The sequence below is a fragment of the Hypanus sabinus genome, chromosome 2 (genome assembly GCF_030144855.1).
Source record: "Hypanus sabinus isolate sHypSab1 chromosome 2, sHypSab1.hap1, whole genome shotgun sequence".
Classification (NCBI taxonomy): Eukaryota; Metazoa; Chordata; class Chondrichthyes; order Myliobatiformes; family Dasyatidae; genus Hypanus; species Hypanus sabinus.
The window spans coordinates 108,919,940-109,496,655 of NC_082707.1; the positions used below are offsets into that span (position 1 = coordinate 108,919,940).

The 576,716-nt window shown below is 40.9% G+C and overlaps 3 protein-coding genes across 9 annotated transcripts in view; 2 read left to right on the forward strand and 1 right to left on the reverse strand.

The window, feature by feature from the left end:
• Nucleotides 1-49,463: 49,463 nt before the first annotated feature.
• LOC132403820 (stAR-related lipid transfer protein 9-like) lies at nt 49,464-314,971 on the forward strand. The gene is made up of 23 exons (XM_059987537.1): nt 49,464-49,576; nt 206,878-206,994; nt 223,228-223,260; nt 223,357-223,418; nt 223,893-224,005; nt 227,894-227,963; nt 232,428-232,500; nt 236,346-236,413; nt 237,730-237,827; nt 240,722-240,913; nt 251,906-252,003; nt 262,861-262,938; nt 267,357-267,437; nt 268,705-268,884; nt 281,304-281,355; nt 285,660-285,797; nt 286,723-286,805; nt 289,658-289,764; nt 291,418-291,462; nt 301,922-302,142; nt 309,605-310,136; nt 313,308-314,766; nt 314,966-314,971. The coding sequence occupies exons 1-23, from the start codon at nt 49,505-49,507 to the stop codon at nt 314,969-314,971; spliced, it is 3,978 nt and encodes a 1,325-aa protein (XP_059843520.1). The 5' UTR covers nt 49,464-49,504.
• A 2,672-nt stretch (nt 314,972-317,643) lies between these two features.
• Nucleotides 317,644-392,262, forward strand: LOC132382029 (uncharacterized). 6 transcript variants are annotated; one of them, XM_059951847.1, is made up of 11 exons: nt 317,644-323,531; nt 326,363-326,566; nt 339,038-339,221; nt 339,694-339,828; nt 364,131-364,227; nt 368,500-368,627; nt 382,996-383,060; nt 383,526-383,731; nt 386,201-386,280; nt 391,373-391,531; nt 391,612-392,262. In XM_059951847.1, the coding sequence occupies exons 1-11, from the start codon at nt 317,869-317,871 to the stop codon at nt 391,708-391,710; spliced, it is 7,020 nt and encodes a 2,339-aa protein (XP_059807830.1). In that variant the 5' UTR covers nt 317,644-317,868; the 3' UTR covers nt 391,711-392,262. The 6 variants fall into 6 exon arrangements, 4 of the variants coding, with proteins under 4 accessions (XP_059807830.1, XP_059807835.1, XP_059807844.1 ...); XM_059951852.1 differs by having other exon boundaries at nt 368,503-368,627; XM_059951861.1 differs by lacking the exons at nt 364,131-364,227; nt 368,500-368,627.
• A 146-nt stretch (nt 392,263-392,408) lies between these two features.
• The window catches only part of cdan1 (codanin 1), a 243,647-nt gene continuing 59,339 nt past the window's right edge, over nt 392,409-576,716 (reverse strand). For both annotated transcript variants that reach the window (XM_059951888.1, XM_059951897.1), the window contains 22 exons: nt 571,550-571,670; nt 555,423-555,532; nt 552,549-552,638; nt 540,535-540,610; nt 538,144-538,349; nt 535,092-535,206; nt 525,365-525,508; nt 523,996-524,162; nt 511,171-511,252; nt 501,922-502,002; nt 468,391-468,445; nt 466,004-466,137; nt 463,479-463,582; nt 460,753-460,902; nt 438,676-438,739; nt 422,098-422,176; nt 421,427-421,575; nt 412,918-413,025; nt 405,607-405,670; nt 402,086-402,279; nt 394,487-394,600; nt 392,409-394,332 (listed from right to left, as the gene is read on the reverse strand). In XM_059951888.1, coding sequence (XP_059807871.1) covers nt 394,228-394,332; nt 394,487-394,600; nt 402,086-402,279; nt 405,607-405,670; nt 412,918-413,025; nt 421,427-421,575; nt 422,098-422,176; nt 438,676-438,739; nt 460,753-460,902; nt 463,479-463,582; nt 466,004-466,137; nt 468,391-468,445; nt 501,922-502,002; nt 511,171-511,252; nt 523,996-524,162; nt 525,365-525,508; nt 535,092-535,206; nt 538,144-538,349; nt 540,535-540,610; nt 552,549-552,638; nt 555,423-555,532; nt 571,550-571,670 — 2,512 coding nt within the window. In that variant the 3' untranslated portion in view covers nt 392,409-394,227. The remainder of the gene's footprint in view (nt 394,333-394,486; nt 394,601-402,085; nt 402,280-405,606; nt 405,671-412,917; nt 413,026-421,426; nt 421,576-422,097; nt 422,177-438,675; nt 438,740-460,752; nt 460,903-463,478; nt 463,583-466,003; nt 466,138-468,390; nt 468,446-501,921; nt 502,003-511,170; nt 511,253-523,995; nt 524,163-525,364; nt 525,509-535,091; nt 535,207-538,143; nt 538,350-540,534; nt 540,611-552,548; nt 552,639-555,422; nt 555,533-571,549; nt 571,671-576,716) is intronic.

Consider the following 576,716-nt stretch of genomic DNA (forward strand, 5'->3'; position numbering starts at 1 on the left):
AGAGCCTATACAAAAGTATACAAAAGTACTTGAGTTAAATGTGCATCACAGAAAACTAATCGTAACCTTGTGGGTTTCATTTTAAGTCACCCAAGGTCTCCTTTCATCCAAAGTGGACAACAGTTGAAGGAGGATTTTTTGAATTTCTCTCCTGCCCTTCACCCACAATCCTTGGAGCAAGATTTATTATCTGATGAGTCTGGGAGTTTGAGCAGTTCATCATTATCACTGGTACTACTCTGATTTCTAAATTGGAAATGCTAGATTCCCAATGCATGAGGATATGTGTATCTGCAAGTCCCTGTTCTATTAGATTCAGCCAGTTTTGGTCATTGGTCTAACCAGCTTTTCTTTTTGGCCTGATTTCAACATTTGTAAAGTTCTTTAAGGTGATTTACTATGTTAAAGGTGCAATTAGAAATGACAGTTGTTAAGCATCTTTTTAATGTAGAAATGTGTGATAACGTTGAAAAAGTATAACTATTCTCTCAGCTGGCTAATTATGTTGACTTCAGTGTATGCCTCAGGGCACAGCTTTGTCATGACAATTTAACTAAAATTAAGTGTGCATTGAACTGTCTTTTGGCAGGTAAAGTAGTGTTGGGCTTGTTGCTCAGGACATAGTGTACATGTCACTGTTACAGGTAAACTGTACTTGTATTGTTTGGTTGCTGGACCAGTGTGTGTGTATGCGTATGTATATGTAAACAACAGACCAGTGATCTAGACTGCATTTGTATTACTGAAATCCTTCCCCGTGTCTGGGAGCATTTGCCTTAAATGTGCATCACAGAAAACTAATAGTAACCTTGTGGTGTACTCTTTTGGGTTTCATTTTAAGTAACCCAAGGTCTCCTTTCATCCAAAGTGGAGTGGGGTCAAAGGGGGATTTTTTTGAACTTCTCCACTACCCTCTACCCACAACCCTTAGAACCAAAGAGTTTCAGCCCAAAACATCGACTGTACTTTTTTCCCATTGATGCTGCTTGACCTTCTGAGCTCCTCCAGCATTTTGTGTGTGTGTTGCTGGGATTTCCAGCATCTTCAGATTTTCTCTTGTTTGTGTGATGGGTCTGGAAGTTCGAGCAGTTCATCATTATTACTGGTACTATGATTTCCAAGTTGGAAAATGCTGGATTTCCAGTGCACGAGGAGATGTGCATGCCTGGATATGTGTATCTGTTGCAGGTCTCTGTATTAGGTTTCTAATTGTCTTAGATTTCTTTGCCTTTGTGCCAAAGTCTTTCTCTGTCAAGTTTATATGTTGGTGGTGTGTATGGTATCCCATGTTAAAAGAAATTGTATGCAAGCATTCATTCACCAGAATGGAGTTTGGAAGCTGGAATGTTAGGACTTGCATGGCCAACCAGAGCCATGAGAGAATTGAACTTTGCCCAGCAAGTTGGATGGTTAGTATTGACATTGGTGCTTTGAGTGACATGATGTGTTGGAGGTGGCCAACTCAAGCAGCAAAGACAGCAAGCAGGGGAGTGGATTTGGAGGCTTTTTTGAGAATGAAACAGGACAGAGGATTGCAGTCTTTATGGATGGGTCATGTCTTTAAGACTGAGCTGGTTTTGGGACCTGGCGACTTTTTTACTGCCATCACCAACCCTCTTCACCACCTCTGCTAACCTCTGTTGGAATTTGTGTTTGTTTGAAGACCACTTGGTGCAGTGAACTCCTTATCAGTGGGGTTAAATTCTAACCCCGGAGCTATGGGATGAAATTGGAGAGAAATTCAGCTCTGGCTTTTAACATTCCCTGGCAAGAGCATTAACCAGGAAATAAGCTGGCACTTCTCAGTAAATTCAGTGCCAGAGTTAGAAAAGATACAAACTTCCTGGAGATGAGTTAGGTAATGAAGGTGTTATCCTCCTGTCAAAATGCTTGGAACATGGAACATCCAGTTTTATCAGAGAAACGAGAGCAGCTTTTCAATCCAAGCACCTGTAAGGAGACATCATTGTCCAAGTGAAGGTCTGCAGGGATGTCTGCATCAAACACTGTCACAGTTGCTAAGCGCGACTGGACTGGCTGCCACTGATCTATTCACTTACATCGTCTTTTATCAATTAAAGTCCCACAAAGTAGTTGGTGCCCTGGGAAACTGCAAGGTCTTCACAGCATCCAGATGTTCTGAGGTCACTCATTCAGTGTGAAGTTTCTCCTGTCTTTTCAGCCTGTAGTATACTTGCACGATCCACAAGCATCTGAAGGGGAGGCCCAAAAATATTGATCTTAGGGAAGGAAGGTGGGTGGAAAGATATCTATCCTTCATTAAGCCAATCTTTGCAAGTTATCTCTGGGCTTGCCTTACCAAAACAGTCATAGATCCATAGTCATACTCTATGGAAACAGGTTCCCCAGTCCCTTGAATCCATGCAGACTACAGAACACTCACTTACATTAATCTCTCTATTTTCCCCATGCTCCTATAAATTCTCTCCAGATTCTACCACTCAGCCACTCACCAGGGACAATTTAAAATTAACCTACCAACCTGCAAGTCTGTGGAATCTGAGAGAAAACTGGACCACCAGCAAGGTAATCATAGAGAAATTCTACACGGACTGCACAAGATGTTGGGATTGACCTCAGGCCACTGGTACTGTGAGGCAATGGCTCTGCTCATTGTACTACTGGATAGCTAAGAAATGGGGAGAGTTTATCAAGGACAGAGCACCCAGCAGAGTGGCTGTTTGAGCATCTGTTGGATGCAAGTGTCCTTGACTACTTCTCATGCCATCTTGTACATTTTTTTGCTACCTCAACCTGTAAAAATGTTAAAAAGGCCATCCACCAGTTGAAACAATAAAACCTTTGATGCAGCTAAACTGTTGGAAAAAAGAGTGGTTGTTGCTACAATCTTTTTAGCCCTTCTTTATACAGTACTACACCAATAAGCTTACTGCTGGAGTGGAGTTGGTCTGCAAGGAAAGTGAAAAACTATTCCACCTTTTCCTGGACTCTAGAACTGAGATCACCCCAACCTAAAATTCCAGCATGCAGTTAATGTCTAGCTGACCCACCTGGACAGCCCCAACTCTTTCATCAGAATGTTGTTCATTGTAGTTCAGCATTCAATACTGTGACCCCTTCCAAGCTGATCGCCAAACTTCGCCAGCTTGGTATCAGCTCATCCCTCTGCAATTGGACCTTGGACTTTCTGACTAACAGCCCCCAATCTGTTAAGTTAGACAACCTTTCCTCCTCCACTCTCACCCTGAACACCGGCATACCTCAAGGCTGTGTGCTCTTCTGTACACCCTTTTCACCTATGACTGTACATGGTTCTAACTCCATAATCAAGTTCTCAGATGACACCACGGTTGTTGGCCTGATCAGAGGGGATGACGAGACGGCCTACAGGGACGAGGTCCAGCACCTGGCCTCATGGTGTGCCGACAACAACCTGCCCTTAACACCCATCAGACCAAGGAAATCATTGTGGACTTCAGGCATGCTAGGAACCACGCTCATGTCCCCATCTACATTAACGGAGCTGTAGTGGAGCGTGTATCAAGCTTCAAATTCCTTGGAGTCCACATTTCCAATGATCTTACCTGGTCCCTGAACTCCTCCATCCTGATCAAAAAGGTGCAACAGCGCCTTTATTTCTTGCGGAGCATCAAGAAAGCTCACCTTTGTCCCAGGATACTGACAGACTTTTACTGCTGTACCATTGAGAGCATACTCACCAACTGCATCTCAGTGTGGTATGGCAATTGTCCTGTATCGGACCACAAAGCACTCCAGCTGGTGGTGAAAACTGCCCAGCAGATTATCGGCACCCAATTGCCCACCATTGAGAACTTTTACCATAAATGCTGCCTGGGCAGGGTGAAAAGCATTATCAAGGATGCATCTCACCCTCCCATGGACTTCTTACTCTCCTCCTATCCGGTAGGCGCTAGAGGAGCCTCTGCTCCCGCATCAGCAGGCACAGAAAGAGCTTCTTCCCTGAGGCTGTGACCCTGCTGAACCTCATATCACAGCGCTAAGCAGTATTTTACCCATATTCTCTTCTCCCTCCTGCTATCTGGGAAAAGGCACCGAAGCATTTGGGCTGTCACGACCAGACTATGTAACAGTTTCTTCCCCCAAGCCATCAGACTCCTCAATACCCAGAGTCTGGACTGACACTAACTTACTACCCTCTACGGTGCCTATTGTCTTGTTTATTATTTATTGTAATGTCTGCACTGTTTTGTGCACTTTATGCAGTCCTGGGTAGGTCTGTAGTTTAGTTTATGTGTTGTTTTGTGTAGTTCAGTGTAGTTTTTGTATTGTTTCACGTAGCACCATGGTCCTGAAAAAAGTCTCGCTTTTACTGTGTACTGTACCAGCAGTTATGGTCGAAATGACAATAAAAAGTGACTTGACTTGATATTGTACTGTCTCAGTACTTTTATATTTGTGTGCTGCAGCACTTTTTATTTGTAGTTATTTTGTAAATAACTATTCTTTGCATTTCTGGTTAGATGCTAACTGCATTTCATTTGGCTTTGTATCTGTACTCGGCAAAATGACAATAAAGTTGAATCTAATCTAAACTAAATCTAATCTAATGTTTGTATTTGTACACACTCTAAAGCCAAGCTCCAAGGTATTGATTCCATCATTGGCACTAGTATATTTAAAAAACTAGCCTTGCATCAAAAACCTGGAAGAGCCCCAAACAATGACAATTCACAACAAGATCCTGAAAGCATGGGTTACTTTTCTGAGGGGCTAGTTAAAAGTCATTGGCTCCAATCAATCTGCTGACTAAAGAAGTGTATGTAGACCAAGACCAATCATGCTGTTAACAGCTCATCTCACACCCTGCTCCCTTATCCAACTCATTCCCAAACTATTTTACTACTCATCTACACAAAGAGGACTTTAAAGTACCTAACAAAGTGGCCACTTAATGTATTTGCAGCTGGAAAGACAAGAACTGATTACATACTGTCAGTGTGAATGCCTGCCCTTAAATGACAACACACGACAAGTGGTGAAGGCAAGCTTGTCAGATGGCTTCTTCATTGGGAAGGAAATTTAGTACAAGTGTTGGGATGTTACAGCAAAACAAGATGTTGATATACAAATGAAATATTGTGAATAGTTCTGATTGTTGCTGTATGGGAAGGAGCAAGCAAGAGGGAGTAGACAAAAGATTCATAAGGATTTTACTGAGACCGAAGGACTTCAGTTATATGGAGAGACTAAAGCTGAGGAGTGACTTTCTATAGTTTTGTAAGATCATAGCTAAGAGGGATGGTCACAGTCTTCTCTCCAGGGTAGGGGAGCCTAAAACGAGAGTGCAGGGGTGTAAGATGAGAAGGTAATTTGGAGGGGACCTGAGGGGGTAAGTTTTTCCACACAGAGAATGGTGGGTTTATGTAATGAGCTGCCAGTGGAATTTGCAGAGGTGGATACAATTTATAACATTTAGAAGACATTTAGACATGTTCATGGATGGGTAATATTTAGTGATATGTGCCAAATACAGGCAAATGGGACCAAGTTGGTTGTTGTGGACAAGTTGGCCCAAAGGTTCAGCTTCCATGCTGTACAACTGACTAAGGACCTGAACAGAACCTTCTACACTGACAAGCCAGAGTAGTGCATAGGAAGGCTGCAGTGTTCTTTGCACATCTGCATCCAACACATCATTCTCCACAACAATAGATCTTTACCCCCCCCTTCCCTCCCCCATTCTCTTCATCACTCCCTCTGTGATTCCTTCCACTCATATAACATATAACAATCACAGCACTGAAACAGGCCATCTCGGCCCTCCTAGTCCGTGTCGAACTCTTAATCTCATCTAGTCCCACCTACCTGCACTCAGCCCATAACCCTCCACTCCTTTCCTGTCCATATACCTATCCAATTTTACCTTAAATGACACAACTGAACTGGCCTCTACTACTTCTACAGGAAGCTCATTCCACACAGCTATCACTCTCTGAGTGAAGAAATACCCACCTCGTGTTTCCCTTAAACTTCTGCCCCCTAACTGTCAAATCATGTCCTCTCGTTTGAATCTCCCCTACTCTCAATGGAAACAGCCTTTTCACGTCAACTCCTGATACATATTCCTCTCTTACATTCATCTCTTCTCTTATGTCCATTCGAGACCCCAAATAGTCCTTCCAGGTGAGTTAATACTTCATCTGCGAATCGGTTGGGGTTATCTGTTGTATCTGGTACTCCCGATGCAGCCTCTTCTACATTGGTGAGACCCGACATAAATTAGGGGACTGCTTTGTTGAGCACCTCTGTTCCATCCACCAGAAGTGGAATTTCCTTGAGGCCAACCATTTTGATTACTATCCTCATTTACATTCCGACATGTCGGTCCATGAGCTCCTCTTTTGCCATGATAAGGCCAGTGGTGAACTCATGCTGACTTGAGTATACTCTATATTACATTGACTGTTCTATTTATTATAAATTACTATGATTGCACATGGTACATTTAGATGGAGATGTAACAAAGATTTTTACTCATGTATGTGAAGGATGTAAGAAATAAAGTCAATTTGAATTCTAAATGGATGTCCCTTGCTTCTGAGGCTGTGGCCTCTGATCCTAGTCCCCCATTATAGGAAACATTCTTTCTACATCCACTCTCTCTAGATCTTTTAACATTTGATTAGGTTTCAGTGAAATCTTTCTTCCCTCTCCCCATTCATCTGAATTCCAGTGAGTAAAAGCCCAGTGATATCAAATTTTCTCATATGATAAGCCTTTCATTCTGGGGATCATTCTCATTAACCTCCTTTGAACCTTCTCCTATGTAAGCCCATCCTTTCTTAAGTAAGGGGCTCAAAGCTGCTGAGAATACTTCAAGTAAGGATTCACTAATGCCTTATAAGCCTCAGTGTTACATCTTTTTTTTCTATTTTAGTCCTTTCGAACTGAATGCTAACATTGCATTTGCCTTCTTCACCACCAACTCAATCTGCAAGTTAACCTTTAGGGAATCCTGCACGAGGATCCATTGCACCCTCGGAATTTTGAATTTACTCACTGTTTTAGAAAATATTCTACACTTTTATTCCTTCTACTGAAGTGCATATCATAAATTTCCAGACACAATTCCACCTGCCACATCTTTGCCCATTCTTTTCTGTCTGCAAACTCTCTGCTATCTCAACACTATATGCCTCTCCACCTATTTTCATATCATCTGCAAACTTGGCCACAAAGCCATGAACTCTTGTCATCCAAATCATTGACATATATTGTAAAAAGTGATCTAACACTGACCTCTGTGGAACACCACTCTTCACTGGCAGCCAATCAGAAAAGGCTCTCTTTATTCCCACTCTTTGCCTCCTGCCAATTAGTTAATGCTTTATCTATGCTGGTACCTTTCCAGTTTATCAACAACAGTCAAACATTTTATCACATTGCTTTTTCTTGAATGTATGTACTAGTTGTTTACAATATTTCCTGTAGTACCACAGATGCAGCACTCCCAGAGGACTCTACCGGTTCTGCGACGTTTTCAGTTGACCTGAAAGCTGTTGTAGAAGTGCAATTTTTTTCCTTTGTATGGCAATACCCTCTGCTTGGATTTCAGAGAAGGAAGAACTTTTGCACTGCCTTTCCAAATTGCAGGATATTCCAAAACTACTGAGTGCCATTGAAATAGTCACTAAGTTATGCAACACAGAAACTGTCTTGTGAGCCTGCCGCGTCCATAATGACCATCAAGTATTTGTCTGCCTTAATCCTATTTTTTTGTATTTGGTCAATTGCCTTCGATGTTCAGGAAATTTAACTACTTGTTGACAAACTTTAAATGTTATGAATGTATCTGACTTCACTGGCCATTCAGACAGTGTTCCAATTTCAATCTACCATCTGTGTGGGGAAAAATTAATTTTAAAATCCATTCTAAACCTTTACCATGTAATTTAGTTATCTCTTTTATAGAATAGTATGGCACAATACAGGCTCCTTGGCCTTCAATGTTATACTGACCTTTTAACTTACACTAAGATCAATCAAATCGTTCCCTTCCACAGAGCCTTCCATTTTTCTTTCATGAATGTGTCTAAGAGTCTCTTAAATGTCCCTAATGTATCTGCCTCTGCCACCACCCTCAACAGTGCATTCCATGCACTCACACTCTGTGTTTTAAAAGAAACACAGTTGAAGGTGTTTTCACATTTTAAGCAACTCGAAGCTGACATTGCTTTTTTTGCAGGGAAAAAATGCTGAGTGCAGGTAGGAGGGACTAGGTGAGAGTAAGCGTTCAGCACGGACTAGAAGGCCTGGGATTGCCTATTTCTGTGCTGTAATTGTTATATGGAAACTCATATTCGAAGTTTTGACAATTCTCGTCTAACGTCAAGATGGGTGGGTCAGCACTTCCATTCTTCCTTCCTGGCTAAGGGTGGGGGGGGGGGGGGGTTTCTATCCTTACAAATCAAAATATTCCTTTTGAGCTCCACCGTAAGGTATCTGATACAAATGGTCATTTTATTATTGTCTCTGGTAAATTGTATAATACTAGGGTAGTATTGGCTAACCTGTATGCTCCTAAATTGGATGATGTGAACTTATTTGAACGTTTTTTTTATTGCCTGATTTGAATTTATATTTTCTTATATTGGGCGGTGACTTCAATTGTTGGTTAGATCCAGTTTTGGATCGATCGTCCTCTGTTCCTAGATTACCTAGTAAATCTGATTTATCTATTCATTCTTTTCTTTCTAACGATGGTATCTCTGATGTGTGGCATTTTTTTTCACATCCTACTGAGAGAGAGTACTCCTTTTTTTCCACATGTCCACCATACTTATACTAGAATTGATTATTTTTTAATGGATAACCAGCTTATTCCATCTGTTCACTCCTGTGATTATCAGAGTATATTGATTTCGGATCATGCGCCAAGTTACCTTGTCTATAAATTTCCCTGGTCTTCCTCAAATGAATAAATATTGGCGTTTTAATCCGACTTTGTTATCGGATAATTATTTTGTAAAATTTATGAAGGACCGGATAACTTTTTTCTTAGAACACTAATACATCATCAGAAATCTCATCCCAGACTGTCTGGAACGCTATGAAAGCATATTTGAGGGGTCAAATAATTTCATATACAGTGAATCTCAAAAGAAAGACCCATTTAGAGTGATTAGATTTGATCAGTCAGATTAAAGTAATAGACCAACTATATGCCCAGACCAAAAATTCTGAACTGTACAAGAAATGAGTAGAACTTCAAACTAAGTTTGACCCTATCTCCACTCAACCAGTTGAACATGGTTCAACTTTGTTCTTGGAAGTAAGAGCCGATTTTATATTCATGGTGATAAATCCGGCAAGTTTTTAGTTAACCAATTGAGAAGCACTAAAGCTAAACAACATATTACAAAAATTCGAATGGAAAATAGGAATATGACTTCGAATCATTCTGAAATTAATGATACATTTAAGAATTATTATTCTCGACTTTATACCTCCGAATTTTTAAATGATAATATTTCTGTTGACCATTTAAAAAAATAGTTTAAATATCCCTTCGCTCTCCTCTGACGGGAAACAAAACTCAATGAGCCATTATCACTAGAAGAAATATCCTCTTCCAGTTCTGCACTGCAGTCGAGCAAATCTGGACCTGATGGGTTCTCTGCAGAATTTTATAAATCATTTTCCTTACTACTTTAATCTCAGTTATTTTTAGTTCTGTCTGATTTGCTTAAACATGGTAAATTGCCACCATTATTAATGAGGCATGTATTATTCTTTTAGCTAAAAAAAAGTAAAGATCAAAGAGTGTTCTTCATATAAGCTGATTTCTTTGTTAAATGTTGATGTTAAAATTTTGGCTAAAGTTTTGGCTCATAGATAGGAGAGCATTGTACCTTCTATTATTGCTGAAGACCAAACCAGTTTCATTAAAAATCGTCTTCCCTTTTTTAATATACAGTGTTTATGTAATATCCTATATTCACTTCAGTTGGGACTCCTGAATGTGTTATTTCTCTTAATGTGGAGAAGGCGTTTGATCATGTGCAGTGGAATTACCTTTTCACAGTTTTAGAAAAATTTGATCTTGGACAAAGTTTTATTTCATGGATTAAATTGTTATACTTATGTCCCACCACTTCTGTTTTGACTAACTCTCAGCAATCCCAGTCTTTTAGCCTTAAACATGGCACCTGACAAGGATGCCCTTTAAGTCCCTTACTTTTTGATTTGGCTATAGAGCCACTGGTGATTGCGTTTCTAAGTTGTCCTGAATTGACGGGGATTTGGAGGGGAGGTGTTGAGCATAAAGTTTCTCTTTATTCTGACGATCTTTTACTTTTTGTATCAAATACGTCCGCTTTCTTACCCCCAATGTTTTTACTTCTTGATCAATTCAGCTAGCTTTCTGGCTATAAACTTAATTTACATAAGAGTGAACTCTTCCCAATTAATAGAGAAGGACAAGCATTAGTATTTCATGACCTCCCTTTTAAAGCAGTTAATAATCAATTTACTTACCTTGGTTTTATAGTAACAAGGAACTTCAAGAATCTTTTTCGAAAAAATTTTGCTAATCTTTTAAATTCTACAAAACAGAGTTTGACACAATGGTCACTCTTATCTGTGTCTCTGGTAGGTTGAATTAATGTTATTAAAGTGTATATTGTTCCTAAATTTTTATACTTATTTCAGTCTATACCAATTTTTATTTCTAAAGCTTTTTTTTGATTCATTAGATTCTATCATTTTGTCCTATCTATGGAAGGGCAAACATTCTAGACTTAATAAAGCTTACCTCCAAAAATCTAAAAAAGAAGGTGGTATGGTTTTACCTAACTTCCGTTTATATTATTGGGCAGCTAATATTCACTGTCTTACTTTTTAGTCCTTTTTTTATAATCAGTCTGATTGTCCAAAATGGGTGGCAATGGAGTTGAACTCTACTAAGAATATCCTTATTTCTGCACTTCTTGGATCTGCACTTCCTTGTCACTTACCTTGACTAATTATTAATCCTCTTATTAGACATACTCTGAGAATATGGGCTCAGTTTAGAAAATTCAATGGCCTTCATGGTTTCTCTCTCTCTAATGCTCTTACATAATCCTCTTTTCCTACCTTCTATGCAAGACTCAACATTTCATGATTGGCATTAGGCGCTTTGAATATCTTTTCATAGATAATCATTTTGCAACTCTTTAACAACTGTCTGAAAAATTTAATCTACCTAATACCCATTTCTTTAGATACCTTCAAATTAGATATTTCATTAACCCTTTATTATCTAATTTTCCTGAGATGCTTGACAAAAACGTTGACCCGTTTCTTTGTATTAATCCATTGGGTAAAGGCTTAATCTCTTGTATTCATGATAAATTAGTGATTTTGATGCGTGCCCCCTTTGATAAAATTAGAACTGCTTGGGAGCATGATTTAAATATTTCTTTATCTGATGTGGTTTGGGATTCAGTTCTTAAGTTAGTTAATTCTTTAATTCTTTATGTGCTCGCCACTGTCTTTTACAGTTAAAGGTTGTACATAGGACTCACATGTCTAAAACTAAATTGTCGCGGTTTTATCCTGACATTAATCCTGTTTGTGACAAGTGTAAAGGTCTCTTATTCATATGTACTGGGCTTGTCTTGGTCTAGAAAAATTTTGGAGAGAAGTTTTTTTTAACCTTTATCCCATATTCTTAATTGCCACTTAGAATCTAATTCTCTGATTGCCCATTTCAGTACCTTGGGTGAGGCAGACATGCATTTGAGTCTGACCAATCCTCCAACATTATCTTTTGCCTCTCTTTTGGCTAGACGCTTAGTTCTTCTTAAGTGGACAGATGTTGCCCCACCCACTCATGCTCAATGGCTTAAAAAAATTCATTACTCACTTCGGCCATAAAATTTTAAAAGATGTGTGGACCTTTTCTTGAATACTTTCATAACTCCTCTTTAGATTAAGTTTATTCTTTTTAATTCCTTACTTTCAGCTTTTTTTCTCTCCAAGTTTTATGGTTTCTTTTTGATAGAAATTACATTATAGTTTTGGCAGTAGGCATTATTATTTTATTTATATTTACAGGTTTGTGGGGTTGAGTGCTCCGATTAATTTTTTTTTTACATATTGTAATGGTTGGCCTGGAGTTTCATAGTGAGAGGGAGGGGAGGATACTAACTTCATATGATTTTATTCTGGGTGCTGTTTCCTTATTGTTATAAATTATATAATTGATATGTTTATTTTGCACTGTATTAATCTTCTCTTAGTTGGGTTTTTTGTTTGTAGTTGGTTTGTAGAAATGCATAAAAAATTAATTAAAAAACAGTTTCCGGAATGCCTCCTAAACTTTCCTCTAATAACCTGAAAGTATGCCCTTCATAACCCGTTGCTGCTCTGGGAAAAGGGCACTGGCTGTCCACCCTGTCTACATCTCTAATCTTAATAAGACCATAAGACATAGGAGCAGAATTAGGCCATTTGGCACATCGACACTGCTCTGCCATTCAATCGTGGCTGATCCTTTCCCCCCCTCCTCAACCCTACTCTCCAGCCTTCTCCCCGTAACATTTGATGCTGTGTCCAATCAAGAACCTATCAAGCTCTGCCTTAAATACACCCAATGACCTGGCCTCCATAGTTGCCTATGGTAATAAATTCCACAAATTTACCATCCTCTGGCTAAAAGTATTTCTCCACATATGTTTTAAATGCATGCTCCTCTACCCTGAGGCTGTACCCTCTTGTCCTACACTCATCCACCATGGGAAACATTCTTTCCACATCTACTCTGTCTAGGCCTTTCAATGTTCCAAAGGTTTCATTGAGATTCGCCTTCATCCTTCCAGCAAGTACAGACCCAGACCAATCAAAAGTTTCTCATATGATAATCCTTTCATCCCCAAAATCATCCCTGTGAACCTCCTCTGAACCCTCTCCAATGCCAGCACATCTTTTCTTACATGAGCAGCCCAAAACAGTTCACAGTACTCAAAGTGAGGCCTTACCAGTGCTTTATAAAGCCTCAGCATCACATCCCTACTCATGTATTCTAGACCTCTTGAAATGAATGCTAACATTGCATTTGCCTTCCTCACCACCAGCTACCTGCAAGTTAACCTTTAGGGTGTTCTGCACAAGGACTCCCAAATCCCTTTGCATCTCAGACTTTTGGATTTTTCCCCATTTAGAAAATAGTCTGCACATTTATTTCTGCTACCAAAGTACATGACCATGCATTTTCCAACATCGTATTTCATTTGCCACTCTCTTGCCCATTCTCCTAATCTAAGTCCTTCTAGTGTTTCCTCAACACTACCTACCCCTATACAAATCTTTGTATCATCTGCAAACTTAGCAACAAAGCCATCTATTCCATCATCTGAATCATTGATATACAGCTTAAAAAGAAGTGATCCCAACACTGACACCTGTAGAACACCACTAGTGACTGGCAGCCAACCAGAAAAGGATCCTTTTATTTCCACTCACTGCCTCCTAACAGTCAGCTAATGCTCCAATACCATGGATTCTTAACTTGGTTAGCAGCCTCATGTTACACAGACCAGACTGTGTAACATTTTCTTCCCCCAAGCCATTAGACTCCTCAATTTCCAGAGTCTAGTCTGACACCAACACACACACACTCTCCCCTCCCCTCGCAATTTTTGCTCATTTCTTTCTCAATTCCTGAAAAAACAATTTTTACATTTACATCATTTATCATTACATCATAATTTGCCCTTTTCTGTGCCTATTGTTATTAGTCCTGTGTAGGTCTGAAGTCTAGTGTAGTTTTGTGTTGTTTCACGTAGTTGTAGTTTCACGTATTGTAGTTCTGTGTTTTTTCATGTAGCACCATGGTCTTGGAGGGATGTTGTTTCATTTTTACTGTATACTGTACCAGCAGTTATGGTTGAAATGACAATAAAAGCGACTTGACTTGATGTGTGGCACCTTGTCAGAGGCCTTCTGGAAGTCTAAGTATACTGCATCCCCTTTATCTATCCTACGTGTAATCTCCTCAAAGAATTCCAACAGCTTTGTCAGGCAAGATTTTCCCTTAAGGAAACTATGCTGACTTTGTTCTATCCTGTCCTGTGTCACCAAGTACTCCATAACCTCCTCCTTAACAATTGACTTCAACATCTTCCTAACCACTGAGGTAAGGTTAACTGGTCTATAATTTTCTTTCTGCTGCCTTCCTCGTTTCTTAAAGAGTGGAGTGATATTTGCAATTTTCCAGTCCACGACACCCATACCAGAGTCCAATGATATTTGAAAGATTACTAATGCCTTCACAATCTCTACTGCTACCTCTTTCAGTACCCTAGGGTGCAGTTCAGGTGACTTGAGTACCCTTGGGTCTTCCAGCTTTTTGAGCACCTTGTAATGGTAACTGCACTTACTTTTCTTCCCTCACATGATTCAGCATTTGGTACACTGCTAGTGTCTTCCACAGTGAAGACTGATGCAAAATACTCATTTAATTCATCTCCCATCTCCTTGTCCCCTGTTACTATTTTTCCAGCCTCATTTCTAGTGGTCCTATATCCACTCTCATCTTGCTTTTATTTATTTTTTATTTACATACTTAACAGCTTCTACTATCCACTTTGATATTATTTGCTAGCTTGCTTTCATATTTCACCACTTCCCTTCGAATGATTCTTTCACGGATGTACTATTTTGCCATTTGAGTATTTCTTCAGTTTTGGAATACATCTATACTGAATGTTCCTTGGTTTTCCCAGAAATGCACGCGATTGCTGCTCTGCTGTAATCTCTGCAGGCATCTCCTTCCAATTTACTTTGCCCAACTCCTCTCCCTTGCGTTTGGCATCCATCTATCTTGAAGGACAAGCCTAGGTGTAAGGCATGAAGATACCCAGTCATCAAGACCCCCCCTCCCACCCCCTAGCCTCACCAGTGTAGTCTAAAGGCAAGCTAATGGAGCAATACGTTTGGTACTAGCTTGGCTGCAGGAGCCGCTGGAAAGATGTTCAATGACATCCAGCTGCCTTAGGGGCTCCACTCTGAATTTGCTGTCTGGGTTTACTCCTGCAGCCGCATTCTCTGCTAAGACTGCCCACAAGGCAGTGTCTATTTACCCGTAGCTGGGGATCTGGTTCACGAGCACCAGGGCGTGTCCATGTGCCGGTGGGCCTGTGTACTACCTGTGCAGGGGCCAGACCTCCTTCCTATCCTCTGCAGTTCAGCCTGAGTCCAAAAGGAGCTCAGTTTCCATGTGTTGCCAGTGACGAGGCACTACATAAGGCTTTCTGTTGGAGAGGAAATGTACTGGCAGGGAGAGACTTACACATTCAGCTCTCCTTTTCGCAAGACTGCTAGTCAGTGGTGGAAGTTGAAAGTGCGAGCAGCAAGCACTATCCACAACACTACTATACTAGACACATCACAACAATCATTTTGACACCTCAAATCTTACACACCTCTATCAAGTCACCTATCATCCTTCGCTCTAAAGAGAAAAGCCCTAACTTGCTGGACCTTTCCTCAGAAGACATGCTCTCAAAATTTGAAGCATCCTGGTAAGTCTCCTCTCTACATCCTGTCTAAAGCTTTCCCGTCGTTCCTATAATAAGGCGATCAGGACTAAACACAATTCTTGGAGAGTTCTAACCAGAGTTTTAGAGAGGTGCAACTTTACCTCATGGCCCTTGAATCCTCTGTGACTAATGAGGGCTAACAATCCATTCTCCTCCTCAATCACCCAATCCTGCAAAGTTGTATGGCAACTTTGAGGGTCTATGGCTGCATTGCTCACATGAATGTCAAATAACCAAGAGTCTTATTGAAGTATTGTACACAGCTTTCAGATGGATCATGTGTTTCAGCAACAGGAAATATGATCAGTAAAAGTGACCTAAACTGCCTTTGAGACAACAGAAATTGAGCAATTTCATAGTTTTATTGTGATATGTTGTGATTTATCACAATCAATGGAGGTGTGGGAATGTTCCTTACCTGCACTTGCTGCCCCCTTCAGGGCAGGTAATTCCTGCTAAATTTCACATTTGGTTTACAGCCAGCTGCTTCAAAGGGAACTGGAAAGAGTTCTGAGTTGAAGTATTCTTTGTGAACAGCTTGGAACTCAAGTTTTGCATTTGATTTTATTCTACTGAGAAGGAAAAAACCTTTGCAGATCTGCATTCCTGTGTGAAATTTAGTGAGGCAATATGCCATTGTAGAAATTAGCATTTAATTTGCAATTGCTGTTTATGTATAGTATATCGCACTGGTACAGTAGTCTCCCAAGGATAATCATAATACATAAGGGGAGAGGCACAGAAAAGGGAATTGCATATTCAATCTGTTTCTTCCAACTTTGAACCATGAAAGCAATAAGGGTTTTCAGAATGATCAATGTATTCACAATGCTTAAAAATATTTCTGAAATTAATAAGTTACATACTATAGTCCAACTAAAGTGTCAATTATCAAAAAGAATATGTCATTTATAATTCTATCTTGCATAGACATGAGAATATTGATGGAGAACCTCACAGGGAAGTAAGAAGAGCCTGTAAATGTTGTGGTCCATAAAATAGTGAACTTTGCCTCCTAATCACTGCAGTATAATATTCTCCTTCAGAACTACAATGAAATAAACAAAAATCTTTTAAAATTCTAAGATGACCTAAAGCTCTTCAAAACTTTGGAAGTCTCGTGGCTATTGTAATGTGGAAATTACAGTTTGGCTCTTGCAAGCAAACATGATAAGCTGCCTTGTTTGTGGGATAACTATTATTCAGCACGCTGAGAAGAATGTTCTTGGCTCCATAGCATGGGATTGTTTAGGGAGAGGAGACGTAGTCTCAACTTCCTGTATCATCCAAGAGAAGGCATAGCTATAGTGATAGAACTCAACAGCAGCTCTTGCTAATTATTTTCATTGCTTTAACTTTTTTTTAGCCTATTTTGAGTGGACGATCATCAAACTAATTGCCACATCTTATTGGGCAATACATGGTACAAAGGAGGAGTTGGGCTTGTTTAATGAGAGGGAGCGAGAAAGAATGGAGAAGTTGCTTTAGGCTGAGTTGTACATAGAATTGACAGTTCAAGGAAAGGGACTGATTTCAGCTTTTAGGTGTGATTGCTTCCTTTTTACAGAGCAAATGTGTAAGATGACTTTTGCAGAGAAAAGTACAAGATCAGGAGCTTCTTTTGTTAGATTAATTTTCCTTGAAGATGAGCTAAATTAATGTAGTATCTGTAAATGTTGCTTGATGGTCAATACAGACCTGGTGTGTTGAAGGGCTGATTTCTGCTGTATTTCTATCACTCCATAATTCCCCTCCATAAGTTACTGTCAAACCTGTAAAAGTATTTAACACCCCCCCCCCCGCCGGAAGTTTTCATGTTTTATTGTTTTACAACATTGAATCACAGTGGAATTAATTTGGCTCTTTTGACACTGATCAACAGAAAGAGACTCATTTGTGTCAAAGTGAAAACAGATCTCTACAAAGTGATCTAAATTAGTTACAAATATAAAACACAAAATAATTGATTGCATAACCCCTTTAAGTCAGTATTTAGTAGATGCACCTTTGGCAGCAATTAAGGTCTTGAGTCTGTGTGGATAGGTCTCTATCAACTTTGTACATCTGGACAGTGCAGTTTTTCCCCATTCTTCTTTACAAAACTGCTCAAGCTCTGTTAGATTATATGGGGATTGTGAGTAAACAGCCCTTTTCAAGTCCAGCCACAACTTCTCAATTGGTTTGAGGTCTGGACTCTGACGTAGCCATTCCAGGATATTAACTTTGTTGTTTTTAAGTCATTCCTCTTAGCTTTGGCTCTATGCTTGGGGTCGTTGTCTTGTTGGAAAACATACCTTTTCCCAAGTTGCAGTTCTATTGCAGACTGCATCAGGTTTCCTACAGGATTTCCCTATATTTTCCCTGTGGTGTACAAAGGCTGTTGTAAATCTAGTCAAGAAGAAAAGAAGAGCTTACAAAAGGTTCAGGAAACTAGGTAATGATAGAGATCTAGAAGATTATAAGGTTAGCAGGAAAGAGTTTAAGAATGCTATCAGGAGAGCCAGAAGGGGCCGTGAGAAGACCTTGGCGGACAGGATTAAGGAAAAACCCCAAGGCATTCGACAAGTATGTGAAGAGCAAGAGGATATGATGTGAGAGAATAGGACCATTCGTGTGACAGTGGAAAAGTGGAGATAGCTGAGGTGCTTGGTGAATACAGGGATGACTTACAGCAGATTGAAAAGCTTGAGCATGTAGATAGAAACATAAAAAAATTACAGCAGAATACAGGCCCTTCGGCCCACAAAGTTGTGCTGAACATGTCCTTACCTTAGAAATTAATAGACTTACCTATAGCCCTCCATTTTACTAAGCTCCATGTACCTATCTAAAAGCCTCTTAAAACACCCTATTGTATCGGCCTCCACCACTGTTGTCGGCAGCCCATTCCATGCACTCACCACTCTCTGAGTAAAAAACTTACCCCTTACATCTCCTCTGTACCTACTCCCCAGAACCTTAAAGCTGTGTCCATTTGTGGCAACCATTTCAGCCCTGGGAAAAAACCTCTGACTATCCACAGGATCTGTGCCTCTCAGCATCATGTACACCTCCATCAGGACACCTCTCATCCTCCTTTGCTCCAAGGAGAAAAGGCCGAGTTCACTCAGTCTATTCTCATAAGGCATGGTCCCCAATCCAGGCAACATCCTTGTAAATTTCCTCTGTGCCCTTTCTATGGTTTCCATGTCCTTCCTGTAGTGAAGCAACCAGAACTGAGCACAGTACTCCAAGTGCAGTCTGACCAGGGCCCAATATAGCTGCAACATTACCTCTCGGCTCTTAAACTCAATTCCACAATTGATGAAGGCTTATGCCTTCTTAACCTCAGAGTCAACTTGTGCAGCTGCTTTGAGCGTCCTATGGACTCGGACCCCAAGATCCCTCTGATCCTGCACACTGCCAAGACTCTTACCATTAATACTATATTCTTTCATCATATTTGACCTACCAAAATGAACCACTTCACACTTATCTATGTTGAACTCCATCAGCCACTTTTTAGCCCAGTTTTGCGTTCTATCAATGTCCCCCTGTAACTTCGGACAGCCCTTCACACTATCCACAATGCCTCCAACCTTAGTGTCATCAGCACACTTACTAACCCATCCCTCCACTTCCTCATCCAGGTCATTTATAAAAATCAGGAAGAGTAAAGGTCCCAGATCAGATCCCTGAGGCACACCACTGGTCGCCGACCTCCATGCAGAATATAACCCATCTACAACCACTCTTTGCCTTCTGTGGGCAAGCCAGTTCTGGATCCATAAAGCAATGTCCCCTTGGATCCCATGCCTCCTTACTTTCTCAATAACCCTTGCAAGGGGTACCTTATCAAATGCCTTGCTGAAATCTATATACATTACATCTACTGCTCTTCCTTCATCAATGTGTTTAGTCACGTCCTCAAAAAATTCAATGAGACTTGTAAGGCATGACCTGCCCTTGACAAAACCATGCTGACTACTCCTAATTATACTATACCTCTCCAAATGTTCATAAATCCTGCCTCTCAGGATCTTCATCATCTTACCAACCACTGAGGTAAGACTCACTGGTCTATAATTTCCTGGGCTATCTCTACTTCCTTTCTCGAATAGAATAAAGGAACAACATCTGCAACCCTCCAATCCTCTGGAACCTCTCCGGTCCCCATTGATGATGCAAAGATCATCACCAGAGACTTAGCAATCTCCTCCCTCGCCTCCCATGGTAGCCTGGGGTACATTTCATCCAGTCCCGGTGACTTATCCAACTTGATGCTTTCCAAAAGCTCCAGCACATCCTCTTTCTTAATATCTACATACTCAAGCTTTTCAATCTGCTGCAAGTCATCACTACAATCACTAAGATCCTTTTCCATAGTGAATACTGAAGTAAAGCATTCATTAAGTACCTCTGCTATTTCCTCCTGTTCCATTCTCACTTTCCCACTGTCACATTTGATAGGTCCTATTCTTTCATGTCAAGGTTTTCCTTAATCCTGCCCGCCAAGGCCTTCTCATAGTCCCTTTTGACTCTCCTAATTTCCTTCTTAAGCTTCTTCCTATTAGCCTTACAATCTTCTAGATCTCTAGCATTACCTAGCTCTCTGAGCCTTTTATAAGCTTTTCTTTACTTCTTGACTAGATTTATTACAGCCTCTATACACCACGGTTCCTGTACCCTACCATAACTTCCCTGTCTCATTGGAACGTACCTATACAACACAAATATCCCCTGAATATTTGCCACATTTCTTCCGTACTTTTCCCTGAGAACATCTGTTTCCAATTTAAGCCTCCAATTTCCTGCCTGATAGCCTCATAATTCCCCTTACTCCAATTAAAAGCTTTTCTAACTTGTCTGTTCCTATCTCTCTCCAATGCTATTGTAAAGGAGATAAAATTATGATCACTGAGAGATCTGACACCTGACCAGGTTCATTTCCCAATGCCAAATCACGTCCAGCCTCTCCTCTTGTAGGCTTATCTACAAACTGTGTCAAGAAACCTTCCTGAACACACCTAACAAACTCCACCCCATCTAAACCCCTTGTTCTAGGGAGATGCCAGTTGATATTTGGGAAATTAAAATTTCCCATCACGCCAACTCTTATTATTATACCTTTCCAGGATCAGTTTCCCTATCTGCTCCCCGTTACTATTAGGTGGCCTAGTAAAGTTATTGACCCCTTGCTGTTCCTAACATCCACCCACAGGGACTCCGTAGACAATCCCTCCATGGCGTCCACCTTTTCTGCACCTCTTTTCCTCCTCTTTTGCCTCCCTCCCTGTCTATTCTGAAACATTTAAACCATTCCTGACCCTGAGCCATCCAAGTCTCTGTTATGGCCACCACATCATATCTCCAGGTACTGATCCACACTCCAAGCTCATCTACTTTTTTCACAACACTCCTTGCATTAAATAGACATATCTCAAGCCTTCGGTCTGAGTGTGTCCCTTCTCTATCACCTGCCTATCCTCCCTCTCGCACTGTCTACAAGCTTTCTCTATTTGTGAGCCGACCTCCTCTTCCCCAGTCTCTTCAGTTTGGTTCCCAGCCCCCAACAATTCTAGTTTAAACACTCCCCAGTAGCCTTAGCAAACCTTCCACTCAGGATATTGGTCCCCCTGGGAATCAAGTGAAATTCGTCCTTTTTGTCCAGGTCACACCTGCCCTAAAAGAGGGGCAATGATCCAGAAATCTGAATCCCTGACCCCTGCTCCAATCCCTCAGCCACGCATTTATCCTCCACCTCATTCTATTCCTATTCTCACTGTCGCGTGGCACAGGCAGTAATCCCAAGACTACTACCTTTGAGGTCCTGCTTTTCAACTTCCTTCCTAACTCCCTGTAGTCTTCTTTCAGGTCCTCTTCCCTTTTCCTACCTATGTCATTGGGTACCAATATGTACCAGGACCTCTGGCTGTTCTCCCTCCCACCGCAGGATATCTTGTACGTGATCTGAAACATCCCAGACCCTGGCACTAGGGGGGCAAACTACCATCTGAGTTTCATTGCTTTAACTTTACTGTACTTCCAAGCACTTTAAAACTGTGTACTCTCGTGCTAGCATTTCAGCTCTGGGAAAAAGTGTCTGACTATCCACACAATCAATGCCTCTCATCATCTTATACACCTCTCATCCTCCGTTGCTCCAAGGAGAAAAGGCCGAGTTCACTCAACCTATTCTCATAAGGCATGCTTCCGCAAACCAGGCAACATCCTTGTAAATCTCTTCTTCACCCTTTCTGTGGTTTCCACGTCTTTCCTGTAGTGAGGCAACCAGAACAGAGCACAATATTCCAAGTGGGGTCTGACCAGTGTCCTATATAGCTGCAACATTACCTCTCAACTCCTAAACTCAATCCCATAATTAATGAAGGCCAATGCTTTTCTTAACCACAGAGTCAACCTGCACAGCAGCCTGGAGTGTTGTATGGACTCGGACCCCAAGATCCCTCTGATCCTCCACACTGCCAAGAGTCTTACCATTAATACTATATTCTGCCATCATATTTGACTTACCAAAATGAACCACCTCACATTTTTCTGGGTTGAATGCCCTCTACCACTTCTCAGCCCAGTTTTGCATCCTATCAATGCCCCATTGTAACCTCTGACAGCCCTCCACACTATCCACAACAACCCCAACCTGTGTGTCATTAGCAAATTTACTAACCCATCCCTCCACTTCCTCATCCAGGTCATTAATAAAAATCATAGAGTTGCTTAGTAATAATTGTAGCTTTCATCAGGACAGGCCCTTTCACATGCTCCATTAAAATTGTTCCGATCGTTGATTGACTGTAGCCTAATGCTTTTCCAATGACCGATGGCATTTCACCTCTTTCCGATCACTTTATTACTTCCACCTTATTTTCAATCGTGATCATGATTATTTTCGTTAACAGAAACACTGCGGATTCAAGCTGCACTGCCGGGTCCTAATGTCCACCGCAGTGAGACAGGTTAAATAAAGTCCGGGGTTCCACTGGGTCCTAAAGAACACCGGACTGAGACAGGTTGAATAAGGGACTTGACCATCCGCGTTTTTTGGTATCCGTGGAGGGGTCTCAGAACCAATTCCCCGCGGATAAGGAGGGCCGACTGTAGGTATAGAGGAGATGTCGGGTATGTTTTTTATGCAGAGTGTGGTGAGTGCGTGGAATGGGTTGCCAGTGACGTTGATGGAGGTGGATACAATAAGGACTTTTCAGAAACTCCTGGATAGGTATATGGAGCTCAGAATAATAGAGTGCTGTGGGTAATCCTAGGTAACTTCTAAGTTAAGGACATGTTCGGCATGGCATTATGGGCCAAAGTGCCTGTATTGTGCTGTAGGTTTTCTATGTTTCTATTTTGCTACATTCTTTTTATCCTCTACCTTCACAAGTCTTCCAGGACCTGCTGCAGTGAAGCATCCCCACAGCATGATTCAACCACCACCATGCTTCATCATAGGGATGGTATGGTTTTGATAATGTGCAGCGTTTGCCTTACACCAAGCACAGCATTTAGTCTGATGGCCAAAATGCTCAATTTTGGTTTCATCAGACCATTGAACCAGAGATTTTCTTGTATCCATCTTCTGACTTGTGCTTTTCAATACCCTTTTCATGCAGTTGCTTGGAATGTTCACTTGTCTCCACAGTGTAGTTTTTGCCAGGATACTGACTCAGCAGCAGTTGGACCTTACAGATGCAGGTCTATTTTACTACAATCATCTGAAACAACTTGACTGTACACAGGTGATCTCCACTTAGCTAATTATGTGGCTTCTAAAACCAGTTGGCTGCACCAGTGATGATTTGGTGTGTTATATTAAAAGGGGTGAAAACTTATGCAATCAACTATTTTGAGCTTTACGTTTGCAACTAATTTAGATCACTTTGTAGAGATCTCTTTTCACTTTTGACATGAAAGAGCTAAATTAAATCCACTGTGATTCAATGTTATAAAACAATAAAACATGAAATTTCTGGAGTGGGGCAAATACTTGTATAGGCATGGTATATGCACCACTTTTCAGCCCATGAATTTCAATTTACAATAATTGTAAGTTACAAAAGGATGCTTTCTCTCCATCTTAATTCTTCTGCTTGTTTTCCTCTACAGTGTGCAGTGGTGCTGTCCCATCTGCCAGCCAGAGCAGTTTCTCTCAATTTGCTTTCATTATTTGCTCTATCAAAATATATGCTCACAAATTTAAGGTTTTGGTCATTGTGAATCTCTATTTTCTTTGGCTTCATGTCTTATCCAGTTGATTGCTGAGAATGAGCCAATCCAGAGCACTTGTTCTACTCTTTAATCCAGCTTACACAAGTCAAGTTTTGATAGCATATTCTCTTCTTCCCTGTTTGCCTTTAAACTTAATATTTAAATTGTGACTTTGAATATAAATTGATCACTTTCCTGCAATTTGCAGAGCTATTTTATTCTAATGTCAATGATCTGATTTTTCACTTAAATTATATTACCACTTGTTTAAATATAGTATTGTGCAAAAGATTTTGGGCACAATATTTTTTTAATATGGATTCAGATGGTATATCCTTCAGAGAACCCTGACCCTCAAGATCATTGAGGCTGTCTGGAATTACTTAGGGAGACAGAAGCAAGCAAGACAGCCAAAGTCTGAAGAAAATCTGTGGCAAATTCTCCAAGATGCTTGGAGCAACCTACCATCTGATTTTCTCATACAACTGCACACAGTGTACCTGAGGTAATTCATGGAGCTTTAAAGGCCAAATATTGATTTGACTTAGTTTTTTTCACAGCTTACTGCTATTCCTAGTAAATTTTCTGGTATTTTGAAATGTTTTAATGACAATGATGCTTTCATTATCTTTGAAAGCATCTTCGCTTTACAGATCTTGTGTGCCTAAGACTTCTGCACAGTGTTGTACATTTTTTTAAAAAAAGCAAAGTATATAACTGATAATTCTGCAAAGGAAATGGTCACAGTCACTTCTGGATGCCAGCATAGCATCTGCTCTTAATGCTTTAACCTGAAAATCACTTGAAGAGAACTTCATTGAGTTGTAATCAGACAGAATTAGACGTTGGCCAAGGCAGTAGAGCTTCGGAGGAGCAACTGAAACCTCAGCTTTAAGGAAGACTGAAACTGGGATATAGAGTTTTAGAGCTGTTTCTATAGTTTTGGCTATGTTTTGGGGGTTTTGCTGCCAATTCCACAGCAAAGGCAATAGTGAGGTAAGTAAATTAGTTGATGCTTTGAAAAGCCAGAATTAGATGGAGAATTTTGGCATGGAATTAGGGCTGCAAATTACACTTGGAGGAAAGAAGCTATGGAAGTATTTAGACAGGGCAATGAGAATTTTTAAGATTGCAGGTATTCTGGGATGAGCGGATGCAGCCTTGCAATGTTGATACAATAAGTTAGTAAAATATAGTGCAAAGTCAGATTCAGGCAGCAGAGTTTTGAAAAGCAAATGCAATATTAGACCCATTTTATTCTCCACACATTCTCATCAACTCCCCTCAGATTTTACACTCACCTAAACACTCTGCACACTTTATAGTGATTAACTAACCTAACCTATGTGTAAATGGAGTTAATGTGGGGAATTGTGAGGTAATGAATTGAAGTAAGGGGAATTACATATCAGATTGTTATTTATATAGAAAGAGACTGCAAAGGAGTGAAGTTCAGTAGGATCTCATTACAGTGCACGTGTCAGTAATGATAGCAGACAGGTTCAATAAGTAGTCGGCAAAACAATTGATCTTCATTGTCAAGATGTTAGAGTTTAATTTGAAAGATTTTCTTAGTCATAGAGTTGAGAAGGATGCCTCTTCTAGGAAATCATGTGGTTAGACACCAGTCGTGACTGTATTTCAAAGTAATTTGCGATGATATTGGGGTAGAGGGTATGAGGGGAGGATTCAGACATATAATTGTAATATTGGTTTTCTAATTATGTTTAAGCAGCATCCCAATTGACATGTACAAATATTTTCACTCCTCTGAATCACTAAATGTCCCCCACATTATGGCCGTTTGAGTAATGGAAACTCACCCTGCTGGTAAAAAAACTAGGAAATGGTTATCACAGGAGAGCCCAACTTTAAATACATGGATGGAAATTACAATGGACATTTACAAAATGGAGAAGATAACAGCATCTATTAACCATAAGCTGGAACAATTTGATTCACACTGGGAAAAATGGTTTAACTACATAATGCCTTATGGGCCTGATTTTATTCTCACAAATCAATGAATATCTTGTAAAAAAAAGATCACTCCCTACTTGTACATAGTTCTTTCCTTTTGCCTGTTTTTTCTTTCCACTCTTTTCTATAAGTGTATACCTCAGATAAATACTTTGTGGAGATTTGTGATATATATGATTATACATCTTATATATGAAATACATCTTATGGAAATGTTTGTTTGATTATGAACTTCAATAAAAATATAAATTACAAGGAAACTCACCCTGATAGATTTTACAAGTCTCTACCAAGCATTTGATATATTCAATGAAGTTGGTCTTGTTCCATGGAGTGAAAAAAAAGTAAATAAACTTTCTAAAATTTGTATTTCTCAATACCTGTACACATAATGTCATTTCTTGTTACAGAGAATTACAACATGGACCATTTTCTAGCATTGTAAATTCCTTTAAGGCAGTGGTCACCTGTTCATTGTTTGCTGAGTATTGAAATAGTTTACTATGCAAATATCTTCCTCACTGACCCCCTTATGATTAATGAATAGCTCTGCATTGTTTCTTCTGGTTCTGAATTTCAACCGCGGTGAGGATGATCAACAGTGAGCACAAACTATGTTAGTCCTAGACTTAACACTGTAACAGTTTAAACTTTTGATGCTAGGTTTTGAGCTGATTGAAATCACCAGATATATATTTTACATTTTAATCTGCAGATTACTTTCATAGTTAATGGTAGATTGTGAATTTAAAATTGTTTATTCTTTGTGTATGTAGCAAAGTATCCATTTGTTACATATTATTTACAAAATGATTTATGATTATTCCAACACAGTACTTTATGTGACTGGAGTAAGGAGTGATTATGTATATCTAACTAGTCAATGTTCTTGTGGTATTTGCAGTTTACAATAATCATGTCCATGTCATTCTCCAGAGAACTTGCAGAAGGCTCAAGTATAATTGTGAAGGTGGATGACAAAGTTGCCAGCATCAGGAATGTCAAGGTCAGTGAATTGATTTTTGTTTCATGATCCAGGGAAATTAAGGATTTTGTCTGTACACAACATTTCAACATTTTACCTGAACAACTACATGCCAAGCACAGAAATGCTGAAAAAAAACTCAGCATCTCTGAAAAGAAAACAGTTGACAATTCAGGTTTGTGACTCAACAGACCTGCTGTTTGTCTAGCATGCCCAATGTAATTTTTTTTTCAGATTTCCAGTATTGATAGTTTCAAAATTTACATCATAAGCACAATGTCCATGGGTAAAAGTAATCAAAGGAATTGTTCTACATGTCTAATTGTATCATCACAAACTGAGCTGGAAAGAATGTTGGTTTAACTAAGCCACTGAATGTTGATAGTTCTTAACAACTTCTGGTTCACTTGAGTTTGGTGTTTGATTCTAACCTTTCACAAAAAGCAGTATCAGTTTTGGCCTGGTTAATGTAACACAGTGGGTTCTGGTTAATTCAGACACATTGTGACCTGTACATTTTGGCCCAGTTAAGTGGCTACCCTAATTAGCGAAAATTTCATGGAAATAGCAGTATAAAAAAGACAAAGTTCTATTTAACTGAATAACAAATTATGTATTTAAATGAAGTACAAAACAAATTAAACCACTGTCAATACTACTGATTGTTGCCTGTCATATCTGACGATGATAGGAAACCTATGCAGGAGAGTTTTTAAGATGGAGAAGCAGTTGCACTGGGGCAGTTCCACTCTCAACCTCCGAAGTCTGGGCCAAGTAGTATGAACAGGTGACATAACTGGGGTCTTCCCTGTTTGCAGTGGATGACCATGACTACTGTGCCTTGTCATGCCTTTGTTCTCCACATAGCTTTGTAGAACTGCCTTCCTGGCTGTTGGATCTCACTGTAGATCACATCTGCCAGTCCAGTGGAGCTGACTTTGCTTACTAGCATAGGCATATCCCTATCTCACTGGGGTATGAGACCCACCAGCTACCCTCACTTGATTTAGCTTGTTAGTTGAAGCAGTGTGCCGGGGTGTGGCTGTGTTGCATGCAAACAACTACTTGGAGCTACAGTTGAGAGCTGAGTGTCCAGTGGGAATCAAAGGTAACATTCAAGATGATTGCTGATATCTTCAAATTCTTTGTAGTTCTTAACTTATTGAAATAGTGAAATAATTTTATTTTCACTTCTGGTTGTTTCTGGCATTTCCAATTCTGAATGCTTGAGCAAAGCAGTTCAGAGTTGTCTTGCTGCTTATTTCTAGCTGACTATCAGTGACAAAAATCACTGTTTTTTGAACACAAATGCACATAATGATGCTACTTAAAAGCTTTTCACTCTTAAGTATGGTGTAGTGTCTCATACAACTGACCATAAGACTATATGATATAGGAGCAGAATTTGGTCATATGGCCCATCGTGACTGCTCCTCCATTTCATCATGGCTAATCCATTTCCCTCTCAGCCCCAATCTCCTACCTTCTCTCTATATCCCTTCGTGCTCTGACTATTCAAGAATTTATCAACCTTTGCCTAAAGCATGCGCAATGACTTGGCTTCCACAGCTGCTGGTGGAAATGAATTCCACAGATTCACCACCCTCTGGCTAAAGAAATTACTCATCTCATTCTAAAGGTTTGCCTTCCATTCTGAGACTGGGTTGTCTGGTCTTAGACTCCCCCATCATAGGAAGCACCCTCTCCACTTCTACTCTTTCAGGGCCTTTCAAAGTTCAATAGGTTTCAATGAGATCTCCACTCATTCTTCTAAATTCCATTGAGTACAGGTCCAGAGCCATCAAATATTCTTCATATGACAAGCCTTTCAATCCTAGAATTATTTTTGTGAACCTACTTTGAACCCTCTCCAATGTCAGCACATCCTTTCTTAGATAAAGGGCTCAAAACTGCTGACCATACTCCAAGTGAGCCCTCACCAGTGCCTTATAAAGCCTCAATATTGCATCCTTGCTTTTGTACTCTAGTCCTCTCGAAAAGAATGTTAACATCGCATTTGCCTTCCTCACCACTGACTGACACCAGTGGTTCAACAACAGTGTTCTCTCCTTATTAAGCAGCCTAGAATCCCAAATAAATGAAGGAAATCCTGGCTATTTTCATGATTAGTTTTGCTGTCCCAATTTATTGATGGCCCAGTTAATGGGAATTTACTGTATTAGAATTGGTGAAAAAGAGCTTAATTAATTCACATCCTTTTAAAATTGCAGGATGTGACAGACTGGGATTTGATTAATTGAACCAATAGGATTGTTTGAACCCGAACAGTTTAAAAAGGGCAAGGAATTTGCAGAAGTTTTTGATTCGGAACAAGAAGACAGCAGGAGAGCACCTAAGGATTTCCAGCAGGAAGACATTTTTAGTACTCGGGGGAAGAGAGAGGCCAGACTGCGCAGGCGCGTGACGTCTGCCAGTTGAGCGTGAACAGTTTAAAAAGAAGGCAGCCATATCCAGCGGGCATCGTTGGGAGTGGGCAGTGGAGTGAGAGGCAGCAGAGTGAAAGGACTTTGGTTCCACGGGCTTCGACGGTAACGGGACGAGGTGAGGCAGTTGTTGATTGCAAAAGGAGGTAGTATGTGTGTGAGGCCAGTTTTCTGTGGTCGGTGTCAGATGTGGGAGGACCTGGAGTCTCTCGGCATCCCGGACGGCCACATCTGCACTCGGTGCATCGAGATGCATCTCCTAAGGGACCGTGTTAAGGAACTGGAGCTGCAGCTCGATGACCTTCGTCTGGTCAGGAAGAGTGAGGAGGTGATAGAGAGGAGTTACCGACAGGTGGTCACTCTGGGGCCACGTGGTCAGAGAAATGGGTCACAATCAGGAGAGGGAAGGGGAAGAGTCAAGTACTACAGAGTACCGCTGTGGCTGTTCCCCTTGACAATAAGTACGCCTGTTTGAGTACTGTTGGGGGGGGGGGGGGGGAAACAGCCTACCTGGGGGAGGTGACAGTGGCCGTGTCTCTGGCACAGAGTCTAGCCCTGTGGCTCAGAAGGGTAGGGAAAGGAAGAGGAAGGCAGTAGTGATAGGGGACTCTATTGTCAGGGGTTCGGACAGGCAATTCTGTGGATGTTGGAAAGAAGCTCTGATGGTAGTTTGCCTCCCAGGTGCCAGGGTCCGGGATGTTTCTGATTGCGTCCAAGATATCCTGCGGTGGGAGGGAGAACAGCCAGAGGTCGTGCTACATATTCGTACCAATGACATAGGTAGGAAAAAAAGGGAAGAGGTCCTGAAAGAAGACTACAGGGAGTTAGGAAGGAAGTTGAAAAGCAGGACCTCAAAGGTAGTAGTCTTGGGATTACTGCCTGTGCCACGCGACAGTGAGAATAGGAATAGAATGAGGTGGAGGATAAATGCGTGGCTGAGGGATTCGAGCAGGGGTCAGGGATTCAGACTTCTGGATCATTGGGACCTCTTTTGGGGCAGGTGTGACCTGTACAAAAAGGATGGGTTGCACTTGGATCCCGGGGGACCGATATTCTGGTGGGCAGGTTTGCTAGAGCTATTGGGGAGGGTTTAAACTAGTTTGGCAGGGGGTGGGAATCAGAATGTGAGTGCAGGGATTAAGGTAGAAGGACAAGGGCATGATGCTAAGAGTTCTGAGTTGATGAGGAAGGTCAGGCAGGGGACAGAACATAATTGTAGCCAGTTAAGGGGGTTGAAATGTGTCTATTTCAATGCTAGGAGTATTAGGAACAAAGAGGATGAACTTAGAACATGGATTAGTACGTGGAACTACGATGTTGTGGCCTTTACTGAAACTTGGTTGGAGGAAGGGCAGGATTGGATGATGCAGATCCTGAGGTTCAGGTGTTTTAAAAGGAATAGGATGGGAGGTAGAAAAGGGGGGGGGGAGTGGCATTACTGGTCAGGGATAGTATCACGGCTATAGAAAGGGAGGGTGCTGCCGAAGGAGTGTCCATGGAGTCAGTCTGGGTGGAAGTCAGAAATAAGAAGGGATCAATCACTGTGCTGGAAGTAGTCTATAGGCCCCCAAATAGCCCTCGGGACACCGAGGAGCAGATAAGCAGGCAGATTTTAGAATGGAGCTGGAAATACAGGGCAGTAGTTATGGGTGATTTTCAACTTCCCTCATATTGACTGGCACCTACTGAGTGCAAGGGGGATAGATGGGGCTGAATTTGTCAGGTGTGTTCAAGAAGGATTCCTGACACAGCATGTGGACTGGCCAATGAGAGGAGAGGCCATACTGGATCTAGTTCTGGGTAATGAACCTGGTCAGGTGACAGACTTTTTGGTGGGGGAGCATTTTGGTGAGAGTGACCACAACTCCCTTAGCTTCAGCATAGCTATGGAAAGGATAAAATCAGATGAAATGGTAAAGTGCTTAACTGGAGAAAGGCTAACTTTGAAGGGATGAGGCAGGAACAAGTGAGAGTAAATTGGAAACAGATGTTCAAAGGGGAAAGCACAGAAGTAATGTGGGAGAAGTTTAGGGACCACTTGAGCTGGGTTCAGGATAGGTTTGTCCCACTGAGGCAAGAGAAAAATGGTAGGAAAAGGGAACCGTGGCTGACAAAACATGTGAGGCAACTTGTCAAGAGGAAAAAGGAAGCATATATTAGATATAAGAAGCAGGAAGTAGGAGGGGCTTATGACAAATATAGGGTAGCCAGGAAGGAGCTAAAGAAAGGACTTAGGAGAGCTCGAAGGGGGCATGAGAAGGCCTTGGCACGTAGGATTAAGGAGAACCCCAAGGCATTCAATGCGTATGTGAAGAATAGGAGGATGACGAGAACGAAGGTGAACGAGAACGAGAACTAAAGGATAAAAAGGGCAACATGTGCCTGGAGGCAGAGGAGGTTTGGGAGTTCCTAAATGAATGCTTCAGCTTTCATAAGTGAAAAGGATCTTGATCAGGATGAGGTCGAAGTAGAGCAGGCCTGTGTGCTGGACAATGTGGAGATTAGGGACGAAGTGCTGGATGATCTTAAAAACATTAAGATTGATAAATCTCCAGGGCCGGATATGATACACCCCAGGTTGTTGTGGGAATTGAGAGAAGAGATTGTAGGAGCATTAGCCATGATCTTTGAATCCTCTTTAGCTGCAGGGGAAGTGCCGAAGGACTGGAGAATGGCAAATGTAGTTCCCTTGTTTAAAAAAGGTAATAGGGAACTATAGACCGGTGAGTCTTACATCAGTGGTATGCAAACTACTGGAAAGGATTCTTAAGGATAGGATCTATGAACATTTGGAGAAGTACAGTCTACTAATGGATAGTCGACATGGCTTTGTGAAGGGAAGATCGTGTCTCACGAGCCTGATTGAGTTTTTTGAAGAGGTATCAAAAGAAATTGATGAGGGTAGGGCAGTGGATGTGGTCTACATGCACTTTAGCAAAGCATTTGACAAGGTCCCTCATGAGAGACTCATCCAGAAAGTCATGAGGCATGGGATAAATGGAACCTTGGCTGTTTGGATAAAAAATTGGCTTAAAGGAAGAAAGCAGAGGGTAGTTGTGGAAGGAAAGTATTCTGCTTGGAGGTCGGTGACTAGTGGAGTGCTGCAGGGATCTGTCCTGGGACCCCTGCTATTTGTGATTTTTTATAAATGACCTGGATGTAGAGGTGGAAGGATGGGTGAGTAAGTTTGCCGATGACACGAAGATTGGAGGAGTTGTGGATGGAGCTATAAGTGGTCGAAGGTTACAAGAGGATATGGACAGGCTGCAGAGTTGGGCAGAAAAATGGCAGATGGAGTTCAATCCGGACAAGTGTGAGGTGATGCATTCTGGAAGGACAAACCAGATGACTGAGTACAGGATTAATGGTCAGTTACTTAAGAGAGTGGATGAACAAAGGGACCTTGGGGTTCAAATCCATACATCCATCAAAGTCGCTGCACAGGTTGATAGGGTAGTTAAGAAGACATATGGGATGCTAGGCTTCATTAACAGTGGAATGAGTTCAAGAGTAGAGATGTCATGTTGCAACTCTACAAATCTCTGGTGAGACCACACTTACAGTATTGTGTTCAGTTCTGGTCAGCTCATTATAGGAAGGATGTGGAAGCTATGGAGAGGTTGCAGAGGAGATTTACCAGGATGTTGCCTGGATTGGAGAACAAGTCATATGAAGCAAGGTTAGCAGAGCTGGGATTTTTCTCTTTGGAGCTTAGACGAATGAGAGGGGACTTGATAGAGGTCTACAAGATTATGAGAGGCATAGATAGGGTGGATAGACAGTGCCTGTTTCCCAGGGCACCAATAGCAAACACCAGAGGGCATATGTACAAAATTAAGGGAGGGAAGTTTAGGGGAGACATCAGAGATAAGTTTTTTACACAGAGGGTTGTGAATGCCTGGAATAACTTGCCAGGGATGGTGGTGGAAGCTAAAACATTAGGGGTATTTAAGAGCCTCTTGGACGGGCACATGGATGAAAGAAAAATGGAGGGTTATGGGGTAGTGTGGGTTTAGTACTTTTTTTTAAGGATTATATGGGTCAGCACAACATGGAGGGCTGAAGAGCCTGTACTGTGCTGTAGTGTTCTATGGTTCTAAGGATTGGGCTAAAGCTTTTTCTTTTAATGTAGCCAACTCTTTCTGCTTTTTTTTTGCCATATTCTTTATAAGAATAACTGTAGATTTAAAAAAAAAGCTCATCTTGAGAGTTCACAAATTAATTACAAATTAACCTAAACTTAGCTGCATTGGAGATTGTTAAAACACAAAGGGATGTTCATTTATTGGGAAAGTGTCTGCTGTTGCCTTCCCAAAGAGTTTGTTGCTATCATGAAGGTGATCAAAGATTAAAAGGTCAGATTGAAAGCAGGATGGAATGAGGGGCAATTGAAAGGCTGGAATCATTGTTAAGAACTCAAAGGGAATCACATTGTGAGCAATCTAGCAAATTGGATTACCTGCAGGTGAATTGCTGTTTCACCTGGAAAAACTGAGTCCCTAGTTAACAGGATGGGAAGAGATGATAGGGCAGGTCTTCTGCCTTCTGTAGTTAGGTAGGAATGTGCTGTGAGGTGGAAAATGAACCTGGCATAGGGCATGGTCCTTTTGGAAGAGGGGAAAAAGAGTGGAGGGGAAAATATCTAGCTATAACGTCATGTAGATTGATGAATTTGGAGGTTGGTGAGGATGCTGCCAGTACTAGAAGGTCTGAGTTATATGGGAAGGTTGGTGTGCTAGGCCTTGATTCCTTGGAGTGTAGGAGAATGAGGGGGCAACCTTACAGAAATGTTCAAGGTTATGAGAGGTGTAAATAAGGTGATCAGTAATGGTGTTTTTGCCAGATAGGAGAGTTCAAATTGGTTTAGAGTGAGAGAGAAAGAATAAGTTACCTGAGGGACAAAATTTCACACAATATGGAGTGAGCTGCTAGAAGTTGTGGTTGAGGCCAATACAATACCACTTAAAAAACATTTGAATAAGTACATGGAGGGATGGGGTTTGGAGGGATATTGGCTGAGGATGGAAATTGGGACCAGCTGGGTGGGCACCATGGCTGGCATGGGCTCACTGTGCCAAAGTGCCTGTATCTGTGCATTATTGCTGCATGGATTTGGAGGAAGTGAATCGTATTAGGTCATTATTTCTGAGAACAAGTTTATCTGTTAGGCATCTGTGCAAAACGGAACAATGCTTAGGTTGTGCAGGTGTGGAATGAGTTGGATGAAAATTAACTGGTTGTGACCAGGAAGCTGGAAACTTGAGGTAATGGAGATATTGGAAATATAATTGATGTACTTATAAAGAGATTAGAAGAAGAAAATGGAGATGCTAGGTAGAAGAGTGATAAGAACCTACTGAAACAATGGGAATACTCAATTCTGACTAGTCGATTCAACTCTGTTGAAAAGAGATTATTAGCTAGACAGAGAAAAAGGTTAAAGCTGTACTTAAATCTCCTTGGAGAAGAAAAATACAATTTTCTGTCTGACCCCTGAACTTTTGGCCCATAACTGCTCAATTGAGAAACAGTATTTGGGATGGCACTGTGATCCTGAGGCCATGCATGTGAAGCTACTACATTACCATACTGAGAAAAGAAGTGGAACACCCTTCAAACTACTGCACACTCACCCTATATTGATCATCACTTGTCCTACTTGCATTTCCCAGAGTAGCCTCATTAGCAACTAGGGTTCATTCCTGACTTTGGGTGCAGTCTGTTTGCAGTTTGCACATCCTTGGTGCAACTGCATGGATTTCTGCTAGTTGGCTGGTTTCCTCTGTATGCAAGTTGGCAGGTAAATTGGGTATGTACATTGCCTCAAATGTGTAATTGAGTGGAAAGATCTGTGGAGCATTGGTGGAGTAGGGGTAAGAAAATGATAAAGTGTAAGTCGGTGGCTCACCATTAGTGCAGACTCAGTGACCAGGATGGTCTGTTTCATGTGCTTTATAAATGCAATGAGATCCCATTGATCCTGTGGGGCTGCATAAAATTCTAATTGGGGCAGTCCAATACGGGATTTTAAGAAGACTCCATGTGGTTGGGGTACAGTAAAGCTGTGAATGGATTATCTCCAGAAGGAGTGAATTCAATGACTGGAGGAAATTATCTGATTTTACATGGTGTGAACTCAATGTTATTTTCATGCTTAGAACATGAAACAGTACAGGCCCTTTGGCACATGCTATTGTGCTGACCCTTTAATGCACTCCAGAAGAATTTAAGCCTTCCCTCCCACATGGCCCTACATTTTTCTTTTATCTGTGTCTCTAACATCCTGAATGTATCTGCCTCCACCACCACCCTCAGTCGTGCATTCCATACACTTACCATGAAACTTGAGTTCATGAATTTTAAGGAAGTACTGTGGCGACCCACTTCCCAGCGCACTCGAACCGGCTCACAAAGTGGCGTGCTCTGGCATTGAGACTGGTCCCCCTACAGCATTCCTGCCCAGGGAGGGCGGGAACAGGAAGGCTCTGAAGCAAGGCCGTGAAGTTTGAGTAAACCTCTTTTGCAACTGCAGCTCACTGACTACGTGTCGTTATTTCAGCGCTGCGTGTAGCACACCACTACAATTGGTGACCCTGACAGCCCAAACAATATTTGGACCAGAGATGAATGACGCCACATCTGTTCATGCAGTTTTGTTAAAACTGCCAAGCTTCTGGACGCTGCGACCTCACCTATGGTTCCAGCAAGCAGAAGCCCAATTCCACATTCGGCAGATAACCTCGGATTCCACACGTTATTACTACGTGGTGAGCTCCCTCGACCAGGAGATGGCCGCCCAGGTTGAGGAGTTCATACAGTCACCCCCAGAGAACGGCAAATACACAGAATTCAAAGCCCTGCTCATAAGGACTTTCGGACTCTCACAGCGTGAGCGAGCTGCCCGCTTACTGCACCTGGATGGTTTGGGAGACAGGCCACCGTCGGCTTTGATGAACGAGATGCTGTCCCTGGCCAGAGGACACAAGCCCTGCCTCATGTTAGAGCAGGCATTCCTGGAGCAGCTGCCCGAGGACATACGCCTGCTGCTGTCCGACGCGGATTTCAGTGACCCCTGGAATGTGGTGGCCCTGTGGAAAGCCAAGAAGGAGAGTGGGGCGTCCGTCGCACAGATCACCAGGCCACGCTCCCAGCAGCAGACCAGACCAGGCCCGGCTGCAGAGCCCACTAACCCCAGAGGCAGGGGTGAGGAGACCAATGAACAATGGTGCTTCTACCACCAGCGGTGAGGCACAGAAGCCCACCGCTGTAGCCCACCCTGCAAGTTCCTGGGAAACGCCAGGGCCAGCTGCCGCTGACGGCTACGTCGGCTGGCCATTGGGATAGCCTCCTGTATGTCTGGGACAAGCAGTCGGGACACCACTTTTTGGTCGACACCAGAGCCGAGATCAGCGTCTTACCTCCGACGAGTTATGACACCTGCAACAGAGAACCGGGTCCCACCCTGAGGGCTGCGAATGGTTGCACAGTAAGGACCTATGGCACCCGTCAGGTGCAGCTACAGTTCGGCTCCAGCCGTTTCACGTGGGACTTCACACTGGCCGCCGTAGCCCAGCCGCTCCTGGGAGTGGATTTTTTGCGAGCTCACAGCCTAATGGTTGACCTGCCAAGGAAGAGACTGGTCCATGCCGAGACCTTTCAAATGTTCTCCCTGGGTGAAGCCCAGTTGCTGGTCCCACACCTAGACTCCATCACGCTGTCCAACAACGACTTCACCAGAGTCCTGGCGGATTTCCCATCGATTCTGGCACTGCAGTTTATGGCAGCCATGCCCAGACGTGGCGTACAGCACCACATCACAACACAAGGACCACCCCTCCACGCCTGTGCTCGAAGGCTTCCCCGGACAAGCTCTGACTGGTGAAGGAGGAATTCAAGAGGATGGAGGAATTGGGGATCATACGGCGGTCCAACAGCCCATGGGCTTCCCCCCTGCACATGGTGCCCAAAGCAACAGGGGGCTGGAGACCATGCGGCGACTACCGCAGGCTAAACGAGGCTACAGTACCGGACCGCTACTCTGTGCTGCACATTCAGGACTTTGCATCAAACCTGCATGGCGCATGGATCTTCTCCAAGGTAGACCTCGTCTGGGGACACCATCAAATCCCAATGCATCTGGACGATGTCCCTGAAACGGCACTCATCACCCCATTGGGCCTTTTCGAGTTCCTCCGCATGCCATTCAGCCTAAAGAATGCCGCACAGATGTTTCAGCGGTTAATGGACGTGGTGGGACGCGACCTGGACTTCGCTTTCATCTATTTGGATGACATCCTCATAGCCAGCAGTAGTCGTCAGGAGCATCTGTCCCACCTCCGTCAACTCTACGTCCGACTGAGTGAATACGGCCTAACAATCAACCCGGCCAAATGCCAGTTCGGGCTCGACACCATCGACTTCCTGGACCGCGGGATTACTAAAGACAAGACAACCCCTCTGCCCGCCAAGGTAGACACGGTCCGCCATTTCCCCCGACTCAACACAGTCAAAGGCCTGCAGGAATTCGTGGGTATGGTGAATTTCTACCACCGCTTTCTCCCTTCAGCACCCTGAATCATGCGCCCCCTGTTCGCCCTGATGTCGGGTAAGGGCAAGGACGTTACCTGGGATGAGGAGTCCGCTGCCGCTTTCATTAAAACCAAAGAAGCCTTGGCAAACGCTGCGATGCTAGTGCACCCCAGAACGGACGTCCCTACCGCCCTCACAGTGGATGCATCTAACACGGCAGTCGGTGGAGTGCTGGAACAGCTCATCAAGGGTCGCTGGCAACCCCTGGCGTTTTTCAGCAAACACCTACGACTGCCTGAGCTCAAATACAGTGCTTTCGACTGGGAACTGTTGGCGCTATACCTGGCAATCCAGCATTTCAGGTACTTCTTAGAAGGTAGGCCCTTCACTGCGTTCATGGACCACACACCTCTTACCTTTGCGTTCACGAAAGCATCCGACCCCTGGTCGTCCCGCCAGCAGCGACATCTGTCCTACATCTCCGAATACACGACGGATGACCGGCATGTCTTGGGAAAGGACAATGTCGTGGTGGATGCTCTCTCCAGACCTAACATCCAAGCCCTGTCCCGGGGGTAGACTATGAAGTGCTGGTGGAGGCGCAGCAGGCAGACGAGGAGATCCCTAGTTACAGAACGCAGTCTCCGGTTTGCAGCTCCAGGACCTCCCCGTAGGCCCAGGTGAGAGGACCCTACCCTGTGACGTCACCACTGGCCAACCCCGTCCCGTCGTCCAGGCAGCCTGGCGGCAGCGTGTTTTCAGCTCCATTCACAACTTAGCACACCCCTCCATCAGGTCAACCGTTGGGATGGTAGCCAACAGGTTCCTTTGGCACAGACTCCGCAAGCAGGTCAGTGAATGGGTCAAAATGTGCATGCACTGCCAAACAGCCAAGGTGCAGCGGCACACCAAAGCCCTGCCGCAGCAGTTCCACCCCACCTGCCGGTGTTTCGACCATATTCATGTGGATATCATGGGCCCCCTGCCGGTGTCGCAAGGAGCGCGGCACCTCCTGACTATCGTTCACAAGATGGCCAGAGGCAGTCCCGTTCACTGACGCCACTTCCGAATCCTGTGCCCGAGCACTGATTGCAACCTGGGTTGCAATCCACTTTTTTTGTTTCATCCATGTCCATCTAAGGGTCTCTTTAATATCCTGAATGTATCTGCCTCCACCACCACCCTCAGTAGTGCCATCCATACACTTACCATGAAACTTGAGTTCATAAAATTTAAGGAAGTACCAAATACTACCTAGAATTGTAGCAACAGTGCTTGTTAATGACACTCAGAATGTTAAATACAAACTTCCTGTGCATGTGTAAGTCTTTTGCCCCCTACAGCTTGTGCCTCCATTCAAGAAGAACATGGCTGATTTAATCTCGGCCTCAGTTGCATTTTCTATCCTGTTCCCTTTACATCATTAATGTCTATATATTTTATATTATAAATCTGTAGCAGAAGTCGGCCACTTGTACAACAAATTACTCTCACTTAGAAGGACTTCACTGTTTCTCTCACATCCCAAGGATAATACTAGTAAGTTAAAGATTTCCTCATCTGGGAATATGTCCTTATCATCAACACTTCCCTTTGTGGGTTTGACTCCTTTCCCTCAGCTTCACTGCCTACACTGCAGCAATCTGGCAAATCAAAGCACTCAGTATCCACATTCAACCCTTTGCTCAGTGAATCTGTTCATTCTTCCCCAGACCGAACTAAAGTGGAAGTGTATGGGGAAATTTATGTAAGAAATTGAGAACAGTGAGCCAATGAAAGGGCAGAGAGATCAGAATTGCTTACTGCAGGGTAGGAAGTGGGAGCCCAGGTGTTCTACACATATGAAGAGCAGGAGGATGACTAGAGTGAGGGTAGGACTGATCAGGGATAGAAGAGAAAATGTGCCTGGAGTCAGAGGAGGTAGGGGAAGGCCTGAATGAATACTTTGCTTCAGTATTCACCGGTGAGAGGGACCTTGACGTTTGTGAGGACAGCGTAAAGCAGGCTGATAGAACTTGACGTTAAGAAAGAGCATGTGTGGAACATTTACCTTGTGGTTCTTGAATTCTGTCCCCTGATTAATGTATGCTAACACACCATATGCTTTCTTAGCCATCCTATTGACCTGAGTGGGATCTATGGAGATGGACCCCAAGATCTCTCTATTTCTCCACACTGCTAAGGGTCCTGCCTTTAACCTTTTACTTTGCCTACAAGTTCGACCTTCCAAGGTGTATCACTTCAGTTTTCCAGATTGAACTCCCTCTACTTCTTCTCAGCCCAGCTCTATATCCCATCAATTTCCTGTTGTAAACCTAGACAGCCTTCTGCACTATCCACAATCCACTAATTGCTGTGTCATCTATAAACTTACTAACCCACACTTCACCACTTTTCTCATCCAAGTCATAAAGAGGAGGAGTCCCAGGACAAATCACTGCAGAACACTGCTGGCTACTGACCTCCAGATAGAATACACTACATCTACTACTGTAGTGGCAAACCAAAACCGACCAAACCAAAACAATTGCCACTGCCAGTGACTCTATGGATTTGTTATACTTGCATGACACACCCCCTGCTCCAACAAAGTGATTTTTCCAAAAGTCTTTAAGAAGGGACCAGGACAAAAGAAAGGAAATTATAGCTCAGTTAACCTAACCTCAATGGTTGGGAAAATGTTGGAGTCTATTATTAAGAATGAGCCTTCGGGGTACTTGGAGACTTATGATAAAGTAAGTCAAAGACATTATGGTTTCTGTAAAGGGAAATCTTGCTTGACAAATTTGTATTGGAGTTTTTTGAAGAACAAAGGAGAGGCAGTGGATGTCATTTACTTGGATTTTCAGAAGGTGTTTGATAAGGTGCCATACATGAGACTGCTTAACAATGTAAAATCCTCTGGTGTTGCGGGAAAGATACTGACATGCATAGAGAAATGGCTGACCGACAGGAGGCAGCAATTGGGAATAAAAGGGGCCTTTTCTGGTTGGTTGCTGGTGACTAGTGGTGTTCCTCAGGGTTCAGACTGCAGCCTTTCATGTTGTTTGTCAGTGATTTAGAGTTGATGGCTTTGTGGCAAAGTTTGCAGATGATCTGAAGATGGGTGGAGGGGTAGGTAGTGCTGAGGAAGCAATGTGATTGCAACAGGACAAAGAAATAAGAAGAATAGGGAGAAGGTTTAAACATCAGAGGTGCAGAGGGACTTCGGAGTCCTCATGCAAGACTACCAGAAGGTTAATTTATAGGTTGAGTCTGTGGTAAAGAAAGCAAATGCAATGTTGGTATTTATTTTGAGGGGAATAGAATATAAAAGCAAAGAGATAATGCTGAGGCTTTATAAGACACTAGTCAGACTGCACTTAGGGTATTGGCAACAGTTTTGGGCCCCATATCTCAGAAAGGATGTGTTGTCATTGGAGAAAGTCCAGAGGGGGTTCACGAGGATGATTCTGGGATTGGAGAGGTTAACATATGAGGAGTGTTTGGCAGCTTTGGGCCTGTACTCACTAGAATTTAGAAGGATATGGGGGGATTTCATTGAAACTTACTGAATGTTGTAAGGACTAGATAGGTTGGATGTGGAGAAAATGTTTCCTCTGATGGAGGTATCCAGAACTAGAGGGCACAGCCTCAAAATTGAGGAGCGATCTTTCAGATCAGAGGTAAGGAGGAATTTTTTAATCAGAAGAGTGAATCTGTGGAATGCTCTGCCACAGACTGTGGTGGAGGCCAAGTCCATGGGTGTATTTTAGGTGGAAGCTGATTGTTTCCTGATCAGTCAAAACATTAAAGGATATGGTGAGAAGGCAGGCGTATGGGGCTGAGTGGGATCTGGGATCAGCCATGATGGAATGACGGAGCAGACTCGATGGAATGAATGGCCTAATTATGCTTTTATGACTTAGGGTCTTCTGGTCCAAGTCAAATCCTATATTAGCAATTGTCAAGCATACAATCTTGAAGCGATGAAACTTAAGCATATTCAAGTGTAAGCTGAGTGTAATTGAGTATTATTGAGCAGTCACAAAAAGATACAATGCTTGCTGGTCATGTCATAAGCGAACGTGAGAATGGACCTAGATGCAGGACGCATCACTGAAATACTGGGGGCAGGATGGGACAAGCTAAAGGATAGGACAAGGGGTGGATGACCATGGAGTTCAGAGAGGTCTTGGGGTCCAAGGTGGACTTGAGGCTTGACTGGGTTCTTGGGACTAGGAATGCTGGGAGGATAGCCCCCTGAGTAGGCCGCAGAACTCCTGGGCAGGGCCCGGATCACCCAGGCAGGACACAGGCCTGGGCAGGTCACGGGGCACAACCTGTCGGAGGCAAGGGATCGGAAGGGGCAGAGCCCTCCGCCAGGCAACGGCAATCTGGCCTAGCTTACCCGATGGAGGCAAGGGATAGGATGGGAGCTCGGTCCAGGGTGACTTCAAAACTCACTGCGGCCGGAAGACTGTGGCAGGCTGTGGAGTAGCCCAGTCCATAACTCACTCACAGAACTGGTCGTTAACAGTGGCACTCCAAGCCAGGATGGACAGGACGACCCCCCAACTATACTCAATCCCAGAGCCCCTTATATTCACAGCCAACTGATAGGCATCAGGTGTGCCTCCTTGAGCCCAACCAAGCTAAGATGTGTGACTATTTGAGTTCAAGGCGAAATGAGGGGCGGTCGAAGGACCCGGAGTCCGCGAACCAGATCAAGAACCGGGACGTGGACTTCAGACCCAAACGTAACAGGTCAAAAGCTACAAACTTCAACCAAATAAGCAAAAATATGTACCTTATTCCCTTTGCTTTTACTAACACAAAACTGAAGACCCATTAGCTGTCAACTCTGGCTGAGTATAGTCTTTTCCACCACTGTGGTGTCCTTTCAATGGTCCATTAACACTGCGAATCACTTGCAATGACTCCAAAGCCTTGGGCACATTTACCCCTATCAGCTCAATTTCAGAGTCAATTTCTGGCAAGTGAATATCCTTTAGGTTATCAATTCATGAAGATCTCTCAGAGGTGAGGAATATTCCCTTTGTACACGGGCATTCTTTATTGTATATAGATGTTAGGCAGTTCACAATAGTTTTCACTATCTTAGCCAGCCATTTCCAATTCTGGAATGATGTAGCTATGCACAATCTTCTCTTGACCATTGTGCATAAGGGGATGCATGTTCCTTTTCCTGTCAGGTTGAACTTGTTCATGAGGTTCACTGTACCTCCTTGACTGAGGAAAACCTAAGTAACCACTGTTGTATTACTCTTCCTCAGTTTCTCCTGAACTGGAGTTAATCGAAAGTTTACAATTACGATCACTGTCCCCGTAAGGCCATTAGATACCAGGGTGGCACTCACTGTTGTGTTTGCTTCATTCACATCTGGCTTCTATTCTGCACCCTTTTCATCATTTCCCGGCTCAGTTGTAGCTTCACTTTCCACGGCAGCCACAGTAGTGGCAAAGCTGCTTCCTTTAGCTTGAGTTTGGATCCAGTTTTGTTCACACCTTTACTTACTGCTGGCGATGTAACATTGTACTTTTTTTCCAACCACTGTTGTTAGTAATGTTCATTTGTCTTTCAATAAAATCAACAATGTCAGTGAAAGTAACCTTACAGTTGTGTCTTTCCTGCAGTTTTTAGACCACTGATCTCCATTTTTCCCAAAGTTATTGGGATAAATATTTGGGGTGGGGTGGGGTTATATGGGAGGCAGGGTTTAAGGATCGGCACAACATTTTGGGCCAAAGTGCCTGTACCATAATTTATTTATGGCAATCCTCATATTAGCAGACATGTCCAACTCATGCATGTCCTACTCGTCTTCTATGGCATTGAAGCAGCCTCTAAGAAAAGAGACTATAATTTTGAAGAGCTTTCATATTTTCTGTTTTGATATGTAAGTAAGAAAGACCTTTTTCCATGTAGGCTGCAGCAATTTTGTGTTGTTCACCAAAATGTCCCTGAAGTAAAACTTGCACCTTTAGATATTCTTGCTCTGGGCTGACCCACTGGCAACTTTTGGCAATCTCTGTAGGGTAATTTCCAGTGAACTGTTAGAGAGATAGAGACAGTTACCATAGTTATCAGTCTTTCCTTCATTGTTATTCTTGAAAGCCCGCATGAATGATATGCAATGGATTGCCTTTGAAGATTTGAGTCTCTCTTTTCAGCAGAAATGCAATGCATTGTTGTTGCATTACTATCCTGTTTATTTCCTTTTGTGTCCTTGTGACCTTTATTGCAGCATTTAGATTTCTATCATCATACTGTAAATCAATGTTCTCAGAAGCATCTTGTGCTATTGGATATGACATAGGTTCAGAGTGCCTCCTCGGTGAACATGCTGAACTACTTCTTGGGATTCACACTTGTGGCTCATGGACATTTGTTCCTCAAATGTACCCACATTAACATTGAGTATACTGGATTTTCTCTGTTCCATGTCAACATTGCAATTCTCATTGTAGAACTACTCTGCTGGACTACATAAAACATAGAAAATCTACAGCACAATACAGGCCCTTTGCCCCACAAAGCTGTACTGAACATGTCCTTACATTAGAAATTACCTAGAGTTACCCATAGCCCTCTGCTTTACTAAGCTCAATGTACCTACCCAGGAGACTCTTAAAAGACCTTATTGTTTCTGCCTCCACCACTGTCACCAGCAGCCCATTTCACGTTCTCAACACTCTCTGCGTAAAAAAAACTTACCCTTGACATCTCCTCTATACCTACTTCCAAGCACTCTAAAACTGTGCCCTCATGCTAGCCGTTTCAGCCCTGAGGAAAAGGCCTCTGACTATCCACATGATCAATGCCTCTCATCATCTTGTACACCTCTATCAGGTCACTTCTCATCCTCTGTCGCTCCAAGGAGAAAAGGCCGAGTTCACTCAACCTATTCTCATAAAGCATGCTTCCCAATCTAGGCAACAAACTTGTAACAACAACACACACAAAATGCTGGTGGAACACAGCAGGCTAGGCAGCATCTATAGGGAGAAGCGCTGTCGACGTTTCGGGCCGAGACCCTTCGTCAGGACTCAATTTGAATAAATTTTTTGAAGAGACACTGAAGTATGATAGCAGGACGGTAGATGTGACTTTAATAAACTTTTATTACAACATGGACTTTAGTAAAACATTTGACATGGTCCCACACAGAGACTGGTTCAAAAGGGATGTAGAGCAAGCTGGCAAACTGGACACAAAATTAACTTGGCAATTAAAGAAAGAGGGTAATGGTAGAAGGTTGCGTTAGCATTTGGACATCTGTGCACAGTGCAGTTCCACAAGGACACTTGTTGCTTGTAATATACATGAATAATATAGAATTGGATGTGGAAGAGAAGAAAATTAAATGTAGATAACCCAAAGATTAGCAGAGTTATTGACAGTGTGGAAAGTAATCTTAGGTTGCAGAGAGATTTATTTTTATTTTTTTGTTTAGTGGTACATTGCAGAGCAGGCCCTTCTGGACCTTCAAGCCCCACTGGCTCAGCAACCCTGACAAACAACCTAATCATGGGACAATTTGCAATGACTAATAAACCTATCGGTATGTCTTTGGACTCTGGGAGGAAATTGGAGGAGCTGGAGAAAACCCATGCATTCTCCGGGGAGAATCTATGGTGACTCCTTACAGAATGGCACCAGAATTGAACTCAGAACTCTGGAACGCCTTGAGCTCTAACAGCTTCGCACTAACTGCTATGCTACCGTGGTGCTGTGGTGTTGTGTGAATATTTTGGTGGAATGGGCTGGAAAATACAAATGGAGTTGAAACAAACAGATATGAGGTGATGTGTTTTGGGAGCACCATGAGTCCAGGACACAGAACATATAAGGTATTGGGAAGTATTGAGGAACTGAGGGACCTCAGAATATAAGTACTGTACACACAATTGATGCTTAAAGGTGGCAACATAGGAGACTGAAGAGGGGTGATAATGATTGTTAAATTTCTGGATATGAAGGGAATAGAAGGACGTAGGAATGGTGTGGGATATTGAAGCTAAGGTCAGCCTGAATCTTTATGAATGGCAGTGAGGTCTCAAAGGCCAACTGGCTACATTCTTTTTCAATTTTTGTTCTGAGTGTTTGGAAACAGCTTGAGAAAACCTCCATTTTTACTTGATGTTATGTACCAGTATTGTGTAAGTCTTTAAGTTATCACTTCCACGGAAAGCAATAAGAGTATGTTGAGCACTCTCGACACTTGAAGCCTTTAGCACTTTAGCTTTGGTCATTTTGGCTGTAATTTCTTCCTGCTTTACTTGTGTTGTCTTCCAAGTGTGCAAACTAGACAAAGCAACAGCAAATTCAGTTCAACTTTTCATCAGGGCTGAGGGTAGAACACCTCAGGCAAACACCACTAAAAGCTTACAGCTTTTAGACCCAGATTGAACCGGCAGTGCTAACCATTCAAAACTGTTTCAAACCCAAGTACACAGCATGAACCAACAAAAGGTCATAACTTGCTGCGAGTTGTTCCAGGCTGCAGTGCTTCTAATTTCACCAGCACATCTAAATGCTAATGTTTGTTTGGTATAACTGTCAAAAGTTTTGCTGACAGAATTGTAGCAACAAAACCAAACCAGAACAATTGCTGCAGGTCCCAGGTTGCAAACTGCAATGAAATAAGAATATGTAACTTATCCCCTTCACTTTTACCATGCCCCCACTCATGACTACCGTACATTCCGGGGCATAAGCCGACCTGGAGTATAAGCCAACCACCTATTTTCAAAGTTAAAAAAATGACTTTTTTATGTTACCTTTGTATAAGCCGACCCCTTTTGTAGAGCTTTTTGATTTAACCAGAAGCGATCTCAAGATCTCCCATGCCGGTACACAGCTTTACCAAATCCGGAACCTGGAAATTTTGTGAACCAGTATCTGTTAAGAAAATAGGCCTACACATTGTAGGGTGTTATAGGCAAATTCTTAATAAATAAATCAAGGAGAGAATTTTTGGATTAGGTTTCTAATGGAAAAGAATCCTCTGAAATGTAACCCCCATGAAATCATTTAGCGCCCATCGTAATCTCGTTAAAACTTAACACGGGGTGGCGGGATCAGTACGTGTACTCAGTATTCAGTTTGCAACCACCATGTATAAAAGATTAAAACAAATACAATATGATGCTGGCTTCAAGATGAAGGTTGTTGATTTTGCTAAAGGGACGAATAATTTTGCAGCTGCTAAGAAGTTTAGTGTTAATGAGAGAGAGTGAGAGAGTGGATAAAGGCAGAGGACACGCTGAGGGAAATGCCAAAGACAAAATGTGCAAACTGTGGGAAAACATGCCAGTGGCCAGAACTGGAAGAAAAGGTTTTAGAGTGGGTGAATCACCAGCGATCGTCTGGATACATTGTTACCAGAGAAATGATTCGAGTTCAAGCGTTGAAATGGGCTGAAAAACAGCGAAAATTTCAAAGCTAAGCAAAGTTGGTGTACCCAATTTATGAATAGATGTGATCTTGTGTTGAGACAAAAAACAAAGCTTGCTCAGAAAATTCCCGCGGGGTGTTGTTTACATTCAAGAATGCTGCTGGATGGACGAAGCTGGTTGCTTGAAGTGGTTTAAAGAGGAGTGGCGTTGATGTCCCGAAGGTGTCAGGAAAGAAAAGTCGCTACTTGTCTGGGACATGTTCAAAGCGCACTTGTCAAAGTGAGACAAAAGCAGCATTGAAAGCTGAAAATACAGACATTGCGGTTATCCCCGGTGGTTTGATGTCTGTGCTTCAGCCACTTGATCTGAGTTTAAACAAACCAAAGATTCATGTGTTGACAGTGGAACCAATTTGACTCAAAACAGCCAATCAATATGACCTGTCTTCTGTGTATTCGTTTTTCCAAAGTTGGCACCCTCTGTATAAGCCAACCCCCTAATTTTAGGACCAAAACTTAAGCTGAGAATTTGGCCATATATGCCAGAATTTATGGTAGTTATAATAAATACATAACACAGTATACTGTGCAGATAGGGAGCATGGCTCCTACAACAACCACCCTCCACCTTCTGTGGGCAAACCAATTCTAAATACAGGTGGCCAAGTTTCTCTGGATGCCATGCCTCTTGACTTTATGAGACAACTATGGGGAACCTTGTCAAACACCTTACTAAAACTCACATACACCATATCCTGTACCTTCAGTGTGCTTTACCACACCCTCAAAGAATTCAGTCAGGCTCATGAGGCATGACCCTGCCCATTATAAAGCCATGCTGACTATCCCAATGCCTCTCCAAATGCTCAAATACTATCTCTAAGAATCCTCTCCATTACTTTGCCCACTACTCCCAAAAGATCCACTAGTATATAATTCCCAAGATTATCCCTATTACCTTTGAATAATACTTGCACCCCTCCTATCTTCTGATACTTCTCCTGTGGCTAGTGGAAACGCAAAGATAATCCGCAAAGGCATGGCCATCTCTTCCCTTGCTTCCTGTAGTAACCTAGGGGATTTAGTTTAGACTTTAGACCTAATATTTTTCAAAAGATCTAGTATATCCTATTTCATCATGTCAGTATGTTCCAGCATTTAAACTTGTTCTGTGGTGCCCACATTGTCTCATGTGAATATTGAAGCAAAATATTTATTAAGGTATCCTTCTGGCTCCAGGCACATGTTTCTTCTTTTATTCTTTATCAGTCCTAATCTCACTCTAGTCATCCTCTTGTCCTTCACGTATGTGTAGAATGCTTTGGGGTTTTCCTTAATCCTACTCACCAAAGCCTTATCATGTCCCTTTCCAGTTCTTCTAAATTTGTTCTTCAGCTCCTTCTTGGCTACCTTGTAATTCTCTAGAGCCCTGTCTGACTCTTACTTCCTAAATCTTAAGTAAGCTTCTTCCTGTTAACAAAATGTTCCACATCCACTTTGTCACACATAGTTCCTTCACCCTACCATCCTTTCCCTGCCTCAATGGGACAAGCCTATCTAGAACCCATTCAAGTATTTCCTAAGTAACCTCCACATTTCCATTGTGCATTTTCCTGAGTACATCGATTTCCAATCTTTGCATGCAGTTGTTTTTTAAAATACTTGGCCTTGATCTCCATCAGTTTCATTGTAAAATCATCATTCAGCAACTGCTGAGCAGTACCATGAGATGACTAGGCTTTTTCCTTGGTCTTTCATAACAAGCATTCCTCCTTAATGTTCATGCATTAATAACTTAGCACCAGGAAGCATTCACATCCAGTATATTTGTTCTTATAATGTGCATGTGGAGCATCTGAATACATTGTATTTATTCTCAATTATGTTATACTCCTTTTTTACACTTATGCAACATCTCATGACCTTGAGACATCGCAAAGCATATGACCAAGGTGTACATTTTGAATTATAGGTATTATTGTGTATTCTCAAAAGGATTTATCATTTTGCATTTGAACATTTTACAGAATGACTTTTCCTGAAATATTGATATAAACAGAAATTTGAACTCTTAAAAAGAAAATATTAATAAAATTGCTCAACAATTAAATATGACAATTAAATGTGTAATCATGTACTGAATGAATTGTCTTTGGACAATTGATGTGTATAGATGTTTCTGAACTTGAGTGTACTATTGCAAGTTGACTGCTTTATTTTCATTTTGTCAAATTTCTAGGACATAAAATATAATGGATAATAAACATGATAAAATAGTTTATAGAATTGACAGAAATTTTACCAAGAGTTAAGACATGGAGTCTAGAAATGAAATGAAATTTTGTTTTATTTTGAATCTTGTCCCAGCTGGACCAACAGGTTGAAAGCCCTGGTGATTCAAGACAACGTCATATGGAGTTCACCTTTGATTACTGTTACTGGTCAGTGGATTCTGACTCTGCTAATTTTGCACCTCAGGAACTGGTGAGTTTCATGAACATTTATCCAGTTTTGTTAGGAGGTAACAATTGTAATCATTTTTTTAAGAGTTCTCATTTGTGCCTGGTTATTATGCTTCAATTATTTTAATCCATGTCTACCTGGACAGAATCTAATCATTGACCTGATGGTACAAAGCAGGAAGGCTATTTTTTGGACAAGAGCTAGAGTTTCCAACCTATGGTCCATGAACCCCTCAAGTTAATGGCAGGGGTCCATGGCATAAGTAAGGATGGAAACCTCTGCCTAGAGGCCTGTAACTATTGGTGTGCTATATTTTTTTGCTGTCGGGCCTGTTTGTCATCTGTATCAACAAATTTGATGAGATTGTACTAGGCTTGGATAGTGATCAAACCATTACAGGGAATCTTGATCAGCTGAGTCAGTGAGCCAAGGAATGGCAAATTGATAAGTTCAAGGTTTTATATTTTGCAAAGTCGAATTGTTAGATATTTTACAGTGAATAAGTAGAAAAGTTGAGAGGTCATGGTGCAGTTGTACAGGACGCTGTTGAGGCTGCACTTGTAGTATTGTGTTCAGTTTCGGTCCCCTGTTATAGGAAGGATGAGATTAAACTGTGTAGAAAAGATTTACAAGGACATTGCTAGGACTTGAGGGACTGAGTCATTGTGAGAGATTGGACAAGCTTGGACTTAATTCCTTGGAGTGTAGGAAATTGAGAGCGATCTTAGAGAGGTGCATAAAACCATGAGGGGCACAGAGGTGAACTTGCAGTCTTTTTCCAAGGGTTGGGAAATCAAGAACTAGAAATTGGAGGTTTAAGGTGAGATGAGAAAGATATATTCAGAACTTGAGGGGCAATCTTGTTTACATAAAGGATTTTTTTACATATGGAATAAGCTGCCAGAGGAAATGACATAAAGCAAGTGCAATAAGACTTTCAACATGGAAACACAGAAAAATTCAGCACAATACAGGCCTTTCGACCCACACTGCTGTGCTGAACACCCTATTCCAAGCACTCACCATTCTCTGCGTTTTAAAAAAAAAACTTACCCCTGACATCTCTGTATCTACTTCCAAGCACCTTAAAGCTGTGCCCTCTTGTAATAGCCATTTCAGCCCTGGAAAAAGGCCTCTGACTATCCACATGATCAATGCCTCTCATCATCTTATACACCTCTATCAGGTCACCTCTCATCCTCCATCGCTCCAAGGAGAAAAGGCCAAGTTCACTCAACCTATTCTCATAAAGCATGCTCCCCAATCCAGGCAACATCCTTGTAAATCTCCTGCACTCTTTCCACATCCTTCCTGTAGTGAGGACAGTACTCCAAGTGGGGTCTGACCAGGGTCCTATTTAGCTGCAACATTACCTCTCAGCTCCTGAACTCAACCCCACGATTGATTAAGGCCAATGCATCGTATGCTTTCTTAAGCACAGAGTCAACCTGCGCAGCAGCCTTGAGTGTTGTATGGACCCGGACTCCAAGATTCCTCTGATCCTCCACACTGCCAAGAGTCTTACCATTAATGCTATATTCTACCATCATATTTGACCTGCCAAAATGAACCACCTCACACTTATCTAGGGTGAACTCCATCTACTACTTCTCAGCCCAGTTTTGCAACCTATCAATGCCCAGCTGTAACCTCTGACAGCCCTCCACACTGTCCACAACACCCCCAACCTTGGGTCATCAGCAAATTTACTAACCCATCCCTCCACTTCCTCATCCAGGTCATTTATAAAAATCACAAAATGAAGGGGTCCCAGAACAGATCCCTGAGGCACACCATTGGTGACTGACCTCCATGCAGAATATGACCCCTCTACAACCACTCTTTGCCTTCTGTGGGCAAGCCAATTCTGGATCCACAAAGGATCCCATGTTTTCTTACTTGCTCAATAAGTCTTGCATGGGGCACCTTATCAAATACCTTGATGAAATCCATATACACTACATCTATTGCTCTACCTTCATCAATGTGTTTAGTCACATCCTTAAAAAATTCAATCATGCTCGTAAGGCCTTTGACAAAGCGGTGATGATGATTCCTAAGCTTATTATACCTCTCCAAATGTTCATAAATCCTGCCTCTCAGGATCTTTTTCATCAACTTACCAACCACTGAGGTAAGACTCACTGGTCTATAGTTTCTTGAGCTATCTCTACGCCCTTTCTTGAATAAGAGAACAACATCTGCAACCTCCAATCCTCTGGGACTCCTCCCATCCCCACTGATGATGCAAAGGTCATTGTCAGGGGCTCAGCAATCTCCTCCCTCGCCTCCCACAGTAGCCTGAGGTACACCTCATCCAGTCCTGGAGACTTATCCCACTTTATGCCTTCCAAAAGCTCCAGCACATCCTCTTCCTTAATGTCTGTATGCATAAGCTTTTCAATCCACTGTAAATCATCCCTACAATTGCCAAAGTCCTATTCTGTAATAAATACAGAAGCAAAGTATTCATTAAGTGCCTCAAGTTCCATACACACTTTTCCACTGTCACACTTCATTGGTCCTATTATCTCACGTTTTATCTTCTTGCTCTTCACATACTTGTAGAATGCCTTGGGGGGTTTTCTTTAATCCTGCTTGCCAAGGCCTTCTCATGCCCCCTTCTGGCTCTCCTAATTTCATTCTTAAACTCCTTCTTGCTAGCCTTCTAGATATCTATCATTAGGTAGTTTTTGAACCTTTCATAAGCTTTTCTTTTTGACTTGATTTTCAACAGCCTTTGTACACCATTGTTCCTGTACTCTACCATCCTTTCCCTGTCTCATTGGAACGTACCTGTGCAGAAGAAACACAAATATCCCCTAAACGTTTGCCCCATTTCTACCGTACATTTCCCTGAGAACATCTGTTCCCAATTTATGCTTCCAAGTTCCTGCCTGATAGCTTCATATTTCCTCTTACTCCAATTAATACTTTCCTAACTTGTCTGTTCCTATCCCTCTCCAATGTTATAGTAAAGGAGATAGAGTAGAAACATAGAAAATGGGTGCAGGAGTAGGCCATTCGGCCCTTCGAGCCTGCTGCGCCATTCAGTATGATCATGGCTGATCATTCAACTCAGAACCCTGTACCTGCTTTCTCTCCATACCCCCTGATCCCTTTAGCCACAAGGGCCATATCTAACCTCCTCTTAAATATAGCCAATGAACTGGCCTCAACTGTTGGCTGTGGCAGAGAATTCCACAGATTCACCACTCTCTGTGGGAAGAAGTTTTTCCTCATCTTGGTCCTAAAAGGCATCCCCTTTATCCTTAAACTGTGACCCCTCATTCTGGACTTCCCCAATATTGAAAACAATCTTCCTGCATCTAGCCTGTCCAATCCCTTTAGAATTTTATATGTTTCAATAAAATCCCCTCTCAATCTTCTAAATTCCAGTGAGTATAAGCCTAGTCGATCCAGTCTTTCTTCATATGAAAGTCCTGCCATCCCAGAAATCAATCTGGTGAACCTTCTTTGTACTCCCTCTATGGCAAGAATGTCTTTCCTCAGATTAGGGGACCAAAACTGCACACAATACTCTAGGTGCGGTCTCACCAAGGCCTTTTCCAACTGCAGTAGAACCTCCCTGCTCCTGTACTCAAATCCTTTTGCTATGAATGCCAACATACCATTTGCCTTTTTCACCCTCTGCTGTACCTGCTTGCCCACTTTCAATGACTGGTGTACAATGACACCTTCCCTTTTTCTAATCGGCCACCATTCAGATAATAATCTGTTTTCCTGTTCTTGCAACCAAAGTGGATAATCTCACATTTATCCACATTAAATTGCATCTGCCATGAATTTGCCCACTCACCTAACCTATCCAAGTCACCCTGCATCCTCTTAGCATCCTCCTCACAGCTAACACCGCCGCCCAGCTTTGTGTCATCCGCAAACTTGGAGATGCTGCATTTAATTCCCTCATCTAAATCATTAATATATATTGTAAACAACTGGGGTCCCAGCACTGAGCCTTGCGGTACCCCACTAGTCACTGCCTGCCATTCTGAAAAGGTCCCGTTTACTCCCACTCTTTGCTTCCTGTCTGCCAACCAATTCTCTATCCACATCGATATCATACCCCCAATACCGTGTGCTTTAAGTTTGCACACTAATCTCCTGTGTGGGCCCTTGTCAAAAGCCTTTTGAAAATCTAAGTATGCCACATTCATTGGCTCTCCCCTATCCACTCTACTAGTTACATCTTCAAAAAATTCTATAAGATTTGTCAGATATGATTTTCCTTTCACAAATCCATGCTGACTTTGTCCGATGATTTCACCTCTTTCCAAATGTGCTGTTATCACATCTTTGATAACCGACTCTAGCATTTTCCCCACCACTGATGTCAGACTAACTGGTCTATAGTTCCCTGGTTTTTCTCTCCCTCCTTTTAAAAAAATTGATCACTACAGTCGGCCCTCCTTATCTGCGAGAGATTGGTTCAAGTCCCTTATTCAATCTGTCTCAATTTGGTGGACCTCAGGACCCAGCGGAACCCTAGACCTTATTTAACCTGTCTCAGTGCGGTGGACATTAGGACCCGGCAGCAGAGCTCTGAATCCGTGGTGTTTCTGTTCACGAAAATAATCACGATCACGATTGCAAATAAAGTGGTCAGAAAGAGGTGAAACACCTATCGGACATTGGAAAAGCATTGGGCTACAGTCGGTCAACGATTGGAACAATTTTAAAGGATAAAGTGAGAAAGGCCCTGCCCTGATGAAAGCTACAATTATTACTAAGCAACTCTGTGGTTTAATTATTGGGTTTTGGGTTTTTGATCCTCCACATCAACCAGGGACGCCGGTGCTGAAACAGACGTTCTTAAGTGTTTTATATGCATAAAAGGTAAAATATATACTATATACTAAGACAAACATTTGACTAACTGATGCTAAATAATACTGGATGTACCTGTTCCAACTTAATTAGTAAGAGAACTTCCGATTTTTTTCAATCCTGATCCACGATAACCTACGCATATCCTCCCGTCTACTTTAAATCATCTCTAGATTACTTATAATACCTAATACAATGTAAACACTATGTAAAATAGTTGTTATACTGCATTGTTTAGGGAATAATGACAAGAAAAAAAGTCTGTAATGCTTGAACAACAAGTGCTGGAAGAGCACTTACCATATAACCATATACCAGTTACAGCACGGAAACAGGCCATCTCGGCCCTTCTAGTCCGTGCCGAATGCTTACTTTCACCTAGTCCCACTGGCCCGCACTCAGCCCATAACCCTCCATTCCTTTCCTGTCCATATACCTATCCAATTTTACTTCAAATGACAATACTGAACCTGCCTCTACCTCTCTTATGGGTTTTCTTGATTCGCGGTTGGTTGAATTTGCACATGCGGAACTGGCAGATAAGGAGGGCCAACTGTATCTCCAAAATGCTCTCCCTCTGAGAGACCTGACACCTGACCAGGTTCATTTCCCAATACCAGATTAAGTACAGCTTCTCCTCTTGTAGGCTTATCTACGTATTGTATCAGGAAACCTTCCTGAACACACCTAACAAACTCCATCCCATCTAAACCCCTTGCTCTAGGGAGATGCCAATCAATATTTGGGAAATTAAAATCTCCCACCACGACAACCCTTTTATTATTGCACCTTTCCAGAATCTGTGTCCCTATCTGCTCTTCGGTGTCCCTGTTATTATTGGGTGGTCTATAAAAAAACACCCAGTAGAGTTATTGACTCCTTCCTGTTTCTAACTTCCACCCACAGAGACTCAGTAGACAATCCCTCCATAAATTCCTCCTTATCTGCAGCCATGACACAAATTCTGATCAGCAGTGCCACACCCCCACCTCTTTGCCTCCCTCCCTGTCCTTTCTGAAACATCTAAAGCCTGGCATTCTAAATAACCATTCCTGGCCCTGAGATATCCAAGTCTCTGTAATGGCTACAACATCATACTTCCAAGTAGTGATCTATGCTCTGTGTTCATCTGCTTTGTTCATGATGCTTCTTGCATTAAAATACACATCTCAAACCATCGGTCCGAGTGTATCCCTTCTCTATCATCTGCCTATCCTCCCTCTCGTACTGTCTCCAAACTTTCTCTATATCTGAGCCAACTGCCCTTTCCTCTTTCTCTTCAGTTTGGTTCCCATCCCCAACAATTCTGGTTTAAATTCTCCCCAATAATCTTAGCAAACCTCTCTGCCAGGTTATTGGCCCCCCTCGGATTCAAGTGCAACCCATCCTTTTTGTACAGGTCTGCTGCAAAAGAGTTCCCAATGATCCAGAAATCTGGATTCTTGCCCCCTGCTACAGTCCCTCAGCCACATACTTAATCTCCGCCTAACTCTATTCCTATACTCACTGTCGCATGGCGCGGGCAGTAATCCTGAGATTACTACCTTTGAGGTTCTGCTTCTCAACTTTCTTCCTAACTTCCTGTTGTCTGTTTTCAGGACCTCCTTCCTTTTCCTACCTATGTCATATGTACCGCAACCTCTGGCTGTTCACCTTACCACTTCAGGATATCGTGGACGCAATCAGAAACATCCTGCACCCTGGCACCTGGGAGGCAAGCTACTGTCTGCGTTTCTTTCCTGCGTCCACAGAGTTGCCTGTCTGATCCCATAACTATAGAGACCCTATCACTGCTGCCTCCTTCTTTTCCCTACCCTTCTGAGCCACAGAACCAGACTCTGTTCCAGAGGCATGGCCACTGTTGCTTCCCCCAGGTAGGCCATTTCCTCCCACCCCAACAGTACTCAAACAGGAGTACTTATTGTTGAGAGGGACAACCACAGGAGTACTCTCTAGTATCTGACTCCTGCCCTTCCCTCTCCTGACTGTTACCTACTTATCTGTCTCCCGAGGCCCCAGTGTGATTACTTGCCTGTAGCTCCTCTCGATTACCTCCTCACTTTCTCAGACCAGACAAAGGTCATGGAGCTGCATCTCCAGTTCCCTAACCTGGTCCCGAAGGAGCTGCAGCTTGAAGCACCTGGCACAGATGTGGCCATTCGGGGGGGCTGTGAGTCTCCCGGACTTCCCACATCTGACACCCAGTACAGAACACCGGCCTCACAGGCATACTTCCTTTTTCTATTCCTCACAGGTAACTTACCTCACCTCAACCCGTTATTGCTGAAGCCTGAATGAGCCAAAGCACTACCACTCTGCCTTAGATCACTCCTTTGATGACTGTTCCACTAGGCAGTGTCTCCTTTTTGTGCCTCAACCTTCCCTGCAATTTAACTCACGATTGGTGCTCCGATCACAGCTGCTGATTGTTGCGGAAACCTTCTCTGAACTGATCCCACTGCATTAACATGCCATCTCAAGGTGTACTCTCTACGTGGTTTCCCCAGTGCCCTATATTACTGAAGCATAATCTCCCAATTGTTGCATTCAATTTCCTAGGTTTGATCCAGACTTAAGTTGCAGCTTGGTGGTGGTTACACATTCTCTCTGTGACTAGATAGATAGATACTTCACTTATCCTAAAGGAAACCACAGCACCACAGCAGCACCACAAATGTACAGGTACACAAGCAGTAGAAGAAAAGCAAGAAAGAATAAAATAGTTACCTTAAAAATAAGATGTACAAGCTATACAAGTCAAAGGTGTCCGTGATAACGGAGTGTGATAAACAGAGGTCAGTAACAGTCCAACAGGAGGGTTCATCACTTCTCTAGCTATAGGCCAACCCACCACAGAGCCCGATGGCTGAGGGCAAGAACAACCCCACCTAGCGCTCTCCAGAGCAGTGCAGCAGTCCTAGTCCACTACCAAAAGTGTAGCACCGTTCAGCCAAGGCAGCAGGCCATGCATGAGAAACATCATCCAGAACCTCCAGGACCCCTGTTGAGTCCCCTGTTCCACCACAACTCCCAGCACTTAGATTGCAAAGGTTTAGAAGATTAAGGGCCAGATACTGGCTGGTGGCATAGTGGCATCACCGCTGGACTTCGGGGTGAGAGGTCCTGAATTCGAATCCAGCCGGATTCCGTTAAGAGCTGGTGATCTCTTTTTTAAAAAAACTCACCCGGCAGAAGGCAATGGCAAACCACTGCTGTAACTTGCCTGGTATGTGATTTCCCAATACATGGCATGGAAGGAAATCGTCCGCTACCCAGAAATAATTCCGGATGTGATATAACTATACTAGCAAATGGGATCAACTTGGATGGCACATTGAAATCAGTGTGGGTCAGTTGGGCTGAACGGCTGATTTCTATACTCTATAAGTCTGACTCTAAATTTAAACTTGCAATAAAATAAGCATGTATTGGAGTGTGAATGCTTTTTGTGAAAATGTCTGCTTTTACATGTTTGTACTTTATTTTCTAACTGACAAATTGGTATTGTGTTGTACCAGCTTGGGTTGAAATTAAATTAAAATGGTAAATTGAAAGGGAATTTTCAACAGTTTAGCTTGTCATTTGAAAATGAAGTCAAGCAGGATATAAAACCTGATTGCTGATTTGCTGGGGAGTTTGTTTTATGTTACAGCAGTAGACTATTTTCAATCCTACTATTGTTTGTATAATGAGTGCATAATTACTATATATCAGGTTGTAATCCAGTCAGCTTTGTGGGGGTGGGGTTGGAAGGAGAATACAGATGATAACAGCAAAGCTAATTGATCTTTGTCACCTGGATTCAGGTATTACTGCCAAATTCAAAGTGAGATACATTTCTCCCAACAGCTTGAAATTCATCTATATTGCATTGTATTTCTTTATTGTGTTGTTGCTGAAATACTTCATTGACTATTTCTCTGCATTCAACACTCATATCCCACCAAAACTAATCAATAAGCTCTAAGACTAGGCTTCAATACCTCCTTGTGCTTGGTCCTTGATTTCCTCACTTGCAGACCCCAACCAATTTGGATTGGCAACAACATCTCCATAACCACTGTCAGCAAAGGTGCACCACAAGGCTGCGTGCTTAGCCCCCTGCTCTACTCGCTTCACACTTTTGACTGTGAGACTAAACACAGTTTCAATGCCATATTTAAATTTGCTGATCACACTGCAGTGGTTGGGTGAATCAAAGGCGGTGATGAATCAGCATATAAGAGAGATTGAAAATCTCCTGAATGGTGCCACATAGGCAACCTCTCATTTGATGCACACAAAACTAAAGCTGTTTATTGAATACAGGAGGAGGAAACCAGAAGTCCATGAGCCAGTCTTCACCAGGGGATCGGAGGTAGAGAGAGTCACCAACTTAAAATTCCTCAGTGTTATCATTTCAGAGGATCTGACCTTGGTCCAGCATGTACAATAAGTACAGTTATAAAGAAGGCAGGGCAACGCCTCTACTTTCTTAGAGCTTTGTACATATTTGGCATATCATCTAAAATTTTGACCAACTTCTATAGATGCATAGTGGAGAGTATACTGATTGGCTGCATCATGGCCTGGTATGGAAACACCAATGCCCTTTGAATAGAAAAGCCCACAAAAAATAGTGGATACTATTTATTCGTCCTATTTATGTACACCACAGTTCCTGAGGAGACGTTGGATTGCATAGTGAGAGGACGATTTCTAAGGAAGTGAGCAGGGGTAGTTATTACTCAATCATCAGGCTCTTGAACCAGAGGGGTTATTTCACTCACCCTAACACTGAGCTGATTCTTCAAACTACGGACTCACTTTCAATGACTCTATAACTCATGTTCTCAATATTTATTACTTCATTTTATTTTCTTTGTTGTATTTGCATAATTTGTTTTTTTGCAAATTGGTTGTTTGTCCCTTTGTGTGCAGTTTTTCATTGGTTCTATTGTTTGTGTTTAGTGCTAATGCCTGCAAGAAAATGAATCTCATGGTAGTATATAGTAAAATGGTACATTGACAATTTTTCTTTGAACTTTGAATACAATTAATTTTATATAAGAACAAATCAAAGGTAAATCTGGAGAAAATTTCCTGAGTGGATGATTGATTGCCAGCTAGTGCGTCGAGCTGCAGCTCCTTAGGGACTGCATTAGGGAACTGGAGATGCAGCTCGATGACCTTTGTCTGGTCAGGGAAAGTGAGGAGGTGATAGAGAGGAACTATAGGCAGGTAGTCACACTGGGGCCTGGGGAGACAGATAAGTGAGTAACAGTCAGGAAGGGCAGCAGTCAGGCAAGAGAGCACCCCTGTGGCTGTACACCTTGACAATAAGTACTCCTGCTTGAGTACTGTTGAGGGGGACAGCCTACCTGCGGGAAGGAACAGTGGCCGCACCTCTGGCACAGAGTCCGGCCCTATGGCTCAGAAGGGCAGGGAGAGGACGAGGATGGCAGCAGTGATAGGGGACTCTATAGTTAGGGGGTCAGACAGGCGATTCTGTGGACTCAGGAAAGAAACTCGGATGGTAGTTTTCCTCGCGTTCGATGTTTCTGAACGCGTCATGATATCCTGGAGTGGGAAGGTGAACAGCCAGAGGTCATGGTATATATTGGTACCAACGACATAGGTAGGAAAAGGGAGGAGGTCTTGAAAACAGTACAGGAGTTAGGAAGGAAGTTGAGAAAGACCACAAAGGTAATAATCCCAGGATTACAGCTTGTGCCACGTGACAGTAAGTATAGGAATAGAGTGAGGTGGAGGATAAATGCATGGCTGAGGGATTGGAGCAGGGGTCAGAGATTCAGATTTCTGGATCATTGGGACCTCTTCTGGGGCAGGAGTGAGTAAGGCTGGGGCTAGAGGTTTGCTGAGGCTATTGGGGAGAGTTGAACCTAGAATTGCTGGGGATGGGAACCAAGCAAGTGACGGATGAAGAGGTGGTTGGCTCACAAATAGAGAAAGCTTGGAGACAGTGCAAGAGGGAGGATAGGCAGGTGATAGAGAAGGGATGCGCTCAGACCAGTGGTTTGAGAAGTGTTTATTTTAATGCAACGAGTATTATGAACAAAGCAGATGAGCTTAGAGCGTGGATCAGCTATGTTGCTGTGGCCATTACAGAGACTTGGATGGCTCAGGGGCAGGAAAGGACAGGGAGGGAGACAAAAGAGATGACACTGTTGATCAGAGATAAAGTCACGGCTGCAGAAAAGGAGAAAGACATGAAGGGATTGTCTATGGAGTCTCTGTGGATGGAAGTCAGAACAGGATCAATAACTACTGGGTGTTTTTTAAAGGCCACCCAATAGTAACAGGGACATCGAGGAGCAGATAGGGAGACAGATTATGGAAAGGTCTAATAGTAACAGGGTTGTCATGGCGGGACATTTTAATATCCCAAATATCGATTGGCATGTTCCAAGAGCAAGGGGTTTAAAATGGGTGGAGTTTGTTAGGTGTGTTCAAGAAGGTTTCCTGACACTATGTAGATAAGCCTACAAGAGGAGAGGCTGTACTTGATCTGGTATTAGGAAATGAACCAGGTCAGGTGTCAGGTCTCTCAGTGGGAGAGCATTTTGGAGATGGTGATCACAATTCTGTCTCCTTTATCATAAAATTAGAGAGGGAAAGGAACAGACAAGTTAGGAAAACGTTTAGGAGTCAGCGGGAGACGCTCATGGAGTGTTTTGGATTCGCTCCACAACCTTTACTTTTTTTTAACCTTTGATCACCCTTATTCAGCTTATTTTTACCTATACCGAAAGTTTTTTTGTTAATTTTTTTTTGAACTTACTGCCAAGAGTTTGTTGTGAACTTTTGAAGATATGCAAACAGAAATGTCTCTCAGATGTAAGGGACGGGATCCCGGATGCAATCCGAACGGTAATGGAAAGAAGCAGGCTCCGCCACAACAAACTCAATTAACTTATGAATTGTTTATGGAGGTTTTGGATAAAAAATTTGATGAACTACAACAATTTTTTAAAGAAGATATAAAGGCTTTTCAAGAGTACAAGGTTAAGACGGATTCAGTAATTAACCAGCAACAAGCTCTTATCGCGTCTCTGCAAGAAGATGCTCGGAAGCGAGATTTGACTATTGAAAAATCAACAGGATTTAATTTTGACCATTAAGCCAAGAGTGGCGATTTTGAGAATCGGTCCAGAAGACAGAACCTACGTATACTCGGTCTTCCAGACGGCATAGAAAAAGATGACCCTGTAGCGGTGTGCTACACGCAGCGCTAAAATTACGACACGGAGTCGGTAACTGCAGTCGAAGGAAAAAACTTTATTTGAAAACTTCAGCCTCACTTTTAAGCCTCCCTCAACCGGCCCCCCATGGCGCAGAGGCTCCAAAGCTCTGTGCTCGCAAACCCCCGTAGGCTATCTAATTGTGAGTCGGTTCGGATGCGCCAGGAAATGGGTCGCCACATAACCCCCGCCCCCAGAACCGGCGATACACCCCCCAATGTCCGCAGTCTGGGCCAGAACCTGCTTGGGAGGTCGGCCTCTGCGCCGAGGCGCCGGAAACTCGGCCGGTTGCGCCAGGTCCACATGGGCCGGTTTGAGGCGGTGAAAACTTCCTCTTTCCCCCCAACGTCCAGCACGAACGTGGACCCGTTGTTCCGGAGCACCATAAATGGCCCCTCGTATGGCCGCTGCAGCGGCGGCCGATGCCCACCCCTTCGTACAAACACAAACTTACAGTTCTGTAGGTCTTTGGGTACGCAGGTCGGGTGCCGCCCATGCTGTGAAGTGGGTATGGGGGCCAGGTTACCGAGCTTCTCACGTAGTCTGCCCAGGACTGCTGCGGGTTCTTCCTCTTGCCCCCTTGGGGCTGGTAGGAACTCCCCGGGGACGACCAGGGGCGCGCCGTATACCAACTCGGCCGACGAGGTGTGCAGGTCGTCCTTGGGCGCTATGCGGATGCCGAGTAGGACCCAGGGAAGCTCATCCGCCCAGTTGGCTCCTCGCAGGCGGGCCATGAGGGCCGACTTCAGGTGACGGTGGAAACGCTCCACTAGCTCGTTCGACTGTGGGTGGTAGGCAGTTGTGTGGTGCAGCTGAGTCCCCAAAAGACTGGCCATAGCTGACCACAGGCTGGAGGTGAACTGGGCGCCTCTGTCGGAGGTAATGTGGGCTGGTACACCAAAGCGAGATATCCAGGTGGCGATCAGGGCTCGGGCACAAGATTCGGAGGTGGTGTCAGTGAGCGGGACCGCCTCTGGCCATCTTGTGAACCGGTCCACGATAGTCAGGAGGTGCCGCGCTCCGCGCGACACTGACAGGGGGCCCACGATATCCACATGAATGTGGTCGAAACGCCAGTGGGCGGGATGGAACTGCTGCGGTGGGGCTTTGGTGTGCCGCTGCACCTTGGCCGTCTGGCAGTGCATGCACGTTTTGGCCCATTCACTGACCTGTTTGCGGAGTCCGTGCCAAACAAACCTGCTGGAAACCATCCGGACAGTTGTCCGGATGGAGGGATGCGCCAAGTTATGAATGGAGTCGAAAATGCGGCGCCGCCATGCTGTCGGGACGACTGGACGGGGCTGGCCGGTGGCGACGTCACAGAGTAGGGTCCTCTCACCTGGGCCTACGGGGAGGACCTGGAGCTGCAAACCGGAGACTGCGGTTCTGTAACTCGGAATCTCCTCATCCGCCTGCTGCGCCTCTGCCAGTGCCTCAAAGTCTACCCCTTGGGAAAGGGCATGAACGGTAGGGCGAGAGAGCGCATCCGCCACGACATTGTCCACGACATCCGTCGTGTATTCAGAGATGTAGGACAGGTGGCGTTGCTGGTGGGACGACCAGGGGTCGGACGCTTTCGTAAACGCAAAGGTAAGCGGTTTGTGGTCCGTGAACGCGGTGAAGGGCCGACCTTCTAGGAAGTACCTGAAATGCTGGATTGCCAGGTAGAGCGCCAACAGTTCCCGGTCAAAAGCACTGTACTTAAGCTCGGGTGGTCGCAGAATGTTTGCTGAAAAATGCCAGGGGTTGCCAGCGACCTGCGATGAGTTGCTCCAGCACCCCACCGACTGCCGTGTTTGATGTGTCCACTGTGAGGGCGGTAGGGGCGTCCATTCTGGGATGTACTAGCATTGCGGCGTCCGCCAAAGCTTCCTTCGTTTGAACGAAAGCGGAGGCGGACTCCTCATCCCAGGTAATGTCCTTGCTCAGACTCGACATCAGGGCGAACAGGGGGCGCATGATCCGGGCAGCTGAAGGGAGGAAGCGGCGGTAGAAATTGACCATACCTACGAATTCCTGAAGGCCTTTGATCGTGGTGGGTCGGGGAAAGAGGCGGACCGCATCTACCTTAGTGGGCAGAGGGGTTGCCCCGTCTTTAGTAATCCTGTGGCCCAGGAAGTCAATGGTATCGAGTCCGAACTGGCATTTGGCGGGGTTGATTGTAAGACCGTACTCACTCAGTCGGGCGCAGAGTTGACGGAGGTGGGACAGATGCTCCTGACGACTGCCGCTGGCTATGAGGATGTCATCCAAATAGATGAACGCAAAGTCCAGGTCCCGTCCCACCGCGTCCATTAACCGCTGGAACGTCTGTGCGGCATTCTTCAGGCCGAACAGCATGCGGAGGAACTCGAAAAGGCCGAAAGGGGTGATGAGAGCCGTTTTGGGGACGTCGTCAGGATGCATCGGGATTTGATGGTACCCTCGGACGATGTCTACCTTGGCGAAGATCCGTGCGCCGTGCAGGTTTGCTGCAAAGTCCTGAATGTGCGGCACAGGGTAGCGGTCCGGTGTGGTAGCCTCGTTCAGCCTGCGGTAGTCGCCGCACGGTCTCCAGCCCCCCGTCGCTTTGGGCACCATGTGCAGGGGGGAGGCCCATGGGCTGTCGGACCGCCGGATGATCCCCAATTCCTCCATCCTCTGGAACTCCTCCTTCGCCAGTCGGAGCTTGTCCGGGGGAAGCCGCCGAGCACGGGCGTGGAGGGGTGGTCCCTGGGTCGGGATGTGGTGCTGTACGCCGTGCCTGGGCATGGCCGCTGTGAACTGCGGTGCCAGAACCGATGGGAACTCCACCAGGACCCTGGTGAAGTCGTTGTCGGACAGCATGATGGAGCCGAGGTGAGGGGCTGGCAACTGGGCTGCACCCAGGGAGAATGTCTGAAAGGTCTCGGCGTGTACCAGTCTCTTCCTGGGCAGGTCGACCAGTAGGCTGTGAGCCCGCAAAAAATCCGCACCCAGAAGCGGTTGGGCTACGGCGGCCAGTGTGAAGTCCCACGTGAACTGGCTGGAGCCGAACTGTAGCTGCACCTGACGGGTGCCATAGGTCCTTACTGTGCTGCCATTCACGGCCCTCAGGGGGGGACCCGGTGCCCTGCTGCGGGTGTCGTAACTCGTCGGAGGTAAAACGCTGATCTCAGCCCCAGTATCGACCAAAAACCGGCGTCCCGACCTTCTATCCCACACATACAGGAGGCTATCCCGATGGCCAGCCGCCGTAGCCATCAGCGGCGGCTGGCCCTGGCGTTTCCCGGGAACTTGCAGGGCGGGCGACAACGGCAGGCTTCTGCGCCCCACCGCTAGAAGCACCAGTGTTCATTGGGCCGGGGGTTGGTGGGCTCTGCAGCCGGGCCTGGACTGGTTTGCTGCCGGGAGCGTGGCTGGGAGATCTGTGCGATGGACGCCCCGCTCACCTTTTTGGCGTTCCACAGCAAGTCCGCCCTGGCTGCCACCTTCCGGGGGTCACTGAAATCCGCATCGGATAGCAGCAGGCGTATGTCCTCGGGCAGCTGCTCCAGGAATGCCTGCTCAAACATGAGGCATGTGTGTCCGTCGGCCAGAGACAACATCTCATTCATTAAAGCCGATGGAGGTCTGTCGCCCAAGCCATCCAGGTGCAGTAAACGGGCAGCCCGCTCGCGCCGTGAGAGTCCGAAAGTCCTGAGGAGCAGGGCTTTGAATTCCGTGTACTTGCCGTCTGCCGGGGGCGACTGTACGAACTCCGCGACCTGGGCCGCTGTGTCCTGGTCGAGGGAGCTCACCACGTAGTAGTAGCGGGTGTCTTCTGAGGTGATCTGGCGAACGTGGAATTGGGCTTCGGCTTGCTGGAACCATAGGTCCGGGCGCTGTGTCCAGAAACCTGGCAGTTTCAACGAAACCGCATGAACAGAGGCGGCGTCGGTCATTTCTGGTCCAAAAATCGTTTGGACCGTCGGGGTCACCAATTGTAGCGGTGTGCTACACGCAGCGCTAAAATTACGACACGGAGTCGGTAACTGCAGTCGAAGGAAAAAACTTTATTCGAAAACTTCAGCCTCACTTTTAAGCCTCCCTCAACCGGCCCCCCATGGCGCAGAGGCTCCAAAGCTCTGTGCTCGCAAACCCCCGTAGGCTATCTAATTGTGAGTCGGTTCGGATGCGCCAGGAAATGGGTCGCCACAACCCTTTGAAATATTTTGCTCAACTTTTAAAAGAAGCGTTTCCGACGATTTTCCCGAATAACCCTCCTTTATTGGATCGGGCACATAGAATTCGGCGTCGATCACCGAGTGCTACAGACAAACCTTCGGTGATAATTGTCCGGTTCCATTATGTACATGACAAAGAACAACTTATACGTGCAGCTCGTCGGGCAGGAATGGTTAAATTCAAAGATTACTGCTTCCGCCTGGTTGAAGACTTTAGCCCTGACCTTTTAAAAAGAAGGCTTCTTTTTAAACCGTTGATGGCTGAATGTTATGAGAAAAATCTGAAACCTGCGCTCCTATACCCTGAGAAGCTTCGAATATTTCCGTCGAATGCTCCACGCCAGGTTTTTCTTTCAACTTCAGAGGCGAGAAATTATCTGGAGGAGAACTTCCCTACTGCTACAGACACCAGTCTCTAATAAATGAACGATTCTGATCGTGTAAGATGGTCCTCGATTTCTTAAACCAGAATTAACATCTGGTTATTGGTGTAGGTTCATCCTATACTTTATACTTAAGTTAAAGCGTGTTTTCGTCATATTAGTTGTTCTGCCTTATACACTTTAACCATTATATTACGTTCTTGTCCATTAACTTTGTTCCTTCGAAGGTATATTTTTAATTCTTTGAAGGTGAATTTTTCTTTGATTAAGATGGTGGTTTTTTGAAAAAGATTTTTGGTTTTGCTTAAGATGGCGTTATTTTTTTTCTTTCTTTCGTCTTCTTCCTACAATGTATCGCTTATCATAGCTTAAATATTTTTTGTTTTGTCTGGGCTAGAGCCTGATTTATAATTTTTTTAGTGACTATATTCTTATTTTTTTACAACTAACTATACTTAGAAATATGGTTTTTATTATAGCGATTTTAATTTTTAAAGTTGGGGTGATTCTTTTATATATATCCTTTATATATGGAGTGTTCTTCAGCTGACATGGGGATAGAATTAGTCTTACTTTTTCCTTTTTTAAGTCATATTTTGGCTTTTTCGCTTTTTCTTGGGGGGTGGGGGGATGGTCTGTTTTCTAATTCTATTTTTTTTGCATCAGTTTGTGTTAGTTTTTTTATTTGGGCTGTTTTTGAACTTCAAATATGTCTGTGTTGTCGTCACTTCCGAGTCTTCTCTTTACTTTTGTTCCTCTTCTGGGTGCATGAGTTTATAAGTTGGTTAACCCTTTCTATACCAAAGGGTTATCTTAGAATTATGGCTCAGACCATTAATTTTGTGTCTTGGAATACTAATGGTTTAAATCATCCAATTAAACAAAAGAAGATTTTCAAAGTATTCCAAAGACTTAATGCTCATATCATTTTTGTACAAGAAACTCATGTGAGGAAGGAGGACAAATTTCGTTTTTTTAGATTTTGGCGGGGTCAACAGTATCACGCAAATTCGAATGCTAAAGTAAAAGGAGTTTCAATTTTTATTGACTCCTCTATTCCATTTGTTCAACATGATATTTTTTCGGATCCGAATGGTAGATTTTTGTTAATTATGGGTTTACTTTGTAATAAAAAGGTTGCTTTGGTTAATGTTTATGCTCCAAATGTGGATTGTCCTGACTTTTTTAAGTCCTTATTTACTTCTTTACCCAATCTAAATGAATATAAGTTAATAATGGGTGGTGACTTTAATTGTTGTTTAAATCCTTTGATGGATAAATCTTTATCTACTCAGACTTTACCTAATAAGTCGGCCGCTTGTATTAACTCTTTTTTGACTGACAATGGAGTTTTTGATATTTGGAGATTTCGGCATCCTAAAGACAAAGAGTTTTCTTTTTTCTCACATGTTTATCACTCTTATTCGAGAATTGATTATTTTTTGTAGACTCTTGTTTTATTCCATTGGTAGTCGGTTGTAACTATGATATTATAGCTATCTCTGATCATGCTCCATTATTACTTTCTATGAAATTTACGGATACAGCTTCTAATGCCAGACAATGGCGATTTGACTCTACCTTATTGCAAGACTCAGACTTTATAAAATTTATGGAGGAGCAGATCGACTTCTTCTTTTCAACTAATTCTACAGATAATATCTCCTGCGGAACACTTTGGGACACTTTTAAAGCGTATATACGTGGACAGATTATTTCTTATTCTGTTGGTTTGAGGAAACGTACTAAGATGGAAACTCTTTTATTGGTTGATAAAATTAAAGAGATTGATAAGAAATATTCAATTGCTCCTAGTAAGGAGCTTTACAAACAAAGGGTTGAACTTCAAATGGAACTTAATTTATTACTTACATCCTTGATTGAAAATCAATTAATGAAAACTAGATCTGATTTTTATATAAATAGTGATAAATCTGGTAAACTGTTAGCTAGTCAATTGAAGAATGCTTTGGTTAAGCGTCAAATCACTAAGATTTGTCAGCAGAATGGGAATCTGACAGTTAATCATGATGAGATAAATAAGGCATTTCAAGACTTCTATATCTCCCTGTATCAATCTGAATTTCCTCAAGATCATAATACCATGTCTGATTTTCTTGGGAAATTAAGTTTTCCAAGATTATCATCTGATGATCTTTTAATATTGGATACTCCTATTACGGATGTAGAAATTAAAGGGGCTATTTCCTCAATGAATTCTGGGAAAGCACCGGGTCCAGATGGTTATACAGCTGAATTTTAAAAAATTTTTTCCGCTACTCTTTCCCCTTGGTTATGTAAAGTTTTTAAGGAAGCCATTAGATTGGGGAATTTGCCACAATCTTTTTATAGAGCTTCCATTTCTCTAATATTGAAGAAAGATAAAGACCCTACCAACTGTGCTTCCTATAGACCAATATCTTTATTGAATGTAGACTCCAAGATTTTTTCCAAGTTACTGGCATCTAGATTGGAGAAGGTATTACCCAAAATTATTTTAGATGATCAAACTGGTTTTATTAAAAATCGCTATTCTTTTTTTAACATTAGGAGATTGTTGAATATTGTTTATACTCCCTCACATGACACTTCAGAATGCGTGATTTCATTAGATGCGGAGAAAGCATTTGATAGAGTTGAATGGCCTTACTTATTTAATGTGTTGGAGAAGTTTAATTTTAGTCCGATATTTATATCATGGATTAAATTGATTTGTCATACTCCAGTAGCCTCAGTGTTTACCAATAATCAAAGATCTCCCTTTTTTTTGCCTATTTCGGGGCACTAGACAAGGATGTCCTCTTAGTCCATTACTATTTAACATTACCTTAGAACCTTTGACAATTGCCATCAGACAATCACAGGATATTTTGGGTATTAATCGTGGGACAGACATTCATAAGTTATCTTTGTATGCAGATGATTTATTACTATTCATTTCTAACCCGGAGAAATCCATCCCAGCAGTTTTATCATTATTGGCTCAATTTAGTGAGTTTTCTGGGTATAAGTTAAATCTTAATAAAAGTGAATTGTTTCCTTTGAATAAACGGGTCCCAATTTATGGAAATTTACCTTTTAAATTAGTTAATGATTCTTTTACTTATTTAGGGATCAAAATCACAAAAATCCATAAAGGTTTATTTAGATTTAATTTTTTACCCTTAATTGATCAGATTAAAGGTTTGTTTACTAAGTGGTCACCATTATCTTTATCCCTAATAGGTAGGATTAATGCTATTAAGATGGTTATTTTACCTAAGTTTTTATATATTTTTCAAGCGATACCAATTTTTATTCCGAAATCTTTTTTTTTACTAATGTTGACTCAAAAATTTCTTCATATATATGACAGAATAAAAATCCCAGGTTAGGTAAAATATATTTACAGAAGACAAAAAAGGAAGGTGGGTTAGCATTACCTAATTTCAGATTTTATTATTGGGCAGTTAATATTAGATACTTGTTATGCTGGTTGAAAGATGGGGGTGGATCTTTCGGCCCTCATTGGGTGAGTTTAGAAATTAAATCTGTATCAGCTTATGCTCTGGGTTCTATTTTAGGGACTTCTCTCCCTTTTGCTCTTTCTAAATTGCCGAAACGAATTGACAACCCAATAGTCAAACATACTTTGCGTATATGGTTTCAATTTCAGAGATTTTTTGGGTTGACTCAATTCGTTTTAAATAGTCCTATTGTATCTAATTGTTTTTTCCACCCTTCCATTATAGATCAAGCTTATTCGGCTTGGAAAACTAAGGGATTACTAAGATTTTCTGATTTATTTTTGGATAATTGTTTCATGTCTTTTGAGCAATTATCCAACAAATATAACTTGCCTAGATTTCATTTTTTTTTAGATATTTACAGATTAGACATTTTTTAAGTTCTGTACTCCCTACGTTTCCAAATTTTGTGCCTTCAGATATTTTGGAGAGTTTATTTGAATTAGACCCTTTTCAAAAAGGGCTTATTTCAAAACTTTATAATATAATTATGAAGATACATTCAGAGCCTCTTTATAAGACCAAAAAGGATTGGGAAAGAGAGCTTAGCCTTATTATTTCTAGTGAGAATTGGGATAGAATTCTTCAATTAGTTAATACATCATCGTTATGTGCCAAACATTCATTAATACAATTTAAGGTTGTACATAGGGCCCATATGTCCAAGGATAAATTAGCTCATTTTTACTCTCATATTAGTCCTATTTGTGATAGATGTCAATCTGAAATTGCGTCTTTAACTCATATGTTTTGGTCTTGTTCATTTTTGGAGAAATATTGGAAAGATATTTTAGATATTATTTCTGCGGTTTTGAATATTGATTTACAACCTCATCCTATTACCGCAATTTTTGGTTTACCAATGTTAGACTCACTGCATTTATCTCCTTCTGCCCATTGAATGATTGCATTTCTAACTCTGATGGCTAGAACATCTATATTGTTGAATTGGAAGGAAATTAATCCTCCCACTGTATTTAATTGGTTCTCTCAAACTATGTTATGTTTAAATTTAGAAAAAATTAGAAGTGGTGTTTTTGAGACTGCTATTAAATTTGAAAAGTTATGGAGACCATTTATTCAACATTTTCATATGATGTAATATGACCCTGTTCCAAGTTCATTTGATTTCCCAGCTTTTAGCATATGTATGTTGAGAGGACCAGAAGTGACAGCATTGATGAATATTTATTCTTGTGAGATATTATAAACGGCCCACTTTTTTTTCCTCTCTTTTTTTTGCTTCTTTTTTCTTCTATATTAGTTATTAGATTAGCTAGTTTTGCATTATATATATATTTTTCTTTTTTCTGTTTTTTAATATATATTATGAAATATTACTTACTATGAAATATCATAATATATTATAATATATTATAATATTATATTATATTATGAAATATTATTACTTATGAACTTACCATGTTCATACATATATTGTATGGCTTGTGTCTTGGTAAACTCATTTATATTGTAACTATTATGTATGTTTTTTTTTCATATGTAATGGAATTTGTATGTTTGTAGTTTCTTTATCAATGTATCATTTGTATTCTGTCCATATTACTAATAATAATAAAAAGATTTAGAAAGAAAAGAAAGAAAGGAAAACGTTTAATTGGAGTAAGGGGAAATATGAAGCTATCAGTCAGGAACTTGGAAGCATAAACTGGGAACAGATGCTCTCAGGGAAATGTACAGCAGAAATGTGGCAAATGTTCAGGGGATACTTGCGTGGTGTTCTGCATAGGTACGTTCCAATGAGACATGGAAAGGATGGTAGGATACAGAAACTGTGGTGTATAAAGGCTGTTGAAAATCTCAAGTCAAGAAGAGAAGATAAGCTTACGAAAGGTTCAAAGAGCTGGGTAATGATAGAGATCTAGAAAATTATAAGGCTAGCAGGAAGGTGTATAAGCATGAAACTAGGAGAGCCAGAAGGGGCCACAAAATCCCCAAGGCATTCTACAAATATGTGAAGAGCAAGAGGATAAAACATCAGAGATAATAGGATCAATTAAGTGTGACAGTGGGAAAGTGTGTATGGACATGGAGAAGATAGAGGTTCTTAATGAGTACTTTGCTTCAGTATTCACTACAGAAAAGAACCTTGGCGATTGTAAGGATGACTTACAGTGGATTGAAAAGCTTGAGTATGTAGATGTTAAGAAAGAGGATGTGCTGGAGCTATTGGAAAGCATCAAGTTGGATAGGTCACCGGACTGGACGACATGTATTCCAGTCTACAGTGGGAGGCGAGGGAGGAAATTGCTGAACCTCTGGCAATGATCTTTTCATCATCAGTGGGAATGAGAGAGGTTCCAGAGGATTGGAGGGTTACAGATGTTGTTCCATTATTCAAGTAAGGGAATAGAGATAGCCCAGGAAATTATAGACCAGTGAGTCTTGTGTCAGTGGTTGGTAAGTTGTTGGAGAAGATCCTGAGAGGCAGGATTTATGAACATTTGGAGAGGCATAATACGATTAGGAATAGTCAGCGTGGCTTTGTGAAAGGCAGGTCGTGCCTTACGAGCCTGATTGAAATTTTTGAGGATGTGACTAAACACATTGATGAAGGTAGAGTAGTAGATGTTGTGTATATATAGAGTCCAGTAAGGCATTTGACAAGGTACCCCATGCAAGGCGTATTGAGAAAGTAAGGAGGCATGGGATCCAAGGGGACATTGCTTTGTGGATCCAGAACTGGCTTGCCCACAGAATGCAAAGAGTGGTTGTAGAGGGGTCATATTCTGCATGGAGGTTGGTCACCAATGGTGTGCCTCAGAGATCTGTTCTGGGACCCCTACTCTTTGTGATTTTTATAAATTACCTGGATGAAGAGGTGGAAGGATGGGTTAGTAAATTTGTTGATGACACAAAGGTTGGGGGTGTTGTGGATAGAGTGGAGGGTTATCAGAGGTTACAGCTGGAAATTGAAAGGATGCAAAACTGGGCTGAGAAGTGGCAGATGGAGTTCAACCCAGATAAGTGTGAAGTAGTTCATTTGGTAGGTCAAATATGATGGCAAAATATAGTATTAATGGTAAGGGTCTTGGTAGTGTGGAGGATCAGAGGGATCTTGTGCTCCGAGTCCATACAACACTCAAGGCTGCTGAGCAGGTTGACTCTGTAGTTAAGAAAGCATATGGTGCATTGGCCTTAATCAATTGTGGGGTTGAGTTTAGGAGCCAAGAGGTAATGTTGCAGCTAAATAGGACCCTGGGGTCAGACCCCACTTGGAGTACTGTGCTCCGTTCTGGTCACCTCACTACAGAAAGGATGTGGAAACCATAGAAAGGGTGCAGAGGAGATTTACAAGGATGTTGCCTGGATTGGGGAATATGCCTTATCAGAATAGGTTGAGTGAACTTGTGATAAGATGATGAGAGGCATTGATCTTGTGGATAGTCAGAGGCTTTTTCCCAGGGCTGAAATAGCTAGCTCGAGAGGGCACAGTTTTAAGGTGCTTGGAAGCAGGTACAGAGGAGATGTCAGGGGTAAGTTTTTTTTAATGCAGAGAGTGGTGAGTGCATGGAATAGGCTGCCAGTGACAGTGGTGGAGGTGGATACAACGGGGTCTTTTAAGAGACTCCTGGATAGGTACATGGAGCTCAGAAAAACAGAGGGCTCTGAGTTAACCCTAGGTAATTTCTGAGGTAGTGACATGTTCGGCACAGCTTTGTAGGCCGAAGGGCCTGTATTGTGCTGTCTGTTTTCTATGTTTCTGTGCATTTCTGTGAGTTGTTTCTCTTCGATGACATTCAACTTTCACGCAACACAGTAACTTGGCATGAAACAGAGCGTCTCTAGTAAGGAAAATGAAAACTTTTTTTAAAAAATGTAGTTTAGTAGGTTTTGTTTTGTAAAACATGTTTAGAAGGAAGCAAAGATGAAATTAATTTCTTTGTGTAATTGCAGTAGTCAGGAAGCATCTTAAATCTGACTTGGTCTGATGATTGTGCAGTAGTTAGTCATGGGAAAGAGAAATATCTACTTCTGCTGATCCTAGTGCCTGCACTTCAGCTTCATAACCTACTGTCCCTGGGGAATGGGGAGGCAGAACCCTGATTTTCTTTTTGAATGAAAAACACCTGACTTTTAAAAACAGAAATGTTGGCACAGCAGTCTGGATGCTGGAATCTGGAGCAATAATCAGAAGGTCAAGTAGCAAGTTTCTGATGCAGTGTTCAGACCCAAGAAGTCAACCATTCTTTCTTCTAACCCTCACCCCCACTCCTCCCCCCAACTCTGAGTTCCTCCAGCAAAATTTTACCTTAAACAGTTAACAATTACATGAATTTGGAGAAATTTCCTCCCTAATGCTTCTCCTAATTTGAGTACTTAAACTGACATGGTCTTCCCATTCTGCAAACTCCAAACCAATCACAGACATTCTTTCCTGCCTCTCATTTATCCCATGTTTTCTCTTTGAAACCTTGTCAGTAACTAGTATTCTTAAAATTTGGCCCTTCACCTAGTTTATTTGTAGAACTGAGTCATACCCTAATATATAATGAGCTTTCAGTAATGTCACAATAGGCTTTTAGTTTTGAAATATGAATAATTTTTATGGCCATCATGTGCTAAGTATCAGTTGGACAGGAGAACTGTACATTTGTAGTTTAACTTGCCATTCTTGTGAGAGTGCAAGGCGTTTTCAATTTGGAGTGTTGTGTAGGAGTTATACTGTATTACACATTTTGTAGGCTTGTACAAAGAGTAGACATGTCTGAGCTTGCCACTGGCTGCCTATGAAGGATGTTTTAAATCCTTTATAATCCTCTTCAGATTAGTGGGATTGATATCTTTATTGAGCTCCAGTAATGTATTAGCAGTTTAAAATGATAATTTAAATATTAATCCATCAGATATTTTCACAGGACTGCTAGCATTTAATATTGGAGAAATGTTGCATTGAAATATTTGTAGAGAAAATGTATAAAATTATTACAAAAAACAAATATTTGCCAAGTTATTTTTTAAAAGGGAAGTTTTGTGTTTTTCTGCTATGCTTCAGTGCTTAAAATGAGTACCATACTTATTCAAAAACGTAACCAAGGTGGTGCCAGCGAATAACACAACCAATGGCAACATCCTATAGACAGTTCACAAAATTACTTCTTTAACTAGTTCTTTCAAATATTATTCTACTACTGAAATGCATGCGATTGGAACCTGTAATTTACGTTTTATGGGGTTTTTTTTTGGACCATCTGGAGCTTTGCTATCTCTGTGAAATTGGTGAGGTTTGGAGTGGAATGTGCAGCCTGGAGGCCTGAAAGCCTGGAGACTGGACATGAGCCCTCTCCAATTGTGGCATCAAGGGTGTGACCCTGTGATTGACTCCATTGCTTCTCTCTGCTTGAGACGTCAAGGGTGAGATTCCACGATCGACTCCGTTGCTCCTGTCTGATTGAGGCATCAAGGGCATGAACCCGTGATCGACTCCATTGCTTCCCTTCGATTGAGGCGGCAAGGGTGAGCACATAATTGACACTGTTACTTCTCTTCGATTGAGATGTCGAAGGTGTGAGCCCATGAAATAACCATATAACAATTACAGCATGGATACAGGCTATCTCGGCCCTTATAGTCCATGCCGAACGCTTACTGTCACCTAGTCCCACCGACCTGCACTCAGCCCATAACCCTCCATTCCTTTCCTGTCCATATACCTATCCAATTTTTTTAAAATGACAATATCAAACCTGCCTCTACCACTTCTACTGGAAGCTCATTCCACACAGCTACCACTCTAAAGAAGTTCCCCCTCGTGTTACCCGGAAACTTCCGCCCCCTAACTCTCAACTCGTATCCTCTTGTTTGAATCTCCCCTACTTTCAATGGAAAAAGCCTATCCACATCAACTCTATCTATCCCCCTCATTATTTTAAATATCTCTATCAAGTCCCCCCTCAACCTTCTACGCTCCAAAGAATAAAGACCTAACTTGTTCAACCTTTCTCTGTAATTTAGGTGCTGACTGATGCACCATCAATAACTCACACTGAGACGTAAGGCGAGATATCGGCTTTTATTGACTGGAAGGAACCAGGAGTGAGTGTCCATCATACTATGTCCTGGAGACTGAGGCCGAGCGTCAGGCCTCAGATCGCCTTTATACAGGAGCCTGTGGGAGGAGCCACAGGAGCAGTCAGCAGGGGGCGTGTCCAGACAGGCACATAGTTCACCACACTGACACCCAGGTAACATTCTAGTAAATCTTCTCTGTACTCTCTCTATTTTGTTGACATCTTTCCTATAATTTGGTGACCAGAACTGTACACAGTACTCCATATTTGGCCTCACCAATGCCTTGTACAATTTTAACATTACATCCCAACTCCTATACTCAATGCTCTGATTTATAAAGGCCAGCATACCAAAAGCTTTCTTCACCACATGAGATTCCACCTTCAGGGAACTATGCACCATTATTCTTATATCACTCTGTTCTAGTGCATTCCTCAATGCCCTACCATTTACCATGTATGTCCTATTTTGATTAGTCCTACCAAAATGTAGAACCTCACACTTATCAGCATTAAACTCCATCTTCCATCTTTCAGCCCACTCTTCTAACTGGCCTAAATCTCTCCGCAAGCTTTGAAAACCTACTTCATTATCCACAACACCACCTATCTTCGTATCATCTGCATACTTACTAATCCAATTTACCACCCCATCATTCCTGATCATCTCCATTGCTTCCCTGCAATTGAGGTATCAAACGTGTGAGCCCAAGACCTACTCCGTTGCTTCTCTCCAACTGAGGCATCGAGGGTGACAGCCCACGATCGACTCCATTGCTCCTGTCTGATTGAGGCATCAACGGCATGAGCCGGGGATCGACTCCTTTGTATCTCTTCAATTGAGGTGTTGAGCAAGGTTGATGTTGACGAAGATAAGAATGGGGGACGGCAGGTGTTTGGTGTTGTCTGCTAGCTGCTGTTGGAGTAAAGTGCAGGAGTCTTGGGATACATATTGCAAGGATTGATCAGGGAGACCGTAGACTCATTTTTGGGGGAATTTGGGGCTCGTGGTGCACATGTTCCTGGATTGTGGTTACTCTTTTTTCTGTTTTTGAGCAGTTTCATTGGAACAATTGGTGTGGTCCAGGGTGCTTCAGCAAAGAGTGCTTTGTATGTGGCCTGCAGTTGGCTAGTGGTTTGACTCTGAACTCAATTAAACTGAATATCACTGGACTTATGGGTTGATGGCTGATATTCTATGTGTTGTCCACTTTATGCTGTGTGCAGTTTGTGTTTTTTTGTGCCTAGGGTGTTTGATAATTTCTTGAATGGGTTCCATGGTGTTTCTTTGTTTTGTGGCTGCTTGCAGGAGGACAAATCTCAGTTGTATTCTGTGTACATATTTTGATAATAGATGTATATTGAATCTTTGCTTTGAAGAGGTATTAACGTTATTGTGATATGTGGGTTTGGGTATCAAGTATGTTATTTCGAAACAAAGGAAGATGAGGATTCTATTGCAAGTGATCATAATATCACAGGTAATATGCGTGTGTAGTTTACTTGTGGCAGGAGAATCAAGTTATGTCTCCAGTCTTATCGAAGTAGCAAAGTGGGGTTATGTTCTGTGCAAAGACAGCAAGTGTTTCCTGAACACTTTAACCAGCCACATTATGCTACACTTGGCCCTTCTGGTTGTCAGATGTTATGATAAAGAGAAATGGAAATCTAATCTGATTTTACATAATCTGATTAGACTAATGACTATTGTACCTGTTGTGGGAAGGGTAAGGAAGTGAGGTTAACATAGGAAATAGCAAAGGTTTAGTAATGGTGACAGTAGTACTATAATGTTTGGAAATTGCAACATAAATATAAATTGTTTCCTAAGCAAATCAGAATCAGGTTTGTTATCACCAGCATGTGTCAAGAAATTTGTTAACTTAGCAGCAGCAGTTCAATGCAATACATTATATAGAAGAAAAAAATAAGTAAACCAATTGCAGTATACATATATTGAATAGATTAAAAATCATGCCAAAAACAGAAATAATACATATTTAAAAAGTGAGGTAGTGTTCAAGGGTTTAATGTCCATTTAGAAATCCGATGACAAAGGGGAAGAAGCTGTTCCTGAATCGTTGACTGTGTGCCTTCAGGCTTCTGTACCTCCTAACTGATGGTAAGAGTGAGAAAAGGGCATGCCCTGGGTGGAGGAGGACTTAATAATATACACTGCCTTTCTGAGACATTGCTCCTTAAAGATGTACTGGGTACTTTGTAGGCTAGTACCCAAGATGGAGCCAACTAAACTTATAACCCTCTACAACACACACAAAATGCTGGTGGAACCCTCTGCAGCTTCTTTTGGTCCTGTGCCCCTCCCCCCACAATACCAGACAGTGATGCAGCCTGTCAGAATGCTCTCCATGGTACATCTATAAACATTTTTGGGTGTATTTGTTGACATACCAAATCTCTTCAAGCTCCTAATGAAATATAGTTGCTTTCTTGCCTTCTTTGTAATTGCATCAATGTGTTGGATCCCAAGAGATCTTGACAACCAGGAACTTGAAACTTCTCACTCTCTCTAATTCTGATCCCTCTATGAGGATTGGTATGTGCTCCTTCGTCTTACCCTTCTTAAAGTCCACAATCAGCTCTTTTGTCTTACTGACATTGAGTGCCTGGTTATTGCTGTGGCACCACTCCACTAGTTGGCATATCTCACTCCTGTATGCCCTCTCGTCACCACCTGAGATTTACCGACAATGGTTGTATCAGCAAACTTGTAGATTGTATTTGTGCTATGCCTAGTCACACAGTCATGGGTATAGAGTAGAGCGGTGGGCTAAGCACACACCTGAGGTGCACCAGTGTTGATTGTCATTAAGAAGGAGATGTTATCACCAATCCACACAAGATAGTGGTCTTCCAGTTAGGAAATTGAGGATCCAATTGCAGAGGGAGGTACAGAGGCTGAGGTTCTATAACTTCTCAATCAGGATTGTGGGAATGATGGTTTTAAATGCTGAGCTGTAGTCGATGAACAGCATCCTGACATAGGTGTTTGTGTTGTCCATGTGGTCTAAAGCCATGTGAAGAGCCATTGAGATTGCATCTGCCATTTATCTATTGTGGTGATAGGCAAATTGCAATGGGTCCAGGTCTTTGCTGAGGCAGGAGTTTGGTTTAGTCATGACCAACCTCTCAAAGCATTTCATCACTGTAGATGTGAGTGCTACCGGGCAACAGTCATTAAAGCAGCTCACATTATTCTTCTTAGGCACTGGTGTAATTGTTGCCTTTTTGATGCAAGTGGGAACTTCTGCCCATAGCAGTGAGAGGTTGAAAATGTTCTTGAATATACCCGCCAGTTGGTTGGCACAGGTTTTCAGAGCCTTACCAGGTACTCCATCAGGACCTGCTTTGTGAGGGTCCACTCTCTTTAAAGACAGCCTAACATCGACCTCTGAGACAGACATCACAGGGTCATCAGGTGCAGCAGGGATCTTCACAGCTGTCGTTATATTCTCCCTTTCAAAGCGGGCATAGAAGGCGTTGAGATTATCTGGTAGTGAAGCATTGCTGCCATTTATGCTATTGGGTTTTGCTTTGTAAGAAGTAATGTCTTGCAAACCCTGCCAAAGTTGTCATACATCAAATGTCATCTCCAACCTCATTCAAAATTGTCTCTTCACCCTTGAAATAGCCTTCCACAAATCATACCTGATTTTCTGGTACAGACCTGGGTCACCAGAGTTGAATGCCACAGATCTAGACCTTCAGATGATGTACCTCCTGGTTCATCCATGTCTTTTGCTTTGGGAATGTACAGTAAGTCTTCGTAGGCACACAGTCATTCACACAGGTTTTAATGAAGTTGGTAACAACTGCAACATACTCATCCAGGTTCGAAGATGAATCCCTGAATACAGTCCAGTCCATTGATTCAAAGCAGTCTTGTAAGTGCTCCTGTGCTTCCCTAGTCCATACCTTCTTGGTCCTCACTACTGATGCTGCAGTCTTCAGTCTCTGCCTATACTCAGGGAGTAGAAGCTAAGTGATCAGACTTTCCGAAGAGAGGGCATGGAATACACAGTCGGCATTCTTAATGGTGGTGTAACAATGGTCCAGTCTGTTGTTTCCTCTAGTATTGCAAGTGATCTGTTGATGGTAATTGCTTAGCAATTTTGTTCAGACTAGCCTGGTTAAAATCCCCCAAAATGATTGTGAAGGCATTAGGGTGATGTATATTTGTTTATTCTGCACGTGGCAGCTTTCTGAATTCTATAATCTTGAACCCAGAACTCAATTCCCTGATCCAATCAATTCTGGATTCTGCTGAAACTACTAATCAACAATTTGGTCAGCTTCACAACTTTTTCTTAAGAATATTGTAATGTTGAGTGCTAATTTTCTCATGTCTTGAATCAGTTAATTCATTTCCAGGCAACTGTTCATTTCTATGTACCCAGTATTATTTCTAAATGATTTTAAATACATTGTTCTACATTTGTATTCTGAAGCAAACATCCACAATTTAGATTTTCCACATTTAACACACCAAGTAACATCCTAATGTATTCTTTATTAAGCTTCAATATGTTTCTCATGGTTTTCTAAAAGTAGCTTAATTAATGTTTTCTGTTGCCAAATATATTTTTATTTTTTTTTATCATGCTTCTTACCGAGAAATGCAATATTCTGTGAGGAATGCTGATGCTCAGAGGATGTGCAGACCAGCTGGCAGATGTTCTCACTGACAACTTCAACATCTCCCTGAGCAGCGCCATCATTCCAACATGCTTCAAGGCCGCCACCATTGTCCCTGTGCCAAAGAAGTCTTCAGTGTTCTGCCTCATCCATCCATCATGTCACATCCATCATCATGAAGTGTTTCGAGAAGCTCGTCATGAGTCACATAAAGACCCTGCTGCCCCCTTCATTGGACCCCCTGCAGTTCGCATATCGTCCCAATCGCTCAGCAGACGATGCCATCACCACCACCCTCCACCTGGACAAAATAAGACACATACGTTCGAATGCTGTTCATAGACTTCAGTTCAGCATTCAACACAATCATTCCTCAGCACCTGATTGGAAAGCTGAAACTACTGGGCCTGAACACCACCCTCTGCAACTGGATCCTAGACTTCCTGACTGGGAGACCTCAGTCCGGATTGGGAGCAGCATCTCCAACACCATCACACTGAGCATGGGGCCCCCCAGGGCTGTGTGCTCAGTCCACTGCTGTTCACTCTGCTGACCCATGACTGTGCAGCAATACACAACTCGAATCACATCATCAAGTTTGCTGATGACTCAACTGTGGTGGGTCTCATCAGCAAGAACGACGAGCCAGCATACAGAGAGGAGGTGCAGTGGCTACCAGACTGCATGCATTTAAGTTGAGGAAGGGCAAGTTCAAAGGAGATGTACTTATGAGCAATCAGTTTTTGCATAGTGGTGGGTGCATGGGGTGTACTGCCAGGGGTGCTACTGAAAGCAAATATGATGGACGTGTTTAAGAGGTTCTAAGGAAAGCATGAACATGCAGATAATAGATGATATGGACATGGTGCAGGGAAAAGAGATTAGTTTAATCAGTAATTTCATGACTAGTTTACATAGTTCAGCAAGACATTAAAATGAAGAGCCTATTTCTGTACTGTTCTGTTTTCCATTGTGGATCTGTTCCAGTTGATTTCCTGCATCTCCAGCTCCACACCATTCCTCATCATTGACTTAAAACTGAATGACTCCATATTCTTCAGGGAATCATTAAAATTTATCAGTCTGCTGTATGTTTCCCATCACCCTAATTCACACGTTTGTGATAAAGTTAAATATATCTGTTCTGGATGTAATGTAGAATCTCAAGTGAATTTCAAATCGTTAACTATTTTTGAATTAGGATTTCTTTCCTTTTTATCTTAATTGTACAAAAATGCACACCCAACTTCCTGTCTTCATTATGTCTCAAAATAGTTCAGCTGCATTTTCTTGATTTTGCTCCAGATTTATTGTGTGTAAGTTCAATTGGTCTCATTAGTATTTATCTTAACTATATGGAGGTATTTGTATTTATGTATTTGCAATTATAATGAAACATTAGGGATTATAGTATTTTAGTTTACTGACCCTTATGCATTTAGGTAGCAATTTCAAACTTCCCCTTTATCCTTCTGAATCACACACTTCAAAACAATAGGCAGGAGTTTTTGTGTAAATAATAAGGCTCAAATGTGTTGGATTTTATGTTGCTGTAGACAGTCCTTTGATTCTTTCTCCCTATCCTCCAACATCCTTTTCAGTTTTGCTTATTTATTGGATGGGTTAGTAGTATTTTGGGTGTGATTCTAAATAGTGAATATGGAAGACATTTTGGAGTCCCACATGCTTCCTATAATAAAGTGACCAGAACTGAGCACAATATTCCAAGTGTGGTCTAACCAGGGTTTTATGGAGCTGCAATGTTATCTCGCAGCTCTTAAACTCAATTCCATGCTCCCATCTCCCCCCGCCCCCACCGGTAATGCCTTCTTAACCTTCCTATCAATTCTCATAGCAACTTTAAGGGACCTACGGACTTTGTTCCTCCACACTATTAAGAATCCCAAAGGAACTTCCAAGGTGACACTACCGAACTGAAGAGACGTATTGCGGGCTGTGTAGTGCTGGCTCACCTATAACTACTGATAGGACAAAGGTGGAACTTGAAATACGCTTTATTTCGTAAAACCGTGCAACTACAAATCTCAAACTCAAAACTCAGTGGAAGTCAGCATGAGATTGGTTGTCAGCTGACCAAAAGACCTTGGTTGTTTCGGCTCACTATAACACCACCTCCTTGAAGATGATTACCTGAGAGGATTTGAGCTGAGGGTTGATTTGGGATTGTAACAACTGGCTTATGCTAGTGATCAGTCCTGCTTAGTGGTTTCAGGCTGTCACTTTCTTGTCACAATATTGCTTGTAGCTGTGCTGGTGGTTGATTCAGTCAGAATGGGTCAAACCCTTCAAAGAGGAGATGAAGTTCCAGCTCTTTTTGATGATCTGCCCGATGAATTTGTGCCTTTTGGGAGCACATTGAGAAGCTTTGGACACTACCTCACTTTTTTTAATATACAGTATTTCTGTTTTTGCACATTTAAAAAAAATTATCTATTCAATATACGTAATTCATTTACTTGTTTACTTATGTTTTATTTTATTATTTTTTCTCTCTCTCTGCTAGGTTATATATTGCATTGAACTGCTGCTGCTCAGTTAACAAATTTCATGTCACATGCTGGTGATAATAAACTTGATTCTGATTCATTGTCGTTACTGGTTAATGTGATGTCTGTCTACAACAACTTTGGAGAGGACTTTACCCATTCATTTAACAATCTGACCTGGTACCCGGGCGTTTTGCCCATTGTGATACTGTCTGACACACTGCAGTTCTGGTCTTGAATTGCTTCACCCATCAACCAAGTTCTGTGTAGCTGTCTTTGTGCACCTGACTATCTGTGATATTGGACACTGTGGCAGCATTGCATCTGACAGTGTATGCAGTTTTCTTCCTAGAAGTGCTTCAGGTGGTGACTTCCCCTCGAGGGCTGGATGCCGTGTAATTCGACACTTCAGCAGAAATACGTTGAGGACCTCAGCAGATGCTCCTTCCCCTCTTGATTTCAGAAACAACTGTTTGAAGGTTTTCACAGACCTCTCTGCTTGGCCATTGGACTGTGGATGATAAGGGGGTGAACAGATGTGGGTAATTCTGCTTTGTGGCCAAACACAACAAACCAAACTGAATTAAGTGCTGTTGTCAGAACTAAACATTTCTGGCATCCCAAAGTGGCTAAAGATCTGCAGCAGCTGTTCAGTGGTAGCCTTAGTCATTGTTGACTTAATAGAAAGTACTTCTGGCTATTTGGAATGGGTGTCAACCAGGACAAGGTTGGTACACCCATTGATTGGGTCAGCGAATTCAATGTGGATTCGACTCCAAGGACTGGTAGCCTGAGGCTATGGTTGTGGATCAGCTTTACTTGGATCCTTTGCTGCTGTAGAACACTGAGTACACTACTTGCATACAGATATGATATCTTTGTCTATGCCTGGCCAATACACAAAGCTTGCTAGGGCTTTCATTTGATTGATGCCTGGGTGACCACAGTGGAATTGATTCAGTACTTTTAGTTGAAGTGTTCATGGAATTAATATTATCTCCAAACTTTAGGCAGGAGTCCTCAGTTGTATGATGTGTGTAAAAGGTATGACAGCTTCCTCAACTTTGGCCATCCATCAGTGAGGTATCTGGAGATGCACTGAAGAAGAGGACCTGCAGCTGTTTCTGTTCTGATTTTGTCAATCATGACATATAATCAGCAAGGAGAGTGAAGTGTCTGCCCTAGGGCATCTTGTGGAAATTCTTCACAGCAAAGATGATTCCCAAGGCTTCCTTCTCAATTTGTCCATAGATCCTTTATGCAGTGGTCAATGATCTTACTGCACACAAAACAGTTTTTTTTTGGAGCATTCAGGAAAGATGGGATATTATGACAGCTGCCACTCTGCAGTTGGATGCATCTGTCATGATGACAATTGGCAACTCTGTTGAAATGTGTTTAGAGAAGGTCGAATGACAACATGTTCTTCACCTGATCAAAAGACTCCTGGCACTGTTTCCATGTAGCAACCTTGTTGAGTGGCTCTCTTGGTGCAATGCTGGAAGAAATTATGAATAATGATGACTGATCATACCCAAAAATTATCATAAAGTGCTGACTTCTGATGGTCGAGGCATCTTTAAAATAGTAGAGAAGATTTTGGGAACTGGGCAATGACTGTGCTTAATGAATCCCAGATACTTAATTGAAGAGGAGTCATGTATTCCAGGCATTGGCGTAGTTCGATCTGATCCATTCCTGTCACAATGAGGTTGTTGGGGTAAGCAGCAACACCATCAATACCACTCAGCATAGTATCCATAAGCTGTTGGAAAATTGAAAGGCAGATGGAGGAAGGAAAGAAAAACCTTATGCATTGTAATGGTGAGAAGCTCCTGTGAATTTTCTGCCATTTCTACCTGAAGATGGGCTTCGGCCAAGTCCAACTTTGCAAAATAGCAAGCACCATTCAATTTTGCAGAGAGCTGCCAGTACTAGTAATAGCTACTGGTATGTCTCCAGAGGTATAGTGAGACCAGCTGAGAAGTCTGCACACAACTTTGCTGTTGGCTATCCTGATAATGACTATTGGAACTGTTCAGCATGAGTAGTTGACAACTTTGCTCACAACATTTGGTTTCTGGTGATCCAGCTAAAGAATAGCAAAAGCCTTCTTTGTGACCATGGTGTTGGCATTTGCTGCAGAAGTGTTTCTTGTATTGGGAGTTTCAAGCATAATGCAACGCACAACAGTTCCAGCAGACTGGAACTGTTTGCTTGGAGATTTGCTGAATGATATCTGACCCACTGGAAACTGCATTGACATGGTTCTGTTCAACCAGATTGGAATTGTGTTTCAGGTTGATCAAACACTGACATTCTTGAGTGATAGTTTATAAAGTCATATCAGAGTCTTGCTCAAGTCTAGCCAGGAGCAGTTTGTGAATGTCTGCATCACCAGGTGCCTTGGGTGCACAAATAAAAATCAGACATTTGAACTATAGGTTGAGTGTACTTGGCCTTTTCTCCTTGGAGTGACGGAGGCTGAAAGGTGACTTGATAGAGGTGTATAACATGATGAGGAGCATTGAATGTGTGGATAGCCAGAGGTTTTTTCCCAAAGGCTGAAATGGCTAACACGAGGGGGCATAGTTTTAAGGTGCTTGGAAATAGGTACCAAGGGGATGTCAGGGGTAAGTTTTTCACACAGAGAGTGATGGATGCAGGGAATGCATTGCCAGCAACAGTGGTGGAAGCTAATAGAATATAGGGTCTTATAAGAGCCTCTTAGAAAGGTCTTGGAGCTTAGAAAAATAGAGGGCTACATGCTAGGGAAATTCTAGGCAGTCTCTGGAGTAGATTACATGGTGGGTCGAAAGGCCTGTAATGTGCTGTAGAGTTCTATGTTACCCAGCATGAACTGTTCACATTCACAGTTGACGACACTGGCATATGTGATGAATTCATTGGTGTCGTGTGTAATGAGTTTTGGGCATTGGTAATGAACACTGAAGAGATATAATCTCTCTCCAAAAATGCTGGTTAGCTGTCCATGAGATATAGGAGCAGAATTAAGCCATATGGCCCATCAACTCTGCTCTGCCATTTCATCATGGCTGATCCATTTGCCCCAGCCCCAATTTCCTGCCTTCTCCTTGTATTCCTTCATGCCCTGACTGATAATTATATCCAATGACTTGGCCTCCACAGATGTCTGTGTCAATAAATTCCATAGGTTTACCACTCTCTGCTAAAGAAATTCCTCCTCATCTCCATTCTAAATGGATGTCTCTCTATTCTGAGGTTGTGTCCCATGATCTTAGATTTCCCCACCAAAGCAAACATCCTCTCCACATCCACTCTATTGAGGCCTTTCATTGTTTGATAGGTTGTAATGAAGTCCCCCCTCATTCTTCTGAATTCCACTGAGCACCCCAAAGCCATCAAACATTATTCATATGATAAGCCTTTCAATCCCAAAACCGTTTTCTTGAACCTCCTTGGAACCTTCCAGAGGTCCAAACAGCATTGGGACCAGAGGACTTTGAAGAGTTTACTAGCAGGTCAGTGAAGCTAGTTTAAACGAAGAGCTTCCCGGGTGATCGGACATTCCAAAGGTCCAATCGGTATCAGGAGCAGAGCACTGTGAATTAAATAAAACTACAGAAGGGGCAAGTGGGGTAACCATTGTTCGGAGTAGGCCTGTGGTAGGAGTGTCAGGATTTGACTCGAGGCTTCGACAAGAAGAGGCTGAGGCCAAAGAGACAAGTTAGAAGATTTGGTCTTGGTTGCCCATTCTACAGTGCAGGGAGGATGGCAGATATGGCATCCTCCTGTAGGATGTAGAAATTCATGGAACCTGATGGATTCCCTGATGACTACACCTATGGGAAGTGCAGCCAACTCCAGCTCATGAAAGACTGCATTAAGGAGCTGGTGTTGGATGAACTGAGCATCATCTGGGAGGCAGAGCAATTGGTAGATAAAACTTTTGATCAGGTGGTTACACTCAGAGTGCAGCATTTGGTGAATAAATGGGTGAATACTGAGAGAGGTAAAGTGAGAAGGAAGTCAGTTCAAGGTCCTCCTGTGACCATTCCTCTTAGCAACTGCTGAGGGGCATGACCTATCTGGGCAAAGCAGCAGCAGCCAGACCAATAGCACTGTAGTTGGCACTGACACTTGGAAGGGTAGGGTGAAATCAAGTAGAGCAATACTCATAGAGGACTCGAAGGTTAAGGGGACAGACAGGAGATGCTGCAGCAGCAAAAGAAGCACCAGGATAGTGTGTTGCTCTCTGAGTGCTAGTGTCCTGTGCAGTAAGTTTAGGGAGTTAGGAAGGAGGCTGAAGAACAGGGCCTCCAAGTTGGTAATCTCTGGATTACTCCCAGTGCCACGAGCTAGTGAAAGTCAGAACAGGAAGATAGAGCAGATGAATGAGTGGCTGAGGAAAGGGGATAGGGTTTCAAGTTCTTGGATCACTGGAACCTTTTCTGGGAAAGGGGTGACCTGTACAAGTGGGATGGGTTGTACCTGAACTGGACGGGAACCAATATATGGGAGGAAGATTTGCTAATGCTATTTGGAGGTTTTAAACTAGATTTACAGGGGGGGGGGGGGTGGAAATTGAAGTGAAGAGGCAGAGCAATTGGCAATTGGAGTTTGTGAGGAAGGATAGGCAAATGACTGAGCAAAGAAGCACTCAGCCAGATGGTTTAAAATGCGTCAATTTTAATGCAAGGAGTATCATGAGCAAGACGGATAAACTGAGAGCGTGGATCAGTACATGGAACTATGATGTTGTGGCCATTACAGAGACTTCGACTTGGGGCAGGAATGGCTGCTGAATGTAGCCGACCTCTAGATGTTTCTAAGAGGATAGGGAGGTAAAAGAGGTGGTGGAGTGGCACTGCTAATCAGGGATAGTATCACAGCTGTATAAAAGGAAGAAGTCATGGAGGGATTGGCTAAGTCATTGTGGGTGGAGGTCAGAAACAGGAAAGGGGCAGGCAGTGACTCTTCTGAGTGTTATTTTATAGATCCTGCAATAGTAACAGAGACATCAAGGAGAAGATAAGCGGGCAGCTTCTGGAGTGGTGCAATAGTAGTAATGTTGTAATGGGTTATTTTAATTCCCTAATATTGACTGGTATCTCCTTAGAGCAAGGGATTTAGATGGGGTGGAGTTTGTTAGGTGTGTTCAGGAAAGTTTCCTGATGCAACATGTAGATAAGCCAACTATAGGAGAGGCCGTACTGGATCTGGTATTGGAAAGTGAACCTGGTCAAGTGTCAGATCTCTTGGTGGGAGAGCATTTTTGAGGTAATGATCACAACTCTTTCTCCTTTACCATAGTGCTGGAGAGGGATAAGAGCAAAAAATTTGGGAAAACATTTATTTGGGATAGGGTGAATTATGATGCTGTTAGGCAGGAACTTGGGAACATAAATTGGGGGCAGATGTTCCGTTGGGGCAGGGAAAGGATGGTAGGGTAAAAGAGCCATGGTGTACAAAGGATGTGGAATATCTAGTTAAGGAAAGAAAAGCTTACAAAAGGTTTAAGAAACTAGGTACTATTAGAGCTCCAGAAAATTACAAGGGTGCCAGGAAGGGGCTCAAGAATGAAATTAGTAGAGCTAGAAGGAGTCATGAGAAGGCCTTGGTGAGCAGGATTAAGGAAAACCCAAAAGCATTCTACAAGTATCTGAAGAGCAAAAGGATGAGCCTTGTGAGAATACGACCAATCAGGAGTGAGAGTGGAAACACGTGCATGGAGTTGGAGGAGGTAGCAGAGGTATTTAATGAATATTTTGCTTCAGTATTCACCAGTGAAAAGGACCTTGACAATTGTCGGGATGACTTTCAGCAGACTGAAATGCTTTAGTGTATAGACATTTGGAAAGAGGATGTGCTGGAGCTTTTGAAAGGTATTAAGTTAGATAAGTCACTGAGACCAGACAAGATATACCCCAGGCTACTGTGGGAAGTGAGAGGGGAAGATTGCTAAGCCTCTGGTGAAGATCTTTGCATCATCAATAGGGACAGGAGAAATACCAGAGGACTGGAAGGTTGCAAACATTGTTCCCTTGTTCAAAAAAGGGTGTAGAGATAACTCAGAAAATTATAAACCAGTGAGTCATTCTTTAGTGGTGGGAAAGTTGTTGGAGAGGATCCTGAGAGGCAGAATTTATGAGCATTTGGAGAGACATAATCTGATTAGGGATAGACAGCATGGCTTTGTCAAGGGCAGGTGATGTCTTACAACCTGATTGAATTCTTTGAGGATGTAACAAAACACATTGAGGTAAAGCAGTGGATGTAGTGTATAGAGATTTCAATAAGGCATTTGATAAGGTTTTCCCATGACAGGCTCATTCAGAAAATAATGAGGCATGACATACAATGATACCTCGCTTTGTGGATGCAGAATTGGCTTACCCACAGAGGACAAAGGATAGTTGTGGATGGTTCATATTCTGCATGGAGGACGGTGACCAATGGTGTTCTGCAGGGATCTGTTCTGGGACCCCTCCTCTTTGTGATACTTATAAATGACTTGGATGAGCAATTAGAAGGGTAGGTTAGTAAGTTTACTGATGACACAGAGTTGGTGATGTTGTGGATAGTCTGGAGGGTTGTCAGTTGTTACAGCTGAACATCGAAAGAATGCAGAACTGGGCTGAGAAGTAGCAGATGGAGTTCAACCCAGATAAGTATGAAGTGGTTCATTTTGGTAGGTCAAATTTGAAGACAGAATAGAATATCACTGGTAAGACTCTTGGCAGTGTGGAGGATCAACGAGACCTTGGGGTCTATATTCATAGGACACTCAAAAGCTGCTGTGCAGATTGACAGTGTTGTTAAGAAGGCGTATGGTGTGTTGGCCTTCATCATCTGTGGGATTGAGTTTGAGAGGTGTGAGGTAGTGTTACAGCTATATAAGAAATTAGTTTGTCTGCACTTGGAGTATTGTGTTCATTTCTGGTCACCTCTTTACAGGAAGGATGTGGATACTGTAGAGAGAATGTAGAGGAGATTTATACGGATGTTTCCTGGATTGGAGAGCATGCCTTATGAGAATAGGTTCAGTGAACTTGACCTTTTCTTCTTAGAACAATGGAGAATGACAGGTGACCTGATAGAGGAGCATAAGATGATGAGAGGCATTGGTCGTGTGGATAGTCAGAGGCTTTTTCCCCAGGGCTGAAGTGGCTAACATGAGGGGTCATAATTTTAAGGTGCTTGGAAGTAGGTACAAGGGGGATATCACAGATAAGTTTTTCATACAGAGAGGTGGGTGCCAGTGAAGGTGGTAGAGTTGGGTACAGTAGGGTCTTTTAAGAGACTCTTAGATAGATACATGGAACTTAAAAAAAAATAGAGGGCTATGCGGTGAGGAAGTTCTAGGCAGCTTCTAGAGTAGGTTGCATGGTCGGCACAACATTGTGGGCCAAAAGGCTGTAATGTGCTGTAGATTTCTATGTTTCCATGTTTCTCCAATGTCAGCACATCCTTCCTTAGATAAGGAGCTCAAACTGCTCACAATACTCCATGAGACCTCTCCAGTGCCTTTTAAAGCCTCAACATTACATTTTTGCTTTTATATTCTAGTCCTCTGAAAGTAAATGCTAACATTGCATTTGCATTCCTCACCACCAACTCAACCTGCAAATTAACCTTGAGGGAATCTTGCACGAGGACCTATTTCCTCCACAGATTTTTGAATTTTCTTTCCATTTAGAAAATAGTCTTCACTTTTATTTTTTCTCCCAAAGTACATAACTATTCACTTTTCTGACACTGTATTCCGCCTGTTTCTTCTTTGCCTATTCTCCTAATCTAAGTCCTTTTGTAGCCTTTTAGCTTCCTCAAAACTACCTGCCCCTCATCTATCTTTGTATCATCCACAAACATTGCAACAGAGCAATCAATTCCATCATCCAAATCATTGACATATAACATAGAAATAATTAGTCCCAATGATTCGTCACTGCAGCCAACAAGTAAAGGCTCCCATTATTCCTAGTCTTTGCCTCTTGCCGGTCAGAATATTCTATCCATGCTAGTATCTTTCCTGAAATACCACGGGCTTTTAACTTGATAAGCAGCCCCGTGTGGCATCTTGTCAAAGGCCTTCTGAAAATTCAAGTAAACAACATCCACCAATTCCCCTTTGTCTACCCTGCTTGTTATTTTCTCAGAGAATTCCAACAGATTAGCCAGGCAAGACTTTTCTTTTGCCTATTTTATCATGTGTGTCCAAATACCCCAGAACTACATCCTTAACAATAAACTCCAACAACCTCCCAACCACTGAGGTCAGACTAACAGGCCTATAATTTCCTTTTTCCACCTCTCTGCCTTCTTGAAGAGTGGAATGATATTTGCAAATTACCAGTCCTCCGGAACAATGCCAGAATACATTGATTCTTGAAAGATCATTATCAATGCCTCCACAACCACTTCAGCCATCTTTCACAACACTGGGGCTAGACCATCTGACTTGTCTACCTTCAGACTTTAAAGTTTTGCAAACACCTTCACCTTAGTAATGGCAACTTCATGGACTTCTGCCCCGACACACTTGAACATTCAGCTTCCATTTGCCATTCCTGTTCCAATATGTCCACTTTGCAATCCCATTCCAATATGTCCATCATGACCTTCTCTACTGTTGATGTCTGTCAGTTCCTTTTTTATGACTTCTTTAGTTGCCTTCTGTTGTTTTTTTAAAAGCATCCCAATCCTCTAACTTGCCACTAATTTTTGCTAAGTTACATGTAATTTTTAAAATGTTTTATATTGGCTTTGATTTCCCTCGTCAGCCATGGTTGCATTATCCCAGGGGTCACCAACCTTTTTTGCACCATGGGCTGGTTTAATATTGACAATATTCTTGCGAACAGGCTGGGGGGGAGGCGGTGTGGGTGTTAATATCAACTGGAATATAGGTGATAAGTCACTTATAAATGGCTAATACACTCAGTTTCATTCCTAAAGGGTTTATCTAATGAATTTAATATTAAGCACACAGCGGATATTTTCCTTGCATGAACATAGTGATAAGTCAATTATAACTCGCTCATAAGTCAATCACATCATAACATTTTAAGTAATGTTTGGATATTAAACACAGCGCATATTTTCCTCAAATGAACATATAAAATCATTGCAACACCAGTGAGAGGACAAATTAAGGGCTGGAGTTCCCCGTACTGGGGCCGCAGTGGTCACAGTCCAGTGAAAATGACCGACCAAGTGAGGAGTGCGACATGGCACGTGCCCGCCTCCCCCGTAGGTAGGTAGGATCTATCAGCCAACAAAAGTTTGGCTCGAGGGATGACCTTCAGTAGATCGCAGCAAGGTAGTTGCTCTGCTCCTTACAAAACCCTGAGCCCAAATTAGGTCTTCTGTGAATATTTTAGCACCGGCTTCCCCATGCCTTTCCCACCATTGAGCACATCTACATGAAGTGCTGTTGCAGCTAAGAAGCATCATCATCAAGGACCCCTACTACCCGGGACATGCTCTCTTCTTGCTGTTGCCATCAGGAAGAAGGTACAGAAGCCTCAGGAACCATTACAACTCAACCATCAGGCACTTGGACCAGAGTGGATTACTTCACTCAGCCCATCACTGAACTTTTCCCACAACTTATGGTCTCATTTTCAAGAACTCTTCATCTCATGTTCTCAAAATTTATTGCTTATTTATAAATTATTTTTGCTATTTTTTTCTCTTTTTTGCACAGCTGGTTGTCCTTTATACATTGGTTGTTTGTCCGTCCTGTTTGGTGGGGTCATTCATTGATTCTATTGAGTTTCTTGGACTTACTGTGTCTGCCCATAAGAAAACCAATCTCAGGATTGTATATGGTTACCTGTATGTGTATTGATAATAAATTTACTTTGAACTTTTAACTTGATTAACCTTGTGATCTGCCTATAAATTCGACCTTCCAAAGTGTATCACTTCACTCTTTTCTGGTCGAACTCCATTTTCCATTTCTCAGCCCAGCTCTTCATTTTGCTAATATTCCATTGTAACTTACACCAACTTTCTACATAACCTACAACTCCTCCAACCTTTGTGACATCTGCAAACTTACTAACCTACACTTCCACCTCCTTGTCCAAGTCATTTATGTAGGAAAAAGTCAGAGCAGAATGTCCAGAACAGATCCCTATGGAACACCACTAGTCACCGACCTCCAGGCAAAATCTCCTCCATCTACAACACCCTCAGCCTTCTATGAGCAAGCCAATTTTGTATCCACACAGCCAAGATTCCCTGGATCCCATACCTCCTGACTTACTGGATGAACCTACCGTGAAAAACTTTATCAAGTGCCTTACTATAATCCATGTATATCACATCCACTGCTTTGCCTTCCTCAGTGTGCTTTATCACATCCTCAAATAATTCAGACAGCCTCCTGAGGCATGATCTCCCCTCACAAAATCATGCTGACTTTCCTGAATCAGACCATCCATGAAAATCCTGTCTCCAACAACCTACCCACCACTGATGTAAAATTCACCAGTCTATAATTCCCAGTGTTATCCTTACTTTTTTTTTCTACAAAGGATTAGCATTGGCCTCCCTCCAATCATCTAGTACTACTCCTGTAGCTGGTAAGGATGCAAAGATTATTGCTGATGGCCAGCCCAGTCTCTTCCCTTGCTTGCTGTGGTATCCTGGGGTATTTCCCATCTGGCCCTGGAGACTTCTGTTTCCTAATGTTTTTCGAATGTTCCACACATGCTCTTTCTTAACGTCAAGTTCTATCAGCCTGCTTTACGCTGTCCTCACAAACGTCAAGGTCCCTCTCACCGGTGAATACTGAAGCAAAGTATTCATTCAGGCCTTCCCCTACCTCCTCTGACTCCAGGCACATTTTCTCTTCTATCCCTGATCAGTCCTACCCTCACTCTAGTCATCCTCCTGCTCTTCATATGTGTAGAACACCTGGGCTCCCACTTCCTACCCTGCAGTAAGCAATTCTGATCTCTCTGCCCTTTCATTGGCTCACTGTTCTCAATTTCTTACATAAATTTCCCCATACACTTCCACTTTAGTTCGGTCTGGGGAAGAATGAACAGATTCACTGAGCAAAGGGTTGAATGTGGATACTGAGTGCTTTGATTTGCCAGATTGCTGCAGTGTAGGCAGTGAAGCTGAGGGAAAGGAGTCAAACCCACAAAGGGAAGTGTTGATGATGAGGACATATTCCCAGATGAGGAAATCTTTAACTTACTAGTATTATCCTTGGGATGTGAGAGAAACAGTGAAGTCCTTCTAAGTGAGAGTAATTTGTTGTACAAGTGGCCGACTTCTGCTACAGATTTATAATATAAAATATAGAAGTTTAGACATTAATGATGTAAAGGGAACAGGATAGAAAATGCAACTGAGGCCGAGATTAAATCAGCCACGTTCTTCTTGAATGGAGGCACAAGCTGTAGGGGGCAAAAGACTTACACATGCACAGGAAGTTTGTATTTAACATTCTGAGTGTCATTAACAAGCACTGTTGCTACAATTCTAGGTAGTATTTGGTACTTCCTTAAATTTTATGAACTCAAGTTTCATGGTAAGTGTATGGATGGCACTACTGAGGGTGGTGGTGGAGGCAGATACATTCAGGATGTTAAAGAGACCCTTAGATGGACATGGATGAAACAAAAAAAGTGGATGTCTATGTGGAGGGAAGGATTAAATTGATCTTTGAGTAGGTTAAAAGGTTGTCACAATTTTGTAGGCTGAAGGGCCTGTACTGTGCTGTACTCTGTTGCCATATACAACCTTAATTTCATTTTCTTGCAGACATTTACAGGAAAATAAAGAAATACTATATTACTTATGAAAAACTATTCATAAAGACTGATAAACAACTAATATGCAAAAGAAGGCAAACTATGCAAAAATATTTAAATAGTATTGAAAACATGAACTGCAGTGTCCTTGTGAGTCTGTAGGTTGTGGAATCATTTCATAAAAGAAGTTATCCATGCCAGTTCAGGAGCCTGATGCTTATAGAGTATAATAACTGTACCTAAACCTGGTGGTGTGGCATCCCAGGCTACTGTACCTCTGATTTGATGGAATTAGTGAGAAGAGAGCATAGCCTAGGTGGTATGGATGCTGCTTTCTTGACTTGTCTCAATGCAGACATTGAGATGATAGTGGACTTTAGAAAGGTGCAGGCTGACCATGAACACCTAAACAGCTCCACCATGCTGAGTTAAGATCATCAAGTTTCTGGGTGTGCACATAACAGCTGTTCTCACCAGGTCACTCAACACCACCTCTTTGGTTAAGAAAGCAGTGTCTCCACTTCCTGAGCAGATTGCAATGAGCTCGGCTCACTCCCTCTCCCATTCTAACCAATTTTTACAGGAGCACCTTGAGAATATCCTGACCAGCTACATCACTGTCTGATATGGAATTACAAGGCATCTGACTGCAAGTCCCTACAAAGGATTGGAAGAACCCATGGGATCTCTTTTCCACCCATCAGAGATATTAATGCGAGTACTGTGTATGCGGAACCCTTGGTATTGTCAATGATCCTTCACATCTCTCCAACGATCTCTAACCCCCTACAATCAGACAAGAGGTACCATAGCATTAACACAAGGACTGTTAAGATAGGAAACAGCTCCCCCCCTCCCCCCCACCAGGCCATGCTATTATCCAGGTCTCATTAAGTATGAAGTGACAGCAGCATCATACTGTTTATTTTTTTAGCTTGTGCACCTTATTATTTGTTAATTTATTTGTGGTATTATTACTTGTGTGTTTATGTACTATGTTGTGCACCTCGCTCCAGAGGAGTGGTGTTTCATTTGGAGTACAATTTCAAGGACAATAAATTTGAATTTGAACTTGTGGCAGCACCCTTCTGAATGTGCTCAGTGATGGGAAGGGCCTTGCCTTTGATTTATTGGGCTTGTATCTACCACTTTCTATAGATGTTTTCGTCCCTGGACATTAGTGTTTCCATTCCACGCTATGATGTAACCTGTTACTCTCCACTATGCATCTATATAAGTTTGTCAAAGTTTTAGGTGACGTGCCAGATCACTGCCAACTTCTAAGGAAGTAGAGGTGCTGTTGTTACTACTTTGTAGTTACATGCTTCACCCCCTTCCTTTTCTCCCCCTTAATTTCATTTTTTTCTTTTGGACACTTACCCTGTGCTTCTATAAAAAAAGTCCACAAACAAGTTGTCAGAGATGTAGGAGTGAATATTTATGTTTGTGCTTTGTGGTTAATAATATTGAGGATTACAATGCTTTCGGCAGCCCCTCTCAGTCTCCTGTATACCAATATCATCTGATAGGAATTGATCTTGAAAACTGGAGCAACTTGCTTGGGAAATAGGGTCTCAGCCCGAAACGTCAACAGTGCTTCTTATAGATGCTGCCTGGCCTGCTGTAATCCACCAGCATTTTGTGTGTGTTGTTTGAATTTCCAGCATCTGCAGATTTCCTCGTGTATACTAACAGTTTAAGGTTTGGGTATTGCCCTTGTGATTCTGCACAGGAGAAATCCTTAACTAGAACTTACATAGAACTCAGAGCAAACAAAAGTTACCCAGGAGCACACCAAAGAAAGGAAATTAGTAACCTGGTAACCTTGATTTGAAAACAAGATTCTGGAAACACTCAGTAGATGAGGCATCACCGGTGGAGTAAAATTCTTAGTTCTCAGATCAGATCTGGTAATGAGTAAAGGTAATTTAAGTTGCAGAGTGTGGGGTGGGGAGGGATTGGATAGGACATGGAGTACATAAGCTGGAGCTAGGGTTGCCACAGAGCTACACCGCTTACAGAGCCACACTGCTTTCAGAGCCATGTGGTTAAGATTTGTTTGCTTTATCATGTTATGCTTGCAACTGCTTATAATGCCAACTTTTATAACAAAATGTGTTGAAATGGGGTGGAAGAATGAGGATGTTTCCTGAGCTGGCATAGCTCTGATGGGCCAAATGTCGACACCTGTGTCATGAAGGTGATTTTCACGCAGATTTCTTCATCCCAATGTAAAATGTTCAGAGTTTTGATGTACGCTGGAATGCACAGGTATATCTGCCCTCACAACTTAAAAATTAAGAGTCTGCTCTGCTATTAATCAAGATCATGCTGATCTTCTGTATCAATAACATTTTTCTTTCTCAGTAGGCGTTTGATTTCCCCCAGCATTTTATAGTAAGACCATAAGGCATAGGAGCAGTGTTCAGCCATTTGGCCCATTGAGTCTGCTCCACCATTCAATCATGGCCGATCCTTTTTCTGCCCCGCCCCACCCAGCCCCACTCCCCGGCCTTCTCCCTGTAACTTCTGATGCTATGTCCAATCATGAAGTTATGAAGCTCTGCTTAAATACACCCAATGACTTGGCCTCCACAGCTGCCTGGGGTAATAAATTCCACAAATACACCACCCCCTGGCTAAAGAAATGTCTCTGCATCTTTGTTTTAAATGCATACCCCTCTATCCTGAGGCTGTGTCCTCTTGTCTGAGACTGTCCCACCATTGGAAACATCCTTTGCACACCTACTCTGTCTGGGCCATTCAACATTCAAAAGGTTTCAATGAGGTCCCCCTTTATCCTTCTAAATTCCAGTGAGTACAGACCCCGAGCTATCAGACGTTCCTTGTATGATAACCCTTTTATTCCCAGAATCATCCTTGTGAGCCTCCTCTGAACTCTCTCCAATGCCAGCACATCTTTTCTTAGATGAGGAGCCCAAACTGTTCACAATACTGAAGGTGAGGCCTTACCAGTGCCTTATAAAGCCTCAGCATCACATCCTTGCTCTTGTATTCTAGACCTCTTGAAATGAATGCTAACATTGCATTTGTCTTCCTCACCACTGACTCTATATGTAAGGTAACCTTTAAGACTCCCAAATCCCTTTGCATCACAAATTTTTGTATTTTCTCTCCTTTTAGAAAATAGTCTGCACATTTATTTGTACTACCAAAATGCATGTTCGTGTATTTTCCAACATTGTATTTCATTTGCCTCTCTCTTGCTCAATCTAAGTCCTTCCTGTTTCCTCAACACTACCTGCCCATCCACCAACCTCATCTGAAAACTTGGCAACAAAGCGACCTATTCCATCATCTAAATCATTGATGTAAAGCATAAAAAGAAGTGGTCCTGACACCACCCCTGAGGGGCAGCCAAACAGAAAAAGATCCTTTTATTCTCATTCCTGCCTCTTGCCAATCAGCCAATGCTCTAACCATGCCAGTAACTTTCCTATAATGCCATGGGCTCTACACCTTGGTAAGCAGCCTCATGCGTGGCACCTTGTTAAAAGCCTTCTACATCCCCTTTATCTATCCTATGTATAATCCTCAAAGAATTTCAACAAGTTCATCTGGCAAGATTTTCCTTTAAGGAAACCATGCTGATTTTGAACTATCTTGTTCTGTGTCACCAAGTACTCCATAACCACCTCCTTAACAATTGACTCCAGTATCTTCCTAACCACTGAGGTCAGGCTAACTGGTCTATAATTTTCTTTCTGCTGCCTTCCTTCATTCTTAAAAGAGTGGAGTGATATTTGCATATTTTCCACTCCTCTGGCACCATGCCAGAGTCAAATGATCTTTGAAAAATCATTACTAATGACCCCACAATTCCTACCACTACCTCTTTCAGAACCCCAGGGTGCAGTTCACCTGGTCTGGGTGACTTACATATCCTTGGGTCTTTAAGCTTTTTGAGCACCTTCACCCTTGTAATAGTAACTGCACTCACTTCTCTTCCCTCAAACCCTTCAGCATCTGGCACACTGCTAGTGTCTTCCACAGTGAAGACTGATGCAAAATGCTCATTTAGTTCATATGCCATCTCCTTGTCCCCTGTTATTATTTCTCTGGCCTCATTTTCTGTATCCACTCTCATCTATCTATTATTTTTTACATACTTGGGAAAAAAAGCTGTTACTATCCACTTTGATATTGCTTGCTAGCTTGCTTTCATTTCTTCCCTCCCAAACATTTTTTGGTTGTTCTCTGTAGGTTTTTACAAGTTTCCCAATCCTCTATCTTCCCACTAATTTTTTCCTTTGTTGTATGCCTTCTCTTTTGCATTTACATTAACTTTGACTTCCCTTGTCAGCCACAGTTGCACTATTTTGCCATTTGAGTATTTCTTCATTTTCTGAATACATCTGTCCTGCATCTTCCTCATTTTTCCTAGAAGCTCATACTATTTCTTCTCTGCTGTCATCCCTGCCAGCATCTCCTTCCAGTTTACTTAGATCAGCTCCTCTCTCATACCACTGCAATTTCCCTTAGTCTACTGAAATACTGCTTCATCAGACTTTACTTTCACCCTATCAAATCTCAGATTGAACTCAATCATATTGTGCTCACTGGTTCTTAAGGGTTCTTTTACCTAAAGCTCCCTAATTGCCTCTGGTTCATTACATAATACCCAATCAGTATAGCTGATTCCCTAGTAGGCTCAACAACAAACTGGTCTTAAAAAGTCACCTCTTAGGCATTCAACAAACTCCCTCTGTTGAGATCCATTGCCAACCTGATTTTGCCAATCAACATGCATGCTAAAATTTCCCATGACTATCACAACATTGCCCTTTTGACACGCCTTTTCTATTTTCTGTGTAACCTGTGGTCCTCCTCCCAGCCACTGTTGGAACATCTGTATATAACTGCTGTCAGGGACCTTTTACATTACAGTTTCTTAACTTGGCCCAGAAGGATTCAACATCTTCTGATCCTATGTCATATCTTTCTACTGATTTGATGCCAGTCTTTACAAGCAGAGCCCTTCTGTCGACCTTGCTATCCCTCTGATACAACATGTAACTTTGGACATTCAGCTCCCAATTACAACTCTTCTTCAGCCATGATCCCGTGATGGCCACAACATCATACTTGATAATCTGTAATAGTGCTTTAAGATCATTCACCTTATTTCTTTTACTCCATGGATTAGGATAAAACACTAAGTACTGCATTTGCTACCCTTTTTGATTTTGTATCCCTAATGCATTGATACTCGCTCTGCTGGCTGCCCTATCATCTGCCTTGTTTTTCATGACTGTCTGACTACACTTTATCTTTGCTTTTTTACCATCTGTCCTAATCTGAGTCCCTTCTCTCTGGTTCTCACCACCCATGCCAAATTCGTTTAAACCTTCCCCAACAGCTCTAACAAACCTGCCCGCAAGAATATTGATCTCCCTCGAGTTCAGGTGCAACCCATTCCTTTTGAACAGGCCATACCTCCCCAGAAGAGATCCCAATGATCCAAGAACCTGAAACCCTGTCCCCTGCTCCAGCTTCTCAGCCACGCATTAATTTGCCAAATCATCCAGTTTCTACCCTCACTGGCATGTGGCACAGGTAGCAATCCAGAAGTTACTGCCCGACTGATCTGGCTTCTCAGCTTTCTACCTAGCTCTCTAAATTCTCTTTTCAGGACCTCTTTGCTTTTCCTTCCTATGTCATTGGTACCAATAATGTACCAAGGCATCTGGCTGTGACCCCTCCCTCTGCAAAATCTGAAATGTAGTTGCATAAAATGCAAGGAGAAAGAGGCTGCTTTATAAGAATTTGGGATTAGGAGAGTCCAGTCTGTGTGGGTGTGGAATGTGAATACTATGCTTAGCTGGCAAAATATTTGCAAGCCTGCATTAATTTCTTTACAAGCTGGTTCATTCTCATTGATTTGCAATATAATATCTGTTTTGTCTGCTGACTGACTATGGATGTTTATATTAAAAAAATCTGGTGAAAGCACATGGGAGATTCAGAAATATTAATCTGTTTTTTTGGGAGGTAGGAGGAGATGATGTAATTTATCCCACTCTCCCTGTGCCAGTAACATAGCCTTTTCATTTAAATGGGCCAGTTGCAGTTGGAATTTTCAAACTATCATTTCTGTAATTTTTAACTGGATGACTGTGAACAGCTGTATAATAGCTGAGGATTTACCCCTGTGACTTCAGAATAGCCTAGATTTTTTCTCTCCAAAATGGCTCATATAACCATATAACAATTACAGCACAGAAACAGGCCATCTCGGCACTTCTGGTCCGTGCTGAACGCTTACTCTCACCTAGTCCCACTGACTCGCACTCCGCCCATAACCCTCCATTCCTTTCTTGTCCATATACCTATCCAATTTTACTTTAAATGACAATAGAAACATAGAAAATAGGTGCAGGAGTAGGCCATTTGGCCCTTTGAGCCTGCACTGCCATTCGGTATGATCATGGCTGATAATCCAACTCAGAACCCTGTACCTGCTTTCGCTCCATACCCCTGATCCCTTTAGCCACAAGGGCCATATCTAACTCCCTCTTAAATATAGCCAATGAACTGGCCTCAACTGTTTCCTGTGGTAGAGAATTCCACAGATTCACCACTCTCTGTGTGAAGAAGTTTTTCCTCATCTCTGTCCTAAAAGGCTTCCCCTTTATCCTTAAACTGTGACCCCTCATTCTGGACTCCCCCAACATCGAAAACAATCTTCCTGCATCTAGCCTGTCCAATCCGTTTAGAATTTTATATGTTTCAATAAGATCCCCCCTAAATTCCAGCGAGTATAAGCCCAGTCGATCCAGTCTTTCTTCATATGAAAGTCTTGTCATCCCAGGAATCAACCTAGTGAACCTTCTTTGTACTCCCTCTATGGCAAGAATGTCTTTCCTCAGATCAGGGGACCAAAACTGCACACAATACTCCAGGTGTGGTCTAACCAAGGCCTTGTACAACTGCAATAGAACCTCCCTGCTCCTGTACTCAAATCCTCTTGCTATGAAAGCCAACATACCATTTGCCTTTTTCACCGCCTGCTGTACCTGTGTTAACCTGTAACTGTTACCTGCTCAGTTGAGGAAAAACACCAGAGACACGAAATTACCTCTGAAGCAGCTTTTATTCAGAGAGGAGTTCGCAGCCCTTACGCACTTCAGGCGTACGGTAGCCAACTCCCAATTTGTCGGTTTACTTATACCCAAAAGCAGGGTACTACATTCGCAAATATGGTTACTGATTCGAATTCATCAATTGATTGGCTATTGCATAGCTAAGCATGCGAAATACTCAGAATTAGCAAAGGTTAAAGCGTAATAGTTGGAAGCACTTCAAAACACTTGAAATAGGTATGACTCAGAATACTTTGCCAAGCACATTGTCTTGTGGTTGCAGGTTCCCTTGTGGTCTCCACGTCTGGCCTGGCACTTTATTTTAGCTACCTCTCCTTACTTCTCCAATGACGTACCTCTCTCTTGTCCTGTCTACATATTTTGCTACACTTACCCCTCGCCCACTCCCCTCTACACGTACCCCTTACCCTCTTCACATTCTCACCTGCATGCCCACTTTCAATGACTGATGTACAATGACACCCCAGTCTCGTTGCACCTCCCGTTTTCCTAATCGGCTATCATTCAGATAATAATCTGTTTTCCTGTTCTCGCAACCAAAGTGGATAACCTCACATTTATCCACATTAAATTACATCTGCCATTAATTTGCCCACTCACCTAACCTATCCAAGTCACCCTGCATCCTCTTAGCATCCTCCTCACAGCTAACACCACCGCCAGCTTCGTGTCATCTGCAAACTTGGAGATGCTACATTTAATTCCCTCATCTAAGTCATTAACATATATTGTAAACAACTGAGGTCCCAGCACTGAGCCTTGTGGTACCCCACTAATCACCGCCTGCCAATCTGAAAAGGTCCCGTTTATTTCCACTCTTTGCTTTCTGTTTGCCAACCACCTCTCTATCCGCCTCAATACCATACCCCAATACCGTGTGCTTTAAGTTTGCACACTAATCTCCTGTGTGGGACCTTGTCAAAAGCCTTTTGAAAATCCAAATATATCACATCCACTGGTTCTCCCCTATCCACTCTACTAGTTACATCCTCAAAAAATTCTGTAAGGTTCGTCAGACATGATTTTCCTTTCACAAATCCATGCTGACTTTGTCCGATGATTTCACCTCTTTCCAAATGTGCTGACAATATCGGAGTTGCCTCTACCACTTCGACTAGAAGTGTCTCAACTGGTCTACTTCATTTTGACAGTAAAAGGAAAAAAATATTGAACTTTGAAGAAGGCAAAATTTTCTCCACGGGCCTGGAATGCCAGCACTTTCACTTTCCATGTTTTTGTATTGTCATGTCAGGGATGCGAATCACAGGTGTTTGAGTTTGTGTTGATTGAGTGTTTATGTATGCTTGGAATGCTAATGTTGCACGAGGAAATTTATTTACAATCTTTATTAAAAATCCATACTTGTGTTTGACAAAGCTGCTTTTCTTACTGTGGTCATTCCATATTGAAGCAAAAGAACCATTTTACATAATTCACATAGTTGACATAATTGTACATGTAGCATCTGGTTTGGCACAAGATCATTGATCGTTTATTATCATCACATAGGTTGCAGCAGCAGGCACAATCCATTTGGGCTTCAGTCTTTGTCCTTCTGTTTAACGTCAGGGTGGATTTTTCACCTTTGTTCCTTCCTGTACTCATCCCATGTTCACTGAATATCTCACAATTTATTGATCATCAGAATTTATTGAGAGTTTTAAATACATTGTCTTCAAGGGTGATAATTCCAAAAATTTGCTATTCTTTGGATGGAAGAAAGTTCTTTATATCTCAGTTTTGAAAGGCTGAACCTCGTTTTGTAACCATGGGAAACATCATTTCTGTGCATCCATACTGTCAATTTAGTACGGTTCAATGTGGTCATCTCATTTCTCCGAACTCTGGAGAATGTGGATCCAGTTTGCTTATCTCTTACCAGACACAAGCCTGACAATGCAGGAAACAAACTGGTGAATCTTATTGCACTTTCTCTATCTCAAATAGGGGAAGGGAATCCAATCCAGTACATGTTGAAACTCAGATGTGTACAAACTAATTCATACTATCATCTAACTAAGATCTGTACTAGTCTGTTGGTAATTAAGCTACCAGTGCAATTTGTGACTCCTCAGCTGGCAGGGTTTTTGATTTGGGGAACTTCAAGTTGCAGACCTTTCTTGGAACACTGATGACTCGGGGGAGTGTGTGTACTTAAAAAGAACAGCTCTGCTGCTCAGATGATCAGGAATCAATTTCTGTAGTCTGGCACTAGTCTCTTTGCAAGATTGTAACTTGTGAGTTTCACCATCTACTCTTCAAATAAAATTTCTTGTAATAAACTTTATCATGTATGTTAATGCATGCTGTACCTGCGCATTAAATTCAGTGAAATACTGTCCCTCTGACTACGTGCGCCTTTCGATGCTCTGCCTTTTTTATATCAAGGATTCACATTACCTACCTGATCAGATGGTTCTTCACAATCCTAAAAATATTGTTATTTACCCAGGCTTCTGTTCATTAATGTGTCATGCAGCACACTTTTCCAGATAATATTCTATCTGCTTCGTGTTGCCCAGTCACTTAGCCCATTCATTTTCCCTAATATCTCTTCACAGCCTGTTATAAGAAAGATGTAGTAAAGTTTGAAATAATATAAAGAAGATTTAGAAATGTATTGTCAATTGAGGGCCTGAGTTATAGTGAGAGGTTGATAGGCTAGCACATCATTTCTTGGTGCGCGGGTAACTAAGTAGTGACCTTATAGAGGTGTTTATAACATAAGGCATAGAAGGGGTGAAAGTATGCAGGTTTTTTTGGATAAAGGGAATCAGAAACTACAGGTCTAGGTTTAAGGTGAGAGGGGAAAGGTATGAGATATAACTTCATGCAGAGGATGATGAATACATAGAAAATAGAACAGTGTAGCGCATGCAGACCTTTCAGCTCATTATGTTGTGCCAATCTTTTAAGTTACTCCAAGATTCTTTCCACATAGCCCTTCATTTTTCTTTAATCCATGTGCCATTGAAAGAGTTCCCAGAAAAAAAAGTATCAGTTGGGCATAGTAATGACATTTCAAAGACACTTGATTAAGTATACAGGCCAATGGGACTAGCTTAGGTAGGCACCTAAGTTGGCATGGGCAAATTAGGTCAAATAACCTGTTTCAGTATTTTATTACCTTTCCTCACACTGTCACTCAACCTTGTGTCATTAGCAAACTTGGATCAATTACTCTCGACCCTCTCAATCAAATCATTGATTTAGTTTGTGCATTAGCTCCGACTAATGTGGCACCCCTTTAGTCAATACCTCTCGATCTCAAAATGGTTCTTGTATTCTTGTTATTTTATCTGTTAGGGCTCAATCCACATTAATATATCACCCTCATTTCTCTGTGTTCTTAATTTTATTGAACAGTTTCTTGTTCTTGAAGGTCGTCTGAATGATAAAATTTGGTTAACTGGCTCTCTCTTTGCATTTCCATTAGTTAGAACCTCAATTAAAATTTGTCACAATTGTTTTTCTCTTGGAATGCCATGTTGATAGCCCAGTTCTGTTATATAGGTAAAAGTATGATATTCTGTATGCTGGGAACTTTGGTAGTGGATTGATAATTTTCAAGACTGTAGGGTGTTATTAATACACCTTCACACTTTTTTTCTTTGTTTAGATGTTATATAGTGTTGCCAATAACTTTTCCATTGAACTGTAAGTTTGGAGTAAGTGTAGGGACTGGGCCTCTGGTTGGTTTAAAGGGAATGTGAGAAACATTAGCTGTCAACACACAAAATGCTGTAGAAACTCAGCAGGCCAGGTGGCATCTATGGAAAAGTGTAAATAGTTGACACTTTGGGTCGAGACCCTCCTTTACAACTGGAAAGAAAGGAGAAAAGTCAGAGTAAGGAAGTGGGGAGAGGGGAAGAAGTACAAGGTAATAGGTGAAACTGGGAGAAGGGGAAGGGGTGACATAAAGGGCTGGAAAGTTGATTGGTGAAGGAGATAAAGGGCTGGAGAAGGGGAAATCTGATGGGAGAGGACACGAGACCATGGAAGAAAGGGAAAAGGAGAAGGACCTGATGGAGATGATGGGTAGGTTAGCTGAGAGAGAGAGAGAGAAACAGGAATGGGGAATGGTGAAGGAGAGGAATGGGGGGCATTACTGGAAGATCAAGAAATCAATGTTCATGCCATCAGGTTGGAAGCTACCCAAATGGAATTTAAGGTGTTGCACCTCCAACCTGAGTGTGGCCGCATCCTGGCAGTAGATGAGGCCATGGACTGGCCTGTCAGAATGGAAATAGAACTGAAGTGGAGTCCACTTTTTGTGTTGGACAGAGTGAAGGTACTTGGCGGAGCAGTCTCCTAATCTATGTCGAGTCCACACAGGAGGTCACATTGGGAGCACCAGATACAGTATATGATCCTAAAAGATGAAGAGTTGCCACAGCTGGAAGGACTGTTTGGGGTCCTGAATGGCAGTGAGGGAGGAAGTGTAGGAGCAGTTGTGGCACTTGTTCTACTTGCGAGGATAAATATCAGGAGGGAAATCAGTGAGGAGGGATACGTAGATGAGAAAGTCGCAGAGTTTCAGCGGAAAGCAGTGTGGGGGGGGGGAAGGGTTCCTGTTGGAGATGGTGGAGAATTATGTGCTTGATGTGAAGGCTAGTGGGGTGGTAGGTGAGGACAAAAGCCTATCCTTTGTGTGGTTGTGGGGGAATGGCGTGAGGGCAGATGTCCCTACATGACTCCCCATTCCTGTTTCTCTCTCGCCTTACTCCTTACCTGCCCATCACTGCCCTCTGGTGCTGCTTCCCCTTCCCTTTCTTCCAAGGCCTTCTGTCCTCTCATATCAGATTCCACCTTCTTCAGCCCTGTATCTCTTTCACCAATCAATATCCCAGTTCTTTACTTCACCTCCTCCCCCTCTCCTGGTTTCACCTATCACCAACCATATTGTACTACTTCCTCCCTCCCACCACCTTCTTACTCTGACTTCTTCCCTTCCTTTCCAGTCCGGAAGAAGGGTCTCTACTGGAAAGGTTGACTGTTTTCTCTTTTCCATAGATGCTGCCTGGTCTGCTGAGTTCCTCCAGAACTTTGTTGCTTTGGATTTCCAGCATCTTCAGATTTTCTTGTGTTTCTAACATGAGCTGCCAAGTCATTGAGATTTCTGAATCATTGGATTGCAGATTATCAGAATATTACTCCACCTTATTACTACTACTATTATTATATGTTGCTTTCCCCATATAATGTCACTATGCTTGAGAGCAAATGGCTAGAGTTAATAAACTGGGAAGACAGCAAAGTAGAATGATTTCTGGTATAATTGTATAATTATTTACAGGTCTTTCAAGTTTGGAATAGTCACTGTCAGCTTTTAACTATTTTGCAAATTTAGTCAGGGTCTTGACAACTAACTCTGCAGGCTCAAGGGGTGGAGTGAAGGGTGCCTTCTTTTTGCCTCTTATTGCACTGGCAACTTATAGCAGCTGTGCTTGTCACAGTGGCCCAATGTCTATTCGGTTTAATTTGGCATGTGTCCTATATACGTCTAGTTGTGTCTTACAATAGAACTTGGAAAATCTTTCATTACAGTCCATGAATAACCATGTGCCAACTGAAATTCCAGCTGGTGTGAACAAACCAAACAAATTCAAGATTCAGGATTGTTTATTGTCATTCTTCAATACACAAGTTTAAACAAAAACACAACGATTGTTACTCCAGATCTGATGCACCAAAAAACACACACACAATAAGCAAAAACAGCGCAAAAAACCCACAATAAATATAAATACATTAGATTAATTTTATAGACTATACGTACATAAAATGACACCAACTACAGGAGAACCTGTACATAAGGTGACTGTTACAGGAAATGAAGAATTAGAAGGCTGTGGTGGGATGGATTAATGGGTGGAGGTGTTGATCAGCCCAAAGGCTTGGGGGAACCAGCTGTTTTTGAGTCTGGTTCTGGCATGGATGCTGATGATAGTAAGACAAACAGTTCATGTGCAGATTGAGTGAACTGTTGCCCCACCTGGTAGGATTGTCTGAGGCTCTGAATGGATGTGAGGAATGAGCTGAATGGGTAGGTGTAGCATTTAGGCCGCTTGCAGGGATAAGTACCAGGAAGGAGATTAGTGGGGAGGGATGATTGGACAAAGGAATCATGGAGGGAACGATCCCTGTGGAGAGCAAAATGTGTGTGGTGTGTGGGGGCAGGTAATGATATGGTTGGTTGGAGGATCCTGTTGAAATTGGCATAAGTTGCAGAGAATGATGTGCTGGATGTGGAGTTTCATCAGGTGGTAGGTCAGAATCAGATATTTGTTAACTATGGCAGCTGCACAATGAAATACATGATAAATAAAGAAAACCGAATTGCAGTAGTATCTTATATGTGTGTGTATATATATGATAGTTAATTTAAGATAAGTAGTGAAAAAAAAACAGAATTAAAAAAAAAGTAGTGAGGTGGTATTCATAGGTTCAATGTCCATTTAGAAATTGGATGGCAGAGGGTACAAAGCTGTTCCTGAATCGCTGAGTGTGTGCCTTCAGGTTTCTGAACCTCGTTCCCAATGGTAACAGTGTGAAGAGGGCATGTCCTGGGTGGTGGGGATCCTTAATGATGGATGCTGCCTTCCTAAGACACTGCTCCTTAGAGGTTGGTACCCATTATGGAGTTTGAGTAATTTTACAAGTTTCTGGAACTTTGATCTTGTGCAGTAGTTCTTCCCCCTGCATCATCATATCAGATGGTGATGCAGTCTGTCAGAATGCTCTTCATGTAGAATTTGTAAAAGTTTGAGGAGATTTGGTTTGCCAACTAAAACAAAGCATCTAATGAAATATAGTCACTGTCTCACCTTCTTTATAGCTGCATCAATATGTTGTGCCCAGGTTAGGTCCTCAGAAATACTGACACCCAGCAACTTGAAATTGCTCACTTTCTCCACTTCTGATTCCCCTGTGAGGATTGGTTTGCATTCCCTCATTTGACCCTTTCAGAAGTCCACAATCAGCTCTTTGGTCTTGCTGACATTGAATGCAAGGTTGTTGCTGCAACACCACTCAACTAACTGGTATATCTTGCTCCTGTACACCCTTGTACCATCATCTGAAATTTTTCCAACAATGATTGTATCATCAACAAATTTATAGATGGCATTTGAGCTTTCACAGACATGGGTGTCAAGAGAGTAGACCGGTGGGTTCAAAAGAGCAGTAGATCCAAGTGAAGACAAGAGGAACTCTATCCCACTATGGTAATGGGAAGATGGAGTGAGGGCTGATGTCTGGAAAATGGAGATGACGCAGGTGAAAGCAGTGTTAATGGTGGAGAAAGAGGACACTCCATTCTTTGGAGGAGGACATCTCTGATGTGCTAGAAAGGAAAACTTCGTCCTGGGAACAGATGTGGCAGAGATGAAGGAGCTGAGAAAAAGGAATTGTGTTTTTTTTTCCCCACAAGAAATAGGATGGGAAGAAGTATAGTCAAGATAGCTGTGGAACTCTGTATGTTTCAGAACCAGTTTAATATCACTGGCATATATTATGAAATTTGTTGTTACATAAAAGAGATAGGGATGCAGTTTGTCGACAAAATTAGAGACAGATTTTGGGAAAGGTGAGAGGTGTCAATAATGAACCAAGGGCAGGGTGGAAGTTAGAGACAAAGTTGATGAAATTGGCGAGCTTAGTATAACTGCATGTACAGCAGTGCAGTCATCAATGTCACGCAGAAAGGGTTGGGGAGCATTCCCAGGGAATGCTTGAAACAGACTGTTTTTTTTGTAATTTTTTTTATTGAAGTTCATCATAAAACAAACATTTCCATTAGATGTATTTTAGACATTGTACATATATATCATATAGCCATATTTGTCACAAATCTCCACAAAGTATTTATCTGAGGTATACACTTATAGGAAAGAGTAGAAAGAAAAAAACAAGCAAAAGTAAAGAACGATGTACAAGTAGGGAGTGATCTTTCTTTTTACAACAGACTCATTGATTTGTGAGAATAAAATCAGGCCTATGAGGCATTATGGAGTTAAATCATTTTTCCCAGTATGAATCAAATTGTTCCAGCTTATGATTAACAGATGCTGTTATCTTCTCCATTTTGTAAATGTCCATTGTAATTTCCATCCATGCATTTAAAGTTGGGCTCTCCTGTGATAACCATTTCCTAGTAAGAGTCTTTTTACCAGCCACCAACAGTATATTAAATATTTATCTCTTTTCAACCATTCTTGAGGTATATATTCAAAATACTCTCTCTCCAAGGGTATTTCACATTTAAAGATGTCTTGTAGGGCATTGTGTATCCTCCTCCAATAGTTTTTGATAACAGGGCAGTTGCAAAAAATATGATAATGATTTGCATTTGATTTCCACAATTTCTCCAGCAAACAGGGAGGTTACTATCATAATGGGATTTCTGAGAGGGTGTAATAAAATATCTTATTAAGTTTTTCCATCCAAATTCCCTCCATTTCATTGAACTGGTACACTTCCATTGATACCTCCATATTGTTGTCCATTCTTCCTCAGATATAATTATCCCTCCTTCTTTCTCTCATTTTGTTTTAATGTATGAAGTCAAATGTGTTTTAAGATTTGACAACCCTTTATACATGCTTGAAATGATTCTACTACCATTATCTGAATTATATGCTTTTCTGAAGAGCTCTTAAAAGCTCTTAAAAAGCAAGCATGTGCTTGCCTTGATTACATTTTTAAGCGTCTTATTGTCGCATCTGTAAATACCAATAAAATTTTGTTTTTCTAATAAGTGTTTCTTTTAAAGCATTTCAAAACTGAACAGTGTTATTTTCATTATGTTGCAGAGAACTGTTATTCATTTATTTGTCCAGTCCTTAAATCTAGCATCCACTTTATTTGGTATAAAATCCGAGTCATATGCACACCATTTAAGAATTGCAATATCTCCCTCTAGATTATATTCTTTTATAGTAGTTTTCCATATTTTAAGAGTCAATTTCACCCATGGGTTATCATTAGTATTTATGTACCTTTGCAGGTTATTATCAGCCAAAATTGCTTGTATGGGGATGGGAAGTACCCGCTCCTCAATGCACCAACATATCACAGCGCTCAACTGTGCTGCAAAATAATAATCCCTAAGAGACGGTAGGCCCCATCCCCCCTTTTCCTTTGCTAATTGCAAAGTTTTGAGACGAACTCTAGGCCTTTTACCATGCCAAATATACCTTGACAACATCTTGTTCCTTTCATTAAATTGATTTTGATTAGTCTCTATTGGTAGGGTCTGAAAGAGATATAACAGTCTGGGCAGTATATTCATTTTAATAGACTCAATCCTTGAACTGAGACTGAAAAAAGGAATCGGGTTCCATCTTGCCACATCTTCCTTAATTTTTTTATGTGAAGGCTGATAATTACATTCTGATAATTTTGCAAAATCTTTTGGCATAATGATGCCCAAATATTTGAAAGACTGTGTGTGCCATGCTCAGGGGTATCGACTTCCAATTTCTCTTGGTGGGCTATATTAATATGAAAGTAATTGGGTTTTATCTATGTTGATCTTGTATCCTGATAATTGACCATATTGTTCAAAGGATTGCATCAGTTTAGGTAAAGAGTATGTTGGTTGCCCTAGATAGATCAAAATATCATCAGCATAACAAGCCAATTTATGCTCTGTTCCTTTAATAGTAATTCCCCTGATATCTTCATTTTGTCTGTTGTATTGAGCTAATGGTTCCAGATATAATGCAAAGAGTAGTGGTGACCATGCACAACCCTGTCTTGTGCCTCTTTCTAGGGTAAGACTATTTGATAAATATCCATTGATTTTATTCCTAGCAGTAGGATTGTCATATAGTGTCTGTATAGTTTTAATAATCGTGTCTTGGAAACCAAATCTATGTAAAACTCTGTAAAGAAAATTCCAATTAACCGAATCAAATGCTTTTTCAGCATCCACACTTATCACTATGCTTTGATTTTATTTTTTTGTATATGATCCATAATGTGAAGAGTCCTTCATATATTGATTTGTGTCTGGCGTTATCGTATAAAACCTGTCTGATTGTTACGTATCAGTATGGGCAGAAACTCCTCTAATCGTTTGGCCATGATGGAGGTAAATAATCTATAATCTACATTAAGAATGGATATTGGTCTAATTGACCCACATTCCATTTTATCCTTGCCTTCTTTCAGTACAGCTGAGATTATCTCTTCCTTCCAACTGGGTGGCATTTGTGCCTTTTTTAAAGCACAGTTCAGTGTGGGGAGTAAAACAGGGATTAACTCATTTGTAAGTTTTTTGTACCACTCTGCCATATACCCATCTGATCCTGGTGACTTGCTTAATTTAAGCCTACTAATTGCAGCTTTTAATTCAACTTCAGTTATGTCAGCAGTCATCGTTCTATTTTGTTCTTTGCTTAAAGTGGGTAACTAGAGAATTCAAGAAGGTGTCAATTTGGGTTATGCTTCCCCCTGGAACTTTGGAATATAGCGTTTTGTAAAACACTTCAAAAGCTTCTTGAATTTCACTTAGCTTATTTTTTATCATTTTCGTTCTTGGGTCCATAATTCTATGAATTGTATTTTCTGCTCTCTTTTTTTTCAGTTCCCACGCCAGTATTTTCATAGATTTTGATCCACTTTCATAATGTCTCTGTTTTAGAAACATTAAATTTTTCCTGATCTCTTACATAGCCAAACTGTTAATTTCATTCCTAATTCTTTTAATTTCCCCTAATGTGCCAAATTCAACTTCTCTAGTGTTTTTTCTCTAGTTCCTTCAGCCTGTTTTGTAATTCCTTTAATGTTTTATTCCTTATTTTTTTCTGATATGAAGATATCGCTATAATTTTCCCTCTTAAGACTGCCTTCAGAGTATCCCATAAAATTGGAGGTGAAACCTCTCCATTATCATTAAATTCTAAGTAGAGAACAATTTCTTTTTTAATGTGTTCCTTAAAGTAGGGATCATTGAGTAGACTTGAATTTAGTTTCCAAATAGTATTCTTTGGTTGTAGGTCAAAATCAACAGATAAATATATCAGTTCATGGTCACTTACATCTATTGTCCCAATTCCACAGGTGTTTATTTTGCCTTTGTCTTTTCCAAATGTTATGAAATAGTCTATTCTTGTATATACAGAATGTGGAGCAGAATAATGAGTGTAATCCCTTCTGTCAGGGAAAACATCCCTCCATATATCAATTAAACGAACATCCTCAAAAAGTGTATTAACTTTCTTATGTAAAGATTTTGTTTCATAGGTTTTTCTATTGGAAGAGTCTAAGTTTGGTTGTAATTGTAAATTTAAGTCTCCCCCACATATCAGGAGACCTTCTGTTTCCGTTACCATAATATCTGTAATTTTCTGAAAGAAACCAATATAACTTCCCGGGGGTGCGTATATATTGAATAGAGTAACTGAATTTTCATCTATATTCCCCCTTACCAGAATATATCTGCCCTCTTTATCTCCCATTTCGAATACTTTTTCAAAATTTAGCTTGCTTGTGATAAGAATAGCAACTCCTCTCCTATGTCCTGATTTATATGAGAAAAACATATTAGTGAAGCCCATTCTCTTTAGTTTTTTTATGCTCATTATCACTTAAATGAGTTTCCTGTGAATATACTACATGGGCTTGTTCTTTTTTCATTTTGGATAAAATTCTGTTACGTTTGATTGGATTTAATAGCCCATTGACATTAAAAGAAATGAATTTTACCTTGTCCTTAGCCATCTGCATTTATCTGTCAATGTATCATTGAAATTAGAATATAACTTTATCGATCTACTCCCTGAACAAATAAGCACCAAGAAACGCAAATAATAACACAAATGGCAACGAACGTGTGATTCCAAGGCTGAGGTCTCTAATAGATGACCCTGTGTTGAGCTAGAGGAAATGTCTAGCTGTGGGGGATAACCCCTCCTACTTGTGAGTTGAGGGCCCCCATTGCAGTATTCATAAAAGTCAGTGAACTAATCCATTACACAGAAAAGATTTCCCTATGTGTGTGTGTGTATGTATGTGTGTGTGTGTGTATATATATATATGTATATATACACACACACACACACACACACACACACACACACACACACACACACACACACACTCACTCTCATTTTGGTGGGGAAAAAGGAGTAAGTGAGCGAATGAAGAATAACAGCTAAGTAATATAAAATCCACATTATAATAAGTATTTCTCGAGATAGGTATATCACCGTCCAATTTAACTTCTCAACACTTTTAAAGTTAGCCAAACCTTATGGCTCTTCTGAAGGGGGTGAAGACTGTCTTTGGGAAACTCCTGGTTTCATCCTGATATACTTCTCTCAGCCTCCTCCCGTCTCCTGCCTTCTCGATTCTTGCACTATTTCCCAAGCAGAGTGGGATAATTCCTCTGCCAGGCTTTCCCTTGGTTTAGTCACGCTGATGGGAAACGCTCTGGCCTTCATGTCTGTAGTCGTCTCTTCCAATGTCTGGTACAACTGCGTCCCGTCGTCGTAAAACTCTCGAAGTTTAGCAGGATACGGAGTTTGAAATCTAATCTTTTTTTTGCTTTAGTGCTCGCTTTACTTCAGAGTATTCTTTACGTTTCTGCAGGACCCCGGTGGGGGGTTAATCTTGGTCAAAATATATTACTTCGTCATTTAAAAACACTCTTCTTACCCCAGGCCCTTCGTAGAATCTCCGCCTTGGTGCTGTTCCGAAGGAATTTAGTTATTATTGAACGTTGGTTATCTTGGGTAGACTTAGGGACTAACGTGCAATGTGTTCTCTCGATTTCCAGCTCCATAGTTGAGGGAAGCTCCAGAGCGTCCTGCTGCAACTTTCTGACAAACTCCGTCATAGACGAGCTCCTTCGGGAACGTTGTAGATTCTGATATTTTTCTGCCGTGATCTTCCCTCCAGGTCAAGCAGTTTACCTTCTTAGTGAATTAATATTTTTATCGTCTTACTCAGTATCCGTTCCACATTTTGAACACGATCTTCCACCTTCTCAATTCGAGTCTCTGCCACCGCTATTTTTTTGATTGACATTGGTGAGCTTTGACTTAATATCATGCAGTTGCTACTTTATTTCTTTTTTTTTAAACTTTTTTTATTGCATTTTTAAGTAGTTACAAAATGAAGTATGAAAAAAAATGTATATAACCCTTCTCCCCCTCCCCAACTGCCCTATAGAAAAAAAAAGAGAAAGAGAAAAAAAAAGAAAGAAAGAAAGATTGTCTGGTTATTGGAAGATCTCCACATGCTCCATGGAATTCATAAAAACTTTAATATGTATATTTATTTCTTTCCCCAAATGACCAATTGTTTCATCTTCAGAGCATCTATAGATTTAATCCTGTCTTTTGTAAATAAGGGCTCCAAATTTTCAGAAATGTTTCATATTTATCTCTTAAATTATAAGTAATTTTTTCTAATGGAATACAACCATAGATTTCTTTCTTCCAAGAGTCTATACTTAAATATGTATCCGATTTCCAAGTAACTGCAATAGCTTTTTTGGCTACTGCCAGTGCAATTTTTATAAATTCTTTCTGGTATTTATATGTTTGAGTTTTGGTTTTATCCCTTCAATATCACCTAATAAGAGTAATATTGGATTATGAGGAAATTGTGTTCCTGTAATTTGTTCCAGTAAGAGTCTTAAATTTGTCCAAAAAGGTTGAATTTTAGAACAAGACCATGTAGAATGTAAAAAAGTACCAGTTTCCTGGTTACATCGGAAACACTGATCCGATAAGTTTGGATTTAATTTATTTATTTTTTGCGGTGTAATATATAATTGATGTAGAAAATTATACTGCACTAATCTTAACCGAACATTTATTGTATTTGTCATACTATCAAGACATAGTCTTGACCAATTTGTTTCTTCAATTTTAATATTCAAATCATTTTCCCATTTTTGTCTTGACTTATGGATTCCTTGTTTAATTGCCTGTTTTTGAATCAAATTATACATACAAGATATAAATTTTTTAATATTTCCTTTTTGAATTAAAATTTCTATTTCATTAGGTTTCGGCAATAACATTGTTTGACCTAATTTTTCTCTTAAATAAGCCCTTAATTGAAAGTAATAAAATAAAGTGTTATTGATACTTTATATTTATTCTTTAATTGATCAAATGACATTAATATACCTCCTACAAAACAATTCCCTATATATCTAATCCCTTTTTGAATCCAATTATATAAAAGTTGATTGTCCATTGTAAAAGTAATAAGTCTATTTTGAATTAAAGATCTCTTTGCTAATAAAGATTTTTTTGTCTCATCATCAACATTTATCTTATTCCATAAATCAATAAAATGTTTTAATATAGGAGATTCTTTCTTCTCCCGTATCCATTTAGATTCCCATTTATATATAAAATCTTCTGGTACGTTTTCTCCTATTTTATCTAGTTCTATTCTAACCCATGCCGGTTTATCTTTCTCAAAAAAAGATGCAATAAATCTAAGTTGATTTGCTTTATAATAATTCTTAAAATTTGGAAGTTGTAATCCTCCTAGATCAAATTTCCATGTCAATTTTTCCAACGATATTCTTGACATCTTACCTTTCCAGAGAAATTTCCTCACATATTTGTTTAACTCTTGAAAAAACTTCTGGGGTAATTGTATTGGTAATGATTGAAATAAATATTGTAGTCTAAGGAATATATTATAGTAATATATATATAATTTATAGTATTTACTCTACCTACTAATGTTATTGGTAATGCCATCCATTTATCAAGATCTTCCTGAATTTTTTTCAAAAGTGGTAAATAATTTAATTTGTATAAGTTTTTTATGTCATTATCAACTTTTATACCTAAATATTTTATACCATTTGCCGGCCATCTAAATTGAGTTATTAATCGACATTGATTATAATCTCCTTTAGTAAGAGGTAAAATTTCACTTTTATCCCAATTTATTTTATAACCCGATATTTTCCCATATTCTTCTAATCTATAAAATAATTTGCGTAGTGAATGTAATGGATCTGTTAAATAAAGTAGAACATCATCAGCGAATAAGTTAATCTTGTATTCTTCCTGATTAACTCTGAAACCCTTAATATCTGGGTCCATTCTAATTAATTCAGCTAGTGGTTCTATTGTCAACACAAACAAAGCAGGTGATAATGGGCAACCTTGCCTAGTTGATCTTGTTAACTGAAATGATGTTGAAATTTGACCATTTGTCACTACTTTAGCTTTGGGATTAGTATTTAAGGTTTTAATCCATTTTATAAATGATGTTCCTAATCCATATTTTTCCAATACCTTAAATAAAAAATCCCATTCCAATCTATCAAATGCTTTTTCTGCATCTAAAGCAACTGCCACACTCATTTCCTCCCTCTTTTGTGCAAAATGGATCATACTAAATAACCGGGTTACATTATCTGCCGATTGTCTATTTTTGATAAATCCTGTTTGATCCATATGCACTAATTTTGGTAAGCATTTAGATAATCTATTAGATAAGATTTTTGCTATTATTTTATAATCGGTGTTTAATAAAGAAATAGGTCTATATGATGCTGGTTTTAAAAGGTCTCTATCTTTTTTTGGCAATACTATTAAAATAGCTGTTGAAAAAGATTCTGGAAGTTTATGCGTTCTTTCTGCTTGATGTATTAACTCCATAAAAGGAGGAGTTAATAAATCTTTAAACTTTTTATAAAATTCCGACGGAAAACCATCTTCTCCTGGAGATTTATTACTTTGAAGTAATCCCAGAGCTTCTTCAACTTCCTTCAATGTAAAAGGCATACCTAATCCCTTCTGTTCTTCTGTATTTAATTTTGGAAGAGTTATTTGTGATAAAAATTCTTCTATCTTAACATCATCATTCTTTGATTCTGATTTATACCTCAGAATAAAAATTCTTAAAAGCCTCATTAATTTCTAGAGGCTTATAAGTAATTTCATTCACTTTTGTTCGAATTGCATTTATTGTTTTGGAAATCTGATCTGTTTTTAACTGCCATGCAAGAACTTTATGTGATCTTTCACCTAGTTCATAATATCTCTGTTTAGTTCTCATAATTGCCTTTTCTGTTCGATATGTCTGGAGTGTATTATATTTTAACTTCTTATTAATAAGTTGACTTCATTTTTCTTCTGTCATATTTCTTTGAGATTCTTTTTCTAATTTTATACTCTTTTTCCAATTGATCTATTTTTATCATATATTCCTTCTTAATTTTAGAAGTATAACTTATTATCTGGCCTCTCAAATATGCTTTCATTGCTTCCCACAATATAAATTTATCATCAACTGAATGTAAATTTGTATCTAAAAAGAACTGAATCTGCTTTTTCATAAAATCACAAAAATCTTGACGTTTTAGTAGAATTGAATTAAATCTCCATCTATAAATTGATTCCTCTTTATCTATCATTATCATTGTCATTATTAAAGGAGAGTGATCAGACAATATTCTTGCTTTATATTCCACATTTTTCACTCTATCTTGAGTATTTGTTGATAATAGGAAAAAATCTATCCTTGAGTATGTTTTATGTCCATTTGAATAGAATGAATAATCCCTTTCTTTTGGATTGATTCTTCTCCATATATCAATCAAATTTAAATCTTTCATCAATGATAGAGTTAATTTTGCTACTTTTGATTTTGTAATAGCCTTTGTTGATCTATCTAAAACTGGATCTAAACAAAAATTAAAATCTCCACCTATTAATATTTTATCATGTGCGTTAGCCAAATTCAAAAAGAATGATTCAAAAAGGCTATTACAAAATCAAAAGTAGCAAAATTAACTCTATCATTGATGAAAGATTTAAATTTGATTGATATATGGAGAAGAATCAATCCAAAAGAAAGGGATTATTCATTCTATTCAAATGGACATAAAACATACTCAAGGATAGATTTTTTCCTATTATCAACAAATACTCAAGATAGAGTGAAAAATGTGGAATATAAAGCAAGAATATTGTCTGATCACTCTCCTTTAATAATGACAATGATAATGATAGATAAAGAGGAATCAATTTATAGATGGAGATTTAATTCAATTCTACTAAAACGTCAAGATTTTTGTGATTTTATGAAAAAGCAGATTCAGTTCTTTTTAGATACAAATTTACATTCAGTTGATGATAAATTTATATTGTGGGAAGCAATGAAAGCATATTTGAGAGGCCAGATAATAAGTTATACTTCTAAAATTAAGAAGGAATATATGATAAAAATAGATCAATTGGAAAAAGAGATTATAAAATTAGAAAAAGAATCTCAAAGAAATATGACAGAAGAAAAATGAAGTCAACTTATTAATAAGAAGTTAAAATATAATACACTCCAGACATATCGAACAGAAAAGGCAATTATGAGAACTAAACAGAGATATTATGAACTAGGTGAAAGATCACATAAAGTTCTTGCATGGCAGTTAAAAACAGATCAGATTTCCAAAACAATAAATGCAATTCGAACAAAAGTGAATGAAATTACTTATAAGCCTCTAGAAATTAATGAGGCTTTTAAGAATTTTTATTCTGAGGTATAAATCAGAATCAAAGAATGATGATGTTAAGATAGAAGAATTTTTATCACAAATAACTCTTCCAAAATTAAATACAGAAGAACAGAAGGGATTAGGTATGCCTTTTACATTGAAGGAAGTTGAAGAAGCTCTGGGATTACTTCAAAGTAATAAATCTCCAGGAGAAGATGGTTTTCCGTCGGAATTTTATAAAAAGTTTAAAGATTTATTAACTCCTCCTTTTATGGAGTTAATACATCAAGCAGAAAGAACGCATAAACTTCCAGAATCTTTTTCAACAGCTATTTTAATAGTATTGCCAAAAAAAGATAGAGACCTTTTAAAACCAGCATCATATAGACCTATTTCTTTATTAAACACCGATTATAAAATAATAGCAAAAATCTTATCTAATAGATTATCTAAATGCTTACCAAAATTAGTGCATATGGATCAAACAGGATTTATCAAAAATAGACAATCGGCAGATAATGTAACCCGGTTATTTAGTATGATCCATTTTGCACAAAAGAGGGAGGAAATGAGTGTGGCAGTTGCTTTAGATGCAGAAAAAGCATTTGATAGATTGGAATGGGATTTTTTATTTAAGGTATTGGAAAAATATGGATTAGGAACATCATTTATAAAATGGATTAAAACCTTAAATACTAATCCCAAAGCTAAAGTAGTGACAAATGGTCAAATTTCAACATCATTTCAGTTAACAAGATCAACTAGGCAAGGTTGCCCATTATCACCTGCTTTGTTTGTGTTGACAATAGAACCACTAGCTGAATTAATTAGAATGGACCCAGATATTAAGGGTTTCAGAGTTAATCAGGAAGAATACAAGATTAACTTATTCGCTGATGATGTTCTACTTTATTTAACAGATCCATTACATTCACTACGCAAATTATTTTATAGATTAGAAGAATATGGGAAAATATCGGGTTATAAAATAAATTGGGATAAAAGTGAAATTTTACCTCTTACTAAAGGAGATTATAATCAATGTCGATTAATAACTCAATTTAGATGGCCGGCAAATGGTATAAAATATTTAGGTATAAAAGTTGATAATGACATAAAAAACTTATACAAATTAAATTATTTACCACTTTTGAAAAAAATTCAGGAAGATCTTGATAAATGGATGGCATTACCAATAACATTAGTAGGTAGAGTAAATACTATAAATTATATATATATTACTATAATATATTCCTTAGACTACAATATTTATTTCAATCATTACCAATACAATTACCCCAGAAGTTTTTTCAAGAGTTAAACAAATATGTGAGGAAATTTCTCTGGAAAGGTAAGATGTCAAGAATATCGTTGGAAAAATTGACATGGAAATTTGATCTAGGAGGATTACAACTTCCAAATTTTAAGAATTATTATAAAGCAAATCAACTTAGATTTATTGCATCTTTTTTTGAGAAAGATAAACCGGCATGGGTTAGAATAGAACTAGATAAAATAGGAGAAAACGTACCAGAAGATTTTATATATAAATGGGAATCTAAATGGATACGGGAGAAGAAAGAATCTCCTATATTAAAACATTTTATTGATTTATGGAATAAGATAAATGTTGATGATGAGACAAAAAAATCTTTATTAGCAAAGAGATCTTTAATTCAAAATAGACTTATTACTTTTACAATGGACAATCAACTTTTATATAATTGGATTCAAAAAGGGATTAGATATATAGGGAATTGTTTTGAAGGAGGTATATTAATGTCATTTGATCAATTAAAGAATAAATATAAAGTATCAATAACACTTTATTTTATTACTTTCAATTAAGGGCTTATTTAAGAGAAAAATTAGGTCAAACAATGTTATTGCCGAAACCTAATGAAATAGAAATTTTAATTCAAAAAGGAAATATTAAAAAATTTATATCTTGTATGTATAATTTGATTCAAAAACAGGCAATTAAACAAGGAGTCCATAAGTCAAGACAAAAATGGGAAAGTGATTTGAATATTAAAATTGAAGAAACAAATTGGTCAAGACTATGTCTTGATAGTATGACAAATACAATAAACGTTCGGTTAAGATTAGTGCAGTATAATTTTCTACATCAATTATATATTACACCGCAAAAAATAAATAAATTAAATCCAAATTTATCGGATCATTGTTTCCGATGTAACCAGGAAACTGGTACTTTTTTACATTCTACATGGTCTTGCTCTAAAATTCAACCTTTTTGGACAAATTTAAAACTTTTACTGGAACAAATTATAGGAACACAATTTCCTCATAATCCAATATTACTCTTACTAGGTGATATTGAAGGGATAAAACTGAAACTCAAACTAAATAAATATCAGAAAGAAGTCATAAAAATTGCACTGGCAGTAGCCAAAAAAGCTATTGCAGTTACTTGGAAATCGGATACATATTTAAGTATAGACTCTTGGAAGAAAGAAATTTATGGCTGTATTCCATTAGAAAAAATTACTTATAATTTAAGAGATAAATATGAAACATTTCTGAAAATTTGGAGCCCTTATTTACAAAAGACAGGACTAAATATATAGATGCTCTGAAGATGAAATAATTGGTTATTTGGGGAAAGAAATAAATATATATATTAAAGTTATTACGAATTCCATGGAGCATGTGGAGATCTTCCAACAACCAGGCACTCTTTCTTTTTTTTCTCTTTCTTTCTCTTTTTTTTCTATAGGGCAGTTATAGGGGAGGGGTTAAGGGGAGGGGGGATGGGTTATATACATTTTTTTCATACTTTACTTTGTAACTACTTAAAAATGCAATAAAAAAAAGTTTTCAAAAAAAAAGACAATTCTGATGTATGTATCTTTGCTGTCCAGATGTTTCAGGGTTGAGTGAAGAGTCAATGTAATGGCATCTGCTGTGGACCTGTTGTGCAGGTCGGCAAATTGGAGCAGATGCAAGTCACTTCTCAGTTTCATTACCAACCTCTCAAAGCACTTCATCATATTAGATACAAGTACTACTGGACGATAGTCAGTGAGGCACATTACCACGTTCTTCTTGGGCACCAATATATTTGCAGCCTGCTTGAAGCATGTGGGTACCTCAGGCTGCCCAAGTGAGAGGTTAAAGATCAACGTGATTTTTAAAGATCGGGATTAAGACCACTTGAGCAGTGCGGGTCTTTAGTGCTTGGCCAGGTACCCTATCTAGGCCTGTGTAGTGTAAAGTATACAAAAATCTGGTGTCGAGCAGTTCATTCTAATGACTCATATGTTGGACATGATTGTTATTGTTCTCTTTCTTCCTCTTCAATTTTATAAACCTTTGTTTTTCAGGATGTTTTGAATAGGAAAGAACGGAAGTGTTGAAAATTACTAACTTCAAAATCCCAGACTACAATGTAGAATTTAACTCTTAATGATGTGATGAAATCATTTCCTAATAATAAAGCTAAATAAGTCTCCTATAAATATATAATCATAGTTTTAACTTGCTAATATTAGTGTAAGATTGATTATTAGCTGCAATTTGTACTTAACTGGGGTAATAGACTATTGGCAGACTTCACACTCGTGTCCCTCACTGAAGAACCTCACCATTTTGCTAAAGTGACTTCAGACTCAGGTGCTATACAAATACTGGACAATAAATTTTTTCAAAAGTGTTACTTCCTCATAATTTTTTTGTTTATGGTAGATTGCTTGAAGCTGAGCACAAAAATAATTTGGAGAAACCAGAAATTAACTTTCACTGAATACGTTTAATTGCAAAAGAGTGCCCATGCTTTGCAATAGCTCAGCTAAGATAATGTTTTGTTGATGAGTTTTATTTGTACTCTGTGTCTGAAGCTTCTTGCTTAAGTGTCCAACAATGATCAGCCAGCAATGATGGATTCCAGTTGCCCTGATACAGTTTCTCTATGACCACAATGTCCTGGTGACACCTTTCATCTTCTCGTCACTGACAGCTTCAAGATTTGCAGTCTAAATGGGTGTTTCAAGCTCCTCTATCTGTTGAATCCCCTACAGGTACCGCAGTCCTCTTCTCCCCACTTCCCTTCTGAACCACAGAGCCAGACTCAGTGCCAGAGATCTGGTCCCAACAGTATCCAAAGTGATATACTTGTTATTGAGGGGACCAGTGAAAGTGGTACTCTGCAGTTACCCAGTTGCCTGCCTCCTGCAACTTGGGCATGACTAGCTCCCATTAGATCTCATCTGTCTCTTCCTTATCCTGTTATATGAGCTGTAGGTCATCCAGCTGTAGCTCCAGTTCTCTAACATAATCTAGAAGGAGATGCATCTGGATGAACCTCATGCAGATATTATCAGGGAGACTAGAGATCTCCTAGAATTTACATATCTGCCATGAAGAAGATGCCACTGACCTTGGGGCCCATTCTCACCGCACTGTCTATGCACTCTGCACTAATCGACACCTTGCCTCTGCCTCTTTGAGCCAAAATCTCAGTACCTCCACTCTAACATTGGCCACTCTGCTTAAACCTGGCTTCTTTTTATTGGCCCTTGCTATGGACTTTAAGGAGTGTCCTGACCAGCTGCATCACTGTCTAATATGGGAATTCAGGACATCTGACAAAAAAGACCCTACAAAGGATTGAGGACCGTTGAGAGGATCATCTCTTCCACCCATCTGAGATATTTATAAGGAGTACTTTGTAAACAAAGTCCTTAGCATTGTCAAGGATACCTCACATCTGTCCAACAATCTCTTTTACCCTCCACCCACCATCAGGCAGGAATTATTGTAGCAGTAGGACAAGGAATATTAGGATGGGAAGCAACTTCTTCCTCGGACTGTAAAAATACTGACCTCCTTCCTACCGCCCAGGTCTCATCGCGTTTGATGTGTCAGTGGCATTATACTGCTTATATTTTAACTTCTGTTGTCAATGTATCTTTTAAAAATTTATTTATGATGATATTACTTTGTGTGTGAGTTGTACATGCTGCGATGTGCACCCTGGTCCAGAGGGATGTAGTTTTGTTTGGTGGTAGACATGTAAATGGTTGTATGACAATAAACTTGAACTTGAAGTACCTAATTACCCTGTGATCTCAGGCGTTCAGGATCCAACAGGCACTGTTTTCTTTTTCAAATGTCACTCCCACAAGGAACTCGCCAGTGGCTGTTCTTAATCTCAGGTGTGCAGAATTACTTGACTGGCCCCTCTCACTTTTAATGAGTGTCACTGCTATACTACTTTGAATACAATAGTGACAACACATTTATAGTATTTAATTGTTACTAAATTGGCCATTCAGTCTATTGTGTATCTGCTGCCCATAAAAAATCTTTTCACTCAAATTCAGTTTCCTAGTGCCCAATGATTGTGGTCATCCAGGTGTTTAAGTGACCTAAGGATTTACAGGACCTTCTACACATCCTGATTTTAAGGAGAGACTTCCACTGCTCATCTGTTTATTCACTGAAAGTATAGTTTCTCAACTCTCTCTAATCTTCCTATTGCTTACCCTGAAACCTAGGTCATGAATTTAATTACTTTTCTGCTAATGCTATGTCCACACTAGACGATAAATCTGTAACCAAAGCTTTTACTCTTCATTTTGACCTTCCGTCCAAATTAAAATGGCGTTTTCCTCCCCTGAAAATGGAGCTTTTCTAAAACGCCATTCAGAGTATGTAAATTTGAAAACGTTGGATTGGGTGGAACAGTGTGGACAGGATAACTGGAGAAATCTAAAAAAGCTGTCATGACATGCCGGAATAGATGGTGATGACAACGCATCATTTCATTGTTTTTCTTGAACGCAACCTAACAATTTCAGAACAGACAGCAACGAGACTGAAGCCAGAAGAGTTAGAAATGTACTCACCAAATACTTTGCCCCATAACTTACTGAATAAATAAGTATACTCACTTTGCCCTGGTTTCTGTCCTTGCTCGTATGAAGGTGGTTTAACTGTTCATGCAAGTACTTCTCTGACAACAGATGTGTAACAGCCTAATGTAACATTGTATGGAAGTACAAGACTACACTAATGCAGACAGGTTTTATACATTTAACAAGGTGCTTTATTAATGCAACAGAGTTGGTCAGTTTTTCAATATTCGTTGTCAGCCGGGTCATACTGTTCGTGACTTCCCTGTTGGTTGTTTCCATACGCTCCAGTATTTGTTTTTTTTTCATTTTAAGTCCCCCTGCACGAGAGCCAACAGCTATCCGTCATTTAAGGTTTTCTAGTCTGTAACTGGATGAATGCATACCAAGTCTTTCATGGCGAAATTCAACACCAAACACATCTCTTGTTTGTGGTAGATGTGTCCTGCACATGCACAGTAGGAGGAGATATGCTGAAATATCCATTTTAATGTGGACAGAAGTATTTTCAAAAATGCTTAGTGTGGAAGCCTGTTGTTTTGATGAGAAACCGGCGTTTTCAAAATTATACGGTTTAGTGTGGATGTAGCCTGAATTCTCATTCATCATGTCAAGGGCATTTGTTTTTGAAGCTTCTGTTAAGTTTTCCTTTGGTCCCCTTTGAAAGAAAACAATTATATCTGAAAAACCATTATTTTAAGTATTTTGAAGCAATTACTTAAATGTCTCATTCAGAGAAGTTAAATAACTTTTTTTACTTCTGTGAGACTATTCAATTGTGAACGATAAATCCTAGATTGTCTGAGAATTGGAATTGCAGTTATCACATGTCACATCTGCTTTAAGATGACGCTACTGAAGTTCAGCGACAGGTTACTGATAGTTCAGAGAACAAGAAATACGACTATGAACATCATTAATAACACCTTTTGTGGGGTAACGAGTGGTAAACTATCACCGCAAACAATGAAGAGGCAGGTGGAGGTGAAGCTGACTCGAGGGATGAGCCATGCTGGTGCATTGCAAAATCCGAGCATGACATGCTTGAGATGGGGTCACAGATGCAGATGGTATCACTGTCAAGGCAAAGGAGTTTCAGAATCATAGAACACTACAGCACAGTACAGGCCCGTCAGCCTCCCATGTTGTGCCGACCCATATAATCTTTTAAAAAAAAGTACTAGACCCACACTACCCAGAACCCTCCGTTTTTCTTTCATCCATGTGCCTGTCCAAGAGGCTCTTAAATACCCCTAATGTTTTAGCCTCCACCACCATCCCTAGCAAGACATTCCAGGCACTCACAGCCCTCTGTGTAAAAAAACTTACCCCTGATGTCTCCCCTTAACTTCCCTCCCTTGATTTTGTATATATGCCCTCTGATGTTTGCTATTGATGCCCTGGGAAACAGGTACTGACTAACCACCCTATCTGTGCCTCTGCCTTCTCCCCATATCCCTTGACTCCGCTATCTTTAAGAGCTCTGTCTAACTCTTTTTTTTCCAATTTTTTAAATTGAAGTTCATCAAAGATTTCCATAAGATGTATTTCAGACATTGTACATATATATCACAAAATCTCCACAAAGTATTTATCTGGGGTATACACTTATAGGAAAGAGTAGAAAGAAAAAAACAAGCACAAGGAAAGAACTATGTACAAGTAGGGAGTGATCTTTTTTTTTAACAACAGACTCATTGATTTGTGAAAATAAAATCAGGCCTATGAGGCATTATGTAGTTAAACCATTTTTCCCAGTATGAGTCAAATTGTACCAGCTTATGATTAACAGATGCTGTTATCTTCTCCATTTTGTAAATGTCCATTGTAATTTCCATCCATGTATTTAAAGTTGGGCTCTCCTGTGATAACCATTTCCTAATAAGAGTCTTTTTACCAGCCACCAAGAGTATATTCATTAAATATTTATCTCTTTTCAACCGTTCTTGAGGTGTATATCCAAAATATATGGTCTTACTCTCCAAGGGTATTTCACATTTAAAGATGTCTTGTAGGGCATAGTGTATCCCCCTCCAATAGTTTCTGATAACAGGGCAGTCGCAAAAAATATGATAATGATTTGCATTTTGATTTCCACAATTTCTCCAGCAAACAAGGAGGTTACTATCATAATGGGATTTCTGAGAGGGTGTAATAAAATATCTTATCAAGTTTTTCCATCCAAATTCCCTCTATTTCTGTGAATTTGTACACTTCCATTGATATCTCCATATTGTCCATTCTTCCTCAGATATAATTATCCTTCCTTCCTTCTCCCATTTTGTTTTAATGTGTGAAGTCGAGTGTGTTTTAAGATTTGACAACCCCTTATACATGCTTGAAATGATTCTAGTACCATTATCTGAATTATATGCTTTTCTAAACAGCTCTATCAAGCATATATTTGCCTTGGTTACATTTTTAAGCGTCTTATTAACATATTGTTTCATCTGTAAATACCGATAAAAATATTGTTTTACTAATAAGTATTTCTCTTTAAGCATTTCAAAACTGAACAGTGTTCCTTCTTTCATTATGTTGCAAAGAACTGTTATTCCTTTAGCTAACCAGTACTTAAATCTAGCATCCAATTTATTTGGTGTAAAATCCAAGTCATATGCACACCATTTAAGAATTGCAATATCTCCCTCTGGATTATATTCTTTCATAGTGGTTTTCCATATTTTAAGAGTCAATTTCACCCATGGATTATCAATAGTATTTATGTACCTTTGCAGGTTGTTATCAGCCAAAATTGCTTGTATGGGAAGGGGAAGTACCTGCTCCTCAATGTTTTTCCATTGAGTGTCATATGATGGGTTGCACCAACATATCACAGCTCTCAACTGTGCTGCAAAATAATAATCTCTAAGAGAAGGCAAGCCCCATCCCCCCTTTTCCTTTGCCAATTGCAAAGTTTTGAGATGAACTCTAGGCCTGCCAAATATACCTTGATAGCATCTTGTTCCATTCATTGAGTTGATTTTGATTAATCTCTATTGGTAGGGTCTGAAAGAGATATAACAGTCTGGGCAGTGTATTCATTTTAATAATCCTTGAAATGAGACTGAAAAAAGGAATCAGGCTCCATCTTGCCACATCTTCCTTAATTTTTTTTAAATAGAGTCTGATAATTACATTCTGATAATTTTGCCAAATCTTTTGGCATAATGATGCCCAAATATTTGAAAGACTCTGTGTGCCATGCCCTGTGTATCAACTTTCAGTTTCTCTTGGTGGGCTATGAAAGTAACTGGGTTTTATCTATATTGATCTTGTATCCTGATAATTGACCATATTGTTCAAAGGATTGCATCAATTTAGGTAAAGAGTATGTTGGTTGCCCTAGATAGATCAAAATGTCATCCGCTTAATAAGCCAATTTATGCTCTGTCCCTTTAATAGTAATTCCCCTGATATCTTCATTTTGTCTAATGTATTGAGTTAATGGTTCCAGATATAACGCGAAGAGTAGTGGTGACCATGCACAACCCTGTCTCGTGCCCCTTTCTAGGGTAAGACTATTTGATAAATATCCATTGATTTTAATCCTAGCAGTAGGATTATCATATAGTGTCTGTATAGTTTTAATAATTGTGTCTTGGAAACCAAATCTATGTAAAACTCTGTAAAGAAAATTCCAATTAACCGAATCAAGTGCTTTTTCAGCGTCCAGGCTTATCACTATTGCTTCGATTTAATTTTTTTGTATATGATCCATAATGTGAAGTGTCCTTCGTATATTGTCTTGAGTCTGGCGTTGTCGTATAAAACCTGTCTGAATATTACATATCAGCATGGGTAGAAACTGCTCTAATCATTTGACCATGATGGAGGTAAGTAACCTATAATCTACATTAAGAACGGATATTCGCCTAAATGACCCACATTCCATTTTATCCTTGCCTTCTTTCGGTATAGCTGAGATTATCGCTTCCTTTCAACTGGTTGGCATTTGTTTCTTTTTTAGAGCCCAGTTCAGTTTGGGGAGTAAAACAGGAATTAACTCATTTTTAAATTCTTTGTACCTCTCTGCTGTATACCCATCTGATCCTGATGACTTGCTTAATTTAAGCCTACTAATTGCAGCTTTTAATTCAACTTCAGTTATGTCAGCAGTCATCGTTCTATTTTGTTCTTTGCTTAAAGTGGGTAACTAGAGAATTCAAGAAGGTGTCAATTTGGGTTATGCTTCCCCCTGGAACTTCGGAATATAGCGTTTTGTAAAACACTTCAAAAGCTTCTTGAATTTCACTTAGCTTATTTTTTATCATTTTTGTTCTTGGGTCCGTAATTCTATGAATTGTATTTTCTGCTCTTTTTTTTCAGTTCCCACGCCAGTATTTTCATAGATTTCGATCCACTTTCGTAATGTCTCTGTTTCAGAAACATTAAGTTTTTCCTGATTTCTTGCGTAGCCAAATTATTTATTTCATTCCTAATTCTTTTAATTTCCCCTAATGTATCCTGTGCCAAATTCAATTTGTATTTTTTCTCTAGTTCCTTCAGCCTATTTTGTAATTCCTCTAATGTTTTATTCCTTATTTTTTCTGATATGAAGATATCGCTATAATTTTCCCTCTTAAGACTGCCTTCAGAGTATCCCATAAAATAGGAGGTGAAACCTCTCCATTATCATTAATTCTAAGTAGAGACCAATTTCTTTTTTAATTTGTTCCTTAAAGTAGGGATCATTGAGTAGACTTGAATTTAGTTTCCATATAGTATTCTTTGGTTGTAGGTCAAAATCAACAGATAAATGGTCACTTACATCTATTGTCCCAATTCCACAGGTGTTTATTTTGTCTTTGTCTTTTCCAAATGTTATGAAAAAGTCTATTCTTGTATATACAGAATGGGGAGTAGAATAATGAGTGTAATCCCTTCTGTCAGGGAAAAGGTCCCTCCATATATCAATTAAACGAACATCCTCAAAAAGTGTATTAACTTTCTTATGTAAAGATTTTGTTTCATATGTTTTTCTATTGGAAGAGTCTGAGTTCCGTTGTAATTGTAAATTTAAGTCTCCCCCACATATCAGGAGACCTTCTGTTTCCATTACCATAATATCAATAATTTTCTGAAAGAAACCAATATCACTTCCCGGGGGTGCGTATATATTGAATAGAGTAACTGAATTGTCGTCTATATTCCCCCTTACCAGAATATATCTGCCTTCTTTGTCTCTCATTTCGAATACTTTTTCAAAATTTAGCTGGCTTGAGATAAGAATAGCCAAGTTTCTTCAAATTTAACTGAAGAATCAAAGACAACACTTCTAATTTTTTCTAAGCTCAAACAAGAGATAGTTTGAGAAAACCACTGAAATATAGTTGGAGGATTAATTTCTTTCCAGTTCAATAGGATAAATCTTCTAGCCATTAATGTAACAAATGCAATTATCCGTTGAGTTGAGGGGGATAAACAAATATTATCTACCATTGGTAAACCAAAAATTGCAGAAATAGGATGTGGTTGCAATTTGATATTCAAAACTGTTGAAATAATACCAAAAATATCTTTCCAATAATTTTGCAAACAAGGGCAAGACCAAAACATGTGGGTCAATGAAGCTACTTCAGAATAACATCTGTCACAGGTTGGATTAACATGGGAGTAAAATCGAGCAAGTTTATCCTTGGACATGTGAGCCTTATGTACAACCTTAAATTGTATTAGGGCATGTTTAGCACAAATAGAAGAGGAATTGACTAATTGTAAAATTCTCTCCCACTGCTCAGTGGGTATAAGACAATGAAGTTCTTTTTCCCATTCCTTCTTAATTTTTTTCTGATACTTCTGGCTGTATTTTTATGATCATATTATAAATGAAACTTGGAGACCATTTATCGAACATTTTAATATCAGTTAAATTGACTTTTCCTAAACCCTGCTTCTATTATGCTTAATTATTTGGATGGAGGTGCGGAATTATTGACGCTACTGTGTATATTTGACATAATGCAATGGCCCATGTTGGTTAGGTTTTTTTTTGCTTTTCTTTTTTGGGGATTTTTTTCTTCTTATTTACTCCCTTTTTTTGTTATTACTATGAGTTTGGGAGGTTATTATGTATGGATTATCATCTATATGAATGTATACTTAACCTATTAATTATGTACTTTCAAACTCTGTATTCATGTTTCATTTATGTTTGTTTAAAATTAATAAAAAGATTTAAAAAGAAAGAGATGAAAATAGCAACTCCTCTCCTATGTCCTCATTTATATGAGGAGAAAAACAGATTAGTGAAGTCCATTCTCTTTAGTTTTTTTATGCTCATTATCACTTAAATGAGTTTCCTGTAAAGATACTACATGGGCTTGTTCTTTTTTCATTTTGGATTGTTACGAATTCCCGTAACTAGATCACTTACCAGCAAAGATAGAGAGGTTTGTTGAAGTCTGATGGTACTATTTTTAAAAGTATTTATTGATAAAGGGCACAAAAATAAGATTAATGCAAACATACAGATAATATACGTCATCAATACTAAATCTAAGCGCGGGTATAATAATAACCAATAAGAAATAACTCTATCGTTGTCTAGGGGTTGATGTATTGTCCGATGGAAAGATAACAGTCACTATCAGTTCGTTCAAGCTGCGGCGTTGTTGGGTTTTAAAGTGATGTGGTTTAAACTTGCCCCAGGTCTTTCATGATGCCGATCCGTTCAGTCAGGGGAGCGGGCTTCCCCGTTGTTAGCTAAAAGCTGTTTTCCGTGGTTCCAGCCATGGAATTGAACATACGTGGCTTCCTTCAGATGACTTCCTGCTGTTACGTAGTCGCTTAACGTTTCTTCTGGTGCTTCTGAAGGGGTTGTTCCCCAGACCCTCTTTTATACTTCCTCACAGGGTCTCAGATGTCAATCAGGTTGGGGGCATGCACTCTCTCCCTCAACCAGCCCACTTTGCCTGAGGGTATTCACGTAGTACAGTAGTTCAATCCACAAATTGGTCTCCAAGGGACAATGGCCATGTCCCGTAGCTTTACATCGTTGGGGAAATGAGGCATTTTGCACGTCCCATTCTCCTTTCCTGGGCCCCTTGACCCAACCCAACGATGATCTTGCAATTCTCACAAAGGAGGGGGCTACGGACGTAACAGGATAAAATTCTCTTACGTTTGATTGGATTAATAGCCCGTTTACATTAAAAGAAATGAATTTTACCTTGTCCTTAGCCATCTGTATTTATCTGTCAATGTATCATTGAAATTAGAATAAAACTTAATCGATCTACTCCCTGAACAAGTAAGAAGCAAGAAATGCAAATAATAACAAAAATGGCAACGAACATGTGATTCCAAGGCTGAGGTCTCTAGTAGATGACCCTGCGTTGAGCTAGAGGAAATGTCTATCTGTGGGGGATAACCCCTCCTACTTGTGAGTTGAGGGCCCCCATTGCAGTATTCATAAAAGTCAGTGAACAAATCCATTACGCGGAAAAGATTTCCCTCTGTTGTACTCCTATAGAGAGAGAGAGAGAGAGAGAGAGATACACATATATACATACATACACACACACATACACATACATTCTCATTTTGGTGGGGAAAAAGGAGTAAGTGAGTGAATAAGGAATAACAACTAAGTAATATAAAATCCACATTATAAGTATTTCTCGAGATAGGTATATCACCGTGTACTTTTGCTTCTGTTTAGCTTCTCAACATTTTTAAAGTTAGCCAAACCTTATGGCTCTTCTGAAGGGGGTGAGGACTGTCTTTGGGAAACTCCCGGTCTCTTCCTGATATGTTTCTCTCAGCTTCCTCCCGTCTCCTGCCTTCCTGTTTCTCGCACTATTTCCCAAGCCGAGCGGGGCAATTCCTCAGCCAGGCTTTCTTTCGTTTTGGTCATGCTGACGGGCAACCCTCTGGCCTTCATGTCTGTAGTTGCCTCTTGCACTCTCTGGTACAACTGCGTCCCGTTGTCATAAAACACTCAAAGTTTAGCAGGGTATGGAGTTTGAAATCTAATCTTATTTTGCTTTAATACTCGCTTTACTTCAGAGTATTCTTTGCATTTCTGGAGGACCGCGGGGGGGGGGGGGGTAATCTTGGTCGAAATATATTAATTTATCCTCTAAAAACACTCTCTTCTTACCCCAGACCCTTCATAGAATCTTCGCCTTGGTGCTGTACCGAAGGAATTTAATTATAATTGATTGTGGCTTTCTATCCTGGGTAGGTTTTGGGACTAACGCGCGGTGCGCTCTTTTGACTTCCAGCTTCATAGCCAGGGGAAGCTCCAGCGCATCCCACAGTAACTTTCCAACAAACTCCGTTCGGAAATGTTGTAGATTCTGATATTTTTCTGCCGTGATCTTCCCTCCAGGTCAAGCAGTTTACCTTCTTGGTGATGTATGATTTTTATTGTCTTGCTCAGTATCCATTCCACGTTTTGAACGCGATCTTCCACCTTCTCAATTCGAGTCTCTGCCACCACTATTTTTTGATTAACGCCGGCGGGCTCTGCCTTAATATCACGGAGCTGCTGCTTTATATCTTTCTGGAACTCCATTATTTCTTTCAGGATTTAGAAGATATTCGCCACTTCGTCTGAACGAGGCCCAGCAGCCGTCTTGCTCGCACGCGGTTGGGTCGGAGAGCCACTTGCTGCACTCCTCTCGGACGCAGGCTCCGCAGTGTCGCTTTTTTAATTTCCATTGTTTTTCCCCATTCTTGCCCCTCTTTTCAGTTCAAATATTTTTCAAAAAATATTATATTTGACTGGTTAATGGGGCTTTAATACGCGTTTTTCCGGAGGAGCTAGTGACTTAAGCTGCCATTCTCGACGATGACGTCACCGGAAAACTGTCTAACTCTTTCTTGAAAGCATCCAGAGAATTTGCCTCCACTGCCTTCTGAGGCAGAACATTCAATAGATCCACATCTCTCTTGGTAAAAAAAAAGTTTTTCCTCAACTCTGTTCTAAATGACCTACCCATTATTCCTAAACTGTGACCTCTGGTTCTGGACTCCCCCCAACGTCAGGAAGATCTTTATTTGGCATTGATATCTGGTAAACTATTTATTAATCCATTTACTTGTATTAATATTTAAAATAAAATGTAGCTAGTCTTCATGGTGAGTGAACTAATGAAGAATCCTCTCCCACCCCACCAACTTCAGGCTATATATAAGATATAGAAATTGGTCAACTTGAAAATGTGACAGTGGTGTTGAAAGTTAGATTGCAAAATGTAACTAATGTGAAACCAATTTGCCAGAAGGTAATACCAAATATTAGAATACAGCCATTTAAACTGCTCTTATTAACTCTTGCTACTGAATCACATTCTTACAGGAATTATCAATGGCAATATATAGCACCAGTTATAGTAAAAGCATTAATAATCCACTTTGGTGTTAGCCTGGCAGACTTTCTGAAATATTGGATGTTACCTATCCACCTTTGCAGTTATAAAGAGAGAGAGAGCACAGAAACAGGTCCACATCCACCAGGTATTTTTACTTTAGTCCCATGCTAACCTGCTTTATTCTCCCCATGTACACACCAAATCACCAGATTTTACCATTCATCTGGATCGGGAGTTCCCAAAAATGTTAATGCCATGGAGCCTTACCATGAGCTGAGGGGTCTGTGGACCCCAGTTTGGGAACCCTTGATTGAGACATTAGAGGCAACTTGCAGTGAATAATTAACGTACCCAGACACTTCTAGTTTGTGGGAAGAAATTGAAGTACTCAGGAACACCATGCAGACATGGAATACATGTGAACTTCACACAGATAGCATTGGAGTTAAGGACTGAATCTGGACCAGTGGTGATGTGAGGCAGTAGCTCTACCAGCTATGCCACTTTGCCACCCACATACATTTATGGTAGATGTTATAAAGTACTAACTTTCTGTTGAACCTGATCTTTGGGAAGGGGCATAAGAAGTATCGCCTGGTAAGCCAGACGCTGAACCATCAAGATTTTTGAATAGTTGGACAGTAGATTATTTGACTTTGACTTTGACATGTATTGATTGATTTTAATTTTTGTGTTGTGTCACAGAATGTGTTGATTTGGAATGGTAATAAGTAGTATACAATGTTGTGTTAATGACAGTGTCACCAAATTAGACCATACCCTATTTTTTCTTCTCCTGCACCTATTTTCTATGTTTCTAAGATCTTAGTATTAGATAAGTAGATGTAAATCCCCAATATATATCTCAATTGCCATCATTTTCTGCAATCCTGTGACCAGAAATTTAATTTATTCTTAAACATAGTCTAGAATTTCGCATAAATCTAACACATTCTCTCAGCTCTTGTATGATATGCTTTGGCAAATGAAAGTATCTTGTGTGCTTTTATAACCAACTGATCAACAAAAACTGCATCACATTAATTTTAATGCATTTTAAGCTTTTAACAGTTTCCTGATGTTACATTAGCACTTTTGGTCTTGCTCTATAAACCCAATAACTAAACTGTCGGAAGATGAATTTTTGAGATTCGTTTTCTGTGAATTTGAAGTCGATATTAGGTTATCAAATTTTCAAGAAAAAATTGCAGCTATTTGTTTCACCATGGAATGATGAAATATACCATCTACACTGCCTTCCCCATCTCACCCACAAAGCCCCAATGCTAAACCATCTGGTTTGTGCTACTTGGAACTTGAAAAGAAGATAACTTAATATTTAATGAGCTGTAATTTATGTATACAAGGAACATTTCAGACATTGGAATCTTTCAAATTGCCTCAAAAGATTGAATTGAGGATATTTTGTTTTTAGGCAGAATTAGTTGATGTTTCAACAGAAAAGGTTGATATTAGTTACTATCCCTTTTCTGGTAAGTGTCTTAAATAACTTGTTTCTTTCTTTTGGCTGAACATGAGGTGTAGAGCAGCCACCCATTGGCAAGCTACCACACCATTTATTTTCAGTTGAATTAAAGCTATCTCTTTATTTTTGTCTTTGCTTTACTTATCTTCAGCACGGTCTCCCTAGCGACAGAAGATTAGAAATTTTGGTTGCTTTCATACTCCATTGCTAAATTTGATGCAGGTGCTGGTTTTAATGAATGTGTTAATCTGTTTATTTCACATAATGCATTTTTTGTGAGCTTCGAGTAATCCTGTCCAGCAGTTATACATGAGATTCACCATCTGAAAATTCTGGTACAGGTTTTGGTTTTCTTCCATGGAGGGCCAACAACAGTTTCTACACTTTGTAGTACCTGGGATGCAACTAAATCCTCTGTCTATTAAACTACAGAAAATATCAATTTTTGTTCTGCTCATACTTTGGTGACATTTTTTTGTATTAAATTTTAAGTCATCAAAATAATTACGGGTTCTGACATGAGGCAGCTCTGGGAATTTCACTTTTGTTCAGCTGTCCATCTCTCTCCTTTTCCTTCCAGCCTTCTCCAACTTCTACAGCAATATCTGTCCTTCAGTTGTTCATCCCTTTCTAATCAACATTTTGTACCTTTCAACCTTTAGTACCCCACTTACACACCTCACTTGCCCTTCAGCCTCCCATTTCTACCTCCTTCTAACCTTCCCTCCTCCAATCCTCTCTTCCCTCCAATCTTCTTGTACTTTCAGCTATAACTGGTCACTCCTTCTTTGCCTAATTATGGCAACCCTGGAAGTGGAAGCTACTTGAAAAAAAGAGTAAAAGAAATGTTTAAGTCCTGTATGTAAAATGCCTGTCAAGAACGAGGTCTTTTGCATTGGGGAAGACAAGCGGACCTGCCAAGCCCATAAGTGCCTGCCAGAAGGCAGTTGTCTCCCCTAGGAATAAGGAAATCTACAGAAGGCAGCAATATAGAAAATAAGTTAGTGATCTCGCAAGGTTTGCCTAATTGATCTGTATAAGCTACTCACTTATAAAAGCACTCTTATACACATATCACATTCACATAGACATTCATACACTTACAGATAGTCAGGCGCACACACACAGTGTTACATACAAACCATCCAAATATCCCATTATCTCCTTTAAAATCTCCCACCATGCTTCCTTGAATGTTAAAAATGTACTTTCTATAACTTCACACAAATTTTAGAACTCACCAAGGTCCAGATTATGAAAAGTTTAGTGGTTCTACTGAGTTAAAGACAGTTGGGAGTTGGAGAGAGGTATCACACTGAGGAGAGGGGTGTTGTGGTGTGGAGAGGAAGGAGGGAGGTCTCCTGTGAATTCAGAATTTAGTTAATCACCAGGGATGGGGATAACTATCCTCCTCCATGAGAGTGCCCATAATGGCCTAAACCCCTTCTTAGGCAGAGGTTGGCTTGCAATAATGCAACAATGCTTACAAATAAAGATTAATTGTGACTTCTAAACACCGTTTTTTATCAACAGGTGCCACCTTTGCTACCTCCTGTGGTGTGGTATCACCTCAAAGGAGTTTTGGTACATCAGCACTTTTTCAAAAAGTGCAATATCTTTTTGTTTTGTTTCCTCAAGCCACTTCTATATTGCAAAATTTGCTGCTCACCACACATCAGCAAACTCTCCCAACATCCTACCAGCAAATAAATATTCCCTCTTTTTCCTCTTCTTTAGTTGAGGAGGAGGTGGTACCTCTAGCATTTGATTCTGACAATGATGCTGACATCCCATGAGATCAGGCAGTCATTAGCTTCAGTCATCTGACTTCATGGGCTCCCTTTAAAACTTCAGACATTTGCTGCAGTTTCGCACAGGAAGACTGTGGACATACCCACTCTGCACATAGGATTGCGTGGCAGTGGGTGAAAATAGAATGGCATACACGAATTTCTAGGCTGATCTCTTTGTTTCTTTGACTGTCTCATAAACCTTTCCACAGTCACTCTTCTGAGCCATCTTTTACTTGCACTAAAAATGTTTTAAGGCATCTGGTTTCTTTGCATTTGTGCTTGTTGCTCATCACCCATTTCCCTTTATCTTGTACCTCCTTTAGTGCTGTCTATTTCATTCCTCTATTCAGGACACTTAGAGCAGCTGGTGTGTAAAAAGGGCCTGGAGGATCATTAAGGACCCCAACCACAAATTGTTTCAGCTGCTTCTGTCTGGCAAACAATACTGCAGCATTAAGACCAAGACCAACAGGCTCTGGGACAGCTACTTTCACCAGACCATCTGATTTATCAATACACATTGATCTGACTGTACATACATTTACCCAAAACAATTACCTATACAGTATTTGGACAATATCCTCCCACATTTTAGCCGCTACAATGGTTCAAAAGGCAGTCATCACCACCTTCTCAAGGGCAACTAGGGATGGGCAATAAATGCTGGCTTAGCTGGCAACACCTATGTCCTGTAAATAAATAACAATTCCCTTCCTTACTAGTTGTACTTGCAACGGAGATGCAACATAAAGATTTTTACTCCCTCATGTTGTGAGATGGATGTAAAAAGTAAAATTCTAAATCAAGTTCTATTTGTAATATCTCTGGCTTTCTACAAATGAATTATACTTGGCATATTAATTCTTCTGCTGTCTCCACGTTAGTAGTTCTGGGTTTCCAGCATTTTACCTTGTACATCCAATCTTCGCAGTTTGTTGTCATTGGTTTCCCTGGTCAGCTTGCCTGCTGTGACTTGAAGCCCTTGGGGCTGGTAGTCTGAACCTGTAGGTGCAGAAAATAGCTTGGCATGTCCTATGAATCACAATAGACAATAGACAGTAGGTGCAGGAGCAGGCCATTCAGCCCTTCTAGCCAGCACTGCCATTCATTGTGATCATGGCTGATCATACACAATCAGCACCCCGTTCCTGCCCTCTCTCCATATGCCTTGACCCCGCTATCTGTAAGAGCTCTATCTAACTCTCTCTTGAATGCATCCAGAGACTTGGCCTCCACTGCCTTCTGGGGCAGAGCATTCCACATATCCACCACTCTCTGGTTGAAAAAGTTTTTCTGCATCTCTGTTCTAAATGGCCTACCTCTTATTCTTAAACTGTGGCCTCTAGTTCTGGACTCACCCATCAGTGGGAACATGCTTCCTGCCTCCAGTGTGTCCAATCCCTTAATAATCTTACATGTTTCAATCAGATCCCCTCTCATCCTTCTAAATTCCAGTGTATACAGTGTATCCTAGTCATTCCAATCTTTCAACATATGACAGTCCTGCCATTCTGGGAATTAACCTCATGAACCTATGCTGCACTCCCTCAATAGCAAGAATGTCCTTCCTCAAATATGGAGACCAAAACTGAACACAATACTCCAGGTGTGGTCTTACCAGGGCTCTGTACAACTGCAGAAGGACCTCTTTGCCCCTATACTCAACTCCCCTTGTTATGAAGGCCAACATGCTATTAGCTTTCTTCACTGCCTGCTGTACCTGCATTCTCTCCTCTTGCCGTGGCGCTGAGGCTGGAGGCTGCTCCTGCTGTTATGAGCTTTGTGTCTGCAAGCTTCCCAGTGATTTGCCCCACTATATGATGAATTGAGACAGAGGATTTGGGTTGTTCTAGGGATTCAGGATCTATGGACTCAATTGGGTTTGGAATGCTGTTACTTGCTTCCAATGTTTGCCTGATCTGTATTTTTTCTCTTTCTCGACCTACACATTGGATATTGGTCTTTTTACTTAGGTTCTTTTAGTTTCTTACTTTGTGGTTCCCTGTAAGCAGTCAAATCTCAAGGTTGTGTAATTTATACATTGGTAATAAACTTTGAAACATTGAATCACATTTACCAAAGTCATGAAAAGCTTGTCCTGCATGCAGATCGTCATTATGTTGTATTGAAAGAGAATAAAGTAAAATAATAACAATGCATAATATCGTATTGCAGCTACATAAAGTGCAGTGCAGGTGAACAAGATGATAACAATGTAGATTGTGAAGTCAAGAGTCCATTTCACGAGTGACTCCTGACGTCTGTAGGGAACCACTTAACAGGAGGGTAAAACTGTCTTTGAGCCTGATGGCATGTGCTTTCAGGCTTTTATGTAATCTGCTCGATGGAAGAGGAAAAAGAGAATGTATGGAGTAGGTGGGGTACATAGAAAAGAACAGTGTAGTAGCAGGCCCTTTGGCCCATCTAATCCATGCAGAACCATTTAATCTGCTTACTCCTATTGACCTGCACTGGGGCCATACCCCTACCATCCATGTACCTATCTAAACTTCTCTTAAACGTTGAAATTGAACCTGCATGCACTGGCAGCTTGTTCCACACTCTCACAACCCTCTGAAGACATATATTTCCCTTCATGTTCCCCTTAAACCTCTCCTTTCACCCTTAACCCATGACCTCTAGTTGTTGTCCTTCCTAACCTCAGTGGAAAAAGCCTACTTGCATTTGCCCTATCTATAGTCCTCTTAATTTTGTATGCCTCTGTCAAATCTCCTCTCAATCTTGTACGTTCCAAGGAATAAAGTCCTAACCTATTTAATCTTATGATATAACTTGGGTCCTCCATACCCAGCGACATCCTTGTAATTTTTTTCTGTACTTTTTTGACCTTATTTACATCTTTCCTGTGGATAGGTGACCAAAACTGCACAAACTACTCCAAATAGGCCTCACCAATGTCTCATACAACTTCAATGTAGCATCCCATCTCCTGTATCAATACTTTGATTTTTGAAGGCTAATGGAGCTTTCTTTACAACTCTATCTACCTGTGACACTGTTTTCAATTATGGACCACTATTCCCAGATCCCTTTGTTCTACCACACTCCTCAGTGCCCTGCCATTCTCTGTGTAAGACATACCCAGGTTGATTCTACTGAAGTGCCACATCTTGCATTTGTTTGCATTAAATTCCATCTGCCATTGTTTTAGCCCATTTTTCCAGCTCATCCAGATCCCTCTGCAAGCTATGACAGCCTTTGTCACTGTCCTCTGCATCCCCAATTTTGGTGTTGTTTGCCAATTTGTTGATCCATTTAACTACATTACCATCCATAGATGACAAACAACAACAGACCCAGCACTCATCCTTGCGCACTCCATTGGTCACAGGCCTCAAGTCATAGAGGAAACTATCTACTACTTCTCTATGGTTTCTAATCTAGTTTACTGCCTCATCTTGAATGCCAAGTGAATGAACCTTCTTGACCAGCCTCCCTCTTGGGACCTTGTCAAATGCCTTGGTGAAGTTCTTGTAGACAACATCCACTGCCTTACCTTCATCACTTTCCTGGTTACTTCCTTGAAAACACTCTTAAGATTGGTTAGACACGACGTACCACACAGGAAGCCATGTTGACTATTCTTAACCATGTCTATCCAAATATTCATATGTCTGGTCCCTTTAGAATACCTTCCAATAACTTTCCCACTACTGATGTCAGGCTCACTGGCCTATAACTTCCTGGATTACTTTTACAACCTTTCTTAAACAGTGAAACAAGATTGGATATCCTCCAATCCTCTGTTGCCTGTTCTGTTGCTCAGGATGATTTAAATATCTCTACCAGGGCTTCAGCAATTTGTGGACTTGCCTCCCACAGGATCCAAGGAACACCCCATAAAGCCCTGCAGATTTATCCACCCTCATTTGCATAAAGACAGCAAACCCCTCCTCCTCTGTAATCTGTATAGAGTCAATTAAGTTGATACTGTTTGTCTTACTTGTATTGACTCTGTGTCTGTCTCCTGAGTAAATACAGATGCAAAAAATGCATTTAAAATCTACCCCTCTCTTTTGGCTCTATATATGGAATACCATTATGATCTTCCAGAGGACCAATTTGGTCCCTTGCAATCCTTTTGCTCTTAACGTATCTGTAGAACCCCTTAGGATTTTCCTTAACCTTGTTAAGGCAACTTCACATCTTTTAATCCTCCTGATTTCTTAAGTGTTCTCTAGCATTTCTTGTATTCCATCAATATCTCATTTGTTCCTGCTATGCACCTCTTTTTCCCCTTAACCAGGACCTCAATATCTTATGACAATCAAGGTGTTCCCACATTTGTTATCATTACCTTTTATTCTGATGGTACATACAAGCTTTGTACTCTCAAAATTTCACTTTTGATGGCATCCCACTGACCTAGTACACTTTTGCCAGGAAACAGCCTGTCCCAATCCACACTTGCCAGATCCGTTCTATTACCATCAAAATTGCCCTTTCTCCAATTCAGGCTCTCAAGCTGTAGACCAGACTTATATTTTTGCATATTTTCTTTGAAACTGATGACATTGTGATCACTGAATGCAAAGTGTTCACCTGCACAAACTTCTGTCACCTGCCCTCATTCCCTAATAGCAGATCCATTATTGTGCACTCTTGTTGGAACTTTTACATACTGATCAAGGAAACTTTCCAAAATGCATTTACAAACTGTCCCATCTAGTCTTTTACCATTGGAGTTCCAGTCAATATGTGGAAAGTTAAAAACACCTTCTGTTTCTTGCAATAGTCTGCGATCTCTCTACAAATTTATTCATCTAAATCCCTTGGACTGTTGGGTGGTCTGTAATATAGCCACATTAATGTGATCACACCTTTCTTATTCCTCAGTTCCACCATAATGCTTCACATGATGAGTTCTCCAGTCTTCCCAGCCATCCCTTCCCCCTTTAATATCTCCTGCTTTGTAGCATCTAAAAGAATGGAATCCCAGAATATTGAGCTGCCAGTCCTGCTCCTCCTGCAACCAGGTCTCACTAATGGCTACAATATCATAACTCTGGGTGTTGATCCATGCCCTGAGCTCACCTGCCTTTCCTGCGATACATCTTGTATTGAAATATACACAGCTCAGGGCATTAGTCATACCATGCTCAAGCTTTTGATTCCTGACTTTGAGGTCTTAACAAAATCTGTCTTCACAGTATGTCCACTATCTGTTCTGGCACTCTGGTTCTCATCTCCCTGCAACTCTAAATTAACCCCTCCCCCCACCTCATTCTTCCAAATGGATATTAATCCCTTGCCAGTTCAGGTGGAAACCATCTTCTGTACAGGTTCCATCTTCCCTGGAAGAGAGCTCAATGATCCAAAAGTCTTATGCCCTCCCTCCCACACCAACTCCTTGGATGGGTAAAAATTGATGTGTCGACAGGAGCATGCCAATTTTTTTTTAGCCTCTTGAGGAAGTACAGTTGTTAGAACATAGAAATCTACAGCACATTACAGGTCCTTTGGCCCACAATGTTGTGCCAACTCTAGAAACTGCCTAGGATTATTCTACTGCATAGCTCTCGATTTTTCGAAGTTCCATGTATCTCTCTAAGAGTTTTTTAAAAGACTGTGTCATCTGAAAACTTGTAGATTGGATTTGAGCAGAATCAGGCCTGTGGACATCAGAGTATAGGAACTAGAGTAGGATGTTGAGGACACAGTTCTATCCTTTCAGATTGGGGTCTGTTGGTCAGGAAGTCATAGATCCTGTTGCAGAAGGAGGCGTAGACTCACAGGGTCCAGTTTGTTGCTTCGAATTCTAGTATTGAAGGTGGAGCTGTAGTCAATAAATAGTATCTTGTCTAGATGTTCCAGAGATGAGTGTAGGACGAGGGAGGTGGCATTCATTGTAGGTGTATGTCGGCTGTAGGTGAATTGCAGTGAGTCAATGTTGTATGGAAGGCTGGGGTTAAGGCAGAAATAAAAGGAAATCTGCAGATACTGGAAATCCAGGCATCATGGCATGCCTTAACCCCATCAACACACACAAAATGCTGGAAGAACTCAGCAGGCCAGGCAACATTTTGTGTGTGTTGATGGGGTTAAGGCATGCCATGATCAGTGTCTCAAAGTACTTCATGATGGTAAATATTGGAGCCATTGGATAGTAGTCATGAAGGCACATTATCTTGTTGTGGTGAACTATGTGCCTGTCGGGACACGCCCCTGCTGACTGCTCCTGTGGCTCCTCCCACAGGCCCCTGTATAAAGGAGACCTGCGGCCTGAAGCTCGGCCTCAGTCTCCAAGGCTCAGTCTCCAAGACCTTGTATGATAGACACTCACTCCTGGTTCCTTCTTCCAGTCAATAAAAGCCGATATCTCGCCTACGTCTCAGTGTGAGTTATTGATGGTGCATCACTTGTCTTTCTAAGTTACAAGAATGATAGTGGTCTTAAAGCATGTGATGAGCACAGATTGAAACAAGGAGAGGTTATACATGCCTGCAAATACTCCTGTAGGCTGATTTGCAGAGAATCTAAGGGCATTTCCAGGGACACATCCTGGCCTGATGCTTTCCATTAGGTTTACTCTCTGGAAGACTGATCTTACATCCTCAATTGTGACTGTGAGCTTAGTTTCAGTCAGGTGGGTGGTGTTGTAACCATTCCCTTTCATTCAAAATATCCATAGGCTCATTGGTGAGGGAAGTGCTGTTTTCGGCACGCTACCCTACTTTGTTTTGTAACCTGTTATAGCATGTAAGCCCTGCCACAACTAAGCTTGATGTGGTACTTGATTCATAACAAATAACAAATGGTGTGGATATTCAGTTCCAAAATGGCATTTTTAATCCATGACAGCAGTCACCTTCATACTATGTGCTAGTTCTTTATACCTTTCTCTTCAGCAAAATTTTTCAAAGTCCTCAGGGATCATTCAAACTCTGTCTGAACTTTGAATTAATAATTCAAGGTAAATAGCCTTGTCATTGACTCTCTTTCACCATTTAAAATCTATATCTTCACTGCCATGAAGATAGTTGGTCTTGAGCTTAAGAATGAAATGACAAAGGCACTAACATTTTTGCAGGGATTTCTATTTTTGCATTTGTAATCCTTCCCTTTTTTATCTAGCTAGACAAATGGTGAACTTGCAACTCCTCTGTCAAGAGACAACATTCTGTTTCTGGCTTTCCCTGCACTTCATTCATTTCATTTATTGCCCTCTTGCGTTCCCTCTATTGGTCTTATCCTATACATATTTCCAATCAGCCTCTCTTACTTTCACAATCTACGTCAGCAAGAGATCTTATCTAGCTACATTTATTTCCCAAATGCACACAATACAGATGTTTCTCTTTTTGATTCCATCCTTTGAAAACTGCAGTTTGAAGCCGTTAGCTCCAACTTTGAAATCCCTTAAAGGCTTGACCTGTTAATCCTACAGTACCTCAGGAGCAATTGATTTGTTGGGGTCAGTTCCCAAACAGAATTTTGAATCCATAGACATTATTTATCTATCATGGTGGTATATTCCATATTTTTCTACTGAGAAATTGTAAATGTATGTAGATTTGCTTGGCAATGTTATCTTAAGCCTCATTTGTGTCACTTACGACTTGCATTTGTATAGCAGGGAAGCAAATAATAGCAATAGCAAAACAGTGTAGGAAACGTACTGTCGTGCACTTTGGTCAAAGAAATAAAGGGGCAGGCTTCTTTTTTTAAACGAAGCAAATTCAGAAATCAGAAATACAGAAGCACCTGTGAGTCGTAGTGTAGGATTCCCTAAAGGTTAACTTGCAGATTGAGTTGTAGTAAGGAAAAGCAAATGCAATGTTGGCCTTTTTGAGAAGATGAGGGTGTAATGCTGAGGCTTTATAAGGCATTGATCAGAAAACATTTGGAGTATTGTGAGCAGTTTTGGGCCCCATATCTAAGAAAAGATGTGCTGGCATTGGAGAGGGTCCAGAGGAGCTTTATAAAAATGACCCTGGGAATGAAAGGGATATCGTACATGGAGATTTGATGGCTCTGGGCTGTACTCACTGGAGTTTAGAAGAATGGGGATGGGGGCATCTCTGAAAGCTACCAAATATTGAAAAAACAAAACAGAGTGGATGTGGAGAGGGTATTTCCAGTAGTGAGTGAGTCTAGGGCTAGAGAGCACAGCCTCAGAGTAGGATGTCTCTTTACAACAGAGATGAGAAGCAGTTCTTTTAGCCAGAGAGTGGTAAATCTGTGGACTTCATTACCACAGATGATTGTGGAGGCCAGGTCATTGGGTATATTTGAAGCTGAGGTTGATAGGTTTTTAATTAGTAAGAGCTTCAAATGTTATGGAGAGGGATAATAAATCAGCCATGATCAAATGGCGGAGCAGACTCAATGGGTCAAATTGTCTAATACTTCTCCTCTGTCTTCTGGGAAAAAAACTGTATTGTGCAAATTGATCTCAGGTAAGACCCACAGTAACATTATCTGTACTTACATAAATAAGAATTGGTGTACGGACACTTTAGCAGTGGCATGTCATTGCTCATCAATGATTGAATTCATTTTTGTGAAGTACAGAATATTTTGTATACTGGGGGAGGTCACTACAATTGTGTTGCTAGCTGTAAATATCCCCCCCCCCTTGCTAATGCCAGCAAGGCACTGCGTGAGCTCTACAGCACCATCAGTGACTTTCAAACCAAACACTGATGTTATCTTCATTATCGCAGGTGATTTTAAACATGCAAACCTAAAGTCAGTCATGCTTAAGTTCCACCAGCATGTTGATTTTGTTACCAGAGGTAAAAATACACTAGATGTGGTTTACACCAACATACCAGATGCTTATAAAGCAGTCCCTTAACCTCCATCCCCACCCCTATCATTGGACTCTCTGATCACTTATCTATAATGTTAATTCCAGCATACAAATCAATGATCAAATGGATTAAACCAGTTCTAAAAGTGGTGAAAACCTGGCCTGAGGGTGCAATCTCTTCACTGCAGGACTGCTGGACATTCTCCGGTTTATATACTGAAAGGAGAGGCAATCATGTTAACATCAAGGAATAAGACCATAAGACATGGGAGCAGAATTAGGCCATTCAGTTAGTCCTGACAAAGGGTCTCAGCCCAAAATGTCGACTGTACTTCTTCCTATAAATGCTACCTGGCCTGCTGCGTTCCACCAGCATTTTGTGTGTGTTGCTGGTACTAGTCAGGGTGGTTTGAGTATCTCAAAAACTGCTGATCTCCCAGGATTTATATGCACAACAGTTTCCAGAGTGGTGTGGAAAAACAAAAAAAAAAAATCCAGTGATACAGGCAGCTCTGTGGATGAAACCACCTTGATAATGAGAGAGATCAGAGGAGAGTGACCAGACTGTTCCAAATTAACAGGAAGGTGACAGTAACTCAAATAACCACATGTTACAATAGAGGAGTATTTCTGAATGCACAACACATTGAACCTTGATGTAGATGGCTACAGCAGCAGAAGACCACGATCATACCCTCACTGGTACAAGAGGTAACTAACAAAGTGGCCACTGAATGTATATCAGAAGAGAATATACACTGATCATTGTGTTGTGTAGAAATGTTTATAAACAATGCTGTCAATTGTCACTGTTGCCTCTGAATAATTAGGTTGTGTTTTCAAGGCCAGATGTTTACTCAAAATGGAGCAGAGTCCGAAACTAGGGGTTAGAGGTTTCAGGCAAGAGAGGAAATATTTAAAATGGACCTGAGAGTCAACTTTTTCATGTAGCATGTAAGTATGTATGTGGACTGAGTTGCCAGAAGAAGTGGTTGAGGCAGGTACAATGGTCTCATTTAAGAAGCGCTTGGATAGGTACATTAAAAGTCGGGGCTTGAAGGGATATGGGTTGAATGCAGGAAATTGGGACTAGCTGGGTGAACACCATGGTCAGCATGGACTGGTTAGGCTGAAAGGCTGTATTGCTCATGACTCTGACTCCAATATCAAGACTGATATTTCAGTAGAAAACTGATAAAAATGGTGTAATGACAGCAATATCATAATTCTCAGCACCAAGTAAATTTTACACAGCTGTAAACCTAAGGGAGGTCCATATTTTCTACTGATGCAAAATATTAGTTTCATTTTTCAGATTGTTCCTTGTTCTCCCTAACTTTTCCCTTGCCTCACTCTCCACAGGGCCTGTATTCACTTTAACTCTTTATTCTATACTAGGTGTTTGTCTTGGTTTTCATATTTCTTGCTAGTTTGCCCTAGAGGCTCAATTTCTCCTTGAATATGGTTATAGTATTCTTTGCTGGTAAATTCATACAGTCCAGTCTTCAAGTATTCCACTAACTTTTGGCAAAGTTTGAAGGGTATTAATTTAAAGAAGTAACCACAACTTTGCTTATCCAAGGTTGGTTTATTTTGCCCTGCTGAGAAACTTGTTCCTCATTGGAATATTTGTTTTCTGCTGTGAGCCACAAATTATCTGCTTCAGTGTCTGTCACTGCTTGTTTACAGATGGTGGTTAATATAAATGGGTACTTGATGGTTAGCATAGACTCAGTGGGTGAGTGTCCTTTCTCATACTTGCACATCACTATGGCAATGATGTTTTACTGGCTAATCTCCTTTCCTAGTTCAATTTAGCCAACTCTGTCTGCATTCCATTATAATAACCCTCATTTAAATATGTTGTTTCAGACTTAATTTTCTCACTTTCAGATACAATCAAGCCATGATAACAGTCTTCATGGACATAGTGTACTTCAAGGTCATTTATTTAACCTATTCACCAGATGCAAAATCGCATTTTCCCTGATTCCCTGGTTGGTGTACTGCGCATTGAGGACAGCTTTCCAGAACATAATGTACTGCTTAGCCACCTACCCTAAATGCTTTGTTGTCATTAGCATTTCCAATTTAATTTTGCTGGTCTGCATTAAGGTTTTAAGTCACCATGTGATGCACCATCAATAACTCACACTGAGACGTAAGGCGAGATATCGGCTTTTATTGACTGGAAGAAGGAACCAGGAGTGAGTGTCTATCATACAATGTCCTGGAGATCGCCTTTATACAGGGGCCTGTGGGAGGAGCCACAGGAGCAGTCAGCAGGGGGCGTGTCCAGACAGGCACATAGTTCACCACACCATGCTTATTCACTCTTTATTCACTCAATTTTTTTTTAAATTTAGATTCCTCTCCGCTATTTGAGGGCTTAAATGCTCCTACCATTGTTGCCTTTCCATTCATTTTGTCACTTTTATCTTTGTGCACTCAACATTGATGTCTCTCACAACTGTACTTTGATTAGTTAAGCTATCCCACCACCTCTTCCTTTATTGACAAAACTTCTAAGGTACTCAATTGGTGTGAAATGTTTTGGATACATGAATTTTTTGACAGCTGTCATTAGTGAGACCTGGTGGCAGGAGGGGCAGGAGTGACAGCTCAATGTTTCAGGGTTCCGTTGTTTTAGATGGGACAGAGTGGAAGAGATTAAATGAGAAGGGGTAGTGTAACTCGTCGGAAAATATCATGGTATTACTTCATCAGGACCGAGTAGAGAACTCATTTAGTGAAGTGTTATGGGTGGAACTGAGAAATAAGGCCATGACCATGTTAATGGGGCTATATTACAGCCACCCAGGGAATTAGAGGAACAAATTTGTACAGTGATAGCAGACTGTTGCAAGAAACATGAGGTTGTTATTGGAGGTGATTTTGACTTTCCACATATTGACTGGGACTCTCATTCTATAAAAGATGAGATAGAGTTAGAACCATAGAACATGACAGCACAGAAACAGGCTCTTCAGCCCTTCTTGGCTGTGCCGAACCATTTTTCTACCTAGTCCCACTGACCTGCACCTGCACCACATCCCTCCATACCCCTCTCAACCATGTACCTGTCCAAGTTTTTCTTAAATGTTAAAAGTGAGCCCACATTTACCACTTCATCTGGTAGCTCATTCCACACTCCCACCACTCTCTGTGTGAAGAAGCCCCCCCCCCCAATGTTCCCTTTAAACTTTTCCCCCTTTCTCCCCTAGCCTCAGCGGACAAAGCGTGCTTGCATTCACTCTGTCTATACCCATCATAATTTTATATACCTCTATCAAATCTCCCTTTATTCTTCTATGCAGAGAACCTTTCTCTGTAACTTATTTTATCAAGTCCCAGCAACATCCTTGTAAACCTTCTCTGCACTCTTTCAATCTTTTTAATACCCTCCTTGTAACTAGGTGACCAAAACTGCTCATAATACTCCAAATTTGGCCTCAGCAATGTCTTATACAACTTCACCATAACATTCCAACTCTTATAGTCAATGATTTATAAAGGCCAATTTACCAAAAGCTCTCTTTACGACCCTATCTACCCGTGACACCACTTTCAGGGAATTATGTATCTGTATTCCCAGATCGCTCTGTTCTATTGCACTCCTCAGTGCCCTACCATTTACCTTGTATGTTCTACCTTGGTTTGTCCTTCCAAAGTGCAATACCTCACACTTGTCTGTATTAAACTCCATCTGCCATTTTTTTAGCCCATTGTTCCAGCTGGTCCAGATACCTCTGCAAGTTTTGAAAACCTTCCTCACTGTCCACTACACCTCCAATCTTTGTATCATCAGCAGATTTGCTAATCCAATTCACCACATGATCATCTGGATCATGGCTACAGATGACAAATAACAATGGACCCAGCACTGATCCCTGTGGCACACCACTAGTCACAGGCCTCCACTCAGAGAAGCAGTCCTCCACTACTACTCTCTGGCTTCTCTCAATGAGCCAATGTCTAATCCAATTTATTACCTCGCCATATATGCCTAGCGACTGAATCTTCCTAACTAACCTCCCATGCGGGACCTTGTTAAATGCCTTACTGAAGTCCATGTAGACAACATCCACTGTCTTCCCTTCATCCACTTTCTTGGTAACCTCCTCAAAAAACTCTAATAGATTGGTTAAACATGACCTACCACGCACAAGGCCATGTTGACTCTCCCTAATAAGTCCCTGTCTATCCACATACTTGTAGATCCTATCTCTTAGTACTCCTTCCAATAATTTACTTACTACTGACAACAAACTTACCGGCATATAATTTCCCGGATTTCTTTTAGAGCCTTTTTTAAACAACGGAACAACATGAGCTATCCTCCAATCCTCTGGCACCTCACCCGTAGATACCGACATTTTAAATATATCTGCCAGGACTCCTGCAATTTCAACACTAGTCTCCTTCAAGGTCCAAGGGAATACCCTGTCAGGTCCTGGGGATTTATCTACTCTTGATTTGCCTCAAGACAGCAAGCATCTCCTCTTCAATCTGTATAGGTTCCATGACCTCACTACTTGTTTGCCTTATTTCCATAGACTCTATGCCAGTTTCCTTAGTAAATACAGATGAAAAAAAAACCCTTTTAATATTTCCTTTTTGTTCTTTATATAGCCGACCACTCTGATCTTCAAGAGGACCAATGTTATCCCTTACTATCCTTTTGCTCTTAATATACCTGTAGAGGCTCTTAGGATTATCCTTCACCTTGACTGCCAAAGAAAATTCATGTCTTCTTTTAGCCCTCCTGATTTCTTTCTTAAGTATTTTTTTGCACTTTTTATACTCCTCGAGCACCTTATTTGCTCCCTGTTTCCTATACATGTCATACATCTCTCTCTTCTTTATCAGAGTTCCAATATCCCTAGCGATCCAAGGTTCCTTGTTCTTGTTCACTTTCCCTTTAATCCTGACAGGAACATACAAACTCTGCACTCTCAAAATTTCTCCTTTGAAAGCCTCCCACTTACTAATCACATCCTTGCCAGCGAACAACCTGTCCCAATCCATGCTTTTTAGATCCTTTCTCATTTCTTCAATTTTGGCCTTTTTCCAGTTTAGAACCTCAACCCGAGGACCAGATCTATCTTTATCCATGATCAAGTTGAAAGTAATGGTGTTGTGATCACTGGAACCAAAGTGTTCCCCTACACACACTTCCATCACCTGTCCTAACTCATTTCCTAATAAGAGATCTAATATTGCATCCTCTCTAGTTGGTACCTCTATATATTGATTTAGAAAACTTTCCTGAACACATTTTACAAACTCTCACCTGTCTAGACCTTTAACAGTATGGGAGTCCCAATCAATATGTGGAAAATTAAAATCCCCTACTATCACAACTTCATATTTTCTGCAGTTGTCTGCTATCTCTCTGCAGATTTGCTCCTCCAATTCTCGCTGACTATTGAGTGGTGTATAATATAACCCCATTAATGTGGTCATACCTTTCCTGGTTCTCAGCTCCACTCACATGGCCTTGGTAGACAAGCCCTCTAACCTGTCCTGCCTGAGCACTGCTGTAACGTTTTCCCTGACTAGCAATGCCACCCGTCCCCCCTCCCACCCTTCATTCCTCTGCCTCTATCACGTCTGAAACATCGGAACCCTGGAACATTAAGCTGCCAGTCCTGCCCCTCCTGTAGCCAAGTTTCATTAATGGCAAAATGTCATAATTCCATGTGTCAATCCACACCCTCAGCTCATCAGCCTTCCCCACAATACTCCTTACATTGAAATAGGCACTCCTCAGAAGGTTGTTACCACCACATAGAAACCTTCTATTTGTGACTTTGCATGAACTTTTAACATCATTTATTTTCACCTCTGCTCCACTATCTGCTCTGTCACTCTGGTTCCCATCCCCCTGCAAATCTAGTTTAAACCGTCCCCCAACAGCACTAGCAAACCTCCCTGCAAGGATATTGGTACCCCTGTAGTTCAGGTATAAGCCATCTCTCTTGTACCTGCCCCAGAAGAAGTTCCAATGATCCAAAAATCTGAAACCCTGCCCCCTACACCAGTTCCTCAGCCACGAGTTCATCCTCCAGAGCATCCTATTCTTACCCTCACTGGCATTTGGCACAGGTAGCAATCCTGAGATTACCACTCTCGAGGTCCTGCTTTTTAACTTCCTGCTAAGCTCTTTATACTCACTCTTCAGGACCTCCTCACTCTTTCTTCCTACGTCATTGGTACCATAACATCTGATATTCAGAATGCTGTGCACGCGCTCAGAGACATCCCTGACCCTGGCACCTGGGAGGCAACAAACCATCCAGGAGTCTCTGTCACAACCACAGAACCTCCTGTCTGTACCTCTAACTATCGAGTCCCCTATCATTACCACTCTCCTCCTCTTCAAACCTCCCTTCTGCACTGCAGAACCAGACTCAGTGCCAGAGATCCAGCAGCCGCAGCTTGTCCCAAGTAAGTCATCCCTCCCAACAGTATCCAAATTGGTATACTTGTTGTTGAGGGGAATAGCTACAGGGGAACCTTGCTCTGCCTGCCCTTTCCCCTTCCCTCACCTGACGGTAACCCAATTACCTGTGCCCTACTCCTTTGGTGTAGCTACCTCCCTGAAACTACTATCTATAAACTGCTCATTCTACCGAATGATCTGGAGGTCATCCAGCTCCTGCTCCAGTTCCCTAACGCAGTTTGTTAGGAGCTGCAGCTGGATGCACTTCTTGTAGGTGTCATTGTAAGGGACACTGGAGGTCTCCCTGATTTCCCACATCCTGCAAGAGGAGCATTCCAACATCCTGCCTGGCATTCTCTTTACTCTAAACAATCAGAAACTTACCAGAACCTACCCTCACCTCTGCCTGCTTACGCTGAAGCCTGTTGAGCTAAAGCCGTCCCACTCTGCTCCCTCTCACTCTGTTGCCCGCTGGATATGGTGGTTACCTTTTTAAACCTTTGGCACTCTACTGGCTGACGTCACATGCCTGCGCAGTCCAGCCTCTTTTCCCTGAGCAGTGTTAAAAAAAAAAGGCTTCTCTCCGAGCTTCCTAACTCTTGGCTTCTCTCTGAGATTCCTTACTCCCTTACTTCCTTACTGTTTGTCAAAAGTGTTCAGTAAAGTTTCCTTAATCAGTATTTGGGAGTCCCAGCAAGGTAGTCCATTACGTTTGATCGGGAATGAGACAGAACAGGTGGTAGAAGTTTGTGTAGGAGAACACTTTGCAGTAAGTAATCACAAAGCCATTAGTTTCAAAGTAAGTATGCAAGAAGATAGGTCTGGTCCGTGGTTTGAGGTTCTAAATTGGGGAGGGGCCAATTTTGATGGTATCAGAAATGATCTGGCAGTGTGGATTGAGATGGGCTGTTTTCTGGTGAAGGTGAACTTGGTAAGTGAGAAGCCTTCAAAAGTGAAATTTTGAGAGTACAACTGTCAGAATAAAAGGTAAAGATAACAAGTGTAGAGAACCTTGGTTTTCAAGAGATATTGAGTCCATGGTTTAGAGAAAAAAGCAGGTGCATAGCAGTATAAGCAGGTAGGAACAAATGAGGTGGTTACAGAGTATAAGAAATGCCAGAGAACACTTAAGAGAGAAATTGGGAGGGCTAAAAGGACGCATGGAATTACCCTAACAGACAAGGTGAAGGAGAATCCTAAGGGACAAAATTGGTCCTCTGGAAGATCAGAATGGTAATCCATGCGTGGAGTCAAAGCAGAAGTTGAGATTTTAAATACCATATGTAGTTACTCAGGAGACAGGAATGGAGTGTATAAAAGTAAAGCCAAAATGACATCAACTTGGACTAAAGGAGGAGGAGGTGTTTGCTGTCTTGAGGTAAATCAGGGTGGATAAATCCCCAGGGCCTATCAAGGTGATCCGTTGTATCCTTTGGAAGGCAAGTGCACAAATTGCTGAGACTGTAGCAGAGATACTTAAATCATCCTTAGCAACAGAAGTACTAGAAAATTGGAGCATAGCCAATGTTGTTCTGCTGTTTAAGAAAGGCTCTAAACATAAACCATGAAATTATTGGTTTGTAGGGATTGACTGATTGAGGATAGTCAGTGTGGCTTTGTGCAGGGTTAGACAGAACCTACCAATCTAAGAGTTTTTTTGAGGAAGTTACCAGGAAAGTAGATGAAGGCAAGACAGTGGATGTTGTCTACAAGGACTTTAGCAAGAAATTTGACAAGGTCCTGCATGGGAGATCGGTCAAGAAGGTTCAGGCGCTTGGCATTCAAGATGAGATAGTAAATTGGATTAGACGTCGGCTTTGTAGAAGAACCCAGAGAGTGGTAGTAAATGGTTTGCCTTTATGACTTGAGGCCTGTGACTAATGGAGAGCTGCAGGGATTGGTGCTGAGACTGTTGTTTGTCATCTATATCAATGATATGGATCTTAATATAGTTAAATGGATCAGCAGATTTAAGGATGACACCAAGATTGGCGGTGTAGTGGACAGTGAGGAAGACTATCATGACTTGCAGAGGGATCTGGAAAAATGGGCTAAAAAATACAGATGAAATTTAATGCAGGCAAGTATGAGGCTTTGCACTTCAGTAGGACTGACCAGGGTAGCTTTTACATGGTAGGGCACCAAAGAATACGGTAGAACGAACGGCTCTGGGAATAGCGGTCCATAATTCATTGAAAGTGGTGTCACAGATAGATAGGTCGTAAAGGCACATTAGCCTTCAGAAATCAAAGTACTGAGTACAGGAGATGGGCTGTAATGTTGGAAGTTGTATAAGACATTAGTGAGGCCTACTTTGGAGTATTGTGTGCAGTTTAGGTAATCTATCTCCAGGAAAGATAAAAATAAGATTGAAAGAGTACAGAGAAAATTTACAAGGATGTTGCCAGGGCTGGAGGACTTGTGTTATTGGATAAGATTGTGTTTTTAGCAAAGACCTATGTTATTAGGTTTATTCCTTAGAATGTAGAAAATTTGAGGGGAGATTTGATTGAGGTATACAAAATTATGAGGGGTATGGATAGGGTAAAAGCAAGCTTTTTCTGCTGAGGTTGGATGGGATTACGAGCATGGGTTAAGGGTAAAAGGTGAAAAGTTCAAGGGGAACATGGGAAACTACTTCACAGAGGGTTGTCAGAGTGTTAAATGAGCAGCTGACACAAGAGTTGCACATGAGTTTGATTTCAACGTTTAAGCAAAGTTTGGAAAGGTACATGGATAGAAGCAGATGGAGGGTTATGGTCCCGATGAGAGTAGACAGTAGACTAGAACTAGATGTTTTGGATTAAGGATGGAAGGTGAAATGTTTTGAGGGGACATGAGGGGGAGCTTCACTCAGTGGGTGATGACAGTGTGGAATGAGCTGCTGTGGAAGTGGTGGATATAGATTTATTTCAACAATTCAGAAAAATTGGATAGAATCATGGATGGGGTGGGGTATAAAGGGCTATGTTCCAGGTGCAGTCAATATGACTAAGAAGCTTCATGCCACCCCCTCCGGTCTTCTCCTATCATTTCGCATTTTCCCCTCCCCCTCCTACTTTCAAATCTCTTACTATCTTTCCTTTCAGTTAGTCCTGATGAAGGGTCTCGGCCCGAACGTCAACAGCACTTCTCCCTATAAGTGCTGCCTGGCCTGCTGCATTCCACTAGCATTTTGTGTGTGTTGCTTGAATTTCCAGCATCTGCAGATTTCCTCATGTTTGACGAAGAGTTATAGCTTGGCATTTAGATGGACCAGAGGGCCTGCTTGTGTACTGTAGTGCTGTATGGCCAAGTAATTGGAAAGCTAAGAGAATGTTATTGTTTAAGTTAGGTCAATTGATTTGAAAAGTAGGGAGGTTATGCTTCTGTTACGCAAGGCATTTGTGAGAGGACACCTGGAGCAATCTACCATGTTGTTTTTGTTTAAGGAAGGATTTAATGCTTTGGGAGCAGTTCATTGAAAATTTGATAGAAATTTATTTGATATGGGTGGGTTGTCTTGTGTAGAAGTGTTGGCCAGGATTGGCTAACATCTGCTGGGGTCTAGTTGAGTGAGAAGGGACTTGATTAAGATCTGAAGGAGATCATGAGGATTTACTTGGCAGAATGCATTTGAAGAGGATGTTTCCTGAAGTAGAATATCTGGAATTGGGATAACTGATACAAATAAGCAGTCAGTTGTTTAAGTGGGGATGATGCAGTTTGGTTTTCACCAAGATTTACAAGTCTTTGGCCTATCTTTTTTGAGGCTTAGTAGATGCAGAGTGTCTGAATCTTCTTAAAAGAAATATGAATGGAAATTTAATAAGCAAGGAGGTGAACAGCTACCAGGATTAGATGTGAACATGGAGTTGTGATTGCATTCAGATCGATGGCTGCAAGGGCCAAATAATCAGTCCTCTTTGTTTTTTCATTTGTAAATCCTCCATTGTATTTTGCTTCAAAAGTAAGTGGGTTTTATGGAACTTCATGCGTGTGGAACTTTTGTGTATGGGGAATGAGAGTAGATACACCACAGAAAGCAAGTCTGGTTCCTTTACCATTAGAAAAAAATGATGGACATACTCAAGGTCACTTTACATAAGAAAAAGAGTCATACTACAGGTCAACTCAACAAGTGATATGCGAAGGGGTAAGGTGGGAGTCAGAATAGAAACATAGAAAAACATAGCAATATAGAAAACCTGCAGCACAATACAGGCCGTTCGGCCCACAAAGTTGTGCCGAACATGTCCCTACCTTAGAAACTACTAGGCTTACCCATAGCCTTCTATTTTTCAAAGGTCTATGTATCTATCCAAAAATCTCTTCAAAGTCCCTATAGCATCCGCCTCTACAACCGTTGCCAGCAGCCCATTCCACGCACTCACCACTGTCTGCATAGAACCGCTTACCCCTGACGTCTCCTCTGTACTTACTTCACAGCACCTTAACCCTGTGCCCTCTTGTAGCAGCCATTTCAGCCCTTGGGAAAAAGCCCCTGACTATCCACACAATCAATGCCTCTCATCATCTTATACAGGTCACCTCTAATCCTCCATCGTTCCAAGGAGAAAAGGCCAAGTTCAATCAACCTGTTTTCATAAGGCATGCTCCCCAATCCAGGCAACATCCTTGTAAATCTCCTCTGCACCCTTTCTATGGTTTCCACATCCTTTCTGTAGTGAGGCGACCAGAACTGAGCATAGTACTCCAAGTGGGGTCTGACCAGGGTCCTATTTAGCTGCAACATTAACTCTTGGATCCTAAGTTCAATTCCACAATTGATGAAGGCCATTACACCGTATGCCTTCTTAACCACAGAGTCAACCTGTGCAGCTGCTTTGAGGGTCCTATGGACATAGACCCCAAGATCCCTCTGATCCTCCACTCTGCCAAGAGTCTTACCATTAATACTATATTGTGCCATCATATTTGACCTACCAAAATGAACCACTTCACACTTATCTGGGTTGATCACCATTTGCTACTTCTCAGCCCAGTTTTGCATCATTTCAATGTCCCGCTGTAACCTCTGACAGCCCTCCACACTATCCACAACACCCCCAACCTTTGTGTCATCAGCAAACTTACTAGCCCATCCCCTCCACTTCCTCATCCAGGTCATTTATAAAAATCATGAAGAGTAAGAGTCCCAAAACAGCTCCCTCAGGCAAACCACTGGTCACCAACCTCCATGCAGAATATGACCCATCTACAACCACTCTTTGCCTTCTGTGGGCAAGCCAATTCTGGATCCACAAAGCAATGTCCTCTTGCATCCCATGGCTCCTTACTTTTTCAATAAGCCTTCCATGGGGTACCTTATCAAATGCCTTGCTGAAATCTGTATACACTTCATCTACTGCTCTTCCTTCATCAATACGTTTAGTCACATCCTCAAAAAATTCAGTCAGGCTCACAAGGCATGACCTGCCTTTGACAAAGCTATGCTGACTACTCCTAATCATATTATACCTCTCCAAATGTTCATAGATCCTGCCTCTCAGGATCTTCTCCATGAACTTACCAACCACTGAAGTAAGATTCACTGGTCCATAGTTTCCAGGATATCTCCACTCCCTTTCTTGAATAAGGGAACAACATCCGCAACCCTCCAATCCTCTGGAACCTCTCCCATCCCCATTGATGATGCAGAGATCATCACCAGAGGCTCAGCAATCTCCTCCCTTGCCTCCCACAGTAGTCTGGGATACATCACATCTGGCCCCAGCGACTTACCCAACTTGATGCTTTCCAAAAGCTCCAGCACATCCATCCTTCCTTCTTTCTTTCCTGAATTTCATCATCAAACAAGCATTTCCATGAGATGTATTTCAGATACTGTACATATATATCATATAGCCATATTTGTCACAAATCTCCACTTAATATTTATCTGAGTTATACACTTATAGAAAAGAGAGGAAAGAAAGAACAAGCAAAAGAAAAGAACTATGGACAAGTAGGGAGTGATCTTTTTGTTTACAACAGATTCATTGATTTGTGAGAATAAAATCAGGCCTATGTGGCATTATGCAGTTAAACCATTTTCCCCAGTATGAATCAAATTGTTCCAGCTTATGGTTAACAGATGCTGTTATCTTCTCCATTTTGTAAATGTCCATTGTAATCTCCATTCATGTATTTAAAGTTGGGCTCTCCTGTGATAACCATTTCCTAGTAAGAGTCTTTTTACCAGCCACCAACAGTATATTAAATATTTATCTCTTTTCAACCATTCTTGAGGTATATATTCAAAATATATGGTCTTACTCTCTCTCCAAGGGTATTTCACATTTAAAGATGTCTTGTAGGGCATTGTGTATCCCCCTCCAATAGTTTTTGATAACAGGGCAGTCGCAAAAAATATGATAATGATTTGCATTTTGATTTCCACAATTTCTCCAGCAAACAAGGAGGTTACTATCATAATGGGATTTCTGAGAGGGTGTAATAAAATATCTTATCAAGTTTTTCCATCCAAATTCCCTCCATTTCTGTGAACTGGTACACTTCCATTGATATCTCCATATTGTCCATTCTTCCTCAGATATAATTATCCTTCCTTCCTTCTCCCATTTTGTTTTAGATATATGAAGTCGAATGTGTTTTAAGATTTGACAACCCTTTATACATGCTTGAAATTATTCTACTACCATTATCTGAATTATATGCTTTTCTAAAGAGCTCTATCAAGCATGTATTTGCCTTGGTTACATTTTTAAGCATTTTATTAACATTGTCGCATCTGTAAATACTAATAAAAATCTTGTTTTTCTAATAAGTGTTTCTCTTTAAGCATTTCAAAACTTAACAGTGTTCCTTCTTTCATTATGTTGCAAAGAACTATTATTCCTTTAGCTGTCCAGTCCTTAAATCTAGCATCCAATTTATTTGGTGTAAAATCCGAGTCATATGCATACTATTTAAGAATTGCAATATCTCCCTCTAGATTATATTCTTTTATAGTAGTTTTCCATATTTTAAGAGTCAATTTCACCCATGGGTTATCAATAGTATTTATGTACCTTTGCAGGTTGTTGTCAGCCAAAATTGCTTGTATGGGGATGGGAAGTACCCGCTCCTCAATGTTTTTCCATTGAGTGTCATATGATGGGTTGCACCAACATATCACAGCTCTCAACTGTGCTGCAAAATAATAATCTGTAAGAGAAGGCAAGCCCCATCCCCCCTTTTCCTTTGCCAATTGCAAAGTTTTGAAATGAACTCTAGGCCTGCCAAGTATACCTTGATAGCATCTTGTTCCATTCATTGAGTTGATTTTGATTAATCTCTATTGGTAGGGTCTGAAAGAGATATAACAGTCTGGGCAGTGTATTCATTTTAATAGACTCAATCCTTGAAATGAGACTGAAAAAAGGAATCAGGCTCCATCTTGCCACATCTTCCTTAATTTTTTTAAATAGAGGCTGATAATTACATTCTGACAATTTTGCCAAATCTTTTGGCATAAAGATGCCCAAATATTTGAAAGACTCTGTGTGCCATGCCCTGTGTATCAACTTTCAGTTTCTCTTGGTGGGCTATAGTAATATGAAAGTAACTGGGTTTTATCTATATTGATATTGTATCCTGATAATTGACCATATTGTTCAAAGGATTGCATCAATTTAGGTAAAGAGTATGTTGGTTGCCCTAGATAGATCAGAATGTCATCCGCATAACAAGCCAAGTTGTGCTCTGTCCTTTTAATAGTAATTCCCCTGATATCTTCATTTTGTCCGATCTATTGAGCTAATGGTTCCAGATATAACGTGAAGCGTAGTGGTGACCATGCACAACCCTGTCTCATGCCCTTTTCTAGGATAAGACTATTTGAGAAATATCTATTGATTTTAATCCTAGCAGTACGATTGTCATATAGTGTCTGTGTAGTTTTAATAATTGTCTTAGAAACCAAATCTATGTAAAACTCTGTAAAGAAAATTCCAATTAACCGAATCAAGTGCTTTTTCAGCGTCCAGGCTTATCACTATTGCTTCGATTTTATTTTTTTGTATGTGATCCATAATGTGAACTGTCCTTCGTATATTGTCTTGAGTCTGGCGTATAAAATCTGTCTGAATATTACATATCAGCATGGGTAGAAACTGCTCTAATCGTTTGACCATGATGGAGGTAAGTAACCTATAATCTACATTAAGAACGGATATTGGTCTAAATGATATTGGTCCATTTTATGCTTGCCTTCTTTCAGTATAGATGAGATTATTGCTTCCTTCCAACTGGGTGGCATTTGTCCCTTTTTTAGAGCCCAGTTCAGTGTGGGGAATAAAACAGGAATTAACTCATTTTTAAATTCTTTGTACCTCTCTGCTGTATACCCATCTGATCCTGGTGACTTGCTTAATTTAAGCCTCCTAATTGCAGCTTTTAATACAACTTCAGTTATATCAGCAGTCATCGTTCTATTTTGTTCTTCGTTTAAAGTGGGTAACTCTAAAGAATTCAAGAAGGTGTCAATTTGGGTTATGCTTCCCCCTGGAACTTTGGAAAATAGGGTTTTGTAAAACACACCAAAAGCTTCTTGAATTTCATTTAGCTTATCTTTTATCATTTATGTTCCTGGGTCCCTAATTCTATGAATTGCATTTTCTGCTATCTTTTTGTTCAGTTTCCACACCAGTATTTTCATAGATTTCGATCCACTTTCATAATGTCTCTGTTTTAAGTTATTAAGTTATTAAGTTTTTCCTGATTTCTTGCGTAGCCAAATTATTTATTTCATTCCTAATTCTTTTAATTTCCCTCATGTATCCTGTGCCAAATTCAATTTGTGTTTTTTCTCTAGTTCCTTCAGCCCATTTTGTAATTCCTCTAATGTTTTATTCCTTATTTTTTCTTATATGAAGATATCGCTATAATTTTCCCTCTTAAGACTGCCTTCAGTGTATCCCATAAAATTGGAGGTGAAACCTCTCTATTATCATTAAATTCTAAGTAGAGAACAATTTCTTTTTTAATGTGTTCCTTAAAGTAGGGATCATTGAGTAGACTTGAATTTAGTTTCCAAATAGTATTCTTTGGTTGTAGGTCAAAATCAACAGATAAATATATAGATGCATGGTCACTTACATCTATTGTCCCAATTCCACAGGTGTTTATTTTATCTTTGTCTTTTCCAAATGTTATGAAATCGTCTATTCTTGTATATACAGAATGGGGAGCAGAATAATGAGTGTAATCCCTTCTGTCAGGGAAAAGGTCCCTCCATATATCAATTAAACCAACATCCTCAAAAAGTGTATTAACTTTCTTATGTAAAGATTTTGTTTCATAGGTTTTTCTATTGGAAGAGTCTAAGTTTAGTTGTAATTGTAAATTTAAGTCTCCCCCACATATCAGGAGACCTTCTGTTTCCGTTACCATAATATCTGTAATTTTCTGAAAGAAACCAATATCACTTTCTGGAGGTGTGTATATATTCAATAGAGTAACTGAATTGCCGTCTATATTCCCCCTTACCAGAATATATCTGCCCTCTTTATCTCCCATTTCAAATACTTTTTCAAAATTATCTTACTTGAGATAAGAATAGCAACTCCTCTCCTATGTCTTGATTTATATGAAGAGAAAAGCAGATTAGTGAAGCCCATCCTCTTTAGTTTTTTATGCTCATTATCACTTAAATGAGTTTCCTGTGAATATACTACATGGGCTTGTTCTTTTTTCATTTTGGATAAAATTCTATTACGTTTGATTGGATTTAATAACCCATTGACATTAAAAGAAATGAATTTTACCTTGTCCTTAGCCATCTGTATTTATCTGTCAATGTACCATTGAAATTAGATTAAAACTTAATCGATCTAGTCCCTGACCCAGTCAGAACCAAGAGACGGAAATAATAACAAAAATAGTAACGAACATGTGATTCCAAGGCTGAGGTCTCTAGTAGATGAACCTGTGTTGAGCAAGAGGAAATGTCTATCTGTGGGGGATAACCCCCTCCTACTTCTGAGTTGAGGTCCCCTATTGCAGTATTCATAAAAGTCAGTGAACAAATCCATTACACAAAAAGATTTCCCTGTGTAGTGTGTGTGTGTGTGTGTGTGTGTGTGTGTGTGTGTGTTTATATATATATATATTCTCATTTTGGTGGGGGGAAAGGAGTGAGCGAATAAAGAATAACAAAGTAATATAAAATCCACATTATAATAAGTATTTCTCGAGATAGGTATATCACCGTCCAATTTTGCTTCCGTTTAGCTTCTCAACATTTTTAAAGTTAGCCAAACCTTATGGCTCTTCTGAAGGGGGTGAGGACTGTCTTTGGGAAACTCCCGGTCTCTTCCTGATATATTTCTCTGAGCCTCCTCCCGTCTCCTGCCTTCTCAATTCTCGCACTATTTCCCAAGCAGAGCGGGATAATTCCTCATTAAGGCTTTCCCTCATTTTAGTCACGCTGACGTGCAACCCTCTGGCCTTCATGTCTGTAGTTGCCTCTTCCACTGTCTGGTACAACCACGTCCCGTTGTCATAAAACACTCAAAGTTTAGCAGGGTACGGAGTTTGAAATCTAATCTTTTGCTTTAGTACTCGCTTTACTTCAGAGTATTCTTTGCATTTCTGGAGGACCATGGGGAGGGGGTAATCTTGGTCTTAATTTATCCTCTAAAAACACTCTCTTCTTACCCCAGGCCCTTTGTAGAATCTCCACCTTAGTGCTGTACGGAAGTAATTTAATTATAATTGAGCGTGGCATTCAATCCTGGGTAGGTTTTGGGACTAACGCGCGGTGCGCTCTTTCGACTTCCAGCTTCATAGCCGGGGGAAGATCCAGCGCGTCACGCAGTAACTTCCCAACAAACTCCATCATAGATGAGACCTCCATTCCTTTGGGAACGTTGTAGATTCTGATATTTTTCCGCCGTGATCTTCCCTCCAGGTCAAGCAGTTTACCTTCTTGGTGATGTAATATTTTTATTGTCTTACTCAGTATCCATTCCACGTTTTGAACACGATCTTCCACCTTCTCAATTCGAGTCTCTGCCACCACTATTTTTTGTTTAACGCTGGTGAGCTCTACCTTAATATCACGGAACTGCTGCTTTATATCTTTCTGGACCTCCATTATTTCTTTCAGGATTTCGATCACATTCGCCACTTCGCCTGAATGAGGCCCACAGCTGCCTCGCTAGCACACGGTTGGGTAAGAGAGCCGCTCGCTGCTCTCCTCTTGGACACAGGCTCCGCAGTGTTGCTTTTTTATTTCCATTTTTTTTTCCCCATTCTTGCCCCTCTTTTCAGTTCAAATATTTTTTGAAAAATACTACATTTGATGGGTTAACAGGGCTTAATACGCGTTTTTCCGGAGGAGCTAGTGACTTAAGCTGCCATTCTCGACGATGACATCACCGGAACTCACCTCTGCTATCTCCTCCGGTTCCATACACACTTTCCCACTATCACACTTGATAGGTCCTATTCTTTCATGTCTCATCCTCTTGTTCTTCACATACTTGTATAATGCCTTGGGGTTTTCCTTAATTCTGCCCGCCAAGGCCTTCTCATGGCCCCTTCTGGCTCTCCTAATCTCTTTCTTAAGCTCTTTCCTGTCAGCCTTATAATCTTCTAGATCTCTAACATTACCTAGCTCTCTGAACCTTTCGTAAGCTCTTCTTTTCTTGACTAGATTTACTGCAGCCTTTGTACACCACAGTTCCTGCACCCAACCAAAAGTTCCCTGTCTCATTGTACCTGTACCTGTACCTATGCAGAACTCCACACAAGTATCCCCTGAATATTTGCTACATTTCTTCTGTACCTTTCCCTGAGAACATCTGTTCCCAATTTAAGCATCCAAGTTCCTGCCTGATAGCCTCATAATTCCCCTTACTCCAATTAAATGCTTTTCTAACTTGTCTGTTCCTATCTTTCTCCAATGCTATTGTAAAGGAGATAGAATTATGATCACCATCTCCAAAATGCTCTCCCACTGAGAGATCTGACAGCTGACCGGGTTCATTTCCCAATACCAAATCAAGTACAGCCTCTCTTCTTGTAGGCTTATCTACGTATTGTTTCAAGAAGCCTTCCTGAACACACCTCACAAACTCCTCCCCATCTAAACCCTTTGCTCTAGGGAGATGCCAGTCGATATTTGGGAAATTAAAATCTCCCACCATGACAACTCTGTTATTATCACACCTTTTCAGGATCTGTTTCCCTATCTGGGGAATGGAAAAGGAGAATGCTGCAAGTTGAATACTTTCATCAAAACATTTTTGATTTTATGGCTTCTTTTTCTTGTCTTCATTTGAAGTGGTGAAGTTATTTATTATTGTCACGTGTACATTAAAAGCTATTATTCATGCTATTCATACAGATACTGTAATTACATCTGCTCGTTGAGGTAGTACAAGGGGAAAGCGATCATATAAATGCAGAATACAGTGTCACAGTTACAGAGTAAGTGCAGGCAGGTAGGTACAAGTCCACAGCAAGGTATACTGTGAGATCAAGAATCCGTCTTAAACACGATGTCTATTCAGCAGTCTTCTCACAGTGGGATAGGAGCTGCCTTTGAATCTGGTGCCATGTGCTTTCATGTTTTTTTATCTTCTACCTGATAGAACTATAATTTCTTTCAGTCTTGGGCAAAGCAATTGCACGCATTGAGATAGGATACTTTCTGTGGTGTATTTTGCTGAGGGCCACTAGGGACATACCAAACTCCTTTAACCTTCTGAGGAATTAGAGATGTTGGTGTGCTTTCCTGTGACATCAATATGGTTGGATCATCTATTGGTGGTTCACTCCTGGGAAGTTTCTCAACCATCTCCATCTTGGCACCATTGACGTAAGTAGGACCACACTGCTTCCTCAAATTGGTAGTCAGCTCTTTTACTGATGTTAAAGGAAAGGAAGTTGTCATAACAACATGGCAGTGGTTTGATTGACAAGATTGAGATCAATGCTGGCTTGGAATGGAGTTTGATCTGCTTAATAACTTTTCATTGGTGGCTCACTTATCAAGAATGCAATAGATAAAAAGTCCAGAATACACTATATAGATCTTGTCATAAAATAATGTCTAGTAGTTTATAGACCAGTTTTGTGTGTTATATATTGTACAATTTTAGAACACAGGGCATTAAAGCACAGAAACAGACCCTTCCGACCATGATGTTGTGCCAAACTAACTAAATTAGAAATTAAATGCCTAACTGAACTAATTCCTTTTGTCTGCAAACTCTCCATATTGGTCAATTCTCTCCACATTCATGTGCTGATTAAAGAGCCTCTTAAACAGCTCTATTGTACTTGCCTCCACCACCGCCCATTGCAGCACATTCCAGGCATCATTCACTGTAAGCAAAAACATCGACTTTGAGCATATCCATTTTCACCTTAAATGCATGCCTTCTAGTAGAAATGCATGTTCTTCAGCTTTGGACATTTCAACCCTGGGGTAAATGATGCCAGCTGTCTATTTATACCTTATAACCTGATAAATTTCTAATAAATCTGCCCACAGCCTCTATTGCTCTGGAGAAAACAAACCAAGTTTGCCTAACCTCTCCTTATAATCACATTGTCAAGTTCACCAGTGACATGACACTGGTGGGGCTCATCACCAACAATCATGAAACGGCTTACAGAGAGGACATGAAAGAGCTCGAGGCAGGTGCCAGGAAAATGACTTCTTCCTTAGTGTCAACAAGATAAAGGAGACAGTTATTGACTTCAAGAGAACTTACATCACTCGCAGGCAACACAAGTGAATCTGCAGATACTGGAAATAAATAAAAACACAAAATGCTGGCAGAACTCAGCAGACCAGACAGCATCTATGGGAGGAGGTAGTGACGACATTTCGGCCCGAAACGTTGTCACTACCTCCTCCCATAGATGCTGTCTGGCCTGCCGGGTTCTGCCAGCATTTTGTGTTTTTACATCACTCACTTTTTTTTTATCAGTGGCACAGCAGCAAGAAGTGTGCACACCTTGCCCAGCCTCTCATGGTCCCATCAGGGAGGAGGCTACGTAGGCTATCAGTTTGATAAACTCCTTCACTCCTCCTACCACCATAAATTTGTCATTCCCTGACACTCCTGTGTCTTGTGTCACATTATGCACTTACAATCAATCTATGTATCAATTTATCTTATTTATGTGTTTTTATGTGTATTGTGTTCTTTATCTTTTGTGGGATCTGGAATAACAATTATTTCATTCTCCTTTACTGGAAATGATATTGAACATTAAACAGTCTTAGCACATGTCTTCAAAAGCATCCTGGTAAACCTCTTCTGCACCCTCTTCAAAGCCTCCACATTCTTCCTATAATGGAGCAACCAGAATCGAATGTAACACTCCAGATGAGTCCTAACCAGAGTTTCATAAAGCTGCAACATTAATTCCCAACTCTTGAACTCAGTTCCTTGACTAATGAAGGCAAGCATCCATTGTGCTTTCATTAACCTGTCAATGGATATAACCACCTTCAGGGAGAGCTTTGGATATGGATGTAAAATAGTGGTGGTGGGGGGTGTAGTAGGATAGGTTAGTGGGTAGAGATGCTAATCAGCCTTACTGTTTGGCAAAAATAACTGTTTTGAGTTTGATGGTCCTGGTGTGGATGCTACGTAGCCTCTTTCCTGATCCCTCTGTACATCTACACTTAATAGTCTTAGCATTAACATACTATATGTTTACATTTGAACTTCAGAAGTGCAACTTCTCACATTTGACTGGATTAAACTTCATCTGCTATTTCTGCAAATGTATCTTTGGTAATGTTCAACACTCTCCATAGCACTACCAATCTTTGTATTGTCTGCAAACTTACAAACCTCCCATCCATATATTCATTAAGGTAATTTGTATCACAAACAGCAGAGGTCCCAGTATGGATAATAAAAAGCAGAGTCCCAATTCAGGTGCCTATTTAAACCATTAGTAAAGGACCTTCAACCAGAAAAAGCCCCTGCCTTCTGTGGACATTCACTTCTGAAATCAAATAGCCAAGCCACCATAAATCCCTGGATGAGCCGACCATGACTGACCTTGTCAAATTCTTTACTAAAATCCATGTACACAACATCTATAACTTGACCTTCATTAATACCTTTGTCACTTCCTTGAAAAACCAATAAAGGTATTAAGTCATCACTTGTTATGCAGAAATTCATTCTGGCTCTACCTAACTGGGCCATGGTTTTCCAAAAGCTTATAAATTCTATATCCAAGAATCTCTCCAATAGCCTCCTGATCACAGATGCTGCAGTTTCCATGATTATCCCTATTTCCTTTATTTAATAATATAGTATTAGCTGCTCACCAGTCCTCCAGCACCATAGCTGTGGCTAGGGAGGACTCAAAGATCTTGGTCAAGGCCCCAGTAATCTCATCTCTTGCCTCTACATTACCTGCGGTATATCTCGTTGGGTCCTGGGACCTTATCCAGCTTAATGTTCTTTAAGAGACTTGATGCATCCTTTCTTTTTCTCAAAATTCTCTGGCCTTTTAGCATGTTCCACACTGATCTCTTTACCTTCCACATCCTTCTCCTTGGTAAATACCGACCCAAAGTACTCCGTTAGGACCTCACCCACATCCTCCATCTCCAAAACATATGTCCCCAGCTTTATCTTTGAGTGATCTTACTCTTCCACTAATTATTCTCTTTCTCCTGGTTTATTCATAGAACATGTAGAATTATTATATGATGCTGTTCAGGACTTCAAATGATTTTTCACAGCATAGGATAAATAGAGCCCCAAATCTATTATTTTTTTTCTTGAAACTACACACATTTGCTTCCATAAAGTACACTGGAATTACATTTTCTGTGAAAGAAAAATCCATTCATATTCCTTAACTTTTAAATTCAAATTTTTTGATTCACTGTATGACATGCCATCTAAATGCTGTCACTTTTTGGCTAACAGTCTCTTTATTGCAGTTTGTAGAAATGACCGATGAACAAAAGGAATATTCATAAATCGCAGCAGAGAATGGCATACTGGGTAGAATGAATGTTGCTACATAGAGGGATATTTTAAGAATTCCTTCTCACTTTGAGTACAAGGAAATAAATTGTGACATGTCCTCTAGTGATAGTCATTTACCACTGACTAGTGGAGTAGTTTGCAGACAACCTATCAACTGGCCCCCCTCCACCCTGCCCCCACTCCCCCGATCTATTCGGTCTTCCTCTGAGTGCAGAAGTTCCAAGTAGCAAGTCTGGTTCTTTGACCTCGGATTAATTGTTTCCTTTACCAGCTCATCTATCAAGAATGTCACAAGCAAAGATCTGGATTATAAAGAATGTCACAAGCAGAGATCTGGATCACAAAGAATTGTACGTTGCAGTCAATGAACCATGATAGCATTTTGTGCATTTGTATTGTGATGCCTTTCATTATGTAAATGCCTTCCATAATGTAAATGTAAATTTTATAAATTTAGGTATAATGCCTTAGTGACTATCGCCTGATGGCTCTGACATCCACCGTCATGAAATATATCAAGAGGATGGTCGTGGCTCACAGTAACTAAAGCTTCCCAGACAATCTCGACCCCCTGCAATTTGCTTACTGTCGAAAAACGTGTATGGCAGATGCCATCTCCCTTGCCCTAAACTCATGTCTGCAGCACCTGGACAGTAATAACAACTGTTGGACTATAGTTTAACTTCATCTCCACCTTCAGAGCTATACATGATAGCCCTCAACATTGCTGCCCCACAAGGCTGCATCATCAGCCCCCGATTTTCTCCCTATGCACTCTTTACTGGGTGGCCAGATTCCCCTTGGCCTGTCTAGTCTGGGCCAAGTTGTTACACTGCCTAGTCCCATTGACCCTCACCTGGACCATAGCCCTTCTTACACTTTCCATCCATGTATTTGCCTAAATTTCTCTCAAATGTTGAAATAGAACCTGTATCTACCACTTTTGCTGGCAGCCTGTTTTACACTCTCACCACCCTCTGAATGAAGAAGTTCCCCCTCAGGCTACGCTTAAGTAGTTCACCACTCACCCTTAACCTATGACCTCTAGTTTATGTCTTACCCGACTTCAGTAGAAAAAGCCTGCTTACATAGAAGCATAGAAAACCTACAGCACAGTACAGGCCCTTCAGCCCACAATGTTGTGCCGAACATGTCCCTTCCTTAGAAATTACTAGGCTTACCCATAGGCCTCTACTTTTCTAAGCTCCATGTACCTATCTGAAAGTCTCTTAAAAGATCCTATCGTATCCGCCTCCACCACTGTTCCCAGCAGCCCATTACATGTACTCACAACTCTCTAAGTAAAAAACTTACTCCTGACATCTCCTCTGTACCTGCTCCTCAGCAGTTAAACCTGTGAACTCTTGTGGCACAAGAGCCTGGGAAAAAGCCTCTGATTATCCACATAATCAATGCTTCTCATCATCTTATACACCTTTATCAAGTCACCTCTCATCCTCCATCACTCCAAGGATAAAAAGCCGAGTTATACTCTATCTATACCCCTCATAGTTTTGTACACCTCTGTCAAACCTCCTCTCATTCTCTAATGGTCAAGGGAATGAAGTTTTAACCTATTCAAACTTTCCATGTAAGTCTGATCCTCAAATCATGGCAACACCCTTACAAACTTTCTCTTAACTCCTTTAATCTAATTTCCTACAGGTAGATGGCCAGAACTGCACATAGTACTCCAAATTAGGTCTCATCAACAATTTATACAATTGCAACCTAACATCCCAACTCCTGCACTCAGTCTTTGATTTATGGAGGCCAATGTGCCAAAAGCTCTCTTCACGACTTATCTACCTTCGATGCCACTGTCCTGGAATTATGGATCTGAATTCCCAGATCTTATTGTTCTACTGCACTCCTTAGTGTCCTATCGTTCACTGTCCAATCCCAGTCTGTTCTTCCGAAGTGCATTAACTTCCATCTGCCATGATTAAAGCTCATTTTTCCCACTGATCCTGATCCAGATCCTGTTGCAAGCTTTGATAGCCTTCCTTGCTGTCCACTGCGTCCCAGTTTTTGTGCCATCTGCGCATTTGCTGATTCTGTTTATCACATTATCATCCAAATCGTTGATATACTGTGGATGACAAACAACAATGGACTCAGCAACAGATCTCTGTGGCACACCTGTAGCCACAGGCCACCAGTTAGAGAGGCAACTATCGATGAGTACTACTCTCCTACAAAGCTGGTATCAAATCCAATTTGCTATTTTAGCAAGTTCAGCTTAGCAACTGAGCTTTCTTGATTGCCTCCCATGTGGAACATTGTTAAAGGCCTCGCTAAAGTCCATGTAAATAAAAATCCAATTCCTTTCCTTCATCAACTTTCCTGGTAACTTCCTTGAAAAACTAAGATTTGTTAGATGTGACCTACCACACACAAAGCCATGTGGACTATAATCTGGCTATCCAAGTATTTATATATCTGGTCCTTTTAACTTCTAATAATTTATCAGGCCCTTCTAGACCAACGGGCTGCTCTACCCAGCATCCCCACCATAGAAAATCTGCAGTGCAATATAGGCCCTTCATCCCACAAAGCTGTGCCGAACATATCCTTAACTTAGAAATTACCTAGGATTACCTATAGCCCTCTATTTTACTAAGCTCCATGTACCTATCTAAAAGCCTTTCAAAAGACCCTATCAAATCCGTCTCCACCACCGTTGCTGGCAGCCCATTCCATGCACTCACCACTCTCTGAATAAAAAAACTTACCCCTGACATCTCCTTTGTACCTACCCCCCAGCACCTTAAACCTGTGTCCTCTTGTGGCAACCATTTCAGCCCTGAGAAAAAGCCTCTGACTATCCACACGATCAATGCCTCTCATCATCTTATACACCTCTGTCAGATCACCTCTCATCCTCCGTTGCTCCAAGGAGAGAAGGCCGAGTTCACTCAACCTATTCTCATAAGGCTTGCTCCCCAGTCCAAGCAACATCCTTGTAAATCTCCACTGCTCCCTTTCTATGGTTTCCACATCCTTCCTGTAGTGAGGCAACCAGAACTGAGCACAGTACTCCAAGTGGGGTCTGACCCCAGGGTCCTATATAGCTGCAACATTACTTCTCGGCTCCTAAATTCAATTCCACGATTGATGAAGGCCAATATACCATACGCCGCCTTAACCACAGAGTCAACCTGCGCAGCTGCTTTGAGCGTCCTATGGACTCAGACCCCAAGATCCCTCTGATCCGCCACACTGCCGAGTCTTACCATTAATACTATATTCTGCCACCATATTTGACCTACCAAAATGAACCACTTCACACTTATCTGGGTTGAATTCCATCTGCCATTTCTCAGCACAGTTTTGCATTCTATCAATGTCCCACTGTAACCTCTGACAGCCCTCCACACTATCCACAAAACCTCCAACTTTTGAGTCATCAGCAAACTTACTAACCCATCCCTCCACTTCCTCATCTAGGTCATTTATAAGAATCACAAAGAGTAGGGGTCCCAGAACAGATCCCTGAGGCACCCCACTGGTGACCGACCTCCATGCAGAATATGACTCGTCTATAACCACTCTTTGTCTTCTGTGGGCAAGCCAGTTCTGGATCCACAAAGCAATGTCCCCTTGGATCCCGTGCCTCTTTACTTTCTTAATAAGACTTGCATGGGGTACCTTATGAAATGCCTTGCTGAAATCCATATACACTATATCTACTACTCTTCCTTCATCAACGTGTTTAGTCACATACTCAAAAAATTCAATCAGGCTCGTAAGGCATGAGATGCCCTTGACAAAGCCATGCTGACTATTCCTAATCATATTATACCTCTCCAATTGTTCATAAATCCTGTCTCTCAGGATCTTCTCCATCAACTTACCAACCACTGAGGTAAGACTCACTGGTCTATAATTCCCTGGGCTATCTCTACTCCATTTCTTAAATAAAGGAACAACATTCGCAACCCTCCAATCCTCTGGGACCTCTCCTGTCCCCATTGATGATGCAAAGATTATTGCCAGAGGCTCAGCAATCTCCTCCCTCACCTCCCGCAGTAGCCTGGGGTACATCTCAACTGGTCCCAGCGACTTTACCAACTTGATGCCTTTCAAAAGCTCCAGTACATCCTCTTTCTTAAAACCTACATGCTCAATCATTTCAGTCTGCTGCAAGTCATCACTATAATTACCAAGTTCCTTTTCCATTGTGAATACTGAAGTATTAAGTACCTCTGCTATTTCCTCCGGTTCCATCCACTGTCGCACTTGATAGGTCCTATTCTTTTACATCTCATCCTCTTGCTCTTCACATACTTGTAGAATGCCTTGGGGTTTTCCTTAATCCTGCCTACCAAAGGCCATCTCTAGTCCTTTCTGGCTCTCCTAATTTCCTTCTTAAGCTACTTCCTATTTGCCTTATAATCTTCTAGATGTCTAACATTATCTAGCTCTCTGAATCTTCTGTAAGCTTTTCTTCTTGACTAGATTTATTACAGCCTTTGTACACCATGGTTCTTGAACCCTACCATAACTTCCCTGTCTCATTGGGATGTACCTATACTGAACTCCATACAAATATCCCTTAAATATTTGCTACATTTCTTCCATACTTTTCCCTGAGAACATCTGTTCCCAATTTGTTTCCAATTTCCTGCCTGATAGCCTCATAATTCCCCTTACTTCAATTAAACACTTTTCTAACTTGTTTCTTCCTATCTCTCTCCAATGCTATTGTAAAGGAGACTGAATTATGATCACTATCTCCAAAATGCTCTCCCACAAAGAGATCTGACATCTGACCAGGTTCATTTCCCAATACCAAAACAAGTACAGCCTCTCCTTTTGTAGGTTTATCTACATATTGTTTCAAGAAACCTTCCTGAACACACCTAACAAACTCCACCCCATCTCCTCATTAAATACAGGTGCAAAAAATCCATTTAAGATTACTCCCACCTATTTCAGCTTAATACTTGGATGACCACACTAATCTTCAAGAGGATCAATTGTGTCTTTTGCTTTTAATTTATCAAGAGAAGCCCTTGCGATTCTGCCTCGCCTTGTCTGCTTCAGGAGCTATTTGCCTTCTTTAAGCCTCCCTGATTTCCCTTTTTAAGTGTTCTTAAGTGTATTTCATAAGACCATAAGATATAGGAGGAGATTTGGGCCATTTGGCCCATTTGGCCCATTGTGTCTGCTCTGCCATTTCATCATATCTGATCCATTTCCCTCTCAATCCTAGTCTCCTCTCTTTTTCCCCTAACCCTTCATGCCCTGACTAATCAAGAATCTATCAACCTTTGCTTAAATACACCCAATGACCTGGTCTCCATAGCTGCCTGTGGTAACAAATTGCATAGATTCATCACTCTGTGGCCAAAGAAATTTCTCCTCAACTCCATTGTAAATGGACACCCCTCTATTCTGATGCTGTGTCCTTAGGTCTTAGATTTCCCTATTATAGGAAACATCCTCTCCACATCTACTCTTTCGAAGCCTTAAAACGTTTGATAGGCTTCAGTGAGATCCTTCCCCCCCCCCATTCCTCTAAATTGTAGTGAGTACAGGCCCAGAGCAACATAACGCTTCTCATATGATCTTTACAGTTCCAGAATTATTTCCTTGGTACCTTCTCCAATGTCAGTACATCCTTTCTTTGGTAGGCCTCATTTGTTTCTTTCTGCCTGTATCTGCTATGTACCTCCTCCTGAACCAGGGCTTAAATATTCCACAAAAACCAAGACTCCCTAAACCTTCTAGCCTTGCCTTTTATTCTGATAGGAACATGCAAATCCTGTACTTCCAAGATTTCACTTTTAAAGCATCCCACTTACCTTTTGCCAGAAAACAATCTATCCCAATTCAGATCTGCCAGATTCTTTCTGATGCCATCAAAATTGGTCTTTCTCCAATTCAGAATCTCATCCCAAGGCTTAACTTACCCTTCTCCATTATTTTCCTGAAACTTATGGAATTATGATCACTAAATCCAAATTGCTCCTCCAGACACAACTTCTGTCACCTGCTCTGCCTCGTCCTTGATAGGAATTATAGTTTTTTTTAAACAAATTGAACTTTATTAATAATTTTTAAAAACTTACAAGAATAAACTATTGAACCTTTTCATCCTTTATATTGATAGTCAATGTTCTGTTCCATATGTTCCATACTGTTCTATTGCATTCATACACATCAATAGCTCTGCTGCCACTCTTGTGGCACTCTGGGTTGGTATACTGCTACAATAACAATTGAGGGGCTTCCTCCCCCAACATGGTTTCTCCCTCTCCAGTAGGAGAAGAACCCTAAACTGTGGTCCTTGTACCCCGAGCTCTTGCGGTGGATGCCTCAAGCTTCAGTGCGACCCTCAGCACGTACTACTGCAGCCTAGAATGAGCCAGTCAGCAGCATTCCTCCATGGACATCCCAATGTAATGGCAAACCAACAAGTTTCAGGCAGACCAAAGAGCATCTTTCACTGAGTTGATGATCTGCCAGCAGCACTTGATGTTTGTCTCAGTGAACAGCCTGTAGATCAGAATCCTCTGTCATGAAGCTGTTCGGGGTAAGCCATGACACAGGCCCTTTGATCTTTCTCCACACCCTCTTTGCAAAACCACAGTCTGCAAAGAAGTGAGCTACTGTCTCTTCCCCACTACAGTCATCCCATGAGCATTGTACAGTTGGAGTGATGCTCCAGGCATGCAGGAAGGGTCTGACTGAGAGGGTCTGTCTCACCACCAGCTAGTCTTGGAAGCCTGGTGTCAAGGCATTCTGCCAGATGGTCTGCTCAGGAACCCACCTCACTGTGTCCATCAAGTCCTCCCCCTGCAGTATGTGCAGGACATTCCATGCTGACCACTGCTTGGTGATCTTTTGGTCAAAGGTGATGGTCTGGAAGAACTTTCTCACAAAGGCCAGTTTGTATGGCAACATCTAGCTGACTGGGACATTGTGCAGCAATGGGGCCAGACCTGTCCTTCACAAAACCAGGAACAGATAACACCTTGGAACTTAGTGATGCTTTAACCATATAATCATATAACAATCACAGCACGGAAACAGGCCATCTCGGCCCTCCTAGTCCGTGCCGAACTCTTAATCTCACCTAGTCCCACCTACCCGCACTCAGCCCATAACCCTCCACTCCTTTCCTGTCCATATACCTATCCAATTTTACCTTAAATGACACAACTGAACTGGCCTCTACTACTTCTACAGGAAGCTCATTCCACACAGCTATCACTCTCTGAGTAAAGAAATACCCGCTCGTGTTTCCCTTAAACTTTTGCCCCCTAACTCTCAAATCATGTCCTCTCATTTGAATCTCCCCTACTCTCAATGGAAACAGCCTATTCACGTCAACTCTATCTATCCCTCTCAAAATTTTAAATACCTTGATCAAATCCCCCCTCAACCTTCAACGCTCCAATGAACAGAGTCCTATTCTCTGTAACTTAAGTGCTGAAACCCAGGTAACATCCTAGTAAGACGTCTCTGCACTCTCTCTAATTTATTGATATCTTTCCTATAATTCGGTGACCAGAACTGCACACAATATTCTAAATTTGGCCTTACCAATGCCTTGTACAATTTCAACATTACATCCCAACTTCTGTACTCAATGCTCTGATTTATAAAGGCCAGCGTTCCAAAAGCCTTCTTCACCACCCTATCTACATGAGACTCCACCTTCAGGGAACTATGCACTGTTATTCCTAGATCTCTCTGTTCCACTGCATTCCTCAATGCCCTACCATTTACCCTGTATGTTCTATTTGGATTATTCCTGCCAAAATGTAGAACCTCACACTTCTCAGCATTAAACTCCATCTGCCAACGTTCAGCCCATTCTTCTAACCGGCATAAATCTCCCTGCAAGCTTTGAAAACCCACCTCATTATCCACAACACCTCCTACCTTGGTATCATCGGCATACTTACTAATCCAATTTACCACCCCATCATCCAGATCATTTATGTATATTACAAACAACATTGGGCCCAAAACAGATCCCTGAGGCATCCCGATAAACAATTATCCACCACTACTCTCTGGCATCTCCTATCTAGCCATTGTTGAATCCATTATATTCCTCCAGCATTAATACCTAACAACTGAACCTTCTTAACTAACCTTCCATGTGGAACTTTGTCAAAGGCTTTGCTGAAGTCCATATAGACTACATCCACTGCCTTACCCTCGTCAACATTCCTTGTAACTTCTTCAAAAAATTCAATAAGGTTTGTCAGACATGACCTTCCACGCACAAATCCATGCTGGCTATTCCTACTCAGATCCTGTCTATCCAGATAATTATAAATACTATCTCTAAGAATACCTTCCATTAATTTACCCACCACTGATGTCAAACTGACAGGTCTATAATTGCTAGGCTTACTTCTAGAACCCTTTTTTAAACAATGGAACCACATGAGCAATACGCCAATCCTCTGGCACAATCCCCGTTTCTGACGCTTGCATATTTAGGTTCCATGCACATGTGCCAGATGCAGCCACATGTGAAGAAGGTCATCAGGGTGAGGGCATTTTTACTCATGTTGTCCGGGGACTTGTACATTGTGATCCATCTGATCCAGTCCATATGGGATCACCAGATGAACACGAAGACAACTCGGGTGTTTCCGAAGCTGGAGGAGTAGAGGATGGGTCACACCATTAGTAAGTATAGCAGCCCAGAGAGTACCTTGCACCTGATGATCAGGTTCATCCCACTATTGATAGGGAGTACCCTCCTCCCATCTCAATTTCTGTTTTACCTTCCTAGTCTGCTCCAGCCAATTTTTGTTGTTTGTCTCAACTCCTTTGAACCAGATCCTCAGCAGATGCACATAATCAGACCTGATAGTGCACATTGGATAAGTTGATCCAGTGTCCAGTATTCTCCAATAGTAGCCTCCATATTGATCAACAAAACCCCTAAACACAATTGACAAACTCCATCCCATCCAGTCCTTTTACTGTGTGGGTGTCCAGTCAATATGTGGAAAGTTAAAAATCATCGTAAGACATAAGAGCAGAATTAGGCCATTTGGCCCATTTAGTCTGCTTCACTATTCAATCAAGGCTGATCCTTTGTTCTCCATCCTTAGCCCCACTCCTTGGCCTTCTCCCCATAACCTTTGATGCTGTGTCCAATCAAGAATGTACCAAGCTCTGCCTTAAATACACCCAACGGCCTAGCCTCCACAGTTGCCTTTGGTAACAAATTCCACAAATTGACCACCCTTGGGCTAAAGAAATTTCTCCACATCTCTGTTTTAAATGGACACCTCTCTATCCTGAGGCTGTGCCCTGTTGTCCACGACTCCTTCACCATGGGGAGCATCCTTTCCACGTCTACTCTGTCTAGGCCTTTCAACATTCGAAAAGTTTCAATGAGATCCTTCCTCATCCTTCTAAATTCCAGCGAGTACAGACCCAGAACCATCAAACGTGCCTCGTATGATAACCCTTTCGTTTCTGGAATCATCCTTGTGAACCTCCTCTGAACCTTCTCCAGTGCCAGCACATCTTTTCTTACAAAACTGTTCACAATACTCAAGGTGAGGCCTCACCAGTGCCATATAAAGCCTCAGCATCACATCTGTGCTCTTGTATTCTAGACCTCTTGAAATGAATGTTAACATTGCTTCTGCCTTCCTCACCACCGACTCAACCTGCATGTTAACCTTTAGGGTGTTCTGCACAAGGACTCCCAGGTTCCTTTGCATCTCAGATTTTTGGATTTTCTCCCCGCTTAGAAAATAATCTGCACATTTATTTCTACTACCAGAATGCATGATTATGCATTTTCCAACATTGTATTTCATTTGCCACTTTGTGCCCATTCTCCTAATCTGTCTAAGTCCTTCTGCAACCTACCTGTTTCCTCAACACTACCTGGTCCTCCACCAATCTTCATATCAAGCTTGGCAACAAAGCCAACTATTCCATCATCTGAATCACTGATCTACAGCATAAAAAGAAGCAGTCCCAACACCGACCTCTGTGGAAAACCACTAGTTACTAGTAGCCAACCAGAAAAAGGATCCTTTTATTCACACTCGCTGTCTCCTTCCAATGAGCCAATGCTCTAACCATGCCAATAACTTTACTATAATGCCATGAACTCTTAACTTGGTTAGTAGCCTCATGTGTGGCACCTTGTCAAAGGCCTTCTGAAAGTCCAAATAAACAACATTCACTCCATCCTCTTTATCTCCCCTACTTGTAATCTCCTCAAAGAAATCCAACACGTTTGTCAGGCAAGATTTTCCCTTAAGGAAGACATGATAACTTTGTCTGTCTTGTTCTTTGTCACCAAGAACTCCATCACCTCATCCTTAACAATTGACTCCCAACATCTTCCCAACCACTGAGGTTAGGCTAACTGGTCTACAATTTCCTTTCTGCTGCCTTCCTCCTTTCTTAAAGAGTGGAGTGACATTTGCAATTTTCCAGTCCTCTGGCACCATGCCAGAGTTCAACGATTTTTGAATGATCATTACTAGTGTCTGCACAGTCTCTACTGCTACATCTTTCAGAACCTTAGGCAGCAGTTCATCTGGTCTGGGTGATTTATGTACCCTTCGGTCTTTCAGCTTTATGGGCACCTTCTCCCTTGTAATGGTAACTGCAGTCACTTCTCTTCCCTCACACCCATCAACATCTGACACACTGCTAGTGTCTTCTGCAGTGAAGACTGATGCAAAATACTCATTTAGTTCATTTGCCATCTCCTTGTCCCCTGTTATTATTTCTCTGGCCTCATTTTCTAGTGATCCTATATCTACTTCCATCTTTCTTTTATTTTTTACATACTTGAAAAAGGTTTCACTATCCACTTTGATGTTGTTTGCTAGTTTGCTTTCATATTTCATATTTTCACTCCTAGTGATTCGCTCAGTTGCTCTCTGTAGGGTTTTAAAAGCTTCCTGATCCTCTATCTGCCTGCTAATTTGTGCTTTGTTGTATGCCCTCTCTGTTGCTTTTACATTAGCTTTAACTTCCCTTGTCAGCTATTTTGCCATTTGAGTATTTCTTCAATTTTAGAATACATCTGTCATGCACCTTCCTCAGTTTCCCCAGAAAATGGCGTTGTGGATAATGAGGTGGGTTTTCAAAGCTTGCAGGGAGATTTATGCCGGTTAGAAGAATGGGCTGAACGTTGGCAGATGGAGTTTAATGCTGAGAAGTGTGAGGTTCTACATTTTGGCAGGAATAATCCAAATAGAACATACAGGGTAAATGGTAGGGCATAGAGGAATGCAGAGGAACAGCGAGATCTAGGAATAACAGTGCATAGTTCCCTGAAGGTGAAGTCTCATGTAGATAGGGTGGTGAAGAAGGCTTTTGGAACGCTGGCCTTTATATATCAAAGCATTGAGTACAGAAGTTGGAATGTAATGTTAAAATTGTACAAGGCATTGGTAAGGCCAAATTTAGAATATTGTGTGCAGTGCTGGTCACCGAATTATAGGAAAGATATCAATAAATTAGAGAGAGTGCAGAGACGATTTACTAGGATGTTACCTGGGTTTCAGCACTTAAGTTACAGAGAAAGGTTGAACAAGTTAGGTCTCTATTCATTGGAGCGTAGAAGGTTGAGGGGGGTTTTGATCGAGGTATTTAAGATTTTGAGAGGGATAGGCAGAGTTGACGTGAATAGGCTGTTTCCATTGAGAGTAGGGGAGATTCAAACGAGAGGACATGATTTGAGAGTTTGGGGGCAGAAGTTTAAGGGAAACACGAGGGGGTATTTCTTTACTCAGAGAGTGATAGCTGTGTTGAATGAGCTTCCTGTAGAAGTAGTAGAGGCCAGTTCAGTTGTATCATTTAAGGTAAAATTGGATAGGTATATGGACAGGAAAGGAGTGGAGGGTTATGGGCTGAGTGCGGGTAGGTGGGACTAGGTGAGATTAAGAGTTCGGCACGGACTAGGAGGGCTGAGATGGCCTGTTTCCGTGCTGTGATTGTTATATGGTTAAAATCACATCATTGCTGCTCTGTTGTCATCCATGCCAACATCTCCTTCCAATTTACTTTGGCCAACTCCTCTCTCATACCACTGTAATTTGCTTTACTCCACTGAAATACTGGTACGTCAGACTTTATTTTCTCCCTATCATAGACCAAGTCGAATTCAATCATATTGTGATCACTGCTAGCAGGAAGGAGCATAAGAAAGAAATTAGGAGAGCCAGAAGGGGCCATGAGAAAGCCTTGGTGGACAGGATTAAGGAAAAGCCCAAGTATGTGAAGAGCAAGAGGATAAGACATGAGAGAATAGGACTAATTAAGTGTGACAGTGGAACAGTGTGTATGGAACTGGAGAAGATAGTAGAGATACTTAATAAATATGTTGCTTCATTATTCACTATGAAAAAGGATCTTGGCAATTGCAGGGATGACTTACAGTGGGTTGAAAAGCTTGAGCATATAAACATTAAGAAGAGGATGTGCTGGAGCTTTTGGAAAGCATCATGTTGGATAAGTCCCCGGGTCCGACTGAAATGTACCCCAGGCTACTGTGGGAGATGAGGGAAGAGATTGCTGAGCCTCTGGCAATGATCTTTGCATCATCAATAGGTACGGGAGAGGTTCCAGAGGATTGGAGGGTTGCAGATGTTGTCCCCTTATTCAAGAAAGGGAGTAGAGATAGCCCATGAAATTATAGACCAGTGAGTCATACTTCACTGGTGGGTAAATTGATGGAAAAGATCCTGAGAGGCAGGATTTATGAACATTTGGAGAGGCATAATATGATTTGGAACAGTCAGCATAGCTTTGTCAAAGGCAGGTCATGCCTTACGAGCCTGATTGAATTTTTTGAGGATATGACTAAACATGTTGATGAAGGAAAAGCAGTAGGTATAATGTATATGGATTTCAGCAAGGCATTCAATAAGGTACCCCATGTAAGGCTTATTGATTAAGTAAGGAGGCATGGGATCCAAGGGAACCTTGCTTTGTGGATCCAGAATTAGCTTGTCCACAGAAGGCAAAGAATATTTGTAGATGGGTCATATTCTGCATGGAGGTTGGTGACTAGTGGTGTGCCTCAGGAATCTGTTCTGGACCCCTTCTCTTCATGATTTTTATAAATGACCTGGATGAGGAAGTGGAGGGATGGGTTAGTAAATTTGCTAATGACACACAGGTTGGGGTTGTTGTGGATAGTGTGGATGGCTGTCAGAGGTTACAATGGGGCATTGATAGGATGCAAAACTGGGCTGATAAGTGGCAGATGGAGTTCAACCCAGATAAATGTGAAGTGGTTAATTTTGGTAGGTCAAATATGATGGCAGAACATAGTATTAATGGTAAGACTCTTGGCAGTGTGGAGGATCAGAGGGATCTTGGGGTCTGAGTCCAAAGGACACTCAAAGCATCTGTGCAGGTTGACTCTGTGGTTAAGAAGGCATACAGTGCATTAGCCTTCATCAACCGTGGGATTGAGTTTAAGAGCCAAGAAGTAATGTTATAGCTATATAGGACCCTGGTCAGACTCCACTTGGAGTATTATGCTCAGTTCTGGTCACCTCACTACAGGAAGAATGTGGAAAGTATAGAAAGGGTGCAGAGGAGTTTTACAAGGATGGTGCCTGGATTGGGGAGCATGCCTTATGAGAAAAGGTTGAGTAAACTTGGCCTTTTCTCCTTGGAGCGATGGAGGATGAGAGGTGACCTGATAGAGGTGTATAAGATGTTGAGAAGCAGTGATCATGTGGATAGTCAGAGACTTTTTCCCAGGGCTGAAATGGCTAGCACGAGAGGGCATAGTTTTAAGGAGCTTGGAAGTGGGTACAGAGGAGATGTTAGGGGTAAGATTTTTATGCAGAGAGTGGTGAGTGTGTGGATTGGGCGACGGTGGTGGAGGCTGATACTATTGGGTCTTTTAAGAGACTATACAGGTACATGAAGCTTAGAAAAATAGAGGGCTATGGGTAACACTAGATGATTTCTAAAGTACATGTTTGGAACAGCTTGTGGACCGAAGGGCCTGTATTGTGCTGTCGTTTTTCTATGTTTCTATGTCATAGGCTGAGTCAAGTGTGGTGATGAGTCAGCATACAGGAGGGAGATTTAAAATCTGGCTGAGTGGTGCCAAAACAACTACCTCTTACTCAATATCTGCAAGACCAAGGACCTGATTATTGATCACAGGAGGAAGAAACGAGGTCAATGAACCAGTCGTCATTGGGGGACCAGAGGTGCAGAGTCAACAACTTTAAATTTCTCAGTGTTATGATCTTGGAAGATCTGATCTGGGCCTGGCATGTAAGTGCAGTTATGAAGAAAGCATGGCAGCATCTCTGCTTCCTTTGAAGTTTGTATAGATTTGCCATGACATCTAAAACTTTGTCAAACTTCTGTAGATTTGTAGTGGAGAGTATATTGACTGGTTGTGTCACAGCCTGAAATGGAAACACCACTGCTCTTGTTTGAAAAATTGGGCAAAAAATAATGGATACAACCCAGGCAATACTCACAAAATGCTGGAGGAACTCAGCAGGCCAGGCAGCATCCATGGAAAAAAGTACAGTCAACATCTCAGGTCAAAACCCTTCAACAGGACTGTATTTAATTACCATCAGGATTCTTTTACCCTTGCATTTTCTTAACTCAACCCACAAGGATTCAACATTTTTCGATCCTATGTCACATCTTTCCACTGATTTGATGCTATTCTTTACCAGATTTTCAGCATCTGCCTATTTTGTTTGTGATTGGGTATGACCCTGACTATCACGAGTAAAGCCCTCACCACCATTAAGCACCTACGTGAAGCATTGTCTCACAAAAGCAGCATCCATCATCAGGGACCTCTACCACTTGGGTCATGCTCCCTTTTCACTGCTGTCACCAGGAAGAATATACAGGAGCCTCAGGACTTTCAGCACCAGGTTCAGGAATAGTTATTACCCCTCAACCATCACCTCTTAGACAAAAGAGGATAACTTCACTTGCATTGAGATGTTCCCACAACTTATAGATTCTGTTTCACAAACTCTTCATTTCATGTTCTTCATACGTATTGCTTGTTCTTTTTTTTGTAATTTACTTTTTTATTGAAGTTCATCATCAAACATTTCTATAAGATGTATTTCAGACATTGTACATATATATCATATAATCATATATATCACAAATCTCCACAAAGTATTTATCTGAGGTATACAATTATAGAAATGAGTGGAAAGAAAAAACAAGCAAAAGGAAAGAACTATGTACAAGTAGGGAGTGATTTTTTTTTACAACAGATTCATTGATTTGTGACAATAAAATCAGGCCTATGAGGCACTATGTAGTTAAACCATTTTTACCAGTATGAATCAAATTGTTCCAGATCATTGAAATTAGAATAAAACTTAATCGATCTACTCCCTGAACAAATACGAACCAAGAAACGCAAATAATAACAAAAATGGCAATGAACGTGTGATTCCAAGGCTGAGGTCTCTGGTAGATGACCCTGCGTTGAGCTAGAGGAAATGTCTAGTTGTGGGAGATAACCCCTCCTACTTGTGAGTTGAGGGCCCCCATTGCAGTATTCATAAAAGTCAGTGAACAAATCCATTACACAGAAAAGATATCCCCGTGTACTTCTCTCTCTCTCTCTCTCCCTCTCCCTCTCCCTCTCCCTCTCCCTCTCCCTCTCCCTCTCCCTCTCCCTCTCCCTCTCCCTCTCCCTCTCCCTCTCCCTCTCCCTCTCCCTCTCCCTCTCCCTCTCCCTCTGCCTCTGCCTCTGCCTCTGCCTCTCCCTCACCCCTTCCCCCTCCCCCTCCCCCTCCCTCCCTCCCCCCCTCTCTCTCTCTCCCCCCCCCTCTCCCCCTCTATATATACACACACATACACAGACATGTTACATACATACACATATATGCACACATATATATATTCTCATTTTGGTGGGGAAAAGGAGTAAGTGAGCAAATAAAGAATAAAAACTAAGTAATATAAAATCCACATTATAATAAGTATTTCTCGAGATAGGTATATCACCATGTACTTTTGCTTCCATTTAGCCTCTCAACATTTTTAAAGTTAGCCAAACCTTATGGCTCTTCTGAAGGGGGTGAGAAATGTCTTTTGGAAACTCCCGGTCTCTTTCTGATATATTTCTCTCGGCCAACTCCCGTCTCCTGCCTTCTCGATTCTCGTACTATTTCCCAAGCGGACCGGGATAATTCCTCAGCCACACTGACGGGCAACCCTCTAGCCTTCATGTCTGTAGTCGCCTCTTCCATTGCCTGGTACAACCACGTCCCTTTGTCATAAAACACTTGAAGTTTAGCAGGGTACGGAGTTTGAAATCTAATCTTATTTTGCTTTAGTACTCACTTTACTTCACAGTATTCTTTGCATTTCTGCAGGACCGCTGGGGGGTAATCTTGGTCGAAATATATTAATTTATCATTGGAAAACACTCTGTTCTTACCCCAGGCCCTTCATAGAATCTCCGCCTTGATGCTATACAGAAGGAATTTAATTATTATTGAGCATGGCTTTCTATCCTGGGTAGGTTTTGGGATGAGCGCGCAGTGTGCTCTTTCGACTTCCAGCTCCGTAGCCGAGGGAAGATCCAGTGTGTCCCGCAGTAACTTTCCGACGAACTCCATCATAGAGGAGCCCTCCGCTCCTTCGGGAATGTTGTAGTTTACCTTCTTGGTGAAGTAATATTTTTATTGTCTTACTCAGTATCTGTTCCATGCTTTGAACACAATCTTCCACCTTCTCAATTCGAGTCTCTGCCATGGCTATTTTTTGATTGACACTGGCGAGCTCTGAATTAATATCACAGAGACAATAGACAATAGGTGCAGAAGTAGACCATTCGGCCCCTCGAGTCTGCACCGCCATTCTGAGATCATGGCTGATCATTCACTATCAATACCCAGTCCCTGCCTTGTCCCCATATCCCTTGATTCCCCTATCCATCAGATATCTATCCAGCTCCTTCTTGAAAGCATCCAGAGAATTGGCCTCCACTGTCTTCCGAGGCAGTGCATTTCACACCTCCACAACTCTCTGGGAGAAGAAGCTCTTCCTCAACTCTGTTTTAAATAACTGACCTCTTATTCTCAATCCATGCCCTCTGGTACTGGACTCTCCCAACATCTGGAACATATTTCCTGCCTCAATCCTATCAAATCCTTTAATTATCTTAAACGTTACAATCAGATCCCCTCTCAATCTCCTCAATTCCAGCGTGTACAAGCCCAATCTCTCCAATCTCTCTGCGTAAGACAGCCCTGCCATCCCAGGAATCAACCTAGTGAATCTATGCTGCACTTCCTCAATTGCCAGAATGTCCTTCCTTAAACCTGGAGACCAAAACTGTACACAATATTCCAGGTGTGGTCTCACCAGGGCCCTGTACAAATGCAAAAGAACATCCTTGCTCTTGTATTCAATTCCCCTTGTAACAAAGGCCAACATTCCATTTGCCCTCTTCACTGCCTGTTGCACTTGCTCATTCACCTTCATTGACTGGTGAACTAGGACTCCTAGGTCTCTTTGCATTTCTCCCTTACCTAACTCTACACCGTTCAGACAATACTCTGCCCTCTTGTTCCAGCTTCCAAAGTGGATAACTTCACATTTATTCACATTGAATGACATCTGCCAAGTATCTGCCCACTCACTCAGCCTATCCAAGTCTCCCTGTATTCTCCTAACGTCCTCTTCGCATGTCACACTGCCACCCAGTTTAGTATCGTCAGCAAACTTGCTGATATAGTTTTCAATGCCCTCATCTAAATCATTGACATAATCGTAAAGAGCTGTGGTCCCAATACAGAGCCCTGTGGTACCCCACTAGTCACCTCCAACCAGTCTGAGAAACACCCATTCACTGCTACCCTTTGCTTTCTATCTGCCAACCAGTTTTCTATCCATGTTGAAACCCTGCCCCCAATGCCATGAGCTCTGATTTTACTCACCAATCTCCTATGTGGCACCTTATCGAATGCCTTCTGAAAATCTAGGTACACAACATCTACTGGCTTACCCTCGTCTAACATCCTTGTTACACCCTCAAAAAACTCCAACAGATTAGTCAAGCATGATTTGGCCTTGGTAAATCCATGCTGGCTCGGCCTAATCCTATTTCTGCCATCTAGATGTGCCACTATTTCGTCCTTAATAATGGACTCAAGCATCTTCCCCATGACTGACGTTAGGCTAACAGGGCGATAGTTTTCCGTTTTCTCCTTCCCTCCCTTCTTGAAAAGTGGGACAACATTAGCCACTCTCCAATCTTCAGGAACTGATCCTGAATCTAAGGAACATTGGAAAATGATTACCAATGCATCCGCAATTTCGTGAGCCACCTCTTTTAGAACCCTCGGATGCAGACCATCTAGACCCGGGGATTTATTAGCCTTCAGTCCTACCAGTCTACTCATCACAGTTTCTTTCCTAATGTCAATCTGTCTCAATTCCTCTGATATCTTATGACCCTGGCCCATCCATACATCTGGGAGATTGCTTGTGTCCTCCCTGGTGAAGACAGATCTAAAGTATGCATTAAATTCTGTTGCCATTTCCCTGTTTCCCATAACAATTTCTCCCAATTCATTCTTCAAGGGGCTAACATTGTTCTTAACTATCTTCTTTCTCTTCAAAAAGCTTTTGCTATCCCCTTTTATATTCCTGGCTAGACTGAGCTCATACCTGATTTTTTCTCTCCGTATTGCTTTTTTAGTTAAGATCTGCTGTTCCTTAAAACTTTCCCAATCATCTGTATTCCCACTCATCTTAGCCCTGTCATACTTCTTTTTCTTTAATGCTGTACAATCTCTGACTTCCTTTGTCAACCACTGTGGCCCCTTCCCCCTCTTTGAATCCTTCCTTCTCATTGGAATGAACTGCATTTGCATCTTTTGTATTATGCCCAAGAATATCTGCCACTGCTGATCCACTGTCTTTCCTGCCAGGGCATCCGCCCATTTAACTTTGGCCAGCTCTTCCCTCATGGCTCCGTAGTCTCCAGTGTCAACACTGACACCTCTGATCTGCCCCTATCCCTCTCAAATTGTAGATAAAAACTTATCATGTTATGATCACTACTTCCTAATGGCTCCTTTACTTCAAGATCACTTATCAATTCCTGTGCATTACACATCACCAAGTCCAAAATAGCCTCGTTCCTGGTTGGCTCAAGCACAAGCTGTTCCAAAAATACATCCCTTAGACACTCCACAAACTCCCTATCCTGGGGTCCAGCACCTACCTGATTCTCCCAGTCCACCTGCATGTTGAAATCTCCCATAACGACTGCATTACCTTTAGCACATGCCAATGTTAACCCCCTAATCAACTTGTACCCAATATCCACGCTACTGTTTGGGGGCCTGTACACAACACCCATTAGGGTCTTTTTACCCTTACTGTTCCTCAGCTCAATCCACACAGACTCTACTTCCCCTGTTCCCAAGTCACCTCTTGCTAAGGACTGAATCTCATTCCTCACCAACAGAGCCACCCCACCCCCTCTTCCCATATTTCTGTCTCTACGATAGCACGTATACCCTGGTACACTCAATTCCTAGGCCTGATCCCCTTGCAGCCATGTCTCCGTTATCCCAACAATATCGTAGTTCCCCATTTTCATCTGAGCTTCAAGCTCATCTGTCTTATTTCTGACACTACGCGCATTCAAGTATAGAATTCTTAGCCCATTCCTCCTCTCTTTGCTTAAAACACTGTCTACTGTACCTAACCCAGCTCCTTGAACTTCCATTGGGCAAATTGCACCCTTTATTTTGATGACCTTCTCAAGATCACCCAAACCTTGTACACATTTAACCCCATGCACCTTCTGACCAACCCTCTGGATCTGGATCCCTGCCCCCTGCACATCTAGTTTAAACCCCCCCGAGCAGCACTGGCAAATACTCCTGCAAGAATGTTAGTACCCCTCCGGTTCAGATGTAGACCATCCCTTCGAAACAGATCCCAATGTCCCTGGAACAAAGACCAATTATCCAAAAACCTGAACCCTTCCTTCCTGCACCATGCTCTCAGCCTCGTATTAATGTGCATAATCATTCTATTCTTCGCCTCACTCGCACGTGGCACAGGTAGCAATCCCGAGATTGTCACTCTGGAGGTCCTGCCTTTCAGCTTCACTCCTAACTCCCTGAACTCTCTAAGTAGGACCCCCTCACTCACCTTACCTACATCATTGGTCCCTACATGGACCACTACATCTGGGTTCATGCCCTCACTCTCAAGAATAGCCTGCACCCGATCTGAGATGTCCCGGACCCTGGCACCAGGGAGGCAACATACCATCCGAGACTCCCGATCTGCCCCACAAAATCTCCTATCTGCCCCCCTAACTATAGAGTCCCCTAAAACTATCGCTCTCTTCTCTTCCCTCCTCCCCTTTCTAGTTGAGGGTTCAACCTCTGTGCCAGAGGCAGGACCACTACAACTCATTCCTGGTAGGTCATCCCCATCAACAGTATCCAGTACGGTATACTTATTGTTAATGGGAATGGCCGCAGGGGTGCTCTGCTCTCTCTGCCTGCTCCCCCTGCCTCTCTGGACCGTCACCCATCTGCCTACTTCTTGGTTTTTTGGTGTGACTACCTCCTGATAACGCCTATCTATCTCTGCCTCCACCTCCCGAATGATCCGTAGTTCATCCAGCTCCTGCTCCAACTCCCTAACTCGATCTGATAGGAGCTGCAGCTGGATGCACCTTTTGCAGGTGTGGTCATCAGGGACAACTGTGTTGACCCTGACCTCCCACATACTGCATACGGAGCACACCACTGCTCTGCCTGTCTCCCCCATACCTGAACTGGATTAATAGAAAGTCTAAAAAGCACCTAGCGACCTTACCTTCTTCCCCTCAGCGAGCAATCACACAAGCTTACCGAAGTCCCCTTACGCCGAAGCCCACTTAGCCAAAGCCCAGGACTCTGCTTCCACGGACTCTGGAGCTGCTGCTTTATTTCTTTCTGGAACTCCATTATCGCTCTCAGGATTTTGAACATATTCGCCGCTTCGCCTGAACAAGGGCCAGCGTCCGCCTCGCTAGCACGCGGTTCGGTAGGAGAGCTGCTCGCTGCACTCCTCTCGGTCACAGGCTCCGCAGTGTCGCTTTTTTAATTTCCATTCTTTTTCTCCATTCTTGCCCTTCTTCGGTTCAAATATTTTCCAAAAAATATTATATTTGATGGGTTAACGAGGCTTAATACGCATTTTTCCGGAGGAGCTAGTGAATTGAGCTGCCATTCTCGACGATGACATCACCGGAATCTCATGTATTGCTTATTCATTTGTTATTATTTTTTTTCTTTTTGTGGTTGAACAATTTGTCTTTTGTACACTGGTTAAATGCTGAAGTTGGTATGGGCTTTCATTGATTCTATAATGGTTAATGTTCTATTATGGATTTATTGAGAATGTTTGCAAGAAAAGGGTTATATATGGTGACATATATGTACATTGATAATAAATTTACTTTGAATTTTAGTGAGATAATAACAATGAGCATGCCAGAAGGAGATAGAGAGCCTAGTGATATGAATTGACTTTATTTCTTAGATCCTTCATATACATTCATGAAAAGTAAAAATCTTTACATTACGTCTCCATCTAAATGTGCAATCATAGGCATTTATAGTTATTTATAATAAATAGAGCAGTCAATGTAACATAGAAATACACTCAAATCAGCTTGAGTTAATCAGTCTGATGGCCTGGTGGAAGAAGCTGTCCTGGAGCCTGTTGGTCCTGGTATTTTATGCTGTGGTACTGTTTCCCAGATGCTAACAACTGGAATAGATTGTGGTTGGGGTGACCAAGGTCACCATTGATCCTTCAGGCCCTTTTTCCACACCTGTTTTTGTAAATGTCTTGAATCACGGGAAGTTCACAACTACAAATTCACTGGGCTGTTCGCAACACTCTCTGCAGAGTCCTGCGATTAACAGAGGTACAGTTCCCATACCAGGCAGTGATGTAGCCTGTCAAGGTGTTCTCAATTGTGCCCCTGTAGAAAGTTCATAGGATTTGGGGGCTCATACCAAACTTCCTCAACCATCTGTTGTGTTTTTTTCACCACACAGCTGGTGTGTACAGACCACGTGAGGTCCTCAGTGATGTGGATGCCGAGGAACTTAAACCTGTTTACCCTCTCAACCCCTGATCCATTGATGTCAACAGGAGTTAGCCCCGTCTGCATTCCTGCTGTAATCTACAACCAGCTCCTTTGTTTTTGCAACATTGAGGGAGAGGTTGTTTTCTTGACACCACTGTGTCAGAGAGATGACTTCTTCCCTGTAAACCACCTCATTATTGTTTGAGATTAGGCCAATCAATGTAGTGTCATTGGCAAATTTAATTAGCAGATTAGAGCTGTGGGTGGTGACACTGTCATGGGTATACAGAGAGTAAAGAAGGGGACTTAGTATACAGCCCTGAGGGATTCCTGTGTTGAGAGTCAGAAGGGTGGAGGTGAGGGAGCCCACTCTCATCACCTGCTGGTGATCTGACAGAAAGTTCAGGATACAGCTGCACAAGGCAGGGTCAATGCCGATGTCTCTAGGCTTCCTGTTGAGCTTGGATCTAAAAATCCAATGCTGAATGCTGAAATGTAGTCCAAAAACAGCATTCTCACTTAAGCATCATTCTTCTCCAGATGTGTAAGAACTGTATGTAGAGCAGTGGCTATTACGTCACCTGTCATTCGGTTGTGTCAGTAGGCAAATTGTAGGGAGTCCATTGTGGGTGGTAGCATGCTGCAGATGTAGTTAGTCTTTGACTAGCCTCTTAAAGCATTTGCTTATTATTAAGGTGAGTGTGACAGGACCCCAGTCATTCAGGCATGTTATCTTGGTCTCATGGCAGCAGCCTTTCCTTCAATGTTAGCTAAACAAAAAAGTTGGTCATTGGCTTCAGAAGGGGAGTGATGTAGAGAATGCTTAGAGCTTCAAGTTCATTGGAGAGAACATCAGCATCAGTCTGTCTTGGTCGAACCACATTGACACCATGGCCAAGAAAGCTCACCAGCAACTTTACTTCCTTGGGAGGCTGAAGAAATTTGGCATGTCCCCTTTGACACTCATCATAGAAAGCATCCTATCCGGGTGGGTCATAGCTTAGTATGGCAACTGGCCTGCCCTTGGCCGCAAGAAATTGTGGTGCTGTGTCAGCATTTCACAAAAACCAGCCTCCTCTGTTTTTTTTCTTTGGACTTTGTTTACATTTCTCCCTGCCCCAGTAAAGCAGCTGACATAATCAAAGAACCCACCAACTACAATGACAAATTTACTGTTTAAAGGTGGGTCTCATCACAGCTGCAAGAATTATATCGCAAAACTAGAAAAAACCCAGATGACCCACTGTGAGGGAATGGACTGAGGAAATGATTAAGATTTCATCATATGAACACATGTTGGGAAGAAATAACAGTGAGGGAGAAGTGCAAGACTTATGGGATCAATTTTGGTTGTATATTCATTTAAACTTAAATTAGAAGTTTTTTTTCTGTTTCTTAGTTTTATATGTTTTCCTGTCATGGGAGTGCTGTATAAATATGCTGTACTGTATCTGCTCTATGATATGCTGTGCTGCTTTGTAAAATAAGAATAAATAATAATAAAAATTTGAATTACAAAAATAAGAACCTACCAACTCTAGGCAGTCTTTCTAACCTCCCTCCTCCATTGGGTTAGAAGATACATAAGCCTGAGAGAATATACCACCAGAACAGCTTCTAGCCCACTAATAAAAGACTGTGGAATGGTTTCCTGCTACAATAAAATAAGCTTGGCCTCAGTCTGCCTTGTTATTAACTTGCATTTTACTGGCAACCTGCACTGCATCCTCTCTGCAGCTGTAGTATTTTTCTGCATTCTGTTATTGTTTACCCTAACCACCTCAATGAAACGTTGCAACAAATTGATCTGTATGAGTAGTATGCGAGTCATCAAGTTTTTCCACTGCACCTCAGTACAGATGATTGTAAATAAATTTGCAAGTTCCAGCATTTTGTATATACCTACAATACTGTGCAAAAGTCTTGGGCATCCCAGATTTTTTATATGGTTTCAGATGCTATAGCCTCCACAGAGCCCTGATCTCAACAGCATCAAAGCTGTTCTGGGGTTGCCTGGAGAGAAAACGAAAGCCTGTGAAGAACTGTGGCTAGTTTTCAAGATGCTTGGAACAATCTGTCAGGCAGTTTTCTAATACAACTACATGACAGTGTACCTAAGAGGAGTGATGCAGTTTTAAAGGCAGAGGGTAGTCACACCAAATATTGAATTGATTTGGTTTTTTCATTGTTTACTGCTCATTATGGTAATTTAAAAAAATATTTACAAGCTTTTCATTTCATTATTTTTGAAAGCGTCTTCACTTCACGGGATTTTTTTTACATGTGCTTAAGACTTCTGCACAGTACTGTATATGCATTACTAATCTGATTTAGTTGAGCTGATTTTAAAACAAAAAGCAGAATAATGTGTTATTTTGAAGTTGAGCCATTCAGGCTACGTCCACACAACACTGGTTAAATCCGTAACCAAAGCTTTTTTCTCTTCGTTTTTACCCTCCGTCCACACTAAAACAGCGTTTTTGTCCCCCGAAACCAGAGTTTTTCAGAAACGCTCTCCAAAGTGTGTAATTTTGAAAACGCCAAATTGGCTGGAGCAGTGTGGACGGGGTTACCGGAGAAATCTGAAAATGCTGTCAGACGGCAGTGCGCTATTTCATTGTTTTCTTGAATGCAACCTAACAATTTCAGAACAGACGGCAACGAGACTGAAGCCAGAAGAGTTAGAAATGTACTTACCAAATACTTTGACCCATAACTTACTGAATAAATAAGTATACTCACTTTGCCCTGTTTTCTGTCCTTGCTCGTAAGAAAATGGTTTACCTATTTATGCAAGTACTTCTCTGACAATAGATGTGTATCAGCCTAATGTAACTTTGTATAGAAATACAAGATAACACTGATGCAGACATGTTTTAAACATTTAACAAGGTGCTTTATTAATGCAACAGAGTTAGTCAGTTTTTCAATGTTCGTCGTCAGCCGAACTCCATTGGTTACCTCCATACGCTCTAGTATTTTTTTTACTTTTAAGTTCTCCTGCGCGAGAGCCAACAGCTGTCCGTTGTTTTAAGTTTTTCTAGTCTGTAACTGCGCAAACGTGCACTTTCACGGCGAGATTCAACAGCAAACATCGCTTGTTTTCGGTAGATGTGACCTGCGCATGCACAGTAGGAGGAGATTTGCCGAAATTTCTGTTTCAATGTGGACAGAGATATTTTTAAAAACGCATACTATGGACGCCTATCGTTTTTATGTGAAACCGGCGTTTTCAAAATTATCTGATCTAGTGTGGACGTTTCCACAAAAGTTTTAAATCGTTAGGTTTGTTTTTAAAATAGTCAATTTAACAGAATATTAACACATTTTAAAGAACATACTATTGAGTTTTGAAGGAGATTAACCATTATACCTCAGAACTTGATGGAAGTGTGGAAGCATAGATAACACATTTTAACATACAAAGATTAATTGGTTGCTGATCTGATAGCAATTGTCATGTGGCTATCAATTGGGATTTCAGTCAGACAGGATTAATGTGTTCAGGTAGATCAAGAAGAGCTGGTGGTACACTGCATCACATGTGCCATTAATTTCTAACAAAACAAAGCTATCCAACAAAACACCCTTGTACAAAATCTTCTACTTTATCTGATGTGTCTGTCTCTTCAGTGCAAGGCATCATTTAAGCAAAAAGATAAAAATCAAGTCACCACTTTAAAAATGTTATCACTTATTACCAAGGGCTCAAGTTGGTTAGACCAACTTTGATTTCCTTTGTGTGCTTGATTTAGCTCCCCTTGATTTAGTACAGCTTTCCCTAAAGGGCTAAGTTAGTTGAATCTGGCTATAAACATCTGTTGAAGTGTTTCAATTCCTTTTCCTGTTTTACCAGCCCAAAAGCGTAACTAAACATTTTCTCTTTGTAACCTGACTGAGTGGAGTTTCTGTTTCCCATGAGGTTTAAATAATGTCATAGCTATTGTACCATTTGGGAAAAGAATTAACCAAATTCACAATGCTGAAATTTTATGATGAGGATTGTCCAGACTAGAAACGGAGTAGGTATGTTTACAAATTGTGCACATGATTACAATTCACAAAATGATAACACCCAAGGGGCAGGATATAAGAGACAGTCAGGCAGAGGAAAGGGGTTAAAAGCCAGTGATGAGAATGAGATTCCTAGATGGTATGTTGCCTCCTGGGTGCCAGGGTCCAGGACATCTCAGATTGAGTCCTCAGTATTTTTAAGGGGGAGGGTGAGCTTCCAGCGGTTGTAGTCCATGTAGGTACCAATTACGTAGGTAGAAATAGTGACAAGGATCTGCAAAGAGAGTTCAGTGAGTCAGGTGCTAAGTTAAAGGGCAGGACCTCTAGGGATCAAGGATTGCTACCCATATCACGTGCTAGTAAGGCTAGAAATAGAAAGATCATACAGTTTAACATGTGGCTAAGGAGTTGATGCAGGAGGGAGGGTGTCAGATTTTTGGATCATTGACCTCAAACAAAGTCAGGAATCAAAAGGTTGAGCATGGTGTGACTAATGTTCTGAGCTGCGTATATTTCAATATAAGTAATGAATTTCAAGTGTCATGGGAAAGGCGGGATCAACACCTGGAATTATGATATTGTAGCCATTAGTGAGATTTGGTTGGAGGAGGGGCAGGACTGGCAGCTCAGTATTCTGGGGTTCTGTTTTAGACATGATGGAGCAGGAAGGATTAAAGGGGGAGGGGTGGCGTTACTAGTTGGAAAATGTCAGGACAGACTGGACAACTCATCTAGTGAGGCTTTGTGGGTGAAACGGAGGAATAAGAAAAGTATGACTACGTTAATGGGGCTACATTAAAAACCACCCAACAGTCTATAAGATTTAGAGGAACAAATCTGTGGAGAGATCGCAGACAGCTGCAAGAAACATAAGGTTGTTGTGTTTGGTGATTTCAACTTTCCACATATTGACTGGGAATCCCTGTAAAAGGACAAGATGGGATAGAGTTTGTCAGATGTGTTCGGGAAAGTTCCTTAACCAGTATGTAGAAGTCCCAACAAGAGAGTGTGCAATACTTGATCATCTGTTAGGGAATGAGACAGGGCAAGTGACAGAAGTTTATGAAGGGCAACACTTTGCGCTTCCTGGTTGGGTGGTTGACGCACTCTGGGTTGTGCTGGTGCAGTGGACTCAGGCCCTACTATGCGCGCTGTTTGGGAGAGTGAGAGAGAGAGTGTGAGTATGAGAAAGAGATTTGGTTTAGTTTGGTCTGTTTCCGGCAGGCCAATATTTACTCTCACTTCTCTTTTACATTATATATATCTGAAGAAACCTTTGGTGTCCTTTTTAATATTATTGGCTAGCTTATCTTGGTATTCCATCTTTACCTTCTTAATGACTTTTTAGTTGCCTTCAGTTGCTTTTTTAAAAGCTTCCCAATTCTCTAACTTTCTATGAATTTTTGCTCTATTATATGCCCTCTCTTTGGCTTTTATTTTGGCTTTGACTATTATTGTCAGCCACAGTTGTGTCATCCTGCTTTTGTTATTATTTATATTGCACCTTCGGAATTGCTCTCAGAAACTTCAGCCCTTGTTGCTCCACTGTCATCCGTGCTAGTGTTCCCTTCCAATCAATTCTGGCCAGCTCCACTCTCATGCCTCTAATTCACTTTACTCCACTGTAATACTGATACATCTGGCTATAGCTTCTCCTCAAATTGCAGGGTGAATTCTACCATATTATGATCACTGCCTCCTAGGAGTTCCTTTGTTTTAACGTCTCTAATCAATTCGGGTTCATTGCACAACACCCAATCCAGAATAGCAGAATCCCTTGTGTGCTCAAACACAAGCTGCTCTAGAAAGCCATCTCGCAGGCATTCTGTAAATTCCCCTTCTCGGGATCCGGCACCAACCCGAATTCTTCAATCTACCTGTGTATTGAAATGCTCCATGACTATTGTACCATTGCTCTTTTGATAAGTATTTTGTATCTCCTGTAAACCACTTCATTGCTACTGTTTGGAGGTCTGTATATAACTCCCAACAGGGACTTCTTACCCTTGCAGTTTCTTTGCTGGACTTACAATGATTTTATACCTTCTGATCCTATGTCACCTTCCTCTTTCTAATGACTATTTCATATTTTTTTTTACCAACAGAGCAGCCCACCCCCTCTACCTACCTGCTTGTCCTTTTGATGCAAAGTGTATCCTTGGTTGTTAAGCTCCTAGCTATAATCTTCTTTTAGCGTTGACGCAGTGATGGCACTGTGAACAACCTCAGTAATGTTGAAGTATTCAGCACCCCAGGGCATGTCTTGAGAAAAATGGATCTTACAGCTACTAGTGATATTACACTGTTTTAGTCTCTGACTAAGAAGTGTTCTGAAAACATAAATTGCAAAGACTAATATTTTACTTTTTTGAAAATGTGATGGTCAGTTGGATAACACACACAAAATGCTGGAAGAACTTAGCAGGCCAAGCAGCATGTATTAAAAAGAGTAAACAGTGGATAATTTCGGCTGAGTCCCTACATCACGACTGGAGAAAAAAGATGGGGAGTCAGAATAAGAAGGTGGGGGGAGAGGAGGAAGAAACACGGTGATAGGTGAAGCTGGGAGATGGGGAGGGGGTGAAGTAAAGAGCTGGGAAGTTGTTTGATGAAAGAGATAAAGGGCTGGAAAAGGGATATCTGATAGTAGAGGATAGAAGGCCATGGAAGAAAGGGAAGTGGAAGGAGCACCAGAGGGAGAGCAGTTAAAATAATAAGTTGAGAGAGGGGAATGGGGAATGGTGAAGGAGAGGAGAGGGGCATTATTGGAAGTTTGAGAAATCGATGCACATGCCATCAGGTTGGAGGCTATTCAAATGGAACATAAGGTGTTGCTCCTCCAGCCTGAGTGTGGCCTCTTCATAGCAGTAGAGGAGGCCATGGAAGTGGAATTAAAGTGGGTAGCCCCTGGGAGATCCTGCTTTTTCTGGCAGATGGAGTGTAGGGGCTCGGTGAAGAGGTCTCTCAATCTATGTCGGGTCACACCAATATACAAGAAGCCATGTAGGGAACACCAGATACAGTAGATGACCCCAAAAAACTTCACAGGCAAAGTGTCACCTCACTTGGAAAGACTGTTTGGGGCCCTGAATGGTAGTGAGGGAGGATGTGTAGGTGCAAGTGTGCTCCTGGTGAGGCCTCCTGTATATCCATAGGACTATAAGTCACAGGAGTAGAATCAGGCCATTCAGCCCATTGAGTCTGCTCCACCATTTCATCATGGCTGATCCCAGATCTCACTCAACTCCATACACCTGTCTTCTCATCATATCCTTTGGCGCTTGACCGATCAAGAAACTATTAACTTCCACCTTAAATATACTCAAGGACTTGGCCTCCACTGTAGTCTGTGACAGAGCATTGCACAGATTCACTACCCTCTGGCTAAAAATATTCCTTCTTGCTTCTGTTCTAAAAGGTCACCACTCAATTTTGAGGATGCACCCTTTAGTTCTGGATACCCCCACCATAGGAAACATCCTCTCCACATCTGGTTTGTTCAACATTAAGTAGGTTTCAATGAGATCCCCCCCTCCCCCAACAATCTTCTAAATTCTAGTGAGTACAGGCCCAAAGCTTCCAAGTGTTCCTCGTGTTAATCCCTTCATTTCCAAAATCATCCTTGTGAACCTCCTTTGAACTCTCCCCAATGACAACACATTCTTTCTGAAATATAGGACTCAAAACTGTTGACAATACTCCAAGTGTGGCCTGAGTAGTGTCTTATAAAACCTCAGCATTATCTCCTTGAGATTCTATTCCCTTTGAAGTAAATGCTAACATTGCATTTGCCTTCTTTACCACAGTCTGCACTATTGTATATTGGTAATACCCAATGTAGTTACCAATATAGCACCTACACTTCGTCCACAAGAAAAAGCAGGATCTCCCACTGGCCACCCATTTTAATTCCACTTCCCATTCCCATTCCGACAAGTCAGTCCATGGCCTCCTCTACTGACATCATGGAGGAGTTTGGAGGAGCAATACCTATTACATCTGGGGAACTTCAACCTGATGGCATGAATTTCTTGAACTTCCAGTAATGCCCCTACTCCCTCACCATTGCCCATTCCCATTTCCTTCTCTCACCTTATCACCTTACATGCCTATCACTGTCCTCTGATGCTCCCACCCTTGCCTTTCTTCCATGGCCTTCTGTCCTCTCCCCTTGTACTTCTTCCTTTCCTTCCCCTACCTTCTTACTCTGAGATCTCATCTTTTTTCTCCTGTCCTGATGAAGGGTCTCAAGCACTTTGGTGGCTTGAGGGCTGTATGGTAAGTGAGCTGCTGATACAGTACAAACAATGAAATTGTTGGAGTGCTATGATAATGCGCATGGCCATGTCTTGGGAAAAGAATGGGCCTTGAGTAACAAGCCAATGTGCCATCATGTCTCCAGATCATTGTCAGTGGATGCTGCAGCTTTGCGTACTGGTTTTAGACAAAGCTCGGGTGTGAAAAGCCCGAACTTCCATAGTGTTGATTTTGCTTGGTGTCTGCCTGAACTTCCACGTTCTGAAATATTCCATTGTTATGAATGTACCACAGCTCTGAGGGGCCGAAGGGGCGGGAGCAGCCCCCTCCTTCCGGAGAATTGCAAGATTGCTATTTATTTGGGTCTTGGACCCAGGAAGTGAGAGACAATGCAATGGTTTTGGCCATTGTTCTTAGAGACACCTGTGTGACGTGCATGTCCCTGCTACGTGACAGCTACCATGGATATGGACACCCTCGGGTAATGTGGGGGTGGGGATTGCATCACCCTACTTTGATGGACATCTACAACTCTGCAAGTCAAGATAAAAGGGGACTGCAGGAGGCAGTACCCCAGCGACGCACCAGAAGGACACCCTCGCTCAGTGTTCCCGTAATAGCTGGAAGCCATTCAACGCCACGTGCGCTCCTAACTCCTTTGCCTGGGGAGCGGGTGGCTGATAATACCGAGAAGGACTTCAAACTAACAAAGGGGAAACAATGCTCCCCTGATTTAATGGAGTGGCTTCATAAAGACCCGGGCAAGTTTTTTCCTTTTTTCACCGATCCCTCTAAAACACGTGAAACCCAACGATTCCCCGAAAGGCTAAAGTCTGCAGACTTCTGAGTGACTTTTATATTTCCAACAGACAATATATTAACCCCTAGACAACAGTAGAGCTCACTTCTTAATGATGATTAGTACTATACCCGCGCTTTAGATTGAGTATTGACGACATGAATTATCTGAATGTATTAACCTTACTTTTGTGCCCCTTTATAAATAAAAACGTTTGAAAATAGTGACATCAGACTTCAACGGACCTCTCTATCTTTGCTGGTAAGTTATCTAGTTACGGGATATGTAACACCATCAAATTTCAAAGTAAATTTATTATCAAAGCATGTATGTGTCACCATATACAACCATGAGATTCATTATTTTGCAGGCATACTCAATACATCCAATAACCATAATAGAATCAATGAAAAACTGCATACACAGACCAGTTATGAGATGTCTTTTTAGAACAGCTTGTGGTTGAGCCTGCTAGGGGATCAGCTATACCTGATTGAGTATTGTGTAATGAACTGGATTTGTTTAGGTAAAGGAATCTTTAGAAAGCAGTGATCATAATTTGATAGAATTCAACCTGCAATTTGAGAGGGAGAAGCTAAAGTCAAATGTATCCATTTTATAGTGGAGTGAACTACAGGGGCCTGAGCGAGGAGCTGGCCAAAGTTGTTTGGAAGGGAACACTAACAGGGGTGACACCAAAACAGCAATGGCTGGAGCTATTCGAATGGCGCAGGATAGATACATCACCAAGATGAAGTATCCTAAAGGCTGGATGACGCAACTGGGGATGACAAGAGAAGTCAAGGCCAACATAAAAGCAAGGGAGGGGGCATATAACAGAGCAAAAATTAGTAGGAAGTTAGGGGATTGGGAAACTTTTAAACACCAAAAGAAGGCAACTAAAAAAGCCATAAGGAGGGAAAAGATTAAATATTAAGGGAAACTAGCCAGTAATATCAAAGAGGATACCAAAAGTTTTTTTCCAATGTGAAGAGAGTGAAGGAGAGGTGAGAGTAGATACTGAACCACTAAAAGACTCTTGGCAGGGTGGACGATCAGAAGGACCTTGGAGTTCAAGTCCATAGGACACTCAAAGCTGCTGCACAGGTTGACTCTGTGGTTAAGAAAGCATACGGTGCATTGGCCTTCATCAACCATGAGATTGAGTTTAAGAGCCATGAGGTAATGTTACAGCTATATAGGACCCTGGTCAGACCCCACACCGTACTCAGTTCTGGTCACCTCACTACAGGAAGAATGTGGAAACTATAGAAAAGGTGCAGAGGAGGCTTATAAGGATGTTGCCTGGATTGGGGAGCATGCCTTATGAGAATAGGTTGAGTGAACTTGGCCTTTTCTCCTTGGAGTGACGGAGGATAAGAGGTGACTTGATAGAGGTGTCTAAGATGATGAGAGGCATTGATCGTGTGGATAGTCAGAGGCTTTTTCCCCAGGGCTGAAATGGCTAACACGAGAGGGCACAGTTTTAAGATGCTTGGAAGTAGGTACAGAGATGTCAGGGGCAAGTTTTTTTTACGCAGGGTGTGGTGATTGCGTGGAATGGTCTGCCGGCAATGGTGATTGAGGTGGAAACGATAGGGTCTTTCAAGAGACTCCTGGATAGGTACATGGAGCTTAGAAAATGAAGGGCAATGGGTAACCTTAGGTAATCTCTAAGGTTTGGCAAGGCATCGTGGGCCAAAGGACCTGTATTGTGCTGTAGGTTTTCTATGTTTCTATGAAATAGCAAGCAGGATCGACAAAGGAGAATCAATAGATGTTGTGTATTTGCATTTTCAGATGGCCTTTGTCAAGGTACTACACATGAGGTTGCTTAATAATATAATAGCTCATGGCATTATAGGACAGAGCACTGGCTGATTGACAGAAACCAAAGATTGAGTGGGAATAAAGAGAGCCTTTTCTGATTGGCTGCCGGTGACTAGTGGTATTCCACAGGAGTCAGTATTGAGACAGCTATTTTACATTGTATGTCAATGATTTGGATGGCAACATTGGCTTTGTGGTCAGCTATGTGGACAATACAAAGATTGGTGGAGGAGCAGGTAGTGTTGAGGAAATGGAGAGGCTGCATGAAGACTTAAGCAGATTAAGAGAATGGGCGAAGAAGTGGTAGTGGTATACATTGTTGGGAAGTATATAGTCATGTACTTTGGTTGAAGGAATAATTTTCAAACAGTGATAAAATTCAAGGTTAACTTGCAGGTTGAGGCAGTGGTGAGAAAGGTAAATTCAACATTAGAATTCATTTTCTGTGGACTAGAATATAAAAACAAGGATGTAATGCTGAGGCTTTATAAGGCACTGGTGAGACCTTATTTAGAGTATTGTGGACAGTTTTAGACCTCTTTTTGAAGAAAGGATATACTAACATTGGATAGAGTTCAGAGGAAACTTACAAGAATGATTCCAGGAAAGAAAGGGTTACCGTATGGCTCTGAGCCTGTATTTGCTGGAATTTAGATGAGGGGCATCTCATTGAAACCTAGTGAATGTTGAAAGGCCTAGATAGAGTGGATGTGGAGATGATGTTTCCTATAGTGGGGGAGTCTAGAACCAGAGCACACAGCCTCAGAATAGAGCAGGGGTTCCCAACCTGGGGACCACGTCCCTTCGGTTTATGGTAGGGGTTGATAGCATAAAAATGATTGGGAACCCCTGGAATAAGATGACATCCATTTATAACAGAGATGAGGAGGAATTTCCTTATAAGGTGGTGAATCTGTGGAATTTGCTGCCACAGGTACCTGTGGAAGCCGGGTCATTGGGTGTATTTAAGGCAGAGTTCAGCTTTGTCACCATCTTTGGTGAACACCTCTCACTCACGGATACTCTTTGGCGTCAAATTTGTCACCAACTTTCATTTGGCCTATGACAGTGATGTTGCCAATGAACTTGGCATGACATTGGAGCTGTGCTTAGCCTCACAGTCATAAGTATAAAGCGAGTAGAGCAGGGGGCTAAGTACACAGCCTTGTGGTACACCCCTGTTGATGCAGATGGTGGAGGAAATATTGCCTATCTGAACTGACTGAGGTCTGCAAGTGAAGAAATCAAAGATTGAATTACACAAGAAGGTATTGAGTCTTCCTTTGTAACATATTGTTATTGTATGCTTAATTTTGCACTGTTTTAATGTCCCTCATTGGGATTTGGGGTTTTTAATTTGTAAAATGTTTTGAAAAACTAATAATTAAAAAAAAAGAAGGTATTGAGGCCAAGGTCTTGAAGCTTATTGATTAATTTTGAGGCAATTACGGTATTTAAATGCTGAGCTGTAGTTAATAAAGAGCGTACTGCTGTATGTATCTATGATGTCCAGATGTTCCGAGGTTGAATGAATAGCCAATGAAATAGCATCTGTTGTGGACCTGTTTTGCTAGAAGGACAATTGAAACAGACCCAAGTTGCTTCTTGGGCAGGAGTAGATATGTTTCATCACCAACCTCTCAAAACACTTCATCAGCAGTCAGGCAGGAACTTTAACCTGAAATGTTCGCTGTGTTTCTCATCCCGCATATGCTGTTCAACCAGCTGAGTGTTTCCAGCATTTTCAGTTTTTATTTCAAAAGCAGTTCTTTATTTTCATCCACATTTCTCTTCAAGGTAATGTAGATGGTTGGATTTACTGGTAGTTTTTTGACAACTTGGAAAAGGAATCTACACCACCCCCTGTGCTCCCTCACCATGCACCTGGCATTCTTGCAAGCTCTCTTTTAGGCAGACAGTATTAACAGTGCCTTTGTTCAGCAAGCCTTCTGAAGCCTCTTCCAAGTTAATGATAGGAGAATATGTGTGTGACCTTGACCTGAGCATATGTTCTAAGCTACAGCTTTCCTATCTGCAGCTTGTATCAGAATCAGATTCTGATTCTAATGCTGATAATCATAACCAAATGTCCAATGTCAAATCACCTTTGGTACTTCCAGCCAGATAAAAGCTTCTAACTAAAGGTCCAATGAAGACCTACACTCAATGTTTTAGGAATAGCTTCTTCCTCTCCTCTGTCAGGTTTCTGAATGGTCCATGAAGCTATGAACACTACCTCACTTTCTTTCTCATTTATTTATTGTAACTTACAATATGTTTTGTGTTTTGCATTGTACTGCTGCCACAAATAGCAAATTTCACAACATATGTCAATGACAGTGAATCTGATTCTGATTCAATGAAACATTAAGATCAAGAGGATGGGAAATAGGAGGAGAAATCCAGGATAAAGGAGGGAACATGCACTTGGAGGTAGAGGTTGTGGGTAATGATCTAAATGAGTAATTTGCATCTGTATTTACCAAGGGGAATAATATGGAGGATAGGGAAATCATTGTGAAGTTTGCTAATTTGCTAGGGCATTTCAAGATAAAGGAGGTTAAGTTGGATCTCTTAAAAAAACAAAAAGTATGCCCCAGGTTATTGAGAGGCAAGAGATAAGATTGCTGGGGGCCTTGACGAATATCCCATGTCCTTTCTAGCCATAGGTAATGTCCCAAAGGACTGGCAAATAGCTAATGTTGTTCTATTATTCAAGAAGAGAAATGGCGATTTCTGTCACTGGTAGGGAAGTTACTGGAGAGGATTCTTGGAAATAGACTATATAAACTTGGAAAACCATGGTCTAAAAAGGGTCAGTTAGCATGGTGCTTTATGGAGCAAGTCGTGCCTTATGAACTTGATTGAGTTTTTTGTGGAGTTGAAGTAGCACTCTGGATTTTGTCTGAATGGATTTTACTGGGACACTTAACAAGCTCCCTCATTGAGGGCTCATTCAGTGTGGATTCCAGGCTGTTTGGATTTAGAATTGTTTTGCCTATTGAAGACAGAGAGTAGTGGTCAATGGGGCTTATTCTAACTGGTGGTCTGGGACTCATGCTACTCGGCAAGAATCCGTACTGAGACATCCGCTGTTACATCCAGATATAAATGATCTGGAATGAAATATAGGTGGGTGAGTTAGTATGTTTGCAGAATATACGATGTTTTGTGTAGTGTGGAAGACTATCAAAGTGGGATATAGATCAGTTGCAGAAATGGGTGGAGAAATGACGTTTGGGGGAACAATTGTAAAGGGACATTACACTGTAAATGTAAGGACCCTTAACAGTTTTAATTTGGAAAGGGATCTTGTGGTTCAAGTCCATAGCTCCCTGAAAGTGGCTGCACAAGTTGATGGGGGTGTGTTTTTTAAAAAACTTCAGTAGTTCAGTAGTACTTCGCCTTCAGTAGTTGAGGAATTGAGTTTGATTCAGGATGTTATGTTACAGATTTAAAAGTCTAGTTAGATCTAATCTTGAATATTGTTTTCAGTTTTGGTCGCTTCCTTTTAGAAAGGATGGGGAGGTTTAGGAGAGGGTGGAGTGGAGATTTACCATGATGCTGCCTAGATTAGATGGAAGGCATGTGTTATAAGGAGAGGTTGGAAAAAAACTTAAGCTGCTTTCTCTGGAGTGGTGGAGGCTGAGGGGTGATCTGATAAAGATTTATAAGATTATGAGAGGCATCAATGGAGTGAACAGGCAATATCTTTTTCCCTGGAGTTAAAATGCCTAATATTAGAGGACGTACATTTAAGGGAAGCGGGGTAAATTCAAAGCAGATGTGTGGAGCAAGTTTTATTTTACATAGAGTGGTAGATGCCTAGAATATGCTGCCTGGAGTGGTGGTGCAGGCAAATATTTATTTATTTTATTGATTTTGAGATACAGTGCAGAATAGGCCCTTTGGGCCCTTCAAGTTGCATTGATCAGCAGTTCCCCAATTTAATCTGAGCCTAATCATGGAACAATTTATAATGCCTATTTAACCCACCAATTGGTTTGTCTTTGGACTGTGGGGGGGAAACTAGAGCACCTAGAGGAAACCCACATGGTTACAGGAGAGAACATACAATCTCCTTACAGGTAACAGTGGGAACTGTAATAGAGGCGTTCAAGGGCATGAATATGCAGAAGGTGGAGGGATATGGACATTGTGTAGGCTGAAGGGATTAGTTTAGTTCGGCATTTGATTACAAATTAAATAAGCTTGACATAACATGATGGTTCTGTTCCTGTGCTGTACTGTTCTATGCTCAAAATCTGAGCTGGTGCTTAGAAGTGGAATATGTATTTTGGCTTATATATACAATTATATATTCTTTTCCCTACCTTCTTTTCTCATTGACCACCTCTACCTCTGGTTAATTTCTCTAAGCCCTGGCAAAAAGAACCCTCTACTGTAAGAACATGTGATGAGAATAGGGATGTCATTATCAATTATAGCTTCAGATCCTGTAGGGATTACCTATTTCATTGCAGTCATCACCTTTATCTGGATTGAACATTCCACACTAGGAGGTCTGTGTGCATCAAAGAAACCAATCTGCTGGGAGACTGATGTTTATGGCAGCCTTATTCCCTCAAGACATTTCCACTTGCTGGATTTAAACTGGTCACAATACTAACTGTGAAGTACCAAACACATGGCCACTGTTGAGACTCTCAGAGCATTGGTAACTGTTTGATGTGCTTTCATTTGTCATTGTTTATCATATATAGCCTCATATGTTAAAACTCTCTGTTTAATTAAAAGGTGAGTATTTAATCAATATTAGTCATTGCAAACATATTGACATCAAATCTATTATAACAAAGTATTTTGGATCTTAAAATGTTGGAAAGCAAAACTATGTTTTGTATCTTTGTTTCTGTGACAGTGTCTACATTGCAATCATAATTGTTCACTCAGTAATCCTTATTTTATTCTGTCTGCAGGTGTATCAGGATCTTGGCACTTCAGTTCTATCAGGAGCTATTGAGGGCTACAATGTCTGTTTGTTTGCTTATGGACAGACTGGCTCAGGAAAAACGTACACTATGATGGGGACACCAGTGAGTATTCAAGTCATACTTTTTATGTTGGTTCTGCTGTTTTTTATAAGCAAAGCATGAGAAAGAAACCAATGCAGCTCTCTGTCATTTTGTTAGTTTTTTTGATATGTTCTTTATAGCTCATAAACCAACCAACTCACATCATTTATGAAAGACACTCACTGTAACCAATTTCCACTCTGTGCAGCTGTGAGACTGTGCTGGGAATAATGCCAGATGCAATCTTCCCTAATGAATGACTTAATTTGATGTTTTTCAGATACCTTATGCAAGCTAACTTAGTTTTCTACTGACGTACCAATGAAAAGCAACTCAGAATGACTGCTGTCTGAGTTTATTTGAATTTGGCCTTTTTTGTTGCAGAGGTTCAACCAGGAAGCACAGAAATGATTTTGAAGTGTAGCTGCAATGTGCAAAATACCAGCAACAGTTTGTGCAAAACAAGTCCCAATGAGCAGATTCTTCAGTCCATTTCTTCAACTATATGTTGAATGAAAATGAAGATTAATCATGAAAATAACTCATCTTCAAAATGGTACATTTAGCTGAGAGGCCAGGTGGGCCTTTGACTTTGTTTCATATGAAAGAGGGTCCAATAAAAACAACTACATGTATACTCAGGGCCATTTTCTTATGTACCTCCTATACCTAATAAAGTGGCCATTGAGTGTGTGTTCATAATCTTCTGCTGCTGTAGCCCATCCATTTCAAGATTCAACATGCTATGTGTTCAGAGATGCTCTTCTGCACAAACTGTTGTAATGTGTGGTTATTTGATTTACTGTTGTTTTCCTGTAGCTTAACCAGTCTTTGAACCTTTTACTGTTAACTCTAGAAACTGCTGTGCATGAAAATCCTAGATCAGCAGTTTCTGAGATACTCAAACCACCCTGTCTGACACTAACAAACATTCCACATCACAATCACTTACACCACATTTCTTCCCCATTTTGATGTTTGGTTTGAACAATAACTGAAACTTGGGTTCCAGTGACGTCACCATCCAGAATGGCAGCTTAAGTCAGTAGCTCCTCTAGGAAAATGTACATTTTGCCCCGTTAATCCATCAAGTATAAGATCTTTTGAAAATATCTGAATTCATAAAGGAGGCAAGAATGGGGAAAAAGAATGGAGATAAAATAAGTGTCACTGCGGAGCCTGTGGATGAGAGGCGTACAGCAAGTGGCACTCCTACCCGAACACGTGGTGGCAAGGCTGATGATGGGCCTCGTTCAAGCGAAGCGGCAAATATGATCAAAATTCTGGAAGAGATACGGGGATTCTAAAAACATATAAAACAGCACTAAATGATATCAAGTCAGAGCTTGCCAACGTCAATCAAAAAATAGCAGTGGCAGAGACACGAATTGAAAAGGTAGAACATCGCGTGCAAAATGTGGAACAGATTCTAAGTAAGACGATTAAATTATTAAATCAACAAGACAGTAAACTGATTGACCTGAAGGGAAGATCTCGGCAGAAAAATAGCAGGATATACAATGTTCCCGAAGGAACGGAGGGTTTCTCTATGATGAAGTTCGTACGAAAGTTGCTGCGGGACCCGCTGGAGCTTCCCTCAACTATTGAGCTTGAAATTGAGAGAGCGCATTGTGCGCTCGCCCTGCAGCCTACTGGAGACAGAGAAGATAAGCCATGCTCAATGGCAATTAGATTCCTTCGATACAATACCAAAGCGGAGATTCTGTGAAGGGCCTGGGGTAAGAAGAGGGTGTTTTTGGATGGGAAATTAATATATTTCGATCAAGATTACACCCCCAACCCCCCGCGGTCCTGCAGAGACGTAAAGAACTAAAGCAAATATTAAAGCAAGGAAAGGTTAGATTTCAAACTCCATACCCTGCTAAACTGCGGGTGTTTTATGACGATGGGATCCAACTGTATCAGACAGTGGAAGAGGCGACTACAGCCATGAAGGCCAGAGGGTTGCCCGTCAGCGTGATCAAACCGAGGGAAAGCCTGGCTGAGCAGTTATCCTGCTCTGCTTGGGAAATAGTATGAGAATCGGGAAAGCAAGGGACAGGAGGAGGGCGAGAGAAATATATTGCCAGGAACTCTCAGGAACAGACTGGGAGTTTTCCGAAGACAGCTCTCACCCACTCCAGAACAGCCATAAGGTTTGGCTAACTTTAAATGTGTTGAGAAGCTAAACGGAAGCAAAAATAGATGGTGATATACCTATCTTGAGAAATACTTATTATAATGTGGATTTTATATTACTCAATTATTCTATTTTATTCATTCATTCACTCCTTTTTCCCCACCTAAATGAGAATATATATATGGAAGGAATACACAGGGAAATCTTTGCTGTGTAATGGCTATAGATTTGTTTGCTTACTTTTATGGGTACTGCAATGGGGCCCTCAAATCACAAGTAGTAGGGGCTATCCCCTACGGCTAGGCATTTCCTCTAGCTCAACCCATGGTCATCTACTAGAGACCTCAGCCTTGGAATCACACCTTCATTGCCTTTTTTATTATTATTATTTGCGTTTTTTGGTTCTTAATTGTTCAGGGAGTAGATCGATTAAGCTTTATTCTGCTAATTTCAATGATATTTTGACAGATAAATACACATGGCTAAGGACAAAGTAAAATTCATTTCTTTTAATGTCAATGGGCTGTTCAATCTAATCAAACGTAGTAGGACTCCATCCAAAATGAAAAATAGACAATAGAGGTGCAGGAGTAGGCCATTCGGCCCTTCAAGCCAGCACCGCCATTCAATGTGATCATGGCTGATCATCCACAATCATTACCCCGTTCCCACCTTCTCCCCATATCCCTTGACTCCACTACCTTTAAGAGCACTATCTAACTCTTTCTTGAAAAAAGAACAAGCCCATGTAGTATATTTACAGGAAACCCACTTAAGTGACAATGAACATGGAAAACTAAAGAGAATGGGCTTCACTAATTTGTTTTTCTCCTCATATAAATCAGGACATAGGAGAGGAGTTGCTATTTTTATCTCAAACAAGCTAAACTTTGAAAGAGTATTTGAAATGGGAGATAAGGAGGGGAGATATATTCTGGTAATTTAGTTACTCTATTGAATATATACGCACCCCCAGGAAGTGATACTGGTTTCTTTCAGAAAATTACTAATATTATAGTAATGGAACCAGAAGGTCCCCTAATATGTGGGGGGGAGACTTAAATTTACAATTCCAACCAAAATTAGACTCTTCCAATAGAAAAACTTATGAAACAAAATCCTTACGTAAGAAAGTTATGTAACATCCACATTTTGAGGATGTTGGTCTAATTGATATATGGAGGGACCTTTTCCCCAATGAAAGGGATTACACTCATTATTCTGCCCCCCATTCTGTATATACAAGAATAGACTATTTCATAACATTTGGAAAAGACAAAGGCAAAATAAACACCTGTGGAATTGGGACAATAGATGTAAGTGACCATGCACCGATATATTTATCTGTTGATTTTTGACCTACAACCAAAGAATACTATTTGGAAACTAAATTCAAGTCTGCTCAATGATCCCTACTTTAAGGAACAAATTAAAAAAGAAATTGGTCTCTACTTAGAATTTAATGATAATGGAGAGGTTTCACCTCCAATTTTATGGGATACTCTGAAGGCTATTTTAAGAGGGGAAATTATAGTGATATCTTCATATAAGAAAAAAAAGGAATAAAGCATTAGAGGAATTACAAAATAGGCTGAAGGAACTAGAAAAATACACAAATTGAATTTGGCATAGGATATATTAGAGGAAAATAAAAAAATTAGGAATGAAATTAATAGTTTGGCTATTAATCAGGAAAAATCAGGAAATCAGGAAAAATGTAATGTTTCTGAAAGAGACATTATGAAAGTGGATCTAAGTCTATGAAAATACTGGCATGGAAACTAAAAAAAAAGATAAAAAAGAATTCAGAGAATTAGGAATCTAAGAACAATAATAATAATAAAAAATAAGCTAAGTGAAATCCAAGAAGGTTTTGAAGTGTTTTACAAAACTCTGTATTCCAAAGTTCCAGGGGAAAGTATAACGCAAATTGACACCTTCCTGAATTCTCTAAAGTTAACCACTTTAAGCGAAGAACAAAATAGAACGATGTCTGCTGACATAACTGAAGTTGAATTAAAAGCTGCAATTAGTAGGCTTAAATTAAGCAAGTCACCAGGATCAGATGGGTATAAGGCAGAGTGGTACAAACAATTTAAAAATGAGTTAATTCCTATCTTACTCCCTACACTGAACTGGGCTCTAAAAAAGGCATAAATGCCACCCAGTTGGAAGGAAGCGATAATCTCAGCTATACCGAAAGAAGGCAAGGATAAAATGGAATGTGGGTCATTTAGACCAATATCCGTTCTTAATGTAGACTATAGATTATTTACCTCTATCATGGCTAAACGATTAGAAGAGTTTCTACCCATACTGATACATAACGATCGGACAGGTTTTATACAACAATGCCAAACACAAGTCAATATACAAAGGACACTGCACATTATGGATCATATACAAAAAAAATCGAAGCAATAATGATAAGTGTGGATGCTGAAAAGGCATTTGATCACTGAATTGGAATTTTCTTTACAGAGTTTCCATGACACAATTATTAAAACTATACAGGCACTATGTGACAACTCTACTGCTAGATTAAAATCAATAGATATTTATCAAATAATCTTTCCTAGAAAGAGGCATGAGACAGGGTTATGCATGGTCTCTGCTACTCTTCGCATTATATCTGGAACCATTAGCTCAATATATCAGACAAAATGAAGATATCAGGGGAATTACTATTAAAGGGACAGAGCATAAATTGGCTTGTTACGCAGATGACATTTTGATCTAACTAGGGCAACCAACATACTTTATACCTAAATTGATGCAATCCTTTGAACAATGTAGTCAATTATCAGGATACAAGATCAACATAGATAAAACCCAATTACTTTCATAGCACACCAGGAGAAATTGAAAGTAGATGTCTCTGGGCATGGCAAACAGAGGCCTTCAAATACTTGGGCATCATGATGCCAAAAGATTTGAAAAAATTATCACAATGCAATTATCAGCCTATATATATAAAAAAAAATTAAGGAACATATAACAAGATGGAACCTAACTCCTTTTTTTTGTTTTGCTTCAAGGATTGAATCTATTAAAATGAATATACTGCCCCTGTTCAGTTTTGAAATGCTTGAAGAGGAACACTTATTAGAAAAACTAGACTCTTATTGGTATTTACAGATGCGACAATATGTTAATAGGACGGTTAAAAATGTAACCAGGGCAAGTACATGTTTGTTAGAGCTATTTAGAAAAGCATATAATTCAGATAACGGTAATAGAATCATTTCAAGCGTGTATAAGGGTTTGGCAAATCTTAAGGCACATTCGACTTCATACGTTAAAACAAAATGGGAGAAGGAAGGAGGGATAATTATATCTGAGGAAGAATGGACAACAATATGGAGATATCAATGGAAGTGTACCAGTTCACAGAAGTGGAGGGAGTTTGGATGGAAAAACTTGATATTTTATTACACCCTCTCAGAAATCCCATTATGATAGTAACCTCCCTATTTGCTGGGGAAATTGTGGAAATCAAAATGCAAACCATTATCATATTTTTTGCGACTGCCCTGTTATCAGAAACTATTGGAGGGAGATACACTATGCCCTGCAAGACATCTTTAAATGTGAAATACCCTTGGAGAGTAAGACCATATAGGTTGGGTGTATACCTCAAGAATGATTGAAAAGAGATAAATATTTAATGAGTATACTGCTGTTGGCTGGTAAAAAGACTCTTACTAGGAAATGGTTATCACAGGAGAGCCCAACCTTATATGCATGGATGTAAATTACAATGGACATTTACAAAATGGAGAAGATAACAGCATCTGTTAACCATAAGTTGGAACAATTTGATTCATACTGGGGAAAATGGTTTAACTACATAATGCCTCATAGGCCTGATTTTATTCTACCAAATCTATGAATATGTTGTTAAAAAAATCACTCCCTACTTCTACAACAACACACACAAAATGCTGGTAGAACACAGCAGGCTAGGCAGCATCTAGAACACAGCCGGCTGTGTTCTACCAGCATTTTGTGTGTGTTGTTGTTCGAATTTCCAGCATCTGCAGATTTCCTCGTGTTTACTCCCTACTTGTACATAATTTTCTCCTTTCACTTGTTCTTTCTTTCCTCTCTTTCCTATAAGTGTATACCTCAGATAAATATTATAGAACATAGAACATTACAGGACAAAAAGAGGCCTTTTGGCCCTTCTTGACTGTGCCAAACCATTTTTCTGCCTAGTCCCACTGACCTGCACCTGGCCCATATCCCTCCATACATCTCTCATCCATGTACCTGTCCAAGTTTTTCTTAAATGTTAAAAGTGAGCCCGCATTTACCACTTCATCTGGCAGCTCATTCCACACTCCCACCACTCTGTGTGAAGAAGCCCCCCCCCTCCCCAATGCTTCCTTTAAACTTTTCCCCCTTCACCTTTAACCCATGTCCTCTGGTTTTTTTCTCCCCTAACCTCAGTGGAAAAAGCCTGCTTGCATTCACTCTATCTATACTCATCATAGTTTTATATACCTCTATCAACTTTCCCCTCATTCTTCTACACTCCAGGGAATAAAGTCCTAACCTATTCAACCTTTCTCGTTAACTCTGTTTCTCAAGTCCCAGCAACATCCTTGTAAACCTTCTCTGCACTCTTTCAAACTTATTAATATCCTTCCTGTAATTCGGTGACCAAAACTGCACACAATACTCCAAATTCGGTCTCACCAATGCCTTATACAACCTCACCATTACATTCCAACTCTTATAGTCAATACTTTGGTTTATAAAGGCCAATGAACCAAAAGCTCTCTTTGTATCTGTATTCCTAGATCCCTCTGTTCTACTGCACTCCTCAGTGTCCTACCATTTACCTTGTATGTTCTATCTTGGGTTTTCCTTCCAAAGTGCAATACCTCACACGTCAGTATTAAATTCCATCTGTCATTTTTTAGCCTATTTTTCCAGCTGGTCCAGATCCCTCTGCAAGCATTGAAAACCTTCCTCAGTGTCCACTACACCTCCAGTCTTTGTATCATCAGCAAATTTGCTGATCCAATTTACCACATTATCATCCAGATCATTGATATAGATGACAAGTAACAATGGACCCAGCACTGATTCCTGTGGCACACCACTAGTCACAGGCCTCCACTCAGAGAAGTAATCCTCTGCAACCACTCTCTGACTTCTCCCATTGAGCCAATGTCTAATCCAATTAACTACCTCACTATGTATACCTAGCGACTGAATCTTCCTTACTAACCTCTCATGTGGGACCTTGTCAAAGGCCTTACTGAAGTCTATGTAGACAACATCCACTTCCTTCCCTTCATCCACTTTCCTGGTAATCTCCTCAAAAAACTCTAATAGATTTTTTAAACATGACCTACCATGCACAAAGCTGTGTTGACTTGCCTTAATAAGTCCCTGTCTATCTAAATACTTGTAGATCCTATCTCTTAGTACTCCTTCCAATAATTTACCTACAGCCGATGTCAAACTTACCGGCCTATAATTTCCCAGATTTCTTTTAGAGCCTTTTTTAAACAATGGAACAGCATGAGCTATCCTCCAATCCTCCGGCACCTCACCTGTAGATACCGCTATTTTAAGTATATCTGCCAGGACCCCAGCAATTTCAACACTAGTCTCCTTCAAGGTCTGAGGGGATACCCTGTCAGGTTCTGGGGATTTATCTACTCTGATTTTCCTCAAGATAACAAGCACCTCCTCCTCTTCAATCTGTATAGGTTCGATGACCTCACTACTTGTTTGCCTTATTTCCATTGACTCCATGCCAGTTTCCTTAGTAAATACAGATGCAAAAACCCATTTAAGATCTCCCCCATTTCTTTTGGTTCCATACATAGCTGACCACTCTGATCTTCAAGAGGACCAATTTTATCCCTTACTATCCTTTTGCCTGTGGAAGCTCTTTGGATTATCCTTCACCTTGACTGCCAAACCTTTTTCTTCTTCTAGCCCTCCTGATTTCTTTCTGAATTTTTTTGCACTATTTATACTCCTTAAGCACCTTATTTGCTCCCTGTTGCGTATACATCTCTTTCTTCTTCTTTATCAGAGTTGCAATATCCCTCAAGAACCAAGGTTCCTTATCCTTATTCACTTTGCCTTTAATCCTGACAGGAACATACAAACTCTGCACTCTCAAAATTTCTCCTTTGAAGGCCTCCCACTTACCAATCACATCCTTGCCAGAGAACAACCTGTCCCAATTCTTGCTTTTTAGATCCCTTCTTATTTCTTCAAATTTGGCCTTTTTCCAGTATAGAACCTCAACCCGAGGACCAGATCTATCTTTATCCATGATCAAGTTGAAAGTAATGGTGTTGTGATCACTGGAACCAAAGTGTTCCCCTACACACACTTCCATCACCTGTCCTAACTCATTTCCTAATAAGAGATCTAATATTGCATCCTCTCTAGTCGGTACCTCTATATATTGATTTAGAAAACTTTCCTGAACACATTTTACAAACTCTAACCCATCTAGATGTTTAACAGTATGGGAGTCCCAATCAATATGTGGAAAATTAAAATCCCCTACCATCACAACTTCGTGTTTCCTGCAGTTGTCTGCTATCTCTCTGCAGATTTGCTCCTCCAACTCTCGCTGACTATTGGGTAGTCTGTAATACAACCCCATTAATGTGGTCATACCTTTCCTGTTTCTCAGTTCCACCCATATGGCCTCGGTAGACAAGCCCTCTAATCTGTCCTGCCTGAGCACTGCTGTAACATTTTCCCTGACTAGCAATGCCACCCCCCCCCCCCCACCCTTCATCCCTCTGCCTCTATCACGTCTGAAACATCTAAACCCTGGATCATTGAGCTGCCAGTCCTGCCCCTCCTGTAGCCAAGTTTCACTAATGGCTACAATGTCATAATTCCACGTGTCAATCCATGCCCTCAGCTCATCAGCCTTCCCCACAATGCTCCTTGCATTGAAATAGACACACCTCAGAAGATTATTACCACCACACACAAACCTTCTATTTGTCACTTTGCATGAAACGTTAACATGATTTATTTTCACCCCTGCTCCACTATCTACTCTGGCACTGTGTTTCCCATCCCTCTGAAAATCCAGTTTAAACCCCCTCCCCCTCCAATAGCACTAACAAACCTCCCTGCAAGGATTTTGGTCCTCCTGTAGTTCAGGTGTAACCCGTCTCTCTTGTACAGGTCCCACCTGCCCCAGAAGAAGTTCCAATGATCCTGAAATCTGAAACCCTGCCCCCCCACTCTAGTTCCTCAGCCACATGTTCATCCTCCAGAGCATCCTATTGTTACCCTCACTGGCACATGGCACAGGTAGCAATCCTGAGATTACCACCCTCAAGGTCCTGCTTTTTAACTTCCTACCAAGCTCTCTATACTCACTCTTTAGGACCTGCTCACTCTTTCTTCTACATCATTAGTACCGATGTGTACCATGACATCTGGTTGCTGACCCTCCCATTTCAGAATGCTGTGCATGCAATCAGAGACATCCCTGACCCTGGCACCCAGGAGGCAACAAACCATCCGGGAGTCTCTGTCACGACCACAGAACCTCCTGTCTGTACCTCTAACTATTGAGTCCCCTATCACTATCATCCTCCTCTTCTTCCCCACCCCCCCCCCTGCACTGCAGAAGCAGACTCAGTGCCAGAGATCCAGCTTCCGCATCTTGTCCCAGGTAAGTCATCCCCCCAACGGTATCCAAAAAGGTATACTTGTCGTAGAGGGGAATGGTCACAGCCCTTTCCCGTTCCCTCGCCTGACGGTAACCCAATTACCTGTGCTTTACTGTTTTGGCGTAACTGCCTCCCTATAGCTACTATTTATAAACTTCTCATTCTCCCAAATGATCCGGAGGTCGTCCAGCTCCTGCTTCAGTTCCCTAACACGGTTTGTTAAGAGCTGCAGCTGGATGCACTCCTTGCAGGTGTTGTTGTCAAGGATACCAGAGGTCTCCCTGACTTCCAACATCCTGCCTGGGATTCTTTCTATTCCAAACAAAGAAAACTCAGTCCACTCTGACGATGGCTGCTACGACAATGGCCGCCATATATGGTGGTCATTTTTTTTTAAACCTTTGGCACGCTACGTCATGCACCTGTGCAGTCTAGCCTCTTTTCCCTGATCAGTTAAAAAAACGGCTTTTTTTAATGTGGAGATTTATGGCATATATGACTATGTGATTTATCTGAAACATATATACAATATATATAAAGATATATACAATATCTGAAATATGTCTTATGGAAATGTTTGTTTGATGATGAACTTCAATAAGAAAATAAATTACAAAAGAAAACAATAACTGAAACTTTTGACCATGACTGCAAGCTTTTATGCATTGAGTTACTGCCACATGATTGACTGATCTGATGTTTGCATTAACAAGCAGGTGAACAGGTGTGCCTAATAAAGTGGCCACTGATTGTCTTGTGTGCCTTTAGAACAGGGATGTAATTTTGCAGAAGGCCACGTGAAAAATTGATGCTGTTCAAGAACTTGGCTAAAGAGCTTATATTTAATGAGCTCCTTAGTGGAAACAGGAGAAATGAGATTAAGGGAAGGAATTCCAAAGCTTCAGGCATTCCATATGAATGTAAAAAGTAAGAGTAAGCGTACCAATGAGCCTAGTCCACGATTTATCAAGATCCTTATTGCTGTTCTAACTCAGAGCATCTTCCACATTCCTCCTGATTCCCATAATGTCTAAAAGCCTATCACACTGTTTTGAAAGAACATAGTGATAGCACCTCCACAACTATCTAGGATAGGCCATTCAGTCGTTCAGTCTGCTCTGCCATTCCATCAAGGTTGATTTATTATCACTCTCAGTCCTATTGTCCTGCCTTCTCCCTGTAACCTTTGACATCCTTATTAATCAGGAACCTAACATCCTGCACTTCATACAGAATGATGACTTCCATAGCTCTGTGACAGATTTACCATCCCTGCCTAAGTAAATTCCACTGTATCTCTGTTCTCAAAGGACATCCTTATATTGAGGCTGTGCCCTAGACTCACGCAGATTACATTTATGTCCTAAACTCCTATCGGAAATATCCTCTCCACGTCCAGTATGTAAGCCTTTCAATATTCATTAGATTTCAATGCAATCCACCCCCCCCCCATTCTTCTAAACTCCTGTGAAAACAGATCCATAGGCATCAAATGCTCTTCATACATTAATCCTTTCTTAGATAAGAGGCCCAACACTGCTCACAGTACTCCAATTGTGGTCAGGCCAATGCCTTATAAAAACTCAGCATTATATCCTTCTTTTATATTCCAGTCCTCTCAAAATGAATGGTAACATTGCATGTGTCTTCCTTGCCACCAACTCAACCTGCAAGTTAACCTTTAAGGAATTCTGTTTGAAGTCTCCTTACTACCTTTTGCACCTCTGATTTCTGAATTTGCTCCCTGTTTAGAAAATCATTTACACCTTTATTCCTTCTGCCAAAGCACATGATCATACACTACTCTACAATGTATTCCATCTGCCACTTCTTTGCTCATTCTCTTAATCTACTTAAGTCCTTCTATAGACTCCCTGTTCCTCTGTCTATCTTTGTACCATCTACAAACTTGGCCACAAAGCTATCAATGCCATCATTCAAGTAATTGGATGTATAACATGAAAAGAAGCAGTCCCAGCATTGGCTCCTGTGTAATACCACTAGTCACCAGCAGCCACCTAGAATAAACTTCCTTTATTCCCACTCTTTGCCTCCGACCAGTCAGTCAATCTTCTGACCATGCCTGTATCTTTCTTGTAATACTATGGGCACCTTGTCAAAGACCTTCTCGGAATCCAAATAAAAAATATGCATTGACTCTTTTTCATCTGTCCTATAATATCATAGGACATAGGAGTAGAATTAGGCCATTTGGCCCATTGAGTCTGCTCTGCCATTCCATTATGGCTAATTTAGTATCCCTCTCAACCCCATTCTCCTGTAACCTTCGACACCCTGATTAATCAAGAACCAATTAACTTTTGCCTTACATACTCCGACACAACTGTCTGTGGTAATGAATTCCACAGATTCACTACCCTCTGACTAAAAAATTCCTCCTCATCTCAGTTCTAAATGGATGTTCTTCATTTCTGAGGCTGTGCCCTCTGGTCCCAGACTCTCTCTCTATTGGAAACATCATCTCCACATCCACTCTATCTAGCCCTCTGTTTCAATGAGATCCCTCAGTCATTATTCTAAACTCCAATGAGTACAGGCCTAGAGCCATCAAGTGCTCCTCATACGTTAACCCTTTCATTCCTGGGATCATTCTCGTGAACCTCACCTGGACTCTCTCTAATACCAGCACATCTTTTCTTAGATATGCACCCAAAAATGCTCACAATAATCTAAGTGCGGTCTGCCCAATGCCTTTTAAGACCTCAGCATTACATTCTTGCTTTTGTATTCTCGTCCACTCAAATGTTAACATTGCATTTGCCTTCCTTACCACTAACTCAACCTGCAAGTTAACATTTAGAGAATCCTACACCAGGACTCCCATATCCCTTTGCATCTCTGATTTTTGAATTGTCTCCCCATTTATAAAGTAGTCTACACTTTTATTCCTTCTGCCAAATTTTGCCCATTCCTCCATTGCCCACCCTGCTTGTTATTTCATCAGAAAATTCCAACAGATTTGTCAAGGATGAATTCCCCTTAAGGAAACCTTGCTGACTTTCTCATGTTTTATTATGAGCTTCGAAGTATCTGAAAGCCTCATCCTTAATAATGAATTCCAGCATCTTAGTAAGCACTGAAATGGGGCTAACTGGCCTATTATTTCCTGTCTTTTGTCTCCCTCCCTTCTTAAAGAGTGGAGGGACTTTTCAATTTTCCAGCCCCCTGGAACCATTCCATAATACAGTGATTCTTGAAAGATCACTATTAATGCATACGCAATCTCTTTAGCTACCATTTTCAGAACGCTGGGGTGTACTCCATCTAGTCTAGGTGACTTATCTAACTTCAAACCTTTCAGCATCCCAAGTGTCTTCTCATTAGTAGTAGCATCTACACTCAATTCTGCCACCTGACTCTGCAATTTTTTCTACTCATGTTTTCCACAGTAAAGACTGATGCAAACTACTTATTGAGTTTCTCCCCCATTACTACCTCTCCAGCCTCACTTTCCAGTGATCCAATACCTAGTCTCACCTTTCTTTTACTCCTTATATGTCTGACAAAACTTTTGGTATCCTCTTTTATAGTAAGAGCAGAATTAAGCCACTTAGCCCACCCAGCTTCTCTCTTCATTCCTGCCCTCTAACTTTATACCTCATCCAGCTTGACCTGTTATTTGCCAGCTTGAACTCTTTCCCCCTCACCACATGTTCTTATTCTGGTTTCTTCTGCCTTCCTTTCCAGTTCCAATGAAGGCTCAAAATTGCTTATCCCTCCCCATAAATGTTGTCTGATTTGTTGAGTTCCTCTAGCATTTTGTGTGAGTTTCCTAATCAATATGAAAATAGTTCAACAAGAGGTGGAGCCATCCTGCTCTGAGAGTTATGAAATGAGGCAGGCCAGGTGACTGACCTTTCATTAGAGAACATTTAGGGAACAGCAGTAGCAATATCTTATGTTTAAGATAATATAAGGGAATGTATAGACTTTGAAGAAGGACATTTAATTGGAGCAGGACAAATTACAAGAGTATTAAGCAGAAACTAGGGAGAGTTAATTGGGAACAGCTGTCTTTGGCAAGTAAACATCTGACATGTGGTGAGTGCTTATAGACCAACTACACAGCATATAGAACTTCAATATTCTAGTAATAAGGATGGCAATGTAAATGTAATCTGTATGCCATGAAAGGTGGTGAATTTAGTCAAGAGAAAGGGAGAGTATGTAAGATTTCGGAAGTTAAGATCAGATGTTGCCTTTGAGGCTCATAAAAGTGAAAAAGAACACAATAAAAGAATTAGAAGAGACAAGAAGGGCATGAAAATTCCTTGGCAAACAGGATGAAAGAAAATCCCAGGGCTTACTATACATGCAGCAAGCATAAGTGGATAACTAGGAAGAAGGGAGGACCACTCAAGGATAAACAAGAGAACAAGTGCTTGGAGGTAGAGGATGCAGCTGAGGGCCACAATTTGCACTGGTATTTACAAAGAAGGAGACATGGAGGATGTGAGATCAATTTGGAGCGTTCTAACGTGCTCAAGCATTTTCAGATAGAGAAATGGAATGTTCAGTCTCTTAAAGAATATTAAGGTGGATAAATTCAAAGTTCAATGTAAATTTATTATCAAAGTACATACTATGTCACTACAGACAACCTTGAGATTCATTTTCTCACAGGCATACTTGATAAATCCAATAACCATAATAAAATCAATGAAATAATGCGCTAACAGGGTGGACAGTGAGCAAAATATAACGAACTGTGCAAAAAGAAAGGAAAAAAAGAAATAATAATAATAAAAATAAATAAGCATTATATTATCAAGAGTCCTGTTTGTAAGGCCAGAGGTTGTGGAAACAGTTCAGTAATGGGGCAAGTAAAGTTCAGTGAAGTTATCCCACTTAGTTCAAGAACCTGATGGTTGAGGCATAGTAACTATTCCTGAACCTGGTGGGGAGAGTCCATAAGACTATAAGACATAGGAACAGAATTAGGCCATTCAATCCTTCGAGTCTGCTCCGCCATTTCATCATGGCTGATCCTGAATCTCACTCAACCGCATACACCTGCTTTCTCACCATATCCTTTGATGCCCTGACCAATCAGGAAACTATCAACTTCCACTTGAAATATACCCACAGACTTGGACTCCACCATAGTCTGTGGCAGAGCATTCCACAGATTCACTACTCTCTGGCTAAAAAAATTCCTCCTTATCTCTTCTAAAAGGTCACCCCTCAAACTTGAGGCTGCTCCCTTTGTTTCTGGATAGCCCCAGCACAGGAAACATCCTTTCCATGTCCACCTTATCCCATCTCTTTAACATTCAGTAGGTTTTAATGAGATCATAAGACATAGGAGCAGAAGTAGGCCATTTGTCCCATCGAGTGTGCTCCGCCATTCAATCATGGGGTGATCCAATTCTTCCAGTCATCCCCACTCCCCTGCTTTCACTCCATCCCCTTTGATGCCCTGGCTAATCAAGAACCTATCTATCTCTGCCTTAAATACACCCAATGACTTGACCTCCACATCTGTTAGTGGCAACAAATTCCAGATATTTACCACCCTTGGACTAAAGTAATTTCTCTACATCCCAGTTCTAAAAGGACATCCTTCAACCCTGAAATTGTGCCCTCTTGTCCTAGAAGCCCCTACCAAGGGAATTAACTGCCATATCTAATCTGTTCAGGCCTTTTAACATAGAACTGGCCTTTTAACATAGAACTGGCCCTTTAATTCTCTCTATCTTTCCTAAGACATCAAATTCCTGGAAGATTAATTATCCAGTCCTGTCACTCTCTCAACTCTGCAACATCTTGATCCCATGCTCAAGTTTCAAAGTAAATTTATTAAATGAGTATACATATATTACTGTATGCTACTTTTCATTTTTCTTGCAGGCATTTACAGGAAAATAAATAGTACAATAACATTTTCCAAAAGCTTTTCATTAACAGATAATGTACAAAAAAAATTAAACTGTACAAAGAAAGCCACACTTCCATCTGTCCACCCTATTGTCTTGCCTGTCCTTCCTTATGGTTATGATGTAACTTTCTCTTAACCCCCCCCACCACACTTTCTTACCTGATGCTCTGGTTCCCATCCCACTGCCAAACAAGTTAATGTTTGACCTGAATTTTTCCAGCACTTCATTCATCTCAATATTTGTTCCTCATTAGGAGAATTATGGAAAATTTGGCCTGAGAATGCAGATTAACAGCTTCACTTTTCACAATATTAGGGACATGGTAACCCATAAAATACTCTGAAATATGATTATGAAGCTGTCAATATTGATGAAGTATACCTGTATAACAGTGAGAAAAAGGTGGTTAGGATGCTCTGTGGACAGAAGAAACGAATGAAACTTCGATCAATTTAGTGATTAGAAGTAACAACTGATTATTGGGTAAGGAAGCTCTTAAGGTATCCATCATGTGACTTTATTCACTTGTGACCCACAGACATCAATTGGACTGACACCAAGGATATGCAAGGTATGTGACTTCTCAGCAATTTATACAATACAGGTTCTTGTATCACATGAGTTACAGTGGACCATTGTAATGCTGATATGGTGCTTATTTTCACAGGGTCTTTTTTCAAGAATTGACGACTACCAGGAGAAGCCAGCACCATGCAGCATAGAAATTAGGTGAGGAGTGCCACTTATTTCTTTTTCTCCTACCATTGAAGTGAAGTTACAGTACACTCCTCTTTTCAACTACGTGCCTCCTACTATTCTATTACTTTTAGAATAATGTAAAAATAATGAATAATTATGGTTTTGGAAGAATCATTCTCCACAGTATTAATTAAAATTTATTCTTACCACTAGATAATGAGAGTGAAGAAAAAGAATAGATGTATTTAAGAAAAAATGAATTAAGTACATGGATTAGAAAGATTTGACAAAAGAATTAGATCAAATTGAGTGGGAAGAAGCATTTGTGTTGAAAGGTCAGTTTCTTTGCTCCTTTACTGTGTAATAGAATATTGTGAATTAGATAGATCAGCCTAGAAGTGAATCTCTAATAACAGGCTAAGCATTTTTAAATTTCATTTGAAATTCACTGTCATTTAAATCTGCCATTTAATTACTGAAGCACACAAACTTACTTTTTACCAGCTTTCTAGAAATTTATAATGAGCGTGTCCGTGATCTTCTGAAACGCTGTGAAGGAAACAAGCCCTACACCCTTCGTGTGCGTGAACACCCAGAGAAAGGTCCCTACGTGCAAGGTGATTCCGTACACAATGTATCCAATTACCTTTTGACTTTGATGCCTTTTATTTTTAATTGTTTGTATATAATTCTTCCTGCTTTTGTCTGAACTTTTATGGTAATCTTAATTGTTACACTAAAATTCAGGATCAGTTATATGATCTGAAATGTATATTATAGACTATATTATACATAAAGTTAGAGTATATAAAATGGAAATTTATATCATAGATATTAAGTTTGTAGATTGGCTGGCCTCATTTGGGCTACTGTGCTTAATTCTGAGAAAGATATTGTTTTGATAAGGGAGTGTAGAAGAAATTCATTAGGATGACACTAGAGATAAAATGGTTGGTTCAGGGCAGCCTGGTGTTTGGAGTTCAATTCTGATGCCATTCTGTAAGGAATCTATATATCCTTCCGGTGGAATGCCTGCATTTTTCCCGGGTGCTCTGGTTTCCTCCCACAGTCCAAAGATGTACCGGATAAGTTAATTGGACATTGTAAATTGTTCCATGATTAGATTAGAGATAATTTTGGTTGTTGGGGTGATGTGGTTCAAAGAGCTGGTAGGGCCTTTTCTGCACCGTATCGCTAAATAAGTAATTAAATATCCCATTTAAATAGACTAAATAAAACGTAAGTGGACTAAAGAAAGTGAAAAATTAAGGGTGATTTGATGATGGTGTTTGACGTTGTAATGAAGTACAGATAGTGGTACAATTTGGGTTTGTAACCAGAAGATACAAATGTAATGGCCTTCAATCATGATATGGTGTGGGGATCAAATTGGATATCCTGACAGTCACCAGTGCTCAGCTTTTGGATGTAATCCTGGATGCAGTTCAGGATGCATCAGCAAAATTTATAGATACCATTGTAGGTAGTCATAATTGTCTACTGTAAAAGAGGAATGGAGAGGAGCAAAGTACAACTTGCTGCTGTACAATGCCTGTACTTGTGTATGGTGGTATCTCTCAAAGGGAGCTTGTAGGCCGAAAGCTGTGCTGAATAGCCTGTGCCTTATCAGGGATTTGTTAATCACTCCCATCGTGTGATGGGTTAGGACAAGTCACAGTCACAAAGCAGCCAGAAGACTTCAATACAGAGGGAAACTAATAAAGTATTAAAATATTTTATTTAATTAAAATAAAAAGCTTAAATAGATTTAAAACATTCAAACACAAAAATATTCAGAAGGTTTAAAATAATATAAAAATAGATTAACTAAAACACCCTTTGAGGCCTGTAATTGCAGCAGCACTGACTTGGCAGCTAAAATGGTGGGTAAGTATGGAAATTTCACACACCATCACTGTTATTCATGAGCCCAATGTCATAGTATGATCAGAAATTCCTTGTTAGCATCTGTCAAATGACTTTCATGATGATGTGTGCATGTGCGGGATTCCCAAAATTTCCAGCAACAAGTTGGAAAGACACTCGCAGATACAGTGAACTCCAGGGTTTAAGCCATTGCAAAGATATCACCATGGATAATGGCACGTAGAGAAGAAAGAGCAAAAAGTGAATGTTAAATCTATTATAGAATACTTACCTTTTGAAAAATATCAAGGGATTGAACAGAATGTATAGATGATTTCAGAGGTGAGACATAATTACAAGAGAGACTCTTGAAGCTGGAAATCTTTTCTCAGAAACAAAGATGAGAAGTGATATTGAAGTTTAAAATTATGAAATTGCCATGGAGTCAAATGTGGTCCACATTTAAAAAAAAATCTCAGTGTATTTTTTGCTGCTTTTTACAAAGTATTTTTATTATTCCATCATACTGGGAACCCCTTGTATCCTGTTGGATCCTTTTCAGCCTTGTGTTGCAGGAAAACACAGAGCAGCCCGTCATGAATATTCTTTTACTTTTTCCATATGATTTGATTTTGGAACTAGCCATGCCAGATGTCACTACTGACTAAAAGAGTAACCATGTCTTCAGTTTGGTTATGCATGAATGTTTGAGTTCATTAGAGGTAGCACTAATGTTTCAGACTTGATTTATCTTTCATATTGTTGTTGGTTTGATAATTACGTGCAGTTTTCCTGTTTAGCGTCTCATGCATCCTGTCAAACACTATTCAACCTATGTTAAAATTCCATGCATTTTATAAATAATACACAAATTGAAGTTTTTCCACTTTGCTGGTGACTAGTGGTGGGTGTCCTATGAGGCTAAAAATGTTTTTTTAATGTTTTACTGATTCTGAACCAATAGTGAACTCTTAGCTCTAATAATTAAGCATTGGTTAGCTAAAATACCAGGGAGTTCTGAATGGAGTGATTGCATATCCATAGTCTAGGAGTGCAAAACAATTTCTATATTTGGCCAATGGGATTAGTGTATTTACTCACTGTTTATTATGGAACTTTATTTAGGGCCATGGTATTAAATCTCTAGACTCTTAGATAGATTGTGATATTGATTGCCTTTGTGCCTTGAAGTAATCTTTTTTTTTCCTTTGACATAGCCTCCATAATACGTAGCTGATGATTTCCATGTGGCAGCTTTTAAAGCACTGGAGTTAGCGTTGTAGTAAAAAAAAATGGTAGCTGCATCTCTCCTTTAAGAGCCAGCTGCAGTCCTTGAAGAGAAATGATTTCAAATGCTTTTGGCAACCAACCAGCAATGAGGCCACGTTCCCACTGTATATTTAGACTGTGCAAGGAGCCGAGGGCATTGAAGGAACAGACCTATGCTCGATATCCCAGCCAGACAGCTGGTTTGACAAATTGTGGCTTCATTGACCTGTTGTGGCATTGTGCAGATTAAAGTTTGAGCAGTGTATCCTTCATTACATAGCAACTTTCATCAGTCCCACCCCTCTGAAAAAACTATGTATGAGCCAGTAAGGCATTTTTCAGTGCACAATGAGCATTATCCTCTTGATTTTAAACACTGAATGTGATTCAACCTTAGAAGCCTACATTGTGATGCCCTTCGAAAACTATTTATCAAAATCATTATTGGAATCTAATTTGGTAGAAGTTTCCAAGTTCATGGTCCATTCCCCTATAACTTGTTAGCTCCACCTTTTGACTTTAAATACTTATTTCTTTGGCAAGATGTTATTGATTTTCATTTAAGAAGCTGATGCAATTACACAGACTTTGTTACTGGGCTCTTGCCAACCATTATCAGCAAAGAGGAGACTGATTTCTGGAAGAGATCATTCTCACAGCTGTGCACAAATGTTAACTCATCTGATTGATGTCAGGAAATAGCTTATTAAAACTCTGGAGAATAGTTTCCCAATAATATTAGGCTGCTGCAGTTTGAATAGGATTTAGTATTTCTGAGGTAATTAGCAGGTACATTTATAAAGTCATCTTTCATTTTTCTGAGAAGTGTTAATTTGCAATTTAAATTAGAAAGGGTTGTCTTTTGAGTATTTTTTAAAATAACATTGTGAAATCTAAAAGCATAGCATAATTTAACATACTATTTTTAATTGATGTTGAGATATGATAATTGTGATGCAATTGTGTACCTTGTGATTTTGGATATTCCACCAGTATTATCAAGTCATCCAATATTATCATGTAGTTGGGTTCTCTATCTTTGTTAACTTTATAAAGATGTATAGAAATTAAGACAGGGCAGAGCTGTGGTAGTGCATCCTAATACAGGTGAATATGGAATCATAAAAAAGCAGTATCTGTAGAATCTATATCTCAGTGAGTTCATGTCTATAGACATGAAAGTCAGGATAGGGAAATGTATTTCAGGGAGATTTGGTATGTGTGAGCAGTCTGCCCTCAGTCTGTGGAGGAAACCCACTTCTGGGGATGAGATTGTGTGTGTTGAGGGGGGCTTTCCACCAGCAAGACACTACATTTGATTCAGTATTCCTAGATCAAAGATTTACGGTAATGTTTGTGTATTTCCACAGGATTATCTCAGCACTTGGTTTCAGACTACAAGCAACTTGTGCAACTTTTGGAGGAAGGGATTGCAAATAGGTATTCAATATCTTGTGAGCATTCCTGACTTATTGCAAATTTATTATAAACAATCAGTTTTCATCATTTCTCTTGTTCAATCGTCAGTGTGATATTTGGTATTTAATTGATTAGGAACATCCATGGATTTGGCATCAGTGAGAAGAATAGAGCAGATTGAGTTTTCATGTCAGTTTTTTTTCAACAGTGGCTTTCTCTTTGCCAATCTTCCATAAACCTGTGACTGGTGAAGCACCCAGACAACAGTTGCTCTGTGCACAGTCTTGGTGGCCTCTTTCACTAGTCCCCTTCTTGCACAGTCGCTCAGTTTTTGAGGATGACCTGCTGTAGGCAGATTTACAGCTGTGCCATATTCTTTCCATTTCTTGATGATTGACTTAATTGTACTCCGAGGGATATTCAATGACTTGGAAATTTTCTTGTATCCATCTCCTGACTTGTGCTTTTCAATAACCTTTTTTTACATAACTTTTTTGTGGAGTTGCTCAGTGTTTTTTAGTCTTCATGGTGTAGTTTCTACCAGCAGTTGCACCTTGCAGATGCAGGTGTATTTTTATTTCAGATAATTGAAACGCCTTGACTGCACACAAGTCTCCAAAAACAGATTTCCATTTAACTAATTATGTGACTTCTAAAACCAATTGGCTGCACCAGTGATGATTTGGTGTGTCATATTAAAGGGAGTGAATACTTAAGCAATCAAATACTTTGTGTTTTATGTTTGTGATTAATTTAGATCATTTTGTAGAGATCTGTTTTCACTTTGACACGAAAGATTCTTTTTCTGTTGATCAGTGTCAAAAAAGCAAAGTAAATCCACTGTGATTCAATGTTGTAAAACAATAAAACGTGAAAACTTCTGGGGGGGGTGAATACTTTTTATAAGCACCGTATACATAATAAAGCATCCTTTACTTTGTTCAGAAGTTACACTTCTTACACATCCCAGTTCCCTGTTGGAAAATTTAATGTAAGTTCTTCATCTCTATGAAGTTGTTGGATATTATTTTGAAGATGTGTGATACATTACTGTTGTGTGAGGTGGGGTGGGGGAGTGGGGGAAGGAAAACTTGGATTCTTTCCTTTGAGTGAGAAAGAAGAAATAGTTGAATTTATTCAGCATATTTCACTACCACAAGATATCTCTAACATGGATCAAAGTTCAAGGTAAATATGTTATCAAAGTACATATATACCACCATTTATGGTACATATAACCATAAAATTCATTTTCTTGCAGGCTTTCATAGTAAATCTAAGAAACACAGTAGAATCAATGAAAGACCGCATGAACATGATGCAACCAGTCAACGTACCCTGCACTGCATACCTATGGAAGTTTGTCGAAGTTTCAGATGACATGCTGAATCTTTGCAAACTTCTAAGAAAGTAGAGGTGCTGCCATGTTTTTTTCCCATAATGGTACTCACATGCTGGACTTAGGACAGATGCTCTGAAATTATAACGCCGAGGAATTTAAAGTTGGTGATCCTCTCCACCTCTGATACCCAATAAGCACCTCCAGTTTCCTCTTCTTGAAGCCAATAATCAGCTCCTTGGTCTTGCTAGTATTGAGTGAGAGGTTGTTGTTGTGACACCACTCAGACAGATTGTCAATCTCTCCTATCTGCTGAATCGTCACCACCTTTGGTTTAGCCAATGACAGTGGTATTGACAGCGAACAAATACGGTATTAGAGCTGTGCTTAGCCTGAGAGTCACAAGTATAAAGTGAGTAGGGCAGAGGGCTAAGCACACAGCCTTGTGGTGCAACTGGCCTGCTGGTAATTGTGGAGATGTTACCAATCCTAACTGACTGGGGTCTGCAAGTGAGGAAATCTGTCAAGGTGGTGCTTGCGTACAGTGCTCTCACCATCAACGTCTTCTGGATAGATGACAAAACTATTTATTTCACTTCTTTTATGTTTTCTAAATTTGTTTTTCATCTTGAATGTGTTTCTGGAACTTTTGGAGCCTGTGATTTGCAGTTTGGAGATCATTTGGGTGTTCCAGCGCTTTGCTGTCTCCAAGAGGATTCTGGGAGGCAGAGAGCATGAGCTGATGTTTGAATTCATTTTGCTAATTAAAGCTTCCATTGTTTGCTGCTTAAATTGACAAGGGAGATTGAAACATCGATGCGAATGCCAAAGGTGATCAGAATCAGGTTTATTATCACCGGGCATGTGACGTGAAGCATAATAATAAATAAACCAGTAAATTACACATATTGAGTATATTATTAAAAAATGTGCAAAAACAGAAATACTGTATATTAAAAAAGTGAGGTAGTGTCCAAAGCTTCTAAGTCCATTCAGGAATTGGATAACAGAGGTGAAGAAGCTGTTCCTGAATTGCTGAGTGTGTGCCTTCAGGCTTCTGTATCTCCTACCTGATGGTAACAGTGAGAAAAGGGCATGCCCTGGGTGCTGGAAGTCCTTAATAATGGATGCTGCCTTTCTGAGACACCACTCCCTAAAGATGTCCTGGGTACTTTGTAGGCTAGTACCCAAGATGGAGCTGACTAGAGTTACAACCTTCTGCAGCTTCTTTTGGTGCTGTGCAGTAGCCCCTCCATACCAGACAGTGATGCAGCCTGTCAGAATGCTCTCCATGGTACAACTATAGAGGTTTTTGAGTGTATTTGTTGACATGCCAAAGCACTTCAGACTCCTAATAAAGTATAACCGCTGTCTTGCCTTCTTTATGACTACATCAATGTGTTGGGACCAGGTTCTGATCGGTGTTGTGATCACTCTGCTGCCAGAAAGGGGAGCCTGTGTGGCCCGTTGCTGTATTTGGAGGATGTTACTGAAGTTTTTCTGCATCTATAAATATGGATATAGATATGGATTTGGGCTATGGACTTTTTACAGCCTTATAGTTTTCTTCATATTCTGTTTCTTTACCCATTCTTTCTCATTTGTATTGTGTGGGGAAGAGGGATCTAGGGGTCAATGTTCCTGTTGTATTTTAACCATATAACCATATAACAATTACAGCATGGAAACAGGCCATCCCGGCCCTTCTAGTCTGTAGTGAACGTTTACTCTCACCTAGTCCCACTGACCCGCACTCAGCCCATAACCCTCCATTCCTTTCCTGTCCATATACCTATCTGATTTTACTTTAATTGACAATACTGAACCTGCCTCTACCACTTCTACTGGAATTTTGCTTTTGTTTGTTACATTGTGCGGGGAGAAGGGTTTTTGGAGACCGATGTTCTTTTTGCACTTTGTGTGAGGGAGGGGGGTTTGGGGATTGACGATCATGTTGCCGTTTTTTTGCTTGGTTTCGTAGCTATCTGGGGAAGAAGAATCTTAAAGTTGTATACTTTGATAATAAAGGAACCTTAAATCGAGGATCCAGTTGCACAAGGAGGTTTTGGGGCACAGTTTTGAAGGGATGATAGTATTGAATGCTGATCTGTAGCCTTTGAAGAGCATCTTGATGTATACATGTTCACTGTCCAGATGTTCCAGGGATGAGTGAAGAGCCAGTGAAATAGCATCTGCTGTGGACCTGTTGTGGATCCAAGTCGCTTTTCAAGCCCAAGTTGATATGTTTTATCATCAGTGTCTCAAAGTACTTCATTATAGTGGAGTTACAGTCAGTGCAACTGGTTGATAGTCATTGAGGCAGGTTATTACGTTCTTCTTAGGCACTTGTATAATTTAAGCTTGCTTGAAGCAGCTGGATATCTCAGACTACTGAAGCAAGAGGTTAAAGATATCGGTGAACATTCCAGCCAATTGATCAGCACAGGTCTTCAGGACTCGCCAGGTACCCCACCGTGCCCAGATATTTTCCATGGCTTTACCCTCCTGAAGGATGCTCTCACATCGACCTCAGAGACTGAAATCACAGTGTCATCGGAGACTGGAGTTTGTGAAGGTGCTTCCACGTTTTGACGGTCAAAGCAAGCAAAAAAAGGCATTGTGCTCATCTGGAACAACCGTTAATGTTCACTCCCTCCACATTGATGCTATATGTGACACCATAAAAATTCACTGCAGTTAATCACTAGAGCTACTCCAATAACACCTCCCAAACCTACAACCTCTACCACCCAGAAGCAGCTTCTCCGAAACTGCAGCTCTTAACTCACCTTCTCAGTGACAATAATTTGTCAAGTGGTCTTTAGAATTTTTTATATCATAAATAAAAATGACAGTTTTAAAATGAACTGTTTAATACTAGTGTCACAAAAGATTGCAGATACTTGTATGTGGAACAACACAAGAAGCTGTAGGAACTCAGTGGGTCAGGCAGCAGATATGGAGGAAAATGGCTAGTCAATGTTTCAGACTGGGACACCATCTGCACCCAAAACATTAATTGTCCATTTCCCTTCATCAATGTTGCCTGACTTGCTGAGTTCCTCCAGCTTCTTTAGATGTAGTGTAATACTGGATTCATTTGCAGTTATATTTGATTCTTTTCTATCTGTGTGCTTCTGTTTTAGAATCACTGCTGCTACCCACATCCATGATGCCAGCAGTCGATCACATGCCATCTTTACCATCCACTACACCCAGGTTAGCAAAATATTGATTGGGTTTCAGACTGATTACTTAGATCTTTGTTGCGTGCAGTGTGTACAACAAACAGTCTGAGAGATGTGTCATTATTTAAGCAAACCACATCATTCCCTCTTCTACTTTTGCAGGCCGGTTCATTGTGATTGTGTAACCAGATTCTTCCTTATATGCTTAAAAACTCTTTTAAAGTTTAGTTATGCATTATAATTATTAATTTATTAATTCAAATTCTGAGAAATTATTATTATATTTTAGTTTTTTTTATAGCCAGCTGCTTAGGAAGAGTGCATAAATAGGCCATTTAAATCATTGAGGTTCTGTCATTCCATAAGATCATAGCCAATTTACAACTTAACTTCATCTACTTGCTTTTTCTGCGTTATTTTAAAATACCATGATCCAAAATACCATCTGAGAATCTGGAATCTTCAGTTGAGCTAACTCCAGCAGTCTTTTGTGAGTGGGTAGGATTTCAAATTTCTTGTACTCCTTATGAAGAAGCAATTGTTCACATATCACTTATGGACTTTAATGTTGTAGTTTTTGGATCTAAGGAAGAATGAACATTGTTGGATTAACAATCTGTCAGTCTTCTGGTTACCATTACCAAGGCTAACTGTTTTATTTCAGATTAATTTCACTGGTTGCACTTAAATTTGCCATTTAACTTTGTTGTTGTGAGATGTGAACAATAGCCCAAGGATCTGGTTCTTTGCCCATTACTTTAACCACAATATAACCATGCCTGTCAATTTTCCCAATTCACCAATTACTGTATATTCTGGAGTATAAGCCGACCCCCGCCCCACCATTTCCAAGGTTAAAAAAGTGACTTGTTCATGTTACCTTTGTATAAGCCTTCCCCCTTTTGTAGAGGTTTTTGATTCACCAGAAAAGATCACAAGATCTCACATGCTGGTACTCAGCTTTGCCGGATCCGGACGCTGGAAATTTTGTGAACAAGTACCTGCTAAGAAAACAGGCCTACACATTGTAGAGTGTTTTAGGCAAATTCTTAATAAATAAATCAGGGAGAGAAATTTTGGATTAGGTTTCCAATGGAAAAGAATCCTCTGAAATGTAACCCCCGTGAAACCATTTAGCGCCCATTACAATGTCATTAAAACATAACACGGGGTGGCGGGATCAATACGTGTACTCAGCATTGAGTTTGAGACCACCATGTACAAAAGATTAAAACAAATGCGATATGATGCTGGCCTCAAGCTGAAGGTTGTTGATTTTGCTAAAGGAATGAATAATTCTGAAGCTGCTAAGAAGTTTAGTGTAAATGAGAGAGAGTGACAGAGTGGAGAAAGGCAGAGGACACACTGAGGGAAATACCGAAGACGAAATGTGCAAACTGTGGGAAAACATGCCAGTGGCCAGAACTGGAAGAAAAAGTTTTAGAGTGGGTGAATCACCAGTGATCGTCTGGATACATTGTTACTAGAGAAATGATTCAAGTTCAAGCGTTGAAATGGGACGAAAAACACCGTGAGGTCAGTGAAAATTTTGAAGCTACGCGAAGTTGGTGCACCCGATTTATGAATAGATGTGATCTTGTGTTGAGACAAAAAAATAAAGATTGCTCAGAAAATTCCCGCAGGGCATTGTTTACATTCAAGAGCGCTGCTGGATGGACACCTGGATGCTTGAAGTGGGTTAAAGAGGTGTGGTGTTGACGTCCCGAAGGTGTCAGGAAGTAGAAGTCGCTACTTGTCTAGGACAAGTTCAAAGCGCACTTGTCAGGTGAGACAAAAGCAGCATTGAAAGCTGAAAATACAGACATTGCAGTCATCCCTGATGGTTTGATGTCCATGCTCCAGCCACAAGATGTGAGTGTAAACAAAGCAAAGAATTCATGGGTCGATAGTGGACCCAATTTGACTCAAAAACAGCCAGTAAATACATATGTCTTCCATTTATTCATTTTTCCAAAGATGGCACCCTCTGTATAAGCAGACCCCTTAATTTTAGGACCAAAATTTAGGGCCAAATTCTTGGCTTATATACCGGAATTTATGGTAGATTACTGATCAATATTCTCCAGGTGGGAATCCAAACATAAAGCAATAGAGTTGAAAAGCAGGGAGGTTATGTTAAACCTGCTTGCATGTTACAAAAATTCAGTATGAGCACAGAGAACACTTACAAAGTTGTGCTATAATTGCAAGGATATACACATTCTGTTAAGAAAAGGAGGTTGGAGAAATGGCAAAATACTTAAAAGGTTGAAAAATTTTGATTAGGTTGATAGAGAGCAAATCTCATTGTACAGTAGTCAACAAGGATTCCATTTTGAGAATTCAGAAGAAAGTTCTTTCCCAAAGAATGGTGAGAATGTGGAGCTTGTTAACACAGGGAGTGATTGTGCTGAACACTTGTACATGTAAAGAGCTGGACAAATGTATGGGGAGAAGGGTAAAGCAGGTTACACTGACAAATTTAGATAGAGGGAGGAAGCTCAAGTGTACCAGATTTTTGGATCCATTTCACTTCAGAGCTGTTGGACTTTACTGGCTTGCATCAGTGTTGCAATGTTATGAATTGTTTTAATAATCTCTAAAAATAATTGAATGATTTGGTGAATGGTGAATTTATGGCAAGGTGGTGGCACGCTTAGATGCAATGGCCTCTACAGGGCCAACTAAAGGTGTTACTGTCTTTTTTACGATCACAAGACACTGCTGGACATTAAGAACTTCAAGTAGTGCTGGTCTACCTCATCAGTGAATTGCTGGTCAGTGGAGGAGCTAGACTTGGTGTGGACCGTGTTGGTGCCTGCTATGGAGAGGCATTGGAATTGGTGAGCAAAGGTGGCATGCTGTCTAACAGCAAGTAATTGTCTGAGTTGCATTTCTTGTGTTTGCAAGACCCTGTTGGACATTGGTAACGTGAAATGCTGCAAGTCTGGTTCACTGGTTTACTGGTAGGGCTGATGGTGGTGGATCAGCATGGCCTGGGTTATAGCAAGGACTAGGCCTCATGCCAGGGTGTTGTATTTTGCAGCTGTGCCGGAGAGATGGCACTGCAGACGGTGTCGCCCAGCAACCATGCTGGCTTTGGTGCTGCTCTCCAATGTTTGCTCGGTGGAAGAAAAGCTGGATTACATTCATGAGCAGACTGTTGCGGGTTTGTTCCTGTCCACAACACCTATGGACTAAGGGATATAGTTTTTGTGAAACTATATATTTACTGCAATATTTTATGTTCTGTATGTGCCTTGTGCTGTGTCTTAACTGTTAGTGCTATGTTTTGCATCTTGGCCCAAGATGAATGCGATGCTTTGCATCTTGGCTGTTTCATTTGGCTGCATTCATGGATGTTCATGTATGGTTGAATAACAATTAAACCTGAACTGAACTTGATAACCTAGCAACAAGTTTTCAGTTCAATTAATCTTCCACTTTGCAGAAAGTGACTATGTGTTTGAAATAGAACTATTCATTAAGTTAATTAATTCCCTACTTTGGGGAGTGCTATTGAATTGGAGCTAACATTTTCAGGTAACACATTTTCACACAACAGGTTGGGTGAACCTGAATCCATCACCTAGGTCAGTCTGAGCTTTTAAGGCAAATTTTATTCATTTAAAATATTGTTGAATGTAGAATGAAGATGGGTAATATCATTTCTGTTACAATTAATCAACATCTGTTTAAATGATGAACAGTTTCAAAGCTACTTTTCATGTGAATTTTGTGGACCAAGGATTTTTTTGCTTAACTTATGGCAATACAACTAAGAAAAGAAAATTGAAGTACAATAAGAAGTTGCAATATGAGATTTCTTACCTTATGGCTAAATATTCAGTGAAGATCTACCTTTCTGTTCTTTAGGCAATACTGGAGAATAATCTCCCATCAGAGATAGTAAGCAAAATCAACCTTGTTGACTTGGCAGGGAGGTGAGTATTTGGAAACTTCATTTCACAAAACTTTACTAATATATTTGTGTGCCACAGCTATACCTGAGGACACAACAATTAAGGTAGGAGTGTGAAGGGGAAAGGAAGAGTGCATGAGTTTAGGCCCATGCCTGTACCTGCATACTTGGGAGGAGGAAGGTAAACACTGAAAATCCCTAAAGGCTAACATGAAGGTTGAGTCAGTGGTAAGGAAGGTAAATATAATGTTAACATTCCTTTTGAGGAGTAGAAGCAAGGGTGTAATGCTGAGGTTTTATAAGGCGTTGGTCAGGCTGCACGGAGTATCGTGAGCAGCTTTAGACCCCTTATCTAAGAAAGTATGTCCTGGTATTGGAGAGGGTCCAGAGGAAATTAGCGAGAATGGTCGTAGGAATGAAAGAATTAATATATGAGGAGTGTTTGATGGTTATGGGCCTGTACTTGATGGAGTTTAGAAGAATGAGGTGGGATATTATTGAAACCTGTTGAATATTGAAATACCTAGATAGAGTAGGCTTAGTCACTGGGCATATATAAAGCAGAGGTTGTTAGTAAGGATGTCAAAGGTTAAGTGTAGAAGGTAGGAGAATGGGGTTGAGAGAAATAATAAATCAGTCATGTTGGAATGGCAGAGCAGATTCGATAGGCCGAATGGACTAAATCTGCTCCTAGTCTTATGGTCTTAGATAAATAACATTTCACGTGATCCCAGAGGTAAAAGAAAAACTTGTACTTGTTAACTGAACCTTGTAGTCAATATTCAGAATTCTAACTATTTATAATTTAAAATCATTTTGCCCCTCCCTTGGTGTTTTGTGTACAAAAATGAGGCGTTTTCCTTTCAGAACCATTGCCTAGTGATGTATTGCAACATGGGCAAATATGGATCAATGTCACATGGAAAAAAAAATTTTTGGTTTGGTTGTGCTTTTAGTAAACTGAACCAATGAACCGTGACCGTTTTCCATGTAATAAGAGTCTTGGTGAAACATCTCTGTGATACAGAAGAGTAAGTCATGGACTTGTACCTCGTAGACAAATGATAGTTGAGAAATTGTAAGTTTTCTAACTTTAAGACTGATAAATTCCAGTGAATACAGCACGTGTGCATGAATCATCTTCACAAATGAATCAAAAATGGAATCAATCATTTTTTGATCTAAAATTTTGATGTAGTCATCATGAAAATGTTAATAATAAAGTATGGAATTCTGCCCTCTGCTGGCTGAGATGCAACTAGAATGTATTGAGAAACCATCCAGTTACATGCAACAAAAGAACCTCCTCCTTTTTCCAATTTAATTGGTGTCTTACAGTGAAAGAGCAGATCCAAATTACTCCAAGGACAGGATCACAGAAGGATCAAACATTAACAAATCACTGGTCACTTTGGGAATAGTCATCTCCACTTTAGGTAAGATGTTGCAGCAAGTCTGCAATACTGTCATATATCAAAGTCAAATTCAAAGTAGATTTAATATCCAAGTATGTATTTTTCACCATATACAACCCTGAGATTCATTGTCTTGTGGGCATTCACAGTAAATACAAAGACTTGCAATAAAAGCAATGAAAGACTGAATGCATTGAAATTGACAAACAACTAATATGCAAAAGACAACCAACTGTAAATACAAAAGGAAGATAATAATAAAAAATAAGCAATAAATATTGAGAACATGAGATGAAAGGGCTTGAATATAACTCCATTGGTGTGGGAACTGCTCAGTGATAGGACGGGTGAGATTGAGTGGTTTGATCTGATGGTTGAGAGCTAATAACTGCTCCTGAACCTGATGGTGTGGGTCCTGAAATTCCTGTATCTCCTTCCAGATGGCAGCAGCGAGAAGAGAGCATGGCCTGGGTGGTGGAGGTCCTTGATGATGGATGCTGCTTTCCTGTAGCAGCAGCCCATGTAGATGTGCTTAATTTGGGGAGGGCTTTACCTGTGATGGACTGGGCTGTATCTACTACTTTTTGTGGGATTTTCCATTCAAGGCCATTAATGTTTTCATACCAGGCTGTGATACAACCGGTCAATGTACTCTCCAACACAAATCTATGGAAGTTAGTTAAAGTTTTAGATGACATGCCAAATCTTCACAAACTTCTGATAAAGTTGGGACACTGCCTTGCTTTCTTTGTAATGGCACTTACATACTGGACCCAGGATTACACTGAGGAATTTAAAGTTGTTGACCCTCTTACCTCTGATCCCCCAATAAGGACTGGCTCTAGGCCTTCAGTTGCTCCTCCTGAAGTCAATAATCAGCTCCCATATCTTGCTGACATTGAGTGAGAGGTTATTGTTGTGGCACCGTTCAGCCAGATTTTCGATCTCTCTTCTTTAAGCTAATACGTCACCGCCTTTGATTCGACCAATAAAAGTGGTTGTCAGCAGCCTTAAGTATAGCATTGGAGCTGTGCTTAGCCTGAATCTATCCACATAGAAGCAGGAAAACACTATTAAAATATCATAGAACCATAGAAGTTTACAACACAGAAGCCAGGCCCCTGCATCCTGTCTTGTCCATAATGACCTTGCAGTCGATTTGCACTAATCCCATTCAACTGAATCATGCCTTTCCTATCCAAGTATATGCCTTTTAATTATTATAATTGTAACTGTGTTTGTTACCTCATCTAGCAGGTTGTTCCAAATATTCATTACCTTCTTTGTGAAATACTTGTCAGAACTCTTTTAAGTTTCTCCCCTCTCACCTTAAACTGTACCTTTCAGTTGTAGGCTCTTCTGCTCTGGGGAAATAGACACTGGCTATCTATTGTATATAGCCCTTCCTAATTTTATAGCCTCTACAAGGTCACTGTTCTGTCTCCAGACTAATTGAGTTCTCCTTATAATTACAGCCTTTCATTCTAGGCAACATCCTGGTAAATCTTTTCTTCACTCTCTCTATTGCTTCCTTATCTTTCCTGTCGTGTACACAGTAAGTTCCATCTAACCGATTTTTGTATAACTACAACATGGCACCCCAACTCTTAAACTCAAATCCCTCATGTTGTAAATACAGATGTACCAAATGCCTTTTTCATTACCCTATCATGTCATCACTTTCAAAGCTGTGCAGTTTCCACCCCAAGGTTTCTCCGTAGATCAGAGCTCCTAAAGTCTCTACTATTCACTCCGTTCATTGCACCAGAACTTTGGATCCAGTTCACCTCAGATCCTCTGTGCTTTAACCCTATCTCACACTTGTCAGGATTAAATTCCACCTGCTACCGCACCACTCAATTTCCACACTGCTCTATCTATATCCTTGGGTAACATTCTATAGCTCTTATCAATTTTTATGTTATCTGCATATTCCCTATGTTCTGGCTCAAGTCATTTATATACATAAAAAGGGATTCTTCAGATGCTGGAAATGTTGAGCAACGTGCGCAAAATGCTGGAGGAACTCTGCAACTCAGGCAGCATCAATGAAAGGCAATGAACAGTCAATGTTGTGGGCCAAAACCCTTCATGGGGCTGGAAGAGAAGGGGCAGAAATCACTGATTGTCACACCAGTTGTTAAAGGATTCCATTCAGGAAAAACACCCGTTTACCTGCCTTCTATCTTGCAGCCAATTTTGGATCCAGTACACCTTTGTTCCTTTGTACCTTAACTTCTGACCAGCCGATCATACAAGACTTGCACTGTCTACCTTCCAGCCTTCATCATTCTCTTTGGTTACTTCCTCTAAAAAAAAACTAAATCAGATTTATGAGACATAATTCTTCCTGTACTAAACCATGCTGACTCTTAATCAGCCTGTGCTTTTGAAATGAACCTAAATCTTATTCTTTAACATCTTCTTGTATAATTTCCCTACCATTGACTTAAGGCTCACTAGCCTATGGTTTCGAAGTATTTTTGTAGTGCCCATTTTGGACAAGGGATATATATAGCTATCCTCCAGATTCTGGTATCTCACCTGTAGCTAACAAGATCCAGAAATCTCCATCAGAGCCCAGCAGTCTCCTCTCTTACACCCCTTAGCATCCTGAGGTAGATACTGTCTGGTCCTGGAAATTTATCCACCTTAGTGAACTCCATTATTTCTAATACTGCTTTCTTACCCCTGATCAGTATCCTTTGTGAACCAGGTTTCCCAAAGCTTGTCATCTTTGTCTCTTACATTTCTGAGACATTCTGACTCCTACTTCTTATAAACACTTTTAAACAACTCCAACTTATTAGATATTATTTAGAATGTTCTGATGTAGCATGTTCTTTATTGAATAAGGCAATGTGATTGAATCCTACTTAAGTATTTTGTGATGTATTTTGCTTTGAATTGTGCAGCACAAAATTCCCAGATATCCAGTAGCTATCAGAGTATAAATACTGTAATGAGTGAAGGAGACAGTGGGAGCCATTCCAGTGCATCTTCAGGGAGCAGCAGGCGCCAGTATTATGTTCCTTACCGAGATTCTGTCCTCACCTGGCTTCTCAAGGACAGCCTTGGAGGGAATTCTAAAACAATCATGATTGCAAGTGAGTATTGTGTTCTTTTCTAAAAGGTATTAATTTTATTTATGTGGCTAGATACTCTAAATATGTACACACTTTTCATGAATTCTTTTCAGTAAAATAGTTTTGTTTGTATATTGACTTGTGAAGAACAAACATTGAACAAACAGTACAGCATGAGAACAGATCCACTACGTCTGTGGTGACTATGTTTCCACTTTAAACTGCACATGGTCTATATTTCTCCGTGTAAATTTTCATGTACCTGTTTAAATATTGCTATTGCATCTGTTTACACCACCTCCCCTGATCCACCCACTGAAAAACTGCTGAAGCAGGACCATGGCGCAAACCATCACCCTGGTGCTACATTCATCTCTAGATAGTCTGGTTAACAACGACACCTATGTCAGACTTCTAATTATTGACTTTGGCCCTGACTTGTATAATATAATTACAACTTTCTAGACCTGGGACTCAGCACCTTCCTCTGCAGCTGGATCCTTGATCTTTTGACCACAGACTGCAATCAGTAACACCATCAGCATGATTATCCTATACACTGATGTCACACAAGGTTCAGTCCTCAGCCCCTACTTTACTCCCTGTATACCTGAGAGAGTGTGGTCAGTTTCTGCTCTAACTACAATACAAGTTTGCAGATGATACCACTGTAGTGGGCGTATCTCAAATAACAATGAGTCGGAGTACAGGAAGGAGATGAAGAGGCTAGTGACATGGTATCATGGCAACAATCTTTCCCTGAATGTCAGCAAAACAAAAGAACTGCTCATTGACTTCAGAAAGTAGGTTGGGGTATCCTGTCTATATCAATGGTGCTGAGGTGGAGATGCTCAAGATTCAAGATTGTTTAATGTAATTTCCTGTACACACATGTAAAGGAGAATGAAATAATGGTTACTCCAGATCCAGTGCAGCACCACAAAAGATAAACAACAGAATAATAATTGAATGATAAATATAAATGTATAAGATAGCTATTTATATAGATTGATTGTATGTCCATAAACCAGTCTTGGCATAGGAGTGTCTGTACATAAGGTGATTGACAGGCATTAATAAAGTAGTGGTGGTTGGGGCTGTGGAGTGGGGTAGGCTTGTAGGTGAGGTGTAAATCAGCCTTACTGCTGGGGAAAAATGACTGGTTTTGAGTCGGGTGTTCCTAGCATGGATGCTACGTAGCCTCCTCCCTGAAGGAAGTGGGACAAACAGTCCATGACAGAGTGAGTGCGATTCTTCATGCAATACTGGCCCTTTTCTATAAGACATAGGAGCAAAGTTAGGCCATTCGGCGCCTTGGGTCTACTCTACCATTTCATCATGGCTGATCAATTACCCTCTTAACCCCATTCTCCTGTCTTCTCCCTGTAAACTTTCACACCCTGACTAATCAAGAACCTATCAACCACCACCTTAAATCCACCCAATGAATGATCTGGCCTCCACAGCTACCTGTGGTAATGAATTATACAGATCCACCATTCTCTCGTTAAAGAAATTCCTCCTCATCCCTGTTTTAAGTAGATGTCCCTCTATTCTAAGTCTGGGCTCTCTGGCCTGAGACTCCTCGACCATAGGAAACATCCTTTCCATATCTACTCTACCTAGGTCTTTCAACATTCAGTAGTTTTCAATGAGATCCTCTCCTCATTTTTCTAAATTCCAGCGAGTAAAGGCCCAAAATATCAATCAGTCCTCATATGATGAGCTTTTCATTCTGGAATAATTGTTGTGAACCTCCTTGGAATCCTCTCCAATGTCATCACATCCTTTCTTAAATAAGGGGCCTAAAACTGCTTGCAGTACTCCAAGTGAGGCCTCACCAGTGCCTTATAAAGCCTCAACATTACATCTTTGCTTTTGTATTTTAGTCCTCTCTAAATAAATACTAGCAGATTTATCAGGCAAGATTTTCCCTTAAATCATGCTGACTTTGGCCTATTTTATCATGTGCCTCCAAGTACCAGGAAACCTTATCCTTAACAATTGACTCACATCTTCCTAACCACTGACATCAGGCTAACTGGCCTATAGTTTCCTTTCTCCTACCTCCCTCTCTTCTTGAAGAGTGGAGTGACATTTCTACTTTTCCAGTCTCTGGAAACATTTAAGAATCTAGAGATTCTTGAAAGATCATGACTATGGCAGAGGTGATCATAATATGATTAGATTCATACAGCAATTCGAGAGGGAGAAGCATAACTCACATTTATCAGTACCACAATGTAATAAAGAGATGAGAGAGGAGCTTGCCCAGGTGAATTGGAGGAGGATACTGGTGAGGATGATGGCAGAGCAGAGATGGCTGAAATTTCTGGGAATAGATCACAAGGCACAGGATAGATATGTTCCACAGAAAAAGTTGTTCTCAAATGGCAGGGGTAAGCAACCATGGTTGACTAGGGAAATTAAGGACTGCATAAAAGCCAAGGAAAGGGCAGCAAAAGTGAGAAATTGGATGATTGGGAAGCTTTTAAAATCCAACAAAAGGCAACTAAAAAAGCTATAAGAAGGGAAGAGATCAAATATGAGGGCAAACTAGCCAATAATATAAAGCAGTTTACTAGAAGTTTTTTTTCAGTTATATAAATAGTAAAAGGGAGTTGATATTGGACCACTGGAAAATGATGCTGGGGAGGCAGTAATGGGGTCAAAGAAATGTCAGGTGAACTTAATGAGTACTTTGCATCAGTCTTCACTGTAGAAAGCACTTGCAGTGTGCCAGAGGTCTGTGACTATCAGAGAGCAGGAGTGAGTGCCTTTGATACTACAAAAGAAAAAATGCTAGGCAAACTCAAAGGTCTTAAGGTGGATAAATCACCTGGACCAGATAGACTACATCCCAGAGTCCTGAGAGAGGTTGCTGATAAAAGATACATTGGTCGTGATCTTTCAGGAATCACTTGATTCTGACATGGTCCCGGAGGACTGAAAAATTGCAGATGTCACTCCACTCTTTAAGAAGGGAGGAAAGCAAAAGAGAGGAAATTATAGGCCAGTTAGCCAGTTAGCCTTTCCCAACCTCAGTGGTTGGTAAAGTATTGGGGTCTATTATTAAGGATGAAGTTTCTGGGTACTTGGAGACTAATGATAGAATAAGTCAGTCAGTATGGTTTCTGTAAAGGGAAATCTTGCTTGACACATCTGTTAAGAGTTATTTGAGTAAGTGACCAGCAGGGTGGACAAAGGAGAGGCAGTGAATGTCATTTACTTGGATTTTCAAAAGGCATTTGATAAGGTGCCACACGTGAGGCTGCAAATCCTATGGTATTACAGGAAAGATACTGGCATGGATAGAGGAATGTCTGACAGGCAGGAAGCAGCGAGTGGGAATAAAAGGCGCCTTTTCTGGTTGGCTGCCAGTGACTAGCGGTGATCTTTAGGGGTCAGTATTGGGACCGCTACTTTACACATTGTTTGTCAATGATTTTTAGATAATGGTATTGATGGCTTTGTGGCAATGTTTGCAAATGATATGAAGATAGGTGGAGGGGTAGGTAGTGCTGAGGAAGCAATGCAATTGCAGCAGGACTTAGACAATTTGGAAGAATGGACAAAATGGTGGCAGATGGAGTATAGTGTTGGGAATGTATGATAATGCATTTCAGTAAAAGGAACAACAGTGCAGACTATTATCTAACTGGGCAGAAAATTCAAATATTCAACGGTGCAGAGGGACTTAGGAGTTCTCGTGCAAGACTTGCAGAAGATTGATTTACAGGTTGAGTCTTTGGTAAAGAAGGCAAATGCAAAGTTGGCATTTATTTCAAGGGGTATTGAATATGAAAGCAGGAGATAATGGCTTTAATAAAGGCACGAGTCAGGCCACACTTGAAGTATTGCCGACAGTTTTGGGCCTCAGAAGGGATGTGTGGTCATTGGAGAGAGTCCAGGGGAGGTTAACAAGGATGATTTTGGAAATGAAGGGGTTAACATATGAGGAGCATTTGGCAGCTTTGGGCCTGTACTCACTGGAATTTAGAAGAATGCGGGGGGATCTCATTGAAACCTACTGAATTTTGAAAGGACTAGATAAGGTGGATGTGGAGATGATGTTTCCTTTGGGTGGGTGTATCCAGAACCAGAGGGCACTCTGTCAAATTAAGACATGACCTTTTAGAACAATGGTTAGGAGGGTTTTTTTTTAGCCAGAGAGAGGTATGGTGAGAAGGTAGGTTATGAGATTGAGTGGAATCTTGGATCAGCTATGATGGAGAAGATTCAATGGGCTGAATGGCCTAATTCTGCTCCTATGTCTTGTGGTCTTATGGTCTAATGCCTCCTCTATCTCTTCATCTCCCTCTTTCAGAACCCTTGAATGTAGTACATTTGGTCCAGGTGACTTATCTATCTTCAGACCTTTCAGTTTCCCAAGTACCTTCTCCCTTGGAATAGTTACTGCACACACTTCTTGGCCCTAAGGTTTCCTTTTCCTTAAGCTCCCGAATCAAATCCAGTTCATTACACAACACCCAATCCAGAATCGCTGATTCCCTAGTGGGCTCAACCACATGCTACTCTAAAAGGCCATCTTCTAGGCATTCTACAAGTTCTCTCTCTTATTATCCAGCACAAATCTGATTTTCCTAATCTAGCTGCATATTGAAATTCCCTATGACAATTGTAATATTGCCCTATTGACCTGCTTGGATGCCTTTATCTAACTTTAATCAGGGTCTTTTTACTCTTGCAGTTCCTTAATTGTACCCACATTGATTCTACCTTTCAATGCTATGTCACCTCTTTCTATGCTTTTATTTTTTTTACCAACAAAGCCAAGTCACTCCCTCTGCCTACTCACCTGTCCTTTCAATACAATGTGTATCCTTGGATGTTAAGTTCCCAACTATGATCTTCTTTCAGCCACAACTCATTGATGCCCACATCATACCCACCAATCTCTAACTTGCACTACGAAATCATTTACTTTATTCCATATACTGTATGCATTCACCAGCACCTCTCTGTATACATGTCCTTGATAGCGAGTAGGCTGGTGCTGATGATGCATCAGGTAGTTTTGAGTACCTGTTGTAGAGCCTTGCTGTCCACCGCAGTGTAGTTTCCGTACCTAAAAAGCTACCAAGATGTGGCTTTTTAGGAATGTTCTCTATTGTGCATGTGTAGAATGACGTGAGCATTAATGTGCAAAGTCCAACTCTCTTCAGCCTCCTCAGAAAGCAGAGGCATTGGTGAGCTTTCCTGATTGTGTAGGTTGTGTGAAATATACACTTACAGGAGCTTGAAACTGCTCACAGTTCCCATTGCTGTGCTGCTGATGTATAGGTGGGTATGAGTGACGTGAGTTCTCCTGAAGTCAATAACTATCTCCTTTGTCTTGTTAACATTAAGGAAGAGGCACCAGGCTTCAAGCTGTTCCACCTCCTTTGTGTAGGCCATCTCATCTTTGTTGATGAGCCCCACCACTGTTGTGTCATTGGCAAACTTGACAATGTTGTCTTCAAGTTCCTAGGTGTAAATATCACTAGTAACTTGTCTTGGTCCAACCACATAGGCAAGGTGCCAAGAAAGCTCTATTCCTCAGAAGTCATGTCCCTGTTAACTTTCACCAATTTTTCTAGATGGAGTATCCTCTCTGCCAAAGGTGACAAGAAGTTATAGAGTTGTAAACACATCCCAGTCTTTCACAAAAAACAGCCTCCCTTTCATTGGTTCTGTGTACACTTCATGCTACCACAGGAAAGCAGTCAACATAATCAAAGTCTTCTTCCATCCTAGTCATTCCATCTTCTGGGGCAGAAAGTACAAAAACTTATAAATGTGTCCCACCAAGCTCAAGGACAGCTTTACTTTGCTGTACTAAGACTCTTGAATGGATCTGTTGTATAATAAAGATGAACTCTCAGTCAACCTGTTTATGGCCTTGCATCTTATTTGTCTACTTGCACTGCACTTTCTCTGTAACTGTACTTTGTTTGGAATGATCTGTCTGGATGGCATGCAGAACATTTCTCATTGTATCTCAGTACACGTGCTAATAATGAATCAATTACCAATGTACATGTAAGTACATGTAAGTGCTTGTTATATGGTTATATAGGAATGGAGGGTTATGGGCTGAGTGCAGGTTGGTGGGACTAGGTGAGAGTAAGCGTTCGGCATGGACTAGAAGGGCTAAGGTGGCCTGTTTCTATGCTGTAATTGTTATATGTTATATGGTTATACCCACCAGTCCCTGTGTGTCTATTGAAAAAACTCCTTTAAATTTCCCCTCTTTCACTTTAAACCTATGCCCTCAGGTATGAAACATCACCATCCTGGGGAAACAACTGACTACTTACAAGAAGGATTGTTCTTTGGAGCTATATGTGCTTTTGCACTGAAAGCTCAGATGTCATGACATTGAAGGTGCACGACTAATCATCAAGTCTTGCCCACATTCTCCAAGACTGCGTAGACATTCTCTGTCCCTCCCACTTGCTAGGGTTAGAGGAACAGGAACAGGTTCTCCAGCCCAGCTGGTCTATGCCAACTAAGATGCCCATCCAAGTCCCATTTGCTAGTGTTTGGCAAGTAGCCTTCTCAACCAATCCATGTACCTATATAACTGTATTCTAGAAGTTGTTAGTGTACCTGACTGAACACTTCCTCTGGCAACTCATTTCACATCTATACCTTGCTTTTTGTGTGTTTTAAAAAAATTACCCCTCAAAAGGGTGAGTCTTTCCCTTCTCGCCTTAAACCCATGTCTTCTAACTCTTTATTTTCCCAACTCTGGGTAAATATTGTGCATGTTCACTCAATCTATGTCTCTCATAATTTTATACTTCTCGATAAGATCATCTCTCAGTCTGCTACACTTTACTGCATAAAATCCTTGCCTATCCCTATAACTCGGCCCCTCAAGTCCTGCCAACATCTTTGCAAATCTTTTTTGAGCTCTTTAAAGTTTAATAACTTATTTCCTCTAGCAGGGCAACCAAAACTGAAGACAGTAGTCCAAGTGTGGCTTCACCAGCACTTCATAGGTCTACACCATGACATCCCAACTTTTATACTCAGTGCTCTGACTGATGAAGGCCAGCGTGCCACAGGCCGCTTTTACCACTCCAAGTGCTGTGGCTCAACTTTTAAGGAACCATAAGATATAGGAACAGAATTAGGCCATTCGGCACATCAGATCTGCTCCACCATTTCATCATGGCTGATCAATTTCCCACGCAGTCCCATTCTCCTGCCTTCACCCTGTAATCAATAAACTATCAACCTCCACCTTAAATCCATCCAATGACCTGGCCTCCACAGCTACCTGTGGTAATGAATTACACAGATTCACCACTCTCTGGTTAAAGAAATTCCTCCTCATCCCTGTTGAACTAGACATCCCTCTATTCAAAGGCTGTGCCCTCTGGTTCTGGACTACCCCACCAACGGAAAAATCTTCTCCACATCCATTCTATATAGGCCTTTCAATATTTGGTAGGTTTCAATGAGATCCCCGCCCACCCATTCTTCTAAACTGCAGCAAGTACAATCCCGGAGCTATCACATTCTCTTCATGTGTTATCCCTTATATTGCTGGAGTCATTCTAATGAACCTCCACTAGGCCATCTCCAATGCCAGCACATCTTTTCTTAAAACTGCCCAAAGTGCAGTATGACCAATGTCTTACAAAACCACAGAATTACATTCTTGCTTATATTCTAGTCCTCTTGAAATGAAAGCTAACATTACATTTGCCTTCCTTACCACTAACTTAACCTGCAAGTTAAACTTTAGGGAATCCTACCCAAGGACTCCCAAGTCCCTTTCACCTTTGATTTCTGAATTTTTTTCCCCATTTAGAAAATAGTCTGTGTTTTTATTGCTTCTACTAAAGTGCATGACCATACACTTCCCTATACCATACTCCATCTGTCACTTCTTTGTCTATTCTCTCAATCTATCTAAGTCTTTACACAGATTCCCAGCCCCTCCACCTACCTTTGTATCACTGCAACTTAGCCACAAAACCATCAAAACTGACATCCAAATCATTAATATACAATTTGAAAAGGAATGTTCTCAATGCCGACCTCTGGAGAATGCTAGTCAACAGCAACTAACCAGAATAGACCCCCGTCATTTCCACTCTTTGCTTCCTGCCACTCAGCCATTTTTCTATCCATTCTAGTGTCTTTCCTGTAATACCATGGACTCTTATCTTATTTAAGCAGCCTCATGTGCGGTACCTTGTGAAAATCCAAGTAAACAACTCTCCTTTGTCTATCCTGCCTTTTATTTCTTCAAAGAGCTCCAACAGATTTCCCAGCAAGATTTTCCCTTGGGGAAATCTTGGCTGATTTTATCATATGGCTTTAAGTACCCCGAAACATCATTCTTAATAATTAAGGTCAGGGTAACTGGCCTATAATTTCCTTTCTTCTGCCTCCCTCCCTTCTGAAAGAGTGGAGTGACATTTGCAATTTTCCAGACCTCTGGAATCATTCCAGAATCTAGCGATTCCTGAAAGATCATTACTAATGCCTCCACAATATTTTCATCTACCTCTTTCAGAACTTTGGAGACTTTTTCCAAGCACTTTCTCCTTAGTAACAGCAATTACACTCACTCCTGCCCCCTGACACTCTCAAATTTCGATCATACTGTTAGTCTGTCGCAGTGAAAACTGATGCAAGATATTTAAGTTTCTCTGCCATTTCTTTGTTACCTCTCTTGTGTTATTTTCCTGTGGTCCAGTATCCATGCCTGCTTCTCGTTTGCTCTTTATTTATCTGAAAAATCATTTAGTATTCTCTTTTATATTATTGGTTAGCTTATCTTCATATTTCATCATTTCTCCTTTTGACTTTTTCATTGCCTTCAGTTGGTTTTTAAAAGCTTCCCAATTCTTCTCACTAATCTTTGCTATATTATATGCCCTCTCTTTTGCTTTTATACTGTCTTTGACTTCTCTTGTCAACCATGGTTGGCACATCGTCTCTTTAGAATAATTCTTGATCATTGAGATATATCTATCCCATGCCTTCTGAAGTGCTCTCAGAAACTCCAGCCATTACTGTTCTCCCATCATCCCTGATAGAGTCTCCTTTGAATCAACTTTGGTCAGCTCCTCCCTTAAGCCTCCGTAATTCCCTTTACTCTACTGTTATATTTAAACCTCTGGCTTTATCTTCTCTCTGTCAAACTGCCTCCTTAGCATTCCTTTACCTTGAGCACCCTAATCAAATCTGGTTCATTACACAATGCATTCCCCCTACTGTGCTCGACCACAGGCTGCTTTAAAAAGCTATGTCATAAGCATTCTACAACTTCCCTTCTTGAACCATATACTTCAACTCCAATCTTTCTCTATTCTACAACACTCCCCAGGGCCCTGCTGTTCACTGTGAATGCCTAACCCAGATTTGACTTTACAAAATGTAACCTCTTACACTTATCCAAATTAAACTCCATTTGCTATTCTTTGACCTACGGAGGTAGAACAGAGATGAGGAGGAATTTCTTTAGCCAGAGAGTGGTGAGTCTGTGGAATTTGTTGCCACAAGCAGCTGTGGAGGCCAAGTCTTTATATTTATTTAAGGCAAAGGTTGATAGATTCTTGATGAGTCAGGGCACAAGGGGATAGAGAGAGAGGCAGGAAATTGGGGCTGAGAGGAAAGTTGGATCAGCCATGATGTGGCCAATGGCCAATCAGTGGCCAATGGCCTAATTCTGCTCCTATATCTTATGGTATTGTGGTATTACTCAACTAATCACATCCAAATAAGTTTGATAACCATCTTCACTGTTCACTATACTATCTATTGTAGTGTCATCTGCAAACCTATTAACCATTCTTATTCAATTATTGATACAAATGGCAAACAACAATGGATCCAGCACTGACCCATTAATCAAAATATTTGATACAGGCATCCAGTCCGTGAAATAACCTTCCATATCACCTTCAGCTTCATGCTGTGAAGCCAGTTATATATCCATAGCCAATTCTCCCTGGATTCCATGTGATCTAACTCTCAGAGCAGCTTACCAAGTAGAACTTTATCAAAGATCATCCTAAAGCCCATAAAGACCATCCCAACTACCCTGCCCTTATCAACCTTCTATGTAATTCAAAAAACTCAGTCAGGTTTGTAAGGTGTGATCTCCCACGCATAAAATTGTGCTGAGTAATCCTAATCAACCCCTATCTTCCCAGATGCATATGTATCTTATCCCTCAGAATCCTCTCCAACTACAGATGTTAGGCTTACTGCTCTATATTTCCCAGCTTTTACTTGGTGCCCCCTTAAATAAGCGTAATATTCACCACTCTTCAGTCTACTGGCTCCTCAATGATTAATTTCCCTTTGTTATTTGTTTTACCTCTTTCATATTTCTGATTTCAATATGATTTTGGAAGTCAGGCAATAAAACAAAGCTGGGTACGATTAATGTAAATGGATGCTGATGTTTGGGGCAGATGCAGTGGGGGAATAGACCAGTTTCCTTGCTGTATCTCTGTATGAGTCTGAGGCCATTTGGCCTACTGAAACTATGCTAACTCTTGAAAGAATCCCATATCACAAATTTGTATGGAGTTCAAGTGCTTTCTGATGCTCATACAAGAGGTTCAATTCATAACACTTCTCTTGGCCATGCAGTGGTTCTTGTCCATGTGTTCACTCATTCAATCAACCCTTGTATTCAGAACAATACCATTTCAGATCCTGGCTTGACCATGAGATGTCACGAGGGTTGTAAGAAGTGGCACACTTAATTAGGTGGAAATAGATTTTTCTGGATTATTGTAATTATTACAGTTGCATGCTTTTCTTTGTGACAGCGTTTTACATTATTGCTATAATGCATTTACTGTAGTATTTTGTAGCTGTAGACACTTTTTTAAAATTCCAAAACTGGGAGTGACCTATTTCTGTTATTTACTGCTATGGTTGTCCATTTTCCAATTTTTCTTTTACAGTTAAGTTGCAGTTCTTTTGTTTTTCATGATTAATATTCTCATCATAATGTTCATATTTTGATGACAGCAATCTCACCTGCAAGCACCAGTTACACCGAAACTATCAGCACTTTACGATATGCAGCACATGCAAAGAATATCGTCAACAAACCACATGTGAATGAGGTGGGAATACAGTAATCATTTGAAATGAGTGCATTTAATGTGCTTTTATTTAAAGTAGCAACTACTCTTGATTAAATGGGTTGATTTGCTGATTAATGAAGAGCTGAGTTTTGCAATGCAGGATCAAAGTCCAGTTCTTGAGTTATTGACATATCTCGAAATGGAGAAGAAATGTCAGGCTCATTTCCATTCCATGGTCACACTTTAAAAACAAATGTTTGGATTAGGCTATCCTGGCTTTTGAACTTGTCTGGCCTTTCAAAATGATCATGGCTAATCATTCAAAATCAGTGCCTTTACCTGCTTTCCTCCATGTACTTTGAATCTCTTTGGCCATTAATATATATCTAACTTCTTCTTGAATACATTTAATGTTAGCCTCAATTGGTTCTGTGGTGAAGAATTTTACAGATTCCCCACCCTCTGAGAGAAGAAGTTTATCTTCATTTCAGTTCCATATGGCCTGTCCTGAGGCTGGAATCCCTGATTCTGGGTTCCTCCACTAGCAAGAATGTACTTCCTCTATTATCTGCCCAGCCTCGTCAGTATTTTATAAATTTCAGTGAGGTCTCCTCTTATTCTTCTGAACTCCTGCAAATGCAATCCAAATTGCCACATTCTCTTCCCATTTGTCAATCCTGCCATTCCAGGAGTCAGACTGTGGAACCCTCAGTGCATTCATGACAGCAATATCATTTATCACCTGAATTGAAAATTAAATGTATTCTCTCAAGGCAACTAGACAGTTTTGTTCCTGTCCTCAGCCGGGGAGGGCGAGGTGTAGGTAGAGTCACATATCCAAAGGAAAATAAGTTGTTTGAGTAAACATAGCATGTATGGATATAATAAAACATGAGAGGAATGCCAGACTGATTGCATCTATTTTGGTGCAAGGAGTATGGCTTGCAATATAGATGAACTGAGAGCATTGATTAGTAGTTTGGTATAAGATATTGTTATTATTTCATAGACTTGTTGAACAAATTGCAAGACTGGCAATTCAAGATACCAAGATGTGATATCTTCAGGCATAACAGGAGAGTGAGGAAAAGGTGTATAAAACAAAAGTGATATTTGCAAAGATGAGCGCATCAAGCTCGAACAAAAAAAGAGTATCACTTTTTGTGCTTTATACTACAGCCTCTTAATAGTCATTTGTAGATAGACAAACTTAATATAGGCAAATCAAGAAGTGTAGGCATTAATTGGGTAGTAGAAGGAGATTCCAAAATGCATAATATAAGCTGGGATCCCTGTAGGGTGAAAGACTTGGAGGGTATGGAATCTTTGAAGTGTATCCAGGAGAATATTGAGCTATTTTGTTGGAGGTTTGGGTGGCTGGGTGGAGCTGCATCTCTATCAAAGGTGGTGTAATGCACTGCTCGCTGCACTAGCCTGTAGACCACCCTTGGGCAAGGTGTAGCACCTGCTTAGACTCCGATCAGGGTCACATGAAGCCATGCGAGCAGGTGGTGGATGGTCATATGAGCAGCTGGTGCATATCACAAGTTCTGGTTATGTGAGCAGTAATGCCAAGCAGACAGTCTGTGAAGAGTATTGATAATGGCTGGGGTTACCCATTTTGTAAAGACACTGTCCAGAAGAAAGCAATGGGAAACTACTTCTGTAAAATTTGCGAAGAACTATCATGCTCATAGCCCATGATCGCCCACGTCATACGTCACGGCACATAATAATAATGATGTTGGTGGTCCCAAAACAGAAGCTGCAGAATCAGAATCAGGTTTATTATTGTTAGCATGTGTCCTGAAATTTGTTAACTTAGCAGCGGCAGTCAATGCAATACATGATAATATTGAAAGTAAAAGAAATAAGTAAATAAATTAAAGTATTTATGTGTATTTTAAATAGTTAGATTAAAAATAGTGCAAAACAGAAATAATATACAGTGCCTATAAAAAGTATTCACCCCCTTTGTAAGTTTTCATATTTTATTGTTTTACAATACTGAATCACAGTAAATTTAATTTGGCTTTTTTGACTCTGATCAACAAATAAGACTATTTCATGTCAAAGTGAAAACAGATCTCTACAAAGTGATCTAAGTTAATTACAAATACAAATCACAAAATAATTGTTTGCATAAGTATTCGCCCCCTTTAATAGGACATAACAAATCACTTGTGCAGTCAGTTGGTATTAGAAATCATAATTGGTTAAACAGAGATCTCTGTGTGCAGTCAAGATATTTCAATTGACTGTAGTAAAAATACACCTGTATCTGGAAGATCCAACTGCTGGTGAGTCAGTATCCTGGCAACAGCTACACCATGAAGGCAAAAGAACACTCCAAGCAACTCCACAAAAATGTTATTAAAAAGCACGAGTCAGGAGATGAATACAAGAAAATTTCCAAGTCACTTAACATCCCTTGGAGTACAGTTAAGTAAATCATCAAGAAATGGAAAGAATATAGCACAGCTGTAAATCTGCCGAGAGCAAGCCATCCTCAAAAACTGAGTGACCATGCAAGAATGGAACTAGTGAGGGAGGCCACCAAGAAAACTATGACAAATCTGGAAGAGTTACCAACTTCAGTGGCTGAGATGGGAGAGACTGTGCATACAACAACTGGTACCTGTGTGCTTCACCAGTCGCAGTTTTATGGGAGAGGGGTAAAGAGAAAGCCACTGTTGAAAATAAAACTCACGAGAAATCTGTTTGCTAGAAGGCATGTGGGAATCTCTGAGGTCAGCTGGAAGAAGGTTCAATGATCTGATGAAACCAAAATTGAGCTTTGTGGCTATCAGACTAAATGCTGTTTGGCATAAACCGAACACCGCACATCATCAAAAACTCACCAACCCTACTGTGAAGCATTGTGCTGGCTATATCGTGCTGTGGGGATGCTTCACTGCAGCAGTCTCTGAAAGGCTTCTGAAGATAGAGGGTGAAATAAATGAAGCAAAATACAGGGAAATCCTGGAGGAAAACCTAATGCAGTTTGCAAAAGAACTGCAACTTGGGAGAAGATTTGTTTTCCAGCAAGATAATGACCAAAAGCAAAAAGCTTACACAAGAATGGCTTAAAAACAACAAATATCTTGGGTGGCCAAGTCAGAGTCCAGACCTCAATCCAACTGAGAATTTGTGGCTGGACTTGAAAAGGGCTGTTCACTGATGATCCCTGTGCAATCTGACAGAGCTTGAGCAGTTTTGTAAAAAAAAAATGGTGAAAAAATTGCAGTGTCCAGATGTGCAAAGCTGATAGAGATCTATCCACACAGACTCAAAGCTGTAATTGCTATTAAAGGTGTATCTACTAAATACTAACTTGAAGGCGGTAAGTAATTATGCAATGAACTATTTTGTGTTTAATAGTTGTAAAAAATTTAGACCAATTTGGAGAAATTTGTTTTCACTTTGACACAAAAGTGTTTTTGCTGTTGATAGTTTCAAAAAAGCCAAAATAAATCCTCTGTGATTCAGTTTTGTAAAGTCAATAAAATATGAATACTTCTGGGGATGGGGGGGGTGAGGGAAAGCAACAGAATACTTTGTATAAGCACTGTATATTGGAAAAAAAGTGAGGTAGTGTGGAAGAAGGGTCTTTGCCCGAAACGCTGATTGCTGGTTTCCACAGATGCTGCCCAAACTGCTGAGTTCCTCCAGTTTGTTGTACATGTTGATCTCTCCTGTACGCCCTCTTACCTCCATCTGAGATCCTGCTAACAACAGTTGTATCATCAGCAAATTTATAGATGGCGTTTGAGCCATCGAACTGGGCCTAATCCTAATTAATGTAACTGGGCAGGGGTATGAAGCATCATCAGGAGAGTATTTTGGAAATGATCACCATCACTCTGTAGGTTTTTTTAAAATTTATTTTTTTTATTGAAGTTTAAAATCAAACATGCATTTCCATAAGATGTATTTCAGACATTGTATCATATAATCATATATATCACAAATCTCCACAAAGTATTTATCTGAGGTATACATTTATAGAAAAGAGTGGAAAGAAAAAAGAAGCAAAAGGAAAGAACTATGTACAAGTAGGGAGTGATCTTTTTTGAACAACATGTTCATTGATTTGTGAGAATAATATCAGGCCTATGAGGCATTATGTAGTTAAACCATTTTTCCCAGTATGAATCCAATTGTTCCAGCTTATGATTAACAGATGCTGTTATCTTCTCCATTTTGTAAATGTCCATTGTAATCTCCATCCATGTATTTAAAGTTGGGCTCTCCTGTGATTACCCTTTCCTAGTAAAAGTCTTTTTACCAGCCACCAACAGTATATTCATTAAATATTTATCTCTTTTCAACTATTCTTGAGGTATATATTCAAAATATATGGTCTTACTCTCTAAGGGTATTTCACATTTAAAGATGTTTTGTAAGGCATTGTGTATCCCCCCTCTCACTCTGTAGGTTTTAAGGTAGTCATACAAAGGGAATGAACAATGGTTGAGAGATTAAGATCCTGAATTGGGGAAGCTGCTTTCAATATAATTTGGGATCTGGCAGAAATAGACTAAGACCAGCTACTTGCAGGTCTTGCATCTGACAAATGGGGGGGGGGGGGCGGGTGGAAATAAAGGTGAGATACTGAGAGTTTAGGGCCAAATGTATTTCCAGAAATCTGAAAGATAAGGACAAGTCCAAGGAAGCCTTAATCTAAGTCTAAGGAAATAAAGAGGATTGGATAAAGGAATAAAAAAGAAGTACATGCTTGTTGTAGAACTGAAAATTGAGGAGGAACAACAACAGCACTACTTACAAAAAGAGAGCAAAGATGGAATATTAATGGTAGACATGATTAAGGAAAATAGCAAAATATTTATGTATATTAAATGCAAAAAGGTAACCAGAGAAAGAAGCTACTATCCAATCCATAGAAACTAATCCAGGATCCAAAGAATAGAAACATAGAAAACCTACAGCATAAGACAGGTCCTTCGGCCCACAAAGCTGTGCTGAACATGTCGCTACTTTAGAACTACCTAGGCTTTACCCATAGCCCTCTATTTTTCTAAGCATGTAGCCATCCAGGAGTCTCTTAAAAGCCCCTATCATTTCTGCCTCCACCACCGCCGCTAGCAGCCCATTCCATGCACTCACCACTCTCTGTGTAAAAAAACTTACCCCTGACATCTCATCTGTACCTACTTACAAGCACCTTAAAACTATGCCCTCTCGTGCTAGCCATTTCACCCATGGGGAGAAGCCTCTGACTAACCACATGACCAGTGCCTCTCATTATCTTGTACACCTCAATCAGGTCACCTCTCATCCTCCATTGCTCCAAGGAGAAAGGCAGAGTTCACACAACTTATTCTGATAAGGCATGCTCCCCAATCCAGGCAACATCCTTGTAAATCTCCTCTGTGCCCTTTCTATGGTTTCCATGTCCTTCCTGTAGTGAGGCAACCAGAACTGAGCACAGTACTCCCAAGTGCAGTCTGACCAGGGCCCTATATAGCTGCAACATTACCTCTTGGCTCTTAAACTCAGTTCCACAATTGATGAAGGCCAATGCACTGTATGCCTTCTTAACCACGGAGTCAAACTGCATAGCAGCTTTGGGTGTCCTATAGACTCAGACCTCAAGATCCCTCTGATCCTCCACACTTACCATTAATGGTATATTCTGCCATCATATTTGACCTTCCAAAATGAACCACCTCACACTTATTTGGGTTGAACTCCATCTTCCACTTCTCAACCCGGTTTTGCATCCTATCAATGACCTGTTGTAACCTCTGACAGCCCTCCACACTATCCTCAACACCCCCAACCTTTGTGTCATCAGCAAATTTACTAACCCATCCCTCCACTTCCTCATTCAGGTCATTTATAAAAATCACAAAGAGTAGGGGTCCGAGAACAGATCCCTGAGTCATACCACTGGTCACCATCCTCCATGAAGAATATGACCCGTCTGCAACCAATCTTTGCCTTCTGTGGGTAAGCCAGTTCTGGATCCACAAAGCAATGTCCCCTTGGATCCCATGCCTCCTTACTTTCTGAATTAGCCTTGCATGGGGTACCTTAGCAAATGCCTTGCTAAAATCCATATACACTACATCTACGTCTCTACCTTCATCAATGTGTTTAGTCACATCCCCAAAAAATTTAATCAGGCTCGTAGGCACGACCTGCCTTTGACAAAGCCATGCTGACTGTTCCTAATCATAGTCTGCCTCTCCTTAAGTTCATAAATCCTACCTGTCAGGATCTTCTCCATCAACTTACCAACCACTGAATTAAGACTCACTGGTCTTAATTCCTGGGCTATCCCTACTCCCTTTCTTGAATTAAGGGAACAACGTCAGCAACCCTCCAATCCTCTGGAACCTTTCCTGTCCTCACTGATGATGTAAAGATCATTGCCAGAGGCTCAGCAATCTCCTCCTTTGCTTCCCACAGTAGCCTGGGGTACATCTCATCCAGTCCCGCTGACTTTCCAACGATGCTTTCCAAAAGCTCGAGCACGTCCTCTTCCTTAATATCTGCATGCTCAAGCTTTTCAGTCTGCTGTAAGCCTCTTTACAATCACCAAGATCCTTTTCCGTAGTGAATATTAAAGCAAAGTATTCATTAATTACCTCCACTATTTTCTCCCGGTTCCATACAAACTTATCCACTGTCACACTTGATTTGTCCTATTCTCTTACATCTTAACCTCTTGCTCTTCACATACTTGTAGAATGCCTTGGGGTTTTCCTTAATCCTGTCCACCAAGGCATTCTCATGGCCTCTTCTGGCTCTCCTAATTTCATTCTTAAACTCCTTCCTCCAAGCCTTATAATCTTATAGATTCCGACCTTTGCCTAGTTTTTTGAACCTTTTGTAAGCTCTTCTTTCTTCTTGACTAGATTTACAACAGCCTTTATATACCACGGATCATATATCCTACCATCATTTCCATGTCTTATTGGAATGTACCTACTCAGAACCCCACGTAAATATCCCCTGAACATTTGTCACATTTCTTCTGTACATTTCTGAGAACATCTGTTTCCAATTTATGATTCCAAGTTCTTGCTTGATAGCCTCGTACTTACCCTGACTCCAATTAAACATTTCCCTAACTTGTCTGTTCCTATCCCTCTCCAATGCCAAGGTAAAGGAGACAGAATTGTGATCACCATCTCCAAAATGCTGTCCCACTGAGAGACCTGACACCTGACCAGGTTCATTTCCTAATACCAGATCAAGTACAGCCTCTCCTCTTGTAGGCTTATCTACATATTGTGTCAAGAAACCTTCCTGAACATACCTAACAAACTAAACCCCTCACTCTAGGGAGATGCCAGTCAACACTTGGGAAATTAAAATCTCCTACGATAATGACCCTGTTATTATTACTCCTTTCCAGAATCTCTCTCCCTACCTGCTCCTCAATGTCCCTGTTACTATTGGATGGTCTATAAAAAAAACACCCAGTAGAGTTATTGACCCTGTCCTATTCCTAACTTCCATCCATAGAGAGTCTCCATAGACAACCCCTCCATGACTTCCTCCTTTTCTGCAGCATAACACTATCTCTGATCAATAGTGCCAAGCCCCCACCTCTTTTGCCTCCCTCTCTGTCCTTTCTGAAATATCTAAAGCCTGGCACTTGAAGTAGCCATTTCTGCCCCTGCACCAAGTCTCTGTAATGGCCACAACATCATAGCTCCAGGTGCTGATCTATGCTCTAAGCTCATCCACTTCATTCATAATACTCCTCGCATTAAAATAGAATGTTGAAATTGCTCACCCTTTCCACCGCTGACCCTTCAGTGAGGATTGGTGCTTGTTCTCCTAACTTCCCCATCCAGTTGGCAATCAAATCTTTGGATTTGCTGATGTTGAGTGCTGATGTTGTTATTGTGACACCACTTGACCAGCTGATCTATTTACTGTTGAATGCCTCCTTGTTGACATCTGAGATCCTGCTAACTGCAATCTTATTGCTGAATTTATAAATGGCATTTGAGTTGTGCCTTGTCACATAGTCATGAGTCTAGAGAATAGAACAGTGGGCAAAGCACACATCCTTGAAGTACATCTGTGTTGAAGAGGAGATGTGTACTGATAGTGATCTCATGATGAGGAAGTCAAGAATCCAGTTGCAAAGAGAGGTATGGAGACCCAGGTTTTATAACTTGTTGATTAGTATTGAGGGGATAATGGTGTTAAATGCTGGACTGTAATCGATAAACAGCAGCCTGTTATATACATTGTTGCATCCAGGTGATCTGAAGACCTGTTGTGGTGGTAGGCAAATTACAGTGGGTCTTGCTCAGGCAGGAGGTAATTCTAGCCATGGCCAACCTCTCGGGGCACTTCATCACAGTAGATGTGTATGCTGCCAGGTGATAGTCATTGAGTCAGCTTATCCTGATCTTCTTGGGCTCTGGTAGGATTAATTACTTTTAAAGTAGACTGGGAACCTCCAGCTCCAACTGCAGCAGTGAGAGTTTGAAGATATCCTAAAACAATCCATCCAGTTGGTCAGCACAGGTTTGCAGTACCCTGCAAAGTACACCATCAGGATCTGATACATCAGTTTCTCAAAAACCGTATCTCTACTCATACTGATTTTCTTCCGTTCCTCACTCTAACTAGACCATAGGTTCCCCAACATTACTTGTAATATCCTTTGTGAAGCCAGATCCAGATTGTGTTCAGTTGGTATATTACTTTGCTCACCATTATAATTCCCCTGGTTCTGACTTCATGAGACCATTGTTATGTCTTCAACACACTTTCTCTTTGTTTATCTGTTGAATTCTTTACACCTTGTTTTTGTTCATTGCAGGTTTACTATCTTACTATATTTTCCCCCTTCTTAAATAAACCCATGACGCTCCTAACCTTACCATCATTTTGTGAACAAGGCTTAAAATGAAGATAACCTGTCCTTCTGACTAGCAGCTGCTGTATATAATGTTTGAAGGTTGACTAAAGCCTTGGAATTCCTACTTCATCTTTTATAAAATACTCAATAAAACTCAAGATTTTGACCAAGCATCAAAGTTCAACAGAATAAGAACATTTGGGCACTTTACAGAATAAAAAGACAGAATTTGACATTAACATTTAAGCAGTGTCTCAATTTAAAATTTCTCCTTTGATCTTGCCCCTTTGAATGCTGTAATATCCACCAGCTCCGAAGTTGTTGTAAAATATTGTGATATATTCAGATATTGTGATTAGCTCCAAATTTAATTGCTGCACCATTGGCAGTTGTTTGTTGAGCTGCCAAGACCACAAGCCCAGGAATTACCTTCCTGTGTTTATTCCTTCTTGCAAACATTCCTGTAAATCTCTTCAAATAAAATTTTGATCATGTGTTCTAATGTTACTTTTCTTAGTTTGTTATTTAAATTTTGTGCTAATATTCTTGTGAGGTGTATTTTATATTGTGATTTAAATACTACATTGCTTGAGCATTGTGGAATGATTAATATCAGGGAAGCACAAGAGCTGTGTTAGTACAGGTCCACAATCCCTTATCTGAAATTCTGAAATCCAAAAAGCTCCGAAAATTGAAGTTTTTTCGCCAGCAGCTGATGTCACTCAGCACTAGCACCAGACGTCAGTTGTGGCTCAGCGCTCGTACTGGTTACACTTGCATTTACTGTTTGCTGATATTTTGCGTTCACTGTTGACTTTGTGTTTAATTTCACTGTGAAAGTGTCAAAAAAAAAGCTGCAGATACCCCTATGGGTAACAATGAGAAAAAGAGAAGGACACATCTATCATTATCAATAATGCAGAAAGTGGAGTTATTGCAGAAGCTTGTTTGTGGTGTGTCTGTGCGACGTCTTACTGAAGAATATGGTGTTGGAACTACCACTGTATATGATTTAAAGAAACAGAAAGACAAGTTACTGAAGTTTTATAGTGGCAGTGATGTTCTACATTTATTCCAATCAGTCATTTACCATGTAACACACACAAAATGCTGGTGGAATGCAGCAGGCCAGGCAGCATCTCGGCCCAAAACGTCGACTGTGCTTCTTCCTATAGATGCTGTTTGGCCTGCTGTGGTCCACCAACATTTTGTGTGTGTTGCTTGAATTTCCAACATCTGCAGATTTCCTTGTGGTCATCTACCATGTGTTTGAATTGGTACATTTGAAGCTCTATATTTTTATGTTTTATTGAATGTTTTTGTTGGAAATAAAATATTTTTTGTCATTATTCCCTAAACAATACAGTTTATACAACTATTTATATTGTATTGGGTATTATAAGTAATCTAGAGATGATTTGAAGTATACAGGAGGATGTGCGTAGGTCTGGAGCTCCACTGGGTCCTAAAGTCCACCTTACTGAGACAGGTTAAATAAGGGACTTGAGCAAAAATGTTTTTGGCATCTGTGGGGGGGGGGGGGTGCAGTTTTGGAACCAATAGGGAGGGATTCTGAAATCCAAAAAATTCTGAATTCCAAAATGCAACTGGCCCCAAGGATTTCGGATAAGAGATTGTGGACCTGTAGCAGGATTGCAGTTGTGCCAATAAAATAGAATTTTGTGAAAATTTTAAAGGGAAATCTTTAAAATAATTAATCAATTAATATATATAGAAACAGAAAATACTAGAAGTAGGCAGCATCTGTGGAGAGAGAAACAGAGTTAACCCTTAAGGTTGCAAAGCCTTTATCACCTTGAAATGCTATCTGTTTTCTTTCCACTGATGCTGCCTGACCTTCTGAGTGTTTGTAGTATTTTTTGTTTTTATTTTAGAATTCAAAATCCTTTTTTAATTTTCATTGCGCCTCAGAAATTTTTGTTTGTATGTGTATGTATTTTTAGTATGATTACAGTATGTGTAAAATATCATTGTACTAGCCTCAATTTCAACATTTTACAAAGGTTTGTATCTGTTTTCAGGATGCTAATGTAAAACTGATTCGTGAACTACGAGAGGAGATTGACAGATTAAAATCAATGCTGATGAGTTTTGGATTGGTAAGTTGTGCTACAAAAATTGAACTTTTTTGAAATAGTAAAGATTAATATTGACATTAGTGTGCTTTATTTTCCCAAAACCTATGTTAAAAATAAATAGTTCTATAATGATCAAAGAATTATATTGGGTCCATGGTTTCACTAAAATTTACAGAAATATCTATGTTTATATTCATCAGTTTTTCTCGATCCCTGACTGTCTCAGCATGAGTCTGAAAAATAAATGAAAATAATTTATCAAGATTGTTGAATTTAGGGATTAATAGAGCATAAAATTCTTTGTCATACGGTGCTCTGTGCATTGAGCGTGATTGCAATGACAGTATTTATCATGAGTAAGAATTGCAAAGGCTTAGGGAGGGAATTCTAGACAGAGTCAAGGCAGCGGACCACTCAGTTACCATGTATTTATCACATGCTCTACTTGCTTTATACTTATGACTATGAGGCTAAGCACAGCTCTAGTGCCATATTTATGTTTGCTGCCATCGGACAAATCAGAGGTGATGTTGAATCTGCATATAGGAGGGAAATTGAAAATCTAGCTGAGTGGTGCCACAACAATTTATCACTCAATGTAACAAGACCATGGAGCTAATTATTGACTTAAGGTGGAAGAAACTAGAGGTCCACGAGTTAGCCTCATCAGGGTGGGGAGTCGAAATCAGATGAGGAGAGGGTCAGCAACTTTAAATTCCTTGGTGTTATCCTGGGTCTAGTGCAGTATCAAGTAAAGCATGGCAATGCCTCTATGTGCTTAGAAGTTTGTGAAGATTTATCATGTTACCTAAAACTTTGACAGACTTCTATAGATGTGTGGTAGAGAGTATACTGACTGGCTGCATCACAGACTGGAACAAAATCACCAATGGCCTCGAATGGAAAAGCCTACAAAAAGTCGTGGATACTACTCAGTCCATAATGAGTAAAGGCCTCCCCACCATTAAGCACATCTACATGGACTGCTGTCACAGGAAAGTAGCATCCATTATCAAGGTCTCCAACTATTCAAACCATGCTCTCTTCTCACTGCTGCCGTCAGGAAGGAGATAGAGGAGCCCAGGACCCACACCACCAATTCAGAAATAATTATTAGCCCTCAACAATCAGATGAGTGAATTGGAGGGATAACTTTACTCGACTTCATTCACTCCTTCACTGAACTGTTCCCATAACACTTTCAAGGACTACAATTCATGTTCTTGATATTTATTATTATTATTATTTCTTTTTCTCTTTTTGTACTTGCAGTGTTTGTTGTCTTTTGCCCATAGGTTGTTTGTCCGTCCTGTTAAGTGTGGTCCTTCATTGATTCTACTGTGTTTCTTGGACTTACTGTGAATACTGCAAAAAAAAAGAATCTCACAGTTGTATATTGTGACATATATGTACTTTGATAACAGATTTACTTCGACTATAAACTCAAAGTCATCAATAACCTGTTGGATTTCTTCTGATCTTTTCCCATAGCACCCAAAGCACGTTGGTTAAGAAATTGTTGGGTGAATGGAAGGGACGTAGATTAGTTCAGTAGTAGTTAAAAGGATAATTGATGATGAATTATAATATGTGATATTTGTTAATAAGAATTGAAAGCAGAGAACAGTTTTTAGATAATATGAAGATGGCACATCATGATATTTTGGTGTCCTTGTACAAAAAGGTTTTTGGGTAAGGCAATATTGTAGGGTAATGTAATTGGTGGAAGCATACAGAATTCACAACCCCTAACATTGGGTTGGGGTTCACTTTAAGAGGTGGGTCTGACATGATGAATTTCAGTAGGTTTCAATAGGTGCATTTAATATCAGAGAAATACATACAATATACATTCTGAAATTCTTCTTCTTCAGAGACATCAATGAAAACTGAGGAGTGCCCCAAAGAATGAATGACAGTTAAAATGTTAGAACCCCAAAGCTCTCCCCCCATTTCCCTCTCCTACACACAAGCAGCAGCAAGGAATGACACCCCCACTTCCACCGAGCATTTAGGTGTGCAGCAAGGCATCAATAAAGACACAGGCTTGCAGTACCCCAAAGGCTACTCGTTCACCTGATAATTTGACATACCATAGACTCTCTCCCCCTAATAAAGGAAAAAGAAGTGCCCCCATAACAAATAACTCACTGATTTACAATGTTAAAAGTCTCTTGTGTCACTTTTTCTGAGCTCTGCACCCAGAGAGTCGGCACCAAAAACGCACAACTCTCTGGCTATACAACCCCCGGCAGCTAACCCACTGCTCCCAATGTTCCATGTTCTCCTGCGACGCTTCAGTCAGGGGGCACTGGCCTAGAATCTGGCGCCTTAAAGATGCTGTTGTCTTCCAGGCCGTGTCCTTGGGATATCAAAAAGCAGCTGGTCGTGAGGCTCTGAGATTAGGTCCCATTCCCGCAAAGATAGAGTATAACTCCAGATCAGGGTCTTCAAAAGAACCCCCCACACCTTGAAAGGTAAAAAAATAGAGATATCAAAGATAGAAATAAAGTTGTTTCCAAAGATCCAAGCAAAGGAGTTGCTGTTTAGCGCCATCTTAACTTCGCCTCAGCTTCTTCGGAAGCATTTTATGTCTAGAGTTGCTACAACTTTTCTTAAACATAAAATACCTCTGCTGTTTTCCCTATATTGATGACCCTGATGCTCTGGGATGATTCCAGAGTTATTAAACATGTTGGCCAATGCAGTTGCTTTGTAACTACCCATAGTTTGGGAGATTAATGCCGTTGCTTGGTTTGTAGAGGCCAAGGCCCAATTCATGCTACAAGATATCTCTGCTGACAACACCAAATATTCTACATGGTAGCATCTCTCAGCAAATCTTGACTGCGAGAATGGTGAGTCTACTAGAACACCTGCCTGGATGTGCTGAATATCCATTGTGGAAAACTCAGCTTTTACAGACTTTTGGATTGTTGGAGTCTGAGCACACCAAACAGTTGCTCTCTTTACTCGTTCTCAGTGATGCTAGGGCTTTAGAGCTAATGGACCACATGCTGTCTCTCCTGGGAAATCACCATCTTTGTTCTATTTTTAAAGACCTCTTCATGCAGTAAGTGCCTGCTCGTTCACATAGCCCTCACTGATGCACCCGTGAAGGACTACAGGGAGGTTGCCAAGATGGCTGATTTTCTATACTTGGTGAGGCAGCAGTGCATCATTCCTCCTCCTTTCTCTACCTGAATAGGTTTGGTCAGCAAGGCCCTCAACATAAGGATGCCAGCAGTTACAAAAGAGATGACACCAGTTCTGTGTTTTACCATGCTCGCTTTGGTAGGAACACGAGAAAAATGCTGATCACCTTGCAACTTTGACAGTGCCAGTGTAACAGGACCTCAGAGGTCTGTGAAACAGCATAGGTTCCAGCTGCCTGGGATGTCTACTGTTCGTGACAGATACCCTGTTAGGGTGACGTTTCCTGTGTGACACAGGTGCTCAAGTAAGTGTGCTACCAGCATCGCCTATTGATGAAAGGGGGAAAAGAACAACAAAACCTTGCTGGAGGCTGCCAAGATCCAGACCAACGGGACACAATGGGTGACACTCTGCTTCAGAAGGCGGCGTTATACATGGAACTTCATTCTGGCTAAAGTATCTGGACCTCTGCTCGGTGCAGATCTCTTATCACTATCATAATTCTACTTTTCTTCCAGTCCTTAATCAACATCCACTTCATACTGGTTTTAACTCAGCAGCAAAACTTGTATACCCACTTAACTGCAGAGCACACCCATCCCCTAAATCAGTCAATGGAGAAAGTCTGTGAAGATTTACTTCATTGTCTGCACTTAATTTGCATTGTTAGATTATTTGAGGGAGTGTTGAATTGATAAGGGTGTCATCTGTCTGTTCAATTAGGAATGGGACTACTCTAAGGAGGGCAAGTTATTTCTTCCAGCAAATGTTCCAATGACAGTCAACTCGGGTGCTTTCTGATCTTTCTCATGGATGACAACCTATACTTTAAGGAGGGAAAAAAATAATAAACTGGCACTTATACAACATTATATGCTTAGTATGTTACAAAAAGTTCCAAGGTTAGTGGGATTACAGGAAGTTTGGTTATTTTTAGACAAATATGTAAGAGGCTGACTCATGAGTGACCATTTAGTATCTTTAAGTGTTGTTGGTTGTGGAATGATAAAACAAGGAATAACTTAGACTTATTGTAAGTAATATTTTTTAACTGGTTAATGAGGTTTTTTTTGTCATTGAATTATGCTCAAGATGCTCTTTGATTGGGATAACCATTTTAAACTTCAAGATTGTTGTGATAGGAGTGTAGATGTGAAGATTTTCAGTCACCACAAATCAGTGGGTTCGACTACTGTCACAATCCTAATTGAGTACTCAAATCAAACTGTCATAAATGCACAAAAAGCACCTGATAATGTTGATCTTCGTTGATTTATTGGCAGAGAAACTTGAGACCCCTAAGTGATGAAAATGATGAGAAAGATGGAAGCCTCACAGAAATACTACTCCAAAATGAACTGAAGGTTGGTCATTTATTGGCATGTTATGGAGGGAAAAAAACTTCTCAAGAAGTTTTGGGTAGCTTTATCAAACCTCCTCTCATTCTTCTATGTTTTAGGGAATAAAGTATTCAAACATATCCAGTCCTTAAGTCCCAGCAATGTCCTTGTAAATATTCTCTGCAACCTTATTTAGACCTTTCCTGTAGGTCGATGACCAAAACTGCACACAATACTCCAAATTAGACCTCATCAATGTCTTATACAATTTCACCATAACATCCAAACTCCTTACACAAAACATTGATTTATGAAAGCCTGTGTGCCATAAGCTTTTTTTATGAACCTATCCACCTGTGATGCCCCTTTCAAGGAATTATGGATCTGTATTCCCAAATCCTATTTTACTGCACTCCTCAGTCCCTTACTGCTCACTGTGTAAGATTTACCCTGGTTGGTCCTACCAAAGTGCAACATCTCACGCTTGTTTGCATCAAATTCCATTTGCCATTTTTCTGCCCGTTTTTCCAACTGGTCCAGAGCCATCAACAAAGATATGGGGCCATTGGTGGAGACTGGTTAAAGGGTGAATTCAGACTAACATCAGGAAGCATTTCTTTACACAGCGAGTTGTGGACACAGGGAACAAACTACCTGGTTGTTTAGTTGACAGTAGTACCTTAAAGACTTTCATATCTAAACTTGATAGTTATTTCAACACACTATGTGAATAGAAATTTGGCAAGCCTTGTTTGTCAGAATGGCCTGTTCTTGTCAAACACTTTTTAATGTTCTAAAACAATGGAATGGTTGGTTGAAGTTGCGTCAGTTGGAGCATGTGGAGCAGAGAAAGAGTATACTTTAAGGGGCATATGAAAGATGACAGAAAAGGCAAAGAAATCAGAGGGAATTGAACAGCAAATTAAAGTGAATGAAGACTGGAAGCTCAGGGTCACATTTGTGGAATGAGAAAAGATACTCTGCAGAGTTATTACTCAATCAGCATTTGTTTGTCGGTGTGGAGGAACCCACATTTGGAACATTGAATGCAGTTCACTAAACTGGAAGCAGTGCAAATGAACTGCTGGTTCGTATCGAAGGACTGTTTTGCATTTCTACATAATAGGAAGTGAAATACGATGTTTTGCATTTCCAGCAACTGTATAAGAAAATGTTCCATAACAAAAACAGAAATTAACCAATTTGCTCTCAAATATGTTACCTCACACTTTTCCTGTATTAATTTGTCTCATGAAATAATGACATCAGGTATTACTGTAATCTTTCTTAGGTGGATCAGCTTACCAAAGACTGGACAGACAGCTGGAAAGACACAAAAGCAATCATGGAGGAATATTATGTGGACATAAACAGAAGGAAAACAGGAATCATTGTTGCCTCCCATTTACCTCATTTAATAGCAGTGGATGAGGATATATTAAGTACAGGTGTTTGTCTTTATCATCTCAGGGTAAGATTTTTGAATTGATTCAATGTATTTTGTTGCCATTTTCAAAATATATTTGGAATTTAAAACAGAACAGTACAATATGTTCTATGTTTAGAGTGATTGTGTGGAGTACAATAGTGCTAGAAAATTTGTGAACCCAATGGAATTTTCTCCATTTCTGCATAAGTATAACCTAAAATGTGATCAGATCTCCATGCAAGTCCTGAACCTAGATAAAGAGAACCTAATTAAATAAATAACACAAACGATATTATACTTGTTAATTTATTTATTGAGAAAAATGATCTAACGTTCCATGTGTTTAGGGTCTTATGAGGAAAGGATGGAACCTTTCAATGCAGAAAGTTTCCTGGTAAATCTCCTCTGCACTTTCTCTGAAACTTCCAGAATGGAACACAGTACTCTGTGTGGTTAACCACAGTGTTATTGAGCTAAAACATTACCTTGCAGTTCCTGAATTCAGTTTGACAATTTTCTCTCCTCCTTATTAAGATCTCTTATCCTTATGTTAGTGTTTATTGCTGTCACATATATCAAGGTGCATTGAGGTAGTACAAAATAGAACAATAAGAGTGTAGAATAAAGTGGTACAGTACAGAGGAAGTGCCATACAGGTAGACAGTATGGTGCAAGGTCACAACAGGGTAGATTGTGAGGTCAAGAGCATATCATATCATACTAGGGAAATATTCTATGATCTTATAACAGTGGAACAGAAGCTGTCTCTGAGCATGGTGGTACGTGTCTATGTGTAGGTGAAGCTGGTTTTTGTGATGTGCTAAGATGTGTCCACAGATCTCTGCAATTTTCTGCATTCATGGGCAGTGAAGCAGCCATACCAAGCTGTGATGTATCCGGACAAGATGCTTTCTGTGGTGCAACAATAAAAATTTGTGAGGGTCAAATAGGACATGCCAAATTTCTTTAGCCTCCTGAGGAAGTAGAGGCACCGGTGAGTTTTCTTACCGTGGCATTAACGTGGTTAGACCAGGATAGGCTATTGATGAGCTTCATTCCTAGGAACTTAAAACTCTCAACCGTTTCAACCTGAGCATTGTTAATGTAAATAGGAACATGTGCACCACCCCCTTTTCTTAAAACATTGACCAGTTCAGCTGATTTTGTGGGAAAGGTTGTTATCATGATAACATGTCATTAGGCTTCCTGGCGCCTTCTGTACTGCAACTCATCAGTATTTGAGATACCGTCCACTAAAGTGGTATCATATGCAAATGTGTATATGGAGTTGGAGCGGAATTGGGCCACACAGTTCTGAGTAGAGTTAGGGGCTGAGGATGCAGCCTTGTAGCTTGCCAATGCTGAGAATAATTGTGGCAGAGGTTATGCTATCTACCCTTACAAATTTCAGTCTATTGGTCAGGAAGCGAAGGATCAGATTACAAAGGGCAATGTTTAGTCCCAGGTTTAGAAGTTTGTAGATGAGTTTGCTCGGAATTATACTGTGAAAGGTGGAACTCTAGTCAATAAGCACAAGTTTTTACATAGGTGTCTTTCCTATCCAGTGCTTCAGAGATGAGTGTAAGGACAGAGAAATGGCTTATGCCATTGACCTGTTTTGGCAGTTGGTGAATTACATTGGATCAAGGTGGTCTGGGAGGCTAGAGTTTAATGCATTCCATGATCACCCTCTTGAAGCATTTCAATATGTCAGGGCCACCAAGTCATTAAGGCACGTTGCTTTGTGTTTTTGAACATAGAACATAGAATAGTACAGGACATTACAGGCCCTTCGGCCCACAATGTTGAGCCGACCCTCAAACCGTGCCTCCCATATAAACCTTGCTGAGTTCCTCCAGCATTTTGTGTATGTTGCCTGGATTTCCAACATATGCAGATTTTCTCTTGTTAGTGATTTGACATCATTTTAAATGTGATCTAATCAGGTATTTTTGAGCTGTAACATTACCTCACAGCTCTTGAACTCAGTCCCTTGACTAATGAATGCCAACACACCGTTCACCTTGTGTAACAATCCTATCAACTTGCATAGCAACTTTGAGGGACCCATGGATATGGATCCCAAGATCCCTCTATTCCTCCAGTCTGATAAGAAACCTGTCACCAACCCTGTATTCTGCCTTCAAACCTGTCCTTCCAATTGAATCACTTCACACTTTTCAGGGTCCAAGGTTATTGGTAGGACTTTTAGCAGTGTGGAGGAACAAAGGGATCTTGGGATCCACATCTATAAATCCATCAAAGTCATGGTGTAATCTGAAAGGCATGTGCTGTGTTGATCTTCATTTGTTGGGAGACTTGAGTTCAAGAGCCACATGCTAATGTTATAGCTCTATATAGAACATAGAATAGTACAGCACATTACAGGCCCTTCAGCCCACAATGTTGTGCTGACCCTCAAACCCTGTGTCACATATAACCCCTCACCTTAAATTCTTGCATATACCTGTCGAGTAGTCTCTTAAACTTCACTAGTGTGTCTGCCTCCACCACTGACCACGCACCAACCACTCTGAGTGAAAAACCTTCCTTTAATATCCCCCTTGAACTTCCCTCCCCTTAACTTAAAGCCATGTCCTCTTGTACTGAGCAGTGGTGCCCTGGGGGAGAGGTGCTGGCTGTCCACTCTGTCTATTCCTCTTAATATCTTGTACACCTCTATCATGTCTCCTCTCATCCTCCTCCTTTCCAAAGAGTAAACCGCTAGCTCCCTTAATCTCTGATCATAATGCATACTCTCTAAACCAGGCAGTATCCTGGTAAATCTCCTCTGTACCCTTTCCAATGCTTCCACATTCTACCTATAGTGAGGCGACCAGAGACTGGACACTGTACTCCAAGTGTGGCCTAACTAGAGTTTTATAGAACTGCGTCATTACATCGTGTCTCTTAAACTCTATCCCTCGACTTATGAAAGCTAACACCCCATAAGCTTTCTTAACTACCCTATCTACCTGTGAGGCAACTTTCAGGGATCTGTGGACATGTACCCCCAGAACCCTCTGCTCCTCCACACTACCAAGTATCCTGCCATTTACTTTATACTTTGTCTTGGAGTTTGTCCTTCCAAAGTGTACCACCTCACACTTCTCCAGGTTGAGCACCATCTGCCACTCCTCAGCCCACTCCTGCATCCTATCAATGTCTCTCTGCAATCTTCGACAATCCTCTACACTATCTACACCACCATTAACCTTTGTGTGATCTACAAACTTGCCAACTCATCTTTCTACCCCCACATCCAGGTCATTAATAAAAATCACAAAAAGTAGAGGTCCCAGAACAGATCTTTGTGGGACAGCACTAGTCACAACCCTCCAATCTGAATGTACTCCCTCCACCATGACCCTCTGCCTTCTGCAGGCAAGCCAATTCTGAATCCACCTGGCCAAACTTCCCTGGATCCCATGCCTTCTGACTTTCTGAATAAACCTACCGTGTGGAACCTTGTCAAATGCCTTACTAAAATCCATGTAGATCACATCCACTACACTACCCTTATTTATATGCTTGGTCACCTCCTCAAAGAACTCCATCAGGCTTGTTAGACACGATCTGCCCTTAGCAAAGCTATGCTGACTGTCCCTGATCAGACCATGATTCTCTAAATGTCCATAGATCCTATCTAAGAATCTTTTCCAACAGCTTTCCCACCATAGACGCAAGGCTCACTGGTCTATAATTACCTGGACTATCCCTACTATCTTGAACAAGGGGACAACATTTGCCTCCCTCCAGTCCTCTGGTACCATTCCCGTGGACAACGAGGACATAAGTATTCTAGCCAGGGGTTCAGCAATCTCTTCCCTCGCCTCGTGGAGCTGCCTGGGGAATATTCCGTCAGGCCCTGGGGACTTATCCGTCTAATGTATTATAACAACAACAGTTCCACTCCCTGAATATCAGCATGCTCCAGAACATCAACCTCACTCACCATCATCAAGTTCCCTGTCATTGGTGAATACTGAAGAGAAGTATTCATTGAGAACCTCGCTCACTTCCACAGCCTCCAGCCACATCTTCCCACCTTTATCTCTAATTGGTTCTACCTTCACTCCTGTCATCCTTTTGTTCTTCACATAATTGAAGAATGCCTTGGGGTTTTCCTTTACCCTACTCACCAAGGCCTCCTCATGAACCCTTCTTGCTCTTCTCAGTCTCTTCTTAAGCTCCTTTCTTGCTACTCTTGTTACGAACCCCGTAACTGGGTGTCCTACCAGCAAATATAGAAGTGTCCGTTGGAGTCTGGTGATACTATTTTCAACAATATTTATTAGCAAAAATATACAAAATAATATCAATGCAAATATACAGAGAATATACATTAGCAATACTAAATTTAAAAGTGTGGGTATAATAATAATCACTAATGAAACAAGCTCTGTCGTTGTCTGGGGATAATGAATTGTCAGATGGAAATATATAGTTCAGTTTAGTTCATGCAGGCTGCAGTGGTTGTTTGTCGATGTGTTGCAATTGTTGGAGAGAGAGAGAAAACGTGTGAACAGTAACAGCTATTATCTTTACAATTATCTTCCTTTACAATTTTGATCCGTCGATGCGTTGTTGTTGTGGCCATCCATGTATGACCCCTCCGTCCTTTAGCTAGACTGTTCTTCCATGGTGGACTCGTCACCCAGGCAAGGGTGGACTTACACACAAGCCCCCACCGGTCTCGCTACAAAACACTGAGTTAAAATTTACCGACCCTTCATTCGGTTTCCGGTCTCCCACCCTGTCTCATGGGGGTTCTGATGCTCACTAGCGTTTCTCCTGGTGCATCTGAGGAGTGTTACCCCAGACCTCACTTTTATCCCCACTCACGGGGTCTCAGGTGTCAATCAGGTTGGGATGATGTAACCCATCAAACCAGCCCATTCTGGTTGCCCCCCCCCCGAAGGGTTTCAATGAATAGAACAGTACCAAGTAAACAATCCTTCTCCAAAACACAATAGCAGTAAATCAATGGCTTTTGTCAGTAGGAGACATTCCACCTTGTGTATCTCTGAGCTGTGTCTCTCTCTCTCATTAACTTTCATGAGCTGTTATCAATAACAACTGCCCTGGCAGCTTTCCTTTGTCTCTTACTTCCTTGGTAGCAGCATCAAAATAGTAGCAATTTGCGATTCTCCAAAGGGGGGGGGCAGGGTCCACTCTGTACCCTTCTGCCCATCAGAGTTGTTCATCCTTCCTAACACCCTATATTCCTCAATAGACCCATCTGATCCTTGCTTCCTAAACCTCATGTATGCTGCCTTCTTCCACCTGACTAGATTTTCCACCTCACTTGTCGCCCATGGTTCCTTCACCCTACCATTCTTTATCTTCCTCACCGGGACAGATTTATCCCCAACATCGACCACATGTCCATAGTACATTTCCCTGCAAAAACATCATCCCAATTCACACCCGCAATTCTAGCCTCAATTTACCCTTCCCCAATTAAAAATTTTCCTGTCCTCTGATTCTATTCTTTTCCATGATAATGCTAAAGGCCAGGGAGCAGTGATCACTGTCCCCCAGACGTTCACCCATTGACAGATCTGTGACCTGACCTGGTTCGTTACCCAGTACTAGATCTAGTATGGCATTCCCCCTAGTTGGCCTGTCAACATACTGTGACAGGAATTCATCCTGGACACATTTAACAAACTCTGCCTCATCTAAACCCTTGGAACTAATCAGGTGCCAATCAATTTTAGGGAAGTTAAAGTCACCCATGTTAACAACCCTGTTATTTTTGCACCTTTCCAAAATCTGCCTCCCAGTATCTGCCTCCCAGTATCTCCCAAAATCTGCCTCCCAGTATCTCCCAAAATCTGCTCCTCAGTATCTCTGCTACCAGGGGGCCTATAGAATATCCCCAGTAGATTAACTGCTCCTTTTCTGTTCCTGACTTCCTCCCATACTGACTCAAGAGGATCCTGCTACATTACCCACCCTTTCTGTAGCTGTAATAGTATCCCTGATCAGTAATGCCACCCCTCCTCCACTTCCCCCCCCCCCCATCCCTTTAAAACACTGAAATCCAGGAATATTGAGAATCCATTCCTGCCCTGGTGCCAGCCAAGTCTCCGTAATGGCCACTACATCATAATTCCATGTATGTATCCAAACTCTCAGTTCATCACTTTTGTATCTGATGCTTCTTGCATTGAAGTACATACACTTTAGCCCTTCTACCTTACTATCTTTACACCCTTTATTCTGCTTCTCTTTCCTCAAAGCCTCTCTATACATTAGATCTGGCTTTACTCCATGCACTTCTTTCACTGCTCTATCACTCCAGGTTCCATCCCCCTTCCAAATTAGTTTAAACCCTCCCAAACCATGCTAGCAAACCTACCTGCAAGGATATCGTTTCCCCTCGAGTTCAGGTGCGACCCATCCAATCTGTACAGGTCCCACCTTCCCCAGAAGAGATCTCAATGATCCAAAAATCTAAAACCCTGCCCCCTGCACCAACTCCTCACCCAAGTCACCCAACGACCTGTTTCCAGCAGCCTAGGTGTGACTACCTCCCTGTAGCTCTCACCTAGGACTGCCTCATTTTCCCTTATGAGTCAAAGGTCATCCAGCTGCTGCTCCAGATCCTTCACACAGTCTTCCAGATCACCCAGCTGCATGCACTTCTGGCAGATGTGATTCTGCAGGAGAGGGGAGTTCCCCCAAGACTGCCACATCTCACAGGAGAGGCACATCACTGTCTCAAGAGGCATTGTAAAGACTAATTGGGAACAAGCTCATCCTCCACCTCTTCTCATCGAAGCATCTCAAGCCAAAGCCTCAAATCTCCACTCTTTCACCAGCCTACTCACTCACTAGCCACTTTCTACAGGCCACTCTGCTTGAGCTGCCCCTCTATTTATTTGTTTGAGCTTTTCAAACTGCTTGGTCACCTGACCTCAATTGCCCAATCAGTTGCTTTCTGCTGAGTCTGAGCTATTCAAATCTTGATTGTCTAATCAACGGCTTTCTGCTGAGCTATTCAAATCTTGATTGACTTGATTGTACAGTCCATCTGCCAAAACTGCCATTTTTGTAGGTACTGGGATGATAGTGGCCTTATTAAAACAGATGGGAGCCTCAGATTGAAGCAGAGAGTTCTTAAAAATGTCTACACATACCCCTGCCAGCTGATCCATGCAGAATCTAAGAACACAGCTAGATACACCATCTGGGCTCACTCCATGGGTTCACTCCTCTGGAAGATTGATTTTATATTTGCAGTGGTGACTGTAGTTTTAGATGCATTGGAGGCTGTCAGTGGGTGGTGACATTCCAGTCCCTGTCCAGTCAAGACATGCATAGAATACATTCAAAACATTCAAATTCTGTTCAAAATATGCAGGTGTAAAGCGGACAGTGGGCTATGAAGATTGAATATCATCAGCATATGTCGCTTTGCTGTACCCATTGGTTTAGACCTTACTTTGAGATGTACTTCGTAATACAAACTAGCAATATTTTTACAATAGTCCATTATTAAATTCTGCAGTATTGCCAGTCACTGGCCTCCAGTTTGAAAAATAACCTTTCACCCTCACCCTCTTTTCTTATCATTAAGCCAATTGGCTAGCTCTCACTGAATCCCATGCAGTCTAACTTAATATAGCAGCCTGGAAATTTATCAGAGGCCTTCCTGAAATCCATATAGACATCAATAGCTCTGCCTTCATCATCCATTTTAGTTACTTCACAAAAACATAATCAAATTCATTAGATGTGATCTCCCACACGTAAAAGTGCTGACTATTTTTGTCTCAAGTTGTTGGAGTCGATTGTCAAGGATGAGGTTACGGAGTACCTGGAGGCATATGACAAGATAGGCAGAACTCAGCATGGCTTCCTTAAAGGAAAATCCTGCCTGACAAACCTAGTGCAATTTTTTGAGGAAATTACAAGTAGGCTAGACAAGGGAGATGCAGTGGATGTTGTCTATTTGGATTTTCAGGAGGCCTTTGACAAGGTGCCGCACGTGAGGCTGCTAAACAAGATAAGAGCCCATGGAATTACCGGGAAAGTTCCATACATGGATAGAGCATTGGCTGATCGGCAGGAATCAGAGAGTGGGAATAAAGGGATCCCATTCCGGTTGGCTGCCGGTTACCAGTGGTGTTCCACAGGGGTCAGTGTTGGGGCCATTTCCTTTTACGTTGTATATCAACGATTTGGATTATGGAATAGATGGCTTTGTGGCTAAGTTTGCTGATGATACAAAGATAGGTGGAGGGGCCGGTAGTGCTGAGGAAACAGAATGTCTGCAGAGAGACTTGGATAGATTGGGAGAATGGGCAAAGAAGTGGCAAATGAAATACAATGTTGGAAAATGTGCAGTCATGCACATTGGTAGAAGATATAAACGGGTAGACAATTATTTAAATGGGGAGAGAATTCAAAGTTCTGAGATGCAATGGAACTTGGGAGTCCTCATGCAGGATATCCTTAAGGTTAACCTCCAGGTTGAGTCGGTGGTGAAGAAGGCAAATGCAATGTTGGCATTCATTTCTAGAGGAATAGAGCATAGGAGTGGGATGTGATGTTGAGGTTCTATAAGGCACTGGTAAGACCTCACTTGGAGTACTGTGTGCAGTTTTGGGCTCCTTATTTAAGAAAGGATGTGCTGACGTTGGAGAGGGTTCAGAGAAGATTCTCTAGAATGAATCTGGGGATGAGAAACATTTGTCCGCTCTTGGACTGTACTCCTTGGAGTTTAGAAGAATGAGGGGGGGCCGCACAGAAACATTTTGAATGTTGAAAGGCATGGACAGAGTGGATGTGGCAAAGTTGTTTCCCATGATGGGGAAGTCTAGTACGAGAGGGCATGACTTAAGGATTGAAGGGCTCCCATTCAGAACAGAGATGGGAAGTATTTTTTTTAGCCAGAGGGTGGTGAATCTGTGGAATTTGTGGCCACGGGTGGCAGTGGAGGAAAAGTCACTGGGTATATTTAAGGCAGAGATTGATAGGTATCTGAGTAGCCAGGGCATCAAAGGTTATGGTGAGAAGGCGGGGGAGTGGGACTAAATGGGAGAATGGATCAGATCACAATAAAATGGCAAAGCAGACTCGATAGGCCGAATGGCTGACTTCTGCTCCTTTGTCTATGGTCTTATGGTCTTTCCAAGTGCTTGTATTCCTTAGATGTTAGGCTGTAGTTACCAATTTATTCTTTGCAGCTTTTCTTGAATAAAGGTGCAGCCTTCTCTGCCCTCCTGTCTTCTGGCTCTTCACCCATCACTAATGATGTTGCATATATCTTTGGCAGATCTCCGGCAATTTCTTCTCTAGCTTCCCACAGTGTTCTTGGATATACTGATTTATATGTAGTCTACAAAGTGAGACAGAAATTATTCCAGCTAGTGAGACAGAAATTGAGCTAGTTTGGGAAATAATGAGTTAGTGTGAGACATTGTGTAGTGAGCATCATACTGACGTTTTCATGGAAATGAAATTTGAAGGCTCAGTGATCATTTTAGTATTATTAATATGTGAAGAAACAAAGCTGTAATGGAAAGAGGTCAAATGTTACACAAGTGTTATACGTTAATAAATTTATAAGGAAATTATAATTATTCACCATATATTTTCTTCTTTGAATTATCATTCTTTCTTTTGTTTCCTTCGCTTGTTTATCTTTCTATTGGACCAGCTGAATTGTAAGTAAGGGTACTATTGATGATCAGTTATCCTTTCACATGTTGTGACTGCTAAACTTAAATTGTTTGCTGTGTTTAAATATTCATCGGTTATTTTCAGTGACCCATTTGTACAAGTAATGCCTTTCAGTCATATGAAATGAGGATAGAAATTTCCATTTGACAGAAATAGAACAGAAAATAGTGGCATCACTCAGGTGTATGCCACATCTGTAGAGGGAAAACTGAGTTAATGTTTCTGATCTATAAATCTTCACAACCAGAGAAGTGAGGAAATGAGCATGATTTTATTTGCAGAGTGGGGGAGGGATAGAGAGAACACAGGGGATATCTGAAAAGATGGAGACCAAGGTTGTCCTGGTGACACAACTTTTTTTTGGTGTTGTATTAGAATTAGACATTAATACAATTCCATCAATACTGATGTGTTCAAAGGAGTGTAAATAAAAGAAGGTGATTGCTGGCAATGGAAAGAAGCAACATGCTGGAAAAGTGAGAAGTAGAATTTGACAGTTGCTAGAAATCTGAAATAGAATGCTGGAAATACTCAGCAGATCAAACGGTATCTGTTTTTTTAATTTTTTATGTTCAATATTAAACTCCAGAGATTGCAAGAAGCCCATGCAAAAGGTGAGGTGCTGATTGTCTAGCTTATGTATTAGGCTTTGTTTGATTAGTATAGGAAACCAAAACAGAGGTTGGACTGGAAAAGAGATGGAGAATTGAATTGACAGGTGACTGGAAACTTGTGAACTGTGAACAAACTTGTGAACTGAAAGCAAAGCACAACATCGAAAGCAGTGCAAATGCATTTCTGCTTTACATGGAAGAACTGATTGGGGCCCCTGGATGATGGAAGAAATTAATTGGAAGGGTGGATTTCCTGAGGTGTTATAAAAGGAGATCTGAAAAAAATATGGAATTTTGGGAATGCTCAGCAAATCAGGCAGCATCTTTGGGGAAAGAATTGCTGTTTTCCCCTAAAAGTACTGCTCAATAAAAGTGTAATTCCAAGTAAAATAGAGATCCTTATACTTCCAATTTTGTGCATTAAATTCAGAGCTCTGGAACAGCCTCCTCTACACGGAAGAAATCAAATGCAGATTACAGGACTCTTCCATTCAGTCCACAGCAGAAATACTAAGCTTCAATCTGTCCTTCCTATTCCTGTCGTCGGCCTCCTCCACTGTTCCAACAAAGCATAGGATAAGCTCAAGGAGCACCATTTCATCTTCTAGCAGCACATTAGTGCATGTTACTAATACATTAGTACATGGGCGCCATGTGCCACGTTAGTGGTAGTGTGATGCTGTTACACCTCTGGGCATTCTGGAATTCCAGTGCCATTCTGTAAGGAGTCCTCCCACAGTCCAAATCAGGGTAGATTAATTGGGCTTTGTAAATTGTCCCGTGATTAGGTGAGGGTTCATTGGGTTTGTTGGGGGTTGCTGGAGCAGTGTGGATCACAGGGCCGGAAAGGCCTCCTCCATACTTTATTGCTAGATAAATACACATTACAACATTCTGTAATAAATATTAGGTTCAATAATTTCAGATAATCAGCCTTTCCTGTTTGAGTCATAATGGGCCAGTTTTGAAGTAACTTGTAATGTTAGCTCTTTCTTTTGTCTCGAAACAGACATAATCTGATCTGCTAAATATTTACACTCGGCTCTTTTAACTCAGACTTCTGGCAACTACCATGATCTGACCTCACAGTTCCAGCACTATTTGTTACTCCACTCCCATCAGAAATTTTTCAATTTACTTGTTTCCAAACAGATTATCTAATAGTAACCAGCATTGGTATCCCTGCCTTTGAATGTTACAAAAGCATTTGTGGTACTTTGAAAAACCTTGGTCTCCATCTTAACTACATTCCCTCCACTTCCCCCATCTTTGGACCTTCATTCTTCCTGTAACCTAACTTTTCTGACTTTGATTTGAATTTTTAATTCTTTCTTTCCCAATATATCCTGCCTCATTTGCTGAACATTCTCAGCAGTTTTTGGTTTTTATTCTAGAATTTCAACATCTGTATTCCTTTTTTTTTGTTTTACTTTTCTATTAGGGGGATCCTGAAGGATCCTTGTCTAAATTTACTGGCATTTTGTATTGTTACTCACTCCATGATTTGGCGTCGTTTTGCAGTTGCCATGTTGTAGATTTCTGCACCAGTGGCAAGGTTTGCAATGTCTGAAGTTGGCACAGGTAATCAGTAGAACGTATTTCAGCAATATAACTGTAAAATCATCATTTTTTTATTTGACCTTGCTACAGCATTCATGATCTGAAAGGATATATAAAAATACCATTTCAATTCATGATACCTTTACTAAAACTTGAGTTACTCATTTGTATTCTTCTGCAGTTTCTTTGCTCTGTAATATTGATAATTATTAAATGTGTTTCTACCAACCTTTCCATAGGTCCTTTAACGATGAACTTTCTGGGTACAGTAGCTTGCATAAACAAAAATTAGAGGTCCGACTCTTGATATTCTGTCACATCACTTTTAGACTCTTGATATTCTGTCACTGTCACACACACATATGCATACATACATACACACACTTTATTTTCTGGGACTTCAACTTCCAAACTAAGTATCACTGACTTTATGGATAGCTTTTTCTATAACATTTTGTAAACATACACCAATGTAATATATCTTACTAGCTAATCTTGAAATAAAACACTTGTTCATATATTTTTGGAATAATTCAGATAGTTCTCTTTAATCAGTTTAAGCAATTTATTTGCATGTCTTCATAATTTTAGGAAGGAATAACAAAGATTGGGAGAATTGATGCTGAAGTGGAGCAAGACATTGGTAAGTGCAAATGAAAGTATTAGAATGCAAGCTATTGTACTATTTTGTATACCTACATCTGCTATGTGTCATACCTCACAAATCAAGGTCTTCAGACAACTGTGTCCATGCAGATCAAATACCCATCTGTACTGTTCCTATTTACCAGCACTCTTGTATAATCTTCTTAAGCCTTAGCGTTTTAAGTCCTTGTCTGGATATTGTTTAATGTTCTGTGAATATCAGCTTCCACTCCCCCCCCCCCCGCTCCAGATTAAAATGAACTGATGAGTGAAAAGATTCTTCCCTCAAATCTCCTCTATATATTTTACCTTTAATCCTCAACCTCTCCCCCAGTACCTCTGTAATAGAAAAAAAGTCCTTATCTTCACACCTCATAATTTTATATAGGAGAACCTCGTTTCCCCTCACTCCTTGACTCCAAGGAAGGAAACAACCTATTTAGTCTCAACATATAAATGAAATGCTTCATTCCAGCAATATTCTGGTGGATCACTTCTGAACCTTGCTTAGTGCATTCATGTCTTTCCTATAGTGTGGCAACCAGAATGATATACAGCACTCGATGACATATTGGTTAGGCACCAACTAAAATCGTAAAGGTAGGGCCTTGACACCGATGCTGGATTTCAGAGCATCATGTGTAACCATGGTCTGCTGTCATTACATAGAAACATAGAAAACCTACTGCACAATAAAGGCCCTTCAGCTCACAAACCTGTGCTGAACATGGACTTACTTTAGAAATTATCTTGGGTACCCATAGCCCTCTATTTTTCTAAGCCTTGTGTACCTATCCAGGAGTCTCTTAAAAGACCCTACTGTATCCACCTCTACCACCATCGCCAGCAGCCCATTTCACGCATTCACCACACTCTGTTTAAAAAAAAAACTTAACCCTGACACCTCGTCTATATCTACAAACCCCATTTCCAAAAAAGTTGGGATAATTGAATTTCCAAGATGGCGGCACGACGCAGCTTGCAGCGGCCACTCTGGAGCTGATTATCTGTTATTTGTGAAGTGGGGTGCCGTGCGCAATCATAATCGATTGAAAATGGATGTGGAAGCACGGAGGAACAGCGGGAAATCTCCATGAAGACCTTCTTCGTTGCTGCTGCTACTGTGAGGTCTGGGACTCTGCTGGGAAGAACAGGTCCCCAGTCCTCAGGGTTGCATTGCCGGTGGCCATTGGCGGGGCTGTCTTAATACGCTCGGTAGAGGTTGGTGCTTGAAGCTGTGCCAGAGGGGATGGTCGTCACCTCGGAGGTTCAACGGACTTGGAGTCCGCTGCAGTCAGGTCGCTTTTGGTGTGTGTTGCGTCTGCGAGGCTGGGTTCGACGGAGCTTTCATTGTGTGCTGCGTCTGCGAGGCTGAGTCCGGTGCAGCCGTGAAAGTCCATAGTGGGGGTATTCCCTTCGGCCGCCGGCGTGAGATGGCGAGTCTGTCGGAACCCTGGGGACTTCTGGAAACTGTGGTGATTCCTTTTGAACTTATAGTCCTTTAACATCTTTGGACTATTTTTACTGTGCCCATGGTCTGTTTTTTTTTATCAATTATGCTATTGCTTGCACTGTTGTAACTATGTGATTTTGTGCAGGTCTTGTAGCTTTAGTTTTTGGTCTTGTTTGTCTGGTGGATTTGGAGCTTCTTTCTGGGAATGCACTAAGATGGTAGAGCGATATTAATACTCAGCAGCCTCTCTGGACTCTGGATTGGGGATTGCCAAACGTTATGTGGATTTTCTGGTGTAGTCTGTTTTGTCATTTGCTTTTGTGATATCATTCTGGAGGAACGTTGTCTCATTTTTTAACTGCATTGCATTTGTGGTTTCTAAATGACAATAAACTGAATCTGAATCTGATATTTTCCAAAATGCAATAAAAACAAAAATCTGTTATATGTTAATTCACGTGAACCTTTATTTAACTGACAAAAGTACAAAGAAAAGATTTTCAATAGCTTTACTGACCAACTTAATTGTATTTTGTAAATATACACAAATTTAGAATTTGATGGCTGCAACACACTCAACAAAAGTTGGGACAGAGTTAAATTAAGATTGAAAAGTGCGCAGAATATTCAAGTAACACCAGTTTGGAACACTCCACATTAAGCAGGCTAATTGGTAGCAGGTGAGGTATCATGACTGGGTATAAAAGTAGCGTCCATCAAAGGCTCAGTCTTTGCAAGCAAGGATGGGTCGTGGCTCACCCCTTTGTGCCAAAATTCGTGAGAGAATTGTTAATCAGTTCAAAAGGAACATTTCCCAACGCAAGATTGCAGAGAATTTAGGTCTTTCAACATCTACAGTACATAATATTGTGAAAAGATTCAGAGAATTCAGAGACATCTCAGTGCATAAAGGGCAAGGTCGGAAACCACTGTTGAATGCACGTGATCTTCGAGCCCTCAGGTGGCACTGCCTAAGAAACCGTCATGCTACTGTGACAATTATAGCCACCTGGGCTCAGGAGTACTTCGGAAAACCATTGTCACTTAACAGTCCGTCGCTGCATCCAGAAATGCAACTTGAAACTGTATTACACAAGGAGGAAGCCATACATCAACTCTATGCAGAAATGCCGGCGAGTTCTCTGGGCCCGAGCTCATCTCAAATGGACCGAAAGACTGTGGAACCATGTGCTGTGGTCAGGTGAGTCCACATTTCAGCTAGTTTTCAGAAAAAACGGGGGTCAAGTTCTCCATGCCAAAGATGAAAACGACCATCCTGATTGTTATCAGCGAAGGGTGCAAAAGCCAGCATCTGTGATGGTATGGGGCTGCATCAGTGCCAACAGCATGGGTAAGTTGCATGTATATGAAGGTACCATTGACTCTGAGGCGTATATTAGGATTTTAGAGAGACGTATGTTGCCATCAAGGCAACGTCTCTTCCCGGGATGTCCATGCTTATTTCAGCAGGGTAATGCCAGACCACATTCTGCACGGGCTACAACAGCGTGGCTTTGTAGACACAGAGTGCATGTGCTTGAATGGCCTGCTGCCGTCCAGATCTGTCTCCTATTGAAAATGTATGGCGCATCATGAAGAGGAGAATCAGACAACGGAGACACGGTCTGTTGAGCAGCTGAAGTCATATATCAAGCAAGAATGGACAAAATTTCCAATTGCAAATCTACTACAATTAGTATCGTCAGTTCCAAAATGATTAAAAAGTGTTATTAAAAGGAAAGATGATGTAACACAATGGTAAACATGCCTCTGTCCAAACTTTTGTTGAGTGTGTTGCAGCCATCAAATTCTAAATTTGTGTATATTTACAAAATACAATTAAGTTGGTCAGTAAAACAATTGAAAATCTTTTCTTTGTACTTTTGTCAGTTAAATAAAGGTTCACATGAATTAACATATCACAGATTTTTGTTTTTATTGCATTTTGAAAAATATCCCAACTTTTCTGGAATGGGGTTTGTATATATATACTAATTTTGGTGGGGAAAAAGGAGTAAGTGAGTGAATACAGAATAACAACTAAGTAATATAAAATCCACATTATAATAAGTATTTCTCGAGATAGGTATATCACCGTCTACTTTTGCTTCCGTTTAACTTCTCAACATTTTTAAAGTTAGCCAAACCTTATGGCTCTTCTGAAGGGGGTGAAGACTGTTATACTAGGGAGAAGTTTGCTTGAGAAACTATACGGTCTGAAGATAGATAAGTGACCTGGACCAGATGGACTATGCTCTATAGAGTTCTGAAAGAGATGGATGAAGAGATTGTGGAGGCATTAGTAACAATCTTTCAAGAATCAATAATGCTGGTATTGGCTGTTTAATGATTCATTATTCGCAACAGTATTTGGTAAGACTGTAAAGCTTCTGTCTGATCCATTGGTTCAGATATAATTTTATGTATTACATGCTGTTTTAGCTGTTTGGCAATGAAACAGTAACAGCTTCACCAGGTTGGCACCTCATTATTTGTAGCTGTATCTACATTTGCTCCCAATATATCCTTCTAAAATCTTCACTGAACCGGGGTTGCTTCCCTGCTTGTATTATGGTCAAGTAAGGATGTACCAGGCCATGAAATTAAGAATTGTGGAGCTAAACTTTTCCTGCTAATAAAGATAATCTACAGCCTCTTTGAGCTGTCAGATGTGTTTGTGTCTGTTCTGTTCAGTATATTTATGGAGAGTATCCTTGCTGTGATGACAGGATTTTATATCCACAGCTGCTCAGGTCTTGTGTTAGTCTGTACCTCACAATAAACTTGTGAGAGGTGAAGAACAACTGAGAGCAGACCTTTTGCACCAACAATTGTTATCATTATCTCAGTTCTGCAGGGTCCATGGGTGGAGAAGGAACACTGTATCATTCGCAATGATAATGGTGTAGTGACACTTGAACCAATTGGAGGATCACAGTGCATCGTCAATGAGCTGGATGTTGCCCATGCATGTCATTTGTCACAAGGTAATGGAGTTGTTATTGTACCACTAATGTATCTAATTAATTATGTGCAGAATATGTTATTCTGATCATGGATTGCTCTTGGTAAAGAATTCAGATCGTTTTTACCTAGGGCAAATAATTTTGCCGCTGACTTGATCCCACACCTACACTGGGCTTGAGGTCTTGCAGAAAAATGCAACAAAGTTCCAGTACAAGCACTGATGTTAGGAAACAAGATGAGGGTTCTTTTTAGTATAATCTTCCTTAAAGGTTGCTCTGTCTGATGAACTTGATCTCCTTTTGATTTCTGTCCATTATATCTGCCTTTCAATTCTACTCTAAATGTTTTCTTACCAATATTTCTTCTGTATTTCACTTCCTTGGCTGTCCGGACTGTTCAGTCACACCCTCACTAGTTTGTGCCCATTACTCTATAAAATTAAGTAAAAGTGGGTGGTGAGATGGCCCTGCCCTATTATTGGATAAGATTATAGCTAAGCCAGTATTTGCCTTACTCCACTTTTCCCTGCCTTCTTATGCCCCTTGACTCCCTTGTACTTTTAACGTCTGTGAGTCTCCACCTTGGCTATATTCAATTACAGCACTTTAACTGCTCTCTGGGATGAAGAATTTCACAGTCATGACTCACTGAAAGAAGAAATTGCTCTGTATCTCAATTTCAAATAGGCTACCTTTAATCTAAAACTATGCTACTTCATTCAAGATCCTCCTGTGCATATGTAAACATGAAGAGAAATCTCAGCATCCATTTTACTAATCCCACACAGAATCTGTTTCAGTAAATCCAACTCTTGTTCTTGTAAACTCCAATCCACACAGGCCCATTATGGCAAGGTAATTCTGCATGTGTTGTTCATAGGCCTAGAATGAGAATCTTACTCAATGTGTTTTATCATAATAATAACATTTATCATTTATTTTTCAGGTGCTGTCATAGTTTTGGGAAAAGTGCATAAGTTCAGGTTTAATCACCCAACTGAAGCTGCAAAGTTGAGGCAAAGGAGAACTGTAAGTTCCTAATACATTAATTAATAAATGTGCTTTACTATTGATGGTGTAGCCGCCTAATATTTCCTTATCATTTGGAGTAAGACAGGCCTCTACCATTCCATGGATGAATGCAAGGCTGCATGTCCTGATGCAGGGTTTGGACCAAAAATGTCAACAATTCCTTTCCAGCCACAGATGTTGTATGATCTGTAGAGTACTACCCAGATTGTTGGTCTATCATTCTATTATTTGGAATTTAGAGGCATTTTGTTCAAAAGAATATACAGGACACACCAGCCTTGAACTTCCTGAGAATTCAAAGGAAAATCTGCATCTAAATCTTTTTGCAGAAGTATCTTTAAAGGACTTGATCATGGAACCATGAATAGTGAGCCAATGGAGAATGAAGTAGGTTAGGAAGTTGGAACACTGGCATCCCAGCTCCTGATCAGAATCTAGTTTTGGTGGATCTGAAATTAAACAGAACATGCTGGAAAAACTGAACAGAAGAGACATGATAAAGATTTTAAAAAAGTGGAAAGCAAGTTAACATTTCAGATTGATGGTTTTAATCAGAAGAGTCTGGATCAGTAACAGCATTCATTCTACCTTAAGTGTAGCAGGACAATGCAGTTACCAAGGAATGCTTATTAAGCTGAATAGTACTATTTTATTCCCTACCCTCCTTTCATTTTCAAATATAAAGTGATGTGAGATCCCTCTATAGGAGCTCACCCCTATTGCCCCTCACCTATCTGATTTGTTTAGTTTGTAAGTCAACATTTTAAAATGATTCATTTAATCTGACCACCTCTGGCGCACGCAGCATGTACCACTTACTGCCTTGTCCAACCACTTCAGATCCTGTTTTTAAATTCCTATTATCCTACTGTTGCAGCAATTCACTCCATGACAACTGTAGTGTTCTCGTGCAGGTGTAGAAACTCTGAACTAAACACTGAGTTAAACCGTAGCCAATGAAGACACGATCACAGTAAGATTAACCATTTACTGTTCACTTTTCCATATTAACGTATGGTGAAAAGGTTTTGCTTCTATGATATTTCTTAGTACGTAGAAATGGAACCTTTCTTGCGCTGATCCTGCAAGCTCAAGCCCCTGCCTTCTCGTTTCTCCGTGCCCACAATTTACCCACAAGACGCGGTGAAACCAGGTGTGACATCATTGCATGCTGCGATATATCACAGATAATGAATTTACCTTCAACAACTGCAACGTAGTTATCAACCTTAACTAGAAAATAATTACAAACGAATTACTAAAGTGAAAATGTAATAAAGCTAAATAAATGCCTTAAGGGCAACACACCAACAAAGGCTCAGCCATAACCAACGGTCCTGATGAGGGAGTGGGGTGGGGTGTAGTTGGCTGGCTGGGGTGAAGCAGAACATGTAGATGCTGATTTGCAGTACCATTGTTTTTCTGCCTTTCTGGGTATTAGAGAATAAAAGTTTAGTGACAACTTTGTTACAAGGCATGATTGATATGTTCATGGCCTAAGGTAGAAGGAGTCAATTTTAGAAAACCTAGCACATTTATTTTTCAACATAGTCCCCTCCTACATTTATATACTTAGTCCAGCGTTAATGGAGCATAGGGATCTTGGACCTCCAGAAAGTGTCCACAGATGGGTGATTGATAAGTTCGTGGCCTAAGGTAGACGGTGATGAGCTATACAGGTCTTGTTACAAGCACATGCAGGTCAACTCTTTGATTATGCAGAAAGTTTGAAGTTAATAACTCATCTCCTTCTACCTTAGGCCACAAAATTATCAATCACCCTGATGAGTTATTAACTTACTCGTATGTTTCTACAGGGCCTCCAGTAGATGACTCACAGTGTAACCACCATGGACTGGGGTGAAAGGAGAAAATGTTTGAGTGGTTGATTAGAGGCGGTGCTAATATAATGGATTTTTAATGTGGGATGGTGTTGATCTTCATGTGTTGTTGGAACTGCACTCAGCTGATCAAATGGAGAGTTGCGATTCCATTCTTCTTTTATCTTCAGACTTTGTCACTCTAAATGTTCCATTTGTCCCAGAATACACATCTGCTCTTGTAGCCACAGTATTTATGTGGCTGGTCCACTTTAGCTTATGTTATTGATGATTGCTGTTTGGTTGATGTTAAGGATTTGGAAATGTAAAGAAGACTAAATAAATTCTCTTTTGGTTGTGATGAGTAGTGCAAATGTGACTGGCCATTCTTTAGCCCAAGGCAGAATGTTGTTCAGATCCTGTGGCATGGGTTGTGTTATTTTAATGCCTGAGGAGCTGCAAATATGGACACATGGCATTTGGGTTATCATAACTAAGTCAATACTGTAATGACTCTTTGAAGAGATTGCAACTTTTCTATGAACTCACTTAGTAGTACATTGTAATAATGAACAAGCATTGACAGCTAATGGATAATGGAGCCAGGTCACTGAACCCTAAATAATTTACACAGTTACTGAATAATCCCACTTTGAAAGGACAAAGATGCCAACAATTGTATTAATTTCCCCTCCATGTCATTTGGTTCCATAAGGCCATTAATACATGGGAACAGAATTAGGCCATTCAGCCATCGAGTCTGCTCCACCATTCTGATGTTTGAATTTTCGCCCCATTTAGATAATAGTCTGCACTATGGTTCCTTTTACCAAAATGCATTATCATACATTTCCAAATGCTGTATTCCATCTGCCTGAAACTTAAGCACATTCATCAACATTGTTCCTTTCTCTGGCTTGCATTGCCCATTCAGGTTTGTGTGAAAGCATATGAAAAGGAGGTTGCTACACTTGTAAATGAATTAATTTGTTATCTTGGTTATAGGATTAATACTTTTCCCTCATTTAGAGTAGCAGTATATCTTTGGCGAGCAGTGGTTCTTGCGAATGGCTGGATTTGGATGGAGAATTCAACTTTTCCCCTCCTTATGTTTTATCTCCACTCATGCAAGCAAGGTAGGATATTAAACTAAGAGAACTTCCATTGAATGAAAAATATCATCATCCGATACAGAAATACTGCTTCATATTGAAGCAGGGAAAGCACAATGTTCAGATGCATAAAATCCCTTCTGTCAATGAGCTCAGTCCTTCCTCATAGATTTTACAGCCCATACCACTACAATTGCCCCTGCCCCACCTTCATTCTTACTGTACTGATTTATAGCCCAATACCAGTGGTTCCTGTGAGATTCCTCTTACTCCAAGATGTAATCCTTTGCCACTGGGCAGACACCTCTTTGGAACTTCCACTCATATCTTTAAGTATGCTGTCTGTCCCTTTAATGACATTACCATTATAATGATCCTTGTTCCCCCTCTGAATGTTGTTCTGCACTTTGGTAACTTGGCCAGTCTCACCATCTTCTCTACAATTTTGATGACATCCATGCAGGTTAAGGAAAGCAAGGAGTGGGACTCTTTCACCAATGTAATAGTAGTTTTACTAATCTTTCCATCTTACAATCATATTCTGCCCTCTGTGATCAAACTAACTGAATTTAAACTTTTAGTTAATATATAGGGTGACCCAGCTCCTTGTTCAAAATGGTTAGGTAACTCTTTTCCCTTCCAGCCTCATCACTATGCCTACTGTCTTATTTAACATGTTTAAGGTTGTGTTTCTGAAGCTGTAGATGTTTATGGCATATCTGGTTACCTGGCATCATGTTGCTCTCAGTACACCTGAACCTGCTTCTCATAGTACATTTATTTTGCACTGATTCCTCTGTTCAATCCTGGTTTAGCTATTTAATTTATTAATATTTATTTAGCTTATTTTAAGACACTTAAAGTAATTCAACCAGTTTAAATTATTAGTTTCTTATTTACAGCATCCCTAGCTTAGAAAGCAAAGAAGTATTTTACTCACCGGCTAACCAGTTAACAACTTGGATTCAAGGGTTAGTTGCCACAGCTCAGAATTGGAATCAGAATAGACATGAATATACAATATATACACATACACACTAAGTTGTGTCCCATAGACATAACTTAGAAACTTGCATTTTCTAAACTTGATTTAATTGTCTTATTTTAAAATTCTTTTTATGTTTTGCCCCTTCTTTATCATAATTAGGATTTATTTATAGGCAACTGCTTGTTAAGCAAGGTTGGTGTTTAGTGACATACTTGTTGCCTTGAGTTTGATACAGTTATTGGCTTTCAAACCCTAGTCAAGGGCACTGAGAATCAGCTGTGTTGGGTGGGGGATGGAAGTCACTTTTAGACCAGATTGAGTAAGAGCTTTAAATGGTCTTCCTTACAGGACATTATTGAACTATTTGGGTTTTCTCAGTGATGTAACAACTTCATGGTTATATTGCTCTGGGTGGGGTTAAAATTCTCCTTCACTGGATTAGCCATTCCATATTGTAATCATGGCAATGTAGTACCCTAGTCAGTATAAGTATGCCTCCACCGATCCTGATGGCTTTCCTTGAGCGAACTTCTCAACTTGCTCTCTTCCAGCAGCCATGGGGTTGTGCTCTCTTCGCTCTCCTTTCTTACCTGGGCTGCAGTGAAAACTTTAAATGTGTATGAACAGAGAGTGTTGCTGTTGGGGAACATGGTGTAACAAAACCATTCTATTGTCATGTTTTTTATCAGCTTGGAACAAGAGAAAGAGGAAGGAATCGAGATAAATGAAAGCAGGTGAGAAGTTGTCTAAGTGACTGGATTTTGTTTCTTGTCTTTTCTGTGTATGGAAATGACAATGTTGATTTACTATTCTTGTCATTATATAATGTACTACAACAGAGAACATTGACATTCTGGAAATCTGGTTTAGTATTCGAAAGATAACACTAAGGATAGTTTAATAGATTCTTCTGTAACATCACTCTCATTAATTTCTTTGTAAACACTGTCATCCTTATCATTAAGGGATTCAGTTAGAGAGATACAAATTACCTCATCAATCTGAACTTTGCAGAACAAGCCATTGCCCTTTAATGGAAAACAAAGTATGTTTCTTCGCTTCCTGTCATTCCACAATTTCAGCTGAAGTTTCTAGAGTTGGACTTCAAATGCAGGCTTTCGTATTTGGGTCTGTGATGCCTGTACTGTGCATGACGCCAAATTAAACTCTTCTACCTGTACAGGATCCATATCCCTCTATTCCCTGCCTATTTATCTGCCTATCTAAAGGCCTTTTGAATGCCACTGTCATACCTGCTTCAACTGTCACCCTTGGCAGCAAGTTCCTAACTTGCTGCACAAAGAAACATTTCTCTGCTCATCTCCTTTAAACTTTCTCCTCCCATGTTAAAGCTACTGTATGTCCTCTAGCATTTGACACTTACATTGGAGGAAAAAAAAGATTCTTACTATCTATACCATCTACATCTCTAATAATTTTATAAGCTTTCATCAGGTCTTCCCTTGGCCTCTGACACTTGAGTGAAAACAATCCACGTTTGTTCCCCTAAGGATAATGTGTAATATTGAAAATAGTGCCTTTTACGTGTGATGTTAAACCAAGGCACTGATTTGCCATTGCATCATTGCTGATCTATGCCTTTATTTTTACTACCTTTAACACCCTTCTACAACATGTATCCATTTGTTTAACCTGTTAATATTTGCATTTGACACTACCCAAATCCTCTGCAGTTTTATGGAGAGAAAGTTCTAGATCTCCATTGCACCTTTTAAAATTATCTTCTTTTGTTCTTGATTATTCACTGGAGATTACTTATTTGTATGTGCCCTGTTGTTTTACCAGATCACTGCTTAATTCTGTATTTGGTAAAATTAATTCAATTGGTTCTGCACTCTCATATCAGACCTTGAGTATGTCCTTGATCTCAGGATGATGCAACAATGTAAACTATTTCCTGTTAGAGATTCATTGCGATGAAGATTATTCAGTAGTTGGTTCTATTGAAGCTCTGTCTTGATTATAGCTTCTTTTTTAGTAGTTATTTTTTCTTGGAGCTGTTGGGTTGTTCCATGATTTATATGTTGCTACTTCCTTTTCACGTTTTTGTACAGACTTTTTTTTCAATCCACTGGAGTTGTTGCCAAACTCAAATGTGCTTATTTTTGTGTGTGCATGAAAACAGCCCCTGATATATTTTAAATAGAATAATAATATAAAATTCTGGCTATTGTTGTGAACTTGAGGAAGTTTTGCTGTAAAATTCTGTTTGTAGGAGGATTGACATGCATTTAACAATCACTGGATCAAGCAGCACCACTTCACGTCATTTTATTTCCCTCTTGCTAAATGCTCCTGTAGAATGTTGACATTTCACTCAGTAGAGATTATTACATGATTAAAGATCTTAAAAACTAGTGTTGGTGGATTGGTGTAGCTTAACATAATAACATTATAGTTAAATGCTGATAATATTCCTTCGTGGTGGGGAGGGGAAATGACTGGTACTTTTATTTGTTTTATTTGTCAGTTCTTTATCCAGACTAATCCAGTGTTTTATTGATCAGAAGCATCCCTTGTTTGTAGATAGTAGGAAATAATGATGTCCGTAACTTCAGTTTCCTGAGAGATGTTCATTGATAACCAAAAAAATGAAGTTGGAAATGCAGTTCCCCACTCAATCAGATAGCTCCCAGGGTTATCGAACTCCAGAAATTTGAGAGCGTCAGGGGGCAGAAGAGTGTAGTTGCTATTATAAATGGGAAACTGTGTGGGAAGCTGAGAGGTCTGAAGGTAGATAAGTCACCTGGACCAGATGGTGTGCACCCCAGGGTACTGAAGGAGGTGGCTGAAGTGATTGTGGAGGCATTAGTAATTACCTTTCAAGAATCGCTAGATTCAGGAATGGTTCTGTAGGACTGGAAAATTGCAAATGTCACTTCACTCTTTAAGAAGCGAGGGACGCAGAAGAAAGGAAGTTATAGGCCCATTCTCAGTGGCTGTGACAATGTTGGAGTCCATTCTTAAGGATGAGGTTTCAGGGTTCTTCGAGACACATGATAAAATAGGCCATAGTTTCTTTAAGGGAAAATCTTGCTCGACAAATCTGTTGGAATTCTTTGAGGAAATGACACGTTGGAAGGCAAACAAGAGTCAATGGATGTTGTTTACTTGCATTTTGAGAAGGCCTTTGACAAAGTGCTGCACATTAGGCTGCTTGACAAGATAAGAGCCCGTGGTATTACAGGAAATATCTTGCGTTGGTAGAAGATTGGCAGGAGGCAAAGAGTGGTAATAAAGGGGTCTTTTTCTGGTTGGCTGCCAATGTGACAGTGTTCTAGGGGTCAGTGTTGGGATTGCTTCATTTCACATTATATGTTAATAATTTGGATGAGAGAATTGATGGCTTTGTGGCCAAGTTTGCAGATGATATGAATATAGGTGGAGGGCAGGCAGTGTTGAGGAAGCTGGGAGTCCATAGGTGAATTGAGACTATTTAGGAGAATGGACAAAGGAATAGCAGATGGAATATAGTGTAGGGAAGTGCACGGTGATGCAATTTGGTAGAAAGAAAAAAGGCATAGACTGTTTTCTATATGGGGAAAAAATTTAAATTTCCAAGTGAGTTCTTAAGGGAATCCTTGTACGGTATTCCTTAAAGGTTAACTTCCAGTTTGAGTTGATGATAAGACGGCAAAGCACTGTTAGATTTAATTTTGAGAAAACTAGAATATAAAGGCAAGGATGTAATGCTAAGGCTTTATAAGACATTGGTCAGAGCACACTGGAATATTGTGAGCAGTTTTGGGCCCCTTACCTAAGAAAAGATGTGCTGGCATTGGAGAGGATCCCAAAGAGATTCATGAGTATGATTCTGGGAATGAAAGGGTTAATATATGAGGAGCATTTGATGTTTCTGGGCCTGGAGTTTAGAAGAATTAGGGAGCAATTTCATTGAAACCTATCAAATTTTGAAAGGCCTTGACAGAGTGGATAGAAACATAGAAATCCTACAGCACAATACAGGCCCTTTGGTCCACAATGTTGTGCCGAGCATGTCCCTACCTTAAAAATTACCAGGGTTACCCATAGCCCTCTATTTTTCTAAGCTCCAGGTACCTATCCAAAAGTCTCTTAAAAGACCCTGTTGTATCTGCCTCCACCACTGTTGCCAGCAGCCCATTCCACACACTCACCGTTCTGCGTAAAAAACTTACTGCTGACATCTCCTCTGTGCCTACTTCCAAGCACCTTAACACATACAAACAAGCTGGATGAACTCAGCAGGTTGGGCAGCATCCGTTGAAATGAGCAGTCAATGTTTCGGGCCGAGACCCTTCATCAGGACTGAGGAAGGAGGGGGCAGGGGCCCCATAAAGAAGGTGGGGGGAGGGTGGAAAACCAATGAGAGAGGTGATAGGCATTCCCTCCGCGACTGCCTGGTCCACACGTCCCTCCCCACGGATCTCCCACCTGGTACTTATCTCTGTAAGTGCAAGTGCTACACCTGTCCCTACACCTCTTCTTTTACCACCATTTAGGGCCCCAAACAGTCCTTCCAGGTGAGGCAACACTTTACTTGTGAGTCTGTTGGGGTAATCTATTGCATCCAGTGCTCCCAGTGCGGCCTCCTCTACATCGGCGAGACCCGACGCAGATTGGGGGACCGCTTTGTCAAGCAGCTCTGCTCCATCCGCAACAACAGACAGGATTTCTCGGTTGCCACCCACTTCAGCTCTGCTTCACATTCCCATACATGGCCTCCTCTACTGCCATGATGAGGCCAAACTCAGGTTGGAGGAGCAACACCTCATATACCATCTGGGTAGTCTCCAGCCCCTAGGTACGAACATCGAATTCTCCAACTTCTGGTAATTCCCTCCCTCTCCCTTCCCCAATCCCACTTTCACTCTGTCTCCTCTTCTAGCTACCTATCACCTCTCTCATGATTCTGCCTTCTTCTACTACCCATAGTGCTTTCCCACTCATACATTCAAACTCCACACAGACACTACCCATGTTCAGGATCGAGCTGGGGTCACTGGGGCTGTGAAGCAACTCCTGTGCCACTGTGTTGCTCTTTTTTCCGATGTGTAACTTTTTCATTTTATAACATCAAACATTACCTTGTATATCTAGAGGCTGAATATTCCATGATTTTTGTTAATGATTTGATTGGACCCTTGGATAAAATAAAAGATTGCTGCAATGAAAATAAAGCAGAATTTAAGTTGTTATCTCTGATATATATTTGATCCCAGGGATCCACACAGGGCCTTTCTTTAAACATGCTGTCATTTTCAGAAGATGTTTACTGAAACAGTAGTCATGGTTATGGTGGTCTCCTGCACGGTGTTTCAAACTAGCGCAGCTCCCTTTGCACTAGATCTCTTGTGGGGTGTGAATTCAGAAAGCATAATTGGTACACTGACATCTAGGCATCATTCTGGCTGGGTCAGTCTTCCTCTGAAATCTGCTTGTTGGATTAGCTGCAGGAGAAAAATCTGCAGACATTAATTAGAGTGGTCACCATTATAACCATAACCATATAACAATTACAGCACGGAAACAGGCCATCTTTGCCCTTCAGCAACAGAGGAGCTGAAGGCAGTGTGGACAGGGCCAACGAACTTAACCTGTTCTTCAACAGATTTGACACTTCAATAGATGTGGCCCCTGCCCATCCTCCACATGATTCATCTGTTTTCGGCCCCCAACCAACACATACTCCACTCTCCCCTCCTACCCCATCCTCACTGCTCCCCACCCTGCTCTCGTGACTACACTCCTCCCTCATCTGAAACCACCACGGTGGGCTTCGCAGCTGAACAGGTGAGAAGACAGCTGAAACGTCTCCATCCAAGCAAGGCTGCAGGCCCGGATGGTGTCAGCCCCAGGGTGCTCAAAGTCTCTGCCCCCCCAGCTATGTGGAGTACTTCACCGTGTCTTCAACCTGAGCCTGCATCTCCAGAGGGTTCCAGTGATGTGGAAGATGTCCTGCCTCGTTCCTGTACCGAAGATGCCGCGCCCCAGTGGCTCCAATGACTACAGACCAGTGGCATTGACCTCTCACATCATGAAGACCCTGGAGAGACTTGTTCTAGAGCAGCTCCGGCCTATGGTTAGGCCACACTTAGACTCCCTCCAGTTCGCCTATCAGCCCCGACTAGGAGCTGAGGATGCCATCGTCTATCTGCTGAACCGTTTCTATGCCCACCTGGACAAGCCGGTGAGCACTGTGAGGGTCGTGTTTTTTGAGTTCTCCAGTGCGTTCAACACCATCCACCCTGCTCTGCTGGGTGAGAAGCTGACAGTGATGAAGGTGGATGCTTCCCTGGTGTCATGGATTATTGATTACCTGACTGGCACACCATAGTACTTGCGCTTGCAACACTGTGTGTCAGACAGAGTGGTCAGCAGCACTGGGGCAACACAGGGGACTGTCTTGGCTCCCTTTCTGTTCACCATCTACACCTCGGACTTCAACTACAACACAGAGTCTTGCCATCTTCAGAAGTTTTCTGATGACTCTGCCATAGTTGGATGCATCAGCAAGGGGGATGAGGCTGAGTACAGGGCTACGGTGGGAAACTTTGTCACATGGTGCGAGCAGAATCATCTGCAGCTTAATGTGAAAAAGACTGAGGAGCTGGTGGTGGACCTGAGGAAGGCTAAGGCACCAATGACCCCTGTTTCCATCCAAGGGGTCAGTGTGGATATAGTGGAGGATTACAAATACCTGGGGATACGAATGGACAATAAACTGGACTGGTCAAAGAACACTGAGGCTGTCTACAAGAAGGGTCATTGCCGTCTCTATTTCCTGAGGAGACTGAGGTCCTTTAACATCTGCCAGACAATGCTGAGGATGTTCTACGAGTCTGTGGTGGCCAGTGCTATCATGTTTGCTGTTGTGTGCTGGGGCAGCAGGCTGAGGGTAGCAGACACCAACAGAATCAACAAAATCATTCCAAAGGCCAGTGATGTTGTGGGGGTGGAACTGGACTCTCTGACGGTGGTGTCTGAAAAAAGGATGCTGTCCAAGTTGCATGCCATCTTGGACAATGTCTCCCATCCACTCCATAATGTACTGGTTAGGCACAGGAGTACATTCAGCCAGAGACTCATTCCATCGAGATGTAACACTGAGCGTCGTAGGAAGTCATTCCTGCCTGTGGCCATCAAACTTTACAACTCCTCCCTCGGAGTGTCAGACACCCTGAGCCAATAAGCTGGTCCTGGACTTATTTCCACTTTGCATGATTAACTTATTATTATTTAATTGTTTATGGTTTTATATTGCTATATTTCTTCACTCTTCTCGGTTGGTGTGGCTGTAATGAAACCCAATTTTCCTCGGGATCAATAAAGTATGTCTGTCTGTTCTAGTCCATGCTGAACCATTCTATGTAACATTTCAATGTTAGCCTTAATAAATTAGGAATATAAATAAATGCTGTACCTTTTCATTATTAACATGGTTGGTAATAGTTATTAGATTATTAATTCAGTTAAAGAGGTTGTGCAGTATTCTGGAATTGTATTGTATGGAATTAGTGTGAGGCGTGTTCAATAACATTCGACTGTTTGAGTTGACAGGTAAGTTATGTTGTATTGCACTAAGTGACCTGTCCTAATGCCCAGGATCCACTGCATTCACTTGAAATGTGCACCAGCCTTTTGTGGAGCATGTTGAGCCATTTAACTTTGAGAGTCAAAACCTTACTGTTGTCACATGGTTAACTGAGTAAATTTGTCAAATTTGTTTCATTGCACATTTGCACAATTGTGAATATTGTAAATCCTCAGACTGCAACATTAGTTTGAAAGCGGTGCATGCCCACATTAAACAAGGTGGTAACCAGCCCCTCATCTGCAGGGGTCTTGACACTGAAGCTGGATTTTGGAACATCACGAGTAATCATGGTCTGCTGTCATGAGACAAAGTTGTAAATCAGCTAGCACTGGACAACATACCCCTTATTTTGTTCCAGCTGATATAAAAATAAGAGCATAAGGTATAGGAGCAGAATTAGGCCTTTGGGCCTAAATTGGTCCATTCTGCTCCACCATTTGATCATGGCCAATCCATTTCCCTTCTCAACCTCATTCTCCTGCTTTCTCTCCATAGCCTTTCACACACTGACTAATCAAGAACCTATCAAACTCCACCCTAAATACACCCAATGATCTGGCCTCAACAGCCACCTGTGGCAACGAATTCCGTAGATTCGCCATCCTCTGGCCAGAGGATTTTTAGAGGTTTGCCCCCTGGTCCTAGTCTCCCAAACTACTGGAAACATCCTCTCCACATCTCATTCCCTGACACTATATTCCATCTGGCACTTCTTTATCTATTCTCCTAATCTGTCTATGTCCTTCTGAAGCTTCCCTGCTTCCTCAACACTACCTGCCCCTCCCCTTATCTTGGTAGCATTTGCATACTTGGACACAAAGCCTACAATTCCATCATCCAAATCATTGACATATAACATAACAATAAACAGTTCCAACACAGACTCCTGCAGAACTCCACTACTCACCAGCGGCCATTCAGAAAAGGTTCCCTTTAATCCTACTCTTTGCCTCCTGTCAGTGGGCCAGTGTTCTATCCATGGCACTATCTTTATGTAATACCATGGGCCCCTATCTTGCTAAGCAGCCTCATGTGCAGCATCTTGTCAAAGGCCTTCTAAAAATCCAAGTAAACTAAATAACATCCACTGATTCTCCTTTGTCTATCCTGCTTGTTGGTTTCTCAAAGAATTCTAATGGATTTGTCAGTCAAGATTTTCCCTCAAGGATACCATTGCTGACTTTGACCTATTTTATCATGTGCCTTGAAGTACCCAAAACATCATCCTTATCAATCAACTCCCAACATCTTCCCAACTACTCAGGTCAGGCCAACTAGCCAGTAATTTCCTTTCTTTTGCTTCCCTCCCTTCTTGAAGAGTGGGGTGACATTTGTAATTTTTCAGTCCTCCAGAACCTTGCCAGAATGTAATGATTCTTGAAAGAAGCCTCCGGAGTTTCTTCAGCTACCTCTTTTGGAACCCTGGGGGCGTAGTCCAACTGGTCCAAGTGTCTTACCTACCTTCAGTCCTTACAGCGTCCCAAGAACCTTCTCCTTAGTAAAAGCAACTGTACTCACTTCTGTCCCCTGATACTCTTGAACTTTCACCATACTGCTAGTATCTTTCACAGTGAAGACTGATGCAGAAAACTTATTCAGTTCATTCACTATTTCCTGTCCCCCATTTTTACCTCTCCAGTGTCATTTTCCAATGGTCTGTTATCTTCTCTTGCCTCTCTTTAATATTTCCAAGAAACTGCTGCCATTGCTGTTCCACTGTCATCCCTACTATTCTCCCCTTCAACTTTGTCCGGTTCCTCCCTCTGAAATTGCAGGGTAAATTCTATCATCTTATGATCACTGTCTCCTAAGGGTTCCTTTACCTTAGGCTCCCTACTAAATCTGGTTTATTACACAAAACCAATCCCGTTTTGCTGATCCCCCAATGGGCCCAACCACAACATCTCTAAAAAGCCATCTTGTAGGAATTCTACAGATTCTCTCCCATGGGATCCAAAATCAGCACCAACCTGATTTTCCAAATCTACCTGCATATTGAAATCCCCTGATTATCATAACATTACCCTTTTGACATGCATTTTTTATCTTTCATTGTAATTTGTAACCCACATCCTGGCTACTGTTTGGAGGCCTGTATACAACTCTCATCAGGGTCCTTTTACCTTGACAGTTCCTTCACTCTACCCACAATAATTCTACATCTATTGATTCTAAGTCACTTCTTTCTAAAGGTTTGATTTCTTTTTCTCCCAGTAGAGCCACTCCTCCTTCTCTACATACCTGCCTATACTTTCAATACAGTGTGTATCCTTGGATGTGTAGCTTCCAACTATAATCTTCTTTCAGCCATTACGCAATGATGTCCGCAAGTTCATACCTGCCAATCTCTAACTGTGCTACAAGATGGTCTACCTTATTTCGTATACAACATGCATTCAAAAAGAGAAAATGGCAGTGCAACGGCAGCATGCACGGTCACTCCAGGGATGAATATCTGTTATCTGTAAGTAGGGGCTGTGCACAATCCTGGTTTGATGGGGACGGATGTGAGAAGCATGGAGGAACATCTGGTGAAACTTCTGACATGCCTGTTTTGCTGCCGCTGCTACTGTGTGATCGAGAAATCTCTGGAGAGGAAGGCCCCGAATCCTCAGCTTTGCCTGTTGCTTGGCGGCCGGGGACAAGGTCGAAGCGCTCGGCAGAGATGGTTCTGGGTGCTCGATGTCAGAGGGCTGGTCGGAGGCTCGAAGTTTTTTGGATGGACTCAGAGTTGGCTGTGGTCGGATGCTTCCAGAGGCTGCATCAGGAAGCTTTGCGGCGCTGGAGGTTCATGGCAGGAAGAGTTTTTCTTCCTTCTACCATCTACGTGAGATGATGGACAGTCGGGACTTTGGGACTCAAGGACTTTGGGACTTTCTTTTACCGTGTCCATGGTCTGCCCTTATCAAATTACAGCATTGCTTTGCACTGTTGTAACTATATGTTATAATTATGTGGTTTTTGTAAGTTAGTCTTGGTCTGTCTTGTGTTTTTGTGATATCATACTAGAGGAACATTGTATCATTTCTTAATGCATACATTACTAAATGATAATAAACGAGGACTGAGTGTCCTCACAATCTAATCTAAATATTGTACCTTCAGTCCAGGATCACCCTTTTCAATTTTGCTCCCCATTACACTGCAGTTCATTCCATTGACTGCCATTTTGTCCCATCAGCTGCATGTCCTTCCTGACAGTCTCACTACACACTGCCTCTGCTGGAATACAAACTGCCCCATTCTCAGCCCTATCATTCAGTTTCTCAAACTCCTGCCAATTTAGTTTTAGTCCTCCCCTAAAGTTCTAGCAAACCTGCCTGCAAAGATGTTGGTCCCCAATTCAGGTGTAACCCATTCCTTTTATACAGGTCATACCTTCACCAAAAGAGTTCCCAGTGATACAGAAATCTGAATCCCTGCCCCCTCAACTGTTGGCTATGGTCTTTTATTGATAGTATTGTGTTGGATTTACTGTGTATGCCTGCAAGAAAATGAATCACAGGGTATATATGGTGTCATGTATATACTTTGATAATAAATTTACTTTGAACCTTTGTACTCGAGGTGGTTTCACTGCTGTTGTTTGTTCTCAGGAGGCAGCTGAAAGAGCTGCAGCAATGCTACCAGAGCAAGCAGCAGGAGAGCAAGGATTATAAGCAGAAGCTGAGGGGAATGGAAGTGTTCTACCAACAACAAATACACCAGCAGCAAAGCTACATTGAGGAACTGAGGCAACACATCCAAGCAACGCACTTGCAGGCAGAACAAGAGCTTAAACACGACCAGGAGCAACTCAGGCTGCGAATTGAGGAAAGTATGTAGTGTCACCCTTTTCAGTTTACTCAGGGTTGTGGAAAGGATGCTCTCATTAGTACTAGGAACTAAATATATTTCATCAATTCTGAGCATCATGTGTTTTGACTATACCATTCCTGTTACCAGCATGATCAAATTCTTTCTGTATTATCATAAAGTAGGAAGCAACTTTGCCTTTTAGTTTATTTACATCAGGTCCATGCTGGTTCTCAGAATAATTTGTTTAACTTGCCATATGCCTATCTTGCATACCTATCAATGTCCCTTTATTCTTTCTGAAATTCTCCTACCCTAGGAGTAATTTGCAATGGCTAATTGATATATCAACATATCTTTGGCATTTAGGAGGAAATCATAGCATTTAGGGAAACCCTCATAGTCCAAGAGAGAGTGTAAACTCCACAAAGGCACCACAGGTAGGATTAAACCCAAATCCTGTGAACTGTGAACCATGAGGTATTAACAGTGCACTACTGCACTTCTCTAGATGCAAAAATTGTTTTATTGTCACCCCTTTTCACCTTACCTCCTCCAGTGATCATTTCTGTACCCTGTTATGAATGGTCTCTTTTTCATCTCATTCTGCCCAATTTTCTCTATTTGATCTTGACTTCAGTGTTTCTGTTTGTTAACTGCTCATTAATCAGTTGAGTAGCTGGTCCTGCAGCAAGGTTGGGCTCACAGAATCATAAGTGTATCCCAGGTTCTGCCAGCTGCATAAGTCTAGGGGAGACAAACATGTCTGCCAAACGTGTGAGATTGAAGTGCAAAACCTCCTGTTTGTGTGGATGTTGTGTGATTTGTTCCCATTACAAATCAGTACCATGAAATAACAGACAATACGCCATATGCAATTAAACAATTTGGCTTTACAATTCTTGTTGTTAAGTTGACTAAAGGGTTAGTAAAGAAAAAGAAAACCCATTTTAATGAAACAGTTTAATGTACACAAGTTGGAGCTCACGATTTACCTTTCGCTGATCCTCCATCAATTCCCCGGGCATCATCGACTCCTGGCCCCACTCCAAGTCCGCTCCTTTATGACATCTTCTCTCTCCATCTCCCACTGAACAAAGAACCCTGATCTCCTCGGTGTCAGGCATACAGCATGAAAGTACACTCCCCTCATTGGACAGCTCATATTCCAAAGCACCCGTTATTTTTAACCATAACCCAAACACCGCTTCTACAGAAAGACTACTATGTTAAAAGTGAATCCTTTCCCAGGGTGTTACATAAGGTTAATTATCAATCTTACATTTTATAAAATCTGTTGCTTAAATAGTACAAAGACATAAAATTACTGTAAATTACAAGTTAAGTAAATAGTGCGTTAAAAATGATATAAGTAGTTAATGTCTTGGTCCATTCAGAAATCTGATTATGGAGGAGAAGAAACTGTTCTTGAAATGATAAGCGTGAGTCTTTAGATTCCTGTACCTCCTCATTGAGAAGAGAACATGGTGAGAGTCCTTAATGATAGACGCCACCATCCTGAGGCACTGCCTCTTGAAAATGTTCTTGATGGCATAGAGGATTGTGCCTGTGAAGGAGCTGGCTGAATGTATAACCCTTTGCAACCCTCTGAAGAACTTGTGCTTTGGAGGCTCCATGCCAGGTTGTGATGCAACAAGTAAAAATACTCTCTACAGTACATCTGTAGAAATTTGCAAGAGTTTCTAGAGATGGGAACCGGAGTTATAGGACTGAGGATAAGGATGATGGCTTACAAACAGAGTTAATGTATAGTGAGACTGAAAGAAAGGACAGGCAGATGATCGGGCAAAGTTGCAGTCAGTGGGATGGGTTATAGTGTAATAGGTGGAGAAAACTGAAAAGAGTGACAAATACAGGACTGCAGGTGTTATATTTGAATGCATGCTGTCTACAAAATAAGGCAGATGATCTTATAGCGCAGTTAGAGATTGGCAGCTGTGATGTTGTAGGTGTGACGGAGTCATATGGTTGAAAGACATTTGTAGTTGGGAGCTTAATATCCAAGGATACACACTCTTATCAAAAGGAGAGGCAGGTAGGCAGAGGAGGAGTGGCTCTTCTGGTAAAAAAATGAAATGAAATCTTGAGAAAGAAGTGACATAGGATAAGAAGGTGTTGAATCCTTGTGGGTAGAGTTAAGAAACTGCAAGGGTAAGAAGACCCTGATGGGAGTTATATACAGACCTCCAAACAGTAGTCAGGATATGGTAATAGCATGTCAAAAAGGCAGTGTTACAATAGTCATGGGGGATTTTGATATGCAGATAGATTGGGAAAAATCAGGTTGCTGTTGGATCCCAAGAGAAAGAATTTGTGGAATGCCTCAGAGTTGGTTTTTTGGAGCAGTTTGTGGTTGAGCCTGCTAGAGAATCAGCAGTTCTGAATTGGATGCTGTATAATGAACCAGGTATGATCAGGGAGTTTCTGGGAGCAATTCGGAAGACACAGGATAGATATATTCCAAAGAAGAGTAATATTCTAAAGGCAGGATGACACAAATGTGGCTGACAAAGGAAGTCAAAGCCAACATAAAAGCAAAAGCATATAATTTTGCAAAATAAGTGGCAAGTTAGAGGTTTGGGAACTTTTTTTAAAACCAACTGAAAGGCAACTGAAAAGCTATAAGGAGGGAAAAGATGAAATATGAAGCAAGTCAATAATATCAAAAATGACACCAAAAGTTTTTCAGATATATAAAGAGTGAAAAAAGAGATGAGAATAAGATATTGGACCGCTGGAAAATGACACCAGAGAGATAGTAATGAGGTCAAGGAAATGGTGGACGAACTGAATAAATACTTTGCACATCAGTTTTCACTGTGGAAGACACTAGTAGTGTACTGGAAGTTGAAGAATGTCAAGGGACAGAAGTGCATGCAGTTGCTATTATGGGGGAGATGGTGCTTGGGAAACTGAAAGATCTGAAGGTAGGTAATTCAGCTGGACCTAATGGAATACACCCCAGGGTTCTGAAAGAGATAGCCGAAGAGGTTGTGGAGGCATTAGTAATGATTTTTCAAAAATCGTTAGTTTCCAGCATGGTTCTGGGGGACTGAAAAATTGCAAATGTCACACCACTCTTCAAGAATGGAGGGAGGCAGAAGAAAGGAAATTATAGACCAGTTAGTCTGACCTCAGTGGTTATGAAGAATTTGGAGTCAATTGTTAAGGATGAGATTTCAGGGTTCTTGAAGGCACATGACAAAATAGGCCATAGTTCCCTAAAGAAAAAATCTTGCTTGACCAATCTGTTGGATTTCTTTGAAGAAATAACAAGCAGGATAAACAAAGGAGAATTGGTGGCTGTTGTGTACTTGGATTTTCAGAAGGATTTTAACAAGGTGCCACACAAGGCTACGAAACAAGATAAAAGCCCAGGGTATTACAGGAAAGATACTAGCATGGATAGAGCATTAGTTGATTGGTAGGATGCAGAGTGGGAATAAAGGCATCCTTTTTGGATTGGCTGCTGGTTACCAGTGGTGTTCCACAGGGGTCTGTGTTGGGACAACAATCACTTTAAATTGTATGTCAATGATTTGGATGATGGAATTGATGGCTTTGTGGCTAAGTTTGCAAACGATATGAGATTAGTGAAGCAGCAGGTAGCATTGAGATAGAGATGCTACAGAGGGACTTAGACAGTTCAGGAGAATGGGCAAAGAGATGGCAGATGAAATAGTGTTGAAACATAGAAAATAGGTGCAGGAATAGGCTATTTGGCCCTTCGAGCCTGCACCACCATTCAGTATGATCATGGCTGATCATCCAACTCAGAAACCTGTACCTGCTTTCTCTCCATACCCCCGATCCCTTTAGCCACAAGGGCCATATCTAACTCCCTCTTAAGTATAACCAATGAACTGGCCTCAACTGTTCCCTGTGGCAGAGAATTCCACAGATTCACCACTCTCTGTGTGAAGAAGTCTTTTCCTCATCTTGGTCCTAAAAGGCTTCCCCTTTATCCTTAATCTGTGACCCCTCATTCTGGACTTCCCCAACATTGGGAACAATCTTCCTGCATCTAGTCTGTCCAATCCCTTTTGAATTTTATACGTTTCAATAAGATCCCCCCTCAATCTTCTAAATTCCAGCGAGTATAAGACTAGTCGATCAAGTCTTTCTTCATATGAAAGTCCTGTCATCCCATGAATCAATCTGGTGAACCTTCTTTGTACTCCCTCAATGGCAAGAATGTCTTTCCTCAGATTAGGGGACCAAAACTGCACTCCAGGTGTGGTCTCACCAAGGCCTTGTACAACTGCAGTAGAACCTCCCTGCTCCTGTACTCGAATCCTCTTACCAGAAGTATATGTTCATGCACCTTGGTGGAAGGAGTAAAAGTGTAGATTATTTTCTAAATGGGCATGAAAGGATATGGGGAGATGGTAAGAGAATGGGGTTGAGAGGGAAATGGATCAACTATGATAAAATCGCAGAGCAGACTCAATGGGCCAAATAACCAAATTCTGCTCCTTTGTCCTATGGATATGCCAAATCTCCTTAAACTCCAAATGAACTAGAGCTGCATTTTGATGATTGCATCACTGTGTTGGGCCCAGAATAGATCCTCCAAAATGTTGACACCATGAACTATTAAGGATGAGGTGATGGAGTACTTGGTGACACAGGACAAGATAGTACAAGATTCAGCATGGTTTCCTTCAGGGAAAATCCTGCCTGATGAATCTGTTGGAATTCTTTAAGGAGATTACAAGTAGGATAGATGAAGGAAATGCAGTGGATATTGTATATTGGATTTTCAGAAGGCCTTTGACAAGGTGCCATGCTTGAGGCTGCTTACCAAGTTAAGAGTCCATGGCATTACAAGAAGGTTACTGGCATGGTTAGAGCATTGGCTGATTGGTAGGAGGCAGCGAGTGGGAATAAAAGAATCCTTTTCTGGTTGGCTCTCAGTGACTAGTGGTGTTCCACAGGGATCGATGTTGGGACCACTTCTTTTTACGCTGTATATCAATGATTAAGATGATGGAATAGATGGCTTTGTTGCCAAGTTTGCAGATGATACAAAGATTGGTGGAGGGGCAGGTAGTGTTGAGGAAATGGGTAGGCTGCAGAAGGACTTAAAGAGATTAGGAGAATGAGCAAGTAAGTGGCAAATGAAATACAATGGTGGAAAATGCACAGCCATTCACTTTGGTAGCAGAAATAAATATGCGGATTACTTTCTAAACAGGAAGAAAATCCAAGAATCTGAGATGCAGAGGGACTTCAGACTTGGAAGTCTTGGAAGGGACTTGGGAGTCCTTGTGCAGAGCACCCTGAAGGTTAACTTGCAGGTTGAGTCAGTGGTGAGGAAGGCAAAATGCCATGTTAGCATTCAAGAGGTCTAGAATACAAGAGCAAGGATGTGATGCTGAAGCTTTATAAGGCACTGGTGAGGCCTCACCTTGAGTACTGTAAACAGTTCTGTGCCCTTCATCTTAGAAAAGATGTACTGGCTTTGGAGAGGGTCCAGAGAAGGTTCACAAGGATGATTCCAGGAATGAAAGGGTTATCATACGAGGAACGTTTGATGGCTCTGGGTCTGTACTTGCTGGTATTCAGAAGGATGAGGGGGGAATCTCTTTGAAACCTTTTGAATGTTGAAAGGCCTAGACAATATAGATAGGAAAGGATGTTTCCATTGGTGGGAGAGTCTAGGACAAGAGGACACAGCCTCAGGATACAGAATAGAGGGGCGCTCTTTCAAAATAGAGACAGAAGCATAGAAAATATCAAGAAACCTACAGCACAATACAGGCACTTCGGCCCACAAAGTTGTACTGAACATGTGCTTACTTTAGAAATTACCTTGGTATACCCATAGCCCTATTTTTCTAAGCTCCATGTGCCTATCCAGGAGTCTCTTAAAAGACCCTATTGTATCTGCTTCCACTACCGTTGCCAGCAGCCCATTCCACACACTCACCACTCTCTGTGTAAAAAAGCTTACCCCTGACATCTCCTCTGTGCCTACTTCTAAGCACTTTAAAAATGTGTCCTCTTGTGTTAGCCATTTCAGCCCTGGGAAAAAGCCTCTGACTATCCACACGATCAATACCTTATACACCTCTATCAGGTCACCTCTCATCATCTGTCGCTCCAAAGAGAAAAGACCAAGTTCACTCAATCTATTCTCATAAGACATTCTCCCCAATCCAAGCAACATCCTTGTAAATTTCCTCTGAACCCTTTCTATAGTGAGGTGACCAGAACTGAGCACAGAACTCCAAGTGGGGACATTACCTCTAGGCTCTTGAACCTCAATCCCACCGTTGATGAAGGCCAATACACTGTATGCCTCTTAACCACACAGTCAACCTGCGCAGATACTGAGAAATTTCTTTAGGCAAAGGGTGATGAATTTGTGGAATTTGTTGCCATATGCAGCTGTGGAGGCCAACATGTTAGATGTATTTAAGGCAGAGATTGACAGGTTCTTGGTGGGACATGCAAAGTTTTCAGGGAGAAGGCCCGGAGCTGGAATTGAGAAAGGGAAAAAAAAAAGTATCTTCCATGATTGAATGGCAGAGCAGATTCAATAGGCCAGATGGCCTAATCTGCTCCTATGTCTTGTGTTATGGTCTTATGAACTTGAAGCTACTCACCGGTTCTACAGTTGACCCTCAGTAAGGACTGATGCATGTTTTCCCAGCTTCCCCTTCCTGAAGTCCACAATTAATTCCTTAATATTACTACAGTGTGTTGTTGTGACACGACTCAACCAGACAACTAAATTGTACCTTTCTCTTCCATGTCAGATTGTTGAAAGATTGCTTGAGTTTTGGCAGAGAAGGGGGTTGCAAGGATGTCAAATTACAAGAGAGAACATAAGACAACTCCATTCGGAGGGAGGGAGCTTTTGGAATAGGATTATAGAAGAAGTGTGATCAAAAGACCACAGTTTTGAGAGGCAAGGGTGCAGAAGTGAAGCTGTCCCAAGAGTCAGCTGCTCCTGCCTCAGATTTCCTGAACCCTGTTTATAAACTGTTAGATTTACAGTTAGGGTTCTAAATATTCTGGGCAACATGTTGAAGAAGTATCTTTGTTTTTTAGTCCATTCCATTTGAATGACACTCAACCTGTGTATATGATGTGCTGACACTTTGCAGTCTGATCTATTCATCGTGTTGTTCCCCCCACCTTCACCACCCAGAGCCTGATACGTGAAGGCCAAATCAGGAATAACTGAGACAGGAGGACTGTGTCAAAACCATTAACACTGGTTCCACCTGTCACCTGCCAGCCTCTGCCTCAACACTCACCCTCAGCTCTTTCTACTTGCTCACTTCCCTTTACACTCTTCAGCCTGATGCAGAGTCACAAATCAAGTAGTTTGCATTTTTACGTCACTAACACTATTTCTGTCATCACAGATGTTGTTCAACCGAATCTATTTTAAATTTTCCCACAGTTCATTATCTTGCATTTGCCACATTAACAATTATACTTTTTTCCAGATGAGCAACATCTAGCAAATGAAGAAAAGCGCTTAGTTTGCCTGGAACAGCAGCGACAGGAGCTGGGAATACAGACGGACTGTGCATCGTTTACTGATTGTGGGGTTCAGATCTCCTCACAAGTGGAAGAGATTCCTTTTATTGAGCAGAACAGAAAACGATTGGTGCAACTGGAACTGCTGCAGAGACACACGTTGAGGAAAGTTGAACAAAATATCCACAAGAAAAGAATCAGGTATCAGCTGGAGAACATTGCTGAGAAGCACAAGCTTTTAGAAGCAAAGGCAAACTTGCAACACCTGGAGAGTGCAAGTTTAATCACCAGGAAGCAATGCAGGCGACCAATAGAGGGCAAAGCGAGCACCTTACAAACTGATGTGAATCTTAAACTGGCAAAATGGAAAAAATTATTCCCTGCAAGCTACTTGCCCTTGAGAAGACATTCATTATCTGTTCCCATTCTCACTAGGAGTCATTCGGACTCAAGTGACCTGGTATCAAACCTGTACCCACAGCATGTACCAGTTTACAGGTATGTTTTTGCAGTACCATCTGTAGTTTGCAGTTTGTGAGCAGTGAAATAATTAATTTCAATTACTGTTGATTACTGTTGTGCTTTGGTGCGAGCATTCATTCTTTTATTCAAAGCATGTTTAAAAATTGCAGGGTAGAATGGCATCTCAAAGGGATAGGCTGGTGAGCGGAATACCTTAATGTCTTAACAACTCATTCAGAAGGTTGTGGGTTTAGGACCAGGCCAAGAAACTTCAACGTATAATCTAGGCTGGCACTTGATTCAAGTGCTGAGAGGATGATTGCAATCAGAGATGATGTTCTTCAGATACTCCACCCATTTTGTCATGTGGTTGAGAACAAGCCTAGGGTACTATTATGATGAAGATCATGCTGTTTCACTCGCTCAGCGGTACATCTTCCACTCAGGTCCAGCTACACACATACCCCGATTCAGGTTCTGGCAGCTCTCTGGGGAAGGATGGCTTCTTTTGGCAGAATATGGTGAATGCACGTAGGCTTTTCCCTTCAGGTTGGGTGAGGCTGGAAATCAATGTCATAGGTTTAGGTTGAAAAGTGAAGTATTTAAAGGGAATCTTCACTCAAAGAGTGGTGTGAGTGTGGAACAAGCTGCCAGTGGAAATTGTAGATGCGGGTTCAACTGTAACATTTGAGAGAAGGTTGGATTGGTACATGGATGAGAGAGGTATGGAGGGCTCTGGTCCAAGCGCAGGCTGATTTGACTAGGTATGAGACTGGGTCAGCACAGACTAGATGGGCCAAATGGCCTGTTTCAGTGCTGAGGTATTCTATAACTCTATAATATTACAAGTTCAGGAGGAAATTTGGTTAGCTTAATGCTAAGGGAATGTGATCAAGCTAGCTGGCGGAGAATGAATTGTACCCTCAAAGGCATTGTTCTTAATCTCCAAAACAGACCATGGTAAAGACACTTAAGACTAAGGAGAAGTTTAACTGTGCTACTTAAAGTTATGTTAGACCTGGACAGGGTGAACAGTAAGGATCTACTTCTATTACTAGATTAATCAATAATTTTACGGCATAGATCTCAGTTAATTGGTAAAACAATTAGAGGAGTGAAGCTGGAAATCACCCTCTAGTGTAGTTAGAAACTCCATACAGAATTAGAATGAGGTCTTTGAACCCAGAAGTTGCCAGCTGAGAGCCTGGAAGAGCAAACAACCTAAATAACATTTGGCTGGCATTGACATAATGGGTTGAATAGCCTCCCCTCTGAGTTTCTGGGGTTTTATGATCTATCTCTGTGGCCTGGTGATTTACATATCTGGGTATGTTGGAATCAACTGAACAAAGAACTATAAAGCACAGTTTACCGTTCTTTAAAGTGTTTTAGCACTTCGGTGCACCATGCATGTCTGCACCAACCACAATAGCAATCAAAACTAATCTGTATTCTTATACACAAGGAAATCTGCAGATGCTGGAAATTCAAGCAACACATACAAAATGCTGGTGGAACGCAGCAGATCAGGCAGCATCTATAGGAAGTACAGTCGATGTCTCGGCCCAAAACGTCAACTGTACTTCTTCCTATAGATGCTGCCTGGCCTGCTGCATTCCACCGGCATTTTAAGTGTGTTGCCTGTTCCTGTTTCAGGGCCTTCTCCCTGAAAACTTATATTCCATTCCTGTTCATTTTTCAGACAATACCTCTTAAGTGCTGCTATTATATCAGCTTCTTTTGCCTTTCTTGGCAGCATGTTCCTCTCAGGTCTTCTGTCTGTCTTTGATCTAGGGAAAACGGTCAGTTTCACCAGCTTCTCTTTAAAAGGAATACCCTTTTAATCCAGACAGCATCCTGGTGAACCTCTTCTGCACTTCTCCAAATCTGCTCATCCTTTCAGTAGTGCAGTGACCAGAACTCACACGGTGCTCTAGATGTGGCTTAACCAAAGTTTTTTATAGCTGCAAATAGCTTGCCAACTGTTATGCTCAGTGCCCTGACTGATCAAGGCAAATATGTTGTGCACCTTTTCACTCTTTGCATTTGTGTTTCCACTCTGAGAACTATAGACCTGCACCCCAAGATCCCTCTATTTATCAATGTTCCTATGTTTCCTGTTTTTTATGTGCATTGCACCTTACACTTGTCCAGATTACACACACAAAATGCTGGTGGAATGCAGCAGGTCAGGCAGCATCTATAGGGAGAAGCGCTGTCAATGTTTCGAGCTGAGACCCTTCATCAATACTAACCTGTTAACCTGTTAGTCCTGACAAAGGGTCTCGGCCCGAAACACCGACAGCACTTATCCCTATAGATGCTGCAGGCATCTAACCTGCTGCGTTCCACTAGCATTGTGTGTGTGTGTTATTTGAATTTCCAGCATCTGCAGATTTCCTCATGTTTGGCTTGTCCAGATTAAATTGCATTTGCCTTTCTCTGCCCAAATTTAGAAATAATCTATATTCTGCTAAATAATTTGACAACCAGTCTCACTATCCACAACTCTGTCAATTTTCATGCCATCTGCAAACTTACTTATCAGACTACGTTTGCATCCAGAGAATTGACTTACCTTACAAACAACAATGGTCCCAGCATTGAACCCTGCAGGACACAAGTGCTCACAGACCTCCAGATAGAAAATCACCCCATTATCATGACCTACTGTCTTCTCTAATCAAGCCAGCTTTGATCAAGGATGCGTTGATAAATTGTCATCAGGTTACAAAGAATTATTTTAACATGGTTAAGTAGGATTGTAAGCTGTTGTACCAGCTTGTACACAGCAAGTTCCTCGAGCAGTAGTGGGATACGTGGGAACCTTGTATGAGGTATTAGGATGAAGATTGGCCAGGTCAGAGGAAATGAGAATTTATTTTACATCATACCAAGGCAGATGCATTTTCAGTTTGTTGTCTCAATTGAAAGAAGGCACCTCTTGTCCTGCAGAACACAATACCCTGAGGCTGCATTAGGCTGTATTTTATGTGAAACCAACAACTACCTCAGCAACAACATTGATCTCAACAAAAATTTGAAGTGGAAGTTCTGAGAAACTGCCATGATTAGAATCAAAATTGTTTAACACGCTATCAACATAAGCACAAGAACAATTGGAAATTATGGGATTTTAAATTATTTTATAGATTTGAATTTCTAACAATTTCAAACACTTTTAATACTTCCCAATTATTTTTACAGTGATTTCCTAAAGAGAAAGAACTTGTCTACCTCAGCTCAGATGAACAAGACCCACCGCACAACACAGAAGTCTCTCTCAGTGGGATCTTTGTCCAAGATGGCATTCCCTGTAACAAGAACACAATCGTTAAGAGGAAGAAGTGAAGAAGTTTCACCTTCTTGGGATCAATTACAAAAGAAACACAAAGGTGTAAAGCACAGGAATATCATAACTTTAAAGCAATCAACTGAAAATAATGAAGAGCAGCCAAAAATACTTGAACTAAGCAGTGTACAGCCAGAGGTCCAAACCAGTAACATCTCTAAGACTAGGGTACAAAAATCAGGTTTGATGGCATGCTCATTAGATAACCAAAGTATCACAGATAAGCAAATTGAGTTAACAGATGAGGATGTGAAGAAGGATCTTTCGTGGAACTGTACATTTGTGAGTACCAGTACCAATATCTGTAAAAGGACATCACCCAAACAATTGGCCAGAACTAGAAATTTTTGTAGAGTGAACCAGAGCGAGCATCTCAACAAGGAGTCTTCAATGGTCAACCTAGCTCATCTTTGGGAAAATGGGCCTTGTACTTACAAGTCAAGGAAGTGGAACAGTGATGAAATACTGAATGCCGGTATTACAGCAGTTCCTGATGATTCTCTAGGGGGCTGGTTGGAAGAGGAGCAATTGTCAGATACTGATAGCTTGTATTCTGTGGACTCTCTGTCATCTGCATATGCAGATACTATAACAGAGCAGTTGCAGAAAGATGAACCTGAGGAACAACAGTCCAAACAACATGAGAATTGTAGTGAAAGTGATGATAGTGAAATATCCCAGGATTCACTGGCAGAAAAGGATACTGACTCAGCTGATAGATTCCATGACATTCACTGTGCAAGGGCTCACTTACCTCACAATAAGACAACAAACAGAAGGAAAAGTATCTCTCTTGATAACCTAGCTGAACTGAATGAAATGAGTGTTCTTTGCAGAATGGATTCACCTGGGTTAACAGCTTCTGATGAAATGCCAGCAGAAGTGTACTGGAATGTACCTTGGAGTGAAGCTGATGGAAAGAAAACCTACCAGAATTCAAAAGAGCTAATTGAAGAAAAGGAGTGTGTCAGGGCTCTGACATTAAAAGAACAGTGTTTTAATGTGGTTGGTAACACAGAATTGAAGGACATCAACTGTGAAAAGAATATACTTTCAAAAAATTTGAAGACTAATAAAAATTACATTGATTTCCCAATCTTTACAGATGCTCAGTCATTTTTTGAGTCTAGTTCCAAGAGCAAAATGGAGAGAGTTTCATCTGATAATACTTCAGTTGTAGCAATCTCATCAGGGGACACTGATTGTTATGAAAATGTAGGGACTGAACTAATGAAAGCAGCAGAAGCAAGTTGGATCAGCTCCGTGTTTAATTTTGATCAGTTACAGCCTCGTGTAATGCATAATTTTAATCAGGTAACTGAATGTGCCATTTATAAGGAGTGCCATGCATCACAGAATGCAAACAATCAAGGTGTGTTAGATAGGGAAGAGGATTCAGCACAAATACAGGAAATTTCCCTCAGTCCATTTGCAACTGGTGAAGTCACTATGCAAAGTTCACAATGTATTGATCATAACATGGCTTGTGTTACTGGAGTGCTTTCCACTGCAGAAATGAAAGTCAAGCATTCATTGACAAATATTTCACCACTAATATCCAATGTATCAGACAACATATATTCTGCACAACAGTCTTATTCACAAACTGAATCTGAAGATCTTATACTCTCTTCCACATCCAACACTTTGAAGCTTGAAACTTTTAGTACAGATGCTGTTATTGACATGAAGGATGCTGATTCAGAAATAGAGGTATCAGGGCAACAATGTAAGAGTACAGAACCAGCAAGAAACTGTAGTCAATCCCAACACAATCAACTGAGTAACAGTGATTATCGCAGAAATGATGGTGTGCGTGTCAATGTCTCAGTAGAGGATGCAGCCAAGCTCAATTTCTCATCTACCTTTGAGAACTCTACCACTTCTGGCAGGGAACAATTTATTTCACAAAGAGAATTGTTATTTTGTTGTAGGCAATCTCACAATATGGTTGAATCCCGAATATTTTCTAACTCTTCATGTTGTACCCCTGTTAGTAATTCCAGTAACCTAACTACATTAGTTGCAAAACCATTGTCACAGCTATCGGAATGCAAGGTGTTCGAAATATCTACTGAAGATGCAGAAAAAGGCCCAGGCACCCTCTCTTTTACTGAAGAAAATAATGAGTTAGACAGTAATGTATATGTAGAGAAAATTATTCTGGCACCTTTAGTGCAAAATAAGACCAAATCTGACTTGGAGAGTGCATTGCAAGATGCAGGTTGTGATGTTGCCCAGCCAACGTCAATGAATAATGGAATTAGTCAACCAGAAAGATCTTCTTTAGTGCATGGAGGAAGCAGAGAACCTCCAAAACATTTTGTAAAGTGGCAGCATTCAGTTACAAGTTGTGCTGAAAGCGAAGACAGAAATAATGATCGATTTACTAGTTTCATAAAGAAGCAACCGTCTGATCAGACAAACCTATCAAGGAATGAGAATAGATATACTTTGAAAGAAACTCCCACTAACAGTCAAGTGGATTTTGAAGCCAAGATCAGTGAGCCCATCATCCTTGATGGGTGTTTATGCATGAAGGATAATGTTGGTTTTTCTGAAGGCATCCAGTTGAGAACCAGTGATCCACAGGTTCAAAGTATCATGTCTGGCACTTTATCGTATGAAAGGGGAGAATTTCCACTGAAAGACAAAAGTCTTGAAAAACTGGTAAGTGCTAGTGCAAACAATCCCAATCGTGAAGACAGTTTGAACTATGAAAACACCCTGTTTTTAAGTGGCACACAGGACCAGAAATGCAGCATACTTGCAGAGGAAACCAGTATATTAAGCTTGCCTGTTTCTGGACAACATGTTCCCATGTCTATTAGTGAGCAAACTACAGGAAGTGCAGCTGGAATTTGGAATAGATTTCATCAGGATTCCAATATTGTAGCAAATTCAGACAAACTTTCAAACAATGTAAACTTTTCTACTGCATCTGTTTTAAGGCATCACCTTTCACAGATTAACAAGCAGGTTGATAGTGGTTCAGAAATATTACTGGGTTCCAACACACATAGTAGTGAAGAGAGTGGGGTGCACGAACTGGAAATAAGCATTCCACAGGACACCAGACTTGGATTCAGGACTGAAATTGACAGATGTACACTTGATAAGGAAGGAGGTTTTATCCAAAATAATATTGGCACTGAGTTAAGAGTCAAAATTATTGAAGGTAGCAATATAAGGGCAGTAGAGTTCACAGGTGATAATATATCTACTCTTGCTTCTACATGTTGTTTTGAAGACTGTCCCACAGTTTCTGTTAGTAAGGGTAAAAATAGTCAATCAAAATTTAAAAATAACATAATAAGTAATGCATTTAAAGGAGACTTACCTAAAACTGATTCTAGTCTTTCTGTAGATTTGACAGAAAGATCAGTAACAATGGGGAATGCTGGATTTTATAAGGAATCCAAAAAATGTGATGTGGGCATTGAAGAGCAAATGGATGATTTAACATCTCAAAATGTTCCTTCAAGAACTGCTCATGAAACAGGAGCAACACTTTCAGATGGGGAATGTGATCAGAAAGAAATCACTTGTGTGGAATTAACTCATAGGGACAACATAGTGGGTGACTGTCCACAACAGTACAAATCTAATGTGAATAGTGGAGTTGTACAGGTTGTCAACAGCTCTGGGGCAACTCATTTTCAAAGGACATCTGTGCAGAATGGAAGATTCAGTGTAGCACAAACAGATGCACATGCTGGAACAAGCACTGATTTAGCAGACAGCTCAGAAACATGTGCCCTTTCTGATGTACAGGAAATCAGAACCACGTGTGGCACCAGAATTGGAAATGAACAGAATGAAATAATTACCACCCAACATGTGATCGCTGAGAAGTTGAGTAATGATGAAACAAAAGTATTTGAAAAGGGTACAGAAACAGAAGGCCAAGGGATATCTGAGAACTTCAACTTGTCCAAATATTGTGCAGAGCAAACTTGTACCAAAAGTTTTATTATAGAAAATGATTGCACATTTAGAGAGAGATATCTGTCGTCCATTTGTACATGTACTAAGACTAGTGGTGGAGCAGGTGCATCAAGAATACCTTTACAGGATGAGATAATTGGTACAGATCATGAGGCAGGAGAAGCCAAGCAAGAAAATTCAGCAGTAGCTCAGAATTTCCTAATAGAAATTCCTAACTCTGTTAAATCAGTAGACTGTGAAAATATCTCTAACAATGAAGAACAGAAGGTATCCCCAGAGGAATTACAGTTGATAAAGAAATCAAACCCTGCGACATTTCAAGAAGTGGAAATATTTAAATCATTTCTGTGTCAGGAGAGCACGGATCAGTGTGAAGCTTGTCTGACCACAGCATGGTGCGATGTTGCTCTACACTCATTAAGAGGTCACAAACATTCACAAGTGGGAAGACTAGAGAACTCTGGGATCATGGATTCAAGAGCAAACCCAGGTTCTCCAAGTGATGGCGTAACAGCTGCTTCTTCTACTGAATGTGATGTAAGCAATGCAACCTCCATTCATTGTCTTGTTCCAGTTGAATATTCTCCTTTGAGAGAGAAACAGCACCATAGATTGGCAACAGAAAGTCTTCATCCAGAGTTTGCTGAAAGCAGAGCAATAACTGATGGTTATATGTGTTTCAAGGATATTGTTTTACTGCAACACAGGGACAAAAGTCCAGCCCTGTCAGCAGGAAGTCCCCATGATACTGCTCCTTTGGAGCCAAATAAAGATACAGTTGAAAGGGAGGTCGCAAATATTGGTGTAGAAGCCTCTGCGTCTTGTTTTGTCCTTAAAGCTGGTCCGGAGTTAAACGAAGGAGATGGTGGAATTAATCAACCCATCAGCAGCACGGAAGAGTATTCTACACATCCAGGTTCTAACAGTGAACTTCCAAATCAGGAAATAGTATTAAAAGAGGTTATAGGTAGACATGTAATTTGGCGTCACCCCGATGGAACAGCTGAGTTCGAACAATGTGAATTTCAGGATGATCAACAAATTGTTGACTTACATCTGAGCACGCTTGGTCCTCAATATTTGAAGACTGAAATTGAGGCAATTGTTCATGTAAAGCAGAAGTACCCGGCAAGTAAAACAGTTTCTTCAGGTGAAAATATTGCCAATATGGATATTGCAGTTGCCACAGAATCTCTCGATATTTGTAAAGGACCAACATGTTTACAGTATCAGAACGCAGGTATCTTAGCCACTGGCTTAAGTGTTAATCCTTCTTCACAGACTTTCCAAGATGCTCTGAAAACTGATAACGTTGTTGTCTGCAGTTACGTACCAACCACAAGCATCTTAGCATCCCAGAGTAAAGTATTTCAAAATCAAACTGTATTTCAAGGAAGCTCTGTACAAGATGTGGGTGGAAGTCACCTGGCTGAAGCACCTCAAACAGTTCCAGATTCATTTGCTGATCAGCCTGATGTACAGGATGTGAGCGGTTGTGTATCATCCGGAACAGACTTACTGAAACAAGAAGGAAAGCAGAGCCAAATTGCAATTGTTCGTACAGCAACAATTCAAACCGCCTTGGTAGAAGATGACACTAAAACCACCATCGTACCTGGATCGGCTGGATTAAGCTCCTTTGAAAGTAAGTTGTGTGCTGAGGAGCTAAAGATTACCGCAGTAACAAAGAACCAAGTGCCCATTCAACAGGGGCTTGAACGAGTTGTCCACATGCAAAGAAATGGATCCCCAGCATCTATACTGAAAAAGACAGAAACTAAATGTCATGATGTTCAACTTTCAAACAGTGACTCAGTAAATACATTCATTCCACAGAGCTTCATTAAATCTCCTGGTCACCATAAACAGGCAGAATTACATAGCAGGAGAGAAGAGGATTACTCTATCTGTTTTAATGATAGAAACCCTGTTGGGTTAGAACTGACTGGGAATTCTTCAAACTTGTTTGTCATGCCGGAACAACAAACTGCTGTCCAGTTTGTTAATCATGGAGAAGAGTTTGTGACGTTTGAATTCATGGCTCTTCCTAAAGCTGTCAAGTGTGATATGAACTACAATGAAAATGACATTTTTGACTCAGCAGAAGATTTAATCAAGAAGGAAGAAAGTGGCATTGAAGATTGTGAAGAAACACAAGCACTGCTGAAGGGAGACCTGACTGATTTTAAGCAGATATCTTCTGATGTAGATTGCCATAATAACAATCAAAGAATCTTAATTGACATAAAGAAGGAAATTATGTCACAGTTCTCTCCCAAGATACAAAAGGACAGATGTATGGGGTTGTCACCCTCAGCTCAGGAGATCCTTGAGCAAGAAAAACCTCGACTGTTACAACAGACGCAGAATCCTACAATTCCACAATGTGAATTTAGAAATGAATCCAGTTTGCTGCGAAAGGATCGGAACAATACCAGAATTACCCTTGAAGCCACTGAAACACACAAACATATGTCTTCTCATATTAGTGATCTGCAAGTCACTCAGACAGATAACAGTCAGTGGAATATTGATGTGGTTGAACCAAATGCACATTCGCTCCTAGAGTGCAAACAGATTGGGGAGTTAGATTCTCCATTTCGTGAGAGTGCAGTAATGAATGGAACTTGTTATTTCTCAAATTCCTATCCGTTTTCAGGTTCTTGTCACAGTGATTGGTCTTCAGTAAATCAAGCTAATGAGCAAAATATTGAAGGAATTGAATCTTCTGGTTCGGAGTTTTTAGATGGATCAGATGACAGATGTACCACAAAAATGATGAATGGGCCAAAGAAGAAATCACAAAGAAGACTTAAAAGAATAAAACCAAATACAGATGAAATTAGGGGTTCATCAAGTTCAAGTGAGGAAATTGACATTGAATTCCTTTCACTTAACAAGCTTAGAAGCAGACAGTGCAGAAGAGGTATCAACAGATCAGATTTGAATGTTTGCAAATGCAAAGATACAGTGAGCACCAGCAGTATTGATTTCGAAAGTTGTGCATTAAACTTGGAAGTAGAGAGCAAGGCATCACCACTGAGGTTAGTGCCATCAGTTCTTCAAGAGGCTTCACCCAGTGTTAATCTCATGATGGAAGGCTCTAGTGCGCACTGCCTTGACCCATTACTGATTGATAAATCTTCAGAAGGATTAACTCAATTTGAAGAAGGAATTGTGTATCAAATGAAGCATGAAACAGAGGATGTGGAGAGAAAACATCAATCCAAACAATGTTTTCGGCATAACATTCTTAAAGAGAGTGTTTCAGAAAGTGCAGATTTGCATGTGGCTACTTGCACTCAAACTGTCCATTCCCCAATCACTTTATCTAGTAATCAAGGCCAAGGAAATCAGTCAGACAAACAACGATGTGAAAACGGCACCTCACTGACAATTGATAACAATCTGAGCAACTTGGTTGAGACAAAACTCAAAGCCCAGGAATTTTCAGTAGAACTGACCTTCAGTGAAGAGAAAGATCCAGTGCACTTTGCTTGCAGTGATGTTGATCCATACATCCATGAACAGTGCAAAGCCAGGTGGAAACGGTGTAGACTGGGAAATGCAGGTACTGTGCATGAGGTTCGTACAGCAGTAAGCAGTCTCAGTAACGTAATGAAGTGTTTCACTGACAGCAATGGATCGAATGATCACAATCACAGCAATTCACATTCTTATGCCAATGTAAGAACTACATCTAGCACATTACTTCCAAATGTCTCCCAAGAGGCTAGCTTGGCAGCCATGTACCCTGGAAATGATAACCTTGGTGGAGATACCTGTGTAATGTCATGTGATCCAACAATGGCACCTTCATTCATCCAACCATCTCAGTTTCCAACTTCTACTTCTGAGTTGGAAAATATAAACTATCAAGTTGATGAGATCATGCTCCTTTACCCAAGGGATTTGGGATCTTCTGTAGAGATGATGTCTGACAAGTCTGTAAAATTCTTCTGCAATGAAGAAACACAGACATCGGGTAGAATGAGACATCAGGAGCAACTGACACCCCAAAAGAGCTACATCCAAACTCCAGCACAGATAAATGCAGGTCAGAGCCTCCAACCAGACATGACCAAGCCTCTCCATAGCAGCACACAGCTGTTGGGAAATATCAGTAACAATGAAGACTATTCAGATTCAACGCCATCACCTACCAACCAGAGCGCTGGCAAAATGAGGACATTCGGCAAGGTGAATGGTCATACGCAGTCAGCAGCTGATGTGACCACTCAGACAGACGCAATACCTCAGGTTATAGAGAAATACAGTCCGGAAATTCAAAATAAGGAAGTGCAAAGGCCCCAAGAAGTGAATGTCATTGTAAAAATAATTGGTTCAGAAGTTAATGTAAACCAAGACCACAACAACATTATGTTAACATTACAGGAACCAAAGCAGAACCACAGTGTGTCAGATCTTAATGTTCACAGAGCAGTTTTGAGCCATTCGGGTTGTTCTTTCCCCTCTGACAATGTAAATTCATCTTTTAGGACTTCTCCTGTTTTGCTACCTGCTCAGAAACTGATAACAAGCTCTTCACAAACTTCTTCATCCAGTCCAAGTTTGTCACCAGTTACAATACCTTCACAGTTATCAATGAACAGTGACCAAACACAGAGCACAAACTTTGGAACTTTGAAAACTCTGATGTGCTTTCCAAAGGTGGAAACAAATGATCCCAAACTCTCTGTGGACAGAGAAGTGAAACAGTTTGCCCAAGATCTTGAAGCTACAGTTTCTTCTAATAAAAATCCAGCTGTTCTGGTGGACCGAGCATCATCCCCTATTAAAACACTGGAAGTTGGGCAGGGGGACCACCGATCCCACTGCAACTCCTTTCTCTGTCTTCAGGGTGAGGAAATTTGTGCAGTGCAACAAACTGACTGTTGGCAGAGAAAGGCACAACTAGCTTCTTGGTATGGTTCTAATGAAAATGGGCAAAGAAAGATTTATTTCACACATGTCAAACCTGAAGCTGAACAGATATTGGAAACAAATGGTGAAGGACTTTTGGTTTATTTAAATGAGCAGAGTAAAGTTACATCACAAGGTTTGCCAATGTCAGTTAAACTAGAGTGTAAAACAGATCTTCAGAGAGATATTCATACTGAAGGGTCTTCTGTGAGCTCAGGAACAACAGAATCTTGCAAAGACCATCATGTGAAGGTATCAACTGTGAACAAGTCCAGTTGGCAGTGTGGAAAAGAACTGACAGGCCATATTGTTAAAGAGTCATTACCTTGTAACAAGGGAATTGAACCATACTTGACATTTCAGAAGGTGCGGAGGCTCTGTACTTCAAACCCAGATGGAAAAGAGCAGATGAATGTTTTCAGTTTTCAGCCATCTTGCTGGAAAAACCCACTGGTTTCCTTTCCTCTTGCTCAGATAAATGATACAGAGTGGCCATCTAGAAGGGAATTTCCTGCATCTTGCAGTGCATCTCCCTTTCAGCACAATCCTTTTTTCAAAGATGGGGTAGACTTAAAGACAGGAAAGTTCAGCGCGTTAAACAATCAAACAATACACCGAAGTGACTCGATGAATCAATGGAGTTCTGAGGCTGGGACATACATAATGAGTGAAATGACAAACAACTGTGTTGCTGAAGATACCCAGTCCTCTGTTTCAAGTGAATGCAATACAGATTTACTGCTGAATGAGTATTCCTCCATAACTGGTTGCAACAGTTCACAAACGTCATGTTCTAGAGTACAGAGGGCAAGCTGTAGTGGTCCAGAGGACTTGCCATTGCACAACAAGTTCTACAACTGGTCTGGGGTCAATTACAGACCTCCCTCAACAGGAAATGTAATGAGCACAGCCACCAGTTCAGACAAACAGTCAGAGCAAAAGCAAGCCAATATTGGCATTGCAGAAACAATGGGCCCCACACCAGAAGACTGCAAGGAAAGGTGGAAGGAAATTAAAAGCTTGCACCAAGAACGCACTCAAATCTTGTCAGGATTAAACCTAGAATTAAACCAGCACCAGCTGACGGTGGAGCTCGCTGAAGCAAAGCTGAACTATGGCCTTGGGGAGACAGATGCTTTATTACGAATACTCCAGAGTGGAGCAGCAGATGACCAGAATGTTTGCATAAGGCAGCAACTTTATGAGAGGTAAGTGAAAGAAGCGGTTCAAATTGAATAAGTAGTGGAGTGATTTAGAAACTGACTCCACTTACAGCCAATGAATCAGGGATAACCTGCTGACCACCTTATTACATAAAAAATACAGCAGTACAGCACAGAAATAGGCCCTTCGCCCTCAACATTGTGCCAAACCAGCTAAAAATTAAATCAAAAACACCCCAAAAGCAAATTCTTCCTGCCTACACAAAGTTCATATACCCTCATATCTTCCTACCTAAGTGTTTAAGAACCTCTAATGTATTTGCCTCTATGACGACACCAGGCAGTGCATTCAGAACATCCACCACTCTCTGACTAAAATACTTACCCCTCACATCCCCTTTGAACCTACTCCGTCTCACCTTCAATGCATGTTCTCTAGTATCAGACATTCCTACCATGGGAACAAAAACTCCCTGTCTACTCAATCTCTGCCTCTCATAATCTTATAAACTTCTATCCAATCTCCCCTCAGCCTCCACTGCTCCAGAGAAAACAACCCAAGTTTATCCAGCCTCTCATGATGGCACATACCCTCTAAACCAGGCAGTATCCTGGTAAATCTCTGTGTACCCTCTCCAAAGCTTCAACATCCTTCCTATAGTGGGTGACCAGAACTGTATGCAGTTCTCCAGATGTGGCCTAACCAATGTTCTACAAAGTTGCAACATAACTTCTTAAATGTTGAACACAATGCTTCAACTATTAAAAAGCAAGCATTTAGTCCTCAGTCCTGAAGAACGGTCTCAGTTCTAGGTATCGGAAGGAGGCAGTGAATAGAAACCACACACTTCTGGAGAGAAGGTTTGTTTATAAGAAAAAAAATATGTACAAAATATTTACATGAGCAAGAACAATTCAAAATTCCAACATTCTGTTTAGGTTCCAAATCTTAGATCTCAAACCACAACAAATCCCTTTTTAATTAGAATCAATGAGATTCCTTTATTACTCTAATCCCTCTAATTAATTAGACCTAGTGTTATTCCCTATTTAAAAGTTTACAGACTAAACTTTCTTTTTACTTATCCCTAGTTAGAAAACCAAATACAATTCCTATTCTCAAGTATTATAGCTAACTTCAGTTTCACTTCCAGGCAATTTATCTATAAATTCAAATATTACATATACATAGTTGAACTCCTTTCTCTACAAGTCTCCAATATCACAACTCTTAAGCAAAGTAAATCTCATCAAAGTCTTTGCAAAAATAATCAGTTCTTGCAGAGAATCAAATTCGGATTCTTTGAATGAAAATAAACTTATACATCCAACTGTATTAAATGGTCTGTGTCATTACACATTTCCTTTCCATGCTGGTTCTTCATCTTGGGTGGTCGCCATTTTGTTTCTTGGTTCATTGGATGAAATAGTTGATCATTCACAGAAAGTCAATTGACAAACATACAAAAACTTGACCAAATCCTCTGGTATGATTTTGCAGAACTAATTCCCAACTACACAGTAGGGATTTTGGACACTGGTCTCTGTCGTTGTTATCTCGTTATAGCTGCTGTGTGTTATAGCCATAGTTTCAATAAATCTTTTATCGCTATTGTCTCTCCTCCAGGAGTTTCACCCTGAGGTTTTCAAGTTAGTAGGATAAAGATACTCACTACTATTTCCACTCTTAACAGTTCATGTCTTCAGCTTCCAATCGTTGCTGCGTTTTTCTCCTTGTCCGTGCTGTGTCCAGCCCGTCCTGCCTTCATGTAGTGTTTTTTTCAAATTCTCTTCTTTCTAAAAAAAAATCGGGAAACATTGTTTTCATCGCTCCACAGGTAAAACCTTCTAACATTATGACTTTGGGTTTAACTAACCTGGGCTACATATGCCAAGCCAGTTCTGAATCCAAACAGCCAATTTGCTGCAGACTCCATACATCCCAATCTTCTGAATTCGCCTCCTATGAGAGACTTTGTCAAACACCTTTGTAAAATCCTCGTAGACAACATCCACTGCCCTACCCTCATCAATCTCCCTCATCATCTTGTCAAAAAGCTCAGTCAGGTTGGTAAGATACAACTTGCCCCACACAAAGCCGTGCAGACTCTCCCTAGTTAGCCATGGGTTTTCAAATGTTCATATATCCTATCCCCAAGAACTTTTTCCAGCAATTTCCCGACAACTGACTCACTGTTCTGTAGTTTCCAGGATTTTCCCTTGTTCTCTTCTTTAAATAGACGTAGAGCATTAACCACTCGCCATTCGCCCAGGACCTCATCTGTGCTGAGAGAGGACATGAATACTGGTCAAGGCCCCAGCAATCTCGTCTTTTGAATCTCAGATTGCTTTTCTCGACTTCTAACCATCTCACTGCCACAGATTTTGGTGAGAGAGAGCTCCACATTTCCCATACCTTTGCATGAAGACCTACTTCGTGATATAATCCCCTTAAGGATCCTGCCCTCTCGCACTCTAGGAATACAAATTCTCTCTGACCAAAATGACTACCTGGTAACACATACTCCAGGTTGTCAATTTTCTCACACAGACACTGGTCCATTCACTTTTACAGATTTCTGCACTGAAACAAATAATCTATTTGCTTAGTATTCAGTCTAAACTGTGTTTACGTGTGGTTGCAGTAAAAGATTGGCTGCTTCCAAGGAGATTTTTTCAATGCCTGTGATCAGAGGGATTTTGTTCAGAACCAAAGATATTCATAACAACTGTTGTGCACCTTAATAAGGCTGTACTCATAAACTGAATCAACAGCTGTAATGCAGTCTAACTATATTAATCACTACTATTGGTTTATTGTAATATATTAAAGATGTGGAAATAGAATTATTTTTTTTTAATGAACATTACAAAAGTCACATGAAAACCATTGAAATCTTGAGGAAGCAAAGAGATGAGAAAATACAGAAGTTCAGAAGAACACGTAGCCTGAACCCACAGAAACATCTGACTGTGCATTACCAAAAACATCCAACTGCATTGCATCATAAGCAAGATCTGCCAAGTAAACGCAGGACGTATCTCCAGCGACTACGCAAGGACATTGTGGAAAATACATGGTAAGTGAGTTATATCACGGAATTCAGCATTGACAATCTCAGCATCTCTGGGTCATAGTGTTTTATACTTTATGTTTCCAGAGCATCTATTCAATCTTTCATTTGTCTGCTCATTTGTACTTAAAAATGGATCATTCAGTCTGGGGTACTTTGGAACACCAAATAAAGATTTAAGAACCAATTAGTAAAATAGAAGGGAATCTAGGCTTTCTTAACAGAATTATAGAATACAAAGCCAGGATGTCCTTGATGACTACAAGGATGTAAGCAGTGCATCCAGTGCAGCTTCTTTCAAACTATGTTAAGGAATTGGAGTTGGAACTGGATGAACTCTAGATCATTCAGGAAGCTGATTGACAGGGAGGTAGTTACATCCGAGGTGCAGGACACAGGATGAAGATCAGGAGGGGGAAAGTAGGTAGGCAGTGAAGAGTACCCATCTGGTTGTCCCCCTCAACACTTTGGATTGGGGGGGGGGGGGTGTGTTGGATGACGTAGCAGAGGAAAGCCACAGCGGTCAGGTCTCTGACACTGATTTGTGACTCAGAGAGGAAGGGGTGAGAAGAAGGATGTAGTAGGTAAAGGAGATTCCATAGTTAGAGGAGCAGTCAGGAGTTTCTGTAGACGTGAAACAGGCACCTGTACAGTATATTGCCTCCCAGGTCCAAGGGTCATGGATAGCTCAGATAGGGTACACAGCATTCTAAAGGGGGATGGTGAGCATCCGGAAGTCATGGTACATATTGGTACCAAATGAAATAGGAAGCAAAAGGGAGACCGAATATTGGGAGTTCTCTGAAAAGCGTGACTTCTAGGGTAGTAATCTCTGGATTGCTGCCTGTGCAATGCACCAGTGAGGATAAGAATAGGATGATTTTGCAGATGAATGTGTGGCTGAGGAATTGGTGCATGGGCAGGGTTTCAAACTTCTGGATCATTGGAACCTCTTCTGGGGAAGGAATGACCTGTATAAAAATACTGAGGGGGACCAATATTGTTTTGAACAAATTTTTGAGAGCTGTTGGGGAGTGACCAATATTGATTTGGGGATTTTTTTTTAGAGCTTTTTGGGAGGGTTTAACTAATCTGGCAGGGGGATGGGAACTAGAGTAACAGGGCTGAGGATGGTGTACAAGTAGATGCAGTGTGTAATGAGACTGTGAGGAAGGACAGGCAAATGATAGGGAAAATTGCTAATAAGTTGAAGTGTAATATGGGGGCAAAATCAAAAATGTTGATGAATACAGGACTGAAAGTGTTATATTTGAATGTACTAGCATACAGAATAAGGTAGATGATCTTGTTGCGCAGTTAGAGATTGGGAGGTATGATGTCATGGATGAATAAAGATCATAGTAGGGAACATAACATTGTTTTAAAAGGACAGACAGGTAGGCAGAGGGATGAGGTAGCTTTGTTGGTAAAAAATGAAATCAAATCCTTAGAAAGAGGTGACACGGGACTGGAAGATGTAGCATCCATGTGGGTAGAGTTAAAAAAGTACAAGGATAAAAATATGCTGCTGGGAGTTATATACCGGCTTCCGAACAGTAGCCAGGATGTAGGGTACAAATTACTACAGGAGTTAGAAAAGTATGTCAAAAGGGCAATGTTACGATCATCATGAAGGGATTTCAATATGCAGATAGTTTGGGAAAATCAGGTTGATGCTGGACCCCAAGGGAGGGAGTTTATAGTGTTACAATCCAGCAACAATGAATATATGATTGAAACAGGGTTTTTATAACAAATTATTACATTTATTACACACTGCTAAAAATAAACCCAAAAAAGTAAACAAACGACTAACAACTGGAAGTCAGCTGCGATACGACAGCTCAAACAGTTCTTAAAGCAGTAATGAGTAAGTCCAGTTTTACCCAGTCGCTTAGGAGAGACTTCTTGAAACAATTTAAATTCTCTTTCACGTCATGTTGCTGCTGTTCCCAGTCGAAGTATGCTTCGATCAAAGGATTTACAATGAAGAAAAAATGAAATGGCTTAAAGGCACTGACCTTTCTTTGGTGAAACTTTACCCAACCCTCTATTTTTCTGGCAGAACAGGGGTTATCATGGGCATAGCTGACGAATTCCTTCTGAATGAGAACCAAACAAGGTTGAACCTGCTTTACCGTTGAAATCAACTTTCCTCGATCATTAACTTCCCGAACTTCAAATCTTCACTCTCCAATGACATGACTGGCAGTAATATGGCAAAACTGCCGGCAATAACCTTTGACTTAAGGCAGAAAGTAAAACTCCACTTTTAAATGAAACTGCGTCATAACATCGGAATACACAGCACCATGGAGGCACTACCAAATTCAACCACGGCTGCCCACATCACAGGGTGGGGTTCTCCTTTTATACCTGGTTGAAAAAACTATCACATGACCTCTCACTGGGGGAAAAATGACCTCACTTCCCCCATCACGAGACCATTACCTCATGTCCAGCATAGCTTCAATTACATCATGGTCACGTGACAGGTACAAGATACCCATGGGTACTTAACAGTAGAATGCCTACAAGATGGCTTTTTAAAGCAGCTTGTGGTTGAGCCCACTAGGGGAAAGGCATTTTTGGATTAGGTGTTGTGTAATAAATCAGATTTAATTAGAGAACTTAAAGTTAAGGACCCTCAAAAGGCAGTGAACATAATATGATTGAATTCAGCCTGCAGTTTGAGAGAAAGAGAAGCTAAAGTAGGATGTATCAGTATTACAGTGGAGTAACAAGAATTTCACAGGCACAAGTGAGAAAATGGCCAAAGTTGATTGGAAAGGGACACTAGCAGGGAAGACAGCAGAACAACAATGGCTGGAGTTCTTGAGAGCAATTCAGAAGGCGCAGATTAGATACATTCCAAAAAAGAAGTAGTATTTTAAAGGGAAGGTGAGGCAACTGTGGCTGACAAGGGAAGTCAAAGATAGCATAAAAGCAGAAGAGAGGGAATACAATATAGCGAAAATTAGTGGGAATCTTTCAAAAACTAACAGATGGTAACTAAAGGCAATGAGGAGGGAAGAGGTGAAATATGAGGGTAAGATAGTCAATAATATAAAAGAGGACACCAAAATTTGGATGAAAAGAGCGGCAAGAGTGAATGTTGGACCATAGGTGGAGCAACAGGTAGTGATGAGGAAGCAGGGAATCTTCAGAAAGACTTAGATTAGGAGAATGGGCAAAGAAGTGGCAGATGGAATACAGTGGAGAGAAATGTATGGTCATGCACTTTGATAGAAGGAATAAAGGCAAAGACTATTTTCTAACAGAGGAAAAGGGACTTGGGAGTTCCTAAAGGTGCGGGATTCCCTAAAGGTTAACTTGCAGATTGAGTCAGTGGTGAGGAATACAAATGCATTATTAGCATTAGTATTGTTACGAATCCCGTAACTGGAGAACTTACCAGCAAAGATAGAGAGGTCCGTTGAAGTCTGATGTCACTATTTTCAAACGTTTTTATTTATAAAGGGGCACAAAAGTAAGGTTAATGCAAACATTCAGATAATGCACACCACCAATACTCAATCAATAGTCATAATCATCATTAAGAAGTAATCTCAGCTGTTGTCTAGGGGATAATATTTTTGTCCATTGGAAATATAAAAAGTCATTCAGAAGTCTGCAGACTTTAGCCTTTCGAGGAATCGTTGGGTTTCATGTGTTTTAGAGGGATCGGTGAAAACGAAAAGAAAACTTGCCCGTGTCTTTATGAAGCCACTCCATTAAATCAGGGGAGCGTTGGTTTCCCCGTTGTTAGTTCGAAGTCCTTCTCGGTATTATCAGCCACTCGCTCCCCAGGCAAAGGAGTTAGGAGCACACGTGGCGTAGAGTGGCTTCCAGCTCTCACGGGAGCGTTGAGCGAGCAAGTTCTTCTGGTGCATCGCTAGGGTACTGCCTCCTGCAGTCCGCTTTTATCTTTACTTGCAGAGTTGTATATGTCCATCAAAGTAGGGGGATGCAATCTCCACCCCCACATTGCCCGAGGGTGTCCATGTCCATGGTAGCTGTCACGTAGTAGGGACACACAGGTGCCTCTAGGAACAATGGCCAGAACCGTTGCATTGTCTCTCACTTCCGAGACCCGAATTAATAGCGATCTTGCGATTCTCCGGAAGGAGGGGGCTGCTCCCGGTCCTTCGGCCCCTCAGAGCTGTGGTACCTTCATAACAGTATCGAGAGGAATAGAATATAAAATCAAGGATGTAATGCTGAGGCTTTTTAAAGCATTGGACAGAGCACACTTGGAGTATTGTGAGCAGTTTGGGCTCTTATCTAAGAAAGGATGGGCTGGCATTGGAAGGGGTCCAGAGGATGTTCACAACAATCATCCCAGGATTGAAAGGGTTAATGTATGAGAAGCATTTGATGGCTCTGTGCCTGTACTTGCTGGAGATTTGAAGAATAAGGTGTGATCTCATTGAAACCTATTCAGTATTGAAAGTCCTAAATAAAGTGGACTTGGAGAAGATTTTCCCATAATGGAAGAGTCAAAGGCCAGAGGGCACAGCCTCTGAATAGAAGAACATCCCTTTAGAACAGAGATGAGGAGGAATTTCTTTAGTAGAGGGTGATGAAACTGAAATTCATTGCCACAGATTGCTGTGGAGGCCAAGTCAATGGGTATATTTAAATAGAGGTTCAAATGTTCTTAATTAACTAGATGGTAAATGTTACATGAGGAGGCATGGATAGAGGAATGGCTGACAGGCAGGAGGCAGAGAGTGGGAGTAGAAAGGGCCTTTTCTGGTTGGCTGCCAGTGACTAGTGGTGTTCCTCAGGGGTCAGTATTGGGACTGCTACCTTGCACGTTGTTTGTCAATGATTTAGATAGTGGAATTGGTGGCTTTGTGGCAAAGTTTGCGGATGGTACGAAGATAGGTGGAGAGGTAGTTAGTGCTGAGGAAGCAATGCGATTGCAGCAGGACTTAGACAAATTGGAAGAATGGGCAAAAAGTGGCAGATGGAATACAATACTGGGAAATGTATGTTAATGCATTTTGTAAAAGGAACAATAGTGCAGACTATTATCTAAATAGTGAGAAAATTCAAACAACAGAGGTGCAAAGGGACTTGGGAATCCTCATGCATGACTCCCAGAAGGTTAATTTACAGGTTGAGTCTGTGGTAAAGAAGGCAATTGCAATGTTGGCATTTATTTCAAGGGGAATAGAATATAAAAACAAGGAGGTAATGCTGAGGGTTTATAAGACAATAGTCCAATTACACTTGAAGTATTGTCAACAGTTTTGGGCCCAGAATCACATCAGAAAGGATGTGCTGTCATTGGAGAGAGTCCTCTGATCCTCTGGAGAGAGTCCAGAGGAGGTTCATGAGGATGATTCCGGGAATGAAGGAGTTAACATATGAGAAGCGTTTGGGAACTTTGGGCTTGTACTCACTGGAACTTAGAAGAATGTGTGGCGATCTCATTGAAACCTACCGAATGTTGAAAGGACTAGATAGGGTAAATGTGGAGAGGATGTTCCCTCTGGTGGGGGTATCAAGAACGAGAGGGCACAGCCTCAAAATTGAGGGGTGGCCTTTTGAAACAGAAGTAAGGAGGAATTTTTTTAGCCAAGGAATGTATGGAATGCTCTGCCACAGACTGCAGTGGAGGCCAAATCTGTGGGTATATTCAAAGTGGAAGTTGATAGTTTCCTGATCAGTCAGGGCATCAAGGTATATGGTGAGAGGGCAAGTGTATAGGGTTGAATAAGATCTGGGATCAGCCATGGTGAATCAGATTTGATGGGCTGAATGGCAAAATTCTGCTCTTTTGTCTTATGGTCTTAAGGCAAGAGAGTGGGGTTGAGAGGGAAAATAAGTCCTTGGATAGGTACATGGAGCTTAGGAAAATAGAGGGCTATGGGTAAACCTAGTAATTTCAAAGGTAGGGTAATGTTCAGCACAACTTTATGGGCCGAAGAGCCTGTATTGTGCTGTAGGTTTTCTATGTTTCTAAATCAACAATGATGGAATGATTGAGCAGACTCGATGGGCCAAATGGCCTAATTCTGCTCCTATGTCTTATGGTTTTGTAGTATGCCAGCCCAACAAACCCACACCACAAATTACACCCATGTGACTATTAAACTTCTAACCCATACACCTTTGGGATGTGCGAGAACACCCAGAGGAAGCTTTCATTGTCATGGGGAGAACATGCAAACTCATCACAGACACCGATCCCACATCACAGGTAATGCGATAGTGTTAAGCTAACTGCTGCATTACCATGGTGCTTTAGGACTGACTGCATACATTGCATCATTTATTCAGTTCACTCTGTCATAGGGGATTCAAAAAAAAATCAGAAGAACACCTAAATATTTTCATAGCTTTCTCTCACATACGCCCATTAACTCCTTTATTTCTCCCCCAACACGGGTAGTAATTTATAGTAGCCAATTAATTTATAACCAAATACCATGTCTTTGGGAGGTGGGAGACACCAAAGAACCTGGGGAAACGATCCCCAATCATGTGAATTGCACAGCAGCTGCAGCTAAAGTCAGGACCTAACAAAGAAAGGAAGAATGCTATAAATAATCAGGAGGTTAGGTAGCATCCGTGGAGAGAGTTGGTTCAGTTTCTGTCAAGCTGCTTGTCTGGGGATGTACAGTGCCTATAAAAGGGATTCTCTCACCCCCCCCCCCCAGAAGTTTTCTTGTTTTATTGTTTTACAACATTGAATCAGTGGATTTGATTTGGCTTTTTTTTGGACACTGATCAACAGAAAAATACTCTTTCGTGCTGTTACGTATTCAGGCAACAATAAATATATGAGTTAGGCAAGGGTCCATATAACAAATAACACGTTTAATAAACACTGAAAACAAACCCCCCAAAAGTAAACAAACACTAACGTAACCGGAAATCAGCTGCTGTGCGGCAGCTTCAACAGTCCTCAAAGCAATGCGGCTCAAACAGTTCTTAAAGCGATGTTGCAAAAACAGTTCTTTTAAGTAGTATTGCCAAAAGTTCAAAAATGCTCACGGTCCATTTAAGGGAGAGACTTTTTAAGATGATTTAAATTCTCTTTCACGTCGTTTTGCTTTGATTCCCGACGTCGAACTTTTCCCACGAAGAATTTACGAAACGAAACAAAACGGCTTAAAGGCACTGACCTTTCCTTTATCACACTGTCCTCAATCTTCTTCTATCCTGCAGAGATTAACACAAGAACAGTCAACGAATTCCTTCCAAATAAGGATTAAACAAGGTCGAACCCGTTTCACCGTCGTAAATCGATTCTCCTCGATCTTTGACTCCCGAACTCTGATCTTCACTCTCCACTGATCCTCAACTAGCAGTATTGTAAAGAAACTGCTGGCAATGACCTTTTAAACTTTAGGCATTAGATAAAACTTCATCTTTCAACTAAACTGCGTCATCACATTAAATCACACAGTGGCATGAAGTCAACATGGCAAATCCAGCCACGAACTGCCCCTCCTCATAGGGTAGGGTCTTCCTTTTATAACCTGTAAAAAAAACCTGTCGCATGATCTCTACTGGCAGGAAAATTACATCACTCCACCATCACAAGACCATTACCTCAAGTCCAGTATAGCTTCAACCCCAGTCACGTGACAAGGGTACCACTGTCATGTGTCACGAGTAAGTAACAGTGCCAAATTGAAAACTGATCTCTACTAAGTGATCTAAATTAGTTACAAATATAAAACACAGAATGATTGATTGCACAAGTATTCACCGCCTTCAAGTCAGTATTTAACAGCAATTATAGCCTTGAGTCTGTGTGGATAGATCTCTATCAGCTTTGCACATCTGGACAGCATTCCTGGTAGAGTGCTCAGAGGATGAGCAGACCAGCTGGCAGATGTTCTCACTGACATCTTCAACATCTCCCTGATCAGCACCACCATTCCAAAGTGCTTCAAGGCCGCCACCATCGTCCCTGTGCCAAAGAAGTCTTTGGTGTCCTGCCTAAGTGACTACCGTCCTGTTGCACTCACGTCCATCATCATGAAGTGTTTCGATAGGCTCGTCATGAGGCATATCAAGACCCTGCTGCCCCCCTCACCGGACCCCCTGCAGCTTGTGTACCATCCCAACCGCTCAACAGACGACGCCATTGCCATCACCCTCCACCTGGCCCTAACCCACCTGGACAAAAGAGACACGTACGTTCAAATGCTGTTCATAGACTTCAGTTCAGCATTCAACACAATCATCACCCAGAAACTGATCGGAAAGCTGAGCCTACTGGGCCTGTACACCTCCCTCTGCAACTGGATCCTAGACTTCCTGACTGGGAGATCTCAGTCAGTCCAGATCGGGAGCAGCATCTCCAACACCATCACACTGAGCACGGGGCCCCCCAGGTCTATGTGCTCAGTCCACTGCTGTTCACTCTGCTGCAACACACAGCTCGAGCCACATCATCAAGTTCACTGATGACACGACCATGGTGGGTCTCATTAGCAAGAATGACGAGTCAGCTTACAGAGAGGAGGTGCAGCGGCTAAAGGACTGATGCAGAGCCAAAACCTGTCTCTGAATGTGAACAAAATAAAAGAGATGGTTGTCGATTTCAGGAAGGCACGGAGCGACCACTCCCCACTGAACATTGATGACTCCTCGGTAGAGATCGTTAAGAGCACCAAATTTCTTGGTGTTCACCTGGTGGAGAATCTCACCTGATCCCTTAACACCAGCTCCATAGCAAAGAAAGCCCAGCAGCGTCTCTACTTTCTGCGAAGGCCGAGAAAAGTCCATCTCCCACCCCCCATCCTCATCACATTCTACAGGGGTTGCATTGAGAGCATCCTGAGCAGCTGCATCACTGTCTGGTTCGGAAATTGCACCATCTCGGATCGCAAGACCCTGCAGCGGATAGTAAGGTCGGCTGAGAAGATCACTAGGGTCTCTCTTCCCACCATCATGGACGTTTACACTACACGCTGATCCACAAAGCAAACAGCATTATGAAGGACCCCATGCACCCCTCATACAATCTCTTCTCCCTCCTGCCGTCTGGGAAAAGGCATCGAAGCATTGGGCTCTCACGACCAGACTATGTAACAGTTTCTTCCCTCAAGCTATCAGACTCCTCAATACCCAGACACCTTACTACCCTATTGTCCTTTCCTTCTTTCTTTCTTTCTTTCCTCCCCCTTTCTTTCTCCCGATGCCTCCTGTCCCATGATCCTTTCCCTTCTCCAGCTCTGTATCACTTTCGCCAATCACCTTTCCAGCTCTCAGCTTCATCCCACCCCCTCCAGTCTTCTCCTATCATTTTGCATTTCCCCCTCCCCCCACTACTTTCAAATCTCTTACTATCTTTCCTTTCAGTTAGTCCTGACGAAGGTCTCGGCCTGAAACATCGACAGTGCTTCTCCTCATAGATGCTGCCTGGCCTGCTGTGTTCCACCAGCATTTTGTGTGTGTTATTTGAATTTCCAGCATCTGCAGATTTCCTCCTGTTTACCCTATTGTTCTGTTTATTATTTATTGTAATGCCTGTGCTATTTTATGCACTTTATGCAGTCCTGGGTAGGTCTGTAATCTAATTTTTTTTCTCTGTCTTGTTTTTTACGTAGTTTAGTTTTTGTACTGTGCCTTGTAACACCATGGTCCTGAAAAACATTGTCTCATTTTTATTATGTACTGTACATAGCAGTTATGGTCGAAATGACAATAAAAATGACTTGACATGACACTGCAATTTTCCCTATTCTTCTTTACAAAACTGCTCAAGCTCTGTCAGATTGCATGGGTATCATGAGTGAATAGCCCTTTTCAAGTCCAGCCACAAATTCTCAATTGGATTGAGTTCTGGACTCTGACCTGGCCACTCCAGGCCATTAATTTTGTTGTTTTTAAGTGTACAATGTACTGTCTATGTTAATCAAAATGGCTTCTTTGGTTTGCTAGAGTAGGAATGCTTTCATGTCTGATAAGTGTTTTCCTTCGCAGTTGTTTAGCTTTGGACTTGCTGATATGGGGATTGTATTCATTTTTTAACCAATGGGGAATGTTACTTTGTCTTGTGAGGCTGGGAGCTTGGGGGTTTCGCGGTCTTTTCAGGGAAGGCAGGAAGGAGATGCTGAGGAAAGTAGACGTGTGCTGCACTGCTCGGTTGACCACTGGGGGTGGTCCCAGGTGCGAGGACGTGGAGGTCGGAGGAAAGTGACGAGGAGTTGAATGGTTCGATGGTTGAGCTCCAACGATGTGCACTAAACTGACTGAACTTTGATAAGTTGGCGCCTTTTACTTTATTTTCTTTTCCTTCATATATACTGTATTGCATAGAACTCTTTTAGTTTCAGTAAAATCTTTAAAGTGTATTCCATAACGGTATCTGGTGTGAGTTTGATATTGTGTGTGTACGCGCGGCATAAACTTGATTCTTACAGCACCTGCGTGTACGGGAGGTGGGGTTGCTGAGTGGCTGGATCTCCTTTTCCCTAGACATATACCAGTCTGTTAGGTAAGTGTTACATAAGTCATGTTAGCTTTGGCTTTATGCTTGGGGTCATTGTCTTGTTGGAAAACATATCTTTTCCCAAGTCGTAGTTCTCTTGCAGACTGCATTAGGTTTTCCTCCAGGATTTCCCTGTACTCTGCTTCATTCATTTTACCCTCTACCTTCACAAGCCTTCCAGGGTCTGCTGCAGTGAAGCATTCCCACAGCACGATGCAGCCTCCACCATGCTTCACAGTAAGGTTGATGTGTTTTTGATGATGTGCAGTGTTTGCATTATGCCAAACATAGCGTTTAGTCTGATGGTCAAAAAACTCAATTTTGGGTTCATCAGCACATAGAAGCTTCTTCCAGTTGACTTCAGAGTCTCCCACATACCTTCTGGCAATCTCCAACCGAGATATCATGAGAGGTTTATTCAACAGTGGCTTTCTCTTTGCCACTCTCCCATAAAGCTGCGACTGGTGAAGCACCCGGGCAACAGCTGTTGTTTGCGCAGTCTCTCCCATCTCAGACACTGAAGCTTGTAACTCGTGCAGAGTTGTCATACGTCTCTTGATGGCCTTCTTGCCATCAAGTCCCCTTCTTACATGGTCACTCAGTATTTGAGGACGGCTTGCTCTGTACAGATTTACAGCTGTGTCATATTCTTTCCATTTCTTAATAATTGGTTTAACTGTTCTCCAGGGGATATTCAGTGACGTGGAAATTTTCTTGTATCCATCTCCTGACTTGTGCCTTTCAATAACCTTTTCATGGAGTTGCTTGGAGGGTTCTTTTGTCTTCATGGTGTAGTTTTTGCCAGGATACTGACTCATTAGCAGATGGATCTTCCAGATACAGGTGTATTTTACCACAATTCAGATTCAGATTCAGTTTATTGTCATTTAGAAACCACAAATGCAATGCAGATAAAAAATAAGACAACGTTACTCCAGAATGATATCACAAAAGCACATGGCAAAGCAGACTACACCAGAAAATTCACATATTATGTGACTTCTAAAACCAACTGGCTGCACCAGTGATGATTTGGTGTGTTATATTAAGAGAGAGGAAGGAGTGGGTGAATACTTATGCAATTATTTTCTGTTTTATATTTGTAATTAATTTAGATCACTTTGACATAAAAGAGTGTTTTTCTGTTGATCAGTGTCAAAAAAGGGCAAATTAAATCCACTGTGATTCAATATGGTAAAACAATAAAACCTGAAAACTTCTGGGGAGGGGGAGTACTTCTAATAGGCACTGTATGTACTGAATTTTATTTTGGTTAATTATCTTTTGTTTATCCCCTGATTAAACCTGCCTTTTTCTTCACATTGTTGACTGGTGAGCGTCCTTGTAAAGAGCTTCCTCTCCATGTTGGTATCTCTCAAAGCTGCTGCACACTGATCTGTTGCTTCATAAAATACTTGTGCTTCATAAAATTACAGCAACAGTGTTGCACAGCCAACTAAAAACATTTGCTGACACTGTTGTTTCATTGAGCGTTAGCAACACACAGTCAAAAGTCATGAGGCAGCCTTTTTCAGCAAATAAATCTAAATGAGCTCTAGTTGATACAGGACTTCGGATTCATTTCTTTAACCTTGGTTTGCACCATTATTCATTAACATATGGATTTTTCAGAAATGAATTATCATAGAACTTCTGACTATTGTTTTGAACCTTTTGTGCTTGCAGACAGAAACAATATTTTTTTGTGTTAAATGGTGGACAACAGATTAACCTTGTCAAGTTTGTTCTTTCAATCTTGTTCATATGTTATCCACCATCAGATTTCTGAATGGTCCATGAACACCACCTCACTATTTTGCTTTATTTTTGCAGCACTTATAAAATAAATGTTATATTTTAACTTAGATTATTTTTATGCATTGCATTGTACTGCTGCCTCAAAACAACACAGTTCAGAACACACATCAGTGATAATAAACCTGATTCTGAAACAAAGCATTTATTTTAATCTAAAGACAGCAAGAACCACTTAATGATCTGCTGTAATTCTGTAGGACTCGTGGAATTGTGAAGGCTCCACAGGAAGCCCCTTCTGAGATAGAGATTCTGCTTAGAGATTATCAGAAGGTCCGTGAGGAAACAAAAGCAGAAATTGCAAAGGCTCGAGATAAGTTACGTGCAAGAGCTGAAAAGGAGAAATGCCGCTTACAGCAAGAAATGATTTTGCAGTTATTGAAGGTAATTTTCAGGAATGTGAAGCATAATTGAATATATGAGGAAATTCTGAAAAACTTTTGGAATTATTTGGAATATTTTCTGAGTTAAGTCCAGAACTTTGAAAATTTGAACTTTGTGTTTGAATAAAAGATTTAGGTTAAATTTGTAAAAGCAGTGCTATTATTGAAAGTAACAATGTAAGCAAATTAGGTAGTTTTGAAGCTATGTTCTAGAGGAAATTTATTTGTAATTTGTTAGCTATTTGTTGTAGAAAATAAAAGATCAAATTTGGAGTTGGAACATGGAACTTAATTACATCCCTGTTTGAAAGTAATCAAATGAAAGACAATGTCACACTTACTCATTATTGATTAGAACAGTGTGTAGGGACCCATTTATGGGCAATATCTTTATGACAATCCACAGTTTGCTCAGAGGAATATATCTTGCAAGGGTTTGGGTGCTCTGAATATTATTTTAATTTCCCTTCTAGGAGGAAGAGAGATTGAGAAAGGTGGCAAGTAGGAGCAGTTTGCATACTGGCTCAAATCTGAGCCTGTCATCCAATCCCACATCAGGCTACAGCAGCAGCAATACGGCTTCCCCTGACATCGATTCTCAAACCAAGGTCAGAACATGCTCTGGGTGACAAGAACTTAATATTTTTGTCTTTATGTGGATAAGATGTCCGTTTTCTCACCGTCTCAATATTGGTTTATTCTCTGTATGTGGGAATCCGGTCTCCCCAGTCAACATCCTGTAATTGATATAACAGACAAAAATAACAACGTGACCTTGGTACGCATCAGAAACTCTGAGCCAGTGATGTCTAGATACTGTGGTAAGCATTCAGCAAGATGCAAGACCCATCACTGTGAAATAAAATATTGGACCCATGCTTCTCTTCAAATTGCATCACATTTTACATCTACCTTAAAGATACTCCACTGAATGCTTGTTGTGGAAAATACAACTGAAAGTGGAAATGTAGATTTAAGTACATTTTTTAAAAACTACACATGGTAAAAAGTTATACAACACTGGAGTCATGATTTTTGTGTTAGAGCACCTAGTTTCCTTTTGTGTATCAGATACAACCAGGATAATTTGTAATTTATAAGTACCTTGTGATAGTGAATAGAACAGAAGACAGTTGTGCTGATTAACTGCAGGTTTTCACTAATGTGTGAATTTTGTGAGGAGATAACAAAGATTAACGGAGTCATGTATGGACTTGAGTAGAATAAGACCTTGGCTTGGAGGTGGGAGTCAGAGAGTAGTGGTGGATGGATACAAGCAACACACACAAAATACTGGAGGAACTCAGCAGGCCAGGCAGCATTTATGGAAAAGAGTACAGTCGACATTTCGGACCAACACTCTTCAGTGAGTCATTCCTCTTCTGTGAATGCATGCATTTCTGATTGGAGGTCTGTGACCAATGGGTAACTGCATTGATCAGTGCCTGGATCTTTGCTGTTTGTACTGTATATCAATGCCATAGATGTCAATGCAAAAGATATGATTAGTAAATCTGAGGAGGACATGAAAGTTGTGCTGTGAACAGTGAGGAATGTTGTCTAATGCTACGGAAGGATACAGATCAGTTGGAAAGTTGGTCAGAGCATTGTCTCGGCCCAAAACGTCGACAGCACTACTCCCTATAGATGCTGCCTGGCCTGCTGCGTTCCACCAGCATTTTGTGGGTGTTGTATAGAAACAAGATTAGCTTATATACATAAACTGATTGTATGTACTTTGTACATAAAGTAACACTAGGTGCAGGAGTACCTATACATAAAGTGACTCTTGGGTCACAGTAGGACAGTGACTGTGTCAGTGTAGGGATGTGGTGGAGTGTAAACAAAAAGGGACAGTGCATGGGGAGATGAATGGTGCTGAGGGCTGTGGAGAGGAGTGTCTGATGTGTATGTAGTAGGGGTGGTGGGGTGGGTCAATGGGTGGAGGTGTTGATCAACCTGATGGCTTGGGGAAAGTAACTGTTTTTGAGTCTAGTGATCCTAGTGTGAATGCTGGATGCCCTCTTCTCAGATGGGAATGGGACAAACAGTCATATGCAGTGTGGCTGGGATCCTTCATGATACTGCTGGTCTTTTTTTATGTATGTATGTATTTGATGGTGGGTAGATTGGTACTGTTAATATATTAGCAGTTTTAACTAGCTGTTGTTGAACCCTCCTGTTTGCTGTTGTGCAAACTCCATACCACACAGAGAAGCAATTTCAAGTTTAATTATTACTCAACGGTATAGTTGCAAGAAAAAGTTTATAAGCCCTTTGCAATTACCTGGCTTTCTGCATTAATTGCTCATTTATTGTGGTCTGATCTTCACCTAAGTCAGAATAACTAGCAAACATAATCTGTCTAAACTAGTAACACACAAACAATTGTACTTTTCATGTCTTTATTAAACGCAGCGCAGGCTGGAAAAATTATGTGAACCCTTGTATTTAATAACTGGTAGAACCTCTTTCAACAGCAACAACCTCCACCAAATATTTCCTGCAGCTGCTAATCAGACTTGCACAACTGCAAGGAGGAATTTAAGACTATTCCTCCATACAAAACTGTTTCAGTTCATCAATATTTCTGGGATACTTTGCATGAACAGACCTCTTCAGGTCATGCCACAGCAACTCAATTGGGTTAAGGTCTGTATTCTGACTTGGCCATTCCAAAACATGAATTTTCTTTTTTTTAAACCATTCTGTTGTTGATTTACTCCTGTGTTTTGGATCATTATCTTGTTATGTTATCTAACTTATTTTAAGCTTCAGGTCACAGACTGCTACCCTGACATTCACCTGTAAAATGTCTTGATATAATTTTTGATTCTTTGTTCCCTCAATGATTACAAGCTGTCCAGGCCCAGAGGCAGCAAAGTAGCCCCAAAACATGATGCTCCTTCCACCGTGCTTCACAGTTGGAATGAGGTTTTGGTGCCCTTTTTTCTCCAAACATAGCAATGTGCATTTCTGTCAAAAAGTTCAACTTTAGTCTCACCTGTCCACAGAACATTGTCCCAGAAGTGATGTGGAACATCCAAGTGGTCTTTTGCAAACTTGAAATGTACAGTATTTTTTTTAATGAGAGTAGTGGTTTCCTCTGTGGTGTCTTTCCATGACCACCATTCTTATTCATTGTTTTTCTTCTAACATGAACAGAGTCTTCCACAAGTTCTAGAGATCTCTGCAGGTCTTTTGCTGTTACCTTTAGGTTCTCTTTCACCTCCTTCAGCATTGCACATTGAGCTCTTGGTGTGATCTTTGCTTTTGTAGAAGGCATTACCATAGATCATAAGACATAGGAGCATAATTAAGCCATTTGGCCCATTGAGTCTGCTTCCCCATTCAATCATTACTGATCCTTTTTTTCCCCTCCTCAGCCCCGCTCTCCAGCCTTCTCCCCGTAATCATTGACCAATCAAGAACCTATTAAAACATAAAAATACAACTGCAGATGCTGTGGATCAAAGAATACGTACACAACGCTGGAAGAACTCAGCAGGTCAGGTAGCATCCATGAGAAAAGAGTAGCCAACGTTTTGGTCCAAGAAGGGTCCTGATGAAGGGTCACGGACTGAAACATTGGCAACTCTTTTCTCACAGATGCTGCCTGACCTGCTGAGTTCTTCCAGCGTTGTGTATGTATTCCAAGAACCTATTAAGCTCTGCCTTAAATACACCCAATGACCTGGCCTCCACTGAATTCCACAAATTTACCACCCTTTTGCTAAAGAAATTTCTCCGCATCTGTTTAAAATGGATGCCCTTCTATCCTAAGGCTAAACCTGCTTGTGTCAAATTCTTCCACCATGGGAAGCATCCTTTCCACATCTACTCTGTCTAGGCCTTTCAACATTAGAAAGGTTTCAAGGAGATCCCCTCCTCATCCTTCTAAATTCCTGTGAGTACAGACCTAGAGCCATCAAATGTGCCTCGTATGATAACCTTTTCATTCCTGGGATCATCCTTGTGACCCTCCTCTGAACCCTCTCCAATGTCAGCATATCTTTTCTTAGATGAGGAGCCCAAAACCGTTCATAATACTCAAGGTGAGGCCTCACTAGTGCCTTATAAAGTCTCAGCTTCACATCCCTCCTCTTGTATTCTAGACCACTTGAAATGAATACTAACCTTATTAGCCTTCCTCATCATCGACTCTACCTGCAAATTAACCTTTAGGGTGTTCTGCATAAGGACTCCCAACTCCCTTTGCATCTCAGATTTTTGGATATTCTCCCCATTTAGAAAATACTTTGCACATTTATTTCTACTACCAATGTGCATGACCATGCATTTTCTAACATTATATTTCATTTGCCACTTTCTTGCCCATTCTCCCAATCTGTCTAAGTCATTCTGCGGCCTACCTTTTTCCTCAACACTACCCGTCCCTCCACCAATCTTCATATCATCTGCAAACTTGGTGGCGAAGCCACCTTTCCATCAAAAAAGTCATTGATACACAGCATCAAGAGAAGCTGTCCTGACACCACCAGTCACTGGCAGCTGACCACAGCACAGAAACAGGCCATCTCGGCCCTTCTAGTCCATGCCAAATGCTTACCCTCACCTAGTCCCACTGATCCGCACTCAACCCATAACTCTCCATTCCTTTCCTGTCCATATACCTATCCAATTTTACTTTAAGTGACAATACCGAACCTCTAACACTTCTACTGGAAGCTCGTTCCACACAGCTACCACCCTCTGAGTAAAGAAATTCTCCCTCGTGTTACACATAAACTTTTGCCCCCTAACTCTCAACTCATGTCCTCTTGTTTCAATCTCCCCTACTCTCAATGGAAAAAGCCTATCCACATCAACTCTATCTATCCACCTCATAAATTTAAATACGTCTATCAAGTCCCCCCTCAATCTTCTATCCTCCAAAGAATAAAGACCTAATTTGTTCAATCTTTCTCTGTAACTTAGGTGCTGGAACCCAGGTAACATTCTAGTAAATCTCCTCTGTACTCTCTCTATTTTGTTGACATCTTTCCTATAATTTGGTGACCAGAACTGTACACAATACTCCAAATTCGGCCTTACCAATGCCTTGTACAATTTTAACATTACATCCCAACTCCTATACTCAATGCTCTGATTTATAAATGTCAACATACCAAAAGCTTTCTTCACCACTCTATCCACATGAGATTCCACCCTCAGGGAACTATGCACCATTATTCCCAGATCTCTCTGTTCTACTGAATTCTTCAATGCCTTACCATTTACCATGTATGTCCTATTTGGATTATTCCTACCAAAATGTAGCACCTCTCATTTATCAGCATTAAACTCCATCTGCCATCATTCAGCCCACTCTTCTAACTGGCCTAAATCTCTCTGCAAACTTTGAAAACCTACTTCATTATCCACAACGCTACCTACCTTAGTATCATCTGCATACTTACTAATCCAATTTACCATCCCATCATCCAGATCATTAATGTATATGACAAACAACATTGGACCCTGTACAGATCCCTGAGGCACACCACTATTCACCAGCCTCCAACTTGACAAACAGTTATCCACCACTACTCTCTGGCATCTCCCATCCAGCCACTGTTGAATCCATTTTACTACTTCAATATTAATACCTAACAATTGAACCTTCCTAACTAACCTTCCATGTGGAACCTTGTCAAAGGCCTTACTGAAGTCCATATAGACAACATCCACTGCTTTACCCTCATCGACTTTCCTCGTAACCTCTTCAAAAAATTTCTTTCTTTTCTTTTTATATCTTTTTATTAATTTTAAACAAACATAAATGAAGCATGAATACAAAGTGTTTGACAGTACATAATTAATAGTTTAAATAGACATTCATATAATAATAAAAGTATATAACCTCCCAAACTCACAGCATTGATGAACAAAGAAATAAAAAGAGAAAAAAAAACAGAAAAAAAAGAGAAGAAAAAAAAACACTAACCAACATGGGCCATCGAATAATGTTTAGTACATATACAGTAGTGCCAATAACTCCGAACTTCCATCCAAATAATTAAGGATAATATAAGTAAGGTTTAGGAAAACCTTATATGAAAATGAAACTCATATGAAAATGTTGAATAAATGGTCTCCAAGTTTCTTCAAATTTAACTGAAGGGTCAAAAACAACACTTCTAATTTTTTCTAAGCTCAAACAAGAAATGGTTTGAGAAAACCACTGAAGTATAGTTGGAGGATTAATTTCTTTCCAATTCAATAGAATAGATCTTCTAGCCATTAGTGTAACAAATTCATTCGTCGAGATGAAGAGGATAGACAACTATTAACCACCATTGGTAAACCAAATATTGCAGTAAAAGGATGTGGTTGGATATTAATATTCAAAACTCTTGAAATATTACTGAAAATATCTTTCCAGTAATTTTGTAAACAAGGGCAAGACCAAAACATATGGGTTAATAAGGCAACATCAAAATGACATCTGTCACAGGTTGAATTAACATAAGAATAAAATCGAGCAAGTTTATCCTTAGACATATGAACTCTATGTACAACCTTAAATTGTATTAGAGCATGTTTAGCACAAATAGAGGACGAACTAACTAATAGTAACATTTTCTCCCATTGCTCAGTGGATATAAGACAATGAAGTTCTTCTTCCCATTCCTTCTTAATTTTTTCTGATACATCTGGCTGTATATTCATAATCAGATTATAAATGACAGCTACTAAACCCTTTTGACAAGGATTCAGAGCTAAAATTCTTTCCGTAATGTCCAATGGATCTAGTTTCGGAAAAGACTGTAACTCATTATACAAAAAATTTCTAACTTGCAAATATCTAAAAATATTAGTTTTAGGTAAATTATATTTATTAGATAACTGTTCAAATGACATAACGCTATCATCTAAAAACAAATCACGAAAACATGTTATACCTTTTGTTTTCCATAAAAAAAAGTTTGATCCATAAAGGAAGGCGGAGAAAAATAATTAGATACTATAGGCATGATAGAATAAATTTATTCAAACCAAAAAACTTACGAAATTGAAACCAGATTCGCAATGTGTATTTGACTATAGGATTAGTTATTTGTTTATTCAATTTAGATAAAGAAAAAGGAAGTAAAGATCCTAAGATTGAAAACAACGAAAAGTCTTGTACAGATTTACATTCCAAATTTACCCATTGTGGGCAGGCAGCTTCAAAAAATTTAATAAGATTTGTCAAACATGACCTTCCACTCACAAATCTATGTTGACTGTTCCTAATCAGACCCTGTCTATCCAGATAGTTATATATACCATCTCTAAGAATACTTTCCCTTAGTTTACCCACCACTGACATCAAACTTACAGGCCTATCATTGCTAGGTTTACCCTTAGAACCCTTTTTAAACAATGGAACCACATGAGCAATACGCCAATCCCCCGTCACCATCCCCGTTTCTAATGACATTTGAAATATTTTTGTCAGAGCTCCTGCTATTTCTACACTAACTTCCCTCAAGGTCCTAGGGAATTTCCTGTCAGGACCTGGAGATTTATCCATTTTTATATTCCTTAAAAGCGCCAGTACTTCCTCCTCTTAAATCATCATAGTTTCCATAACTTCCTTACTTGTTTCCCTTACCTTACACAATTGAATATCCTTCTCCTTAGTGAATACCAAGGAAAATAAATTGTTTAAACTCTCCCCCATCTCTTTCAGCTCCACACAAAGCTGTCCATTCTGATTCTCTAAGGGACCAATTTTATCCCTCAGTATCCTTTTACTATTAATATAACTGTAGAAACCCTTCAGATTTATTTTCACCTTACTTGCCAAAGCAACCTCATATTTTCTTTTAGCTTTTCTAATTTCTTTCTTAAGATTCTTTTTACATTCTTTATATTCCTTAAGCACCTCATTTACTCCATGCTGCCTATATTTATTGTAGATATCTCTCTTTTTCCTAACCCTTTTATTCCCACTTGCTACCTCCTACTGATCAGCCAATGCTCTAACCATTCCAGTAACTTCCCTGTAATACCATGGGCTCTTAACTTGGTAAGCAGCCTCATGTTTGGCACCTTGTCAAAAGCCCTTCTGCTAGTCCAAATATACAATATCCTCTGCATTCCCTTTATCTAATCACCTCAAATAATTCCAATAGGTTCATCAGACAGCATTTTCCCTTAAGGAAACCATGCCGACTTTGTCCTATCTTGTCCTGTGTCACCAAGTACTCCATAACCTCATCCTTAACAATTGACAGCAACATCTTCCCAATCACTGATGTCGGTCTACCTAGTCTAGAGCTTCCTTTCGGCTGCCTCCCTCCTTTCTTAAAGAGTGGAGTGACATTTGCAATTTTCCAGTTCTCTGGCATCATGCCTGAGTCCAATGAGTTTAGAAAGATCATTACTAATGCCTCCACAATCTCTTTTAGAACAATAGGATACAGTTTATCTGGTCCTGGTGATTTACTGTCTGTACCTTTAGGTCTTTCAGCTTTTTGAGCACCTCCCTAGTAATAGTAACTACACTCACTTCTCCTCCCTCACACCCTTCAACATCTGGCACATAGCTAGAGTCTTCCACAGTGAAGACTGACGCAAAATACTCATTTAGTTCATCTGCCATTTCCTTGTCCTCGTTATTATTTCTCCGGCCTCATTTTCTAGCAGTCCTATATCCACTCTCATCTCTCTTTTACATTTTGCATAGCTGAAAAAGCTTTTACTATCCACTTTGATGTTGTTTGCTAGCTTGCTTTGATATTTCATCTTTTCCCTCCTATTGATTATTAGTTTAAATATTTAAAATCTTCTCAATTCTCTGTCTTCACACTAATTTTTGCTTTGTTGTATGCCATCTCTTTTGCTTTTACATAGCTTTGACTTCCCTTGTCAACTATGGTTGTACTATTTTGCCATTTGAGTATTTCTTCATTTTTGGAATACATCTATCCTGAATGTTTCTCATTTTTCCCAGAAACTCCCAGCATTGCTGCCTTGCCAGCATTTCATTCTAATTTACTTTGGCCAACTTCTCACTCACATTACTGTAATTTCATTTACTCCACTGAAATACTACTACTTCAAACCTTACTTTCTTCCTATCAAATTTCAAGTTGAACTCAAATTGCGAACACTGGTTCCTAAAGCTTCTTTTACCTTCAGCTTCCTAATCACCTTTGGTTCATTATGTAACACCCAATCTAATATAGCTGATCCCCTAGTAGGCTCGATGTCAAACTGGTCTAAAAAACTATCTCAGAAGCATTCAACTAACTCACTATCTTGAGATCCATTACTAACCTGATTTTCCCAACCAACCTGCATGTTGAAATCTCCCATGACTATCATAACATTGCCCTTTTTTAATGCCTTTTCTTTCTTTTTGTAATTTATTGAAGTTCATCAAACAACATTTCCATAAGATGTATTTCAGACATTGTACATATATATCATATAATCATATATATCACAAAATCTCCACAAAGTATTTATCTGGGGTATACATTTATAGAAAAGAGTGGAAAGAAAAAAACAAGCAAAAGGAAAGAACTATGTACAAGTAGGGAGTGATCTTTCTTTTTACAACAGACTCATTGATCTGTGAGAATAAAATCAGGCCTATGAGGCATTATGTAGTTAAACCATTTTTCCCAGTATGAATCAAATTGTTCCAGCTTATGATTAACAGATGCTGTTATCTTCTCCATTTTGTAAATGTCCATTGTAATTTCCATCCATATATTTAAAGTTGGGCTCTCCTGTGATAACCATTTCCTAGTAAGAGTCTTTTTACCAGCCATCAACAGTATATTCATTAAATATTTATCTCTTTTCAACCATTCTTGAGGTATATATCGGAAATATATGGTCTTACTCTCTAAGGGCATTTCACATTTAAAGATGTCTTGTAGGGCATAGTATATCCCCCTCCAATACTTTTTGATAACAGGACAGTCCCAAAAAATATGATAATGATTTGCATTTTGATTTCCACAATTTCTCCAGCAAACAGGGAGGTTACTATCATAATGGGATTTCTGAGAGGGTGTAATAAAATATCTTATCAAGTTTTTCCATCCAAACTCCCTCCATTTCTGTGAATTGGTACACTTCCATTGATATCTCCATATTGTTGTCCTTTCTTCCTCAGATATAATTATCCCTCCTTCCTTCTCCCATTTTGTTTTAATGTATGAAGTCAAATGTGTTTAAAGATTTGACAACCCCTTATACATGCTTGAAATGATTCTACTACCATTATCTGAATTATATGCTTTTCTAAAGAGCTCTATCAAGCATGTATTTGCCTTGGTTACACTTTTAAGCATCTTATTAACATATTGTCGCATCTGTAAATACGGATAAAAATCTTGTTTTTTTAATAAGTGTTTCTCTTTAACCATTTCAAAACTTAACAGCGTTCCTTCTTTCATTATGTTGCAAAGAACATATGTTCTTATGTTGCTGTCCAGTCCTTAAATCTAGCATCCAATTTATTTGGTGTAAAATCCGAGTCATATGCACACCATTTAGGAATTGCAATATCTCCCTCTAGATTATGTTCTTTTATAGTAGCTTTCCATCTTTTAAGTCAATTTCACCCATGGATTATCAATAATATTTATGTACCTTTGCAGGTTGTTATCAGCCAAAATTGCTTGTATGGGGATGGGAAGTACCCGCTCCTCAATGTTTTTCCATTGAGTGTCGTATGATGGGTTGCACCAACATATCACAGCTCTCAACTGTGCTGCAAAATAATAATCTCTAAGAGAAGGCAAGCCCCATCCCCCCTTTTCCTTTGTCAATTGCAAAGTTTTGAGATGAACTCTAGGCCTTTTACCCTGCCAAATATACCTTGATAGCATCTTGTTCCATTCATTGAATTGATTTTGATTAATCTCTATTAGTAGGGTCTGAAAGAGATATAACAGTCTGGGCAGTATATTCATTTTAATAGACTCAATCCTTGAACTGAGACTGAAAAAAGGAATCAGGCTCCATCTTGCCACATCTTCCTTAATTTTTTTATATAGAGGCTGATAATTACATTCTGATAATTTTGCCAAATCTTTTGGCATAATGATGCCCAAATATTTGAAAGACTCTGTGTGTCATGCCCAGGTGTATTGACTTTCAATTTCTCTTGGTGGGCTATAGTAATATGAAAGTAATTGGGTTTTATCTATGTTGATCTTGTATCCTGATAATTGACCATATTGTTCAAAGGATTGCATCAATTTAGATAAAGAGTATGTTGGTTGCCCTAGATAGATCAAAATGTCATCCGCATAACAAGCCAATTTATGCTCTGTCCCTTTAATAGTAATTCCCCTGATATCTTCATTTTGTCTGATGTATTGAGCTAATGGTTCCAGATATAGCGCGAAGAGTAGTGGTGACCATGCACAACCCTGTCTCGTGCCCCTTTCTAGGGTAAGACTATTTGATAAATATCCATTGATTTTAATCCTAGCAGTAGGATTGTCATATAGTGTCTGTATAGTTTTAATAATTGTGTCTTGGAAACCAAATCTATGTAAAACTCTGTAAAGAAAATTCCAATTAACCGAATCAAATGCTTTTTCAGCGTCCAGGCTTATCACTATTGCTTCAATTTTATTTTTTTGTCTATGATCCATAATGTGAAGTGTCCTTCGTATATTGTCTTGAGTCTGGCGTTGTCATATAAAAGCTGTCTGATCATTACGTATCAGTATGGGTAGAAACTCCTCTAATCATTTGGCCATGATGAAGGTAAATAACCTATAATCTACATTAAGAACGGATATTGGTCTAAATGACCCGCATTCCATTTTATCCATGCCTTCTTTCGGTATAGCTGAGATTATCGCTTCCTTCCAACTGGGTGGCCTTTGTGCCTTTTTTAGAGCCCTGTTCAGTGTGGGGAGTAAAACAGGAATTAACTCATTTTTAAATTCTTTGTACCACTCTGCCGTATACCCATCTGATCCTGGTGACTTGCTTAATTTAAGCCTACTAATTGTAGTTTTTAATTCTTCAGTTATGTCAACAGTCATCCTTCTATTTTGTTCTTGGCTTAAAGTGCGTAACTCTAGAGAATTCAAGAAGGTGTCAGTTTGCGTTATGCTTCCCCCTGGAACTTTGGAATATAGTGTTTTGTAAAATACTTCAAAAGCTTCTTGAATTTCACTTAGCTTATTTTTTATAATTTTCGTTCTTGAGTCCCTAATTCTATGAGTTGTATTTTCTGCTATCTTTTTTTCAGTTTCCATGCCAGTATTTTCATAGATTTCAATCCACTTTCATTATGTCTCTGTTTCAGAAACATTGTTTTTCCTGATTTCTTGTGTAGCCAAATTATTTATTTCATTCCTAATTCTTTTAATTTCCCCAAATGTATCCTGTGCCAAACTCAATTTGTTTTTTCTCTAGTTCGTTCAGCCTATTTTGTAATTCCTTTAATTCCTTATTTTTTTCTTATATGAAGATATCGCTATAATTTTCCCTCTTTAGACCGCCTTCAGAGAATCCCATAAAATGGGAGGTGAAACCTCTGCATTATCATTAAATTCTAAGTAGAGACCAATTTCTTTTTTAATTTGTTCCTTAAAGTAGGGATCATTGAGTAAACTTGAATTTAGTTTTCAAATAGTATTGTTTGGTTGTAGGTCAAAATCAACAGATAAATATATAGGTGAATGGTCACTTACATCTATTGTCCCAATTCCCCAGGTGTTTATTTTGTCTTTGTCTTTTCCAAATATTATGAAATAGTCTATTCTTGTATGTACAGAATGTGGGGCAGAATAATGAGTGTAATCCCTTCTGTCAGGGAAAAGGTCCCTCCATATATGAATTAGACCAACATCCTCAAAAAGTGTATTAACTTTCTTATGTAAAGATTTTGTTTCATAGGTTTTTCTATTGGAAGAGTTTAAGTTTGGTTGTAATTGTAAATTTAAGTCTCCCCCACATATCAGGAGACCTTCTGTTTCTGTTTCCATAATATCAGTAATTTTCTGAAAGAAACCAATATCATTTCCCGGGGGTGTGTATATATTGAATAGAGTAACTGAATTGCTGCTATATTCCCCCTTACCAGAATATATCTACCTTCTTTAGCTCCCATTTCGAATATTTTTTCAAAATTTAGCTTACTTGAGATAAGAATAGCAACACCTCTCCTATGTTCTGATTTATATGAGGAGAAAAACAGATTAGTGAAGCCCATTCTCTTTAGTTTTTTATGCTCATTATCACTTAAATGAGTTTCCTGTAAATATACTACATGGGCTTGTTCTTTTTTCATTTTGGATAAAATTCTCTTACGTTTGAATGGATTTAATAGCCCATTGACACACACATATTACATACGTACATGCACATACATATATATTCTCATTTTGGTGGGGAAAAAGGAGTAAGTGAGTAAATAAAGAATAACAACTAAGTAATATAAAATCCACATTATAATAGGTATTAGAAGGGACAATTCCTCAGCCAGACTTTCTTTCGTTTTGGTCATGCTGACGGGCAACCCTCTGGCCTTCATGTCTGTAGTCACCTCTTCCACTGTCTGGTACAACTGCGTCCCGTTGTCATAAAACACTCGAAGTTTAGCAGGGTACGGAGTTTGAAATCTAATCTTATTTTGCTTTAATACTCGCTTTACTTGGGAGTATTCTTTGCATTTCTGGAGGGCCGCGGGGGGTAATCTTGGTCGAAATATATTAATTTATCCTCTAAAAACACTCTCTTCTTACCCCAGGCCCTTCAGCAAATCTCCACCTTGGTGCTGTACCGAAGGAATTTAATTATAATTGAGCGTGGCTTTCTATCCTGGGTAGGATTCGGGACTAACGCGCGGTGGGCTCTTTCGACTTCCAGCTTCATAGCTGGGGGAAGCTCCAGCGCATCCCACAGCAACTTTCCGACAAACTCCGTCATAGACGGACCCTCCGCTCCTTTGGGAACGTTGTAGATTCTGATATTTTTCTGCCGTGATCTTCCCTCCAGGTCAAGCAGTTTACCTTCTTGGTGATGTATGATTTTTATTGTCTTGCTCAGTATCTGTTCCATGTTTTCAATGCGATCTTCCACCTTCTCAATGTGAGTCTCTGCCACCGCTATTTTTTGATTAACGCTGGCGAGCTCTGCCTTAATATCACGGAGCTGCTGCTTTATATCTTTCTGGACCTGCATTATTTCTTTCAGGATTTCGAAGACATTCACTGCTTCAACTGAATGAGGCCCAGCAGCCGCCTCACTAGCATGCAGTTGGGTCGGAGAGCTGCTCGCTGCACTCCTCTCGGACGCAGCCTCCATAGTGTCGCTTTTTTTATTTCCATTTCTTCTCCCCATTCTTGCCCCTCTTTTCAGTTCAAATATTTTTTGAAAAATATTATATTTGACGGGTTAATGGGGCTTATTACGCATTTTTCCGGAGGAGCTAGTGACTTAAGCTGCCATTCTCGATGATGATGTCACCGGAAACCTTAAATGCCTTTTCTATATCCTGTTATAATCAATGGTCCACATCCCAGCTACTGTTGGGAGGCCCAACGACTGCCATCAGGGTCCTTTTACCTTGCCGTTTCTTAACTCAACCTGCAAGGATTCAACATCTTCTGATCCTATCTCACATCTTTCTACTGATTTGATGCCATTCTCTACCAGCAGAGCCACGCCACCCCCTCTGCCTGTCTTCCTATCCCTCTGATACAATGTGTAACCTTGGACATTCAGCTCCCAACTGCAACCATCCTTCAGCCATGATTCAGTGATGGCCATATCATTGCTGAGAATGTGTAAAAGTGCAACAAGATCATCCATGCACTACCCCAGAGGTTCACATGCATTTTTAAACCTAGAATGTGATTGTTTAAATGGTATCCTCATTATTAACGAGAAAAAGTGCAACAGTTTGTGTGGTGGTTTAGGCTATTTGTGTTTGTCTGTTATTGTGACTGAGATGAAGATAAGACCCATTTTATGAGTAATCAATGCCGAAAATCAGGTAATTACAAAGGGTTCCCAAACTTTTTCTTGAAACTGTACATGAATACCCATGAATACAGCCAAAGGAAATAGCATTCCTCCAAGGTTATGGTGCAAAAACAGAACCAACAGTCACACACAGCACACATAATTACAATAGCATTAAAACATATAAACATAAAAAAATAGAGCCCTTCCCTGAATATCATGCCCTCGAGATTGATGATGTCCTGGAGCCACATTTTTCACAAGAAGCAGCAGCAGTTCTTCATCTCACACTCTGCAGCTGCAATCAAACACAATACAGCTTATCTTCCACCAAGGAAACACTAGAGAGCCGCACTAACCGAGGACCAGCTCCCAACCCAACATGTTTCCTGTTGTGCCTCACCGCCTTGATCTTCTCCTCCCCAGGCAGCTGTAACAGGCAACCCCGCAGCATGGGGGCTTGGTCTGTGCAACAGACAAGGCCATGCAGTTTCCTCACCCACCCCCACCCCATCAGTCTTGACAATGGACCAGTGAATGGGACTTGTAGTATTCTACATTGTGAATGTTTAACAGGGTTGGTGATCACAAAAGAAACGTCCACTACAATCATTGCACTGTTTGTTGGACTTTGCACCACCTCTGATACCTTCCTCCTTGGGTGTACGAAGCAGCAACATGATTCATAACATATCCAGCAGAGACTTATGATCATAAGAGAGACATAAAGGACAAACAATTACATGTTTGTTTAGATCCAGAGAGGCTGATGTGACCAGGCATGCCGCCCTCTTACCAGAAAACAAATTAGGATATTATTGACTGCACATCTGCAGAAGGTTGTGAGTATTGATGTGTATAGTCCAGCTCGCTTCAACCTTCTTAGAAATTGGGCATTGGTGAGCATTCTTAACTATGTAGGATGTGTTCTAGGACCATGAGAGATACAAGATATATACTCCCAGGAGACTGAAACTGCAGGCGGTTTCTACTGCTGTGCCACTGATGTGAAGAAGGATGTGAGTGGTTCAGGATGGCATGGAAATCTATGACTCATCATGTCTGCACAGTCTGTTCTGGGACTCCTGCTCTTTATGATCTTAATAAATTACTTAGAAGAGCAACTAGAGGGATAGATCAATGAGTTTGCAGATGATACAAAGGTCAGTGGTGTCGTGGATATTTCAGAAAGTTATTTTAGGTTACAATGGGACTTTGATAGGACACAGAGCTGTGCTGAGAAGTGCCAGATAGAGTTAAATGTGGAGAAGTGTGAAGTGATTCACTTTGATAAGGCAGAGTACAATAATATAAAACAGAGCATTGGAGCACAGTACAGGCCTCTATGACCATGATGTTGTGCTGACCCTTTAACCTATCAATCTAATCCTTCCCTCATACATAATCCTCCATTTTTATGTCATCCATGTGCCTATCTAAGAGTTTCTTAAATGCCCCAAATTTATCTGCCTCAACCAGAAATCCTGGCATGGCATTCCACACCCTCACAACTCTCTATGTAAAGAAATTACCTCTAACATCCCTTTGCTTTCATCCAATTACCTTAAAACTATGTCCCCTTGTATTAAGCATTTCCACCCTGGACAATAGTCTCTGGCTATCCACTCAATCTATTTCTCTTTTAATTTTGTATACCTCTATCTATCAAGTCCCCTTTCATTCTCCTTTGATCCAATGACAAACAGCCTAGCTCACTCTAAGTATCTTCTTAAGAAATGTCCTTTATTCCAGGCAGCATCCTGGTCATTACCCATTGCATCCTCTCTGAAGCTTCCATATCCTTTCCATAATGAGGTGACCAAACTGTTTACAATATCCTAAGCAACACATGATGCTGGGGAGCTCAGCAGGCCAGGCAGCATGTGTGGGAAAGAGTACAGTTGACGTTTTCGGCAGAGACCTGTCATCAGGATTAGAGAGAAAAGATTATCTCAGAGTACAAGGTAGTATGTGATAATTGAAACTGAGGGAGGGAAGGATGAGGTAAAAAGCTGGGAAGTTGATTGGTGAAAGAGATCAAAGGCTGGAGAAGTGGTAATCTGATAGTAGAGGACTGAGGCCACGGAAGAAAGGGATGGAGGAGGAACACCAGAGGGAGCTGATGGGCAGGGAAGGTGATAAGATGAGAGAGGGAAATGGGAATGAGAAATGGGGGACAGACAGTGGGGGACAGACATTACTAGAAGTTGGAGAAATCAGTGTTCATGCCATCAGGTTTGAGGCCATGGACTGACATGTCGGAATGGGAATGGGAAGTAGAATTAAAATGGATGGCCACTGGGAGATCCCACTTTTTCTGGAAGGTGCTCGGCTAAGTGGTCTCCCAATTTACATTGAGTCTCATTGGGTCGCCCCCACCTCAGTTACTCAGACCACATCTCTGTTATGCTAATCCCAGCAAACAGACCATTCATCAGATGCTCCAGACCAGTTCTGAAGCAGGTGAAAACCTGGCCAGTAGGAGCCATCTCTGGTCTTCAAGACTGCTTTGAGCACACTGACTGGCACACATTCAGGGAGGCTGCAACCGATGGCGACTCTACCAACTACACAGCATCAGTGACTAGCTACATCAGCAAGTGCATTGATGATGTTACTCTGTCCAAGACCATCACGATACGCACTAACCAGGAGCCATGGATGACTGTGGAGGTGTGTGCACTGCCGAGGACCTGTGACTCCGCCTTCAGAGCAGGCGACAAGGCAGCCCTAACAACAGCAAGGGCCAAACTGTCCCGGGCCATCAGAGGGGCAAAGCGTGCACACGCCCAGTGAATCCACAGCCACTTCCAGGACAGTGGTGACACACTGTGGAAGGGCATTCAGGACATCACCAACTACAGGACAACATCAACTGACTGTGCGGGTGATGCCTCCCTCCCAGATGCGCTGAACAACTTCTATGCCAGTTTCGAGGCAGAAAATGATGTGGTGGCGAGGAAGTCCACCCCTCCTCCAAATGACCAGGTGCTGTGTCTCATCGTGGCTGATGTGAGGAGAACCCTGTGCAGGGTCAACCCACGGAAGGCTGCTGGACCAGACAATATTCCTAGCAGAGTGCACAGAGGGTGTGCAGACAATTTGGCAGATGTTCTCACTGACATCTTCAACATCTCCCTGAGCAGTGCCATCGTTCCAATGTGCTTCAAGGCCGCCACCATTGTCCCTGTGCTGAAGAAGTCTTCAGTGTCCTGCCTTAATAACTACCATCCCATTGCACTCACATGCATCATAAAGTGTTTCGCGAGGCTCGTCACGAGGCACATCAAGACCCTGCTGCCCCCCTCACTGGACCCCCTGCAGTTCACGTACTGTCCCAGCCGTTCAACAGATGACGCCATTGCCATCACCCTCCACCTGGCCCTAACCCACCTGGACACAAAAGACACGTACGTTCAAATGCTGTTCATAGACTTCAGTTCAGCATTCAACACAATCATCCCTCAGAAACTAATTGGAAAGCTGAGCCTACTGGTTCTGAACACCTCCCTCTGCAACTGGATCCTAGACTTCCTGACTGGGAGACCTCAGTCAGTCTGGATTGGGAACAGCATCTCTAAAACCATTACACTAAGCATGGGGCCCCCCAGGGCTGTGTGCTCAGTCCACTGCTGTTCACTCCATGACTGTGCTGCAACACACAGCTCGAACCACATCATCAAGTTCACCGTAGTGGGTCTCATCAGCAAGAACGAGTCAGCATACAGAGAGGAGGTGCAGCAGGTATTGGATTGGTGCAGAGCCAACAACCTGTCTCTGAATGTGAACAAAACAAAAGAGATGGCTGTTAACTTCAGGAGGGCACAGAGCAACCACTCCCCACTGAATGTCGATGGCTCCTTGGTAGAAATCGTTACGAGCACCAAGTTTCTTGGTGTTCACCTGGCAGAAAATTTCACCTGGTCCCTCAACACCAGCTTCATAGCAAAGAAAGCCCAGCAGCGTCTTTATTTTCTGCAAAGGCTGAGGAAAGTCCAACTCCCACCCCCATCCTCATCACATCCTACAGGGGTTTTATTGAGAGCATCCTGAGCAGCTGCATCACTGTCTGGTTCAGAAATTGCACCATCTCGGATTGCAAGACCCTTCAGCGGATAGTGAGGTCAGCTGAGAAGATCATCGGGGTCTCTCTTCCCGCCATTATGGACAATAACACTTACACGCTGCATCTGCAAAGCAAAGAGCATTATGAAGGACCCCACGCACCCCTCATACAATCTCTTCTCCCTCCTGCCATCTGGGAAAAGGCACCGGAGCATTCAGGCTCTCACGACCAGACTATGTAACATTTTCTTCCCCCAAGCTGTCAGACTCCTCAATACCCAGAGTCTAGACTGACACCAACTTACTGCCCTCTACTGTGCCTATTGTCTTGTTTATTATTTATTGTAATGCCTGCACTATTTGGTGCACTTTATGCAGTCCTGGGTAGGTCTGTAGTCTAGTGTAGTATTTTCTGTGTTGTTTTTACGTAGTTCAGTGTAGTTTTTGTACTGTTTCATGTAGCACCATAGTCCTGAAAAATGTCTCATTTTTACCATGTACTGTACCGGCAGTTATGGTCAAAATGACAATAAAAAGTGACTTGACTTGACTTGATTTACAGGAGGCCACACTGGGAGCACCAGATATAGTAGATGACCCCTATAGACTCACGGGTGAAGTGTCACCTCACCTGGAAGGGCTGTTTAGGGCCCTGAGTGGTAGTGAGGGAGGAAGTTCTTCAGCCCATTATCTCTTCACCAATTGACTTCCCAGCTCTCTACATCACTCCTTCCCCAACCCTCCTAGGTTCAGCTATCATCTTATCTTTCTTCTTCCCCTATCCCCACCTTCTTATTCAGTGTCCTCATCTTTTTTTTCCTCCAGTCCTGATGAAGGGTCTCGGCCTGAAAAGTCAATTGTTTACTCTTTTTCATAAATGCTGCCTGGCCTGCTGAGTTCCTCCAGCATTTTGTGTATGTTGCCTGGGTTTCCAACATTTGCAGATTTTCTCTTGTTAGTGATTTGACATCATTTTAAATGTGATCTAATCAGGTATTTTTGAGCTGTAACATTACCTCACAGCTCTTGAATTCAGTCCCTTGACTAATGAATGCCAACACGCCGTTCACCTTGTGTAACAATCCTATCAACTTGCACAGCAACTTTGAGGGACCCATGGATATGGATCCCAAGATCCCTCTATTCCTCCAGTCTGATAAGAATCCTGTCACTAACCCTGTATTCTGCCTTCAAACCTGTCCTTCCAATTGAATCACTTCACACTTTTCAGGGTCCAAGGTTATTGGTAGGACTTTTAGCAGTGTGGAGGAACAAAGGGATCTTGGGATCCACATCTATAAATCCATCAAAGTCATGGTGTAATCTGAAAGGCATGTGCTGTGTTGATCTTCATTTGTTGGGAGACTTGAGTTCAAGAGCCACATGCTAATGTTATAGCTCTATATAGAACATAGAATAATACAGCACATTACAGGCCCTTCAGCCCACAATGTTGTGCTGACCCTCAAACCCTGCCTCACATATAACCCCGCATCTTAAATTCTTGCATATACCTGTCGAGTAATCTCTTAAACTTCACTAGTGTGTCTGCCTCCACCACTGACTCAGGCAGTGCATTCCACGCACCAACCACTCTGAGTGAAAAACCTTCCTTTAATATCCCCCTTGAACTTCCCTCCCCTTAACTTAAAGCCATGTCCTATTGTACTGAGCAGTGGTGCCCTGGGGGAGAGGTGCTGGCTGTCCACTCTGTCTATTCCTCTTAATATCTTGTACACCTCTATCATGTCTCCTCTCATCCTCCTTCTCTCCAAAGAGTAAAGTCCTAGCTCCCTTAATCTCTGATCATAATCCATACTCTCTAAACCAGGCAGCATCCTGGTAAATCTCCTCTGTACCCTTTCCAATGCTTCCACATCCTTCCTATACTGAGGCGACCAGAACTGGATACAGTACTCCAGGTGTAGCTAAACTAGAGTTTTATAGAGCTGCATCATTACATCCCATCTCTTAAACTCTATCCCTCGACTTATGAAAGCTAACACCCCATAAGCTTTCTTAACTACCCTATCTACCTGTGAGGCAACTTTCAGGGATCTGTGGACATGTACCCCCAGATCCCTCTGCTCCTCCTCACTACCAAGAATCCTGCCATTTACTTTGTACTCTCCCTTGGAGTTTGTCCTTCCAAAGTGTACCACCTCACACTTCTCTGGGTTGAACTCCATCTGCCACTGCTCAGCCCACTTCTGCATCCTATCAATATCTCTCTGCAATCTTTGACAATCCTCTACACTATCTACAACACCACCAACCTTTGTGTCGTCTGCAAACTTGCCAACCCACCCTTCTACCCCCACATCCAGGTCGTTAATAAAAATCACAAAAAGTAGAGGTCCCAGAACAGATCCTTGTGGGACACCACTAGTCACAACCCTCCAATCTAAATGTACTCCCTCCACCATGACCCTCTGCTTTCTGCAGGCAAGCCAATTTTGAATCCACCTGGCCAAACTTCCCTGGATCCCATGCCTTCTGACTTTCTGAATAAGCCTACAATGTGGAACCTTGTCAAATGCCTTACTAAAATCCATGTAGATCACATCCACTGCACTACCCTCATCTATATGCTTGGTCACCTCCTCAAAGAGCTCTATCAGGCTTATTAGGCACGATCTGCCCTTCACAAAGCCATGCTGACTGTCCCCGATCAGACCATGATTCTCTAAATGCCCATAGATCCTATCTCTAAGAATCTTTTGCAACAGCTTTCCCACCACAGACGTAAGGCTCACTGGTCTATAATTACCCGGACTATCTCTACTACCTTTTTTGAAGAAGGGAACAACATTCGCCTCCCTCCAATCCTCTGGTACCATTACTGTGGACAACGTGGACATAAATATCCTAGTCAGAGGCTCAGCAATCTCTTCCCTCGCCTCATGGTGCAGCCTGGGGAATATTCCGTCAGGCCCTGGGGACTTATCTGTCCTAATGTATTTTAACAACTCCAACACCTCCTCTTCCTTAATATCAACATGCTCCAGAACATCAACCTCACTCATATTGTCCTCACTGTCATCAAGTTCCCTCTCATTGGTGAATACTGAAGAGAAGTATTCATTAAGGACCTCGCTCACTTCCTCAGCCTCCAGGCACATCTTCCCACCTTTATCTCTAATAGGTCCTACCTTCACTCCTGTCTTCCCTTTGTTCTTCACATAATTGAAGAATGCCTTGGGGTTTTCCTTTACCCTACTCACTAAGGCCTTCTCATGCCCCCTTCTTGCTCTTCTCAGCCCCTTCTTAAGCTCCTTTCTTGCTGCCCTGTATTCCTCAATAGATCCATCTGATCATTGCTTCCTAAACCTCATGTATGCTGCCTTCTTCCACCTGACTAGATTTTCCACTTCACTTGTCACCCATGGTTCCTTCACCCTACCATTCTTTATCTTCCTCACCGGGACAAATTTATCCCGAACATCCTGCAAGAGACCCTTAAGCATCGACCACATGTCCATAGTACATTTCCCTGCGAAAATATCATCCCAATTCATACCCGCAAGTTCTAGCCTTATAGCCTCATAATGTGCCCTTCCCAAATTAAAAATATTCCTGTCCTCTCTGATTCTATCCTTTTCCATGATGATGCTAAAGGCCAGGGAGCAGTGATCACTGTCCCCCAGATGCTCACCCACTGACAGATCTGTGACCTGACCCGGTTCATTACCTAATACTAGATCTAGTATGGCATTCCCCCTAGTCGGCCTGTCAACATACTGTGATGGGAATCCATCCTGGACAAACATAACAAACTCTGCCCCGTCTACACCATTGGAACTAAACAAGTGCCAATCAATAGTAGGGAAGTTAAAGTCACCCATGATAACAACTCTGTTATTTTTGCACTTTTCCAAAATCTGCTTCCCAATCTGCTCCTTGGTATCTCTGCTGCTACCAGGGGGCCTATAGAATACCCCCAGTAGAGTAACTGCTCCCTTCCTGTTCCTGACTTCTACCCATACTGACTCAAAAGAGGATCCTGCTACATTATCCACCCTTTCTGCAGCTGTAATAGTATCCCTGACTAGTAATGCCACCCCTCCTCCCCTTCCCCCCCCCCCCCCCCATCCCTTTTAAAACACTGAAATCCAGGAATATTGAGAATCCATTCCTGCCCTGGTGCCAGCCAAGTCTCAGTAGTGGCGACTACATCATAATTCCATGTATGTATCCAAGCTCTCAGTTCATCACCTTTGTTCCTGATGCTTCTTGCATTGAAGTACACACACTTTAGCCCTTCTACCTTACTACCTTTACACCCTTTATTCTGCTTCTTTTTCATCAAAGCCTCTCTATATGTTAAATCTGGCTTTACTCCATGCACTCCTTTCACTGCTCTATCGCTCTGGGTCCCATCCCTCTTGCAAATTAGTTTAAACCCTCCTGAACCATACTAGCAAACCTACCTGCAAGGATATTGCTCCCCCTCAAGTTAAGGTGCAACCCATCCAATCTGTACAGGTCTCACCTTCCCCAGAAGAGATCCCAATGATCCAAAAATCTAAAACCCTGCCTCCTGCACCAACTCCTCAGCCACGCATTCAACTGCCATCTCCTCCAATTCTTACCATCACTATCACGTAGCACTGGCAGCAATCCTGAGAACACCACCCTTGAGGTCCTGATCTTCAGCCTTCTGCCTAGTTCCTGAAACTCACACTTCAGGACCTCATCCCTCTTCCTGCCTATGTCGTTGGTCCCAACATGTACCACGACTTCTGGTTGCTTTCCTTCTCGTAACAGTATGTCATGCACCCGGTCAGAGACATCCTGGACCCTGGCACCCGGGAGGCAACAAACCATACGGGTGTCCTTCTCATGTCCACAAAATCTCCTGTCTGCTCCCCTGACTATAGAGTCTCCAATGACGACAGCTCTCCTCTTCTCCATCCAATCATTCTGCACCACAGGGTCAGACTCAGTGCCAGAAGCCCTGCCACTATGGCTCACACCTGGTCGGTCATCCTCGCCAACAGCATCCAGGACAGTAAACCTATTATTCAGGGGAATGGCTACAGGGGTGGTCTGCACTACCTGTCTACTCTCCTTCGCTTTCCCCCCTCGGACTGTCACCCAACAACCTACTTCCGGCAGCCTAGGTGTGACTACCTGCCTGTAGCTCTCATCTATGACTGCCTCATTCTCCCTTATGAGTCGAAGTTCATCCAGCTGCTGCCCCAGATTCCTCACGTGGTCTTCCAGATCGCCCAGCCGTAAGCACTTCTGGCAGAAGTGACTCTGCGGGAGAGGGGAGTTCCCCCAAGACTGCCACATCTCACAGGAGAGGCACATCACCGTCACAGGAGGCATTGCAAAGACTAACTGGAATCAAACACGTCCTCCGCCTCTTCTCATCGAAGCCTCTCGAGTCAAAGCCTCAAGTCTCCACTCCTTCATTGGCCACTTTCCAGGTATAAAGCCTACCTGGACTTGTGAACATGCATTGTAAGGAAAGGTTTAGCATGCTTTTTTTTTGGAGTGAAAGAAGATGAGAAGTGACTTGATAGATGTATAAAATGATAGAGTGGACAGCCAGCACTTTTTCCTAAGGTGTCAATGGCTAATACCAGAGGTTGTTGGAGGAAAGTAATAAGTTTGGTGTCAGAGATAGGTTTATTTTTTACACAGAGAGTGGTAAGTGCATAGAATTCATTGCCTGTGGTGATGGTAGAGGCAGATACATTCGGGACATTTAAGAAACTCTTAGATAGGCACATGGATGAAAGAAAAATAGAGGGCTATGTGGGAGGGAAGGGTTCATAGTGAGCTGATTGACCTGTACTGTGCTGCAGTGTTCTGTGTTTCCAATTTCCAGATATCTTGTATAAATTATTTCTGAAAGCAATCTTTTTTTAAAATAAAGTTTGTTTAATAACTGCAGAGTAAGAGCAGCACTGATCCTGTAATGAGCAGCAGAGGACAAACAGCTTGTTGCAATTCACAGAGTAAAATCACTGAAGTCAGTCAAGATTTTGATGGTGAGTAACAATGAACATTGCTAAACCTCAGTTTATCCAGATTCTGCTGTCCATGTCAAAACTCCCACTAATTTCTGTTCACTAGCATTCTCAAACTGTGTCCTGCTTCAGCAGCTCTTAACATCCCCATCTACGTGTTCAAATCTCTCTACAGCCTCTCCTTGCCTCCCTCTACTTTTCAAAGCCTTCCCAGTTTATATCAGCGATATCAATGCTCAAATAAGACTGGAGATAAGCTAGTGAGACCACATCTGGAATGTTATACAACATGTATGGTCTCACTACCTGAAGAAGCGTCTACCTGCAATAGAGAGAGCAGTGTATATTTTCCAAGCCCAAGAGAGGCTGATCTGTCCTCTGATGAGATGTTGAATTAGTTTGCTCAGGCAGGTTTGTTGCTCCAGAAAACACAGTGTTCAAAAGTCTATTTACACAGGTAACTGGAATGCATAAATTGTTGCTATTTTTTCTTTCCACACCCCTTCCCTTTCTGAATGTTGTTCTCAAGAAAACATGCTTTGTTGATTCAATGCAACATACAGGCTTTGAGAAAAAAGTGGTTTTATTGTGTGAATAATGATGAACAGACATGGTTTACTACAGTGGGATGTAGTTCTGACTTACCTCAAAAAAAGAGGAGACTCACTGTTTTTTGAACTCAAACTTTTAATTCAAAAACTTGTACATTTCGAACAGATCTTTAGTTTTCAGTATTTACATGTCTCATTTCAAGACAGCTGAAAGACCAGTGATACAGTTCCATAAAATGAAGTCTCTGCTCACCAGCCTGCTGGTTTGAAGAGATCCAACATTGACTAGAATTACACAAACACTCCATCTGACCACCAGAATGTTTACCTCGGCATGGGCATATGGTGCAAACTGAATCATCTGCAGCTCAACATCAATAAAACAAAGGAGATGAAGATGGACTTTAGGAAGACTTAAGCTTGGTGGTGAGGACATGGGTGCAGTGAGGACCTACAAGTATCTGGGGGTGCACTTGGATGACAGACGAGAGGAGCATCAACACAGAGGCTGTGTACAAGAAGGGCCAGAGTCACCTCTACTTCCTGAGAGGACTGAGGTCTTTGGAGTATGCAGGCCTCTGCTTCACAGGTTCTATCAGTGTGTTGTCACCAGTACAATCTTCTATGTGTGCTGGACAGGAGATGCCAGCAGGCTCAATGAACTGATTAGAAAGGCTGGCTCTGATATAGGAGTCAAAATGGACACACTGGAGACTGTGGCAGAACAAAGGACCCAACAGAAAATCCTGGCAATTCTGGACAATGCCACCTTGGCTGAACAGAGGAGCACTTTTAGTAATAAACTGCTCCAAAAAGCACTATATGAGGTCATTCTTACCCTTGGCCATTAGGCTCTATAATGAGTCAACCTATAACCAGGGAAGTGTTGACCCCTCCTGTTAGACTTTGTGGTAGTTTATTTTTATTCTTTCTGCTTCTATATTTATTTCCGTGCACTTGTAATGCTACTGTGACACTGTAATTTCCTTTGGGATCAATAAAGTATCTATCTATCAATATTGCAAACTGGCCAGCTTAAAATGCTGGTCTTTTAGTTGAAAGAATAGCTTATGTAGTCCAGAGAGCCTCCAGGCACTTCTGGAATGAACATTGGATTTTACAACTCTGGTTAAACAGCTCCCTCATCATTTCCTGTTATCATTCTCTTTCTCACACTTTTTTTTCTATGATAGCTCACTAACAATCATGGTTCAAGCTCTTTATCACTGAAAGCAAAAAAAAGCTGTGCAAGGAATTCAAAGGGTCAACATCTTTGAAAGCTAAAGAATGATCAGTATTTTGGGTTGACATCCTGCATCAGGAGTCAAAACTCTGCCTCCACAGATACTGCTGAGATTCTCCAGCAGTCTGTTTTTCATTCCACATTCCACCATTTACAGTCTCTTGTGTCTCCCTACCAATTTATCTATTTCAACCAATCTTTTATAGTCTTTTGTTTAGTCATATAGTCTGTAATTTTATAGTCTTTTGTCTCACAGCTTTTCCCTCACCCTAGCCCTGTTTTCGAAACAAAGACACCCCCACCCACTCTTCCTTCAGTTCTGAGGCAGGGACCTTGACAGATTTCTCTTTTCACATTTGCTGTCTGACTGGCTGAATCACTCCAGTGTTTCTGTTTTCTTTCTTAGAAACCTTGTCTGACTAAGATAATTACTATCATTACTTATTTACTTAAGCCTATCACCACTGCTGGGCCATCTTGGCCATCTTGGTCATCTTCCTCTTCCAGGGACAAGGTCTTTGGAGCTTCTGTTGGTATTTCTGTAGCACTAGGTTTTTCCAGAATGGGGTTGCTAGCCCCATGACCAACCCACCTCCTCCTTTTGCAGCCAGGCTTGGGACCATGCATTGTGGAATTATTAATATAATTGATGTAAAGTTTTCAGTGAAAATACCCATGAAGATGGACATTCTGCTGTACTGAAGGCATCATTATAGGAAGGATGTAGAGGAGATTTACCAGGATGTTGCCTGGATTAGAGAGCATGTCTTAGGAGGATAGTTTGAGTGAGCTTGGAGTGAAAGAGGTTAAGAGATGACTTGATGGAGGAGTACAAGATGATAAGATGCATAGATGGAGTGGACAGCCAAGCTGCTTTCCTAAGACAAAAATGGCAAATATAAGGGACAAAATTTTAAGGTGACTGGAGGGAAGTGGGTGCATGTAACCCCACGCCAGGGTGGTGATAGAGACAGATACATTAGGGGCATTTAAGAAACTTAGACAGCCACATTGAGACTAAATTGAGACTACTTAAATTACCACAAAATTGAGACTACTTAGGAGGGGTTAGATTGATCTTGTTGTTCAGTTGTTAAGTCGAGTCCGACTCTTTGTGACCTCATGGACCATAGGGTTTTCATGGTAAAATACAGAAGTAGATTGCCAAGTCTTTGTTTTGCTGCTGCCCAGGTTGGGACCCAGCTGAGTTTGAAGCCCAGTGCTGATGCCACTACATCACCAGCCAGATTGATCGTGGAATAGGTTAAAAGTTTGGCACAATATTGTGGGTTTAAGAGCCTGTCCTGTGCAATGATACTATGCAGTTATTCTTCTCTGTAGCCGTTCCTTCACCTTGGAAAGTGAACACCTCTCTCTGCACCCTTCAGCCACTCCTTCCTTCCTATCATTGAAGACCCTTCTCTCCTCTGCTTACTATAAATGAATACCTATTCAAGGATGAAAACATCAAAGCATCCTGAATGTTGGCCAAATTCCAGAAAGAGCTTTTATATGTCTCTGCAGATTTGAGCATAAAATTATTACCTGCCATATACTCTGTTGGGCCTGAGAAACAAAAATAAACTGTAGATGCTGGAAATCTGAAATAAACGAAGATGTAGGTCGGGCAGGATCTTTGGAGAGAGAAGTGGAGTTAGTTTTAGTCCCAAGAACTTTCATCAGAATTGTGAAGTGAGTAAATGGGGAGAATAGGTGATAGAAGAACAATGGGAATATCCCTGATATGGCAGGGCCAAGGCTGCCACAGTTGATCTTTATAAAAGCTGCCTGATAAAAGTAATGAGGGCAGTTGTGAGGGGTATTTCCAACATTATGCATTTGATTTCACTTCTCTGAAACAGCTTTGACATTCATTCCATATTTACTGATGTGCCCATGTTTTCTCCCTACCTAACTGCCCCCAAGCAAATGGCTTCATAAACAGTAAATCGCGGTAGCAACCCTCTTACCACCAATCTTCACTTTGTCTTACTCCATTATTCTCCATCCTCTATATAATGTAAAACAAACCTGTTTTCTTAAGTTCCAGTTCTAAGCAAGCTTTTGACTTGAAATGTTAACCGTTTCTCTCTCCATAGACACTACTGACTTGACGTGTGTTTCTAACATTTTCTGTTTTTAGTCCTTTTTGTCTTGTTTTAAAATTAGCTGTAAAAACATTGCTTTAGGAAACTAGCCACCATAGTCATATATCTCTCTCCTGCTCTGATGCTACTTATGAGGAGATGTGATAAAGTATTTTCAGTATTATATTTATTTTTTAGACAGATTGTCTTCACTTTGGTTGCTTGTCCATCTTTGTTTATACACAGTTTTGATAAATTTCTATTCTATTTCCTTTTTCTTGTAAATGTCTGCACAAAAATAAATCTCAGGGTAGTATTAAATAACCCATACGTACATTGATAATAAATTTACTCTGAACTTTAAGATGTCTCTGGAGAGGATTGCGATTGGCATGTATGATTTTTGTTGCAGCAGCTTCTTGTCCACTTGCACACTCGATTTCAGGGAGAATAATGAAAGGCAGCTGTCATCCAAGTTCCACCTGTCTAAAAAAGTTTCAAGATTTGGCAACTCTCGCTGTTGCTTCTGTAACAGCAGAGGTAGGTATTTACACATTCTTGAAATTATCATTGACAGTGTCCAGTTGATTGATTTGTAAGCTATCTATGCTGTGTCAGTTAATGGACATTCTGATCCTTTTAATCCTTCAAATTGAACATTTTCCCTTGTTTTCTGAATTTGTGCAGACTACTAGCCGTTCTGGGAGATCACAACTGGGCTGTCTGTTTGCCTTCATGTAGGTCTGTAGAAAAACATGAGTGTCTGTATATTGGTGTCATTTAGAGCAGATTCATTGAAGTGATGAAAGTGGAACAGTAGAGGTGGTCTATATGGATTATAGTAGTGGTTGCCAACCAATCGATCACAATCGACCGGTCAATCTTTGAGACTTTCCCAATAGATCCTGAAAAAAAAAGAAAAAGAAATACACAAATATATTATACCTGATAAACCTTTTGATGCAAATGCCAATTTTACCCCTAGAGCGCATATGTGAGTCGTTTTTAACCCACACTTAGTTGCTTTCCCTGGTTATTGTGTTTCTCTTTTTCCACTGCCCAGTGTCGTGCGTCACATGTGCTGACATCATGTGACTATTGCTGCTGTCTGTCAAATTTCCATGGAGCGTGGGAGAGCTTCGTTTATCTTAAACATAAACAAACAAATGGGCAAACTGTTAAATGGTGAAAGAAAACAACACGTGTGGGTAAAAATGACTCACCTATGCATTCATGACTTAACTAAAATTTGATCAACTTTAATCGGTTTTGACTCTATTATGCCGCTATTTATATTGTGTCAGTTACGCAAAAGTTTGATCAGTTGTACTGCTCTTTCTTTCTTTCGAATTTTTTGCCTTTGGTAGCGTGAATTCATGTTTAGCATTTGGAATAGTGTGCTAGTAATTAGCATTAATTTTATTTTTTATAGAAAAGTTAGTGCCTCTCTCCCTCTTTTGATTTAGCTGTTGTGTTTTTTTCAGCGTAGCTTGGGCTGCATCAAAGGGACTAATTAGATTAGATAAGAGTACAGACAGTCACAAACATCAATATACGGCACTCACTGGTGATATCCTGCAAGGTAGCTAGTTAGCATGGCGGAGGCTCCACGAAAGAAAGCAAAAATATACAAATTCCATCCAGAATGGGAAGAGGAATTTCTATTTACCTTGGTGAAAGACAAGCATGTATTCATGTTGTGCCACTAAACACAAGCACTGACTAAAAGAGGGAATCTGGAGCGGCACCACAACACCAACCACCAGAAATTTAAAGACACCTACCTCCCCAGAGAGTGCAGTCTGTGCCAGGAAGGTTGAGGAGCTGAAATCGGGGTTGAAGGCCCAGCAATAATTTTTCACAAAACATGCTGCTCAAAATAAGGCTGCTATTGAAACATCTTTTTGTGCAAGTCACCTTTTGGCTAAACACAAGAAGCCTTTTACAGCTGGCGATTTATTCAAGAAAGCAATGGCTATTACCGCAGAGACTGTTTTAATGACTTTAAAAACAAAAATGACATCAAAACCACAATACGTAATATATCACTTGGTCCTGCAACAGTGACAAGGAGGGTGGAGTCACTGTCGGAGAACGTGAATCGACAACTGTTAAAGGACTTGTCAATCTGTGAATATTTTTCACTACAGTTCAGTGAATCTCTGGATGTAATGCAAACAGCTCAGCTTGTTGTATTTGTCAGAATGGCTTTCCAGTATTTTACAACAAAGGAGGGCTTCCTCACTCTTTGCACTTGAAGGAGAGAATGAGAAGTGAGGATATTTACAATGAGTTTAAAAAATATGTCCATGAAAATGACATCCCCATTCATAAACTGATGGCAATTACTACTGATGGGGCCCCAGCAATGTGCGGTGTGCATGTTGGATTTATAACACTGTACGATAATGACCCTGATTTTCTGGACTTCCTGAATTATCACTGTGTGATTCATTAGCAGGCCTTGGCTGGGAAGGTTGTGGATTTTTCTCATGTACTGACACTGGTGGTCAAACTGATAAACTTGATTCGAGCAAAAGTGCTTCAGCACCGCTTATTCAAGGCGTTACTGAATGAGCTCGATGCTGCTTACGGAGACAGAATTCTTCATGCTGATGTTCGGTGGTTGAGTCGCGGCAAAGTGCTGCAACGATTTGTTGACTTGCTGCCTGAGGTCATCTCACCACATGTGCACTAAAAGTCAGTGCCTACTTCTGGTCAACTTCTCTGTGTGAAACTGCATTTTCACAGATAAAATTTATTAAATCCAAGTACAGGAGCCGTCTTACTGACAGACACCTCACAGACTGTCTCAGACTGGCTGTCTGTAGTTATCAGCCAAATTTCAGCAAACTAGCAAAAATTATTCAGCCCCAGTCATCACACTGAGTGCAATAGTCATTTTTTATTAATTTTTCATGGTGAAATAAAATTAAATAATGAAACCCAGAATTAAAGGTATGAAGTATTGTAAAATACTTAAAGAAAGACAGCTATGGCCAGTTTGATATGTTTTCTTGGTTGAATTAACTTGAAAGTTTGACAAAAGCATTTTATGTAATTAAAATACAATTAGCCCAAATAAAAGGCCTCAAGTTGAAAGTACAATCTGAGCTGTTTTTCTCTAAATGATTTAATAGATTGATCTTGCCTTTCACTAAGGCTGAGGTAGGGAATCTTGGGCTTAAAAAGGTTGGCAACCACTAGATTATAGTTATACATTTGACAAGACTCATTTAGAAAGTCATGAGACATGAGATGCCGAAATTTAGCTTTGCATATTGCAGAATTAGCTTGCCACAAAAGGCAGAGGAGGGTAGTAGATTTAGCCTATCAGACTATAACACACATAAACAGAATGAGCCATTCAGCCCATCAAGTCTACACCAGTTGAGTGTGGCATGTTTATTCCCATAATACTCCCCTCAAAACTAAACAATAAGCTTCATGACTTGGGCCTCTACCTCCTTGTGCAACAGGATCATCGATTTCCTCACTTGCAGACCCAGTCAGTTCAGATTGGCTAAAACATCTCCTCCACAATCTCCATCAACATAGGTGCACCGTGAGATAGTGTGCTTAGCCCCCTGCTCTACTCGCTTTGTACTAATGACTGTGAGGCTAAGTACTGCTCCGATGCCATATTTAACTTTGCTGACAACACCACTATCATTGGCCAAATCAAAAGTGGTGATGAAAATCTGGTTGAATGGTGCCACAACAACCTCTCAATGTCAGCAAGACCAAAGAGCTGATTGTTGACTTCAGGAAAAGGATGAGCCAGTCTTCATCGGGGGATCAGAGGTGGAGAGGGTCAGCAACTTTAAATTCCTCAGTGCTATCACTTCAGAGGATCTGTCCTGGATCCAGCATGGAAATGCCATTACAAAGGAAGTACAGAAGCACCTCTAGTTTCTTAGAAGTTTGTGAAAATTCAGCATGTCATCTAAAACTTTAAGAAACTTCTGTAGATGTGTGATGGAGAATATATTGACTGGGTGCATCATGTCCAATGTCCTTGAACAGAAGAGCCTACAAAGAAGTATGATATAGCCAGTCCATCAAAGTAAAGCCTTGCCAACTATTGAGCACATCTACACAGAGTGCTGTCACAGGAAAGTGATATCCAAAATCTAGGACCCCTCCATCCAGGCCATGCTCTCTTTTTGCTGCAGCTATCAGGAAGAAGATACAGGAGCTTCAGGACCCACCAGATTTAGCGACAGTTATTACTCCTCAACTATCAAGCCCTTGAACCATAGGGAATAACTTCACTCAACCTCACCCACCCCAATCACTGGATACTTCCCACAACCTATGGACTGGCTTTCAATTATTCTTCATCTCATATTGTCATTATTTATTGCCTATTTATTTATAATTCTTTTCTTTTTTTTGTGTGTACGCAGTTTGTTGTCTTTTGCACACTGGTTGTCCATTCTGTTGGGTGTGGTCTTTCATTATTCTATAATCTATCTTGTATTTACTGTGAAAGCCTGCAAGAAAATGAATCTCAGGGTTGTAAATGGTGACATATATGTACTTTGATAATAAACTTCCTTTGAACTTTGAGTGCTGCCTGTAACTGTTCTCCTGCCTGTAACTTTTGATGCCCGAACTAATCAAAAAGTGTAAAAGTATTCAGCCACCAACTATTTGTTCACATAAATGAGTATTACAACCATGGATTTTAATCAATTTAGCTGAGAATTTTGGTTTGTGAATCACATACTCCTTTTTCAACAGTACAGTAAAGAGAGGGAAAATTGTAAAGCATGAAAAGCTAAAAATTCAAAATCCGCCATGTCAGCAGTTCAGAAGTATGCATCCCCCTTTTTCCTGTTGAAACATCTCTCATAGCTCTAATACAACCAGTTGTCTTTTTCGATAAGTCTCTATTATCGTTGCACCATATGATGAAGCAAAATTTGCCTATTCCTCCTTGCAAAATTGCTCTATCTGTGCCACACACAAAATGCTGGTGGAACACAGTAGGCCAGGCAGCATCGAGTCCTGACCAAGGGTCTCGGCCCGAAACATCGACAGTGCTTCTCCTTATAGTTGCTGCCTGGTCTGCTGTGTTCCACCAGCATTTTGTGTGTGTTGTTTGAATTTCCAGCATCTGCAGATTTCCTCGCGTTTGCTCAATCTGTGCCAGATTAGTTGGGGAGCAGCAGCAGACAGCAATCTTGAGGTCTTGCGGGAAATATTAAGATCACGACCCTGACTGGGCCACTCAAGGACAACAATTTTCTTCATTTGAAGTCACTTCATGGTTGCTCTAGCTTTGGGTCATTGTCCTACTGAAAAACAAACTTCCTTCTCAGTTTAAGCTTTCTGGCAGAGATGACCAGAATTTTATCTGTTTAGCAGCATTCAGCTTCCCATCAATCCTAACCAGATTTCCAGTCCTTGCTGCTGAAAAGCACCCCCATAGCATGATGCAGCCTCCACCATACTTTGTATACCATGCACTGTATTAGATTTACACCACAAATACCATTTAGGGTTGAGGCCAGAATGTTCCACTTTAGTCTCCTCCAACCACAAGACCTTCTTCCATATCTTTACAGTATCTTCTAAGTGACACTTTCTGAAGTCTGGACAGGCAAGGATATGCCATTTTTTAGCCAGGGTTGCTTCCTTGCCACTCTTCCAAAAATACCTTTTTTGGTGCAAGGTCTTAGAGATTGTGGAGCATGAACTTAATCTCCATTTGCATCCTCTGAATTCTGCAGTTCACTCAGAGTGACTTGATGTCTCAGTAGCCTCTCTTACAAGTGCCATTCTTCTCTGCTGACAGTTTTGAGGGGTGGCCTGACCTAGGCAGCGCCGTTGTGCTTTCATATTTTTTTCCAATTTTTTCATGATGAACTGCTCTTGAGATGGTGTTTTCATTGCTTTTGAGATGGTGTTGTGCCCTTCCCCAGGTTTGTGCTTCTCTAATATCATTTCCCTGACTTGCTTTGAATGCTCTTTTGTCTTCATTTTGGTTTGGTCTGTTGAAAATCTACCATAGTGTTGGACCTTACAATGAGAAACCTTACAGTTCATACATTCTTATGAACATGTACAACACGCTGAAGGAACTCAGCAGGTCTGGCAGCATCCGTGGAAACAAGCAGTCAATATTTCGGGCCGAGACCCTTCGTCAGGACTGAAGAGGGAGGGGGCAGGGGCCCTATAAAGAAGGTGGGGGGAGTGTGGGAAGGAGAAGACTGGTAGGTGCCAGGTGAAGAAACAATAAGAGGAAAGATCAAGGGGTGGGGGAGGGGAAGCAGGGAGGGGACAGGCAGGAAGGTGAAGAAGGAATGTAAGGGGAAAGCACTATGTAGTAGAAGAAGGCAGAATCATGAGAGAGGTGATAGAGGAGGAGGCACAGTGAAAGTGAGATGCGGGAAGGGAGAGGGAGGGAATTACCGGAAGTTGGAGAATTCAGTTTTTATGCCAAGGGGCTGGAGACTACCCAACGGTATATGAGGTGTTGCTCCTCCAACCTCATCATGGGGCAGTAGAGGAGGCCATGGATGGACATACCCGAATGGGAATGTGAAGCAGAGTTGAAGTGTGTGGCAACTGGGAGATCCTGTCGGTTGTGGCGGAAGGAGCGGAGCTGCTCGATGAAGCGGTCCCCCAATCTGCGTCAGGTCTCGCCGATGTAGAGGAGGCCGCACCGGGAGCACTGGATGCAATAGATGACCCCAACAGACTCCGCTGGAATGCCTCACCTGGAAGAACTGTTTGGGGCCCTGAATGGTGGTAAGAGAGGAGGTGTAGGGACAGGTGTAGCACTTAACGCTTGCAGGGATAAGTGCCAGGTGGGAGATCCGTGGGGAGGGACGTGTGGACCAGGCGGTCGCAGAGGGAACGATCTCTGCGAAAAGCGGAGAGGGGTAGAGAGGAAAAGATGTGCTTAGTGTTGGGGTCCTGTTGAAGGTGGCAGAAATTGAGGAGGATAGTATGCTGGATCCAGAGGCTAGTGGGGTTATAGGTGAGGACAAAGGAATTCGGTCCTTTCTCGAGGGCTGAAGTGCGGGAAATGGAGGAGATGCAGGTGAGGGCATCATTGATGCCGGCAGAGGGGAAACCATGATCCTTAAAGAAAGAGGACATTTGAGATGTCCTGGAATGGAAGGCCTCATCCTGGGAGCAGATGCGGCGGAGACAGAGGAACTGGGAGATCCGCCATTTTTGCAGCGCATGGAGTAAGTCATGCTTTAATACTTTATATCCCACTGACAGATTCCTTTTAAGTTTGATGATTTATTACTTCTACTGAAGGATTTATGATTTAATTATGATGGCCAATAGAAGTCGATCTGGTATTGAACTGAGAAGCACTAAGACTTTTCCCGAAATGGAACAAACTGAACAAAAAAAAGAAAGCAGAGGAACCTGTTACTTTAGCAGGAATATTTTCTTCAATACAAGATGTGAAGTCAGAATTCAGATTGCTTAACACTAAGATTGTTATGCTGAGGGACACCAACGGGAAGCTCGAAAAATCTATCTCTAGTGTTCAAGATTCTCTGAAAAATATGGACTTTCAACTTCAGACTCTTAAGCAGACTACAGACCGAATTGAGAACGATCATGATCTATTCTGGCAAACTATTAAAGATCAAAGAGTGAAGATATCTTCGATAGAAAAGAAAATCAATGAAATTACCTCAGAACTATCTAAAACGAAGGAAAAAATGGTTGATTTAGATAGTAGAGGCCGTCAGAGGAATTTGCATATACTAGGACTGCCTGAAAATACTGAAGCTGGCGATCTGTTAAATTTCTTCTCAGACATGTTGTATTCACTTTTTAGTGAGACTCTGGAAGCCAGCTCTTTAATTGATAGAGTCCTTAGAATTCCATTTTCTTGGCGTTCTTCTGAATTACATCCTTGACCAATTGTACTTTGTTTGCATTATTATACAACCAAAGAAGCCATACTTCGAGAAGCCAAAAAAAAGCAAAAGATAATCTTTAAATTGACAGAAATTCGTATAGTTGAAGATTACCCCCCTGAGATCTTTGCCGAAAGAAGGAAATACCGAGAAGTCATAAGTGAAATGTATAAATTAAATTTACACCCCTTCCTTCGGCACCCAGCTTGGTTGATAATTTTTCCTGAAGGGTCTCAGTCACTGAGAATTTACTCTCCCCAGGAGGGATGAGAGTACATTAAAAATCTTAAAGTTAAGCCGATTACTGAATAAAATCTTAAAGTTAAGTCGATTACTCAATAGGTAATTCTGATGTAATCTGATGTATAAGATGTCTATAGATCTCCTGAGTTAAATTTATTCTGTACTTTTTCAGTCTTTAGTATGGGATATGGCTGATTAAACTTTTTTTTACTCGTTAACAATTAGTATATATATAATTGTTTTGTAGGGAACTCTTACAGTATCATACTCTAAAGGTCCGTATAGGACCTGTCGTGTATTAAGCTTCTTTTGTTTGTCTCAATACTGTTTTTTCTTTTTTGAGAGAACCTTGTTATATTGATTTCTCTGATTTATTTTTCTTTGAATATGTGATTAAGATACTTTGGGTGATTTTAAGATGGCTGTTTCCAATTATGTTTTTATTACTGTTAGACATAACATTGTAGTATTTGAAATTTGTTTGTTACTTTTATTATGATTATTTTGGATGGGATGTCTACTTTAAATTTAATACACGTAGCTGCACAATGGAGGACTGGGTCAAGGGTTATTAGCATGTGGCCAGCCTATTGGCTACTAACTTTCTTGCTTTGTGGGAGGGAGGGGGCATTTAGAATAGGTTTTTTTCTCGATTGAGCAGTTCTGTTGATGGATTTTTTTCCGCAAATATGTCACTCCTTCCTAGTTGTACCCATGCCTTTTGGATTAATCTGTGCTTGTGTAATAATTTTTTTTATAAATTATCAAATTAAATTTTAAACAGATGTTAATAAAATTAATATAATTTCTTGAAATTTGAAGGATGTGAATGAATCATCCCATTAAGCATAAAAAGGTTTTTAAGAAATTAAGAACACTTAATGCAGATATTATTTATGCGCAAGAAAATCATATATGGAAACAGGACAGATTCTCCAAATTTTGGAAAGGAACTTTGTACCATTCGTTGTCGAATAATGAAGTAAGAGGTGTATCTATTTTTGTTAACTCCAAAATCCCTTTTGTACATTTTAACACTATTACTGATTCGATTGGAAGATATTTAATTGTTACTGGTTTATTATGTGAGCAAAAAGTAGCTCTAGTGTGTGTATATGCACCTAACGTAGATAATTCTGATTTTTTCAAAGAACTTTTTTCTGAACTACCGAATTTGAATGAATATAAGTTGATTATGGGCAGTGACTTTAATTGTTGTCTGAACCCGGCGATGGACAGGTCATCAACCAATCCGTCGCTTCCCAATAAAGCGGCGGCCTGTATTAATTCTTTCTTACTAGATTATGGCCTGGTCGATATCTGGAGATATAAACACCCCAATGACAAAGATTTCTTTTTTTTTCTCACACGTTCATCATAAGTATTCTGGAATTGATTACTCTTTTTTAAACACGTTTGCTACAATCCGAGTGTGCGTATGATGTCATTGCGTTGTCAGATCACACACCTTTGAAGTTAACCCTGAAGCTTTCGGATAGCTTTTTGAAAATGTCACAGTGGAGATTGAATCCCGTGTGGTTACAGGATCCAGCTTTTGTTAGTTTTATTAAGGAGCAAATTTCTATATTTTTTGAATTTAATACAACTGAAGGAATGTCAAACCTGGTTATATGGGGCACGATGAAATCTTTTCTTAGGGGACAGATAATTTCATACTCAGCAGCTTTAAGAAAGAAAACTAAAGCGGAATTGTTAGTGCTTACTAATAAAATTAGAGAGATAGTTGAAGCGTATTCAGTCAAACCTACTGAAGACCTATATAAAGAAAGGGTCGAACTTCAATCACAGTATGATTTGCTTTTGACCTTTCCCATTGAACGGCAAATTCTTAAATCTGAAAGTTTATTTTATATACATGGAGACAAATCTAGTAAACTTTTGGAGGGTCAGTTGAAGGCCGGTATGGTTAGAAGACTTAAAAAAAGATTTAAAAAATTCGTAGACCAGATCGAATTGAAACCTTAGATCCTTATGAAATCTATAAGATATTTATGGTTTTTATTCTAATCTTTATAAATCTGAATTCTCTGATAACACTATTATTAGTATTTTTGCAAAAGTTAAATATTTCGACTCAAGGTGTTGATATATTAGATGCACCTATCAAACAATTAGGGAAAGCTCCGGGACCTGATGGTTATACAGTAGAATTTTACAAGACGTTTCATGAAATGCTTATACCACATCTTCATCAAACATTTACCATTTCTATACCCTCCGGAAACCGTCCAAAAACTTTTTATGAGGCATGAATCTCATTGATTCCTAAAAAAGGAAAAGACCCACTGGAATGTGCATCCTATAGACCTATCTCTTGATTAAATGTAGATTTTAAAATTCTCTCTAAGATTCTAGCTAATAGACTTGAGAATTTTTGCCTACTGTTATCTCAAATAATCAAACAGGATTTATCAAAAATAGGTATTCACATTTTAATATTTGAAGATTGTTAAATCATTTATTCCCCCTCAGTCAAAGAATCCGAATGTATTGTATCTCTGGATGCAGAGAAAGCTTTTGATAGGGTGGAGTGGCCTTATTAGTTTCAGGTTTTGAAGAGGTTTAATTTTGGTCTGGGATTTATTTCCTGGATTAAATTGATTTATCAAGCCCCATTGGCTGTGGTTATAACTAATAATCAAAAGTCTCCTTATTTTAGATTATATAGAAGAACCCGTCAGGGTTGTCCTCTTAGTCCTTTATTATTTAATTTGGTTTTAGAACCACTTGCTATTGCTCTTAGGGATTCTAATTCTGTGCAGGGTATTAAGAAAGGGGATAATTTACATAAGGTTTCGTTATATGTGGATGATTTATTAGTTTATGTTTCAGACCCTAAAAAATCTATTCCTTTTATGTTATCTATATTTAAGGAATTTAGTATTTTCTCTGGATATAAACTTAACTTACATAAAAGTGAATTATTTCCTATTAATAATTATTCTGATTATTATGATCAAATACCTTTTAATATTGCTAAAAACCATTTTACTTACCTTGGTATCAAAATTACTAAAAATTTTGAAGACCTATATAAGTATAATTTTTCCCCTCTAATTGAAGATACTCAACAAGCGCTTTCTAAATGGTCGTCTATGTTGATGTCATTGATAGGTCAAATAAATGCTATAAAAATGGTTATTTTTCTGAAATTTTTATATACATTTCAAGCAGTTCCTTCTTTTGTTCTGAAAATATTTTTTGATAAAATAGATTCTATGATTTTGTCTTACATTTGGAATAATAAAAGCTCTAGAGTGAATAAACTTTATTTGCAAAAATCAAAAGAAGATGGAGGACTGGTCTTTCCAAACTTTAGATTTTATTATTGGGCAATTAATATTCATTATATCACTTTTTGGATTCATGGTATAGATAACCAGGATTGCTTGGTTACATTTGGAGGAGAATTCAGTAACGGGGTTTTCTTTAGCTTCTTTATTAGGAGCTCCCCTTCCTTTTTCATTCTCCGGAATAGGTAGACAAGCTCTCAACCCTATTGTTAAACATACTTTAAAAAGCTGGTTTCAGTTTCGTAGATGTTTTGAATTAAATAACTTTCTGCTCTCTAGTAATATTTTTTTTAAACTATCAACTCTGGATAAGGCTTTTTAAGGCATGGAAAACTAAGGGAATAAAAACTTTTTTAGATTTGTTTTTACAGGATTGTTTAATGTCTTTTTCACAGTTAATGGATAAATATGATATTTCTAGTATACATTTTTTTAGATATTTACAAGTTAGGATTTTTTAATGTGATTTTCTACTGAATTATCCCTTGGCCTACTCATCAAATTTGGCTTATGCTGTTTTTCAGCTTTTTCAGTTTTTATTTCAAAAATGATTAATAGCTATTATTTATAAACAGTTAATGAATGCTCGCATTTTGCCTAATGATAAGGTTAAACGCACTTGGGACTTCAATACTCACTTTCAGATGATCAAAGGAGTAAAATTTATTATCTAGTTAATAATTCACCTATTTGTGCACGTCATTCCTTAGTTCAGTTTAAGATAGTACACAGGGCCCATATGTCTAAAGATATTAGCACATATTTTTTCTAATATTTGTACATCTAATACCTATTTGTGACAGATGTAACACAGAGATCACTACTCTAACTCATATATTTTGGTCCTGTGTAAACTTAAAATAATTTTTGTAAGGATGTGTTTAGAATATTATCCAAAGTTATAGGTGTGGATTTACAACCCAATTCACTTATGGCAATTTTTGGGATTATTCCAGAGGAAACAGGTAGAGTTTCTGCTTCCGCTCAACATGTGAAAACCTTTTCAACTTTACTGGCTAGGAGAGCTATCTTGTTATATTGGAAAGATTCTAATCCACCTATTGTTCTAATCCATTATGTCATGTTTATGTTTGGAGAAAATTGGAAGTCATACGTTTGACACATCTTTTAATTTTGAGCAAGTCTGGCAACCCTTTATTCAATATTTTCATATGATTTAATTTATTTTTTTTTCTATAGGGAAAATTTTTCCTTATCCGCGAAGGTTCGGAGGTGACTGGAAGGATGTTTTCTCTCTTCCTTTTTCTTCTAATTTTATCTTCAAATGGACTGCCCAATCTTTCTCTTTTTTTTTGTTTTAGGTTAGTGTAGTGGGTTTTTAATTAAAAAAAATTTCCAATCTTTTTTTTATGATCTGTTAAGAGGAGTTGTAGTTTCTTGTTTATATAATATGTATAACAGCATAACACTATACATCTGATTTCGACATTATATATATTTTTTTGCTGTCTATACGGCTTTTGTATTATGTGTTTGTTAAAACTTCTCTGATTTGTATTTTTTTTTGTTTTTACTGGAAATCAATAAAGATTGAAAAAATGGAACTGGGAATAGGGAATAGCATTTTTGCAGGGTGGGAAAAGGTATAGTCAAGGTACCTACCAGCCTCCTTCCCACCCTCCCCCCACCTTCTTTATAGGGCCCCTACCCCCTCCCTCTTCAGTCCTGACGAATTGTCTCGGCCCAAAATGTTGACTGCTCATTTCCATGGATGCTGCCTGGCCTGCTGAGTTCCTATGTGTTGCTTTGACCACAGCATCTGCAGTGTACTTTGTGTCTTATGAATTAATTGAAAACAGCTCATCCTCCAATTTTCCACATCAATGAATTGGGTGAGTTGGTGAGGTAATACACAGTATTGTGCCTGAGGAAAGTTAGCATACTAATTTCAAAGGGGATGAATACTTTTCCAGCCTCACGTTTTTAATTTTTAGTTTTGGAATTTTTAAAAATCAGAATCAGCTTTAATATCAATGGCATATGCTGTGAAATAAATTAATTTTGTTGCAGTAACAATGCAATATATAATATAGAAAAAATCTAAATTACAGTAAACATATATATCAAATAATTAAATGTGTAGTGCAAAAACAGAAAGAAAAAAAGTAGTTGGGTATTGTCATGGTTTCAATATCAATTCAGAAATCGAATGACAGAGGGGAAGAAGCTGTTCCTGAATCACTGAGTATGTCCTTTCAGGTTTTTACACTTCCTGCCTGATGGTAACAATGAGAAGAGAGCATGTCCTGGGTGATGGGGGTCCTTAATGATAGATGTCACCTTTTTTGAGGCACTGCTCATTGAAGATGTCTTGGATAATATGGAGGCTAGTACCCATGATGGAGCTAATTTTACAACTCTCTGCAGCTTACTTCGATCCTGTGCAGTAGCCTCCCATACTAGTGATGCAGCCAGTCAGAATGCTCTCCATGGTACATCTGTGGAAACTTTTGAGTATCTTAGGTGACATACCAAATCTCCTTGAACTCTTTCAAAATTGACAGATAAGTTGATAAGATGGTTAAGGAGCATATGGTGTGTTGGGGTATTCAGGTGTTCAGGAGCAGTGAGCAATGTTGCAGCTCTACAAAACTCTGGTTATACCACACTTGGAGAATTGTGTTCAATTCTGGTCACCTCATTATAGAAAAGAATGGAAGCTTTAAAAGAGGGTGCAGAGGAAACAAGAATATGCTTCCTGGATTAGAGAGCATGTTGAGGAGAGGTTGAGTGAGTTCGGGCTCTTCTCTTTGAGGAGGAGAATGTGACTTGACAGAGGTATGTAAAATGTTAAGAGGCATAGAAAGAATGGGCCGCAAGCACATTTTTCCTCCTAGGATGGAAATTGCTTAATTAAGAGGGCATAATTTTAAGTTGATTGGAGCAAAGTGTAGAGGGTATGTCAGAGGTATGCCAGGGGTGGTGATAGAGGCAGACACATTAGGGACATTTAGGAGATTCATAGGCACATGGATGAAAGAAAAATGCAAGGCTATGTGGGAGGGAAGGAGTAGGTTCAAGGGTCGACACAATATCGTGGGCCAAATGGCCTGTACAGATCTATGTTCTAACCCATCACTTCTATTGGCCGCTTCCACATATCTCTAAATCTGGGAGCACAGCATTTGAAATGGCACCACCCCAAGATAGGAAGCAATAGTTCTAACTAGACCAGAGACCAGTGTACCTGGAAACAACCATACAGCATTCTACAGATCTTTAGGTTATCCCTGCCTCTTGAGAGAATGATGGAAGTCCTGTCATTAGGCTGTTAGAGGGGGAGATTCAATATGACCCAGTGGTGATCACCAAGGGTGATGTGAACCCTTGATGACTGTGGTGTTATGACAAAGGGATGACCTCTGTACATCTTTTGCTCTTTGATTTGTATTATCCACAAACAGAGAATGATGTAAAACCCTGTTTTTTCAGATCATGATGGCATCTGTTAACCATCCTGGAAACCTCCTTACTGGTAAAGCAGCAGCTGGTTGGAGGTATGTGAATTTGCCAGGCTACACAAATGTACAGCACTTAGGTTTACAAACATTTTTATAGCTACAACCCCAGGATGTCCTGAAGCATCTTAGCTCACTGTAGTAATGTAAGTCGTCCAAACCTGCACACAGTAAGCTTCTAGAAACATGGTAATACTTTGGTGATTTTGTTACAAGCAATATTGGTTAGTTTCTGTTTCTATTTCATTGAATTGGTCCAGGATAATTTATTATCACTTGGGAGCAGTACAGTATTTACAGTACCAGCTCTGCACAAAAGTACAGGCAGTGTTTTGTCTTGTAAAGACCAAATTGCTGGATTCAGCTGAATAAACTCGATCAGTCAGGCCTCATCATTTGGTGAGATTTGGATCGAGACCCACCTTTATCTGAACATGTTTTATTTTGATTTATAAAGTTGCAATTTGTGTCGTGTCATTTCAGGTTTCTTTATGTTTTCATTAGGTACCACAGCACAGAAAAAGGTGTCCTGATGTTCTATAAGCCATATGCTTCCTCCACAAAACATGGCTTTATGGGAATTGGTGTGATTGACAAGCCACTGCACAGCGTGTGGCGTGTAGTGAAAGATAACAGCAAGAGACAGCTCTATGACAAGACTTTAAAAACTGTGAAAATACACCAGCAGCTGGGCCACGGCATTGAGCTTGGTAAGGTGCACAAGTCTTTTTCACAGCTTCTGATCTTGATTGGGTGATTTATCTTAATCCCAATTTTATGATATACAACAAAATTTTCCTGCAATTCCTTCCAATCAGGTAGGTAGGTTTCTTCTGTCCACGCATGATACTCGCTTTAAAGGTGCATTCTTCTGTGTGTCTGAATAATATCACAATCCAGGCACACAGGTTGATTTAGTGTGAGCTCCAGTTACCTTAGTCTCATCTTCTTGTGGCAGCTCTCACTCTTTCTCAGTGAAAAGTCATGATGGAGATTTCCAAATTCAACTTCTTAAACACTGCTTTCTTTGACTTTATTTGTTCTGAATGACAAAGGGTTAGTAGGAACATCTCCACTATTCATAAATACTTACTAGGCAGGTGTTCTGAAAGTTTTATCAGATTTTAAATGAACCAGTGAAGCTTGGTGTGCACAAGCAAATGTTTCCTTGTGGGAAGGGACCAGGCACTTGCTGATCTGAGTAGATCTATTACCTCTCTGAGGATCAATATAAGACATAGGAGCAGACTTAAGCCATTCAGCCCATTGAGTCTGCTTCACTATTCGATCATGCTTGGTTTATTAACCTTCTTAACCCTATTATCCGGTCTTCTCCCCATAATCTTTGACATCCTTGCAAGTCATGAACCCATCAACCTCCGTTTTAAATATACCCAATACCTTGACAGCTGTCTGATACAACAAATTCCAGATTCACCACCCACTGCATAAAGAAATTCCTCCTCATCTCTGTTCTAAAGAGATATCCTTCTATTCTGAGGCTGTGCCCGCTGATCACGGACTTCCCCACCATAAGAAACATCTTCTCCATGTCTATTCTATCTAGTCCTTTCAATATTTGATAGGTTTCAATGAGATTCTCTTCCCCCACCCAATTTTCTAAACTCCAGCAAGTACAGGCCCAGAGCCATCAAACACTCCTCATATGTTAACCCTTTCATTCCTGGGATCATTCTTATGAATCTCCTCCAGACCATCTCCAATGCCAGCACATCCTTTCTTCAATAAGGGGGCAATACTCCAAGTACAGTCTGACCACTGCCTTATAAAGTCTCAGCATTATATTCTGGCCTCTGGAAATGAATGGTAACATCAGATTTGCCTTTCTTTCCATCAACTCAACCTGCAAGTAGTTTTTTTTTAGGGAATTCTGCACAAAGACTCCCAAGTCTCTTTGCACCTCATTTCTGAACCTTCTCCCCATTTAGAAAGTAATTTTACATCTTTACTCCTTCTGCTAAAGTACATGAATATACATTTCCCAACATTATATTCATCTGCCACTTCTTTCCCCATTGTCCCAATCTGTCCATGTTCTTGTCAGTTCAGTTACTCACTAACTACCCCTCCACCTATCTCTGTATCAACCACAAACATAGCCACAAAGCCTTCAATTCCATCATCCAAATCATTAACATATGAAATTAAATGGACTCAACACCAACTCCTGCAGAACACCACTAGTCACTGGCAGCCAACCCTTTGTATTCCCACACTTTGCCCCCTACCAGTCAGCCAATCTTCTATCTACACTAGTAGTTTTTCTGTAATACCATGGGCTCTTACCTTGTTTATTAGCCTCATGTGTGGCACCATGTCAAAGGCATTCTGAAAATCCAAATAAACCACATCAACTGACTCTCTTTGTCAATCCTGTCTGTGACTTCCTCAAAGTACGCCAACAGATTTGTAAGGCAAGGTTTTCTCTTGAGGAAACCACACTGACCTTGGCTGACATTTTATCTAATGGACTCTAACATCTTGCAAACTACAGAAGTCAGGCTACTTGACATATAATTTCCTGTCTTTTGCCTTCTTCCCTTCTTAAAGAGTGGAATGACAATTGCAATTTAACAGTCTTCGGGAACTATTCCAGTATCTAGTAATTCTTGAAAGATCACTACTAATGCCTGTACAATCTCTTCGGCTACCTCTTTCAGAATCTGAAGCAAGTGACTTACCTTCCTTCAGACCCTTCAGCTTCCCAAGTAATTGTCTCCTTAGTAGTAACAACTATACTCACTTCTGTGCTGAACTGAGACTGTGGCCTGCATCTAAAAGGCCACTAGACTGGCTGCAGCAATGAACTGGCTTCATGGCTGTGGACTCACTTTTGGGAATTTTAGTTCAGAGTGTTACTAGTTTACTTTTTATTGTTTGCATAATTTGTTCTTTTAAAAAAAAACACACTGGGTGTTTGACAGTTTTTTTTATTGGGTTCTATTGTGTTTCTTTGCCTTTGTAGCTAATTTTTTTTCTGCTATATTATGTATTGCATTGAACTGCTGCTGCTAAGTTAACAAATTTCACAACACATGCTGGTGATAATAAACCTGATTCTCATTCTGAGCTGGACATGAGGTTCTAGTGTTGTGAATGTTCTGTAACTCTGAATATACCCCTTTCTAAATGTTTTATTTGACCATTTTTCCCCCTAGTTTACCTTGTGATGGATACCTCTACCACTGGTCTCAATCAACCCAGGGATTTCTGCTGCATCAGTGTGGAGGCTGAAAGGGTAAGGTTAACCACAGCACTTATTTTGTATATTTAGACATAGTGTGGAACAGGCCCTACTGGCCCAACATGCTGCACCACCCAGCAACCACCTATTAAAACCTAGTTTAATCACAGGACTATTTAATTTACGTAACAACCAGTAATTCTTTGGACTGTGGGAGAAAACTGGAGCACCAGGTAGAAAATCAGATGGTCAAGTGGAGAATGTATGAACTCATTACAGATGGCACCGGAACTGACCTCCGACGTCGAGCTTTAATAACTGCTGCACTATGATGGCATCCCAGAATTTATACATTAATTGCTGAACTCCATGTCTTTAACTGTTCCAGATTTCAACCCATTAGTTTGATTTTTACTCTTTGCACACAGTGCCTTTGCTTAAAGTAGCACTGGTTCATTCAGCAATGACAATCTATCCACAGTCTATCCTGTCATCTCTATGTCTATATTTGCAGGATTTCTTAATCCCATGATAAAATTCCCAGTAGGTGGTGAGGCTGTACTAGTACAGAGTAAGTCATTCCGCACACTTCTCCAGGAACACAGCTCTTCCACTATGGCCTAAAGTCATTTGGTTTATTTATCCTTCATAGGCTTCCTTGCCTCTGCTGCCCCTGCCCGCATTCTTGGGTTTTGATCTCAGGATTGCTACTCGTGCTAGTGAGGCCAGAAATAAGAAAATTCTAGTTTAACGCATGGCTAAAGAAATGGTGCAGGAGTGAGGGCTTCAGATTTTCCGATCATTGGGCTCTCTTCCAGGGAAGATGGGACTAGTACAGATAGGCGGTTTGCTGGCAACTGGAGGGGGTCTAAGAGCTGGTGTCCATGGGTGAGATGCCAGAAGATAGCTTGTGTTGTTTCTTTAATAAAGGCTCTAATAATAAGCCAGGAAATTATAGTCTGGTTAACCTGACATCAACAGAGGGTAAGTTATTCAAGAGACCAGATATATAAGATAGACAGGGACTGATTAGGGATAGTCAACATGGCTTTGTGTGTTATAGAGTACGTTGTGGAGGCCGACAAAAAAGATATTGCAACATGGACTGTAGCAAGGCCTTTGACAAGGTCCTGCATGGGAGGTTTGTCAAGAACGTTCAGACACTTAACATTCAGGATGAGGTAGTAAACGGAATTCAACATTGGCTTTAGAGGAGAAACCAGAGAGTAGTTGTGGATGGTTGCCTCTGAATGGAGACCTACGATTAGTGGTGGGCCAGGTCCATTGTTGTTTGTCATCCATATCAACCATCTGGATAATGTGGTAAACTGAATCAGCAAATTTACAGATGACACAAAGATTGAAAGTGTAGCAGACAACAAGAAAGGTTATCAAAGCTTGCAGTGGGATTTGGACTAACTGGAAGAAGTGGTAGATGGAAATTAACACAGGAAAGTGTGAAGTGCTGCACCTTGGCAGGATAAACCACTGTAGGATTTGCGCAGTAGGCCATTGAAGTGCATGGTACAAAGTAATCTGGGAATAGAGATCTAATATTCCTGAAAGTGGTGTTACAGGTAACTGGGGTTGTAAAAGAGAGTTTTTGGCACACTGGCCTTCATATAATCAATGTACTGAGTACAAGAGTTGGGATGTTATGGTTAAGTTGAATAAGACATTGGTGAGGCCTAACTTGGAGTATTGTGTGTAGTTCTGGTCACCCACCTACAGGAAAAATGTCAATATGATTGAAAGATTACAGAGATGTTGCTGAGACTTGAGGACCTGAGTCATCAGAAAAGGTTGAATGGATTAGGACTTTATTTGCTGGAGAATGAGGAGAGATTTGATACAAAATTGAGGGTTATAGAGAAGATAAATGCATGCAGGCTTTTTCCACTAAGTTTAGTCAAGACAAGAATGAAAGGTGAAATGTAGATGCTGCCAGACCTGCTTAGGTCCACTAGCATTTTGTATTGCTCCAGATTGAGAGCATTTGGCAAGAACTCTCCTACCCCCACCAATGACCCCTTCTCCCATCTTCAACCCTCCTCTTCATCATGGACACCCCGCTCTGGTCTTCTGCCTGCTCTGGATCTTTTTATTGCTAATGGCTGACGGGACATCAACTGTCTCGACTTCACCACACCTTGTTCCAATTCCAACCTCACTCCTTCTGAATGCTCTGCTCTCCACTCCCTCCGCACCAATCCTAACCTTACCATAAAACCCACTGATGGGGGGGGGGGGGGCGCTGTAGTAGTCTGGCGTACTGACCTCCACCTTGCTGAGGCACATTGACAACCTGCTGATACCTCCTTTTACCCCTCGAATATAAACCCACTAAGGAACACCAGGCCATTGTCCCCCATACCATCACCAACCTTATCAGCTCTGGGAATCTCCCATCCACTGCAACCAACCTCATAGTTCCCACACCCCGCACTTCCCGTTTCTACCTCCTACCCAAGATCCACAAACCTGCCTGTCCAGGTAGGCCCATTGTTTCATCTTGCTCCTGCCCCACCAAACTCATTTCTGCATACCTCAATACTGCTTTATTTCCCTTTGTTCAATCCCTTCCCACCTATATTTATGACACTTCTCATGCTCTGGATTTTTTCAATGATTTCAAGTTCCCTGGCCCACATCGTCTTATTTTCACCATGGATGTCCAGTCCCTATATACCTCTGACCCCCACCAGGAAGGTCTCAAAGCTTTCCATTTCTTTTTAGGTTCCAGACCCAACCAGTTCCTCTCTACCACTCTCCTCTGTCTAGCAGAATTGGTCCTTACTCTTAATAATTTCTCCTTTGGTTCCTCCCACTTCCTTCAAACTAAAGCTGCAGCCATGGGCACCTGTATGGGTCCCAGCTATGTCTGCCTTTTTGTTGGCTATGTGGAACAGTCCAGGTATCTGTTCCCCACTTTTCCTTCGCTACATTGGTGTTGCTTCCTGCACACATGCTGAGCTCGTTGACTTCATCAACTTTGCTTTCAACTTCCACCCTGCCCACAAATTTACCTGGCCCATTTCTAACACCTCCCTTCCCTTCCTCAACCACTGGAGACAGCTTATCTACTGATGTCTACTATAAGCCTACAGACTCTCACAGCTACCTGGACTATTCCTCTTCCACCCTGTTACTTGTAAAAATGCCATCCCCTTCTCTCAATTCCTCTGTCTCCACCGTATCTGCTCTCCCTACGTGACTCCCTTGTCCATTCTTCCCCCCAATCTCCCTCCTGGCACTTATCCTTGTAAGTGGAACAAATGCTACACCTGCCCTTACACTTCCTCCCTCACCACCATTTGGGGCCCCAGACAGTCCTTTCAGGTGAGGCAACACTTCACCTGTGAGTCTGCTGGGGTGATATACTGTGTCCAGTGCTCCCGGTGTGGCCCTCTATAAATTGGTGAGACCCGATACAGTCTGCTGTAAACTACACGCTGTCTGCCAGAGGAAGCAGGATCTCCCAGTGGCCATACATTTTAATTCTATGTCCCATTCCCATATGTCAATCCATGGTCTCCTCTATTGTCGAGATGAAGCCACACTCAGGTTGGAGGAAAAACACCTTATATTCAGTCTGGGTAGCCTCCAACCTGATGGCATGGGCATCGATTTCTCTAACTTCTGTTAATGCCCCTCCTCCCCTTCTTACCCCAACCCTAATATACTTTTTTCTTTTTTCTCTCTTTTCCTCTCACAGTAACTCCTTGCCTGCTCTCCATCTTCCTCTGGTGCTCCCCTCTCCCTTTCTTTCTTCCAAGGCCTTCTGTCCTATGACTCCCCCTTCTCCAGCCTTGTATCCTTTTTGCCAATCAACTTCCCAGCTCTTAGCTTCATCCGTCCCCCTCCTGTCTTCTCCTATCATTTCGGGTCTTCCCCTCCCCCTCTCAAATCTCTTTTTTTTCCGTTAGTCCTGATGAAGGGTCTCGACCCAAAACGTCGACTGTACTTCCTACAGATGCTGCCTGGCCTGCTACGTTCCACCAGCATTTTGTGTGTTTTGCTTGAATTTCCAGCATCTGCAGATTTTCTTGTGTTTGAGACCAGCTGCAATCTTTCTTGATTATTCCAGTGAATAATCTCATTTAACCTTTCCATACTATGTGTGTTCATTTAAAATCCAATTCCATGTGTACTGTATAATGTAGTAAGCCCATAAGACATGGGAGCAGAATTAGGCTATTCAACCCACTCGACCATTTCATCATGGCAGGTACATTTTCTCGTTTAATCTTATTCTCCTGCCTTTTTCTCACAACCTTTCACAGCTTGACTAAGTAAGAAAGTATAAGCCTCTACCTTAAATACACCAATGACCTGGCCTCCACAGCTACCAGTGGCAATGAGTTCCATACCTTCTGGCTAACGAAATTCCTCATCTCCGTTTTAAATGGACGTTCCTCTATTCTAGGATAGTGCTTTCTGGTCTTAAAACTCCCCCACTATAGGAAATATCCCTTGCACAATCCACTTTGGGCCTTTCAATATTCAATAGGTTTCAGTGAGATCCCCCTCATTCTTCCAAATTCCAGCAAGTACAGACCCTGAGACGTCAAATGCTCCTCACATGATAACACTTTTCTTCACGGAATCATTCTTGTGAATGAACCTCTTATGAACTCTCTCCAATGTTAGTACTTCCTTTCTTAGATAAGGGGACCAAAACTGCAGTTTCTTAACTCTACCCATAAGGATTCTAAACCTTCAACTCCTATGTCACCTCTTCCTAAGGAGCTGATTTCATTTTTTAACCAATAGAGCCACCCCATCCCTCTGCCTACTGTTTGGATGTACAGCCACGAATCGGTGATGCCCACAATGTCATACTTACCAATCTCTAACTGCACTACAAGATCATCTACTTTATTCTGTAATACTGCATGCTTTCAGATATAACACTTCAGTTCTGTATTTGTCATTCTTTTTGGTTTTGTCCCCATGTTATACTGCAGTGCATCCCACTGACTACAATTTTGCCCTATCACACTGTATGTAGTTGTATACTAACTGCTCCATCACTCTGGTTCCCAGTTTAGTTTAAACTCTCCCCAAAAGCTCAAGCAAACCTATGAGCAAGGCTGTCGGTCCCTCTTGAGTTTGGGTGCAATTTAATCCTTTGATTTTCCTCTAGAACCAGCAGTGTGTTCTGGCACTGAACTCCATCTACGAGGAATCAATGCCTCGACCGGTGAAGAATATGGTTAGAGGTGAAATGCTGCCTAGTGGTTGGATCTTGCAGCATGACAACTATAATGGGAAAGAGATTACAAGACTTATTTACTTGACTCAGGTAGGTCAGTATGACAATATCGTTAAAGATCTTAACAACATAATGAATGAAGCTGAGCTTTCTTTTCCACTGTCTTTCAGGTTGATCTTGGTGCTCCTGCTCTTCACCCCAGATTACTGGGGTCACTAGCCAGGCAGCAGCCCCTGTGTGTTGCCAACTTAGTCAGCTTGCTATCCTGATGACTTCGTTCTGAAGTTCAGAGAAAGTTGGAGGGGAGTGAATGTACAGCATCTGGTTTTGAACTCCAAACACCCTTTGCATTCAAGAATATGATTACCTCCCTAGCTGAGGTCATACACATAGGTAACATGTTCAAACTTGGGATATTTGTGCATTACCGTAAACCTCTCAAAGCAATAATTTTCCAATGGACAAGACAAGCTATTTCTCAGCTGGCCATCTAAAAGCTATTTGACATATTTTAACTAAAATGTACAGTAAAAACTTTTATTTTTGTATGCAAAAATCAAAGGTCCAAATTGAACTTTATTTATAAACTGATTGAAGCCTTTAATATGAAGCATTTTATACTGTTATTTCTATGGATAATTAGTTTATATGGAACTTTAAGCATTAAATATTTTGTGGATGTTATTTTGTTTAGGTTTATTTTATATATATTTTCTTCAACTGAAGCATAAGAGTGAACCACTGTACATTATATAGAACAATACAGCATAAGAACAGACCTGTTGATGCATGATGCTGTCCCTCTAGTTTGTTTTTAGCCTCACTCTGGCAGTGGAGGAAGTGGACAACTGGTAAGTGAGGGAATTAGGAGTTAAAATAGCTGGCAACCATGGCCACAACGGATGGATAAAGTAGTTGTTGTCATCAACGTAGAGGAAATCCGGATGTAATAAACAGAACGGAAGGAAACTCTCCAAAGCCTCTTTATTCTTCCTGTAAAGTGGCAACCAGAACTGTACACTATTCCAAATGGTGCCTAGTTTAATAAGCTCCAACACCATACATACAACATCCACTTGTATTATCAGTTTCAAGTAGCAATGGATAGGCACCCCAGATTCCTTTTTTACATCAGTGTCTCTCAGGACGCTGCTATTTACTGAATACTTTCCTCCCACATTGCATCACTTGTCCAGACCGAACGGCATTTCTCTGCCCATTTTTCAAAATAGTTGACACCCAGCTGTATCATTAGACAGCCTTCTTCACTGCCCACAACTCTTAACTGCACACCAATCAGTCTGTCTGGTATTGGCCGAGCCATTTCATATTAGATCACACAGCAAAGGCACTAATACCCCCTCTCTTCTATGACCACTTGAAAATCTTTTGGATCTATCTACCATGAACATCTTGCCACATTGAATTCATGTAGACAACACCCACTGCTGAAGCTCAGTCATCTTTGCAACCTCCTCAAAAACTCAATCGTTTATAAGACATGATGTCCCCACACAAAGCTATGCCATTAAGTCCATGCTTTTCCCAGACATGAGTAGATCCTATCCCAAAGATCATAGAATAATTTCCCTACTACTGATGCACGACTCACTGGCCTATAATTTCCCGATTTGTTCCTAACCTGTCATTAACAAAAAAATTGGTGATTCTTCTCTGAGGCAGCACCTGTGGCTAATGAGAATTAGAAAGATCTGTATCAAGGCCTCAGCAATATCCTCTCATGCCCTTCTTAATGACCTGGGAGAGGTCTGCCTCTGAGGTCTTATTCACCTTGTCAAGGAGTGTATCTGTCCTGTTAAGGCAAGGACACCACTCAAAAAATGTTATTTATATATTTATTCATTCTACTCTCAATAGTAGATCTAGATTTAAATGTCTCCTCCATCTATAGCAAAGCTAGAACTTCCCATCAGTGCCCATTTATTTTCAGGCAACAAGAGACCAAATTAATAAGGCAAGAAGGCTAGACTAAAGGCAAGTTAAGATGGGACTGAAAAATAAGAACTCTCTTCCTGTCTATTATCTCGCCACAACTTCAAAATGAGTAGAGGGAAAGAATTTAAAGCCAGAGTAATACTTTTTTCAAATGATGATTATAATCAGTTGGTTCAGCCTTTGAGGTGGGAGCAATCATTTGTACAAACACTGAGAAACTCATTTCTCATACCTCACTTTAAGTTTGGCATCAGAACAAAGTGTTTGAAGTTAAGGTACAGAGCAAATCAGCAAAATTTTATATTTTAATAACATGGAAATCTTAATTTACAATAAACTTCCACTACTAAAATATTAACAAGTGAATCTTATTCTTTCATAATCAACTTATTTTTTAAGTTATTCTGTAACACTCACCAGTGCATTATTTTTAATTAAATATTTTAATTTCACCTTTGTTTAGACTTGCACCTGAAAGGCTTGCAAGCTGACTGCTATGTGAGACAAGTTACAGCTTAGTCTCAAAGGGCAGAAACAGCTTTCCACTGTATAAAAGTCTAAAGTTTGACCAGTTTGAAACAATGAACAGTTCATTGTTAACTGCAACATCTCAGCCAAACATCAGATTACCTAAACAAGTGGAAAGTGATCCATTTATTACCTTGTCCAATGTGAACTACAAAATATTCATTTGAATATTTGATTAAACTTAGCAGCACTGATAAAATTTAAAATATCCCCTATCCACGCAGAACAAATTGCACATTAATTGTAAAATACTGCAAAAATAGACTTGTTTTTCCTATAAATTACAATCTAAGCTTGTTGTTTTACTCAGTATATCTTGTCTCATTTGGCTTCTGGTCTTCCACTGTATTTGTCTTTGGCAGTTCTGAACACATTTTAAGCACAGATTCTATCACATTGATGAAATCCTGTAAGAAAAAAAGAGTACTTAAGAAAACCAATGTCTTTAAATTAAAAATTTAAATCTTTAAATATCTACAAATTAATAGATAAATGGGTTTGGATTTCTATTAACAGAGATGCAATTCAGTCCGCATATCTACTGTTAAATATCAAACTCACCGGGGGCCAACTCTTCTGTAAAAGGTCTCTCCAGCAACACTCTATCTCCACAGCTTTCATCAATTCCCACTCAATAAGGCTGTGAATTAGGAATGAGAGTGCATTCCACCATGACTAAAGGGAGAAATAAATGGTAAAGCCTTGAAAGAGAAATCCATTTGATTTGTACTAATATTTTTACTTCTTGTCAAATATTGCTAATACTGGTGAATACACTGCACTACATTTTCTCCAAGAAACAACAAACTTAGCACCACGCTCTGCTCCCATAAATACAACAAGCAAAGATAATTGCAAACTTAACAGATCGAGAGGGTTTAAAAGATGTTTTCCTTTTCAAATTATAAACACACTATCTAAATCTTTACAGATCAGGATGATCAGAATTGTACAGCACAATAAAAGGCCATTCAGCCCACTGTGTCCATGCTGCCCTTTCTCGACCATCTACACAAATGCTATTTCTCCACAACAGGATCGTATCCTTCTATGCTTTTCCTATTCAAATACTTAAAAATGATTGTATCTGATTCTATCAAATCCTCTGGCAACACAGTCCCTTTCTAACTCCTTCCTCTCACCTTAAACCCTTTTATTTTTGATATCCCTACTATGAGGGAAAAATTGACAATCTCTGACACAGTTCCATCAGCTCACGTCAGCCTGAGTAAAACAAGCCCAGCCCAGTACACCGTATTCTCGTTATATGCGTCTTCAGACTATGCGAAGAACCTATTTCTACCAATATCTCCTTACATGCATCCAAAACTCAGTTATGCGAGGAGCACTGCCTTCCCGCCAATATAAGTCACGTGCGCGCGCCTCAGTCTAACTCCTGCCAGTCTCACATTGGTTTTGGCAAGGTGTGGATGTGCGATCTTGCACTCTTAAACTTTTGTTGGTTTTACCTATGGTGCAGTGATTTTGTGCTTGAAATGTTTAACTATGCCTCCTAAGCATCCGATGTCATAACCTGGGTCATCAGCCAAGTGGCAGAGAACCGCTTTAACACTTGAAAAAAAGTTGGAAATTATAAACAATGCAGCATCAGATGAAAGTAACACAGCTCTGGGACGCTACTGCCAGGAACAGAATCTTGCCTTTAAAGTTATTTTGTTGCTTGACCATCCTAAACTTTTGGACAGCATTCATCCTATCATAACAGTGTGTTTCCTACCACCTAAAACAACATCGCTGATTCAACCACTTGACCAAGGTGTGATCCACATTCAAGGCGTATTTTTTTTTATGACTAACTATCTCCCAGATGTTGCAAGCAACAGATGATTTTGAAAATCTTCGGAGTTTACCAACAGTGAGGGAATGGTGGTAGTCGGAACACTTGGCGCAAATGGTGATGGACATGGATCCAAGTTTAGAATGGAGTCAGCATTTCAATCGTTCCCTGCTGTCAACCCTTCTTCCTTACAAGCAAATTAATGCTGAAAAATAAAATGCTGCTAAGCAAACAACCCTCATCACTTTCTTCAAACCGGTGCCGGCAGTTCTAACAGTTCTGTGAGTCTTCCTTCACCCCTTGCTGTGCTTGATTTGATCCTGATGACCAAAACGATCCATGCACCTTATCCACGTAAAGCTGCTCGACACTACAACAACCACTCATCTCCCGGAGCGAACACACCTGCCACTGTTGGTGAGTACTGTACACCCTAGTATGTTAACTTCCTATGATTTATTACATTGAATATTACCTTAAATTGAAGAAATATAATACGAATGTGCCTTGTGGTACTGCTTTTGTGTCGTATTGGTATGAATAAATTACAGATAAAACATATTTAGGAAGCCCTCTGGAACGAATCCCTATTTTCTTCATTTAAAACATTATTCCCATTATGCGTTTTCACATCATGCGTCGACTGCGAGGAACATATCCCCTGCATATAATGAGGATAGGGTGTACATCCAATCTCTCCCCATAACTAGTTCTATAATCCAGGCACAACCATATCCTTCTTCAGCATGGCCACCAGAACATAACACACTACATGCAGTCTTACCAGTACATCCTAAATCTTATATTCTGTGCTCCAAATATGAAGGCAACAATTCAACATGTTTTCTTCACCACCCTATTAACTATGTTGCCATAGGGAATTATGGACTCCAACACCAAGATTCCTTTGTTCATCAATGCCCCATGTGTATGTGTGTATATATAATGTGAAGATTGGGAATTAATATTAGTTAAAGTTAATAGACATATTTTGGGAGCAGTCTATATAGGTGCTGCATGCAGATGTCATGAAGGTGGAGAAATCTCCAGGGAAGAGCGAGGTACATCCAAGAAGACTATGTGAAGCAAGAGAAGGAATTGCAAGAGCCCTCACTGAGATATTTGAAACATTGCTGTCCACAGGCAAGCTGTTGGAACACTGGACAATAGTAAACGTTGTGCCTTAAAGAGGGCTTTAAGTATAGATCTGATAATTATGTAACCATTAGTCTAACTTACATGATTGAAACATTGCTAGAAAGCACTCAGGGATAAGATATAGTTACGCTTGGGAAGGCAGGGGTTGATTAGGAGTAGTCAATGTGACTAGTGCATGGGAGATTGTCTACAAATTTTACTGAGATTTTTGAATGAAGCGAGAAAGGTTGGTTGACAAGGTAGGAGATGTATATATGTATTTCAGCAAAGGTTTTAGTAAGGTTCTCTGGTTGGCTGCTCTAGAAGGTTAGATCACATGGAGAAGAGGCAAACTAAATGTAAAACTCTCCCCATAACGTTTGACACCCTGACTAATCAAGAGCGTATCAACCCAATCACTTGGCCTCCACAGCTGTCTGTGGCAATGAATTGCACAGATTCAACACCTTCTGGCTAAAGAAATTTCTCTTCATCTCAGTTCTAAATGGATGTCCCTTTTCTCTGAGGCTTGGATCTCTCCCATTATTGAATACATCCCATGCATATCCATTCTATCTAAGCCTTTCAGTATTTGATAGATTTCAATGAGATTTCCCCCTCAATCTTCTAAACTCCAGTGAGTACAAGCTCAGAGCCATCAACACTTCTCAAGTGTTAACCCTTTCAATCCCAAGATCATTCTCGTGAACTTCCTCTGGACCCCTTCAATGTCAACACGTTTTTTTTTAAGATAATGTGCCCAAAACTGCTCACAATATTCCAAGTGTAGTCAGCCTAATACCCCATAATGCCTTAGCAATATATTCTAGTCCTCTCAAAATTAAAGTTAATATTTCATTTCCCTTTATTACCACTGGCTCAACCTGCAAGTTAATCTTCAGGGAATCCTGCACGAGGACTCCAAAGTCCCTTTGCACTTCTGATTTCTGAATTTTCTCCCCATTTAGAAAATAGTCTACACCCTTTTTCCCTTCCACCGAAGTGCATAACCATACACTTCCCTATAATGTATTCCATCTGCCACTTCTTTTTCCATTCTCCTAATCTGTCTAAATCCTTCTGTAGGCTCCCTGCTTCCTCAACACTACCTGCCTCTCCATCTACATTCATTCATACGCAAACCTGGCCACAAAACCATCAATTCAATCATTGATATCACTGACATGTAACATGAAAAGAAATGGTCTCAACACCAACCCCTTCAGACTACCACTAGTCACTGGCATCCAACCAGAAAAGACCCCCTTTATTACCACTCTTTGCTTCCTACTGGTCAGCCAATCTTCTATCCATGCTAGTGTCTTCCCTGTTATACCATGCACTCTTGTTAAGCATCCTCATGTGTCGCACTGTCAAAGGCCTTTTGAAAATCAAAGTAAATAACATCCACTGACTGTCCCTTGACTTCATCCTTACCAAAAAAATGCTGTCCCCGAGCTCTTCAAAGACAGAATCATCTGCTCCCCATCTATTTTGCCAGGTCCTCTCATATTCCCCAAATCAGGCTTTCCCTCAGTTTAGGAAATTAACTTGACGCCTTCCATAGCTACCTTGAAACTTAAGGGTTGTGGTCACAGTTTCCAAATTGTTTGCCAACTGACACTTCCCACCACTAGCCCAGTCTAATTTCCTTAGATAAGCAAAGTCTCTGGTAGGACTATTTACATATCATCTCAAAATCTCTCTTGAACACTTCTAACATATTCTTCACCATCTAAATGCTAATTGTAATAATTTAATCTTTGCATGAAATTATTCTTGCATTAAAGTAAAAGAATTGAACTTGCAAGCCCTCCATTGTCCATAACCTAGTTCTGCCTGCTCAACCCACTGGACTTGCTTGATTTATCCTCTATACTTGGCAGGTCAACCTCCTCAATAGTGTAAACAAGTGGCCCTGCTAGGAAATTGGTTCCTTTCCAGTTTAGATGTAGCCTTTCCTTATACAGATCATACCTGTCCCAGAAGCAATCCTAGTGATGTAAATACCTAAAGCCCTCCTTCTTTCAGCAGCTCTTCAGCACTCAGCCTTTCAGAGAGTCATACAACATGGAAACAGACCTTTAAGCCAAACCAGTCAATGCCAACTAAAATGCTCATCTAAGCTAGTCCCATCTGACCACATTTGGTCCAGATCACTTTTCAGCCATATACATGTCCAGTTGTCTTTTAAATATTGTTAATGTACCTGCCTCTAGTTCTTGATTTCCCAGTCCGAGGAAAAAGTCCGTGTGCATTCACGGTACATAAGCCGCTCTTCATTTTATGCACCACTGTAAGATAGCCACTCATTTTTCTCCATTCCAGTGAAAAATTCCAAACTGCTAAACTGTTAAAACTGAGAAGTATTTATGAGCGCATTGCCCATCTCTTACAACTCTACACATAGACGTCCCGCTTTGGTCTTTGGGGGGGGGCCTAATCTCTTGTAACATCTCTTTGGATTCTCGTTAATCTAATGTTCCAAAGCTATCTTGTGCCCTCTTCTGATTTCCTTAAGTATACTCGTACAGGGATTCACTTGATTCCAGCCGCCGGTGTCTGAACAATGCACTTCTTTTTCCTGACATTTATTCATCCCCTTCTCTAATTTTTCCCTTCACTTGCACAGGGAGCAATCCTGAGATTCTAACATTAGAGGTCCTGCTTTTTAACCAATTCCAAAATTCATGCTACAGGACTGCATCCCCCTGCCACTCTAAGTCATTCATATCAAAGTGTACATCATCTCTGGCTGTTCTCCCTCCCCCTTTAGAATGTTCCATACCTATTCAAGACAAGGCTCACTGTGGCACTACGAAGGTAAAGATCTCAGCAACAAAAATAAGCATCTGTTCCCCTCACTAACGAATCCCCTACAACTAGCACTCACCTATACTTTGTCTTCCCCTGCATCACAGCCACTTATGGTACCACAAACTGCTATCACTTTCCCGAGAGGTCACCACCACTAACAGTATCCAAAACCCATAACCCCTCTCTGTGTCTGTGGCATGATCAACTCATTAAGTGTATGATCTTCTACATTTTTCACATCCAAAATACTCTGTATCTTCTGCTCCAATTGATCTGTGTAGTCTGATAGGATTTGCAGCTGGACACACTTTTGGAAAGTATAATCACCAGGTACATTCAATATGTTCCTCATCTCCACATCCTGTTGGTATCTACGGGTGAGGTGCCAGAGGATTGGAGTATAGCTCATGTTGTTCTGTTGTTTAAAAAAGGCTCAAAAAGTAATCCGGGAAATTATAGGCTGGTAAGTTTGATGTCTGTAGTAGGTAAATTATTGGAAGGAGTACTAAGAGGTAGGATCTACAAGTATTTAGATAGACAGGGAGAGTCAACACAGCTTTGTGCGTGGTAGGTCATGTTTGACAAATCTATTAAGAGTTTTTTGAGGAGGTTAACAGGAAAGTGGATGAAGGGAAGGCAGTGGATGTTGTTTACATGGACTTTAGTAAGGCCTTTGACAAGGTCCTGCATGAGAGGTTAGTTAGGAAGATTCAGTCGCTAGGTATACATGGTGAGGTAGTAAATTGGATTAGACATTGGCTCAATGGGAGAAGTCAGAGAGTGGTAGTGGAGGATTGCTTCTCTGAGTGGAGGACTGTGACTAGTGGTGTGCCATAGGGATCAGTGCTGGGTCCATTGTTATTTGTCATCTATATCAATGATCTGGATGATAATGTGGTAAATTGGATCAGCAAATTTGCTGATGATACAAAGATTGGAGGTGTAGTGGACAGTGAGGAAGGTTTTCAAAGCTTGCAGAGGGATTTGGACCAGCTGGAAAAATGGGCTAAAAATGGCAGATGGAGCTTGATACAGACAAGTGTGAGGTATTGCACTTTGGAAGGAAAAACCAAGGTAGAACATACAAAGTAAATGGTAGGGCACTGAGGAGTGCAGTAACACAGAGGGATCTAGGAATATAGATACAAAATTCCCTAAAAGTGGCGTCACAGATAGATAGGGTAGTAAATACAGCTTTTGGAACATTGGCCTTTATAAATCAAAGTATTGAGTATAGGAGTTGGAATGTTGTGGTGAGGTTGTATAAGGCATTGGTGAGGCCGAATTTGGAGTATTGTGTACAGTTTTGGTCACCGAATTACAGGAAGGATATTAATAAGGTTGAAAAAGAGTGCAGAGAAGGTTTACAAGGATGTTGCCTGGACTGGAGAAACAGAGTTAATGAGAAGGGTTGAATAGGTTAGGACTTTATTCCCTGGAGAATAGAAGAATGAGGGGAGATTTGATAGAGGTACATAAAATTATGATGGGTATAATAATTTACTATATTATAATAAATATTATATTATTATGTATATATAATATACATATCATGTTGAATGCAAGCAGGCTTTTCCCACTGAGGTTAGGGGAGGAAAAAAACCAGAGGACATGGGTTCAGGGTGAAGGGGGAAAAGTTTGAAGGGAACATTAGTAAGGGGAGGCTTCTTCACGCAGAGAGTGGTGGGAGTGTGATATGAGCTGCCAAATGAAGTTGTAAATGCGGGCTCACTTTTATCATTTAAGAAAATCTTGGACAGGTACATGAGAGGTGTATGGAGGGATATGGGCCAGGTGCAGGTCAGTGGGGACTAGGCAGAAAAATGGTTCAGCACAGCCAAGAGAAAGGAAAGAAAGGCCAAGAAAGGCCTGTTTCTGTGCTGTAATGTTCTATGGTTCTATCCTGTAGGAGCAGTGTACTACTATCCACCTTCCAAATCCTTTATCCTCAGTCCCTTCTACTAAGAAAAATGTTTTAGCTGGTCATCATGCACCCTCCTTCCTGAAGCCTGATGCTCACCAGAGCAGTACACTACTAAATATTCTTAACTGCATACAAAATAAATTACACTATTTTCAGGACATTTTGCAGTGATACTTGTTCATAAGTAATTTATCCATGGGTCAGTTCACGCGATTTCTCTGCAGACTGTACACCCTGTTTAAAAGGACTAAATCTCTGTTGGCAACATCAGGGAACCTGCATTAAAATAAACATAGTTGAGTCTACACGTGCCGAAATCCTTTGCTGCTGTCAGTTTCACAGCATGATGACATCAGATATAGTCATTCTGCCAAATATATTCATTAAATATCCAATGACTGAAGACGGCAAGTGCAGCTGACAGTTTACATGAACATTTAGAATGGTGTAAATCATATTTCAAAAACAGTTAAGCAAAAGTTACCTTTGGACTTTGCATATGCACTGCATAAGAAATGTTCTTCTCACTAAACATTAACTGAAGGGGAACAGGGGCATGGAAACCATTCTTCCACAAAGCAAGGAGCTCTCTAAGTAAATGCTGGATAGATCTGTGATAAGAAGTTTCTTCTACAGAATCTTTCATGGCAGAATCAGATAATGGAACTTCACCTGCAACTGCAAAGAGAGAGAAAACTCATCTGGGTTGGCATGAATCTATACTAGAACAAAAGCACTGATTTTACACATCTCTTGAAACAAAGGGAAAGATTTCATCTGTGAGTAAGATAAACCCTTTATTTATTATTAGCCTCACAAATAGGGTTTAAACATATGGAGTAGAAAGACAAATATAGTTAAATTCTGGTTCAAAGAAAGGGGCCTTTTCTGGTTGGCAACAGTAACTAGTGGTGTTATGCAGGGTTTGGTGTTCGGATTGCTTCTTTTCACAATACATGACAATGATCTGGAGGAAGGAATTGATGGCTTTGGGGCCAAGTTTATTTATGACAGAAGGCTAGGTGGAGGGGCAGATAGTGTAGGTAAATATACAGTCATTTACTTTGGTAGGAAGAATAAAAGCATAGACTGTTTTCTAAATGGGGAACAAATTCAGAAATATGAGATAAAAGAACTTGAGAGTCCTCTTGCAGGATTTCCTGAAGGTTAATTTGCAGGTTAAGTTGATAGTAAGAAAGGCCAATGCAATTTTAGCATTCATTTGAGAGGACTAAAATATAAAAAGCAAGGATATAATGCTGAGGCTTTATAAGTCATTGATCAGACCACATTTGGAGTATAGTGAGCAGATTTGGGCCCCTTATCTAATAAATGATGCACTGTCTTTGGAGAGGGTCCAGAGAAGGTTCACAATAATGGTCCCATGAAGGTAAAGCTTAACATATGAGGAGTGTTAGATGGTTCTGGGCCTATACTGACTGGAGTTTAGAAGAATGAGGGGCAATCTCATTAACATGTATCAAAAACTGAAAGGCCTAAATAGAGCAGATATAGAGAGGATGTTTCCAATAGTGAGGGAAGTCTAGGACCAGAAGGCATATCTTCAAAATTCAAGCACATCCCTTCAGGACAGAGATGGGGAAGAATTTCTTCAGCCCGACAGTAGTGGATCTGTAAAATTCATTGCCACAGATGGCTATGGAAGCCAAGTCAATGGGTATATTTAAAACTGAGGTTAATAGGTTTGTGATTAGTAAGGTTGCTGAAGGTTACAGGGAGAAGGCAGGACAATGGGTTGAGAGGGATAATAAATCAGACATAATCAAATGGCTGAGCAGACTAAATGGCCTTAATGGCCTAATTCTGCTCATAGAAACAAAGAAAACCTACAGCACAATACAGGCCCTTCGGCCCACAGAGCTGTGCCAAACGTGTCCTTACCTGAGAAATTACCAAGGGTTACCCATAGCCCTCCATTTTTCTGATCTCCAAATACCTGCCCAGGAATCTCTTAAAAGAGCCTATCGTATCTATTTCTACCACTGTCGCCGGCAGCCCATTCCACGCACTCACCACCCTCTGCATTAAAAAAAACTTACCCCTGATGTCTCCTCTGTACCTACTTCCAAGCACATTAAAGCTGTGACCCCTCGTGCTAGCCATTTCAGCCCTGGGAAAAAGCCTCTGACTATCTACACGATCAAAGGTATATCATCTTATACACCTCTATCAAGTCACCTCTCATCCTCTGTTACTCCAAGGAAAAAAGGTTGAGTTCACTGAACCTATTCTCATAAGGCATGCTCCCCAATCCAGGCAACATCCTTGTAAATCTCCTCTGCACCCTTGCTATGGCTTCCACATCCTTCCTGTAGTGAGGCGACCAGAACTGAGCACAGTACTCCAAGTGGGGTCTGACCAGGGTCCTATATAGCTGCAACATTACCTCTCGGCTCCTGAACTCAATCCCACTTTTGATGAAGGCTAATGCACCATATGCTTTCTTAACCACAGTCAGCTTGCACAGCAGCCTTGACTGTCCTATGGAATTGATCCCCAAGATCCCTCTGATCCTCCACAATTACCATTAATACTATATTCTGCCATCATATTTGACCTACCAAAATGAACCACTTCACACTTATCTGGGTTGAACTCCAGCTGCCATTTCTCAGCCCAGTTTTGCATCCTATCAATGTCCCGCTATAACCTCTGACAGCCCTCCACACTATCCACAACACCTCCAACCTTTGTGACCTCTGCAAATTTACTAATCCATACCTCCACTTCTTCATCCAGGTCATTTATAAAAATCATGACAATCCTGTTATTATTAATTACACTTTTCCAGAATCTGTCTCCCTATGTGCTCCTTGACGTCCCTGTTACTATTGGGTGGTTGATAAAAAAACACCCAGTAGAGCTATTGACCCTGTCCTGTTCCTAACTTCCATCCACAGAGACTCCATAGACAATTCCTCCATGTTTTCCTTTTCTGTGGCCATGGCATTATCTCTGATCGACAGTGCCACATCACCCCCCTCTTTTGCCTCCCTCCTTGTCCTTTCTGAAACATCTAAAGCCTGGCACTTGAAGCAACCATTCCTGCCCCTGCGCCATCCCAGTCTCTGTAAAGGCCACAATATCATAGTTCCAAGTACTTATCCATGCTCTAAGCTCATCCAATTTGTTCATGAAACTCCTTGCATTAAAATAGACACATCTCAAACCATTGCTGTCAGCGCGTCCCTTCTTGATCACCTGCCTATCCCTCCCTCTCGCACTATCTCGAAGCTTTCTCTATTTGTGAGCCAACCGCCTCTTTCTCCATCTCTTCAGTTTGGTTCCCACCCCCCAGCAATCCTAGTTTAAACTCTCCCCAATAGCTTTAGCAAACCTCCTCGCCAGGATATCAGTCCCCCTGGGATTCAAGTGCAACATGTCCTTTTTGCTCCTATGTCTTATGGACATATGGTCTAATGAAAAGCACAATAAAAACCTTCATGACTGAGAACAACTTCAGTCATCATGTATGCCTGTGTTATCATATCACAGCTAAATCATGGGTTCATTCCCCAGGCCAGGGCTTGAAAAGTTCACCCAGGCTGCCACTTATCTCCTCCAGTGACTTTCACCTAAACCTTACAAATCAACATAAAGTGCAATTGAAAAGAGAAGTAGAAGGAGATTTCCAGTGAACTTCCAAAGTATTTAAATAATTTTGAAAACTTTTTCTTTGTGGGTTCCATTGTAGTTCAGATTGACTATCACATGTGTTATCCAAATGTGGGGTATTTGATGGCTGAAATGTCCCAAGAATGCAATTAGCACTTTCTCAACAAGTCTACCTTAAGTTACAGATCATTTGCTTCACTAGCAAAATCATACGAATACATTCAGACCTCAATCTTAAGTACTAATCTCAGTAAGAACATTAACTGCAGTCACTACAATTTATGAACTACATTTTTTCACATCAAAAAGGTAGAAGAAATATAGGATACCGGAAGAAAATAAAGTCAGTCAGTTATTCCAATTTCTTACCTAATAGAGAAGCAAGCTCCACAGTGTACCTTGCAAGGGCCTGTTCAATTACTGGGCAGATATACTGTAAGAAAAAGGTTGCAATAAATCAGAAGTGCCACCTCTTAATTAACGAGTTTCCAAAAAAAAGTGATGAGCTTAATTCATCAAGCCATTTGGAGGTTCCCCAAAATAGGTCTTACGAGCAATTGGTCCCACCAGTGATTTTAGTTCCATTCTGCACAAACCATCTATTCTCTTCCCAATCCCATCACAGGCCTCCTTGCATTCCTTTGTCTTGTGCTCATCTACATTCTCCTTAAATGTATCTACACACTATTTGTCTCAACCAATCCCCTTCATTGTGAGCTCCACCTTCAAATCACTCTCCATTTTCCTTTTCAGATTTATAATGAACAGCTTAGTGAACAATAACAGAACTCAGCAGGTCAGGCAGAGAGAGAGAGAAACAGAGTTTCAGGTCTTTAACCTTTCATCAAAAGCAGCGAAAGTCAGAAAGAAACAGGTTTTATACTGCAGCTGAGTGGAGCAAAGAAAGGGAATGTCTGAACAGTTGGAGACCAAGAGAGATTGAATGGCACAAGTAGTGGTGATACTGGCTGAGAGGGGACAGGTTTGTTAATCCAGTTTATTTATCCGGAGGAGGCTTATTGGATAAAAGAACAAGAGCAGAGTGAAAAAAAAAACAACAAAAGACAAACTTCTGCAATCTACATGACCTGAAACCCCAGCAAGTCCTTTTGCCCCTTCCCCTCTCATTCAGGATTACCCTTCAACTTCCCCTACCTTGACATTCAGAGTCACACAACATGCAGACAGGCCTTTTGGCCTACTATATCCATGTTAACCATCAAATGCCCATCTATACAAATCCCATTTACAGCAATTAGTCCATAATCTTATCACAATGAGAGACTCTGCAGATGCTGGAAATCTAAGCAACACACACAAAATGTTGGACGAACTCAACAAGCCAGGCAGCATCTGTGGAAAAAGGTGCAACTGATGTTTCGGGCCAAAACCCTTCAGCAGGACTGGAGAAAAAAGATGAGGAGTAGATTTAAAAGGTGGGGGAGGGAAGAGTAAAACACGAAGTGAGGTGAAACCAGGAGGGGGAGAGATGAAGGAAATAAATGGGAAGTTGAATGGTGAAAGGGGTATAGGGCTGGAGAAGGGAGGAGTCTGATAGGTGGGGATAGAAGGCCATGGAAGAAAGAAAAGGGGGAGGAACACTAGAGGGAGGTGATGGGCAGGCAAGAAGATAAGGTGAGAGAAGGAAAAGGGATGAGGAATGGTGAAGGAGAAGGCAGGGGGCCATTACCAAAAGTCCAAGAAATCAATGTTCATGCCATCAGGTTGGAGGCTGCCCAGACGGAATCTACGTCGGGTTTCACCGATATACAGGAGGCCACGCCGACAGCCCCGGACACAGTAAATGAACCCAACAGACTCACAGGTGAAGTGTTGTCTCACTTAGAAGGACTTGAATGGTACTGAGGGAGGAGGTGTAGGGGCAGGTGAAGCATTTGTTCTGGTTTCAAGGGTAAGTGTCAGAAGGGAGATCAGTGGGGAGGGACGAATAGAAAAGGGAGTTGCTTCAGGAGCAACTCAGAAGAAAGCAGAAAGTGAGTATAGGGAAAGATGTGCTTGGTGATAGGATCCTGTACAATATAGCCTACTGTATAATATGGGACTATTTTATGTCGTAGTAACACGTTATTGAGCATGTGCTATCGGGCATGTATTGATCAGTATATGTGTTCAGTTCGGTTTTGGTTAGTAAGGAACCCTGTTAACGTAGCTCCAGTCTCCAGCGTTTTTATTAATGATATTGTTGTGTAAACTGCCACATTCACAACAAATTAGCGACGAGGTTAATGAACCTCCATCGTATCGGAACGCTATGTTTTAATTGCTAACAGCACTCAGAAGAGGCAGAGTGAGGCTGCAAGTCTGGAAAAGAAGTGGGAGTTCAGCCGGAGTCGGGAACGTCAAGAGAACGAAAGACACAGTCAGAGCCCAGAGCGTCCAGGTGAGACCAGCCAGTGCTGACCTCAGGGGCTGAGGGTCCAACTGCCCCAGAAGGGAGATTTAAAAAAAGGAGCGACACACGCATCTAGCCAGAGTATGCTCGCAATGCTAGCAAAAAAAAAGGTCGCGTTGAGTCAAAAAGAAAACATGCGACCGGGGCTAAACTCACATAACAAGGGTAAATTAACATAATAAGGATGGCGTTAATTTGGAACCATTACGGCATTTGATGGTGGCGTTGGAGACTGGGCAACTTGTATTGAAAGAATAGAGTTATACTGTGATGCTAACGATGTTGATGAAGATAAGAAAGTCAGCATCTTACTTAGTGTAATGGGCGCAAAAACATACGGGCTGCTATGGAGCTTGTTAACCCCTGAAAAGCCAGCTGACAAAATGTTCAAGCAAATAGCAGACACTCTCCAACAGCATTTAAACCCCAAACTATTGGTCATTGCTGGAAGGTTTAAATTCCATAAACGGAATCTGAGCAAAGATGAAAGCATTTCTGAATATTGTGCTGAATTGCGCTAATTATCAGAACATAGTCATAATGGTTTGGAGCTGGTCTATCAGACGCATTGAGGGACAGGTTAGTGTGTGGCATGTACTTTGAAACCACACAGAAGAAGCTCCTGTTAAGACAAATGTAGGTCCCTTACAGTCAGAAACAGGTGAATTGATCATGGGGAACAAGGACATGGCAGACCAACTGAATAACTACTTTGGTTCTGTCTTCACTAAGGAGGACATAAATAATCTTCCGGAATAGTTGGGGACCGAGGGTCTAGTGAGATGGAGGAACTGAGGGAAATGCATGTTAGTAGGGAAGTAGTGTTAGGTAAATTGAAGGGATTAAAGGCAGATAAATCCCCAGGGCCAGATGGTCTGCATTAGTGATAATTTTTCCAAAATTCCTTAGATTCTGGATTAGTTCCTGAGGATTGGAGTGTGGCTAATGTAACCCCACTTTTTTTTTAAAAAGGAGGGAGAGAGAAACCGAGGAATTATAGACTGGTTAGCCTGACATCAGTGGTGGGGAAAATGCTAGAGTCGGTTATCAAAGATGTGATAACAGCACATTTGGAAAGAGGTGAAATCATCGGACAAAATCAACATGGATTTGTAAAAGGAAAATCATGTCTGATGAATCTTATAGAATTTTTTGAGGATGTAACTAGTAGAATGGATAGGGGAGAGCCAGTGGATGCGAAAATATTTGGATTTTCAAAAGGCTTTTGACAAGGTTCCACACAGGAGATTAGCGTGCAAACTTAAAGCACACAGTACTGGGGATATGGTATTGATGTGGGTAGAGAATTGGTTGGCAAACAGGAAGCAAAGAGTAGGAATAGACGGGACCTTTTCAGATTGGCAGGCGGTGACTAATGGGGTACCGTACGCAAGGCTCAGTGCTGGGACCCCAGTTGTTTACAATATATATTAATGATTTAGACGAGGGAATTAAATGCAGCATCTCCAAGTTTGCGGATGACACTAAGCTGGGCAGCGATGTTAGCTGTGAGGAGGATGCAGGGTGACTTGGATAGGTTAGGTGAGTGGGCAAATTCATGGCAGATGCAATTTAATGCAAATAAATGTGAGGTTGCAACTTTGGTTGCAAGAACAGGAAAAGAGGAGGTGTAATGAGACCTGGGTGTCATTGTACACCAGTCATTGAAAGTGGGCATGCAGGTACAGCAGGTGGTGAAAAAGGCAAATGGTATGTTGGCATTCATAGCAAGAAGATTCAAGTACAGGAGCAGGGAGGTTCTACTGCAGTTGTACAAGGCCTTGGTGAGACCACAGCTGGAGTATTGTGTGCAGTTTTGGTCCCCTAATCTGAGGAAAGACATAGAGGGAGTACAAAGAAGGCTCACCAGTTTGATTCCTGGGATGGCAGGACTTTCATATGAAGAAAGACTGGATTGACTAGGCTTATACTTGCTGGAATTTAAAAGATTGAGGGGGGACCTTATTGAAGTGTATAAAATTCTAAAGGGATTGGACAGGCTAGATGCAGGAAGATTGTTTCCGATGTTGGGGAAGTCCAGAACGAGGGGTCACAGTTTAAAGATAAAGGGGAAGCCTTTTAGGACTGAGATGAGGTAAAATTTCTTCATACAGAGTGATGAATCTGTGGAATTCTCTGCCACAGGAAACAGTTGAGGCCAGTTCATTGGCTATATTTAAGAGGAAATTAGATATGGCCCTTGTGGCTAAAGGGATCAGGGGGTATGGAGAGAAAGCAGGTTCAGGGTTCTGAGTTGGATGATCAGCCATGATCATACTGAAATGCGGTGCAGGCTCGAAGGGCTGAATGGCCTACTCCTTCACCTATTTTCTATGTTTCTGTGTGAAAAAGACCTTACATTCAAGAAAGCGCTAAACATCTCAATATCATTAGAAACAGCCGTACAAGGTGCTTTACAGATACAACAAAAATCTCTGGAATATGCTCGAATAAAATGTCACTGCACAGAAATGAAGGAAAAAAATGTTACCATTGTGGGAACAGGTCACATGACCCCAATGTTTGTTGGTTTAAAGACAAAGAATGACGAAACTGTGGCAAACAGGGCCACACTAGCAGAGTATGCAAAGCTTAACAGCAGGAAAAGGACAAAATACAGAGAAACAAGAAACCCCAGAAAGGAAAACACAAGGTACACAAAATGAAAGAAAACAAAGCTGATGAAAACTACTCAGATGAAAGTGAATTGTCTTCTCTGCAACTTCACAGCGTGAAAGAGACAGATGAACGAAGAGTAATATGGATCACTCCACAAGTGGCAACGTGAGACACAGGCTCAGCTTTAACAGTAATCTCTGTACACAACTATAATTGACTGTTTTCTCACATACCTCTGAAACGAACTAAATTACTGCTAAAGACTTACACAGGACATAAAGAGCATCCCAAAGGTAAAATTAAAGTGACAGTGACCTATGGAGACAAAACACAGCAGCTGAACTTCTATGTACTGAAAAATGGAGGACCACGATTGCAGGGACGTGAATGGCTCAGGAACATTCAGTTGGATTGGCACACCATCAAGGCACTAGTTGTGTCAGCAAAGGAGGGCAGCAAGGCCACATCTGAGAGACTGTCACAAATATTTGCTGACTTCATGAAAGGAATAGGAACACTTCAGGGCATGAAGGCAAAGACTGAGATTGAGGAAAATGCATGTCCAAGATTTCACAAAGCTAGACCAGTGCCATATGCAATCTGTCCAACAGTAGAGACTGAGCTGAAAAATCTGGAGCAGTCTGGGGTCCTATCAAAGGTGGCTTGGAGTGAATGGGCCACGCCTATTGTTCCAGTGATGAAGAAAACCTCCAGCACAAAACCAGGAAAACCAAGCAAGGTGCGCATATGTGGAGACTTCAAAGTGAGTGTCAACCCAGTGCTCTGCACAGTACAGTATCCCCTACCCCGTATTGAGGACATTTTTGCTTCCTTGTCAGGAGGGGAACATTTCACAAAAATTGATTTGACCCAGGCTTACCTCCAAATGGAAATCAAGGAAGCATCTAAGAAATATCTGACAATAAATATACACAAAGGACTTTATCAGTACACAGGTTGGTGTTTGGGATAGCATCAGCGCCTGCAATCTGGCAAAGGTCCTGCAGGGGATTCCAGGGACTCAGTGTTACCTGGATGACATCATTGTCACCGGCAAAGATGACGACGAACATCTTTCTAACCTTGAACAAGTGCCCACCAGGTTACGAGAATATGGACTCAGAGCTAATCAACAGAAATGTGAGTTTTTTTAAAAAGGAAATTTCATACTGTGGGCGTGTGATCAACAAGGATGGCTTACACATGTCTCAAGATAGAAGCGGTGCTTAAGGCACCACCACCTGAAAATGTGTCTCAGCTGAGAGCATATCTTGGACTAGTGAACTATTACCGCAAGTTCTTGCCTAACCTATCCACAGCCCTACACCCACTGAATGCACTATTACAGACAGGGACACAATGGAAGTGGACTGAGAGCTATGAAAAAGCATCTCAGGAAACTAAAAGACTCATAACTTCAGACAGGGTGCTTGCACACTTTGACCCCTCCTTACCTCCTTCTCTCTCCCCTCCCCCATCTTTTAAATCTATTTCTTGTTTTCTCCAGTACTGCTGAAGGCTCAAAACATCGATTGTACTTTTTCCCATAATGCTGCCTGGCCTGTCGAGCTCCTCCAGCATTTTGGGTGTAGTCCATTATCTTAAGTGCCTCAGCTATTCAAGTGCATACCCAGATACTTATTGTATGTTGAGTCACTGTTCCACCACCTTCTCAGAAATGTGTTCCAGATTCAAACCACTCTGAGTGAAAAATTACCCTTTCCTTAGCAAGTGAAGAGTCCATTGCAATCTCTTGGTTCACTCTTCCATCTCCATCTAGACCCACTCCTATTATTTTATAGGACCTTCCTATGCAACCACAGGGATGCAACAATTGACCTTTTGCCTTGTCCTTTCCTACCAACTAGCGTTCATAATGTGGTCTCCTCTACATCAGGAAACCCAAACTGATTGAGTAACCAGCTTTCAGAAAAACACCTCCATTCATTCAGCAAAGGCAACTCCAGGATTCCAGTCACCTGTCTCTAAGTCTCTGCCTCATTCTTATTTTGATCGCTGTCTTTAATATTAGTCTTATTTTGTTCCAAAGGAACACAGCATAAGCTTAAGAACAGCACCTCATTTTCCAGCAAAGCATGTCACAGCCTTCAAAACTCAATATAAAATTCACATTTCAGAGCAGCATTGATGAAGTCATTGATTTGTAATATTAATTGTTCTCTCTCCATGGAAGCTAACAAACCTGCTAGTTCTTTTCCCAGCATTTTCCTACTATGGAATTTTAACTGCTACTGTGTTTTTTTCTCAGTATTCCCACATTTTTCGCCTAATATTTGTCCATTGCCCACATACACTCAACTTTGAACACAGTTTTGATTAAAGCTCAGTGATCTGAAACACTGTCCAACAAGTGGATACATCTTAAAGACCATCTTGACCAATTTTGTTATGCATATATTCTCCTTTCTGAGGATTGTGCACACCAGGTACAATCCTATTCTAAGAAATCATGAAGTGCCTTTCTCCATGCAATGACAAGATTGGCCAGGAATAGAACAGCTTATGCTTCTCTCTTCTCTTGAGAGAACATGCCAACATTTATATTTCTTGCAGCAGCTTTAGCAAAAGTAATTTATTCACTGTGAATCTAAAAGATTCCGAGGAGTACATCTGATCAAAGTTCCCACCTGTCCACATCTCAATGTCTGCCTTAATCTTCTTAATAAGTTATCAAGTTCCTTGTGGGCCACTGTTTCATCACTGTGCCTGGGACCCAATGTAACACTCAGCAGCTCCTATGGAAAAAACAAATGATTAGGCCTTGGGCTGCTACAGACACCAGAAAACAAACTATATTAAAGGTCAAAGCTCAGGTTTTGATTTGTTGGGACAAAGTCTTGTGATCCTTAGACTTTGGCCCAGCAAATCAAAACCTGCAATTCTGAAAATTTTGAGGGCTATGGGATTGCTAGGAAAATTAGAGTGGGCAGTAGTGGTGAAATACAACTGCTGGCCATTCTAATTTTCCCAGCACCCCATGGTCCTCAAAATGTTTCACAATGTCTTCTGTGAATCTCATGCTTTGAGTTTAAGCCAGTGAATCTAATCAAAAACTAATGATGGAGAACAGCTTGTGTCCCTAAAAGAGCTGGATTTCCAATTAATTTAACAAAGGAAGAAATTTTGGAGGATTTTTCATTCCTATGCAGATCCCCCACTCAGTTTCCATAACCAAATGATACCCAACTTCATTAAGTACATAATACCCACTGTATAATAATGTTCAAGTCTCAGTGGGAATAAGATCCACAAAAATGAGGATGTCAGCAACCTGTGGAGTTAAAAGCACATACATCTTCTTCTACATCACCCATAGGGGTACACTATTGTGCAGAGTGAAACATGGAATAGTGAGAGAGACCTAGCATGTTTACCTTCCCGCTCTCTCACCTCTCCAGTTGTAACATTTCCACTGACGCCTGATCTCTCTGTGTTAAAGATCCTAGCATCTAGGGTTAAACCAAGATGTACTCAGGTGCCATTTTATTAGGTACACCTGTATGCCTGTTCATTAATACAGATATCCAATCAATCATGTGGCAGCTACTCAATGCATAAAAGTATGCAAACCTATCAAGAGGTTCAGTTGTTTTTCAGACCAACCATCACAATAAGGGAGAATTGTGATCCAAGTGACTTGGGTACTGTGGAAAGATTGTTGGTACAGACAAGGTGGTTTGAGTATCTCAGAAACTGCTGATCTTCTGGGGCTTGCACACCCAAGTCCCTAGAGTTCACAAAAAATGGTGCGAGAAACAAAAAGCATCTCCAATGAGTGGCAGTTCTGGGAGACTGGTAAGAGCAGAATGGCGAGACTGGTTCAATCTGACAAGAAGGCATAAGTAACTCAAATAACTATGCACTACAATAGCAGAAGACCACATCTGGTACCATGCCTGTACCTAATAAAGTGGCCACTGAGTGTACATTCAATAAAAACACATCCAAATACAATAACCCAAACCAGAGGACAAGAATTCCAAACAATTAAATTGTGTTCCTTAAAACAACAGGATAATTCCTCCCATACATCTACACATCCACAGGAACCAATGTCTTAAGTGACATCCATCATCAGGGATGATCACCACCTGAGCTATGCCCTCTTCTCAGAACCTGAATAGCCACACCTCAAAGTTCATCAGCTTTCCCTCAGCTACCATAAGGTTCTTAAACTAACCTGAAAACTTCTAACACTACCTCGGACTATATTTCCTTCTTTCTTTCTCTCTCTGTCATTATGCTTATTTTGCTGTCTGAGTTATGTATAGGTTACATTAATTTGTTAACTTATGTATGCAACATACTGTGCTGCTGCTTCTAAATGCTAATCCTCATAGCATTTATACCCTGGTTATATAGGTACATAACAGCTTTATAGAGCGGGTGCAGGAAAATCAGGTGACAGAGTCAGAGTAGAAGGGCTTTGGCTCAATGGGGCTCACTATTTTAACAACTCCAACACCTCCTCTCTCTTAATATCAACATGCTCCAGAACATCAACCTCACTCATATTGTCCTCACCGTCATCAAGTTCCCTCTCATTGGTGAATATGCATTGAGGACCTCGCTCACTTCCACAGCCTCCAGGCACATCTTCCCACTTTTATCTCTAATCGGTCCTACCTTCACTCCTGTCATCCTTTTGTTCTTCACATAATTGAAGAATGCCTTGGGGTTTTCCTTTACCCTACTCACTAAGGCCTTCTCATGCCCCCTTCTTGCTCTTCTCAGCCCCTTCTTAAGCTCCTTTCTTGCTACCCTATATTCCTCAATAGATCCATCTGATCCTTGTTTCCTAAACCTCATGTATGCTGCCTTCTTCCACCTGACTAGATTTTCCACTTCACTTGTCACCCATGGTTCCTTCACCCTACCATTCTTTATCTTCCTCACCGGGACAAAGAGATCCTTAAACATCGACTAGATGTCCATAGTACATTTCCCTGCAAAAACATCATCCCAATTCACACCCGCAAGTTCTAGCCTTATAGCCTCATAATTTGCCCTTCCCCAATTAAAAATTTTCCTGTCCTCTCTGATTTTATCCTTTTCCTTGATGATGCTAAATCCCAGGGAGTGGTGATCACTGTCCCCCAAATGCCTACCCACTGACAGATCTGTGACCTTACCTGGATCGTTACCTATTACTAGATCTAATATGGCATTCCTGTCAACATACTGTGACAGGAATCCATCCTGGACACACTTAATAAACTCTGCCCCATCTAAACCCTTGGAACTAATCAGGTGCCAATCAATATTAGGGAAGTTAAAGTCACCCATGATAACAACCCTGTTATTTTTGCACCTTTCCAAAATCTGCCTCCCAATCTGCTCCTCGGTATCTCTGCTGCTACCAGGGGGCCTATAGAATACCTCCAGTAGAGTAACTGCTCCTTTCAAATTCCTGACTTCCAACCACACTGACTCAAAAGAGGATCCTGTTACATTACCCACCCTTTCCGTAGCTGTAATAGTAGCCCTGACCAGTAATGCCACCCCTCCTTCCCTTCCCCCCCCTATCCCTTTTAAAGCACTGAAATCCAAGAATATTAAGAATCCACTCCTGCCCTGGTGCCAGCCAAGTCTCTGTAATGGCCACTACATCATAATTCAATGTATATATCCAAGCTCTCAGTTCATCACCTTTGTTCCTGATGCTTCTTGCATTGAAGTACACACACTTTAGCCCTTCTACCTTTACACCCTTTATTCTGCTTCTCTTTCCTCAAAGCCTCTCTATGTGTTAGATCTGGCTTTACTCCATGCATTTCTTCCACTGCTCTATCACTCCGGATCCCATTCCCCTTGCAAATTAGTTTAAAAGACACTGACGGTGGTGTGTTAGGCTGAGTTGTCGGATGCTGGGGTGCACAGCAATTTTTTCCAATAAGTTGCAGTTACGCCACAGTTAAACACTTGCTTATATGAATAACTACCTTCTGTAATTACTTTCTTCAGTTCTGCTGGGAACTTTTTGGCAGCTTCAGTATCAGCCGAAGCACTCTCTCCAGTATATGTTAAACTATGAAGCTGCCGAAAAGATCCCAGCAGACTAAAAGAGACCACTTTGCTATAAGCAGAACCAACAGTAACATCAGCAGCTTTCAAGATTCTTTCTCTCTGCATGCAAATGCATGTAGTGCGAATGGTGGACACAGGCAAGTTCAATGTGCGGACAATGTCCTTACGTTGTTGACCACAATCGAAATGCTTAATTACGTCCAATTTTATGCTAAGCATAACACTTAACGAGCTCTCTTAGCTTTTCTAATACCTTAGGACACATCTTGCTAACTGATGCACAACATAAATCCAGATAAAGCACAGATGCTCACAGATGCTCATTAAGCTATGGCAGCTTGATGCTGAATGCAGTTCTGGGGGAGGCGCTTGGCTGCTTGGGGCACACGCTGCCTTTTTTCATAAAAGCGAAAACTCTTTGGTTAGCGAAAACAGGTAACTAAAGTAGGTCTTTCGTAACAGCGAGGTGTCGTAAAGCGAACGTTTGGAAAACAGGGGCCACTTGTACTTTGCTTCAGTATTCACTACGGGAAAAGGACCTAGGCGATCGTAGGGATGACTTACAGTGGACTGAAAAGCTTGAGCACGTAGATATTAAGAAAGAGGATGTGCATGAGCTTTTGGAAAGTATCAAGTTGGATAAGTCACCGGGACCAGATGAGATGTATGCCAGGCTACTGTGGGAGGTGATGGAGGAGATTGCTGAGCCACTGGCGATGATCTTTGCATCATCAATGGGGATGGGTGAGGTTCCAGAGGATTGGAGGGTTGCGAATGTTGTCCTTTTATTCAAGAAAGGGGGTAGAGATAGCCCAGGAAATTATAGATCAGTGAGTCTTACATCGGTGGTTGGTAAGTTGATGGAGAAGATCCTGACAGGCAGGAATTATGAACATTTGGAGAGGTATAATATGATCAGGAGTAGTCAGCATAGCTTTGTCAAGGGCAGGTCGTGCCTTATGAGCCTAATTGAATTTTTTGAGGATATGACTAAACACATTGATGAAGGTAGAGCGGTAGATGTAGTGTATATGGATTTCAGCAAGGCATTTGACAAGGTACCCCAAAGGAAGGCTTATTGAGAAAATAAGGAGGCATGGGATCCAAGGAGACATTGATTGTGGATCCAGAACTAGCTTGCCCACAGAAGGCAGAGTGGTTGTAACGGGTCATATTCTGCATAGAGGTTGGTCACTGGTGGTGTGCGTCAGGGATCTGTTCTGGGACTCCTACTCTTCGTAATTTTAATAAAATGAAGAAGTGGAGGGATGTGTTAGTAAATGTGTTGATGACACAAAGGTTGGAGGTGGTGTGGATAGTGTGGAGGGCTGTCAGGTTACAGTGGGACATTGATAGGATGCAAAAGAAGTGGCAGATGGAGTTCAACCCAGGTAAGTGTGAGGTGGTTCATTTTAGTAGGTCAAATATGATGGCAGAATATAGTATTAATGGTAAGACTCTTGGCAGTGTGGTGGATCAGAGGGATCTTGGGGTCCGAGTCCATAGGATACTCAAGGCTGCCGTGGAGGTTGACTCTGTGGTTTAGAAAGTATATGGTGCATTAGCCTTCATCAATCGTGGGATTGACTTTAGGAGACGAGAGGAAATGTTGCAGCTATATAGGACCCTGGTCAGACCCCAATTGGAGTACTGTGCTTAGTTCTGGTCGCCTCACCATAGGAAGGATGTGGAAACCGTAGAAAGGGTGCACAGGAGATTTACAAGGATGTTCCCTGGATTAGGGAGGATGACTTACGAGAACTCAGCCTTTTTTCCTTGAAGTGATGAAGGATGAGAGGTGACCTGATAGAGGTGTATAAGATGTTGAGAGGCATTGATCATGTTGATAGTCAGAGGCTTTTTCACAGGGCTGAAATGGCTTGCACGAGAGGTCACAGTTTTAATGTGCTTGGAAGCAGTACAGAGGAGATATCAGGGGTAAGTATTTTTTTTTAACGCAGAAAGTGGTGAGTGTGTAAAATGTGCTGATGGCAATGGTGGTGGAGGCGGATACGATGGGGTCTTATAAGAGACTCCTAGACAGGTATATGGAGCTCAGAAAAATAGAGGGCTATGGGTAACCCTAGGTAATTTCTCAGGTAAGGACATGTTTGGCACAGCTTTGTGGGCCAAAGTGCCTGTATTGTGCTGTAGGTTTTCTATGTTTCTATAGTGATCACAATTCTATCTCCTTTACCATAGCATTGGAGAGGGATAGGAACAGACAAGTTAGGAAAGCCCTTAATTGGAGTAAGGGGAAATATGAAGCTATCAGGCAGGAACTTGGAAGCATAAATTGGGAACAGATGTTCTCAGGGAAACGTAAGGCAGAAACGTGGCAAATGTTCGCGGATAGTTGCATGGTGTTCTGCATAGGTACGTTCCAATGAGTCAGGGAAAGGATAGTAGGGTGCAGGAACCATGGTGTACATGGTTCACCAGATTTACTGTTGTAAATCTAGTTAAAAAGAAAAGCTTACGAATGGTTCAAAACAAACCAGGTACAGTGTGCCCCGCTTTACGAAAGTTCGCTTAATGCCACTTTGCTTTTACGAAAGACCTACATTAGTACCTGTTTTCGCTAACCGAAAGAAATCCAAAGAGGATTTTCACTTTTACGAAAAAAGGTGCCCACTTTAAACTTGTGTTTACCCTGAGAAAGACTAACTACCGTGATCGTGATCTGCCTTGTGGGCAGATGTGTGCGCATGCGTGTACATGCTGATTTTTCTTCTACAAATTGGCTTTTGGCTAAATCCCAATTCTGGTAAGTGAAACTACACTGTACATACATTATTTCTACTTTATATAGGCTGTGTATTTATATCATTCCTGCTTTTACTATATGTTAGTGTTATTTTAGGTTTTATGTGCTATTTGGTATGATTTGGTAGGTTATATTTTGGGTCTGGGAACGCTTAAATTTTTTTCCCATACAAATTAATGGTAATTGCTTCTTCGCTTTACACCATTTCAGTTTACGGAAGGTTTCATAGGAACTCTCCACTTTCGGATAGCGGGGGAAACCTGTAATGATAGAGATCCAGATCATTAAAAAGCTAGCAGGAAGGAGCTTAAGAATGAAATTAGGAGAGCAAAAAGGGGCCATGAGAAGGCTTTGGTGAACAAGATTAAGGAAAACCCCACGGCATTCTACAAGTATGTAGAGAGTAAGAGGATAAGACATGAGAGAATAGGACCAATCAAGTGTGACAGAGGAAAACTGTGTATGGAACCGGAGGAGATAGTGGAGGTACTTAATAAATACTTTGCTTCAGTATTTGTTACGGAAAAGGACCTTGGTGATTGTAGGGACTTATAATCCCTACAATTGTAAGGATTGAGCATAAAGACATTAAGGAAGAGGATGTGCTGGAGCTTTGGAAAGCATCGGCTCTGGATGAGGTACACCCAGGCTACTGTGGGAGGCAAGGGAGGAGATTGTTGAGGCTCTGGCAATGATCTTTGTATCATCACTGGGGACAGGAAAGGTTCCAGAGGATTAGAGGGTTGCAGATATTGTTCCCTTATTCAAGAAAGGGAGTAGATAGCCCAGGAAAATATAGACCAGTGAGTCTTACTTCAATGGTGGATAAGATGATGGAGAAGATCCAGAGAGGCAGGATTTATGAACATTTGGAGAGGCATAATATGATTAGGAATACTCAGCATGGCTTTGTCAAAGGCAGGTCGTGCCCTACGGGCCTGATTGAATTTTTTGAACATGTGACTAAACATATTGATGAAGGTAAAGCAGTAGATGTAGCCTATATGGATCTCAGCAAGGCATTTGATAAGGTACCCCATGTAAGGCTTATTGAAAAAATAAGGAGGCATGGGATCCAAGGGGACCTTGCACTGTGGATCCAGAATTGGCTTGACCACAGAAGGCAAAGAGTGGCTGTAGACTGGTCATATTCTGCATAGAGGTCAGTCACCAGGGTTGTGCCTCAGGGATCTGTACTGGGACTCCTTATCTTCGTGATTTTTATAAAGGACCTGGATGGGGAAGTGGTGGGATGGCTTAGTAAATTTGCTGATGACACAAAGGTTAGGGGTGTTGTGAATAGTGTGGAGGGCTGTCAGAGGTTACAGCGGGACATTGGTAGGAAGCAAAAGTGGGCTGAGTAGTGGCAAATGGAGTTCAACCTAGGTAAGTGTGAGGTGGTTCATTTTGGTAGGTCAAATATGATGGCAGAATATAGTACTAATGGTAAGACTCTTGGCAGCTTGGAGGATCAGAGATCTTGGGGTCTGTGTCTCCAAGGCTGCTGCGCAGGTTGACTGTGTGGTTAAGAAGGCATTGGCCATCAACTGTGGGATTGAGTTCAAGAGCCTGGTCAGACCCCACTTGGAGTACAGTGCTCAGTTCTGTTCACCCTACTACAGGAAGGATGTGGAAACTATAATAAGGGTTCAGAGGAGATTTAAAAGGATGTTGCCTGGATTGGGGAGCATGCCTTATGAGAACAGGTTGCGTGTACTTGGCCTTTTCTCCTTGGAGCGGAGGATGAGAGGTGACCAGATAAGAGGTGTATAAGATGATGAGAGGCATTGATCGCGTGGATAGTCAGAGGCTTTTTGCCAGGGCTGAAATGGCTAACATGAGAGGGCACAGTTTTAACGTGCTTGGAAGTAGATACAGAGGAAATGTCAGGGGTAAGTTTTTTTTTGTTTTTTAAAATTTTTTTACACAAAGAGTGGTGAGTACGTGGAATGGGCTGCTGGCGACAGTGGTGGAGGCAGATATAATAGGGTCTTTTAAGAGACTCCTGGATAGGTCATGGAGCTTAGAAAAATAGAGGGCTATGGGTAACCCTAGTAATTTCCAAAGTAAGTACATGTTCAGCACAGCATTGTGGGCTGAAGGGCCTGTATTGTGCTGTACATTTTCGACATTTCTATGACAATAAACTTGAACCAGGAAAATTAAACTTAAGTAAAATTAATATACAATTTGTTTTATCAGTAACAAGAATTCCATGTGACATAAAATTTATTAGGCTCCTGCAGATAAGAACATGGAAATGTTCTTTTTATACCTTTTTAAAGATTAACTTTGGAAAGAGCAACTTTCCATTCTACCACATTTAGCTGAATGTAACATACCTTAAACTCACTGGCTATCTGGGAAGGAGATGGTGCATTGTGTTTACAGTCTGGCAGACAACTGGTGGATTCAGTTGCATTTGTCGATTGTGTTGTCCGAGATTTCTTGAGTCTTTCAAAGCTGAATGCCATTTCTTTTTTAATTAAAGCTGATGGTAAAACCAGAAAAAAATCTGATACAAACCACACAACAGTGCCAAGTGAAGCCATATTTTAAGCAACACAGCATAATAAAGGAACAAACCACATTTGTGATCCACTGTGTAATTAGTGCTGAACACTCAAGGGAGCTTAAGACATTTTTCCTAACATATTTGCTTCTTTATTTTCCTTTGTTAATAATTAATAGCATTGTCATTAATGAGCTGATGTGTGATAATATAATAAATAATATTAAACTTTGTCAACATCTTGTTTTGAGGTGCTAATGCTAACTGCATTATTGTGTAGCTTGTCACTCACATTAGAATGTGCAGGGGAAAACTGTAAACCACATCTTACAGTTACCCTGAGCCTAGGGATCTACTCACACAGCCTCAACCTCTTCAATTTTACTTCAAAGCATCAAATTTGATGGGGAGGGGGAGGCCAGTGGTGAAAGATTTGTATTATTCCTAACTGTACCCCCTCAACCCACTCCCATGGAAAAGGTCAGTTGTGCTCCTTGGTACCTGCAGTGTTAGCAGAGAGCCATGTGCAGGCTTTTTCTGTTGCAAGGCGGGTTGCAATATCTTGTGCCGTTGTCAGCACCTGTGGAGAGAGCAGTAATAATGTCAGATATGTTGCAATGAGGCTTCAAGGAGGGGTGGCAAAAAAGGATGGGCGTGAAGAGAGGAGGTATGGAGGACAAATCTGATGGGGATGGGCTCCCAAGCAATATTGGGAGGGATGGATGAGGACAATCTCAAGGGGAGACAGTGGGCATCAAACACGAGTAAAGAATTGACAGCCTGCTAGCCCAACTGGAGGTGGAGGGAACAGTGAAAGAAAATAATACCTGAAAGTGATTAAGAAACAAGGCGGAATGGTAAAGACACAAGCAAAAATAAAACTAAACGGGTTTTGATATAGGAGAAATCCCCCACTGTAACCCTGTTATATTAACCAAGTTGACAAGTGTCCAGTCTACTTCATCCCTTACCAATAGAGCATAAATGTTCAAAATGAATTTTCAGTCCTTTAGAGCAATCTGAAAACATTACAAAACACAATATTGAACAGTACAGCACAGGAACAGGCCCTTCAGCTCATCATGTCTGTTCAACAGTGATGCTAAATTAAGTTAATCCCATTTGCTTGCAACAGTCTACATAAATCTACTCCCTGCCTGTTCATGTGCCTGTCTAATACTCTTCACCACCTTCATTGGCAGCACATACCAGGAACACACCACTCTATGTACAGAAGCTCACCTCGCAAACCTTCTCCTCCTCACTTAAATTAGTGCCCTTTAGTATTTGACATTTTCACCCTTGGAAAAAGATTCTGACTACCTATCCTATATATTCCTCTCAATTTTATAAACTTTTATCAGGATTCTCTTCCACTTCCAAAGCATAGAGAAAACAACAAAAGTTTGCCCAGCCTTGCCTTATAGCAAGTTCTCTCTGTAACTGTACAATCATGAAGGGAATCTGCTGGTGTTCTAAAACAAGATTTTTAATGCACTGTCCAGATTCAGACACACTACCTGAAAAAGTGAAAACATATTCAACAGTAACTTGGTAAAGTAAACCTGAGATAAGCTGGAGCTTTCACCTATTCCTCTGCTGGCCTTCACACTTTCCACACCAGCAGCAAAACCCACAGAACTTGGGTGTTCTCACCCTACACACCACTAAGTAAATCCTTCTCTGTTATTCAATCTTGGCCTATCACGTGAACTTCGCCACATCATCTGCTCTCATGTCCACTCTCGGGATTTTCTTCAACATTGTGTTACCTGAGGGCCATTGCAAACTACAAGTTCAGATAGTTGATGTGGGTCTTGACAGAAATCAGGGTGATAAGAGATGGGAAATAAAATCTCTGTGCTGCCCAGATGACTGTGGTGACACTCTATGCTCATCACCAACTCTCATCTTGAGTTCTACGTCGGTGGTCTGCAAACTACTGGAAAGGATTCTTAAGGATAGGATCTACGAGCATTTGGAGAAGTACAGTCTACTCATGTATAGCCAACATGGCTTTGTGAAGGGAAGATCGTGCCTCACGAGCCTGATTTGAGTTTTTTTGAAGAGGTAACAAAAGAAATTGATGAGGGTAGGGCAGTGGATGTGGTCTACATGGACTTTAGCAAAGCATCTGACAAGGTCCCTCATGAGAGACTCATCCAGAAAGTCATGAGGCATGGGATAAATGGAACCTTGGCTGTTTGGATAAAAAATTGGCTTAAAGGAAGAAAGCAGAGGGTAGTTGTGGAAGGAAAGTACTCTGCCTGGACGTCAGTGACTAGTGGAGTGCCGCAGGGATCTGTCCTGGGACCCCTGCTATTTGTGATTTTTATAAATGACCTGGATATGGAGGCGGAAGGATGGGTGAGTAAGTTTGCCATTGACACGAAGATTGGAGGAGTTGTGGATGGAACTGTAGGTTGTCGAAGAGGATACAGACAGGCTGCAGAGTTGGGCAGAAAAATGGCAGATGGAATTTAATCTGGACAAGTGTAAGGTGATGTATTTTGGAAGGACAAACCAGAAGACTGAGTACAGGATTAATGGTCAGGTACTTAAGAGTGATGATGAACAAAGGGACCTTGGGGTTCAAATCCATACATCCCACAAGGTCGATGGACAGGTTGATAGGGTAGTTAAGAAGGCCTATGGGATGCTAGGTTTCATTAAGAGGGGGATTGAGTTCAAGAGTAGAGAGGTCATGTTGCAACTCTACAAATCTCTGGTGAGACTGCACTTACAGTATTGTGTTCAAATCTGGTCATCTCATTATAGGAAGGATGTGGAAGCTATGGAGAGGGTGCAGAGGACATTTACCAGGATGTTGCCTGGTTTGGAGAACAAGTCATATGAAGCAAAGTTAGCAGAGCTGGGACTTTTCTCTTTGGAGCATAGAAGAATGAGAGGGGACGTGATAGAGGTCTACAAGATTATGAGAGGCATAGATAGGGCAGATAGTCAGTACCTGTTTCCCAGGGCACCAATAGCAAACACCAGGGGGCATATGTACAAAATTAAGGGAGGGAAGTTTAGGGGAGATATCAGAGGAAAGTTTTTTTACACAAAGGATTACCTTAGGGGTATTTAAGAGTCTCTTGGACAGGCACATGGATGAAAGAAAAATGGAGGGTTATGGGGTAGTGTGGGTTTAGTACTTTTTTAAGGATTATATGGGTCAGCATAACATGGAAGGCTGAAGGGCCTGTACTGTGCTGTAGTGTTCTATGGTTCTATGTACCCTACACCTCTGCGCATCTCACCTCAGTATTCAATAAAATTCTTGTTTGCTATTGCCCAACTAATGTTCCCATTTGGATATTTTCTCCTTTTCCCTATCTTCAAACATCTCAATCTCCCCTTATTCACCTTTCCCAATGTTCCTCCATTTACACAATGCAGCTCACACACAGCACCACCTTTCGCCTTGCAATTCCCATCACTTCACTCATGGAGAGGCTTTTGCTGATAATTCCAGGTTAACGTGGTAATTGGTTTATTACCATAAGCACTGAAATACACTGTAAAGTTTTGTTCCGGATGCCATCCATACAGATCATTTCATTACAACACTGCAATGAGCTAGTAGAAGGAAACACATTAACAGCTACATAGGACCCTGGTCAGAACCCATTTGGAGTACAGTGCTCATTTCTGGTCGCCTCACCATAGGAAGGATGTGGAAATCATAGAAAGAGTGCAGAGGAGATTTACAAGAATGTTGCCTGGATTGGGGAGCATACCTTATGAGAATAGGTTGAGTGAACTTGGCCTTTTCTCCTTGGAATGATGGAGGATGAGAGGTGACCTAATAGAGGTGTACTGTATAAGATGACGAGAGTCAGTGATTGTGTAAGATAGTCAGAGGCTTTTTCCCAGGGCAGAAATGGCTAGCACGAGAGGGCACAGTTTTAAGGTGCCTGGAAGTAGGTACAGAGGGGATGTCAGGTTTTTTTTTAAACGCAGAGAGTGGTGAGTGTGTGGAATGGGCTGCCGGTGACAGTGGTGGAGGTGGATACGATAGGGTCTTTTAAGAGACTCCTGGACAGGTATATAGAGGTCAGAAAAATAGAGGGCCATGGGTAACCCTAGGTAATTTCTCAGGTAAGGACATGTTCGGCACAGCTTTGTGGGCCGAGGGGCCTGTACTGTGCTATAGGTTTTCTATGTTTCTAAAACATAAAATAAAGAGTAAGAGTTACAGAGAAACTGCTTTGCGAACAGACAATAAGGTGCAAGGCCATAATGATGACGATTATGAAGGCAAAAGTCCATCTTATCATACAGGAGGACCCTTCAATAGTCGTATTAACAACAGGATGGATGCTACCCTCAAGCCCGGTGGCACATGCTCTCAGCCTTTTGCATCTCCTGTAGAATGGAAGGAGGGAGAAGAACGAATGTATGGGGAGAGTGAGGTTTGCTTTACTGAAACAGTGTATAGATAGAGGGGAGCCCAGTTTCCATGATTTGCTGAGCTATGTGTACAACTCTGCAGTTTCTTGTAGTCACAGGCAAATAAGCTGCAAACTGCTCTGTATAACACCGAGACATAGGAGCAGAATTAGGCCATTCAGCCCATCATGTCTGCACCAGCTCTTCATCATGGTTGATCCCGGATCCCAGTCAACCCCATAAACCTGCAATTTCACTATATCCCTTGATGTACCAACCGATCGGGAATCTATCAACTCTGCTTTAAATATACCCACAGACTTGGCCTCCACCGCAGTCTGTGGCACAGCATTTCACAGATTCACCACTCTTTTGACTAAAAAAATACCTCCTTACCTCTGAACTAAAAGGTCGTCCCTCAATCTTGAGGCTGTGCCCTCTAGTTCTGGATACTCCCCACCATGTTCACCCTATCTAGTCCTTTCAATGTTCAGTGGGTTTCAATGAGATCCCCTCCCACCACATTGTTCTAAATTCCAGTCAGTCCAGGCACAAAACTGCCAAACGCTCCTCATATGTTAACCCCTTCATTCCTGGAATCGTCCTTGTGAACCTCCTCTGGATTCTCTCCAATGACAATACATCCTTTCTGAGATAAGGGGCCTAAAACCATTGACAATATTCCAAGTATGACCTGACTAGCGTCTTATAAATCTTCAGCATTATTTCCTTGTTTTTATATTCTATTCTCCTTGAAATAAATGCCAACATTGCATTTGCCTTCTTTACTACAGACTCAACCTGTGAATTGACCTTCTGGAAACCTTGCATGAAGACTCCCAAGCCCCTTCACATCTCTTGATTTTTTAATTTTCTCCTCATTTAGATAATAGTCCTTTTACCAAAATGCATTATCATACATTTCCCAACACTGTATTTCATCTGCCAATTTTTTGCCCATTCTTCCAATTTGTTTAAGTCCTGCAGCAATCACCTTGCTTCCTCAGCATTTCCTACGCCTCTATCATCGAATCATTGACAACCTTTGCCACAAAGCCACCAATTCCATTAACTAAATCACTGACAGAATGTGAAAAGTAGTGGTCCCAATACTGACCCCGGAGGAACACCACTAGTCACTGGCAGTCAACCAGAAAGGGCCTCCCCCCTTTATTCCCACCCACTGTCCCCACCTGTCAGCCATTCCTCTATCTGTGCCAGTATATTTCCTGTAACACCATATGATTTGCTCTTGTTAAGCAGCCGCATGCGAAGTAAGTTATCAAATGTACATGGAAGTGTTGGTTGAGAGAGGGACAGGAATGGGTCATTGATGTCCCAAGGATTTGACGTTTTAGAAAAGATAGAGAGGGAGGTAAAAGAGGAGATGGGGAAGTTGCACTACAAATTAGAGATAATATCATATCTGCACTCAGAGGGAACAATAATGGAAGGCTCGTCCACTGAGTCTATATTGGTAGAACTCAAAAATAAAAAGGATGCAATCACTCTGAAGGGATTTTACAGCAGACCCCCTTATAGACACTAGAACATTAAGAAATATTAAAGAAAGGTGCAAAAACAATAGGGTGTTGTCATGGGGACTTCAACTTCCCTCATCTAAACTGGGATCTTCTTAGTGCAAGTGGTTTAGATGAGGCAGAACTTGTTAGGTGCATCCAGGAAGGTTTCTTAAATCAACATAGACATAGTCCAACAAGAGAGTGGTGATAGTTAATAGTGTTATTCTATACCACACAGTTAGCCACTCCCACATGGGAGGAGTTCTAATACTGTACAAGCAGGATTATCAATAAAGTTCAGTTGAGTATCCTGCATGCAGGTATTCTGGTGTGCTCCGCACTATATATCTGTAACAAATGCAACATGGTGTCAGAAATGGTGTTATCCCCAACAAAGAATTTACAGTTCTTGTTCGCATATATCTATGAAAAATATCCAAAGATTAAATAACTTAAACTGCCTATGCTAGTTTGCTATGTGTACCATGTGGTATGAGCTGAGAAAGGGCCAGGGTGGCTAGGCAACACCTTCAAAATGCACCCAAAAGTGAATACATTGTAATACTCTGTTGGCCACTAGCTTGGGAAAGTGCACAGAGATAACAGTCACAGCAATGAAGGCAGGGAGAGAAGACTTCTGTATTCTAAATAAATAAACAGGAAAATAGAGCAACCACACACACCTACTTGCCTAATACAGAGTCCTCCTCCCAGACATATGACTTCTCTCAACCAAGGGCCTTTGAGAGATAATAGACAATAGGTGCAGAAGTAGACCATTCAGCCCTTCGAGCCTGAACCACCATTCTGAGATCATGGCTGATCATGTACTATCAATACCCGGTTCCTGCCTTGTCCCCATATCCTTTGATTCCCCTATCCATAAGATACCTATCTAGCTCCTTCTTGAAAGCATCCAGAGAATTGGCCTCCAGTGCCTTCCGAGGCAGTGCATTCCAGACCCCCACAACTCTCTGGCAGAAGTTCTTCCTTAACTCTGTCCTAAATGACCTACCCCTTATTCTTAAACCATGTCTTAAACTGGACTCTCCCAGCATCTGGAACATATTTCCTGCCTCAGCATGTGATAGCTCACATACTTCAAGTTTATTTAGGGTTGCAAGAAATCTCACTCAGGCTTCAGAAGAGCATCAAGTAAGCACACTGATACACTGTATGGATGACAAAGCAGATGACATCATGGGTGGATTAGACCTGACAGATGCTCAGAAAAAATAAAAAACAGTGCAGGACAAATTCAAAGAATATTTCACAGCTAAGCTAAAGGTGATATATCAGAGGGCAAAGTTCAACTCCAGAAAACAGGAGCCAGATGAAAGTGTAAATGACAACTGCAAGTGGAAGTCTGAGAGATGAGCTCATGAGAGACAGGATTGTTGTCGGGCTACTAGGCACCAAACTGTCAAAGAGACTTCAGCTGCAGGCAAGTGTCACAGTAGAGAAAGCTATTACTATAGTCAGGTAGAGTGAGAATGTTCGTCAGCAACAGGCAGAACTCAGGTGAGGTAAAGCTAGAAGCCATAGAAATAGAGTACAAACAAGGTGCAATCAGAAAGTCTACAGAATGAGGTGACAATAGACCTCAAGTCAAACAAAACAGACAAGTGAAACTAACAGCAGGTAAACTGTCCAACTGCAGATGTGTCAAGTTCCATTCCACGTCAAAGAGTTGTGTCAAGCAAAAGAAGTGAAATGGCACCAATGCAATCAAGATGTTCATTATAAAAGCCAGTGTCACACAAAAGCAGTTCCCAGAAGGTCAAAGACGACCATGATTCAGATAAAGAGAAAGCTTTCCTTGATTCAAATAGACAAGGCAGGTATACTATAATTCAGTTGCAAAATGAGGCAGTGATGTTCAAAATGGACACTGAGGCAGATGTCACAATCATCCCCGAACCAGTTAAAAAACCACAAAACCAGTTTAAAAAAAAACAGGCATTGTGCTACATCCAATAAAGAAAGTGCTCAAGGGGGCAGGGAAACATTAGCGCTGTGTGAGAGGAATGTTTACTACGTCCATCCATAAAAATAAGCGGTTTAAGGAGGATGTCCATGTTGCTCAGAATCCCTTCTCATCAGTATTGGGACGACATGCCATCAAGAACCTGAACCTCATTGCAAGGTTATATTCGCTAAACAATGATCAGTAGTAAAAGTACCAAGAGTTGTTCACAAGCCTGGGGGTACTGAAAGAAGAGTACTTTATCCAACTAAGACCAGGAGTGACATCCTACTCTTAACACAGCAATGCATACACCAATCCCACAAGTTCTTCACCAAATTAGATACAAACTCAGGGTTTTGTTAGATCCATTTAGCTGCTATGTCACCAAAGCTCAAAATTTTAATCATAACATTTGGGCGCTGTGTCTTCAAAAGGCTCCCTTTTTGCATCTCATCAGCCCTTGAACTCTTTCAGATGAGGATGAACCAAACTTCGGAGGGAGTTGTAGGTGTAGTCTGCCACATGGACAATATACTCATCTTCAGAGGCTTAAGTGACGAACATGAAAAGAGTGCAACCTGCCTTGGAGAAACTGAACCAGGCTTGAATCACCTGAACAAAAACCACAAATTTGCAAAGTAGGAGGTTCAGATTTTAGGCCACCAACTGTCCTCAGAGGGAGTGTAACCAGATTCAGACAGAAGTGCAGAACATGGTACAACCTATGAATGTATCAGAGATCCAGAGTTTCCTTGGCATGGTAAACCAGCAGGGTAAGTTCATTCCACATTTGGCTGAGAAAACAAAGCCAGTACATGACCTCTCTCAGAGAAATGTTTCAACCTGGGACGCACCACAAGAGAAGTCATTCTTTTTACTTAAAGCATCTCCCCAGAGCAAGGGGTTTAGATGGGGTGGAGTTTGTTAGGTGTGTTCAGGAAGGTTTCTTGACACAGTATGTAAATAAGCCTACAAGAGGAGAGGCTGTACTTGATTTGGCATTGGGAAATGAACTTGGTCAGGTGTCAGATCTCTCAGTGATTTTGAAGATAGCGATCATAATTCTATCTCCTTGACAATAGCATTGGAAAGAGATAGGAACAGACAAGTTAAAAAAACATTTAATTGGAATAAAGGGAATGATGAGGCTATCAGGCAGGAAATTGGAGGCTTAAATTGGAAACAGATGTTCTCAGGGAAAAGTACAGAAGAAATGTGGCAAATATTCAAGGGAGTTCTGTTTAGGTACGTTCCAATGAGACAGGGAAGTTATGGTAGGGTACAGGAACCATGGTGTACAAAGGATGTAATAAATCTAGTCAAAAAGAAAAGGAAAGCTACAAAAGGTTCAGAGAGATCTAAAAGTTTATAAAGCTACTAGGAAGGAGCTTAAGAAGGAAATTAGGAGAGCCAGAAGGGACAATGAGAAGGCCTTGGTGGGCAGAATTAAGAAAAACCCCACCATTCTCCAAGTATGTGAAGAACAAGAGGATAAGACATGAAAGAATAGGACCTATCAAGTGTGACAGTGGGAGAGTGTACCGGAGAAAATAGCAGAGGTACTTAATAAATACTTAAGTATTCATTGTGGAAAAGGATCTTAGTGATAATGATGACTTGCAGCAGACTGAAAAGCATGAGCATGTAGATATTAAGAAAGAGGATGTGCTGGAGCTTTTGGAAAGCATCAAGTTGGATAAGTTGCCGGGACCGAATGAGATGTACCCCAGACTACTGCGAGAGGTGGGGGAGGTGATTGCTGAGCCTCTGGCCATTATCTCTGCATCATCAATGGGGACGGGAGTGATTGTGGAGGATTGGAGGATTGCGGTTGTTGTTCCTTTATTCAAGAAAGGGAGTAGAAATAGTCCAGGAAATTCTCGACCAGTGAGTCTTACCTCAGTGGTTGATGGAGGAGATCCTGAGATGCAGGATTTATGTACATTTGGAGAGGTATGATTAGGAGTAGTCAGCATAGCTTTGTTAAGGGCAGGTCGTGCCCTACGAGCCTGACTGAATTTTTTTTGAGGATGTGACTAAATACATTGTTGAAGGAAGAGCAGCAAATGCAGTGTATATGGATTTCAGCAAGGCATTTGATATGGTACCCCATGCAAGGCTTATTGAGAAAGTAAGGAGGTATGGGATCCAAGGGGATGTTGCTTTGTGGATCCAGAATTGGCTTGGCAACAGAAGGCAAACAGTGGTTGTAGACGGGTCATATTCTGCATGGAGGTCGGTCACCAGTGCAGTGCCTCAGGGATCTATTCTGGGACTCTTACTCTTCCTGATTTTTATAAATGACCGGGATGAGGAAGTGGAGGGCTGGGTTAGTAAGTTTGCTAATTACACAAAGGCTGGAGTTGTTGTGGATAGTGTGGAGGGCTGTCAGAGGTTACAGCGGGATACTGATAGGATGCAAATCTGGGCTGAGAAGTGGCAGATAGAGGTAAACCCAGATAAGTGTGAAGTGGTTCATTTTGGGAGGTCAAATATGCTGGCAGAATATAGTATCAATGGTAAGATTCTTGGCCGTGTGGAGGATCAGAGGGATCTTGGGGTCCGAGTCCACAGGACGCTCAAAGCAACTGCACAGGTTGACTGTGTGATTAAGAAGGCGATTGGTGTATTGGCCAAATTCAATCGTGGAATTGAATTTAGAAGCTGAGAGGTAATGTTGCAGCTATATAGGACCCTGGTCAGACCCCACTTGGGAGTACTGTCCTCAGTTCTGGTTTCCTCACTACAGGAAGGATGTGGAAACCATAGAAAGGGTGCAGAGGAGATTTACAAGGATGTTGCTGGATTGGGGAGCATGCCTTATGAGATAGGTTGAGTGAACTCGGCCTTTTCTCCTTGGAGGGACAGAAGATGAGAGGTGACCTGATAGAGGTGTACAAGATGATGAGAGGCATTGATTGTGTAGATAGTCAGAGGCTTTTTCACAGTGCTGAAATGGTTGCCACAAGAGGACACAGCTTTAAAGTGCTGGGGAGTAGGTACAGAGGAGTGGTGAGTGCGTCGAATGGGCTGCCGGCAACGGTGGTGGAGGCGGACACGATAGAGTCTTTTAGATAGGTACATTGAGCTTAGTAAAGCAGAGGGCTATAGGTAAGCCTAGTGATTTCTAAGGTAGGGACACTTCCAGTAGAATTTTCTAGGCTGAAGGGCTTCTATTGTGCTGCAGGTTTTCTGTGTTTCTTTTGCTCATCTGTCTGCTAATATTGGCGTTAGGTTTCAGCAGACACCTCTTCCTTTGGCCTAGGGGGAGTGCTCAATCAAGATGGCAGAGGTGTATGGAAATCAGTGGCATATGCATCAATAGCGCTGACTCTAACGGAACAGCATTACGCACACATCAAACCGAGGCTAGCTTTCATGTGGGCTTGTACAATGCAAAATTCCTACTTGAAACAGACAGCCACTTGTCAGCTGCCTCAGAATGAAATACTTGGATTACTTACCTCCACATCTGCAAAGGTTCAGAATGACGCTTATATGATACTGTTAGAACATTGAACATGTCCCCAGCAAATCTTCCATAACACCAGATTTTCTATCCAGGATGCCATGCAAGAGTGAGTGGACAGGACCCGACTTGTCCTCATAAAACAGTAGATACCATCATCTACTTAACTCAGCTACATGAAAGCTTCCCTGCATCACAGAGCAAACTGGACAAAATTCAGAGAGTTGAAAAAGGACCAAATCTGCAACAAGGTAGTGCAATACTGTGAGTATAGATGGCCAGCTGTTCCAAAAGGAGCTCACAAACTCAAACCTTACTGGCCTGAAAGAAATGCACACACCATTCATTCTTGGTGGTTTGCTCCTAAAGGGCATCAGGCACATCATTCCTGCTTCTATGCACACAAAATCCACCACAAACATCCAGGCATTGAAAAATATCGCCTAAGTGCAAAGCAATCTGTGTGGTGGCCTGGTCTGAGCACACAGCTGGGAAATTATGTAAAGCAATGTGAAGCATACAGAAAACTGCACAAATATCATGCTGAACTTCCCTGTTCCATGAATTCCCAGACTTTCCATGGCTAATTGCAGGCACAGATATTCTTGAGCTGAAAAGAGACAAACATCTTCTCACTGTGGATTACTACTCACAGAATGTTGAGGTATCCAAGCTGTCCTCTACACCCTCAGCAGCAGTTATACAGCACCTGAAAGCTGTATTCGCTCACCATGGAATGCAAGAGACACTTGTCTCAGACCACGGCCCACAATTCAGCTGTTCAGAATTCAAAACCTTCGTTAGGGACTATGAGTTCAAACACCAGACAAACAATCAATAGTACCCACAGGCAAATGGAAAAGTGGGAAGAGCAGTGCAAACTGTGAAGTCTCCTACTGAAAGCAAAAGACCCCAACAAAGCCCTGCTAGCTTATCGCTCCACACCTCTCGCAAGAGGCCACACGCAGTCCATCAGAGTTGTCAATGGGCCGAAAATGGAGAACAAGCCTGCCTCTTCTTCCTTCCCTTCTTCAACCTCACTTAGACAAAGTGAGACATTTTGAGCAACATACTGTGAGAAAATAAAGAGCATATGTGATCTCAGGCACAAAGCAAAATTTTTGTCATCACTTAGGTGTGGTGAAGCTGTTTGGGTTTCAGATCAATTCACTAAAGGAACAATAGTCTGGCAGCATGCACAATTGTTTGTGATCAGAGCATCACAAGGTGAAATCAGGCGGAACAGGCATGCACTCTGTGCATTCGAAGTCCACGAAAGTTAGAGGAAGCAATAGAGTTACCTGATCCTTATGATGAGGACCATTTACCTGAGGTGGACACACCTGTTCAAGAATCTCCATCTGCTCCTACACTTCCAGGAATGTAGACCAGATCCGGTAGTTCATCTGTCCCACCACAGCCAGATAGCTTAGGGCAATTAACTAAAGAGGCATAATAAACTCCTCATTTTGCCGGATTGTTCAGGTAGTCTACTCTGACTTCCATTAGATTTTGTGTTTACTTAAGAGTTCTAATGTTGAAAATGTTTCACAAAATGAGATTGTTCTTTTAAAAAAGAGGAAAACAGAGAGACACAAAATCACAGAGAAATTAAGTTAATGTTGGTATTTTTTTTTGTTTAAGAAGCATAGGTTATGTGCAATAGGTAAAGTGAACTGAATCACCCAATTTCAGTGACTAATTTCAATGCAGTTCTATGGTCCATATAACCATATAACAATCACAGCACGGAAACAGGCCATCTCGGCCCTTCTAGTCCGTGCCAAACTCTTACTCTCACCTAGTCCCACCTACCCGCACTCAGCCATAACCCTCCACTCCTTTCCTGTCCATATACCTACCCAATTTTACCTTAAATGACACAACTGAACTGGCCTCTACTACTTCTACAGGAAGCTCATTCCACACAGCTATCACTCTCTGAGTAAAGAAATACCCCCTCGTGTTTCCCTTAAACTTCTGCCCCCTAACTCTCAAATCATGTCCTCTCATTTGAATCTCCCCTACTCTCAATGGAAACAGCCTATTCACGTCAACTCTATCTATCCCTCTCAAAATTTTAAATACCTCGATCAAATCCCCCCTCAACCTTCTACACTCCAATGAATAGAGACCTAACTTGTTCAACCTTTCTCTGTAACTTAAGTGCTGAAACCCAGGTAACATCCTAGTAAATCATCTCTGCACTCTCTCTAATTTATTGATATCTTTCCAATAATTTGGTGACCAGAACTGTACACAATATTCCAAATTTGGCCTTACCAATGCCTTGTACAATTTTAACATTACATCCCAACTTCTGTACTCAATGCTTTGATTTATAAAGGCCAGCGTTCCAAAAGCCTTCTTCACCACCCTATCTTCATGAGACTCCACCTTCAGGGAACTATGCACTGTTATTCCTAGATCTCTCTGTTCCACTGCATTCCTCAATGCCCTACCATTTACCCTGTATGTTCTATTTGGATTATTCCTGCCAAAAATGTAGAACCTCACACTTCTCAGCATTAAACTCCATCTGCCAACGTTCAGCCCATTCTTCTAACCGGCATAAAAAAATCTAGTTTTTTTTTTCTTTTCCAAGAAGGGGAGATGTAGTAGCAGTTGGAGTTATTCCTATGCCATTCAGTTAGCACTCACACATGGGAGGAGTTAACATACTAGCATGGATAAAGAAGTGACTGATTGGCAGTTGGCAAAGAGTGAGAATAGAGGGAGCACATTCTGGCTAGCTGCCTGTGACTAGTGGTGCTCCACAGGGGTCTCTGTTGGGACCAATTCTTTTTACGTTATATGTCAACGATTTGGTTGATAGAATTGATGGTTTTGTTGCAAAGTTTGCAGACAATATGAAAATAGGTGGAGGGGCAGGTAGTTTTGAGGAAGTAGAGAGGCTACAGAGGGACTCAGACAGATTAGTGGAATGGACAAAGAAATGGCAGATGGAATACAGTGTCCGGAAGTATTTGGTCATGCACTTTGGTAGAAGAAATGAAAGGGTATACTATTTTCTAAATGGAGAGAAAATACAAAAAACTGAGAAGTAAAGGGACTTGGAAGTCCTTGTGCAGGATTACCTAAAGGTTAATTTCTAGGTTGAGTCTGTGGTGAGGAAGGGAAATGCAATGTTAGTATTCATTTCAAGAGGACTAGAATATAAAAGCAAGGATATAATGTTGAAACTTTATAAAGAACTGGTGAGGCATCATTTGGGAATATTGTGAGCAGGTTTGGGCCCCTTTAGAAAAGATATGCTGAAACTGGAGAGGGTTCAAAGGAGGTTCACAAAAATTATTCCAGAATTGAAAAACTTGTCATCTGAAGAACATTTGATGGCTCTGGGCCTGTATTCACTGGAATTCAGAAGAATTAAAGGTAACCTCATTGAAACCTATCAAATGGTGAAAGGGCGGGGCATGAAGAGATACGAGGAGAAGGCAGGAAAACTGAGGCTGAGAGAAAAAAATTGGACCATGCAGAAGAGTATTAAATTGGAGCAAGGCAAATTACGAGTGCCTTAGGCAGGAACCAGTGTTAATTGGGAGCAGCTGTATTTGGCTAAGTCCACATCCAACATGTGGGGAGTGTTCAAAGACCAACTACACAGGTACGTGCAAGAGTAAAGGACAGGAAAAGAGCGTGAGAGTACAGGCCAGGTATGTTCCAGTCAGAAGGAAGAACAAAGGTGGCAAGCTAAGAGAACCATTTAGTCAAGAAGAAAAAGGAAAAGTATGTAAAGCTTAGGAAGCCAGAATCAAACAGAGTCTGAGGATTTTAAAGAAGCCAGAAAAGAATGTAAGAAAGGAATTAAGAAAGCCGGGGGGGGGGGGGGGGGTGCATGAAAAATTCTTGGTAAGAAGCATTAAAGAGAATACCAAGGAATTCCATACATACTTCAAGAGAATGAGGATAACCAGGGAGATGGTACGACAACTCAAGGATAAAGGGACGAATATTTGCTTGGATTTGGATGAGGTCTTAAATTGAGTACTTCACATCAGTATTTACCAAAGAGAAGGACATGGAGTACAGGGAGATCGATGCCAAACACATTAATGTGCAAGGACATTTCAAGGTAAAGGAAGAGGTAGTGCTAGGTCTCTTAAAGAGCATTAAGATGGATTAGGGTCTGATGGTATATACCCAAGGTTATTGAGAGAGGCCAGAGATAAGATTACTGGGGTTTTGACCAAATTATTTATGTCTTCTCTAGCCATTGGTGAGGTTTCAGAAGACAGGTGAGTTCCATTATTCAAGAAGGGAATCAGGGATAATCCTGGAGACTACAGACCAGTGAATTACTGAGAGAATTCTTATGGATAGGATTTATGAGCATCTGGAAAACCATGGCCTAATTAGGGAAAGCCAGCATGACCTAGTGCGGGGCCAGTTGAGAATGATTGATAAAGGTCAAACTGTGGATGTTGTCCACATGGATTTTAGTAAGGCATTTCACAAGATCATGGGAGGCTCAATTGGAAGATTAAGAGGCATGGGATCAATGGTGATTTGGCAGTCTGAATTCAGAACTGACGCTCATAAAGAGAGAGGGTAGGGTTGAAGAGAGTTATTGTAGCTGGAGGTCTGTAGTGTTCTGCAGTGATATGTACTTGGACCTGTTGTTTATGATGTATACAAATGACCAGGATGAAAATGTAGCTGAGTAGGTTTGTAAGTTTGCAGATGATACAATGCTTGGTGGTGATGGGGATAGCATAGAAGAGTAGACGACTGGAAAATAATACAGTGGGATACAGATCAGTTACAGATAGTCACAGAGAAATGGGAGATGGAGTTTAACTCAACTGTTCTCATCTATTGAGCAGTCTGTGTGTACGATAGGATGGACTTTTGACCTCACAACTACCTTGCTTTGGCCTTGCACCTTATTGTCTACATATTCTTCAATTTCTCTGCAATTGTAATACTTTATTCTGCATTCTGTTGTTGTTTTCCCTTATCCTACCTCAATGCACTGTTATGATGAAATGAACTACATGGATAGCAGGCAGAAGAAATCTTTTCACTATACTTTGATACATGCAACAATAATAAATCAATTTCCCAGTTATTTGCATTTGAATGGACAGCCCCAGGAATATATTTAATATTCAACTCCCAAATGGCTGCAGCCTGAATCACAGCTAAAGATGATCTCACGCTAATGGATAGTAAACCATCTTTTTGATCAAGAAATCAAAGCCAAGGGTGAAGAATTAACTGGTGTTTAGCTCACTACTCCACGAGGTTTACTCACTAAGCGATGAAATAACTTTGCAGCCTCAGCACTGAAATGGCTCCATGACTGTGGACTCACTTTTGGGGACTTTGCGGTTAATGTTCTGTGTGTTATTTGCTTACTTTTATGTTGCTTGCATGACTTCTTTTCACACGCAGGGTGTTTGACAGTCTTCGTTGTGTGGGTTTTCTAAAAAATGGGTTCTATTGTGTTTCTTTGTTTCATGGCTGTCTGCAAAATGCGAACCTCAAAGTTGTATACAGTATGCATACTTTGATAACAAATTCAAAGTACATTTAAACTTGAAGGAGCTCTTTGGTTTCAGGCTGTTGACTGCTGAACTGAAAACAAAGGAACTGTCCACAAAGCTGGTGAACAGTCAGCTGCGTGTGGATCTGAGAAATAAAGTGCCCCACCCTCCCATCCATCTGATGCTGGAGCTGCCTTCAGCAGTTTAACAAACCGAAACAGACGTCTCTGTTGGAAGTAGGACTCGAATTGCTTCAGGCCCCTTTCTGCTGCAGAATCTGAAAAGTAAAGAAATGGAATGTTATTCCAGAACCTCTTTCAAAAAGGTCACTTTTGAATCACAACCACAGAAACAGTTTCATACAGATACCTCCATGTGATGAGCTGACAGAAATATAGGGCAGGAAGAGGAGGCTTGGTGAGGGACTGTGGAGAAAACCTGTGGCAGCAGGTGGGGAAGGAGTATCAAAACATTGGGGCAATAAGCAGGGTGATGACTGAACTTCCTTATACAAAGTGTAAGGAAAGATGAATAAACTCTTCTTGGGCTTCCAGTCGGATTCAGGTATAGATTTTAACTGACATTTCAATAACAAACTCTGCCATCTTCATCAGGGATGATGCCTGGACATATCTAATCCTGTGATATTTAAACCCCAATCATCTGTCCCACCTGATCGGCTAGTCCTCATCCAATGAATGAGGTTTCCAATGTTCTACCTTGCTTACAATTAAATTCCAGTTCTTACTTAGAGCAAAACCTTCATCTTTGTTAAAATTCTTTCTTCTCCAGTTTTATTTCAATGGCTTCCTTTGCCAGGCGGTACCAAAGCTATTGGTGCGGCACAGTAGTTTTACTTTTACATGGTCAATACTTTGGACATGGCAAATGCAATGTTCCTCGGGAATAGCATCCACTGGAAACTCAATCACATGGACTTATATCACAACAACAAAACCCACCATCATGCCTCCCAACACAGAGTGGTTCTTTCTACTTTAACCATGTGAAACATATTTCAGAACTATTTCAGAGAGTCTCCAGAAGAAAGTAAGAATATTTTACGTGACGATCCAACAGAATGGCTACAAGGTGAAGGATATTACTTGGGCCATTTAAAAGGCTGACAGAAAAACCATGAAACCTAACAACCAGGTGGAACCCTACGCTACAGTCTGTCTTCCCTGTATATCTTCTGTTTCTGGAAGGATTGCTGGATCTTGAAGAAATATCAGATTAATACCATCCACAAACCTGTAAGAACGCTCAAATCATAGCTTATGTCAGCCAAAGATGACCTGGGACTCAGGATGACTGGTTTATACAGGATTCCCTGTGAATGCATTACAACGTTTATCAGCCAGACGAGGGCACAGTGGACACCCTCATCAAGGAGCACAGCTGTATCCGTTTGATTTACCTGGAGAAGTTGGTGGTAGCACAACATTGTATTTGCAGTGGCCATAGGACTGATTTCGATGGCACAAACTACTGTGCCGCACCAATGGCTTTTGGAATCGCCAGGTGAAGGAAGCCATTGAAATAAAACTAGAGAAAAAGATCTTAACCAAGATGAAGGTCTGTGAGCCAGTAATCATATCATCGGAGCATCAGAGGCAGAGTAACTTCAAGTTTCTGAGTGTCACTAGCTCAGGGAACCTGTCCTGAACTCATCATATAAATATTATTGCAAAGAAAGCACGACAGCATCTCTACTTCCTAAGGAATCTGCAGAGATTCGGCATGTCATCAAAAACCTTGGCAAATTTTTATAGATATGTGGTGGAAAGTGTGCTGACTGGCTGCATTACAGCCTGGTATGGGACCATCAACATCTTTGAGCAGAAAATCCGACAAAAGATAGTGGATTTGCCTCTGTACATCAGAGGTAGAAACCCTCCCAATCATTGAGCATATCTACATGAATCATTACCATAGGAAAGCAGAATCCATCATCAAAGATCTTCACCACCCAGGCCATACTCTTTTCTTGCTACTACCATAAGGTTGAAGGTATAGCTGTCTCAGGACTACCCCTTAACCATCAGACTCTTGAACAAAAGGGGATAAATACACTCAGTCCCGTTCTATAGATTTGCTAAGTATGGCTGCAGAAGAAGTATGAGCAGACTCTACTTTCTTAGGAAGCTGAGATCCTTCAATGTGTGCATTAGGATGTTGGAGATCTTTTACCAGTCTACTGTCGTGAGAGCAGTCTTCTTTGCAGCTTTATGTTGGGGGAGCAGTTTCAGTGCTGGTGATGCAAAAAGATTAAATAAACTCATCAAAAAGGCTGGATCGATCCTTGGCTACAACCCAGACTCTTTTGAGTTAGTGGTAGAGAGGAAGTCACTAAACAAACTGTTATCCGTTATGGACAATCTGGCATATCCTCTCCATGACCTACTGAATAAGCAGCAGAGCACCCTTTCGAATAGGCTCTTTCAGCTCCACTGTCACAGGCAACGTTATAGAAAATCTTCCCTACCAAATGCAATAAGCATACAGCAGCATGCAAAAGTTTGGGCACCCCTGGTCAATTTTTCTGTTATTGTGGATAACTAAGCCAGTAAAAGATTACCTCATTTCCAAAAGGCATAAAGTTAAACATGACACATTTCTTTAACATTTTAAGCAAGATTACTTTTTTATTTCCATATGACAAAAAAGGAAAAGGGCCTGAAGCAAAAGCTTGGGCACCCAGCATGGTCAGTAGTTAGTAACACCCCCTTTGGCAAGTTTCATAGCTTGTAAATGCTTTTCATAGCCAGCTAAAAGTCTTTCAATTCTGGTTTGGGGGATTTTTGCCCTCTTCCTTGCAAAAGGCTTCTAGTTCTGTGAGATTCTTGGGCCGTCTTGCGTGCACTGCTCTTTTGAGATCTATCCACAGAATTTCCATGACGGTTAGGTCGGGATACTGTGAGGGCCATGGCAAAACCTTCAGCTTGCGCCTCTTGAGGTAGTCCATTGTGGATTCTGAGGTGTGCTTAGGATCATTATCCTGTTGTACAAGCCATCTGCTTTTCATCATCAGCTTTTTTACAGACAGTGTGATGTTTGCTTCCAGAATTTGCTGGTATTTAATTAAATTCATTCTTCCTTCTACCATTGAAAAGTTCCCCGTGCCACTGGCTGCAAAACAAGCCCAAAGCAAGATCGATCCACCCTGTGCTAAACAGTTGGAGAGGTGTTCTTTTCATGAAATTCTCCACCCTTGAGGTTTCCGGTGATGTCATCGTCGAAGATGGCAGCTTAAATCACTAGCTCCTCCAGAAAAACGCGTATTAAGCCCCGTTAACCCATCAAATATAATATTTTTCGAAAAATATTTAAACTGAAAAGAGGGGCAAGAATGGGGAAAAAGAATGGAAATAAAAAAGCGACACTGCAGAGCCTGTGGCCGAGAGGAGTGCAGCGAGCGGCTCTCCTACCCGACTGTGTGCTAGTGAGGTGGACGCTGGGCCTCATTCAGGCGAAGCGGCGAATATCTTCGAAATCCTGAAAGAAATAATGGAGATCCAGAAAGATATCAAGCAGCAGCTTCATGATATTAAGTCAGAGCTCGCCAGCGTTAACAAAAAATAGTGGTGGCAGAGACTCGAATTGAGAAGGTGGAAGATCATGTTCAAAAAATGGAATGGATACTGAGTAAGACAATAAAAATATTACATCACCAAGAAGGTAAACTGCTTGACCTGGAGGGAAGATCACGGCGGAAAAATATCAGAATCTACAACGTTCCCAAAGGAGCGGAGGGCTCGTCTATGATGGAGTTTGTCGGGAAGTTACTGTGGGATGCGCTGGATCTTCCCCCGGCTATGAAGCTGGAAGTCGAAAGAGCCCACCGCGCGTTAGTCCCTAAACCTGCCCAGGATAGAAAGCCATGCTCAATAATAATTAAATTCCTTCAGTACAGCACCAAGGCGGAGATTCTACAAAGGGCCTGGGGTAAGAAGAGAGTGTTTTCTGAGGATAAGTTAATATATTTCGACCAAGATTAACCCCCCCCCCCCCCGCGGTCCTCCAGAAAAGCAAAGAATACTCTGAAGTAAAGCGAGTACTAAAGCAAAATAAGATTAGATTTCAAACTCCGTACCCTGCTAAACTTCGAGTGTTTTATGACAACGGGACGCAGTTGTACCGGACAGTGGAAGAGGTGACTACAGACATGAAGGCCAAAGGGTTGCCCGTCAGCGTGACCAAAACGAGGGAAAGCCTGACTGAGGAATTATCCCGCTCCGCTTGGGAAATAGTGCGAGAAACGAGAAGGCAGGAAACGAGGGGAGGCCGAGAGAAATATATCAGGAAGAGACCGGGAGTTTCCCAAAGACAGTCCTCAACCCCTTCAGAAGAGCCATAAGGTTTGGCTAACTTAAAAATGTGGAGAAGCTAAACGGAAGCAAAAGTACACGGTAATATACCTATCTCGAGAAATACTTATCATAACGTGGATTTTATATTACTTAGTTGTTATTCTTTATTCGCTCACTTACTCCTTTTTCCCCGCCAAAATGAGAATATATATATATGGGTGCATATATGTGTATGTATGTATGTGTGTGCGTGTGTATGTATATATATATAGGAGTACACATGGAAATCTTTTCGGTGTAATGGATTTGTTCACTGACTTTTATGAATACTGCAATGGGGGCCCTCAACTCACAAATAGGAGGGGTTATCCCCCACAGATAGACATTTCCTCTAGCTCAACGCAGGGTCATCTACTAGAGACCTCAGCCTTGGAATCTCACGTTCGTTGCCATTTTTGTTATTATTTGCGTTTCTTGGTTCTTATTTGTTCAGGGAGTAGATCAATTAAGTTTTATTCTAATTTCAATGATACATTGACAGATAAATACAGATGGCTAAGGACAAGGTAAAATTCATTTCTTTTAATGTCAATGGGCTATTATATCCAATCAAATGTAAGAGAATTTTATCCAAAATGAAAAAAGAACAAGCCCATGTAGTATATTTACAGGAAACTCATTTAAGTGATAATGAGCATTAAAAACTAAAGAGAATGGCTTCACTAATCTGTTTTTCTCCTCATATAAATCAGGACATAGGAGAGGACTTGTTATTCTTATTTCAAGTAAGCTAAATTTTGAAAAAGTATTCAAAATGGGAGATAAAGAGGACAGATATATTCTGGTAAGGGGGAATATAGACGACAACTCAGTTACTCTATTGAATATATACGCACCCCCAGGAAGTGATATTGGTTTCTTTCAGAAAATTACTGATATTATGGTAACAGAAACAGGTCTCCTGATATTTGGGGGAGACTTAAATTTACAATTACAACCAAACTTAGACTCTTCCAATAGAAAAACCTATGAAACAAAATCTTTACATAAGAAAGTTAATACACTTTTTGAGGATGTTGGTTTAATTGATATATGGAGGGACCTTTTCCCTGACAGAAGGGATTACACTCATTATTCTACTCCCCATTCTGTATATACGAGAACAGACTATTTCATAACATTTGGAGAAGACAAAGACAAAATAAAACACCTGTGGAATTGGGACAATAGATTTAAGTGACCATGCACCGATATATTTATCTGTTGATTTTGACCTACAACCAAAGAATACTATTTGAAAACTAAATTCAAGTCTACTCAATGATCCCTACTTTAAGGAACAAATTAAAACAGAAATTGGTCTCTACTTAGAATTTAATGATAATGGAGAGGTTTCACCTCTGAAGGCAGTCTTAAGAGGGAAAATTATAGGATAATGATCCTAAACACACCTCAAAATCCACAATGGTCTACCTCAGAGGCGCAAGCTGAAGGTTTTGCCATGACCCTCACAGTCCGCCGACCTAAACATCATGGAAAATCTGTGGATAGACCTCAAAAGAGCAGTGCATGCAAGACGGCCCAAGAATCTCACAGAACTAGAAGCCTTTTGCAAGGACGAATGGGTGAAAATGCCCCAAACAAGAATTGAAAGACTCTTAGCTGGCTACAAAAACCGTTTACAAGCTGTGATACTTGCCAGAGGGGGTGTTACTAACTACTGAAATGTAGGGTGCCCAAACTTTTGCTTCAGGCCCTTTTCCTTTTTTGTTATTTTGAAACTGTAAAAGATGGAAATAAAAAAGTAAGCTTGTTTAAAATATTAAAGAAATGTGTCATCTTTTACTTGCTTAGCTATTCACAGTAACAGAAATATTGATCGGGGTGCCCAAACTTTTGCATGCCACTGTATACAACAGTTGATTTCTGTGCGACAGGCGAACAATAGTTTCTGTTTTATTATTTTGTACATTATTACACATTGGCAAAATATTAGTTCATTATTCTGTATTTTATTATTAGTTAATAGTATTATATTTATTATTATTGCTAGTGCACTTTTAAACGTTGCTGCTGTAACGAAATAATTTCCCACTTGGGAAAGAATCTCAGAGTTGTATGTGGTGACAAGTACGTGCTCTGAGAATAACTTTTACTTTGTGCTTTGAAGTAAGAATTGGAATTCAATTGTAAATAAGATGGGATAGCAGTAACCAGATTGGGTGAGGACTAACCAGGAGGGACAGATGAGGCGGGTATATATACCACTGGATGAGACATGCCTAGGCATCATCCCTGATGAAGTTGGCACAGTCTGTCATTGAAACGTCGGTTAAAATTGATACTTGTATCTGGCTGAAAGTTTATTCATGATATTCGCTGGGAAAACACTCGATCCTTTTTGTAAGGAAAGACCTTCAATAATGAAGAGGTTGCACCTGTCAGTGAAGAGACTGGTGCTGGGATTTACAATTTAGAACATTAACATTGTGTGGGATATTACATTTTTTTAAGGTTTTATAACCCTCTGAAATCTATTGGTCAATGCAATCTACATCAATAATCTGTAGTTCCTGCAATTGAGATTTTTGAGACAATTAAAGGCTACAAAAGTCACTACCAGCAAAACCAACTATATTCCAGCTATCTTTGGTCTATACTAGTTAGAACATAGAAAGTACAGCACAGGAGCAGGCCATTCTACTGAACTAATTAAATGAACAATGAAATGCCCAAGTAAACTAATCCCTCCTGCCTACATAATTTCAATATTCCTCTAATCTCTGCACATTCATGTGCCAATCTAACAGTTTCTTAAATGCCCTTTTCATCTGCAACCACCATGACCATGGTAGCACATTCCAAGCCCCACCATTCAAAGGAACTTAACCTGTACATCTCCTCTCACCTTAAATACATACCTTCTAGTATAAGACATTACAATCCTGAGAGAAAGATGCTAACTGTCTATCAACGTCTCTTCTATTTTAAACTTCCGCTTCAGCCTCCAACCCTCTAAGTTCAAAGTATATTCATTATCATATAGGTATCTCATATTACCTTGCGATTCATTTTCTTGCAGGTATTCACAATAGAACAAAGAAATACAATAGAATCAATGAAAAGCTATGCACAAAGATGACAAATAAAGTGCAAAAAAGACAAATCATGTAAATAAATACATAAATAATGCAGGGTGGATGAGTTGCAGAATACTTAAAGTGAGTCTATAGGGTACAGAATCAGTTCAATGTAGGGAGAACAACCCAAGTCTGTCCAAACTTTCATTATAGCTCATACCCTATAACCTTAGAAGCATACTGATAAACTACTTCTGCATCCTTACCACAATCTCCACATCCTTCCTGTGACTAGAAATACATGCATTACAAGAGCAGTCTGACTGAAGTTTCATATACCCACAGGATGGTTTCTTACTCTTATACGCATCACCCCATCACTGAAGTCAAGTATGCCATGCCTTCTTTACCACGTTATCCACTTGCATAGCCACTTTCGAAGAACTAAGACCCTAAGATCCTTCTGTAGCTGAACACTATTAAAGGGTCTACCATCAATTGTATACTTCCTCCCTTTACTTGATATTCCCAAGTGCAACACCTCATACTTGCCTGATTTAAACTTCATCTGTCACTTCTGTCCATATCTGTAACTGATCTACATCCTGCTGAGTTTGTGATAGTTCTTTACACTGTCCACAACTCCACCAAACATGGTGTCATCCGCAAATGATGATCCACTCATCTATGCTTTCATCCAAGCCATTGACAAGCATCATAAATGAAAAAGTTTGTGAATCATTTGGAATTACCTGATTTTCTGCATAAATTACTCATAAAATGTGGTTTTCATCCAAGTCACAAACACAATCTGCCTAAGCTAATAACACGCAAACAATTCTACTTCTTTTCATCAATCCTGAGTTACCATTTAAACAATCACTGTCTAGATTCAAAAAAGTACGTAAAACTCGGGGGCAATGCCTTCTACAAAAGCCATTTGGAGTCAGCTGTTCCAATCAATGAGATGAGATTGGAGGCGGGTTGTAGAGGTGCCCTGCCCTATAAAAAAAAGGCAAAGTCAAGTTGAAGACAGAGCCTGCACTTCTCAAGAAAGATCTGTTAATGTGCACCATGCTTCAATCAAAACAACTCTCAGAAGACTTTAGAATAATTGCACAGATGCATGAAGATGAAAGAAGCTACAAAAGCATTTCTAAAGACCTGAGTATTCATCAGTCCACAGTAAAATAAATTGTCTACAAATGGAGAAAAGTTAGTACTGTTGTTACTCTCCCTAGGAGTGGGCATCCTGCAAAGATCACACCAAGAACACAATATGCAATGCAGAAGGAGGTGAGAAAGAACCCAAGGGTAACAGCAAAAGACCTGCAGAGATCTCTAGAACTTGCTGAAGTCTCAGTTCATGTGTTCACTATAAGGAAAACATTGAACAAAAATGGTGTTCATGGTAGGAACACCAAAAGAAAACATTGCTATGCAACTCAAGTTTACAAAAGACCACCTGGATGTTCCACAATGCCTCTGGAACAATGTTCTGTAGACAGATAAGACTAAAGTTGAAATTTTTTGCAGAAATGTGCACAGCTAATGTATGCTTGGAGGGGAAAGGGCATTGCATACCAAACACCAAAACCTCATCGTAATTGTGAAGCATGCTGTTTGAAGCATCATGGTTTGGGGCTGCTTTGCTGCCTCAGAGCCTGGACAGCTTGGATGACGCAACAACACAATGGTCCAAAACACAAAGAGTAAATCAACAACAGAATCGTTTATAAAAATGAAAATTTGTGTTTTGGAATGGCCAACTCAGAGTCAAGACCTTAACCCAATTGAGACGCTATGCCATGACCAAAAGAGGGCTGTTCGTGCAAGGTATCCCAGAAATATTGACAAACTGAAATGGTTTTGTATGGAAGAATGGTCTAAAATGCTCCCTCGCCATTGTGCAAGTCTGATCAGCAGCTACAGGAAATGTTTGGTGGAGGTTATTGCTGCTAAAGGAGGGTCTACCTGTTATTAAATACAAGGATTCATTCACATACTTTTTCCAGCCTGGACTGTGAATGATTAAACAATGTGCTCAACAAAGACATACAAACAGATAAGTTAGAAAAGCTTTTAATTGGAATAAGGGGAATTATGAGGCTATCAGGCAGGAAATTGGAGGCTTAAATTGGGAACAGATGCTCTCAGGGAAAAGTACGGAAGAAATGTGGCATATATTCAGAGGATATTTGTGTAGAGTTCTGTAATAGGTACGTTCCAATGAGACAAGGAAGTTATGGTAGGGTACAGGAACCATGGTGTACAAAGGCTTTAATAAATCTAGTCAAGAAGAAAAGCTTACAAAAGGTTCAGAGAGCTAGGTAATGTTAGAGATCTAGAAGATTAAAAGGCTAATAGAAAGGAGCTTAAGAAGGAAATTAGAAAAGCCAGAAGTGGCCACGAGAAGGCCTTGGGCAGAATTAAGAAAAACCCCCAAGGCATTCTACAAATTTGTGAAGAGCAAAAGGATAAAGCGTGAAAGAATAGGACCTATCAAGTGTGACAGTGGGAAAGTGTGTATGGAACCGGAGGAAACAGCAGAGGTGCTTAATGAATACTTTACTTCAGTATTCACTATGGAAAAGGATCTTGGTGATTGTAGTGATGACTTGCAGCAGACTGAAAAGCTTGAGCATGTAGATATTAAGGAAGAGGATGTGCTGCAGCTTTTGGAAAGCATCAAGTTGCGTAAGTCGCCGGGATCAGATGAGATGTACCCCAGGCTACTGTGGGAGGCAAGAGAGGAGATTGCTGAGCTTCTGGCGATGACTTTTGCATCATCAATGAGGATGGGAGAGGTTCTGGAGGATTGGAGGGTTGCAGATGTTGTTCCTTTATTCAAGAAAGGGAGCAGAGATAACCCAGGAAATTATAGACCAGTGAGTCTTACCTCAGTGGTTGGTAAGTTGATGGAGAAGATCCTGACAGGCAGGAATTATGTACATTTGGGGAGGTATAATATGATTAGGAATAATCAGCACGGCTTTGTCAAGGGCAGGTTGTGCCTTACAAGACTGATTGATTTTTTTGAAGATGTGACTAAACACATTGATGAAGGAAGAGCAGTAGGTGCAGTGTATATGGATTTCAGCAAGGCATTTGATAAGGTACCCCATGCAAGGCTTATTGAGAAAGAAAGGAGGCATGGGATCCAAGGGGACATTGCTTCGTGGATCCAGTACTGGCTTGCCCACAGAAGGCAAAGAGTGGTGGTAGATGGGTCATATTCTACATGGAGGTCAGTCACCAGTGGGGTGCCTCAGGGATCTGTTCTGGGACCCTTTCTTTTCCTGATTTTTATAAATGACCTGGATGAGGAAGTGGAGGGATGGGTTAGTAAGTTTGCTGATGACACAAAGGTTGAAGGTGTTGTGGAGTGTGGAGAGCTGTCAGAGGTTACAGCGGGATACTGATAGGATGCAAAACTGAGATGAGAAGTGGCAGATGGAGTCACATATGATGGCAGAATATAGTATTAATGATAACACTCTTGGCAGTGTGAAGGATCAGAGGAATGTTGGGGTTCGAGTCCATAGGACTCTCAAAGCAGCTGCACAGGTTGACTCTGTGGTTAAGAAGGCGGACAGTGTATTGGCCTTCATCATTCGTGGAATTGAATTTAGGAGCCGAGAGGTAATGTTGCAGCTATATAGGACCCTAGTCAGACCCCACTTGTGAGTACTGTGCTCAGTTCTGGTCGCCTCACTACAGGAAGGATGTGGAAGCCATAGAAAGGGTGCAGAGGAGATTTACAAGGATGTTGCCTGGATTGGGGAGCATGCCTTACAAGAATAGGTTGAGTGAACTCGGTCTTTTCTCCTTGGAGCGATGGAGGATGAGAGGTGACCTGACAGAGGTGTATAAGATGATGAGAAGCATTGATCGTGTGGATAGTCAGAGGCTTTTTCCCAGGGCTGAAATGGTTGCCACAAGAGGACACAGGTTTAAGGTGCTGGGGAGTAGGCACAGAGGAGATGTCAGGGGTAAGTTTTTTACTCAGTGAGTGATGAGTGCGTGGAATAGGCTGCCAGTAATAGTGGTGGAGGCGGATACGATAGGGTCTTTTAACAAAATAGAGAGTTATAGATAAGCCTAGTAATTTCTAAGGTAGGGACATGTTCAACACAACTTTGTGGGCCTTGTGGGCCTAAGGGCCTGTATTGTGCTGTAGGTTTTCTATGTTTCTATGAAAAGTAGATTGTTTAAGTGTTACTAGTTTAGGCAGATTCTGTTGGTCTATTATTGTGACTTAGATGAACATCAGACTACATTTTATGAGTAATTAGTGCAGAAAACCAGGTAATTGCGAAAGGTTCACAAACCTTTTCTTGCACTGTACATGGAGCACTGGTGGTCACGGACCTCCAGCCAAAATAACCTTCCACCCCTACTCTATTTTCAGTGGTTAATCCTTTTCCAAATCCAAACTTTCAATTCACCCTAGATTCCATACATCTATATCTTCTGCATCAAACTACAAGGGACCTATCAAATGTCCTACTAAAGACCATGTAGATAAAAGTCCACCTCATTACCCTCATCAATCATTTTTGTCACTTCATAAAACTCAATCAAGTTTGTAAGGAATTATCAGCCCTCCACAAAGCATACTGACTGTCCCCAGGTACGCCACTCCTTTACAAATGTGCATAATCCTCCAGAATGTCCAAATGTCTGTGAAGCTCTTCCTTTTAGTCAAACTTCTCCCACCTGTGAATAACATCACTGGTTCATCCTCTCTCTTCCCCCCCCCTTCATTCACTCCCTCAGTGTGTCATTTATTTAGAGCTTTTTATTTCCCAAGGAAACAGAGAGATGTGTTGTTTGTGTTAACAACCAGGGCTCTATGGTAGCAGAACAATTAGCATGACGCAATTAAAGTTTGGGGTACTGGATTTTGGTGTTCATCCTTGATGTCCCTATACATCCTCACCGTGGAATGCGTCGGTTTCGTCTGGGTCCTCCAGTGTCACATGTCCAGAGAAAATTACAGTGAAATGTGTCATTTGTGTTCACAACCAACACACCCAAGGTGACAACAGAGGATGTCCACAATGTTCAGCAGAACAAGATGGAAATGACCTTCCAGCAGACTTGTGGATTTGCAGACATGGTGTCTTCTAATTCCCCATTGGGCTCACAGAGAGTTGTCAGTGGGTCCGGAGTCTGATTTCTATGTTGGCAGTAGAATGAATTCCAATAACCCACTGGTTGCGTCAATTGGTGAGAATGGAGTTTGATGCCCAATATTCGCCACTGCCAAGTCCAGGGTTCGAAGGCATGTTATTTGATGATCGGCGTCACCTTGATTTGATGCCAAGGATCAATTCCTGAGGAAGAATTTGGGCTCTAATAGTTGAGGCCTGGGAGCTGGAATATGTTTCAATACTTTGGTCCTGTCCCCAGCACAAGCTGAGGTGTGTTGGTTGTCAAAGCAAACAGTGCATTTCATTGTCTTGATTCAATTTATGTGTTACAACTAAACATGAATCTTGTATTCCTGATCAAAGCTGCTTCTCTCCTTACCATCTTCCACAATTGTTTACCAGTTATCTGGTGATTAAAGTATAGAAAAGGATTTTAAAATAAATCTAGGGCTTCAGGTTTGGATATGGAATAAAATATGTTAAATATGAACATGTATTTGCAATGTAACAGCATTGTAAAAGTGGTTTAAATGGAGGGTGGGTGGAGTAGCTAACCAGAATTATCAGATTAACTGCCAGGGGAATGAAAACTTTAAGTTGGCATAAAGTTTTTGTGTTAATATCCCTACGGTACTTTCCAGAAGGAAAGCTTTCAAAGAGACAATTTGCTGCCTTCATCAGTCAGGACATTGAGTTTAGGACATGGGATGTTATATAGAGGGCTATGGGTAATCCTAGGTAATTTCTATAGTAATGACACGTTCGGCACAGCTTTGTGGGCCGAAGAGCCTGTATTGTGCTGTAGGCTTCCTATGTTTCTAAATCCTATCCCTCTATATCAGGAGTTCCCAACCTAGAGTCCATGGGCTTCTTGGTTAATGGTAGTGGTCCACTGCAGAAAAAAGGTTTGGAGTCCCTTCTCTATATACTAATTGCTTCCCTACCACTGATATGATACTCACTGGCCTATAATTATTTGGATTATCTTTGTTTCCCTTCAGGAACAAAGGCACAATATTTGCTCCTCTCCAGAACTCTTGCCCACTTCTAGTGAGACACAAAGATCATGTTAAAGCCCTAATCTCCTCACTTCTTTTATTATTTTGGGATAAATGCCATCAAGCTCTGAACACTTATTCAGCTTAATGTTTTTCAGAAAACTCAGCATTACTTCCTCCTTAACCTCAAAGTGTTGCAGCAAATTAGCATGCCCAACTCTGCCTTAAAATATCCTCTAAAACCTTCTCCTCAGTAAATATTGACACAAAGTACTCATTTTATACCTTTGACACATGCTCTGACTACAAACACAAATTCCCTCCTTTATCTTTGAGTGAATCTACCCTCTTTAGTTATTCTCTTTTTCTTAAATTTAAGTATAAAATGCCCAAGAATTCTTCTTGATCCTGCACATCAAGGACATTTCATCACCCCTCGTCTTTCTAATTGCCTGCTTGAATACTTTCCTGCTACCTTTACATTCTATAAATGCCAAGTCTGATATTTGCTCCCTAAACTTTATGTGCATATCCTTTTCCTTCCTGACTAAACATAGGATCACTTGGGTCATACATAGTTCTCTCAGTTGTTATGTCTCTTTACTCCTTACCAGAATATGTCAATCCTGGACATCAGCTGGTCTTTAAACATTTCCCACATGTCAAACACTGGCTTGTATGACAGTAGCTGCTCCCAATCAACAATCCTTAGCTCCTTTCTTAGCCTGTCAAAATTTGCCCTTCCCCCAACTTAGCTCCTTCCTGCAACATCTGATCTTATGGTTATTCATAACTATCTCAAACCTAAATGAGTTGTGGTCACTATTCTCAAAACGTTCGCTCACTATCAGGTCTGTCACGTGGTACAGCTCATTTCCCACAAGTTGATTCAGTACGTTCTCTCTTCTCGTTGCATTCTCCACATACTGTTTCAACTACTCCTTTTAGACATACGGAAGAAATCCCACCCCATCAGGTTTTACCAGGACCAATTCTACTTACACAACACATACAGCTGATTATTCATTCTGAGTTGTATCCTTTTGGGGGAACATTCTAGCTGCAAAAGAAATCCTGTCCCAACAGATTAATCAGTGGATCTTGTGCTACAAGAAACTGAAGCTCTCCTTTATATCTGTCCTGGCCCTAGCATGCAAGTTCAATTACAAAGAAAGCACAGTAACGCTTCTACTCCCTTACGAGTTGACGAAGATTAGGCATGACACCTAAAACTTTGACAAACTTCTATAGAATGCATGATGGAAAGTATACTGACTGGCTGCATCACAGCCTGATATGGAAACACCAGTGCCCTTGAACGGAAAATCCTACAAAAAATAGTAGCTACGGCCCTATCCATTACAGGTAAAGCCCTCCCCACCATTGAACAAACATATCTACATGGAGCCTTGTCACAGGAAAGCAGCATCCATCATCATGGACATCCACCACCCAGGTCATGCTCTCTTCTTGCTACTGCCATCAGGAAGAAGGTACAGGATCCTCAGGACCCACACAACCAGGTTCAGGAACAGTTCTTATGCCTCAACTATCAGGCTCCTGAACCAGATGGGATAACTTTACTCAGCTTCACTTGCCCCATTACTGAACTGTTCCTACAACTTACGGACTCAGTTTCAAGCACTCTTCTTCAGATGTTCTCAGTATTGCTATTTTTCCTTGCTTTGTGAATTTGCACAGTATTGTCTTTTGCACACTGGTTGACCACCCTGTTTGGTGTGCTTTCACTGATTCTATTATGGTTATTGGCGTTGTTGAGTATGCCTGCAAGAAGGTGAATCTCAGGGTTGTATATGGTGACATATATGTACTTTGACGATAAATTTATTTTGAATTTGAACTTTATATCTGAGTAGCTGATAAGTAACTTAACAACAAATGGGTGAAGAGACTAGCTGTCCTACGTCCCATGACACTTAAATGAATCATTGCTTAAGGGAGCCCTTAGCCAACTAGAAGCACGAACTGTGGAAAATATGGCTATCAACCAGGAAATCTAATTATTTGTTTACAGTCAGTGGAATAATAGGATCAGGAATTTTACAACAGACAGAATTGTAATTGTACAAGTTTTTCAGTACATTTCAGGAGAGGGTTATTTAATCTGCATAGTCTGAGGTCTTTCAGTGGAGGAAGAAGCTGACTTATCAACATTTCCTTGGTGCTAAGGGCATCTTCAAGCTCAGTGGCCAGACTGTCCACTCGCAAAACATACCCCTCACAGTCATGCCCTGTTTTACCCCAACCATGCCTACCACCTTATTGCCATGTTTGTTGACATGAAACAAAGACTGTAAGGAAACATATATTTAATGTAGCTCTATCTAAACAGTAAAGAACTGGGAAGTTGATCGGCGAAGGAGATACAGGACTGAAGAAGGGGGAGTCTGATAGGAAAGGACAGAAGACCATGGAAAAATGAAAAGGGGGGAGCGGGCGCATGAATACTTGTTATAGGCACTATAAATATTGATACAAAGTACTCATTTAGAACCTCTCCCATGTTCTCTACCTAAAACATATGTTTCTTCCTTTATCCTTCAGTGGTCCTACCGCCTTCTTCTTGCTTTAAGATTCTCTTTAATCATACTTGCTATGATTGCTATGTCCATTCCTGGCTCGCATAATTCCCTTCGAGTTCTTTTCTAGCTTTTTTATAGTCTTCAGGGCTATTTGAGTTTAGTTTTCCTTCACTACTTTCAACATCCAATGTCCCTTTATCTTACCACCCTTGTCCTTCCTGGTTACTGGAAAATACCTGTCCTATACCTTTTGTAGTCTTTAAACACCATTTACATGTCAGATGTGGACTTGTCCTGCTCCAATTTACTCTCACAAGGTCCATATTTATCAATATCGTGATCACAGTTTCCAAAATAATTTCCCACAGAAAGGTTGATCCCAGGCCAGGCTTATTTCCCTATACCAAGTCAAGTATGTCCCCTCCTCTTGTTGGGACTATCAACATACTGATTTAAGAGGACACTTTACAAATTCTGCCTCATGCATCAAGGAAGTCCCAGTCCTCCAAAGAAGTTGAAGTCACCATGAAAATAACCCTGTGGTTCAGAATCAGGTTTAATATCACTGGTATATATTGTGAAACTTGCTGCTTTGTGACAAAAGTACATTGCAATACATAGTAATAAAAACTATAAATTACAATAAGTATATAAAAATAGATTAAATAAGTAGTGCAAAAACTACTTTAGTAATGTTCACGGGTTCATTGTCATTTCAGAAATCTGACAGCGGAGGGGAAGAAACTCTTTCTGAAATATTAAGTGTGTGTCTCCAGGCTCCTACATCTCCTTCTTGATAGCAAATGAGAAGAAGGCATGTAATGGGTGATGGGGGTCCTTAATGATGGATGCCTTCTTGTTGTATGTTGATAGTCCCAACAAAAGGAGGGGGCATACCCGACTTGGTATAGGGAAATAAGCCTGGAAGGTGTCCTTGATGCTGGGGAGGCTAGTGTCCATGATGGAACTGGCAGACTTTACAACTTTCTGCAGCTTTTTATGATCTTTTGCAGATGGTAAAGCAACCCCACACCAAATTGGTATGCAACCTGTTAGAATGCTCTCTACTGTACATCCGTAGAAATGTGCAAGTATATTTGATGACATTCCAAGTCACCTCAAACTCCTAATGAAATATACCCACTGTTATGCCTTCTTTGTAATTGCATCAATATGTTGGACCCAGGATAGATCCTCAGAAATGTTGACACCCAGGAACTTGAAACTACAGACAGAAAGACATACTTTATTGATCCCAAGGGAAATTGGGTTTCGTTACAGCTGCACCAACCAAGAATAGTGTACAAATATAGCAATATAAAACCATGAATAATTAAATAATAAGTAAATTATGCCAAGTGAAAATAAGTCCAGGACCAGCCTGTTGGCTCAGGGTGTCTGACACTCTGAGGGAGGAGCTGTAAAGTTTGATTGCCACAGGCAGGAATGACTACCTATGACACTCAGTGTTACATCTCGGTGGAATGAGTCTCTGGCTGTATGTACTCCTGTGACTAACCAGTACATTACGGAGTGGATGGGAGTCATTGTCCAAGATGGCATGCAACTTGGACAGCATCCTCTTTTCAGACACCACTGTCAGAGAGTCCAGTTCCAACCCCACAACATCACTGGCCTTACGAATGAGTTTGTTGATTCTGTTGGTGTCTGCTGCCCTCAGCCTGCTGCCCCAGCACACAACAGCAAACATGACAGCACTGGCCACCACAGACTCATAGAACATCCTCAGCATCGTCTAGCAGATGTTAAAGGCCCTCAGTCTCCTCAGGAAGTCGAGATGGCTCTGACCCTTCTTGTAGACAGCCTCAGTGTTCTTTGACCAGTCCAGTTTATTGTCAATTCGTATCCCCAGGTATTTGTAATCTTCCACCATGTCCACATTGACCCCTTGGATGGAAACAGGGGTCACCAGTGTCTTAGCCCTCCTCAGGTCCACCATCAGCTCCTTAGTCTTTTTCACATTAAGCTGCAGATGATTCTGCTCGCACCATGCTACAAAGTTACTCACCATTTCCACTGCTCACCCCTTGATGAGGACTGGTATGTGTCCCTCAACTTCCCCTTCCTGAAGTCCACAATCAACTCCTTGGCCTTACTGATGTTGAGCGTAAGGTTGTTGCAGCAACACCACTCAACCAGCTGATCTATCTCACTCCTGAACACCTACCTCCTCATTACCACCAAGGTGTTGATTGTCACTGATGAGATGTTCTTTCCAATTCTCACAGACTGGGGTCTCCCTGCGAGGAAGTCAAGGATCCAGTTGCAGAGGGGTGTACAGAGGCCCACGTTTTGGATCTTGTTAATTAGAACTCAGGGTACGAATGTGTTGAATGCTGAGCTGTAATCAATAAACAGCAGCTACTGTTCAGGTATTGCAATAGTAGGTATTGCGATTGTCTAGGTGATCCAAGGCTGAGTGGAGAGCCAGTGAGATTGCATCTGCTGTAGATGTATTGTGCAAATTGCATCAGGTCCAGGTCCTTGCTTAGGCATGAGTTGACTCCAGCCATGACCAAACTCACAAAGACTTCATCACAGTAGACGTGAGTGTAATTGGGTGTTGGTCATTGAGGCAGCTTACCCTGCACTTCTTGGGCATTGGTATGATTGTCACCTTTTTGAGGCAGGTGGGAACAGCCAACTGTAGCAATAAGAGATTGAACATGTCCTTGGAAGCTCCCAACAGATGGATGGCACAGATTTGCAGAGCTCAACCAGGTACATCAATCAGGGCCTGATGCCTTGCAAGGGTTCACACTCTGGAAAGATGTTATTACGTTGGCCTCCGTGACAGAGATCACAGGGTCACCAGATGCTACAGGGATCTGCACAGGTGTAATTTTATTCTTCCTTTCAAAGCATGAATAAAAGGATTTATGCTCATCCGGGAGAGAAGCATCACAGCCATCCTTATTGCTAGGTTTAGCTTTATAGAAAATAATGGCCTGCAAACCCTGTCTGAGCTGATGCACATCCTATTCCGTCTTTAACCTCAACTGGAATTGCTTTCGCATCCTTAAAATAGCCTTCTGTAGGTCGTACCTGGAGTACTATATTTCTAGAACACCTGCCTTGAATGCCACAGATCTAACCCTCAGTATGCCATTAATTTCCTGGTTCATCAATGGATTTTGGTTTAGGTTTTTGCTCCTTTGCCTAATCTGGCTGTGTATCTGCTCCTCAACTGCCTGGCGACTACAGTGAGGGGGTGCGGGGGAGAAGGAGAAAGAGTCTGTCGTATAATCCCAGAGTGAGTGCACCTTTCTTATTTTTAAGTTTTACCCCTACAGAGTCAGTAGATGAGCCCTCGATCATGTCCCACCTGAGTGCAGTTGTGATATTATTCCTGATTTATAGTGCAACACCCCTCTTTTCATGATTGTTTAATGTTATTTCCTGAACGAAATAATTGTTACCCCACATCCGATACAGTGGAAAAAAAACACAAAAGAACACAATAATACTTTAAAAAAGCACATAATAAATATAAATACATAAGATAGCTTATATACATAGATTGTCTGTCCATAAACTGACACTGGGCAGTACAAAAATAAAAAATAGTGAAAAGAGTTAGTAGGTGAAGGGTTTGATTAGTTTTACTGCTCAGGGAAAGTAAATGTTTTTGAGTCAGTGGTCCTGGTATGGATGTTACACAGCCTCTTCACTGGTGGGAATGGAACAAACAGTCCATGAGCAGGGTGTGTAGGATTCTTCATGATATTGTTGGCACTTTACTGGCACCGTATTGTATATATGTCCTTTACGGTGGGTAGGCTGATGCCAGTAACGCGATGAGCAGCTTTCCCTCTCTATCTTTTCTAAAATGTTGAAACCCTTTTTAGATGTATAAACAGTAAAGGAGGGAAACAGTAAAGAATAGATATCCGGCCGTTGCAAAGTAATGCTGGAGAGGTATAAAGGGCACATGATGTGGTGGACAAACTGAATTAAGAATTTTGCATTGCCAGAATTTCAAGAATATGAGGGGTAGACATGAGTTTAGTTACTATTACCAAGGAGAAGGTACTTGGGAAGCTGAAAGGCCTGAAGGTCACCTGGAGGAGAAGGACTGCACTTCAGGATTCTGAAAGAGCTACTTGAAGGGATTGTGAAGGCATTAGTAGTGATTTTTCAAGAATCAATGGATTCTGGAATGGTTCCAGAGGACTGGAAAATTGTAAATGTCACTCCACTCTTTCACAAGGTAGAGGAGGCAAAAGAAAGGATATTATAGGCTGACCAGTGGTTGGCAAAATGTTGGAGCCGATTATTATGGATGAGGTTTTAGAGTACTTGAAGGCACATGATAAAATATGCCAAAGTTTGCATGGTTACCTAAATCCGTTGAGATTCTTTGAGGAATTAACAGGCAGGCTAGACGAAGGAGAGTCAATGGATTTGCTTACTTGATTTTCATAAAACCTTTGACAAAGTGCTGCACATGAAGCTGCTACACAAAATTGGACCCTATGGTACTACAAGAAAGATACTAGACTGGCAGGAAGCAAAGAGTGGGAATAAAGGTAACCTTTTCTGGTTGGCTGCTGGTGAGATGTTCCGAAAGGGCTGAGGTTGGTACCGCTTCTTTTCACATTATATGTCAATGATTTAAACAATGAAATTGATGGCTTCGTAGCCAGGTTTGAAGACTATATGAAGAAAGATGGAGAGGCAGGCAATGTTGAAGAAACAGGGAGTTTGCATAAGGTATTAGATTAAGTGAATGGACAAAGAAGTGGCAGGTGGAATACAATGTCAGGAAGTGTATGGTCATGTACTTTGGTAGAAGCAATAAAGACACAGACTATTTTCTAAACAGGAAGAAAATTCAAAAATCAGAGGTGCCGAGGGGTTTTGCAGTCCTCGTGTAGGATTCCTTAAAGGTTAACTTGCAGGTTGAGTCAGTAGTAAGGAAGACAATTGCAACGTTAGCATACATTTTGGGAGGACCAGAATATAAAAGCAAGGATGTAATGCTGAGGCTTCAAAATGCACTGGTCAGAATGCACTTGAGAGTATTGTGAGCAGCTGTTGGAAAGGATGTGTTGGCACTGGAGAAGCTCAAGATGAGATTCACAAGAATGATCCTGGGAATAAAAGGGTTAACATATGAGTAGTATTTATTGGTTCTGGGTCTATACTCACTGAAATTTACAAGAATGAGAGGGTTCTCACTGAAGCCTATTGAATATTGAAAGGCTGCGATAGTTCATGGATAGTATGTTTCCTATATTGGGTGAGACAAGCACCACAGCTTCAGAATAAAAGGTCATCCCTTTAGAACAGCGATGAGTAGGAATTCCTTTAGTCAGAAGGTGGTGAATCTGCGGAATTCATTGTCACAGACAGCTGTGAAGGCCAAGTCATTCAGTATATTTAAAGCAAAGGTTCTTAATAAGTAGAGCGCTAAAGGTTACGGGGAGAAGACAGAAGAATGGGGTTGAGAGGGATAATAAATCAGCCATGACTGAATGGCAGAGCAGACTCGATGTGAATGACCTAATTCTGCTCCTATATCTTATGGTCTTATCTGCAGCTTTTCTATTGGCCTTCAAGAGATTCTTAACTATTTAGTTGAACACATCCTTAAGACTATTTCTCCAAGGGAAGGGAAAGGAAATTGGGCTACACCTCACATATGAAGGATGAATCTTCAAGGACGCAGGGGTTCCTAACCTTTTTTTATACCATGGACCAATACCATTAAGCAAGGGGCACATGGACCCCAAGCTGGAACTCCTGTTCTAGTGTAAGGGTTTTTCGAATTATACAGCAGAAGACACAACTGTGCCCAATCCCTTGAAAAGTTTAACTAGTTAGACACTTGGCCCTTTTTTTAAAAAAAATACATAAAAACTTCAAATAATCAATTTTAAAGTCTATATCCAATGATTTTTTGAGAACTGCGACTGATTCCAATGCCTTTCCAGGGAATACACTCCAGACTGTCATACGTTGAAGTAGCATAAAATGGAAAGACTCAGAAGGCAAATTTCTCCATTCATGCAAGTCCTGCCAGCAGCTGGGTAGGCCTCAAATTGCAATTTGGACTGTTCCGCAAAATGATTTAATTTTGGTCACAATTCCCCTTTCAAAGCAGGAAATATTCGCTGCTCAGCAAACACAAACAACATCAGCCAAGGTGTCACTATTCAAATCACATAGACACTTACTCCCTGCCTTTGGCCACTGCCTGCCTGCCTTCTTCACAGAGCTGGTGGGTAACAGCTTCAAGTAGTTTGGGCAGGTTGGATTCCTCATTCTTCATTTCACTCTGCAGCATTGCTATCCCACATCTGACCAGCTCAGACACCAGTGTCGCCCTAGGAAAGAGAGTAAAGGCTATCATTTAGTTTTACTTTTACTGTTATTTGTTTACACAAAACAAAAATGGACTCCCAAAACTTATCAAACTAACTCTCTGGTTTCAAGTCACCTTCAAGATGATAAGGCCTGTCCTGCAATGCTGTCGTAAGGACACAGAAGTGATCCTTTCAATCAGCTCATCCATGCCAACCAGACGTCCAAGTCCACTAACCTAATTTTCCTGTATTAGGCCTGCAGGACTCCACTTCTTTCCTCGGTACCTCTCCAAATGCCTATTAAACATTGTAACTGTATTTGCCTCTATCACCTCCTCTAGCAACTCATTCTAGATAACCATCACTCCTGTAATATTACGTCATCACCTTTTAGATACGATCTTAAACTGAGAACAGTCCAGATTTGTTAGTAATTATAAAAGACACAAATCTCCTACTGCCTTGGCAAATATCAATCTCGCAATATCAATAAAAAAACCAATGTATTGTATTGCTTGTGAGATATGTAACCAAGTGCCCCAAATTCCTCAATATCTTTGGTTAACAAACATTAATCCCAAACATGAGACCTGATACAGGGAGGGTTGATCCAAAACTTCAACAATTTCTTTCCTCCCACAGATCCTGCTCAACCTGCTGATTTAAAGTTCTAAATTTTTATCTGACTTTGTGTACAGAGTGATTTCCAACTTAATCTAGACTTCAAGAAATGCCCACTCCCCAGACCTACTGACAAACACGATTTGTTTCTCTATGTACAATTTTTGTATTATATGTAATGCCCACTCCCTAGAACTACTGACAAACAAGAGTCCATTTCTCTATCTACTATACAGTTGGTGATTTATAGTATTCTGAAAACTTTCAAATCAAGAACTATAACTCCTGCAATTTCCTAATGCAGTGCTTGGAGTCTAGATCTATTTCAACAAAATTCAAGCTTCACTGCCACGAGGACTCAGTCTTTTTTGTCTAGTGCCCAGAAGAGGATAGCTTCATCACTTTTCTGCCTATAATCTCTCATGACTCACCCATCGCTTTTTCCTGCATAACAGTGGTTTCAACCTGAAATACTTTCTGTGCTTCTCACTCCATAAATGGTGTTTCAAAGAATGACACAACACAGAAACAATCCTTTCCACCTTCCTCTTTCATGCTGACCATAACCAAATCCCCACATTATGCTTATATTCTCTATGTTTTTCCTATCCAAGTACTTGACCAAATACCTTTTCATACATTGCCCTATGTGTGAAAAACATATGCCTTAGATCTCCTTTAAATTCTTCCCTCTTACTTTAAACTTGTGCTCTATAGTTTTAGACTCCCAGCGCTGGGTAAGATTCTGACCATTTTATACATGTTTCTTATAACATTGGCATGCTTTTAGTAAAACACACAGACAATAAAGTATAATTATAATCTTCCTGAACCCATTTAGTCTCATCCTATCAGAGATATTTGCTTCCTTCTATATATTCCTCCCAAACCTGCTGTCTGGCCTGCTGTGTGTTTCAACCAGTTTGATTTATTTTCAGATTTCTAAAACCTGCCATTTTTGATTTTCTCCTACTGTTGTTTTCAAGAATGGTAAATAGTTTGGAGTAACGCAATGGAAGTACATTTCTATAATACAGTGAAAACTATAACAAAACCATTAATAACAGTGTAGTACAGGCAAACAATTGACTAATGTCCTTTTTAGTGTCAGGTTGCACATTTTGGTAGGAAGAACCTGACAGCCATGTGGAAAAGAACAGAGGAACAAATATCTGGGCATCTGTATGTGTGCAAGTGATGAATAATAGAGGTGCTGGCTAATTAAATAAAGCATTTTATCCCCCAAGGTTGTAGCAGTTTGTTCAGTGGCCACCTGCAGCTCATCTAACATGCTCACTGCTTTTACCTCAACTGATCATTTTAGATGCCAGTGTTTCCATCCTGACCTTCTGACAAAAAGCTGTAGAGTTCCAAGGAATGTGGGTTACATTAATAAAGGATATCTTAACAAATGAATGTAATTTTAAAGTAAGGCTACTTTTCCATTCCCATTCTGACACATCAGTCCATTACCTTTTCACTGCTACAATGAGGCCAAAAGCAGTTTTGAGGAGCAACACCTCATAATGCATCAGGACAGCCTCCAAATTTGATGGCAAACTTCTGGTAATCTCTCCCCCTCCCCTTTATTTCTTTTCCTATTCCCAATTCTGGTTACCCTCTTACTCCTTCACTTTTCTTCACCTGCCCATTGCCTCCCTTGGGTTCCGCTCCTTTGTTTCTTCCGTGGTCTAATGTCCTCTCCTATCAAATTCCTCTTCTTCAGCCCTTTATCTCTTCTACCTGTTCTCCTGTTTCTTATTTTATAACCCTCCCCCACCCACCTCACCAGCTTGTCCTCCTTCCCCTCCGCCCCCCCAACCCTGTCCAGAACTGACAAAGTGTCTCAGCCTGAACTGTCGACTATTTATTCCTCTCCAACCGATACTGCCCGACTCGCTGAGTTCCTCCAGCATCTTGTGTATTGCTCTTGTGTTTATGATTTGCTGCTAATTTAACTGTTTCATTGGTCTTACTTGATATGCTTCACGCAATTAGATCCAACTCTTTCAGCCACAAACTCAACTGTTTTGCGAAGTGATGGGGGTTGATTGTGAAAAAAGGCCTCCTCCAACTCTGTCTATAGAAGAAACAAAAACAAATAAATGATGCAGTTCAAAATTCTTCACCTTTAGTTTATAACTCACTCAATATCCATTACTCCACTGCTGAGTGGTGTGCTTGCTGTAGTAGCTTATCCACCATCTACATAATAGAAAGCCCTTGCAGAACACACTTGTCACTGAGTCTCTGTACTTAACAGTTGCTGCAGCAAGTTTGAGAACAGATCATGGAGACCAGAACGAGGCCATCACTGATTTGTGAGGTGATTTGAGGAAGTACTTGAAATACCAAGTACCATCAGGTTTCTGGGAAAATGACAGATCCAAGCATGAGCAAGGTGACAGCAGACACCAGACTCCAAATCTTCCACCAACAGCAATAATGCAAACTTATCAAGGATTAAGATAAGTGGAGCATAGATTAGGGAGCTGGAAAGAAAAGTACCCTTTTTAGAATGAAATGAATGGCAGTCAATCTGAGGCATTAAGAATTAAAGTAATGTAAAAAGCAATACACAAGATATTTCATGCAGAAAGCCGTCAGTTGTATTCTGGCTACTCCATTAATTAAGTGAGCCTACTCATTTGAGTTAAAGAAGAAATAAGTGGAAGTGATCTTATTGAAACATACAAGATTCTGAGGATGTTTGACAGGTGGATGTTGGGTGTATGTTCCTTCTGTGAGCTGCCTAGTACTCAGGGTTGTGTGATGGGGGGGGGGGGGGGGAAGGCGAGGTGAGATGAGGAGAAATTTGTTCTCTTGAATAACTCTTTGAATCTGTTCACCCGAGATGTGGTGAGAGTTGCTCAATGTTTTCAAGGAAAGCAGAGAGATGCCTAAAACTACAAAGGAGTCAAGAGGATAGGAGCCAAGTAGGAGACTGGTATTGAGGCCAACACTGGAATAGCTATGATTATATAGCTATGAGGGGGGACTTGATAGAGGTATTTAAAATAATGAGGGGGGTAGATCGAGTTGACGTGGATAGGCTTTTTCCATTGAGAGTAGGGGAGATTCAAACAAGAGGACATGATTTGAGAGTTAGGGGGCAAAAGTTTAAAGGTAACACGAGGGGGAATTTCTTTACTCAGAGAGTAGTACCTGTGTGGAATGAGCTTCCAGTAGAAGTGGTTCGATATTGTCATTTAAAGTAAAATTGGATAGGTATAGGGGAAGGAAATGAGGGTTATGGGCAGAGTGCGGGCCAGTGGGACTAGGTAAGAGTAAGCGTCGGCACGGACTAGAAGGGCTGAGACGGCCTGTTTCTGTGCTGTAATTGTTATATGGTTATATGTTATATGGTTATGCTGAACAATGGAGTAGAGCAGGGGTGGGCAAACTTTTTGACTTGTGGGCCACAAAGGGTTCTAAAATTTGACAGGGGGGCTGGACCAGGAGCAGATGGACGGAGTGTTTTGGTAATACACCTCATAAGAGAAAATAAAATATCATGGGATATGTAGAAAACATGTGCTTTAATTTCAATTGAAAATGAACAAATGCATTACAACAAAATATCTGTCTTTGAAGTCCCATGGTATTTAGCTATTTATTGAAATGACTTTTAAAACACTGAAAATTAAATGAATAAAATACAGCTTTTTTTAATAGTAACAGTTATTATTTTAAAGCACTGAAAATTCTGTTATCCTTCAAGATATTATCATCATCACTCTCCTCCTGACTGTCTTTATTTCAAAAACGGTAGGAGATGCAGGTCTACTTGTCCTGCTCCTTCTTATTCAATTGTCCCCTGTGCCAAAACTCAACAACGACCAGCACGAAGACAGAACAGTGACAGCGCGCCAGTATGCGGAGCGCGTTATTTAATCTGGAGCGCATTTTTTATTTTGAGAACGTACGTGCACCTGCACACTACTCATGTCCATCACTTAACAGAAATGACATGCAACATGTAAGGCTTATTGAAAAAAATATTTTCAAATGCATTTTTTACATAACACAACGAAGAAACTTATTTTTAATTTCAGTGGGAACAGTGTTGTTGGTCTCCCTTTTTAGCCAGCGCATCAAAGTCTGGATTTAGTTTTGTTGTGGCGATTTTCAGGATGGATCTGAGGTGTTGGTCAGTTAACTTGGATCTGTGGCTGGCTTTGTTGATGTTCATGACACTGAACGCCTGTTCACACAAATAGGTCGAGCCGAACAAAGAGTAAAGCGCAAATGTGGAGTAATATGCTGCACCTCAACAAAGGTCAATGTATATAGAGTGCGTCATCTATTGGGAAAACGCCAGAATTGCGGGGAAAAAACGTTAACAAGGTTTATTAATACAATTTCATCAAGTTCTGCGGGCCGGATTAAAAAGCTTAATGGGCCGCATATGGTCCCCGGGCCGTAGTTTGCCCATGCCTGGAGTAGAGTCTATGGGCCAATTCCTTACAAGTGCTTTTGTTTTACTCCAGGAAAGCATTACCTGGAGTCTCTGCTGCGATTGTGCTAAAGCTGGTACTGTAGGCTCTGCTGAAGTTGGTGTGATCTTTCTCATATATCCTCCATTTTTTATCCCATTACCAGCTACGTAGGAAGCCAACAGCTTGCGTAACTCACCTGTAACATGTGAAATATCATGATTAAGATTAATTAACATAAATAGCAGATAGAAATTACACAAGGCCAAACACAAACTTGAGGAACGAGATTTGTTCTTCCATTTGAGCTCATTCTGGCCTTCCACACCTGACATCGAATTCAACAATTTCAGTAACTCACTGTCTGATTACATCACAACCACAGGTTATCTGTCTATAATAGTTGCTCAGTTCTTCTATCTCCACTAACTTAGCCTCTATCACATTCCCCTAGCCTTTATTCCACACCTTTAATATGTTCACTTGTTTATTTTCTCTTTAACTGCCCTTATTGTGACTTTGCCAACAGTTTATCACCATGGCAACCCTGGCCTCACATTATTGGGAATAGTGTTATTGTACAGAGCTCATAACAGTCAGTATCACACAGAACTTATTTCACAGGTTAATCTTTGCGAATGGAATGTCCTTTACCTAGTTTTTAGTGCAAGATAGTCGCAACTTTTGTTCTTTCCTTGATCTATTCCTTCCTTAAAAGCTGTTACTTTTATTTCTTTCTTCTGAACACCTAATACAACAGTCGTAACCAGAGATTTATGTCTGAAGAACCTCTGAATTATGACATCTCCAGATCCAATACCTGAATTGAGTTTTTTGAGGAATTGACAAAGGTGATTGATGAAGGCAGAGCCGAGGATGTTGCCCATGTTAATTTTAGAAAGGTATTTGATAAGGTCCCTCATGTGAGGCTCATCCAGAGAATTGAGATACATAGGATCTACAGTGACTTTGCCATTTGGATTCAGAATTGGCTTGTCATAGAAGACAGAAAGTAGTGATTGATGGGTCTTATTCAGGATGGAAGTCTGTGACGAATGGTGTTCTGCGAGGATCCAGAGTGGGACCACTACTTTAGGTGATGTATATAAATGATCTGGATGTAAATAGATGGGTCAGCAAGTTTTCAGACAATACGATTGGTCACACTGTAACATAGAAGATATCCAAAGGACACAGAGGGATAGTGATTAGTTGCAAATAAGAGTGGAGAAATGGCAGATGGGAATTCAAACCAGACAAGAGTGAGGTGTTGCACTTTTGGAGATCAAGTCTCAGAAGACAGTACAAAACACTTAACAGTGTTAATGTACAGCTATCTTTGGATCAAAGTCTATAATCCCTGAAAGTGGTTTATAGGGTGGTAAAGGTGGTTGATGGTATGCTGATTAGTTGAGGCATTGAGTTCAAAAATCAGGACGTTATGCTGCACCTTTATGAACCTCAGGTTAGTCCACATTTGGAGAATTGTGTTGCCTCATAAAAGGAAGGGTGTTGAGGCTTTGGAGCAGATGCAGAAGAGGTTTATAAGGATAATGCCTGGATTACAGAGCATGTGCGACAAGGAGAGATTGAACAAACCTGGGTTACTTTCTCTGGATCCACTGGAACTGACGGAAACCTAATCAAAGTTAGTAAGATTGAGAGGTATAGATAAAGCAGATAGTTGGTACCTTTCTCCCCAGGGCTGAAAGGCTTAGTACTAGAAGGCATGCATTTTAAGTGAGAGGTGGTAAGTTTAAGAGGAGATATTCAGGGCAAGTTGTTGCTGTTATTGTTGTTTTATAGAGAGTGGTGGGCCTGGAATGCACTGCCATCGATAGTGGTGGAAGCAAATCCTGCACAACAGAAGCATTTAAGAGGCTCTTAAAAGGTACCTGAATATACATACAGAGAATGGACATTATATAGGCAGAATGGATTGGCTTAATCAGGTATATAATTACTAGTTTAATTACTTTTGCACACTGTGGCTGATGGGACTGTTCCTGCATTGTTACTGTTCCATTCCGTGTTCTTTATTTTCTATGTCAATTACCTTGCATTCAAAGCAGCTCTGACAAAAAAAATACAGTGAACCTAAAATGGTAACTGTTTCTACCTTCACAAATGGAACCTAACTTTCAATCTTTTCTGCTTTTATTTCATAATATCTAACAACAAATTATTTTAGCACTGGAATTAAATGACCCTGATGCATCTGTTTAATTAAATGCTGCATTTCTTGCATTCCCATACTAAATTCTTCAGTTCAACATTTATTACATCAAAAACAATGTTATAGTTCTCAGATACCTCCCTCAATTATTCTTAGAAAAACTATTTTCAGGAAATGTCTCTTGATTCTGCAATTTTCAGCCAAAAAGATTTGAGGTGTATTTCCACCATTAAATAGTTCACTGCAAACCCCCCAAACCATATGGAATATACTCACACAAATAGGGGCAACAGAGATAGAACAGCTGCTGGTCAACCAATGGAACAGAATCCTAAAAATTAGGGAAGATCAAGACATCAGTATCAAGAATGCTTCACCCACAGAGGATATGCAATTGTATTTGATAGGCACCTTGGTGTTTTTGTAATTTTGTAACTGAACTTGATTTCTTATCTATTACAATGCATACAAAATGCTGGAGGAACTCAGCAGGCCAGGCAGCATCTATGGAATAAAGTACAGTCAACGTTTTGGCCCGAAACCATTCACAGGACTGGAGAAAAAATGCTGAGGAAGGCCGGAGAGAACAGAAACACCAGGTGATAGGTGTAACTTGAGGAGCAGGGATGAACCGAAGAGCTGGGAAGTTAATTGGTGAAAGAGACAGAAGGCCAGGGAAGAAAGAAAAAAGGTTGATGGGGGGGGGGGGGGGGGTGGAAGAAGCACCAGTGGAAAGTGATGGGCGGAAAAGGAAATAACATGAGAGGGGGGTAAGGGTTTGGGATATGGTGAAATGGTGAAATTACTGGAAGTTTGAGAAATCAATGTTTATGCCATTAGGTTGGAGGCTACCAAATGGCATATAAGGTGTTGCTCCTCCGATATAAGTGTGGCCTTCACCCGATAGTAGAAGAGGCCATGGATGGACATATTTGAATGGGTATGGGAAGTGGAATTAAAATGGGTGGGCAATGGGAGATCCCACTTATTCTGGTGCACAGAGCTTGGATGCTCGGTGAAGTGGTATCCCAATCTACAGTGGGTCTCACTGATATTCAAGAGCCCACACTGGGAAAAATGAATACAGTATATGACCCCAAAAGACTCACAGGTGAAGTGTTGCTTCACCTGAAATGACTGTTTAGGGCCTGAATGGTAGTGAAGGAGGAGGTATAGGGGCAGGTGGTGCACTTGTTCTGGCAAGAATAAGTGCCAGGAGGGAGATTAGTGGGGGTCAAATGGACAAGAGAGTCCCACAGGGAGCAATCCCCATGCAAAGCAAAAAGTGGGGTGGGGGAGGGAAAGGTTTGGGGGTGGGAGCCAGTTGGAGGTGGCGGACATTTTGGACAATTATGTGCTGGATGCGGAGGCTGGTGAGGACAAGAGGAACCCTACCCTGGTAGTGTGGTGGGAGGATGGGGTAAGAGCAGACGTACGTGAAATGGAAAAGATGAGGTTGAGGACAATGTTGATGTTCGAAAAAGGGAAGCGCCTTGCTTTGAAAAAGGAAGACATTTCCTTTCTTCTAGAATGAAAAGGTTCATCCTAAGAGCAGATGCAGCAGAGACAGAGGAATTGAGAGGAGGAATAGTCTAGGTAGGCATGGTATCCAATAGGACATTGCTTTGTGGATTCAGAATTAGCTTGCCCACAGAAGGCAAAGAGTGGTTGTAGACGGGTCATATTCTGCATGGAGGTTGGTCACCAGTGGGGTGCCTCAGGGATCTGTTCTGGGACCCTTACTATTCCTGATTTTTATAAATGACCTGGATGAGGAAGTGGAGGGATGGGTTAATAAGTTTGCTGATGACACAAAGGTTGGAGATGTTGTAGATTGCGTGGAGGGCTGTCAGAGGTTAGAGCAGGACATTGATAGGATGCAAAACTGGGCTGAGAAGTGGCAGATGGAGTTCAACCCAGATAAGTATGAGGTGGTTCACTTTGATAGGTCAAATATGATGGCAGAATATAGTATTAATGGTAAGATTCTTGGCAGTGTGGAGGATCAGAGGGATCTTGGGGTCCAAATCCATTGGACGCTCAAAGCAGCTGCGCAGGTTGACCCTGTGGTTAAGAAGGTGTATGGTGTACTGGCCTTCATCAATCATGGAACTGAATTTAGGAGCCAAGAGATAATGTTGCAGCTATATAGGACCCTGGTCAATCCCCACTTGGGAGTACTGAACTCAGTTATAGCTGCCTCACTACAGGAAGGATGTGGAAGCCATTGAAAGGGTGCAGAGGAGATTTACAAGGATGTTGCTGGATTGGGGAGCATGCCTTAAGAGAATAGGTTGAGTGAACTCGGCGTTTTCTCCTTGGAGCAATGGAGGATGAGAGGTGACCTGAATGTATAAGATGATGAGAGGCATTGATCGTGTGGATAGTCAGAGGCTTTTTCCCAGGGCTGAAATGGTTGCCACATGAGGACACAGGTTTAAGTTGCTGGGGAGCAGGTACAGAGGAGACGTCAGGGGTGTTTTTTTTTTACTCAGAGAGTGGTGAGTGCATGGATTGGGCTGCCGGCAATGGTGATGGAGGAGGATATGATAGGGTCTTTTAAGAGACTTTTAGATAGATACATGGAGCTTAGTAAAATAGAGGGCTATGGGTGAGCCTAGTAATTTCTTTTTTTTAATTAGTTTTTTTATACATTTTCTGCATCGCTACAGATAAAAAACCCCAGATCAAAATGAAGAACATTAATAGTGCAAAAATAAACATACAATAAAAATATAATACAAAAAAGGATCATTGAGAAAGCACCCAAATTGAAGACGTGTAAAATTAGTATCCTCCCCAAGCCCCGCAACAAAAAAAGAACTCCAGACCAACCACAACACAACATAGAGAATATAAATCAGGACAATCAAACCCCCAAAACTGTAAATACACTTAGCAACAAAAGATATTAATGCCTACTACCAAAAAAAAAGGAGTTGAAAACAAGGGACCGAAAAAAAAACCTTAGTTAAGAGGAAGGTTTTGAAAGTACTCAATAAAAGGTCCCCAGACCTTATGGAACTTTATATCCGAATTAAGAACTGAATAATGAATTTTTTCAAGGTCGAAGCAGGACATAATATCGTTAAGCCATTGAGCATGTGTGGGTGGGGCAACATCTCTCCATCTAAGGAGGGTTAAATGTCTAGCCAGGAGAGAGGCAAAAGATAATATTCGACACTTAGTCGAACTCAGACGTAAATCTGTCTCACCCAAAAAACCGAACCAAGCAATTAAAGGGTTAGGTTCTAGGTGCTGATTCAGAATATACAATAACGTTATGAAGACATCTTTCCAAAATTTCTCCAAGCTAGGATACAACCAGTACATATGAATGAGAGAGGCCTCGCCCCTTTTGCATTTATCACAAAGAGGACTAATATTAGGGTAAAATTGAGATAGTTTAGATTTAGACATATGGGCTCTATGAACAATCTTAAATTGTAAAAGGCAATGGCGAGCACAAAGAGAGGGTGAATTAACCGATTTGAGAATCGAGTCCCAAGTCTCATCAGATAAGGTATTTAAATCTTTTCTTTCTTTCTCAATCTTTTTATTATTATTAATAGGGACAAAATACAAATGATATATTAATAAAAAAGAAATTACAAACATACAAATTCCATTACAGATGAAAAAAGACATAAACAATAGTTACAGTATAAATGGGTTTACCAAGACATAAACCATACAGTATATGTATGAACATGGTAAGTCTACATATTTCATAATATATGATATAAAAAAAACAGAAAAAAGAAAAAAATGCAAAATTCGCTAATCTACTAATCTAATGACTAATAAAGAAGAAAAAAGAAGCAAAAAAAAGAAAAAAAAAGAAACATTGGAAAAGAAAAAAAGGGTTGTTTATAATATCTCACAAGAATAAATAATCATCAATGCCGTCACTTCCACTCCTCTCAACATACATAAGCTAAAAGCTGGGAAGTCAAATGAACTTGGAACGGGGTCATATTACATCATATGAAAATGTTGAATAAATGGTCTCCATAACTTTTCAAATTTAATAGAAGTATCAAAAACACCACTTTTAATTTTTTCTAAATTTAAACATAACATAGTTTGAGAGAACCAATTAAATACATTGGGAGGGTTAATTTCCTTCCAATTCAACAATATAGATCTTCTAGCCATCAGAGTTAGAAATGCAATCATTCGACGGGCGGAAGATAAATGCAGTGAGTCTAACATTGGTAAACCAAAAATTGCGGTAATAGGATGAGGTTGTAAATCAATATTCAAAACCGCAGAAATAATATCAAAAATATCTTTCCAATATTTTTTCAAAAACGAACATGACTAAAACATATGAGTTAAAGATGCGATTTCAGATTGACATCTATCACAGATAGGATTTATATAAGAGTAAAAATGAGCTAATTTATCCTTGGACATATGGGCCCTATGTACGACCTTAAATTGTATTAATGAATGTTTGGCACATATCGATGATGTATTAATTGAAGAATTCTATCCCAATTCTCACTAGGAATAATGTTAAGCTCTCTTTCCCAATCCTTTTTGGTCTTAAAAAGGGGCTCTGAACGTATCTTCATAATTATATTATAAAGTTTTGAAATAAGCCCTTTTTGAAAAGGGTCTAATTGAAACAAACTCTCCAAAATATCTGAAGGCACAAAATTTGGAAACGTAGGGAGTACAGTACTTAAAAAATGTCTAATCTGTAAATATCTAAAAAAAGAAATCTAGGCAAGTTATATTTGTTGGATAATTGCTCAAAAGACATAAAACAATTGTCCAAAAATAAATCAGAAAATCTTAGCAATCCCTTAGTTTTCCAAGCCAAATAAGCTTGATCTATAATGGAAGGGTGGAAAAAGCAATTAAATACAATAGGACTATTTAAAACAAATTGAGTCAACCCGAAAAATTTCCGAAATTGAAACCATATACGTAAAGTATGTTTAACTATCGGGTTGTCAATTCATTTCGGCAATTTAGAGAGAGCAAAAGGGAGAGAAGTCCCTAAAATAGAACCCAGAGCATAACCTGATACAGATTTAATTTCTAAACTCATCCAATGAGGGCCGAAAGATCCACCCCAATCTTTCATCCAACATGACAAATATCTAATATTAACTGCCCAATAATAAAATCTGAAATTAGGTAATGCTAACCCGCCTTACTTCTTTGTCTTCTGTAAATATATTTTACCTAACCTGGGATTTTTATTCTGCCATATATATGAGGAAATTTTTGAATCAACATCAGTAAAAAAAGATTTCGGAATAAAAATTGGTACCGCTTGAAAAATATTTAAAAACTTAGGTAAAATAACCATCTTAATAGCATTAATCCTACCTATTAGAGATAAAGATAATGGTGACCACTTAGTAAACAAGCATTTAATCTGATCAATTAAGGGTAAAAAATTAAACCTAAATAAATCTTTATGGTTTTTTGTGATTTTGATCCCTAAATAAATAAAAGAATCATTAACTAATTTAAAAGGTAAATTTCCATATATTGGGACCTGTCTATTCAAAGGAAACAATTCACTCTTATTAAGATTTAACTTATACCCAGAAAACTCACTAAATTGAGCCAACAATGATAAAACTGCTGGAATAGATTTCTCAAGGTTAGAAATGAATAGTAATAAATCATCTGCATACAAAGATAACTTATGAATGTCTGTCCCACGATTAATACCCAAAATATCCTGTGATTGTCTGATGGCAATTGCTAAAGGTTCTATGGCAATGTTAAATAGTAATGGACTAAGAGGCCATCCTTGTCTAGTGCCCCGAAATAGGCGAAAAAAGAGAGATCTTTGATTATTGGTAAACACTGAGGCTACTGGAGTGTGATAAATCAATTTAATCCAAGATATGAATATTGGACTAAAATTAAACTTCTCCAACACATTAAATAAGTAAGGCCATTCAACTCTATCAGATGCTTTCTCCGCATCTAATGAAATCACGCATTCTGAAATGTCATGTGAGGGAGTATAAACAATATACAGTAATCTCCTAAAGATGAAAAAAGAATAGCGATTTTTAATAAAACCGGTTTGATCTTCTGAAATAATTTTGGGTAATACCTTCTCCAATCTAGATGCCAGTAACTTGGAAAAAATCTTGGAGTCTACATTCAATAAAGATATTGGTCTATAGGATGCACAGTCAGTAGGATCTTTATCTTTCTTCAATATTAGAGAAATGGAAGCTCTATAAAAAGATTGTGGCAAATTCCCCAATCTAATTGCTTCCTCAAAAACCTTACATAACCAAGGGGAAAGAGTAGCGGAAATTTTTTTTAAAAATTCTACTGTATAACCATCTGGACCCGGTGCTTCCCCAGAATTCATTGAGGAAATAGCCCCTTTAATTTCTACATCCGTAATAGGAGTATCCAATATTGAAAGATCATCAAATGATAATCTTGGGAAATTTAATTTCCCAAGAAAATCACACATGGTATTACGATCCTGAGAGAATTCAGATTGATACAGGGAGGTATAGAAGTCTTGAAATGCCTTATTTATCTCATCATGATTAACTGTCAAATTCCCATTCTGCTGACGAATCTTATTGACTAGCTAACAGTTTACCAGATTTATCACTGTGTTGCCTTTATGGCAGTTATTTAGTTTATAATATTTTCGTTTTCGTATTTAGTAATTCATTTGTTAGTATTTTCTAGTTAGAATTAGAATTGTTTAAAGTATATTCATTGCCTGTAAAATATATTGGCATGCGATGACGTCACATCCGGTTTCGCCGCGTCTTGTGGGAAAATACCTGTTTGGGATCAACGCAAGGGCAGGGGCTCGCACGAGGCAGACCCGAGCAAGAAGTTGTTTGCAAGCATTAGAAATCACAGTGAGAGCAACGCTGTAAGTTAATGGATAATCGATATGTTGAATTAAAATGTTAACGCCGATCCTGTTAAAAGTAACGACGGTCGATAATGTTTATGTTTTTGTTAGTTAAAGAGTTTCGGATAGTTTGCATTGAAGTGTATTTAGAGCGGTCCATGGCGTAGGCTGTATGCTGCATTTTAATGTAATGTAGTTGTAGTTTACTTTTACAAGTATTTACAATGTAAATGTGATATCAAGAAGGGAACAAATACTGTATCAATCTTGTATTGTTTTATCAACAGTTTTCACCATATGTTAATGTGAAGAGTGAACAGTAAATGGTTATTCTTACTGCGACCTTGTTCTCATTGACTACGGTTTATCTCGGCGTTTCCATTACACCCGAGCGAGAACGCTACAGTGAAAAAGCGGCATTATCAGGTGTTTCAAGTGCTGCAATGTCATCTCGATCCAGCATCAAGTCGATGCCACCCAGCAACAAGGGCAGTAGGGCATCATCAAGTAAGGCCGCCCAGGCAAGAGCTAAAGCAGGTGCCGCCCATGTGCGGGTGGACTACGCCAAGCGAGTAGCAAAATTGAAAATGGAAGCGGCTGCCAAAGAAGCCAAAATCCAGAAGGAAAGGGCTGCCAGAGAAGCCAAAATCCAGAAGGAAAGGGCTGCCAGAGAAGCCAAAATCCAGAAGGAAGCGGCTGCCAGAGAAATGGAAGCGGCCACCAAAGAAGCCGAAATCCAGTTGGAAATGGCAAGGATATCGGCAGAGTTCGAAGTGCTGGAGCTAGAAGGAGAAGAATAAGCTGCCAAGGTGGAAGCAGAGTACATAGAAGAAGCTGAAGGATTGCATAATCTGACCGACGTAAGATCTACTTCAGAAAGGACCAGATTGGAACGCACAAGCGACTATGTCAGATCTCAAACAGACAGGAAGGATCGTCCTTCCTCTCCATACGTATTCGATAACATCCCATGTCATGAGAACCTCAGGGAGGCCTGATTGCATCACATCCATACGAGGAAGACAATTTACCCTCGCAACTCCGCGATGAAGTCGAGAATGAAAGAGCTGACGACCAATACTTCTCGACACCAAACTTACAAGATTTGGAGAGAAGAGATGCAGAGGTCGAATTCAGGACAGCAAATTCCATAAGAAATGTACGCCCTCAGTCATATACACGCCAACGTATTTCCCCAGCCCGCATGCCACTTACAGTTGATCCCATGATGCAGTATTTAGCACGACGGGATCTCGTCACTTCGGGACTGTACCAGTTTAACGATAAACCTGAAAATTACCATGCATGGTACTCCACATTCAACAATGCTATCAACGGAGTCCAGCTCAGAGCAACCCAAGAGTTGGATCTTATGGCGAAATGGCTGGGAAAAGAATCATGCGAACAGGTGAGACGCATACGTTCAGTGTACAGCAACAAACCCGAGCTAGCCTTAAGCAAAGCATGGGAGAGACTTTGGGAGGGCTATGGGGCCCCCGAAATTATCGAAGCGGCGCTATATCGACGTCTGGAAAACTTTCCTAAGGTGTCAGCCAAAGATCACATTAAGTTAAGAGAACTCGGAGATTTACTCATGGAGATCCAAGGCGCCAAAGAAGATGGCTACTCAGCTGGTCGAGTATACCTAGATACTCCATCCGGGATTAGACAAATCATGGACAAACTTCCATTTGGGCTGCAGGACAGGTGGCTGTCTGTTGCCTCAGAGTACAAGGAAGACCATGATGGTCGATTTCCTCCCTTTAAGCACCTCGCTAGGTTTGTGTGCAAGGAGGCGAAGAAGCGAAATGACCCTAGCCTCATGGGTCCAGGAAGCAGTACAATTTTCACCAAGCCAGGTAGATCCTCTTCAAATACTTTCAACATCAATAAACCCGTCTCAGTGCTCAAGACTGAAGCCTTTACAACTAACAACAACCCTAGCAAGTATTGTCCATTGCATAACAAACCTCACCCCCTCAAAAGATGCAGAACGTTTAGGGAAAAACCCCTTGAAGAGAGGATGGCACTTCTCAAGGAGAAAAGAATATGTTTTAAATGCTGTTCCTCAACCTCTCACCTCGCCAGAGAGTGTACGATCGCTGTGAAGTGTCCGGAATGTGATAGCACTAATCATGTTGGGGCCATGCATCCCGGCCTGTCACCGCAAACCGACAACCGTCACCCCCACAACAGGACGGCGGGGAGGGAGAGGCTCACTCCAGGACAACAGTTGTCAGCTTGAGCTGTACAGAAGTTTGCGGTCAAGCTCAGTCAAGCTGTTCTTGTTCAAAGATTTGCCTCACTAAGGTGTACCCTAAAGGAGCCAAAGACAAGGCCATCAAAGCCTATGTAATTCTGGATAATCAGAGCAATCGCTCACTAGTCAGTCCAGAGTTCATTAAATTGTTCAACATTGGGAGTGAGCAGTACCCATACTACCTTAGAACTTGCTCAGGCAACGTGGAAACTCATGGAAGGAAGGCAGAAGGCTTCCAGCTCGAGTCCCTGGATGGTAAAGTCGTCATCTGACTCCCTCCGCTCTTAGAGTGCAATGAAATCTTGAATAACCACACTGAGATCCCGACGCCAAGTGCGGTGCTACACCAGCCACATCTCTGCCACATCGCCAAACACATCCCAGAACTGGATCCAAAAGCAGAAATACTCCTGCTATAAGGAAGAGATGTTATCCGGGTGCCCAAGGTTAGGCAGCAGGTCAATGGACCACACGACGCCCCCTTTGCGCAACGCCTGGATCTGGGCTGGGTGGTGATAGGAGAGGTGTGCCCTGGCAATGTACACAAACCGACGGTTAGCACACTCAAGACCAATGTGCTAGAGAGTGGCAGCCATTTAATTTTCCAACCCCACACGTGTCCCATGTATTAAGGAAGCACGACGAGGCTTTGACAAACGTAAATTAACTGACGAGACGCTGGGTCAGTCAGTCTTCGTTCAAACTGAGCATGGTAATAAACTTGCTCAATCAGCTCAAGATGCCACTTTCTTAAAAACAAAGGACACCAAGGTCTTCAGAGATGAAGCAAATAATGGGGTCGCCCCATTGCCTTTCAGAGAACCACGCCAGTGCTTGCCAAACAACAAAGGGCAGGCAGTCAAGCGGTCCACGCTCTTACAAAAACCCCTGAAAGGGAAACCTGAGATGTAGCAATGCACCCGATTGACCTACGAGGTACTGTGCACCCTAATGGCAGAGGTCACAGCCATTATAAACGCACAACCACTCCTACCTGTGTCTTCTGACCCAGAAAACCCCTTCATACTCTCGCCATCAATGCTCCTTACGCAGAAGGCAGGAGCTCCCCCTCCACCAGGAGACTTCTCAGACAAGGATTTGTACACAAAGCAATGGAGACAAGTCCAAGTTCTGGCAAATCGGTTCTGGTCTCGCTGGAGACAGGAATATCTACCTTTGTTGCAACAGACAAAAGTGGACAGAACCCTGCAGGAATCTTAGTCCTGCTCAGGGACAAGCAAATCGCCCGCAACAGCTGGCCAATGGCCAGAATCACTGCTACATTCCCTAGTGGGGATGGACATGTCAGGAAGATCGAGTTGAAGACTGCCGACCAAGGCAATGTGAAAATTTACCAAAGGCTAGTTACAGAAGTCATTCTACTTCTACCTAATGACTGATTTAGAGACTAAGTTTTGTATTCTGTTCATTGTGACCTTACGAAGGTCAAGCAGGGAGTGTGTTGCCTTTATGGCAGTTATTTAGTTTATAATATTTTCGTTTAGTAATTCATTTGTTAGTATTTTCTAGTTAGAATTAGAATTGTTTAAAGTATATTCATTGCCTGTAAAATATATCAGCATGTGATGACGTCACATCCGGTTTCGCCGCGTCTTGTGGGAAAATACCAGTTTGGGATCAATGCAAGGGCAGGGGCTCGCACGAGGCAGACCCGAGCAAGAAGTTGTATGCAAGCATTAGAAATCACAGTGAGAGCAACGCTGTAAGTTAATAGATAATCGATATGTTGAATTAAAATGTTAACGCCGATCCTGTTAAAAGTAACGACGGTCGATAATGTTTATGTTTTCGTTAGTTAAAGAGTTTCGGATAGTTTGCATTGAAGTGTATTTAGAGCGGTCCATGGCATAGGCTGTATGCTGCACTTTAATGTAATGTAGTTGTAGTTTACTTTTACAAGTATTTACAATGTAAATATGATATCAAGAAGGGAACAAATACTGTATCAATCTTGTATTGTTTTATCAACAGTTTTCACCATATGTTAATGTGAAGAGTGAACAGTAAATGGTTAATCTTACTGCGACCTTATTCTCATTGACTACGGTTTATCTCAGCGTTTAATTCGGCATTTCCATTACACCCGAGCGAGAACCCTACAATCACTATGTATATAAAAATCAGATCTGGTTTTCATTAATTGATTTTCAATCGAGGATGTAAGTAATAAATTATGTTCCATTTGAAGTTCAACCCTTTGTTTGTAAAGCTCCTTACTAGGAGTAATCGAATATTTCTTATCAATCTCTTTAATTTTATCGACCAATAAAAGAGTTTCCTTCTTAGTACGTTTTCTCAAACCAACGGAGTAAGATATAATCTGTCCACGTATATATGCTTTAAAAGTGTCCCAAAGTGTAGAAGATATCATCTGTGGAATTAGTTGAAAAGAAGAAATCGATCTGCTCCTTCATAAATTTTAAAAAGTCCGAGTCCTGCAATAAGGTAGAGTCAAATCGCCATTGTCTGGCATTAGAAACTGTATCTGTAAATTTCATAGAAAGTATTGATGGAGCATGGTCAGAGATAGCTATAATATCATAATTACAACTGATTACCGATGGAATAAAACAAGAGTCTACAAAAAAATAATCAATTCTCGAATAAGAGTGATAAACATGTGAGAAAAAAGAAAACTCTTTGTCGTTAGGATGCCGAAATCTCCAAACATCAAAAACTCCATTATCAGTCAAAAAAAGAGTTAATACAAGCGGCCGACTTCTTAGGTAAAGTCTGAATAGATAACGATTTATCCATCAAAGGATTTAAACAACAATTAAAGTCACCACCCATTATTAACTTATATTCATTTAGATTGGGTAAAGAAGTAAATAAGGACTTAAAAAAGTCAGGACAATCCACATTTGGAGCATAAATATTAACCAAAGCAACCTTTTTATTACAAAGTAAACCCATAATTAACAAAAATCTACCATTCGGATCCGAAAAGATATCATGTTGAACAAATGGAATAGAGGAGTCAATAAAAACTTGAAACTCCTTTTACTTTAGCGTTCGAATTTGCATGATACTGTTGACCCCACCAAAACCTAAAAAAACAAGATTTGTCCTCCTTCCTCACACGAATTTCTTGTACAAAAATGATATGAGCATTAAGTCTTTGGAATACTTTGAAAATCTTCTTTCGTTTAATTGGATGATTTAAACCATTAGTATTCCAAGACACAAAATTAATGGTCTGAGCCATAATTCTAAAATCAACCCTTTGGAATAGAAAGGGTTAACCAACTTGTAAACTCATGCACCTGGAAGAGGAACAAAAGTAAAGAGAGGACCCGGAAGTGACGACAACACAGGCATATTTTAAGTTCAAAAACAGCACAGATGAAAAAACTAACACAAACTGATGAAAAAAAAATTAGAAAACAGACCATCCCCCCCGCCCCCCAAGAAAAAGAGAAAAAGCCAAAATATGGCTTGAAAAAGGAAAAAATGAGACTAATTCTACCCCTATGTCAGCGGAAGACTACTCCGTATATAAAGCATATATATAAAAAAAAACACCCCAACATTAAAAATTAAAATCGCTATACTAAAAACCATATTTCTAAATATAGTTAGTTGTAAAAAATAAGAATATAGTCACTAAAAACTTATAAATCAGGCTCTAGCCCAAACAAAACAAAAAATATTTAAGCTATGATAAGCGATGCATTGTAGGAAGAAGACGAAAGAAAAAAAATGCCATCTTAAACAAAACCAATAATCTTTTTCAAAAAACCAAATTAATCAAAAAGAATTCACCTTCAAAGGGTTAAAAATATACCTCTGAAGGAACAAAGTTAATAGACAAGAATATAGTATAATGGTTAAAGTATATAAGACAAAGCAAGTGATATGACGAAAACACACTTTAACTTAAGTATAAAGTGTAGGATGAACCTACACCAATAACCAGAGGTTAATTCTGGTTTAAGAAATCGAGAACCATCTTACACGATCAGAATCGTTCATTTATTAGAGACTGGTGTCTGTAGCAGTAGGGGAGTTCTTCTCCAGATAACTTCTCGCTTCTGAAGTTGAAAGAAAAACCTGACGAGGGACATTCAGCGGAGAAATTCGAAGCTTCGCAGGGTATAGAAGCGCAGGTTTCAGATTTTTCTCATAACATTCAGCCATCAACGGTTTGAAAAGAAGCCTTTTTTTTAAAAGATCCGGACTAAAGTCTTCAACCAAACGGAAGTAGTATTCTTGAAATTTAACCATTCCTGCCCGACGAGCTGCACGAATAAGTTGTTCTTTGTCGTGTACATAGTGAAACCGGACAATTACAGCCGAAGGTTTATCTGTAGCACTCGGTGATCGACGCCGAATTCTATGAGCTCGATCCAATAAAGGAGGGAAAATCGACGGGAACGCTTCTTTTAATAAGTGAGTAAAATATTTCGAAGGGTCATCTTTTTCTATGCCGTCTGGAAGACCAAGTATACGTAGGTTCTGTCTTCTGGACCGATTCTCAAAATCGTCACTCTTGGCTTTAAGTGCTTCCATCAGTTTAATGGTCGAAATTAAATCCTGTTGCAGTTTTTCAATAGTCAAATCTCGTTTCCAAGCATCTTCTTGCAGAGAAGCGTTAAGAGCTTGCTGCTGGTTAATTACTGAATCCGTCTTAACTATGTAATCTTGAAAAGCCTTTATATCTTGTTTAAAAAATTGCTGTAGTTCATCAAATTTTTTGTCCAAAACCTCCATAAACAATTCATAAGTCAATTGAGTGTGTTGTGGCGGAGCCTGCTTCTTTCCGTTACCGTTCGGATTGCGTCCAGGTTCTTGTCCTTTAGACCTGAGAGACATTTCTGTTTGCATATCTTCAAAAATTCACGACAAACTCTTAACAGTAAGTTCAAAAAAAATAACAAAGAAACTTTTGGTATAGGTAAAAATAAGCTGAATAAGGGTGATCAAAGGTTAAAAAAAAAAGTAAAGGTTGTGGAGCGAATCCAAAACAGTACTCACTCCATGAGCGTCTCCCGCTGACTCCAGGAGGTATTTAAACCATGCTCCCAAGCCATTTTAATTTTATCCACAGGGGCACGTCGTAAGGCTGCTAATTTATCACAAATAAATTATATTAAACCTTTACCTAGTGGATTAATAGAAAGAAATAAATCCATAACATTTTTCTTGGGCATTTCAGGGAAGTTAGGAATTAAAGGATTAATAAAAAAATGAGCATTGGGCAGATTGAACTTAACAGAGAGCTGTTGAAAAGATGCGAAGCGATTATCAATAAAAAGATCTTCAAAATGTCTAATGCCCTTCCTATACCAATCATGGAATGCTGAATCATACGTAGTAGGTAAAAAAAGGTGATTATGCAAGATAGGGCTAGAAAAGGAAAAACCATGAAAACCATAACATTTCCTAAACTGAGCCCATATACACAAAGTATGTCTAACAAGAGAATTAACTATTAATCTAGACAAACTACTAGGGAGTACAGAGCCAAGAAGTGCAGAAATAGATAAATCTTTAGTGGAACTCAACTCCATTGCCACCCATTTAGGGCATTTGGGTAGGCCATGGAAAAAAGACCAAAAGGTAGCACATCGTATGTTGGCTGCCCAATAATATAAACGAAAGTTAGGTAAAGCCAAGCCACCCTCTTTTTTAGATTTTTGGAGATAAACTTTATTAATTCTAGAGCGCTTATTCTTCCACAGATATGAGAAAATGATAGAGTCTAAGGAATCAAAAAAAGATTTAGGAATAAAAATTGGGATTGATTGAAATAAATATAAATTTTAGGGAGAACATACATTTTGACAACATTAATACGACCTACCAAAGACATAGATAGAGGTGACCATTGTAACAGACACTGTTTTATAGTATATGAAAGATTGGCAAAATTTTCACGAAAAAGATCTTTAAACTTCCTTGTGACTGTAATCCCAAGATAAGTAAATTGATTATGAACTACTTTAAAAGGGAGATCACAGAATGTTAATTCTTGTGCTTCTTTATTAATTGGGAAAAGTTCACTCTTATGTAAATTAAGTTTATAGCCAGAGATCTGGCTAAACTGATCAAGAAGTGAAAACATTGGAGGTAAGGATGAAGACGGATTTGAAAGAAAAAGTAATAAGTCATCAGCATAAAGAGAAACTTTATGCTCAACACCCCCTCTCCAAATCCCAGTCAATTCAGGACAATTTCGAAATGCTATTGCCAAAGGTTCTATAGCCAAATCAACGAGAAAGGGACTTAAAGGGCATCCCTGATGGGTGCCGCGTTTGAGGTTAAATAACTGGGATTTCTGAAAATTAGTCAAAACAAAGGCAGTAGGACACAGATACAGCAATTTGATCCAAAAGATAAAACTTTGACCGAGGTCAAATTTTTCTAAAACTGCAAAAAGGTAGTTCCACTCTATACGATCAAATGCTTTCTCCGCATTGAGGGAAATAACACATTCAGGAATCCCAGTTGGAGGTGAATATAAAATGTTAAATAAACGCCAAATGTTTAAAAAAAGGAAAATGGTTTTTAATAAAACCAGTTTGATCCTCAGAAATAATAGAGAGAATAACAGTTTCCAATCTAGAAGCCAAAACTTTGGCCAAGATTTTAACATCAACATTAAGCAAAGAAATCTGCCTATACGAGGAACACTCTGTTGGGTCTTTACCCTTTTTTAATAAAAGAATAATAGATGCCTCATTAAAAGAGGGTGGCAATTTAACATAATTAAACGAATCAGATAATACTGAGAATAACTGAGGAGAAAGAAGTGAAGAGACTGATTTATAAAATTCTACGGGGAACCCATCAGGTCCAGGAGATTTCCCTGAAGACAATGCAGAAATTGCAAAAGATATTTCTTCTGATGATATAGGCGCATTAAGTTTAGCTTTAAAATCAGATGAAAGTGAAGGAATATTCAGATTATTTTAAAAAATGATCAACAGAGATATTCTCATTCAGAGATAAAGTCGAGAATAAAAAATTTTAAATGTGTCATTGATTTCTAAGTGATATGATGTAAAGTCTCCATTCTCCTTCCGGATCTTTGTAATATGTTGTTTGGCTTTGGAACGCCTCAGCTGATTGGCTAGAAATTTACCAGATTTGTCACCATGAATATAAAAGCGACTCTTATTTTCAAGAAGTTGGCGTTCGACAGGTTGAGTAGACAGAAGATTAAATTTAGTTTGAAGTTCTACACGCTTCTCGTATAGTTCAGATTCTTAGTTTGAGCATACAGTTGATCCAATTCTTTAATCTGATTAATGAGGTCTAATCAATCTGCACAGGACTTTCTATTAAGATTTGCTGTATAGGAGATTATTTGACCCCTCAAATATGCTTTCATGGCATCCCAGACAATCTGGGATGACATTTCAGATAATGTATTGGTGTTAAAATAAAAGGTTATCTGATCCTTAATAAATTTTAGAAAATCATCATCCGATAAATAAAGTCGAGTCAAACCGCCAGTGTTTATTCCTCTGAGGGAGACCAGGAAGATTTAAAGACAGAGTAATTGGGGCATGGTCAGAAATCAGTATACTCTGATAATCTCAAGAATAGACAAATGGAATAAGTTGATTATCGAGTAAAAAGTAGTCAATTCTAGTAAAAGTATGGTGAACATGTGAAAAAAAAAGAATAATCTCTCTCAGTAGGAAGAAGGAAACGCCATATATCAGAGATACCATAATTAGAGAGAGAAGATTGAATAGCTAAGGCAGATTTAGTAGGTAGTCTAGTAACAGAGGATGATCGATCCAAATTAGGATCTAACCAACAATTGAAATCACCACCCAGTATAAGAGAGTATGAGTTTAAATCTGGTAGTGAGGAGAAAAAACATTCAAAAAAAATAACATCATCAAAATTGGGAGCATACAGGTTTGCTAGTACAACTTTTGTATAATTTACCAGAAACAATAATAAAACGGCCATTTGTATCAGATATCTTATTATGGCGTTCAAAAGGAATATTTGAGTTAATAAGGATGGAGACCCCCCCTAGCTTTGGCGGCAAAGGATGAATGAAAATGCTGACCCGCCCACTTTGACAAAAGCTGAGAATTATCAAAACTATGAATATGAGTTTCTTAAAGGAAAGCAATGTCAGTTTTGAGTTGTTTAATATGTGAGAAGACCTTCCTTCTTTTAACAGGATGATTCAATCCCTTTACATTCCAGCTCACAAGTTTAAATGTATTAATGTATTTAAATGTATTAACCAGGCATATAAAAGATCAAGCAGTACATTAACAGTCTGGGCGCAAAAATGTAAACATAAATCCGTAGAATCAAAACAGAGACATGTCCTGAATAACAAAGGAAAACAAAAGAAACAGTGAATAGTGTTGGAACTGGAGAATCCACCCCACTCTCGCTAGACGGCTACCTAAAAAAGCAGCTAGCTCTACCAAAAAAATTAACCCAAGTATGACTTCCAGTTCTGTGTCGTTAGCAAAAGTTCCGTAGAAATACTATAGCAAATAATAACTAATTTATGTACTAGAAAACAGAATTACAAATAGGAACAACTTCAACAGAAGTATAGAACTTAATACAAAGAAAATCAGAAGAAAACTAAAACTAACCTACCCGCGAAAAATTATAAAAGATTAAAAGAAAAAAAAAAGGAGGGAGAAAAGGGGGAAATTATAAATTCAAAGAGAGTACTTATCAACCATTTACAGGAAAAAAAGCAAAACTTAAACTATGAATCAACCAACAGGGAGGCCTTCAATTAAAACTCCAAACCTCCAAAACAAGTTAAAGTCAATTGTAGATCTCTACAGACTGCAGGGAAACATTAAACTTAGATTATCTATTTAGAGAAAACGCACCAAGTCCAGGGAGAGATTGACTGCAGCCCTTAGAGTTTCAATAGATAATGTCTGAATTACTCAAGTAAAGTCTGAGTTCGGAAAAAGTAGTTTTACTTTGAGAAGTACTTATCAACCATTTTAGAAGGTCAGGCTGGTTCCGAAGAAGACGGGGTTGCCGGAGAACTTCCAACAAATGCCTCAGCCTCCTTCACTGATTTAAACCACTTATGATCTCCAATAGTAAGCATAATTCGAAGATCGGCTGGATTTCGGAGAGAGGGTCTGAATCCGCGAACAAAAAGCACTTTCATTACACCTTTAAACTCAGCACGCATCTTCAGAACCTGGGGGGCAAAATCCTCCACAAAACGAATGACCGTATTTTGAAAAGCAAAAGTACCTCCGCGGCGTGCCTCCATAATCAAACGGTTTTTCACCTGGTATTGATGAAAGCACAAAATTACCGGCCATGGACGGGAACCCAGAGTTGCAAGGGGAACATGCATCCTGTGAGCCCTTTCAAGCTCAGGTGGAGTCTGATGAAATTCTTTCCCAAAAATCTCACAGAGAAAATCGGAAAAAAATTCAATGGGAGAGCCCTGGTCGGTGGCCTCTGGCAAACCAAGAATTCGTAGATTGCAACGTCTGCTCCGGTTTTCAAGATCCATCATTTTGGAAAAAAGTTTACTATTCTTCTCCTCTAGGTTAGAGCAGAGAGTTTCAAGATAATGAACACGGCATTTTAAATCATCAGAAGTTGAGTCAATACGAGACAAATGTTCAGCATGTTCATCCACTCTAGCATTGATCTGATCCAATTTGGAATCCAGCTGGTTGAAAGAAGTTCTAAATTCATTTCTAAAGTCCATTAAAATATCTTGTCGATGTTGTTCCAAAACAGCGAGAATGTCAGCCGGCAAAGCCGAAGAAGTTTCCTTTTTCCCGGTTTTAGTACTTTTGGTAGCCATTATAAGATAGATGTGTTCGCAGGCAGGTAAAAGAGAACTAATAAGAAACCTAACTAAGGTTTAAGAAGGGAGACATATAGTGCAAAGATAGGAAGAATGACGGAGCAAAAGTTTGGAGCAACTAAACAATCGCCATCTTACCGGAAGTCCCCCTAGTAATTTCTAAGGTAGGGACATGTTTGGCGCAACTTTGTGGGTCGAAGGGCCTGTATTGTGCTGTAGGTTTTCCATGTTTCTATGTTTTATATCCACTAGATCCATTATCTATCTGCTGATGTGCAAAATAAAGACTCTTTTGCTCTTCCAAGAATGAATGGTCAATCCTACCAAATAAAAACTTACAACAATTCTGAAAACAAGTTGATAACTTTGGATTTTAAAACACCAGAATCCTAAACCCAGAAGTAGAATGATCAGTTTTACCTCTGAATCTAATAGACTTGGCAACCAACAATTTTAAAAAAGAGGTCAAAACAAAGGTTATTATTATTTTGATAGGGATAAAAGAACATTGAATTAATTACATAAAAATATAAAAGGATTAGGCCATTTTGCTGTGATACCATTCAGTAAGCTAAGTCTGAACTTTTACCTCAGTGCCACTTTTACCTTTGTGTTGCTTAATTTCCTTAATAACCAAATATCCATAGATCTTTCTCTTGAAATATCTTCAGCTCTGTCCCATGAATGGCCAACCACTTATTTTGAGTCATTCAAGACACTCAAGTCACTTCCATATTTATCCTCTCATATACCAAGTAGTTCCTATCTTTTCAAATACCCAAAGTTCTTCCAACTCTTTATAATTCTATTCAAGATCCTAACAATGAAAAAATGCTCCATGAAAAAACCAAAAGAATCAGGAATAACATATTAAACAGGATTAATGAAAAGACCAAACTGTCAGAATAAATGGACAGTTTCCTGGTCAATGTGCTGTCACAAGGTTAGTTGAGGGATTTGCCCATTCACAGATAATGTCAATAGTTCAGATGAAAGAACAAATTTTCAACACCTAGAGATTCCAAAGGTCTACACAAAGAAACAGACACACCACGTCAATACAACTCAACTACATCAATCCCATTTACACACATTATGTCCGTCTTCTATGCCTTGGTGATTCAAGTTATTTGTCTAGATTTTTCTTATTTCCTGAGAATATCTGCATTTACTTCCTATGGGGGTGGGGGGGAGAGAGAGAACACACACACATATCTATCTATTTCTCTATATGATGTTCCTCAACTTGGATAGTCTTGAATGAGAAGTTGCAGACTCAAAGTAAGTGGTTAGCCATTCAGGGGAATACACTCATAGTCTGAGTCTTTGGAATTCACGACTAGAGGACGGCAGTAAACCGAGTACATTTAGGAAAGAGATATGCAGATATTTAGATATTAAGAAAATCAATGGACTTGGGGTGGGGGTAGTGGGCAGTGGTGAAAAGTATAGTAGCAGTGCAACATGTGGAGAGAAAAATGTAGAAGACAAACCAAGCAAGTCCAGTAATTATGCAGCAAGACAAGGCTGGTGGGCTTAACTGTGTTAACTTTAATGCAAAAGCAAGTCAAATGAACTTAGCACATTGCAGTGGTTACTTGAAAAACAAACCAAAACCACTCAAAGATTGAGCAAGGGACTCAACTGTATTGACACGCTTCCAAATAATTGAGTTGCAAGTTGAAAAAAAATACGTTTGATCTATTATTACAAATCCAGCAAAGACAAATGATCTTGAATAATGATAAACTAACAAAAGTAGCATAGTAATAGTGAAACAAGCAAAATAAACAAAGCTAACATAACCAAATTAAAGATATAGGGTTTGTGGGGTGTCCAGGGGCTTGTCATGTCCATTGCAGGACAGCTCAGTCACCTCTGGCCCCCAATGGACACTCAGCTATCAGCTGAGGCTCCACATAGCTACTTGCATGCAACAGTGGTTGCAACCCGGTATACTGCTTTGGCAGACACGCTACTCCAGGTGAGGGTAGACAGTGGCCTTATTCCCCAGTGAAATAGGATTTGCCATTCCTAGCATGTGAAGTCAGCCCCAGTAGACTTGGCAGATGAGATCTATAGTGAGATCCAACAGCCAGCAAGACGGTACTGCATAGAGAGCAAAGGGCATGACAAGGCACAAAAGATGTCATGGTCATCCACTGCAACCAAGGAAAATCCCAGTTTGTGAGGCTTGCTCGTACCACTGGAGCCAGACTTCTAAGGTTAAGGGACTGGAACTGCCCCAGTACAACAAATTATTGATTTTTAAAAACCCTCCTACTCAAGTCTCCTGTCATCGTTGGACATGGCAGACAAAAATCACCAAGACCAATACTCATTTGCTTCTACCCTGCCCCCACTCACATGACAAATTACCATAACCCATAATAAACACAAAATACAGACAGACAAAAAATAGAAATGTACAATGTCCTGTGTATGTTACTCAAAATGGCCTCTTTGGTTTGTTACAAGTAGGAATGCTTCTTTGTCGGATAAGTGTTTCTCTCGCCATTGTTTCACTTTAGAATGGCTGATATGGTAAATGTATTCATTTGTTAATCAATGGGGAATGTTATTGTGTCTTGTGCTGCTGGGAACTTGGGGGAGGGGTTTTCGCGGGTTTTTTTTGGTGGGAGGAGAGTGCAGGAGGAAGACGTCGAGGAAGGTGGACGTGCGCTGCACTGCTCGGAAGACCACCGGGCTTGGTCCTAAGTGCGAAGACGTGGAGGTCGGAGGCAAGCGACGAGGGGTCGAATGGTTCGTTGATTGAGCTCCAACGAGTGCACTAAACAGACTGAACTTTGATAAGTTGGCGCCTTTTGTTTTTTTCCTTGTGTATATATATTGTATTGCCTACTACTCTTTTAATTTTAGTAAACTCTTTAAAGTATATGTCATAACGGTATTTGTTGTGGGTTTGATACTGTTGGCGGGCGCGAGGCATAAAACTCGATTCTCACAGCACCTGCTTGTACGGGAGGTGGGTTGGTGAGTGGCTGGATCTCCTTTTTTCCCTAGACAGCCTGTTGGGTAAGGGTTATAGATACATGGCTCCTGTACACATGGAATTATGATGTTATTCAACTACAAAAATATGCTTGAAGGGTGGGACTAGCAGCTTTAATACACGTTGGTATAGATGTTGCACAAAAAACCAACAGGGGAATACAAGAGACGAAGTTGCACTACTGACTAGAGAGAACATAACAGCAGTCCTTAAAAAGGGTATCCTAGAGCGATCAATAGGCCCTAAAGATAGAGCTTTGCAATAAAAGGGGTAATTGTTTTGCTGGGGTTGTTTTTCTGTAGGCCTGGTAATTGCTCAATTGCTGGTAACAATAAGTGGGAACTAGAACAGATGTGTATGCAAATTACAGCAAGGTACAAGTGTAATAATTATAAGATATAGAAAAAGGCCCTTCAGCCCAATTAGTCCATGCCAACCAAGATTCTCATCTGTTACACAAGATTCTGCAGATGCTGGAAATCCAAAGCAACACACACAAAATGCTGGAGGAACTCAGCAGCTCAGGCAACAACTACGAAAATGAATAAAGTTGACATTTCAGGTCATTCTGATGAAGAGTCTCAGCCCGAAACATCAACAGTATCATTTAAATTAGTGGTCACCAACCTTTTTAAACCCAAGATCCCCTACCTCGGCTTAGTGAAAGGCAAGATCGACCTACTAAATTGTTTAGAGAAAAAACAGCTCAGATTGTACTTCCAACTTGAGGCTCTTTATTTGGGCTAATTGTATTTTAATTACATAAAATGCTTTTATCAAACTTTCAAATTAATTTAACCAAGAAAACACTGTAACTAGCATATCAAACAGGCCATAGCGGCATCAAGCTCATCCAGTAACACCTTGAATAAGCGCTTATTCAAGTTTTATTAGTTTGACCACTAGTATCATTACATGAGAAAAGTCCATGACCTTCCCACAAGACAAAGGAGCAGAAGTCGGCCATTCGGCCCATCAAGTCTGCTTCGCCATTTCATCATTAGTTGATCCAATCTCCCCTTTAGTCCCATTCCCCCGCCTTCTCACCATAACCTTTGATGCCCTGACTACTTAGATACCTATCAATCTCTGCCTTAAATACACCCAAAGACTTGGCCTCCACTGCCAACCGTGGCAACAAATTCCACAGATTCACCACCCTCTGGCTAAAAAAAATTCTTTCATATCTCCGTTCTGAATGGGCTCCCTGCAATCCGCAACCCAGGTCCTCTCGTACTGGACTCCCCCACCATGGGAAACAACTTTGCCACATCCACTCTGTCCATGCCTTTCAACATTCAAAATGTTTCTATTGTTACAAAGTATGAACAACTCTGATGGGCAAAAGGGTATAAAATCGCCAATGCCCCCCCCCCTTGGAGAATCGCAAATCACTACTATTTCGATGCTGTTATCAAGGAAATGAGAGAGACACAGGACAGCTGCCAGGGCAGTTGTTATTGATAACAGCTCATGAAAATTAATGAGAGACAGACAGCTCAGAGATACACAAAGTGGAATGTCTACTACCAACAAAAGAGAGTGGAACCATTGATTACTACTATTGTCTTTTGGAGAAAGTTTGTGTACTTGGTACTGTTCTATTCATTGAAACCCCTCAGGGGACAACTAGAGTGGGCTGGTTTGATGGGTTACATCATCTCAACCTGACTGACACCTGAGACCCCGTGAGTAGGGATAAAAGTGGGGTCTGGGGTAACACCCCTCAGACGCACCAGGAGAAATGCTAGTGAGCATCAGAACCCCCACGAGACAGGGTGGGAGACTGGAAACCGAACGGAGGGTCGGTAAATTTTAGCTCACAGTGTTTTTTTGTAGCAAGACCGGTGGGGGCTTGTGTGTGTGTCCACCCTTGCCTGGGTGACAAGTCCACCACGGAAGAACGGTCTAGCTAAAGGACAGAGGGGTCATACATGAATGGCCACAATAACAATGCATCGACGGATCAAAATCGTAACAGAAAGTTGGCAAGTCAATAGCTGTTACTGTTCTCTCGCTCTCTCTCTCTCCAACAATTGCAACACAGCAACCAGCAACTACCGCAGCCTGCATGAACTGAACTGAACTTTATATTTCCATCTGACAATTCATTATCCCCTAGACAACGATAGAGCTTATATCTTATTGATTATTATTTTTGTGTATTTTTACTAATAAATACTGTTGAAAATACTATCACCAGACTCCAACGGACACTTCTATCTTTGCTGTTAAGACACCCAGTTATGGGGTTTGTAACACTATGAGGTACCCCCTCATTCTTCTAAACTCCAAGGAGTACAGTCCAAGAGCGGTTAAACGTTCCTCATATGCTAACCCTCTCATTCCTGGAATCATTCTAGTGAATCTTCTCTGAACCCTCTCCAATGTCAGCACATCCTTTCTTAAATAAGGAGCCCAAAACTGCACACAGTATTCCAAGTGAGGTCTTACCAGTGCCTTATAGAGCCTCAACATCATATCCCTGTTCCTATACTCTATTCCTCTAGAAATGAATGCCAACATTGCATTTGCCTTCTTCACCACCGACTCAACCTGGAGGTTAACCTTAAGGGTATCCTGCACGAGGACTCCCAAGTCCCGTTGCATCTCAGAACTGAATTCTCTCCCCATTTAAATAATAGTCTGCCTGCTTAATTCTTCTGCCAAAGTGCATGACCGTACACTTTTTGACATTGTAATTCATTTGCCACTTCTTTGCCCATTCTATCCAAGTCTCCCTGCAGACTGTTTCCTCAGCTCTACTGGCCCCTCCACCTATCTTTGTATCATCAGCAAACTTAGCCACAAAGCCATCTATTCCATAATCCAAATTGTTGATATACAATGTAAAAGGAAACGGCCCCAACATGGACCCCTGTGGAACACCACTGGTAACCGGCAGCCAACCAGAATGGGATCCCTTTATTCCCACTCTCTGATTCCTACCAATCAACCAACGCTCTATCCACGTAACTTTCCCATAATTCCATGTGCTCTTACCTTGTTTAGCAGCCTCATGTGCGGCACCTTGTCAAAGGCCTTCTGAAAATCCAAATACACAACATCCACTGCGTCTCCCTTGTCTAGCCTACTTGTAATTTCCTCAAAAAATTGCACAAGGTTTGTCAGGCAGGATTTTCCTTTAAGGAAACCATGCTGAGTTCTGCCTATCTTGTCATATGCCTCCAGGTACTCCGTAACCTCATCCTTGATGATCGACTCCAACAACTTCCCGACCACTGATGTCAAGCTAACAGATCTATAATTTTCTATTTGCTTCCTTGCCCCCTTCTTAAATAGCGGAGTGACATTTACAATCTTCCAGTCCGCCGGAACCAGGCCAGGATCTATCGACTTTCGAAAGATCATTGCTAGTGCCTCTGCAATCTCCACTGCTACTTCCTTCAGAACACGAGGGTGTATTCTACCTGGTCCAGGAGATTTATCTACCCTTAGACTATTCAGCTTTCTGAGTACTTTCTCTGTCATAATTGTGACTGCGCACATTTCTCTTCCCTGACACACCTGAATGTGTGTATTGCTGGTGTATTCCTCAGTGAAAACTGATGCAAAATACTCATTCAGTTCCTCTGCTATCTCCTTATCTCCCATTACAATTTCTGCAGCATCATTTTCGGTCCCATATCTACTCTCACCTGTCTTTTACTCTTTATATACTTGAAAAAGCTTTTAGTATCCTCTTTGATATTATTTGCTAGCTTCCTTTCATAGTTCATCTTTTCCCTCTTAATGACCTTCTTAGTTTCCTTTTGTAAGCTTTTAAAAACTTCCCAATCCTCTGTCTTCCCACTAATTTTTGCTTCCTTGTATGCCCTCTACTTTGTTATTACTTTGGCTTTGACTTCTCCTGTCAGCCACAGTTACATCCTTTTTCCATTCGAAAATTTCTTCTTCTTTGGAATGTATCTGTCTTGCACCTTCCTCACTTATTGCATAAACTCCAGCCACTGCTGCTCTGCTGTCCTTCCCGCTAGTGTCCCTTTCCAGTCAACCTTGGCCAGTTCCTCTCTCATGCCACTGTAATTTCCTTTACTCCACTGAAATACTGACACATCGGATTTTGGCTTCTCTTTCTCAAATTTCACAGTGAACTCAATCATGTTGTGATCACTGCCTCCTGAGGATTCCTTCACTTCCATCTCTCTAATCACCTCTGGTTCATTACACAATACCCAATCCAGTACAGGCAATCCCCTAGTGGGCTCAACAACAAGCTGTTCTAAAAAGCCATCTCGTAGACATTCTACAAATTCTCCCTCGAGATCCAGTGCCGACCTGATTTTCCCAATCCACTCGCATGTTAAAATCCCCCACAATTATCATAACATTGCCCTTCTGGCAAGCCTTTTCTATTTCCTGTTGTAATTTGTAATCCACATCTCTGCAGCTGTTTGGAGGCCTGTAGATAACTGCCATCAGGGTCCTTTTACCCCTGCAATTTCTTAGCTCAACCCATAAAGATTCTGTACCTTCCGATTCTATGTCAACTCTTTCTAATGATTTAATATCATTTCTTACCATTAAAGCCACGCCACCCCCTCTACCTACCTGCCTATCCTTCCAATACACCATGTATCCTTGGATGTTCAGCTCCCAGAGACATGCATCCTTTAGCCACGTCTCAGTGATGACCACAATATAATACCTGCCAATCTGTAACAAGATCATCCACTTTATTCCTTATGCTGTGTGCATTTAAGTATAACACCTTAAGTCCAGTATTTGGTACTTTTTGCATTGATTGCACTGCAACTTTATTGCACTGCAACTCATCCTAATGGCTGCAAATTTGCTCCATCACCTGCCTGTCCTTCCTGACATCCCTACTGCTCACTACCTTAGATCAATTTCTGTTTTCCCTCTCCTCCGCTCCATCATCCAGTTCCCATCACCCTGCCAAATTAGATTAAACCCTCCCTAACAGCTCTATTAAACCTTCCTGCCAGGATACTGGTCCCCCTGGGATTCAAGTGTAACCCTTCCTTTTTGTGCAGGTCACACCTGCCCCAAAAGAGGTCCCAACAATCCAGAAACTTGAATCCCTGCCCCCGCTCCAATCCTTCAGTCACGCATTTATCCTCCACCTCATTCCATTCCTACTCTGTCGCATAGCACAGACAGTAATCCCGAGATTACTACCTTTGCGGTCCTTCTTCTCAACTGCCTTCCTAACTCCCTATATTCTCCTTTCAGGACCTCTTCCCTTTTCCTACCTATGTCATTGGTACCAATATGTACCACGACCCCTGGCTCCTCACCCTCCCACTTCAGGATATCTTGGACACGATCTCAGAAACATCCCGAACCCTGGCACCAGGGAGGCAAACTACCACCCGGGTATCCTGATTGCGTCCACAGAATCGCCTATCTGACACCCTAACTATTGAGTTTTCTATTACTACTGTCTTCCTCTTCCTCTCCCTACCCTTCTGAGCTACAGGGCCAGACTCTGTGCCAGAAGCGCAGCCACTGTTGCTTCCCCCAGGCAGGCTGTCCCCTCCAACAGTATTCAAACAGCAGTACTTATTATCAAGGGGTAAAGCCACTGGGGTACTCTCTAGTACCTGACTCTTCCCCTTCCCCCTCCTAACCGTGACCCAACTGTCTGCCTCCCGTGGCCCTGGTGTGACCACCTGCCTGTAATTCCTCTCTATCAACTCCTCACTCTCCCTGACCAGACGAAGGTCATCGAGCTGCAGCTTGGCACACCTGGCACAGATGTGGACATCGGGGAGGCTAGGGGACTCCAGGACCAAGACATCCGACACCAAGAACAACAAGCTACCCACACTCTCATTATTCCCCTTTCCTCAAATAACAGGAAAAACTGAAATCTAAATGTACTTTGCCTCGCCCGCTTCCGCCTAAGCCCATTGAGTCAAAGCCCTTAAGCCCTCACACTGCTGCCCACTGTATAAGGCTGTTTTTTTTTAAATCTTCCCAGCCAAGGCCTGCTGATGAATCACAGAGTGATCCAGGAAGCCGGGAAAATCAGGGTTATTACGGCATGGCACAGTGCTATAAAAACCAATGCGCACACCGCACATTGCTGGGGCCCCATCAGTAGTAATTGCCACCAGTTTATGAATGGGGATGTCATTTTCATAGACATTTTTTAAAAACTCATTGTAAATATCCTCACCTCTTGTTCTCTCCTTTAAGTCCAAAAGAGTGAGGAAGCCCTCCTTTTTTGCAAAACCCTGGAAAGCCATTCTGACAAATACAACAAGCTGAGCTGTTTGCATTACATCCAAACTGTCATGAAAAATATTCACAGAGTGACAAGTCCTTGACACTGTCGATCCACATCCTCTGAGCAGCATGTTTGCTTAGCATTCAACCCCAATTTCAGCTCCTCAACTTTCCTGGTATTGGTAAACATACTGAGACACTAGTATAAGTTTCAGGGGTACGCAGGCTAATGACACCACTGTTTTTGTTTCCCATTTCTTGTACATTTAGGGTATGTTGGAACTTAAAGTGGGAGAAGGGTTGTAATGTGAGCATTATAAAGTATGAGTATTAACCAATTAGGATCATGGTAATATTGTAAAACTCCCGCTACAGAAACTGTTTGTAAAGAGAGACTGTTTCCGGGGTTGCAGGGTTTTCCTTCCGGCCTTTTCTGCCCGGTGTGCATTAGTGAGAACTTCTGTATGCGAATATCGTTTTACTGTCCTGGATAAAGTTGTTCCTTTTGGGCATGAAGTTGTCGAGTAGTTCTTTTTCAAAGTAGAAGTTACTACATATCTGCATCAAAAGGTTTATCAGGCATATGTGTGTATTTATTTTTCTTTTTCTTTTGGGATCTACTGGGAAAGTCTCAAAGATCGACTGGTTGGCGGCCACTAATTTAAATGTTATGTATCTGCCTCAATCACTTCTGGGAGCTCATTCCATATACTGATCATCTCTGGGGGAAAAAAGTTGCCCCTTGGACGTATTAAACCTCTCCTCTTATCATAAGCCTATGCTCTCTAACTCTTGATTCCCCCATCCTGGGAAAAAGTCTGCACATTCACCTTATACCCCTCATAATTTAAGATAAACAACTATAAAATTCCACCCTAGCTTTCCTATGCTCCAGTGAATAAAGTCCCAAACTTCTCAACCTCTTTCCATAACTCATTCGCTTGAGTCCAAGAAACATCCTCTTCAATTTCCTCTGCACTCTTTCCGACTCAGAAAATAGAACATTATAGCAAGGTACATGCCCTTTGGCCCATGATGTTGGAGGTATAGTATCTTTCCTACCACAGGATAAACAAAACTGAGCACAATATTCTAAATATAGCCCCACTAATGTCTTGTATGACTGCAACATAACTCAATGCCCTGAATGATAAAGGCCATCATGCCAAAAAGTCTTCTTCACCTTCCTGTCCACTGGGAACACCACTTTTAGAAACTAAAGCTCATGTATACTGTTATAGTAGCGTAGAATTTTAACATTCCCAACATTGACTGGAATTGCCCTAATACAAGGGCTTAGATAAAGCAGAACTTAAGTGTGTCCAAGAAAATATATTGAGACAATATGTAGAGTCCAACTAGAGTAGGGACAGTACTCAAACTTTTCTTAGGAAATGAAACAGGGCTGGTTGTAGGATTGTCAGTAGGGGAATATTTTGGGAACAGTAACCACTATTTTGCAAGTTCAAGGGAGTACTGAAGAAGGGTAAAGTTGGTCCTCACACCACAGTTGTGGTTTGGAGAGAGGCTGATTTAGGGCTAGTAACCACATCCTGTAAAAATCCAGTGCTACAGAAATGCCAGCAAAAGCTCCAAAGACCTCAACCCTGGGAGAGGAAGGATATTTGCCTGGAAGACATATGACGAGCTACACGCAGGATGTTGAAAGACTGGACCAGGTCAGAGGACTCTAGCGAGCTGCTGTCGGTGGCCTATACCTCAGAAGGGGTGATGGGCTAAAGAACAAGCACAGGTGAGGACTTGAGAAGTCTTAGGCTTGAGAAGTTAGAGGTATAAGTAGTGTAGGGAAGATGACAGGTTAAGGTAATGGAATTCTCCTGTGAGGTATGAAATTTCAGTATAACTAATAGTCGCCCTGATGACTACATTTACAGGAAGTGCACCAAACTTCAGCTTCTGAGGAACTCGAGCTGGATGTACTCAGGATCATCCACCTGGGAGTCTGAAAACCTCAGATGAAACTTTTACTGAGGATAGTAGATGGGTGACCACCAGGAGAAGTAAGGAGAGTAAGCAGTCAGTGAAGGGTTCCACTATGGTCATTCCTCTCAGCAACAAGTATGCCCTTTTGGATACTGCCGAGTGGGATGACTCATCAGGCTACAGCAGCAGCAGCCAGACCAGTGGCAGTAGTGATAGGAGACTCCACAGTTAGGACTGACAAGAGATTCCAAAACCATGAAAGAGACAGCAGGATAATGAGTTGCCTCACAGATGCTAGGGTCCAGAACGTCTTAAGAGTGGCTGCAGAATATTCTGAAGAGGGAGGGTAAGCAGCCAGAAGACCTCGTGGTGCACATTGGCTCCAATGACTTGGGTAGAAAGGGGAAATAGCTCCTGCACAGTGAGTATGGTGAGTTACAGAAGAGGTAAAGCACAGATCCTCCAAGGTAATAATCTCTGGATTACTCTCAATACCACATGCAGGAATAGGATGATAATACACATGAACCAGTGGCTGAGGCAGTAGTGCAGGGTCTCAAAATTTCTGGATCATTGGGATCCCTTCTAGGAAAGGTATGATATGTACAAAAAGGACAGGTGGTGAGGCCGAGGTGGTGGTAGTGGGGGGGAACCAATACCCCTGCAGGCAGGTTTGCTAGAGCTGTTTTAACTAATTATGTAGGGGGATGAGAACCCAAGTGATAGGGCTGAGGATAGGGCAGTTGGACAGGCAGATGATAGGGAAAAATTGCAGTCAATGGGATGAATTGAAGTGTAATGTACAGGGAAAATCGAGAAGGGTGATGAAAACAGGACTGTAGATGCTATAAATGAATGCACACAGAATTCAGAATAAGGCAGATTATCTTGTAGTACATTTAGAAATTGGCAGGTATGAAGCAGTGGACATTATTTCATGATCTTCTTTCATGGCTGAAAGAAGATCATAGTGGGGAGCTTAACATCCAAGGATTAACACAATATTGAAAGGAAAGGCAGGTAGGCAGACAGAGTGGGGTGGTTCAGATGGTAAAAGAAATTAAATCAAATTCTTAGAGAGAAGTGACATGAGATCGGAAGATGTAAAATCCTTGTAGGTATTGATGCCAAGTCATTGAATTTATTTAAAGTGGAGGTTGATAGGTTCCTGATTAGTCAGGGCATCAAAGATTATGGAGAGAAGGCAGGAGAATGGAGTTGCATGTGAAAATAAATTAGCCACAATGCAATGACCACCCTCACCATGGAAAAAATGCTTCTCTATCTCCTGTATCAGTCCTGTATAATCAAAATGAATTATTTTGATTGCATATATCAAATAATCTCTCAACCTCATTCACTCCAGGAGAAACAAACTCAGCCTAGCCTGCCCCTCCTCATAACTCAAATGATCCAATTCAGCAACATCCTGATGAGTCTCTGCAGTATCTCAAAATCAGGTTTATTATCACCGGCATGTGACGTGAAATTTGTTAACTTAGCAGCAGTAGTTCAATGCAATACATAATCTAGCAGAGAGAGAAAAAAATAATAAATAAAATAAAACATAATAATAAATAAACAAGTACATCAATTACATATAGTGAATGGATGATTAAAAATGTGCAAAAATAGAAATACTGTACACTAAAAAACTGAGGTAGTGTCCAAAGCTTCAAATTCCATTCAGAAATCAGATGGATGGCAGAGGGGAAGAAGCTATTCCTGAATTGCTGAGTGTGTATCTTCAGGCTTCTGTATCTCTTACCTGATGGGAACAGTGAGAAAAGGGCATGCCCTGGATGCTGGAGGTCTTTAATAATGGACGTTGCCCTTCTGAGACACCGCTCCCTAAAGATATCCTGGGTACATTGTAGGCTAGTGCCCAAGATGGAGCTGGCTAGATTTACAACTTTCTGTAGCTTCTTTCAGTCCTGTGCAGTAGCCCCTCCATATCAGACAGTGATGTAGCCTGTCAGAATGCTCCCCACGATACAACTACAGAGGTTTTTGAGTGTATTTGTTGACATGCCAAAGCACTTCAGACTCCTAAGAATAGTCACAGTCTTGCCTTCTTTATGACTACATCAATGTGTTGGGACCAGGTTAGATCCTCAGAGATTGTGACACCCAGGAACTTGAAGCTGCTCACTCTCTCCACTTCTGATCCCTTTATGAAGATTGGTATGTGTTCCTTCGTCTTACCCCTCCTTAAGTCCACAATCAGAATCTCCAGCAAAATCAAATCATTCTTATATTTACAATTGTTTCAGCCTCCTTCAAAGGGCTCAGGAAGTTCTTTGAAAAATTACTTAGTTCCTAACTAAGTAACAAGAAACTGAATAGTAGAGAAAGGCTGCTTTTTGGACAAGAGGAACAGGTATCTCTAGGGGTGAATATTCAGGCCACTACATTCATAGCCCACACTTGCAAATATTAGGAAACAACTTCTAAGTCAAAAGATTATACATAGTTTTCAGTCAATTGTAGGATAGTAACAGACTACATGGAGATAGTGTCAGGTAGACAAAATGGACAGGGAAATGGTAGCTGAAATTTAATACTCAGAAATGTGAACTGTTGCATTATGAGAAGAAGCAATATAAACTAGAGGGCAGTATTCAAAAATGGTAGATATTGTTCAGTGGTCAGTCAACTTGTGCAAGTGATTAAATCCTATATAAAAAAAAGGCTTAAAGTTTAAGAACGAGGACATGAACTTCTGTAAGACACTAGCTTAGCCACGGCTGGAGTACTATGGGCACCACACTTTAGGAAAGACATACAGCCTATGGAAAGGATGAAGCAAGTTATCAAGCACTTCTGGCATTGAGTGACTTGGTTACATGGGCAGACTGGAAATACTGGATATTATCAGAGAAAAAACAATCAAAAAACTCAATTGCTGGAAATTTAAAATAAAGTCAAAATGTGCTGTAAAACATTCAGGACAAGCAGAGACTGAGAAAAGAGAAATTCAATTTCATCACCCTCTAGTTTTAGTAAACGTTCTTTTCTGTCAGTCCCGGGTGCTAAGGAGGCATGTTTATTTTTGTGCTTTTTCCAACAGGTAAAATTAACTTACAGATCTCTGTAAAAATGGAACCCATTTGTTACCCTAGGACTACCTACATCCAAATTTCCATGCTGTGAAGTGATAAATGTATTGACCAGACTGTTTAGTGAGGTCAGTGTAATCCTTAATATGTAGGGAAACTTTGTTTTTAAATGAACATATTTAAGATTGGGAAGCTGAAAGATATGGGACTAGCCAAAAGACCCACTCTGAATGCTTCTGAGCAAAGATCAACTGATTACTAAATGGACTTTGATCCTGTGAACACTACTTCACTTTTTTAATATATATTATTTCTTTTTTTGCACGATTTTTAATCTATTCATTATATGTATTCTTTAATTGATTTATTTATTTATTTTCCCCTCTTCTTCTATATTATGTATTGCATTGAACTGCTGCTGCTGCCAAGTTAACAAATTTCACGACACAAGCCAATGATAATAAACCTGATTCTGAAAACAAGTGAACATGATTTGGCTTACATTGTCTCTGCACTGTCATCATTCAACAATCAATTTAGTAAGCTTATGACTAATCTTATTAGATGGTAAATAATCCATTGTTTTAAATCTTTGAATAACACAGTTATTTTTCATGTTAAAATTCTTTACAAATTACTTACTAAGGCTTGGTCTGAAGTGTTAATTCCAAATTCATCTATCTTCTCTTCATTGAAGAATATTTCTTCAGGAACTGCAGGAACCTAAAATAAAAGTTTCAATAATGCTTTAGATTGTACACAATCTATTTTATGTCATGAATCAGTCATTTCAACATCATTACTCTTATCTTGTTCACTTCACTCACCCCAACACTGAATTGTTCCCACAACCTATGGACTCACTTTCAAGGATTCTTCATCTCATGTTCTCGATAATTCTTGCTTGCTTGCTTGATTCCTTTTTTCCATCTTTTTATATTTACACTGTTTGTCTTTTGCACACTGGTTGTCTACCCAACTAGTGTAGTCTTTCATTGATTCTATTATGGATATTGGATTTATTGCATATGCCTGCAAGAAAATGAAACTCAGGGTTGTATATGGTGGCATATTTGTACTTTGATAATAAATTTACTTTGAACTTTGTTGCAAGAAAATAGAAACAGAAATTTTGCCCTTAGTAACAATTAATTGAACTTTTTTCTTGCACAAACACGAGGAAATCTGCAGATTCTGGAAATTCAAACAACACACACAAAATGCTGGTGGAACACAGCGGGCCAGGCATCTATAAGGAGAAGCACTGTCGACGTTTCGGGCTGAGGCCCTTCGTCAGGACTAACTGAAAGGAAAGATAGTAAGAGATTTGAAAGTAGTGGGGGCAGGGGGAAATGCAAAATGATAGGAGAAGACCTGAGACCGTTTATTCGACATTTTCATATGAATTAATTTGGCCTTTTCCAGACCTTCTTTCTGCTTATTCATGTTCAGGTATGGAGTTCCGGAGTTTGTTGACACTATCATATACTTATACTATTATTATTGCCCATGTTAGTTTAGTTTAGTGTTTTATTTTTTTTAATATATACTTTTTTCACATATTTTCATTTTTTTTTCTCTCTTTTAATGGTTATTTTTGATTTTTTTCATATATAATCATATGGACTTGATTGATTAAGGTATTTTCTTCTGTTGATGTTTAATAGGATATTGTTATCTTATTATCAATGTGATTTCAAGTCTATTGTATTCATAATTTTCTCATTACTATGTTATGTTTTTTTTGTGTATATATGAAAATTAATAAAAAGATTGAAAAAGAAAAAAAGGAGAAGACCGGAGGGGGTGGGATGAAGCCAAGAGCTGGAAAGGAGATTGGCGAAAGTGATACAGAGCTGGAGAAGGGAAAGGATCACGGGACAGGAGGCCTCAGGAGAAAGTAAGGTGGGGTGGGGGAAGCACCAGAGGGAGATGGAGAACAGACAAACAATTAAATATGTCAGGGATGGGGTAAGAAGGGGAGGATGGGCATTAACGGAAGTTCGAGAAGTCAATGTTCATGCCATCAGGTTGGAGGCTACCCAGCTGGTATATAAAGTGTTGTTCCTCCAACCTGAGTTTGGATTCACTTTGACAGTAGAGGAGGCCATGGATAGAAGTATCAGAGTGGGAATGGGACGTGGAATTAAAATGTGTGGCCACTGGGAGATCCTGCTTTCTCTGGCGGACCGAGCGAAGGTGTTCAGCGAAACTCCAAAATTAGTTCTTACTCTCAATAATTTTTCCTTTGGCTCCTCCCACTTCCTCCAAACCAAGGGTGTAGCCATGGGCACCCGTATGGGTCCCAGTTATGCCTGCCTTTTTGTTGGCTTTGTAGAACAGTCCATGTTCCAAGTCTATATGGGTATCCGTCCCCTCTTTTCCTTTGCTACATCGACGACTTCATTGGCGCGGCCTCCTGCACGCATGCTGAGCTCGTTGACTTCATTAACTTTGCCTCCAACTTTCACCCTGCCCTCAAATTTACCTAGTCCATTTCCAACACCTCCCTCCCATTTCTTGATCTTTCTCTCTCCATTTCTGGAGACGGCTTATCTACTGATATCTACTATAAGCCTACAGACTCTCACAGCTACCTGGACTATCCCTCTTCCCACCCTGTCTCTTGCAAAAATGCTATCCCCTTCTCACAATTCCTCCGTCTCTGTCGCACCTGCTCTCAGGATAAGGCTTTTCATTCCAGGATGAATGAGATGTCTTCCTTTTTTAAACAAAGGGGCTTCCTTTCTTCCACCATCAACTCTGCTCTCAAACGCATCTCTCCTATTTCCTGCACATCTGCCCTCACCTCATCTGTCCACCACCACACTCGGGATAGGGTTCCCCTTGTCCTCACCTACCACCCCACCAGCCTCCAGGTGCAACATATAATTCTCCGTAACTTCCGCCACCTCCAACGGGATCCTACTACCAAACACATCTTTCCCTCCCCCCCTTTCTGCTTTCCGCAGGGATCGCTTCCTTCGCGACTCCCTTGTCCACTCGTCCCCCCCATCCCTTCCCACCGATCTCCCTCCTGGCACTTATTCTTGTAAGTGGAACAAGTGCTACACCTGCCCTTACACTTCCTCCCTCACCACCATTCAGGGCCCCACACAGTCCTTCCAGGTGAGGCGACACTTCACCTGTGAGTCGGCTGGTGTGGTATACTGCGTCCGGTGCTCCCGGTGTGGCCTTTTATATATTGGTGAGACCCGACGCAGACTGGGAGACTGTTTCGCTGAACACCTACGCTCGGTCCGCCACAGAAAGCAGGATCTCCCAGTGGCCACACATTTTAATTCCACGTCCCATTCCCACTCTGATACTTCTATCCATGGCCTCCTCTACTGTCAAAATGAATCCAAACTCAGGTTGGAGGAACAACACCTTATATACCGGCTGGGTAGCCTCCAACCTGATGGCATGAACATTGACTTCTCTAACTTCCGTTAATGCCCCTCCTCCCCTTCTTACCCCATCCCTGACATATTTAGTTGTTTGTCTGTTCTCCATCTCCCTCTGGTGTTTCTCCCCCCCCTTCTTCTTTCTCCTGAGGCCTCCCGTCCCATGATTCTTTCCCTTCTCCAGCTCTGTATCACTCGCCAATCACCTTTCCAGCTCTTGGCTTCATCCCATTCTGTCTGTTCTTCTCCTATCATTTTGCATTTCTCCCTCCTCCTCCTACTTTCAAATCTCTTACTATCTTTCCCTTCAGTTGGTCCTGACGAAGGGTCTCGGCCCGAAACATCAACAGTGCTTCCCCTTATAGATGCTGCCTGGCCTGCTGTGTTTCACCAGCATTTTGTATGTGTTGTTTGAACTTTTTTCTCGTTAGGTCACATCTGTCCAGTTGGCGGATGATTTCCCTCCACACCACTCTGACATATTGGGAAATCATGTACTTGGCAGGCTACAGCAGTGGTTTGCCATTGCCTTCTGCTGGGTGAGTTTAAAGAGATCACCACCTCTTGCAGTGGATGACCAGAACTTCCAAGTGCCTTGTTGTGCTCTTAGACAATAGACAATAGGTGCAGAAGTAGACCATTCGGCCCTTCGAGCCTGCACTGCCATTTTGAGATCATGGCTGATCATCTACTATCAATACCCGGTTCCTGCCTTGTCCCCATATTTCTTGATTCCCCGATCCGTAAGATACCTGTCTAGCTCCTTCTTGAAAGCATCCAGAGAATTGGCCTCCACTGCCTTCCAAGGTAGTGCATTCCAGACCCCCACAGCTCTCTGGGAGAAGAAGTTTTTCCTTAACTCTGTCCTAAATGACCTACCCCTTATTCTCAAACCATGCCCTCTGGTACTGGACTCTCCCAGCATCTGGAAAATATTTCTTGTCTAATCCCTTAATAATCTTATATGTTGTAATCAGATCCCCTCTCAATCTTCTTAATTCCAGCGTGTACAAGCCCAGTCTCTCCAACCTCTGTGTAGGACAGTCCTGACATCCCAGGAATTAACCTTGTGAATCTACGCTGCACTTCCTCTACAGCCAGGATGTCCTTCCTTAACCCTGGAGACCAAAACTGTACACAATACTCCAGGTGTGGTCTCACCAGGGCCCTGTACAAATGCAAGAGGATTTCCTTGCTCGTACTCAATTCCCTTTGTAATAAAGGCCAACATTCCATTAGCCTTCTTCACTGCCTGCTGCACTTGGTCATTCACCTTCAGTGACTGATGAACAAGGACTCCTAGATCTCTTTGTGTTTCTCCCTTACCTAACTTTACACCGTTCAGATAATACTACCTTCTTGTTCTTACTCCCAAAGTGGATAACCTCACACTTATTCACATTGAATGTCATCTGCCAAGTATCTGCCCACTCACCCAGCCTATCCAAGTCACCCTGAATTCTCCTAACATCCTCATCACATGTCACACTGCCACCCAGCTTAGTATCATCTGCAAACTTGCTGATGTTATTCTCAATGCCTTCATCTAAATCGTTGACGTAAATCGTAAACAGCTGTGGTCCCAATACCGAGCCCTGTAGCACCCCACTAGTCACCACCTGCCATTCCGAGAAACACCCATTCACCGCTACCCTTTGCTTTCTATCTGCCAACCAGTTTTCTATCCATGTCAATGTCTTCCTCCCAATGCCATGAGCTTTGATTTTACCCAGCAATCTCCTATGTGGGACCTTATCAAATGCCTTCTGAAAAACAAGGTACACTACATCCACTGGATCTCCCTTGTCTAACTTCCTGGTTACATCCTCGAAAAACTCCAATAGATTAGTCAAGCATGATTTACCCTTGGTAAATCCATGCTGGCTCGGCCCAATCCTATCACTGCCATCTAGATATGCCACTATTTCATCTTTAATAATAGACTCTAGCATCTTCCCCACTACTGATGTTAGGTCGATAGTTCTCTGTTTTCTCCCTCCCTCCTTTCTTAAAAAGTGGGATAACATTAGCCATTCTCTAATCCTCAGGAACTGATCCTGAATCTAAGGAACATTGGAAAATGATTACCAATGCATCCGCAATTTCCAGGGGCACCTCCTTTAGTACCCTAGGATGCAGACCATCTGGACCTGGGGATTTGTCAGCCTTCAGTCCCATCAGTCTACTCACCACCGTTTCCTTCCTAATGTCAATCTGTTTCATTTCCTCTGTTACCCTATGTCCTTGGCCCATCCATACATTTGGGAGATTGCCTGTGTCTTCCTTAGTGAAGACAGATCTAAAGTACTTATTAAATTCTTCTGCCATTTCTCTGTTTCCCATAACAATTTCACCCAATTCATTCTTCAAGGGCCCAACATTGTTCTTAACTATCTTCTTTCTCTTCACATACCTAAAAAAGCTTTTGCTATCCTCCTTTATATTCCTGGCTAGTTTGTGTTCGTACCTCATTTTTTCTCCCCGTATTGCCTTTTTAGTTAAGTTCTGTTGTTCCTTAAAAATTTCCCAATCATCTGTCCTCCCACTCACCTTAGCTCTGTCATACTTCCTTTTTTTTTAAATGCTATGCAATCTCTGACTTCCTTTGTCAACCACTGTGGCCCCTTTCCCCCCTTTGAATCCTTCCTTCTCGGGGGATGAACTGATTTTGCACCTTGTGCATTATTCCCAAGAATACCTGTCATTGCTGTTCCACTGTCTTTTCTGCTAGGATATCCGTCCAGTTAACTTTGGCCAGCTCCTCCCTCATGGCTCCATAGTCTGCTTTGTTCAATTGCAACACTGACACCTCCGAGCTGCCCTTATCCTTCTCAAATTGCAGATAAAAACATATTATGATCACTACCTCCTAATGGCTCCTTTACTTCAAGATCGCTTATCAAATCCTGTTCATTACATAACACTAAATCCAGAATAGCCTGGTCCCTGGTCGGCTCTCATACAAGCTGTTCCAAGAATGCATCCCTTAGGCACTCTACAAACTCCCTAAACTGGGGTCCAACACCAACCTAATTCTCCCAGTTCACCTGCATGTTGAAATCCCCCATACCTACTGCGACATTACCTTTGCCACATGCCAGTGTTAACTCCCTATTCAACTTGCACCCAATATCCATGCTACTGTTTGGTGGCCTATAGACAACACCCATTAGGGTCCTTTTGCCCTTACTGTTCCTCAATTCTATCCACACAGACTCCACTTTTCCTGATCCTATGTCCCCCCTTGCAAAGGAATGAATCTCTTTCCTCACCAACGGGGCCACCCCACCCCCTCTGCCCACATTTTTGTCCCTACGATAGCACGTATACCCTTGTACATTCATTTCCCAGGTCTGATCTCCCTGCAGCCATGTCTCCGTTATCCCAACAACATCATAGTTACCCATTCGCACCTGAGCTTCAAGCTTATCCGCCTTATTTCTGACACTTTGTGCATTCAGATATAGAATTTTTAGTCCATTTCTCCTCTATCTGTTTGAATCTCTGCCTATTGTGCTTAACCCAGCTCCCCGAACTCCCATCGGGCTATACGCCCCTAGAATTTTGTTGTCCTTCCTAAATTTACTTATTCTTTCTGCACATTTAACTCCATGTTCCATCAGACCATCCCTCTGTACGTGTCCTCCTTATCACTTGTTCCACTCAACTTTCTCTACTACACACTTAATATTCCGGAACCGTGTAGTCTCCACCTGTCCTTTATCCTTCATCTCGCTATCCTCTCTCACATTCTGGATTCCCGCCCCCTGCAGATTTAGTTTAAACACCCCCCAAGAAGCACTAGCAAACTTCCCTGCAGGAATGTTAGTACCGCTCCAGTTCAGGTGTAAACCGTCCCTTCGGAACAGATCCCACCTTCCCTGGAACAAAGCCCAATTATCTAAAAACCTGAAGCCCTCCCTCCTGCACCATCCTCTCAGCCACGTATTAATTTGTATAATCTTTCTGTTCCTTGCCTCACTCGCACGTGGCACAGGTAGCAATCCTGAGATTGTTACCCTGGAGGTCCTGCTCTTCAGCTTCGCACCTAACTCTCTGAACTCCCTACTCAGGACCCCCTCACTCATCCTACCCACGTTGTTGGTCCCTACATGGACCACAACATCTGGATTCTTGCCCTCCCTCTCGAGAATAACCTGCACCCGATCTGAGATGTCTCGGACCCTGGAACCAGGGAAGCAACATACCATCCGAGTCTCCCGATCTTCCCAACAAAATCTCCTATCCGCCCCCGACTATAGAATCCCCTATCACTTAGCGCTCCACAAACACCTGCTGGCCTGTCTTCTTGACTGTTGGACCATTAATCGGTCTTCTCCATTCAATCTGCCAGGGCCAGACTTCACATGCTGGGACAGACAAATCCCCTACCTCACCAAGGTTCAAAGACCCATCAGCTACCCTCAGCTGCTTTGGCCCACCTACCAAAACGGTTTACCGGGGTGTGGCCGCTGCACTACTTGGAGCCGCAGGTGAGAGCTGAGCGCCCAGTGGGGACCAAAGGTAGACGAGCTGCCCTGAAAAAGGGCATGCCAGGCCCCCCCACCAGAGGTGCTAACCCTCCCTAGACACCCCATACACCCCAAAATTGAACTTTTATATAAGAAAACTATGGTTTTTGGAAAAAAGTGTAGAATTTATAATAGTCAAGAAAATAAGAGGTCAGTTAATGTCACAACTTGCAATTCATTAATTCATTAATATGCCATTCAACCCAACTGGTTCAGATTAGAGTTCTTTGTACTCAATCTGACCCTAACATTTTCCTTCATGCATTGATCCATCTTTTTTTTTTAAGATATTAAAGCTAGCTTGTTTTAACTATTCCACATGACAGGAAGTTCAATATTCTAATCATTCATTTGGTGAAGATAGGGTTGCCAGCAGTCAAGATCTGCAGTATCTAAAAGGAAAGTTAATGGTTTTACTTGGCATTCATTTGGGATGACACATTTCCTGTAGTCAAATATGGATACCTGTACCCAGGCCAAACAGTGGCATGAAACGTTTAATGGAAGTTTAGAAAGTGCCATGGCTAAAGATAATACTTCGATGATTTTGCTTTGCTAAGTCACAGACATTTAAAACTTCTCACCCTTAATATGTCAGCTGTGGCTCAGCTCACAGAGTTATTGCTTCAAGTCCTAATACCGAGAGTACTACACTTTCAGGGATGCTGAAAGATAACAAAAAATAATGCTGTTCCCTTCTCAAAAGAACCCAGGGTAATAGATGAAGAATCCATAGTGATAGTTGAAAAACTAATGAACATTTTTGAAGAGAAGCATGAGCTTTCATGCCAAGATTTGACCAGTATGTTATGCCATAATCCAACAACACTAAATCAGATTGCAATTAGTGGGATTTACTGTTTACAAATTTCTATAATTTTCTTTCTTTTAGAGTTAGTGGGCATATTTCAGAAATTCTTTATTGGCTATAAAACCTGCTGGGATATCCCCAGATTTTAGAAGCACAAAGTAAATGCAAGTGCTTCTTTCCCTATGATTCATTCTCACAGAAAAGAATATAAGAATGCTAGTATTTTTCTCTCTACTTATACCTGGAAATGTGCTGTTGATCATTATCAATGATAATGTAGTGATTTCTGCTTGAGAATCCAGTTGCAGAGTCCTTTCCTTCAACATAATGCAACTTCACCCACAGCAAAATGTAACAATGACCACTTTATGGTTGATTCATGTCCAGTCTAGAATTTCAACCAAGGGGTTGAGCTGCCCTTCACCCCCTTTTGCTTCTCTGACAAAAGGTTTTTTATTTTCAGGACGGCATGGAGTCAAACTTTTCTAAAGATAAAGTTCAAATTTATGATCAGAGTACATATATATCAACATATACAATCCTGAGGTTCATTTTCTTGCAAGCATACTCAATAAATCTAATAACCGTAATAGAATTAATGAAAGACCACACCAACTGGTAATCACCGTGCAAATGACAATAAATTGTGCAAATATACAAATAACGAATTAATAAATGAATAGAAAGAATGAACAACCAAACAAGCAAGCAATAAATAAATAATGAGAACGCGAGGTGAGTCCACACTTCAAGGAATGCAGTGGTTCTAAGCAACAGGTGACTACCACCTTCTCAAAGGAATTTAGTAACAGATAATTAAACGCTGGCTTCAGGCTAAAGTCCATATCCTTTGAATGATTAGAAAAATATTCCCAATAAGTGTTAGGAATTGCCAGCATGAATAATCACAGAACTTTAGAGATCAACATCCAATGTATTTCAAAGCACTTGCAGTGCAGCAATCTCATTGGTGAAGGTATTCCCAGAAAAAATACCAAAGTCACTGGCAGCTCAATAATTCCTACTAGCAAACTGCTAAACTTATAAATGAAAAACCGTCAAACATTTGAAAAGCATATTAAATAATACCAAAACGAGCTTTCAAATTCTAAATCAAATATTTTAAAAATTAGTTACTTACCTGGAAAAGCCACCCCAATACAGCAAGGATCAACAGCTTGTTCAGGTAATGTTCCTTCTGTCCATCTTTTAGAACCAAGCATCTGTTTGTTTAACCAGAACAGCATTTTAGCTGATGTCAAAATAACCTGCAGATGTCTCTCTTCTGTTCTCCATTCTCCTTGCAGGTGAACAATACACTAGATAATCACTGCATTTTTAATATAAATTAGTGGTGTTTCTGGATTCAGCCTTTTTGTTAAATGTATTGATCTAATTTTATATTAATACAATTAATTATTCTGAATATATATCAGCTTCAGATTAATTCATCCTTTTTTTTTTGCACCTGCAGCTGTAGAGAAACATACTGCTATAATAACATAATACTGTTCAGTTTGAATTTTTAAAAAATATTTTCATTTGGTGTTTGTAGGGCTTTGCATCACAATAATTAGCAACCAACTTGTTATATATTAACTGCACAGTAACAAACCAAATTTACTGGTGATAGAAATTCCTGAGATAGGAAAGGTTGAATGTAGTCACAGGCTCTTTCTCAAATTTCACTACCTTGGTTAAAAAGTAAATCCCTAATATGTAGCAATCATTCATAATTCCCCTCATCGTTCTGGATGCACATGAAAAACCAATGACAACCAGAATTAAGATTCAGCAATATTCACTTTCCCATCCAGGATTACACAATTTCATCCAACACTTTTCAGAGCAAGTCTAAGACTTCCATCTCCTCTGGTCTTTGTATAAAATCCCAAGAGGAGACTGGGACTGCAATCGAGACATCAGGCCTAATGATCTAAAGACAGCTCAAATTCCATCACAGAAAGTGTTGATACTTAATTACTGATCGACTGATTTATTATTGTCACAGTGGAAAACTTGTCTTGTACACCATTCATACAGATCAATCAATTCCAACAGAGCTTTCAGGTAGTGTAAGATAAAATAGAAGCAAAGTGTAGAATCAAGTGTTAGTTACAGAGAAAGTGTACTTTAATCAAGTAAATCAGGAATGAAAATTATACTGGTTACCAAGAAAACGCCAAATACTCATAATAAAGCTACCTTGCTTGCCAACATCCTTTGGGAAGGAATCTTCTGTCTTTACTTGATCTGATGTACACGACCCTCAAACCTACAATATTTGTTTCCTTGAACTTGCCCTCAGACTTTACCTAGCCACTTGGGATAGGCAATAGATTGCTACCAACACCCACTTCACATGAAAGAATATCAAAACTGATGTTATTTGCAATTTCAAAGGCATTAATACTTTGTATTGTTTTAAAAGATCCCCACTTGATTACTTTTAAATACTAAAAAACTTCAATGCATCACTTAATCCTGTAATACCAACTTCAGTTTTGTCACTCCCTACCTTATGACATATGTTGAGATGGATATAACTGTTCCAGCATTGGGATTACACCTTCATAAAAATCCTTGTCAACTGATAGGAACATAGAGGGTCAGAGCTCCACAGCACAGAAACAGGCCATTCAGTCTAACTTGTCCAAACCAACTGAAACGTCTATCTTCATTGATTTCATATCCTTGTTTGCCCCATATCCTTATTTTCCATTTCTTTCCATGTACTTTTACATTGCTTTTTAAACATTGTAATGTAAATGCCTCTAACCACCTCTTCTGGCAGTTCATTCCACATACCCACCATCCTGCGTGGGAGGAATCTGACTTTCACACCTAAACCTATGCCCGTTAGCTTTAGAAAAAGACTACTTACTCTATCTATACCCTTCATATTGTTAACCCTTAACCCTTAGGGATTCTCCACCTTGTAGCACATGGAGTAGGTCGCATTCCTAGCGGCTCTCTCTCTTTTAATATATTTTATATCCCACTAACAGATCCCTTTTAGTTTTGATGATTTACTACTTCTACTGAAGGATTTATTATTTTTACTGAAGGATTTACGACTTAATTACAATGGCCGAGAAAAATCATTCCGGTATTGAACTGAGAAGCGGCAAGACTTTCCCTGAAATGGAGCAAATAGAACAAACCAAGAAAATGGAGGAACCTATTACACTAGCGGGAATATTTTCTTCAAACAAGACATGAAGTCGGAATTCGGATCACTTAATATTAAAATTGATAAGCTGGCCGGTTCAAACGGGAAGTTCGAAAAAGCTATTTCTATGATTTAAGACTCTCTGAAAAACCTGGGACTCTCAACTTCAAACACTTCAGCAGACTACAACCCAAATCGAGAGTGAGCATGATCTATTCAAGCAAACTGTTAAAGATCAAGGAATGAAGATATCTTCAATGGAAAAAAAAATCAATGAAATTACCTCGGAACTATCGAAAACAAAGAAAAGAATGGTTGATTTAGATAGTAGAGGGCGTCGGAGGAATCTGCGTATTCTGGGACTGCCTGAAAATACTGAAGCTGGCGATGTGTTAAAATTCTTTTCAGATATCCTGTACTCACTTTTCAATGAGACCCTCGAAACTAGCCCCTTAATTGACAGAGCTCACAGAATTCCATTTTCTCGGCGATCAGCCGAATTATGTCTTCGAGCAGTTGTACTTTCTTTGCATTATTATACGACTAAAGAAGCTATTATTCGAGAAGCCAGAAAGAAAAGGAAATTATTCTTCAATTCAACATAAATTCGTATAGTTTGTTACGAATGTGCCGCAACTCTGAGGGGCCGAAGGGTACAAAGTCGCCCCCTCCTTTTTGAGAATCGCAAGATCGCTATTAATTCGGGTCTGAGACCCAGGAAATGAGAGAGATGTCCAGAATACACAAGGTTTGGAATGTGTCCTGACCTCAGTGAAACGGAACCACTGATAACAGCCATTGTCTCTTGGAGACGGAATTGTGTATTGAGTACTGTACTATTCATTGAAACCCCTCAGGGGACAACCAGAGTGGGCTGGTTGAGGGATTGCATCATCCCAACCTGACTGACATCTGAGACCCCGTGAGTAAGGATAAAAGAGGGTCTGGGGAACAACCCCTTTAGACGCATCAGGAGAAACGCTAGAGATCCCATGACAGCATTTAATAGCGACAGCCGGTGAGGGCTCATGTGCATCCTTCCTTGGTGGTGGGCTCATCACGGAAGAACGGTTTAGCTAAAGGAGAGGCCACAAGTGAAAGGCCACGACAACGAGACTCCTCACGGATCAAAATCATAAAAGGAAAGTCGGCAAGTTTTTTCTCCAAATCTCTCTCTTTCTCCAACCATTGCAACATAGCAGTCCCCAATGGCTGCAGCCTGCATGAACTGAATGAACTTTATATTTCCATCGGACAATACATTATCCCCTAGACAATGATAGAGCTTATTTCTTATTGGTTATTATTATACCCGCACTTTTAGATTTAGTATTGACGACGTATATTATCTGTATATTTGCATTGATATTATTTTTGTGTATTTTTACTAATAAATACTGTTAAAAATAGTATCATCAGACTTCAACGGACCTCTCCATTTTTGCTGGTAAGTGACCCAGTTACAGGGTTCGTAACAACGTGGGGCCTTGTCTCGAGATTTGATACCAAATTGGAGGGCCAGTGAATCGGGCTTTTAAGTCCAAACTTGGATCTGGTTGCGCGGGTAACCAGACGGGAAGCCAGCAAAGATGGATGTAGACGAATTCATAGAAAACCCGACTCTGGAGGCACTAGAGGCTGCCACAAAGTCGGACTTGATAAATATTGCGAAAGGACTAAATCTTGCAGAGGTGAGGTTGTTGATGAAAAAGCGGGAGGTGCGGAGGGCCATAACTCAGTATTATATTGTGAAGAATGTGTTTTCGGCTGAGGTATTGGAAAATATCCCTGAAAAGGCATCAGCTAGTGGGATGGCTCAGTTAGAGTTGGAGAAATTAAGGTTGGAACATGAAATTAAGTTAAAACAGCTGGAAACAGCCGAAAGGGAAAAAGAGGGGCCGGAAAGGAAAAAGAAAGAGCCAAAAAGCAAAGGGAGCATGAGCTCCAGCTAAAGGAGTTAGAGGTGAAAAGGGAGCAGGAAAGAGCTGAGAAGCAGAGAGAGCATGAAATTAAATTAAAACAGCTGGAAGCAGCTGAAAAAGAGGAGAGAGCCGAAAAGGAGAGGGAGTATGAGGAGAAGGAGAAACAGAGGCAACATGAGATGGGCCTGGAGAAGTTAAGGCAAGAGCGAAGAGCTCAAGGGTCAGACCGAGAGGAGAGATTTAATGTTAGTAGGGAGTTGAGGTTAGCACCTCCGTTCGAGGAGACGGATGTTGATAGTTATTTCTTGCATTTTGAAAAGGTGGCAGTGAGTCAGAAGTGGCCCAAAGATCAGTGGGTGGCATTGTTACAAAGTGTGTTAAAAGGGAAGGCACAATGGGCATATGCGGCGTTGTCCATGGAGGAGGAGGAGTCTGAGAATTATGAGAAAGTAAAGGAGGCCATTCTTCAGACCTACGAATTAGTACCTGAGGCCTATAGACAAAAGTTCAGAAATTTAAAGAAAGGGTGGAATCAGACGTATGCAGAGTTTGCCTATGAGAAGGGTGTGCTCTTGGATCGTTGGTGTGCAGCAGAAATGGTGGAAGAGGATTTTTGGCGTCTCAGGGAGTTAATTCTGATTGAGGAATTTAAAGGTTGTGTTTTGGATGATATCCGGATGTATTTGAATGAGAAGCCGAATAAGTCCATATCCGAATTTGCTAGGTTCACCGATGAATATGCCCTAACCCACAAGACAAAGTTTTCCTCGAATAAAAGTTACCAGAAAGACCATGGGAATAGTAGAGAAAGCCCTCCAGCTGAGGCAGAGATTCAGCCGGGAGCTAGTGGTAAGAACAAGGAGGAGGAAAGGCAAGACGGCAGGAGAGGTCCTGGCTTGACCTGTTTTAATTGTGGAAAGGTGGGTCATATTGCATCTAAGTGCCTTGCTCCGAGGAAGGAGGTAGGAAAAGGGAGAGCAGCAGTCCCTACAGGATGTATTGTGGTGATCAGTAAATCAACGAGAAAGCCCCAGGTAGACAGAATATGAGAGGGGTCTGAGAAATTTATTTCAGAAGGAACCGTGTCTGTGAAAGAGGGAGACATGCCAGTTCCAGTGCGGATCTGGAGAGACACGGGAGCTGAGCTGTCATTGATTCGCAGTACGGTACTAGATTTTGGTCTTGAGACTGGAGAGGTAGCTTTGAGAGGCATAGGAAAAGGGACCAAAGCTGTGCCTTTGCATAGGATCATTATGAATTGTGAGCTGGTATCTAGACCAGTTGAAATAGGGGTCCGATCAGAATTCCTGAGAACTGACGTAGACATCCTTCTGGGTAACGATTTAGCTGGTGGTGACGTTTGGTCAGCCATGGAGCTGACAAGCCAGCCTGTAAGTGTTGAGGACCTGCCCCCAGATTCCAAGATCTATCCCGCATGTGCGACCACTCGCAGCATGTCGAGAAAGGCAGCTGAGAAAGAGGCCAGTATCGATTTGGCCGAGACGTTTTTACCGACCCTGTACCAAGAGGGGTTAGAGGGTGGTAAAACGGAGAATAGGAAAGTGAAAGAGAGTAAGAGAGAGGAGGTAGACCTGCCCTTAGCCAGGAGAAGATTTATAGAGACACGGAGTAAAAATGAGAAACAGATAAGGCTGTTAGAAGGTCCAGGGTTGGACATGGATGATCAGTCTGGTTTGGCAGAACTGTTTGAAGAAGTTGAAAATTTTAAATGTGTTCCTGATAATGAAATGAGGGCAGTCCTAGACGAAAAGGATGCCATTACCTTGAAAAAGTCTGCTGGGTTGGCAGATGAGGTTGTTTCAGCCCGCAGGGTTGAGTTTACTCCGGAAGGGAGTTGCCTAGAGAGTAACTGGAAGGATCAGAGGAACTTAGAATTTGAAAAGGGCACGGTTATTGAAAGCCTGGAAGAGGCAAATGTCCCGTTTGAGTGTGTTCAAGATGTGGATGCACGTGGTACTGAACCTAGTAATGGAACTCAGGAAAAGTCTGAGGTATTTGATTCAGTTGAAAAGGAATGCAGTCCTTGTGGGTCAGATGGACTTGGTTCAGTGAAGAAAGGGTTAACCTTGGTACTAGTGGGAAGTGAGAATTCCCAGTTGTTTGTGTTCGAAGGTGTGTTCAAAGTTAGTGAGGAGATAAAAGGTGGTGAGGTGAATATTATTATTGAAGGGAAAGGGAAAAGTGTAGTTCCTAAATTGAATGAAGAAAATTTAAAGTCTGGATTGATGTCAGAAGCAGTAACCAGGCTGAAGGGACAATGGCTCGTTAACACAGTGCCTGCGAATCAATTACAGGTTGATTTGGAATGTAAAGATGCCCCACACGCTATTGTTATTCAAGAGTGTGCTATGAAGAGGCAGAATTGGAAATGCTGTTTGGACAAAGAGGGATCGCTTGCAGAGTTTAAACTGAAAACTAATAGCATGAAGGGTCCTGAAGATAAAACCAACGACTTGCTTAAAAATAAAGAATTGTGTGGAGATTCAGCAAATGGGCTACGTTTGGAAAACATTGTTGATAAAATAACTCCTATGAAAGGAGCATGCAAAAGCCTATTCCACACTGGTGCGCAAGCTAACCACGTGGGAGTTAACTGGAAAAGGGGAGAGGCTTGACGGGATGCCACTTTAAATAACAAGATCCGATTTTAAGGGATTTCGACAAAGCATGTAACTAATAAAGACAACCCCCATGGAAGATTGACTGTTGAGTCTGAAAGTAAAATAAAGATTAGTGTTTGCATGAACTTTTGTAGTATACACGTAAGCTAAGATCACAACTCTTTAGTTTTGTTTTGCTGAAGAAAAAGATTTTTTTTTAAAAAGGGTGGTTATTAAATTGGAGTCTGATGCTACAAGAATTTATTAAGGTACAAGATATTAAAGGAAGTGACAATGTAATCGCTAACTGTTTAGATGCTGAATTGAATGTATAACTATTACTCTGTAGTGAAAAAAAAACTCTTTTGTATTGTGTTAGATTCTGAAATCCTGTAAGACTCTATTAATTAATTTTTACCAGTGGTAAAAATCTTAGAAGGAAGGGGGTGTTATGAATGTGCCGCAACTCTGAGTATTCTGGGTACAAAGACGCCCCCTCCTTTTTGAGAATCGCAAGATCGCTATTAATTCGGGTCTGAGACCCAGGAAATGAGAGAGAGACACGTCCAGAATACACAAGGTTTGGAATGTGTCCTGACCTCAGTGAAAAGGAACCACTGATAACGGCCATTGTCTCTTAGAGACGGAATTGTGTATTGAGTACTGTACTATTCATTGAAACCCCTCAGGGGACAACCAGAGTGGGCTGGTTGAGGGATTGTCCAAGATTATTCACCCAAGATCTTTGCCAAAACGAAGAAATATCGAGAAGTTATGAGTGAAATGTATAAATTAGATTTAAATCCCTCCCTTCGCTTTCTGGCAAAACTGATAATTTTTCCTGAAAAATCTCAATCATTGAGAATCTACTCTCCTCAGGAGGGATGGGAGTATATTAAAAACCTTAAAGTTAAGCCTACTGAATAAAATATTAAAGTTATTCCAATTACTCAATAGGCAATTTTGAAGTATCTGCTGTATGAGTTGTTTATGGAGCTTTTGAGTTAAGTACATGTTATACCTTTTCATTCTCTGGTATGGGACATGGTCGATTTAATTATTTAAATCTTATTAATAATTAGTACATATATAACTGTCTTGTAGGGAACCTTTATAAGTATTGTACTTTAGAAGTCTGTGTAGGACCTGTTGAGTATTAATCTTTTTATTTCTTTTATTTGCTTCAATATTTATAGTTTTAGGTCTGTTTTTTTTATATATATATACACACACACACACACACACACACACACACTCATTTACTTTTCTCTTTTGAGAGAAAGAATATTGTTTGTAACATTATTTGTCCGGATTTATTCCTTCTTTTGAATATATTTTTAAGCTACTTTAGCTGATTCTAAGATGGCCGTTGTTGATTATGTTTTTATTAATATTAAACATAACATTATAGTAGTTGAATTCTGTTTGTGCCTTTTATTATGGCTATTTTCCGTGGGATTTTTGTTTTTTTTTATTATATGGAGCTGCAAGATGGAGAACAGGGTCAAAGGTTATTAGTTAGCAAGGGACCAGCCTATTGGTTCCTTTATTTCTATCTATTGGGTGGGGGGAGGGGTCTATTAGAGTAGGTTCTTTTCTTGATTGGGCTGTTCCTTTGATGGATTTCTCTTTCGTAAATGCGTCACTCCTCCGGTTGTACCCGCGCCTTTTGGGTTAATCTGTACTTGCATAACATTTCTTTTATATAATATTAAACTCAATTTTAAACATGGATGTTAATAAAATCAATATAATATCTTGGAATTGGAACGGTGTCAATCATCCCATTAAGCGTAAAAAGATTTTTAAAGAAGTAAAAACACAATGCTGATATTATTTTTGCACAAGAAAATCATATACGAAAACAGAATGAGGACAGGTTTTTCCACTTCTGGAAAGGGCCTTTATTTCACTCGCTGTCGGATAGTAAAACAAGAGGTGTTTCTATATTTCTTAGCCCTAAAATCCCTTTTAATACTACTACTGATTCGATTGGAAGATATTTAATTGTTACTGGTTTATTATGCGAGCAAAAGGTAGCTCTGGTGTATGTATATACACACCTAATGTAGATAATTCTTATTTTTTTAAGAAACTTTTTTCAGAGTTATCGAATCTCAATGAATATAAGCTGATCATAGATGGTGACTTTAATTGTTGTTTAAATCCGGCGAATGACAGGTCATCAACCAATCTGTCGCTTCCGAATAAAGCGGCAGCTTATATTAACTCTTCTTTATTAGAATATGGCCTTGTCGATATTTGGAGATATAAAAACCCCAATGATTTCTCTTTTCTCTCACACGTCCATCACAAGTATTCTCAAATTGATTACTTTTTTTTAGATACACGTCTGTTAATCTCTGTTGTTGAATGTGCGTATGACATCATTGCGCTCTCAGATCACGCGCGTTAACCCTTAAGCTTTCAGATAGATTTTTGAAAATCTCACAGTGGAGATTGAACCCTGTATTTTGTTACAGGATCCAGCTTTTGTAAATTTTATTAACGAGCAAATTTCTATATTTTTTGTATTTAATGCAACTGAAGGAATGTCAAATCTGGTTATATGGGACACCTTCGCAGCCTTGAGAAAGAAAACTAAAGCGGAATTGTCAGTGCTTATTAATAAAATTAAACAGATAAAGCGCATTCAATTAAACCTACTGAAGACCTATATAAAGAAAGGGTCAAACTTCAATCACAGTATGATTTACTTCTGACCTTTCCCATTGAACAGCAAATTTTTAAATCTAAAAGTTTATTTTACATACATGGGGAAAAATCTACTAAACTTTTAGCGGGTCAGTTAAAGGCTAGGATGGTCAGAAGACAGATTTTAAAAATTCGCCGACCAGATAGAACAGAAACTTTACATCCTTATGAAATTAATAAGATATTTATGAACACTTATTCTAATCTTTATAAATCTGAATTCTCTGATAGTAATATCACTATGAATAGATTTTTGCAAAGGTTAAACATACCCCAAATTTCGATTCAAGATGCCGATATGTTAGATGCACCTATTAAACAAGAGGAGATTGCCAAGGCAAAAGCTCTATGCAATTAGGTAAAGCTCCGGGACCTGATGGTTATACGTTAGAATTTTACAAGACCTTTCATGAAATGCTTATACCACATCTTCATCAAACTTTTACCGACTCTACATCCTCTGGGAACCTTCCTAAAACTTTTTATGAGGCACTAATTTCATTGATTCCAAAAAAAGGAAAAGACCCACTGGAATGTGTATCCTATAGAGCTATTTCTTTACTGAATGTAGATTTTTAAATTCTCTCTAAGATTCTAGCAAATTGGCTTGAGACTATCTTGCCTAATGTTATCTCAAATGATCAAAAAGGATTTATTAAAAATAGGTACTCACATTTTAATATTTGAAGATTATTAAATATCATTTATTCCCCCTCAGCCAAAGAATCAGAATGTATTGTATCTTTGGATGCAGAGAAAGCCTGGAGTGGCCTTATCTATTTCAGGTTTTGAAGAGGTTCAATTTTGGTCCAGGATTTATTTCCTGGATTAAATTGATTTATCATGCCCCGGTAGCTGCGGTTTTAACTAATAATCAAAAGTCTCCTTACTTTAGATTATATAAGGATACCCGTCAGGGTTGTCCCCTCAGTCCTTTATTATTTAATTTGGCTTTAGAACCACTTGCTATTGCTTTTAGGGATTCTAGTTCTGTGCAGCGTATTAGGAGAGGGGATAAATTACATAAGGTTTCGTTATACGCGGATGATTTATTAGTTTACATTTCAAATCCTAGGAAATCTATTCCTTTTATGTTATCTATATTTATGGAATTTGGTACTTTTTCTGGATATAAACTTAATTTACATAAAAGTGAATTATTCCCTATTAATAATTATTCTGATTATTGTGATCAAATACCTTTTAATATTACCAAAAGCCATTTTACTTACCTTGGTATCAAAATTACTAAAAATTTTAAAGACCTATATAGGTATAATTTCTCCCCTTTAGTTGAATATACTCAACAGGCGCTTTCTAAATGGTCACCTATGTTGATGTCATTGATAGGTCGAATAAATGCTATAAAAATGGTTATTCTACTGAAATCTTTATATATACTTCAAGCAGTTCCCTTTTTTGCTCCAAAAACATTTTTTGATAAAATAGATTCTTTGATTTTATCTTATGTTTGGAAAAATAAAAGCTCTAGAGTGAATAAACTTTTATTGCAAAAATCAAAGAAAGATGGAGGACTGGCTTTACCAAACTTTAGATTTTATTATTGGGCAATTAATATTCGTTATATTACTTTTTGGATTTATGATATAGACGACCAAGATCGCCCTTCATGGTTACAGTTGGAGGAAAATTCAGTAATGGGGTTTTCATTAGCTTCTTTATTAGGAGCTCTTCTTCCGTTTTCGCTCTCCAGAATAGGTAGACAAGCTCTTAACCCTATTGTTAAACATACTTTAAAAATTTGGTTTCAATTTTGTAGATTTTTTGAATTAAATGATTTTTTTACTTTCTAGTAATATTTATTCTAATTTCTTTTTTAAACCATCAACTTTAGATAAGGCTTTTTTAACATGGAAAATTAAGGGAATAAAAACTTTTTTAGATTTGTTTTTAGAAGACTGTTTAATGTGTTTTTCACAGTTAATGGATAAATATGATATCTCTAATACACATTTTTTCAGGTATTTACAGGTTAGGAATTTTTTACGTGATTTTTTACCGAATTACCCCTTGGCCTGCTCTTCAAATTTGGCTTATGTTATTTTTCAGTTTAAACCTTTTCAAAAATGATTATTAGCTATCATTTATAAACAGTTAATGAATGCTCGCATGTCACTTAATGATAGGGTTCAACACACCTGGGAAGTAGAACTTCAACATTCACTTTCAGATAATCAATGGAGCAAAATTTATTATTTCGTCAATAATTCATCTATCTGCGCACGCCATATCTTAATTCAGTTTAAGGTAGTACATAGATATGTCCAAAGATAAATTGGCGCATATTTTTCCAAATACAAGCCCCATTTGCGACAGATGTAACGCAGAAATGGCTACTCTAACTTATATGTTTTGGTCATGAGTAAGTTTAAATAATTTTTGGAGGGATGTGTTTGGAATATTATCTAAAGTTTTGATGTGGATGTTCAACCTAATCCACTTACAGCAATTTTTGGGATTATTCCAGAGGAAGCAAGCAAAGAGTCTGCTTCCACCCAACATGTGATAGCTTTTTCATCTTTACTGGCTAGGAGAGCTATTTTGCTACACTGGAAAGAATCTAACCCACCTACTGTTTTCTATTCGCTCTCCTCCATTATGTCATGTCTAAGCTTGGATAAAATTAGAAGCTGGACATTTGATACATCCTTTAATTTTGAACAAGTCTGGTGACCCTTTATTCAATATTTTCACATGATTTAATTTATTTTTATTTATTTATTTTCCTTTATTCTCTTTGGGGAAAATCCTTATCCATGAAGGTTTGGAGATGACTGGAAGGATGTTCTTTTTTTCTCTCTTTTTTTTCTAGTTTTATCCTCAATTGGACTGCTCAATCTTTCTTTTTCTTTCCTTTTTTTCTCTTTTTTTTTGTTTTTTGTTTCAGTTTAGTGGTTTTTTTTCCCCTTATCAATAAAATTTCCAATCTTTTTTTTTATGATTGTTATGAGGAGTTGTAGTTTTTTTATCATTGTATATATAACAGCATAATATTTTACTTATTTGATTTTGATATTATATACTTTTTGTTTTTACTATTGCTGTTTATATGTCTTTTATATCATCTACTTGTTAAACTCCTCTTCTGATTTGTATATTCTTTATTTGGAAATCAATAAAAAAGATTGAAAATGACAAAGTTACCTTCAGCCTTCAGCACTCCATTAAGAACACACCCAGGCTATCTAATCTCTCCCAACTAAAGCCCAACATTCCAGGCAACATTCTGGTGAAACACTTCATTGATTCTTGCCCTAACACATCTTTTCTATAGCGTGGTCATCAGAACTGCACATAATATTCTAAATGCAGTCAACTAATATCTTGTACAAGTGCAACATGATGCCCTGACTCCTATCCTCGATACCTCTGTCTACAAAGACAAGCAAGCTCAGGGACCTATGAACTTGCAAACACCAGCCTAAGAAGATATATTAGGTATCCAGCATCCTACTTTATAAAGTAATGGAAAACAAGGAAGCAAATGTACTCAGCTACTTCCTCCTGACACCCACCTGTATAAATGCAAGATGAGCGTAAACACTTTACGGTAACAATCCAGGAACGGTGCCACATGGTCCATCATGCTCAGAAACTCCACCACCCAGGGTACAGTTAGAATGGTACGTCCATTTTTAATTGATCTTCTCAGTAAGTCGTATATATTTAGAACAGGCACACTCTGGGCAGGTAATAACAAGAAAAACTCAATATGGCAAATATTGTGACTTACAGCTTAATAAACACAGAATCTCAGTTAGGCTTTTCTTAAAGAATAACTATTCTAGATAAGCTCTCAGAGGAATCAAGGGGGGTGAGGCGGAAGGTAGTTTGCAACTTATCTTAGATAATAAAGCAAAGATGTTACAAACAACCTGAATTTACACAGTAAAAAAAAAATGAACGAAGGCATAATCAGATAAAATTTGGATGCAGACAGAGAAGAGATAAGAGAAACTAAAACCCTGAAGATGATTTTCAAAAGAGCCTTACAGGAGAAATACACTTGATGGGAATGGAATTCTAACAATGACCTGATGGATACGATACCAAAGTCAGCTTGTGAGTCCAGAGATAGCTGCAGAAGGATTATGGATAGCAGTAGGTGATGTGGACTCTTGAACTCACCCCACCATTCAATAAGATAATGGTTGATCTAATTGTCAGCAATTTTCTTTCCATTCTCAATATTCCATAATTTTCTAAATGCCCAAACATCTCTCTGCTTTGGTTGTAATTTGCAACTGACCCAAAGCTCTGTCTTAAATTGGTGGTACCTCATCCTGAGGTTGTGACATTTTTCCACTCCCAGTACTTTTGCTCTTCCTTTCCTCGTTACAAATGATAAGTTTTCAATATTTGTTTGTGTATCACTTTTTACAACCATTTCCTACTTCTCATTCTTTATCAACTTTCAGCCATTAGCCATCCCTTGTTGGTTTCTAGAATTCTCCACTATTACTTTAGCTGGCCATGGATGGATCCAGTTCAATGGTTCCATGATGGTGCGTATCAATGTTGCAAAATATTTCTTTAAATTAAGTAGTTTTTTTAAATGTTCCTGTGCATTAAAAGAGGATGTTCAGAGATAAAATGCCATCTCCACTTGTACTTATTTATTAAAACAAGGCCCGTTTGTGAATAAGTAACAAGAGGTCTCTATCACAGTTACAAGTTTACTTTTCAAATATTGTCCATAAAGAACAAACCTGCCGCAGTGTTAGAAATGAGAAAACAAATATTAGGTGAAAATGATCGACACAGTAAGGAGAATGAAAAACGTGAATTAATATTTTAAGGAATGTGATTTTATAAAATTAATTGTTCAGATAAGAAATAGCAACGCAAACATCTAAAATGCTACACCAGCAAAAAAATCCATACCTTGTTCCTCAGAGAAATACTAGCCTCTTGCATTTCTCTCGTTGGTCGATCTCCGGTACGATAAGGAAGGAAGGTAAGAAAACCAAGAAACTTAGCCAGTAATCTTGCCGTCATCAAGACCGAGGCAAAATGTTCCTTCTCATCCTAAAGGTAACAGAAGTAAACAAGTAACTATTACAACAAAAATGACGTGTTACCAAGATATAAATGTAACAGTAATACAGAATATTAAAGCAACTTATTTAGAGAATATCTACAGATCCTAACTAAGTGGTCTGAAGAGGGTTGAACATTACCAAGTTAGGACTTGGCACTGCCTCAATACTTTCTCAAACTGCTTTAGAAATATTTCAGTCAAAGTTACAACAGTCTATGTTGAACATTATAAATAACTTCTAAAATACCAGTTTCTATCCTCCCTTGAAAGTATCACTCTTAGAATATTGTTCTGTGCGTATTTTATGCCAGTTCGTTTTTTCAAGTGAAAATCTGGTTTAATTGTTTTTCCACACAATCAAATCCATTATTCCACCTTTCTCAAACAAGAGAAAATATGCAGATGCTGAAAATCCAAGCAACACACACAAAATGCTGGAGGAGCTCAACAGGACAGGCAGCATCTATGGAAAATAGTACAGTGAGCATTTCTGGCCCAGACCCTTTCACAGGACCATTCTGCCCACTCCCAAAAACTACCATACACCAACAAACAAAATGAACTGAAGTTTTAAATTCTGCTTTCATTTTCTCTCATATCAACACAGTAGACAGGCAACCTGCACCATATCTTGAAGTGCTATTTAATTAAACTCACTCTCTTTTAGACCGACTTCTCCAAAGTTCTGGATGTGGGGGTAGAAGGGTTGGCTGGCAAGTTAGCAGACGACACAAAGGTTGGTGGTGTTGTGGACAGTGTTGAGGATTGTCAAAGATTGCAGAGAGACATTGATAGGATGCAGAAGTGGGTTGAGAAGTGGCAGTGTTCAACCCGGAGAGGTGCGAGGTGGTACACTTTGGAAGGACAAACTCCAAGGCAGAGTACAAAAGTAAATGGCAGGATACTTGGGAGTGTGGAGGAGCAGAGGGATCTGGGGGTACATGTCCACAGATCCCTCAAAGTTGCCTTACAGGTAGATAGGGTAGTTAAGAAAGCTTATGGAGCAACACGTGAATCTGCAGATGCTGGAAATAAATAAAAACACAAAATGCTGTCAGAACTCAACAGGCCAGACAGCATCTATGGGAGGAGGTAGTGATGACGTTTCGGGCCAAAACCCTTCATCAGGAGTGAAGTAACGTGGGATGGTCAAGGGGGGATGAGAAGTGGGGAGGGGGGGATGAGAAGTGGGGAGGGGGGATGAGAAGTGGGGGGGATGAGAAGTGGGGGGGATGAGAAGTGGGGGGGTGAGAAGTTGGGGGGATAAGAAGTTGGGGGTTAAGAAGTGGGGGGGGATTAGAAGTTGGGGGGGATTAGAAGTTGGGGGGGGGACCACTCCCACTATGGGAGTGGTCTGTGAAATTGAATTGTGTGGCCACAGGGAGATCCCGCCACTGCTGGAGGACTGAGCGCCGGTGTTCGACGAAACAGTCTCCCAGTCTGTGGTGGGTCTCCCCAATGTATAAATGGCCACATCGGGAGCACCGGATACAGTATATCACCCCAGTTGACTTGCAGGTGAAGTGGTGCCTCACCTGAAAGGACTGTCTGGGGCCTAGGATGGTGGTGAGGGAAGAAGTGTGGGGGCAGGTATAGCACTTCTTCTGTTTGCAGGGTTTAAGTGCCTGGAGGGAGGTCAGTGGGGAGGGTTGGGGGGATGAATGGACAAGGGCATTGCATAGGGAGCGATCCCTGCGGAAATCCCTCAGTATCCCACCACCAGCCACATCTTCCCCTCCCCCTGCAGGGGTCGCTCCCTATGCGACTCCCTTGTCCATTCATCCCCCCCATCCCTCCCTACCCAACTCCCTCAAGGCACTTATCCTTCCAAACGGAAGAAGAGCTACACCTGCCCCCACACTTCTTCCCTCATGCATCCCAGGGTGCTGAAGAAATTGGCAGAGGTTATAGTAGACGCATTGGTAATCATTTATCAAAACTCTCTAGACTCTGGGCAGGTCCCAGCAAATTGGAAGACAGCAATTGTCACGCCACTTTTTAAAAAAAGATGTCAGCAAAAGATGGGCAACTATAGGCCAGTTAGCTTAACACCTGTAGTCAGGAAAATGCTTGAAGCTGTCATTAAGGAAGAAATAGCAAATCATTTAGAAAGGAGTGGTTCCATTAGACAGATGCAGCATGGATTCAGAAAGGGCAGGTCCTGTTTGATCAACTTACTGGAGTTCTTTGAGGACAAAATGAGTGCAGTGGATAGAGGGGAACAGGTGGCTGTCATATACTTGGACTTCCAGAAAGTGTTCGATAAGGTGACGCACAAGAGACTTATAAGTAAGATACGGATGCATGGAGTCGGAGGAAGTGTATTGGCATGGATAGTGGATTGGTTAACCAATAGAAGGCAGAGAGTTGGTATAAATGGGAGTTTCTCCGGTTGACAGTTGGTGGTGAATGGGGTGCCGCAGGGGTCAGTGATTGGCCCACCGCCGTTTACCATTTACATCGATGATTTGGAATAGGGGACTGAGTGTAGCGTAGCAAAATATGCTGATGACACTAAACTGAGTGGAAAAGCAAACTGTACAGAGGATATGGAGAGTCTGCAGAGGGATATAGATAGGTTAAGTGAGTGGGCCAAGGTCTGGCAGATGGAATACGTTGGTAAATGCGACATTACCCACTTTGGAAGGAATAATAGAAGAGCAGATTATTATTTAAATGGTGAAAGATTGCAGCATGCTGTTGTGCAGAGGGACTTGGGAGTGCTTGTTTATAAATCACAAAAAATTGGCTTGCAGGTACAGCAGGTTATTAAGAAGGCAGACGAACTCTTGGCCTTCATTGCTAGAGGGACTGATTTCAAGAGGAGGGAAGTCATGCTGCAACTATACAGGGTACTGGTGAGGCAGCACCTGGAGTACTGTGTGTAGTTCTACTTGAGGAAGGATAAACTGGCTTTGGAGACAGTGCAGAGGAGGTTCACCAGGTTGATTCCAGAGATGAAGGGGTTAACCTATGAGGAGAGATTGAGTTGCCTGGAACTATACTCTCTGGAATTCAGAAGAATGAGAGGGGATCTTATAGAAACATACAAAATTTTGAAGGGATAGATAAGATAGAAGTAGGAAAGTTGTTTCCATTGGTAGATGAGACTAGAACTAGGGGACATTGCTTCAAGATTCAGGGGAGAAGATTTAGGATGGAGATGAGGAGGAACTGTTTTTCCCAGAGAGTGGTGAATCTGTGGAATTCTCTGCCCAGGGAAGCAGTTGAGGCTTCTTCACTATATTTAAGATACAGTTAGATAGGTTTTTACATAGTAAGGGAATTAAGGGTTATGGGGAAAAGGCAGGTAGATGGAGCTGAGTTTACGTACAGGTCAGCCATATAACCATATAACAATCACAGCACGGAAACAGGCCAACTCGGCCCGCCTAGTCCGTGCCGAACTCTTAATCTCACCTAGTCCCACCTACCCGCACTCAGTCCATAACCCTCCACTCCTTTCCTGTCCATATACCTATCCAATTTTACCTTAAATGACACAACTGAACTGGCCTCTACTACTTCTACAGGAAGCTCATTCCACACAGCTATCACTCTCTGAGTAAAGAAATACCCCCCTTGTGTTTCCCTTAAACTTCTGCCCCCTAACTCTCAAATCACGTCCTCTCATTTGAATCTCCCCTACTCTCAATGGAAACAGCCTATTCACGTCAACTCTATCTATCCCTCTCAAAATTTTAAATACCTCGATCAAATCCCCCTTCAACCTTCTATGCTCCAATGAATAGAGACCTAACTTGTTCAACCTTTCTCTGTAACTTAAGTGCTGAAACCCAGGTAACATCCTAGTAAATCGTCTCTGCACTCTCTCTAATTTATTGATATCTTTCCTATAATTCGGTGACCAGAACTGAACACAATATTCCAAATTTGGCCTTACCAATGCCTTGTACAATTTTAACATTACATCCCAACTTCTGTACTCAATGCTTTGATTTATAAAGGCCAGCGTTCCAAAAGCCTTCTTCACCACCCTATCTACTTGAGACTCCACCTTCAGGGAACTATGCACTGTTATTCCTAGATCTCTCTGTTCCTCTGCATTCCTCAATGCCCTACCATTTACCCTGTATGTTCTTGCCATGATATTATTGAATGAGGGGCAGGCTCGATGGGCCCGATGGCCTGCTCCTGCTTCTATTTTTTATGTTCTTATATTCTTTTTTAGTTCATAGAGCACTATTCGAGCATTTTTTTGTGTTAATAAGATGTAAAAGTTTATTACTGATTACAGTGTAGTTTTTGACCAGGTTTGGTAATTTAAGGAATGTTTAAATGATACTTAACTTGCATACTTTAAAACTTAGTTTTCTCACGTTACGAATAATTTTTGAATATTTTACATGCAAGTCCTATATTCCCAATTTCTCTTGGATGTTGAATGCCTACAAGATGGCTTTTTAGAGCAGCTTGTGCTTGAGCCTACAAGGGGAAAGGCTAACTTAGACTGGGTGTCGTGTAATAAATCAGATATTATTAAGGAGCTTAATGCAAAGAAAACCCTTAGCAGGCAGTGATTTATAATATGATTGATTTTGAGAGAGTGAAGCATAGGTCTCATGCGTCAGTATTGCAAGTATTGAATAAAGGGAATTCCAAGGACATGAGAGTTGAGCTTGCCCAGGTGGATTGGAGGAGGATACTGGCAGGATGATGGCAGAGCAGAGGTAGCTGAAGTTTCTGGGAATATTTCACAAGGCACAGAATAGATATGTCCCACAGAAGTTCTCAAGTGGCAGGGGCAGGCAACCATGGTTGACAAAGGAACTGCATAATAGCCAAAGAAAGTGCATATAAGGTAACAAAAGTGGGAAGTTGGATGATTGGGAAGCTCTTAAAATCCAACAAAAAGCACCTAAAAAAGCTTTAAGAAGGGAATGATATAGGACAGCAAACTAGCCAATAACATAATACCAACGAGTTTCAGTTATATAAAGAGTAAAAGTGAGGTGACAGTTGATATTCCAACCACTGGAAAATGATGCTGGTGAGGTAGTAATGGGGGACAAAAAAATGGCAGATGAACCTATGGGTACTTTGCATCTCTCATCACTGTGGAAAACACTAGCAGCGTGCTAGAGATCCATGAATGTCAGGGAGCAGGAGCAAGTGCCATTGGAAAAAGTACTAGGCAAACTCAAAAGGTCTTAAGGTGGATAAATCATCTGGACCAGATGGACTACATCCCAAAGTCCTGAGAGAGGTTGCTGAAGAGATAACAAAGACATTGATCATGATCTTTCAAGAATCACTTGATTCTGGCATAGTCCCAGAGGACTGGAATATTGCAAATATCACTACTCTCTTTAAGAAGGGAGGAAGGCAAAAGAAATTAGAGGCCAGTTAGCCTAACCTCAGTGGTTGGAAAAGTGTTGTCCATTACAGGAGGCCCCCGTTTTTTAAATTTTTTTTTTACGACAGCTCACTGTTACGAAAGACGTACTTTGGTACTTGTTTTCGCTAACCAAAGAGGATTTCCGCTTGTATGATAAAAGGACGCCCACCTTATACATGTGTTTACCCTGAGAAAGACTACCATGGCCATGAAGACTTGTGGGGGCAGTTGCGTGCGCATGAGCGTACGTGCGTACACATGTACATACATAGGCGTGTATATGCCGATTTTTTTCTCCAAATTGACTTTGGTTCGCCGCCTTCCCAATTTTGATAAGTGAAACTACACCGTACATACAATATTTCTGCTTTATATAGGCTGTATATTTATCATATCATTCCTGCTTTTACTATAGGTTAGTGTTATTTTAGGTTTTATGTGTTATTTGGTATGATTTGGTAGGGTCTGGGAACACTCAAAAAATTTTCCCATATAAATTAATGGTAATTGCTTCTTCGCTTTATGACATTTTGGCTTACAAATGGTTTCATAGGAACGCTCTACCTTCAGATAGCAGGGGAAATCTGTATTAAGGACCAGGTTTCGAGGTACTTGGAGACTAATGAGAAAATAAGTCAAAGTCAACATGGTTTCTGTAAAGGGTAATCTTGCTTGACAAATCTGTTAGAGTTTTCCAAAGGAGAGGCAGTGGATGGCACTTACTTGGATTTTCAAAAGGCAGTTGGGAAAGTGCCACATACGAGACTGCTTAACAAGATAAAATTCAATGGCATTACAGGAAATATACTGGCATAGATAAAGAAATGGCTGACAAGCAGGAGGCAGCGAGTGGGAATAATGGCAGCCTTTTCTGGTTGGTTGCCAGTGACTAGTGGTGCTCTCATGGGTCAGTACTGGGACACCTACATTCCACATTGTTTGTCAATGATTTGGATGATGAAAATGATGGCTTTGTGGCAAAGTTTGCGGATGATACAGATACGTGGAGGGGTAAGTAGAGCTGAGGAAGCAATGCAATGCAAATTGGAAGAATGGGCAAAAAACTGGCAGATGGAATACAGTGTTGGGAAATGTATGATAATGCATTCTGATCAAAGGAACAAAAGTGCAGACTATTGTCTAAATGGGGAGAAAATCCAAACCAGAGATACAGAGGGATTTTTGAGTCCTTATGCAGGACTCCCAGAAGGTTAATTTACAGGTTGAGTCTGTGGTAAAGAAGGCAAATGCAATGATGGCACTTATTTCAAGGGGAATAGAATGTAAAAGCAAGGAGATAATGCTGAGAATTTAAAAGACACTAGTCAGATCGCACTTGAAGTATTGTCAACAGTTTTGGACCCCATATCTCAGAAAGGACATGTTGTCATTGGAGAGGGTCCAGAGGTGGTTCATGAGGATGATTCCAGGAAATAAAGGGTTAACATGTGAGGAGTGTTTGGCAGCTTTGGGCCTGTACTCACTAGAATCTCAAAGAATGTGAAGGGGATCTCACTGAAACCTACCAAATATTGAAAGGACTAGGATAAGGTGGATGTAGAGAGGATGTTTCCAATGGTGGGGGTATCCAGAACTAGAAGGCATATCCTCAAAATTGAGGGGTGATCTTTAGTCAAGTCAAGTCGCTTTTTATTGTCATTTCAACCATAACTGCTGGTACAGTAAAGAGTGAAAACGAAACAACGTTCCTCCAGGACCATGGTGCTACATGAAACGCAAAAATACACTAGACTTCAGACCTACACGAGACTAAGTACACAAAAACAGTGCAAGACAGTACAATAGTTAATAAACAAGACAATAGGCACAGTAAAGGGCAAATTACAATAATAAATGATGTGAATATAAACATAGTTTTAGCAGGAAATTGCAAAAGGAGTGTGTGTGTGTGTGTGTGTGTGTGTGTTTTGTGTGTGTTTGTTTGTTTGTTTAGAACAGAGATAAGAAGGAATTTCTTTAGTCAGAGAATAGAGAATCTGTGGAATGTTCTGCTAGAGACTGTGGTAGAGGCCAAGTCCACAGGTATATTTAAAGTGGAAGTTGATCATTTCCTGATTGGTCAGGGCTTCATAGGAAATGGCATGAAGGTAGGTGTATGGGGTTGAGTGGGATCCAGGATCAGCCATGATAGAATGGTGGAACAGACTCCATGGGCTGAATGGCCCAATTCTGCTCCTATGTCTTATGGTCTTATTAAAAATTTGCAGCATTAAGTACTCATGGTACTTTTCTGTTCCCCCCAGTTTTATTCTTTTTCAATTGAATGTGTGAGTGCTGCTCAAAAGTATCTGGAGCTTGGATGCTACATCCTGTGTTCAAATGAATGGAGTTTGGCTGAATGCTGAATTGTGTATTTCCTACTTCACACACAAAGACAGCAGTACACTAGGCACAGAGCAATAGCTTATTTTGAACAGACATTTCCAATATTTTGGATTTAACATAGATTCAATGTCCAAATCTTATTTTTGCTAAATTTCAATTTATTCCTTATGGTAAAGGATTTGTAATTTAATAGAGTGAAGAAAGTGTTTTCTTAGACAACAGCAAAGTTTACCATTTGATTGATGGCCATTTTGCTTGAATGACAAAATAACGTGCAGGTTTTAGCCAATCTGAATACCCTCATTTTCAAAGTTTGGGTGAATTAATAGTTTGCAAAATGAAAACCCCCATCAAAATGCATCTTTAATCACACACCACCCATATTATCCAACAACAAGATATTTAACAGTAAAATTCTACCAGTACCAGAGGGCATGGATTGAGAATAAGAGGTCAGTTATTTAAAACAGAGTTGAGGAAGAGCTTCTTCTCCCAGAGAGTTGTGGAGGTGTGGAATGCACTGCCTCAGAAGATGGTGGAGGCCAATTCTCTGGATGCATTCAAGAAGGAGTTAGATAGATATTTGATGGATAGGGGAATCAAGGGACATGGGGACAAGGCAGGGACTGGGTATTGATAGTGAATGATCAGCCATGATCTCAGAATGGCGGTGCAGACTCGAGGGGCCGAATGGTCTACTTCTGCACCTATTGTCTATTGTCTACTATATTATCTACAATTCTGATAATCTAGATTTTGCATTGAATTTTTTTCCACTTTAACATGAACTACAGTACTGCAGTACAGATTTTTTTTTAACTGAATCACCCAGGCATCACAGTGGTGTAGACAAGTAGTGGAACTAACTCTCAATGCTCCAATAAGTCAGTTCAGACTTATCAAATACTCAAGTTTCCTTGATGGCAACATACAAGATTACTATTACCACACAAAAATTATTTCTGCTCCACAAAAATTACACCATTGATAAAGCTGATGTAGAAGCTGGTAAAATGAATGAACAATCCATGAGATAACCCCTAACCCTAACTTCTGCACCAGAGGTTATAGGCTTCTAACAGTCTTTGAAGCAACTTCATGACAACTAGTGGCCTAGTCTAGCACAACAACGCATGACAACACAGATGAAGACTTAATTGACATAGTTGGATTCAGTACTAAATACATATTTTCTCAGAAGATGTAAGATTTGAATTCGTGCTCAGCTTTCAGAATAGATGCCTGAAGGAATGTGGAAAATGGTGCTTAATGGTCAGAATGGACTTAGTGGGTCTCTGTCCATGTCAAATGAACTCGTTATAGGAAGATTGATCAAATAAACACACCTCTACTTGACACAAATGAAGATGTGTTCTCTTGCTCCATAACATCTTCCCAAAAATACAGGAGCCAAGCATTTGGAGCTGCACACACATTAAATACGAGCACAAGTCAGCCATTTGGTCTTGAAGCATGTTCTACAAGTTCATGGCTGGCCTTAACTTTTGAGTCCTGTCACCAATTCACCAGGTGTAGCAACTCAAAAAAAAGTGTTTATCTGTGAAATGCCTGATCCACTCCAGCAGCACTATGGAAACTGAACCCACAAATACAATATTTGCTCATCTATATAATCATGAACTACCAAACAACTTCCATACAATCAATTGTGCTGAACTTTAGACCCAAAAGTTTTTTTTCGGGTTCTGGGAAGAATTATTTAGTTGATGCAGTCTATATAATCAAACAATTAGATATTCAGGAAATTAGTAATACCAAAAAGAGAAAACAATCCATTGTCAGCAAAGGATTTTGAAGATCACAAACAACATAAAATAAACAACACATATTGTATCATAATTTACCTGTTCATCCATGTCTGCCTCACCTCCTGAAGACTTGTGCCTAAGGATGGTAATGCTATCCAGCTCCAAAATTTGCTGACACAAAGTGTCTGACAAGTGTTGGTTCAACTGATGACTGCATCAGAGAAAAAATGCCAAGTAAGTCCTTTCAAAGAATGAAGTGCTGACAAAGCTGTATACCACGTGAGTATTGATTAGTATAAAAGGTTCTGGAAAGAACCACTTTCTACTTACAGAAGAATAATTATTTTATAAACACAAATCAATTTTATTATGTGGAATAGTAACTGGTTAACAATTTCGCAGGAAAAGCTACAAGGGAGCACTGGAAGAACTATTTAACAGCAATTTCAAAATTGAATCTGGGAGTTCTGGTTCACACTGTCAAGCTTCCTGGATTACAGTCACTCTACCTCCCTTTTGACCAGTAAAAATCATCTTCCACCATTTTCTAGAATCAAAGAGGAAGGAGAAACTGAAAAGAAACACTAGGAAAATAAACCAATGGGATGAAATGCTTAATAGCACTTGAACACAAATGTTCTGCTGCAAAAACTCCTCAGATTCTGTAAACGTTCCACTAAATTAGATACCAGAACAGTCTTATTATTAATAAAAGTGATCATGAAACTACAGGCCTGACATCTGTCACCAGAAAATACTGGCTTCAATTTTTAAGGAAGTAGTGACTAGATATTTAGAAAATCACAACATAAGCAAGTAGCGGTAATGCTTTTTATGAGAAGAATAGTTCAGAGTAATGGTGAATGAAGGCATGCATGCCAGTTCATGAGCCTGATGTTGTAGGATAATAACTGTTCCTGAACCAGGTGGTGCGAGAGCAAAGGCTTCTGTACCTTCTGCCTGATTGTATTAGCGAGAAGAGAGCATGGCCTGGATGGTGGGAGTCTTTGATGATGGATGCTGCTTTCTTGTGGCAGTGTTCCACTTAATGGTAGGGAGCATTTCCTCTGTGATGGATTGGGCTGCATCTACCATTTTCTGTAGCATTTTCCACTCGTGGGCATTATGTTTCCAAACCAGGCCAAGATGCAACCAGTTAGGATACTCCACATCTTTAGAAGCATGAACATTTTTTGTGACATGTCAATTCTACACAAACTTCTAAAAAAGTAGAGCTATTGTCAAGTCTTGTTTGTGATGATACTTATGTAGAGGATGCCTGGAATTCCCAGCCAAGAACATTGGTGGAGGCAGATATGTTAAGAGTTTAAGAAACTCAGATAGTCTATGAATGTACAAAGAATGGAGGGAAATGGACCACATACAGACAGAAGGAATTAGGTGCATTAGTTTAATTAGTTCAGCACAACATTTCAACCAAATAGCTTGTTCCCATTTTGTACTATTCTATTTTCTAAATTTTATAGAACCATAGAACATTACAGCACAGAAACAGGCCTTTTGGCCCTTCTTGGCAGTGCCAAACCATTTTTCTGCCTAGTTCCACTTATCTGCACCTGGGCCATATCCCTCCAAACCCCTCTCATCCATATGCCTGTCCACATTTTTCTTAAACGTCAGAAGTGAGCCCGCATTCACCACTTCATCTGGCAGCTCATTCCACACTCCCACCACTCTCTGCGTGAAGAAGCCCCCCCCCCCAATGTTCCCTTTAAGCTTTTCCCCCTTCACCCTTAACCCATGACCTCTGTTTTTTTTCCCTCGGCCTCAATGGAAAAAGCCTGCTTGCATTCACTCTTATTTAAACCCATCATAATTTTATACACCTCTATCAAATCACCCCTCTTTCTCCTACGCTCCAGGGAATAAAGTCCTAACCTATTCAACCTTTCTCTGTAACTCAGTTTCTCAAGTCCCGGTTACATCCTTGTAAACCTTCTCTGCACTCTTTCAACCTTATTAATATCCTTTCTGTAATTAGGTGACCAAAACTGCACACAATACTCCAAATTTGGCCTCACCAAGTTCTTATACAACCTCACCATTACATTCCAACTCTTATACTCAATACTTTGATTTATAAAGGCCAATGTCCCAAAAGCTCTCTTTACGACCCTATCCACCTGTGACAGTATTTTTAGGGAATTATGTATCTGTACTCCCAGATCCCTCTGTTCTACTGCACTCCTCAGTGTCCTACCATTTCCCTTGTAGGTTCTACCTTGGTTTGATCTTCCGAAGTGCAATACCTCACACTTGTCCGCATTAAACTCCATCTGCCATTTTTCAGCCCATTCCTCCAACTAGTCCAAATCCCTCTGCAAGCTTTGAAAACCTTCTTCACTGTCCACTACACCTCCAATTTGCCATATTATCATCCAGATCATTGATATAGATGACAAATAACAATGGACCCAGTACTGATCCCTGTGGCACACCACAAGTCACAGGCCTCCACTCAGAGTAGCAATCCTCCACTACCACTCTCTGGCTTCTTCCATTGAGCCAATGTCTAATCCAATTTACTACTTCTCCATGTATATCTAGCAATTGAATCTTCCTAACTAACCTCCCATGCGGGACCTTGTCAAAGGCCTTACTGAAGTCCATGTATACAACATCCACTGCCTTCCCTTCATCCACTTTCCTGGTAACTTCCTCGAAAAACTCTAATAGACTGGTTAAACATGACCTACCACGCACAAAGCCATGCTGGCTTTTTCTAATAAGTCCCTATCCATCCAAATACTTGTAGATCCTATCTCTTAATATCCCTTCCAATTATTTACCTACTACCGATGTCAAACTTACCGGCTTATAATTTCCCGGCTTACTTTTTGAGCCTTTTTTAAACAACAGAACTACATGAGCTATCCTTTTATGTTCTATATGTTGTTTGAATGCAAGAAACTGTTAGCAGGCTGGAAATATTCGCTAATCAGAGAACAACTAATACAGGTGCATGAACTCAAGATGATAAGCTAGAGAGGGAGAGCTTGAATTAAAGTGCTCTATCAAGTCCACACTGAATCTAAGCTAATTAAATGACTTCATAGAAATTAATATTCTATTAAATGATTATACATTATTTCATGAAGACTATTAAGTAAATTAAAACAAAACCAACCTCCCTGCACATAAAAGAAAATCTCTGAAGAATACTTGGCAACCAGAGAAAGCTGGAGGAGGACACGGCCCCCCAATATTCTGTGGTGCAACAAAGCGCTCCTGTAGCCTTTTCAGTTTGGTAAGGTTGTCTGTTCCAAATATGTCCAGCACATCTTGATCAGGATGTTCATTGCCTAAAAGTGTTCCAACTGTACATTTACACATCTATAGGAAATAAAAGAAGGATAATTGTCATTGATGTTTAGAAATATAATTCAAATACTGCTCAATAATCCCAAGGTTAATTTTCCAGAACTATGGGGTCACAACCAGCTATCTTTAAATTAATTGTTATGTCTTTACCTTAAGTATCAACAAACACCTACTTTTGTGCATTGACAACACAAAGCCAAGTTTCCATTTCAATAATCACCTCCAATGTAGCAGTCACCAAAAAATCCAGTACAGAATATATTCTATTTTCCAGAAAATTTTTAATTTGAACTTGTCACCACATGGAGCATTTAAAATAAATACCTTTGCTACACGTATGGAGAAACTAGATAAACATACATTATGGAAAAATAAACAGAACACGATGAACATGAAGACCAAGAGACCCAAGTCCATAGTTCCTTCAAAGTGACTGACTGAACATATAGACTATAAAACATAGGAGCAAAATTGGGCCATTTGGCTCATCAAAGCATGCTCTGCAAACTAAGTGGTGAAGAAAGCATGGCATGCTTGCCTTCGTAGGCTGGGGCTCGAATAAGAGTTGGGATACCTCGCTGTACCTTGACAAAATACTGGTTAGGCTCCACTTTGTGAGTACTGTGTGAAGTTTTGTTCATCACATTATAAGAAGGATGTAGCAACACAGTGGAGATTGCAGAGGAGATTCACAAGGTTGTTCCGAGGAAATCTGCAGATGCTGGAAATTCAAGCAACACACACAAAATGCTGGTAGAACGCAGCAGGTCAGGCAGCATCTATAGGGAGAAGCGCTGTTGACGTTTCGGGCCGAGACCCTTCGTCAGGACTAACTGAAAGGAAAGATAGTAAGAGATTTGAAAGTGGGGGAAGGGAAAATGCAAAATGATAGGAGAAGACCGGAGGGGTGGGGTGAAGCTGAGAGCTGGAAAGGTGATTGGCAAAAGGGATACAGAGCTGGAGAAGGGAAAGGATCATGGGACTGGAGGCCTCGGGAGAAAGAAAGGGGGAGGGGAGCACCAGAGGGAGATGGAGAACAGGCAGAGTGATGGGCAGAAAGAGAGAAAAAAAAAGGAGGGGGGAAAACGCTAAATATATCAGGGATGGGGTAAGAAGGGGAGGAGGGGCATTAACGGAAGTTAAAGTTCATGCCATGAGGTTGGAGCTACCTAGCCAGTATATAAGGTGTTGTTCCTCCAACCTGAATGTGGCTTCATCTTGACAGTAGAGGAGGCCATGGATAGACATATCAGAATGTGAATGGAACGTGGAATTAAAATGTGTGGCCACTGGGAGATCCTGCTTTCTCTGGCGGACAGAGCATAGGTGTTCAGCGAAACGGTCTACCAATCTGCATCAGGTCTCACCAAAATATAAAAGGCCACACAGGAAGCACCGGTAGTTTCTTGGATTACAGGATTTTAGCTATATGGGGACAGAATATATAGACAGGGCATGTTTTCACTAAGGAACCTGAGGCATAGAGAGGGTAGATATTCAAAACCTTCCTCTCATAGTAGGGGAATCAAAAACAAGAGGACCTTGTTTAAAGTGAGAGGAACAAATTCTAATGCTGATCTGAGCAGCAAGTTTATTTTTACACAGCAAGTAGCTGATAACTGGAATTATGTACATTTAGATAAAATTACAATGCCTTAGAGGTATTTAGACAATAAAATAGGCAAAACATAGAAGTAAATGGACCTAATGCAGCCAAGTATAGGCAAATAAGTCATTGTGGATGTGGTGGGGAAAAGGATGTATTTCTGTGCTGTACTAACAAACTTAAAATGAATTTACATGGGCTAAAAAAACTCTCTCCAGAGTCAGAAAATTCAATGCATTCAATATACCATCTGACATGTTAGCAGTTCAAGAAGTTATATTACAATATACTACTGTAGCTTCTAAAGAAACAGGTGAACAACTGGGAAAGTAATAATTGAACTCTATACAGATTACATTTAAATTTCTTCTTCAGAATTTCATCAAGATAACTTACTGCTTTTGCTGTAAGTCAAGAGAATCAAGAAACCCCAAAGAAACTGAGAAATCAAATAAAACTTCAAAATGAAAAAAACTGAGCAATCAAAAAAAAAAATCTGAGAATTTCAAAAAAAACTAGGAAACAAGCTACCAGATTCCCATCCATATCAGGATGGACTTGAAATATATGGAAACTAAACAATATACTTACTCTTATCAGTTGTTTCTGAAATAATCGTGCGAAGTGACTGTGGTTACACGCTATGCTTAGATTGATCATCATGTTCCTGGAATAAATCAAAATGCCAAAAAATTCCAATGATCAGGGTATAAAGCTATCAAGTTAACAGCAATTATCCAGCTAATGGATTCAACACCACTTTGCCTAAATTTCTCATTTCATTCAGTGTAACCCATTACACTTCATTTGGCCTTAAAGTATTTCTTGGGAGGCAACTTCTGCAGATGTATCACCTTGTTAATAAATATTTCTGGAAATAAGGAAAAATTTCTTACTAGAAGATAGGGGGTTGCTGTCAGGATGTACTCTGCAACAAGATAATGCCCAACTGTTTCAACTTGCCCACAACAGCAGAAAAAGAGGGGACAGCCTGCAGTAAAAGGAGAGCTAATTTAAAACTGAGCTTCCCTACAAGTGGCAAATAAATCATATTCCTGATTTCACAGCAAAATCCTTATCAAACTCCCAACCTATTCTATTCTCCCCAAGGGAGATACAAATGAAACTTATATTGTGGAACTAGGGATCATAGTAGCCATTTGGATTCTGCATTCCTGAATATCACAGAAATATTTGAGATTTACCACAAGTCCAGGCAGAAAATGAGGAAAATCTCTACAGGACACAGCTATCTGATTTTAAATGAACCATTTATTCAATATCCTTTAAAATATTAATGTTATATCTGCTAGCTTCAAATCACACACTAACCTCTCAGTTTGTGGAATCCTGAACCAATACAATAAGTTCGAGAAACAGCAGCTGATTTTTCATCTGGAGACATTGCAGCCTACACGACGCAACATTGAATTCTCCAACTTTGGAAAAAAATCACTCTTTCTTTCTGTTTGTAGCATGTCTGGTCATTTGTTTTTGTCATTCCTCTCCCCCCTTTTCCCCAATAGGTCAGACTAAACATCAACCAAACTTCACAACATTAGCAACAAATTACACAGATATCATAACGCTGTTACAGCACCAGCACCCTGGGTTCAATTCTGCCGCTGACTGTAAGGACTCTATGTTCACCCTATTACTGCTCTGGTTTCTTCAGGATCACAATTTACTCCCACATTCCACAGATGCATGTGTTACGAAGTTAATTGGTCACAAAGGTGTAACTGGGCAGCACAGGCTTGTTGGGCCTGTTACTGCGCTATATCTCCAAGTAAAAATAATAAAAATAAATGAATTTAGCTACATTCTTTTGCATATCTTCTTCACATCCTTCCCTTTATTCCATGATCTATACTCCTCTTCTAACAGATTCCCTCCAAACAGAGGCAAGGTAAATAGGAAAGCTCATTCTTTATTTCTTATTTAAATCTTGAGAGAATAGCAGGTAGGTCTACAGAGCCAGTGTTTTGTTCTGGGTGTCAGATGCGGGATTTTCAGGAGACTCCCAGCCTCCCCATTGGCCACATCTGCACCAGGTGCATTGAGATGCAGCTCCTTACAGACCAGGTGAGGGAACTAGAGCTACAGCTCGATGACCTTCAGCTTGTTAGGGAAAGTGAAGACATGATAGACAGAAGCTACAGAGAGTTAGTTATCCCAAGGCTACAGGATACAGATAAATTGGTGACTGGCAGGAGAGGGAAAGGAGAATGTCAGATAGTGGAGCACCTCTGTGGCCTCAACAATAAGTACTCCATGGCAACACGAGTGAATCTGCAGATGCTGGAAATAAATAAAAACACAAAATGCTGGCAGAACTCAGCAGGCCAGACAGCATCTATGGGAGGAGGTAGCCGAAGCCCTTCATCAGGAGCCCAAAACGTTGTCACTACCTCCTCCCATAGATGCTGATTGGCCTGCTGAGTTCTGCCAGCATTTTGTGTTTTTATTAATGTATTCATTTATTAATGAGTTCTGTTGAGGGTGGGGGGGGGGGGCATACCTGGGAAAGCGGGAAACAACAGCGACTGGGCCTCTGGCACTGAGTTTAGCCCTGCAGCTCAGAAGGGTAGGGAACTGAAGAGGATGACAGCAGTAATAGGGAACTCTATAGTCCAAGGGACAGATAGGCAATTCCATGGACTTGAAGAGAAACACAGATGGTAGTTTGCTTCCCAGATGCTAGGATCCACAATGTTTCTGGATGCGTCCACTGTATCCTGAAAAGGGAGGATGAGCAGCCAGTAGTACATATTGGTACCAATGACATAGGTAGAAAAAGGGAAGAAGTCCTGAAGACAAAACACAGGGACTTAGGAAGGAAGCTAAGAGGCAGGACCTTAAAGGTAGTAATCTCAGGATTGTTACTTGTGCCACGCAACAGTGAAGATAGGAATAGAATGAGGTGGCAGATAAATGCATCAAGTCAAGTCACTTTTTATTGTCATTTCGACCATAACTGCTGGTACAGTACACAGTAAAAATGAGACGACGTTTTTCAGGACCTTGGTGTTACATGAAACAGTGCAAAAACTAGACTGAACTACACAAAAAAAACAGACTACAGACCTACCCAGGACTGCATAAAGTGCACAAAACAGTGCAGGCATTACAATAAATAATAAACAAGACAATAGGGCAATAAGTTGTGTCAGTCCAGGCTCTGGGTATTGAGGAATCTGACAGCTTGGGGGAAGAAACTGTTACATAGTCTGGTCGTGACAGCCCGAATAATACAGTGCCTTTTCCCAGACAGCAGGAGGGAGAAGAGTTTGTATGAGGGGTGCGTGGGATCCTTAATAATGCTGTTTGCTTTTCTGATGCAGCATGTAGTGTTATTGTCCATAATGGCGGGAAGAGAGACCCCAATGATCTTCTCAGCTGACCTCACTACGGGCTGCAGGGTCTCGCGATCCGAGATTGTGCAATTTCTGAACCAGGCAGTGATGCAGCTGCTCAGGATGCTCGCAATACAACCCCTGTAGAATGTGATGAGAATGGGGGGTGGGAGATGAACTTTCCTCAGACTTCACAGAAAGTAGAGACGCTGCTGGGCTTTCCTTGCTACGGAGCTGGTGTTGAGGGACCAGGTGAGATTCTCTGCCAGGTGAACAACAAGAAATTTGGTGCTCTTAAAGATCTCTACCGAGGAGTCGTCAATATTCAGCGGGGAGTGGTTGCTCCATGCCCTCCTGAAGTCAACAGCCATCTCTTTCGTTTTGTTCACATTCAGAGATAGTTTGTTGGTTCTGCACCAGTCTGTTAGCCGCTGCACCTCCTCTCTGTAAGCTGACTCGTCGTTCTTGCTGATGAGACCCACCACGGTCGTGTCATTGGCGAACTTGATGATGTGGTTCGAGCTGTGTGTTGCAGCACAGTCATGGGTCAGCAGAGTGAACAGCAGTGGACTGAGCACACCCATGCTCAGTGTGATGGTGTTGGAGATGCTGCCTCCGATCCAGACTGACTGAGGTCTCCCAGTCAAGAAGTCCAATATCCAGTTGCAGAGGGAGGTATTCAGGCCCAGTAGGCTCAGCCTTCCAATCAGTTTCTGAGGAATGATTGTGTTGGATGCTGAACTGAAGTCTATGAACAGCATTTGAATGTACATGTCTTTTTTGTCCAGGTGGGTTAGGGCCAGGTGGAGGATGATGGCATTGGCCTCATCTGTTGAGCAGAGGGTCCAGTGAGGGGGGACAACAGGGTCTTAATGTGCCTCATGACGAGCCTCTCAAAACACTTCATGATGATGGATGTGAGTACAATGGGACGGTAGCTATTTAGGCAGAACTGAAGCACTGGGGTGGTGGGGGGGGGGAAGGGATTCAGATTTCTAGATAATTGGGACCCCTTCTGGGGCAGGTGGGACCTGTACAAAAGGGACAGGTTGCGCTTGAATCTGAGGGGGACCAATATTCTTGTGGGCAGATTTACTAGAGCTGTTGGGAGTGGTTTAAACTAATATTGCAGGGGATGGGAAACAATATGATAGAGCTGAGGATGAGCGAGCAGGTTTACAAGTAGATGATGGGTGTAACGTGTGTTATATACCCCCAAAGTTCATTTTTTTCTGTGGGCTGTCACTTTAAAACGCCAAGAGAATGAGACTTGACTTTTAGACGTTGTTGAATTTCTGCTGACTGCAGTTGCTTGATTACTATGGTGAGAGAGGTGCAGTTATTTGATGGACAATGAATGTTTATGGTTTCTCACGGTTTGTTTTGAATATACTAGGACACAGAGACACACGCAGTCAGAGTCAAGATGGATTTGGCCAATGGAAGACACCAGTGATTTGGTCGCTGGTTTAAATTTTCAGTAGCCCAAACGGATGAGTTGAGATCGATCCAAAGTATTGATAAATGACTCTCACAAGTTGCTGCAACTAGAAGAAGATTGCAGAGAGGAGAGGAAGGTTTGAAACAGAAGAAACCTAGTGACAAAGAGATCACTGTTTGGACTCTCTTTCCAAGTAGCCCGTGAGGGTGAGTTTGTTTCCATTTGGATACAAAAATGTGCTTGTCACAGAGTTAATCCGCAAGAGTGGGTTCTCTGGTGAGGGCAAAACATTTGTGAATACCACGTGCATGTTTACCCTTTGTCTGGGTGTGGTAGTTCATTGAAGAAAGGCACCCCTGTGGCAAATCACTGTTGGAGTTATTTTGTACGTCATGGAACTGGTTAAGTGGCTAACACATTGTGTGTGATTGGGGTAACCTTGTGGAATCTACCGGTGTGTCGACCCTTGCCCGGATGGTGGTTCCCTTGGAAGATGGTCTCTTTTGTGATAAGTTACTATTGGTGATATTTCGTGTGAGGATTTGGAGGACAACTGTAAGGTCGACGAAACCTGTTTGTTTGGATTACAAATCTCTCTCTCTCTTCAAATTCCACAGATTGAACTGAACAGAACTTTCTTACACACCATTGTAAGACTGTATCACTTACCACTACGCTTGAAGTAGTTTGGGGATTTATATATTTATACCTATATATACATAACACCGTTAACTCTTGATTTACCTGATCTAAGTTACTATATGATGTAGTTATATTAATAAAATAGTGTTTTGTTAACAGCAAAACCAGACCCCAGGTGTGTTCTATTGCTGCTGATACTTTTACAGGGTTGCATATACGGAACACATGAATGTAAGGAAGGACAAGCCAATGATTGGGTATAAAAGCAGACAGAGCAAAGAGTTAAATTGGACCACAGAGACAAAATTCAAAAGGGCGAAGAATGCAGCACTGAAGTCACTGACAGCAGACCAGACAAGGTCCCCTTTATTCCCACTCACAGCCTCCTGCCAATCATCCATTCCTTTATCCCCGCCAGTGTATTTCCTGTAGCACCATAGGATTTTATCTTGTTAAGCAGTCTCATGTGATGTACCTTATCAAATGTCTTTTGAAAATCCAAGTAAATAACATTCACTGCCTCTCCTTCGTTCACCCTGCTGGTCACTTTCTCAAAGAATTCTTTTAAGAGATTTGTCAGGCAAGATTTCCCTTTACGGAAACCCTGCTGATTTTGACTTATTTTATCATTAGTCTCCAAGTACCCCAAAACCTCATCCTACATACAGACTCCAACACTTTCCCAACCACTGACGTTAGGCTAACTGGCCTCTAATTTCCTTCTTTTTGCTTTCCCCCCTTTCTTAAAGAGTGTAGTGACATTTCCTAGTCCTCTTGGACCATGCCAGGATCAAGTGATTCTTGAAAGACCATGACCAATGCATCCATTATCTCTTCAGCAAGACTCTGGAATGTAGTCCAACTGGTCCAGGTGAATTATCCACATTAAGACCTTTGAGTTTGCCTAGTACTTTTTCCAATGACACTCATTCCTGCTCCCTGAATCTCACGAACCTCTGGCACACTGTTAGTGTCTTCCACAGTGAAGACAGATGCAAAGCACCCATTAGTTTATCTGCCATCTGTTTCTGTCCCCCATTACTACCTCATCAGATACATTTTCCAGTGGTCCAATACCAACTCTCTCCTCCCTTTTACATTTTATATAACAGAAAAACTTTTAATATCTTGCTTTATATTATTGGCTAGTCTGCCCTCATATTTCATACTTCCCCTTCTTATAGCTTTTTTAGTTGCCTTCTGTTGGGTTTTAAAAGTTTACCAATCATCCAACTTCCCACTCACTTTTGCTACCTAATATGCCCTTTCCTTAGCTTTAATGCAGTCCTTAACTTCCTTTGTAAGCCACGGTTGCCTACCCCTGCCATTTGAAAACCTCTTGATCTGAGGGACATATCCTTGCCTTGTGAACTATTCCCAGATACTTAAGTCATCTCTGCTCTGTCATCATCTCTGCCAATATCCTCCTCCAAACCATCCTGGGAAGCTCCTCTCTCATCCCTCTCTAATTCCCTTTATTCCACAGCGATACTGATATGTGTGACTTGTACTTCTCCCTCTCAAATTATAGTATGAATTCAGTCTTAATATGATCACTGCCTCCTAAAAGTTCCTTTGCATTAATCTCCAGAATAAGATCTGGGTTATTAGACAACACCCAATCTAGGATGGCTCTAAAAGGCTATCTTGTAGGCACTCTACAAATTCCCTCTATTGTGATTTGACACCAACCTGATTTTCTAATCTCCTTGCATATTGAAGTCCCCCATCACAATTGTATCATTACCTTTATTACATGCTTTTTCCAGCTGCCTTTGCAAACTCGACCCCAGATCTTGACTACTATTTGGCGGCCTATGTATGATCCTCATAATGTTTTTTTTTAATCCTTGCAGTTTCTAAACTCCACCCACAATGCTTCAACATTCTCTGACCCTACGTCACCTCTTTCTAAATATGTAATTCTCTTAACAGAGTCGCATCACTGTCAATGCCTTCCTTCCTGTCCTTTCCTTTGATGTTAAGCCCCCACCTACCAGCCATGACTCAGTAACGCTTACAACATTATACCAATCAATCTCTAATTGCGCTGCAAATTCATCCACCTTATTCCGAATAAAGTAAAAGTTTAAGGAGGCTATAAAAATTATAGATTTGCTGAGGAAAAGTTGTAAGACCATAACACATAGAAGAAGCATTAAGCTATTTGGCCCCATCAAGTCTGCTCCATCATTTCTTACCCTCCTCAGCCCCACTCCACGGCATTCTCCCCTTAACCTTTGAAGCAGTGTCCAATAAAGAACCTATTGAGCTCTGCCTTAAATATATCCATGGGAGGAGAGATTTAAGCGCACAATTTTGAATCAGTAAAGGCACTCTGAGTTCAGCTCTCTCCACCTCCTTGTGTTTCTTCAGTAGCGCATTGCACGCGACTACATCTTTTATTCCCACTCTCTGTCTGCTACCAATTAGCCAATACTCTAACCTTACCAGTCACTTTCCTGTAATACCATGGACTCGTAACCTGGTAAGCAGACTTAAGTGTGGCACCTTGTCAAAGGCCTTCTGAAAGTCCAAATATACACCATCTATTGCATCCCCTTTATCTATCCTACTTGTAATCTCCTCAAAGAATTCCAACAGGTTCGTCAGGCAAGATTTTCCCTTAAGGAAACTATGCTGACTTTGTCCTATTTTCTCCTATATCACCAAGTATTCCATAAACTCATCCTTAACAATTGACTACAACATCTTCTCAACCACTGAGGTTAGGCTGATTGGTCTAAAATTTTCTTTATGCTGCCTTCCTACTTCCTTAAAGAGTAGAGTGACATTTGCAGTTTTCCCAGTCCTCTGTCACCATGCCAGATTCCAATGATTTTTGAAAGATCATTACTAATGCCTCCACAATCTCTACCGCTACCTCTTTCAGAGCCGTAGGCAGCAGTTCATCTGGTCCAGGTGACTTAAGTATGTCTTTCAGCTTTTTGAGCACCTTTCCCCTGTAATAGTAACTGCACTCACTTCTCTTCCCTCACAACCTTCAACATCTGGTACACTGCCAGTGTCTTCCATAGTGAAGACTGATGCAAATTACTCATTTAGTCCATCTGCCATCTCCTTGTCACCTACTATTTGTCTGGCCTCATTTTCTAGGGGTCCTATCCCCAATCTCATCTCTCTTTTTTATTACATATTTGAAAAAGCTTTTACTAAACACTTTGATATTGTTTACTAGCTTGCTTTCATATTTCACCTTTCTCCTAATGATTCTTTTAGTTGCTCTCTGTAGGTTTTTAAAAGCTTCTCAATCATCCATCTTCCCACTAATTTTTGCTTTGTTGTATGCCCTCTCTTTTATTTTTACAATAGTTTTTACTTTCTTTGTCAGCCACTATTTTACTATTTTGCCATCTGAGTATTTTTTTTCATTTTCAGAATACATCTGTCCTGCACCTTCCTCATTTTCCCCAGAAACTCACGCCATTTTGGACATTGAACCTGGAAACACTACCTCACTTTTTAATATATATTATTTGTTTTTGCACGATTTTTAATCTATTTAATAAACATATACTGCAAAATGATTTATTTTTCTTCTATATTATGCATTGCATTGAACTACTGCTGCTAAGTTAACAAATTTCACAACACATGCCGGTGATATTAAATCTGACTCTGATTACTGTTCTGCTGTCATCTCTGCCAGCATCTCCTTCTAACTTACTTTGACCATCTCGCTCTCATATCACAATAATTTCCTTTGCTCCACTGAAATACTGTTACCTCAGACATTACTTTCTTCCCTTCAAACAAGGTGAACTCAATCATATTGTGATCACTTTCACCTTAAGCCCTCTGATTACCTTTGATTCATTACATAATACCCAATCCAGTATAATTGATCCCCTAGTAGGCTCAACAACAAACTGCTCTAAAAAGCCATCTCATAGGCATTCCACAAACCCACTCTCTTGAAACCTATTGCCAACCTGATTTTCCCAGTTGATCTCAATGTTGTAATCTCCCATGACATGCCTTTTCTATTTCCCATTGTAATCTATGGTCCACATCCCACCAACTGTTGGGAGGCCTGTATACAACTGCCATCAGTTTTATTTTACCCTTGCAGTTTCTTAACTCAATCCACAAGGATTCAACATCTTCTGACCCTACCTCACATCTTTCTACTAACTTGATGCTATTCTTTACCAGCAGAGCCACACCACCCCCTCTGTCTATCTTCCTATCCCTCTGATACAACATGTAACCTCAGACACTCAGCTTCCAACTACAACCATCCTTCTGCCATGATTCAGCGATGGCCACATCATACCTGCCAATCTGTAAAAGCGCAAAAGGATTATCCACTTTATTTCTTATATTCCATGCAATGACATTTATCATTCTGAGTGCTGTATTTGCTACCTTTTCTGATTCTGCATTCCTAATGCACTGATACTCACCCTATTGGATGCAATTTTGTCCTATCAGCTCCTGCCCTTCCTGACAGTCAGACTGCATTCTTTGCTTTTTTTAACATCCATGCTATCTGAGTCCCTTCACTCCAGTTCCCACATCCCTGCAAATTAGTGAAAACTCTCCCCAACAGCTCTAACAAACCTGCCTGCAAGAATATTGGTCCCCCTCGGGTTCAGGTGCAACCCATCACTTTTGTGCAGTTTATACCTTCCCCAGAAGAGATCCCATCGATCCAAGGACCTGAAGCCCTACCCTCTGCACCAGCTTCACAGCCACACATTAATCTTTAAAATTATCCTGTTTCTACCCTCATTGGCACATGGCACAGGCTGCAATCCAGAAATTACCAACCAACAACTGATTTTTTTTTGTACCAGCAACAAGAAGGGTCAATTAGAATGGTTGGATTTTTCCCCCAAGACCTTTGACAAGATCTTATAAGGCAGGCAGATTAACAAAAAGTAAAATCACACACTGTTCAAAGACACTTGCAAATGAGACTCAAAACTGTCTCAGTGGCGGTCAGTAAGGGACAGGATCTAAAGAATGCTTGTGTGACTGACTGTGACAGTTCCTTGATTTTTATTGTACAGTACTGTGCAAAAGCCTTAGGCACATATGTATAGCTAGAGTGCCTAAGACTTTTGCACAGTACTGCAGTAATTTTATGTATTGCATTGTACTGCTCCTGCAAAAAAAAAAGCTCATGACATATGTCAGTGATGATAAACCAGATTCTGATATGGGTTTGTATTGTGAACTGAGAGTGGGTAGGGGGCAGTGAGAGGGGAATCATGCTTGGGAAAAAGGGAAGGGAGAGGGGCATAAGAGGAAGCACCAGAGAGACATTCTGTAATGATCAATAAACCAGTTGTTTGGAATCAAATGACCTTGCCTAGTGACTTAGGGCTGGGTGTGCTGCATATGCCCCCACTCCCAACCCCTCCAGTCCTTCTCTGCCACCTGTCCCCACACCACTCCAGCAGTACTCCATTTTCACCATTCCCAGCATCATTTGTTCCCACAAACTCACTATACAAATACAGTAAGACTTTTACACAGTAGCACTGTCACACCTTGCTATCAGGTGCGGGGAAGCATGCCTGATGAGGGTCACCAGTTGAAAAAAAACAGATGGTTAGCCAGAATAGCACCTTAGTACAAGGCGTTTTATATGGTGCCAGCTGAAAAAAATGCAAAAGCTGCCCAAAAGTTGTTAAGAAAAAATGTATTTACAAAAAAACATGAAAACAAACATGTACAAAAATTTACAAATATACAGAGGCTTTCTCCATGACACACTTTGTCTTTAACTTTCCAATATATCTATCTACTGTCAAATTCAATCTCTACACCACTCTAGTAAAGCCAGATTTGAGGGTTTAAATCTGCCTCTGCCTGGCCTGGGAGGACCAGGAAATTCTACTGTTGGTCTGAAGGGAGGGATAATCACATAACCAGACCATAGTAATTATTTCAGATACAGATTTGGAGCATTTTAAACAGGGAGTCTAACAACCTTCAGTTTTATTCCACAACAAACATCTTAGTTTAAACCCATAGATCAGTGAGAATTAGCATTGCCAAACTGTTTTGTTGCAACTATACATATTAATAATTTCATTATTGGAAGCACAGTGATGATGAAACAAAATTTGGCTGTATGGTTGACAGTGAAGAGCTCAGCTTAGATTGCAGGAGAAATAGACAGTTTAATAAGTTAGACAAAAAAACAGAAGATGGAATCCATTCCAAAGAATTAGGATAAGACATTTAAGAAGGATCAACAAAACAAGGGAATACACAATAAACTGAAGGACATTGAGTGGTGTGGAAGAACCAAGAGTCAGTGGAGTAAACATTCATGGATCCTTAAAAGTTGGGGTCAAAAAGAAATATGTAACTTTCTTCATAAACTGAGGGGCTGAATAAAAGATCAAGAATATTTTACCCATGTATGTAAGCCCAGCTAGGACTTAGATTGAGTATTGTGTATAGTACTAGGTCACAACGGTTGTGTAGAGGGTAACATACAGCACCAATTCAGCCAGTCTTTAAGGAGTTAGTACATCCTCCCCTGTGTTTCCTCCAGGTGCGCCTGTTTCCTCCCACACTTCAAAAAGTAAAGGTTAGCAGATCAGTTGGTCACATTGTACAATTGGGCAGCATAGACTCATTGGGCCAGAAGGGCTTGTTACCATAATGCATCTCTAAAATACAAATAACAATACAAAGATGTGACCTCACAAGGGAGAGCACAAAGGAAACTTATGAGAATGGTTCCAGGATTGGAAAATTTCATTTAAGAAGAAATATTGCAAAGTTGGCATTAATTTCAATAGAACAGAGAAGTGCAGGCAGACACAATTGGGATGTATAAAATGTTATCAGACTGAGAAGTAAACAGGAAGGACTGATTTCCTTTCACAGAAGGGATGGAAACCATTAGATTTAAAGTAACTAATCAACTGGAATTTGAGATGAGGAAAATTATTTTCCCCAGATGGCAGACGTTTAAAACATATGTGTGAGAGGGTGGTGGAAGCAGAAACATAGATCAATAAAACTTGGATGCGAACTTGAAGAGCTGTGACCTGTGGGTTCAAGAAACCAGCATACAAAGTAAAGATCAGACTGGGTGGCTCTCTTTAGACTGGCAAGGGCACGCTGAGGCCATTAAACTTCTGCAGTATACATTTTCTCTAATTCTGAGATGGTGATACCTGATTCGAAGACCCATTGCTCTCTCAAACTCCCAACCAGGATTTGAATGCTTATCCTCCCATTCACGCAGCAGCTCATAAAAGATGTCCCTGGAAGATAATGAATGAATGATGTTCTTCAATCTTAAAACATTCCTTTTGCACATTCTTTGACAGAGAGTAAATTTGATCATCTACAAATAGATTTACATCAAGAAACACATTTCAAGATAATTACAAAGATTTAACTTTGTAAGGCTAAGGGAATTGACAGTGCAGGATGGAGACTAAAACAATACTCAGAAATATATTATAGTAATTGATTACGGAAATCCAGAAAACCTTCGTTAATCTAAGCAGAGCAGGACAGATGTTAAATTCACAATTATACGTTAGCAAATAGCACAAATGTATTTGGTGTAAAGCTGATTACAGATACAGAGATAAATAAAAGTTCTGTTAAATAAAAGTAGGGGAAGGAGGTTCATATGGTGCATTTCAGCCAACAAAACCTATACACTCCAAATGGGCCATTTCAATAGCTTTCAGATTTCATGTAATACTATTGAAGTTTAGTAATACTCTACATTTAGGCACTTTGCATTTTTATAATGCATTCTTACAGAACCTTATGCATACTTTAAAACATGGTACATTTTTTATTAAGTATTAATTTATTATAAATAAATACGTAATTGTTTTTAAAATCTTTTAACAATACTTTTAACCATTTACTAAGGAAAGAAATGCGGCAAGCAAATGTCTCCAGCTCCAACTCACTGGACACAGATTTCAACTAAGTTTCCACATTTCAGAATTCAGACCCACCCTGGTTCATTAAGTACAGAGTCACATAGGTACAGCAAAGTAATGGATACTTTAACCCACAAACTACACACTAACCAACAAGCAACCCTTTTATTACACCAATCCTACTCTAGCCCATTTTACTTTACTCACATTCCCATCACCTCCATTATGCCAACATCTACATACACAAGCAAATTATAGCAATCAAACAATCCACTGACCTGAACAATTTTAGGATGCAGGGAGAAACCACACAGTCAAATAGAAAATGTGAAAATTCCTCACTGACAACACTAAAGTCAGGATTGAATCTGGGTCACAAGAGCTGTGAGGTAGCAGCTCTGGAAGCTGCACCACGTTGCCACCATTCAGACTGCACAGCTTGTTTCACGGCACCCTTCACTTAACATTCTGAAATCACCTCACAGCCAGTCATCAGAACATGCATTCTTTGACCTCTCTCTGCATCATCATACCATGTCAAAGCTGCCTAGCCCACAGACATACTTTCCTTCCATCCCACAGCGAAGGATCTGAGCACACTCTGTTTGTTCCTCTCTATGAATGCATCCCTGGCTGAACTTAACCTCGTATTGAACTTCTGCCTCAACTCCTCTCACTTCCTCCACATCAAATGGGACCCAAGCTACTCAGGTTGTTTTGTGGGATACATGGTACACTACTCAGGCACTCACTCACTCACTCAACTCTTTTTGCAGCATGTCATTAGTTGTTTAAGTGCTGCTACAAAATTCAAAAACATCATTCTTCTATCAATTTCCTCCCTGTTCTAACCTCACTGGGTTCACCTCTGACTCTTTCCTCCTCTATCTCTGAAGATAGGATAGCAACATGCATCCATTATAAGCCTGTAGACTATGTATTGTCCACTCTGTCTCCTGAGGTCAACACTCCATTTTCCCAATTCCTTTTCTTCCTCAGTATTTGCTCCAATGATGAAACTTTACACCCAGGTGTCTCTAAGATGGCTTTCTTCGTGAAAAACTAAGGTTTCTTTTCTAGTATAGTGGACAAAGCCTTTGACCACATCTATTTGCTACATTTCTGTTCTCACACCCTTCACCTCCTAGAACCATCACCAGGAAGAAGAGTTCACAAGATTCCTACCTTCCATCTCATCAGTGTACACCTTCAACAGATCATCCTTCACAATGTCTGTCAGATTTCATCATCTTTCACTACCTTTTCTATTGGTACTTTGAAGGGAATCTTTTCTTTGCGACTCCCTGGTCTGCTCTTCTTACCTCACCAAACATTCCCTGACCTATGACTCTTCCCTTCCTACCATGCAGGGACCCAAACATCCTTTCCAGATGAAGAAATGATTCACTTGAACTTTTGTCTAGTGAATTGCATTTGGTCTTAACATTTTGTGGAGGTCCTGTGTTCAGTCTGCAGGAATAATAAGCTTCAGCTGTTGCCTGAAACTAATTCTCCAACACAAACAAGAGAAAATCTGCAGATGCTGGAAATCCTCCATTAATTCTCCATTCCTCTCTGACCTTTTGCAATATAATAGAGAGACTCAAGCTTAAAGAGCATCATCTTCCATCTAGACATACAGCTTTTGGACTCAAATTGAATTCCATTTCACTAGAAAACTTGCTCTCTGAATCAGAACTGGCCATTTTTGCTATGATACATGCATTTGTGAGATTGGTTCAGATTTCTATCTTCATAACCAAAACCCTGAACTGGTGCAATACCCCACAGTCCTACAATTTCAACATTCTTTTATGCGCTTTTCTTTATATTCTCACTCTCTATTCATTTCCAATATTTTATCGACTGAATGAGCTCTACACTTATCATCCCCAAGACAACCAAGTCCTGTCCTTCTCTGCGATAATTCCTTTGTCACATCCATTCCTCCCCCATCTCTCTGCATCTAAAAATTAACTTGTTTTCTATCTTTGCCAGTTCTGAGAAATCTCAGACAGGAGTCATTAATTGTTTCTCCTTCCACAAATGTTGCCTGATGCTCTCAGTATTATCAGCATCTTCTGCTTTGAAATTATGATGCGATGTTTGCATTATATTTATACAAGAAAACAATCTCTGTACCTTTGCTTCTTAAAATTTTGAAAGGCTCTGTCACTGGTAAAATTAGATCGATTGTCAGTTTCAGGCTCAAATGGAACAGATGGTATGACTGAAGGTACCACAAGTGAAACCTAAAAACAAGAAGTAGCTAACATTAAAATGATATGATTATATTCAACTGAACATTGTCAGAAACAGGTATCTGAAATATAGACACAAATCATTAAGGCGGTTTAATTGCCCGTAGCATGAGATATAGTGACAGTGAAGTAACTTGCTAACTTTCTAAAACATTTATCACAAGGCATTTTAACAAGTTTCTGTGTGACTTCCATGTAGAAAAGTTAAATCGCAGAGGCCCTCATAAAGCTATCTGCTGCACTCTTGGACCATGGCAAAGTTCCAGAAGACTGGAAGATGGCCAATGTTGTCCCATTGTTCAAGAAGGGGAGCAAGGACAAGCCAGAACTACAGGCCAGTTAGCAGGAGTTCAGTTGTAGGGAAGTTATTGGAGGGATTTCTGAGGGACAAGGTCTACAGTCAAAGTCTAATCAGGAATAATCAGCGTTGCTTTGTGCATGGAAGGTCATATAATACAAATCTCTGGGTTTTTCTAGAGGCAACTAAAGCAACAGAAGTAGGGCAGTGGATGTTGACCATCTAGATTTTAGTCTATGAACAAGGTTCCACTTGGCAAGCTGATATGAAGGGTCAGATCACATGGAATTCATGAGGGGCTAGAGAGGTGGATTCAGAATTGGCTCGATAATAAATTTGAAGGTTGATTCACCTGGTGTCTGGCAGTGTGCCACAGGAATCAATATTAGGACTTATTATTCATTATTTATGTAAATAATTTGAATATGAATGTAGATAGAACAATTACCAAGTTTGCTGACTATATTAATTTAGGGATTCTTGTTGATAGTGTTATGAGTGATGAACAGACCTGATGGACAATGGGGTACAGAGTTAACCATCCCCCCCCCTGAGAAACACAAACACTGTTGCTATGCTGACCATGAGAAAGAGAGACGGAAAAACAAGCAAGAACATTGGCGACAGATAAGAGAGAGGGGAAATTGCTGATTAACTGTATTGTGACTCCTTTTTGAATTATTACTGTTTTGCTGCAAGGACAATAGTTTGCTCATAAACATTCCCTCAGTGGACTGAAGGAGTGGCCTTATTTGATGGACACAGTCATTCAGGAGTGATGGATAGCTGAGTCCCCATAGTAGGGATAAAAAGACAGGTCTGGAGAGACACCCTCCAGACACGCCAGTGGACACTGATTGAGTGTTGGAACCCACAAGAAGGGTGGGGGCTTCGAAGGCCAAACCAGGAGGTCGGTCATTAAGGCTATCAGTGTTAAAGCAGGGCCGGTGGGGACTTGTGTGTGTGTCCATTCATGCCAGAGTGACGAGTCCACCACAGAAGAACAGTCTAGCAGAAGGACGGAGAGGTCATAACTGAATGACCACACCGATACGACGGATTAAGAAAGCAAAGAAAGGTTTGCCTGACTGTAGCTGTTACATCTCGCTCGCTCTCTCTCTCTCTCCGATTACAATACAACAACCATAACTACATCAGCACTCATGAACTGAACTTTATACTTTTCTATGACAATTTATTTACCCCTAGACATCGATAGAGCTTGTTTATTATTGATTATTATTATTCCTACACTTTTAGGTTTATTACTGCAAACTGGTTTTATATGTATATTTGCATTATTGATATGGTTTTGCTTATTTTTATTAATAAACACCTTTAGTATATTACCACCAGACTCCAACGAATTCTTATTTCTCTGCTGGTTAGACACTCAGTTATGGGGTACGTAACAATAGGAACCAGGTTACAATGAATTACAGATTATCTTGATCATATCGGGAGCTGGGTGGATGAGTGGCAAATGGATTTCAATTAGATAAGTGTGAGGCAACGTAACTTGGACAGTCAAACCAGAGCAGGACTGGTAGTATGAATGGTGGACACAAAGGGATCTGGGAGACCAAGTGCGCAGCTGACTGAAAGCTGCTATGCAAGTAAACAAGGTGGTGAAGAAGGCATTTAGCGGGCTGGCCTTCGTTAGTCAGTACATCAAGTTAAGGATTACGGACACTATGTTGCTGTTAAGCAAATCATTGATGAAGCCACGCCTGCAGTATTGTGTACAGTTTTGGTCACCATGTTATAGGAACGATATTGTCAATCTAGAGTGGATGCAGAAGAAATTTATGTGGATGTTGCCTGGACTGGAGTGCCTGAGTTATAGGGAGAGGCTGGCCACATTAGATCTTTAATCCCTGGAGCACAGGAGAGTGAGGGGTGACCTCAGAAGTTTACAAAATTATGAGAGGTGTGTGTAAGATCAGCCTGTTCCACAGAGTTGGGGTGGGGGGGGTCCAAACCTAGATTTCACGAATGCAAGATAAGAGGGGAGAAATTTAAAAGAGATCTGACAGGTAACTTCTTCACCGAGAGTAGCAAGTACCTGGGATGAACTGCCAGAGGACGTGGAGGAGGAGGGTACAAATATAACATTTAAAAGGCATTTGAACAGATACATGGAAGGGAAGGGCTTGGAGGGTTATGGGCCAAATTCAGCAATTGGGATGGAGGATGCTGTGGTTGGCATGGACCCATTCTCCTAAAGGGCCCATTTCTGTGTTGGATTACTCTTTGAATCTAGTTTCCAAAAAAATAACCAGAGGATTTCAGAATTGTGCAGAACTGTCAGAAGAGGAGTTAAGACCAGCAATGAACAGCTCTGATCACAATGTGAGGCAAGCTTTGACAAGCCTGCATTCTTTAACAAACTTCTTCACTATCCATAACTCACAATTTTTGTGTCATATGCAATTATTAGAAGCAAGAGACAAGGAGGCTGAAAAGTCAGCGTTAAGGAGATTGTTCGTTTCAGCTTCCTTCTATTTCACTCTCTATCCACATTCCCAATTATACCTCTCTCCTTTCCAACTGGGGCAGGCAGCATGTAGAATTATGTACTTTTGCAACAAGCCAGATTTCTTAAATAAAGAAGGCAACAATATAAAATCATTTGACAGTCCTTTTCATAACGTGAGGTATGTAGAATTGTGTACATTTGCAACAAGATATATTTCTCATAGACTACAGCAACACAAATGGCCTGTTTCTGTGCTGTAGTGTTCTATCACTCCATAAATATGGATAGGTACATGGATGGCAGGGTTATGGAGGGCTATACTCCTTGTGCAGGTCAATAGGTCCAGGTGCAGGTCGATGGGACCAAGCAGATTCAAAGTCAAGGTAAAATTTATTATGAGAGTACATACATGTCGCAAACATATAACCCTGAAATTCTTTTCCTGTGGGCATACTCAGCAAATCTATAGAACAATAACTGTAAGCAGGACCAATGGGCAACAAACTGTGCAAATGCAAATATGCAGTCGCAAAAAAAGTTTGTGAATCCTTTGCAATTACCTGGTTCTCTGTATTAATTATTCATAAAATGTGGTACGATATTCACCAAAGTCACAATAATACACAAACACAATCTGCCTAAACTAATAACACACAAAGAATTCTACTTCTTCTCGTCAATACTGTGTACATAATTTAAGGAATCACAGTCTAGGTTCAAAAAAGTATGTGAACCTCTGGATAACATCTTCTACAAAGCTATTTGGAATCTGGTGTTCCAATCAATGAGATGAGATTGGAAGTATGGTTTGTAGAGGTGCCCTGAACTTTAAAAAAAGATACCCAAAGCCATGGTACTGACAGCCTGCTCTTCTCAAGAAAGATCTGTTTATGTGCACCATGCCTCAATCAAAACAACTTTCAGAGGACCTTAGAATAATTTCAGAGAGGAATAGATATTCATGAAGCTGGAAAGGCTACAAAAGTATTTCTAATGACCTCAGTGTTCATCAATCCACAGTAAGAGAAATGGTCTACAAATAAGCGAAAATTCAGCACTGTCGCTACTCTCCCTAGGAGTGGGTGTCCTGCAAAGACAACACCAAGGGTACACCATGCAATTTTGAAGGAGGTGAAAAAGAACCCAAGGGTAACAGCAAAAGACTTGCAGAAATCTCTTGAATTCCTTAAGTCTCTATTCATGTGTCCACTACAAGAAAAACACTAAACAAGAATAGTGTGCATGGAAGGACAGCACAGAGGAAATCACTGCTTTCCAAAAATAACATTGCTGCATGTCTCAAGTTTGCAAAGACTGCCTAGATGTTTCGCAACACTTCTGGGACAATCTGGGACAAACACTTCTGCGGACAGATGAGACAAAAGTTGAATTTTACAGCAGAATTGCACACAACTATGTTTGAAGGAAAAAGGGCACTGCACATCAACACCAAAACTTCATCCCAACTGTGAAGAACGGCAGAAGAAGCATCATGGTTTCAGGCTGTTTGGCTGTCTCAGGGCTTGGACAGCTATAATTGTTGAGGGAACAATGAATTCAAAATTTTATCAAGGCATTTCACAGGAGAATATTAGGGTATCATCACCTGAAACTTAATAAAAATTTGATGATGCATCAAGACAATGATCCGAAACACAAGAGTAAATCAACAAAATGGTTTAAAAAGAAGAAATGGAATGGCCAAGTCAGAGTCCAGAACTTAACCCAATTGATTTGCTGTGGCATGACCTGAAAAGGGTTGTCCATGCAAGGTATCCCAGAAATACTGATGAACTGAAACATTTTTGTAAGGAGGAATGATCCAAAGTTCCTCCTCACCACTGGGCAAGTCTGATCTGCAACTACAGGAAATCAGTGGAGCTAATTGCTGCTAAAGGAGGTTCTTTCAGTTATTAAATATTAAATACATGGGTTCACATACTTTTTCCAGCCTGGACTGTGAATGATTAAACAATGTGTTCAACAACACCATGAAAAGTACAATAATTTGCGTGTTATTAGTTTAGGTCAATTTGTGTTTGTCTACTATTGTGACTTAGATGAAGATCAGACCACATTCTATGCGTAATTAATGTAGAAAGTAATTGCGAAAGGTTCATTAACTTTCTCTTGCAACTGTAAATAAATAGCAAAAAATATTGAGCATGAAATAACAAGATAAAGAGTCCCTAAAGTGAGACCATCATTTGTGGGAACACCTGAAGTAGAATGAGTGTAGGTATCCCCTTTTGTTCAAGAACCTGATGATTGAGGGGTTCTCGAACCTGGTGGTGCGAATCCTTAGGCACTTGTACCTTCTACCTAATGGCAGCAGTAAGAAAAGAGCATGGCCTGGATGTGGGGGGGAGAGAATCTGTGATGATATATGCTGCTTTTCTACAGAAATGTTTCATGTAGATGGAAGTGATTGGAAGGGTTTTACTCATGATGTACTGGGCCAAATCCACTACCTTTTGAGGAATTTTCCACTCAAAGGCAGTAGTGTACCCATACCAGGCTGTAATGCAGTCAGTCAGCACAGTGTCTACCACACTTCTATATAAGCCTGCCAAAGGTTTCGATGACATGCCAAATCTCTGCAGACTCCTGAGGAAGTAGAGGCACTGTCATGCTTTCTTTGCATTTATACTCATATCATCAACTTCAGCATTGTGAGAGGTAGTGACATCAAGGATGTTCTCATCACCATGAGAGGTGCAGAGTACTGGACTGACCACCGTATGATTGTGGCCAAGCTCCACATGAAAGTGCAACCCCCTTGCCGCTGCAAAAACCCAATAAAAAGTGGCTAAATTGGAAATGCCTGAGAAATACAGAAACAAGAAGTGAGTTTTGACGCGTCCCAGCTGAGAAACTAAGGGAGCTGGAACCTTGGCTGAGTTCGGAAAATACCATGGAACAACAGTGGACCTATATCAGCTCTGCACTCTATGAGGCAGCAGCCCAATCCATCAGCCATAAGAGCAGAAACCACCAAGACTGGTTTGACGATAACTCAGATACCATCCACAACTTGCTTAAGGACATGCACAAAGCACACCGGGCAACTTTAGATAACCCATCATCCACTAGCATCAGACAACATTGGCAGGCAGCTCAGAGGAAAGTGCAAAAGGCAATACGGTCCATACAAAATGAGTGCTGGACTGAAAAGGCACATGAAATCCCGTCCTTTGCCGATAATAATGACATGCATTATTTTTACAATGCTGTCAAAACCATCTACCACCCAATAAATCAAAGCATTACTCCCCTGAAAACAGCAGATGGTCCAACACTTCTGAAGAATCAGAATACCATTCTGTTGAGGTGGGCTGAGCATTTTAACACACTGCTTAATCAGGTCTATAACGCAGACCCCACCATCCTGGACGAACATAACTGAACTTCCTCCAATCCACGACCTCAGTCTACCACCAACTTTCCAGGAGGTTCTATCAGCTGTCCATTCCCTTAAGAACAACCAGTCCCCTGGCACCGACAATATCCCTGCCGAGTTACTGAAGAATGGGGGGGGGGGGGGGGTACATGTGTATGCGAACCACTACCAGTACATCACCAAGGACTGGACTGATCAGAACATCCCACAGCAATGGAGAAATGCAAACATTGTTATCATTTATAAGAACAAGAGTGACAAGGCCATCTGTGGCAATAGTAGGGGCATATAGTGCACTCCTTTCTGTTGCTGGAAAGGTCCTGGCTAAGGTGATGCTTCAAAGGCTGACCAGCAACATCACCAAGTCAACGCTGCCTGAATCGCAGTGCGCATTCAAGAGCACGATCGACATGATCTTCACAGCCCGGCAGCTTCAGGAAAAGTGCCGGGAGCAACATCAGGAGTGTTTATGGCCTTTGTCGATCTCTCCAAAGCATTCGACACTGTGCAAAGAGAGCTCTTATGGGATGTTCTCCTCAGGTTTGGCTGTCCCAATAAATTTGTTAACAACCTCCGCCCGTTCCACAATGGGATGACTGCTCGAGTGACCATAGGACAAGAGTCCAAGCCCTTCCTTGTACGCACAGGGGTGAGGCAGGGGTTGTGTGCTAGCGCCAGTGCTCTTTAACATCTTCCTCTTGTGTGTTACCAAGCTTCTCCACAATGAGATTGAAGACCGCAGCGGTGTGGCAGTGGACATCAGATTAGATAGCAACATCTTTGACATCAGGAGGCTCCACGCAACTACCACACTCCATAGAGAGCAGGTCTTGGAGCTGCAGTATGCAGGCGAGTGTGCTCTTGTGGTCCATACTCCGGAGGATCTTCATACTATCTTTGCTGTGGCAGTGAGAGTGTACAGCAGGATGGGCTGACTGTCAATACCACCAAGATAGAAGCGGTTTGCCAATGGAGTACCAGTGTCCCACCCACTCTACCTGCCTTCACTGTTGGTGATAAAAAGCTGCCAGTAGTGCCATCTTTCAAATATCTGGGAGGATAGCAGCATTGTCAACGACATCCAGAGCCACATTACAACACGGAAACAGGCCATCTCAGCCCTTTTAGTCCGTGCCGAACGCTTACTCTCACCTAGTCCCACTGACCCGCACTCAGCCCATAACCCTCATTTCCTTCCCCTATACCTATCCAATTTTACTTTAAATGACAATATCCAACCACTTCTACTGGAAGCTCATTCCACACAGCTACCACTCTCTGAGTAAAGAAATTCCCCCTCGTGTTACCCTTAAACTTTTGCCCCCTAACTCTCAACTCATGTCCTCTTGTTTGAATCTCCCCTACTCTCAATGGAAAAAGCCTATCCACCTCAACTCTATCTATTCCCCTCATAATTTTAAATACCTCTATCAAGTCCCCCCTCAACCTTCTATGCTCCAAAGAATAAAGACCTAACTTGTTCAATCTTTCCCTGTAACTTAGGTGCTGAAACCCAGGTAACATTCTAGTAAATCTCTATTTTGTTGACATCTTTTCTATAATTCAGTGACCAGAACTGTACACAATACTCCAAATTCGGCCTTACCAATGCCTTGTACAATTTTAACATTACATCCCAACTCCTACACTCAATGCTCTGATTTATAAAGGGCAACATACCAAAAGCTTTCTTCACCACGCTATCCACATGAGATTCCACCTTCAGGGAACCATTATTCCTAGATTACTCTGTTCTACTGCATTCTTCAATGCCCTACCATTTACCATGTATGTCCTATTTGGATTATTCCTACCAAAATGTAGCATCTCACACTTATCAGCATTAAACTCCATCTGCCATCATTCAGCCCACTCTTCTAACTGGCCTAAATCTCTCTGCAAACTTTGAAAACCTATTTCATGATCCAATCTTCATTATACCTTAGTATCATCTGCATACTTACTAATCCAATTTACCACCCCATCATCCAGATCATTAATGTACAAATGTCTGTATATGACAAACAACATTGGACCCAGTACAGATCCCTGAGGCACACCACTAGTCACCGGCCTCCAACTTGACAAACAGTTATCCATCACTACTCTCTGGCATCTCCCATCCAGCCACTGTTTAATCCATTTTACTACTTCAATATTAATAACTAACGACTGAACCTTCCTAACTAACCTTCCGTGCGGAACCTTGTCAGAGGCCTTACTGAAGTCCATATAGATAACATGCACTGCTTTACCCTCATCAACTTTCCTTGTAACCACTTCAAACAACTCAATAAGACTTGTCAACCATGACCTTCCATGCACAAATCCATGTTGGCTGTTCTTAATTAGACCCTGCCTATCCAGATAATTATATATACCATCTCTAAGAATACTTTCCATTAATTTACCCACTGCTGACGTCAAACTTACAGGCCTATAATTGCTAGGTTTACTCTTAGAACTCTTTTTAAACAATGGAACCACATGAGCAATACACCAATACTCCGGCACCATCCCTGTTTCTAATGACATTTGAAATATTTCTGTCAGAGCCCCTGCTATTTCTACACTAACCTCCTTCAAGGTCCTAGGGAATATCCTGTCAGCACCCAGAGATTTATCCACTTCTATATTCCTTAAAAGCGCCAGTACTTCCTCCTCTTTAATCTTCATAGTTTCCATAACCTCCCTACTTGTTTCCCTTACCTTACCAGATTCAATATCCTTCTCCTTAGTGAATACCGAAGAAAAGAAATTGTTCAAAATCTCCCCCATCTCTTTCGGCTCCATACATAGCTGTCCACTCTGTTTCTCTAAGGGACCAATTTTATCCCTCACTATCCTTTTGCTATCAATATAACTGTAGAAACCCTTCGGATTTATTTTCACCTTACTTGCCAAAACAACCTCGTATCTTTTTTAAAAATTTTCTTATTTCTTTCTTAAGATTCTTCTTACATTCTTTATATTCCTCGAGCACCTCATTTACTCCATGTTGCCTATATTTATTGTAGGTATCTCTCTTTTACCTAACCAAGTTTCCAATATCCTTTGAAAACCATGGCTCTCTCAAACTTTTAACCTTTCTTTTTAACCTAACAGGAACATAAAGATTCTGTACCCTCAAAACTTTACTTTTAAATTACCGCCATTTCTCTATTACATCATTCCCATAAAACAAATTGTCCCAATCCATTCCTTCTAAATCCTTTTGCATCTCCTCAAAGTTAGCCTTTCTCCAATCAAAAATCTCAACCCTGTGTCCAGTCCTATCCTTCTCCATAATTAGATTGAAACTAATGGCATTGTGATCACTGGACCTGAAGTGTTCCCCAACACATACCTCCGTCACCTGACCTATTTCATTCCCTAACAGAAGATCCAACACTGCCTCTTCTCTAGTTGGTACCTCTATGTATTGCTGCAAAAAACTATCCTGCACACATTTAACAAACTCCAAACCATCCAGCCCTTTTACAGTATGGGCTTGCCAGTCTATGTGTGGAAAATTAAAATCTCCCACAATCACAACCCTGTGCTTACTACAAATATCTGCTATCTCCTTGCAAATTTGCTCTACCAATTCTCACTCCCCAATAGGTGGTGTATAATACACCCTTATAAGTGTTACTACACCTTTCCCATTCCTCAATTCCACCCAAATAGTCTCCCTAGACGAGCCCTCTAATCTATCCTGCCAAAGCACTGCTGTAATATTTTCTCTGCCAAGCAACGCAACACCTCCCCCTCTTGTCCCTCAGATCCTATCACATCTGAAGCAACAAAATCCAGGAATATTTAGTTGCCAATCACACTCCTCCTGCAACCATGTTTCACTAATAGCTACAACATCATATTTCCAGGTATCAATCCATGCTCTAAACTCATCCACCTTTCTTACAATGCTCCTAGCATTAAAATAAATGCATTTAAGAAATTCTCCACCTCTTCCTCTCCGTTTATTTCTAACAGTACAAAGGACTTTACTGTCTTCTTTTTCTTCCTTCTCCCATACATCAGTTCCTACACTCTGGTTCCCTTCCCCCCTCATATCTAGTTTAAATCCACTGGAGCCTCTCTAGCAAACCTACCTGCAAGAATACTTGTCCCCCTCCAGTTCAGATGTAAACCGTCCCGCCAGAACAGGTCCCACCTTCCCTGGAAAACTGCCCAATTATCTATAAATCTGAAGTCCTCCTTCCTGCACCATGTCTTCAGTCACGTGTTGATCTGCGCTATCTTACTATTTCTAAACCCACCTGCACTTGGCACTGGAAGCAATCCTGAGATTGCTATCCTGGAGGTCCTGTCCTTTAACTTGGCATCTAGCTCCCTAAAATCACCTTTCAGGACCTCCTCACTCTTCTTACCCATGTCATTGGTCCCTACATGGACCACGACATCCGGCTGCTCACCCTCCCTCTTGAGAATACGGAAAACTCGATCCAAGATATCGCGGACCCTGGCACCAGGTAGGCAATAGACCATCCGGGATTCTCGATCTCTTCCACAGAACCTCCTATCTGTCCCCCTAACTATCGAATCCCCTATCACTACTGCTCTCCTCTTTTCCCACCTTCTGAGCTGAGGGTCCAGTCTCGGTGCCAGAGACGCAACCACTGTAACTTGTCCCTGGTAGGTCATCCCCACCAACAGTATCCAAAACGGTATATTGTTGATGGGAACGGCCACAGGGGTGTTCTGCTCTTCCTGTCTATTCCCCTTCCCTCTCCTGACAGTCACCCAACTACCTGTTTCCTGACTCCTAGGGGTGACTATCTCTCTGAAACTGCGGTCTATTTCTGCCTCTGCCTTCCGAATGATCCAAAGTTCATCCAGTTCCAGTTCCCTAACACGGTTTGTCAGGTGCTGCAGCTGGATGCACCTTTGCAGGTGTAGTCATCAGGGACAACAGTGCTCGCCCTGACTTCCCACATACTGCAAACAGAGCATTCAACTGCCCTAATTGCTGCCTCCATTACCTACTACTAATCTAATTAGATTAATTAAAGGAGCTTACCCGGCCTTACCTCACCAGGAGTGAAGCTCGTACTCAGTTTCTGCTCGCTATTTAAATTCTCCCACTGCCTCAGTTCACGCGTTTGCACAGTTGTGCCCCATTCAAACCTAGCCTCTGCCTGTTCTCACCGAAGCCCCATTCAAACCTTGCCTCTGCCTGTTCTCGCCGAAGCCTGATTGAGCCAAAGCCATCCAACTCTGCCTCAGTCCACTCCAACGATGGCTGCTGTATATGGCGATCTTCTTTTTTAAACCTTTGGCGTGGTACGTCACACGCCTGCGCAGTTCAGCCTCTTTGCCACGATCAGTTAAAAAACAGCTTCTCTCCGAACTTCTTTTACCTCTTCCCTCTCCACCTCTTGCTGCGATTTAAAATTTAAACAGACATCAGCTGCTTTTGGGAGACTTTCAAAACAGGACCTTCGTCCATCCACGAAGGTCGCCGTATACAAAGCGGTCTGTGTCACCACCCTCCTTTATGGCTGTGAAGCTTGGGTAACCAACAGCCACCACATCTAAGTCCTTGGAGCGCTTCCACATAAGCTGCCTTCAGCACATCCTGGGAATTACCTGGCGTGAGCATGCGCCTCACACTGAAATACTTGTAAAGACCAACTGCAGAAGTATTGAGGCCATGATCACCCAGCGTCAGCTGCAATAGCTGGGGCACGTGATAAGGATGCCCCCATGTTGGCTACCCCGCAGAGTGTTATACAGCCAGCTACATCATGGTCAACACTCCGCTGGAGGGCCGAAGAAGCGCTATAAAGATCAGATGAAGAATACTTTAAGGAAGTGCAAGATCAGACCCAAGGACCTGGAGGATGTTGCTGCTGACCGTATCACTTGGCGACAGCTATGTAGGGACGGGGTATTCTGGAGGTGGAATGAACAACCAGAAGACAGCAGAAGAGAGCCAGGGGAAATGCAGCCATGGTTGCATCACTACCACCACTACCACATATACATGTCTCACCTGCAACAGAGCTTTTGGGTCCAGGATAGGACTGTATAGTCATCAAAGATCTCACCATTAAAGGAGTGGACTTTGTCATCGGATTTCAATGAACAACCAAAGACTCATATGATGGGTCCAGGATAGGTCACCTGAGATAGTGACATCCAGGAATTTAAAGTTACTTACCCCCTCTACTCCTCCAATGAGTACTAGCTCATGGACCTCTGGTTTCCTTCTCCTGAAGTCTACAATCAGTTCTTGGTCTTGTTAACATTGAATGAAAGGTTATTACACCACTCAGACAATAATTCAATTTCCCTCCTGAATGCTGATTCATCACTACCTTTGATACAGTCCACAACACCGGTGTCATCAGCAAATTTGAATATGGTGTACAGCTCTGGCTGTACTTAGCCACACACAAGGGTAAAGCAAGTAGAGCAGGAGGCTAAGCGCACACACTCCTGTGGTGCTCCTTTGCTGATGGTGATTGTGGAGATGTTTTTGCCAATCCAAACTGACTGTGGCCTACATCTGAGGAAATCCAGGATTCAATTGCCCCAGGGAGTATTGAGGCTCATGTCTTAAAGTTTATTGATTAGTTTTGAGGGAATAATGGTGTTAAATGCTGAGCTGTAATCAATAAGGAACATCCTGATGTGTGCAGCTTTGCTGTCAACATGTTCCAGAATTGTGTGAAGAGTTAATGAGATAGCATCTGCTGTGGACCTGTTGTTCCGGTGGGTGAATTGGACTGGATCCAAGTCGTCACTCAGACAGAAGTTGATATGCTTCAACACCAGCCTCTCAAAACACTTCATCACTGTAGATGTATATGCCACTGGGTGATAGTCATTGAGGCAGATTACCACACTCTTCTTGGGCACCACACACTACAAGAGCTAAAGATTTAAAATATCCATGAATACACAAGCCAGTTGGTCAGCACAAGTCTCTGTACTCAGCCAGGTATCCCATATGGACTAGATGCTTTCCTTGGATTCACTCACTTGAAGGCAGTCCACATGTCATTTTCAGATACTGAGACCAAAGGATCACTGGGAGACATCGCCTCCCTGTTCTGGTGATCAAACCAAACATAAAATGTATTCAGCTCATCTGGAAGCAAAGCTCTGCTGCCCTTATATCGCAAGATTTAAATTTTTAGGGGATAGGAATTAAAACCCTGCCACAGCTGTCAAGCATCCCTCATTGATTCCAGCCTAATCAGGAATCTCCACTTCACCTGTGAGATAGCTTTCCAGAGATCATACCTGCATCTCTTGTAGCGTTCTTGATCTCTAGACTTGAATGCCTACATCCAAAACACGTCCACACCCTAATTTACTTGGGTTATCTTTTTCTAATGCTCTGACCATTATTAATATAGCCACTCCTCCATCTTAACTTTGTGTCCTTCCTTAATGTCATGAACCCTTCAATATTCAGTCCTAATAAGTAACTGTACATGACATGCTCAGTCACGATGAAATCTACTCTGCAGTCAAATCAGTTTTGCTACCAATTCATCTGTTTTGCTTTGAATGCTTTGTAAAATTAGGAATTTAGCATTTAGTTTCACCCTCCAATTACTTTTGTAACCTTCAGCCTTGTCCATCAATTTACTCTTAAGCTGCTACCTCTTTCTTTCTGTCACAGTGGGTTTGATGTTTCCCATCCTGATACCTTTCTCTCTGAACTTGTTTCTACTCTTTGCTTTATCACATCTTCACAACTCTGGTACCTTGCCTCTAATATTTAATTAACTGAAGATAGAATATTACAGCACAGAAACAGGCCTTTTGGCCCTTCTTGGCTGGGCCGAACCATTTTTCTGCCTAGTCCCACTGACCTGCACCGAGACCATTTTCTTCCATACCCCTCTCATCCATGTACCTGGCCAAGTTTTTTTTTAAATATTAAAAGTGAGCCAGCATTCACCACTTCAACTGGCAGCTCATTCCACACTCCCAGCACTCTCTGTGTGAAGAAGCCCCGCCCCCCCTAATATTCCCTTTAAACTTTTCCCTTTTCACACTTAATCCATATCCTCTGGCTTTTTTTATCCCCTAGCCTCAGTGGAAAAAGCCTGCTTGGATTCACTCTTACTTAAACCCATCATAATTTTATACACCTCTATCAAATCTCCCCCTCATTCTTCTACACTCCAGGGAATAAAGTCTGAACCTATTCAACCTTTCTCTGTAACTCAGTTTCTCAAGTCCCGGCAACATCCTTGTAAACCTTCTCTGCACTCTTTCAACCTTATTAATGTCCTTCCTGTAATTTGGTGACCAAAACTGCTCACAATACTCCAAATTTGGCCTCACCAATGTCTTATACAACCTCACCATAACATTCCAACTCTTATACTCAATACTTTGATTTATAAAGACCAATGTACCAAAAGCTCTCTTTACAACCCTATCTACCTGTGACACCACTTTCAGGGAATTATGTATCTGTATTCCCAGATCCCTCTGTTCTACTGCACTTCTCAGTGCCCAACCATTTACCCTGTATGTTCTACCTTGGTTTGTCCTTCCAAAATGCAATACCTCACAGTTGTCTGCATTAAACTCCATCTGCCAATTTTTAGCCCATTTTTCCAGCTGGTCCAAATCCCTCTGCAAGCTTTGAAAACCTTCCTCACTGTCCACTACACCTTCAATCTTTGTATCATCAGCAAATTTGCTGATCCAATTAACCACATTACCATCCAGATCATTGATATAGATGACAAATGACAATGGACCCAGCACTGATCCCTGTGGCACACCACTAGTCACAGGCCTCCACTACCACTACCACTCTCTGACTTCTCCCATTGAGCCAATGTCTAATCCAATTTACTACCTCACCATGTATACCTAGTGACTGAATCTTCCTAACTAACCTCCCATGCGGGACCTTGTCAAAGGCCTTACTGAAGTCCATGTAGACAACATTCACTGCCTTCCCTTCATCCACTTTCTTGGTAACCTCCTCGAAAAACTCTAATAGTTTTGTTAAACATGACCTACCACACACAAGGCCATGTTGACTCTCCCTAATAAGTCCCTGACTATACAAATACTTGTAGATCCTATCTCTTAGTACTCCTTCCAATAATTTACCTACTACTGACGTCAAATTTACCGGCCTATAATTTCCTGGATTATTTTTAGAGCCTTACAACTGAACAACATGAGCTATCCTCCAATCCTCCGGCACCTCACCCACGGATACCGACATTTTTAGTATATCTGCCAAAGGCCCCTGCAATTTCAACACTAGTCTCCTTCAAGGTCCTAGGGAATACTCTGTCAGGTCCTGGGGATTTATCTACTCTGATTTTGCTTCAAGACAGCAAGCACCTCCTCCTCTTTAATCTGTATAGGTTCCATATCCTCACTACTTGTTTGCCTTATTTCCATAGACTCCTTACCAGTTTCCTTAGTAAATACAGATGCAAAAAACCCATTTAAGTTCTTCTCCATTTCTTTTGGTTCCATACATGAAGTCTTATAGATATAATATAGCCAGGAAAAAATAGTAAACTCTATTTAGGGTGTACAGATAGTTTATAGTTGGTGTGAATGGCCATTCAGCAATGGCTGATTGGCAACAACTTATATTTTCTAACCATCACTTCTTCCTACTGAAGTTTCACTTGGAAGGTGCAAGGTTAAAACTTAATTCAAGTACTGGGAAGCAGGAAATAAGAATTAGTAAGTAATAGTATGGTACATGTCAAGTCACTATGAAATCTACTCATGGGAAAATTTAAACAAGCAGCCGGTTAAACTAATGAATTCAGGTTACCATTCAGGAAAGAAAACAAAAGTAAAGATCTGGCTGAATTATCTTACCTGGGCAGTACAAGTCTCATGGGCACAGTTCAGCTGGTCACGTAATGTAGCAGAGAACATGCCAATTCGGTCATTCTCTCCAAGAAGCCTTATGGTACCTTTATCTAAGTAGGAAATCAACCTACCAAAAGTAAATTAATTAATTCAAGGTGCGTAGTTATTATTGTATCCATTTTACAGGTTTTTCTTAAAACATCCTTAATATTTATGCCACAGATCACAGCCACCAATCGTTCTTCACTATGCAAGAAATGACTCTCAACAGCTAAATGAGCAGACTATCCAACTGTGCATTCCATCACCACAAGCTCTACCTTACTCTTCATTCAAATATCAGCACATGTAACCATGTTTATATGTGTAATGCCCAATTCATATTTTTGCTGTTATGTTGTATGTATTTCATTTAGAAGTTCTGTAAGAGCAGTCTGTTCTGTTTTCAGCCTGTATGGTTTATTGTTGATAATAAGGGATGAGGAGTAATCGGTGCTATCCAATTAGGATAGGAGAGCTGAGGGGAGGTTTCTCTAGTGAGGGACACTAAGGTTGCTCTTGGGTTTTTTTTTGTTTCAGTGGGATATGAAGAGAGAAGACGCTGGGGAGAACCAGTCGTAGGATAGGACCCAGTGGGAGACCCGTTTGTTCGAGATGGATTATGAGCGATGATCGGAAGGAGGTGTGTGCTTTCACATTGACCGAGAGCCCAGCATGTGAATGACAGAGAAGTTCAAGTTGAGCTCCAACTTGTGCACATTTGACTGTTCAATTAAAATGGGTCCTTGTCTTTTTGTTTTTCTTTACTAACCCTTTAGTTAAGATTCATAAAAATAATTCCTTTAATCATATGTACTGTCTGTTATTTCTGGCACTAATTTGTAACAGGGTAGCAAATTACACAGATCCACACAAACCGGGGTTTAGAGCAGGAACGCAGTCTCAGTCTCATGAGTTCAGTGCTTTCATGACTTATGTAGCCAAGGAAACCAGGAGGTTTAATGTTAGCAATATGACCAGGAAATCTAGCTGTTCTCAGTTCATACTTCCTCTAGCTATAAATCTGCAGCCCCTAGCTTCACAAATGACATCAGCTAACCATCTAAGAAATAAAAGCAGATTATGCCAGAAGTACTCAGCAGATCAAACAGTATTCATGGATAAGAAAACAGAATTAATGTTTAACATCAATAACCTTTCAAGAGAACTCTCTAAGCATGCCAATCTCCCTCTGTGTAGTCCAGTTGATAATAGTGTACAGACAATGAACTCTTCGTTTTAAGCAGGCTCATTTCACTTCATGTCTGATAATTTGTGGAGAAATGTTACCAGAAAATTCTAAAAACATAAATTTCTGAAACTGGAAATGAAAACTGCTTTACTCCCAAGCTCCATCTAACACATCATGAGCCAAATGTGGAGGAAGGCTTGCTCCTGCACTAGATACAACCAACTATATCCTATTCCTCCTCAGTCTGCTATCCATCTTCTTCAGCCCTTTGTTTCTTCCATCCACCACCTCCCACTTTCTCATATCTGGTTGCATCACAGCCTGGTATGAAAACACCAATGCACTTGAACAGAAAAGCTACAAAACATAGTGAGTACAGTCCAGTCTATTCCATCATGGGTAAGGCCCTCCCCACCACTGAGCACATCTACAAGGAGTGGTCTCACTAGAAAGTAGCATCAAGGACCCCCACCATCCAGGTCATGCTCTCTTTTCACTGCTGCCATCAGGAAAGTACAGAAGCCTCAGTACCCACACCACTGGGTTCTAATAGCTGTTGCCCTTCAATCATTTGACTCTTGAACCAGCGAAGATAAACTTCATTCACGCAACACTGAATTGTTCCCACAAACTATGGACTCATTTTCAAAGATTGTTCACCTCATGATCTCAATATTTATTGCTTATTTTTGTCTGTTTACATTTATAGTTTGTCTTTTGAACATGAGCTGTCTATCTGTCTTCAGGTGTGTGCCTTATGATCTTCTACTGTGATACCGCAAGAAAATGAATCTCAGGGTTGCATATAGTGACACACCTGTACTTTGATAATGAATTTACTTTGAACATCACTCACAATTTTGCCCCTTTCCTGTCCTTTTCCCTTCCCCCCTCACCTGGATTCACCTATTACGAATGTGCCACAGCTCTGAGGGGCCGAAGGGTGCGGGGTAGCCCCCTCCTTTGTGAGAATCACAAGATCACTATTAAGTAAGTTCAGGAGACGCAGGAAATGAGAGAAAGACATGCAGAATCCACAAAGAGTTTGGAATGTGTCCTGGCCTCCGAAAGGCGGACCCATTGATATTGTCTCTTAGAGACGGAATTGTGTATTGAACCCTGCACGATGCATCGAAGCCCCCAGGAAATGAACCGGGGGGGGGGGGGGGGGGGTTGGTGGAGGGATTACATCATCCCAACCTAATTGACATCTGAGACCCTGTGAGTCAGGATAAAAGACGGTCTGTGGGAACAGCCCCTCAGACGCACCAGAAGAAATGCTAGAACTCCTGTAACAGCGTAATAGCCAAAGCCGGTGGCAACAGCCCACGTGCGTCCCTTTCCATTTGCCTCGGAATTGGTGGGTCTTGCCATGGAAGCATGGCTTTAACTAACCACAAAGGGGAAACCAGTCCCCCAATGACTCTCGAAGGATTGACATCATAAAAGGAATGGGCAAGTTAAACCTCTGTCTTTCTCTCCAACCAAAAAGCTGCAGCTTGAATGAACTAAAGTGACTTTTATATTTCCATCGGACAATACATTATCCCCTAGACAACAATAGAGCTATTTCTTAGTGATTATTATTATACTCGCGCTTTTAGATTTAGTATTGACGACGTATATTATCTGTATGTTTGCATTGATATTCTTTTTGTGCATTTTTATTAATAAATACTGTTAAAAATAGTACCATCAGACTTCAACGGACCTCTCTATCTTTGCTGGTAAGTGATCCAGTTACGGGGTTCGTAACACACCTAACACCTGCCAGCTCATGCTGATCACTACCCCACAACCCTTTTATTCTGGATTTTGTCCTTTTTCTTTTCAGACCTGATAGAAGGTCTTGGCCTAAAGTGTCAACTGTTCATTTTCCTACATATATGCTGCTTGACCTGCTGAGTTTGTGCAGCATTTTGTGTGTGTTGCCTTTAAGCCAACAAAACAGCTGCATAAGAAAAGCTTCAATTTAAAAACCTGGTGGTGATGATGACAGATTGGTGTTCTCATGCACCTGCTGTTTCCATCCTTCTGGGCAGCAGAGGTCAAGGCCTGGCATGTGCTCTGGAAGTAATCTCAGTGATAAACTGCTGTGTGGGTAGCACCTATTGCACCCACTGTGCCATAGTGGTAGATTGAGTGAATGTTTCATATGGTTGATGGAACATCAGACATGTTGCTTTGTTGAGTGACATTGAACTCCTTGAGTCTTAAGCAGAAATGCACTCATCCATGCAAATGGAAAGTATTTCCTCACACACCTGACTTGGGTTTTTGTGAATGGTGCAGAGGCTTTGGCAATGACAGGAGGTGAACCACACACTGCAGAATATCTGGACTTTGGTGGGGGGGAAGCACTGATAGTTCCCCTGAGCCTATCATCCTTTGGCCTGCACAGTCATCTGAATATGTCCCAAAGGGAATTTGCCATTTTTCTTTTCTTTTCAGTCAAAGTTGACTGGAAGGATACCCTAGCAGGGATGACAGTGAAACAACAATTGCAGTTATTTCTGGGAATAATACAGAAGGTGCAGGATCAGTTCATTCCAAAGAGGAAGAAAGATTCTAAGGGGAGCAGGGGGCTGACAAGAGAAGTCAAGGACAGTATAAAAATAAAAGAGAGTAAGTATAATAAGCAAAGGTGAGCGGGAAGCCAGAGGATTGGGAAACTTTTAAATAGCAACAGAAGATAACTTTAAAAGGCAATACAGGGAGAAAAGATGAGGTACGAAGGTAAGCTAGCCAAGAATATAAAAGAGGATAGTAAAAGCTTCTTTAGGTATGTGAAGAGGGAAAAAAATAGTTAAGACCAAATTTGGGCCCCTGAAGACAGAAACGGGTGAATTTACTATGGGGAACAAGGAAATGGCAGACAAGTTGAACAGGTACTTTGGATCTGTCTTCACTAGGAAGACACAAACAATCTCCCAGATATAATAGTGGCCAGAGGACCTAGGGTAATGGATGAACTGAAGGAAATTCACATTAGGCAGAAAATGTTTTTGGATAGACTGATGGGACTGAAGGCTGATAAATCCCCAGGGCCTGATGGTCTGCATCCCAGGGTACTTAAGGAGGTAGCTCTAGAAATTGTGGATGCATTGGTAATCATTTTCCAATATTCTATAGATTCAGGATCAGTTCCTGAGGATTGGAGGATAGCTAATGTTATCCCACTTCTTAAGAAAGGAGGCAGAGAGAAAACAGGGAATTATAGACCAGTTAGCCTGACATCAGTGGTGGGGAAGATGCTGGAGTCAATTATAAAAGATGAAATAGTGGCACATTTGGATAGCAGTAACAGTCAGCATGGATTTACAAAGGCTAAATCATGATCGACTAATCTTCTAGAATTTTTTGAGGATGTAACTATGAAAATGGACAAGGGAGAGCCAGTGGATGTAGTGTACCTCAACTTTCAGAATGCCATTGATAAGGTCCCACATAGGAGATTAGTGGGCAAAATTACAGTACAAGGTATTGGGGGTGGGGTATTGACATGGATAGAAAATTGGTTGGCAGACAGGAAACAAAGAGTAGAGATTAACGGGTCCTTTTCAGGATGGCAGGCAGTGACTAGTGGGGCACCGCAAGGCTCAGTGCTGGGACCGCAGCTATTTACAATATACGTTAATGGTTTAGATGAAAGGATTAAAAATAACATTAGCAAATTTGCAGATGACACAAAGCTGGTGGCAGTGCGAAATATGAGGATGATGTCAGGAGAATGCAGGGTGACTTGGACATGTTGGGTGAGTGGGCAGGTGCATGGCAGATGCAGTTTAATGTGGATAAATGTGAGGTTATCCACTTTGGTGGCAAGAACAGGAAGGTAGATAACTATCTGAATGGTGTCAAGTTAGGAAAAGGGGAAGTACGAGATCTAGGTGTTCCTGTACATTAGTCACTGAAAGTAAACATGCAGCTACAGCAGGCAGT

Excerpts from the sequence above, each read along its gene's own strand:
- LOC132403820 (XM_059987537.1), top strand. The coding sequence starts at position 49,505 with ATGGAGTTCACCTTTGATTACTGTTACTGGTCAGTGGATTCTGACTCT. Across the intron at positions 236,414-237,729 it reads CTTGTTGACTTGGCAGGGAG|TGAAAGAGCAGATCCAAATT; the intron begins GTGAGTATTTGG and ends GGTGTCTTACAG. Across the intron at positions 281,356-285,659 it reads TGAAGTGGAGCAAGACATTG|TTCTGCAGGGTCCATGGGTG; the intron begins GTAAGTGCAAAT and ends TCATTATCTCAG.
- LOC132382029 (XM_059951847.1), top strand. The coding sequence starts at position 317,869 with ATGGATTCAAGAGCAAACCCAGGTTCTCCAAGTGATGGCGTAACAGCT. Across the intron at positions 323,532-326,362 it reads AGGCAGCAACTTTATGAGAG|TCACATGAAAACCATTGAAA; the intron begins GTAAGTGAAAGA and ends ACATTACAAAAG. Across the intron at positions 383,732-386,200 it reads GGGCCACGGCATTGAGCTTG|TTTACCTTGTGATGGATACC; the intron begins GTAAGGTGCACA and ends TTTTCCCCCTAG.